This window comes from Rhea pennata, chromosome Z, assembly GCF_028389875.1.
Source record: "Rhea pennata isolate bPtePen1 chromosome Z, bPtePen1.pri, whole genome shotgun sequence".
Classification (NCBI taxonomy): Eukaryota; Metazoa; Chordata; class Aves; order Rheiformes; family Rheidae; genus Rhea; species Rhea pennata.
In genome coordinates, this window is record NC_084702.1 from 53,894,631 (window position 1) to 54,471,346 (window position 576,716).

At 38.0% G+C, this 576,716-nt stretch overlaps 17 protein-coding genes and 1 long non-coding RNA gene across 39 annotated transcripts in view; 8 read left to right on the top strand and 10 right to left on the bottom strand.

The window, feature by feature from the left end:
• The first annotated feature begins 11,521 nt into the window (after positions 1 to 11,521).
• Positions 11,522 to 40,404, top strand: ACOT12 (acyl-CoA thioesterase 12). Its single transcript, XM_062600493.1, has 15 exons — positions 11,522 to 11,654; positions 14,402 to 14,471; positions 18,458 to 18,518; positions 19,564 to 19,665; positions 21,995 to 22,139; positions 23,886 to 24,036; positions 27,299 to 27,418; positions 28,774 to 28,924; positions 30,221 to 30,276; positions 30,683 to 30,743; positions 32,451 to 32,534; positions 36,700 to 36,833; positions 37,907 to 38,035; positions 39,330 to 39,456; positions 40,270 to 40,404. The coding sequence occupies exons 1-15, from the start codon at positions 11,522 to 11,524 to the stop codon at positions 40,402 to 40,404; spliced, it is 1,659 nt and encodes a 552-aa protein (XP_062456477.1).
• Positions 40,405 to 45,767: 5,363 nt separating this feature from the next.
• On the bottom strand, positions 45,768 to 52,451 carry ZCCHC9 (zinc finger CCHC-type containing 9). The gene is made up of 6 exons (XM_062599608.1): positions 52,369 to 52,451; positions 51,658 to 52,055; positions 50,381 to 50,531; positions 50,045 to 50,137; positions 49,067 to 49,135; positions 45,768 to 45,993 (listed from the first exon to the last, which is right to left on the bottom strand). Exons 2-6 carry the CDS (start codon positions 52,027 to 52,029, stop codon positions 45,881 to 45,883), a joined length of 798 nt encoding a protein of 265 aa, XP_062455592.1. The 5' UTR covers positions 52,030 to 52,055; positions 52,369 to 52,451; the 3' UTR covers positions 45,768 to 45,880.
• A 10,700-nt stretch (positions 52,452 to 63,151) lies between these two features.
• Positions 63,152 to 90,487, bottom strand: CKMT2 (creatine kinase, mitochondrial 2). The gene is made up of 11 exons (XM_062599960.1): positions 90,387 to 90,487; positions 84,063 to 84,136; positions 80,115 to 80,287; positions 78,690 to 78,888; positions 77,365 to 77,460; positions 75,645 to 75,866; positions 73,076 to 73,161; positions 70,469 to 70,592; positions 67,906 to 68,040; positions 67,413 to 67,538; positions 63,152 to 63,387 (listed from the first exon to the last, which is right to left on the bottom strand). Exons 3-11 carry the CDS (start codon positions 80,264 to 80,266, stop codon positions 63,268 to 63,270), a joined length of 1,260 nt encoding a protein of 419 aa, XP_062455944.1. The 5' UTR covers positions 80,267 to 80,287; positions 84,063 to 84,136; positions 90,387 to 90,487; the 3' UTR covers positions 63,152 to 63,267.
• A 5,709-nt stretch (positions 90,488 to 96,196) lies between these two features.
• RASGRF2 (Ras protein specific guanine nucleotide releasing factor 2) lies at positions 96,197 to 217,064 on the bottom strand. 5 transcript variants are annotated; one of them, XM_062599690.1, is made up of 27 exons: positions 216,755 to 217,064; positions 177,310 to 177,416; positions 171,656 to 171,803; positions 170,921 to 171,010; positions 168,752 to 169,005; positions 167,581 to 167,660; positions 166,951 to 167,144; positions 165,290 to 165,399; positions 163,148 to 163,266; positions 158,024 to 158,184; positions 156,988 to 157,054; positions 155,980 to 156,026; positions 154,213 to 154,295; positions 151,971 to 152,219; positions 151,106 to 151,494; positions 147,679 to 147,807; positions 146,321 to 146,410; positions 125,626 to 125,732; positions 113,538 to 113,650; positions 108,600 to 108,660; positions 107,848 to 107,951; positions 107,144 to 107,228; positions 106,315 to 106,512; positions 104,359 to 104,438; positions 102,312 to 102,429; positions 101,505 to 101,573; positions 96,197 to 100,798 (listed from the first exon to the last, which is right to left on the bottom strand). In XM_062599690.1, the coding sequence occupies exons 1-27, from the start codon at positions 217,037 to 217,039 to the stop codon at positions 100,706 to 100,708; spliced, it is 3,630 nt and encodes a 1,209-aa protein (XP_062455674.1). In that variant the 5' UTR covers positions 217,040 to 217,064; the 3' UTR covers positions 96,197 to 100,705. The 5 variants fall into 5 exon arrangements, with proteins under 5 accessions (XP_062455674.1, XP_062455673.1, XP_062455672.1 ...); XM_062599689.1 differs by having other exon boundaries at positions 147,679 to 147,804; positions 155,980 to 156,116; XM_062599688.1 differs by having other exon boundaries at positions 155,980 to 156,116.
• Positions 217,065 to 245,804: 28,740 nt separating this feature from the next.
• Positions 245,805 to 354,498, bottom strand: MSH3 (mutS homolog 3). The gene is made up of 24 exons (XM_062600119.1): positions 354,391 to 354,498; positions 352,539 to 352,662; positions 351,297 to 351,520; positions 347,889 to 348,101; positions 346,310 to 346,426; positions 345,431 to 345,548; positions 343,704 to 343,852; positions 342,540 to 342,706; positions 315,520 to 315,632; positions 314,300 to 314,414; positions 310,771 to 310,855; positions 310,070 to 310,179; positions 298,894 to 299,026; positions 290,063 to 290,250; positions 287,458 to 287,626; positions 283,944 to 284,008; positions 282,518 to 282,634; positions 279,597 to 279,704; positions 276,054 to 276,168; positions 272,471 to 272,628; positions 252,786 to 252,972; positions 252,421 to 252,550; positions 250,122 to 250,296; positions 245,805 to 246,981 (listed from the first exon to the last, which is right to left on the bottom strand). The coding sequence occupies exons 1-24, from the start codon at positions 354,496 to 354,498 to the stop codon at positions 246,873 to 246,875; spliced, it is 3,297 nt and encodes a 1,098-aa protein (XP_062456103.1). The 3' UTR covers positions 245,805 to 246,872.
• A 209-nt stretch (positions 354,499 to 354,707) lies between these two features.
• Positions 354,708 to 373,142, top strand: DHFR (dihydrofolate reductase). Its single transcript, XM_062600369.1, has 7 exons — positions 354,708 to 354,857; positions 355,166 to 355,215; positions 357,699 to 357,804; positions 358,417 to 358,543; positions 369,997 to 370,112; positions 371,279 to 371,394; positions 371,732 to 373,142. The coding sequence occupies exons 1-6, from the start codon at positions 354,772 to 354,774 to the stop codon at positions 371,364 to 371,366; spliced, it is 573 nt and encodes a 190-aa protein (XP_062456353.1). The 5' UTR covers positions 354,708 to 354,771; the 3' UTR covers positions 371,367 to 371,394; positions 371,732 to 373,142.
• A 10,266-nt stretch (positions 373,143 to 383,408) lies between these two features.
• On the top strand, positions 383,409 to 391,624 carry ANKRD34B (ankyrin repeat domain 34B). The gene is made up of 3 exons (XM_062599821.1): positions 383,409 to 383,498; positions 388,381 to 388,484; positions 389,194 to 391,624. The coding sequence occupies exon 3, from the start codon at positions 389,224 to 389,226 to the stop codon at positions 390,778 to 390,780; it is 1,557 nt and encodes a 518-aa protein (XP_062455805.1). The 5' UTR covers positions 383,409 to 383,498; positions 388,381 to 388,484; positions 389,194 to 389,223; the 3' UTR covers positions 390,781 to 391,624.
• A 5,617-nt stretch (positions 391,625 to 397,241) lies between these two features.
• FAM151B (family with sequence similarity 151 member B) lies at positions 397,242 to 410,482 on the bottom strand. Its single transcript, XM_062600494.1, has 6 exons — positions 409,840 to 410,482; positions 407,884 to 408,049; positions 403,381 to 403,598; positions 401,439 to 401,574; positions 399,215 to 399,297; positions 397,242 to 398,902 (listed from the first exon to the last, which is right to left on the bottom strand). The coding sequence occupies exons 1-6, from the start codon at positions 410,480 to 410,482 to the stop codon at positions 398,811 to 398,813; spliced, it is 1,338 nt and encodes a 445-aa protein (XP_062456478.1). The 3' UTR covers positions 397,242 to 398,810.
• A 284-nt stretch (positions 410,483 to 410,766) lies between these two features.
• On the bottom strand, positions 410,767 to 444,142 carry ZFYVE16 (zinc finger FYVE-type containing 16). Of its 4 annotated transcripts, XM_062599460.1 has the most exons (19): positions 444,091 to 444,128; positions 443,455 to 443,685; positions 436,116 to 436,224; positions 433,730 to 435,918; positions 428,865 to 428,961; positions 427,554 to 427,724; positions 426,449 to 426,600; positions 423,262 to 423,646; positions 422,619 to 422,741; positions 422,375 to 422,530; positions 421,477 to 421,701; positions 420,057 to 420,139; positions 417,798 to 417,902; positions 416,766 to 416,916; positions 416,118 to 416,198; positions 415,446 to 415,608; positions 414,455 to 414,560; positions 413,860 to 414,024; positions 410,767 to 412,635 (listed from the first exon to the last, which is right to left on the bottom strand). In XM_062599460.1, the coding sequence occupies exons 3-19, from the start codon at positions 436,183 to 436,185 to the stop codon at positions 412,474 to 412,476; spliced, it is 4,584 nt and encodes a 1,527-aa protein (XP_062455444.1). In that variant the 5' UTR covers positions 436,186 to 436,224; positions 443,455 to 443,685; positions 444,091 to 444,128; the 3' UTR covers positions 410,767 to 412,473. The 4 variants fall into 4 exon arrangements, 3 of the variants coding, with proteins under 3 accessions (XP_062455444.1, XP_062455446.1, XP_062455447.1); XM_062599462.1 differs by lacking the exon at positions 443,455 to 443,685 and having other exon boundaries at positions 444,091 to 444,142; XR_009961150.1 differs by lacking the exon at positions 414,455 to 414,560 and having other exon boundaries at positions 412,546 to 412,635.
• A 2,855-nt stretch (positions 444,143 to 446,997) lies between these two features.
• On the bottom strand, positions 446,998 to 460,007 carry CCDC125 (coiled-coil domain containing 125). Its single transcript, XM_062599995.1, has 11 exons — positions 459,728 to 460,007; positions 458,018 to 458,076; positions 456,838 to 456,924; positions 455,907 to 455,984; positions 454,986 to 455,071; positions 452,661 to 452,743; positions 451,610 to 451,725; positions 450,363 to 450,470; positions 449,134 to 449,305; positions 447,626 to 447,759; positions 446,998 to 447,494 (listed from the first exon to the last, which is right to left on the bottom strand). The coding sequence occupies exons 1-11, from the start codon at positions 460,005 to 460,007 to the stop codon at positions 447,150 to 447,152; spliced, it is 1,548 nt and encodes a 515-aa protein (XP_062455979.1). The 3' UTR covers positions 446,998 to 447,149.
• A 679-nt stretch (positions 460,008 to 460,686) lies between these two features.
• Positions 460,687 to 463,776, bottom strand: AK6 (adenylate kinase 6). Its single transcript, XM_062599748.1, has 5 exons — positions 463,691 to 463,776; positions 463,068 to 463,160; positions 462,662 to 462,720; positions 462,431 to 462,576; positions 460,687 to 462,275 (listed from the first exon to the last, which is right to left on the bottom strand). Exons 1-5 carry the CDS (start codon positions 463,716 to 463,718, stop codon positions 462,086 to 462,088), a joined length of 516 nt encoding a protein of 171 aa, XP_062455732.1. The 5' UTR covers positions 463,719 to 463,776; the 3' UTR covers positions 460,687 to 462,085.
• A 367-nt stretch (positions 463,777 to 464,143) lies between these two features.
• RAD17 (RAD17 checkpoint clamp loader component) lies at positions 464,144 to 481,693 on the top strand. 2 transcript variants are annotated; one of them, XM_062600217.1, is made up of 16 exons: positions 464,144 to 464,229; positions 465,528 to 465,803; positions 466,865 to 466,948; positions 467,654 to 467,810; positions 468,289 to 468,425; positions 469,566 to 469,618; positions 469,711 to 469,836; positions 469,920 to 469,989; positions 470,903 to 471,014; positions 473,414 to 473,605; positions 474,991 to 475,076; positions 475,639 to 475,785; positions 476,272 to 476,418; positions 477,154 to 477,274; positions 477,890 to 477,947; positions 480,364 to 481,693. In XM_062600217.1, the coding sequence occupies exons 1-16, from the start codon at positions 464,188 to 464,190 to the stop codon at positions 480,629 to 480,631; spliced, it is 2,076 nt and encodes a 691-aa protein (XP_062456201.1). In that variant the 5' UTR covers positions 464,144 to 464,187; the 3' UTR covers positions 480,632 to 481,693. The 2 variants fall into 2 exon arrangements, with proteins under 2 accessions (XP_062456201.1, XP_062456202.1); XM_062600218.1 differs by lacking the exons at positions 464,144 to 464,229; positions 465,528 to 465,803; positions 466,865 to 466,948 and having other exon boundaries at positions 467,764 to 467,810; positions 468,276 to 468,425.
• A 595-nt stretch (positions 481,694 to 482,288) lies between these two features.
• MARVELD2 (MARVEL domain containing 2) lies at positions 482,289 to 489,532 on the top strand. Its single transcript, XM_062600495.1, has 6 exons — positions 482,289 to 483,293; positions 484,894 to 484,926; positions 486,084 to 486,220; positions 486,796 to 486,967; positions 487,346 to 487,396; positions 488,300 to 489,532. The coding sequence occupies exons 1-6, from the start codon at positions 482,289 to 482,291 to the stop codon at positions 488,414 to 488,416; spliced, it is 1,515 nt and encodes a 504-aa protein (XP_062456479.1). The 3' UTR covers positions 488,417 to 489,532.
• A 2,928-nt stretch (positions 489,533 to 492,460) lies between these two features.
• Positions 492,461 to 511,618, top strand: GTF2H2 (general transcription factor IIH subunit 2). Of its 7 annotated transcripts, none has more exons than XM_062599151.1 (17): positions 492,461 to 492,547; positions 495,126 to 495,194; positions 498,811 to 498,894; positions 499,001 to 499,078; positions 499,789 to 499,825; positions 500,500 to 500,586; positions 501,416 to 501,466; positions 501,940 to 501,994; positions 502,824 to 502,929; positions 503,801 to 503,891; positions 504,052 to 504,139; positions 504,658 to 504,765; positions 505,605 to 505,668; positions 506,632 to 506,735; positions 510,059 to 510,161; positions 510,456 to 510,495; positions 510,908 to 511,618. In XM_062599151.1, the coding sequence occupies exons 3-17, from the start codon at positions 498,839 to 498,841 to the stop codon at positions 511,025 to 511,027; spliced, it is 1,188 nt and encodes a 395-aa protein (XP_062455135.1). In that variant the 5' UTR covers positions 492,461 to 492,547; positions 495,126 to 495,194; positions 498,811 to 498,838; the 3' UTR covers positions 511,028 to 511,618. The 7 variants fall into 7 exon arrangements, with proteins under 7 accessions (XP_062455135.1, XP_062455139.1, XP_062455136.1 ...); XM_062599152.1 differs by lacking the exon at positions 492,461 to 492,547 and adding an exon at positions 492,574 to 492,626; XM_062599154.1 differs by lacking the exon at positions 492,461 to 492,547 and adding an exon at positions 492,574 to 492,626 and having other exon boundaries at positions 498,814 to 498,894.
• Positions 511,619 to 517,805: 6,187 nt separating this feature from the next.
• LOC134153823 (uncharacterized) lies at positions 517,806 to 521,804 on the top strand. Its single transcript, XR_009961234.1, has 3 exons — positions 517,806 to 517,834; positions 518,896 to 518,945; positions 520,741 to 521,804. It is a non-coding gene; the product is annotated as an uncharacterized LOC134153823 (long non-coding RNA).
• Positions 521,805 to 524,236: 2,432 nt separating this feature from the next.
• LOC134153872 (survival motor neuron protein-like) lies at positions 524,237 to 530,004 on the bottom strand. Of its 3 annotated transcripts, none has more exons than XM_062600384.1 (9): positions 529,948 to 530,004; positions 529,770 to 529,841; positions 529,374 to 529,499; positions 528,915 to 529,088; positions 528,320 to 528,460; positions 527,173 to 527,244; positions 526,526 to 526,636; positions 525,525 to 525,610; positions 524,237 to 524,851 (listed from the first exon to the last, which is right to left on the bottom strand). In XM_062600384.1, the coding sequence occupies exons 1-8, from the start codon at positions 529,984 to 529,986 to the stop codon at positions 525,554 to 525,556; spliced, it is 792 nt and encodes a 263-aa protein (XP_062456368.1). In that variant the 5' UTR covers positions 529,987 to 530,004; the 3' UTR covers positions 524,237 to 524,851; positions 525,525 to 525,553. The 3 variants fall into 3 exon arrangements, with proteins under 3 accessions (XP_062456368.1, XP_062456367.1, XP_062456369.1); XM_062600383.1 differs by having other exon boundaries at positions 528,888 to 529,088; XM_062600385.1 differs by lacking the exon at positions 528,915 to 529,088.
• Positions 530,005 to 530,977: 973 nt separating this feature from the next.
• Positions 530,978 to 534,900, bottom strand: SERF1B (small EDRK-rich factor 1B). Its single transcript, XM_062600255.1, has 3 exons — positions 534,793 to 534,900; positions 532,697 to 532,805; positions 530,978 to 531,820 (listed from the first exon to the last, which is right to left on the bottom strand). The coding sequence occupies exons 1-3, from the start codon at positions 534,797 to 534,799 to the stop codon at positions 531,748 to 531,750; spliced, it is 189 nt and encodes a 62-aa protein (XP_062456239.1). The 5' UTR covers positions 534,800 to 534,900; the 3' UTR covers positions 530,978 to 531,747.
• Positions 534,901 to 536,914: 2,014 nt separating this feature from the next.
• Positions 536,915 to 576,716, top strand: part of BDP1 (B double prime 1, subunit of RNA polymerase III transcription initiation factor IIIB) — a 51,256-nt gene continuing 11,454 nt past the window's right edge. For 3 of the 6 annotated variants that reach the window (XM_062599774.1, XM_062599777.1, XM_062599779.1), the window contains exons 1-35: positions 536,915 to 537,102; positions 540,387 to 540,939; positions 541,584 to 541,693; positions 544,933 to 544,992; positions 545,340 to 545,483; positions 546,047 to 546,180; positions 548,103 to 548,197; positions 548,796 to 548,850; positions 549,993 to 550,136; positions 551,760 to 552,044; positions 552,376 to 552,547; positions 553,625 to 553,787; positions 554,981 to 555,057; positions 556,480 to 556,624; positions 556,776 to 556,852; positions 557,574 to 557,730; positions 558,172 to 558,254; positions 559,409 to 559,640; positions 560,129 to 560,319; positions 561,002 to 561,206; positions 561,722 to 561,909; positions 562,487 to 562,700; positions 564,079 to 564,191; positions 564,843 to 565,053; positions 565,584 to 565,768; positions 566,460 to 566,673; positions 567,886 to 568,091; positions 569,055 to 569,451; positions 571,128 to 571,244; positions 571,521 to 571,557; positions 572,563 to 572,646; positions 573,321 to 573,552; positions 574,268 to 574,425; positions 574,832 to 574,985; positions 575,442 to 575,628. In XM_062599774.1, the coding sequence (XP_062455758.1) occupies positions 536,915 to 537,102; positions 540,387 to 540,939; positions 541,584 to 541,693; positions 544,933 to 544,992; positions 545,340 to 545,483; positions 546,047 to 546,180; positions 548,103 to 548,197; positions 548,796 to 548,850; positions 549,993 to 550,136; positions 551,760 to 552,044; positions 552,376 to 552,547; positions 553,625 to 553,787; positions 554,981 to 555,057; positions 556,480 to 556,624; positions 556,776 to 556,852; positions 557,574 to 557,730; positions 558,172 to 558,254; positions 559,409 to 559,640; positions 560,129 to 560,319; positions 561,002 to 561,206; positions 561,722 to 561,909; positions 562,487 to 562,700; positions 564,079 to 564,191; positions 564,843 to 565,053; positions 565,584 to 565,768; positions 566,460 to 566,673; positions 567,886 to 568,091; positions 569,055 to 569,451; positions 571,128 to 571,244; positions 571,521 to 571,557; positions 572,563 to 572,646; positions 573,321 to 573,552; positions 574,268 to 574,425; positions 574,832 to 574,985; positions 575,442 to 575,628 (5,967 nt within the window). Of the gene's footprint in view, positions 537,103 to 540,386; positions 540,940 to 541,583; positions 541,694 to 544,932; positions 544,993 to 545,339; positions 545,484 to 546,046; positions 546,181 to 548,102; positions 548,198 to 548,795; positions 548,851 to 549,992; positions 550,137 to 551,759; positions 552,045 to 552,375; positions 552,548 to 553,624; positions 553,788 to 554,980; positions 555,058 to 556,479; positions 556,625 to 556,775; positions 556,853 to 557,573; positions 557,731 to 558,171; positions 558,255 to 559,408; positions 559,641 to 560,128; positions 560,320 to 561,001; positions 561,207 to 561,721; positions 561,910 to 562,486; positions 562,701 to 564,078; positions 564,192 to 564,842; positions 565,054 to 565,583; positions 565,769 to 566,459; positions 566,674 to 567,885; positions 568,092 to 569,054; positions 569,452 to 571,127; positions 571,245 to 571,520; positions 571,558 to 572,562; positions 572,647 to 573,320; positions 573,553 to 574,267; positions 574,426 to 574,831; positions 574,986 to 575,441; positions 575,629 to 576,716 lie in introns of those variants that run through there. The other 3 variants (XM_062599775.1, XM_062599776.1, XM_062599778.1) reach the window with 3 other exon arrangements.

Consider the following 576,716-nt stretch of genomic DNA (forward strand, 5'->3'; position numbering starts at 1 on the left):
GATGAATCATTGTGCCCCTCAGCTGCGTAAGTCTGCGCGTGGGTCTCACGGAGGCGTAACTGAGCGGTCCAGCAGGCTTGTTCACAGAGTCGGGTACCGAAGTACTGGATAATACATCTGCAAAGCGCACCCAACTCTGCATTTGGTAACGAGATACTCTTACGCCACGTCACTATTCCCCTAAGAAGTTTTACAGTCTGCTTTCTTGCAGTTAGGTCTGCGGACTCCCCTAAGATTTTACAGTGCCAGAGCACAAGGCTTAGTTTTACTGACAAAAATTCTGGCAGTATAGCATTAGTTTTCACAAGGAATCAGCTGAAAATAGGGGGTTTTTGAAAGACTGCACAGTTTCTCAATCCCCTGGCATACTGGAAAAAAGTTTGGTCTGTTACAGAGATATTTACAGTTCCTCAGAATAGGAGAGAATTTTAACAGTAACCATGACCAAAACCCATGTTTGTCCCTATTGACTGAAATCATCAATAATCATTTTGGATATGAACAATTTTTACTACAGAATGCTGCTCCAGTCAGTGAGGAGCCAAATTATCAAGTGGACAAACTGGGTATTTGTAGGCTTTATTTCTGTTGTTTGATCTTGGTGTGTTTGTCTCTCTCATTTGGATTTTTCCATTAATTGTACTGTGCCAGATGTTTGCACAAAAATAAGAACAGTTTTCCCAGTAAACATGTGAAAAGTTGTTCCCATCCATAAATAGATTCTTACTATAGAGAGTTTATTTCATTAGAGACATTGTGCATAATAACAAACAAGGAGTGGCTGTGCAAGATCCTGAGAGTCCTCAATGTTAGAGATTAGGAAAGTTAGCATCTCAGAGGCTTACGCATTAGATAAGCTGATTTGTAAATCACATAAAATCACTTGAAACAAAAGCTGGTATTTGCCATGCAGAATGGAAAAAAATAAAATCCAAATAAAGTGTACTTAGTTGAAGTAGACGTTTACTAAAGATATAATTTACTGTAAGAACTTGAAATGTAATCAACGATAGGTTTGTTAGCAGCAGACAGCAGCAAAACTGATGGCTACGATTCAGTAGCTGTTCTGTTTTTTTTAATGTAGAGGTGCAGCCCGCAGTCTTACACCCCAGCAGAGAGACTGCATGAGGGTTAGGTTTCTTGGTCTACAGAAAAGGTTACAGATAAGAGGCTGTAATATCCACAGGCTGCACCTTCTGTTACAGATTGAGTAAAGGGCAAGTGCCCGTCCAGCTGACGTCAAAGTCCGTCTCCCAAAAGGACACACAGCACGTGGAATAGTTTAGCGAAAATGGAAAGTAGTGGGTTTTTTTTTTTAAATACCATCTACAAACATGACCTTAAAAGTGTTTGTAAACTGTTCCCAGCTCTATTCTCATTTTCTAAATAACTCCTAGTTTTTGTTTGATTTGCATTTACATTGATGGTTAAGGAAGAGTAATGTAAATTCCTAAGCAAGCCTGAAATACAGACTTGAACAGTGGCATGACCAAAGTGGAAGCTGGAGCACTCTATTATTTGAGAATGAAGTAACATTTTTCTTTCAGGACAGAAATAAAAAAGAATCCATAGAAGAAACTTTCCTAGCCTTGTGGTGGCAATTAGAGAAATGTAAAACAAAATGCTGCATATGTCTAAAGCCCAGTTTGGAGGACTTTTTTGTGGCAAGTATCCCTGTGCAAAAATATTGTGGTGCATCTATTTTGTGCATGTTTGCCCAAAACCACAAAAAAAAAAAAAAAAAAAAAAAAAAGAAAGAAAAAAAAGAAAAGAAAAAAAAAAGGCCTGCTATCTGGCAAACACTCATTTCTGATGGGGAGAGGAGGAAGATTTGATAGTTGGTGGGTTACTGTTTTTATCTGAATTACTTAAAGCATTGGTAAACTGTTGTCAACTTTGTTCATATTGCACAAGATAGTCTATGTAGAGATGTATTTTTTTTTCTTTACTGCTGGCATTATAATTTCAGTGAACCATGCATATTCTGTAAATTCCTGTAGGTTTTGTGTAAGAAACCTTGTCACCATTGCTTAATACTGTAAATTCTTGTTTTGAAGCAAGGGGTGGCTTTTGATTGTACAGCCATGTGTATTATATACTACAATAATACTTGTTCTGTCATCAAAACTTGCTGTTCACATATAGTTAAAGCCTTGCTAAGCACGCTTAGTGGTTTCAGAATTTATTTCAAACAGCAAATATATAAGCCATTTACAGGAATAGTAAATCAACTGTAAGATAAGAGAATTCAGCCCAGTTTATATCTTTTTGGAGAGCTTGGGGTGGGATTTTAGCAGACAGTAGGCAGCTGCAGTTTAGCACGTTTCATGACCCAGTACAGGTTGTGCGGTGTGTAGTTGCAGCCTACAAGGTGCCCATGCAAAGCCTGACTCTGTGCAGGGAACTACACAAGAGGGAAGGTCTTTCCTCTAAGTGTCCCCAGCCCAAGGCAGGCTACAGGACCTCAACAGCCTGTTTCAGAGAGATTTTCCAGCCTACAGGCTTCCTCGCACTAAGTAAGCATAGCTGTACTAGCTTTTTTGCGGTGTCTCTTTTTTTACGCTCTGTGTTGGTGCCAGAACAGAGACCCAGCTCTGGGGTATGGAGGTGGTAAGGAAGCACTTTCTCTATATTGTGCCCTTGTCCCCAGCTCCCACAAGCTTTTTGTGAGGCAATGTCTTTAGGAGAATTTCATTCTTTGTCTGTTTACTGAGAAAGAGAAAAAAAAACACCTCTAAACTTCACAATTTATATTGCTATTTTATGATATACAACAAAGACCTGAAAATATGTGTGTGTTCTTTGCTTGTTTCTGACATCAGAAACTCAAATCCTGTCTAGACTGAAAGGCTTTATGACTGGAAAAGAGTAAAAAAGCTGGCAACACAACCTGAGAAAGTTAAAAGGGATTCTTACATAGATCATTTTAAATTGTGTTTTATTCGTTGTTGTTGATAGCTTAAATGACTAGGTTAACCTTTTGAATAAAGGCAGCCTTTGTTAGTGACCTCACGCCTTCACCCTTTCACATAAAACTTTGGGTACTTGCAATAAATATTTCTCACACCTCCAAGCCAGATTGTAGATAAATTCCTTGTATTGCTAAAGTTAAAAAAAAAAAAAAAAAAAAAAAAAAGTTTCTACAGATTACTTCAGCCCTTTATGGAGAGCAACAGAGCATAATCCCAATTAAAAGAGAAGTATTTGCAGGTCACGTTTGAACAATCACGTGGGTATATTTTAGACAAAGAATGACTTTCAACATCGCAAGTGGAACTAGTGTTCAGACTCCTGTCTTTAATTAAAGAAGACCTCAGTAATACTCCAAATTGGCAGGAATTAAATTTGTCAATATAAATATTAATGTAGAAAATCTAGAGAAATCTTGATACTGCCTCTGACCTTAAGCATTAATATTGATAATACTGGGAGTCTTGTAAACTTTGTGTATTTCAGAACAGCTGTACCTCTGCTCAGACAGTCCTTGATCTTTATTATTGACAGCTACTGCAAAGAGCCAATCCATGTCATACCGAAAGAGTTCAAAAGCATAGCAATAGAGAATTCCCCCAGTCTCATAAATATGCAGCCATGTGTGTCTTGTGTTAGGATGAATAATCATTCCAACTGCAAACTTCTCCAGACCTTGTTTGTAACTTTTAAAAACACCCTCTAAATCATTTCAGAAGGGCAGCAGTCTGCGTTGATGAGAGAGTCAACAAGCTGCCTGACAACTATCGCTTTCCAAATGAATTAGAGTCTTGCTCTGGGGCGTATTCATTCTCTTAGCTGCAACCCTTGAAAGGAGTTGTACCATGAATACAACTTTACTTGAAACTCTTTCACTGCATCAGAAAACAGACCTTCCACTGAAGGCTTCCCTTTCCTGAAGATGCTTTTTGAAATAATATAGCTGCTTCCCACAGCAGCTGAAGTATGGAGTGGTTTGGTGGTACTAGTTTTTCTTGTACCAAAATACAGCTGTGATGTTGCATTTGTACATTGAGAAAGCCTCCCCCTCAGAAAGTGCCTCTAAAGGCCCGCGTAGCACAACTCTCGGGAGTCTCTGTGTTCAAAGAAGCCTCCTTGCTAGGGACCAAACATATGAAATCCACATAAAGGTCCTAAAATCAAGTTTCATTGTTTCCTTTTGAAAAAGTTCTCGGCAAGACTGGAGAGTTGCAAAGACGTGGATCATATGGGTCATTTACTACAAAGCGTGTCTGGGTTGGAGCCTGACATTAATGTTATTACAGACTATGTTTTGTAATGATATTATCACACAACTAGACCGCATTCGCTTGTATTCCATCCACCCTGTTGTCTGATTCATCCGACCCTAACTTCAGCAGCCTTAAAATTAGCAGCCTATGTTTCTTCAGCAAGTCACTGGGGGACAGAAAAAGAGATGCCTCTAGAAGATCATATTATGGCATCAATTGCTCCCTCCTGCATGGTTTTAAGGGCCTAAAATTAAGTGGAATGAATTCAAGGGTTTATGTTTAGCCTCGCATCTCTGTATACAAAAGTCTGTTTATTAGAGCCTCATATGAGTGTGGGCAAGAATAATTCAACCTTTAAGAAATTGTGAATTTCTGAATCCCTCAATCTAAAACATGAGATTTCTGCCCTCACAGTTTGTATTCTCTTCTTTGCTTCCTTTTTTATAAACAGGTGTAACTTGAATTGACTTGTTTTGACATTTCTGGGAGGTTTACCCCTGCCTAGAAATTCTAGCCTTTATTTGTGAAATGGACTCCCTCACTCCTTGACAGCACAAAGACATCCATTCATTTAAAGCAGTATATGAAGAAACCACGAGCAATAGCATATGCTGCTCTTAAATTCAGCTATGAGGTCATAACTAAGGTATTAATGTACGTAGTTTCTAGGGATGGCTAAACATTCCTTTCCTAAGAGCTGTAAAGAATAAACCTAGCAGCTCGTAATTTAGGATTGTGAGAAATGGCAGTTTATGGGGGTTTTTTGTGAGCTTCCTGTGTATTATTTCACATCCTGGTTTGGAGATGAGGAAGTACCCAGTTTTAGACAGACCAGCTCCTTGCAGACAGTGTTACTGTCTGGATGAGCAAACCCCAGTTACAGTGGGTTCTACCTCAGACTTGCACCATACACACACCTTGTTCAACTTGCGATCCTTCTTCATTAGCTGTTGGTACCAAATCGTAACAGTGATTGCACCAGTTCTCGTTGTAAGCTGAGAAACACCTGAGGTTAAAAAAATATGAATGTTGTAATTTGCACCTTTTCACCTTCGTAGTGTCCGCATTCTCTCAGCTGGGCCTGAGACAGGCTGCCTCCATAGCTGTTGTGTTACTTCATCACACAAGAGTAGGTGTAATTTTCTTTTGCAAATCTAACAGTAGCAGTATTGCTATGTTTGCTTTATGTTTTTGTGTTGCGATTCATTTGGTGATGAAAATGATATGCATTTTGTGTAGCTATGAATAGAAAAATTGAGAAATGCTTTCTATGACATGCTAGTACAATCTCTGCTCTGCTCAATACTTTAAGTGCTAAACCTCACCAAAACACTATGTTCAAGAATTATCTTTGCAACATCCTTGTGTGAAAATGGGTCTGAATTTCCTGTGACTCTTCCTGGGTCTCAGTGGATTCTGGGCCAAAGGTAAAGCTGGTGCAATAGGCAAGTTTGCTCTGGCTTTCTGACTGCTTTTCAGACGCATAAAACATTCTGTCTGTTGGTTGGTATTCTTCCAGTTTTCTTGGTAATCACCATATTCTTGAGTATCTTAATGGGCTTTGTCAGCCAAAAGAGGAGAGGCGGACATGCTTACCCCCACCAGGAACTGCGGAAATGTAGCAATTAATTTTCTTCTCCAGCAATCATTTATTTTTAGTGCTTAACTTTCAAATAATGTATTTTCAGTTATTATTTTATCACTCAATATCTGGAGGTAGTTTGAGCAAAAATATATGGATATATATATAATTTACAAGAAATATAGGCTTGTATTGTGCCTTTGTAATTCTCTTCAGCTTCAGTATCTATAAGCTATGAGCAGAAAAACTTCTTCCCTCTTTGGGGATATTCTTTGCTACCTAGTAACTGATGGCTTCATTAATAGAGGATATTAATACAGGAGTCTTCTGGGGCTAACAAGTATATTTTCCCAGGTGAAAATGCCATAGTATTCTCCACCAGGCATAAGAGCACAATGACATATCACTGCAGTGCATGCCATCTTTTAGCTTTTCTCTCTACATACAATTGCATGTTGAAAATTTAGAAATGCTGCTGTATAAATTGCTACATTGTTTACCCAATATAGGTGTTCATCTGCATCCCTTGTTTGCTCAAAACTCCCATTAACTTGAAGGTTACTGGTGGCTTGAAAGGGAGTTTTAGAAGCACAAAGGGTACAGGGAGCAACTCTTCAGTAGTTTACAGGCTGCTGTAAATTAATGTCTTTTCAGCAAAGAAATGTAGCATTTTAGCAGTGACTTCCTAGTGAAAACACTGAGCGTGCTTATCAGATAAGATTCTAAGATAAAAGTGTCAGGCTTTGTAATTGTATCTCATCTAATTTTGACACTTAACCAGTAATATTTAATGAGGTATGAATCTCTGTTGTATCTACACATTTGACTATGATACAGCAACCAATGCAAAACTGAAAGGTGAACAGCCATGTTTTAATACCACAGCTACACAAGAAACCACAGTTTTCAAGAGATGATTGTTTTTAAATTTGGTTTCACTATTTCGAAAGCATTTTCACCACTGGAGTATTTTTCTATACAGTTACCTGAGGCTTGGCTTCCTTTCACCAACCAAAACAGTCTGTAGCCTTCTACACTGTGAAAGGCAAGCTCTGTGGAGCAACATGGGCTTTGCACTTGCCCAGCAAATTAGCAGAAATTTCATCCAAGCCATAAAAGCCTTTTATGTTATTCTGTGTTTATGTAATCAAAGCAATTAGGGATAGGAGCTTCAGGAATAAAGAGGTCTCTCTATCCCTCATTTTACTCTCTCTAATACATAGGGATTTAAGAGTTCTTTTTTCAAGGTTCAGCTGTATCTCTTTAAACAGCGCAGTCTAAGAAGCATGTGAGATGCAGTTTATGCAGATAATGTCGGAGTGTGAAAGGTTTACTTTTAATAGCAAGTAGTAACATATGTCCCTATGGACATGGACACTTGCAAACAAGTCTGATACCAACAATAAAAAAGCAAGATGGTACCAGTACATCAGACTCTGCGCTACAGTGGGTTTTTTAGCTTTTGTCATTTCTGTTTTATTTTGCGGGAGAGGAGTTGGGGAATCTCAGATCATATGGGGAATTTTAGAAGTCTATCACTCAACAATCATTTTATAAAGTATAACTTCAAAATGCACTATGATTTATTACAAAAATATATTTTCTTCTGTTTGCCGACATGGTTGTTCCATTTTGTGATAAGTTAAACTAAGCAGTTAATTTGTTGCACTGCCTAGCTGCATGATTTCATCCAGTGTACATATGTACCTGTGCAGCATTACTTTGGGTTTTGTATTTGAATTTGCAGTATTGATTATTTTTGTATTTTACTTTGCCTCTGTTATTGGAATTGTAGTAAACATAATTTATACATATGATTTTACAACTGTTTTGCAACTGAAAAGTCTTCTTTAAAATGTAAAGTTTTATTGATGGATAATCATTAAAATGGTATAAGAATTATATTAACAATTGTTTTGTGTTTTGATGCTCTCTGTACATAAATATATGTCTATTTATCTGTTTAATGGTGCTTGTGTCTTGCAATTTTGGATACATTTTAGAATAAAGTTTCATTTTGCAAGAAATAGTTGTATTTTCAAAAGCTGTTTCAAAAACCACACACCTTATTTCCAGGCATAACGAGGGTTATGACAGGAATTTTAACCTCTAAAATATTTACAGCTTAAGGCAGTAATACATTTGTTTCAAGAATATAGACATATATAATATACAAAGATGCATACCTACGTGTTGTGGTCAATTTACTTCCACTGACATCGACATTTAAGACATTACCCAAAAGAACCATTTTAGAGGCATGTGCTACTCAGTGGAGCTACAGCTCCACTAGAAAAGAAAGATCTGTAAACGCCTTTTATACACGTTACAATGTCACAATTAAAACAGGTAATTTTCCAAGGCACACTAGAAAGTCTCCAATCTAACATCTGTTCAAATACCAAAGGAATTTTGGTGGAAGCCTAAAACACAATTCTAGATAACAGGTTTCTCCTAAATGGTGGGGAAAATGTGGTTCTAAATGAGAACTCTTTTGCTATCCCTTGTTCCTTACAGTTCTTGGAATAAATTATAATTTGGCTGAAATTGTGGTCTGGAGCAGTTATGTTGTTGTTAGTTGAGCCAGTTGCTAGCTGTCTACCTACTGTACATCTGAGTAGTACTTCTTGCTAGCTCTAATGGCTTTACTTTACAGAATATTTACCCACATCTAATACTGAATTCATCTTTTATTAATGAAGTGCCTTACCTCTTCTGGTACAATTTCTCTAAAGGCATTGTGCTGTGTCTTGTACTTCACAGCACTCATGAGATAGGCTATTGTGCTGCACAAAGCTTTTAAAATCATGTTGCTTTAATTACAAATGCATGTTATCAGGAGATGAAAATCTATTACCCATCCTGTTTTTTTTCTTTGTAAATGTATTTAAAACAATGCTGCACCTGTTTTTGTTGTTGTTTTCACCATTTCAGTTCAGCACAAGAAGCGTCAAGCCATTAAGTGAGAATCATTTATTGACACAAACTTTTTAAAATTGCATTAGGAAAGAACAGTTCTGAAGGGAAGCCAAGTTCTTAATCAGTTAAGCGAACTTTTGAAGTTGAGCTCACCCTAATTCACTACCAGTTCTCATTTCAAGAGAAGAATTTTATTGAAGACTGTAACTCAGTGACGTAAGGGTTTGGATGTAGGGTGTCCTCCATCTGCCTTTGACCGTTTGTGCGTCTCCCCGCAACAGAGATCAACAAGAAATCTGCTGGCTCACCAAGATGCTTCCCAGAGCCTGCCTTAGCCACATAGTGTTGGTCCAGCCACCTCCTCCTGTGTGGAGACATCCAGAGGTTCTGGTATAGGCTGCTGTGCCACATAAGTACTTTTCAACTGGGAAATGGTGAATTTGTGGACTAGATCTCCTGTGTTAACTTGGGCCAGTAACTTAAATTTCTCTAACTTCTCAGTTACAAAGGGAGAACAACATAGCTGACTAACATTACAGATATTTTCTGAGGATAAATAGATTGAAGACTGTAAAATACTCAGTTACTCCAATGGAGACTAATAACCTAAAGGAGTATATGGGAATGCAGAGAAGTAAGTTAATCAAGAAGTTAATCAGCAGACAGGGTTGAAAAGGAGGAGCTGGAATGCAGGACAAAAGAAACAGAGACTAGTTATAGAAAAGGACATTTTAGACTGTGAGGTCACTCATTCTCCTGTGTATGTCTGTAAGTACCCAGAGCAAGGGCACCCATGTGCATGGCTGGTTTGGATCCTGGTTTGGAACAGGTCATACCTGTTCTGGACAGGCAGCTCACATTTAGGAAGACATGCTTCCTATGACACCTTTTCCTTAGGAAGCTGGAGATACCTACAGCTCTGAGGTGCAATCTTCTAATAACAACTGTCCCCTAATCCAGCAGAAATGAGAGAAGTCACCTTTTCTGTTTCTCTAAAATTCTTCTACACAGCCTAAGAAACGTCTTCTGACCGTTCACTCCAACCACGGAGTGAATACTCTAGGTATTTCTGAAAGCTTTAGATGTGAACAGAGTTAGATTTTACATTTACCTGGGATGCTAACAGCTTTGTTGCTCCTACTCTCACAGCAGACAATGGGCCAAGATATGCGCCAAATACCTGATCAGTGGGACTAGGTTGAAAGGAGGTCAAAGTTACCTGTGAGAGAAAAACACATAAGCATAATCTTAGATAAAGTCTAGGTAATAAGAGTGACAAGATAAACTTGAAAACAAATTTACAGATTTACAGATTACTGGCATAGGCAGGCAAAAGACAAGATACGTTGTTTTTTAAGTAAATGTTTAGTTCAGTTTAAAGACTATCCCTTCTGAAATCCAGGATTCGTGGTGCAGAAAGCTGATACCTGACTTTTTGTCATCTGGACTGATAAGACGAGGAAGGAAAAAGGTGGTAAGACTGAGCTATGCCACTGCCCCTTCTGAAAGTCTGTTTCTTTCCTTCACAGCAGCCAGTCAAAGAGGGAGAGTTCTGCACAAACTTTGTCCAGAAGCAACAGAAGTAAATTTAGAGAACAGCAACGCGTGCTGATTTACAGAGCCAGTATCCTCTGGAACGTCTCTGGTGTGATGGTGCAGCCGTGCTGTTGCTTGCTAAAAGAGGATGTGACAAAGAAACAGAGATCTTGCTATAGTGTAATGATAGTAACAGACCATTTGGGAAGAAAATCCGTACTGCACTGAGAAACTCTATCTTGGCAAGGCACGTTGGTCAAAATTCAGATTTTCCCTGCTGTTATGGGTTAACAGTGTTTAAATGAACATTCATGGTACAAGTTCATTTCTGTATGTTTTCCATAAACATGGGAAGCCAAAATAGTGGAGAAGGAGCCTCACACAGATCATAAAAAGGAAAGGCTATAATGAAAGGCTACAGCAAACTAATGGTGAAGCTTACAGCTCTGTGGAAAACCACGCTGATTTACCCCATCCAAGAAATAAATTAGCTTGGAGTCAGAGGAGACCTTCACACTCCTTCCTCCAGGGCCGTTTCCAGGCCGCCGGTGCCGCTAGGCCGAAACGCGTGTCTGCGCTGGCGGCAGCGCCAGCCTCGCCGCCGGCCGGCCCGACCAGGAGCCCCGGGCTGCCCGCGCACCCGGCCGACTCCGGACAGCAGCTCTAAGATGGCAACCACGGCGCCGCTGAACCCAACTCTGAACTCCCTGACCGATCCGAAAGCGCTTGCTGTGCTTTTCCTCGGCGGCATTTATGCTTTCCCAGCGCGTAGCGGCAGCAGCGCCCCGCGGCGCGGGCTCTTCTCGCCGGCCCCCGGCAGAGCCCTGTGGGAAGCCCCCGGTCACTCCGGGCCGCCGCGGCGGGCGTCGAGCCGGGCAGACCGCAGCAGCTCCTCGGGCGGCGGCTCGTCCCCGCCAGATCCGCGAGCGCCTGCAGAGAGGCAGCGGATCTAGCGCCCATCTGCCAGGCTGTCAGGGCTCCGACGACTCGAATAAGGAAGAGCTCCAGGAAGATCCGAGCTGGATTATTTCAGTGGCGACGGTGACACCAGCAAACGCTCCCCGCGGCGGGGCCGGGGCGGCTCCGCGGCCGCCGCCGCCGCCGAGCGCGGGGAGCCGCCCCCGGCCGGCCGCCCCGCAGCCCGGCCGCCTCCCCGGCGCACCCGCCGTTACACATTAGCCCGAGGCGTCGGGGAGGCCGCGCCGGGCAGCGCTGCCTGCCGGCTCCCGGGGGAGCCGCCGCCGCCGCCGCCCGAGCGGGCATGGAGCGGCGCGGGGCGGCGGCGGGCGGCGTGCAGACGTGCCAGACCGTCCTGCCGGGCCACGCCAACCAGCGCGGCGAGCTCAGCGCCGGGCAGCTCCTCAAGTGGATCGACGCCACCGCCTGCCTCGCAGGTACCGCGGCGGCGGCCGCCCGCGGCTGCGCGGCGCCACGGCGGCGGGGCGCGCTGGCCCCCCGCGGCGCGGCCTCGGCGCCATTTGCCTCTCGAGGGGCTGCCGCGAGGCGCCGCCGGCCTGGGCGAGGCGCGTCCTGCCGCCCCTCCGCAAGATGGCAGCGCCCGGGGGCGGAGGGCGGCGCGCTTCGGGCTCGTCAGGCTGCGGCGCGCCCGCGGGAGGCCGGAGGGCGGCTCGGCCGGCCGTGAGCAGCTTCAGGCGGGAAAGGAGAAGGTGACTTTTTCCAGGGAAAAGGAAAGAGGCTGGCACGCGGGAGAGCCAGGAGCACGGTGATGGTCACAGCGGTGAGGGCTGAAAGGGAGAGACTAGCAGAGGGGAAAAGGAAGGAAAACCTGAGGTACAGTAGCATAAAGGAGAGGAGAGGAAAAACTCAAATTGAGGACTGGCAAAACATTGGGGGGGGGGGGAACAACCAGAATACAGTGTACTTTGTATTTGGTATCATTCCACTATGAGAACTTCAGAAAGTCCTGAGCTAACTTTTAGAAGTTAAAGCTACATCTAAAACACTAAGAAAATTCAAGATTCTGCCATCGCTGTTGTCAATGAACTTGTCTTCCAAGTACAGCTGCATATATTAGCAGCCCATAAAAAGCCTCGTGGAGATTAGCAGATATATTTGGGGAACTCATGTCTGGATGGCAGCTCCATATGATGCAGTGACCGTAGTAGTCTCACTGTGTAGGTGTTTGCAGCACTCGGTGGTTTGCAGCTTTATTTAATGTACTCTTCCTATATAGAAAGCATTTGGATCCTGGAGAAGTGGTCCCACACAGTAACCTATGCATACGTGACTCCAGCGCATAGCAACTTTCAAGTAAAATTGCACATTTTCAGAGATTCATTTCAGCACAAAGGAATTATTTCTTTTAATAAATTGTGATTTCAGCCATATATTTACCCCTTAGCAGTACTTTTTACAGACAGATTCTGCTCTAATCATGGCAGCCCATTAACTTGATTCCCTGCTCTGAAGTGGCAGAGCCCAGCTGTTACAGTTTGCAGTAGCTCCCTTGACTTCAATTAAGCTATGATCTTCATCAGCTGTGAATCTGCCACCAAAGCTCACTTTCAATCCACCTTTTGTAATCACTTTTGCTAAATTACTGTTAGGATAGCACCATTAATTCATGCCATGGGGTTAATCCTGTCAGACACTAAGGATATTTTAACACCTTCGCTAGCTTTGCTTTCTGTGTCACAGCAAACTCCAAATGCTAGGCAGGGATTTGTTTGGCTTTAGCACCTTTCCCCCGCACTAGCACCAGCTGGTGCAGTTGCAGGGGCCTGGGCTTTGCACCTCCCTCGGTTCATATCCTGCTGCTTCAGACTTGATCCCTCTGCTGGCTGCTTGCCCCGCTTTTGAGGCTATTTATGATCTGTCACCTTCCTACTCATCATCTTTTACCTGTCAGCACTGTGATTCTAGTCTTCTAGCGGTTAGTGACCCTTTGCCTTCATCACAGTTTGTTGTGTTTCCAAGACATGCCTGGCTTGGTGTTGCCCCTCGTATTTTAAAAGGGAGCTCCTTAGATTTCGTTACAACTCATGCATTTCTCCCAATTCCTCTCAATGCTCACAAAAAATACCATTGAGCTGCTTTGGTGTGTGAACTCTTGCCTCTTGGGCAGATTGGATTTTGTCCGTATTTCCTTGTACTTCTCTTTTTTTTTAACCTGTGCCACTTGGGAAATTTTTTTGGAGTAGGAAGTTCCCAGTGTTTATACCGGTCCTGCTGTGGTGGAAATTTAGCCCATGACTTGGAACTCTAGGTGCTATGATCATGTAAATAATAAATTGCGATAACTTGATGTAAAAAGATAACTGTTGGAATATTAACTATTAACAGTAAATGAGATGTTTACCTTTTAAAAGTTAACTTTCCTAATTAAAACAAATAAGATTTGATATGTTTTATGGTCAAATGCATCCTAGAGAGATGACATAGTACAAACTTCAGTACAAATATTTTACAGTTTTTACAATCAGTGAATTTTTAATGTTTAAAATCTTGTATATATTTACATTTAACCCTTGCCTTTTTATTACTACACTAAGCACTGAGAACATGTACTTTCCTGCTTTCTGCTACTGTGACAACATTAGCAAGCCAATAGATCTTACTCCTTGGAAAATAATTCCTGTGTCTGAGAATCTTTAAGTGAAGTAATGCTTTCACAATGGTTTAATGTAATCACTATTCACAGTATACTGGTATGGGGGGATTGCAGAGATTTCTGTGCCTCTTTTTTTTTTTTTTATCTTGTGTTATAGTTGCTATCTCTCTCTTAACAGATTGTTTGTTTTTAGAGAAAGATTTTAAACAATCAGAGCTTTTAAAACTCAGTATAATCATTATGATCACTGAATCATGTCAATATATTACCTTTATTTGCTATTTATGTTCAGTTTTAGGGAAAGACCTTAAATATTTACAGCTTTTAAAACTCACTAGAATCATTATGATCATCTGATAGCATTAAGCTACTACTCTTATTTCATGGTAAATGTTGACTTTAATCTTATTTAGCTCTTTTTAAAGAGTTCACTGTAGACTTGCATTGGGGTGATCAAAAGAAGAATTGGGAACTGCTGTGTTTCATCTCTGTGTGTCATGCACAAGAATACAGGGGAATAGCTTGCTGCAAGCACAGCATAATAATTCTGTGCCTGTGTCTCTTTTGAAGCTGAGAAACATGCTGGTGTGTCTTGTGTGACGGCATCTGTGGATGACATACAGTTTGAAGAGACTGCCAGGTACAAAACCAGCTAGTAATAATCAATTGTTTTCTTTTTAGAGATTCTTATTTGGCAGAGAGAAACAGAGGCATTATAAAATCTAAGATAATGGGTCAGTGACCTCAGATTCTTGGGACTAAGTCTCATAATTGGTCTTTTGTATCTGTGATAGCTTGACCTACTAGCAAACAGATCAATTTTGCATGTCCAAAATAAACTGTAGTTGCTTTGACCCAGCAAACTGGATGCCAAGTGAGAAACTGATGGCCTAATGATCTTTGGCCCTAGTTAAAGTGAATGCTATGGTTCGTTACTTATCTCTGTTAAATAAGGAGTACAAACCTGTGACAATTGCTGTATGAATTCTTTATTGCTGCAAGTGTTCTCTCAGTTTATTTCTAACCATATTGTTCTTTCAGCTCTTAAAGTTTGTATAACAATATGGAAATGTTTTGCATTTCTGAACATTGACTATTTAGTGAATCTACACGATAATACAGGACTTTAGGAACTTAAACTTTTGTTTAACTGTTTTTCATGATTTCCTGAGGGATATCAAACACTGGGAGGAAATGGCATGTTTTAGTCTAAATTTTATCTTAACAGAAACTGGAAAGCATTACCTTGTAGTTAGTGCTGAGTTTAAGTGTTTATTTAAAAGCCATGGTTTGCTGGCATTTAAATAAAGCTATGCATAATAAGTTTGTTATGTTACAGAACCTGGTTTGCTGCCCCAGCAGGACACAGGCAAAAGAGGAAATGATATCTGACACATTTCCCCCTCTCCCTCCATCTTGCAAACTGGGAATTAGTGAGGGTTTAGATGACTGCATAGGTGGGATGGACCTGGTTTCACAGAAAAGTGCACAAAGTCAGCATTGTCAACCAAGCAACATTGGCTGAGGTGCAGAAGTGATGTCAATTTAAAACTGTTTGCAATACATGAGTGTAAAATAAGTGAACTCACGCTTCTGAACAGCAGGATTGTTAGACTAGCGGCTACTGAAATGAGAGCAGGGAGCAGTAAGAGAAGTAAGTGAGCATGGTTATGTTGAATCTAGAAATCACAAGAAGTTTTTGGTTTCAAAAAACTCAGAATGAGTTTTTATCTTGACTATAGTTGTTCTGTATTTTTAATGTTGTCCCTAGGAAAAAAAAAACTTCTCTGTGAAAACTGTAATCACAGGGTCCTACAAATAAAACCAGAGTAATGCTTGTCTTTCAGGCATAAGATTTTAGACCTCAGTAACTTCAGAGCAATTTACTTTCTTGTTTGAGGGCAGAACTGAGCATCTAAAATGTAATGAAATACCTTTTCTTCTAAATCTGTTTCTAAATGTGTCTCTAGTTCTACTTTCATTTCTGGTGCCAGTGTTTCATTATTAACAAAAAGTTAGAGTACAGTCTGTAAGTATGAATAGTTTACAGTAATTATTTTTCAGCCTTAACATCCTGTCTGTAGTTTCCTAAACTTTGCCAAATCTTGTTGATTATACAAACATCTTTTAAAAATAACAGAGCACTCTTACATCTTATTCTAGTACATAAGAAAGACGTTTTGTAAATTACTTGCTGTAAGTTTTCATTCACCTACCTCAGGTTACCGTAAGTTTTATTATTAACTCTTTGGATTAGCTATTCAGTACTTTTCAGTTGAAAAAGATATTTTTTTCACATATCTTTCCAGTTGACATGGAAAACTGAAATTCCCACAATACTGCTTTATATTGCAAAACTCAATTTTATGCCATGATAATAAATAAATCCCTCTTCCTTGTCTTAATGTGCAGCAGTTCAGTGGTAGTAAGAACATAATCTGATTTTAAGATATATTCATATGAATTTGTCAGTGCTCCATATGTAAATCGTATTCACTTTATTCTGGTATATTTCAAAAGCCCTCTGCCAGTTACAAATGGAAGTGCTATGTTCTGTGACTCCTGCCCTTAATATCTGTTTAAACGCCTGGACTGATTCTGACGCCTGGACAGCGTCTCACAAAGAGGAAGAGCGGTCAGCAGGGAAGTGTCCTGGACAAAGGCCGAATAGGTGATCTTAGTGTGGAAGAATAGTGACCTGCTGGTCAGCCTGAGGTAGAGCCCTCTGCAGGTCCCAGTTGTGCATCTGGCACACAATGTCAGATGCCAGAATAGTCTGGCATCAAGATATTTGACAGAGTGGTCATGATGTCCTCTGCAAACATCTGTAGGGGCTCTGAACTCTCTCTCTTTTAAGGAAAACTCCATGCTGTGCTATCACAGTGTCTTGTTCAATCATGGAATTTATCTGCTGAATATGATTTTGTCTTTCTTCACCTTGTATTTTGGTGGTAACTAACTCTCTTGGGAGTTGAGTGTCAGATACAGAATCTTCAGAGATGTTTCAGGGTACTTGCTGAGTTCTATTCCTAAGTTTAAGGGCTTTTATTTTTTTAAAGGACTGTAGCTTTAATTTATTTTCCAAGCTTGAACATAAATGTTCCATTGTTGTTCTGAGCACCCTCTCCTTTCTGCAGATGGGCTGGTGGTTCCCTTAGCTGTGCAACTTAGAATTATTAGGTTAATGTTTCATGGTTTTTCTTTGCGATCAGTGGTGGAGAAACTCCTCATGGATATGTTCCTCAAAAGGTGATGAGGGCTATGTATCTTCAAATGGTCATTAATCTTTCCTCTAACCATTTTTTTTTTACCGCTGTCTACTTGAAGGCTTCTGATTGCTTTTCTTGAGTGAGAACAAGAAAGGAAAAGTTTCCATGTGTTTGATTGTTCCTGTCTGGTACTGTAAAGAAGCATGTCTCCTATTCTCCAGTGTAGTATTTGATAGTAACTATTTGAGATTCTAGCCATCAGAGGAGCAATTTGAGAAAAGTGATACCTTAAACATAAAAATCCTATCCATTAAGTTAGGAAGAAATGATAAAGAGAACAGTTTTGGAAACTGGAGTCATACAGAGCCAAATCCTCAGCTACTGTAAATTTGTGCATTTTATAGATATTCAGGTAACCTGAATTATATTTTATTGTCATGCAGCTTGCTGCATTCTGCCTGCTTTGGAACTGATCCTTAGCAGCTCTAAGTCAGTAGCTGAAGGCAGTGGCTTGATGCCAGTTCTTTCGGCTGTGGTTCTGCCTTACCATGCGCAGCATGTCCTTTTACTGTTCTGGTCAACAAGACAATCTCAGAGTTGAAGGGAACGGCCTTCTTCCCACCTTTTTAGCATTGCTTTGTGTTAGGTTACTTGCAAGGTCTAGAGTTTTGAAAACACAGATAACCCTTGTTATCAACACATAATGCACGTTTGGGAAATTCCAGGAGGAAAGAGACAAAGAACTTTTCTCAGTGATTTAGTTTTATTTAGGTAAATATATGTAATTCTACATAGATACTCTGTGCAGGTAAATGGGAAACCGGTAGCTGTTGTTCAGAACAGTGCTACTATTAGGACAGAATGGGCATGTTTCAAGCCTGTTCTTGGCCAACTTGGAAAATAAACTTATTCTCAGCTTTCAAAGAGGTCAAAGAGCAAATTTTATTCTGGCAATATTTCCTAATTTACATACATCTCTACACTAGAGAAGGCACACAAAATGTATCTTGTGCAGTCTTGCAACTGGAGGTGCTCAGTGTTTTGGTGTAACTCATGGCAAGATGTATCTTTGAGCAAGACTAGAGTCTAGACCAAAATTTCTGGGGGACCTGGGGCTTGGAGCATATCTGATGTCATACAGCTCGCAGCAGGGTGAAGGAATGCTACTATTAAGCTTACACGGTTTTTCAAATGGCTGTAATCTTTACTGAGCATCAGTGAAGCCTGCCCTGCGAAGAACTGTGCTAACCCTTTTTCAGTGCATTTCCAGTTGAATAGGGCAGACACAAACTGATCATGGCTAATGAGATTCTTTCCTGGAGAGAAGACTTTTATTACAAATACCTTGAGAGCCAGGTCCAAACCCTTATTAAGTTGTATGATTACATCCATAAGAAGATGCTACTCTTCTTAACAGGATTGGACAAATTATTACCATCAAAGCAAAAGTGAACAGAGCATTCAGTACCAGCATGGAGGTAAGAGACCATTACTCTTATTCCTAACAATGTTTAAAGAATAGAGGAGGAAGGTGAGAGGGGAACAATGCAATGATGGTCTAGCGCTTATTAATTTCAGAAGGAGCTTTGTGCAGGTATCTAAACAATAATGCCCCCTAATGAAAACCTGGTTTATATTTGCATATTATCTGTTACATAATCTGTGTCAGAATTGTAACTGGACCCTGAAGTCTTAACATCTTTAGCAGGTAGAATATACAGGATGAGGTAGTTGGCACTGGTCACTCCAAAGCTGTTGACCAGTGTTTAAGCAGTGTTTGGATCAGAGCCCAGAGTCCACTGAAGAGGCAGCATTCTAAGCATTTATGATACAAAGGGATTTAACTCAGATACGTACATGTTCTCACTGCTTACGTTGTAGCAGATGTGGCAGTGCATTATCCGATCACTTACTTAAAATCATAATTGAACCATAAGGGGTCTTTCTCCACTTTGTTTCCATCTCCAGTTTCCGTAAGTATTAATGGGAGTGATGTGAGCATGTCTCCAGGAGACTGTATTCCAAAAGATTCTAAAAATTCAAAAAAACAGAAGCTTTGGTGTGTGTCAGGACTGTTTTACAGGAAGCAGTATAGTTATGTTCAAGTGTTTCTTTGTGGTTTATAAGCATATCAGGAATTTTTGCTCATACAGGCCTTAAAGATTCAGATGGAGAATCCAAATGGCACATAAATAAATGGAAATAGATATCCATAAAACCAAATCTAAGTGTTTGTCCTGCTTTATATTTTACCTTAGAAGTAAAACTAAACATGCGCATGTACCTGTTGTACTAAAGAACTTTTCAGGGCTCAGAGGATCTTACGATGTTTTGAAGTGTTCAGAGGTATATTGGCAACAGCAAAGCAGTCTTGATTTTTTTTTCCTTTTATTTTTTTCTCTTTTTTATGTGTTAGGCCATGATTAATTTGATAGATACTACATCACTTCTCAACTCAATCAACAATGATGTAATATTTTTTTTTCTGTTTGTCCCCTTCTCTCACTACCTACTTCCATATAGGTTGGCATCAAGGTTACGGTACAGGATACTTTGGCTAATGTAGAAAAACTTGTGAGTGTGGCATATGCAACATATGTAGCCAAACCAGTTGGTGCTGGAAAGGTATTATTTATGTTTTGGTTTATGCTTAAAGTTACTGGGACTACATTTCTGTGAAATAACCCAATTTTTCTCATTGTGAAATACAAGAAAAGTTTGCTATCCCTTTCTTCTCTGATCAGTAATAGAAAAACAACATGAAGTCCAGACTATAAATAGTTCTTTGGTTTTTGTTTTTTTTAATTCTGATCTCTGCTCTAAAGTTTTTTGGCTTTTTCATTGTTTGCACTTTCACTTGCGCATTTGCTAGTAATAGAATTGCTGTCTTTATAGGGACTGTAATGTTGACAACGGCGGGGCAATATCACTGAAAGAGATCCGTGTGAGTCTGCAGGAGCTCTCCTTTTCAGAAACTGATCTACCCAGATGTTGAAAGCTGCTGGATTTTTGTTGTTGTTGTTTATTTGTTTTAATCCTTCACTCTCTCTTCTGAGGCAGCTGTTCCAAGGCACAACTATTCAGATAGGAGACGTTATTTTTAAGCTAACTTCCAATCTAAATTAATTCATTGCCATTTATGTTAATTAGTTTTCATGCTGCTGTTGTTTCTTCTCTTTAGTGTTTGCCTCCCTGGAGGTGTTTGTAGAAAGCAGTTTGGCCTTCACATTGCTATACCAAATAGGCCCAGTTCTTTTAAAGTTTTCTTATGAGAAAGGCCATATATTTCTCAGATCCTCTGAATAAACTCCCTTTGTATCTGGTACTCTACTTTCTTGAACATAAGTGACTTAGAATCACAGAATCACAAAATCGTGTGTCACGTCTCACTTTCCTGTCTCATTCCATTTATTCTGAAAGCACGTCTGCCCTTCTAACTTCCATTGCAGGTTGGCAGACCAGAACCATCCAATGAGCAATTAATATATTCAACCATTTCTACTTTCTCTTCTGCAATGATATATTACAGTTTGCAGAAGAAACAGATTGAAACATTTTTTTCCAAAACTAAAGCACTGTCTGTCTGTGAGAAGGTAGTGGGTAAATTGGTTAACCTGAGAGCACTAAAATACTATAAAATAATGCTTATTTATTACTGGTGTGATATTGTATCTGTGACATTGCCTGTTAACCTTCTGTTCAGATTTCCAGGGAGGTTATATCAGTATTACATTGGTGACAGTTACTAAGACAGTTAATTAAGGTTAGGGCGGTCATGCCCAAAGGGTTTTTGAGACCAGTTCAAAATCCATGAGAAATTAAAATCTTTGAGAAATTAGCACTTTTTTCAAACCCACTTTTCTGAATGAGTATTGCCGAAGTTGTGCACAAAGCAACAGTATACTCACCATCTAATTCTTCTAGCTGAGCTGGCTGGAAAAAGCTAGGAAGCTCTTGAGCAGGGACAGAGACGGAGCAAAGAAACTAAAAGAGGTTTTGAGTGAAGACTCACAGGCTGAGAAATGCTAGCAGCACTGCTGCAGGACACAAAAGGTTGGTTTTGCGTGAGTTGCAGTTCTTGTGCTATACTGTAAACTTCCTAAGAGAAGACCTCACAGATAAATCACACAAGTGGCTGTTCACTGGCACCTCTGCAGTAAATATAATACTTTTCAGAATCCAGTGTGGAATTAGATTCAGTTTGGCGCTGAACTGGCATGCATAGGAATTTGCACTTAAGCAGAAGACCTTGTCTTGGCAAAAGAAGAATGTGCATCTGGGCACAACTAGCATTTAGGGCATAAATCTAATGTCAGAAGCTGCATGAACTGCTGTGTGTTTGTGTACCCCTCAACGCTCACCTCAGAAAACCAACATTCCTTTTAAAATACGTTCTCAGATAGTCAGGGATAGATTCAATAGGCTGTGTGTATATGGAGTGAACTGTAAGAGCAAGAGGGAGTTGACTATTTGTGTAGTGAGCGAGAATAGGCTCTGGGGTACATTTGTCCATACACTGCACCACTGCTCAGTGTGGCTGGATTTCTTTTGCTGATGTGAAAATGTTATGCTCCCACTTTTCAAATTAGGGTTTATTCCCCCCTTTTTTATGTTTCTTCAATTAGAGCTGTTTTAAAAAGTATGTGCTTTCATGCATTTATGCTTCAAAATAAAAGCACTTTGTCATTGCGTTTTAACAAATAGTCATGTTATGAAAGTGGAAAGGGGAAAAAAGATAATGCAAAATCTCTTGAACTTTAACTCTGCGATTATAAGTATTAACAGAACTCATCCTCTTGGATAGTTGATAGCAAAGAATTGTAGAAAATGCTAATGCAAATATTCTTTTATTCAAACTGTACCTGAAGAGCTATTTTCAGTTCAGAGTGCACCTTGTCATGACTATCCAATTAAGATAGTTTCTTCCTTTTTTTTTTTTTTCTTATTTGCATAGATTGAATTAAAACCTGTAAAACTTCTGTCTAGTCAAGACTATTTGGAACATAGCCTGGCTACTGAGAGAAGAAGAATCCGACTGGACTATGAACGAGTCTTTCAGAACCTAATGCAGGAGAGTAATAAGGAAGATGATTACTATGGTCAGTATAGAACAACAAACAATTTATGGGTAGCTAGAAGGGAAGAAAAAAACAACCTGAAGAGTGTAGCTTGTTGAGGTAGTAGTCTCAGGTTGGAAGGGGAGTGCCAGGTTTTGAGGATGTGCAAGACAATTATTCTAATACAGTAGTATTTTTTCCTATTTTGGAAAATTCAGATTTAAAACACAGGATTGAAGGTAAAATATGCATTAAATGTGCAATGCAGGTCTTCATATAGGTTGTAAGTATAGCATTTAATGAGCTACTTTCATGCCTTGAGATTATTCTCAACAAGCAGGCAAAACTCAATTACGTGGTGATCAAAATAGGCAGAAAAATCTTAAAACCTCCTCAGGACCAAATGAGAAAAGCTGAGGAGAAACATGTTTGTCTTGATCTCTGATGGTATTCTCTGTCCTTAAAAACAATTGTACTCAAAGTTGTTGTGGTCCTCTGCAGCAAAAGTTCTTTACAAATGTTTTAAGAAATCCAGTATTTGCAATATCTGAGACATAATTCTGTATAAATAACAGACATTATATGTTTTTACTGGGGAAAGATAAAAACCTGTTGTAAATACAAATTCTGGTCTTAACAATTTAATAAGATTGTGTAGAACAGAAGAGACTGCTGCAAGAAAGCAAGTATTATGACTTGATACCATCAAAGTCAAATCAGACACTGATGAATTTGGTTTCCATTGCCTTGCCCATAAGTTTCCTGGAAGGATCCTGCGTCACTAACACTATGGAGGACGTAGGACAAGCAAAATAGGGGAAATACTGTATATGCTTCCAGGTAGCAAATAGGCATAAATAACATCCAAAAGAGAAGTTTGTCATTCAAGTCCATGTTATGCAACAGCTTAAATAGGTCTAAAGTGCACATGAGTCAGATGTGTCCACACACACATACACGCATATATACATAACCATAAGGTTAGTGAGGGGAAAAATCAAAAGTACATTTCAGGTCAAGTAGCATGTAGCACAGGTGAACACTTTTTAAGTGACTGATACCGCCTGGTGCTTGAACCTACTGTAGCAAAATGTAACTGAAAAAAAGAAAGATTACAGTGAGAATATATGACTAAGCATTTGAAAGTGGAATCAGAAAAGTTCAGATAATGGAAGATGGTTACAAATTCAAATCAGTATTTATCTCTTTAGTGTGTGTGCATGTTCTATATTGTCTCTGATAATCACAGTATTTCTGAGTAGCAGGTTATAAAACAATCATCAAAACACTCTTACCTTAATTAGACACATTAGCACAGATGCAGGTCGTACATGGGGGTCAAAGTCTACGAAAGGCATTTGAATAGAAGATAAAGTACTCTAACAACGTTCATTACAAGTCATGCATAGCAGTCATGAATAATCACAAATACGTGCTGAGATGTATGGCCTGCCTATGTTCTCAGCTACCTGAGTTTCACAGTTACTGCTTCTGACACAGCTTGTTTAAGGAACGGGGATGGCTAAGAAGGATCGATCACTCTTCTGTAACATACCCAGGTGTGCTCCATCCTCACCTCCTCTTGGAAGAACAGAGCAAATGTTCAGCCTCTTGCTGCCCTTGGAAAGGACAGAGGCATTGCATGTCTGTCTTATTTTAAGTATCTTTTTCATCATGCCTGATGCAAATGGCACTCTTCAGTAATAGGAAATTGCTGTTTTGTTCTTGGCTATGTAACGTATTAGTTGATCTGAAATAAACCATTAATACATTGCTGCCACATTTCAGATACTCTTAAAGAAGAAGATGCAGTTTCAACTGACCTTACTCATGTGCAGAGTATTGAGCTTGTCTTGCCTCCTCATGCAAACCATCATGAAAATGCTTTTGGTGGCCAGATCATGGCTTGGATGGAGACAGTGGCTAGTATTTCAGCAAGGTACTTCTCTGTGTCATAGTCTTTGTATATGGTTCTGAGTGGATATATACCTCAATTTTAACGTTAAGCACTTCACCAGGATTTATTTTAATTTAAAAATAAATCCCCAAATCTTTGCAACTTCTCTTTCTCCTATTTGGTCTTTCCCCTATTTGGTACATATCCTATGGCACCCCTGCCAGCATGCGGGTGAAATACTGTTTTCTGCCTGTGGCTCTGTGGCAAAAGAGGCTATGTTTTTTGCCTGAAACTCTCTGCAGAGATTCATCATCAAAAATAGGAATAGAAACCAGGCCTCGTCATGGTTGATGCAGTGTTTTAAAAGCAGAAGTAATCTTCAAGCCAAGATAAAACTGATATAAACCCTGTATCAATTGATACAGGGTCTAAAAATGGATATGAATGAATTCTAAATAATATTCTGTAGATAGTTATGCTAGAGGTAAGAATAAGTCATGGAAAAAGGATCTGAAGAAACAGATTCTGTTTTGCTGGTGCTGACAAAGAATTGAAGTATAACCTTGGGCAAATCACATAACCTCTCGGTCTCTTAGAGTCCCACATTCTGTGGATTGTAATGTTTTTAGCAATTTAAAGGACTTTGACATCTTCAGGTGAAAAGTGCAAAATATTTTTGCAGCGCTTTCTAGCATTGCTGGTCATTATGACTGAGGCATATAATCATTTAATTTCTTTCCCTGAAATCGAACGGTTGCTTTTCTCACTCCTTGCTCTTGGGCTCTATACAAAGCTTCTTTGTAAGCAGGACTTGAATTTCAGTTTGAATTCTCCTTGCATACCAAATGACCTAATTCACTGCAGGGATTTTAGACATGTTTTCGTTTTTTAACTTTAATAATTAAATGACTCTCCCATTCATTATTCATGTAGTTTTGATTTGTAGCTAGTAGTTGTACTGGTAACAACAGATTTTCTGTAGTGGTTGGATAAACAACTCTTTTTATTAACAATAGAATGCACTGACCTTATCCCAGTGCATAATTTCACTGGCTTCAAAGGAATTATTTCTGATTTGGGCCATAATCTGGCCCATAATAATTAGCTGTTTTCATTTGATAGATTTGACCTAGACAGAGTCACTATTAGGTTTAAAAACAGAAAGGAAACATCAACAAACCAGGTAGTGAAAATATTTGCTTTGGAACAATGAATGTCAGACATGATTTGTTACATTGAAAATATCAAGAATAACAGTTGATGGCAGGGGGTCTGGATGAAAACAGATTCTGTATTTTAGGCTTGAGAAATAGCTAATTCCACTACAAACCTTTTTGAAGCCACTCACAATTAGATCTGACCTTTGAAGGTGCCAGTTAAGAGTTGCTATGGCCACAAATTCTAGTGGAAGAGGGGTAATTCTTGAAAAATACATTTCTAAGAGTATTTTAAAGGTTCTAAGAGTATTTTCCCACACACCTCACCCCTCCACACACAGTTTTTTTTAGCTGGACAGTAATTGAACATCTTACAGATAGGCATTCAAATGGCTTTACTGCTATTTGAACTAGATCTACCCTTTCTTGATGTTTTACACTTTCAGTAAAAGTATTCAGAGCTTAGTTTTCTTGGGAAAAAATGTGCTTAATATTTAGGCTAAACTTCCCTTTAGTTCCTCTCTTATTTTCAGTCATATTGTGTTTGCATCTTTATCGTGAATGTTGTAAATGAGGTCAACATTTAGCATTTTAAATAAGAAGAGCAAATTACTCTTAATGAAATTACAAAGTCGTTTGAATGTATTAGTCTATTAAAAAGATGTACCAGTCAATTAATTAGCAACAGATAATTGTGCACATTTAACGATACCGGTACATTAGTTTACGGAATGCAATTGAGTTCAAAGCTAAGAACAACACAAAATTGTATTTTCAAGTTTTAAAAGTGCACGACGAAAATCTATTCAGATGTGCGTATGTGATTCTTAGACTTTTGCTCACATGAATGAGAGTAAAATGTGGCTTTTCAAAGACTAAAAATAAATGGCATTATCTTATATTGTCTTCTATTTATGTGATGCATAGAGATCCCAGTTAAGAGTGTGACTTTGATTACACTTAAGTTGTGCCTGCTTCAAAGAGCTTGCAAACTAGATTCCAGTTCTGCAAACTTTAAAGCTGTATCTACATTGCAGATATTTTCTGTCAGGGCTATAAAGGTCGGAGAAGCGGTGGGTTAGTGGAATTCCCTAGCGTAGATGCCGTGACATTGCAGCCTTATTCTTTTAGCAGTGTAGTTGTGTTTGATCGGGTATGTGTCTGTTTTCTTCTACTGTACTTGTCCAAAGAGCAGCTTTGCTAGTACAGCCTTGGCAAGGGCACTCTCCTGGCAGAAGAAGTCGTTTGTACTAGTCCAGCAAAGTCTTACGAAGTGGTTACAGCCTGTATCGCAGGCAGTTCCAAAAGTTCCACTAGGATGACTCTGCTGAACCTGATCACATGTAATTGAATGCCTTGCAGGATCAGCTGTGAAATAAAGAGGCGGGTGAGTGGATGCAATATGCAATTGGAAGGACAAAGGAAACAAAAGTATTAAGACTTGTTTATATTTAGTACACTGCTTTGTCCTGATCTTCTAAAATTTAATCAACAACTCTGAGTTTCTAGATTGATAAGCGATTGGTTCAACATCTTGCTGTTCCTTTGTATGTTCAGAGATTAATTTGCAAGCTCAGCACCAGTAAATATGTATTATTCCGAAAACCAGAAATGATTTGACAAACAAGCAAAAAAATATATATTAAGAAGAATTGACAGATTGAAATTTCTGTTGCTTGAATGCTGTTTCTGGTGCTGAACTTTTCTGTTCAGGTTTCTTTAATTGCATAAAGACTTTATGATCCAGCATGTTTATGTATTGAGCAATATCCTACTCCCCATGCAGTCATATGGAAATTAAAGAAACTCTTGGTGAAGTAGTTACTCTGTAGGTAAGGGATTTATGATCTGGCTCCAAAAGAAGGTAATACCAAGCAGTGAGAATTAATTAGTCAGTATTTGTAAAGTGTGTTGAAGATGAAACAGCATGATATAAATTGTATTATTATATTTGAGGCCCAAATTACATGCTGTTGGAGCTGAACATGTTAACTGTATTTCAGTGAGTTATGGAAGAAATTAGTTATATACTATTCTTGATTGTGCAAAACTTGCTGTAATCACTACCTACTGCCAACCTAACAAAGGCGTTACCTTTACAAGACTATGTTTTGCTCTGTGTCTCTTCTGTTTTTTTTTTTTTTCAGCCGCCTTTGTCATTCATATCCCATCTTGAAATCGGTTGATATGTTTAAATTCCGGGGACCATCTGTTGTAGGTGACCGCCTTGTCTTCAATGCAATTGTGAACAATACATTTCAGAATAGGTAAAGCTATTCATATGTTTGTGTTTCTTGACTTCTCTAACACCAGCTTAACTGCATGTTTCAGGTTTCAGCCATCAGTGGGATTTACCTTATTGAATGAAAGATTTTTGCAATTTTTAAAAACTTTATTGAGTGAAAGTTTTCTCAAAATTGTTTTGACTTTCACTCTGAAAAATTAAAGATTTTTCATAGCCAAATCCCAGTTCTACAAATTCTGACTGTAAACATCACTCTGAACTTCAGGGATTTTCCAGGGATGTTTTGGTCTTAGGGCTTTGATCGATCAGAAAGCTCCAACTTGCTGCCAGGCTCTTCCTGTTTTGGCATTTGTTGCCAGTTTTGGGTTCCAGTTATTGCTGGTGGCTAACAAAATTTGTATTTGGGTTTTGGTTTTTTTTTTTTCCTTTTTCTTCCCAGGAGTGTTTTGGGTGCACACAGGGCTTTGCCAGTTGCAGTTTGGAATAAATGGCTACAGCCTAAATGAACCTTTACCTTTGTCACGGAGGCAGGGTGGAGTGTAGGATCATTGTAAGAGTGAAACATGCATTTGGGCACGCCAAACACCTGCTCTTGGGATTCAGTTCTGTGACTTTTGACCAGTCTTCCACAAATCCTGCTTTTGCTAATGGTTGCTCTCTTTTTTCTCTTTCCCGTGCACGCACTAAGACTCCTGTGGTGTTTGCCCCACAGCGAATGACTCCCTTCTGAACTTTGGCAAAGGGATTGTGACTTGGCAGCTCTCTGCAAGGCTGGTTTCCTCATCCACAGAAAAGGTCCTTTGGGCCAAAGGACCTTTTGGTCGCACCAGGGGTGTGATACAATTTACGCTGAGCCCTCTCCCATTAGCTGGGCCCTTATTCAGAGCAGCAGGACCTAGTCACATAGGACAGATCATGAGATGTAAAAAGACAAGCTGCAGAGGGCAGAAGCTAAAGTAATCCCTCCCCCAACTTTTGTGGGACAAATGCTGTCCTGGCATAGCTGTTCTGTGGCTGCTTGGTAGGTATATTTGATCCCAACAGAACGCTAGCAGAGCACCTTCGTGCTGTGCATCTGCTGAACGTCAAATCAATACCATCCTGCTCACTTTTGCTGTCTCTTCTTGGTCTCCTCATTGGTGTTTCCATTTTGCTACTCTGCTGATTTTTCTTCTCTTTTTACTAGTGCTATATATATCTAGTGGCGCTTTCTATTTTGTCCTGTCCAGACTGAGTAATTTATTTTCTATGCTACAGAACGTACTTGGGTCAGACTTCCTGCATCCATGAAGTCTGCAGCAGTCCTGCTTAGTATGTCTCAGGCTACTTCTGCATCACTTAGAGTAGTTCAATAATTAATTTACACTCTTATTTCAGTGTGGAGGTTGGTGTCCGTGTTGAGGCTTATAACTGTGAAGAATGGATCAAGGACCAAGCACGGCATATTAACAGCGCTTTTCTCATTTTTAATGCTGTAAATGACAAAGGAGAGCTGCTCGCCTTCCCCAAAGTTAAACCTGCTACAAAGGTCAGCTCTCATTCTGAGGAGCAGGGTGAATGTGTACATGGGATTATGTGTCCAGGCCAGCACACTGCATGTCACTTCAGGAAAAGCAAGGACTAAACAAGGCAGTGCACTGAAATTCATCTTCTTGGGGAACAGAAAACCCCCTTTAGAGGGCTGAGAAAGCACCTAAATGAAATGTTTGCTTTTGAGTGTGAAATTTGCCAGACTTCAGCCAACTGAATCTGAGAAGTCTAGTGGAGGATGGTCTGTAGTTGATGGAGGGGGAGGATGAATCTGCCTTTTGGAAGCACCTGTCTGTACAGGCCTTGTGTAATTTCCACTGACTGTAGAAGATGCCAAGACAACAAGAAACTGACGGAAGCTCTTAAGCATTAAATAGATAAAGTCACTTTTATAAGCTCTTAATGAAGAAAAGAAATAGAATTAGTAAAGAAGTTCATGGGAATCAGCTCCCATGACCTGGGTGGGCTGTGCAGTTCCTTTGACATGGTGGTTTAGCAAATGCTTCCCTGAAAGTGGTTCATTAACCGCTCAGAGCAGTGCAAATATTGTTTTTGAATTGTTTGCTGTTTTATCACCTGTCCTTAACTTACTGGTCCAGTTATGTGATTTTTTTTTTTGAGAGAGAGAGCCTGCATAGACAGGAATTAAACATTTGACAGCAATGGATTTAGGTTTTGTAGGAATAGCAATTGGGCAAATAAGTCAAGATGGGCAAATAAATCAAAACAGTGTACCAAGTGAGGTAATGAGGTTCATCGGTGCCCACTAGAAATTGTTGCAGGAGGAAACATTGAAGGGCAGATTACATCCATTTGCATCATGCTTGCTTCTGATTTTCAAGTGCTGTATTGCTCTGTGCCCCAGCTCAACGTGCACTAAAATAGTCCAGACTTCTCTCATACTTTGAACGCTAGAAAATGGTGAATTGGATTAATAGTTTATCTGGTTGGTGGCACATTTGAGAGGAATAAAATGTTCTGTGCAGTACTGCACTGCCCCAGCTCTCTCTGGACTAGGACTAAAGTTCTAGGAGTATACTGCTGTGAGGATACTTTTTTTTATTGGATTGTTTTTGCCAACTTAAGGGGTCGCTGTAAAGTGAAAAGTAAATCACTGACTCAGGTTAAACTGGGGAAAGTCCAGTATACAGTGTGTAGTTTATTTTTAATACATCTCTGGGATTTGTCTACCTGTAAGAAATTTTTAGTTGTTACTAAGTTGCACAAAATTGTCAAAATAGAATGTGCCCTAGTTTAATCAGGTTTATTACTGTCTGGTTTACTTCTTGCAAAGGATGGCATGAGGCGGTATCATGGAGCTATTGCACGAAGGAGAATTCGACTAGCCAGGTATGGCTAGGTTACAAGGAGAACTTGATTTTGAAAACTTTAATTTCTAATGTATTCTCTGGAAAAGAAATCATTTGCTAAGTGGTCAAAATCTGCTCAAACATAACTGTTACACTGCTTAACTTTCCAAATCTTTTTGTCTGAGTTGCATTGAAATTGTTAGGGGCTGTTCCTCTCATAAAGGTAAATAGTTAGCTCTTCAGTGTACTTTGATTCCCTATCACTATTGGAAAGAGAAAGGATGTTTTGCATGTATTGCATACCTATCTTGCAACTGAAGATGGATTAAATATTTCTAAAGTATTTAGAAGACACTAAAGCCTATAGAAGTGATTGTTATTAGCACATATTGAAGGAAGTGCAAGAACCAATTCATACTACTATTTTCTTTTGAACTTTGTTTTAGAAAATACATCCTTTCTGGTAAGGAGGACAAACCTTCTGATCTCTGGGAGAGAAGCAACCAGGTAATCTTTAGGTCATGTCCTGTTGTCTGCCTGCATAAAATGGTGTATTTGTACATTTTTTGGATGTGTACAACAGTTGCATGGACCTTCGCGGTTTCCATACTGGACCAGCTGTACTCAAGTATTGTGATAATTATGGAAGAATGGATAAATGTGTAATTAAATATTTTTTTTTTCTTCTGAGAAAAAAACAGCAGAGTAGATGCTTCAGTATCAGTTTTAAGTTTCATACAGAGCATAGAAAATGACTCTAAGATAGAATCTGCGAACTGTTTTAACAAGTTGTCCAGTAACTTTAGCAGAGCTAAAGACAGGTTTCCTTGAGATTTATGTCCTGATGTCCTGTCTCTTCCTTTCCCTGCAGTATTAATTCCAGTGCCCGTCCCTCTTCTGTGTCCTTTATTGCCTTGTCACTGGGCAAGGCAAAGTGCATGGACCAGCTAGTTCGGAGCTGTGTGTGTGCTTATTCACCAATTGGGCGTTGCTAACTAGAATGTTTTAACAGGTGAATTTTTCTGTAGAGAAGCTGATTTTTGTCTGTCTCCCTTTCCCAGACAGTAATTTCCACTAAACTTGTAGGAATTTTATTATCTCTGATATTTCAATCTCCATTTCAAAATTGAATTTGAAATGTTAGAAGTGTGTGGGCTGTAGGTGTGGCCATACCAACAGACATGGCCAGTGAAATAGCATAAACTTTGTTTCAGTGGAAAACGAAGGTGAAAAGATACGTTCATTCCAAGATGCACTGCATCGAGTAGTATGCGTTTCTAGTTTGGATATGCTGGGCCATTAAATGTGCCCATGTCATAAAGTAAATAGCAATGAACCTGAGCTTAGGTGGATTTATGCACACCCTAAATGTTGTTTCAGTGCAGAATTTTTGTGGCTAAAGTTTCATTCTAGCTAATCTCTCAGTGGCTCCTGGAAATTTTACTGGATCTTTCTCTGTTACTTCTATAAGTAAGTAAATAATAGTTGGAGTTTTATAATGCAGGAAGTGATTTGCTATTAACAGTGGCATCACCATTAGAGTTTTAATCCTGTGAACACAGAATTTTTTTTCTACCAGAAAATAAATATAAATATGAACACAGTGTTAAAAATGGATTACTCAAATATATTTAATATTAAATGGAAATAAGTAATTTAAGACTTCTTAAGCTATACATTCTTTTTGTACAACATTTAAATTAGAACTCCATTTGCTGTAGTCAAGCATAAACAATAGGCAGATCTGTACTCCCTGTGCTCTGAGCCCTCTATGTAAAGCAACTGCTAGGGTAGACCACAGCTTGATAGCAAAGGAGAGGTTAATCTTCTAGTTGATTTTAATTACTTATGAGGAAAATGGACAAAACTATTAGTTTTGTGGCCTCAGAGGTTACCTGTATTATCTCTCTGGTGGTCACAGTTTTTCTGCTCTGCTTTATAATCAGAGAAGCCCAAATTAGAATTTCATTGTTGTTGTTTAATTAGGATTGTTTTGCCATCAGCCATGTGAGCACGTAATCTAGCTATTGGAAGTATTTAATTCAGAAACTAGTGGACTGTGTTTTCTGGAAGGAAAACCCTTATGGGGAAAATACACATTTATTTGTGATTCAGGGGTAATGATAGAAAAAGAGCATCTCATTTTTAGAATATTTAGTAAAATGTAAAAGTACTTTTACCTCTTTGTTTTCAGCGATATTTCTTATATTTCAGGTATATTTAAGTTACAGCAATATAGCTACGCTGACACACTTGGCAGCAAAACCTGGATGGGAAATAACCAGTACGCTGGGTGATGTAAGTACAGAATTGTGGAAGAGCTGTGTGGCCACTTTAGTTATGTTTCATTATAAGAGGCAGGTGGAGAAAAGCAACATTTTACATCTGTAGATAAGTTCATTGGCCTGGTAATGTTTGGTTTATTGTGGCTAGGACTGAAAAGCAAAACTCCTAGAAATTCCCTGAAAGGTTGTAAAGCACTGTGCAGACTAGAAGTCATGGAGGTGTTCAGAGACAGTCCCGAGTGGCTGGTAGAATGTAGGATCCCAGGAGGCCTCCGAGCAGCTCAGTTGGGCTTATTGAGCAACCCCCAGGACAGCATAAAACACAAACGAACAAGCAAAACCCTGCCTCGTTTCTTTGAAAGCTTTGGCAAATTTGAAGCGTTTCTGATGTTTCACCAAACTGATTCCTTTGAAAAACCAAGCTTAGAGACATCTCTGGCTAGGCAGTGAGATCTGTTGGGCATCTCATCGCTGTGGTAAACAAAATGTGTGCGGCAGTCTGCAATGTACTGCCTTTATGAGCTTTACAGCTGATATATAGGAAATGTTTCTAAGAAGTAGGCATTATCTTGTGATACACAGATGCTGTTATGAAAAACAATAGCAAAAAAATTTAATAATTGAGAAAAATCAATTTTAACCCAGTTACAGTGTATGTTTTTCCAAACTTTAAAGAGAAATCTATTAAGCTTTGGATTCTGAAATTTACTTAGTCACTGGTAGATTACTTCAAGATCACACAGATTCAGAGATTTTAGGGGGACTGGAAGAGAATTAAGATCTTTTAGACTAATCTCCTGCATATCGCACTCTATAAAACATTGCCTACCGATCCTTGCTTCTAGTCAATAAATTACTTAAGTTAGAGCACGTATGCAGAAAAGACCCGAATTCATAAGGAATTATGATGGCAAATCTGTTGGTTCCATGAGTAGGTTGCTGCAGTGGTTAGTCACTTTCACTGAACGCTTGCGTCTTCTCTCTTCAGTGTTGGTCTTCCGCTCAAACCCTGTTCTTGTTGACACTGTTTTCTGCTAGATGCAAGGATAATCTAGATGGACAAAGGAGCTGAGTAGTCTGTTCATTCACAAGCCAGTGGGCCCTTTCGTAGCTCTTTCCTGTGCCTTGTCCTCCAGATTGTCTTGCTTCATGTCACCTTGTTCCAAATAAATCACAGAGAGCCCTCATGGTGGGATAAGGAAGCTTAAACAGTCAGGAACAGTCAGCAGCGTCGAGTGTTGTCTTCGAGCTTCTGCCAAGGGTTTATCATTGTCCATGCCAAACTTCCTTTCTACTTCCACTGGAACTGCCTCAGTCCAAATTTTTCTGTCTTAAGCGTTTGAAACCTGTAATGGAACAAGCATCAGATATTGTGAAGAAATTACTTCATTCAAAAAAATTATGCATATTCTGGAAGGCTTTCTAAACAGCATCATGTGCTTTCCCTTTCAGCAAGCCACCAGCTATCTTCTTGCATTAGTAGAGTTTGGTACTTTCCCCCATTTTTGAGTATCTTAAAACAGTGTTCATATAAGACCTGGCTCTAAGCCATTCACTTCTCATCTGCTAGAAGATCTTGATCAGGTGTTCCCAGCTGCATTAGTTCATCTAATTGAAATAGGTATCTTAAATCCAGGAAATTTCAGCTCAGGCAGGCCATAGGATGCAGATCACACTGCACTCAGCAACTGGAAGTAGCCATCCATTCCTATTCAGCTGGACCTTTCTGCACAGTCCGACATTGTCAGTTGTTAGCTATTTCTTAAAGCGGCAGGAATTCAGGGTAGTACGCTGTTCTCCTTCCTGGAAGGATGTGCCCAGTGATGTCAGAAGCAAGCAGAGGGTACACCTGTCCCTTTCCATATGAGACTGTATGATTACCACCAAGTTAGCCCCCTAGATGGATGAAATTTGCTCTTTGGCAAAGAAAATGAGAGTGAAACTGGCTTTGGAGCTTCTGTTTATAGAAAGAAAGGAGCAGTTCCAGTCTCCTTAGGCTTTACCTGTCCAGCATCTCCAGCCAGATTTATACCTGTCCTTGGATCAGTGATTGCTAGTATAGATGCAGCCCCAAGGAATGCTCTCTGCCATTTCCACTTAATGGAACTTACTGCTTTGGCAAATGTTGCTCTGTCTCACTTTTCACTGGTTTGTGTTCATTTTTGTCACCCCTACTAAAGCGTAGTAAACATGAGCACAAAGAAACATGCTTAGCAAACTGTTACCTACTACATTTCGTCACGTTCCCTTGCTAGTTCAGGCCACCACACTTCATAGCTGTCCTCTGTTCTCTGCACTGCTGCTGTCTCACTGCAGACTGGATCGTGTGCAAGGATTTAGAGTATTCAATGGCAAAGGCACAGAACATTTCACTTAGAAATGAAAATTAGTTAAATCTTTTTAGATCTCACATCTTAAGATGTGAGAAGCAAATTAGCACATCGGATTAGAATTTGAGTCTAATTGTCCATCTTTTTCTGCCCATCTTTTTTCATTATACAAGTTTATGAAACACACCAAGCCCTGTTCTTGCCAGAGTTGTGTGAACTTTGTTATATACAGGTTATTTCTTTTGAATTCTCTGTTGCGGGGTTCAGACCTAAGGCTAGAAAAGTACCTCAGATAATCTAGGTAATATATTGCAAGTATGGGACAGTTCAGCAGTGCAGATTTATTGAAGTCTCTGACAATAGAGGCAGAAATATGTTTTGAAACAATTTTTCAGTTCAATTTTTGCATGATACAGAGCACCCAGAGTTAATGATAAAGAGTAGGGGCATTTTGGAAGGAGAAATGTTCACCTGTTTTAGGGAGAGGGAGTGTAGGCCAATGCGTGACTGATTTACATGGACAAAGGGAGTTAAATAACTTAAATTCTATTATGTGCCTTTTCCAACATCTTTGTGTCTTTTAAACACAACCTACCGGCCTGCATAGCTTTAGGGGGTGGTTCAGTGAGGTAATCCACGTGTCATCGAAAATCATCCCTGTTAAACCTTGGCTAGCACTTTTTTTAAAAAAATGGTCCTCTTTGGATATCTGTCGTTAAGCTCTGGAAGCCTGCGGTGCCTGGCATTGCTGGCTATGTTCCAAAATCCTGCTGGGAGGGATGGCAGTCGGTTGGTTTGGTTTTGTTCTGCTCTGGTTTGTACTGCCTCACATGTGCTGCAGGGACGCTCGTCTCATCTGCGTGGCTTCACTCCAGCTCCTTCCCACTCACCACTGTCACATTCCAGTTAGATTCTGCTCAGAAATTCTGAGTTTCTAGAAAGTTTCAAATAGCCATCTCTTCAGATAAGCCCACTTCATAAAAATTTCCTACTTTCCTTTCTAGAAATTGTACTTTTACCTTGCCTTGCATTCCTGTATTTATGTAACTTCAACTGCTTGAGGGTTAGGTTATAAAAACGTAGAATTCTGGACAAGTACCTACCCAGGTTTAAAGTGTAATCTCTTGGCACCAATCCCTGCTGCAGTGTTCACAGAAAGCAATGCAAGAGGTGGTCAGATTTTCCCCTTACCTTTTAGACTCAGTGGACTATGAGGCCTTTGTAAGACTTCCTATAGCAGGGTGGAGAAGAGGTAATTACTTAATTCCTAAATGGATCTGCTGTTTATGAAAGTGATGCCTTCCATGTGATCCTGGCTTTCCAGGCAGAAGAAAAATACACTGAAATAACTCTCAGATCATAGAATCAGTAAGGTTGGAAGGGACCTCTGGAGATCATCTAGTCCAACCCCCCAACTCAGCAGGGTCACCTAGAACCTGTTAGACAGGGTTGCATCCAGGCGGGCCTTGAAGATCTCCAGAGGAGACACCACAACCTCTCTCATCTGCAGTATGAAGGTATTTGTAGAGCATACACACGTGGAATGAGAAGGTCCTACTGGCCTTACAGACTCATTTATCTCTACTCATGAGCTGAGTGGAGCTCAGCTAACCTTACCACATGCAGTTAAAACTGTGTGATCTCGCAATGCTATCAGTGTATTTGATTTTACATTGTGCTATATTGTAAATCTAATCATGAATACTCATCTGCCTTTCATTTGTCAGGTGTAGTTTCACATGCTCTCTTGAGAAAATCTGCCTAAGCCATAAATGTGTAACACTTATAAATGTTAAAATATTTATAGTCATCACTCTTTGTTTCTAATATGCTTTTTATTTATTTCAGATCAAAATATGGACTCTTGAGGAGGGTGATGTCTTGTCATTCAAAGTAGAAATGCAAGTGAAGATACCATCAGATGTAGCTTTCTCCCTTTTGTCTGACTTCACACACCGCCAACAGTGGGACAAACATTACTTGTAAGAAGACCTTACCTTTCTTTAACACTGTTTGAATCCACTGACAACTAACCTTTCTGATACAAATGTTTTTTGAGATGTTGACACTTTTCTACCTAATTAAGAAAAAATTGCTGTAAGAAGTTGACATTAAAGATTCATTAGTCAACGTGTGGATGGGTTTTCCCTTAACAGTAAAATCTAATTTCTCCTAAACCTACCTAAAAAAAACCAAGGTTGCCCTGGACTGTCAAAAGAGAGAGCTACAACATTTTTAATACCCAGTGTTAAAATGAAAACGATTTCTTGCCTAAACATACAGTTTATATAGAACTGAGCGCCAGCACCCCAAATTGAGAAATCAAGAAATGGGGGAACTGCAATATTCACTTTTTAAGAAAATTAACATCTTACAAAGTGTACCTGAGGTGGAATGGATTTTAGAATTGCTGTTAAAGATGGCTTTTAATTTGCTTTATATGGTGTAGATTAACGACTAGTGAGAGTTGATATAAATTTGACTGAGGTGATAGCAATTTGCCTAGGAAAATCAATTATGGCTAGTGTAAATGGAAATTCTGAGTTATGCTTTTTGTAGTGAGAACTAAGAGACAGCAGTCACTGCCTCCAACAGAGTGAAAGAGCAAGTCCTACCCAATTGGCCCTTCCTGGACAGAGCGGAATACAACTTTGAATCAGATTTAGTGAAGGTGCTTAAGATGAGGAAAACAATGTTTCAGCCATTCGAACAAACATTTCCCGTCTTCCCTGGGGTGTCAGATAGACAAATTTGGTCATTTGGCAAGTGAAGCAGGCTAATGCCATTCCAAACAGGAATGGGCAGTAGGCAGAGGACAGGCTGTTAGTAGTTGGATTCAACACCTTGCAGCCATTTTAAGAAAAAATTTGAGGATGGAGAAGTGGTGCAAGGTGAAGCATTGCAGAAAAGCTCAGTCTTTCATTCTGTTCCACTTTCTTGCTCACTGCTTCAACATAAAGCAATGGGCTTAGTGTTAGCTTGGAATTCCCTACTGAATTTTGTAGAACTATTGCACGTCTCAGGTACTGCTTGAGCATGTCGAATATATTTGCAGAACTTGTGAGGTCCTACAGGCTGTGAATGAAGATGAGAAAATTTATTACATTACGTCTCCATCCATGACTGGCCATAAACCCAAAGACTTTGTGGTTCTTGTATCTCAAAGGCAACGCTGTAAGCCCAGGTAAGCATGCGGTTTCAAGCTTAATTGTGAGCACTTTGGAGCCATAGTTCTGATTGCTGTTGACCTTTGTCTTGGGCCAGTTTTTGGTGGCAAAGATGTTATTTTATTTCTTAAGAAGTTGGATTAGGAAGTGGTTTTGTTACATGATATTGATGCCTGAATCTGCAGAACCAGATTTACTTTGTGATGTGAATGTGATGAAGTGAATTAAGAGCATTACGTATTTGTAGTCTAGTACTGCTTCTCTAATAGTGATTCTTCAGGAATTGTCTATCATCAGGATAAGAATAGGCCAGTGTCTTTGACTCAGCAATTTGGAAAATAATACATATCCTAGACAAGGGAAGCCTGTTGGTGTGCACATGATTGAGCTTCATTTCTTTTTAATCCTATTTAATGTAATTTTTGATGTTTTCTTATTTAAGGGAATCCTTGGCCATTCTTCAAACCTCAGGTTGATATATTTATTGTGTCAGTAAATTTCATCACTGAATTTGTTTTAAAAGCTCCTTGATCAATTTAACATATATTGATTTTACTTTTTCTTTAGGTATCAGTTTGGTTTTGCATAATAAAATATGGATAAATAGGATCACTTGGTCTACCTTGTGCATACTTCCCCCTGCCCCCCCCTTACTTTCTCTTACTCTGTATTTTCAGACTTCAGCCTATTAACAGAACATTGGTCTTAGGTAGCATTCTGCACTATGTTTGCTTTTTTCCCACCTCTGAGAACTGGATTGTACCTACCTTTGCTGAGGCCAGCCACTGAGGCTCCTTAGTAAGTGTTGCTCCTAGGCCCCGAGCCTGTAGGCCTGGTTCATGGGGAGTAGATAAATAAAGGAGGTGGTGCAGCTAAACAAGCACAGAAGACAAAATCTACTGTCTGTCTCTCTTTGCCTCCCCACATACTTTATCTTCACTGACACCTTCCTCTGGCCCTTTCTAACCCTGTGCACCACTTCATGTCTTTTTAGGGTACTCTTACTGCATCCTGCCACTTGACTCCAGGTGATTTGACAGCCAGGGCCATGCCTGCTGCATTATGGAGATGCTGTATGTGGGTGGTGGTTCTTTCCACAGAAGTCTCCCTGATTGCAGTCAGTGATAAAAGCCTTATGACAACAGTTGTGTCTTCAAACAAACAGGAGTTTGTTTGCCTTCATATGAAAATGACATCTTTAGTATAGCTGTTCATGTATTTCAAATAAATTACATATTGTTTCTAGTCCCTTATATGTACTTTTTTAATGTCTTGCTGAAGAGATGTTTGATTCTTGTGCTTGCCCTGCAGTGAACCCTACATAGTAGCTGTGAAGTCGGTTACCCTGACATCTATGCCACCTTCTTCAGATTATTGCAGAAGCGAAGTCCTTTGCGCCGGATTCCAGATCTATAGTGACAGCAGCAGCTCCTGTACGGTGAGTAGCTCAGCAGGCCTCAGCAGTGTCTCCCTTCCTGCGGTATTACATGTGCATACTCGCTCATTTGAGCTGACACTCTGGTGCAGAAAACAGTAATGCAGCAGCAGAAATGAGTCAGTTTCCTCAGACTTCAGTGCAGTTATTAAGATATTCCTTATCCCACAAGGTAGAATTAATCGTGCCCAACTTTAGCCATCTGCAAATTAGGGATGATGACTGAACTAGATACTGGAGAGAGACGGGCAGCACCTCCACAGGGTAGTTCATTCAGTTCTCTATAATGCTTTAATGCTTCTAAAAGCATTATATATGGGTGTTAAACTGTTCTCTGGTGGTATCTATCTGTCTTCGCCAACTACAGAGAAAACCCAAGGCATTAATCCAGACTAAATGCTTAACTTCTATGTGTCAGAAATTATGCAAGCAGAATCCCATCCCTGGACAAATCAGTGTACCTCCCTTCTGTGTTCTTATCCAATTTTCATTTAAGAAAATATACTTCTGAAAATATTTGGCAACTTCCAATGGCTGTGATCCTTTCTACAGGTAGTATCTTTGTTTGCAAAGCTCATGTAGACAGAATGTTTCTTGCTGGACCTGGCAGTAGTGAGGACACTAAGATCACTAAAATACCGTTTAAAAAAAAAAAAAAAAAAAAAAAAAGTCATGCCCTTTCTGATAATTCTTTTCTCCAGTTTCATAGTGCTTTTATTCTCATCCAAAAATACTTTTGACACTGACCTAGGTGCTGCAAAAAGTGGCTATTGCCATCTGTATGCTTTTTAGTTTCCTTTATTTTTGTGTAAACAGGTGTGTTACTTCAATCAAGTGACATCGGGTGTTCTGCCTCACTTAGCTGCAAATCTCACTGGCTCATCAAAATCCATTGAAGACACTGCTTTGGCATGTATCAAGTTCTTGGAGCTGGAAAGCAGCAAGTACTGAAGTCTGAGCCCTCTCCAGAAATTTGTTTTTTGAGATTATCAAGTGGTGCTGGTTTAAGCTCCTGCATGTGTGTTGATCCTTATTCTACAGGCTAGTTACTTTGGGTCATGCAGCTGATTTACAGTGTGAGCCTCAGAATATCTAGCACCAGCACTCCCCATTGACTGAGGATTTAACTTTAGTGTCTAAAATCAAATTTTTAATTTTAAAAAGATAACAGATTCTGCTTTTAATTGCGTTAATTTATTTTGTACAAAAAGAGGCAGACTTTGGCCCAATAGGTCTGTATATCATGAGGCTATGTCACCATTATAATGTTGTGTTGAACATAATAAAATCTAGTCAGTGGTTAGACAGAGACGTAGTTACTGATTTAAGTTAACAAAGAACTGATGCCAGGCCAGAGTGCTGGTAACTTGCTGCCCAGGACCTTGCACAGGCATTATGTAAGTGTATTAGACTACAGTAAGTGAAAGTTCTCAGTCTCATCTCAGAGCTGTTCTTTCCAGGTGTAAGTAAGTAACTAGACAAGGTGGCAGCAGCTTTGCCACTGTCTGCTGTGTTACAAATCTGATACTTTACAAACAGGGAAAAAAATGTGGAATAGTAATAGCACTTTATTCCTCACTGTTAATGTTTGCTTATTTAATCATCTCTGATTTCCAATAAATCATTTTTGCTGAGGTTACAAATCCATCATAATTTCTACTACAAATCTCTCTGGAAGGGCTTCAGACTTGGTCCCAGACTGTTTTGTAATGATGTTGGGGGAGCTGACTTCCTATAAATGAGTAAATGATGGCTAGTTCTGTGCAAGAGTGCTGTGCTAGCACTGAGTGAATATAGAATAGTAATAACCTTGGGTATGTCCATGCACAGATGAGAAGGTTTCAGAGTGATTTCAGCAGTTTTATTGTGATGCATTGATAATGTTTTCTGTTTTGTTTGTTTTTGCTAAAAGGTGCCCTATTTAAAAAAACAGGTAAGACTGTCAGCAGTTAGATCATAACATGAATTGCAAGGGGTTGGGGGAATTGAAAGAATCAGAGCTTTGGAACGGTGGCAGTCATCTTACTCTAGGCTAAGTCGTACAGCCAGAGCTCCAGGGGTCTGAATCAGTTCCCACTAAAGCAAACAGATCTTTAATTTAACCTGGAACTGAATCAGAGCTTTGCTAATGATTTACAGGTTCCAGTATACCTCAATTTTGCACATGACTTGTCTGCTAAGTGCAGTAGAAGAGACACCAGCTGTGTCCTGGAAACCATCTAGGTTTATCAGCAGTGAGTCACCTGGCCTCTCAGCAAGAGTAATGTAGCTTTGGTACAGCACTGCACTGAACCAGAGCATTAGCGAAATCAGGACCTGTCCTGTCTGGCTCCTGGTGAAGACTGGCCATTGCATACAACACAGGGCTACATTTGCACTTGCTAAGCAAGACCCTGATCTTTGGTTCTGAAGGAGAGCTGTTGGGTCTAGATCCTAGTTGTAGAGCGTGTCTTTCATCACATGTAAAATGCAATACGTAAGTCTAGACAAGGCGGACTGCAGCCCTGCCAAAGCAGAAACACTGCTGTGCCCCTACTACTAGCTCAGCTGGTAGGATAGAAACAGTGCTGGCCTGAAACAGCAGCAGGTCCAGGCTGCTGCAGCAGGCCAGGATCTCAGCTTTCACTCCCACTCAGCACGCTTTAACCCTTCTTGCATGCAGATGGTGGCAGACAGGCACACCCAAGGGACAGATACGTCTCTATGGCCCCAAGTTTTAGTGAACAGAGACACCTAATGTTCAGCTCTGAATGCATCGCAAAGCTTCAAGGAAGCGCCCAAACTCCGTCTGTGCCAAGCATTCCCTGCCGTCAGCTGAGGGACCTCCTGTGCAGCACATCAGTTCATAACCTGCCTTTAAGAGTTACTTATACACTGAAGGACCACAAGGACTATCTAGGGTAACAGCTTTTCTTTTAAGCATTTTTTTTATAAAGGTGGCCTGATTTCTGTCCCTGGATCCTATGTATTTCTAATCTTTCAGCATAACAGTGTGCTTTCCTTAGGTGTTAGGCAGAGAGGACACTAACCCTGTTTAATCTGGGCCGCTTGATTGTCGTCATTAGGTCAACCACTGACCATGTTGTTATATACAGCGGTAAGGGCAGGTGCTTGGGAGAACTGCAAGGCTGATGGGATAGTGTTCTTTCTTTGTGCTGAACATCCCATGAACTCCCACCACCAACTGAATCTGGCTGCTCTCAGATGGTATTTTCCGTTTCCGAAAGGGACAAGCTCGAGGCTGGGAGCTGTGCGTCAGCAGAACACCAAGACCACTGGGAAACCATAGTTGCCTACATCTGGCCTGCAGGTTCAGCTGTCTGACCTTGACATGTAGACATCAGACCTCTTTGTGAGTGCAGCTACAGATTTATGGGTAAGTACCTTTTCTACATAGCCTGGAGATTCTACAACAATTGCAAGCCAGCTTCTAAAAAAGAGCAGATTCGGCAGGCTTCTGGTAGCACAAGGCTTAAGTTCTAGTTATTTGACATACTTTTGAATTTGCTTGCAGGGACAAGCATATCTTTACATGCCGCACCTTTTACAATAACTTTTCAAACAGCCTCCTTTTTTAACTATGCATACCTTTGTGCAGTCACTTAAAGAGAATATTTATTAGCGGGTGCATTTAACAAATCGCTCTTAACACTGACGTGGAGACTGTTAACTTGTAAAGCTCTTCACTAATGTTATACAGAGTGCAGCGCAAACCTTTTCAGTATGTCCTGTCCCTTAGCAATTACTGAAGCAGCAAAAAAGAGTAAAAGGAGGCCTAGACTTACCCAGCCCATGCGGTGTGATTACCTGAAAACAGCTGCTTCTCTGATACTGAACATCTCATGGAGCCCCATCATGTGGTTTTGCAAGGCTGAAGCAGCGTATTATCACTTCGCAGACAACAGCAGAGCAGTAGTTAGCTGCAGGAGCTTGACAAGTGTTGTGGCGTGCAAGCAGGATCAAAGCCACAGGTACCAAACCAATGGTTGTCATACCCCCGACCGCCAGAACAGCACTAGAAGGAAGACTACAACCCCTGTGCTGAAGGGTGGGCCTGCTTTTGACGCTGTCCCTTCAGACAAGTGGCAGTCACAGCAATCAGCTATGGGAGGGTAAACAGTGAATTTTCTTTTCCTCACCCAAGATACACGAATTACAGCATGTAGCTTGCTTACCAGTCTGTGAAAGGGACATTTCTGCCTCAGCCTGAAACAGTGCAGCCGTGTATTCCTCAGAACCACAGGCCTGCGCCAGGTTGCAGGCTGCTTGCTGAAACCATAGTTTGCATATCACACTCTCCCTGTAGCTGCTGAGTGTTTGATATCACTACAAAATTCGAAGTGCATGGTTTCTGGTTAAAAGCTTTAGGTAAAAGAAGACATTATCACATTAGGGAGAGTTTAGACACAGGAAGTAATCTGAAAAAACAGTGGTTCTCTTACCTTTCATCTCCTCTTGAAAATGCCCCCCCCCCTTTTTTTTTAAATATAGATGATACTTACAGAATTTAAGCTAGGTCCAGGTCTGTTGCACGGGATACATTCATATTATAAAGTGTTAGTACTTTGAACTTTTAAAAGAGTTGAATTAATGCTCTGTAATTAATCCTTGACTTTATCCAGATCCACTCCCCTCCCCCCACTTACTTAAATATGTGCTCCGATTATTATAAACTGAACATGCATAGCCTACTGTAGCCAACTTTGGTGCCTTTGTATCCAGAACAGAACCAGGAAACCTAAAGTAAGAGTAAACTATTGTATTTATCAGCATTTTATATTAAAAAACGTAGAAATACAAAAAGTATCTAGACAACTGAACTCCTGTTTTTGTTCTTTGCATTCCAAACCTGTAACTTAAGTGCCTGTTCCTAAGTCTCTCAAAACCCAGCCCTGAATTCAGTTTCCTATCTGGTATTACTTCCATGTTCTCAGCAAGGCCACCTAATGGACACTTACCTTGCATGATACAATAACAAGCAACAGTACTATCGTTTCAGTGAAATGCTAAGTTTCTAGAAGGCACACACATTTAAGATTTTTGGGGCACAGAAGTACCATATCTGGCTCATGGCAATCACAGCAGTAATACAGCACTAAAAAGCTTAATTTCTCAGGTATGTGGCATATTTCTGCACAGCACAGAGAAGCACAGCACAGCACAAATAACCTTAACAGCACCTACCAGTACTGGGCCAAGACACCAGTCAGACTGAACCGCAGCAACTTAGGTGCACTTCTCTGGTAATAATGTCCTCCTTTGTTTAAGAAAAATCTGTTCTGAGATGATTAGGCACAAATCAAAGACTCTCACTGTCAGCTGCATTACCTGAATTACTACCGTATTCAGAGAGCTGTTGCAGGAACTTCAAGTTGGCTTCATTAATGTTTGGTAATATTTACCAGTTTTTCAAATATAGTCTGCAATCTCCATTTAAAAATAAATAAATCTGCTATTAAATAGATGTGTATGGGTAGTACAACACAAAGTTTATTCCCAAACCCCCAAGGGATAGTAATACTGAAGAACAAGATATTTGAGCACTCTTTAAAAAAAAAAAAAAAAAAAGAGGGGAAACAACCAAGCACCTCCCTTGTTCTTCAGCTATTTTCAGCTGTATTTCACCATGCATATCAGAGGAAGGGCATATTGTGCTACTCTTAGTGAGCAAATACTCAGCTGACTCAAGATACATAAACTGTGCAATCTACCATGAAGGTAGGAAGTGCACCTCCAAACTCTCTAGATATTGGTTGTATGACAACCTACCTATACAGGCTATTGGGCTTACCTGTTAACTTTGATATCAAACTGCTCAAGTTTGCATATCAAGAGCAAGAAATCCTTCTTTCTGAAAGTAGAAGGGAAAAAAAAAACAACACTAGAACCCAACAATAGTGTTTTGGAAATACCCAAAATCCCTTTCACAGAAACGTAGAAAGACTCTTAATAAAGTCAGCATGATTGCCTCCATCTCTGACATGCAAGCAGTACTTTGAGGCAACACTACTCACCACTTAAATCCATTGGTCACAAACCCATGATAAAACTGCACATACCCTGCTTGGTTACTGCAAGCAGATTCCTGTTTTGAGAAGAATCTGATTTCCCTCTTCAGAGGGCTGGCAGTGAGAGGGAGCACAATTCAGAATGAAAGCTGTACTTATGTATAATTATAAAAAATATATATATATATACACACATTTTATATATATATATATATCTGCTTGCTGCATATCTGTTGGTCCCAGCTCTTCAGTAAGCTAAGCGAGTACAGCAGGCAAAGTGGAAAGAAATCAGGACACAGAAGAAAATTTTGCAGCAGCAGTCTGGTGGATTTACTAGATCCAGCAATCTGTCCTGTGCATTCACTACTCCAAAATGAAGCAGTGCAGAGTTACTGCAGTTTGGTATGCATGAGAGGCCTTCAAAAATTAACAATTTTAGGTACTTTCACTTTTTTTTGCAGCTTTGGTGTTTCTGTAATTTCTTCATAATCTGCACTCATTCCACTGGCCCAGCGCCCAACAGTAATGTGATCTGTAGAATGAGAGACACAAAGTTACAGAAAAGCTAAGCACTACCATCATATAAAATTTCCTAGTTTAAGAGAGATCTGACCCATTAGGGCCTGACTCTAGTTCACCAGAGATACACCATTTTAGTTCTAGCTCTGAAGCTAACTCTTCTTGCACAACTTTTTTTTTTTTAAGTGTGTTTTGCAAACTCATTTTCTTCCCCTGCGTTTCAGGGTTCAAAAATCATTACTTTGCATTTTTTTCCCTATTTGACTCTCCAAAGAGACGTGCAAGGAGTATGTAAAAGATAGATAAACATAATTTCTAATAACTCTTATGAAGAAGAAGATTTCAGAGTAGCTCAAGCATCTCTGAATATAAAGAAAAGAAAGACGAATAACATAATTCATCCGAATTATATGGATGAAGAAGTCAAGCTTTAAGAGGCACAACAGAACAAAATTTATACATCTCCACTTACTTACTTACTTATACTCCTGCATATCAAACACCACCATCCTTTTGCTGATTAAATACACATGCACCCCAGTAATTCAGAAAAGCCTTTAATTGCTAACCTCTGGCTCATAGGCCTGTCGTGTCTTTTACAGTGCCAGCCATAGGACTAACGAAGCACAACGACTGCACCCGCCCTGTGAAGAAGCAAGCTACTTACTTAAGGGCTGCTTCTCTGCCTCCTTGCATGCCAAATCTGGTCTTCAATTAGCTAAACAGAACTATATCAATTGAAGACTCCCTTTCAGTGATGTAAGCTGGTCCAACTTTGAGCAATGCTGGTTCCTACACGTTTCCTTTCTCATACCAATCTGTAAAGCTTTCAACTTGCAAAAGAAATATTACTCACACAAAGGTAGTTTGCCATAAACATGGCTCGCAGAAATCCAGCAAGGTCACCCACAGGTTTCGAACATGGAAGTACATGCCCACTCTAATGGGCATCACTAAAAATCCCTTAAGTCTTCAAGCAGAAAACTTTACAGACCCACTTGCTAAGACCACACACAGCAGAACTCAAGAATAAAGGCAATCAATCATCATGATGGAATATACAAAAACAAAAGGCTTAAATTCTTAACCTAATGTCTAAAGACACCACACTATCCCTACTAACAAGTTTATCAAGTTGCCCATGACGAAATGCCATATACAAATAGAAAACAAAGTGTTCCCAAGAAACTGAGTAACAGATAATTCTAGGCAAGTTGTTATTCAAGAAGTACAAAAGCCCCTCCCCCCCCCCAAAAAAAAAAACAACCACCACCACAACCCCACAACAGCAGCACACACATAGGTCAAAACAGCTATTCGGAAATTCAGCTTCCCTCCTCCATTCTTTCCTCTGCCCTCCTTCTGCAAAAGGCAATATAAACTGTGTTTTCAATAGTACTGCCTGGCTTCTGTGTTTACTCTGGAATGAGCGCCACTTCACCCAACCCTCCTTGTAATCCGTCTACAGAGTTGTACTACTGCTAGAGTCACTCCAGATTGGGCCACAGTCTGATTTAGTCCTGGGTAATCCGAACCATTTCGAATCTTACTGTTCCAATTTGATTCCTAAGCTATTTGCTGATTCTCTCATAGGGCTTTCAAGTCTCAGCAGCCATTTAAGTGGTCATTGTCCAACAATCTACCACAGCCAAGGAGCTCTGGGGAAATTTTAAAGAGCAGCTGTTGCCTTTTCATATCAGAAGCTCTTGTCAGACCAGTTAAGACTCAGTCTCATTTGTTCTAAACAAGGAAATCAGCATACATCTAAGAATCTCGCAAGTGCTCTGTAACACAACAATTGAGAGAGCCTAGATAAAAGATGAGATACAGTGGCTAAAGCATATGCATCTGTCACCTACCTATTTCTTATATAAATTCCACAAAGATTTATAGCATATTATTGATCCAATAGTTTTATAAGCCATACAAAGAAGGGGGAAAAAAAAGCAAAACCAGAAACAACCATTTCATCACTTCAGTACCAGCATCATTCTTCAAATTCTTACTCTGTGGCTTTGCCATTCTTAGCAGAGTTTTTTGTTTATATATATATATATATATATATATATATATATAAAGCTATATAGAGTATATGTGGATGCAAGTACAGATTTCTCCTCACTCTTCAAAAGCAATAGCACAGGGGAAAAAATGCCCTTAGTCCATAATGGTGACCTGCAAATCACATGACCCTTTTACATATCAAAGCCTTACAAAGTGTTACCACAAGCAAGCGCTGCTGAATTCAGTGCAAACTGTAGAAGTGGGAGGGTGGGAAAAAATAAAAGTACATATTTCATCCCAAATAATCAGTGAGCAATGGAAGCAGCTTTTTCAAACAAATCACCTTCTATAATAGGAGTTATTTGAAGCTAGGGCTCACATACATACATAAAACTATGTTTTATTCAAAGAACTGAGCTTAATCAGCCAGAAAAATTTATAAAAAGTATTTTTTCCACCCACACATGTAACAAATGAACATGTAAGCGAGCAGCTTATCATTAGTTGGTGGATCTTTCCTATGAGCCTGACATAGTATTAAACGATTATTTTGGTTACTGAAAAAAAAAATTACCTTTCTCTACTGACAAATACATTAAATACATTACTCGTTCCATCACCCTCTGTCCCAGGTGCATTAGGGTACGACAAATCTCTAGTTTCTTCTTCCTCCACCTCTGTCTTGGATAACACTTGCCTACCACAAGAACCTTTTCCTCAAGCACCACTACCATATTGCAACTGGAATTTTCAGTTCCATCACTTTCCAAACAAATGATCATCAAAAGAAGCAACCAGCTTCATAAGTTGAGTAGTAAAAATACTGGATTATGAATACATGCTAGCTCACATTATCTTCAGAAACACCCAGGCTAGTTTTGCTTAACATGAAGCTCAAGTTTTGCATAGCAACTTAATTCCCCTCCACCACATTACTATACAGTCACTTTCCTAAAGGAAAGTCATCTTTGCTACTTTTAAACGCACTTCTCAGACCTCTTTTTTCCTGATCAAATTCAGGCAAAGTAGTAAATGTAAGTTACTCAGCTGTGCATTCAAATTCCATCATCCTTGCTTCTCACCTGAGTTCTGATTTTCTGGACAGTCTTTCCTGAAGTGCTCCACAGAGCCACAAAGTCTGCAGCAGCCACCTTTTAAAAGAAAAAGTTTACATTCATTTAGGGGGAGATACTTGTTCTACTCCTGTTTGTATGTTGTAAAAGTTATCCTTTACTTTTTTTGCAGCGAAAAATTCTGTACACACTCCATATACCAAGATTAGTACAAATCAAGATGAAGAACTGTCCCCTTTGGATAGTTCTATATTCATAGGTACAGTAACAGGACATTGGGGAGCAAATGACCAGCCAGCTTTAGGAGCCCGCAAAAACAGCTTCCTCTGTATCAATGTCTGTGTCTCAGACAGAGCCATCACTAACCATAGTGCTCTGTAAAGCACCAAATATTACAAATTTCAGTTACCATGTATTAAACACTTCACATTTTTGATGCTTTTTGACAAAAGAAGCTGAATTCTGCTGAAATACAATCATTCAAAGTAACTTTTGAAATTAATAGGAGCTCATGATAGGTAGGTAATCCAAATAAAGGTACTGATATATGAGTTCTGATGATGATCCAAACATTTAAAGAAGTGCAATGTCTCTAAATTGATTATTCTTCTAATTTAATGGTGTTATAAAATCACCTTTTTCAGTTTGTGAGACCCCAAGTTTGTACTGCCCCTCCCCACTGTAACAGGTAAAATCTAGTTTGCCACACTTCGTGCCCCTCTTGAAATTGAAAGGACGAGTTAAGTTTGCATACTTTGACTCTGAACTGCTTGTTTAAGCTTTTAAACTACAAATTTCTAGGTAATGAAGATTAACATTGGATTCCCCAGAATTGCTATCTACTTTTATCTACAGTAAAAGATACTGGAAAACTCTTTTTAGTAGGATACCCCCATTCACTTGCAGTACTGTACACAGACCTGTCCTTTTGTCTTTGTTTGATAAGTATAAAATAAGCGTTTCTGTTGAAATAATTGCTACACTCACCTTCAGCGTATAATCCTTTGGGATTATCTGGACACGACCTTGAAAGATGCCCCATCTCACCACAGATAAAACATTTTGCGTATGGAAATGCCCCTGTAAAATCACATACAGTTTATGCTGCATATTAAAAACTTCATGAAGTCACATTTTTTTCCCCTGAGAATACACTGTAATTATACTAACTTGCTATTCACCGTAATATTCATTGTTAGAATCAGGTATTCCTTGAATCGTGTCAACTTACATCCCTAGAACAGTTAACTTACTTAAAAACAAAGCCTGTATTTCAGTAGTCAGAAAATCCAAAGCACCTGAGCACAAATTTCTGAATCTTACCAACAGCTGGATCTATTTTTGCCTTGCATTTGGTGATTTCATGTTCTGTGGATCCACATCGGTAACAGATTCCTGTACCCATATCTTGACTTTCAAGTACAGCTGGGCAATCAGCAATCCCATGGCCAGGTTCTCTACAGTGAAAACACACCTTTGAAAATAAAAATAAATACATACATTTTTACAGTCAGTTCACAAAATAGAACATGGCACATATATGGCATTACTAAAGAATTAACTTACTGCTAATATCTAATCAGCACTTAACATCAAGCAGGTTTTCACTAGACCAAGATACACATCTCTAGTGTTGAGAACTGATGTAATTTTAATGTAAAAAGCAACTTTAAGTAGTAAGATTTCATGAATAGCCCTCAAAGACAACTCTTAGTATGTTAAGACCTTCGGGCTTTTTAGAAGGCGGAAATATCCCAGGGATTTTCTCTCATGGAGGAAGTATATTAAGCATATCACAAACCAGTTGTCAGTGATCTAAGTCACTAAACCACACTATTACAGGTACTTTATTCTTTTATCCATAGTACAGATAGAAATTTCATATTGGGCATCCACTCATCAATAACTAAATTCCCTAGATAAATGAAGATACTCAACTCCAATTACAGCACAATTCCCAAAGTTCTTTAAGTACTACTGCAATAAGCGCTAAAAGCAAACACCAGCAATGTTGCACCAGTCATACAACTTATTTATAGGCAAAAACTTCCATGGCTCAGATAAATTAGTAGACTCTCTTCACTGTTGCTCGTATGCAGCAAAAAATATACAGGTAACTGTATATTTGCACCTTGTCAGAGTTAGCTAGAACAGTCCTCCCAATTCTCAAGCAGAGGATACTGCAGAAAGAGGCACCAGAACAGCAAGAAAGTACAAAGCTACACAGAAATATTGTGCAGATTAATTGCATAAGGAGACACCCTGAGTTAGATTCACCCAGGGAACAAGCAGAGTTTGGGCATCCCTTCAAATGTAGCAAGAAGAGAGCAGCCAGAAGAGTCATTCTCTAGGTTAAAGCCTAAGTTGAAATTCACTATCTGTTTCAAAACTGAGATACTTAAATTCACTTTATTAATTCAAAACATCTTGCAGCATGTGGTCTGCTTCTAGCAGACAAGAGGCTTCACCTCCTTACATAACCCTTCCCTGACACTATCAATAGGCAATAAGGGACATGCATTTTTCACAGTAAGCTGTTTTTTCCTGTTTTTTAAGAAGCTATGGATAGAAAACTACACATAGCCCAAAAGAAAACTCACCATAGCATTTTTCTTTGCTTCTTGCCTCTTCAGTCTTCTTCCCTCCCGACGCTTGTCCTTCTTCAAGGCTAATGCTACTTCCTCCCTCACCTCAGTGCTGTCTGCTTCTATCACCTCTCCCTTATGCACTGCCTGTGAAGCCTGTTTTAAGTATTCCATAAATCCATTAACATCTTCGTTCAGATAGTCTTCTTTCTTTTTATTCTTCTTTTTCCTTTTCTCTTGCTCTTTCTTTAAAGAGAGAGGATTTGAGTTATTTTTCTCTTTACCCTTTGCTATATCCCTGGACGATCCATTTACCATTTCTTCCCAAGGTGTAGCATCCAGTGCTTTTTCACTGTGAGTAGCATTCTTACGAGCCCATCTAGTCATGACTGTCCCAGGAGCAGCTTAGAAAACTGGGGGAAAAAAATAAAAAAGAAGCTTAACATAGGTACCTAGAGATACTCCAAGGAAGAAGAAAAACGCAACACAGTCCGTTTCCACACGGGGCCCATTTTCTAGGGGGCAGAAGCGACAGTAAAGTCGTTTACAAGAGCAGCACAGGCAGAAACGACGGCGGGACGAGGCAAAGGCCCGGCCCGGCCCGGCCCGGCGCAACCGTCGGCGGGGCCTCGCGCCCGCCCCCGCCCGGGCCGACACCGGGGCAGTGAGGGCGCCCCCCCCCCCCGCAGCAGCCCCCCCGCAGCAGCCCCGCAGCCCCCCGCTCACCCGCAACGCAGACCGAGTCCGCCGCGGCAGTAGAGACTTTCTAACAGAGCGGCCGCGCCCTGCGACTCGCCTTGCCGCGCACCGGAAGTGGAACTGAGTCTCCAGAGCCGGCGGGGGCAGCTGGCGCGTGGCCTTGGCGCTGACGTCACGTCCCCTCCGGTGCCCTCGCGCGCTGTGCAGCGTGCGCGCCCCGGCGCCATGTTGCGGCACGGCGGGTCGCGGCCGGCGGCGGGTGCGAGTCCTCCTGTCAGGAGCGAAGCGAAGACGTGGCGGTCGAGAGCACTGCTCCGTCCGCGTACGTGCCGGGGAGCCCGCAGGTGCTTCCCAGCAGGAAGGTCGAGGAGGTGGGCTGAACCGTTGTTGCTCTCGGCCTCGCCCAGTTGCCGCAGGGCCTTTGTGGGTCCCAGGACTCTCGTCCTCCGTAATTGCGCCCCCCCCCCAAAAAAAAAAGCCGTTTCCGTGTTGCTTTCGTTTGCTAATTAAAAGTTTGCATACGTTTCTGTGTATTGTCTCCTTGAAACAAAGGTGCCACTAGAGGGAGTATGTATCTGTGTTTTGTAAAGATAACGTGAAAAGACTTATTAGCGAAGACAACCCTCTCCTCAGATGTCCATTACAGAGAAGTCGTGTTTAACTTCTTCATTGCAACAGTAAAAAGCTCAAAGGCCAACATCTTTTGCTTGGCTTGGGATGCCCAGGCAGCCTGGTGGGAGCAGGAGCTCCCTGTGAGGCCCAGCAGTCACTACCTGTGCAGATAAGTTTTTGCTTGCACACTCCTACAAAGCTACATCCTACCATCAGCTTCACAAAATGGAAGTGGATGAATGGGCACCAGCAGGTAGTGCCAGCGTGAGCTGGTGAGTTCCCATACAGCCGTGCTTAGGGGTAACTGCTCCACCGCTCAGAGCAGCACAGCACAAATGCCTGTGTCACTGAGCTGTGCTTCAGTCACAGCGCACGGTGCGACAGAGTGGCGAAGGTTTCCAAAGACCATGGCCCCAAAATCAGGACTGACGCATGCTTGGTAGCTTGATGTCCTCGGAACTGTGCCTGAGTCTGTACATAGGTCTTTGGAAACTCCTCCAGTAAATCCAGGCTGGATGCAGGTGTACTCTCTTAGTACTTGCACACTTCACATTTATTTATCATATACCAGGTTCTTTTTGCAGATGAGCAAAGCTAGTGCTTTGCTCTAGCTCATTGCACTAGCAACTGAGCTACTGCAATTATGTCAAATGTACACACCCTTTAGTAAAGCTATTCTCGCTTAGATTGTGTTCATCTTTCATCAAGACTGGGGCTGGGGCAGCATCAGAGTGTTCCCTACCTCCATCACGCAGCGGTGAAGTCGATTTAAACCTTGCAGCTGAAAAATTCACCGTGGGCATTGCAAGGAGCGCAGCTTTTTGAGACATAATTTATGACGTATTTCTCTCTTCAAATGACCCCTTCTCACAGGATTCACAAAGTAAATCTTCAGGACTATATTATTAGAAGACCCTGCATAGGAATGAAATACATGTTTATACAGTAAGAATTTCTTCTCAATTGCTCTCAATTTAATCTGTTCCTGTAGTTTTAGCATTTCACTAGATCTCCATTACTTTTTCTAGGCAGATAGAGATGATGTTGTAAAAGCAGCTGGCCACCATTCCTTCTTAATTAGTTATCTTTAATATTTGTGTCTCTCTAGAGAAATTGCCTTGCTGTATTTTGCTCATTTTCTGGGGCTTTGCACCCGCTAGAGGGAGGTGTGCACAAAGAGTACATTGATTTTGCTATTAAACTCCATCACTGCTGCTAAGAACCAACACAGATTTAGAAATAATTGGAATACTCTTATTGCAGGTAAAAATAAGCAGTGGACACCATTTAAGAGTCACTTTTAGTAAGATGAGAAATAAAACCAGAAAGATGCAAGTTTTAATATTAAACTAAAAAACAAAATTGCTGATGAAGTTATAGCTCAACCACAACACTTGGATCTAATTGTTCCTGCAACATGCTGCCAGTGAGCCAGTAGATTAAAAATCATAGCCAAAGCTGACTGATACAGGCAGAAAGGGCTACAAGAAACAGGCAACACTGGCCCAAGGATAAAGAAGATAAACCAAGTTGGGATCTGATGGGCACTCACACACATCCCCTAGCAATTTTAGATAGTATGTATGCTATGTACGGATGAGACAGTGTTTTATACAGGCACTGGCAAGTTGTAACATTTTAAAATGATTGTTAGGCTTAATTCTTTTTAAAGAGCTGGGGTGAAGTGCCAGCTAATCGTGTTTACGATGCTAGGAGATACCAAATTTCTCATCCACAGCACAGTATTGGGAACAGCATAGTCTAGAGCCTCACCATATTTGTTTTTTCATGCTCACCAACCCATCACAGGAATAAATGCTCTGGAGATTTGAGGCAACATAGATGAGAAATCAGGCCAGCAGATCCCCTGGCTTCTTTGGTATCAGGATGAAATCTCCTGGAGTACTGCAGTTTGAATCACTTGATGTTAGCAACCTGAGAGAGAAAGTGAAGCCCTGATGAGTCCTCCTCCCTCCTTTATTTTTCAGTTCACCAATTATAATAGCACAGTTCAAGGCCTGACTCGGTGTGCTCGTCAGTCCATGGCAAGGATGACGGACACCACCACGTGCAATTACCCGTGGCCATCACCCGAGCAAGCGTGTTGATGCCAATGGCCAAGCGATGCTGCCACAGGATGGCTGGCACCTACGGCTCCCAGTCTCTGAGCTCCCTTGCCGCAGCCTGTCAGATCACATCCACCATCCATAGTTCACTATGCGCATGGCAATGCAGCTGGGAAAACCACATCTTGGCTCTCACGTAGGAACTGCTGGGAAACTCCTGGCCGAATGAACACACTTCAAATGGCTATGGCAATACTGTGAATAACTGAGGCTTGGCTGTGGTTTTACAGCTTGTACCCAGCTTGCCTCAGGAGGCTGCTGCAGCGGGTGTTGTGCCGATGCCGACTGCTGCCGTTGCAGCTGGAGCACGGCCTTGGGAGATGCCTTCCAGCACCAGCTGAGACAGGAGCATCTGCCGTCCTGGGGCCAGCGCTGCTGCTGCTGCTTGGGGGGCGGCTGCAGCAGCCGGCACAGAAAGCAGGAGGTATTAAATGCCAAATGGCCCGTGGCTTAGGTTCAGGGAGCCCAGGCCAGCGGAGCGAAAAATGAAGAAGGGCAGCACAAAGAAATTGCAAAAGAATGCCAAAAGAGAACCAGCTGGGAAACCCTGGGATTCGCAGCTGGGCTGCAAGTCCTTTGCAAAAGACGACACCTGTCTGGGAGCACACAGACAAGGACCGTAGTAAATTGGAAAGGGAACACAGAGACGTTCTCTGTGGGCTGGTATGCGACACTGGCAAGACTGTGAAGCTGAATGTGTCATAGCGCCAAGTTCTTTAGAAAGTCTGACAAGTGAATTTGCTTTTCTTGCTGATAATATTTATAATCTGTTAACCCCCAAAAGAGAAGGTTTGTCTGTTGAAGAAGTGCCAGAAGTGTCAGTTGTACTTTTGAATGAGTGATGATATCTTCATTCACTCTTTCTTGCCTACAAGCTTTTTGGATAGTTAATATTCCCTGCCAGAGTGTCAGGATGACATTTTTCTAATTGTTGCTATTTTGATTTAAGCCTGGGTAGAGAAAGGAACACGTGAGGCCTGTGACTGCATGAACACTTTTGCATCTGCAGTATTCTGTGGACTCCTATACAGGGATTTATTTTGCTAGTATTTTTTTTAACCATAAATTGAGCAGATTACTGATCCTTTTCTTTTTGGCTTTCTTGTCTGTCTGTAGGAAATGGTTACGTATTCTGTATTTAAAGTCAACTATTTATGGATTTCAATTGTTACATGCAAGGACACAGAGTCTTCAGTAAGCCTGCTCGGCAGACCATAGCCCTATATTAATTCCGTCAGGTGATGTTCCCCATGACTCTAATTCTTCAAGACATTTAAACAAGTGTTTAAATGTGTTGCTGTGTCAACTCATATATTTAAAGGTTTATTTTCAGGCAAGTGCTTAAATGCCTGGATGAACAGAGGCCTTTAATGGGTAGCCTGCAGTTGGCTATTTTGTTTAGTTACTTCATGTGAACATACACTGCTCTAATATTTCTGTATCTGAATGAAAAATTGGAAGCCGTCGTTCAGGTGAAGGAGGATTATTAGACACGCACTATCGTGATAGAAAAAGAATTTTTCTTGTTAATTTTGATAGCTCCCTGTTAAGGAAATGTTGTTTTCTTGTAGGATAACAATTTTTGATTTTTCAGAAACACACAGGGAAAAACTATATAGCTTTAAACTTAAATAGCACAGTACTACACTTTAGCTAGTCACTTAGTATTATATAATGAGGTTTAATTTCTATAGTTGTGGAAGTACTGTAGACACACGAGTGCATTATCCTCTGTAATCCACTGGTGCCTGTTTGGATGCAATGTGCTCTTTCTGCTACAGTACTGACTATATTTAAAATAAAGCTGTATTTCATGGAATAAAAGAAAACAAGTTTAAAACATCAAGCAGAAATAAATATATAGGTATAGATTCCTTAAGCATGCTAACCAGTAAGAGGGAGCTCTATATGCTGCTTCTGATCATTGCAGTATGACTCATATCTCTTGTTTTTGTTCATGGAGAAGATACAGCTCACCTCATTCTGCAGAGGAGAGTCGAAGTGCCAGTATCTCTGCAGTCATTTGCCAAGTGTCAGGCCAACGATCTTTGTACGATCGCAGATGGAACTGGCTCTTGCTTAGGCGTCTCCTCTGTTTGACTTCAGCTGGAGTTAGTTAGGCACCCCGACGCATTTGCCACTAAAGGCTTGTGCAATTAGCAATTTATCTTCACTTTCTTGAATGGTTTGGCTTGAGAAGGTGTTCTGGCTTTGAGGAGGGAAGTCCACCTCACTAGATAGACCAAATATAGTCACAGCTTGAATATGTTTAATATATATAGTTCATTTATACATATTTGTATGTGTGTATATACATACCCATATGTATGCACATATACACACACATAGGTGTATGTTTTATAATATAGGAGCTATATGGTGATAGATTTAGCTAGCTATCTAGTCTCAGCAGTATATAGGTATTTTTAGGCTTAAAAATACATACATTAATTATTTTCAAATGTGGTTGTTACTCATGTCCATAGGTGCTCAAATTTTCCTGATAACTCTATACATCTCACTGACACCAAACTGATCTGTCAATATAACTAAGAAGAAAACCTGGTTCAGAAAGTGTAGTTACAAAAAGCCCTGCTTGACTGCAATGAAAGCTAGACAGATGTCTAGACTAAGACAGAAATCCTATGGACAACATTATCATTTCAAATGAGAATGTACAAGTACAAAAAATAAACTAAAATCATCTGATATCATAAGTCATAGACTGTTTTTTTCTTTGTCTAGGAAACTCTTGGAATGGTGTGAGTTCACAGAAAAATGGATAGGTGAACAAAATGCATTTATTACCCTTCTCTACTGATAATCTTATTATTGTAATATAGCAGGTATTTTTCCATTAAGAACCCAATCTTCTTTAATAATTTATTCTGAGAGAATTAAAAATGCAGTGCCAATCAACAGCAATGTGCTGTGCCACAGACGATTGTTATGTTTGTGCCCTTTTGAAAGACTCAACTTAATAGGATTTTGTGCTATATCTAAGGCACTTCAGTGTGTGTCATGCTTTCAGGCATCTTTGCAGAAGAAAGGAATGGCTGTTTAAAGTCTTTAATCTTTTAATTAGGCCTTAAGCTGAAAGTAAACTGTAAAAGGAATTACTGTAGAAAAAGATGAATATTAATTATTTGGCAGGTCTAAAATTACATTCCAACAAATCATGTTAGTAAAATAATTCTGCAATATTTATATATTAGCTGTTAACTCATTCCCTAAGTTATCTACTGCCTTTTTGGATAATATTTCCACAGAAAAATGACATCAGGTCTATTCAGATGTATATTAGTCTTGTAATAGTGACAGTTTCATGAGTTTTTTAAGTCTGTCTAGTCAGTTCTATTAGGTCAGCACATGATTTTAGGTGTAAGGTGTCGTGAATGAAATCAATTACAGCTGTCATAGCTACAGACTTGGCTGCTTAGCTTTTAAAACAGACTTCAGAAAATAAGTCAGTTCTGTGCACCTGGTCCCCCCACCAAAGTCTTAATTACAGGGAACCTTCCTAGAGAAGTATGAATTTTGTTTGCTCTTTCCATGAGTTATGTAAACACCAGTGTGTGGAATAAAGCCAAAATTCAAGGATACCCCAGTGGGTCAGTCTTCAACCACACTGAGCAGTTCATCAGCCTCTACATTCGAGCTGTTGCTATAGCTCACATTGTGTTATATTTCCCAGGAAAATAAAAAAGGGGGGATACAGTACATCGCCTGTTGTTGATAGGTCCACGCTTGCTGCTTCTCGCCCTGGGCTCTGCCTTTTACCAGGGGCTTCCTGGCTCCGTCTCCTTGGTGCAGCCCCTCAGCCAGATTCTGGCTCAACTTCCCTCAGGCACCTCGTGGTTTCCTAGTTCATTGCCAATGCTCCTTAGCCAGGCCTTGGGCTTGCTCCAAGGGCTGGCTTTTCCAGGGCCAGTCTCAGTGTGCATTAACTTCAACATATGGCTCCAAACCTGGCTCAGGCCTGGCACAAGTAATTGGGCTTAAGTATCCATGCATCCCATTAGGTGTAATCACACTCCATACTGGCTGGGAACCGTATATCTTCTGTTTTCCTTGACTCTATTCTTCTGTGTTTGCAGCCTGTGTTTCTCATTCACTATTCTGCCTCTTCTTTTACCCTGTAAGTGCCTTGAAAAAGTAAGTCTGTGATTACCTGGCTATTTCTGTGGTGCACAGGACAAAGGAATTGCTGCTTCCTGAGGGCCTTTGGTGCCTCTTTGCAAATCAACAGTGTGTGCCTATCGCACTAGCCATTTAAACAATGTATTTATTGCTAGGACAATATTGGTATGGCAGTTTCAACAGACAAGAATGCATTCACTGTTATAACCAGACAATTCTCAAAAAGTCATTGCCACTTCCAGGTAGAGCTGAGAGAATCGTGCCAACTCTTTGCTTGCCCTCCAATGGCCAATTCCTCTCCAGTTTTCACTCTGTATGAACTGCCTGATGGCCCGCAACGGGCTCTCGTGGAGCATGACCTGAGGGTTTACTTTTGCTGATGCCTAGTCACTGATGTATTAGTGACAGAGATTATAAAAGTACTTGAAGCATGGCATATAGCTCTTCTTGGAGTACATATGAATAGTGATTCCAATAAATTCCAAGGATTTAGAGGGAATAAGTATTCAAATCTATCAGGACAGAGTTTTATAGGCAGAAAAAGATCTCAGCAATGCAAATGTGATGGCATGGAAAATTGAATATAAGATGCAAAGTAACACCATTTGTCTAGGGCTAGTGCAGCAACCCAACTTTTTATCTTTTAATATTTTCCTGTTGAATCACAATCTGTACAATTCTCTTTCTTGTTTCATAACTCTACATTTGCTTTATTTCCTTCTGCAGCCATTCATCAGAGTATGTCCTCTGGAAACAGTGCAGCAGCAGCATTGCTCCCTTTAAGCTGTCGAAAAGGCTACAGGCCACAAACGTGACCCTACCTCAAATGCCAGGATGTACTCAACTTGAAGATAAACAGTGTCCAGGTGGACAGCAAACTGGTATGAGAAAGTAATGATGCATAAGGTTCAATAAGACATCTGGCCTAGTGTTAGTAGGCATGTGACTGGCCAGGTTTCATTTAAAGTAATAAATAGTGACCTAGAAAGAATGAAAACAAATTACTCATGTTCATTAGCTGAGTTGTTCTCGTTGACAATATAAATGTCACCAAGAGTGAGAAAGACCACAAAAGTGAAATATGTAAGTGGCAAATAATAAACCTTTACAAAATAATCCATACGAGAGAGAGTATTTTAATTGTGATGGACACACTTGGAAGCCAGTAGTACAGAGAAAGATGCAGTCTAATAATAGCTGATAATGAATTGGATAAGGGTATCCATATTTGTGTAGGCTTACAATTCCATGTCCGGTGAAAGCACAGGAAAGCCAGAGGATTTCTCTAGCTTATTTCCTTATCTGTAGGCATTTTTAATAAATTCAGTCACAGGATCATAGAATCATGTAGGTTGGAGGTCTAGCAGTCAGGAGATCTGGAGGCAGCCTCGTCTAACTCCCTCACTGAAAGCAGGGATAACAGACTAGATTGCTCAGGGCCTTGTTCCGTCAAGTTCTGAGTATCTCCAAGGATAGAGATTTCACAGCCTCTCTGAGCAATCTGTTCCAATGTTTGACCACTCTCACAGTGCAAATTGTTTCCCTAATATCTAATCAGAAATTCCTGGGTTCTCATTTAGTCCATTGCCTCTCATCCTGTCACCGCGCACCTCCAAGAAGAGTCTAGAGTTTGTCTTCTCTAAATCTGCCAGTTAAGCAGTCATAGGCAGCAATAAGATGCCTTCTCCTCCCAGACTGAACAAGCCTAGTTCCTTCAGCCTTACCTTGTACGTCATGTGCTCCAGCCTCCTGACCATCTTGGTGGCTCTGCACTGGACTTGCTCCAGTTCATCACGGTCTTTTCTGTTCTGAAGAGCCCAAAACTGGACACAGTACTCCCGATGTCGTCTCACAAGCGCCATTTAGAGGGGAATAATCACTTCTGTCAATATACTCGCTACTCTCATGTGCAATACAGCCTAGCATAGGCATACTCCTGACTCATGTTCAATTTGCTGTCCACCAGGGCTCTTAAGTCCTTGCAAAGATGCCTTCTGTCTAGTCGTCCACAAGCTTGTGCTGTTGCATGGAGTTATTCCATCCCAGGTGCAGCACATTGCATTTACCTTTGTTGAACTTAATGAGAGTTCTGTCAGCTGTCAAATTCCCTCTGATTATCAGCCTTGTTCTCCAGTGTATCAGCTGTTCTCTCCCATTTAGTACCATAAGTGGACTTGCTAAGGGTGTAACGCACCCCATAATCCAGATCATTAATGAAAATGTTAAAACAGTATCATCAGTTCCAACACTGACCCCTGAGAAATGCTACTAGTAGCAGGCTGCCAGCTGGACATTGTAACACTGCCTACCAGCAGTTTGCAAGTCAGCAGCAGGAAAGCAAGTAAAGGCTAAAATCTGGGTGCGTAGGGGTTCACAGTAGAATTTTGTGCTGATCTGAAGGTTTTGGAGGGCTGGTAGTGAAACATTTCCAATTTTACTTGTTTGTTTTCTATGTGATATCAGCAAGAGTCTCTCCTTCAAAGTGCCACCATGACTGCTAGAGAACTGTGAATAACTTGGTATGCTTTAGTTTTGGATAATGGTGGGAAAACTCAGGGACAGGAGAGAGTAGGAATGGAATGGACAAAGTAGGTCTCACTGCCATATATGGCACTTAGGTACATCCACACAGTTCAATCCAGCCATGTTAGAGATCTCTGGATAAGTGTGTGCAGAGCAACTAGCTGAGGTACTGAAAGCAGTATGAGCACGTTAGCTCAGGGCTGCATACGGTCTGCTCAGCCTACCACCTAGTCCTGGTGTATGGCCATACTGGTAAAGTTACAATGTGCAAGGTGCTATAATGAGCTCCAAGGGGTGTTTTGGGAGATTATTGGACTGCATGCCCTAGACATGTTCATACCTACAGTAGCAGTGGGCACTTTGGTGGTGTCCTTTGGCTGCCATTGTAGATCTGAAATGTATTCTACTGATACGACTCCCAACTCAACAGCAGCACAGCATATTCAAGAGGGCATGTTCTGACATTTTTTTTTTTCTTGGAAGAACTGGTGTTTTGAATGTGGTTACTGCGAAACACTGAAAATGTTTCAGTATGCAGAAGAAAAGCAATGGGAGCATTATCATCTACTATTTTTTCTTTCTACCAAGCTGCTCACCACATAGAATAGTGGTGGGCACAGAGACAGTTTTATCCACGGTGTCAATACATCCTAAGCACTTTGATGACTAACAGTTAGCTGGAGCTTGTGCCCTATTATCTGAGACTTGAAAGCTGCAGAAAAAGACTTGAATAGGCCACGCTGGACAGGTTTATGCTGGATACAGAAGAGCAGCAAACTGGTTTGCTTGCTGTTTTTTTTTGGCAGCCAGCTTGCTGCAGCCACAGGCTGGAAGTGGTGGCTGAGGAATGACCTGGTGAATTCTTCAGGGCTAAAAAAGTCTGAGGGTTTAGGACCACATAGTAGAGAAGATCATATGCAGACCAGAGGAAAGACAGCTTCTGTAGAGAGGCACCAATGAGTTCCAGATGACTGGTTAAGTGAGAGACTGAAGCCATGTGCAACTGCCTATTCTAATTAACTATTGAACTTACCATAGTGTTGAATGCCAAAAGCATAACGAGCATTTTGCAGCACCTGCCCATCAGGCTGACAGACTTCAGCTGCCTGGACAGTCACTGGAAAGAAATGGTTCTGTGAATGACAATCAGGTGCTCACAGAAAACCATATAAATATGGCCTTAAGTGCAAATACCAGCTAAAATTAAAATATTTGTGGGTTTTGCATTATCCAAGTAATACTTACCTTATCACCAGCCAAGAAATGTTCAAAGTCTAGGCAAAGCTTGCTTAGATGCAAGCAGAAAAGGGAAGCAATCCCCACAAAAAAGGTGCTTGTAAATGGTATATCCTACTAAAGCTGCACTAAGACTATTTTCTTGCCAGTGTAACCAGGCATCTAAAGAGACATTAAGTATCAGATAGTGTTTTATTACATAAGATATTTATACAGACATATACAGAGGTGCCTTTCTATTAGAATGGCAACTATATTTACCGTCAGTTACCAATCATCGGTAGCAAGGTCACTTCCTGACAAACTGAGGCAACGGTGGTGGTACTTTGATATCTTGACCTCTTTCCAGTTTCTTCTCACAATCAACTAGATAATTGACCCCATCAATGACAATCTGAACTAGCTCTACCTGCAACAATAACAAAAATAAAAAAGATTTAGATAATGCTCTCAATAGAGGAAGGAAAAATTGACTTGTGCTGCAAAGACAGCAGGTAAAACCAGACGCAAGGCAGGTCACATCCTAGAGATCACACACCCTGTGGCACAAGCAGTATGGTCATGCACTGGTCCAGTGGAAGCCCCAGTAATTCCTTTCTCCCTATTCCTTCTTTTTGTCCTATGCCAGAGTTGTTGGCCTTCTGAGAACATACAGTTTCAAATAGACCTCTAAAGCTATTTCCACCAAATTCTGCTTCTATACATATTCCTATGTTTTTTAAAAAAAAAGAGTTTAATTAAAATGTTCAGGCAAAAGTTTAGAGGCCTATTTCAAACATGACCATTCTGAGGGCATAAGAGCCTCTCGAGACATTTGCTTGGCACAGGCAGGGGCTCCTGTCTGTTGTGTCTTCAACATTCGTGTATTAGGATGAAGAAACCGAAAAGCAGTGCCATGCATGTTCAGAGTCACCAGGCAGCTCCCTCTGAAGCGGCAAATGTCAGTGTAAGTAAAGAGGCTCTGTTATTTTGCCAGTGGCATCTTATGATATTCCTAATGCAAATTGTGAAGAGCTTTTTTCTCATTTGCTGGACTCTCAGCAAAAGGCCAGCTCAGCTGCTGCATGATGCTCACCTGCAGCTGCCAAAAGAGGAAGTCTCACTTGCTGTGTATTCTCTGTTCCCAAGCCTGCACCTCTCCTGCACTCACAGGAGCATTACTGTGAATCAGCTGAAAACTAACTGGGGTGGGGGCACAAGGAGGGGAAGACAGAAGCTTAATTCTCTGATCAAGTGGTATTATGAGCCTAGAGTGCTGCTGGAGGCACAGGACAGGGCTACGCTTTTGGCTGCAGCCAGTTAGACTGACTGGCTGAAAGGACTCACTTAACCTGAAGAAGTCTTAAACTCCTTTAGGGCTCACTCAACCTGCAGGACCATAACTTCCCCTGCAGATGACCATCCCCTACCATGATAATTTGTCAGCTGCCTTTATGCAGGGAAACGTTCCACTGTTTCTGACAGGAGAGTTAGTTTTGTGTCATCAAGCCCAGGATCCTCATTTCTGAAGTAGAAGGATTCATCCTAAACTCATGCTGGCTTTCTGCAAATCCTTTGTTTTCTACTGAGGTCTCTTGATTTACACTGGCACTAGTTGGATTGAATTCAGACCCAGAGCAGCACCAAAATTTGCAGCACCAAAATTCTGTATTGCAGAATGCAGTGGTGTCTTTGTAATCTCTTTCAAAATTACTGAAGAATACAAGGTGTCTTGTCCCCAGCAGAGTTCTTCCGCAGGCAGGGACATGCTGGGAATTCCAGTCCCCCTCTCCTCCCTGAGTATTGTTAGCTTCACAGTAGCCAGCAAGCTACTGTGCCAATCAGTACAGTACTGTACTGTACTGATTTTACTTAATCTTCATGAAATGGTTCATTAGCAACCTTTAATGACTCATTTGTTAAAACTGAACACAGAAACTAAATCCCATTGTCTCTTTATTGTGACAGTGACTGATTTTCAAGGGATTTGTTTTTACCATAAAGCAATTCAGTGGCTCAGCAGTTTATTGTGCTGTCTTTTCTAGACCAGAGGTCTGAATTTGCAGCCTCCAGGAGAAAAGAAATTTCATATTAAGTTTGCATTGACCAATAACTGAAACGAAGCAAAAATACTAACAATTTTATCTTGCACCTTTGGGAGCGTAATTCATTTCTACAAACATATTTACCACATAATGGAATTTATTTTATTATGTACTATAATATGTCCTAGAATAAAACATGTCTATACTCTTGTCTTATTTTGATTTTAAAATCTTCAAGGTAGGGACTATATCTTATTGGCTTAACTCTTCAAATCCTCACTATATGAGAGACTGCTGACAGTGGAAATCTTCATATAAGCAAAAATCTATAGGTTCAAGCCATCTGTCAGTAGAACTTGTATTAATCAATCATGCTGTGTAATCCTTTTAAATTATTAGTGTTATCTTAGTATAAAGCATACATGGTGATGTTTCAGTTATTAATAAATGTCTTTGTTGCATACTGTTTTTGCAAATAATACAGCTTAATAGCTTTTGACTCCTATATGTTTAAGGCTAGAGCCAAAGGAACTTAGCTACCTACTTGCCAGAATAGGCATCAAACTCGAAAATTTAAATTCTTCAAACCTCTGTCCACATGCTCCTTGGATATGAAAACATTTAAGGGCATGTCCAAATAAGAACACACAAAAGAGCTGAATTTGCTCTGTTCCAGAGGCAGAAAGTGCAGGGTGGCTGGATGTGAACCAGTTTGAATCTAGTTGCAATTTAAGTGCATTGTCCTATGGTTATGACTGTGTTACAAAAACCCGCCATCAGCCAGGCTGAGCTCAGGTGCTGTGCAGCTGCACCCACACCTAAATGCTAAAACCTCCCAGTGCTCTGCTGTTCTGTGTAAGTGCACCTTGACACTACACTCTACTTTGCAATGGAGTTTTAACTTGCAATGAGGTCCTCAAGGTAATTAAAGTTTTGCTGCTAAGCAAGCAGACAGCCCTTTAAATCCTGACACATACAAACAGATTGGCATCTGAGACTAAAACCTGTTTTGCATTGTTAAAGAAGTCCAGTGGAGTAAAAATCCTCAGGAGACATCTATCCCACTGATGGACCATAGCTGAGAAAGTAGAGTACTCACATAGCAAGTAAAAGGCAAGTTTGACAGAAGATTTGAATCTACATTTCCTGCTAGTAGAGTGCTAAAAGCACTGGGCTTACATAGGCATGCAAGGTTAATTTTTATCTCACTTGTTCTTGATAGGGCCAAGGGTGAACTTTCCTCCCTGATCTCTGAGGAAAGGGAAGCTGTATAGCTATGCCACAGGACTTACAGCATGACCTGGAGGAAGGGTTTGGCTCAAGCAGAGCTAATGGAAGGGGGCTGTAACTCTTTCACACTGCTATTTCCTCCGCATCCTCCTGTAGATTTGCTCTTAGAAGCTTCTCAACTTTATCTATGATTCTACGATTCTGCAATGAGGTCTGGGACATGGATCTGTCAGGTGCGCAGCCTCACCATCAAGCTTAGGGGCATTTCCACTATTTCTGGCCTAGTGTTTTTGCATTCAGGCTGAAATAGCTTCCGAAGAGGTGTCTGAGTCTAACCCATCTCATCTTAGCCTACAGCTCAACAGGGAGGGCTCAGAGATGACGGTTCAAATCTCTGCTCCACTGCAAGCAGAGGGGCTGATTTAAATCCAGCTCTTCTGCATCCTCTGCTCAGTGCGGCACTGGCCATGGGAACGTGGCACCACCTCCTCCTTATCCCTTATTTTGATGTGAAAGGATTGGCCTCGTCCTGCTGTCTACCTGCGGATAAAGTGTATAATGGTGAATCCTAAAAGGAAAACAATACTTTAATCCAGTCTTGATTTCAGTGCCTGACTCCCTGGGTGGTGTAAGATGGTCAGTCCCTATCTTTTTCTTCAGCATTTCACACTGGGTGCAGACAGCACAGAGGCTAGCTCCATTCCCAGCACACAACCTTCAGTGAACCCCATTCTTAGATACCTAACCCATGCACAGCACCACAGAGAGCCTGGACAGCTAGCTCATAGCTGTGTACTGCAGCAGGCACTTGGAGTTTGTGCCATGATGCTCAGAAACATCAGCCTGAGGAAATTCTGTTGCCACAGCCAAATGTTCCCAGTACCTTTGCACTCTTAACAGAGTGCCTCAGTACATGGTATAAACAAGTTGCATTTATGGAATTTGCTCATGTCTTTTTTTCCCCTTGATTGTCGTACAAGGAATATTTGGCAAACACTTCATGCACGTTAGTAATTTTCCACTGTGTAAACATTTTCACTGGATCAGATTCACCAGAAGTAAACACTGCCATAACTCCACTGAAGTCAGTGGTGTGACTAAAATCAAAGTGAACACAAATGGAAGGAAACTGACTTGTGTAAGTACAGATCTGTGTTTAAAAGCAAAGAAAAAAGGTTACCTCTGATCGACCCATGCGGTCTAGGTTGGAGATATCATACACATCTGCTACAGCTGCTGTGTCCACGCCACCAGTGCCGCGCTTCTGAAGCCTCAGGTTCTCCAGGATTTTTGGAAACCTGGGATCCTAACAGAAGAAATACTTTTGTGCTTATTGCTTTTTGCCCTACTTATTGTGCTGAATCCTCGTAATGCTACTATCCATGACTTACTTAATAGCATTCCCCAGAAGACAGGCAGAGATAGATTGTTCCCCCTGTCTTTGGATTACAGACTGACCTGGTGGCTGTCTGCTGAGCAGATTAATTTCCATAACAAATACAATAATTTGCAGAACAAAAGTATGCTCCATTAGTCGTGCATTAGCCCTAGGTCCTTGTTGTTACACATCAGGCCAACGTGCTCTCACTGTAAGCTGTCATTTTTCATTTGTTCCCTTATAAATCAGATGAAGGGCTGACTTATGTCAGTGGCCTTTTAAATGACTTATGTACCTTGCTAAGCTTTGGCAGCTTAACATGGACTCCAGCGCGTAAACCTGTTCCCAGGTTGGAAGGACAAGTCAGAACATATCCAAGACGTTCGTTCCACATGAACTCCCAGCCTCGTTCTTTAATTAATCTTTCAACCTGTAAAGGTAAAAAAAAGAGAAGGGAAAAAGACAGGGATGCATACAAATGTCTCATCCTCTGACATTTGTTTATAGCTGAAATTCTTTTCACCTTGTATTTATGTTGAAAATGAACTTCACTAACACCAATGGAGGTGCATAAATATAAGCCTGAGCAGAGTCTGGCTTGGCTCTGATGCAAATCTTTGCGCTCATCAGGCATCAAGGTCCCCAGTGAATATTACAAGGATCTCTTGTCTGCTCACTACCACTAGCTTGCAGGCTCTTTGTCACTTTATCACCCGTCTTCCTGTCATGATGGTTTTGTATAGCTCTAGCCCAGGGAGCCATATTTTTACATAAGAATTACTTATTTAGAATATAAATTAGTTTCTAGCCTTAGTATTTTGGGAGTGATGTTGCAAAGCACAAGCCCAAAAGTCTCAAACACTGCAGAGCAAACAGAAGGCTCTGAAGTGCAGTTCCTGTAATTTTCAAGACGATCACATTGTTCCAGGGGACAGGAAACCTGATTTCTAAATGCCTAAATTTAATAGCCCTGCTTCCATTGTAAGATGACTGCACAGCACCTATATAATGATTTTCATTGTAGATCTCCAGCCCAATTAGAAAAGGAGACTGAAATCATTATCTTCAGAAATATCATGAAGGTCCATTGACCTCTGAATAGGCTGCTATTCTGTCCGCTCAGCTATACATCCCAGACTTACTTCTGTGATCCCACTACAGCTTCAGTTCAGTTCAGTTCAGTTCAGTCTCACTGCCAGAAGAGACTCAGATACTTATACCAGCTCAGTTTCATAGGACCTCTGCAATATAGGAAATACTTCCATTTTGCAGAAAGACACAAAATAAAGGACTATTTTAACATCATTTGCATAGTCTGTAAGGACATTAGAATTGATGGTGAGAAACTAGATCTGACTTCCTGCCTCAAGGCATCTGCTTTGGACAGTTCCCAGAGCTGTCTGACTACTTCTTACAGCAAGGTCCATAGGTCCACTTCTGTTGAACATGAGCTAACCACAATAGCAGAGGCAAACCTGGGAACAAAATCCACAAGCCCTGTCACTTTTAGGCTGCAATCCTGTACACTCTTCAGTGTTATAGGCATACCCAAAATCACAGAAGATCCCAGTGAACCACCCACGTGCCAAAGAAGCATCCGTTAGGTGCTTTTGTATTTCCATGTTCCCAAACCCACTACCTACTCAAACTTTCTTAGGGATGCTCTGAAGCTACCTTCTCCTGATTCTCAGGGACCACATCCACAATCAGTGGTTGTAGTTCCCTGCTCTGTTTACTTTGCCTTGTACTTTCTGCAGGCCAGGGGCTGTGCTGGTGACTGCTAAGTGATATGGAAGGGGGTGCACTGCATTGGCTGTACAACATTCAGAGATGCCCTGAAACAGAGCAATCATCTCTAGAAAGCCAGAGAAGGCTCTTTGCCTGAGCTGACCCAATACGCATTTCCATACTGAGTAACAAAAGTAGTGTGATGGATACAAACGCTGTACCTCTACACTGCAGGTAAATTGAGCATGTCAAGAACCCCAGTGGTGAGGAATAAATGTTTTAAACAGCCTGGTTATTCTTATAGTCTTGGGGACAATTTGAAGCCAGTTTCAACTTTACATAACTTGTAGGATACCATCTATCACGGCAACTCATCTAGGGATGATGTAGGCGAGAAGAGTGGAGAAGAAAGTTCTGACATGTCACCTAACCTGCTGTGCATTTTTTGCTAGTATTGCATGTGGAACAGAGTAGAATCTTCTTTCTCTGTTAAAGCACTTTTTTCTGTGGCACAGCAGTACACAGGGATGCCCTGGGCCCACAGCCAAACTGCAATCATAGCTGGATTGTCTAGACAAAACTGTTTTAACCCAAACATCATTCTGTGAGTTTCTTTTTTCTCTTTATGAATAGCAGTACCAGAATAAAATCCAGGAGCCCTTACCTATCAATCACAAAATTTTAATCACAAAACCCAGTATCCTCCCAAAGTAGTCAGAGAGGCCAGAAGTCCTACCTCCTGAGTCCTGTGCACAACCTTAACAACATCCACTCTACTCCCAGAATCAGGGATTAGAACCAGCAGGCTGGGCTTCCAAAATAAAATGCTTTATTTATGAATTTTCACAGCCTGCAGACACAAGGTGGCAAGGAAGGGATATTTCTTTAGCCAGCCAGTGCTGAAGATGGTAATACAAAAGCTACAAAGACATTTTATCTATTTTCCCTACAATTCAGCTAAGAATTTGCCCTTGTTTCCTTCTTTAATTGCCATTAATGTGGGTTCCTGTTTGGACTGGTGTTTATTTTGTTTCTCCTGGAGATGTCAGTGCAGTGTTAACCACAGTAAGCAGCGCTGACAAGAGCCCAACAATAAACAAACAGGAGTAATAACCTCATTGATTTACTACCTCTTTTAAACCACGGCAAAATCTTTCAAACACTCGTTTCATGTTGCCACCCTTTTCCATGGATATCACCCTGGTATGGTCCTCTTCATTAATCCAGATAAGAAATGTCTTGTCATTGTTATGCCTGGTTGAGAGAAAAATGAGTAGCTTTAAAGTACAAGATAAGCCCAGAAAAATAATTCTCAGTATCATTAGTTTTATCACAGTCTTTCAGGACTGTGAAGACATTAAGCACTGCAAAATAATACTGCTGTCCAGCATTAGAGACATGAGCTACTTTCACAGTTCGATCCCCCATGCCAATGGAATTATGCAAGTTTTTTAGGTCATGGTGACAAGAGTAGTTTTCTCTGATCATATCATGCTGCCCTGATGCTGAGCTAGGAGGAACACGTTGTCTCCTAACATGGACACAGCTGGGAGGTACAGCTGCTAAGAGAACAGGCAACTTTGGCTTCTTCAGTCACTGGGGATGTTTGCCATTTTTCTTAGAAAATCGTGCAGCTAGGAAAAAACCTAACGTTTACATACTGCTGGGGCCCCAGCATTCTACCTAACTGTATTCTCTTCTAAATCAAGTCCCCATGCCCTTTATATCACTTGGGAACTCTGCATTGCCACATCCAGTTAAATTACGTGATTCAGAAAAACAGCTACACGTTGCTTTCAGACAGTGTATTAAAGATGTTGATTTGTCAATTAAGATAAAAATGCTGGAAAGAGAAGCTATCCCCTCTTGCTTCAAACAGATCAGTCATGAATGGGTTTATGAAGTGCTAGGTCAGACTTGAGGTCACATTTCCTCCCTTTTCTCCATTTTTTCTTTCCTTTACAGCAGTCTTTCTACAGAATGTAGTAGGTGATTGATAGGATTAGGATAGGATATTTGTTCATACAAATGGTAGTGGAATAGTATCAGACTTGAAGCACATTAAACCCAAGAGTTAAAGTTCTTCTGTCTTTCACCTTGTCTTTTTCTGTGGCTCCCTTTTCACACTTGGAGTTTGGGGTGCAAAACTGAGCAGGTGCAAACATCCGGTAGCCTGACATCAGAATTACAGAAAGGTCCGGCTACCTCATTTTCAGTCACTTACAAATATTCAGGGTAGGATTTTCCAAGGAGACTGATGTTGGCCTGACTCAGCATCTCCATTAATTAAATAAGTCTACTCAAGGCAGAGTGACACGGCACTGAGTACATTTAAACAATGCCATCTCTTTCTATGAAGTGGGTGGGAATTGTCCTGCAGACTTTGACAAGGGCAGGATTTCCATCCCTGGTGCCTGGGCAGAACATATTTCACAAAATGTACTCCAAGACAACAATTTCTTGTAAAAGAAGGGCAGGTTTTCTAAATCTGGCTTACTGAAACACTTTCCAATCACACTAACTCATTTTTTCCATTCTGCCTGATATTTCACAAGTAAAACAAGCAAAAGCCAGATCTGTTTTATTCAGGAGTTACCTTGATAGTATTTACATTGCTGGCACTTTCTCTGTTTGACTGGAGAGATAATGAATGGGATGCCTCAGATTTATCATTTTTCCAGAACAAATCTCTTCCTCAGATTAAAATGGGCACCAAGGAGCTAGCCTGAAGCTCAAAAAATCCTCACAAATTTCCTTTTGATCAGGTTCCACAGCGGCTGTTCACTGCCAGAAAGCAGGTTTAACTCATCACAGTAATGATGCTGCTGAACATGACCCAGTAGCTACACACTGCCTGAAGATTTTTTTCCACATAAAGACCTATTCTCTCTGAAAGTCTTGAACCTGCCTAGGGCAAAGAGGTAGGCTGGATGATTTCTCAGAATCCTTATTTATCTAGTTTTCAAGAATTATAACATCTGGTAATGGCTACAAATAGGCCAGGATGGATGTAGGAGCCGCTCACTGCACAGCTGCCCCCACTACGTGACACGGGGAGAGCACACTGTACTGGCAGTGCCCCTGGGCACTTTTATTCTTTTATCTCCCCAGAAAATATTCTATTCGGGCACAAAATATACCAGGGTTACAAAAGTAGAAACAGACCTAAAACATAAAGGAAAGGCAATTCAACTGCTTTTGTATCCCCTCTTGTCCAGTTTATTCAGAAAGAAAGGATGACTTTCAATTCAGGTAATTAAAATAATATCCTGTCTCTAGAAAGTGAAGAGGGGGAAAGGAATTTACAATGTAGTATCCTGCAACTGTATTGCCAATGATTCCTAGCTAATAGCATTGCAACTATCCAGTTTTAGACCGTGCTTATAACCTCTGCTCTGCTGATTTCATGGTGATTCACTGGCTCTTTCCCAAATCAGACTTTTATCTAGAAATAGAAAAAAACAGCGATAAAAAGCCAAAGAAGGAGTCGTGCTTATGATGCTACACTGTGTTGCTGATATTAACGATGGCTTCTATGAATATAAAGGTCTTACCCACTGTATTATTTGTTGTTGGATTTTCTTTTTTTTTTTAATTAATCAGGAACATTTGAAAAAAAACAAACAGAACATGCTGTGAGTATCAGGACATAGCGACTGCAGGGTTAGGATGAGCAAGGAAACTTGTAATACAATCTTTTAAACGCGACATAAGCTTCTACATGTCACACAACATACCAGATTCCTCTGGCATCTGGCCAGTCACGTGCCATCCCAGCACATGTTAGCAAAGGGGACACTGGCTTATCAAAGAGAAAATGATCCTAGAGACCAAAAGGGGGCCGGGGTGGGGTGGGGGGACAAAACAAAATTCATGTTTATTCAGGGAAGCAATAAAACACATACATTTAATGGGAAAGTAATCAATATACAAGTGAAATATATAGTACAGCTTGTAAACGTGGTTCCTTCTTGACTGAAAACTAAAAGCACTTTACCCAGGTGGTTTTCTTAGAAGGCAAATTCTTGCAGATTCTCACTGACACTGGTAATATGACTACATTTTGCAAAAAGTTGTTTTAAAAAGTAGGAAAGAAATGGAGGAAGGGACCTAGGGACCACATATATGCAACAAAGGGGACTCTGGAGACACATAGCTTTGTAACTAGAGATATGTATCTGCAAACAGAGAGATTTCAGGGTAAGAGAAGGCAACGAGTTTTTAAAGATAGCAAAATATGCAATGCTAGTTCTGAAAGGAGATTTCTCCAGCACAGAGAGTTAGCAACTTATTTTGAGTATGAAATTATGGTAGGAATTAAAGCAGTGCTTGACCTTTGGAATCACAGACTTGTTCTATTCCTCCTCAGAGATTTTATTTTTGATTTAATAAACAGCATTTGGTGTGCCAGAAACTTGCCACATTCCAAATCATTTAACTCTTTTTTAACTGAGCTGGTTTTTACCCAAGTAAAAAAGTACTTTATTTTCATGTGTGTGTTTCAAAATTATTAGTTCTTAAATCCTCAAACACTGCCATATCAAATGTTGTGGGTTTTTTTTTCTTTCTAGGGTTTGAGAATAGGGAGGCAAGCTATCCAGTATAAATATGACATGGTAGGTAAGTTGATAAGCTTTACCTTTCTTTCCACATGGAGAATTTTATGCCTTCATCTTCAAATGACCTGTAATGGGCTTGATGCAGCCAGAACACCCACCATATAGAACAAAATGATATAGAGTTCTCTCTGCTCATCACAGGGACACAAGGTGTACTTCTTCAGTTTGCTCCACTCTACACTTTTGTTTGAGAGAAAAATTCCTCCTTTCACAAGAAATCAGCTGAGCACTATTAACTTTCCTTGTAAGTCTATGACCCAAATCCACAAAGTACTGAAAGCCTCCCATGTTGAATGCCTCCTTGGTTGAATGCCATTCAAGTCTCACTGATTTGATCTCACATTGATCAAATGGTGCTTATTAAAATTTGGCAGAAAGCCTGACACTTTAGAGACTCAAGATCCTAAAATACCGAAGGAAGGAAGTAATGGTATGAGTTAAAGATGGAAGCTGAGGTTACAACATTCAATGCCCTGACATTTATAAATTTGCATTACTGTGAAAGCAAACAAATGAGACAAGGCAAAAAGCCTGTTTCACTTCCCAAAGAATTTAACCTGTAAATCATGAAGGAATTATGTTCTCTGCAGTCCTGTTTTGATCTGTGTTTCTTGAACAGCTCTCTACTGCTGAAAAAGGCAAGGAAACAAATCCTAGGATAGGTAATCAATGTTTTGTCAATAAACATATTACTAAGGACATTCAATGAAAAAATTACTGACCTTACATAAATTCTTAACTGCTGGTTAATCCAGGCTGTGACACCTACTTGTAGAGTTATAAATAGTTATGTTACTTCATCAGCTCCCTTTTGGTTGATGTATTAGATTAATGTGCCGTGAATATAGCTAACAGGGTACAGGATTCCTCTGGATAATTAAAATGTAATTCAAGGTTTGTTTCTCTTAAACAATCTTCTAGATTTTCATAATTTTTAAAGTCTCAGCGTGAATCCCTGTTATTGATTTTCAAGATAGTCAACTGTTGTCCATTTTTGTGTGGAAAGCACCTGGAAATTTTGATTATCTCAAACATCTCTCTGCAGGAACTGAAAAAAGAGATGCTCTGACAAAATCTATGGTGAAAATCCTTGTGTTACCATCTGTGTAACAATGAAAACCATTATTACAGGCCTGATCCTTCAAGTCATTAAACATAGTTACAGGACTGGTAAAGGGTGACCTGGCTGCAGTTTGCTACAATCACTTTGGAGAATTAGAATTAGTGTAGTTTTGCCATAAGGAAATTACAGCCAAAAAATCCCACCTGAACAGTCTAGAAGACAGATAACATGTATTTATTTCAATGCAATATTATTAGTTAAAATGGTTATTCATACGGAAAATGAGAATCTCTACTCAAGCAAATAATTAAAAGAGTACTGAACTTACTTTATTATCTGGCCAAAGAAGTGGCAACACTTATATGTATTTGATTTGACACAGACCTTCTTACCTGAATACAGCTCCGTTTTTTGGACCTGCAAAGTATGTGTTTAGCCAAAATATTAACCCTAGACAATTTGCCACTGTAATAAAAATATTGACAGGTCATTAACTACTGGGTTAATGCTGCAATTATCTTCCTTAGCTACCCAGAAAAGCATGTATACCAAAGAAAGACAAAGATAACAAACAAATGAGAGTAACTGAAGATGTACTGTCCAGAGTACTGGAGCTATACTTACATCGATAAGCTGCTGCTGCTCCTTCTCAGTCATATTGGTCAAGCTATAGTACTTTCCAGAAAGGTCTCCTTTCAGACCAGCTAAAGCAGTGACCACAACATTTTCCACTTCTCTTCTCTCTGCCCTGGTGCAAGCAGGAGGAAGGCTGAGGCCCCGGATACTACGACCAGTACGTACTCGTGATGAGAGTACATAGTTTTCATCAAATTGACCTTGGGTGATCTGAAGGAAGAATGTTTTTTATTTTAGACACAGTGCCCCATTTTGTACCCCATGTTTAAAAATCTTAAAAATTTTCTGCCCCTGGATCATGACATCTCCTAGATATCACAAATACTCAGAATATCTGGAACATTTCAGTGTTTTAGATACTAAGAGTTTTTTTTAGGAACTCCAAGGTTCAGACTTAGTGTGGTAAAGTAACTAGCTGATCTTTCTTAGCTCCAACATGGAACACGAAAGAATCTGAGCAGCTTTTGGAAACTTGGATATGGGCAGAGGCACAGGCAGAAGGCCAAGTTTGGAAGATCTTTTGAAAGAGGAAAAACCACAATGATGTTAAACTGCCCTGTAGTTGAACTATGAAGGCAATCCTAAGAGGTGGATAAAATTTGATCATGTGCATATGGGTGCGTACTGGAGTCAGCTGTTATGTGGTGAATTCTTTCACTCTAATCTTAAACACATTTCTGTCTTTAATCTCACAAACAGACCTTTGGTGACAACTTAGACTGTGGCCCAAATGCTTAGTGCCAGCTGGGATTGATCCTCTTGTTAAGAACAAAGTAGGGAAGTAACTAACTTGCTGGTAGGACCATGAGTGCACCAATGGGTTCTGCAATCTCTGTCACTCTCTGCTACCAGGTTTTAGCTGCCTGTATTCAAGGCTGGCTCTGATATGGCACAGCTGTGTGACCTTGGATCCAACAGCTGTGAAAAGAGCTGTATGAAAAAGACTTGTGAGAAGTCCCCTTTGGAGTTTCCAAACCTTCATCTGGAAGATGCATTTAAGCTAAGGCCCTCACCCTCAGTCCTTGCTGAGCTATTTGGTAGGTATACCTGTGCCTGGACTTGTACCTTGTTGATCCTGACCCTGTCTTGCTGACCTCAGACCTCTTGCCACTATGGACTTCTCTGGCGATGACTGGACTGTTGGCTGAACCTGGTTACTGTAATTAGACTGGTTCTGCTCTTCTTGTTTGGAGTGTTGTGCCCTGGTGGGTGAGGCCACTACCCTGTCTGTCTAGCTGTCACACCTAGTTCCTGGCTTGCTTCTCTTGTGGAGCAGCACAGTCAGGCTCCTCCCTGACTCTTTTGCATGATGTCAGGGTGGAACTGACTGTTTTCACTAAAGCAGTCAGGTGAAGGAAGTCCAGTCAAGAGGGAAAATTAGAACAGGGGAAAAAAAAGCCATGTAGATGCTAAGCTAGTTTGTCCTTCACTGGATGCTGAAAACCTTAGCAACATAGCAAACCTAAACTGTAATCTAACAACCTTGCAAAAAGAAAGAAGAGAATCAGACCTTATTTTGTTTAGACATATTCCCTATAGCAGCTGCCATTTCAGTCATTGTGGCATCCTGCCACTACCACAAATTTAGCCCTAAAATTATTTCCTTTGGAGTTGTATCAGGAAAAATAAAGTACAATTACATACAATATCATCATTGTAAAAAGCAGCACTGAATCTTTATTTTCTTATTATTTTATTTAAATCCTACCTTGGATGCATCCAGGTCTGTATGATGCTTCATGGTGCGTGGATCATAGCCATTATGTCTTACTTTAATGACAGGGTCAAAAATGTCAGCAAATACCTATGGAGTCAAGAGAATCTAGAAAGAGTCTGCAATATTATAGAAACACTTTCATGTGCCAACTTCAGCCACAGGAGAAATCCCTCAGCATAGACTCCTGGATGACAGCCATAAAGGGGGCTTTGCAAGTGCTGATGGAGAAAATATGAAGGGAAAGGGCATATGTGGGTTGTAGCTTTGAAATTTGGTCTTTGAAAAATTATCTCTGAAAATATGGTTTATTTTCAATAGGCATCTCCTCTGTATGGCAGAGGGCTACTGACAATAGATTCCCATGATCTGAGTTTCTGTTGCAGCTTTGAAGCAGAGTATGGAATTCCATTCTCTGTTTCCTATTGATAAATTGTGAGATTCTAACAAAACAACACTTACGATAATGTTCAGGGACTTGGACAATTGTTCTCTAGAAGCTGGCTAGGGATCATGAATTCATTTGAGGTATGTCACCAAGACCAGCCTTACGTGGTAGTGAATTTCAGTCATTTTGACTTAGGTAATACTCTGTAGTAGTTCCTCTTCACAACAAAAAATCAAGTGCAATTGCACCTTAATTTAGTTACAAGTTTACTCTTGTTATCGCAGGTACTGGTTGCGGTAGCAACCAGATTAGATTTCAGGATGTATTAACAACCAGGATACACACAGATTTTTGGGATACACATTCAAGAGTCAGCAGGCAGCTTGTCTCCTGTTTTCAGGTGATGTGAGAGTACCAGTGTCTTCCCTGCCATTGGATACTGGTGATTATTAGAGCTATGCAGCATTGGTATGTCAGTACCGACCACAATCACACCATCATTCTATTCTGTAGCAATAACCATGGCAGAGCTTTTCAAGGCAGTCACCATGTCTAAATTAGTAAACCAAATCAGGTTTGCATAGGGCTGAATAGTTTTGCTACCAACTAGTAGGAAGGCAGGCAGCTGCTGGAGGCAAACCAAGTATTGCTCCCAAGCAGCCATATTTTATTAACTTTGACTGCAGTAGAGAGGGCACTTTTAGCAATGCCTCATGTTCACTGAAGTTTCTAATGCAGAAGAACATTCAAATCCTCATAAAGAGGAGAGGAAACACTATTTTCATGCACTTGACCTGCCCATTATATAATCTCTGGGATATGATTTATATTAGGCGTATATCTTACCGAGAATCTGCATTCATCTAACAAGCTCTTATGAATTACACCATAGAAAGTGAACCAAACATGAGAACATTGGAAAACAGTTTACCTCATAGGATTCTTCATCACCTGCAACCATGCCCACGGTTTTAATGAAAGGATGGCCAGGATTATCAACCCCAGTTTGGATACACTGGTCCAGGGTGTAGCCATTGGGAGTCATCTTGTCCCTTAGCCTAGCATAAATTGCTGGTGTGAGGCACTCAGCCATGCAGTTGTTATGTTTGCGAAGATCAGGATAGTCTGCACTGAAGAGAAAAAAAAAACAAAAAAAACCCCAAGCTCTTAACATCAAATCTTTAAACAGCAATCCTTGCTAGCTTATGAAACTATCAAAAAGTGATCAGGATGTGGAGTACATAGATTGGTTTTAAAATGTAATTAGTTCTTGATTTATATATTGCATTGAAATTTAGGAAGAGAGAAACGGTAAGTCACTCAAGGTACTCCATACTGCACTAATAGGCAACTATACTAACAGACAATAGCAGATTTCTGTTACTTGGGCGACCAGAAAAATGAATCCCAATGAGCTTTCAAAGTGAATCAAGCCCTACTAAATCTCTGCTGAGACACTCTTATTCATAATTAAAAGAGCTCTGACTTCGTTCTGTACACTGTTTGATGGTTATTAATTGGGAATCTAACTCTTTAACAATATTTGGGGTTGTTTTAATGGTATTATTATTTACAAAAATCCAGAGTATAATAAATCAAGGGAAATGAAGATGCTATGCTTTAGTAAGGCATTTTTGTAAGTGAGTCAGATCACATTTACCTTTTTTGGTAGTACTTTGCTTTATGCACAACCCTATTATTTCTATAAGAATTTATTTTAACTAATATACTATTCACTACTTAAAAAAAAAGTCTGTCAGAGTCTGGTTCACATTTTTTCTCACAAATACAGTCAGCAAAGTCAACCTACACATAAGAAGGTCTGTAGTTAGTTTCTAATCATCAACCAACCAGTTTGCAATAGAATCGGGTTTATTTCAAGTATAGTAGTTATATAAGAAATTTCATTACTACTTGCATAATGATGACAATTTCACAGTTCCTATCTGTAGAATCTATACAGTCTGCCAGTCTGATAGGTGCTGCAAAGCATTCAAGAGCTGATGTGATAAAATAAGGGCTAATTTGATGTTTTGCGTAAAATCTGAAACATTTCTTAGGCCTGTCATTGTTTGGCTACGTTTCTGTGAGAGTGTTGATACTATCCCACATCCCTACACTCTGGTCTTGAAGGCCATTGTTGCTGCTATTTATGCTGTTTTTTAATAAATGATACTGTTCTTCAGTTTATTAGGCAACAGCCTATATACAGACATATAGCTGGCATGTTTGCCTGAAGGAGCAGGTACTCTGCAGCTTTAATGACAATCTACCACCCCCTAAAGAGTTAAACATCATACCTAGCTCAGTTAACCAGACCTTAAGCTCAGCTGACTACTTAACCCTAAGTACTTACCTTGGAGGGAAGAGTTTTCGTTTTTCTTGTACAGTAGCTTTAACATTTTGCTGATTGAGGAGGTACCCAGTGGTTAGGGCCCCTGTGCCTGCTGCTGCAAAGAGCGCAGCAGCTCCACGGCCAGCCAGGAGACGACAGAAGGTGCTAGCCATTCCTCTGGGAGGATGCAAGGTCTACAAGAGAAGACAACCTGATATCAACCCGTAAGCCCTCATGCAATGCGAATGACAAATCAACTCACTTTTAACAGCTGTCCAATAAAAGAAACAATTCATTCTTATTATGGTTTACATAGAAACAGTGAGTTGGGGAAAAAAAGGTTAGTATCTACTGTATTTCTACACAAGTACCTTTGGTAGTCTTGGAAATCCATTGATTCTTAGTGCTGTATTGAGCACACAATTCTTAACCCAACATTCATAATATTTTAATTCTTTTGATGATTTAGGGCCATAATTGAATCCTTTAGCTTGCTTCATAGCAACAATACATTACACAGAGGCATCTTTTTAGCAACCAAAATAGTACAATCCCAGAGTAAAAAAAATGCAGACAAAAATATTCAAAGGGATAAGGGTTATTTTGGGTAATAGGAAAGGAGGCTAAAATCTTGTGGTGGTTTTGAGTCTGACTAAAGCATTTTATGGTATAATCAATTACACAACAGTGACTACAGGTTACACGGTTTTGTGGCAAGGGATGGGATAAGGCATCCTGCAGAGTCTGAAGTTTTAGGTCAATATTTTTATTGAAAATTGCTTCTAGATGACTTGGCTGTAAGTGGTTGTCCAGTCAGAAAAGTCAAATGCATCTGAATGTAGCATTCGGTGGGTCATTCTTTTCAGTGCTATCAACCTTTTCCATGCTAGCCTGACATGTTAAGTAGTTTGTCATTTTTTTTCTATATGAATAAAAATGGTTTAGAATTCATCAGCAAGGAAAAGAGAAAGTTTGGAGAGAAAAGAGGGGGAATATGGTAGACACCTAAAAATCCTGAATGGCATGGGAAAAGTGGATAGAGATAACTCTTCACTGTCTTTTCCAATATAAGAATACAGCCCATCAAACGGAGCTAGTGGGAGCAAAACTAAAAACAAACAAATGTGGGTGGCTATGTAGGATATGGAAGTATAAAGTCCAGTTACTTTGCACCTGTCAAGCAACTATACAGACAGACAGCTTTCAGAACAGCAAATACTGCTGGAAAAAGCAAAGTAAAATGACTTCTTCAAGCTCCAAGATGTCACTTAGCAGAGGTACATTATAACTATCAGTTTATGACTCTCAGCCGTGAGATACCAAACTAGGACTATGTATTTCTCTTAAGAAAAGACCTTTTCCTCTTCGAGAAAAAGAGATAATCTCATTTGCATTTATACCATGTGTGCTTTGCAAAGAACCTTAAAATAAGAATGAACGTAACAGATAGCAAATTTAGAGGCCTTCCTGCAATTCAAGAACGGTCTTAGTGTGAGGAGCAGGCTTGTGAGGAAGAGGAGAAGCTCGTTTAAAGGTTGAAGTGTGCAGAGGTTTGTTGCGTGACAGTGTTCCTGGAAAATTCCTGTGGTATGGATTTTCAGAGCGCTAGAGAAGAAAAGACCTAGGTGCTTGGAGAAAGGAAGTCATTCTAGGCAACGCTGCTTGGGAAGGAAAAACCGGGCTCTTTCCAGGTTTGCGGTGTAGAAGCACGGAGGCTGAATTTTGTTATTCCACCTAGCTATTTGGCAGAGGGATTTTTAAAATCCTTAACTGTCTCTTTCATGCCTTCAACACACAATACGTCTAACTTTCCTTCCAGTGAAAGGTGATGACTGACTGAAAGAAGATTCAACATTCTTTCATTGAAAGAATTTCCCAAAAACAGAAATAGGGAAGAGATGACAAAGGGAGGGCATTTTTTTTTCTCCATTAGGAATAGATTTTGACTTCCTCAGCTATGCCAAGCCTTTGAGAATTAATTGCACAGCACTAGAATGTAATGAGATATGTGTGATACAGAAATGGGGCATGAGGCAGATCATTCCCTCTTGGCCCAGCAATATAGCTTTATCTTATCCCAGGGAATGGTTCCTCTCCATCAATGAATCAGTTTAGGTAAGTCAGAGTTACAGGATTTGTAACTAGAATGGGATTTTTCCCTGCCAAAATACAATGGGAGAATGTTTGACTTGAAATCAAAATCAAATACTGATTTTGTGATAGAGACTTTTATACTCCTTTTCTCCTTATTTAACAGATGGTCCTTTTGCCTTTTCACACTACAGTATCTCCACCCTACACTCTGGAAATATTTGCTTATGACTAATCTGCGGAGCACTTATTGTTATACCTAAATTATCTGAAACAAAGGATGTATTTTCATAACAGCTCTATATATTTATAGTTTTGTTTTGCAGATGCCATTTTGACTGCAGGGAATTGACTGACAACCAAAATCATGTCCTGAAAACTAGCAGCCTTATCAAAATCCCCTTGCAGATGATGACATTATGACTTCAGCTACCCCAGGCACTCACTGGAGTTTCCACCAGCTTCTTGGTAGCTTCTGAATCCTGTGTTACTTTAAGGGACAAATCTGGTCCATATATCTGATTAAACTAGAGGAATTGTGTGCAATGTATCCTTACGAAGCCATACGATGCACCATAGTGTAATTATAATGCTTCAAAAAGAACCAGAGCATTGTACATTTTGACTACAAAATATACTATGGCCTAACAGGTAATGCACAGCCTTAGACAGGGCATTATATTTAGCTACATTTAGTTATTTCGCATGATATCTGCTTGCAAATATGCATTGTATTGATGGCTGTTTTCACATAACATCCATTCCTTATATTAATGCGATATGACACAAAAGTCCTGTGCTTTGTACCAGCAACTTGATTGACTGACTGCATATTTTTCTACCTTGGAGCCTTTTCCAATGATCAAGTATGCACCAGAGACAGAGGCAACATTCTGACGAGAAAGTCACTATCCTTATCAGTATGATGTTGTGATCTGAGACTGCAAGTTAAACACAGAGTGTTCTTGGCTATATACTTGGAATTAACCTATTCTTGAGGAGCTGAGCACTACACAGGAGCTCTGTGAGTGTGAAGTATGCTAGAAGTTGCTATCTAATGAAGGAGAAACCATGCTCACTGAATTTGTTAAAAGCTAAAGGTACTTCAGCTGCTGATTCGGTTCTTCTGCTTTTGTATTCTTCACTTTACCCTTGCAACATTTATTGGATGAGAATGAGATCCTGAGAGCAACAGAGCAGAACTAAACCTTTCACAGAATTTGGAGTGCAAAGAATACCCAATGTTGCTGCAGATAGCTGGCATCCTTGACTTTCTGGCTGAACTATACTGTGTTTCTGAGGTGTGGGGTAGTCACAGAAATCACACTCTGTGAACAAAAACGAACCACCTGGAAAAAGTAAGGGAAAAGGGATTAGTTTAAAAAACACCTTCTTTGTAACTCAAGTGGTGAAGGCTTTGTGCCATAGCTGACCTAGGAAATACAGAGAAGTTGTACCACTTGGTTGAACCTTACTCCTTCTGCAGAAAGCATGTAAAGACCTCCTCCTCAATCTTTGCTTTGGTTATGTTCGATTAGATGTCCAATGCAAAGCTTTAACCTCTGAGACAGATCCTCTCAACAGTGACAGTTTTCTTGTCATCTTCTCTCTTATTCAGGCAGCAGCAGCAGTTTTCTCATCTGTTGTTTTAGGATCTGATACATTAAATGGGTCTGTAACTTTGGGAATAGCATTTGGACACCTGTTCAAAAGCAGATTTTACGCCATGAAAATGTTTTTATTTTTTAATTAAAAAAGTTCCATAACCCAAGTGTATGTTATCCTCCATTGGGCTTCCACGCCCTGTCCTGCAGTACACTCTTGCCTTGTTGAATCACAAAAAGGACTTCCCCTACCTGAAGCCAGGCACTACTTTACCTGACAGATGCTTGTCTACGAGCTCTTGACAGTCTCCAACACGGGAGATTCCACAGTCTGTGAAGGTTAACTACCTAAAAATAAAATAAAAATTAGAGAGTAAGAGAGACTTTTTTAAAAAAAAAAACCCAACACTTACTTACCCTATAATCTCTTTCCCAAACTTCAAAATTCTGAGAGCATAGTTTCTGTCTTTACTAATATGTGCATCAGCTTTGTAAACTGAGTCACTCCTGCAGAAAGGTGAATCTGCTAAGTGATCTGACAAGCATTAGTCACAGCATCATGCAGTTGATGCCTGCCAGAATTGGAAGATGATAGTGGGCTTGAACTTTTGCTCCTTGGGTAGGAACTTCTGATTGCAGTTTGGCACAGCAGTCTTAAGGACCATCATTCATTGCTGTCAAATGCAAAGGATCTGGGGGAACATGACAGAAATGTTTATGCGAAGAAGAAAGTCAAATTTGGATTGCTGTGGAAAGAGGTTTCTTATATTTCTGTCAAAATGGTGTAACTCCTATTTTAATAAACACCTCTCGCCACAAGGGTGGGCTATAGTTCCGAATATAGATATACATAATATACTGCAGCACAAACTGAATCCATGTTACGCATCACACAGTCTGCAGGCAATCAAAACAGTGTAAACAGACTTGCCTGAAAACTTGAAGTTTTTAGCTCAGCAACTAAAACAAAGAACTTTTAAATAATTAGGGTTGGTAATGAACAGAACACTTTTTCTAACAGGAAATAAGACTGCTATATTTCCCTTTTCAAATTATTTTATCCTCTAAAAAACAGATTTTTAAACAAAGCATTGCTTCAAAACAAAAATTCTGAAAGATTCATTCTAAAAGGGTCTGAATGAAATGGTCTTAACCTAAAAAAAATCTAATTAAAACTATTTGTCAAATCTGACCTCAAATCATAGAGATTCATTTTTTTTTCCCCATAGAAAATGTCAAACTGCACTAACAGTAAATTCGCACCATCACCACCACTGTGGATTCAGAGAATGGTAATTACCCAGGCAAGCGCATAGTTAAAATGCACAAGGTTTTGTAAGAACACTGTATCAGAAACACCAGGCTGTGACTCAGATTTCTCTTCAGACTATCACTAGACATCCCCTGTAAGGATTTCACTTTTACCTTTGAACATTTACCACTGTACAGCCTTAAAAACAAATACACTTTTTCTTTCTATAGGAGTTTACTAAGGGTCTTGCCAAGTGCTTATGATGATAGAAAATTCATTTTCTCATAAATGCCTATAATGCTATCAAGACAGCTAGATTCTCAAGATCAGAAGAACTTTTACGATTATCAGTTTTAACCCTCTGAAAAAGAATCCAGAGTTTTCCCAAACCGATCAGGTGTGTTGGAAGGAAAACATCTCCATTAAAAAAATCATGCAGAGTTTGATCTGGAGCAGCCAATGGAGTTCCAGAGATTAATCAACCCCTGAGTTAAAAAAATAAATAAAAATCACACTTTATTTCTTGTCTGCATTTGTGTGTCTTCAACTTTGAATCACTGGTGTTCGTTAAAACTTTATCAGTTTATTGCAGAAATTTCTACTAGTTATCTGTTCTGTATCTGGTTATTTAATTGCTAGCTCTTTTTTGTATCCCTATCACTTTTTAACCACATTTTCAAATTTATTAATCATTCTTTGGTTCTTCCCTGAGCATTTTCCATTTTATTTTCATCCCCAGCATCCTCCTGATTCCAAAATGATCATTCGACTCCAGTAATGGTTGTGCCAGGTCCTTGAAATAGAAGCAGTAGAACATCTGTACACCTACTAAATAATTTATGGAATCAAATATCGTATTAACCCTTTGGGGCCACAGTAGTTCCCTAGAAGTTCATGCTCTGTTAATTGTCTGCAGTGTTTTGGCCCCTCCGCAGAGGCACCGCTCCCCGGAGTTCTCCAAACGGCAAACACAGAGCGATGACTGCAGTCAAGTCGCATTCAGGAGAGCAGAGCTTTCTGGTCAGAGACATACGGGAACTGTTTCTAACACAGAAATGGAGACACTGTCGAATAAGATTATGTGATATGGCTGTCCGTAATAGCAGCATCCTGATTAGTCACTATCAGTCCCATCAGTTTTTTACTGCTACTTCCACTTTCCCTTTAAACTATAATGCTTCCTAATAGCCAGAAAAGCTTTTTCCTCAGTTGTGGGATTTTGGACATACTAATAAAATATTCTTAAATGATTCTCAAGTATCATTTCCATTTTCCTACTTAAAAAGTGTTTCTCTGCTGATTGGTTTATAATGGCATCAATCTTTGTAGAAATGAGCTCTTTCAATGCAGTACAGGTTATGTACACATTTGGACTTTATTTTGGTTGCATGTAAAAGAGAATCAGTTGCATGTAAACCGGCACTGATTTTCAGTTCTGTGAACACCTCTTCTTTAATTGCCCAAATGAGATCTAATTTCCATGGTATTGGACACAACGTTTTTTTGAGGTATGAAGCTTTGTACTTTGTAAGAGTGAGACAGTTGTTTCTTTACTAATTTGATGATATCAGAGCTACTAAGTAGCTAATTAGTAGCTACAGCTACTAAGCCATTTTACACATGATTTTATTTGAAATATTTGGGGAAGTGATCTATCGTGAACTGTTTCAGTGTAAGGCTGTGAAGAACCAAGACCAGCACATGCATTCTGAATGCAGAACAGCAGAAGTGAACTCATCAGGAAACACAGCAATCCAAAGTGCGTAAACGAGAATTGGTATTTTGCAGCAGGCAGATCAAGATCGGACCACTAGCTCAAGTCCACAGATCAAGACAGCACAGATGTTATTGCAGGTTGATGAAAAGAACAGTAGATATGAACTGCCAGCTAGAGAAAAGCACGAGCTTCTCAACTCCCATAGCAAGTTATGGAAATACAAAAATGCGCCTAATGAGTACTGCTGTGCTGCAGCCAGAAGAGTGCACCTCCATTTATTGCACATGGTGTCACTGGTTGGTTTGGCTCACAAACTCTCCCCAGTGCAAGGGGCTTGCAAAGGTTGCTGGCCATCATGTGATGTCCTATTGAAGTCATTAATCTCCTGCTTTTCCTTACCACTGCCAGGGCTGACTGGCCTGTACTCGCAACAGTTGTGCTCTGATGTCAGCCAGCACCGACAGTATGTCCGGCTGTCTTCCTCTTCCCCTTGCAGACAACATGGCCTTGGATACAAACTTCAGCAGTGTCCACAATGGGCCATCCATTAGCTGCTGAAGGTGCAGATAAACATAATATCAGCTGGTATCCACAGGCTGTTTTCCTGTGGGGGGAGGAGGAGAAGGGGGAGGTTTTTCTTTTGTTAACTAACTGTGCTGCAAGACTTCTGGATTTGAATCTAACTCAGAGCTTTAAATGCTTGGACAACTAGTATTACACATTTTGCCCTTTTTATGTCATTCTGCTCATAATTGGGATAACTGGCGTAGTCTCATGATAACATGTCTTTTGTATCCCTACAGGATTACCCATGCTTTTGACCCGAGGGCAGAGCCTGGAGAAAAGCTCAACAGTTCTGAGACAGGAATTTGTAACTGGCAAAGAGTCCTCTAAGATTTTATTCGCAAGGTCATTTGCACTTGGTCTGTCACTTGGAGAGAACAAAAATACTGTTCTACACAAGAAAAGAAATGCAGACAATTGGCTCAGAGACAGTATGAGAATATCTTCTATGCAACAGGTTCACTCTTGCAGTGAAAAGTTTTGATTAATTCCTCAAAATCATTTTGTGGACCAAGTTAATAGGGAGTGGCCACTTCATGTGAGAAGTGGTTAATTGCAAGGGGAATAAATGCAATATCCTCTTAAAATAACAGTCATTAAACCACACAACATACAGTACTAAATGTTTGCAAAAACAAGTTTTCTTCATAGACGAACACAATTATTCCTGTTCTCTCACCACATGAGCACCATAAAGGGCAAAGCAAATTCAGTGCCAAATTGGAATAGGCTTTTCCAGGGCAATATTCCATAAGCTGTGGATGACTTATGGCTCCCAGTGAATCAGTAACAGCTACCTGGAAGGTCACAGTCTTAGAGGTCATAGCCTATCTTTTTTCCCATCCTCAAGATTTCCTCAGCTAACTGTAACCAACCTTTGAAACATTAACATTCTGACAGGAGCATCTCATGTTCTTAGAACCGTATTTTGATACCATAAAAAAAATCACTTACCATGCACAAAACAAAAAAAGACCAAAGCCAGATTATTAAATTCAGCAGAAGTCACTACAGCAGTTATGGTGCTGGTTCAGTAGCCCAAAGGATTCCAAATACCAATTAATGTGAAGTTGTTGTTAGTAGTCACAGTTTGAATCCCAGTATGGAAAAAAAATGGAGAAAGTTTATTTCTGAGTCTTAAACCAGTTTTCACTCTTTCTTGCTATACCTCTAATTTGAAACCTCTGTTAAAGGTCAATGTGCTCATCAAAAGAAATATGGCTTTTATACATCAGGTTCCTCATCAGCACTAAGAAGATTCCTCTTTTAATTAACAACTTAAGAAAATTCCATTGTATGATGATGCAGCAAGACTCCCCTTGCTGCTCTGACCTGAGGGTGCACAGAGGTCTTCAGGATATTGGGTTCACAACTACAGCCTTGTTCAAACTTGGTAGTGTCACACTGCACACAGTGATCCTGTCATCTGCACACAGGTGCAACCATTCCAACCACTTTTGGAAACTTCAGAGGAGACTGAATTATCATAAATGCACAAACCATTTCTTTACCCTTTAAAAAAATGCAGTCTTTTACTACTACCTTTAATATAAACAAACCAACTCTTTTGCAATTAACCCTTTACTTCCTTAAACTTCTTTTTACAGAGGAAGTTGTCAGCGCCACCTGCTTAGGTGGGTATTAATGTAGCTGAACATAAATATTGATTATCATTTATTTTACACTAGGCAACACATGTGCTTTTGGCTGAGGAGAGAAAAATGGTACAAGGGTTACAGACTGAACAGTGACATTTCTAGAAATAGAACTAGATTAAATATTTGAACCATGTCACGGCTGGTATTAAGTACCACACCATGTGATCCTGAGCGACATTTTAGAGGAATGGCAGAGTCACAGCTAAAGTTCACACAGATACATAAACACAAATAGCATATCTGCACATTGCAAATTGTTAAGCTGTCCCACTAATTAATGGTAATGTTGTAGCGCACAGTACTTTCCATGTGTTAGAGAAATGGATTACAAAGGATGCTGGCCTGTTACATTTGAGAAATAATTCCTCTAAGTTATCCTTAATTAATCCAAATATTTCTGCTGAAGCCACTAGCATGCCCTTCTACAGCAATCATGGGCACCTTAGAAACATGCTGTACATTTCTAACTACCAGATATACCATTTTCAGAGGCCCAGAAAACAGTTTACATTTTGCTATATTACTCTACAAGGTCAGAGCATAAGATACAAAATAAAATATTACATCTCACAAAGCAATATTTGTGTTTTCCTGCCTTTTTCATAGCTCAGCCTCAGCAAGATGTGAAACTTTCCAATCTTTCCAACTGTCTGGATTTAAGATAAAAATCTCCAGAATGCAGAAATAATGTTCATGTTGACATCATTCTAACTATGCCTTAATTGCAGCATGGAATATTTCAAAGAAAAAATAACTAAGATTCAGTTTCTTACTCCTCATAATTCCAGAGGTCAGTGCACGGTACAAAAAAAACCTAAGCCTATTTTTTAAAAAAAAAACCCGAATCCCCAAACACCTTACTATGAAAGGAGAAGATATGGAAAAGACTGTGATTCCTAACAGGTCAACAAACTACCCTTCGTAACAACATGCTTTTTGATTTCTACCAGCTGAAGATCTGGCCCATTACATCTAACCTTGTGAGATTTAGACCCTCAAATTCTCCTACCAAAGCCAGTCAAAGGTGCTTGGAGTGCTTGCCCTTCTGAACCAATCAGAGACTATTTTATAATATGAAAAACTCATTTCCACAGTGCAGAGAGCTACAACCTAACTCACAAGTAACTTCCCAAATTAGAGATAGTTTCTCTTAACTGTTTTAACATATCTGCAAAGGAACTTAGTTTTCCTTTATTTAAACTATTACTTAAGGGTCAACATTTGAAGCAGCTGCACAGTGAGCTGACACATTTTCCTGCACTTTGTCCACTAAGTAGTTATGCAACTCAATAAATTATAACCAAATTACACTACATCCTGTGGTGCTTTGAATTCATTTTTAATAAGCTTCCTATTTGAAATGCCACCATTCAAGGTAAGATAAGCAACAGAGTTAGTTAAACTGACCTTGAAGCAGAAGGTAGACACGTCTTGCAGCGAGCCTAGAGTGTAAAGGGAATAACAAGTTGGTGTGCTGACAGGAGTCCAGGTAATATGAGAGGGGGGAAGGAGGTGGGGGAAAGAAAGTAATTGCTGCAGTGGCCAATCCTATGTCACTCAGTTACATCAATGACATTTGCTCACACAAGGGTGCCCTTGAGGACACAAGCAGGATGTGGTAGAAGAGGGTCATTTAACAGTTGGGTGAGAGCAACATCATCTTTCAAATACCTCTCAAGGGGAAAGAGATTACATCAGCCAATGACTGGCCAGATGCTTAACTGCAATGAGATGCCTCTGCACTGCTTCACCCCAAGGCCTCTTTGGGTAAAAGCCAAAAGAGAAAGGGCATGAGCAGGCCTCTCAGAGACGCCTGAGAGCAGGAGAAATCCACCTGTACTAACTCCACATGGAAGCTGGTCAGAGCAGGAAACTGGACTTAGCTGTCTGAAGAATGAGATGAGATGACAGCAGGCCTACCTTTTTTCTTCTTTTTAATTCGCTACATAAATTATTTTTGACTACACGTAAGGTAGGGTCCAGAAATATGGCATGTAAAAAGTGCTGATAGAAATCAACTGCTAGGGTGGTTTCTGTGGCCTCACATTAGAGTATTAGCTACATACCAATAAAATATTAGAAGAAATAACGTGCTGGGTGGGAGTGCAAAAAGAACACATACATACTTTTATTCACCCAGCTCTGCTCCCACTGAAACTAAAGATTTATAAAGGCTGACAGAACACAAAGGCAAATAATGAGCCGCTTTTAAAAACTGAAGACTTTAAAACTATTTCCACTGTACATTTAGTATTTCCTGAATTATTCCTGGCAATTTCCTAATCCCAATCTCACTTTTGAGATTTACAAAACATACACATATTTCCCCCAAAGTGTCAGGATTTCTTTTTTAGAGTAATGAGGGAGCCACGCATACCCACTATAATTAAAAACAAAGCAGCCACCTCAGAGCAATCCATCTGGACTACCTAGTATTTGCAGCACTCCCTCTTTACTGCACCTGTTCTTTTATCAACCCGATGTTACATTTTTGGGTTTGATCCAAAAAAGCCAACTGAGGATCTCTGTAAGGGAAAATGAGTATAAAAAGATGAGCAGAACAGCAATACAAAGCAAATCTGCCCTGTCAGGAATCAGCAAAGAAAACAGAAGCCAGATTTTCTTTGCATCCTCAACAAGGGCTACTTTTTGATTGTGTTGTATCTTTTGCTTTGGCTATAAGGATCCTACTCTGCATTAGATGTAGAGCTTTGGATACGAACATTACTTCTGCGCTGGCTGTCACCTTTTTGCTCATAGTGCTGCCCTCACAGCCAGCCTGCAGTTCTGCAATTCATGACTGAGGCTCATAGCCCTTTTAAAGTTTTGACAACACACATCATTTTTCATGAAGTCCCTGAAGGCAAAAAGACCTTCATCTCAGTTAATTTGATGAAACCATGATCTTAAATGCCTTGCTGACTTATAATTAAGTGGATGTTTAAGTTACTTGCCAGATCAGAGCCTAGAACAGAAGATGCACATAAAACTCAGTCTGCTAACTAACATCACAAGCACCTTGCAAATGGTGTTAGCATGTTCCCTTCTGATTGCTGAAGAACATATCATTAATACTTGAAAAATAACTTAATCTAACAACTGTTCTTTGATCTTTTTTCTAAGGAACTCAGCTACAGAACAGTTGGAATGCTACAAACCGTCCATAAATAATGCCCTGTTTTCATCTCTATCTAACCTAACTATTTATGTCAAATCTCCCAGTTAAAATGCTTTTTTGCTTTTAGTGCTTGTGCCGGGGAGGTAGTGGTAGCTGAGTGTTAATTCAATTGCTATTCATATTAATGCCATCTGTCCCTGCACAGGGAGTTCAGCTACAATTCAGCAATAATTTTTGCTTCATTAGAATTTGTTGTGGATGCTGTTGAACAAGGAAGTTATCTATACAGACTGCAACTAAGATCATTTTGTTCCAGGAAAAGGACTTTCTAATTGACATGTTTATTTCAAAGAAAAAATCTATATAGTCAAAGTTCCATATATGGGAAATAATTTATTAGTAATCAAAGAAATCATGAAAGAAATGATACTGCTAGTTACGGTTGTTACTTATTACATGTATCAAATGAGAGGACCTCATCTTAGCTGAAGAGCTTGCAAGCAAGCATGCTTAATTATTAGCTCTCCTGCTGTTGGAGTCAGAACTCCAGTACTGCACAGCTGCAAAGAGCTAAAATACAGCCTATCTTTAGAAGTAAACAGCTAGCTTGATGTAGATTCCATGGAAATCAGTGGTGTTCAAGTTCAGTGCGTCTTTAATTCTTGAGATTCCTGATGGCAGATAGAGAATAATGCAGTGAAGTATTCTATCCTGGGCTGTTTTGGAAGAAATGCCATTGGCTATTAAATGGAAAACAACGTCAGGAAAACCTTATATTGAGGTTTCCCTGTGACTGTGGATGTTCAACATCCAGTGTAGGCAGTTAATGAGATATCAAAGCAGGAAAATACTGTTTTGAGGTGGCACTCTACCACTTGTATTCCATTGAAGCTGATGGAGCTGATGAAGCAGGCCTCGCTGCTATGTTCTCTGTTGACCGGGTGCAGGAGTGGGCCCAGAACAGTCCTCCAACAGTTGTGGGCATCAGATGCCATGTTATGAGAGATAACCCACAGTAATTTCCCTGTTCTCGATGTTGCTATATGACAGAAATGATTACTCTAAAGAAAGGTACTTTTTGTTAGTAATATATGTCAACTAAATAAAGAGCTGAACTGGATCCAGCCAACCTGTTAAAAATAACCCTAGTTATTTTAAGTTATTGAAGTTGCTCTTTACAGGACATCCATTACATACTAAAGGAAAGGTTTTCTATAATTAGCAGTGAATTTTCAGGCCAAAGGAAGGAAAAGGGCCTTTCCTAAATATCGAGTTGACCTAGACTCCCCCTGGAAAGACAGGAATATCCAAAATTCAAATGAGGCCTTCAAAAAATTGTCTAAAAAGTGATGACTATTTTTGCCAGCGGTGTTATAGACTACTCCAATGTATATGATTTTAATTAGTCAGACTGAAGTTAGGAATTGCCTAGTGTAGAATCATGTGCTTGAAAGGGGTAACAAGTTTATTTCAGACATTTTCAGCCCTCTGGGAAGTTGCTCTTGCATGATATTTTGGTGAAATTTTTGTATCATTAAAAAGATGAAAAAAGAGCATTTGCAGAGCATATGTTGAGAACATGACTAAAAATGAATGTTACTGCTTTATGAGAGAAAACTTTGAAATTATCTCCTCCCCAACCCTTCATATCCACTTTCTGTTCCTTCTGCTGCCCCAATACGGCCAGACATTTCTGATGACGGAGGCTCAGATTGTAACAGGCCACTGATTTGTCCTCAAAACACACCCTAATTGGGAATCTGAATCTCTAATATTAGACTTTTCATAGGCAGGATTCTTATTTTCCTCATAAAACAGCACTGGAACAATGCTGCAACTGATTTAAAATCTAGGATCTAGAACGGAAAAATAAACCAGTTTCCAATCTGGATAAATTAAGAGATTCCAGTGGACAGTAGCAGGGAGATCTCAAAGCTTCAGAAATAAGCAGAGATGTTAATTTGTTTCTGACACATCTTGCTAGGCACATACATATTATATACATCAGCAGATCATACTTCAAGGCAGCTTACAAAGCAGAGTTGCTGCCTCTAGGAAAACAAATTTAAAACATATTCTACTACACTTATCAACCTCCATATGCAGGGTGGGTTCTGCCAAAGAACTGTAATGAACACTAACAACTGTTTCAGTAACCGTACAAACTGGAAATTTCAAGCAAAAATCTGCCTTTCTCAAATTTACTTCTCCTAGGTTACATACTAAGACCAAAACATTCAAAAAACAACTTTCAAGGCATAACTCAGTCTTAACAATTCTCATTCATTACCTTTGCACAATCAGTCAGAGCTGATTTCATTTTTCTCTTTACAAAAAGTGGAGAATTTCAAACAGCATGTACCTGCTAGTTTCCCTCTCTTTCTTCACAGGCAAGATTAAAAAGGGCTGTGTGCCATAAGCTTTCCTAGAAGGAAATTTGATTGTTTCAGTGAGTCTGCTATTTTACAGAGTGTTTTGTGGTTTTTTTCTTGCAACATAGTAAAATACAGAATGCAAAAATCCTGCTGAATACTTGTTAAACAACAGTCCATGATAATGGTATTTGGGGAAAGAGGTGAAACTGGCCAACTCCTTGACATAAGGTTAATAAAATGGTAGAAGTGTGGGAAAACAACTTGAAAAGAAAAACATCCTGTAACAGCCAGTACTTTTATATGAAACAGTTTGGCAGGTAGTTTGATTTCTTCTTCTTACACAGAGAGAACAAAAAAACAAAAAACAAAAAGCAAACAAAAAAGACCTTAAAAGTTATTTTCTCAGTCAATTTCAGTTGACATACTGAAAAGTGAAAAAAACTGCAGAAAATATGACTGCAAGGTCACAAAACACCTAATGGGTTCTGATTTTAAGACATGTCACTTGTTTTATCCCACGCCCCACAGACCCGGTGTGCCCTTACTGTTTAGTTACTTAAAATATGCTAATTCTTGAGGGGGGAGGAAGAAAACCTTCATACTCTCCTAAAAAATAATCTCTTCAACAGAGGAAAGTTGTAAACTTAATGATTAAAGCATATAAGAGAAGACCTGGTTTTGTAGTCTTAAACTCTGCCACCAACTACTTTGCATCAACATGCAAGGTGTTTTATCTCTGTGTGCTTGTTTTTCTATCAGAAGAGGAGGGACATACCATACTTGCCAACATAAAATGTTTTCTGTGCTTACTTGGGCAGTTTCATATTAAAAGCATGAACTAGTTTCATTGGAAGGACACTCATTCCACCGCCTTTACAAGCAGAGAACCCTAAAGTTACTGAACTACCTTTGAAGTTGATAATCCAAAGAAAGCATCTGTAAAAGGAATAGGAAAGAATGATGTATTAATGAATCTGTAATTACTGGCTCTTAATTCTTATCAGAAATGATATAGGAAGGCAAGGGAGGAAATTATACTCTGTTTCTCTAAATCTAGAGCAGAACACCAACCAGGAGAACGCTAGGGATGTTTAGACAAAAAACTAACAACAAAGCAACAAAATAAAGATGTTAGGTAAATGCTATTTCCTTCTATTAGCGTAAATCTTTGTCTCTTGTTTAAAGAAATATTCTGTTGAAATAGGAAGTCATTAAACACCTTCTGAAATGGTGTTTGGACTCCACCTATTTGTAACCTCTACAGGAGCATAAAGGGAACAAAGGTGTGGAATGGGAGATGCTTTCCTTTGCATAATTTTTGGTCCAACAAGAAGAATGAGCTGTGCACCTAGTTCTGTTTAATTTATGTCACATGCCTTATTTAGGTATTTATGTTGTACACTCTGCAATGGATCTCAGCATTTCTTGTTGTGTACCAAGAAGGCTTTGTTATTTGTTCTAAATTTAAAACAGCATTAATTACAGTGTTGCCCACAGCAGTTTCAAAGCAGCATAAATGAATAAAGGATAAAATGCAGGAAGTCAAACAATTCTCCAACAGTAAAAGCAGAAAGAACTTTTTCTGCTTTTGCCTTTTCAGTTATTGGCTTTTCCCTTCCCCTTCCATGTTTCTCTAAAAGACTCAGTAATTCAGAAAGAATGGGTTACAGATCCACCATTTACTCACTATAATGCAATAAGAAATAACCAGAAGCAAGTAAGAATTATTGAAATTCAGAAAAAAAGAGAATGTTTAATTAGCATACAGGCATAACACCCTGCCTGATATGCCTTACAAACAATACAAAGCAATAACCTTAGGTCAAAAGGTAAGTTACAACACATGCAAAAACATCTGGATGTGCACTAAGCAATGAATTAGATATAGGTACATCTGTCAAATAAACACACATCTGTTCACCTAAAGAATAAAATTTTAGAGACTATTACAAAAGTAAAGGTACAACAAAACAATCATATCTGAGCAGCATGTTGGACATGAAACATCATACAGAGACATTTGACTTTTGGAGGCAAAAACTGTGACAGGCAACTAGTCCAGAGCCAAATCCCCAATCTTTACTTACAGAAAGCTTTCAGTAAAGCCCAAGGTATTATCAAAATGAAGACTGAAGAATTTGACCCTTAATTGATAACAATTTCGACTTGGTTAAAATGTCTCTATCAGTGAGAATTTTAAATCACACATCTATGTTTAATGTGGTTGATAACAGTGAAAGAAGGAGAGATTGAATACCCATACAAATAAAAAAAATGTTTTAAAAACTCTTAAAATAAATAATAATCATTAAGGAAAACTTCAGATAATTAACATCTCCTGAAATCAAAACCAATGTGATTAAAGTTAATAAATACTTTAAATAAAGAGTTAAGTTCCTTTTTATCCTAAAAACCAACAATCAATATTAAGAACCAGGAAAACAGAAAGAGAACAGAGATGTTTTTCTTACTTTTCAATAATGGTGATCAGTCGCAGTAGAATCTCTCACTATTAACCTACACGTTTGTGTGTTACAGGACTGGCTGAAAGAAAGGGACAAAATACACACTTACTGCAACTGTAAATTCAAGAGATCTATTTTCCTTCCCCTTTATGACTAATCATGGGCAAAGTCCACTAACTGATGTGCAGTGCCACATACAACACAGGTGAATTTAATCAGGGGTGAGGGACAGGGCGTGAGACCTGGGGTGAAGGCAGCTCTAACCCCGTATTAACGTGTCCAGTGACATGTGCTCTGTGTCACATGAAAGAGGAGTGCTGCTGCCCAGGCTCCCCACTAACTACTAAAGCTTCACCTTTATTACTGCAAAACTCTCCTCTGACTTCACTGGCAGTGTGCCCACTGCTGAACAGAGGACATGGGTGAACTACGCCATCTCTTTTGCAGCTAGCCAGTGAAAGTCCCTGAGGCATTTCTGCCCAGAGGGCGGAAAGGGAGCAGCCTCCCAAACAGAAGAACTGCTACTGCATCTGACCAGTGCACTAGGGCTGTGGAGCTAAGAAAAGTAGGTAGATAAGCTCTTCAGCCCTTCTCTGTCTTATTACCACAGTCCTTATTGGAAAATATCCCTCTTGAATAACCAGTGGAAAACAGTGGGTATTTTACAATTAGGATTTGTCTCTCTATATATTATTAGCAATGGGGTTGTGGCAGAGAGGTGCAGAGAAGCTGGAGGCAAGGAGCTCCACAACCCCTGTGCACTATGCACCCTTGGTTAGGCTGATATACCAGGCAAAGCCTCAGCTAAAGCAGACTGGTGTTGCCTCCTAGCTAGTGCTATCACTTAAATGATTGCAGCAGCATGGTAGCAGAAGCATGCAGGCCACATGTACTTGAATTATACAACCTGATTGTTGGGGGAGACACACCATCCCACACTCACTCTGTGGGATTTCTGCAGAAAGAACAAGTTTTTCCAGCTTTGATTAGGGGTGGGAGCACTGACTAGGATTACACATAACAAGATATATGCTCACATTTTTGAGCAGTCATCTCCTGCATTTTAAGGAACACACTGAATCCATAACCCAAACAGATTAGCATGAAAATCATGAGTAAACCAAAACAGCTTTATGTGGCCATAGCAGTTTTTTTTTTTGTTCTGAACACAGATCAAGTATCTGGTTACTCTGGCAATTCTAACATAAATTCTGCCACTGACCCATACGTAACATTTGGCATATAAATAGGATATGTTTTTCCAGAAGGGCCAAGTCACCACATTGTCTACTGATTTTAAGTTATGGATACACAGCACATTTGAAAAAAAAAAAATCTTCAATCCTTTGTCTTCCCATCTCTCCATTTGTAATACTGTAGTAGTAATCCAACATTACCCTTCTGTATTGCAAGGGTTAACTAATGCACTGAATGTTTTGAAACTCTGAAGAACCAATATGTGTACCTAAAGTACAAAACAACAAAATTAACTATGAAGTAGGAAAGATGAATTGTATCCTGTAACCCTAAGAACAGCAAGGAAGGTTGGTAAAACGGGATACAGGAAGATAAAGCAGCAGTTAACAGCACATAGCAGAGATGCCAGTAACATTGACAGTTATACATTTTTTGTGAACAGAGAAACAATAAAACCAAGTTAAGAACTCACTTTTTGGAACACTTTTTTTCCCATTTCTTCATGACCTTAATACATTTTATGCAATTGACACCTGGTAACTGTTTTTGTACAGAAAATACGCAATAAGTTGGTTTTGTGGTCCAAAGAAACCATGCTTTTCTTTTAATCATGCGCTGGGATGCAATCAGCTTCCTGTTAGTCATTAATAAAAACAAGCAAGTTTTTAACAGTAAAAAGCTTTCATAAATAGTATTTTCCATGTCCACTTCTGCAGCATTAATTAGTCAGAACTATTTAAAATATTTCTGGAATTTCCTTTTTTGTTGCTGTCTGCTTTTCTAATTGAAGACTTTTCCAGTATTTGTGAAGTTTACCTATGCATGTATTTACAAAGAGATCGCCCTTGTGATGAGGAACCTTAACGAAATTTACAGTTGCTAAGGTGCATTTATAAATGCTAACATTTGCACTCAGACAGAAGAAATGGAATTTATTGTGCAGCTCTTGGCTGGGCTAACAATGTAATTAAAGTGCAAATAAAGACAAAAACCACACCAGGCAGATTCATTTTTCATTGTTAGCATTAAGAAGCATCATGACTGTGGTAAGAAATGTCAGATCAAATAGGCCCAGGTCACAAATTTTAAACATCCATCTCCCTGAGAGGATGTAAGGGAGGTAAACAGTGATATAGCCCTATTTCTTCAACCGGCTGATTATCATTGGAAAAGTAAGGACACTTTTCCAGCCAAGTTATTCAACAGTGCTAATACGTGCATTTTTTTATTACAATGTACTGTATAGCATGCATTTGAGCTCATTTTCCATGCAGCTACAACAGGCCACCCTTGAACAGGAAATTCTAAAAGTACCAACTAGCTGCAGAAATTAAATCTATCTACCTGGTTTCTCACAAAAGCGTAGGCTTTATGACACTTAAAACAGCACATTTTCTTAAACAGATGCTCATCTGAAAATGCTAATTACTAGTTCAAATAAAAATTCAAAGTCTTTGTTTACGTGCATTCAAAGTTTGTCACTGATGTAAAAGAGCTGAGTCAGTGCTGAATGACCGAGCAAGAAATAGACATTTTTTAAACCATTAATTTCATGTAAAATGAAACAGTCATTCCAACTCCTAATGTTCATTGCTGATCATTACCCACTGCCAGACCAGCCATTCATTTCTCTCAACAGTGTGTCCAGACAGTGCTTTGTACCCTGACTTTTCAGGGAATCTGCAGGTGTAGAAAATTAAAGTGCCTTTTTCAGGGCTGTGTGCAATATGACTAACCATCCCTTTCATTGTATGTTCAGATTTCTCATGCCTGAGGTACAGCTCCTAACCTTGCATTTCCCAGCTGAAGCTTGCAAGGCTGGCAACTATTTACAACTATTCAATTATAGTTCATTTACTCTCCATGCTGTAAATATTCTCATTGCATATTAATGAAAAATATTTACAAAGATTAGTTCATTTATTTGTGAAATCTGTTATCTTAGAAAAGGCTAATAAGAAATTTAAAGGAGGTAACATTTTATAAAGGGAAGTATTAACTGTATAACAAATGTTTTGAATAATTGGATCTGAAGTTACTAGATATTACCCTAATGCCTCTCCAGGCTAGCAGATGACTCTCAAGATCCTATTTTTTTCATTGAATATAATATGATACGAGGACACCACTACTGCTACTGCCTTAGTGAATGCATAGTTAGCAATCAACTCAGACCACATCAGTGCCATCTCATTTTGCCCATTCATCTTAATATAACTGAGTATGGTACTACCACTTACATTTTTCCCCTTAATTTGTCACATTAAGATGGCTGCAATGACTACCTGTTCACATTTTCCTGTTTGCCATTAGATGCATAATCCCTATTGCAAAACATTACCATTGCAAAGTAGCAATCACTTAACCCAGACATGAAGCATCTTTATCTTCCACCTTCAATAGCTGATTTTCCTTGCCTGAGAGGGTAATGCTGTGAGGCTCTGTGTCTCTCACTGGAAAAGAGAGCTTGCATTCTTCTCAATATTTCCCTTGCTATCTTTAGGACTTGGCATGCATAACTCTGTTCATTATTCTAAAACTTTCTGTAGGCTCCGAGGCAAAGCTGGTTCATCAGGCAGGGAGTCTGGGTTCAATCTTTAGGGAAAGTTCATACAAAGTATCTTCATCTATGATGAGTGCCTTGTCAAGTAAATAGTGAGTGACCTGCAACACAGAAAACATAGCTGAACAGACAGTATGCTATTTTCAAGTCCATTCCAGAAGCTGTTTGATATTCTCTCAAGTTGCGTTTTCTCAGAGAAACATAAAAGCTCAGATGAATGATATAAAGCTATCCCCGCAGTATCCTAGGAATCAAGTAAACTCTCTCAGGAAAGGGCGAAACCTTAGCCAAGTTACCTAAGCCCATGTTGCATTTCTGGACTCTGGGATGAAAAGAATTCTTTCTTTCAAGGCACAGACTGACTTCGGGCAAATCTCCACAGCTCCCATAAAAAGGTGAAAAAAATTGCAATATGCACACAGCACCAGCAGATGCTTGGGCCATCTCCTCTCCCCTAATGCCAGCATTCTGGCATCCCCTGTGGAATTATGCTCTAAACTGGGCAGGGAGTGCACATTTCTCTTGGAACTCATTTCCTTATACACTACAATCACATTGGTTCAAATCCCAAGAGAGTTTCTAGAGAAGAGGAAAATATTTACTTCCCTATACAGTGCTGAGAAGACAATTTTTACCATCAGGCTATTACAACAGAAAGGTCCCTGCCCACATTTCTGTCTGTCCCCTCCTTTGTGTGTGTGGGAGCAGAATACATTTATTTTCACTTTCAGCAATGGCTGTATCTTGCAACTAATTGCTACAGCAGCTTTCATTACATTAATACCTAACAGTATCTAAAAGCCTTACCTTCTGCTGATATTCTATGCGGTAGGAGGTCTGCTGGAACTGGCGTATTTCCCTGATAATATGTGAGATCTATCAAAAGAATGCATATATATATTAGTAAGCAAAACTGTGTTTTGACTTCAATTAGCCCACATAAGGCAAGAATTTTACACCAAATTATGCCATTTTTTCCTCAGAGCAGGGAAGGGACAGTCTCAGATTGTCTCCTAATTGCTTCAAAAAGTTTCACCTTCCTAAATTAGCCATCGGTTGCTAAGGTAGTCTCAAGCAGGCCACTGTGTCTCTCCTGATAACCACTTTTCTCTTCCTTGAAGTGACTGCTGCAGTGCGTAGTCGTAAGAAGGGCATTAATTTGAGACCAGATAAGCAGTCTCTATGCTTCTCTCTGAGGAGCTTTACAATATTATATTTGGAGAAAGTTATCTTTAAAATGCTTTTTTACATAGACTCCAGCAAATCTGAAACAGATTGTCAGCATTGCTTTCTGGTGAATCATTCTTTGAATTTTGATTATTCTCAATAACTTGTGTTGCTCCTTCACAAGCCTAGGGCAGCTTCTTTTTGTCTCTGTGACTTCTCAAAGACCAAACTGAATGCAAAATTCACATTGTAAAACTCCTCAGATTACCAGAAGGTGGTGATAGAAGACTGGGTTCAAGTAACTCTTTTCAAATAGTTGTGTATCTTGCATGATGTAAATGTATTTGCAAGTCTTAGAAGATAAATTCAAGCACTTGTAATTAAATCAATCATTAACCCATATAATTAAACACCTGTGGAGAAAGCATATAAGAAAATGAAAATTACCATTCTCATTTTGGAAAAATTGACAAGGCCTTCTTCAGTAAAATTTGGTGTTCCTTCTTCAATAAATGCTAGATCTGTCAAGTACATTCCAAGGTAGGGAACTGCAGGTGGGTTACAACTGTAGGACAAGAAATTAGCATATGTGACTATGACTAAGTTTACAAACGAATATCGCTATAACTCACACATACTCTTCATTATTTAAATTACTTTTACACAATGGACCATATTCATCATCCGTTAAAATAAACAGTTTGTCTGACTTCACTTGAGTTTTACCTGCTTTGCTAGTGACAAACAGAATGCTTTGTTTAAAATTTCTAATACTAAAGGCAGATGACATTTAATAAAAGCTAGAATGGCGCAAGAGGAAGGGTTGATACACTCTGGAATCAGAGAACACCTTCCAGCATATTTCAAACCTAGCTGTCAAGCCATCTCAGAAACAGATCCTACGCACAAGCTAAAAATGCATCTGGACTTGCTTCTGTGCGGCTGATGTTCTTCTGTAGTACTGTAAGCATTCTAGTATGAGCAAAGACACACACATTTATATGTACTTGTGTGTGTATACAGACATATATGCATATATATGTACACACACACGTGCATATATATATATATATACATACACACACATATATACACATATATATATGTGTGTGTGTATAATTTCCATTTAGTCAGAGTCTATTCAGACCTTCTCAATAGTGAAAGAAGAGAGGAAAGAGGAAGATGGAGAAGTAGCAAAGCTGATCTGGAAAATCAGAATTACAGACACTAGAGAACGGGAGTTTGCTCTTCTTGGGGAGACAGGAGGAGTGGGGTGATGATTGTTGCTTCCGCAATGGAGGCACTCTTTCTCCCAAAGCCGTATTTGCCACTTCACACTTGCTGATTCTTGTTTCAGCAACAATGGCCACAAACATAGTTTTCTGAAGCTCTGGCATAAGAAAAGTAAAGAACAGGGCCATGGCTGTACTGTTAACTTAGGCAGTCTGCTGACTATGTTTAGCAGTGCACACTACTTTAGGCATTCATTGTATTATGAGGGTACTTTTTGTACATCGGAAAGCAAAATATTAAAGGTATAAAAGTACATGCCCATATATTATGAATAAAAGTGATTCGTTCCCCAACAGCAATTTTTTGACTAAAAAGTTGACTAACTTGAACCATGTCTGTTTTTAAATATTCAGTACCTATTTTAATAGTTCAATTCTTTGCTTCTCTCAAGAAGATTTAAAGTAGTTCACTCAACTCTGGAATGTCTACTTCTAAATTCAAACATTCAAAGATCTAAAATATGGATTTTATATGCAAGCAGTTGGAGACAACACATATATAATCCATAAAACCTTTGCCACAGGTTATTTTGGACACCAAAGTTACTTAAGGTCAAACATAATTTGGCAAATCAATGAAAGAAAAAAAAAATTCAAGGACTATTATAGAAAGATAAAAACTCTTTTGATGAATTCCAAAATGTCAGACTAGAAGGGTTGCGAGGCTATAGGAGAGGAACTATCACCGTATATTTGTCTGGTTCTTATGTTCCTAAGTATCATCTATCAGCTGCTGTCAGAAAAAAAAAAGGGGGGGGGGAATGGATCTTTGATCTAACTCATGGACATTCTTAAGTTCTAAACTTCTTAGCTGGATCGGGAACTTTACAGAAACATTAGACTGAACTCTCTAAGATGTTTTTGAATATGAACCTTTAGTTAAAAACCTGGTCCTACACTTACTGAGAAAGTTTATCAGTGTAAGTAAAACCCCCAACCGGGAATATTTCACACAGAATAATAGCTTAATTTGTTTCAGTAATTCTCCAGAGACATTATATTTATCTATCAGAGGTAGTACTAAATCACAGGATATTCAGCAAAATAATAACCCCAAATAGAATAAAACTAGATTTTAAAAGGTTATTAGGTAAAAATATCATCCAAGATTATATTAAAGCTAACTCAAAGCCAACTCATCTTTCACATATACTAACCACAGTTGATAACAAAATACAACTACATTATGTAGGGAAGCATACTTTTTCAGTGTTTCTCTAAGATTTTTAAATCTTCCTTCAGATGATACAGTCTTCTGAAGCTTGTCCATGAGAGCTTTTGTCTAGAAAGAGAACATGTTACAAAAGTCATTGCTATTGCACATGAACGACTGGGATTAGTTTTTTAAAAAGACTATTTAATTCACTTAGCATCTTCATAGCATTTTCAAAAATAATAATATAGGCATTAAGAACTTAGCTTCACTGTAGTTTCTAATATATTTCTGAAAATGGAGATTAGGCAATATTGAAGATCTTCCTTTGAGTGATACATCATCACATCATCTACACTATTATTAGCTAGCAAGTTCAGGAAAAAAGGCAAGCTCATTAAACTAATGGTCAGAAATTCATTTTACTGTGTTTACAAAGACATTTGAGACCTTATCTCACATGTTGCTAAGTATCCTAAACTGAATTTACTGAAATTAATGAGAATAAAGGATGTCCACTGTCTCAAGCTTGCACTAAGCTGGCTGAAGCTCTTGAAAATGATTTTGCCTCTAAGTGTCCCATAAAAGCTGAATACCCATGGGAAAGGATATTACTATCTTATAAGAATTATTTTCAGTAGATCTCATAATGGCTTAGTTGCTTAATAAGTGAAAAAATAGCTTTTCATTACTTATTTATGTTATAGACTTCAGAAAGCATGAAGAATCATGAGAAATTTGTCATATTTGAAACTGCATTTCCATTCAGAAAAAAAGAAAGCTGTAGGCAGAAAAAGACACTTTCTTTTTCTTCTATGGTAACAGGTTGGTAAAATACTCAGATAATGTTTCCAGTACACACTGGAGAGGTTTGCAACAACACAAATCTGTTTTTTAAAATGTTTAAAGCTAGAGTTTACAAAATCAAACAAATCCTAAACATAAAACTCTTTTGTGGTAAACTCTTTTAAGAGTTTCTATAGAAAGATTTTTTTTTTTAATAAAAGAAAGTAGCATCAGCTATAAAGCACCTGAGAATAAGCTGACTAGAGAATGCAGTAACTCAGAATGTATCCTAAGTATATTTAATTTCTGGGGCTGCTTGAGTGCTTTGCAAACACTGCAGCTGCAGAAATATCCAAAAGAGGAAATGCATAAAACTGCAAAAAGCAATTGACTGGAGCAAACTCTGTATCCAAATACCACCTACATTACAAGCGATTGTTTCTGTCCTGCTGACCCTATTCCTCTGTTATTCTACCATACTAAAATATTCATATATTTCTGAATTATAGAAAACATAGACTTGTATCTTCCAAACTGTTCAAAACACAGAACATAAAAGACTGGATAGTCTTCAACCTAGCTAGTATTTTTCGTCTTTATTTTTCATCATTACTGGAAGTCCTCCTGGCTGTTACTGGAAATTGCCAACCATGCTGCTGATAGTCTCAGTCACAAGGCAAGGAGTAAGAGGAGATATGCACCGCACCTAAACTCAGGACCTAAATGAGAAAGAGGTCTGGATATCTAGGGTTTCTTACTGGTCAGCAAAGAACTCAGCACCTTGAAAGGAAGTGCTGACCTTTATACTGACTTGCTGCACAGGCAGGGACATAAGGCTTCTACTTTAAGCACCTGAGATGACTACTGTTGATGGAGCCAGTCACCACCTACATGTGTATATCTAAATATATCTAATTAAATAATAACAAAATTAAGTTTTCTCAGACATTTCAATACTTTAAGCTCAAGCCTTAGACTTAGGCACCTCCTACTTCCATTGAATTCGGTTTGTTGTTACTCATATTTAATTACTGATATGAAAAATAAATACAAAATACCTTGAAGTGAAATGTCAGCAGCAGTTGACACTTTTCAGTAAATACAGTATTTTCAAAATAGAACTATTTATGGGGAAAATATGTATCTCAACATCTTTTTCCCTAGACAACATACTGACCAATGAAATCTACATCCATATTTGTAATCACATTTTTCTTACCTGCTTGGATACTTTAGCCCATGTTTTCTTCAGTCTGTAGACTGCACTTCTGTTCAAGGCTGATGTGATTTCTAACACACCATTATAATTGTGCAAACATCGACAAATATCTGCTACTGCTACCCACTTCTCAATTGAGTTAGCCCGGGAACTGACATCAGCATAATTCATGATTTGGGAGGCAACAAGGTTACTCATCTGGCCAAATAAAGAGGAAGAATTTATGACATTTAAATATTAACACTTTCAAAACATCATTAATTAATGAACAAAGCAGAAAATAACACTAATGCACAGCAGAATTTATAGCTTTTAATAAAAACAGAAAAAGTATATTGAGAACAATGTTACAAGGCAGCATGAGAGAATTATGATATAAAAGAAGGGTATCAGATGCAATGAAGAATGTCTCCAAGCCAACAGTACTAACACAGATTTGAAAATCTCTCAGTAAATGTAAGGAAAATAGGTAAAGACCAAACATAGGGATGGAGACTCACAAGGGCATTCATGAAACAGAGTTGTTTTTATATATTTAATCTTTGAAGAACAAACTTAATTTCTTCTGTAATAAGTCATTTTAATATAGTTTGAAAAGTTCTAATCTATTAAATTGCCATTGAACTGCTGCTGATGAACAGCAATTCATAAAAGTGAGACTCTTTATATACTTTGATTTAAAAGGTTAATCATAAGAAGATTGTAACATTCAGACACTACTAGGTAAGAAATTATATCACATTGTTCTAAAAGATATTTACATTCAAGAGATCATAGAAAGGGTCAAGAGAGTTCCTAAAAGGCAATCTATATTTCTATGAGTACTTACATCATTAAAGTGTTGACTAGTTTTCATAATATAAGGTGTTCTCTCATTTTTATCCAGTTTCATCCAGCCCTGCCCAAGAAACTCTCTAGAAATTGAGGGGTGAGAAAACAAACAAAAGTGTCACTAACAACCTCAGTACAAAGAAACTCTGTCTGTAACTGTACCCTAAGTGGACTTCAAGTAAACTTTATTCTGTTATAGGCTAATAACAGAGCTTTACACTAATTCCAACATTTCACTGTAACATCACTAATGCTGTCCAAAGCAGTAAATGTTCTAAAGAATTTCAGTGAATCTCTTCCCCATTTCCCTGTCTTAATTTTCAGTGTTGTGACCTTATTTTAAATCGTTCTTGTCAGCTTACATGGTTATATTAATGACAAACTGCTGTATGAATGAAGTTGATTTGACACTCCCTCTCCAGAGACTCAGCACTTCCCTGCTATGTTCACCCATCACTAGCCCAGAGCCCTAGATCACGGATTTTTTCTTAGCAACAGACTAAATGAACTCAGTCTTTCAAAACACAGCCAGATTATGAAGGATCACAAGCAATGACAAAAATAGCCGAAGGACATTATTCTGTTATGTATGCAAACCATTTTGCCTGATTGTCAGTAACATAAATTAGTGTAGTGGCTAAAACTTCCAGTCAGTAACTCATCCAAAGTACTCACTTCAATCAACAGTAGAAGAACACTTACTCATAGGGTATGCTTCTGAAAACTATGTGATCTAAAAGAGTTATTTGCTCTGCAAGCTCCATGGCTGACAAAGTCTCAAAGCACTCTGGTTTTGGACATTCTGACTGCAAAAAATAAGAAGACTTAATGATTTCTTTTAATATCAAGGAGCATTTCAAAGTACAAGGTATTAAGAACTTCACGTGCACTTTCAACACAATTTTAATTAAGTTTTTTGTTATAAAAGAGTAAGAACTGAGCAAAAAATTGTAAACATCAAGCTGGAAACTGGCAGGAAAACATGCACATAGCTTATACTAAGTTTTCAGTATGGATGTAGATAAATCAAAGTTTTTGTATTCTGCATTACTTTATATATAACCACCCTTAAACTAGTTCATTGTCCACCCTTCTTTGGATTAATCTAATGCATAGTATGCTTTGAAGGACGGGCCTTGTCAGTGAAGGTCAATTTTTGGTTCTGATGACTGTTTTACTGTGCAGAGGAGACAGACATTATCACTTCATTATTATTCACGTCTTATCCATTTTTTTGCATCACGATTTAAAATCAAATCCTAAAATTTTGAGTTGTTCATCTTTGACATGAGCTCCAAATTCTTACTTTCTCTAAACTGAAATGTACATTCCTATTATAAAACAGCAGTATTTCTGCCCAGAGCTGCAAAGCTGCAGTTATGATACATTTTAGTACCTTAAACATACCACAAATCTATAGGAATATTTATGTATAAATTTCAAGATGAACTTACCATTTGAATGATATCTTCTATTTTTAAGTGAGTATCATCTTGATCATCCTGAGAAAGGGCCCTGAAAAATTAAGTGGCAAAACATCCTATATAAATAATAGTATCAATGGTTATGAGAAAATCTTATCATAATTTGGAAATCATGCTCATCTAAATTAAATCCTAAAACTAATTGAAGAACTAAGGGAAAAAAAGAACTTTCTTGTATCCAAAAACTAATTTCTGGTTTTAAATAAAGTATATAAAATGGTACAGTATCAGAGTCATGTAAGCTAAAATATTGGTCTTGGAGGCTTAAAATTGCTGCCCTAAGAACAGCGTATACCGCAAAATGGTTAATGACAATACAGTGTTGTTAATTTTTGTACTAATTTGGTAATTATAGTCGTAAGGTTTGTGAACCTATCTAACTTGGACTTCCGTGATGAGAAATGTGATGGACAAATATTGACTTTCTTTTTAAGAACCAGACTGGCACTAAAAAAGCAGAAAGAATACAATAATAAAAATATTTGCTCTCTTAATGCTGAATAATACTAGAAACCTAAAGGAAAAAAAAAAATACATCGAAAAGACTTTTTTCTGAGTCTTAAAATTTGCACTACATATCTTTGGGAAATGTTTGAAAAATGGATGCATAAACGAATGATTCTCTGGAAGTGTTCCTTTTTATTGGCACTACACTATCCTGTTCACTGACCCACATAAACAACTCTGAGTGAGGATACAGACTACTGACTGCTGGCAGATTTCCTTTGCAGCCAGCGTGTGCTTTGCTTTCAGTGATACAAGTGTTAGTCCATGTTTTCTTCTCTAGTAAACCTGTGATTATTAGGGTTACTTCAGAGTGCTGGGTCAAAAATGAACCTAGCAGAAGTAATCAGTATTCTACTGAATTCTATCAAGTCTGATGTGGTATCTTGGCACATAATTTAGCCTGCAAACAAAAGCTCTCTGTGTTGAGCATTTAGTGCAATGAGTCCTCAGTCCTAGAAGGGTCCTGTTCTAAAGGATTTCTGAGAATTCTGCTGTAGCAAAAAAAGGTTGGTGACGTCTCCAGTTGCAACAGAAGTATATTCTATGTAAAGCATAGGTAATCTGTAATTCTGTTCCTTTGATATTCTTAAGATTTCAACTGGAGTACTATGTCTGGTCTGAGCACCACCATATGCCAAATAAAAATTGGTGTGATTCCAAGCAAACAAGTAGGATAAAGGATTTGGCAAATATAGACTAGAAGAAAAGCTTGAATAGATTACTTATATAATTAAGAAAAGAGAAGATCTAGGGAGAGATATGTAAAAGACTGGGTATAAAGAGAACATCAGTGATGGGGCAAAGAGTCACTGCATCGATTTGGCATCAAGGGAGATTTAGTTTAAACATTAAGTTCAACTACCAAATTGCAAGAATGGGTATCCACTGAAATAGGTTTTCTGCAGAAGTTGTGAAATACTCATCAGTGGAATTTTCAAGGAAAAGTTTAGATGACCACTTTCAAAGAGGACTCAGTTCTACTGATACTGTCAGAAAGCAGAGCAAGTGAACTAAGTATTTTCTTTATTTATTTTTGCACTCCTTAGAAACAGACTTTCCATGTATCAGTTGGGGATAGGGTTAAAATAAAAGGATTATATTGCCTTGAGACACTAGCTACTAGTGTAAGAGATGGAATCTGTACTATGTGGGTGGGAGCTTCTTCACAGGAGCTGGAAATGCCTTGCCTCATAGGCATGCCATGCAAAGTCTTTGACGTTTTCTTCCTTAGGAGAACCCTCAGTATCTTCTCCCAAAAACAACAGTGTGCAGCCTCAGTAACTGTAAATAGACTGGCAATCTGTCTTTCCTTAGTAGCTTATTTTGTGCTGGATCTCATGACTGATTGCCTGTAGAAAGATAATGCTCATCATATGGTAAGAGCATGTGCTTTCCTGGCAATAAAAAAAAAAAAAAAAAAAAAAAAAAGAGAGAGAGAGAGAGAGAGGGTTTGCCCTTCACCAAGTACTTCCAGTAATCTTGTAAACTCATTTGAGTTCCTTATATAAGTATATAAAACTCTACTGGAGTTTTTATCTTAGACACAGAAAAGACTGTACTTGCTTAACACAAAATAAAATAGGGAAGACAAGATTCTTAAAAGGCTCTAGGTACTCGACATTTCCCCAACTTTTGTTTCCTGATACTCTCTAACACGGTATGTGTCATATATTACATAAGCAGTCTTTCCTCAATTCATTTAGAATCCCTCTTTCTAAAGAGGTATCTTGTGCTTGTCCTCTAACACAACATTCTCATGAAAAAGCTTCTCCTTTTATCCATATATATTCTAAGTTTAAATCTTCGGAGAGCAGTACACTTCTCTGAACTGGATAATATTACTTTCTGACAGCATTCACTTCAAATCTGCACTATTGCTGGCCTTAGGGTACTTTGTTTTAATAGAGGTCTAGGAAGATGTAGCCAGCTTCTCAGCTCTGCTTGAGCAGTTCCTACTAGACTCACTGAATGGCCTCCTGCAAGCTGGGTAAGAAGCTCAGGTCCGAGCAAAAAGAGGTATCAAAGAAAGGAAAGGGTAAGGAAAGATTCTACATGATTGTTAAACAGTTCACCCCACAGTGAGGAGTGAATGGAATGCCACCTCTGTGGTTATCCTTATACATGAAGGAAGTGACTATATTTGAAATAACTTTCTAATTCTTAGAGTTATCAGCTAAACTTAGAGCTGTTTCTCATTTAAACTATTCATCATGCTTGAACAATCCAAATAGAACTATTTTCTAGCAGAAAAAATTATAATCTGACTCAAACTAGCTGTCTCCTTATTCTTTCACTGTATATAAAATATTTTAAAAGCTAGTGATATATAGTCTGAAACATACTGTCTGCTGAGATTATATAGGGTAGAAAATTGGTCATCCATCCAATATCTCTGAATATTTCATTTACATCTATTCTGAGAAAGAAGGAGTAGAAAACACTTCTTGAATCATATATTTTTTTCCAGGATGGTCTATTAATGAGCCAAAGTTATCTACCGCAGTTCAGTCTGAACTATAAATCTTCCTGGTTCAGTGTTGGAAGCCTGTTTCTGCCTCAGCACCAGAAATTTAATCAAGATTTCAGAGTTTACTAAATAAGGCTGATCAAATCTCAAACAAAACACTCTTCAGTAGGCTCGTTTGGCTTTCAGGAATAATATTGAGTAAAAAGAAAAAGAAGCTTTTCTGCCTTGACATCCTGTCAGTCCATTGAACAAAAATCACATCATGCAATGTGATACCAGCTGTTCTGTTTGATGACTCAAGGAGCCATGAAGCAGTCCAGTATCTCACATAAACACCTTCTTCACCATTCAGTTTTTATACTGTGTCTTTCCCAGAGCCGATCATAATATTTCTGGAATACAAACCCACCTTTCCTCCTCCTCTAATATCTGCTAATGAAGATGATTGAAAAGGACTGATTTCCCAATAAATTTACATGCATGTATACATGTATACACAGAAAGGCTGTGGCAATTTCTAAAGAGAAACATTAGTATTCAACAACTATCAAGACAGTCCATGGCATATGCTTGTACAAAGGCTCAAACTTCAACACTGTCCTGAAAGCCCTAACTAACTTTCATGAGCATGTGAACATGGAGCGAGCAAGAAGAAATACTTAATATCTAACCTCATCCTGAGTTCTTCTCCTTTTCAGAATCTAAAGTAGCCTATGAAAAATGAAATGTAGGGAAACTAAAATCTATAGTAAGGGCTGACTGGTGAAAAAGAATTCTGATTCACTACATATTTAGATATGACAAGGTCTTTTTGATGTAAAGGCAGACATCAAGCACCTCTTTAGAACAACTTAAAAGCCAATTTATTTTTTTCTTTGTGCCAAATGAAAAACCCTGTGAAAATTCACAATATAGTCAAAAAAATCAATGTTCATTGAAAAAGTTTAATGGAAATATCTAATTAACTATATTAACTAGCATACACAATATGCTTAGATACTAAAGTATTAAGTGCTAGAAGGAAAGAGTCGAAAAGCAAAGCTACCATTTCATGGTGTAGCAGTATAAAGATGCTCATATACGGGAGGAACTCACATGCTTACACAGATTTCTCTCTCCTGGTATGATCAGGCAGTTGGTTACGTAATACCAGCCCTAAGTAACAGAATAAGGTCTTTTAACCCTAACTAATCAGTACTCCTAGTTATGCAGACTAGGCTTTACTCTAAAACTTTAAGGCTTTTCATTTTCATTTTTCATTTTCATTTTATCCCACTAATTAAACAATAATTCCTCCCTGTAAGATACCCAAAGAATTTTAGACATGGCTGTCAACACAAAGAAAACTACAAATATATTATTACTATGTCACGACATACTAGGCTTAGCAGGGTGGATTGCTCACTCCTGCGCCAGAAGGTCTCCAAGGTAGTCTAATGAGTGGTCATGTTGTTTATTGGGTAGCATTTTTCCCTATTGCACAAAGACTGAACCAGTGGCTGGTAAATGATCTGAAGTGAAACTTTGAAGAGGTATGTACTTATGAACAAAATTTAAAACATATTCTGACATTTGATGGTTGTCTAAAATCACCAAATTCCAAATGAATTTTAGCACACTGCAAATAAAACATTGCTGAGTTTTCCTCAATTTCTTCGCTGATCTTTGGTTAATCATTCTTCAGTTCCTGCTGTGCATTGTTGTGGGTTGCTGTTTCCTAACCCACAATCACTGCAAATTAAACTGCAGTATTTTGCTATTGGATGAAGAATACAACATCTAGCCTGCTTTACAGTTAACAAAGCACATAATAAACCTGCAAATTTAAATACACTAGATAAAAACAAACTCTGTGATTTCTATACTGTATATTACCATATTTATTTCACATGATACAGTTTAAAATTACAGTGAATAACTAGAAACCTATTTACCTCAGTATATTTGCAGTAGCTTTCCTTTCTTGTGGTAGAAGGTCTGGGTCTCTCAAAACTTCTTCTAGTAAATTTAACACATTCATTTTCAGCTCATTGTTCAGGTCAAAATCCTGCAAAGGAAAATAATTTTACTTCCTTTTGTTTTAAAACTATTAATGTAATTTAAAATACACATTTCTGTGATTTTTTTTCCCTTTTCTTTTTTTGTCCTATTAGGTATGAAAAGACAGAGATGTTGGAGGTCTCTTACAGTGAACAGAACACAAAACTGGAAGCCTGAAAGGCTAAAAGTTATCCCCTTTCTGACCATTGTTTATCACACCATGCAAATCACTTACCCTTTCTGTTCTGAAGAAAGAACAGCATCTCACAAATATCCATAGAACACGTTATCCTTTCTTTTCCTGTGAGTACCATAAAAACTCAAAAACAGTTGAGCTGCTGTGTTGAAACTATTGCCTAGCAAAGCTGGACACTGTTTTTTTTTTTTTTTTTTTTTTTTTTTTACTGTTTTATTGAGTTTCTCAATTCATCTGTCTGTATCACTGATACTTTTCATCTGAAACTCAGCTTTTTGGAAAGATCTGCCTTTCATTCCACATAGTGGAGCAGTCAACCTAGTAAGTTCAATAAATCATACTAGTACTCTACAGCACTGTGCTAAAGCATTTCAGTATTTTAATCATTCAAATGCAGGCTGGTATCTTACACAGGACTGCAATTTAAGAACAGGAACACACACAACCTCTGTTTATCTGATATTAGCGAATATCAAAGAATAAAATGACGTACAAACTTTAAGGTGGGAATTTACAGGTAAATCTTGAAGTAGACTTCAAAAATGTTTGTATTTACTACAAAGCCAGCATTTGGATAAGAAAACTAAAACCAGAATCTTTACTCATCCAGTGTATCTGTAGATCTTCCTTTACAATACATTGTTACTTGCAAGCAAGACTTTAACCATGTTTGTGTCAATCCATCACTTGTTTCCCTGGAAACAAAAGCACAAAGTTACTGAAACTGGGAAATGTTTGGCATCTTTGTGCAAGCTGTATATGCCATTTTTCCAAAGAACTAGTAACCACCTCTTCAGTTGCAACATGCTCCTAAATGGCCATGATTTTAGGAATTCACCCCCTTGCCCTGGAAGGGAAACAGATAAATGGCTCTGGGGAGAATCACCCTTACTACTAAGACGCACATCCTCGCACCATGCTTTTCACTTGAAGGGATGTGGGAGTACTGAAAGGCACCTGGAGTTACAAGGGGAGGTGATATTTAGTGCATGGATGGTTGAAATATCTAAAATATGGGGAGGACACATACTCTTTAGAGAATGTGGTGTCATAACTGAGGTTAGTACCTTTTGAGGAAGTTTACTGTCAGCACCACAAGACAAGCCAGACTTCATTTGTGCTTGGAAAGACCTTGCTGTCACTCGCCAGGAAAACCTTGGACACCTCCCTCTTGCTATAGGCATGTTGTTCTTATTCTTCAGAAGTTCTCTTTTTGGCCAGAACAAATTCACATTTTGAAACCAACTAATACTTATGAATTAGTATTTTGCAACATTTGTCCGTATTAGTAGGATATTAGAGAACTAGATGCATGCAATATCAGGCTTTGAACAGGAAACCAGGTACTTTAGAAATAGAACAAAAATTAATTTTGGATACTGCATTTGTTGGTTTTACAGAATAAGTTTTCTGTTCTAGATAGTCTTTGTTCAAAATGCTTCCTTTAAAACTATTTTAGACTGTTTGCAAAAGGAGTTTTTTTTTTTTTTTTTAATGGTATGAAAGCATGAGGAATATAATACATGAGAACTCTGTTCACTCTAATACCTTTTAAAGGAAAAATTTTTGGGATACAAAACTGTATTTAACTGAAGGAGAAATTCTGAAAGGTTCTGCATAGATTTATGCTTTCAGCAACCAGTGTAATTAAAATTGGCATTTTCTGTTCTGCAGCTGAATGGTAGACACTGTATAAGAGAAGCTGGGTATGGAAAGCATCTTTAGTAGTCACGCTAGAAAAATATCAACCCTAAACAGAAAAGGCATCCAAGAACTGACAAATCTAACATTCTCATTTAGCATGTTGGATAAAATTCTGACCTGCCACTGTAAATGGGCAGATCACAACTACAGTATCAGGATTTTATTTGCAAATATATTTTTAAAACCATAACCAGTTGATTATTTTCACTATAGGGTATTTTTTCTACAGAAAGTTTGCAGCTAAAATTATAATAAAAAGAGGCTAGATTTTTCATAGTTATTTCATTTATGAATCAGGATGGGAAAGCCTCACTTCTCAATATCAGTTCAGCAAAAATCAGGCACTCTCTCAGTTTTTGAATGCTTACAACCTAATTCTCAGGTAGGTATAATATATGTCAAGAGCAAAATATGTTTGCAGGTATCAGAGTAATTGCCATGAGACAGTAGTCCTGTAATTGCTGAGTTTTTTTATATATTTATTTCTATATCAATCTATCTAGCTATATATTTATTTAGGTAGCAAACTCTTATGAACACTTATTTCTTCGGGTTAAAACTAGCTTTTGCTTCAATTCCACTGGCTTTGGAGGAAACTTCACAGTGGAAAAACCTGCTTTTCTGATCTCAGACAAACAGAAATCCCAGACGCTTTATCAGTGCAGCCAGCTCAAACTATCATAGATGACACGACACAGAGTGATCAGGGATTATAACTAGAAGATGTACTGGTTTGTGTGATTCTTTCAGTAAAAGCTGCTGGCAATAATTCCAGCCCAGCCTAACCTCAGCTTGAAGTCACCTCACAGTACAGACTTCCCGTAGACCAGATCAGGCCCCTATATACAGGCAACTTCTGCAGCTATTCTGCTCAACATCTCCTTTTTCTGCAGGGAAATTTTCTTTTTTATAACAGTGTGCCAACTGTTCCTTACAATCTATAGGGAGGAAAAGAATGAAAAAAGGTAGAATTAAGAGGAAAATTGGAAAGCTATCTATTTTTGTGTTGAAGTTAATTATCTGGGGGATGTTGAGATGCCAGTGTGATGAGTAATATATAATATATATATACACATACATACATATATATATATATATACACACACACATACACACACAACCAAAAATCCAGACAGATCATTTCATGTACTTACACCTATGTAGAAAGGTGAATATCAAAATTACACAAACATACCAGTAGAAATCCCTAATTACTATTTCCAAATATAATTATATCCATCATAGCTATACATTAAAATATATATGTCTATATATTAAAATATATATTAAAAATAATCTTGGATAAATCCTGTGACATTTTATCTATTATGTCATCTGTTACTATATTTCACTATTCTTCAGCATTTCTGATCAGAAACTCTCCGTCTCACCAGTAACTTGGAAGCAGTAGCAATAACTGCTACCATTCTCAGCACAAGACGGAGTGCTGCACCTAGCAGGCCTGGCAGAATAAAACAGGCTCCCTACATTCTGCTGAGTAGAAGTAAAGCTGGTAAACTCAAGGAGACCTGCTATACTGATTTGCATTTAGCTACATGCATCAGAATTTAGACTCTCAACATTTGAAGAGACCTTTAATTGAAATATTTCTATCAAAGAAGGAGCACAGTCATTTAGAAAAGAACTGCTCACTGAAGTTCTAAATTTTCCAAAGGGCAGATTTCAATTTTTTCAGTGATTTAATCCTTCATGAGTGAAAACACATTTCTACCACATTTTAGAGCCCATATTAACCTGAAGTTTTATGTTTTAATTCAGATTTTCATTTGTCTCAAGCAGATAAATTAACTAGGATTTCCAAGCAGAATTTCAACTTTTAAAAAAATTAAGTCCAATATCAACATTAGTTTTGTGGGAAAAGATATTTCTTCCTTATTTATTTAATATTTACTTAATATTACTTAATTAATATTTACTGTACAGAACTACTTGTGAAATGTGCAGCTATAGAGAGAATGACAATTGATGAGTTGAACAAGGAGGAGGAGCAGGAGAAGATGTGCAGCAGCATAAGAAGTGCCTCATACATTGCTCAAAAGAAATCTCTTCAGGTGAGTCAACAGAGAGAGTGATGGATTTGGACTCACTGGCCAGAAGAAAATGGAATGCAAAAAAGGTAGCAGGAAGCAAGGAAAAGAACATTTAGCTGTGCTGGTGAGGTACAATTAGAAACATGTAGATTTACTATAGGTGTTTTTTACAGAAAGTATTATACAGAGCAAATAAAGATTATATCATGTCCAAGTTTCAACATGGGCTCACTGAAATCACAAACATTTTTCCTCACCTCCTTTCTTCAAACCTTCCTAAGTGAGAGGAAAAATCCTTCTTTTCAACAATGTGAGGAAACTTTGAATAACACAGACAAACAGAAGGGAGTTAAAACCTAAGAACCTGATTTATTTTTGAAAACATCTGGGTACATCAGTGATAAAGACTACAAAAAACACAGTGAGAGAGGGAGGGAAGGGGCAGAGAAAGAGAAAAAAATATATGGAGAACTTGCAAAGAAATTTTACAAGGAACCCTTTCACTGAATTGCATTATCCAACTTCAACAGAACACTACATGCTTCATGTAAAAATAAACTCACCTCAGTTCAGCTCTTAAAAATACAGCCAACTTTCTAACTATTTCTCAGGCATTCATTTATAAGGCAAAAAAGCCAATTGGCAGACTGGCTTCAGAGTCCTATGATTGCCGTGTGAAGAGAAGGAGGAGGAAGTACAATTTGTCAGGATAAATATAACACTACTCACTCATGACTGACTTTGCTGAATACATTTGGACTCATTATTTTCTCCTTTTTTATTCTAATTTTCTGTTTCTTAACATTATGCTCAGAGCAGACTCAAGAATGGAATGTTCTTCCAGAAGTTCTGGCAAGCACAAATGACTCAAAGGAATGGGCCATGCTCCGGAGCATCATATCCAAAGCTTTTAGGGTACTGTGCTCATCTTAGACTGAGGGACAGCTCTAATTAAGTGACCTAGAATTCCTTCCAAGTTGGAAGCTTTTTTCCAGGCAGAGAAGAAAGCAAGATGACAGCTTTGCAATTCAGTTGCTTTGGAAGATTCCTAACTTTGACACGCACAGCCCAATGTATTTCCACATACGCTCACAAATGCAGTTAGTATTATCATTATAAATAACAGGATTCAATGAACTGCAATCTCTTCCTAGTCGTGTGTCTTCATACTGTGAATAACTACATCATAAGGATCTTTCAGTCCATAAGCCACTAACAAGTGAAACTGAAGACAAATCTGTTGCAAGGAAAGAGGGAGAAGTTAAAGGATAAAATGAGAACCACGTGGAAAGAACAAGACAGTGAGAGTTCTGAAATGGAAGGTGAAGTAACCAGATACACACTAAGTAGGAAGGAATGCCAGGAAAAGATAGAAGTCAGCGGGACTTTCACATAACGACAGTCAGATGGGAAAGTTTTATAGCCTGGCACCTGGAAGAGAAAATGCTCAGAGGGAGAGGATGGAAGAGTTTTTAATTAGCAAAGGAGGAAAAAAAAAATCTAATCAAGGTTTTAAATATCAAATATGAAAGGGAGGGAAAACTGCAAGTAAAGCCAGAGTCAGTCTTTGGTTGTCTCTATGAGTACACACACAAAGTGGAGATGTGGTGTGCAGACCCATTTTCCTTTGCCCCCAGCTGCAAAAGCAGTCTGAAAATAGCAGATGGGCACAGACACTGAGAAAGATCATCATTGCTACTGGCTACCCTAGAGTAGCTATTAGAGTGGCTAACTGATCACTCTAGAATAAAGGGCTAAACATAAAATCCTGCTGAAAGACAAGAATATGAGATATCCAGGAGGGCAGAGAGATTATTGAATGATTGTTTTCAGGAAAGCTAGTATATTTTAAAATAGATGGCTTACAATTTTAATATATATATCTGTTCTCATGCCAAAGTGTAAATACATAGTCATTTCAATGAAATCAGTGGAATGACTCAAGACATAGAAGATCAAACTTTGTTACAGTTAACTGGAACTGCAATAATATTTCATTTACCAGTATAAAAGCACACTTCATCACATATGCTTGAGCTGAGGGAAGTTTTCATAAATTCAACTGCATCAAGACGTTCACACATTTGGAAAAGAGACAAAAGATCTTATAATTGGTCATCAGGAAAACTCAACCCTAAACTATTCAACCCTAAAAGCAAGCAAAAGATGATTGCTTTGTCTTCACTCAGTTTCATGTGCAAAGAAAGAATCATCATTTGGAAAGAATGCCAGTGCTGCTTCTAAAGCTTCAGGTTTAGCCTGTCATTCCTGATGTAGTAGAATTAATTTGAAAGTACAAGCCATATTAATAACATGACCGAACAATTCTAATCCCATACCATATGAACCTTTTATTATCCAGGCACTATATAACCTGGTAGTATCTAGAAAGCTTGAAAGAAGAATCTAACCACTGTCAGATTAAAGTTTTCAGTGGAGAGAAGAACTGTGACATCTCTGGCCCTAAGTTCTGGAACTTCATACATTTAAGAGCTTCACTAAAAGAACTCACTGAAGAAGGATCTGTCAGGCTCCACCAGAAGCGAGTGCAGTGCACCTCTAATTAGTCTGACTGCCTGTATGCTTGGCTAGCATTGTGAGGGTGACTCACGTTCCCCAAAGGGTCGCGGAATATCAAACCCTTCTGTTTCTGCAGTATTTGGACAGAGCATAGCCACAATTAAGTACATTACTATTGAATGTGTAACTTTATTCTGTAAATGATGTAAGTTTATGTAAACATGATTTATTTCCTCAGTGACTAACAGTATGTTACCATGTTCACTTATGGTTCCCATGTTCTACGCTAACATTCTGTGGAAACCTTTCTACTATAAACACATATATCAGTACAAATTGTGAACTATGTCAGAAATAACCCTACAAATCTCTATTCTCTTTCAAGACAGGTTTCAAATACTTTGAGATCATTTGAAAAATAGTTGAAATATAGCATCATACGCTAAGTGCGGCATAAGTCTGATCTGTTACAATTAACATGTCATAACTTTGCCAAGCATCATATTCATTACTTTATACTTTCAAACATGAGTCAAGTGGGGCTCATACGAATGAATTCTTATGTCACTGTTTGTTCCAATATACCCAAAACAAAAAGGGATTGACCGATTCATGTGCAAACATACACTAAAACTACTGATACCTAACTAAAATCATCTATGCTTAGACAATTCCCTGCATACAGATGTCTTCCTTCCCTAATCACTACGTGGTATCAATAACTACATCTGCAAAACCTACTGCTGAAAATCCAGCACATTTTAATCAGCACAAACCGGAAAACGGCTTGCAGTAGATTTTCTCACAGCTGAAGCAAGACAGGAATGAGGCACCAATTAATGACATACTCTCTCAAAATTCAAGCCTTGGTCTGCTCCCAGATCTTGTGGTAAATTCAGAACTCACTGACACCGTCTGGCAGCCAGTTAGTTAGCAGTAACAGAGTTAAGATTTACCTATTCATTTCAGATAAGATCTTAAAAGAACTTAATGGGAACAAGTACCCAATGGTCATTGAGAACTGGTAAATCTGGAGAAGCCTAATGTCTCTTTCTTTATCAGCAGAAGCAAAATCTTTCTCCTCTCAAGCTCTATTTCACCACAGAAGCAGAATAACTTAATCTTGTAACTTGAAGTGTTTAGATAAAAAACAAAATAGTCCTGTTAAACAAAGAAAATGAGACTACAAGACTTCATTAGGATAATGAAAATCGTACAAAGACTCTCTCCTCTGCCTTCTTTTCCCTTCCTATTTTTTCCTTCTCTGACAGGAGTCAGTGGGAGTTTTGTCCTCACAAGCCCTTTCCATTCTCATCAAGTCAGCAAAGCTCTTGTCTTCGCAATGACTGTCTGCCTCAGTGTTTGTGTTTACAATGGGATAATCCTACGCTCTTCCTCTCAACCACATTTTAAAAACAAAATGCAAACATGATCATTCTGCTGTTATTTTGGGGGGGGGGGGAGGGGAAACAGCCTTGCTGGCTTGTAGGTGGCTGAATGATAGAGAAGAGCAGGATAAAAGGAGGAGGTAAAGAATGAAAAGAACAAAATGTAAATAAAACCCTGGAAAATTTAAATGATTTATCTTCTGTGCACTAATAAATAATTACCAATATAAGCCTGATTCCTTTTGCTCAGTGTGGTAAAAACAAAAAGTATGTGTCATGTTATGTTCACAAACATTTTTTCCAAACTTGCATCTGAGCTTTGGGAGCTTCTGCAGACATTAGTTAGTTTCTTTTGTCTTCTTGAAAGGGCTGCAGATGTGGCATTATCGATATACACTTAGAAAGAATTTAAATGAGGCCCCAATAGTGTATGACCCAAGTTTTAAAAATAATGAAGGATTCTTTTCCTAAGCTTTATTTTTTATGATTTCAAGATAACAAAACTGCTTTATTAATGTACATCCTAACTGAATAGATTTAATTGTTAATTTTTATGATTCTGTTTTCTGCCCACAGACAAAATTACATATTAAATGCTGTCCATGTTCAGACAAAAAAGTAAAAATATCACAGCTTTTTAAAAAATACATAAAAAAATCATAACCATGGTCTTCACATAGTTGTAAGACACTGTAGAAAGCTAATTCATTTCACAGCCCAGCAGAGGAAAGACTGTCCAAGCCTCAGTCAAGAATTTTAAGGCATGGATAGAAAAAAGTAGCGAAACACAAGGCTTTGAACCATGTTTATTTGGATGTTTTTTCTATCTCTTGCTTCGCATACTAACTTTGACCCATGTTATTAGGTACTAGAGAGGGGCACACTGAAGCAAACAAAAGGGACCCAAAAAGGAGGGGTGGAGGCTGGAGAATAAAAATGTTGGATGATGTATGTTTTTGGCACTTTTCATTAGTCTCTCTAATTATAAATGTTTCTGTATATCGCCTACCCACTCTTCTGTGCTTGTATAGCACCTTGCATACTCTGGGCACTAGAATATTATAAATCACTCTGATAATTTAGGCAGACAAATTAACTTGTAGAGAAGTGATTGCTACTAATGGATCAGAGAGTATCAAAATAGAGTTACTGTTATGCTCTCAGAACTATTCACTTGCTACAACACTAAGCACTTCTACAGTAGTGTCCAGACTCCTAAAAAGAGAACTAAGCAAAGCTCCACATATTGCCCATACAATGCTTTTGCTTCTTTTAATCTAGTAATAAGGAAGCATTTTCAAAGAAAAAAAACACACAGTAGGTCACCTCTTACAGTGACATAGGCTAGCAATGGCCACAAAAATCTCAGGCACATCAACAGGAGGAAATCCTACCAGATAGTCAGAGAAGCTGCGTGCACAGAAGAGAGAAATTACGTATTTGGTGTTGGGAATGTTTGCAGAAAGAATAAGGCAAAGCTCAAAGCCAAACGGAGAGAGAAACTTGCAAAGATCAACTTACTCTTTTTAAACTTTTTTTAAGAGAATAAAATCCACCCTTGGCTTCTGATAAAGAACATCAGATGCACTGAGTGGTCAGAGAATGATGTAAATACCTCAAAATGCAATAAAATTTTAGGCAGGTTTGTTGATCTCACTGAATTTTACATTGTTTTGTCTTTTTGGAAATCTAATAAGCATTTCTTCACCAACCACTGGTGGCTATGGGTTCTGTGGTTTGCAGTTCATGTTGTTATCGTAAAATAAGGCTCTGAGCTATTACTCTCCCAGGACTATAGATTTTTACTGCCAACATTTTATACTGTTTGGCTAGATAGTAATTCTTCACTTGCTTTCTTATAGCAGTCCGGCTCCCATTTTGGCAGAAACTAGTCAGTCATTTCTGTTTTGCTTTGGTCTTTTGTCCTTCCTCTGTCCCTAGTCTCTAAAGTAAACAATGCAAAAAGCTGATTACGTGCTCTGTTGCTGTAGTGTTCATTACTTTCTTTGCCAAAGATCTTGCATGTAAAAATATCTGATACATTGGAATGCTAGATTAAGTAAAAGTAGAGAATTAAAATTTGCCATCCTTGCCATGGCAAAAAGTAAAAGGCAGTGAGTGACTTTGGAGTCTAAATAACAGCTTTGAAAATGCACAGAGTTGGATTTGAAATGATTCTATCTTCTTATCCCATTCATTTAGTCTTTTTCATATTTTTTAAAAAATAATTATTATAAAACTAGGTAAAAATAACTGCAAAGACATATGGAGCAGTGTTATATATTTTTGCATAGCGTGAGTGCACTTGAAATAGAAATACAGATAACAACACTGTACTTTTAAAGAAACAAAGCACATTTTGGCAAAATGCTACAAGAGAGTATGCGTACACTCCTTTCAGCTGGCTTGTTTACGCTACAGAATCATCACAACGCAATCAGGAAACAAACTTCTATTTAACTAGCTGTAGCAAGTTGCTTAATGTAGACAAAGGTTTGATGATTCCTACCATTTTCACAATTGCATCAATGAATAATCTTTCAATTAGTATAAAGGGACAACTCAATTCACTGCTGAATATTATTTGTAGCAGAGACATAGTAACTCTGCACAGTACACTACTATAATACAGAACAGTAATAATGGACTTCTACCATGTCACCACAGCTCAAGATTTTGATATGCAGTGATTTTCATTTAACAGGTAGGCAAAGAGAAGACAGTGTCTCTACCAAAATAGTTCAGTTCTCAAGGTTGTTTGGAATAATTCAGAATCATTCCCACGATACCAAAGAGATTTTATTAATCTCTCCTGGGCCGTTAACTTTATGAACATAACAAATTTTCCCTCTTACACATTCATATTGGCTTCATTGTCTAGCAAACTTAACCTCTATGAAAATTAAACCTATTTCATGGAGATAATGGAACTGAGTGGAGTGGATAACAGAACTGCAGCCAGCTGTGCAATAGAGCATTGCAGAACTCAGAACTTGGTCTTCTGAACCACGTTTTCCTGATTATTAGCTAGGATTGACAAAGCAGTCTGTAACTGCCATGAAGTATCATTTATCGAAGGTTTACAGAAATCTTTCATGTGCTTCTAGAGTTCTCTCCCTCTTTTTCCTTCTCTCTTTCTTTCTCTTTCCTTCTTCCTTTCGATCAATTTGCCTGGTAGTTTTCTATAAGCACACCAAAATCTAAAACCATTTATTTCACCTGGCATCTTAAAGGATGCTGCAATACATGAAATTTTACTAGTTACTCAATTTTTTTTCTCTCGGTCAGCACAGTTTCATGAGTACCTATCACACACACAGCCCTATAAGGGGTTGTAGAGGGAACCTCCATGGAGGAGTGGTGGTTCTTTCTGCAATATTTCACAATAAATACATGAGTATGCAAGCACAGGTATTTTAATACATTCAGTCAAAATAACAGAATCTAACTGTTTACAGTATCAATACTGACAGTCTGAAAGATAAATACAACCTGCTCATAAGTAGAGTCCCATTTTCAATAGATAAAGCAGATACAGCACTTTACAATATTAGGTGGCAGGAAGCCCTCGATCTTAATACAATTGTGCATGATTGGATTATGGAGCTATTTGCCTTCCACTGAAGCACCAGGTGTTGTGAAGCAATATATACTTTCAGGCAGGATATCAGACTAATGGAAAATGATCAGTATGTGTATAGATAGTACCGTATTCTGAACTTAACTTCTGAATTGAAATTGAGGTTTAATTTTTCCATTAACTATAGCTGCAATTTAGATGTTCTCTCGTGCATTTCTCATATGTATATTTCAACACGTAGTAAAGCAGTCAAACAAAATGTTACAAGAAACACTGGCTGCTTTCACAGAGTTTTGCAAGGCTACATCAAGGATTCTTTACTTATAAAACAGTGTGTTTTAAAGGGCAATTTTTCCTTATTATTATTACAGCACTGACTTTTCAAGCAGTGTGACCTCTGCTACGTTATGTAATACCACTGCTTCATAATATGCTCTGGATAGAACCAAAGTGGTATGAATTCTTTGACTGGACAGAGGTCAGCTCACATCCTTCTCCAGACCAGCTACACATAGACAGCATAAGAGTGGAACAGAAGAATACCTGAGAATGCTTGGAGACCCAGTGACGCAAGACGTTCAGGACACGATTAGTGGCTGCTCTGCGTATTATGAACTCTTTATCACACATGCGTTCAGAGTTGTTAAATCCTGTAAACAGAAAAAAAGAAACATATATCATTGGAACTAAAATTAACAGATGCACATGTATGTGTAATGAAAGGAAAAAAAGCCTACACAGATGACATTCAAGCATGATCATTTAGGCTACTGAAATTCTGCAAGAGAGTAGAATACAATCTTGTCCATTGTAACTAATACAGACACCTTGGGTCAGTACTCAGTTTTAGGAAGATGAAGGATATTTGTCTGACTTTCTATCATGAAGAGTAGAAGACAGGGCCAAACAAAAACTTACAGTGCCTATAATCAAGAATATTACAGAAGGAATGTGAATACGATTTAGAAGGGGAAGACAATAGTGGTAAAGAAATAGGGGAAGATAGTAGTTCAAAGACAGAGGGGGAAGGTCAACAGAAGAAATGTTCCTTTTTAAAAGCAGTATGGTACAGTACAACATGGTTCTTTCTCTACTGTAATTTTACATTTTGTTACATTTGATCTCACATTGTGCTGTTTTCATTATCACCTCCTGCAGAGTCCAGGGAACAACTGGAAATTATCTTGCATATGACCAGTACTTCACAATTTTTTGGCATAAAAGCTGCAATACAAAAGCCTTTGTATTGCTATAAATAGCAAAGATAGACTAAACCTCTATTTCTTCTGTTAAAAAACAATTTGAGGGATTTTTAGAAAAGCCAGTATTTGGTTTGTTCTGTTTCATTGAAGATAAATTATTGAGGATAAAATTATTAAAGATAATCCAAAAACATCCAGACTGTTGCTCTCTAGTTTTAAGAGATAAGTAGGAAAATAGAAGTTTAACTGCACTCATGCATCTTTTACCACAGGTTGAACTCCAAGCCCCAAACTCCTTTTCTGCACTTATGGCTCATGGAAGTTTTTGTTTTGTTTTGTTTTTTAACTGAGGCAAATTACACTGTAGTTGGCATACAAGATAAAATATTAATGGAAGTTTCATATTAAAACATCTTCAAAAGTTTCACTGCCTATAAACAGTAAAGTAACCGAAATCTCAGAGGCTTTACTCTAGAGAAGGTAACCTAGGTAACATTTTGTGTGTAAATTTCCTATGCCTTTCACAGCTAACCTCTTGCAGAAGCAATTAGGCATACATATTATGTACAGCTAGACACTTAATTGCAGCAATGAAAGCCACAATGAAAATCATATAATCAAGTAGTAGAGCCTTTATAAAAAAAAAAAAAAAAAAAAAAAAAAAAGGAAAAGAAGTTTTGTTAAGCTGGAAGAAAAGCAGAAAATAAAATAGTTTTCAGTAAAAGAGTAGAAAAAAGAAACAAGGAGAAAAAAAAGAAACGAGGAGGAAAGGAAAAAATTCCACTGACCATTTCAGCAAACTTCTGCTAGTCAACAAATTTCATTAATTTTTAAACATTAATTATTTATTGCAGACATTAAGCAAAATGTTCACTCACATTCACATTGTCAGTAGTTAATGTTGATGTCTCGAATCTACAAATACAGATCTCCGGTTGTGTAAGAAAAGAACTTAGTAAAACACAGATGTACAGGTGTAGATGTGAATTCAACTCTCAGGGGGTGACTCAAAGTATATATTCATGTACCGAACTTCAAATAAATAACTAAATTAGTGAAATATAATCTCTTTCAAAACAAAGCTGGAAATCTATTAACTCCGCTCTAACCTTTGTTTTTAAATACCAAACAAATCAGAAATCCAGGATGCGTTTTCTTCTTTATGCAACATTAATAATTTATTGCTCCTTATTAAAAACAAAACAAAATAAATCCTCAAGCAATATCATCCAAAAAATGTACCTGCAGATTGATTCCTGCAAAAAATCTTGTTTATGTCATTTTCCTGTGGATCCTTAGAAAATTTTAACTGTAAATGCTATCTCACAGTTCCTATTAACAGCACCAGTCACAGCTGAACACTGCCATCTTTGAACTGAGTCCATAAACTCATACAGTAAAAATCATTACCCAGCTTTTCCCATCTGTCCCTTGCTTAGGGTAGTTACTTAGCAGTCTCTCTGACTTTTCAAGACTTCAGAAATTTTGGCATAAAAATGTGAACTCAGCTTGGGGAACGGACAGATTACTGCTCTTCATTATTTACCTTTGTACTGATCACTATGGGGCGCTGAGTATACCTTTCCTTTATTTGCTCTCTCTTTCTCTTTCTTCTTCTTCTTCTTTTTTTTTTTTTTAAGATCGTATCCAAGGAAGTAATGCAAGTTTTAAAAATAAATGTGTAAAATTTTTCAAATAGTCTTGTTATATGTAGTTAATGGCTTATGGTAATATGTAGTTAATATGTAGTTAGTGGTATCCAGGAAAAGAACATTTTGTTATAAACATCTCAAAAACAGGTTCAAAGTGCACTAGGGTGTACTAGATCTCTTCTGGTCCCATTCCCCACCCTCCACTCTCCAAACAGTAAATTGTAAGAAATAAATTGTAGAGTGAAAATTCTGTTCTCACCCCAGTACTCAAAAGTCAGTACAGTTACTCCTCTTTGTAAACAGGCTTAGCCTCCTACTTGGATGCCCAGCTTTACCTCAAGATTTTCCCTCGGAACTTGCTTTGAGTAAAAGTAGGCTTTATCAAGGCTTCATACTCAGTAGCTTTGACAGCTACACGGCAGAGCCGAATCACGTCCAACAAGGCACGCTGGACAATACACGCAGTCCCAGGATCGCCCCCAAGTAATGCAGGCTGCAGCAGGACAAGGGTTCTGGCACTTATTCAGAAAAAGAAGCCTCTGTCCAGCAGTTCCGCTGGGGCAATACACCAAAAAGGCATGATCTACTATGCTGTTCCCAAGCAAGTGCTTCTGCAAGAGCATGAAGGAGATCTGACACAACTCACGTCAAAGGGATCAATCACGCTCTCACTTCAAACACACACAACAATGTTCAGGAAAATCCTTGGGGAATTGTACTGTAGCAGAGATGAAGTTGAAGAACTGCCCCTCATGAGGATGGAGATGGAAGTCATCAGTGACCAGTGTGGAGAAGTTTGCATAAGCAAGGCAGATCTCCCTTGGTCTGTCACCAGGAGACACTGCAAAGTGAGAACCTTTTTAATGGGTTTTAGCATATTTCTGGCTTGTGGCTGTTCAGTTCTGAACTGATCAGCAACTGAACAGTGAGAGTCAGGGGCTGCCAGATGTGATAGAAATTGTTACATCCATATGTCTCCCATCATTAAAATGCCCACCAGGAATTAGAGTAGCCTCAAAATTAGAACTTATTTGAAAACTGTTCACAAAATAAGCTTAAATGGGTTTATATATGTAAACTTTTCATTAAAATTCTAGACAACTGCCACTATTTTTTGATCCATCCACCTATATATCACAAGACTTCATCAGTGTAAAGATACTTAGCAGTGAATCTATTCAAAACTGAAATGACAGCTCTTTTCCAGTCAGTATAGAAACTGCTAAAAATATCTACCATTCAAAGTGCTAGAATGTATCACTGATGATATCAAGAGAATTCTGACATAATATTAATCTAGAGAAAAGTTAGTGAATATTGACTGTAAAAGCAAAAGAAACTTCACAAGTTCTTATAGTAACAAAACAGGTCTTTTCATTAACCAAAAGGTGAAAGCAAGAAAAAAGATACACAAGAACATTCAAATTGCATAAAAGAGTGCTATTAATTTCAGGAATCTCATAAAATTCAAAAATAGCAAGGATGTCATCCAAAAATAAGTAAGATCAGTGAGTTCTGTTACTTCCTGCTTTTTTCACTTTTGAAAATAGGAAAGGTTTCAACTTTGACAGCAAACAAAACAACAAAAGTTTGTTTTTTGTTTAACCACAAGAGTATTACTATAAATGGAAAAACTGAGTCTTGGGCTAGCATTGTTCTTGTTCCTTCTAACTTTCAAAGCCATTCGGACTTTGGGAAAGAAACTCCCAAAGGGAGAAAACCACAATCTAAGCAGGGGAATCAATGAACTTTGATGGTGCCATCACAGTGTGTTCTGCACTTCTCATAATATAAATTTCTTCTAAAATATCAGCTTCACTGCTGCTAGTTACTTCCTCGTCTCTCTTTCTGCCTACTTAATTCTCTCCTAACGTAACTCCAAAGGAAACCGTAAGCCAAGACGACAATTGCAACAGTTTCATATGCATTGTATACATGTTTATGTATATTTTAAGGAGAAACAGCTTTATCTGGTTCTGCACATTCTTACTACCACTTATGGATAACCCAAATCTCTGCTGCTGTCTAATACCGTAAACAGGTCAAACCCCAGCTATCCCCCAATCATGACTGCTTTTGCAACAGGTGACAGTGGTGCCTTTTGAGGAGGCACTCCAAGCTATCCTGTTTGCTGCAAAAAACAGGTGACATCCACATACCTGTCTGGACCACACATCACCTGCTCTGCCCATCCATATGCAGTTATTTGGGACCTGTACAAAGTGACCATGTAGAGTACACAGTAAGACATTTTGCACGAGAGCCCATAGTGGAAGACAGTGTTCATGGGGGAGGGTGGGAGAGAGAGGAGAGAGAGGAGGGGAAGTAATAAGTAATTCCAACTCCAAAGAGCTTGTAGTCTAAGCATGTTACTAACCCAAAGCAACTGCTGCGCATAGACAAACAGGAGACTACAGTGGGATTGAGGGACAATACTGATCAGGCTGACAGGCAGGGTCTTGCCTCAATAGCAGGTCTACAGAGTTCCTAGCATAAATGGGGTTCTGTGCCTCAATTAAGAAACAAAGAAAAGAACAAAGGTACGTGGCCACTCAACATAGGAAGGCGGTGCAAAATCTCACACTGCAAGACTTGTCTACTCCTAAATGAAGTCAGTAGCACAGACTCTTCACATTGCTAGTGAAAAACAAATGCATGAGAGCCTCCTTTAAACATTGCCTGGGTTTCATGATAGAAGAGTTTTATAGGTCAGCAGATGTACCAGTTAGAAGGAAGGATGTTGACCAACAGACTAAAACTGGGAACCAAAACAGACTTCACATCAGATGTTGAGCTACAACGATCAAGGCTTTAATTATGCCTTGAAGCCCTATCTAAGTTCTACAAAATACATGTACCTGCATTCTATGCATCTAGCATTCTACAAAACAGTTGCTAAAAGCATTTTAGCATTGCTGCATCCTTCCTGGGATTCTCCATGTACTTCTCCTACCTGCTCTTCCAGCCAGGAACAGTTCTTAATTCTGTGATTATACAAGCCCTAGCATAATACTGCTTCCATTCACGACTTGGACTCTCAGGCACTGCTAAAAGTTTAGCTAGGCTGAAGAAGGACCAAAAATAATTGCACTTTGTCAGCTGATGTTTTATCTAGCTCAGTATCCAGTAGCAAATGCTTAAGGAAAGAATATTAAAAAGGCAATTTTAGCGCAACCCTTCTCACAATGTCCTCTCCTTGACATTCAGCAGTTTACGGGCCAACTACACATACTCCTCCCAGATCAGTCAGAAAGTATGCATGCTTTCTTCTAAGCTCATATTCACTGAGGCTCCAGGAGAGGAGAGATGCATGGTCCCTACTAGCAGAACCCCAACACTTGCAATGTTCTAGTATCAGACACGTAGGTTCTGGATTGAATTGCCCAGCCCAGACTAGCCTACATCAAAACTTCATAGTGAAATAACCAATTCTAAAAGAGGAATCACACAGAGATTTGCTTTCTTTGAGTCCTCCTGAAGGAAGCAATCTTCCTACATTAAAAATATTGGCAATATTTCTAACCAGCAGTACTCTCTGTTAGCAGCTCTTTCAGTGTGAGTTACTTTCGAACAACATTTTTTCCCTGGTATTCATCTGTTGAGATGAAAATAAAATTTTTCTACAAATAGTCTCTTCATATAATGATGATGCAGAACTTTTACCCCAGGCTGTCAAACACAGTGTTAACCTGCTAGTACATTCAACCATTGCTAGTTCCAGTGAATTACTTCTTTCAATTTAATTTAATCACTCTGTTCATGTACTTGTCTTCAGACTATGTTATGCAAAATCCAGTTTCATCTTCAGATATTTTTCTTATGTGCACTACAATCAAAATTACCACTTTTTATGCTTCCATTATCATCAAAGAAAAGGAAAAAGAGGTGCTCAACAGACTTAACTCTCAATACCTGAAGACACAAACAGATTAAATTATGATAGTATCTTGTACATAGATAGCTCTTCTTATCCAAAAGTCTAAGGCACTTTTCAGTCATAGATGTAATTATCTCTAATTCATAAAGGGAAAAAGGCACCAGCAATCAAGGCCTGCAGGTACTGTGTATCAATGGTTCGACATTTGGAACTGTCGCACTTGGAAACAGATCTGAAGATGCTGTGGCATGCCAGTGTGACATGGGGAAGAGATCCTTCTTCAGAAGTTCCTGCTGCTGCTTTTTCTTGTTCTACTAATTAAACCTGACTCTATCAGTAACTCACATTATTTCTTGTTTAAAATTTTACTCCCAAGAGGAACATCTATAATAGGCTATATTCAGCATTACGTATGCTAAAAAAAATAAAAAATGTTTACTTGCTTTTCTATTTCACTTAGGATGTCAGAAACCTGAGTCAAGTTACAACAACTGTAAACCCTGCATATTGTTCTTCCACATTATTAGAGTAGCACATGATTTCTGACCACAGCAATTAATTTGTCAAAAATTTTGACAAAAAAATTATCTGTTTTCAGGGGTTTATCTACATGAAAACTCATTTCAGTTACAAGATTTAAGGAAAATTGTTTAAAGTTACAAAGGGTAACTTCAACATGTTTCTGGTGTTTTTCCTAACAAAAACATCTATTTTAGAAAGATATTTTATAGGTCAATTGCACTGAAACACTCTGGAATCATGTAGTGAAGCTGCATTAGTACCTAACATAGGCAAAAACTGTATTCTACCTGTGAGGAGATCACAGCAATGCCCCCCGCCAGGCCCACCACACACACACAGAGTCCACCCTGTGAGGCGGAAGGCAAACATTCGCAGCTCAAAAAAACAGAAGGCAAACACCACCCCCAACACACCTCCTCACCCACTAATGTCAAATATAGCCGTTCTCTCTCACGTGCTTCTTTCATTCTTCTGCTAAATGCGCTCATAGAGTTGTAAGCCAGCTCATGGTTTGGCTTGGCTCACATCCTTGAAAGATTAGGTTTGGCAAATATCAGTGTACTCTCTGACCTGGATAAAGCATACAAACCCCAGGCCCAGAGCAGAGCTATTTTCATCCACAGATGAAAAATGAAAAAAGCCTTTTCCATATATGCAACACAAAAAAGCCTAATTACAAAAAGTTTTCCTTCACACACCTAAAAATGTTTGTGTGATAGTTTAAAGATACACATCTTTAACAGTCAAGCATTCTCAAGAAAATAATTGAGTTCCACACATTTTCACAGAAAAGTCTCAGAGAGCAGTCTGATACTGATCAGAATCTTAACTGCTCGAGATTCTGCCCTCCTTTTCATTCCTTTAATTCTGGTATCAGATTTCCATACACTAGGCTGCTGAAGAACAGCAGAGCTGGAAGAGAAAAACCATTCACATAAAGTATAAAGATGATGAACTCCCACTCACCGCATATTGAACAGCGTATTTGATCAATAACACAGTCATTCCTTTTTCCTCAAATGCACACATTCAAAGTTATAATGGGATAGTTCATATGAGCAGTGTGAGGCTTGACAGCATAAATTATCAGGTCTAGCCATGAATTTTGGCTACCCCAGTTTAGAAGGGAGGTATATTTAATCATTCACTATGCTAGTGTTTGAGTTTGTTTCATATACAGTTGCCAACTCCTACAGCATCAGAAGTGACTACTAAAAAGCAGGCAAATCTCATGGATCTCATGACTTTCAGGCTTTTAATTTCACTTTCACTAGTCCTTGCAACATATGAAATCATTTTGTTCCAAGAAATAATGCTTCTGAAACATCTACATTGTAGCCACCCACATCAGAAATAATTCCAAGTATGCATTTGATTCTTTCGCCAGAAGCCTCCACTGCAAATACAATCTAACTATTAAATCAAGTCAAGAGATTATAGTCTTAGTAAGGTAAATCCTATGGGAATCACTCGCACAGCTGATGTACAATAGCATAACACAGACAGAGCTATAGTGATTGTGTTTAATTTCTGCAAAATACTTAAGGGAATGGACAAAAAACTATTTTTAAGTGACTCCTGTTTTAGAAAGGATTTTTCTAATCACAGAAATGTAAAGAATAGAACATTAAGATAAGAAAGTCAAAATTTTTGCCATGATTATGCTCTAAATTCAAATTAAATTCAGAAGTCTAAAAATATATGTCATTAATTGTCATTTGTGTCTACATATTGCAGTATATCATGCCAAATGTGCCATGCGATAGTAGAATTTTTTCTTATGGCTTATTTTATATAAAAGAACTATAGGAAAGAAACAAGTGACAAAGAAAAAAGCCTTTTTGGTGGTTGTAATATCTGAACAATTTTATTTGTGATTGTTTTAGTACATCTCAGATACTTTTTTTGATTGCACTAATATTTAAATTATCCTCTATGAACAATCACAAGTAGTTGATGTTTCTTTGAATTTGTACTGCTAGCCAAGTGTTTGCCTGTGTTCCTGCTACATCTCTTAGTCATCAGGGGACATCTAAGCAATTTCACCTGCTGAAGTGTTTCTGCATCTCAAGGCATTTTCAGCTCCAGGATTTTTAAAATTACACATTGCCTCTGTCTATCAGTAATCTTAGAGCATAGCAAATATTATAGCAATCTGCTTTGCATACCTTTACAGTCTTTTCAGGAACTATTCAAAGTAAGCTTTTAGTCCTTTAAAATGCTAAGTCTACCTTCCTACAAAACAAGGATTAAAATAAATTCTATGATAATACGTAGCTAGAAAAGAAGATTTTATGGAAGACTGCAAAAAAAGCTGTTAGATTTTTTTTTTCTATTAGCTGATCTGGGCTTTTTACATGAGCTAAAGGAAGTATTTTACAAAATCTTTCAGCCTTTTTTAGGACAATAGGAGTAAAGGTTAAATGGGAGGGAGGTAATAACTGTAGAGAGCCAAATGTATCATTTTTCAGACCATCTGTGAACGGATATTTAACTGTCATGCAAAACAAAAATTGGCAGGCTGCTATCAGTCAACAAAATTCTCTAAACAAAATGTCCATCTTATAAGCAGCTCCCAGATCGTTTATGACTGGGCAATAAAGCAACTCAACAGTAGCATAAATGATTACGTAATGTTAATTATATAAGCAACACATAGGCTGGAAAAATAAAACAAAAAAACCCTTATCTCCCTGCCTCACAAAGCTCACATACATCTTTGGGTGCCCTAGATGTGAGGAAGATACAAGGGAATCTTAAAAACTCCATACTCATAATGGGCCCAGATTATTTAGTTAAATTCTGTACCCACGATTTCAACATGCTAGGGGCTTGTTTCTAGCACGCAAAGGTCAAAGTTTCATTCAGGTTTCTTCTCCTCCTCAGCTTAGGAGAACAGAAGGAGTTATCAACACTTAAAAGCTTAGCACAGAAGCTCAAGTAAGTCACGGGAAAACATAAATTCAACATCTTCCCTTCAATTAATCACAGCAGGACCCAGTTTGGAGGAGTAGGAGCAGGCACTGTACTAATATCCTGTCCGAGATGAAGAAACTGTCAATGCCAGTTTGCTTGTACATACCGATGAAATAGGGAGTTTTCCCTGTAGCTGCTCTGAACTTTGTGTGATAGGTTGGGAAATACATGGTTCAAAGTGTCATAATTCATCAAACGTCCAGTACCAATACTTATTGCTGAGAGGGTCAGCTTCTCTGTTAAACCCAAAGTAGTTAATTTGGGAGGGGTAGGAGGCATAAGAAATGGGTTCCTAAATTTTCAGTAAAGTGAAAAAAATTCTCATGCTCCCCTAATTCTTATAAAGACAGCAGGGATCACTGGAGACAAAACTGAATTTCATCTTAAAGTGGTCATTTTAATGCAAAGCTACTGTTCTACCAAAGCTGCAAGGGGAGGTTCAACTTAGTTTGAACATGAATGTTTAGCCAGTTATCTAAAATTGCTAAGCAACAACTTCGTTAAATTCAAAGGGCTCCTAACTCAGGAACGTAAACAGAAGTCTATTCAAATTCACAATGGAGCAGGTGAATATTGAGAGGAAAGGAATAATATTCAAGGTTATTGAATTAGAAAGTAGATTCCAAACAAATTAGTTTTAATCTCTATTTTCATCTCATTGGTGATTTTCCAGTAAAATACCCTCTGGCAAGAGAAAACATACACAAATGTCTGATAAAAAGTGTAATGAATAAGCATTAAAAATGCAGCCTGTAATAGAAAGGACATTTGCATTTCAGTTGTGGCAGTATCATCAGCCCTTGGTGCCACCTCAGAAAATACACACTGCATGTTGCAGCTGCCTGGAAGGTCTGGTGGCAACGGCATCCAGGCATCTCCTAACAACTCTCCAGCCATCAGGAAGGAAAGCCGGTTGATCCTTGCCAGTGATTATTTGTCACACAACTTTTTCTGATGAAGAACGCTGTCAGTTGTAGAATTAGTATTTCCCAACCAGCTCCATCTGGAGTTTTTAACTGAAATGCTGAACTCCAAAGAAACTCAGAGTTCAGGTCTCACTGCTCATCAAAGCTTCACAAGTCTGTACAATCAGACTGGAAATCTCATAAAACATGTTCCCATGAGGACTAATCCTCATTTTTCTGGTTCCTAGCTATTAGTAAAACAAAACATAACAAACAAATAAAACTTGGTGGTCCTGAGTAAGACATCCAAGGAGGATAACAGTTCCTAAATGAACTCCTTTCTTTCCTGGAACAAAATATTTTAGTTCCCTAGCAGCAGGTAAGAAAAAAAAAAAAAAAAAAGGAGAAATGAGAAAGGAGAAAGCAGAAAGCAGAAAGGAGAAAAAAGAAAAAAGAATAAAGAAAAAAAAAAACTTTGCCAAGAGGTGAACTGTGTCTCAAACAACGCTTTGTCTGATTTGATGGTTTGCACATCTGTAATAGTAGGCTAGATTCATGCAAATGCAACCTGGAAGTTCCATTTGGGAACCTATGAGATAAACAAGTACAGATAAAATAAAGGTCTGCATACAACTTGTCAGAAACAGACTCTGTAATATGTGTGAACTAGTTTGCAGGAACGAAGTGGCACAACAACAGTCCCACTGGGTTAAGCTGCAGAGGTCAAAAAAAAAGGGAAGAGGGGGAGATAAAGGAAGAAAAAAAATAAATATTTGCATCTTGAGTATTTACTGGGATATAGTTGTCAACATTTTTTTCTTTCAGGACTGGACTCATAAGGAATAAGTTAGATATAATTTTTTTAAGTATAGGAATAAGCTATTTAAGTAAAGGAATAAGCTATTAGAATCCAGAACATAACATTTTGAGTGCCAAAATTACTATAATTGCTAGTATAGCAATGTTCATCCCAACATATTGCAAATCAACTGGAAAAAGGCACACATTTTCTTATTTTGCTTCAGATATGGAATTTATGCAGAGTCAAAAAGAAACAGCAAACTTTCAAAGGTTAGCTTGTATCCACTGATGTGATGAGAAGCATTTAGTGCACTCTCACACAAAGTCTATTATTCAGCTATCCACGTAATGCCGAACCTATCTCAAGGTCCCTATTAGATACCGTTCCTTTTCATGTAACATTCAGCACAGCAAGGAAATCTCTCTCTGCCTGCCCTCTCACAAAGGAAAAAAAAGGAAGTAACGATTTTCATGTCTCCCTTACTAACTTCCCTTACTGCTAATTTCCCCATAGTAATTTCCTTACTAAATTGCCTACTCCAGGATACTTCATAAAACATAATGGTGCAATAACATATTACTGTTCCTCTCTTCAGAATCAGGTAGATGCTCCCCTAGCACTTCCTGAGCTGCCTCCCCACACACACACCTGCAGCAACCCCTCAACCTTGACAACCCTACAGAAAAATTGAGTTTTCTGGCTATTTATAGCTGATATCCTTCAGCTATGGAACAGAAGCACATGGAACTATGTATTATCTTGCACATAGACTGATAAGAATAACAACTGAGGAAATACAACATATAATTCAAGTATAATTTATGTTTTACATGTTTTTCCCATCAATGGGATGCACTGGGAGAGCACACTTTCATTATATCTGAAAGTGACATTATTCAATCTAAGTGCTGATTGAACCTGGCAGAAGTATGTAAAGCTATAGTGCCTCGTCTTGCCATAATCATACAGAGATATGCACAGACACACAAACATGCACACAAACACAGAAAGGATCTCTTTTTTATAATTTGACACAAGCTGCATTATTCTATTACTGCAATTTGTGCTACGCCAGAACAGACAAACAAAAATATTGTGAGACTGGGTGCTGGCTGATAGTTTTGAATAACTGCAGAATAGCATCACTGGTCACAACCTGAAATAAGCTGAGCACTTCTCACTACAGACTTTTGTTAAACTTTCTCAGGATAATTACAGACATTTTGAAGAAGCAGTCAATCTTGATTAATCTGTGCTTGATCTATTGAATGAAAAGATCTACACATTACCTGTTATGCAACAGTATCTAAATCTTTATGAAGTATGAGTTGTTACTTTTAGTTAATTTTTTTTGTCTAAAATTGTGATAATAATCAAGCAGGGCTAAAGTAAGCCAAACGGAGAGTTCACAGAACTCGTCTGGCTCAACTTTAATACTTATGCAGCTTTCATGAGGTATGTCATTCTGGAAACCACAGCTTTAAGTTACAGAAGCGCATTTCTATTTGTTTTGTATGTTACTAGTAGGATATGTGACTGCAAACAATCTCCTACAGCACCTCTGAGGAGATTAGCACTTCCCTTACTCATTCCAGTGGAATACCTGGCTCAAAATTGATACTTTAAGACCTACATTTCCAAACAGCTTGTCCTCAGCTTCATTCAGTTTGCATTAGGGAACTTTGAATCAGAAGAGATCAAACAAAATACAGAAATGGCCTACAATGATTTATCCCAGGTAGTGATCACACATGCAAAAGTAGCTAAGTAAAAATAAGCGATGAGATATTTATATTGTAAAAGAATTATACGCATTGCTCTGTGTATCTTTCTCATCACTAATGCACAACTGATTAGCAGCGGAAAGTAGCATATAACTAACTTGTACACAACGTTTAAAGGTCACGATTAAAAATACAATTTGATCCCTTCATAGATAGCCACACTACTACAGGACCATAGATACAGAACTTGCAACTATACTGGGTGCATTGTTAACAGTGGAAACTATATCTCCTTGTGAATGCATGAAGTGTCAACAGCATGAACTTTTGAATGCCCAGGCACATGGAAGCACTCTCAAGGAACAAACTGCTTGCATTTAGCAATTTAGCAAATTAATGCAGCAGATTTTGTGTTCGTTCTGGTGAACATCTGCTGTAGCTGCAAAGGATTGTCTGATCACTTCTCCAGACAGGCTGTAAGAGCTATGGAAAAGTGGATGACACCAGGAATCTGATAAAGAGGCTGACCAGTTTTGCTAAATCAAAACCAAGGGCAATTCTGATTAAGATTGCTTCTCTAAACCATCAACATGCAGTTGTGAAAAGGTAAGAAGCTGTTTGTAGCTTCTCTCCATGGAAGGATTTGCAGGCTGACTGAGAGATCTGCTAAAAGGCACTTCGAAAGACATGGTACAAGCTACAAAATGGAGACACTTAAGAAGTTTCCTCTCCTGAAAAACATTCAGGTAAATGACTCAAGGTCAAAGGTAATTTAGCACCAGAGACATAAGCAGACAATTAATCAAAAGGGATAGTATATGAGTGATTCTTCCTTTGTCTGGACTTTTATTTTCAAGCTGTTATTTTAATTACACTTTTAAAAATCATTAGAAGAGAGAATAAAGCCCGTTATATCATACATCTTATCTGTTTGTGAGCATAGGACCCATTTTCCCACATGCACATCATATTTTGTCAGAAACATTCCCCAAACACTCTTTTTCCATTTCTCACTCTCCTCTCCCTTTCATATTCCCTTTAAAAAACAAATGCTTATACTAAAGAAGCCAGGCCTTCCTGCCAACCACAGGCTTCCTTCCCACTCCTACCCGCTCTCATGTCACCTTTTTCTTGTGAAAAATGGTACATTCTCTGCAGCGCAGATCAGCATGATGTAGGAGGGGAAAGGCAGCTTGTAGCATGCAGCACTTTAGAAATAACAAAGTACACAATTCTGAGATGACAGGGAGTTCTTGAAAATAAAGCGACCATATTCATGAAGGAACAACATACATATCGTTTTGTTTGGGAATAAATAAATTCTTGTCTTAACATTTATTTTCCATGCTAGGAGATTTTTGGTCTCTCTGGTTTAATTTGAGTAAAAAATAAGCTTCTCAAAATGTTCTTGGTAATTCTGCTAGAAGTATAAAACATCTAAAGAGTATATCAATTTATATCTCAAATTTAGGTTTCGTTAAAGAAATCTCCCTATAGCCCATGCTCAGTAAAAGTATTTCAAAAAAAAAAAAAAAATCATTTCAACATTAACTCTTTCTCCTTAAAGTTATGTTAGACTTGGCAGAGAAGACGTTTCTATATTTACTAAAGTTATATAAGTACTTTTAATTTTATTCATTATTTATAAACGTAACACTGCATTATTTTGCTACTTTGCCTTTGTCCGTACAACTATTCGGACACTTTTAAGTAAAATTTGAATTTCTTCTAGTCACAGAGAACATTTTCATAGTTTATGAGTATTAATAAGCGTAAGGACTTGCATGCAGAGGTAGCAGCTTCAATAAATGACTACCAAAATATGTTTTTTCTTTAAAAATCAGTGCATGACCTTGTTACAGATCCTGAGATGGTGATCTGATTCTGTGCACAGTAAAGAGAAATAACACCAAAAGGCAAAGAAGAAGAAAAATCAATAATGTGATTAAAAGAATTCTACAAAGATAAATCATGGAAATTCAAAAGTTCTACAAGTTATAAATGAAAGAAATACGTTTCCACAAAATATATTGGTTTTATATAGTTTGTATGGCTATGGCTTGTATGGGTGCTGTATAGATTATACATCTGCTGCTTAATCTCTGTAAAACCTGTAGGATTTTTACTGCAAAACTACAACTAATTTGTAAATTTTTTTTTAAAGAAGGAAGTTTCTCAGTGGCATTACCAGTCTCACTCCTTTTTGTTACACTGACTGTGTGAAAAAGATTCTCAGAAGGAGTGAAGGAAATCAGTCCTGAAGAAATATAGGGCTCATTGCTGCTCACTGGAGTACCACTTGAAGACTACTTAACTCTTACTGCAAAACGAAAAGAGAGTAGCCAGACATTCATTAGGATGAGACAGTTAACCCTTGAAGTAGGAATTCTGCCATATGAAAAAAAATACAGTGCGGACAGCAGATCAGAGCTGCTAGATAACATCTGTGCTGCTTATGGAATCTGTCACTGATTCTAGAAGAAATCAAGAACCAGTTGTCTAGAGCTATGATCAGGAGAAAAGAAACAGTTCAGATAACTGATGCCACTGAGTAGGCATATATTCATGATTGCTCAGGGCTTATCTGTCCCTCTGAGAAGCACATAGCAGAACAAAATTTATCAGGTGTAATGACAGATGAGTCATAAGAAAAGGGAGATGGTAACTTAGAATATAGTAAGAATACATTTATCTATATCATCTATATCAACAAATTGAGTTTATACTAGTTTATATTTAGCTGTGAAAACTCTGCACGTTTCTGGAGAAAGATGCCATAATTTCCAAGGGAGTTCTCCTCCCCTGTTGAAAAATGAGGTTTATTGCAATCAAAGAAAGCTGTAGGACTAGAGAACAAGGCTGACTTCGACCTGCCCATTTCTACGATAAAATATGTTGGTAATATTATCCTAATTCTATAAATTGGGAGAAGAACGAAGATGGATGTCAACCTATTAACAGTGACAGATAAAGCACTACAACTGCAGTAACCTATGAGCAACACAATCATCTTCTTTCCACCTCTCAAAAGAGAAAGGATATGTAAAGGAAACAGCCTGCTGTCCCTACTGTGCATTCATTCAGGCACCAAGCTGTGCAACTGGGGTGCTTTATTTAACTTCTACTTTCACTTTATATTTCTATTTATCTTGAAATGAACATCTCTCATGCTGAAATTAATAGCAACAAAACCAATAAACAAATTGTAAGGAACTGCTGAAGAACATAATAACTTGAACTATCCTGCTTCAGATTAAGGTTCTGTCCACTACAGGAGGTTTTGCATGCTGTAGATCAATGTGGTGGTGTCCAGCACTTCCTTCTCAGCAACTCATAAACTAGTGCAGCATACAGTATGGTAGGGAGACCCAAGTATGAGCAGTTCTCAGGGTCCTGTTGATCCTGTATAAGCACGTCACGCACCCAGACAGCAATGGCACTCAACAGCTGAGGGTGTTCTGACAACACCAGCGATGTCCCTGAAGCACAGCATTGCTTACAAAGGGGAGATGGAGCAGCCTGAGGACGCTGCCACCTGCACTGCAGACTCACATTCCACCCAAAGTAGGAAGTGTACCAATATTTAAAGAAGTCTGAAGTACTCAAATGACCTTTATCTTTGACTTCCCACCAAGGCACTTGCTTCAAGCCTGCAGACTGAAGCAACATGGGCTGCTTTCCCCAGGTGTCTATCTAAAGATAATCATACGCTCTGGGAGAGCTGTTCTGATTTTCACATATTCATCAGCATATAACCTCATCACTGTGTGGTGACAGCAATTATAAAATGTTACATCCAGTACTCTTCAGAGTAGATGAATTCTCTAGACAACTGGTTCTGGTGGAATGTGTGTCTATACGTTTTCATCGATGTGTGTACTGGTCTGCTTGCCTTGATAACACCCTGGAAAGTCATAACTGGAAGATGGAAAGTTGAAAAGAGTTAAGAGAACTTACTCTGGGAAAAACAAAACAAAACAAAAATGGAACAGCCAGAAGTAGACTTCAGAGAACAGAAGAAGCATAGATGATATTTGCCTCCTCATAATAATCTCAAATAATGTTCAACTGCATTCAGCTCCTGAACCTGTTCTGCTTTGACTCTCTAGTAACTGCCAATGGGTCTCAGTTCCATGTAGTTGTGCAGTCTTTGAACCTGTGTAAATCTCTTGCACCCATAATGTCCCTCAGCGGTCCCACTGGCCGATATATGTTGCACAAAGAACTGCAAACTTATGTTTGTTTTGAACATTGCTCACATGAGCTTCATCTGATGCCTCCTTTTACCTCTTGCATCAGAGGCCTATCAGCCTTGATAGGCCTATCAACATCCTTGATTTTGTAGATCTTTATTATCAACTCTGTAAGTCATCTCTTTTCTAAATTCCAAATGCAAGGAAACTGTTTGATACTTTCAATCATCCTAGATTGCCTTCTCTGAACTTTTTCTAGTTCTCATGCTCTGATCTCAGACAGGATACATCAAAACTGCATGTATAAAGGGGATGTTTCAGTATGCACACAAATTCTGGATATATACTGTGTTACCAAAACTGTCTTCTCTGTTCTGTTTCCAGTTCCTTTCCTAACCATTCTAAATGTTACCCTTCCTTTTTTGGCTGCTGCTGAGCACTGAGATGATTTTATGGAACTATCTTTTATAATCTTCAGATCTTGACCCCAAGCAGCAGTACTGTCCAGCACAGAGCCCACCTTCTCATGTGTAAAGCTCAGGCTATTTTTCCTCAGATGCATCACTTTGTATTTAACAATAATGAATTTCAACATTTTTTTTTTTTTAATTCATATAGGAATATCTTAAACGGTACAGGCTCCAGCACGGACTCCTGTTGAACTCCACTGATGACATTGTTCTGTTTCCTCTAACCTTTGTTTCCTCTTTTAACCTCTATTTCCTTTTCCTATGTAGGCTACCACAAGACATTCACTGAAGTTTATTACAAAATCAACTAGAAACACCCCCTGCACCACACACAAACATGCAGGTAGACTGATTCTGAGTGAGCAGGGTAGAACATTTTCTGGCTTATGAATAGTAAGAGTATCCAAGCTAGAACTACCTATAAAATACCTGGGAATATAACTTATAGGCATATCCTACTGCTTAAAAGTATTTCCAAAGCTAGCTTCTATGTTTGTACTTATACTTGAGCAAAAAATACTCTAAGATCTAAAAGTGAACTTGGACCATTTACCAGAGCAACAAACTCTTCTGCCATCAGAACAGTATGAACACAAGCCCTCAAGGTGAAAAATAATTCAACTTAGCTCACCTTAATGGAGGCTAGAAGTTTCCAGTGCCTTCCAGTGATATTTTTTTGTCTTGCATTCTTTGAAATAAACTGGAGTTTCAGCTTTTTTACCTTGCATAACAGAGATTTTTGGTGATTATGGGTCTTGCAGATTAGTTGACAGGGTGAGCGCTATCACCTCCATGATTATCCTATCTTTTCTATATTGCTCTACTACTTTACATTATCTGCAGGAACGAGGGGCCAAGGACCAACTTGAAAAAAAAAAAAAAAAAAAAAAAAAAAAAAACCCAAATTCATAAATCTCATTCACTACCAAGACCTGACTCACAGAAAGATCTTGTTCTATGTAGTGAATGAGACAGGAGACCATGGGGGGAAACAAAAAGATGCCCTTAAAAAACCTCCCATAATTATGATAATACATATGAAGGAAGAAATAAATTAATCAAATTGCCCAAATTTAAACTACATGACTCTGTAACTTTAATACCATCTCTGATCTGTACAAAAAAATTTGAACGTTAACCTTCCAAACGTTACACTACCATGATTAATTGCTATCAGCATGTTCAAACTGGAAAACAGGTGATTCAATTGTTTAAACTGAGTTTTGCAGCCTGGAATTCTCATACTGATTCCAGAGAGAAAGCTCTTTTTCAACTCATTCTCCTGAGATCTCCTACTATACTGTTTTCTTGACAGTTTTGCTGCAGAAATTTCTTGTTCTTTTTCACATCAGTCAGGAGAATGGCCATTTTTTGCAGAACTTGGTTGAACAGAAACACAGAAAGCAGTTGAAAAGAATATTTAAGATGTTACATCGTTCCTTTTCAGCATCCCTGTGCTTTGAGATTCCTTCATTTGATTACATACTTACAGCTCTTATTTTCTCTTAGTCTTATGTTAAGAATATTAAAAAGTTGTGCTTTTAACAAAACAAAAGCAACAAACTTGTATTTAACTGGTCCTTTAGTTGCTTCCTTGGCAGTGCCTGGTTCCAAAAATGCAGACAATGTTCATCATTCTGAAAGATTCACTAAGTACATGTTTGGTTCAGATTCATAAAATTCATGAAACTGAGCATAGTTTTCTTGTGGTCTTCTAAAAATCACAGGAATACACAAAAGTAATATAGCATTGATCCTTGCATGACACCCACTCACTCATCAAGCAAATAACTGCAACTTTAGACATAGTGCATATAAAACCTACAGAAATCAGTGGTAAAAATGTTACTGACTTAAATAGGATTCCACTACAGCTTTTGAGGTTTGGGTCTTCAAAGCAGCTTCTTGACATTTCAGCACTTCTCAAAGAGAGGCAGGTATTAATTTACAGTTGGATTACACTTTGGTGTAACAATAATAAATTGTAGTTTTGTGTATGTCAATGTAAAGTTAAAGTGACTATGCAGACTTTAAAGGAGTTGTTTTGCATTGGTGGCATGATCTAGAACAGGCTTAGTTCATGGAAAATTTGAGCACTATGTCAAAGGATAGATAGCAAGACAGTAAGAGAATTCAAACTCAAAGTATTTTAAATTGTACTAAATCCCTCCAGTCTCTACACTACAGAGCGACTTTCCAAGGAAAATACAGTACACACTCATAATAACTAAGTTCGGTATAGTTGTTCTTATATACATGTCCTTCAGATAAAGAATGGCTCAGTACTTTCAAAAAAAAAATCTTAGAACGTAAGTGAATATCACAAGAAAGATATGATGTAGATGTTTACCAGAATTTTTCAGCTCCATTTCAGTTTTATCAGAACTTACCAGAAATATTACTTTTCAGTAACAGGCTTGACTAGAAATATTTAGGAGAAAATAAATAATTCAACTGACAGATTATGAAATTAAAAAGAGGAATGATAAATACAATTCCGATTGAAGACAGGAAGAAAAACTATCATTGGTTTGATCATGATAGTCCAAAATCTTCCCAGATACTTTGGTAATCTTAAAGTCCACAAGAACAAAGGCACAAAACTCATACCAGTTATTTTAAGTATTTTTACTTTAATACAGGTTATCATAATTTCAAATAATTTTAAAAAATATCTTTAAATTAAATGAATTATATTTAAAATATTTTTATACTGACCTTGTAATCGGAAGCCAACACCCCAGTTATGTATGGAGGCTGTACTGCAATGCCCACAAAGGGGAAGATTCCAGAGTCAAAACACCATATCAGAGGCTACTTAGGATTCAGGTAAATAAACTCTTAGGAAATATTTGCCTGTTGAGACCTAGATATCTTATTGTTACCTCTCTTTTGTACAGTAAACTCTCTCTCACCTGGCGGACTCCCATGCCCTGCTGCAGCTGTAGCGATTGCAAAAGCAGAAGCAGGAGAAACAGAACAGTGGCTGTTGTCAGCAGTTTGTACTGTAAAGGGAACCGAGAGAGAAATGTTAACAATTTAGACATGGTTTTAATTTCTTTCAGGCTAAACAATGATACTTGAAAGCATTACTAACACTCCCATTTAGTTAACATTATAGTTTATATATTTAGTTTGTATTTTCTTTGCCAAAAAATTTCATATTAGGGGAAAGAAAAATATTACAATGATATTTGTGATTTGAAGTTTTTTTTTCCTAGGGTGGTATCATTAAGTCTATTGTGAAACAAAATTCTTAAGATACTGCCAAGGTGAGGAATAAGCATTAATCAAACAAATGAAAACAGTGACAAACTACTAAAAAAATAGTGCAGAATATTAACCTATGCAAACTTTAGTGATGACAGGATTTATAAATTTTCCCAGGTTACTGCTTAGGATGAGTACAGCGTTGCAATTTTTACCAAATTTTCCCTAAAGGGAGTTCTGTGAACACTGCTTCTAACTAGTTTCAGATGATCCGGCATTGCTCCCCTCAGCTTCCAAACCCAAATCTTGCTATCTCACTATAAACATGTCCAATAACAAAAGACTACTAGTGGTTTAAAATTGAAGTGTTTCAGTAACTTAAGGGTTGAGAAGATTCTGCTCTGTTTTTGTTGTTTTAATCCCAGGTCTGAAATAACCAGCTTGAAATTTGGCTTGCATGATATGGTAGCATTTTAAACATTCATGGACATCGCTCACAGCTCTGTTAGTGATTTCAAGGAGCTGTGTGAGAGCTATTCAAGGAGATACAGCTCTCACTTCTCCTCTTGAATTGAGCAAATTTTTTCAAATTCTGGAATGAATAATATGACACCATCTGTAAACGTTCAGTGCCACACAAAGAAACAGACACAGCCACTCCCCATTGACCATAATGAGTGTTGCGTATTTCACGATTACATATGGTGCCCAAAATATGTCCCATTGGTAGCTGAAAAAATTTGTCAAGGTCTTGAGAATTTTATGAGAATAGAACAGATTCAGCATTAGTCTTGAAGCAGGGTACACCCTGTTCCAGCTATTAAAGAACATTTCAGTACATCCAAACTCCTCAAATGCTTCCAAGTCTCATTATTAGTATCCTAATTAACTGGAGCAACATTATTCACGCTCTGATAGCTTTTTTATATCCAAAAAATAAGCAAAATACAAATAAAACACATTATTCAGAAAGCATTCTCTTTTAATATGCTGCAAAGATTACATCTACAATATTTAATCTCTTTAAAGTGACTGATAAAGGTAAGAAACATCAGTGTCTCACCTCCTGACTGACGGTAGCGAAGATGACGTGGTGTTGAAGGGGATCTACATGGTGAAAGCTCCAGGGTATCCACTGCTGAGGTGCTTTCAGGAATTGTTCTGTCTACTGACACAGATTCTAAAACTGCTGCTTTAAAAGAGGACAAATGTTAACAGTGGAGTTATTATTCATAATTTACGAGTATAAATATTATTTCAAATCATATTCAAATAATGAGATCATAGGTATGTGATAACCTATCCTTAACACAGATATGTGTTAAAGATGTAAAGCTTATCTTTCCAGTCTTTCCACCAAAAGGTTCTTTTTTAAAGCACAGAGTGTAGCCAGATTAGCTCATGTTAGATAAGAACATGAAGTAGCTCTGCAGAGAATATAGAGTAATGTAGGGCGATTCAGGGCTCTAAGTTTATCAAAAGCAATCTGCAAGTGATCAGCTTCAAATGAAGCTGTACTGTACTGCAGTAATAAGAAGAGTATACGTGTCAAAAAGGGCTTCATTCAAAGGTATTGTTTAAAGAATGGTCATTAATTAACAGCACTTTATCCCGGTGTTTCTATACCAAGCCTAGTACTCTTGCATACTATTTAGCATCTAGAATTGTTTACATCTAATCTGTTTCTTATGGTTTTCTTGTAAATGGTACTGCTTTTGGAAATTGCCATGTCTTCTGTGTTGACTCAGCAATAATCCTCTGGATACAGGTAAAGGACTGGGAAAGGTTTGTATCAGTGATGTAGAAGCTCATAAACAAAACACTTGATGAACACCAGCAAGTTAGTTTTAAAAATAGCTTGGTTAAGACTGCACCTTAAGTCAACAGAATACATATTGGAATGCATATGTAATACAGATACCTGAACTCACAGGTTTCATATGAGAACTTGGAGAAAAGAATCCTTGTTCAATGACTATGTATAGTTACAAAACCTTCCAATAAAACTGCCAAGCAACACCGGAGAGCCGATTACTCCATGGAGGAGCACTTCTATCAGAAGAATAATAAAGGAATGGTCGTAACTACAAATTATTAGAAAGACTACTTCCCAAATGAGGAAAAACAAACCTTTTCAGAAAGCTGATATTCTACATTGAACAATGTAACAGTGCTTGTAGTGTAAGACAGACAGATAGATATACACACGCACACATATATGTATATAAACAAATGTGTGTGTCTGTGCGTATATACATATATATACGCGCGCACACATAGACACACACATTAATATACAAATGCATGTTTTGAAAAGAAATTGTCTGCAAGAACCTGCAGAAGTATGAGCAAAAGAACATTGGAAGCAGAGGTAGTAGGAGGAAATTCCTTTCCAGAACATAAATGGCCTATATTCAAGTACTACAACAATCATAACATGACCTTGGAAACTGACTTTGTACAGTCGTATCGGATTTAACCTAAGCCATCTGTGTTTTTTCCCTTGCAAATCTAGCAAGAGCAGACCAGCAATACTAAACTAGGCTGTGGTTCCAGGCAGGACCGGTTTCCTTACACAGAAAACTTCAGAAACAAGAATTTATACTATGTATGATGGAAAAAGTATAAATTAGCATTTGATATTTCTCCTAATACCCACTTCCATTTTCCTTGAGAGACTTTTCCTTAATTTACTCCCCTTCCTCAGTCATGCTCTATACAGTCCTCTGACAAAATGAATTTCCCCTGGAGAATAGAACTAGCTAGCTGCAAATTCCTCCATGCTCTGTCAGTGCAAATCCTTCAGAAGGATGATTCCCAAAGGGTGTGGAGACACTGCACATGCAGCAATTAAACATTTATATGAGGTTCTTGCCATTTCCAAATGTTCCTCATGCTGCCTAGGTGACACTTCAAACTCTAATAGATTAGAAAGCAGAATCTGAACTCCTCTGCAACAATGCCCAGTACTATCACTCGGCCAGAATAACCTATTCTTTACCAGCTTAATTTACAAGTATAACAAAAAAATGTTACATCTAAGACTGCAATTATCTGTCTACAGCTCATTTGAATGCAAGATCTATATTTTGGGTCATGCTGTGCAATCACATTGATTTCAGTTGGGTTACACTGGTGTAAAAGAAAAATATGCCCAACTCTACATAGTAAATGCTACAGTTACATATTTTGAATGTATAGTCATGCAAATCATTTTAAAACATTCAGCATACAAAATTTCAACAGAAAATTATGGTGTAATACAACCTTCAACTAGTATTTTGTTAAAGAATAAAACCTGGGCAAGTACATATTGCTGTAATGCCAAGCTGGCTAACTTGTCAGTTTAAAAGATTTCTTGTTAAGTATTATACTACCTCTTGTAAAGACAATCTTTCTGCATAAGACAACACCAAATGTCCTACTAGGGAATTTATTTCAAATCATCAGTAGAGAGAAGACATGAAGCTTCAATCATACTTTTGCTATATTTGGTGATATTTTTCTTCTTTTTTGGTTCTACCAACCTTTGTTGTTACAGTGTTTGTAAGTAAAACTGAGCTACTCAGATCTACAGTTCAAATACCTCAGGTTGTAAGTCAGGTCATGCAGGACTATTTCTAAACAAGCATTTTTTAAACAAAGCAGTTTTTTTGCATTCCCTCATCTTCTGTTTAATGTAACAACAAAAAATTACAATTTACTTCTATTCCAATTCAGAAGTCAACTTGGGCTTGATCTCAACATCCCCAAAGAGCAATGACATTCAAGTACATGCTTATGTATCCTTTCAGATTACAGCTACTTTCTTGCTTTGGCATCTACATGTACAATACCTACATTATAGATGCCCACAGCAAGATTTATCTCATCTAACTTTGGCTCTCTAACAGCAGACATCTATTTTAAGGTGTTTTACACAGCCCATAGAAGAAAATAGATGTTTTCACAGGAGCAGTTAATCTAACTTTTGGAATGATACAGTCAGGTGACATGAATGCCACCAACTCACCAAAAACATCACACAAATGTTTTTCGGAGTTAGTGATAAAATCTTTCTGGAAAAATAGCCCCACTATATAAATGCATTAAAGCTTTACATTCTCATTTCTTTTTAACTGAATATTTTACTTCATGTAAAGGGCATCCCACTGATGATTTCAGTATCTTGGAGGACAGAATATTTCCATCTGCCTTTCGCCTTATCACTCTGCTGCAGTGGAAACAGACAATGCCATTGTGTCATACTGCTATTCCTACTAAAACACACATGTGGCAGCAGTAAAGTAGTGGAAACAGACAATGCAGTCTGTACTATAAAGAAAAGAGGACAGAGCATTGGATTTACTAATACAGCTTATTGTGATCAGGGAAAAAAAGAGAGACAATAAAAACAACTACTTAGCAGTAATCTGATAAAAGTCAGGCTTACGTTGGGGACTACTGTACTTGCCAAAAGTATCAGTCAATATTCTGCAGTTATATAATACCTCTTCGAATGCTTCTCCTCAGCTTGTTACATAGGTCAATGCGAGGGTTCTCTAAGCCGTCTTCTATGGAGCCAGGGCTTTGCTCAGGGGAGGAGGGCCCTTTGCTAAGGTCCAGTGGTACTTTGCTACTCGTTGGTGGAGGAGAGGTGGCCGGGCTATAGGTTGAGGTAGGACTGCTTGCAATGGAGGAAGCAGAAAGATCAAGGGCACCTATTCTTGAATTCAGTGGTGAAGTCAATGACAATTTTCGTGTTCTAACAGGTGAGGAAGTTCTGGAGAGGGACAATGGAGGAGGAGAAGAAAATTTGCGACAAAGATGCGGTGATTTCCCATCAGCTAGGTACTCTCCTCTATTGTTTTGACTGGTAGCAAAAAATAATTCCAAAGACCTTAGAGTAAGAAATAAAAAAGCAACATGATAACAACACCAAACAGATTTAAGTCAAAACATTTACAAACATCCTTTGTGCACACAAGATCTGTATGACACAATCACAGAATCAGTAAGGCTGAAAGAGACCTCTGGAGGTCATCTAGTCCAACCTCCCAAAGATTTCCTGGTGCTGGTTCCACTAGGGCTTGAACCCAGGACCTTCAGCACATAAAGCAGATGTGATAACCACTACACTACCCCTCTACTTCACTTAGCCCTCAAAGCCAGGGCAGAAAGCTGAGACAGACTTACTTAAAAATTTGCATCCTATTTTACAAAAAAAAAAAAAAAAAAAAAAAAAAAAAAAAAAAGAGGTTTCTTTTAAAATCATTTACACAGTAAAAGCATTACTGATTAAAAAAAAAGTAAACAAGCAAACAATGTCCAGATAATTCTGTTAGAAATTTATGACAGAAGAAAAAAAGAGCTTACCTAACTGGAATGGAAGTGAAAGGCCTTCTGTATATGTCTGAAAGTTTTTCTAGTACAACAGCTGCAGTAGTAAATATGCGGTAAGTATGCAGGAAAGTATTCAGGAAATCAATACTTAGAAATCGCAAGTCTGTTAACCTCTCCAAAAGGCGTTCCACACTTGCATAACGAATTTGGGGTACTTTGCAGGAATTTAATGTTTTGCTGAAGCAGATATCAATGTCATCTCTATGAAGACGAGCATCAGATCTACAAAAGTATTAAATCCAGAACATTTCATTCATGAGGAAGAATGATTATGGTCCAGCAGTTACATCACTTCAGTTGCTTCTGACATCACGGAAGCAGGAAACACATACTGCGCTTCTGTACTTCATCAAAACAAAAAAAACCTCTTAATCTGCAAACAAACCAACTTCCATCCAATTATAATTTATATTATAAATAGGGTCATTTTAATTTTATTGTTGGCAAATAATCTTTTTGCTGAAAAACGCAGTTTTAGTCAATATGTTGACTAACCAGATTTGATCCAAATATACAAAATAAATCAAAAATACAAATTTTCAAATCTAAAAAACAATTCAAAATCTAAAAAATACTATCAATGAAGCCTAAATTTCTTCAGTGAGAAAAAGAAGGCAGGAGTGTCCATTCCCTTTTGTCTCTTTCAGGATGATGTGGCCTGTACAGTTAGAGAAACTCTCTATAGAGTGGACTGTTCACCATTTCTTCTGTTGGGATTTTGCTTTATGTAAAATAAAATGGACTCCAGCAACAGACATCAAAATTAACCTCTTAGCTAAGCTTAAGGCTCACTGACAATGCATTCAGGCTCCAAGAATTACTTTAAAACCTTTTATGATGTGTTTTTTTCCTAAATTCAGTTTTGCTTAATTCTATCTAGTTAAAAGCTTAGTTCATAGAAAAATGGAATGGAAACTAAGCAAAGCATCTTTTAATACTGACGGAGCTTTTCAGGATGAAAGATCAGATTTTCTTAAGAGATACTATCTCTTCTACACTTCTACATTTCATAGAATCATAGAATGGTGAGGTTGGAAGGGACCTCTGGAGATCATCTAGTCCAACCCTCACGTAGCCCGTATGGGGACTGAACCCATGACCTTGGCATTAGCAGCACCACCACGTTCTAACCAACCGAGCTAAACCTGCCCCCCTGTTCTACACTTCATTAAATTGAAAACAGTTCTTTCTTAAGATTGGTCCTCAGAAAGGTGGTAACAAATTTGTTTGGCTTATCCAAATACATTCATACAAAGATATTTGACTTACTAAGATATTTAAAAAGTCAATACATGCTAAAATCAAATGGATAAGTAAAATCTCTGAAACAGTGAATTTGTGTATGTTCTTAACAACCTATACAGCTTTTCAAGGATTAGAATGTCTTGACTTACGAAAAATCATAAAAAAGACACCTGAGAAACCTTTATGTAGAGTACCTCCAAGAGGGAGAAATGGCCTAGCAACAGATAACAGTAAGAAGGGAAATAGTTATGCCTTGTTCTGTTCCTTAACATTTATTCTGGACAACAGTAGATAAAACTCAAGTAAATGCAGAACTGTAGAGGATCCCAGAGGTACTCCTGTGTTAGAAATTTGAAATCAATTACTGCAAACTGCTGCCTACAAACAAAAATGACATTTTGGGGAAAATAAATGATGAGAATAGAATCCAAGGGTGGAGGTAGTAGGTTTTCGAATAATGATGTTACCTTCATGTGATCAGCTAAAATTATGGAATCTCAGAAATCACAGAAATGGGGAAAAGAAATATTTTGGCCGATACAATAAAAGTACTTCAAAAAACAATTCTTTTTTGTGCTCTCTTAAATATTGCAGACATTTTAAAATCTAATAAAATTACGAGTGATTTCACACAGAGTAAATACAAACTTACATGAACTTCTAGGTCAACAGAGATAAAATTAGTCATCTGAAGCACAACTGAACGCAACATCACAAAAAATTGAAAATCAAAGCTCTGATCCAATACAATCCAGTTTTGTGGATTGAGAGTTTATAATTCAGAGTCATCCCTACCAATTCCAAAAAGAGATTAATAAAACTACCCATTGCGAAATAGAATTAATTCAACAGAACTTTAAAAATATGTATTAAAAGGTTGCAATTTCCAATCACATATTTTTCTTTTCTAAAACTTTTATTAAAGTCAAAATAAGCTACTTTATTTCCTGAGAAAAAACACTGCACTTACTTGATCATATGTGGCACAGTGACTTTAGAGTTTTCTTCAAACACTATGGTCATTAAACCATTGCACCTAATATTATCAATGCACTGTGAAAATGAAGATTGAAAACCATTAAAATAAAAACACAGAAACAGCATAAAGGGACTTACTCCCACACTTTTCCACACCACTGTAAGCCTAAAACATCGCTTTCAGAGAGTGTGAACTGATTGGTAAAAGAACTTTTATAAAATAAAAACAAATGGGGTTGGAGGAATAACAGTGGACGTGATTCTCCAGTTTTATATCTTTGATTTGCATATCCAGAAAGTCAATGGATCTTTACTAGCACACTCATGTTCCTTGTTTTCTCAGTCATATGCAGCTAGTGACATTTATCTCTCCTTCATCAGGCCACTTGCAAGCTTTCCCTAACACCATAGCAGTGGCTGCCTGGAGCCCCCCTCAGAATAAAAGGTCTGACATTTGAAGCCAGACCCAAACTCGAATCTTTAGTCTGCTTAGACTGCAGATGACTTTCTAATTAGATATCGTTCTTACTCAAGCCAAGAGTGGACTTATTCCTGAGTGTTCCATGTTCCAAGTCAGTTTTTAAAGGGTCTTTCTTCCCCAGCAAATCATTCTAATACACTAAGTGTCAATGGAACAACATAATTCACTGAAATTTCATATAGTTAAAAATGTTCCAAGCAAATCTGCCTGTAAGATCTGTAACTATTGAGTTGCAGAGAGACCAAGGCTCTCAACTCATATCATATTGAAAATTTTATCTCCATCTTTTCTTCTTTAAAACTCTTAGTCCAGAAGAAAACAACTCAGAATACCTATTTTTAAGCAATTTCTATTCATTATGATGATAATGCATCTGGAGATGTTGCCAGCAGCGTTAGCACACAGAAAAACCCATCAAATACCAGGCTGACATTTGTCTAATCAATTATTTCTCTTGAAATTAACAGACAACAGGACTCACATTCAGAACTAGGGCAGATCTATGTACTCATTTGTTGCATAGGTACACAAACAAATCATTAATCTAAATTCCGATCTGGTACTTGAAAGTTCAGATCTTTCACAGTGCATTCAACCTCTTTCCCCAAACAGATTCTGAAAAATGTTAGTCTACCACATTTTCAGATAAAAACACCTAAAAAAAATTTTTTTTACCTCTGTCATTAAATATTTTAAATTATTTTTACTTTCCTTCAGCTACAGTAGAGTTCCCTGCATACTACCAGAACACTTCTTTATTGTGTATGATAATGGCTCGCTAGCATTCTTTTAGGTGGAAAAAAGAGCTAATCACATTTCTTGACTGTGTGGGATATGATATTGATATGAGATGGAAATCATTTTTATTCTCATCCAAGAATTTCAGATATTTTTTGATCTATCTGAAAGTTACAAATGAGTAAGTACTACCCTTTTAAAACAAAATACAATCTGGAGGAGTTTTTCTTAGACATAAAAATGACTGCTATTAGTATTAACCGCTAGTTAATTATTAGCATCATGTTAGTCCACTGACTAGTCTATGTTTTATATCCCGCTTCTCTCATTGAAAAACACATTTCACTGACAACCGAAAAGGTCGATTTTTTTGTGAAAATAGGTAATTAATGGTTTTTGATACATATTACTGCAAATCTGTCCTAAAAAAAAAGAAAGAAAGAAAAAGAAAAACCAACAGACTTATCTTGGATTAGTTTTCAGAAATGCAGAATAAAATAAGATCTAGTAACAAATAAGATACAGAACAGAGTAGGTTACCTGGCTAATATCACTTGTCCATGCAGCTTTCTCCTGTCGTGAAGGGGCTAAAAGGACAACAGTAAATGCAGGAGCATCTGTAGGTTCAACAACAAGTTTGAAATCAAGGTGTCCAAACACCTGCCCAGAACCTTTTGCTTAATAATCAGAGACAAACAAGAAAAAGAAAGTGAAGATGTAAGATTTCAAACTATGGGTCAGAGAGAAAATAGTGATTTCATTTACAATGGAAACTACTTTAAACATCTCCCCGACAAAGAACAAATCCAACTAGGGATCCAAAAGAGGGATTCCACTTTTCACATACACCAAATGCAAAACAAAGTAATAGAACATATAACTGCAAGGGTCATGAGAAATAACTTTTAAAGATGTTAAATAAGACTCAAGTACTTTGAGAACTTCTATGTGCACTGTTGATACACTCACAGCATACTAGAAGCATCACTGAACTTAATGGAACTACTTTCACAGCTCAAGTGCAATACATGCCTAAAACTGGGATGGAAGCCAAAATGAATAAACAGTAAAATCAGCTTGGGAATGTACTTTGTTATTTCATTGGAATAAGGTTGCAGTCAAGAGTCCAAGATAAAAGTCTTAGGGACTCCAAGAAAAAAAAAAATCTTTCCACTAATTCCACCAACTTTCTCAACCCCAATGTAGTTAAGAAACTCAATTATCTGTTTCTTCTTTCAAGACATTTTTTTTTCTAAGATCTTCACAGTGAATTTCTACGTAAAAGTCAGCAAAAAATTTATTACAATGCTTCAGACAGGGCAGTTGAAAATCCTATGTGGGATGTCAACATCAAGAGCAAACATAACAAAACAAACCTCTGGCCAAATCAGGACACACATTTTTAAAACACCTACACCGCTGAATGAGTTTTTAACACTGTATTTCTCTGGTTTTATGAATACAAAACGATATAAAGACGATAATGAATGGCAATTTCAAGAATCTACTTAGAACTGTAATTACTGCAAACAGCTTAATGTAACTTACAATCATCATCACTTGCATCTGTCTCCTCAATCAGTGTGCACTCTATTAAAGATAGAACACCTCCTGTCTATGAAAATAAAGCACATTTTTCAAAAAATTTAGACTTTTTTCTCCATTTCTCACTACAGTTTTTAAATTTTGATATATTTTCATCTGAGACTTTACATTACTAAGAGCGTTCAGGAAGATACATCAATTTCACAATACACATTTTCCCTTAAGAAATAAAAACAGAGATACATTATATGATACATTGTAGCATTTTTCTTAACAAAACAACTCAAAAATATACTTACATGTGCAAAATTTCTTTCATTTTTAACACGCTATAATTTATTCACAAGTTTCAAAAAGGTAACTAGAATTTTAGTACCTTCTCCTAAATTTAAATCAAATTAATACAAGATTTTTGTAAAGGTTCAGTTACATTTAGTTTTAGTTTGCAAAATATTTAAGCTATTTAAAAGGTACAAAGTGAGCATACAAACTGTACTGAAAGAGACTCTCTAAGCAATGGATTCTGTCTCACCTAATATAATTAGAATTTTCTTAGAAGAACTTGCAATTTAAGAGAATATGCCGTTCAGCAAAATAGAACCGACTTTTTAAATGAGTTTTATTACAGATCTGTAAAATATCCCTTGGTAATTCCATTGAGTTGGACTGACTGACTGACTTATGCACTGAAAGCTCATATGTATTCAGTGCTAGCTCATGCAGATACAGATGCCAATGTCCTGTTCCTAACCCCCAGAATATTAGAATTCCAGAGTTCTACCAAAAAAAAAAAAAAAAATCTAGTTAGTAAGAAGTTTGGCGGAATTTTATTTTTTGCTACTCATGTAGCAATGAGAGAATATAGCAGTCAATTACTGTGCATCATCTCACTTCTGTTTATAGGAGGATACAAAAAATCTCAGGTTAAAAGCAAAATTCTATAATATTGAAATTTCACAAAAGTTACCAAAAGATTATTTATTGGGTTAAAATTTCCTATTTTCATTTTGTAAATAAAGTCATAATGTAAAATCTGTACCTTGAGCAGATGCAGTTTTCCTCCTGAACTCCTTGTACAAATTAAGAAGTGTTTTGTAAATAAGAAGCATTGCCTTTCTCCTTCTTTTTTCAAAGATAATGATCCCAGGCGAACCTTACTAAGTTTTCCCCTCTCAACTGAAGGAACTTGAATAAGGGAACCTGATAATAATAAAGGTGAAAAATATGCTGTAACTATGAAAAATATACAGTAGGCAGTTCTTAAAGTGTTAATGTATTGCCTATTATGGCTTTAATTCATGCCATTTTTCATTCTAGTAAGTGCGAATATATATCAGCATCTTTTTTAAGCATAAGTCCTTCATTTTGTTTGCACTAGTTTGTTTTTTCTTTACGTCAAGTTCAGGACAACAAATTTATACTCTTAATGGAACTAAAAAATCTGACTTTACAACAACAGATTAGACTCAGGCATGGACAATTCAGATAAACCACCCGTGCAAATGTCAAGGCTAGATCTTGGGCAAATTCATACACAGTTTAAGCACACTATGAGCACATTGGTCAGAAAATGAAACAAAGCAGTAAACTCCACTTGCACCACTTCAGACAACTACTAGACTTGAAAACAGTAGAAGATGTTCAAGCCAAAGAGACAGAGGATGAAAAGAACAGGTTCTGCAGGAAAAGAGTTTGTGTATGTTGGTCTGGGCATTAAGAGCGATGGTAAGGAAGCAGATTTCTTCCTCTTCTTAGCTTGAATGATTTTCAGTGCTCTACAGCTCACAAAAACGTGTTACCAGCAGAACATCTCTGAACTAAATTGAATCTGGTTATGTAAGCCTGAATTTGTCCTCCGCAGAATTCCAGACCAGGGGAAGCTTTGCTGTTTTATACCTCAAAACCAATCTCTGACCAACTTTTGCAGACTGATACTGCCATGAATAACACTTCTAATTTTGGATCCAGACTCACATTTAGTATTGAACTACGATTCTTCTATATATCAAAGGGAAAGATCTGACGACAGAACTTGCTGTTACCAGGAAGTACAGCCAGGACCTCCTAATCTCATTCCCATACATCTATCTTTTCTCTCTCCCTTACATTGACTTCTATCTGTCTCCAATATTAGCTAGTTAATAGAGCTAAACCAGCAGGAAACAAATGCTGCAGAAAAGTAGCTGGCTGAACTCCCTGATACGGCTCAGTGCATGGTCATACAAGCACCAGTGCCAGTGCAAAGTAATGGCAATGCAGAACAAGTGGGAGGCTACGGGAATCGGCCTGCTGCCTTTGGAGACAGCAAGATACTGGATTGTCAGTTACATCAAAGCTGAAGCCAGCAGCAGTATCTCGAAACAGTGCAAACCTGAAAGAATTTTGAATGTAGTTAATTATTAGCTTAGCAACTCTCATCCTATACTGTCAAAAAATTCTTAGTTCAAAGTTCACACACGCAATCTTAAACTAAGAAGTACAAAGAAATTTAAGATACAGAGAAAGCAACCGTTTATCTACATAATATTTTTTCTCCATACTTACCTCCCTTGAATAGCCACATAAAATTACATGCATAAAACTTACATTGGCAGGCATAGCAAAATATACACTGGTAAAAAAGAATTACAACAGTGTAGTGCTCTTTAGCAGCCTATTTACATTCAAACTTAATGTCTATGACATAATTTGCATCTGCAACAGAATAGCAGAGAATAGAATAGTTCTACTGCAGAAATTTGCAAAGGTATGGAACATTCTTTAGACCCATTTAAATTCTGACCAGAAAAAAAATAGTTATTGGTTGATGTACATTTCCCCTGGACAAAACAGTCTACTTGCCTCAATTGTAAAAGACCACAGAAAAACACCCCCACATGCTGAAACTGACTTCTCTACATGACACTGATAGCTCACAGTGCAAGGCCAAGCAGTATGTTAAAAAAAATCTTGAGCAACTTCCCATCCCAGAATTCTTAGCATCATCTTATCTTCTGAAATTCCTCTACACAAATAAGGTAATAGGACTCTAATTTTACTTCCAGTTTCTATGTGCATCTTTAAGCAAATATATGTATAAATATGGTATGCATACATATATATCTTTGGAACTTACCATTTTTGATTTTCATTAGGATGCTTTCAGGAATACCATACTGTGTTCTACCAAAATGCTACGCTTGTAGGAAGCTGAAATATTATTCTTTAATATGGCAAACCAAAAGAAACTATATGTTTTTAATTGCAGAAAAAGAAAAGAGATAGTGTGATATCTCTTTGATATTGAACAACTTACTATTTACAAAGAGAATCAGATCTATTCTATATGCTTCATGGCTGACACCTAGCAAGGAGGTTGTCCTGTCAAGTTTTTGTGATTAATGAAACTGAGCAATTGCCTGAAATAAATTCTACTACACACTTCCTCTTAAGGGAAAAAATGGGTATGACTGGCCAATTTACAGTTGTAATAAGCAAGTGAGGCTAATTTTAGAATGTTCTTTAATAGTATGGTTTGTAAAGTCAATGTAATCTCAGGAATTTTGATCCAGCTACAAACCTAAGTGCTTACAGTACTTCAGTACTGACAGAAGAATCAATCCATTAGCCTTTGTTCAAATGTAAGAAATACAAAGGGTTGTATTTTAAAAATATATTTTCAAGCCTACATGTAAATGCTTGATTTATAAATTTGGCTTTCTCCATTCTGCATGATTTTTAATTTTACTGTGATGGTGGCTGAACACTGGAAGAAGCTGCGCACAGAGACTGTGCAGTCTTTATTCTTGTAGATACTCAAAACACAACTAGACCCATCACTGAGCAACCTGCTCCAGTTGATCCTGATTTGGGGGCGGGGGGAGCGTGTCAGACTACATGATTTCCACAAGTCCCTTCCAACCTCAAATATTCCGTGATTTTGCAATTGTGACATAATTGCCAGTAGAGGTAAATTTAGAGCAATTGATTGTTGGACTTCAGGCAGAGTGTCTAGAAGTCCTTGAAAGATTCATGAAAGTTGTTGGAAGTTTTCCACATACTACTCTACACTGGATTGCAGATTGCATAGACCCACTATATTCTAACCTTTAGACTATTGAAGGCAATGTTCCTTAACTGTTTGTCCTGACTTACACTGCACTTGACAATGAAGTCTGTATCAAAATAAAAGGTAGAGAAAATGAAATCCCAGCAAATCTGAAGAGGATCTGAAGGGTTACATATGTAACCCTTGACAGAACAAAGCCTGAACAAAGGTAAGTGGACTTCTCTCATTTTATGTGTCATAAAGAAGTTTCCTGTACCAATCTACATTGATCAACATGAAGAATTAAAATTCATATAACTAAAATCAGAGCAGAGGAACATCACTCTTAAAGTAAGTGATCCTACAGACAGGTAGGAGGAGAAGGGGTTACAGAAAAGCAAAATGGGCTTGGTATTATTTTATCAGCTCAGTTCAGATTTCTTCAATTCAGATTTTCACATACAACGGATGTTCCAAGAGATAAACTGTGATAAAAGTTTCCACAATATAAAGCCTTCTCCAGTGTCCTTTGATAGTATGTGCTTCTCCAGAAGTAAATCTGAATTTCATTTATTTAAACTGTGCATTTGACTTGTATCTAACTGAAATACCTCAACAGCAAGTCTTATTAAGACTGCTTTCCAAGGGAAAACTAGTAGTTTTACTGATGAACCTCTAGGTATGCAGACAAATTATACTAGCCTGTTTCAAGAAGAAAATAAAACAGCAAATATATAAATCTCAAATGTTATATTGAAAAAAAAAATGTCTACAGTATAGTTAAATTGCATGGTACAAATCAGTTGAGGAGAACTACAGTCCACTCATTTTTTGGCCGTGAATGCAACACAATAACCTGCACAACAGCTTCATAGATTTCTTGAAGCCACTTTCATATCTTTTCACATACCTCAGCTACAACAAACAATTTAACAAAGAATCAAGTAATTTAAAAGTGACTTGCACAACAATCTTGAAAGTTATTATGGAATGCTTCATAGCTTTTCTGGCCACATAACTACAGAAACATCACAGAACAGATTTCAAAATTTATACAAAACCTAATAAATGATCCACTTTGCATGTGGCTGTATTCAAATAACATATGTTCTGCTGACGTTATCATATTTAGTCTACAAAAAGCCTCATGAATGGATGCACCTAAATTAAATTCCCAATCTTCTCTAAATACATCTAACACTTTCCAGCTACAAAGAAGCTTATACCCAAACGCCAAAACCCTACACTACGTATGTGTAGGCACTGCATACAAATACACTAGCTTGTTACAAAAGATTCAGAAGTAAATTCTGACATAAATGCAGGAAAAGTAAGTTTCTGTTACAAAGTTTTCACTTTTGCTGTTTTACCATTAACGTAAGTTCGTTTTACCACTAGATAAGTATTGTAATCTGATACTACATTTACTCAGTAAAAGGCAGCATTCATTTTAAATGGAAAGTCATTTTATCATAATTTTGTGGAATTTAACAACAAATTCCATCTCTGCTATACATAAACTTCAGTAGAAAAATGTTTCCAAAAACTTTTTGCAGGAGTACTTTTTCTATCTATCCTAACTTCTGCCGAAGCCAAAAAACACATCTCCCAAGAGAAATAGTGAATATGAACATGCCAACACCTTCAATTGTAGCATTTTGAGACTTCTCCAAAGCACAGAGAAAAATGGGAACAACTGACATCTGTTTTCTTTCTTTGCAATCACTATCACTTAACAAAGCTTCAACCTTCTCCTAAGCCCAAATGTTGGCATGAACTGGAATTCCAATGTTAACAGAGCAGGCAGTCCTGTTCTCGACAGAACTGTAGGTAATTTCTGTTCTGTTGAAGACGACAGTCCAGTTAATATATATATTACTGTCCCATGGGTGCTTTATTATTATTGTGCTGCTTTTTCTCATGACCCCTGAAAAAAACAGTACAGAAGTGGGGCTCAACTGTAGCCCAAAACTAATTGCCATCAGGGGTATTTTGTGACTTATGCTACGTGGATAAGGAGTCTTAAGATGTTAGCTGTGCCCAGTAGTATAATCTTCCTAATGATGCCAACATGAACCCTACTGTTTTTAATATAATTTTCCATTATTATTTAGATAGCTTTTAAGAATGTCTTACCTTGACGTATAAAAGTTTGGCTGGTATCTAGTAATATATCACAGCCTTCTACTATCATTCTTTCTATAGCTAGATTCTTCCGGATGTTTTCTGTGTCACTCACTTCATCATGCATCACCCTGTCAGACACAATACAAAACGGACTTTAAATTTCCTGAAATGTATCTTGCATTTGTTTGTGCCTCTGGTTCATTTCCACTCATACTCTGTAGATATAGGTAGGTAATGTCCTTTAGCGCCTGCTACAAAACAGATGTATTGCAGCAAATGATTGTTTTAGAGCAAGTTTCTGGTCAACAAAAAGCAATCAAAGTAGTTCTCGACAAAACCAAAAAGTTTTACAAGCCTTCCCCCCCACCTTTCAAACCATTCTTGCAATCTTAACTACTTAATTTCCACCAGTGGAACCAATTTTGTCAGACTTGGTTTTATACTGTTCCTGGACAAATCCAATAGATGCCACCAAACTGAAAGTTCTTTGCAGCTGCTAGAACAGTCCTTCTTGACCATTAACCAGATTAATTTACCACAAAACTGTAAGTGCTGCCTTGCTTTTTGTTCCATTACATTTTAGAGTCTCTGCCCTTGATTTAAGTTCCCACTCTGTTCTGCTTCAGTTTACATCTGAATCTATCATTCTCTTCCTCATCTCTTCCTATATAAAAGTCAACAGCCTCAACAGCTCATCTCTGACTTTCTTCCACTTCTTTTCATAGGCATGCTCCCCTTACACAGGGAAATACAGGACTTTTTTTAGGATGAACTCAACAGAGGGGTTTACGTGGTGTCGTGATCTATATTTTCCTGAACTGGGGCCTGACTGCAGTATCCTCTTCCCTTAGGACTGTATTATAGGAATGAAAATGAAACATGAAATTTTTATTCTCATGATCTGTACCTCCTGTGTTGTGAGTAGAGGAGAATCAGTCAATCTCAGCTTGTAATTCTGGATGTTCAGTGACAGACTGGTTGGATCAGCAATGAACTCTGACTGATGAGATGAAGCAGAGCCAAAGCTGCTTGATCTGCTTATGCACATAACCTAGCCAAAGGAAATTGTGTGTTTTGCCTGAATGGAAAGGAGACTTCTTCTCTACTTCAAATGGCCTCAGAACAGGAAAGAATTTCCCAGACACTGCAGGAATCAAAAAGAGACACATCTCTAAGAGATACCACCTGCCCAACTCTTTGAGAAGCTAGACCTTGAAGACATGGCACATCATGACCTGCATATGACTCAGAAAGCTGCCTATGGAAGAGATACAGCAGGACAAAAAAGGGAAAAATAATAAGCTCCAGATCAATGGGTAGTGCCCATACCTATCTCAGCTGAGCAACAAAAGAAAACTTAGCAGTCAAGAACATCCAATTAACAAAAGCTATAAAGCAATCAGTCACTCTCTTACAACAATTTATTTTACAAGTACTTCTTTGGTGAAGTATCAAAACTTCAGAAATTCAAAACAAATGCCATAATTTTACAGTTCATGCAGCATTTCTTTCTTCACAGCAGAAAGCTGTGTTTTGTGGAGAAAACAAAACAAATTTATTCCCAGGCTGACATAGGGAAACTGTGAGAAGGGTCTGGAAGTTAATGAAAGAGATTCATTTTGCAGATTTCTACAGGTAGGATCAACTTCGAAAATATATACAAATAATGTACTGTCTGGTGTTACTTTAGCTCATATGTATTTACCATTACTTAAAGTATATCTGAAAAATCAATTATTTCATAAATGCATGTGATCTACTTCACAGATTGACAAGTACTGTTCAAGACCCTGACTGCTTCCTGTTGTGATAGGGTATCAGAAGGAGACCTTTTTTCTTTTTTTAAACTGTGGGAAAAAATATTTCTCTATTTAAAGAAAATTACTTTGTTCATACCCAGGGGCAGGTGGTTTCTATAGCAACTCTTTTTCCCTGCCCAAAATACAGGAAGACATCTGTAAATTTATTTCAGGAGGAAAAAAAAGCACCAAAATGTTAGTTTTTTTCTCATTCTTTTATTTTCTTTGTTTCAGTTTGGTTTTGTTCTTCTTTTTAAAGAAAGAAGGGGGGGGGAATAAACCAAAACAATGGATCCTTTCATTTCAGATCTTGTGATACAAGATTATCATAGATAAGGGAGAAAAATCATACCTTGAAAGTTCTTCTAGTTTAGATTTAGCAAATTCAAGGCTTTTTCGCTCAACATGTTCATGCGGAGTGTGAGCCAGAAGTTCATGAAGTGTTATAATATATCTAGGGATCTTAAAACAAATAAGAGACAATATCAGCAAATTATTAAGTAATAATTGCAAGATCTCTCATTTTCTTTTATCCTGATCAAAAAAGATTCACAGAGTCTTTTTTAAATGGATAACAACAGTTAAATTGATAAATATATTCTAGATATTACTGTCAAAAATATTGGAGTTTTCTGTGATACAGATTGCATATTCATGTTTTCAGTTTGAGGAAACAGGTTCAATTGTCACATTTTACAAAAAAGATCAGGTCAGAGGCAGTCACAGTTATGCTGTTAACTTTCACTGTTTCATGCCGCTATCTAAGCGCCAGTAGAGAAATCTTCAAGACTTTCTTGGAGATCAACACATACTTTCCCTCAGTTTTAACAGGAGACTAGATTTCCTGTGACTTTGAAAATGCCAGATGATCTGTTTGTATATAGATAAAACTCACTTTGTACTTCTGAACACTTGATTACTGGACACTTGATTATTAATTGCCAAGTAGCAGCATAAGGACCCTGCTCCATTTATTACCACTCAAAGCAATCTCACAGCTACTGAACAGAATCACATGATACTGCAGTATTCCATAATATATAACAACTTATCTATACAGAGTGAAAACTATTTCGGAAATAGAGATGTGCCTTCTTATTATGCTGAAATCAAAAATCACCAACAAAGAAGAATTTTACCATATCTAAACAGGACTTTCCCTCTATCTTCTAAAGATTACGTGATCTTGTTTCAGCTCAACCAGAACATCCAAAAGCTTTACAAAACACAAGGTCAAATCTGAACAAATGTACTGCTACAGATGGTAATGGTTGCTCAGGTTAATATGGCTAACTAGCACGAACAGAAGTGTCCACAAGCTCTTTTTATTGGCTATACATTGTTTGGCATTAAGTGAACAAGCTGAGGAGGTTCATCACTATCCTGATGAGCAAATTACTATACCAAATGTAAAAGCCACAAAACCATCAGACCACTGTTCCACAGACCTGTTAAAACAGCTGAAAATAATTAATCCAATTAGACCAAGAGAAAACACCAAAAGGATAATAAAGTTCTAAACATGTCTTTCAATAAAATTTTTATTTCTAAATCCCTCAAACCAAGACACTGGAGAATAGGGCAGAGGAAGGTTCCAAAGTGTATTCCCAGCAAAATGTATGTGGCTGCTCTAACTTGCTACATCAGATACATTATTCCCCTGGATTGCTTCATATTCCTGGAGCAGATCAGAAGTAGAGAATTTGTTTTTCAGCTTCTCTCTCTCTTTTTTTTTTTTTTTTTTTTTCCTTTTGGCGTAACTCCTCATACCACATTCCCCTTGAACATATGCACAGTTCTGAATAGAGCTGAATCATTGTAGTTGGAGAATAGGACTCTACAGACAAAAAGTTTAAGGATAATAATGAAATAAATGAAAAACTAAGTTAATCCCCCTGAGAGTTCTTTTAATTAAGCAAGCAGCATCTCCAATCCATCATAATTTCAGTAACACAAAATAATTCAACTGAACATTAAAAATAAATAGTCACAAAAAAAAGTTACAGAGACTACCTGAAACATGGGGTAAGTAAGGAAAGTTTCCAGCATTCGCCCCTCACAGGCTGGGTTGGCTTCATATTGCTTCAAGAGTTTGTCAAAATCTCTGTTTTGCTTACAGTTTGCCAGCACTTGCAGACTATACTGATGATTCCGAACAAATTCTTGATATATGTTCAGCATTGGCAGCAGAATGTCAAATAAGTCAGCTAGAAAAAGTCAAGAAATGCTTTTTTTTGTTTTTTTGGTTTTTTTTTACAGCTACTCATCTCTTTAGATTTCTCGTTAAAAAAACTACTATGTTCTATAGAAGTAAATTATTATAATCTGTTCTCTTTCCATTATACTGAGATTTTAGAAACATTAAACTTGGTTCTTTTACCCGACAAAACACCATTATTCTGATTAGGCAGTAGTCAGAAGTAAAAGCTTAGGACAGAAGTAAACCCAAAGGCACTTTCATATATGGATTTAAAGAGAGCCATATTACTGCCAACATGGAATGCCCATGATACAACATGACATGGTGTTAGTTCTGGGAATTAATTTCATTCAAAAAGAACAATGCCTTTAAAAACTAAAAATCATTTTAATTGCAAAAATAAATACGAAAATAGTACCACTAGGGAAGTTACAGTAACTTACCTAATATTAAGGTAGGCCAATTAGCTATTCTTGCTTTTAAACCTTGGTGAAATATTTCATGAAGAAACATGATTGTTTCACTGAAAAGAAGTATTTAAACAAAAAGATAATTCAAATTTTATTTTCTAATTAATAATTCACTGAAAAACATTCCTTCTGGTTATTAGTATATTTTGCACTTCGTTAGAAAAAACAGAATATACTCATTATTATGGAAATCAATGCTTCTACTTGACTGTATTGTTTAAATTTTTAGCATAGCATCTTAGAAAATATATAGCACTTGGTATACAAAAATATTCTAACTATTCAATTCTTTTAAATAAAAGCATCTATTAAATAACATGTTCCACTGTTCACTAAATGTGTTCCAAAAATATCCTTGACAACACACTCAGTTGTTTAAGAGGATCAATAAGATTTGAACTAGCTTACAACTCTTCACAACATGAACCTTGATACTGTACTTTATCTCATAAAGTGAATAGAAACAGTATTTGAGACATCTAGTTGTAAGTGAAACCATCAAGTACAGCAATCTTAAATTAGTTATTATGAAAGGGAAACCTGATTGATAATTAAAGGAAGATTTTTTTTTTCCTAGAAGTTTCGGGCAGACATGGATGCAATTCCAATCCTACAGAGAATTCCAGAAGTCTGCTGACTCATTTTTATATACTCATTACAATAGGATTTGGGTGCATAATGCCAAAGAAAAAAAAAATCCTTATCTGTAAGATGAGAAAAGACAAGCAAGAGAGAGAGAAGAAGGTTCCTCAGGCAGATATAAGAAGAAAATTTGGCATATTCATCCACAGAGTCTTATCAAGATTAAGTGAGGCCATTAAGTCCAATTTTACTCTCTTAAGAAAAGAAGAAATAGAAAAGGTGACAGTAAATTTGAGAACTGCCTTATGATGCATGATTTGTCCTTTCCTTCCTATAGCAAAGGAAGAAATAAAATGTAAAGATACACAAATTGGCTTTGAACAGGATCACAGACTGCACCTTGCCTTTTACCCAAGGAAACATGGGTAAACTTACCTCAGTGACATCAGTTATGTCAGAACAAAAAAAAAAAAAAAAAAGCACGTCCCAAACTTTACTACTGTAAATTAAAGCAGAATGGGAAGAAGCAGGGGAAAAAAAGTAAAAAAAAAAAACCAGATACCTGTTAAGGAAAATGCTACTAACATCATCATGACGGATAGGTGGTTTCTTTGAACTTGCAGCCATTCTCAGGGGCCTCAGAAAACAGTTCACAAGAACATAAAGTTGATGCACATATTCAGATTCGGCCTCAACCATGTTAAAAACTATTTGGTTCCTTTTCCTCATACTTTCTGCATGCGGAGAACAAATATAATCTTGGACAATAGTCTTCCATTTTCTTCTACATAACCAGCCTCGCATAAAGCTCTGAACCTAAAATGGAGCAAGCAGAAATGAAGAATGAGGAAAAAAAATAAATAATTTATGACAAGCTTTTCATTGTGGAAATTATTTTTAAATGAAATGTATTTATTAAAAAAAAAGAAGCTTGTTGCTCAGCAAAAGATTATTGCTCCATAATTATTGCCTGCATTTTTTTTTTCAGATTTCTGTTTGTTAACAGAAGCTTCGCAGGCATTTGCTAATATTTGCTGCCAGAAAAGAGGATGGAAAGATACACATATCGAGGTCCCTCTCACTTCAAGCTCAAATGTTTTATCTTTGTATATATTCTCCCTGTCAGAACAACTGTTGCACACACAGTGCTGCTTTTTAACTCCTTTAACTTTCCATTAAACATTTCTCATCGTCTAAACCCTCTCCCCAATTTACTGTGCAAAGTTATCACGTATGACATCTCAAGGTTTTTTTTGATATTGGTATTAACATAATTCAAAAATAGCTGTTAAGCTCAGTTTGCTTTCTGTTCTTTATAGGTATTATTTAACATATTATTTAACATATTATTTAACAGTGTTAAAGCTACACTGCTTAACATCAAACACCTAGGCCAACAATATTATTTTTCAGAAAATACAGATTTTTACTCTTAAAAGGTGTCTCTATGCAATAGATAGATGTACTCAGGTTACATAGCCATTCAAGTTACTAGTGGATTAAAGATTACAGAAAGGGTCTACTTATGGTCACAGACAACTTGAGTATATCTTTGCCCTATTTCATGGTGTGTAAATCATTCATCGTGAAGGAGAATTGCAAAATCTCATTGGTAACCTATTATTTTAAATAAACAAATTTAAAAACGGGCCCAACTGGTCACAACTATCAAGATACAGAATGCAATAAATTATATAGAGAAGCAGAACTCTACTGATTTTTGAGAGATCACAGAATCAGTAAAGTTGGAAGGGACCTCTGGAGATCATCTAGTCCAACCTCCCAAAGATTTCCTGGTGCTGGTTTCACTGGGGCTTGAACCCAGGAACTTCAGCACGTAAAGAGATGTGATAACCACTACATTATCCGGAACTCTCCTTTTATTAAAAGGAGATGTTTCTATTACAATGTTCTGTTCATATGAAAAGGAAAATTCCCACAAGAGTATCAGCTCAGGAGTGACCCAAAGTCAGACAGTGCCACCCAGAAAAGGTGAGTGAAACTAAATTCATTTAACATAGAGGCTCTTATGTAATTGAAGAGCTCTAGTACTATGAGGATGGGACCACAGTTTTAAGCAAGAGTTCCATTTACGTCCGTTCATTAGGTTTTGTAGGGGCTAGCTATGGGCACAGTTCCAGAAGGTGGTTATCTCCAGTCCTAAGCAACATTACCAAAAGCTGCGTGTGTAAATACAGTACAGCTTACGTTACTTTTGCATTATTTCAAACATTGGTCATAGAATCCTAGAACAATCATCATCAGACAGACTAAGAGAAAACCTAGAATACTACTACTTTCTGCATTTTCAGTATTTGTATTCCAGTTGCAATGACAGCATATAAGTCATTCTCTTATATCTTCGTAAGTATTTTTATAAGAAAAGAGAATAAAGTCACTATGTGCTTGATTCCCATAGAAAATGGTCCATGGCTTAGTTTCAATGTTTCTAAGCAACTGAAGGCAATGTGCAAGCTTTGTTAAAAAACTGAATATATACATTGCAAGTAAAGATGAATATTTAAATACTAAATATACTAGAGGATAAATACGAAACATGCAAAGCTGATTCAATTTAAGCAGTTTAAACAGAAACAGGGCAAATGGAACCTTGATATTTGAGTGTACTTAATGAAATAAAAATTGAAGATAAAATTCAACAAACAAAAATATACTAGAACACTCTCTGTCCCAACTTTCTCCTTTCAGGCACAGGTTATAGCATGCTTACCTTTTTAATTTTTTTAATATCTGGATCCTCATCTTCCTGGTTGCCTTGATAAGGTCGCATTCTTTCTTTTGTTTTATTGAGAGCTATAATCTGAGAAAAACAATTCATTAAATGCTTTTTCAAGTACCTGAAGCAGTTACAAAACAAACAGAAAAATAATAATCTCCTCTTTGAAAGCTTTTCTTAAGAGTCTATTAAAGCTGCATGGAATGACAAGCACATATTTGGTCACAGAGGCATGAACATAGTTCTCTCCAAACCAACACAGATCTTAATACAGATGGAGGAAGAATAAGAGAGCTGATTCTCCTCTCAAAACCAAGTGTGCCTTTCAGATTCTAACAGGTCAAGACTGCAACAAAATATGTAACATTCAGTGAAATAGCCCACAATATAGTTATGACCAAAGACTCTGTGTCAAGGATCAAACAAATGCTTTAAACTGCATGTGAGAAGACAGGTAGGAAGTAATATAATCATCTGTATCCATACTGCAAAGCAATGGGTCATTTTAAATTCTCTGACTGTGATGTAATCCAATAAGCTGAGTAATTACCAATACTTTAAAAAAAAAAAAAAAACAAACAAAAAACACCTGGTCAAGTGTTCCTAGGAGTACTATTACAGCTTTTCTTATTAGGTTCTGTTATTTTCATGAATATTACAGCAATATAGACAATGATTGCAAGACAGAAAAACATTAGAATTCAACAGCCTGATGACTGTGCTACATACCTCAGATTTAAGTCTTTCAATTTCTGTGTCTTGATCTTCAAGTTGATGTCGAAGCTGATTGGCTGCAATCTTTTCAGTCTCCACAATCTGGACGAGATGAATGTACTTCTGCATTAACACCTCCCTTTCAATCAGAATATCTGAGTAACTGAAATGAAAAACATTTAAGCTCATAAAAATAGCAACTGTTGACTTGCATATCCTCCTATGAGATGCTGACAGAATAAACATTACACCAATGACAAGGAAAAGAAATTTTCAAAATTGTTTTCCTTAATATATGATGAATAGCTTTATCATAAATCATCCAAACCTATGAAGTGTCCAACATTCACTTTTTAGACACAAGAGTTGCCCCATCTCAAGAGTATTCATCTTTTATTTTATTTATTCTCAGGCTAAACCAAAACTTTATTCATTCCATTTATTTATTTAATTTTCATTAAGGGTTGCATTTTTTCCTCCTTTTTTTTTTTTTTTGAATCAACATCTGACTCTTAACCAGAACTATTTCTAACACACTCTAGCCATCAAATCTCCTCAGAGTAGAATCCCTATTCTAATCCTCAACACTATTACTTTGGTTTGCTATCACCTATTTTATTGTTTAGGCCAGATGAGATTACTCAAATAAATGTCATTTATTTGACATTTATTGTTATTCATACATATTTCCTTTACAAGGGATAGGATCTCTAGTCCAGTCAAATGTCACAACCAGAGCAGTGATCAGCATCATACTGGAAGTATGGTACTCATCTTCAGATAAAGGAGACTATTAATGTTTAGTTATCACATCTTTAAATTAGTTCTTCCTATGCAACATATTCATCAGACAGTTCTTTTGTGTGATTCAATCTCTTTCATATAGATAATTTAAATGTGCATAAAAAGCCTACGTACATGTAGAGTAACTGAGAATAAGCTAGTCACTTTTCTTCTCAAAACTGCTACTTGCTCAGGGAAAGGAAAATTACAGGACTTTGGAATAACTTTTCCCCAATTTGTCTCTGACTTGATCCCCATTTATTTAAAGCAGAGATTTGGTGATGCCAAGAGAGAGGAATCAGAGAGAGTCCTGGAATGCTGTAGCTTATTTCAAGAGTTCATCCATGAATGTAAGTTTCCCTTAGCTTTGACACCCAACTCTAAATCTTAAATGAAAAGGGCCTGCCACACTTCCTTTCTAAACTGGCAGAGCATTACCAGCCACACGCATTAAAAAATTGTGAAACTGGACCCCAAAAGTTTTGGCTATTATTATTGTTCATTTTCAAAGATTTATGTTCTTAGTCTGTATTGATTTTGACCTCTGCCTGGTGCAGTGCACATGGAGCAGTTACATTCCAGCTCTCTGAATTTTAGAGAGTAAAGATGTTCTTGCTGCAACACTTGGCTGTGATCAGATTGCAAGGACTTTGAATGTGCAAGATTTGAAGAAAGGTAAAAGAAAAGGAAATCCTAACAAAGATTTAAGCTTGCCAGAATCTGATTTTCTGCTAGAAAAGAATGGCATGGACCAAGTATTTCAGTACATGATCTCCTGCTCCGTATTCCTATACTTACGGACCAAAATCAGGCTTGGTGAGTTTACCATCTTTCTGCTTACAGCAATTGTAACACTTCCAACAGCCTTTTTCATCCTTCTGTCGGTATTTACGAATTCATAGAAGCACATAACAATTGGGGTTGGAAGGGACCTCTGGTTATCCCTCTGCCCAAGCAGGGTCAGCTAGAGTGGGCTGCCCAGGACCCTGTCCGGTTGGGTTTTGAGCATTTCCAAGGAAAGAGACTCCACAGCCTCTCTGGGAATCAGTTTTAGTGTTCAAGCACGTTCACAGTAAAGAGGTGTTTCCTTATGCTTAAATGGAATTTCCTGTGTTTCAATTTGTGCTTCTTGTCCTGTCACTGGGCAGCACTGAGAAGAGTCTGACCCTATCTTCTTTACACCCTCCCTTCACATATTTATAAACATTAATCAGATCTCCCCTCAGCCTTCTCTTCTCCAGCCTCAACAGTTCCAGTTATCTCGTCCTCTCCTCATAGGACAGATGCTCCAGTCCTTAAGGTATGAATGAATGTGGGAATGAATGGCTGACTTTCGAGAATGACAGCTGTTTCTTTGGGCAGCAATGCTGGGTTATGCAGATCTAAAGCATACATGAAACTATCATTGGAAGCACTTTAATTAAGACTTTACAGTAAGCTAAAGTAGAAGAGGCCAAGATGTTTGCTCAGTACTGCACCAACGTAAAAATATGAAGCAGATAAAGAATTGTCCAGTTGTGTGAAAAAAAAAAACAAATTGTAATACCACAGAATAATTTGTAAGAGAAGGTAGAAAGTTAGCCTCAGAATACTGGCAGTGAAACATGGTTCTTCAGAAAAGACCAAAGTCCAGAACAAAAATCCAAAACAGAACCTCCAGTCACTGACTGAGGAATTAGGATTTGCCAAGAATGAGTCCACCGATGCAGAAATGGCATAAGGACTAAATCTTACTCTGCCACTTACTAAGAACTCAAAACACTGAGAATTCAAATAAAGCGGTAAAGCATGAAAAGTAGGGACACACATGGTGCTGATAACGGAGTCTCGTAAAAACATACTGAATTACATATCCCATTGCAAACTCTGTGGGCCTAAGTCTCAAATGGAGGGGGGCCTATGGAGAGGAACATGAGCACTACAACGTTTAGCCTCAGCATACAAGGGCCTGTCAGCTCCTGAAAAGTGTGCACAGTATAGCCCAAATAATTAGCAGTAGCATCCTACCCACAGAAATCTTTCAAGAAGCAATGGACAAGGCCGCAACAGAAAATACTTTAACTATGAATTTGCAACCAAATAAAACATCTGTTTACAATAATGGAATATAGTACACAGTGGGATTCTAGGGGCTATCTTTCAACTAAACGACTTTCAAATTAAGTAAAATATGAAGCGATTTTGATGGTTGCAAACACATCTTTGTTAAAAAAAAAAAAAGTGAAAAACCATCCAAAATCTAGTTTCAGATATGTCAATCCAAGAAAAGCAAAAAACAACAGTCTCCCTCCCCCTTGCCAAACCCTCAAAGAGGAGCCACCCTCAACTAATTTGTCTCCATACCATAACTACTGATGAAGATGAGATCCTCCAGAAAGCAATTAAGTATTTCTAATTCACAAACTCCAACATATTCACACAGAACAAGATGTTCTCAGGCACATTTTCAATTTAAGAGTAGGGGGAATGTTCTCAATACCTCCTAGAACTTTTACCCAAAGACATCTGAGATGTGAAAGAAAGGTATCTTCAAAAGGTTAGACAAATAGTCATTTAGTAATACAAACCAAAAACATGAGAGAGGAGTCAGAGATGTATTATGCTAGCCTCAAATGAACAATGACACTGAAGAAGTTGCTAAAGTTTGTCACATATGCCAAAAATACAGACCAACTCAAGCAAAAAAGTCTAAATTGGTGGTACAGGAAAATTTAGTTCCTGAAGCAAAAATGTTGTAGTTTTGTTTAGCTAAATTGACAAGAAAAATTTTATGTAATAGTCTAAAACTATTGTTTTCACTTCTTTGACATAGCTTTGATAAACCCAACAGTGAAGTAACTAATCATCCATTTCCAAGCTGTTTTTGCTAGACACAATACAAAGCAAATAAAAGCAGTTTACACCGTTTATTCTGAAGCACCAGAATAAGGAGGCAACCGCAGTACATAGCAACTAGACCACAGAATGGCTGTCTGTCACTTGTCAATATTTTACTCAAGAAAATAATATTAAAACAAGAAAAGCAATGCCCAAGTCCGTGAAGACCAAGGAATTTAGAGACCTATGTAGAAAAGTATATTAAAAAGAAGTCCAACCTCAAGCGACTGAGGGGCTTTAGAATACCCCTCACAATGGCATCTGTAGTTCAACAGATTAAGAGAGGGGCTCACAAATAAAAAGGGAAAAGCCAAATAGCAAAAGGAATGAAAATAAGCAGAGTGATACTTTGCTGCGATAGCCCAAGAGAGGTGCTGATAACATCAGCTTAGAAGAATGTAGACCCAGTTTTCTTCTAAAAGCTGCAATGGTAATATTCTGAGCGAGGTCAAATTCATCCACCTCCAACCTTGAACCTTAAGATTATTTTATTCTTTGGAAGTTTAAGTTGTCAATATTTTTGTCTTTGTATTGTTTAATATTGGCTTAAAGCATTTTTTTGTTACATTCTGGCTTGGAAATTAATATATGGTGATTCATGTATTCATGCACTCATGCATGCATATAATTCAGCAATACTTACTGGTGACTACCCCTATGGACTGAACTTCCTACAGGGAAATTCTCCCTCAGTGCTGTGAAGCTCATCTTCCTTACATGCATTTTACACTAGGCAACAGATAAGAAACATATTATTCTGAGAACTGGGACCAGACTGTGGGATCTTGCTTCCCCTAAATGCCCCTTTCAACGAGGTAGAAAAGTTAGATTCTTTTTTTTTTCATTTGCTTTCTGACTTTCTTAATGACAGAAGTTAGTTCAGATTCAGTAAGAAGGTGAAGAGTTCCCTCTCATTCCTTCAACAATACTGGACTACATCCTGGTAAACATACACTCCTGGGGCATGTTCAGAGTACAAAGCCTCATGGCTTCCAGGTTTCTGAAAAAATGCATTAACCTGAGAGAACTACCATGCAGCATGTGGTTGGTCTAATACCAGAACACAGCAGGTGTTTCCCAAGAAAGAATGAGACCTACTCAGTTACGCACCTATACTCAAAAGAGGGTGAGGATCTAAAGACTGGATGCTTAGAGGACAGAAGGCTTAGAGTGTCAAGGCATAACGTCAGAGGGTCTAAACTAAAAACTACTAGATGGTATTGCTTGCTTTCAATTCTAAAGCAAAATCACTTCTGTTTACATGGCTCAGGTTCTAAGCAACTCAGAAACTGCCTGTTTCCTTGTGTGTTACCATGGTAGTGTAGATCAGCTGAGGTTAGAGAACACAAGAGGAAGCTGGAGGAACTGTATTTCAGCAAAGACACTTGCCTCTGCTACCCCTTTCCCAAAGCCTAGGTTATGTGATTTTCATTGACATTATATTGCAAGCCTTGCCTATCCACTGCTTCAATCTTTTCTCCAGGAAGAAGTATTGCATTGCTGAAATCCTATCATGTCCCTATTTACAAGACTTACCCTTTTAATATTGAACATTGTTCAGAATTTCAGTTTGGAGATGGAATTTTACTTGTGGCATTTTATCTAGTTACAGTTTGTCCTCCTCCTTATACTTATTTCTACATGAAGTTACTTGAAGAAACATTCACTCACTCATTTGTGTGGCAGGTAATTTATTTCTCTGAGTGTGCTAATACATGTAGCACACTCCTTTAAAAGAGAACTAATCCTAGCAGTTCTGTTTCCAATAAAAGCACACTTTTCTTGAAGAAATTTCAAGTAGGACACAATCATTTGTGAATGATAAAACAGAGTGTTACAGGCACGAACTGATAAAGGCAATTTTTCTATAGCATACCTATGGATCACAAACAGTACCTATCTAATGCACTGTAATATATTTCTTCTTAAAGAGTGGATTTAGATTTTCAAATTATCATAAATTTGTCAACAATAAAATGGTATTGAGCATAAACAAGCAGACGTCATACCTCGCTTGGTGAATAGCTTCTACCCATTCATCTCCATCACCTTCGTCCTCGCAGCGGAGCTCCAGTGGCTTCTGCCCTTCATGGCCAAAAAGAACGGTAAAGTAGTGCTGCAAATTAAAACAAGGGAAAAAATGTTTAGAAAACTCTTTTAAATAAAATAGATACACAACAAGCCAAAAAACTGATTTTTTAATGCAGCCCAAACCATTATCACCCTTGGAGAACGTGATTTAAAGCATCAGTTGTGAAATGCGGAAGTTGAAACTATATCCTTAACAGATTCTGGATCCTAGGGTAATAGCTTTCATGATACTTGTTGCAAGCTATCGTTCTTAAGCTCTCACATACAGAACAACATTATATAATTTCCTTAGTAGCTTTTACCATTGAATACAGCAGGGTGATTGTAGTGGGGTATTTGTAGTTCTCTCTCTTTCTGCATTTTTCACCTAATATTTTTCTCAGATGCCAGCATAGAGCTCCTCTGTGGAAGTTACAGTTGAAATCACTTTCAAATCAGGTACTGCCATTTTCACAAGGAAAATACAGAAGGTGAGTTCCATCTGACTGGATCTAGCTTATTCCTTCACCACTCTAACAGAACAAGTATCCTCTCTTCCTCATCACACTCCCAAATAATTCTTTTTTTTTAAGGAAAAAAAAAAGGACAGAAGCCTTCAACTTAATTTTCATTGTAACAAATCTCTGTCATCCCAACAAAATACTATTTACACAAGAAGTTTCATAGTCTTTGATGGCTTTTTTTTTTTTAACATGAAAGTATTTAGTCTACAGCGTGTTTTGTAGAACACAGAATTTTATGCAAGCTTTTGCTGTAATCAGAATTGTTAATGTAGTAGTAAGTACAAGAGGAGAAAAAAAGATATTACTGGGAAGGGGGAACCCCCAGTCAGCTACTTTAAATCCACTTTACAAGGCTGGTTACTTACAACTCTGTATTACATAGCCTGTGTATTAACTTACTGCCAGGTAGCGAACAATATTCTTTTAACTTAGATGCAAAAGAGGTGTGAAAACAGTCTTACTAAGCACTCTTACTAAACACCAAAAATTTCCATAGGTACCCGAAATGCACCAGTTAGTAAATCAACAGCTTCACAGGCAGAGGAACCTGTGAGGGAGCTATCTGTACACAGAACCATCTAGTTATTAGACCAGGTGTGATTAAGGAGGTCTAAGAGCAAAGGTCTCTGCAATAAATCATTCATTCTTCTTCACTTAGAATTTCTCAACTTCTCTTCCACCTCCACCCCACATAACAGGCAAAGGATTATAACTGCATGGCAGCAGTTATTTACTGGGATCTAAACGCAAATTCCACACTCACTCTAGTCAACTAGTAAGGTGTGTATTTTTCTCTCTCCTGCTCCCTGCTTTACCCTGCTTTGGGTCTGTAATCCAAAGCGATGTCAACACACATTCCGCTTTCTCTGTCAAACCCACAGCTTGGCTGGAAGAGCCTCTCTGAGCCAAATGCAATGCTGGAGATCAAGCAAATATAAAACATCCCAGAATTAAAAGCTATTTCCAAAGCAGGAGGAACACAAGCATAAACAGAAACAGAATGGATGAAATGTTACCTACAGAGATTTGGCTGTAGATACTCTCAATGTTTATAATGAATGTTGTCAATGTAAAAAGAGAGGATTTTAACCACTTATTGACCCTTTCTGAAACATCTGGCAGCTTGCTGCACACAAGTAACACGTAAGTCAGCCACAGGGTAAGTACAGAGCAGGCTCAATACACCTCAGATAGGGTTAACTACAATGGCACTAACACTGTGTGTGCACCTGTACTTGTACCTAGGTTTGTGTCTGGGGATCTTGCATTTACCAAACCCAGCTGCCTTTGTGCTCATTTCAGGTAACATAAAGACATATGATGGCATTCCATAAACAGGAAATTATTCATTTGTCAATAATATTAATTTAATAAAAATTGTTAAGAGTATATAAAACACTCCTCATGCAGAAGTTTACAAATACTGCAAGGGCAGCAACTGACAAAACGACAGAAACAAGGCAAAAGAAACATAAAAAATTCACATTTAATAGCCTACACAAGAAAGTCCAGCCTGAGATCCATTACATTTCAGAAACAAAACCATTCCAATGCACACAAAAGGATCAATAAATCATTCAAAGGACAACCCTGTAGAATTGTGGTCTTTCGGTGTGTATCACTTAAAGCTGAATAACATAAAAATTTTTAATGAGGTTCATAGGATACTCAATAACAGCACTGGATGGTAATTTTTTTAACAAGTCAGTTGAAAATAACCTGTAAGATGAACAAAATTGCAGTAAGAATATACATAGCTGTCCTTTGTTTACAGACTGGGACAGCCTATTTTAACAAGTGTATTTGAAGATAAACTGAACCTATCACAGCTGTTTTTTAAATGTAATAAGTTATTTGTGTTTCATAAAGTTAACTTAAATATAAAATCAGAATAATGACAAGCATATACAAGCACTGGATTTATGTTCATTCTGTAGAAATTCAAGGTAAAGGGAGAGGCAATCTTACAGTCCTCTCTACTTCTTTTCAAGTGAGATAACTCAAAACTTCATTCAGGCAAGACTTGCAGTGATTTTGCACCTCACAATTTAGACTTTTAGAGATACATAGTTACTAAATGGCTAGTTAGACCAAGAAAAATGCACAAATTCAAAGCTGGAGGGCTGCTAGAGTAGGACTGAACATAGTGGAAACAAATTACAAAAGCATTTTGTTTCAGAAGCTGTTTTAAAAACGCATCTCACTCCCCCACTCCCCACAAACATGCACACTGCACATTCCAAACCAGTATCAAATATCACATTGTTTGTCCAGAAACTTGTATTTAGAATCCTAACTACATTTTAAAATAAATATTGCTCATTTACAAAACTAATTTACTACAAGAGAATAACATAGCATCTGTGATGCGTTATTAGATTTTCAAATTGATGATTTATGTGAGTGGGCATATATGCATAATTTTATCTGCTACACAGCTCAGTTTCCACATCACTGCAACTCATATAGTAACAAATAAAACCATCTTTCTGTATACACACTGCTAGTGTTTCTGAAGTGATGACAGTAAATATTTATGGATTATACTATAGGAAAGATTTATCTCAAATCTCATCTTTCGATACATCTGTTGGGCTAGTAGGTAGGCATTTATATTTTGGATCAAGCCCATGGTTTGGTTGATTTTTTTCATTATTTCTTCTGAAAATATTCAGTCTCAAAAGATAAAATGAACATTCTGTACTTTGATAAAAATATAGTCATGTCATTTTAATGTGTCTTTTCAGTATTCCAGTATGCAGAAGTAAAAATAAGTCTTGATTTTAATATAAGCATCTTAGATAGAAAAGTTCTCCAAAATAAAGTCTGAAAAAAGGCAGGAAATTTGCATACAACTCACATCGTTACAAATGCACTATCTTGACTAAGAGTCAGGGAAAGATAAGTATGATCAAGATTCAAAGAATATCAATGTGTATCACTTCTTCCTCTTGTACCTAGCACTAATCAAAAGTTTTTTTCTATGATATAGAGAAAGTACTACAGAATAAGCTGACTGGCACCTCTGCTTATGAAAAACGATTGGAACAAGATTAAGAACTTGACTGAAAGAAGTATTTTACTAAAACATTTAAATGCCACTCATGATTACAACTCATGTTGTCCCCACTGACAACAGTTCAAACAATAACTTTGTCATTTAAAACTGCCAAGATAATTGCTGTATTCAACAGAAGGTGGTAAAAGCTCTAGTTGCCATGCTCTCCAAGTAAAAAATCAAGTATTATTCTGGAGGCGGGGGAACCACACACACCCTTTAACAGAAACAACACTTTTATGGCATACCGAGGTAGAGTTTCCATCAATAGGAACACCCTTAGGACTAGATCAGTTACCAAATTTCTCTACAACAGAATGTTGTTTTCTTTGTGACTGACGAGAGCATTTGCTATTTATGAAGTGAGAGTCACACCAACACAGACACAGCACTCTTCCAGTAAACAAGGACCTTCCCACAGCTCACTTTTTTCCTCTGCATCTGACATGGAGTTTACAAAGGACTTCTGTCCAATAGTTACTTATCATTATCTCGTCTGGTTACTCCTTTTCATCCCCTAGTAATTCTTTCCATGATCCAGTCCCAGAAAGTAATTTGTCTTTTCCATTTGCAAGAGTGGTGACCTTTGCAGAAGGAAGCAACAATTCAAAGTTACTGAAATACCGGAGGACCAAGGGGAAGGAACACTAATCTTCATGCAGTGGTGCAGTTACACCTCACTGACAGAAATGCTACTACCGTACATCGTAACGTTGTTTGACAATTCCTACTGCGTGCTCGTGCTCTCAGCTCCTTGTAGATGTGGTCAGCTTTCAATGTCTGGATGGCAAAATTCATGCCAAATAGATGATGCACATGCCAACACTGTTTATACTATCTTACCTTTTCAATAGCATGGTATATAAACATTTAAATTATGTTTCAAAGGACTTTGAGGTGACGACAAGATTTTGTATGAGGTATTTTCAGCCTGTAAATGATTACAGTGTGGTAGTAGTTACTTCTCTACACAGTGCTTTTCCCTAAATTTTTTCTATTAAGTGTAATAGAAAATTAATTTTCTTCATAATCTACTTTAAATCATAATTTTTAGAGTTTAAGTCTGGAGTGACCAAACTAGATGATATTTCTTGATCTGAAAATGACATAATGAATCAGACTTGGTCTGATTATTCAAGCTAGAACTTTGAGAAGAATTTAAAAAGAAAATTCCAACCATCAGTACTGAAGAGAACAGGAAATATAAATGCAAAATAGCTGTGAAAATTTTATACCTAAAATTAAGACCTTTAACAGAGGTTTGCCTTTAATGCAAGGCATAAAGAAGTTCAGTCATCCACTGTATCTTGCAGGGTTATACTCAGTATCTGATGTTTGTAAAGTTATCTTAAAAATCATTTGAGGGGAAAAAAAGTAGGAGAGACAATTCATTAAAGTTAAAGATGACAAGCTGAAAATATTTCTTTCTTGACTTCTAAAGACACTTCCACTTCAAAACCCTGGAAACCTGTATGCAGTCTCAAGGACCAGTAAATTACTAGGCAAAAGAGGATAATCACTGCAGCAATCCAAGATTCCTCAATATCCTTGAAGGAAAAGCCACGAACTGCAGTCTTAATTAAAGGATTATTCAAGGATATGTTAATTGATGAAGTTTCCAGTTGCATTCCACTGCCAGTATTTTATCCAGTTTCTCAAATAGAAAACATTATATGTCTTCTGTATTTCACAGATCCTGAGGAAAGGCAAATGCCTGGAAGAATACAGCACCTTTTGACAGATTTTTAAGGAAATTAAGCACCTAGGACTTAGAAGAAAAGTGTCCCTACATGGATAAAAAGTTATTGCAATGGAACAAAGTCATCAAAGGAATTCCTTGGATAATTGTGCTGGGCCTGAAAAGGGGGACTACAGAAGACAAAGTCTGTTAATTATTCCAAATAGTAAGGATAAGAGAAGTTCTTATGAAGAACGGCAGACTCAACAAGTCTGAGTTACAATAGAACAACAGATGACATTCAGTGTGCAGAAATGCAAAATGATATGCACGAGGAAAAACATTCCTAGCTTCATATGTAAAAGCATGGCCTCTGTGCTGGATATTACCTCTCAGGAATAAGATCCTGGGATTGTAACACCAACTCACTGCTCAGCAACTGTCAAAAAAAGCAAATCAACATGCTAGGAACAATTAGGAAGGACAGAGAGAACAGAGTAGAGAAGATCATTATGTTATAAAATACCTTGAATAGCATGACTTATTCCACCCCTCCCCAGAGAAAGGGTAACATCAAATGGGAAAGGTTCAGAAAAAGAGCTGAATTAGCAGAGGATAAAGAGCAGAGGATTATCACAGATATAGAAAGGGTCCCACATGTCCAGATCAGATAGCCACAAAAGGAAAAAAATTAATGAAGCTTAGACTCTTCAGTACAAGGAAAGATACAACTCTGGGGGCTATGACACGGTCTACAAAATCTTGAGAAATATGCAATGGATCAATAGGGATCCACTGTTCAATTCCTCTTCACAGAATCACAGAATGGTTGAGATTAGAAGGGACCTCCGGAGATCATCTAGTCCAACCTCCCCTGCTCGAGCTGCTTTCCAGCAGGTCAGCCCTCAACCAGTACTGGTCCATGGCATTATTTCTCCCTAGGGGCAGGACCCTGCACTGTTTCCAATGCACTCTTCCAATGAAGGAAAAAAAACATTCAAAATATCACAGGAATCAGATTCAAAGTAAACAAAAGAAGATAGCTCTCATACAGTAGGTGTTAAACCAGTGGAGTTCTTTGACAAAGCAAGGTGTAGATGCAGGAAGTTTTCATGGTTTTGTGGGGAAATTAGATGATTTCATTGAAAAGAAACTGAGAATTACTAAATACACAGAATTCACATGACTTTAAAAAGTTCTAAAGCAGAAAATAACTGATGGCTCAAAGATTTCTGAGGAGAAGTAAAAAAATATATATATTTTATGTACCTAAGTAGATGCCTCTCTGGCATATCTTCACCCTCACAATGTGAGACAGGACATTGGACTAATTGGACTTTTGATCCATTCAAGTAAAGCCTTTCTTATAGTCTTACAGGAGTGACTTAAAACTTCCCTTGATTGTTCCTGAGCCTTTTCCATCTCTAATTGCTCCACACTATCACAACAAAGAAACACTGGGTATTTTCATGAAGCTCTGGCTCTCACTAATTGCCTGGGCTTTTTTCTTACATTTTGGATTTGATTTTGATCCTCCAAAAAATAAAGAGGAAATATGCAAAACTGGTGGAGAACCATTGCAGTATTTTAGCTCTGTGTTTCTTTTTGATGGTACAGTTTTGCTCAAGTTTTTTTTAATATTATCTTTTAATGTTAAAGATTAAAACTAACATAACTTTTAATGTTAGTTCATCACAACTGGTAGATAGCTGGTACTGAACAGGACCAGAGAGAAAGCTTCTAGAGGTAAATGAGACTTGGGCTTTTATCTGCCAAATCACTGGCTCATTATTTTGGAATCTATCTCCCTTACTGAGTAGATTCAGACATGGGCTGAATCAGCTGAATCAGCACAGGTAAACTGTGCTGTCTGTTTTGGCTTTGGGTTAACTACTGGCCAAACATAAACTGCAACCCTATACAAGAGACAAGCTATTGCACAGTAAATAAGATAGATGCTTGCCTTCTCTCTGCAACAAATACTGCATTAATAAAGTTATAGCCTCCTGCAAAAAATCTATTCTGGCATCTCTCAGTGAATCATCTTACTGAGACATTCTGCAAATACTGTTTGGGCCAAGAGCAAGAGCTTTCTAAAGTTGATGTATTTAAATATGCAATCAGCAGTTCTGCACTTTGGGAGAATAGACACAAGTCTACCCTAATTTATAAATCCTTACTGTAGTGATAAAAAGAAAACTCTTGTATACACAATTTGCATATAAAACAAAAAACTCAAGGAAAACATAAAAGTCCTTACAGATCTTAATTCTCCTGCAACCGATCCTAATTCTCCTGGAACTCTATTGACTTCAACCAAAATTATGCCAAATTATAATGGCTATGGCATTTGTCTTCAGGGAGGAGAGAATAAGGCTAACATGGCCCCCTCTACTAAATTTTCAATGCAAATCATTTGTACTTTAGCAATAGTTTATCACCAGGAAAAAATTTCTACCACACAAAGTGCAATCTCAAAATGTAAAGATTACAAGAACTGATACAACACAGTAACTGCAGCTAAATTATTCACTAATTATAAAATAGAACATGGGTACCATTCTTTCAAAATGCATTTGACATCTTCCAGTAGGAATTTCCTGTCCGTAAATGCAAGCTGATTGCCTAGAGGGTTGTGCATAACCTGAGAGCAAGACCTTTTCCTTCTTGTCCCAACATCCCTTTCTCTATTGCTGTTGTCCCTGGGGCTTTGCGCTGATGAGAAAGCTGGCATATAATGGAGGTATGGACTCAAATTCAGAACAGTCAGGTTGGGCTTCTGCTTTTGTCAGAAACTCTGTATATGATATGGGCCTCCCAAAAGAAAAAGGCATTTCTTTTTTCCCCCCTCCATCTCATTCTTTCACTGTTCTTAGCAATACCCCAACCTTTCTCCATGTACTGACAGGCTTTCTTTCCTTCTCCTAACAACACCTGAGTCACCCATTATCTATTTTTTTGGCTGAAATCTGATAATAGTGCAGCTCTTTGGCATGAATTAAGCTATAAATTATCTCTTTTTTTTTTTGACCCACAAGAGAAAATCTTGTATTTTAATTAAAAGATAAGATTTTAAACGCCAGGAGGGACCATAATAATCTTCTAGTCTGACCACTTGTGTAATATAGGCCAAAAAAGGCCTCATTAGACAGCTCTTGCATGAAACATACAGGGTGAAGGTGAGCCAGAGACACTCTTTAGCCAAACATAGGATTAAAAAAAGTAATGAAAAATCTACCAGAGTCCAAGTTTATTTGTTCTAGATGTTAAAATTACTCTATCAAAAACATGCACCTTCATTCTAAATAATGAGTAAAACAGTAAATAACAAAATTACACAATGGGCCTCTGTTTTCAGGATTGTGCACAGAGTGTGCATGAACCTATCTATCTATATCTCGATATAAATATAGTATTAGCCCAAATCATGGACTTTCATAATTTCTATAGAATAAGTCATTTTGAAGAATTAATTTCTAGGAAGCAGGTTAGTCTTCTGGCTTTCTAATTATATTTTAGAGATAGAAAAACACAGGATTTGTCATTTTTAAAGCTCTTAACAGAAATTAGCTCATGTAACTCCTGTACAAAGAAAGAATTATGATGCCCATTATAGACATAAGGATATGCAGAAAGATGCCCAAATATAGATCTGCTACAAGTGAGTTCAACTCAGATTGCTATAAACAGAGTTTTTCTCCCTGAGGTGCGCCAACACATGACAAGCAGAGAAAGAATCAGAAGTCAGCTTGTCCTGCACCTTGTTACATCTCTGTTATATAATCATTTCTATCTATAAAGTTTTAGAAAAACAAATGCTCAAAACTTCAAGCAACAGCAGTGATGAGGAACAAGACGGGTACACTCTATCCTCTACAACTGGAGACTGTTACGGCTCAGATGGAAGATAAAAAACCACTACAAATAGCCACATACAATATTTTCAAAACTAGCTATCAAAGTTGAATGACTTTACGATATGGAAAAATGTCTTTTGGAGGCCACCATGCTAATTAATAGCTCTATTCTGTAATTAACTTGTCATAGGGGACGGAACATGGAAATAACCTAGTAAAAATCTGTGGAAAAAAAGGTGACAGTCTAGTTTTAAGTAAGAGAAGGCTATTCCAACACCAGAAGCATGCTCTGTTACCTGGACAGCCACCTTACATTTCTCATACTCTATTAAAAGGAGTGCTGGCTCATCCACCCACCTGATCTTAACACCAAGGAATGGCATTTTAAAGTTCTGTGAACTCCACAGACCTGAAAATTGTGCTTCTCTAATAGTAATCCACATAGAAACAAATTCTTCACTAAGCTTACATTTCCCTACCTCATCCCTGAAGAACATTAAGTAGAAAAATAGTACCTCCCCATTTGGAGGGAACTAAAATTAAGTCTATAAAAATACCTCAGCATTCAAGACCATCATGACAATGGTTTGGACTGTTACATCTCAAAATCCCCTGGGTATGTGGGGTACCCTCAGATAAACACAGAAAAAAAGAGTTTACTTAGTCTCAGGACACTGAGATCCACTGTTAGAACCCCATCATAACTGACCTACTAAGCAAAGTTTGGATCAAATTTACGTTACATCTCTGCACATATTCTTGTAATTGCTACCCTTGAAATTCTCCTAGTTCTCATTAACAACAAAACAAACAAACAAACAAAACATTAGCTCCACCTTGGCTGAGCAACAATTAAGATGACTCGGTCTACAAGATAATCTTTCACTAATCCTCAGTAGTACTACTGCAGCTGCAGACTATTCACTGGCAACACTGGTTTTTATAGAAGGATTCACTGAAATTTACTTAAGCTGATGAGGCTGTTTAGACATACTGTACCAGTAAACTAGAAATACCCTAACCAACTGACCCACCTTGCATTTATAAACAAGAACATCACATTGGTAAGAGTGTCACATCCTGTAACAGTTTATATGAAGGGGAGAACTGATTTGTATCATAGAACCGGTAAGCTTACAATTGCTTTTTAAAACTTGACTTGAGATTACACAAAGACATTCATGGTTTGTATAAAATAAAATTTTTATCAAGCTATAAAACCAATAGAATGAGAGGTAGAATCCACACTTCCTAGCACTACATATCAAAGACTCACACAGACATTCAGCTTTTAACAGTTTGCCTAACTGCAACTGTAATAAATATTTTCTGTTCAGGTTTTTACTAAGGTCTGTCAAATCATGAGAGCTGTCATACATTCAATAGTTTGTTCTTTAGGAACCAAGGTATGGGACTTCATGCAACGTGAAGTAATAAAAACTCTCATAAGTCATATTTGATTTCTCATCCTCATGAAAGTCACGCAGATAGCAAAAGACATGATGAAGTTTCCTTTTAAGTCACTCAACAATTAGTGGTATTCTCTGACAACAGCATAGAAACATTTCACATTTTTTAGAGAAGGCCTGGATTCTGGTTTCCCTAAAAACTGGTTATAAAGGTTGGTTTTAATCACACTTGTCATTCTTCCACTATTAATCGAACAATAGTTTGTACAGTCAGAGCAACAAGTTGTATGTTAGTGACCATAATCCATTTCTTACTATTTCAACTATACAGGAGAAAAAAACCCACCACATTTCTATTTACATACGGCCCCAAATTTTGCTGGAACATTGTTATATTCATTGGCAGAGCCTCCTAGCCACTCAAATGTCAGGAACACCTTAACTGAACATCTGAAAGGAAGAATGTGTTTTTTCTTTCCTCCACTCCAAAGTTGAGTGTTTCAAAGACACTTCAGCAAAAGAACTGCCTTACCAAGGGAAATGAGTATGCGAAGACTGTCCCAACTGAACCCTCGTTACTCTCCCTCTTTGGAGCTACAAGTTATCTACATTAAGGAAGTTCATACCCAGAGCTTAAGTTTATTAAAGTCAAGCTTCCTTAGGTTGCTTTCAGGGAGTTTACACAGAGGAGAACAGTCCTAAAACAATCTTTTGCAAGAGAAAGATCGTGGAGGTATCATGTTCTTTACTGCACAGAAGTACTGCAAGATACATACACTCTGACAGAACACCTCAAAGAGATGCAAACCAAATTACTTGTCTTACTGCTCTTTAGCTACAGTAATTGATTTTAATCATTTCATTGCTAATACCTCCTCTTCAGGAAGAGGAGTTTACTTATTCTAAATGGTATCTTTATCTGGATGTGTAATGATGATGTGTATTTTCCTCCATTTTTTTAGTTTGTGTAGAAATGAAATGGGCTTAAAGCAAATATTCCAAGAACAGCTACATAACTACTTTTTTCTTCCTTATTGATAATTTACTTCCATCAACTCTTTTTCTACAGGAACTATGTCAATTCAAGGTGTCAAGCAAGCGGGCGTGATCCTTTCTGTGTGTGCATGTTGATCATAGGATTTACAATAGAAAAGCTGAAGAATTCATGCTAGGCATGCGTTTCTTTCCATCTTGCACTATATTGGTTCACACAGTTTCTGATACGGATACATTTCCAGATGTTCTACAGCTTGTTGGATCACATCCACACTTCACCACTTGCAATTCTTAGATCATACTCTATTTTGTTACTCAGGAAATCAATATGCTGCATTCACCATTGTTTTATTCCCTCATAAACAATGCTGTTTGTTATGTTTCATCTCACATATTTAAGTTAATACCATATTCTCTCACAGACTTTCTGAAATAAAATCTAACTACGCTCTATCGCTCTCTCTTAAAAAGACTGGCCCTTTCTGATTTGCTTTCACAACAAGGTTTCCAAGAGTCCAGCAGAAGTCAGCAGCTACTTGTGCATATGCTTACCAAGCTGTCAAGGGCAGAGCAGAAATCAGCTTCAGTTATAAGTACTTCTCAGGCTCAGTGACCATGGCCATGTCACCTCAATCTAGCCACTTACTCTGACATCAGACTGTCCTGCAAATGTTCTGGGTTGCAGCTGAGGCTTATTCTGCTGCCTGCAGACACACAACTTAAATTCCAAACCATAAACAGGACTGCTGGGCAAATGCCATTTCCCTGAAGGGAGTGAGTGACAGTGAGAACCAATAGCAATTCTAAATTGATATCATCAGATTATAGGAGACAGAGTCACAAAATGATTGAGGGAGAGGGGGGAGAAAATCATAGACATTGCCTTCACTCTTCCAGAAACTAACTGCAGTTGTACACAGAATAATAGCTTTCCATTTGTTTTCCATCCAAAGAATACTTAGTGTTTCTTCTTCTTAAGTAACCTTGAATTTTGTTTCCTGTGCCTAGCTGCACCCCCAGGAAGGATAGACTCCTCAAGCCAACAAGAACAAAAAGCAAGGAGATCTTAAGTTCCTGAGGAAGATTTTCTTTGGACAGAAAAACCTTCTGTGTAATGGTATGGTGCCGCTATCACACAGTAGATACTACTGGCTTGGCAAATGCAAAACAGCTTCCTGATCTTTCCTTTGCAGCCATGAAGCGTTATAGATCTCTTGACAGTTTTCTGCTATGTTTTCTTGGCAACATTTCTAGTAATAAATTGCTGAAAGTTCTAAGATGGCATATAAAGTAAAGCAAACAAAGCAAACTTTGGTTTGAATAGAAACAAAATTATTTCAACTTTATTTTATGCTACAAATATTGAGCTTTATAATCTCTGCTATTCCACTGGATTTTTTCAAAGCTATATTCATGATTCATGTTTTTAATGCAACGTAATGCTAAGCCCTGAACAATCAAAGAAGTATTCACATGGCAAATGTTGAAATCCAATTTGCTACTTCTCTTTTTCATTGGATCGTAACTGTCTCTAATATATATTTGACCGCAATTCTCCCTATCCAAAAATATAATTTTTTTAATTTAACCAAAATGGATCCATTTTTTTAAACTGTGCACACAGGAAAAAAATCCACACTACATCTTTAAACCGTCAGCTCCAACTGAAACATTTGACAATCAGTTAATCAACAATAGCTGCATATAAATACAAACAGTTTGTTGGTTTTTTGTTTTTAACTCGCTGGAATCTAAATGGTTTCACCAGAGATTGTGGGTGGACTATAACTCAAGTAAAATTTCTCTACTCACAGCTCCCCCATGTTTGTACCCAAGTGGGTGTTACCCTTTTTAAAGGTACAGAAACATACTCAACAGTTTACAAGGAACTCAATGGATGAGCTGAACAACTATTCAGTTTTGCCACTGATAACATGATGAGAGGTATTCCCTTTACAAACAAAATTATAAAGAATATAATACTCTGCTCCAGCAGGCATACGCACATTATCAAAATACAGGAGATCTCAACGACAGCTTTCAGGTCACTTACAAACCTCACCCACTTTCCTACTGAAAACTTTTCAACACATTTTTTGTGGAGCAATAAACAAAACATTCCTTATGCCATCTTTTGTTGAAGTACATTTTCAGTAAGAGGAAAAAATGCTGTTTATACATTTTGTACTTTGATCTACACTACAGTTGGGGGGGGGTGGAGTGAGGGAGGGAATAGAACAAAAAACCTCTTTCAATTCCAGAAGGCCAGCGTCCACTGAAACCCTCTTGGATTCCCATCCTACCTGCTTTCCTTCTTACAGTTCCATTTCTGACATCCCCTCTTCAACTTCTGTAATGTAGAAAATAAAGAACTCTCTTTGTTCTACCAGTTTCACAAAAAAAATGGATGCTGCTTCTACAGAAAGATACAAAAGTAGTATTAATTATGGTGATTGCCACCTATCCATAGCATCAGAAAGATAACCTTTCACGTTGCACATAAAAGGCAGGGGGGAAACAAAACAACTCATTCCAGGGCCTCTAAACTATCATCTCCAAAGATAAAACAATGTAAAAGGAGCCCACTGATTTTGAAAACTAAAGCTAGCAGTTTCAAAGTTCACACTTTGAATACAACTGGGGAAACATTTATTTTTTCAGTAATATATACTGATATTCACAGGGCATTCTTCTGTATCCCAGATGCATTACAGTTCTTTATTCCCATATAAAAACAGAAAGACTTCACCTGCCTGTGACAGAAACATGAATGACTTGGCCAGCTAGAGTAGAGAAAGAATGAGAGAATACTGCTCATCAACATTCTAGCTTCAAAGCGACATTCCTATTACTTGTGTCATAGTTATACAGAAAGTTTTCCATCAAGAAATTTGTTAAGTTTTACAGAAAATGATCTTGAACAACACTACTCAAAGCAAAGGTACCACTACAGTTCTGCCAGCTATTCTCGTACAATACTTGAGAGAATGCAATGTTTAATTCCTTCTTAACTCTTCATCACTTAAATACAGATACAAGAGTCATGTTAGCAATCTTCATCACACTACAGAATCGGAGGGCTAGTTCATGCACACAGCTGACAGCATGCGAGAGCCCACAATTCTCAGTTGTGACTGGACTGGTGATTTCAGTGAACCTCTGCTTTTTGCTCGTCAGAGAAGTTAGAGATTGTGGATGGAGTGATGCAAATTTTGTATGTAGCTGGGAACACAGCGCTATAAACAAACAGCTCCACTGTAAACTGTGACATTTTAAAGGTTGTTTGAAAGCTTGCACCTCAAAGCCTATTCAAAGTGGAATCAATAACCACACAACCTGGTTTAAATGCTGTCAAGATGACCCACTGGATGACTTTTTTCTGCTTCAACTTCATTTCTTTTAACAAAGCACTGTTGACTCTTTGAAATTAGGTTAGGCTCAAAGGAAACTGTTGTCTCTGAAAAAAATGTTGAGCAAAAAAAAAAAAAAGAAATATAACAGTGCAATAAAATCATTTCTGTAGGAAAAAAATGTATATAGCTCTGTAGGTATAGCAGGCAGCTGTATTTCATGGTTATAGATTCTGCCATCCTGGCTTAAATTAGCCACCTATCTATTAATTTTTGACCATAGCTTAAATGCTTCAGAGAAAAGGAGAAAAATTTGTTTCCCAAAATAGACATTACTAAAAAACACTATTTAGGGACTGCCATTAGTGACTGCTGTTAGTGGCTATCATATGATTGAGATGTGAGTTTATATCTCTTTTATTCATTTTAACAGAAAGGTAAGTTCTATTACAAAACAGTACGTTCTGCTTACAAACAGACATATGATTCTTTTCTTAGAAGGTATGTACACTTTCTTCTCTCAGCTAACCATGTTTACCTATCAATCATTAAAAAGGCAGTGATTATCTGTTTATGTGAGTTACACTAGTGGCTTGGATTGTTGAACAAATCTAACTGATTAAAAACAGCACTACAGCTCTCTAAATTTTTAAAGGTTTTCTCTTTAGATATTTCAAGTTACTTTTGAGATATCTCTTTTGTAAATATTTATATAAGATCATTTTTAAACTTTCACAACATAGGTACCAATCTAAACAACTGCTCCAGCTAAAGCACCACTATTTAGATTCGAAACAGTAAAGAGCAAGTTATTTCTGTTCTCCTAAAGTACAAAACACAGCGATCCTAATGTCATTAAACTACAGTAGTTATAACAGAGTTCTAATAAAACAAACTAGAGGCAAGTTTGCAATGTAACAAAGTAACAGATGCCCCAGCAGAATTTGGGGCTTGCACAGAGGAAACACCATGTCCTACTAAGGTCAGTAATCCAAACACAGCTATTTACATAGGTAAGTATCTGTATAAAACACCAATCATACAGCACTTCTGGCATTATGGGAATAATTTAAGAATAGGGGGTGTTTAACTCCTAAATATCTCGGCCTGTTTAGCCTGGAGAAGAGAAGACTCGGAGGGGATCTTATCAATGTATACCAATATCCGAAGGGAGGATGCCAAGAGGAGGGGGACAGACTCTTCTCAGTGGTGCCCAGCGACAGGACAAGAGGCAACAGGCACAAACTGAAATACAGGAAGGTATCTGAATACGAGGAAAAATTTCTTTCCTGTGAGGGTGACAGAGCACTGAAAGAGCTTGCCCAGAGAGGTTGTGGAGTCCCCTTCTCTGGAGATACTCAGACGCAATCCTGTCTAACATGCTGTAGGTGACCTTGCATGAGCAGGGGAGGTTGGACTAGACGATCATCAGAGGTCCCTTCCAACCTCAACTATTCTGTGATTCTGTGATCTGTATTTAACTGTGCTTACTTAACCCGCCTGAGTTAGGATTGCATTACTGAAATCTTACTGTCACTAAAATAAATGGCAAACTCCAACTAAATGCAGAGGAGCTGCGGGGCTTTAAAAATGATTCTGATTTCTCTTATACTGAGATAAAACTGATGTAATTCCAATTAACATTGCCTAATATTTCTTCATATTCTTCCTACATTGACTCCTGGACAGATTTCTAGATAGCTGAACTTCTATCACGTGTTGAAGGACATAGCAAACAAAACAGTTGAAGGGGTTGAGCAAAAGAAAACAACGTACCACTCCCACTCTATGTTGCCCTCATCTCAGCAAATTTTTGGAATGACCAGTATGCAGATTTAAAGAGCAGGACACAGAGCTACTGGCTCATACCACACACTCAACTGCAAAGGCTCAAAAGAAACTGCGAAAACTGAACATCCATTATTTATTCAGTGTGGAGGACACCCATCATTCAAAGATTCTAAAGATTTTATTGATTGCATCTGGAAAAAACAGAGAATCCCATAATATAAAACAAGCTGTAACAAAACCATAAAGTTGTATAATTATGAAGCAATCTTTATGTAAGTTAAAGAAAAGAAACTTTATATCTTACACCTGCTATAATCACTGATTTTTTTTTTGTCTTGAATATTACAGAAGCTAAATACCATATGTGACGTATTAAGTTGTCTTATAATACAAATCTAGGATCAAAGAAATGAAAATATCATGTAGTATTAATTTCTAAGAATTTCTGTAAACACAAAACATTAGAACTTTTTAAAAAACAAGACATGGAAACATCCTAAGAGTGGGCCAAGTACCATCAAATTTAATAATTAAATGGCCAATCATCTAGTTTGATTCACTGAGCTCTTTAGCCCACCTCCAACAGTGGCTAATAGTGATTCATAAACCAGAATGTCAGAACAGTATGAACATCGGATATTTCACAGTCAACTGGACCCACCACTGCATTCACTATGATGTCAAATCCTGGAGCAATCGGCAATGCTGGTCTCAGCAAATTCCGCAACTTCATCCCCTCCTGTTGCTTAGGATTCGTATCACTCAGCACATCCCAGACCTACCAAGCTCTGCTAATCACAGGACATAGCCTCTGTAAATGGACTATTTATGAGTAACTGGTGAAGTATGAAGCACCTAGACCCTTGCTCGGCCATTCTTAGCCCATTAGAACCCACAAACGAGTCAGTACTTCTAAAGCACAGGACATGCGCTAACTGAACCTGGACTGGACCTGGTCTTATCACAACAGTTTAAAACACTTCTGCACACTTCATGCCATTACAAAAAAGAATGCTGTTCCAAACAAATGTGCAGAGATTAGAGAAAGCAACAACTTTTTACGGAGGATAACCACAGTTTCTGATGCTACTAGCGGGGTAAAACCTTCTCCTTCACTGACATAGTATTGACCCCAAACACACTGTGAAAATGAGGCTATTTCAAGTTAACTTGACATTAAATTCTTATAGTAGTAATTTAAACAAAACAAATGAAGAAAAAACAAACCTGGCCATTCCTGAGGAGGCTGTTGTCTGTTTTTAGCTAACACTGGACCAAACTTAGCAAGTTCCTTACTATTCACATAGAGCAAAGCTTTTTGCTATTCATATATTTAAATAAACATAAATGATGACCTGAGGCTTTGGGCTCATGCTATTAAAATCATATTACATTATCTGTCAGACTGATAATTATTACAGTTAAGATTCAGTATTCAAACTAATGAACTGTTTCTGACACAGGATCACCACCAATTCAATGTTTGCGTATATATGACTTATTCAGAATTGTAATGACATACAGAAGATTTTCAGCCAGTTATCTGAATCAGATAATTAAATAAAATTCAAGTATGTCACTTTTACAAACAAGTCTTTTCCCATATCTTGACTTAAACATACGAAATAATTTAAAAAAAAGTGGGTATTCACAGTTGAGGTAAAAACATTTCTTGTGTACACAACAAGATGCTTTTAACCTTTCTTTCATTTAAAAAATGAACAGAAAACTACAAGCAAGTGGCTTTCACAGTGAGATTCTGTTGTTCAAGAAATGTTTACAGTTGACTTTTCCAAAGTTTTGTTATGAACTCTAAAAATAACAGAAAGTATATTTGAAATAGTCACCTAGAATAAATCTAGAATAAGCATATATCTACAATGAATGAATACTCATGAAGATAGTCACACAAAATCTAGTATTGTCATGACTAGACTGCTACCTGAACCAAAATTACTGCATGAACAATTTGATATATTAATCTCCAATTACAGAAATAACTGAAATGGAGATGTATCATAAGCTTATGCCGACGTTATTGGCAGACAAATCTGTATTAAACAATATAATTACATTTTAATTATATTGCAATATATTTTCTTAACATCTAGATCATTTTTCCTTTCCAAGACAAAAAATAAAAATAAATCTTATGCCCAAAGCAATGTCTTCTTGCCAGACTAAAATGTTCAAGGTAGCACAGAAAAAGACTATCTCTAATGACCTACAGGAAAATTTTATAGTAGTCATCAATGGAGTGTTAAAACAGCAGGTGAAATTCAATATAAATAAATAGGAAATTAAGTATGTGGTAAAAGACGATCCTGACCTTACCTCCATAGTAATAAGCCCTGAGCTGACTATCCACCACTCAGATCTTGGGGCTGTAACAGAAAGGTCTCTGAAAACATCAGGTCCATGGCACAGTACTGATCAAAAAGACAAATGGAGTGCTAGCAACAAAATGCAAACAAAACAGAATGGCCTTTTATGCCACAAGGGGTACGAATAGTTAAACCACATTTTCAATGCTAGCTACAAGCTGGCCACTCCAACTCAGAAAAAACGGGGCAGAACTGTAACAGCTGCAAAGAAAGTCAATGAAACAAATTCAACAGTGTGGAATGGCTACTGTGTAAAACTATGACTATACAAATCTGATTCTTCCTTAAGTAATGCAGGGGGTAAGATGAGAGAATCTGTAAAATCAAGAGCTGACCTGTAACACATCAAAGGTAGCATCTGCTACCTTTTCCAAAAAAAAGCAGGTACATCCTAGGCTCATCTCAACACTCAAAGAGGAGCAGAGAACAATGGCAGGTGGAGGAACCTGAATAATACCGTACCCTGGTCACTCACAAGGCTACCGGGAGAGAGGGATCATCCCTACGGTCCAGGGATGAAACCCATCAAGATGAGTAATGGAAACATTCTCCAGAACACCTTGCAGTGCTCTGAGGAGCCCTACTGACTACAGCAGTAGGAAATGATTACGGGAGGCAGGGAAGGTCATTTGGGGATTGTACCAGACTTACTATGGGATAGGTCTACTAGGGGAGGTAGCAAAAGCATGCAAAGGGAGGCATCAAGGAAGTTTGGAGAAGAACAAGCATGGGATAATAAAGGGATAGGGGATAAAAGGGGCTGGTTGTGTGCTAACAAGCTCCTGGCCAGCATGCTTGTCTGGACATGCCCTACCCCTGTCTATGCACAGTCTGTCCTGTCTGCTCATTAAACTCATTTTTAACCATTCTGCTGGACAAGGGGAACCTCTAGCCTGCATGCACATGTTGAAGTGCTGGCAACTGGAGTACTGGTCCCTGCAGGTCACAGGTGCCCATGTGCCTGTGGTGCCAGCAAATTGAATGAGTCAGGGTACATGCATGATCACTACAGAGTATCAAGACAGATCAGCTGGAAAGTAGGGAAAGTGGCCCAGGAGCCAGGTATCAAAGCAGCCATAAGTCTGGGCCAGATAGGGGTGTCTCTGAGTGAGACAGATGATGGAGCTGGTTACTTGGAGGAAGTCCAAACCAGCTAGGGAGACCACAGAGCCTGGGAGCTGACTGGTTTGTATGTGCATATGTGTCTCTGAGTGAGGCAACTGGAGGTGAGAGAATCCAAGGACCAGTTACTGTATAGATTGAGTATCTAGGCCATTTACTTGAGAGATCCACATTGTATATACATATAATTTTCCACAAACAGACCTTTATCCTAATCAGTCAGAGACTGTTCATGCTGTTTGTGTTTGTATGAGTGCTGAGTGTTTCTGTGCTGATCTGTGTAGCCAGCCACATTTACAAATCTAATGTATACCTGTGTTTTGTATGTGTGCCGGCAGGGAATACTTGCTCAGCCTCAGTACTGGTTGGACAAGGGGGCATGGAGTTGCAGCAGCCTCAGCAATCTTGGGCTGCCAAATTTCAGCAACAGTGAAACTAACAGTGTCAAATTAAGCAGGTGTTGATTCAAAAAACAAAGCATATTTCCTTACAATAATGCACATTGTGTCCTCAAACTTCTTGCTACGGCCACTGGAGACTTTAGAAGCATACAGTGATTGAAAAAGGTACCTGGCAAGTTCATAGAAGAAAAATACAGATGGTTATTAACTGAAAAGGCCCAAACTTCAATTCAGGATATCAGAGTTGCAAGTTGCAAGAGTCTAGGAGGGCATGTGCAACGCTCTCCACAAATACTCTATTAAGATGCACTTAGCCAGGTATCAATTGTTGGACACGATGAAAGACCAGACAGTGGGCTATATGGACTTTTGATCTAATGTGGTCAATCTTACATTGACTGTTATAATCAATACTCAACTCTCACTGGTATTATAGGGGAAACTAGAATTCTGTAAAGTGAATTATGTAATGATTATGAATCAGAGTAAGTCAGATTAACATCACTACTGAATTACATAGGAAGCTTGAGGTTGGTACTTGAAAATTACAACATGTCTTCACAGGTTTAGTGCCCTCAAAACCTAAGCATTTTAAAGAATGTGCTCCATGCATCATATCCATAAATCTCTTAATCCACAGAGTTAAGTCCACGGGCTAAACTAAACACTGTGTTTTGCCTTAAGCCATGTAAACAACTGAGCTGCATAGCATTGTTGATATTTTTAACCTCACTCATCTTTCAGACTATTCAGTTAACAGGTAAACATGATCTGGCAACCACAAATTGCATCACAGGGCATCACTACAGAAACATTGCAATCCCTTTGTTACAATGAAACATGGTGGGTCCAGCTGAATTGAAAGGTCTCTACCCACATCCAACCCTCAGCATTTAAAGGTTTTTAAATAAATTGTAGATATGGATCTTAAAGACAAGGATATCCAAAGTTTCTCAAGAAAATATGAGTTTTCACAACAAACCCATAAACTAAGAGAAGGTAGCAGGGTTTTTTCATGTCAGTACAAAAATACATCACTGGAAAACTGAAAACTAGAAGAGGGACCTCTAAGATATTTTATTGTGAAACATTCACCTAAGTTAGAGTACTCTAATTGTCAGTTATCCAGAGTTCTGACACCATTAGAACATCTCAGGCAGCACACCAGACATCAATTTCCAGATCTGAGCGTAGGTGTGTGACTAGGAAACCAATTTTAATAGAGGCTTTCAAGGCTTTTTTTTAATACTGTAGATAGCATACACTTAAAGCAATGGCTTTAAAAATATATAAATGCTATGGCTGCCTGCCAACTGGTTCTGGCAAAATTAGTTGACTTGTTAGTTGTGTGGATAACTATATGGAGATAAACAAGCATTATATTTAAAAGACTTTCCTGTGTTTAGGATAGACAAATTATATATTATTAAAAAAAACACTGAACAATTTGAGTGTGTGATAGGCACCAAATGCAATAAGGAGGAATTATTACTACTGTACTTGGAAGTCTCTAAAGATAGGAGCTGTTTAGAAAAAAAATTCTTATGGCAAATTTCAGGATGGCAAGAGGCTATTTTAGCTGATGAGAGAAGGTAAGAAGTTCTGTATGTAGGAAACAAGTTACGGATTTTCCAAAACTTTTAGGTTTACTGCATGCTTTAGGAATATTAAATGTACAAAATTAAATTTTGAAAACATGTGAATACACCCTAAAGACTTCAGCTTGTTCCCACTGCAGAAACGAATTAAATTGAATATTGGCAAGTATTTCCAAAAACAAGGAATTATTCTATCACTTTACTAGTACATTAGAACAAATAATTCACAACAATTTTTTAAAACATATTTCAAAAGGTAAGTTTAAGGATATTCTCAGAGCAGTTTTCACTAAAAGCAAAAAAAGAAAAAACAATGCATCTGTCCATGTTTTTAAGTCCATATTGCATATTTTGTTTTACTGATCACAAGAACTTTCATTATTCACTTCACGTCCATTATGCTAACAGGTGCCAGCACTTCCATTTAACCCAATCTGGAATATCTACTGTATCTTACCGTGCCTCCCAGTATCTATGAATGGTAAACAAAGCATTCCTAGCTCTAAGACTCCTACATCCACTTACAAAGTAGTATTTTTATCTTCTAATTTGCTTGACTGAGTATCCAGCAGAGGCCACTAAAATTAAGGCTTCTTGTATACCCAAATGGCCGTTACAGGTTTAAGTACATCAACTCTGCTAAGTAAGTTTTCAATTATTATCTGACAATAATAGATTATTTGTAAGGAAATTTGGATATTTTTGATGATGTATATACAAACACACGACTCCCTCACTCCCCCACCTCACCCCACCCCGCATCACAACACAGAGCACCAAGGTGCAGACCAACACACATGAATTCATTTATCTCAAAACAGCTTACAGTACTGTATACTTTTTCAATTTTTTTGTCAGAGCAATCTAGGGGAGATGGCTTTAGCAACAGATAATGTCATCTACATAAAAAAAAAAAAAATCTGCAATTACTGTTTCCTGTCAGATAGTGCTTTACTATGCCCGTGACATATCAAGGATTTCTACTACAGCTAGAGAAAAGGATTGTGGAGGCAGAGACAGAAGGAGAAGAAAGAGCACAGGAACTGAGATTAGTTAGTAGCAGTCTTGATCTCTTGGTAGAAAGGCAAAGAAAGGTTTTTTTAATAGTCCAGTAACAGCTAGAACCATAAAAATTTGTGCCAGTTCTTGTTCAGCCTAAAAAATGTAAACAAATAAGCCCATCATGAGGGACAGAATGGGCTTCAAGTATCTTGCTAAACTAGTTATTTCCTTTTAAGTCCTCACCTACAAAAAAACAGAAAAGCACCCAAAGAAGTTGTGTTAGTTCATATTCTATTGAGTCACATTCTGATCCCAAAATTAAAAATGAGAGGAAGTGCTAACAGTTCTAAACTAAAATTTTCCATATTATGACCTTAGTAGCCATTCTCAAGCAGTTCAGGGAAAACTGCAGGTGTTTTAAGAAGCATACTCTAGTATCCCAAAAAATGACCAAAAATTAACACAGGTTGACATTTTTAAGCCATTATTCCATAATAAAAGCTGCAGGTTATATATACACAATACACACAGAACTGGACACTATCAGTGGTATAATTACAGCTCAGTGATAAGTAAGTAAGTTGTTACGGTGACATTTAGGGGTTTTCTTGAGGGAGTAAGAAGGGTTGACCTAACTGAGAGGGGCATACTTAATAAAATGAATTAATTACCTTCATTTGCACTTCACTGAGACTGCTCTGGAAGCTACCAAAACTCTCTTCCAAATATGTTTTCCATTCATTGCCTGTATTTCCCACAGCACCCCACCCCACTCATATCCTTCCTGAACTGGATTACTTAAAAATAACCTTGAATCAAGAAAAAAAATATCAGGAAATTTAAATGAAAATGGTCGTTGATCAACACCTAATAAAAGGTACATGGTCTTAAAGATGATCAGACCCCTCACTCCTGTATTTTAATAAAATTAAGCCGAGGAGAAGAACAAACCTTTAAAATGCTTAGCTTTGCTGAACTATGGTGTCCAGTTTTATACGTTATGCGGCTTCACAAATGGGTGAGTACTCCCTGAGTATATTCTGACCACTGAAAAAAATAAAAAATTAAAAACCAACAACACCACTGAATAAATAATATTGATAACTAAAGGACAAGAGGAAACTCAGGAATGAAAAAGGTAACAAGTAAAAATCTACTAGAGCCAACACTAGGCTTTCTGACAGCTTTTCTGAATCTATTGAAGATAAACACTCACTTTCCCTCTGTCTCTATAACAGATACACCCTGAATTAGATCCACAGTTTGGTTGCACTTCCCAGAGTAACAAAACTAAGTATTTTGTAAATATTATTACTGCTCAGCACTAAGACAAAATAAAAGCAGAAAAATGCTCAATTACAGATATAGTGCAGGTACCCCAAGAAAAGGAAAAAAGGCTTCAGCTTAAGTTTGCAAAAGTTACATCACGTTCTTCTCATTAGTTCTAAAGGCTTGAAGTTAACTTTATTGAAGTAGCACAATATTTTTTTCCTGCTACAATTTAAATGTTTGCCAAATTAGAATGACTACTTCAAATTTAAATCAGATGGGAAATGATTATAAAGAAAACAACCTTCCTCATTCCCCCCAGAAAACAGAAGAAGATTGAAGTAGAAAATATATGCCACATTTAAGCTGCACTAACGTGCAGGGAAAAGAAAGCACATCACAGAAACAGAAAAAAGCTAGAAAGAATTTTCATCTCTTTAACTTTTCATAAAGTTAACAATTCTGAATTTAAATCTGTGTTATGCTTCACAGTAATACATCAGCTAAGATGCTGAACCAATTGTAAATTTCTTCCAGAGGGGAAAAAAAGAAAAGCGAGACTAATCTCTGTACAGCAAGTTAGAGCATCTTGGCATAGATCTCTCTTTTCACCCTTGACTTTACTTCATGACAACAAGTAGAAAAAAAGAGTAAGAAAATTGAATGAAAAGTCATGCAGTTCTTCCCTTACTCCCCCTCCATCCCCTGGGCAAAATAAGTTAATAAATAAATTAAAATGCTATCACTTGGGCCAAGGGTTCTGTCTTAGGACTGAATGTACTGAGTGACCATTCAACAACATCTTTCTCTTGCACCTACATTAACAGACTGTGTCCTGAACTGTAATTTTACAAACACACCTTACTTTTAAAAACATGAAGCAGGTAGAGCAGATTCAGAGGGCACGCGTACATCACAATGTTAAGATACATTAGAAGAAAGGTGTAAATGGTTAGATATTGACAGTCTACCAAATCTTTATATTGTTTGTTCTTCACAAAAAAGAATTTTCTATTCTAGCATAACAATGAATTCTTTCCTCTGCCACACAAAACAGTAGAGTAGTCCCTTATCCAGTCTACGGAAGCATAAAGCCACAAAGGAAGCTCAGCATATATTAAACATACCAAGTGTGGGCACCTGTGGCCTGCTAGAATATTTTATTTACAGTCCAACCCACTCCTGACCATACTAACAACCACACAATTCCAGCTTCATCTTGCTATTATCTTGTCATCTGTCATACAACCAAAATGCAAACACACTCATTTCGTAATTATTTCAACTCTTCATCTGAATATACATGTGTGTATCAGGAACAAACATATGCAGAACACATTAACTGATACATGTCATGTGGCAGACTCACCCCTAGTCGTGTCACAGGGAAAGGGTACAGTCTACAATTTTCGATCCTACAGGAGGGGATATGTGGTTCATCTGAGCAAAAAAAATGGATACCACTGGACTGCATAAAGACATCATTAAAGGCTGTGGATGGATTCAAAGTCAATGAGACTTGTGTTCCTGAGTCGCTCAAGAATTTAAAAAATTCAAATTTTTTAAATTAAACTGCAATAAGTTACAGCAACATGCTACATTTTACTGCATGTAGCTGCCAAATCATCAGAAATTAAGACATTACGATAAGTGGACAAAATGCAAACATCTAAATGGATTAGGAAAGATTAAAAAAAAAAATCCAGATGAGATGCCTTGAATGATGGATGTTGTTGCTGTTCTTACTTAACAGATCTCATGAGCCACTGAGGAGGTCAAAAAGCACCACTAAAGAAAGAAATCAAAATTGCTTTAAAAATTATTTGGAATTGCTATGTGACCTTTGCGAAGCAAATCATTAGAGCTCCTTCTGGATATCTGGGTTTCCCTACAAGCAACCTAAAAGTAGATTCAACAGTTATTGTTGTAATATACTTGTCAAGGAGCAGATTCACTAGGGTTCCACCCAAGGTCTTGCACAGTCCTCAAGTCTTAGAAATCCAGCACCTTTCCCAGAAAATTAAAGGTTAGGAAATAGCTTGTTTGGAAATCTGACAACAGCAAGACCAAACACCTGAGACACAAAAGAAAGAATGATGCTGAATCTCAAAATGGATTGTGGCTGCAACAGTCTCTACTACAGGAAAACATCCTGTGAGGATAAGACAGGGGAGAAGCCAAGCAAAAGCAAAGACCAAGGGCTCCCAGTAAGATTACAAACACTACAACTGTTCTCTGCAACAAGAGGGAAGCTATTTAGGGCTTACCTAGCCAGCTGGCTCCTGTGTCAGCAGTACATTCTTCTAAGCAGTTGCATGAAAGCAGTGAATATAATACATGATTTTTTTTTTTAATATATATAACCTCTTGTACACCATTGTCAGAACAAAAGGATTTGGTTCTAATAATTTCTCCACTCCCCTTAAAAAAGGTAATAGAAAGTTAAGAGTCTCACAGTAGACCAGGAAATAAGTTATTCTTGCCCTAGGAAGCTACTGAACCAACTGGACACAATGTATACTGTGAAGGCAAGAGAAAGGACACCAGTGATGAAACAGGTCTTACACAGTTACTTGCTTTTGGTCATGTGTCCCTCTTGTTAGCACTCTGAAGCATCTTCTAGGATGATCTGAGTGAAAGAAGTAAAAAGACAAAAAAAGCTCATATAATATTCCCAGAACTATGCATTCAAGACCAATCAGAAGCATTGCATTACGATTTGTGAGGGAGAAGTCAGCCAGGGAAGACAAAGCAAGCAGTTTGAAATTTAAGCAAGACAAAGCAGCCATCAAGGAAAAAGATTCAAAAAGGACTATGCTGGAAAGATGAAGCAAATCTGTATACAACAATATAATATTAACTATTAAACAAAAAAGCAAAAAAAAAAAAAAAAAAAAAGAATTTCAATGATTAAAAAATTAGTCTTTACAGTGAACAGACATCCTGGTAGCTTAAGTGCCATTAAGAGAGCTTGCTGCAATTACAAAGAACTGCTTTCCTTAAGAATCATTATTTCAAGTTACCCTTTCACACACACACACACAGAAAAAAAAGTCTTTCCAAATCCAGTAGTTAAGTGCATCAAAATCAAACTGCTTGAAACAGGAGATATGAGAGTATTTTTCCCAGTAGTAAGAATCTGTAAAACAACCCCAACAGATCTGAGTGAAAGACTGAACTAAAGTCATTAAGTTCTACAGGAATATCACATCTGTAGGTCTTGTGATTAAGCCTTTCTCAGGTCTGATCCAGTGTTTTCCCTGTATGCAGAAACATGGACATGTTACCTTATGACTAACTTGTTAACAACTTTTACATCACCCATTAAACCACAGATGAACACCCTAAAATACTGCAAGGATAAACAAACATCTCTGTGCAGATGGCGTTACCCATACCCTAACAGATGGGAAGTACTATTAGGCCTGTTTTACTATTAAGGAAAGCAGTCAAGAAACTGATTTGCCAGGAGGCCATAAGAAACAAATGGCTTAGGAAAGGCATGCGCTCAGATCTCACATACCCAAACAGCCATCCTGCTATGAATCATCTAGGCTGTGAACACACATACATACACTTACATGTCTTCAAAAAAGTAAAAAGCAAAGATACAAAAAAAAAAAGTGACATTTGCAGAAAGTCAATGAACTTTAAGAAATCTTCTTGGCTCTCAAGTAAGTTATTTCCATGTTTTAGTCCACGATGAAAGGTAAATCTATTACATAGAGAACCATTTGGCATTCCTTTAAATTTCCAGCAGAATGTACATTTGAATGGTTGCCTTTACTTGGTTCACTTTGCTGGCATGCAGCCAAGATATCTGCTGCTACGCTACAAGAATGTAATACAGCATTAAGGGAAGAATCTCTCTCTCTCTAAAGCATTTTAATATTAGTGTAAGTGGTGCAGACATGACTTCTCTGTAGGTCTGTAGCAGATTTCATACTGCTGATTTTGGAGCCCTCTCAGGTCGCTGCACATATTGGACCACATAATACTGGACACCAGCTACCAAGGCTTTCCCTCAGGCCACCAAGTAATGCACTTATGAAACTTCCATCTTCAGTAGGCAGCACAAATGTGAAAACAATTAATCTATGACCTGCAAGCTCAAAACCATTACAATAACAAATCTGCACCAAAATGAATTGTTTCTATTTTTCCCATAACATGGATCATCTGATTCAAAAAGCATTATTTTTATACACATTTATATCTGAATTTCATATTTGACTTTTTTTTGGCTTTAAATTACAAAATCAAGTGCTCAGAGGTTAAGAGGAGCCACATTCAAGGCTGCCCTGTGCATTCTTAATTCAGTTCTGTAAGTGCAAGTATAGTGCCTTTTATTACCTTAATCTTTTTCCAAGAGATCCTAATTCAGTTATTCCATGCAAATGAGACATTATTTCGTGTTTTGCTTTATCATATTCTTGAATGCATGTCTCCATAACTTTTTTTATTGCACACTAATCAGAGTTCAGAACTTCTTCATATGCTTTTGTATGACACTTTTCATCACATCATCCAGATGCTTCCTTAGAATTAATGCATTTATTTTAACAACAGTCTGTAAGGTAAGAAGGAATTACACATCATAATCACATCATAATGCACAAGGGAGTGTGACAACCGGCTGTTTTTGCTGACTCCTGGGTGCTTGACCTTGCATCCCTAAAGCCTGTTCATATACTCTGTGCAAATGACTCCTTGTACTGCATAGGAAAGCCAAACAAGAGAGGCAGAACAGAACTACACTTCACACAAACATGCACTAATACAGAACAGCATCAGAAACTCATCTCCAGCACTTGGACCTGACAGCAGGTCCAACTGTAAGCTGAGCTGACAGCATGACAACAGTAGCGACTACTATCCTGCACTGGGATAACCACTAGAGGGAGAAGAGGCTTGTAACGCACAACTGGGCTTTACACTTTGGATCTGCTGTCAGAACACTGAGTTTCACGATTCACAAGTTCTAGTGCCAGTTTTGAACTAAATATAATTTAGTGATTACAGCCTCTTCTGGCCCAGTTTGTTTAGCCAGATATTAGTACCAAGTTAGGTGCAGTCTTCAGTTCTCAGTCTTCACTATTACTTAAAATTTTAGATGGAGTAAGGAAGTCACTCAGGAAAGAGACAGAGCTTTAACCATAATTATGGCCCTGCTTGCACTCAAAACACACAAAATATTGATTCCACTTGTGACAGTAACCATGTCTCATCAGCATGTTGCTTAGGCAAAAGAAAAGGGGAAGAAGAGTCCAGAAGCATGAATTAATCTGCATCTTTTATGTTCTTTCTCCCTTCACAGCTTGTGTTCCTTTCTTATGGCAAGAAAGCTACAACCTGAGGACCTCACAGTCATCAAAACAATAAATATACCTGGCAAATAACACCTATACAGTTGAGTACCATCCCAAGAATATTATTCCTGTCTCCTTTGCCTGATGTTCCTTGTCAAGCTCTAGAAACAGACTTCTGCCTTTAAATGCATCAGCAATATTATCACCTCCATACAATCCTTAGTACTGTTTTTCTCTTCATCTCTGCACACAGCTTTTCCTTCCTTTTTTCTCCTGAAAGAGTTTTGAAGCTGACCCATGACTTTTAAATTCTCCCTAACATATTTACTAGGAAGAAACATTTTAAATATTTCTCTAAAATTGTGCTGTGTGTACCAAATGGAAGAAAACCTGATTAGCATAAAAGAAAGCTGCAGTTCTCTTGTCAAGCTTGAAAATCCATGCATGCATAGGGTTAAAAATGAATTTTTGATTTCATTTTAGAGCAGATCATATTCTGTTCCAGAGAAGAATATAAAATCTTTGGCATTTCTGAAACAACTTTTTATAAAGGAAGGGAAAAAGAATGGAAAGCAGAGAAAAAGAACTAATAGATGCAATCATTCTAAATTTCTGACATGTGAAGAATCCAGCATATAACAAACATATCAAAGAGAAAACAGCAATAACGTACTAGGTTTGAGGACCTACATGGGAGTTTTAGAACTTTATCTACAACCACAAACACTCAAGGGTAATGGTTGGCTGGCTGAAAAAAATTGACAGACATTCCCAACAGCAGCAGCAGAACACTTACTGTCCTGAGGTACCACGGATAATGGTATCTACAAGTGTGTCAGCTGTCTGAATTCCCATTACAGTAAACCAAGATTTAGTCACTACAGTCATTAGGGCCCGTTCAGGTTAAACGATGCCTAACTCAGGACGGGATGAACAGCTCTCTAGACTTTACTAACCGTATTGACTAGAATTCCATTGACTGTAGAGCGATCTAGATCACACATGGGGCACTTCAAGGTACATAAGCAGCATCCTACTCTTCATTCTACTGCTGTATGTAGATATTTCCAGAGTTTATAATTTATGAGACATGATATTTTAAAAGAGCGATACAATACAGGGTTGAAGAGATTATAGAGGACACTATTATTGTAATGCAATGGAAATCCTGCAGTAATTTAAGAACCTGAACTATACTAGGTCAAAACTACAGAATGATTAAGAAACAGATAATGAAATTTCCAAGAAGAAAGGAGAAAACTGTAAGAGGGAGATAGAATATAACTCCAGATTCCTTTCAGTACTTACAGCATTTAAATTTTAAGACAAAAACATATTTTCAGAAGATACAGTGGAACTGATGAGAGCATTAAAATAGTAAAAATAAAATCACATAACACAGTATCACTCAACTAAGAATTGAGAGTTTATAAACACTTGCTGATGAAATCTTTAACTTGTTCCAACTGTATCACTCATGGAAAATATAATACAGATATTGAAATAGTTGGACCGAACTGAGGAAGCCTCTACTTTTTATATAATAATGTTAATCTGACTTTTCAGCTTTTCAAAGACTACAGTCTTTGAACTCCTGTAGGTCCATGGATCCTGCCCTAAGGATTTGTGAAAGGTAACTAAGAAAGGATGCCTGTCATCATAATCTTATATTTGTACTCCAAACAGAAAACCTTATGGTCTTGGCAAGTTAAAACATATTGCAAGCCAGATTCATAATAATATATTCATAAGAATCTAGTGCAGAGGTACAGTGCTAAAATAAGCCTCATCAGTCTTCTCTATCAGTAGCAGCTGGTAGACAGAAAAAGATGAAAGAGGTACTAGGTGAAATCTCATTTTCCTTCAATGATATGAACAGGCTGATGAGAGCGTCTTTCTGAATTGCTGTGGCTCATGATTGTGGCCAATTAGAAATCAGGCAAAAACCTGATTGCATTGTCATCCATCCAAACAAAAATTAACACCTCCCCTCCCTCAATCTATGAAAGAGCCACTGAATCTAGATCTGTCCACTTATGAAGTACAGAATGAGAAAGCTCAGAACATCCATATTGAAAAAGGGGCTTTGTTATGATTTGTTAGCAGCCATGGCATCAAATTTGCTTTGAAGATGTGGATCTAGAAAACCTACACTATGGCTGCCAGTAAAATCTATTGCCAAGAACAGCTGAAAGTGGTGGACTGGTATTTTCAAATTTCACTATCTTCATCAGGTGCATGAGGTCTACATTAATGATTTACTGCACTGGAGGTACAAATCTGCACTTTTTGGTACAAATCTGCTCCACATCTCTATGTGGTGTCTTGGAGAATAAGCCATAGACACTCCTGTAGTGCTCCAAGCACTTTCCCTCCAAGTGAAACCAAGGTTGAAGTCAAACAGTAGGACAGTATCTAGAGAGCCCCATTTGCAAGGTGGGCACAAGGTCCTCCAGCAATTAGCTTTCTCTATATACATGAAGAGTGAAGTCTACTGGCAACTGCAGCAGAATTCATTGCTATCAGAAACCCAATATTGACATATGGGCCTGGAATTATAATAAACTGCACCAAAACAAACCCTGTCATTTCTATCTTTGAACAAACCACTCAGCAACGCAGACACACTGCAAGTGACGAGAATGGTAATTATGCAGCCGAACTGAGCAATCAACAGGTTTTATTGTACACACAGGTTCCTATGATAAAAAATTCTCAGTAAACTTAACAAAAAAAGCTGCTATATCACAAATAATGACACTGCAATATATATGATACATGTATATGTATACATAAGGACTCCAACAATGTTATCAGATTACTACATAAACAGAAGATGCTCTGCCTGGATCTTCTGTTCTAGGTACATAGTGAGAATAAGGGTGGCATGTGACTGGAAAATGATGCTATGTCTCCTCTGATTCTACTTGGATGACAACAAAGAAGAAAAAACAAATAAGTTATAGAAGTTAAACACTATTAAAATGTAAATTAAGATGAATGGGGCATAATTATCCAGTAGCTTAAGGCCTGACTTACCGCTTTTTGTGCTTCATCTTACCCTTGAGGAATTAATGCCATTTGATCAAGCAATTTGAGTGCAACACTACTAGCACAAACTCAAAGAGACTAAATGAAAAAAAAGTACTAAGACAGGTAATAATAATTTGAATGAAGTTCAGATTATACTGCTACGAAACTTTATTTAAAATGTATATTGAATATTAAGATTTCCAGTGTAAGCTACACTGCTGCACATAGGTTCACAGGTTTTATATTTGTGATATTGAGTAGGTTAGGAAGATGCAACACACATTCCTATACACTAAAATATTTGTGTGCTATCTTTGTTTTTTATGCTTTGGGATGAAGTTCTACTTGATATGCTTCTGTCCTTTCACTGCTTGACATTTCACCTGTTAGTGAAATGGAATTCCTAGCAACTCCACAAATAAGCCTTTGCCAAATGGCATTCACTTTGGGAAAATTATTTTTCCAATAAATTCATTATAGAGGATGCATTTTGATTAAAGCATATTGTAATTATTCCATCATGTTACAATACTTCACAAAGAAATGTGAAAGATTTACCCTCTAGTTTCTTTCCAATTATACTTTGTCTCCACAAAATCTGTACTTGCTACAGTCACCCACCATCGTCTTCTAATTATTTTTTATACCAAGAGGCTCAGGTGATGTCTTTTGTTGGCTTTTGCCCTCAAGTGTAATACTCAAGAATATAAACAACCAATTAGTCTCAAGTTCCTAACATGTCACTTGACATGGATTAAGATAGATTAAGAATTGGATTTTAAATAGATTAGGAATTTAAATATTATTCAGTGGCATCAATATTCTCCAATTTATGCACATGTGAATTTAATTAATTTTTTTTAAAGAGGAAAACATTTCAAAAATGAATCATTTCTGCTATAACTCATTTCTCTGCTATGTATATTTTCCAGTACATACATATTTTGTGTAATTACAAACAGACCATTTTATAACACTGACACAAATATGCATTTTCAAGAGTCAGTAGTAAATGTTTAAGAAACATTTAAATTTTGGCAAAACAGCAGTAAGTTTGGCCATGATTTTTTTCTATTCATTTTTATATCCCCAAACATGCTCACTGCTAAGCAAAGAGGCAAACATTAAATTACAAAACATGTATCAAGAAGCAAAGTTTAGTCAATAGAGAGAACACATGAATTATATTTTTCTATTTATATCTGCCTGTTGCCTTAAGGCCAGAAAGCATACCAAAAGTTCCCTTAACAATTCTGTATGAAGGGCCAGAGGCATCCTCTTCAACGCAGCTCGCTTTAAATGGAAAGCAACATCAGCAATCAGTTTTTAGGTTATTCCTTACATGTGTCTCAAAACAGCCTAAATCAATTTATTTTGTGAACTTACATCCACAAACTAAATTGTCTCATGACAGTTACAAGAATCCTACTCACTGAAAGAATCTTTATGAGAAGGTCTTACAGAAACACTCATCCCAAAAGTGCTAATATTTCATTTTCCCACTGGCCACCATTTTGAATTAACACTTTCTTTTTTAAGGCTAGTCCATCAAAAAAGAGGGGGAAAAAAGGAGAAAAAAACATTTTTGACTACAAGAATATTTTTAAAGTAGCATCACTATTAATATTCTATGTTATCTACTATAGAAGAACCATGATCACTAGAATGACCCAGGCACTGACAAGGATAATTCACCTCTCTTTTTTTTGAAATGTAGCAGAAATTTCTAAAGCATGGGCATCTGTGTCTGACCTATGCACTAGAACATCCCAAGCAGTAACCCGCCAACATGCAGACAACAAGGTCTATGGACCATACTACACCTGAAGTTGGCAAGCTATCTTGCAGAAATCTCAGCTGTCTACTATGTCTATCAGACATAGGATACTGGCCCAGTAAAAGTGGCCTAGTTTTGGTTTGGCCCAGTAAAAGTGAAGAAATTAACTTCTAACTGGTTATGAAACCTTCAGACAAAATAACCCTTTAAGTGTTGCTATAAGGTCTTATACCTACATAACTGGCAGAGAGGTACAGTAAAATTTGTTGGTGGCATGTGTCTTTTTTATCACTTCAAGGACTGTATGTAAAATGAACACTGTAAAATCACTATATCCTTTATAAAATAGAGCTACAGGAAGCTGCAAAAATTCAAATAATTGGATTTTGTTAATCTGTGGGGACATAGGTTTAATACTGCATTTAATTTTGCTAAGTGGGAGGAAGATTATTGCTGGCAAGGTACAAAGAATAGTCTCTGCTCAAATCGTATAAAAATTTTAAAGTTTAAATACCCCCAGACAATTTTTCCCATGGTAGCTATAGTTGTACATTTTGGTGTATTCAGCATACAGTTATGAGAGAAACTACACATACAGGCCTCCCCTCCATACAGATAAAAATAAAAATAATTTGTATTTCACTACATACATGTTTCCAGTAGTTAATTACAGAAAGACACTTGCTAATTGACAATACTCAGTATCCTACAAAATTTTGCAGAAAGCACAATTTTTAGGCATTTCATTTTTTTTCTTTGAAAGAGACTAGCCACTCACGGATACAAACCCATTCTTTCCAAAAATTCTGAAACAAAATTTGAAACTCATTCTCCAAAACCCTGTCACAGTGGAGTACTTGCTGGGAGCTGCAGCTGGTTACAGTATATAGTTCATGTGGGGTTATTTTAACTAATTAAAAAAAATAACTAATATCAGAATTTAAACTTTCAAAGTGCAATATTTTCATGCCTAAACTCATTATTTTGAAAATAAGTGACTTCCACACTGCTTTTCTTTTACTAAACCATTTTTTTTCTGAAATGATCTTGAAATAAGATCACAGTGGTTAACAACAACTGTTTGCATTTATGAAAAACTCTTCTAAAATTTGAGGGAGATCAAAGTACTTTTCTTTAAACATTAATAGTTCTTCCTAAAAAATCATGAATATCTATAACACACGTAGTCTGATGCCATATTCCCAAAACATCAACTGATTTGTATGTTACAGAGTTCCTTAACATTAGGAAAGGTACTGCAATTTTAAAAGAATTTGGTTTGAAACAGAAGGAAAACATACTAACATTTCAAGGTAAAAGACAAAAAAAAAAAAAAAAAGTACATTATCATTGTAAATTTTTAAAGCTCTTAATATATCAATGAAATGAACATTTTACTGTCATTTGGTATCTTCTATAAAAGGGTAAAATAGTTCTTGTACTTTTGTAATGTTTCTTCATGACAGACAGTTGGAAGAGCATAACAGCACCAGCAGTGGTTAAAATGTGAAATCGTTAAGCTGCTGCATTTATTGGGAGTTATATGCTCAAACCTAAACACATTTGTTGACTGAAAGAATCTCGTGTATACTGAAGTACATCTCCAACAGTCTCCCCATTGAACTCCAAAAACCTTTGAACAGAATTCTTATCGGACATATAATTTGACAAGCAACACTAAACCAATTCAAATTAAAACGAAAAGGATCTGCAAACTAAGGAAAATAACACCTATTTTTTTCTGCATGCATCTTCCATAATCTTTATCTACACAATTTAAAGAAAACACATTCTTTTTCAAATAATCATTCAAAGGAAGCTGACGGAACTCTCTTCTGTGGATTAACTGTTGAAAGCCAAACAAAGTGCTGCGCACCTCATGCATAATTCTCATTTTTCTAGTTGGTTATGTCCTATTTATTTCAATGAAATACAGAGGGAAATAATTGAAAAAGAAAATTCTTCTTCAGCAGCAACAAAACAATTCATGAAGTCTCCAAACTGTTATCTTGAACTATAGCCTCCTTAAGTTGCTCCAGCAACTTCAGTTCTGATGCACTGTGCTGTCTTTATCATGCCATTCTAATGCTGCAGATTTTTCCTGTCATATACTGCAGCTATTGAAATGCTTTACCACTAAGCTACCAGGTAAAATAAGATCTAAGCCAAAGAAACAAAAACTTAATTACAGGATATGATGAATGAATCCTGAACACAGACCTGTCACCACATCTCTTCCTCCAATTTGTTTAATTGTATAGTAGGTATCTCCCTACTACCTAAACTTCCCAGGTAGTTAAAACTCAAAAGACCTTATTTTTATTTCTCTCTCTTTCGGAGAGGAGAGATCTAATTCAAAAAATTCTTTTAAAATTGACATACAACTTCCTATCTGCCTGTTTTTTTTTTCATTCCATTAATAGGTATTTGTGGTTAAATCAAGGTAAATTAAAGCTAGCACTCTTTTATACTCTCAGTAATTAACACGTATAATGCCGAGTTTCTCTTATCATCTTCCTCTGTTATTAGACTGAAAGGTTCACATTTTATTACTTCATGCCTGCAAGGATATGAACACCTTTCTGTTTAGAAAGGAAAATAAGTTCTACACTAATTACTTGTCAAATACTTTCATGTTTGTTGTTATTGATTAGTTTTACTCTCTGAGGGAGGTTCCTGTGCACCTTAGCATTATTATTAACAATGAAGATTATTATTCTTTAACAAGTGAAAGGTGATTTTATGTGGAGGAAAAAGATGTTTTTAAATGGTCTGCCTCAAACACCCAGCTGCCTTGAACATTCAAACTAGGATCTCAGGAAAAAAAATGTTTTTGAAGTGTTCTTCCTCTTAAGTAGCAGCTTGCTATTTTTTTAAAAAAAGTAAACATAGTTGATGTTTAAAGCAAAGTAAAATTCAGCTTGCTCTTCTGTAATTATTTTGTCTCTGCACCACCAAAGGTAATTACAAACTCAAACGTTCATCACTACAAAAGCATTATGTAAAATTCCCAAAGAACAGATATGGAAAAGCACTGTTGTCACACAGTGCTCTCAGTATCTTAACAACACTAGCAATAAACAAGTATACAGAGCCCATATAAAGGGGACAGGGAAATATTCATGTTTAATTTGACCTAGGGAATCTCCTCTACTTCTTGTATCAATGCTTACGAAAAAGCATACCTCAAAGCAACAAGCAAGAATGTGATTGATGACTGTAACATAGGTACAATCATCCCAGCATGCAGAAGTTCACTTGCTTAACTGTGCATTGTTTCAAGCTGTGTAGGTACCCAAGTATTTGTTCTGAACAAACACACACACGAAAAAAAAAAGGGGGGGGGGAGGAGAAAGATCTGAGCACTCTTCACGGAGAGCTAAGTTTTCAGACTAGCCCAACATAGAGAGGTGATGATTTTCATAAACTGAGCTAGGTATGTCCCCCTCTCATAATCAGCAGCCACTTGAAACCACTCAGAATTATCCAAACTTTTCCAAATCACTTTGACATGTTTACTTTCTTCTAGTTAGAGAGAACAAAGTAGCACATGCCAGCTGCAGATTCATACAAATTATGACAGAGCAGTAAAGATCATCATGAATTTATGTTAGGTTATAAGAGACGTGTGGTAAGATACTCGATTTGTACCTATGCCAAATAACTACAGTGTCCTTTTCCTCAGAGCTATACAATACACAGTATGCAACAACTTGCTTGACCCCAGATGCACGTCAAACGGAGCAGCTTTATCGGTGGGTGTTCTGCAGTTCACGCATTCAGAACTGCCATCCCTTACAAGGTGGAATTCCACCCAAACCCTCGATTTTTTTTTTTTTTTTGAATCAAGCTATACAAGATTTACATTTTATATCTTGATTATTCGTTTCATCACCATTTCTAACGCAAATACGGTCCACTTCAGCACATGTGACTAGCAAAGGACCCCCCCCCCCGCCTTCTGCTGCATCGCGCAGCTTGTGAGCGGAGGCAACCTCCTCCCTGCCCCCGAGCACCTGCACTCCCGGCTCCCTCCGGAGCCCCCAGAACCGCGCCTGGAGGCTGCCTGCGGCTGTCCACAGCAGCTCCGAGAGGCGGCAAGCCCGCCGCCGCCCCGGGACGGACCCCGCTGCTCATCAGGCACACTCGGACTCCCAGCGCGCTGCTCAGCACGCTTCCCCTCAAAACCGCTACTTGCCGAGTTTCATCTAGCAAGCGTGGTTGTATCACAGAAGTGACAGCATGAAAATGACTGAACTACAGGATTTCGTTAGGTCATGAAACATTACTGTCCAGACACCCCACTGAGTGTGCAACTACTAGGAGAAAAGTCGAGCAAGGCAAAGGTCTTTCTGCCAGTTCTGCGGGCTCGGAGAACAGCTGGCCTTGCCACTTTCTAAGCGGTTGCTGCTGTCCTGAGGAACTCGGGAGTGACACGAATTTCCCCGGCCGCGGCAGGGAGCAGTTACCTGCATCTCCCCACGAGGAAGCCAGTCTAGGGCCGAGAGAGGCGGCCGGGCGGCCGCGCCTCACGCCTCCTCTCACCCCCGGCGCGGCAGCGGCCGTTGCGCAGGGCGCCCCCCGCCCTCACCGCCTGCTCCTGCCTCTTCCAGCCGCGCTCCGTCTCAAAACGCGCCCCCGCTCGCCCCCTCCACCCCGCACCCCCGAGCGCCGCTCCCCGTCCCCGGTGGGGCCGAGTTGGGACGGCTCCGACCGGCGGCGGGAAGGGGGGGGGAGGGGCGTCCGCGCCGCGGGCGGGCGGGAAAACGGCGGGCGCGAGGCGCGGCCGTTGGGCGGCCGTTGGGCGGCCCGCGCCGCGGCGGTACCTGCTTGTCCAGGGCGGCGTCCTTGGCGCTGCCGGCGGCGGCGGCTTTGGGGGCCGGCACCCGCTCGCAGTTGCAGCCTTCCAGCATGTACATGCCGGCGGGCCGGGCGCTCTGCTCGCTCTCGAAGTAGAAAAGCATGTTCTGGTAGAGCGCGAACCACTTCTCGTGCCAGCGGTTGGTCTCGGCCGTCTTCTTGCTCAGGTAGCCGCGCTTGGTGCCCTCCTTGCGGGCCAGCAGCGCCAGGTACAGGGCGTGCCCCTCGTTGTACCGCACGCTCTTCTGCATGGTGCCCCGGGCCGCGGCGGCTCCCGCCGCCCTCCTCCGCCCGCGCCGCGCCCCTGCGGCGGGGCGCTCACAGCCCGCCCGCCCCGCCGGGCATCGGGCAGCGTCCGCGGGCGCTCAGCGCGCCAGCACCGGCTGCGCCGCGCCGCGGCCGCGCTCCGCGGGCGCCGCCACGCACCGACGGGCGGCACGCCGCCCCCCCGCCCGCCCTCCGCGGGGCTCGGCGCCGCGCCTCGCCCAGCGGGGCGAGCTGCCGCGGCGCGGCGCGGCCCCGCTGCCCGCGCTAAGCCCCGCGCCGCCCTGCCGGGGCCCGGGCCCGGGCCGGGACAGCCCGCGCCTCCCTCCGCGCGCCGCCGGCGGAGTGGTGCGCGGCCGGCGAGCTGCCCCCGAGCGACTCCGCCGGGAGGCAGCAGGGGAGGCGTCACGTGGGGATCAGCCGTAAGCCGCTTTGAGACCGATTTAAAGAGCAAAGTCGCCGCCGCAGCGCCCGGCCCCTCCCTCTGCGCGGCGGCGGGGCCGCCCCCCGCCCGCGGGGTTGTGCGCGGCCAGCCGCGGGGGCAGCGCAGCCGGTACCTGCCGTCGCACCCGGGGGCGGCGGGACGGGGCCAGGCGCTGCTCCCCGCTGCCGGCCGCGGTAGCAAGGGGCACGAGCGGCCGCTGGTTTGGTGTCTCTCTCTTGTATTCTCCCACATAGCTGCAGATTTTTTTCCCCTATTCTTTCAGGAAAAATCTTCGAAAGGTTTAGGACTAGATTAGAGCATCTGTAAAGTTGGGTAAGTTTGATTTCGAGCTGCATATCAAATTAAAGCAAAAGCGACAAGTGTAGCAGTCATGGCTTGCTTTTAACCACGTATTCATGTTTACTGACATCAAAAAGGAGGAGGTGAATGGTTTTAGGAAGTCGCACCTCTGAGAACTCCACGCCTCCGCCCTCCTAGGCGTAAGGGTTGTGAACACATACCTAGGCCGGCCTGCCGAAAGCGTGCTGTGCCTAGAGCACACTCGCTGCACACAGGAACAGTTCTGAACCCTAACTCACGCTGCCCTTGCTTTACACCACTTGCTGCACAATGCGGCATCACCGGCACGTGCAGGCTCCGGCCCCTACAGCTGCAGAAGGCTAACTGAATGGGGGCAGCTGAGAGAGGAGGGTAGTTCATCACACCCTAAAAAGCAATCTGTGTATGTCGGGCTTGGAGGCCTCAGTTTTATTTTTACATTGAGTTTAGCAGGACTAGCAGCAGGCATAATTTTGTTTCCACAATGAGGACAGTGGAGAGAGAGAGAGGGACGGACCTTAATCATAAAAAATCAGCTGTGACAAAGGGACTGGTAACAAGGATAGTTTCACATTAAACATAAAAATCTGATTTCTATAGCAATATGAGAATTTCTACCAACTAAAGGGTAAACTAGTTAGCAAATTATTTAATTTTTTTCACTTACTTGCCTCGTATTTCTCTGTACAATCAATTTTGGGCCAGCTAGAAATAAGAAGGTAGTAATTTTTCTCCACATATCTGCCACAATTTTAAAGGACACTGCTGATTTCAATCCTTAAAAATAACGGAGTTAAAAGTAGCTTCAAAAAATATACCTACTTGTTTGTCAAATTCATAGTTTAATAAAAACATTTCTTTTTAGTATTGTTCACAAAAAAAGCATTTAAAAGGTGTTCATTTAAAAATGTGTCTAATTTAAAAATGTATTTTATATATGTAACTTTCTACTCCTTGTGCTATACTGAAAGTCCCATAAATAAAACAAAATGATTCTTTTACCAATTGTCTGAAGAAAAATATGAAAATTATAATGTACAATGTGCTGTATAATGCCCAAAATGAACTAGAAAATATTACCTGTCTAATCTGTCTCAGTGATTATAATTTTAAGACAAGAACCAGTCTGGATCACTGTGGAATTTTAAGGCCTTAATTCTCCAAACATACAACTTATATATTAGAAGAAATAAACACTATGAGAAATCCTGCTGACAATGTGGTTTTGGTCTTGTGGTTTCAAATCATGCCATTTTAGAATTACACATAACTTCCAGGGAAGTCTAGGGTTTTTTTTGTACAAGGAATTGAGGTAAATCGGTTATTTCATGTATGAAATAACTCATATTTTTGTGTCTTGGTGACTGGACCCTTACTTGGCTATGCACCTTTAACTCAGCTCTGTGTATTCAATTCAGTATTAATCCTGTGTGTGAAAATTTATGGAAAATCATATTCCTCGATGTAAGTAAAAGGCAAGGCAGCAAGATTTAAGGGAAAGAAGCAGGTTGAAATTTAAAAAGGTTTTCAAATATTTTACTCTAAGTGCATAGTGCTTTCCAAAACAAACACATTATGTATGAGGACCAACTGTTATAATAGGACCCCATATTGGCCAATACTAACCAGAAGTGGCCACGAAAGCTTGGGGTGCAAATCAGTGAGTTGTCACTCTTCTGAATAACAAGTGACAGGAAAATCTATTTCAAAAGATATATTTTGACCTCAGTTCTGAAAAACACCTTGGGAAATGAAAAATTATAATTAATGGTAATAAAATTATTGATTAAAATAATAGAAAAGTGTTGTGCTATCACTTCTATGATTTTTTTTTTTTTTGCTATATTCTGTTTTACATTTGGAATGGTTTCTGTTCAGTTTTCATTAAATTGTGATAGTAAATCATTCTTTACCTTTACATGTCCAGGTAATATATCAAATATGAAGTAATTTTGTAAAGCTGCAAGCAATTAAGTTTTAGTTAGAATATGCATATATATCCCTTCTTACATATTGTCTGAAAAGTAGAACTGAACTGATATCTTCTTTATAATACTGCTTATACAGACAGTTTTGCTGACATTAATGATTTACTTTTTTTTAGGCATAGATCATGATTTGGCTCTTCAAAAGGTATTTATAATATTCAGCTAAGATTTAGAGTTATCCTATAATGCAGGAGATTTTGCAGGAATATTACATAATACATTGCAGGTATAGTAAATCTAATATATTTTCAAGTCCCTTGAAAATAATGTGATATGCCATTACATCATTTACTTCTAAATGATTGCAAACACTTTTGGACTTGTTGAACCTACTTTCGATGTCACTTGAGAAGATTTACTTTTCTTATTTAATCTAGGCACTTTTGGGAATTGTCTTGTATAACCAAATTTAAATCCCTTTGCATATCAGACCATATTCATTCATTCTTCATGGTTACTTATCTTTTAGCAACTGGAAGCAAATGTTTGGGACCTTGTAGGTCAGCCTTTCTGTGTAAGAAAAGTGACTACACATACATATCAATCCTGTTAAAAGAAGTGCTGAAACAAGTGTTCATAAGATTCTCTCTTTCAGGAATCTCAGTCCAATCCCCATGCTGAGTTTCCACAAAGATGTAGTGAGCATAGTTAAACAGTGACTCCACACAAAGCATGAATAACACCTCTGCTGCTGCTGCAGGTCTTTCCAAGGATAAACACTTGCTTTCATTTTAAGAAAAAAAAAATGGAAGTTCAGTATGTAACAGAAACATCTGGTTAAACATACATAAATGCTGTCAGGCTGTTTTGCAGCCCCACGCCCTATGACCCACGTGACTGGAACGCTCTGAGATGGATTTTTACTGCCATATTGAAGAGTAATAAAGAGACCACTTCTTTTCTGGGGGAGTTTCAGTAGAAGGTGCAAAACTGCAAGACATTTATCTATTGTGCAAGTAAGTATATTATCATAGTGATTTAATGCCTTAGCCCCTTTGTGCTAAATGCTGCATAAACATAAGAAGAAAAGAATCCATGCTAGGAACAAATTAAAGGATAAGCATAAGATTAGATAGTCAGACAAATAGGAAAGTACAAGGATTAGAAATTGTATTTACTAGTATGATAGGCAGTATTTGCAGAGATTTGGGGAGGATGATAGCAAAGAAGATTTAAACTTTTGAAAGGAACAAATAGGTGTGTCTGCAGAGGTTGTTGGGGAGTTCTTGCCTGTGGTCAGGGACAGTGTGGAAAAATACGAAGGACTTAGGTAAAAAATGAGAAAGATGCATAGTAGAAGCTGTCTCACAGGCTGGTGGAAATGAAAAGCAACAACAACAACAAAAAAAAAAGCTGGAATCAGAGAACTCAATTAAATTGAAGAAATAACACTATTTAGGCAGGAGGCAAACACAAGTGAGTAGTGTAAGAATTCAGCCTGGCTGGAGGACTGCTGGTAATCAGTGCATTGTAGAAAAAGAATCGAATCAGAGGGAGCCAATATAAACTAAGGCTAAGAGTGGCTGAGAAACTGGAGAAGACAGCATGAGGATCATAACAGTGAAGAACAGGGAAACAGGTTAGTCAGAAATGCTGATGGAAAGACAATCACAAAGAAGAGAAAAAGTTAGGAGTGACAGAGCAGGAAAGTCATGGCTGCTGGGTAACCCTGAAAAAACAGGTGATTGCTAAAGAGGTGGAATTCAGAGATCTTGGGATAAGAGTGAGGGTCTGAAATAGGAAGAAAGGAGACCAATAAACTGAAAGCAGATATTGAAAGTTAGATGATAATGTGGGAATGGAGTCAGATAGGGTTAGTTCAATACAGCACATGAAGTCAAAGAGTTAGAACAAGGGTAACACTGGAAGAGAAGGTAGTATTTATAATATGGAAATGTTGATAGTCCACAATGAAAATCAAACAGAACAAAAAGAGAGACCACTTTTCTCCTTAAGTCTGTTTTCAGCTAGTTCCTGTGACTGCTACAAAGACAGTAAAGATTCCCTAGCCGAGAACAAAACTGAAGAGCCAGTATTCAGCTTGTTGACAAAAGCTTTAAAGATACGCAAATATACATGAGATGGTTTTCATATTCAGTTAATTAAAAGCTCCAGAAGCATTTTATATAATATAGATAAAACAGACAAACCAAGATCTAGATTTATGATGCAAAGCATAGTGAAAATAAGGTATTTTTGAACTTTGTTCACATTGTTAAACTTTGCATATGGAGGCACTCCTGAGTGTGAATACAACTGTCAAAGTTGAGCCCTGATTTTTAAAGTTAGTAAAGATTACTCGCTTTGTCCCTGTTTTAAGAACTGTGTAATAAGAATTTCACAGACCCTGTGATTAGTTCAGAACTCTTAAAAAAAAAGAGTATTGTCCTACAGCTCACAAATAGCCAAAGCACGAAACTATCTCAACATTTCTGGGAGATAGTTTAAATTAGCTCTTTAAATGTTCCAAAGGCACTGGCATGTCATGCCACAGATTTCATAATGTTCTTCAAATGTGAGTCAAGAGAAAACAGTTTGAGGACTGAACTCTTTAAGTAAACGGTTCAGCAGACAGTAGGCTAAGAATGCTCTAAGCATCAGAAAGCCCTTAATAACAGGGACATCAACTTTAAAATTAAAATGACTTATTAGGATTTTTTTTTTCTTTATTTAATGTGAACTGACCATAAATGCAATTTTTCTTTTCTATCAAAATCTTCTCTTTTACATATTGACAAAAAATAGGAAAAAAGATACTGAAATAGGTATATTGAAAGCATTCTCATTTCTTGGGGAAAGTAAGCCCCAGACATCAAAAGAAAGATATAGACAGCACAGTGGGTGCCATCTGGAATAAGTAACCAGTCCTAGGAAGAATTTGTGATGTTTACAAGGCTGAATACTTATACAGAGAAGTCTATCCATCTGGCATAAAGCCTGCAAATAATCTGCCTCGGGGGTACATAATTCAACAGAAACAGGTTTGATAAACTAGAAGTAACATTCCCCATAGTCACCTTGAAAGAAACATTTAATGTATTATGCAACTGAATACCTTTCAGATGTAGAGCAGTAGAGTTTTCAACATTTACATTATAGGCAGGCAGACCTACAAACTATGAAATCAAATTTATGGGAAATGGAATCCACTATTTGCTTAACAGAAATCAAACACTTCAGGGTATCCATCCCATCTCAAGGTTATGTGAAATTTCTGAGACAGTGCTGTTTTGTGAGAACACTGCATTTATATTTGATATAGATGCAGTATATTGGAAACCATTTTAATGAATCCATTCAGATGCAGCTGGGACTGTTCAAATGCCTGGAGAAAATGTGTGTAACCACAGAAAAAAATCTTAAAAGGCTGCAGGCAGAGCAGCCCTGACAGCAGTGATCTGAGCCAATGTTATAACCCCGAACATGATCTACTCGCAGGCAAAAAGATACCAAACAATAGTCTTGCTTAACAAGAGCGAAGAAATAAAGCTTAACATTACTCACTGGTCTGGGGATTTCTGGTCAGGTGGGAAGTGGATAGCAGGTACATATTTGCACTTTCTGATCCACTGTTGCTACTGTTGCGAACTCGCACATTCCTCCCACTCCAGATTTTTGTTGTTCTTGTTTTCAATTGATATCTTTTGTAGATGTTTGGGAGGTACAGAAGATACTCTTCAGATGGAAAAGAGGAAAAGAACAAAGGAGATAAAATAGCTCAGAGAACTATAATAAAAATTTTAAGAAAACAGTACCTAGCTACAATTATGTTCAACATAACATTGACAATTTGTAGCTTTTTAATCAGTAGAATGTTCTGCAGAGTAGATGTATACACTGCATATTAATTCTTTTTTAAAAAACAAGATACAAAATTAACAGTTATTCCACATGTCACAAAACCATTGCTGTTGCATATTAAAGTGAACAGAGGCCTGAATCTACACAAAACTACCCTGCTCTTGTTAGTGAAGAAACTGTCATGATGCCACCTCAGGAATAGTTTCTTTTTGAATGTGTAATGAGAAAGTAAGTGAAAAATAGTTCTACTTTTTTTTTTTTTTTTTTTTTTAATATATAAAATGTCTTTTCATTCACTCACACCATTAGCTTTTTTTGTTGGTTTGTTTGACCTTTTGGGTCAGTTGATTATTCTGCTGAGTATCAATATGATTGATCAATTTCTACTGATTCCAAGGTGGGGGACTGAAAGATATATTTGCTCCAATTTGACATCCTTTTTTTCTTGTTATTGGTAATACTGCACAGATTTAAAATATTAAGAATTCTGTATCAGGTTATTTCTTGAGGTTTTTTTTTAAACAAAAGAAAGAAACATTTCTTCTGTTGGTTTACACTGTTTCCATTTTTTGCTGTGATATGTAATGGATTGGGGGAAATAATTCTTAATTTCTGACATGTGATCAGATACAGCTACATCATAATAATTTTAGTCATGTATTAGGGAGGGCTTATTAGTTAGTGCTTTAGACTGTACTTCAGGAAGAGAGCCAAATAGTTGGAATTAACACATCCTATGGATATATTGTAGGTTTCATAACCTTAGTTTACCTATACTACAGGCTAATGTAAGCCTAGATGAAAAACATTTTGCTGATTTTAAGATTTCAAAGAATATATTTAGTCCAAATTATGCTCAAGGGAATAAAGCTCCTATAAGGTTACAGACCAAAAATATAGGGAAGAAATAGGTTAGACAAAATACATCATTCCACCATTTAAACAGACTGGAAAATCAGATTTGTTTTGTTTCGTTTTGGAGAAGTCCGAGAGTCATGCATATTTGAAAATTCTTCTGAAAAGCCTGAGATCAACTATTTGTCACATGCCATCCTTTCTTCAAAATGCTTACTGCCAGTCAAACAGAACATTTTGTGACCCACACCATTAAAAGAATCACAACCAATTCTAGCATAAAGAATTCAAGACCCCTTGGTACCCTCCAAAATGGAAGGTACTGACCTTAGAGGTATTACCACATTTCCTTGTGCTTTAGTTCCAGCTAAGTGGGAATAAACACACTGAGCTTATTTATATAGCACTTTGAGATATACTGCTGTAAAATTACTGGAAAAGCTACATTGTTATTCTTAATATTCTCAAGTGAATTCTTCAAATTCAAGGTGCAGATTTTACCAGGCTGTGGAAGGAAAATATATCCCTGTACTACATCATGGCATCTAAACTGCTTTGACTTCTGAGAAAGATTAAGTTGTATCCCAAAGAAACAAGTTCTGAGTTTGTTGAAAGTTTTCTGTAATGTATATATGCATTAGAAGTGCTCTCTTAATATTGATTGTAATTTGCTTTCTTATTTACATATGCATTTCTATTTTAAATGTTACTATCATTGGATTTAAGGAGAATTCTACAATACTATAGTTGTTATCACTTCCTGATATACTTACTATATACGATTAAGCTTGTTTATCCTTTACAGATGAAAAAATTTCTTCTGGAGGTATGTCTTTATGTTTCTGTGTTACTCATCTATAATGCAAGTTGACAAGTAGTGTAATTGAAAGTAAGTAAAATGAGATGTCTGTATTACAGGTTGCTTTCCTGGCAGACACAGAAGGTACTGAAATGCATTGGTAAGAGTTTCAGTAAGTGTTTGCAGATTGGGTTGAGGTAGAATCAGAGGAAGAAGGTAGCCAGCTCATCTGCATACAATTTGGGGACTGTATAGAAAAGGAGAATAACTCAAAGGTTATTCTTCTCAGTCACTCTTTACATACTGATAGTTTTCCAATCTCTTTTTTCAGAAAAGCTTTCAAAACGCTCCTGAGGTGACTAAATGGCTCCTCATTAATTAATTAATGATGGGAATTAATAATGGGATACCAGTGGCCTCAGGTCACTGGTTCACATTCAGTAAAAGATAGTAATTAGGACAAATCCTACTCTAAGTCATGGAATTTCCACTAGAATAAATGACTACTGCTTAATCTATGAATTATCATCTGCTATCTGATCAGTACCCTAAGTGAGTGAACACTGTCCAATTTTTAATAAATGCATTAACATATACAGTTGTAGAAAGGGCCAAGAGAAACAGGACAAAATAGGTCAGCATGCTCCATATATCTACTGAGTCACATTTCCTCCCATTTACAGCTGTCTTCCTCTGGTGTAAAACTCAAAGGGAGAAACTCCCTGCTGGAGAATCCTCCAAATGTGAACAGGCTTAGACTGATGCATTTATCATCTCACTGCCCCTACTCCAGCCAGTCTAGTGGTATTAGTGGCAGTACTTAAATGATCTTGATAGATTTTTTTTTAAAAAAATAACATGCTAACTGTTTTCCTGCTGATTTTTGCTCCTTACTCTGTAGGTAGTAATGAAATTAATCCTACATAATTAATCCTACCTACATGCTTGCAGAAGCTTTAGGCACCCATCACAGTTGAACTAATTTTATCATATTGCCATTGCCTCTTGAGCTATAATTGTAAGAATATATTTCATTACTGTGATAAATGACTGACTCACATTTGGATATGTCATATATATATATATACAGACAGTTATATATGACTGTGGTTTTAATGTTCTATTTCACTGTGTCCTTCTTCATCAAAATACCCTTCTTTAACACTTAAAAGGTATTAATTGCCTAAAAATAGACCCATCAGATATGAGTGAAATTGGGTTATTATATAAACATTGATATGAATTATAGATGAAATTTATATAGTTTATACAAAAGTATTGCTTTGATTTCATTTCACTTTGCACCATTTGTATATTGCTTCCTTTCCTGAATTATTGCAGTAACTTGAACTTTGAGTAGTACAGTGTCAGCCTTACTGGGATGTACTGTCCAAATTACATACATCTATTACTACATATGCATCAGAATAGCTATAAAATTTAGAAGTTCTAATGTAATTGAGGAACAAAAGAAAGAAAAAGACAAGAGTTAGATAGGAAAGGAAGAAAAAGTAATAACGTATCAGCCTGCTGGTTTCATTTGGGCTTCTAGTATTGTTAGCTGCTGTAGTTATCTCAGCTATTTCCTTCTCAGATACGGAGAAAAACATTTCATAAAAGAAAATATTCATGAATGATAATAGAACCTGAAAGTGCCTGTTTACTCTGTTACTGCTAAAGTACCCTCTTCTGAACTAATCTTTTTCATTAATCAAAAGTACAACACAGATTTCCTATAGTGTTCATCTACCTAGAAAGACTGAGTAGGAAAATGAATGTATCTGCATTACAAGCATTTATTCCTCCAACATATTTTTCTTTATAATCAATTATATTGAAAGTTTTGGCTAGAAGTAGACTTAGTGGAAAAGGCAATTATATACTAAAAATAAAACTACTTCAAAAAACAAAGTCAGTGGAGATGCAGTGTCATAATGCAGCAAAGCATATCACAGATGAATAGAAGAGTTACAGCTCCTCCCTGCCTTCCCCCAAATGTCTCAATCAGTATATAATAGCTCTTAGGCATGTGGCCACAAAGCACATGTAGAAACTCAGTAATTATTTTCCTTTATCTTGAAGGTGTTTCTTTTTTAAAAAGAGACCTTAAAGACTCAACGGGTCTAGAAAACAAGATTCTTTTTTTCTTTCTTTCTTTCTTTTTTTTTTTTTATGCAGTGTATATATATTGCATAGGTGTTTTGATGTAGTGTATTTATAAGGTTCCACAGTATAGTTAGACCATAGGCATCTTTGCAGTGAAAGGCAGTGCCACTTGTTTAGCCTTCTGCCAGTGGAGGTAACCAGACTGGCAAACACACTCACTGCAAGTGGCAGCACCATTAGCTCTCTTCTTCAAAAACAGCACCTGCAGTGGTGTCTCTTTAGTATCTGTACGTAACAAGCTTGTACAAGCAACTGTGCCATGGCTTATGCTACTTGGCTGGCTCTCTATATGTAGCCCCAAACAGCCCTATTCGTCGACCTAATACAAAGCACGTTGGCTGGTACAGCGTCTGTCTGAGCTGTATTCACTGAGCCCATCTCATGTGGATTCAGTATTGTCATAGCACTTGCAAGCTGAGCGCACATTCATGGTGCAATACTGTCTGTGATGGAGAGACTTGAATTAAAGCTCTTCTTGTCCTCCCCTCTTTGCTATCTTTCAAAAAGCATAAAATTCATTAACAAAAATGTTGAAACCGAGCACTTTTCTCACCCTGAGCCCCTCTGCTTCAAATTCTTGAGAGCTGACTGAAACTTGTGCTGAAAAGACCCAGGTAACTGTTAGCTCAGAAGACAGTTTTATTATTTAGGAAACATGATAAGAGGCAGAAAGGAGATACATCATCAAATTCATGTTCTACAACCATGAACATTCTCTGATCTTTTTTTTTCTTTAAACAGTTACAAAACTGTTACTGTAACAAACAAAACCAACCAAACAAACAAACAAAAAAACAAAACAAAAAAAAAACTTATACTCTAGTATTTGAGAAACAGTTTTCCAGGAAACCAATCTTTCCTGACTATTGAAATCATGGAACTTGTTACTATATTCACAAACACACACACAGAGACACCAGTACATAATGCAAGAATATATGATCCATTCATTCATGCATATAAGAGCACACAAATACATGCTGTCTGGAGTACCATAAACTCAAAGAACTTGGAGGCTCTTAAAAAGCCAACTCTCCTCTGTTCCTGAGATGGAATCAGCAAAGCCAGTATCGTCCTCGGGTGATGTGTGTCTCTCCAGATACTGGGAATTCTCCCCAATGCTTCACACAGCCTATTCAAGTGATTAGCTAGCCTCCCCTTCACAAGTTTTCTCTTAATGTGCAGCTTGAGTTTTCTTTGCTACAGTTTTAAGCCTCTGTCTCACCCTATGCTCATGAGACATGGAGAACAGGCTAATCCTTTCTGCAACTATCTCAGTTTCCTCAGTCTTTCCTTGACTCTGTTTCCAGATCTCTCATCACTTATCATTGGTCTTTCCTCATCTTGCTCCAGTAAGTCCATGTGTCCCTTGATACAGTGCCCAGAACTGGGCAAAGCATTCCCTCCAACTCCTCACCTGCTCTGAAATGAACAGGAGGGTCTTGTCACCTGTCTTGCAGGATATGGTCCTGATTACAGAGCTTCATCTAACATCTGCCTTTTTCACAACAGCATATTCAGTTTTCATATTCAGTTTATGATTGATGACTAGCTCCACATCTTTCTCTGCAAACTGCTACCTATATCAGATTATTTGCTGCAACATCAGAAACTGTTGCTGCAACACCAGAAAGAAAACTTCCAAGCTGTCCAGTTTCAGGGACATGCAATTCATGCCCCTGTACCTTGTGCCAAACAAATGTTTGGCCATTCAAAGGGAGGGAAAAGCAGAGGACAGTAAGACCAGTTTTCTTGGCAGCACAGGTATTTTTCTGGCATAATGTGCTTGTGAAACTAGAGCCTAACATCAGCCCTGGTTTGCAGATCACTTAAAGTGCAATGTTTCAATCAACATAATTTGATCTAATACTGTAATGTCTTTGAAAAGAGTGGTTCTACCCTCATTTTAGCCTATCTCCTCTCCCCTACCCTATCTACACATTCTCACTGCTTGCTTTGTTTAGGTGTTAGCAATTCTGTGGTTGTAAGTTGATCCAGTTTGCTCATCTGCCTGAAAATTAAACCAACAATAAAACTGTTAGGAATTCTCACCTTATGGCCACTCACTTGCTAACACTGATGAAAAAACGGGTAGCCCAGGGCTGAGGCAGAAGGATGACACTACCATTTATCAGCAGTAACAAGTCTTAGATCACTAAGCCAACTGTGAAACAGCACCTTTTCAGAAGTAGCAGATTTCTGGAGAGGGCACAATTGCACTTCTTAATGAAACAAAATCCTTATCTGCCTAAATTGACAACAAAATCTTTCTGGCAAATTTTAATTTAAAAAACACTAGAAGACCCATCACACTTAATCTGCAGAATATGTAAGACCAAATGACTTGTTCTGCAATTCCAAAGCTGACCTTATGATATCTGTTCCTTCTTATCTTCATGATATTTGAATATGATTAGCTGCACAGTCTTAAACTTGAAACATGAACTTTTGTTCAGAAATCTCAGTGAATTCAGATCAAAAGACATATCTTAGACTTAACTCTTTCTCAGGAGACATAAGCTTCTTATTTCTCCTCGAGGTCTGAGAATAGGAAACTGTCAAATTATAGACATTTTTTTTTAATTTATTCAGTCATCTTTCATTAGTAAATTAAAACAGCATTTTGAACAGCAAGAGGAATCTATATATAAAAAATGGTTAATAACTATACTTATGGAATCATGTTTACTTATTTAACTGATTAAAATGGCATGCCTTCATGGAACTAAATGGTAAATATACCATATATCATAAGATATAATAAATTAAACTTCAAAGGTGCATTTTACTGACTTAAGGCCAAATAACACTACATACAATTCTGCAGAAGCTTCAGTAAATATTTACAGAAGAAAATATTCCATTTGTTAATTTTTAGTCAGTTAATTACCTGCTTAAAAACAGAAAAAGAATAAAGATACCTCAGACACCTTAAGAATCAGAAGATGACAACAAAATGACTTGTGCCTTCTTTTCCCCAACATGCTTTTGGCAGTGCTGAAGAAAGACAGAGGAGGTGTGAAAAGTTACTCCAAATAACCAATCCAAAGAACTTTAGTAATGAAATTAGATAGAAACAATGGATGAGTTTGGTTTTGCAAGCAGTCACAGGCAGGCTGCCCTGGCTGCTCCTTGGCACAGAACTCCTTCCAAAGGATATTTGTATGTTAACAAACACATGGCTTCTACGTGGGCCTTACTAGGACACACTAAGCATTAGCATGGACCACCTTGTAATCTTGTAGCATGAGTAGCCTTTAGAAGGGAGATGAAAATCCACTGCGTTATGCACGCAGTTTATCTCCCAGCAGCAATGCAGAGACCCTCATGTTAATGCAGCTGACATTGTCCCCAAGTTAGGGACAGGCAGGAACAGCTTGGTGGGACTCTCAGCTCCATGATCTAACAGAGTCTCTTCCCCTTCCTAATTCCCTGTGAAGAGTTCCCAAAACATACCAGCAGGTTTTGAATAATCGAACTAGAAAACTAAATGTCCTTAGTGCTCCTTCTGTGGCTTGCCTCCTTGGACATTTTGCATATCTGATTATCATTAGTAGTTGTTTCTTATCCAGTCTGTACAACTCTCTTTCCTTCACTTTGTTATTGTTACTGATGAGAATGGAAGTTCTAATTACTAATATGCTTTGTACATGAAATAAGAAAAGATTTGTGCTGCTCTGTTATTTTATATATACACATACACACACACACACACACACACACACACACACACACAGAGGTAAGCAGAGAGAAAAGATTTGCACAATCTAGTGTTACTGTCAGCCAGAGGGTCTCTCTCCGTAAGGAAATGAGAAGCAGCAGCAACCAGAGAGCACAATGTTGCTGGTTTATACTTTATGCACTGAGTCATACCCTGCAAATCAAAAGATGTTTTGCACTGTGCAGCTAACAAATTATTTCTTTGACCTTTTATCTGCTGGAAACCACACAAAAAAGACACAGGTCCTTCATGCTTCTGCAGCAGGTCTAACAGATGCTCTATCAGATCTTCTGTGGGCATAGTCCCCCTCTTAGATGCTCTGCTGGTACAAGACAGTGTAGAGAAGAGGATTTAGTGTAACCCACGCTGTAATTACTTCAATGCAGACATCTTGTCTGAAGTATGGCAAAGCACCACAGGTAGGATCACTAAAAACAATAAATGAGTTCTCCCAGGAATGCCTCAGGATGGAAGTGAGCAGGGAAACACTTGTGCGTTTGGGCTGCTGAGGGCAGTTTAACACTCTCTGAGACCCCATGGAAAAGAGCCAGAAAAAAATCTCCCATTGCTTTACAAAGCACAGCTTACACCTTGTCCGCAGGCCACAATCTGCAATTTCTATTTGGGAAAATCCAAGAGAGGAAGCAGTGTTTGTGCAACTTATCGGAACCTATTTCCCGACAATAACTATTGTTCGCTCTAGCAGCTTGACATACTATAAATTATTTTGTGAAAAATAAATTTAATTTGCAGTCTGTAACTGTAATGAGATACACTCTGGTTTTATTAGCAAGAATAGATAGATTTTTGTCATTGTTTCTGAAAGAAATCAACACGATTCTATTTGCAGAAAGCATTAGAAACTCATCTTGACTCCCTTGAGATGGGTTTGCACCAGTCAATTCCAGTTCTTAACAACTTTAGCTGAGTTGTAAGATGCTGCAATTTCTGTATGCTGAAAAAACCAATTAATATCGCCTTCTTTTCTGTGAAAACTTCTCCATGATTCAGTCATATCAATAAATCTTTCTGTACCCTACTTCACTTTGCTGGCTGAAATAGTAAGATTCTGCTTTGAAACCAGCAGAAACAGTGAGTGATTTTGTCATTTGTGACCTTTATAATGAATCTCTTTATTGTGTCTTTTGCTGAAATAACCCATCTGTAGATCTTTTGAACAAGTTAAACAAACTGATTTGTTAACTGAGGGCATGTGGTTTTGGTGTCTGACAATCTGAGAATGAGCGCTGTGGTGATGGAAAAACCCAGAAAAGTGAAAAACAAAAATGTCAGCATATATTCTCACAGCAGAGTTTACACTGTATTGTGAATGTTTATTTTTGTCTTTCAGTTGCTACAGAAATTTTGCTCCATGAGTGCTATGGACTATTTAAACTACATATACTCTCACCTACTTTTGCCCATATGTAGCTTCTAACTTATCCCTTCTCCATCTATTGTATAATTTCCGTGTCACTGATTTTATCTGTATTTTTATATCACAAGTATGATTCTGCAGGAAAAAAGCAGTATGATAACAGATTATTGATATGTGTTTTATAATGCAGCAACTCATTAGCCATTTAGTGTAGAAATGTCACCTTTTGTAATGAACTGTGTCTAGCTCTCAATAAAACACAGTGGCTAAAGAAGGCAATTAGTAACATTTTCAGTATTCCCTCCACTCTTTTTTTTTTTAATAATTTCAGTATTATGTCAAATTAACTAACAGATCCAGGCATCTCAAGTATTAGGATTATTCCAAGGAATATTCCAAGGAATAATCACTGGATTATAAGATAAACTCTTAAATATCGCACTCCAGAAGACTACCTTGATTTTAATTTCTCTTTTACACAAGCATCTACCCATACATAAAAAATAGCCAGCAATGGAGAATCCAGAACCTTTACTAATTCCTGGTACCTCTTATCCTCATTATTTAGGAAGATGCACCTTATAACATTCCAAAACGTTTAACTTCTAGTGACTTGTTTTACCTTTGTCTTTTATCCAAGACCAGATACATGTCAGAGAGTTCTGTTCAGCAGCAGGTATTCATAAGCACAACCACAATACAAGCAGTACAAGCCTTGAAGGAGATGGAGAGAGGCAGTTGTTCTCTGCAATTAAAAATAAATTCTAACCATTGCAAAAGAAAATAAAATCTCCCAAATAGATCAGCAAAGACAATGTCTTTCCCTCTAAATGCATGACATTAGGAGACTGAGGCACAATAAATAAAAGTTACAGGTTCCCTTTTTAAACACTGTTTTGATAAAATAGTTTAGTATTTCTGCTGGGAAGAATGGGACTGTTCTATCTAGCTCATCCTGGAAAAATCCTTCCCATCTTACTTGTTAGCAGTTGTTCTGAGCCTTGAAGAACTGTCCATAAAAAGAAAGCTGATCGTCCTCTCACAAATGCCGTTTCCTTGGAAATTTAGTCATATATAATTTCTCAAAACAGTTTGTTTAAAGACGGTATTTTTCACTGTAGGCCTAAGTTCACTCGAAGACTGCAGTTATTTTCTCTTAGTGGTAAAAGCTGTCTATGTTACACAGCACCTATCACAATTCCCGACCCAGGGCTGGGGAGAAGTCACTAGGTGTTATTATTAGCTATTGCCTTGAAAAGCTGCTTCTTTATGTCCTTACCTCTCTGCAAATCCAAAATAATAAAAAAAAAGGCACTTTTTTTCTTTTTCTTTCTTTTTTTCTTTTTTTTTTTTTTCTTTTTTTTTTTTTAAACATAAAAAGAATGGAGACAGGCCTGCCTTCATTCACATATATAACAGCATAAATAATAGCCAGGCTCGCAGGAATGTTATGCACAAAACAGATCATACCTCTAATTATGCAAATTAGAAATCTAATAAAGTATCCCTTTAATCTATAAACAAAGGGACAATTTTCCTCATGTAGGAATATGTAAAATAATGAGATAACAAGGTTAATATTAAACTTCTCCTTTGCAACAGTACAGAGCTGCTGTTCAAAAAACATAGTTGCCAGCAGGACCCTTTAAGCAGCACTCTGAGCCCTCTGAATGCCTTATTTCACCATCTCTGCCCAGATCTGTGTCCCAAAGTGACCAGACATTGCCTTGGCTTCTCCTCTGGCTTGAAGCAGCAGCTCCCCAGGTCTGACAGAAGCAAAGTACCCATTACACCAAGAGCCCTTGGATACAAAGGGCTGTTAGGATTTCATTGGGGCTAAATAGACTAGAGTGCAGCTTACCAGAAAAGAAAACATGCTCCGCTTAGACAGGCAGCCCACCAGATGATACCAGGGAAGATGCTTCAGCAGGAATAGTAACATCTACCAGTCTCTCCTCACCACCTCACTGGGACCAAACCAAGCCATTGACCCTGAGTTACAACTGATCACTTGGCTTCAAGTCTCAGCTGAACTGGATTTTCTTCCTATATTACTTTGTCTATGTTCATGCATTCCTACTGGCACAAAAATCACTCAACACAAAAACTGCTTGTTGCATCAGCTCTTGCCAAAAGCACTGCACCAAGGGAAGACTCCTGACCCAACAGCAGAACCACTCTGATACAAGAATCAGAGGCTGCCTTGCATCAGACACGAACAGCCACATATCCCTGACCACCTTCCCTCTTTTAAATATCTCACATGCCACAGGAACTGTATTTTATCTTGCTCCTATTTTGAGATTGCTTTGCACTACTGGAGAAGACCATTGGTCTTCCTGACTGTTAGACGGCCACAGCGCATTGCGTTGCTGTGCTTGCTGGTGAGAGGAAAAATGTTCTACTAGAACCTTTAGGAGAGACTAGACCAGAGATACATATTTGGGCTTTTTACTTTCCCACACACTGGCCTTCATGCAAGGGGGTCTTTTTGACTTAAATCTGTGCTTCAGTGTGCAAATCTTGTCCCAGTCCTCTATTGTTCAGTACAAAAAATACTGTGAGAAAAAATTAGACAGAAGTTGAATATGAAAGTATTCATCTGTATAACATGCTTTTACCTAATCTAAATCCCAGTTGAAAATAATTACTTGATTAACTTCTATGTACACTACTTTTATAAGTTTCTTTTTTCCACTTCACAAAAGATGTCACAAGAACAGACAGTTTAAACATTCATTGCTTTGCCACCCTGAATTAGGATTGCACTATCTTAATTTCTGAAGAGGGAGGAGATGAAGCCATGGACAAGCCAAAATGAATGAGCAGCTAAAAGCAATGCTGGAAAGAGAATCTAGATTCCTGATGGCAAATGCTAGTTCTGAGCTCTAAACAGTAGATAATGCTGTTGCTTACATGAATGTTTAAAATATTTATTCTGTCCACCTAGATTTACCCTGACAAGTTTGAACAAATACAAAATCGCTGCCAATGCTATCCAAACAATATCTGCTCTTAAAGTAGATGACTGACAGATTGTTACCTACTATTTACGTCTGAGGTGAAGGCTTCTGCCAACAGTTGGCTGCAGCAATATATAAATAATCCTTGGTTGAAAGTTGGATACACTGGTTTTACATTTTCTTTGGAGGTCATATTAAAGTGCCCTCTTTCATTTTGTACATAGCAACACACTGCTTACCGTTCAGAATAAAAAATAATCCTTGAACTATATTTTGTTTATAGTGCAATATGAATTCCTGGTGAATGGGAAAAAAGCAGTCTTGGTAACAATCAAAATAGACAGGGAACCTTTCAGTGGGAATTATTGTTAGTCTGGTTCAAGAAGCTGTAGGGATCTTGAGTCTCTAAAGCCATGGAGTGGATATTGTCCATGACTCGGCTTAAAGCAGGCAGCAATGCTCAAAAATATTATGGATGTATCAGCTGCACACTGAATCTACTTAGGAGCTTAAAGAGGCAGGGACGTGTTTAATATGATAGGAAAATTTGCTTACCTGGATGAATGTTGAACATAAAAGGACACTTAAGCCTAACAAACATGCCTGGAATGTACTTGAAAAACATGGATGACTAAATCCTTGACACCTCTGGCTGATATGAAATATTACAACATTAGAAAAAAAGAATTGCAAGTCTTCTGGACTGAGTATGAATTTTAGTACATAATAAACGATCAATGCAGCTTTTCAGACAGAGGTCTACTTTTTGAGAAACATGAACCATGGTAATGTAGGTATCAGAAAGAAGAGTCAGTCTTAAAAACAACATTGTGAGAGCTTCTTTGAGCACATACAGTAGTGATCCCAGTACTGCTACTGGAGTAACCTTCTGAAGAAGGTTAGAGTTGGTCAGTGATGAATAAAAGGAGATCTGCCACAACCATGCTGTGGCAAGACGCCTAAGCAAACAGTGACCAGCTGCTCATTAAAGCAAAGAGCTGACGAGACCAGGGAAACCATCAGGCAATGGAGTGTCAGGCAGGACATTACCTGTTGTCTCTCTGGGCTTAATTCACTCACCCAAGCATAGGCAACAGCAGAACTGCCTACTGCTATGTGAAAGGGCCCAGGTAAAACCCATACGGGTCATCCTATATGCTGTGTCATATCTGCCAGCTTTTTGACTGTCTCACAGCTATCTCAGGGCACTTCAAATGGCATTAGTTGTCTCTGTTCAGATAGCTGACTCATGTCCATCACATCTGCCAAAAATGGTGCATGACATTTCTGGGGAGGAAAAAAAAAAAAAAAAAAAAAAAAAAGTTGAACTGGACTCATATATGCTGTAGTGTTTGCTAGGAAACTCAGTAGAAATTTTTAAATGGTTGTATATAGATAGAATATAACTTGAAATGATGAGTATTTTCAACATAATTGCTTTTAAGAGAGGCGACAACATAAGGTTCAGAAGGTATATAAACAATACACTGAAATGATTATACAAACTTCCGTCATCTAAGAGCATCACTGTGCCTACAGGAAAAATTCCTACCATGTTGTTCCATGCCCGGGGAAGAAGAGCACCTGCCCGTATCCACCCCATAGGCCCCCCACTCCGTGCGCAGCCAGCTACTCCGGTGGGATGGCTGCCGCAGCTGGGCCACGCAAGAGGCAGCAACGCCTGCGCGCCCTGCAGCGCCTGCCGGCAGCAGCCTCACAGGAGGAGCACAGCTTGTGCTCGGCCTGCTCCTCCCTCTGCAGGTCCCTTGCTCTTTCAGACTCCTTCGGCTCTTCCCCTCCAGCCAGCTGCCAGCTTCCACAGACACTGGTGAGGAGCCTCGCTTTGAGATATGGGGCTAAAATGGGCCAAGGGTTCCAAAAATATCCAGGGCCTGGAAGGGAAAGGTGTAAGGGAGAACATGATTGAACCGAGGTCTTTCCCACAGGGTAAAGCAGGTTCACACATACTTTCCTAGTGGTGGAAGACCACCACAGAGGCCCCAATTTACAGCAGTTTGCCCGTGATGAATGAACGAGTGTCAGAACATCGGCCTAAGACGAAAACTACAATGTTGCATCGTCCCTTAAGGACAAAACGGTCTAAATCTATCCTTGGCTCTTTTGCAACACCATTTATTTCAGGAGAATCACTGCAGGTGGCAAAACTGTAAACTCCAAAGTAGCTTGAACTCTTACATAAATATCAGTTTCTTCGCAAGTGTAATACGGACCAAAGTCAAAACTAGTTACAATGCTGGCTTTGAGGTAATCACAAGGCATGTATAAAACATACAGTCCTCAGCTTCTAAAAGAAAAATAGTTAGACAACAAAAATGCACTTTTCCTTCCAATTCAGGTATATCAATAACTTTCTTTGAAATACCTTGTAAATCTCTAAGGCAAGTACTGACCAGTTGATAGATGGTTTAGTTTGTAACCTGTGACAAAACCAGTTTCACCTCAGCACAAGACCACCATATATCCTTGCAAAAAACGCACCTGCTATCTCTGTTTAGAACACGTAACTATGCTGAAACATCTGCTTCACGTTGCCAGCAAGGAAAGGTTAAAATATCATCCTGGGTCCTCTAACAAGCAAACCTGTTTTCACTTGGAAACTCAGTCTGCATATAATACATGAACTTTCTATTAGGATACATAATCTTAATTAAGGAAAAACTTACCTTCCACATGCTATGAGTTATGAATGAATGCACTGCAAATCTAGTAAGGGAGAGATGAGAGTTTAGCAACCTCACCTGATTAACATTATTTATCTCTACCACAGCCATCTTCTGCCCTCCAACACTACTGCTGTACCCAAGTCTATTGACTACACATAGAAAGCTTTGAAGTAATGTCCCATTTGCTAATACAACTCCAGTGCACTCCATCAACTTGGGAATTTCTTTGCTCCTTTTTCACCACAGCACTGAGCTTCCTGTTGTCCAGCCAATTCCCCCTGTAACGCCCAGCATTTACATTAGTATGTTAATACACAGCTTCACTGTAAGGTCTGTTATAGCAGCCTAGTAAGATGATAAACAAAATAGCAACTTCAAAACATCTACTTTCAGTACATGCTTGACAAGGCAGCTGTCTGCAAGGCAGAAAAGATGATGGTACACACACTGCACTGTCTTGTCCCTTTAACTCTGGAACACCAATGAGGAATCGAAGGGCAAAATCTGGAAAGCGTAACAGCGATCACAGATCTGTCAAGTCAACTAAGGGAAACTGATGCAATATTCCAGACTACTTGCCATCAAATTGTCATAGGGATTAGTGGATTTCAAACTGAGACACCAAATGAGGTTCAGACTCGGAAGTATAAGTGATTGATCTTGCAGCGAGGAGTTTTTTACTACTGAAAGCTGGAAGCAGCATTTCAAATACTCCTTTATTCCAATACCATGGTGATAAGCAACGTATTAAGGACTATGGTATAAAGGTGGAGAGGGTGAAAGTCCCTTGTCCCTTCCCTATGCCTTTCTGCTATCTACTTTTCAAAAATATGGAAGGGAAGGAAAACATTAGTAAACATGTAAGCTAAAAACAAAGCTACACCGATAAAGCTAGCTGAGATTATGACACACAGGGGAAATAAAAAACCAGTTGCTAATCTAGATCGTAAATCAACTCTCACTAAAGTCTTGGGAAACCTTTTTAATAGGCCCTGAAGATTAAGCTTTCAGATCTTGGGCTCTGCTAAGAAAACCCAGAGAGCAAAAAACTTAACACTGGTAAGCAGAAAACACCCGCACGGTTCTGCATTCGTCAAGCTGCGGTGAAGAGATGCTTGCAGCAGAACAGCTTGTTTACACTGTGCCTGGTCTCATCAGCCCTGGATCTGATTATGAGGCATGTGGACAGGTCTCTGCAGAAACAGGGAGAGAATAAGAGACTGTAGTATAACTGGCCCAAGCAACTGCAGAATGCAGAAATGTCCTGAAGCATTTTCACATTGAAATGTTGGAAATAAAAAATCCAGAGCACTTCCTATAGATTTCTCTGAAATGCCTTCAGCTAGGTTACTAGGGGGCGAATGACAAAGTTGCAAGGTACTGCTGTAGAGAGGAACATTTAGATTTAGGATCAAGAATGCTCTTTATTTTTTGGTGAAGAAATTGCCTCCACCTTTATCAGGAAGGAACAAAATTGCTGGCAATGACAGAGGACACTGTTACAGGGAATATCAGCTGAGAAACAATGCATGGATATGAGCACACAAAGTCTGTCAGAGCTACTAAAATGAGGAGTAAAACTATGTCCTAAGGAAATCAGGCAACTAAGACAGCAAGAATATTCTGATGCAAAGGTGACTTGGAGAGACCCAGAGAGGAATCAGGCACTCTTGTATGCAACCCTGAGGGATGAGTATCTGCATGCTGCTGTGGGCCCAGCTGTATGCATGCTGCAGACGTGCTGCACACATCACACAGGAAACAGGTGGAAATTTCTTCTGTCTTGCTAGGGACAGAGGGGGAAGGAAAGCTCCGGCTCGTCTAATCTGTTGAACACAACACACAATATCAGACTGCTCACTGGCTTGAGCTTAACGTTTAAGACTTAACTGCTTCTCCAGAAAAAGTGTCAAACGCTTACATTGCTTTAGTTTGCAAACTTGATTAAAGGATTAGCAAAGTTTTCTTTTCCTGTGTGGAAGCTATTAAGAATAGGAAATTGCACAGAATATTAGATCATTTAATGTACCTACCTATTCCTCCTGTATTTCCCCACTATATATATATATAAAATATATGTATGTATATATACACACATATAACGCTTGCTTAAACAGAATGCAGTATTTGACTTTATATAGAAATATTTGCATAATGAGCCACAATGAAGCGAGATTGACACACACAGTGCATAAAACCTATTCAGTGAGAATATAATCAGCACAGATACCAGCCAGCTGGGAAAGAGTGTGGTACCACTGGACACTGTACTGCATGCAGTGTGATGGCCTGTCAAAATAGCTGGAATAGTTTTGGATACAGAAAAAACAGCTCAGTGTACTTTGGTATTATGTACTTATTACAAGCTATGTATTTATTTTGAGATCACTTGTGAAAAAAAAGTCCAATTGCAATTCCCATCATTCCCTGGTGATGGACAAGCTGACTTAAATCAAGACAAAAACGCTGTTTTCAGACCTTCCCTGCAAGCATCCCTCCTCTCTCCTTTTTGATTTCTCTTACTTAAGCACTTGTTTTTCCAGTGATTACAGTGAGCTGTTTTAGGCACACAGGGGGGCTGACAAGCTGCCCAACTTAGCACATCTACGCACAGGATCTAAGGAATGCTCTTTAGCCTTTTTAATGCAAAACACACATTCACCCCATGCATCCCATCCACGGTTTTGCCCCCTGTGATGGATCAGCTCAGAGCTAACCCTTCCCTCAGCCCTCCTTGCCGGGCAGCAGGAACCACAGCTGCCTAAACAAGCCCCCTGCGCGACACATTCAGCAATTCTGCCGCTAGCGATGAGCACCATGGCACTGTACTTTTTTCCCCCCTCTGTACGTGAACTGTAAGTGTGTACTCATACACACGAGACATTCTGAAATGCTCTAAAGCTGATAGACAATTTCTAGTGCTCTATGCAGAGAGGAATATGCAAAGAGAAACACTTCAATATGTAGGCAGAAGGAAAAGATACTTGCCTGAAACTTTTGTGTTACATAAGAGCGAGACAATTATCTCTAGTAATCTCATATTCAGGACGCTGAGTTTTAAGTCACTCTAGATATCTGGATTATTATGAGTAAAAAAACAACACTGACTTCTACTTCATTCTTACAGATTATTCATTTAAAATTTGTCAAGCGCTTTGCTTTCTGACCTCTTCTTTTCCAGGAATTGGCATTTTTCTTGTAAAATATTGTAGTCATAAAAATTGCCTGACTGCTTAAAAAGGCGGGTTAAAAAATCCATTAAAAATCAGAAATATTTTTCATCATTATTGCAGTTATCAATATTTGAAATAAAAATCACCTTATTTTGTAAGAGATGAAAAAATACTTTTACTCTCCACCAAACTTTGTAACAGCAGTCAAAATGTTATTACAGATTTATTGCAAGTTCAAAAGAATATAAATACTTGAAAATGATGTTTCTAACAGGAATTATTTTGCAGGCATGTATTTAAAAGACTGAGATTTTAGAGATTTTAAAATCTGTTCTCTGCTGAGCCTGTTTGGGGTTGAGGATAGGGGCAAGAACTCTTTCTCCTTCCTGAGTGATGAGTAACACCAGGCACATATGTGACCCAGAAAGGGGAGGGAGGCAGGGCCACTCCACTTACCTCCGTGCATATTACACGGCGCAGTGTGCAAGTCAGGTGAGAAGCTGGATTCATGCGCTGACGGCCAGTACCAACTGATGAAAGGCTCTTACTGCAAAAAGCAGCAATATGCACCCTGCCTTAGACTCCATTCCTTCTTCATGACTTTGGGCTGCAACAACAGCAATCTCTTGAGCAAGCATCACCTCTGCCTCCCTAGGACTACTTGGGGCAAGCTGCTCTTGACTACACTGGTCTTAAAGACCAATACTGTACATACCAACCGCTTGGACATTCAGGACAACAGCCTAAGGACTCACGGCAGGACACAGCCTCACACCAACTTTCATCATCTTATATATTGTACCTGCTGGTTAACAATATTATAGCCAAGATATCAATCAAATCAGTGCCCACTTCCTCTTTAACAAATCCTGGCACCATGTAGGAGGAAACTGTCCTACTTCCTAATGTCATTACTCTCAGAGCAGCTATTTTTCCCTAGATTGCTATATCTGGATTTATCTAGTTAACCCTTTATTTTCCTTGAACAGTATCTTAGGCATTGCCTCCTTTTTTCTGCAGCTCACTTTGAAACCAACTTTATCTAAGACTAAGACAACATTTTATTCTTAACAACATGGGCCTGTAAGAACTCACCTCACAACTACTATCAGAAAATGCTTTTTAAAGATTTTTGAGACTAAGGGATTAACAATACATCCAACACTTTCTTATCTCTATGGCTAGGCAAGGAGAAGAATCTCTAATGTAGTCCAGGAAGTCATCAAGTGCCTGGTAGCTGACAAAGAAGAAAACTGAGGTTTAAATGCCATCATCCTGCCTCAGAGACCTATCTACTGCAAGCAAGGGGAGGATTTCTACACCAAATTTGCTTAGCCACATTACAACGGCATACATAATATCACTAAGGCAAGCAGAAACTTAAAACTGTAGCAACACAGTATCTGTAGCACAGGACTCTATCAGGCTGGGCAAATCCAAGGCTTCCCTGCTGAGAGCTACAAGGTAAGAACTGCCAACAGCACTGGATGGACACAGGCCAAAGAATCAGATAACTGATCTCCAAACTGCATTCACCATTACTTACCAGTTTGCTTTACAATCTGGAATTCATCCTTACTCAGCTGTAAAACCCTGATCCCTTCCTCTTGGGCTCTAGACCTACACTTTATTCTCATTCGTCATTCAGGTTGGCAGACTGCAAATTTGTCCCCAGAACTGAACTCAGATTTAACAAATACTGGATCCAGATTTGACTGCCAGACAGACTGCCAGACAGAGATTTTGTAGGGGGAAAGGGAAAGTTTTGAAAACAGCCTAGAAAGTTATGCTATAAGAGACTGTAAATTTCAGCTTGCTTTGGCCTTCGTGGTTATAAACAATTAAAGGTGATGGGAACTTCCCACTCCCTTCATAGGCTCCAAAATCTGAAACAGGGAAAGGAGATAGGCTGCTCAGACTTACTTTTCAGATTGTTGCCCAAGACTTGGGGAAGCGGTGCCAGGATTTCAGAGGAGAGCGCAGTGGTCACCCTGAGTAGTATCTGGGAGAGCCCCCAACAACCTGAAGCGTGAGTCAGATGTTGGACAGAGTCCTGCTTTTCTCCATACAGTGCAATCTGTCCAAGCCTGTACTTCTGCTGAAACATGTGCTTACATCAGAACTAAGCAGAAGTCAAAATAATTGAGTTACATTCTCACTAAATTTTACATACAGTAGAAATATTTGAACAATATAGTTTTCAATAATTTCAATAAATAAATATTGCTTTCATAGCAGTGAATAGACTTATTGCAATAATTGACTCAGCTGATGTTTCACAGTGATTAAATTCACTTATACATGTTGTAAACTCATGTAAGTAGGTAAATTCATCTCATTTCTATAAATACATCTGGGAAACTTTACGATACAAAAAAAAAAACTCTTGAGAGTTTCTTCAGTGAAAGATGTTGTATGCCAATAAGAAAGATAATTGCCACTGATAGCATATTTTGCTTTGCATATTCTATAACAACATTCTTATATAACCAAATATAAAAAGGCAGTGACAGCAGATCCCGTCCTCTCTCCTTCTCTTCCATCACAACGCTAACCTGTGGCACTGTTATTTTAAGGCACTGTATTTGAGACAAGATGCACAAAGGCATTAATACTTTTATGTTAAGAGTAGGAAAGTGAGAACAATGAAGCAGCTTAAGAAATTGATAATCTTTAGAAAATGGATAAAAGTTGTAAAGTGTAAAAGTTTTGCAAGGAGACTTTACCTTTACGTACAACCCAAAGCTGTATTCTTCCACATCAATATTAAATTTTAATGATGTCAGTAACATCTTGGCACAGAAAGCAGCCAATATTCTACTAAAGTAAAATGCATGTTTTTAAAAATATTAATGTTTAGATAAAGGGATTTGGACATTGGTTTCTTGAAGGCCAGCTCAAGACCGACAAGAATTTCCAGGATAGTCAAGATCCATCTAAATACAGGGTACTCTTCCTCAGCCTAATCTTCTTCACATGATAGAGAGCAGTACATAGATCAAACTTCCCAGTTCAGCGTACAGCCAGCCTTTGACTACTCTGGTTTAAAAATGGAGCACATCTCTGATAAAAATACTGCTACCAAAATTGTATTTCCACTTATCTTTTAGGATGAAGTTTAGTATGCTAGAATTCAAGATACAGAAAACACAGGCATTCGGCTACCCACAGGATACCACTCTTCATTCTTAGAAAGGCTCCTGCTGACAGCCAAAGAAGTCTCACTTCACCACAGCAAAAGAGAAGAAGAAAAGCCTCCTACAAAATGAATGCCTTCCTCCGTTTTCCAGGTGGTCTCTTTCTTTATATCCTTTTTATACTGTAAGCTACCAAGGGACAAGGAATGTCTTTCTAGTTGCTTGTCTAGACTGTGCCTAATCTAGTGCTCCGCAAATGTACACAAGCGAGCTCTTAGCTCGTCTCAGCCCCAGCCAGCAGCCTGTGCACAGCGTCTCGCTCAGCACGAGCTCTGCTTTTCCACCTCACCAGCACAAGGAGCTCGGTTTAAATCTGAATTGTGGCACATCACAGATGTATCCTGAAAGCAGCAGTAAAAACACCTATCTAACAACAGAGTGCATCACCCCAGAGCATTCCCAAATGGCCATGCAAGCCTTTACCTATCTGCTAGGAATGCTAATAATTAGCAGTGAATAGAACTGTGGCTTGCATATCTACGAGAAATTTTACTGGGATCACCTTATTTGGGTAACAAGATAACCTCCCTTCTTGAACCAAACAGGACTAAAATGAAAAGTCATTTCCAACATAATCACAGACATTAAGAGGAAGGCTTGCTTTGTACTTGGTGGCACGAGCAAGTCAGTAATACCTCATCCACTTGCTTTCGTAATTGCATTTCTCTCCCCACACCGCAGTGCATCCAGGTGTTTCTTCTCATCAAAGCAGAGTCTGAATGCTCTCTTGAGTGCAAAGAGAGTCCTTCTGGGAGCATATTTAACACATATAGGAATTTAGTGCTGGTTCATTTAGTCTCTTTGAAGATTATGGTTAGAGTTCTTTACATCAAATGCCCTGGGTCTGTGTGCATCAATAATGGAGAATTACATTCATAGTGTTTCACAACATATTGCATGGACAAACACATATCTATTTCACACTTTGAAAGACTATTTATCTAAACTGGAAGAGCTGGAGAAGAAAACTATACCATAGACTCAAAGGAAATACTCCTTTTGATGGCTGCTATTTTGAATGGCAGACAAACTTTGTTTATAGGATGCTCTGCAATCTGAAGGAGAATTTCAACAAAAATCTTTGGTGAAGTTTAGCAATCGTTTATGACAGGTAAAAGTAGTGTATCATTTTTGCACAAAAGTTCTTTGCATTGGAAAGGTTAAATCAATCACTTGCACCATATCATTTCATATTCATCTGATGTGCATTACTTAAAAAACAAACCCCCTCATATTTACTGAAATAAAACAAAGTTCATCTGTCTCAAAGATGACAAAACCCCATTTTATTCTTTTCCTTAGAGCAAAAAAACAAGATACTTTATTTCACTGAACTTCTTTCCATACAATAAAGTATTTTTAAATTATAACAAATAATCTTGCTACAGTTCAAGTATTTGAACACCACCGTTCTTTCTTAGCAAGATAGTCTGCTTACTTCTATGAAGGAACACTGATTCAGAAATTACATTCCCATTTGAAATCTGAACTTGATCACTGCATGTAAAAAATTAAAAAATCTCTCTCTCTCTCTCTTTTCCAGTTTTACTCTGCACTTGGCAGAGTTTTGGGGATTACCAATTGCATAGTTTAAATTGATGAGCCGCCTGCTTTACCTGATGTTACCTTATTCTAACATGACTTACTCTAAGTCTTTCTCCAGACTCTGCCAGAGAGGACCAAAATCAGGAGTAAAGCTGAAGCTGAAAAGGAAGCAAGCATTTATGAGACTGAAGAAAGAAAAGGAAGAGGAAAGCCAGTCTATGCATTTTTTCTGCCCTTGCTTTAAAAACTACTAGTTGCACCACCACTAATGTTATCAGTAGAGCAGACACTCTCCTATCCAGCCACACAACCCTCACTTTCTTAAATTCTCTCTGCACACAAAATATAGCGGGTGCTCTACCAAAACAGAAAATTTTAAAATGCATTAATACGAGAACAAAAAATAACGTTGCTTTATGGTATTCGGTATTTCTTTAGAAATCAAAGTGCAATAAAGCTAAAAGACAGTATTTTATTAATAAAAGTATTACCTAATAATTTAGCAACATAATTTTCATGTTTCTTAAACATGTTATAAGCTTAATCCAATAAACATTTTGTAATTAAGCAGAAGGATGGGAAAACATTTTGGAAAAGTAATGGGGAAGGAGAAAATTACATACAATCAGGAAGTGGATGCTAGGCTTCGTATCACAATGCTCTTATCTCTCAAAAGGTAGAAAAGTCAACTCAATGCATCTAGAATTTAACTCTGATAGAATCTGTTACTCCCAGACCTACATTTTACATTTCCACTATCTTCCATTTTCAAGCAGGATTTGGAGAATTAAAAACTGTCCTTTCTTTCATCTTCAGGTTCACACCCACTTATCCATTTCTGTAGTTCCTGAGAATCATTTATTTTCCATACTTCGGAAAAAGACTTCAGCTTTTTTCTGGGGGGGAAAAAAAAACAGGGACAATTTCGTAATTTAAACTCAAACCTTGAAAGCCATACCATCATTTGCAAAATTTTATACACAGTTAAAAATAGCAGTATGCATAGCTCAAAGCACTGAGAGCCATATACGGTAAACAATCAGTTAAGGTTTTCTTCTATTTGTATTACAGCTCTAGGATAGTCAATGTAATTTTACAAATAACCTATAGGATCAGAAGCATAAACAAAATGAAACAGAAGAGTCAACAGAAGTAAAACAAGAAGGCAAATAAACAGTATTCTAGTTTGTACAGATACAGATGTTCAGCATTCAGTTCTCCTATAAATTTGCACCGTTAGAATCCGTAAGAAAATTAAGGGAAATTGCATTTTCAAGATCAGTTAATATAGACATGCTTCTGTATGTTAAGATTTAAGAAAGACTGTTAAGAGTTGTAATAAACAACAATAAGACATTTAAAATGGGTTAGCACACATTCCTGATGAGAGAAGATGTCAAGACTGGATGGAATTACCCAGTGGATTTTGTTAAATAATATGAAAGTAATTACAAATAAATGACAAGGTAATTGGCCTGTGGGCATCATAGCACACTATACTGCTACGTACAGGTCTGAGTTTGGTTCCCAAGATCACATCTGTATTTCTAGACAGGAAGCCATTAAGTTCCTGTGGTGAGGAAGGAACTTTGGTCCATGGGACTTGACCTCGCCTGTGCAGGCCAGATGCTCACTGTTTAGGCTCAATGGTAAATTACATATTTTATTCTCTCCTTCTTAAGAAATATTTTTATCAGCCCAGAAGGCAAGTACTTTTCTTCTTTAATAAAACACGCAACTGTAAAATGCTGTGAAGCAATAAAACTATTGCAATATATTAGAATCAGCCTAACAATTTTGTCCTTAAAACACAGCAAAATACAAAATAAAACCATAGATTAAAAAAACACATCATTTTTTGATAGTTTTTATTTATTACCACAGATACACCACAATAAACCTCATACGCATTTTAAAATTGGTTATGCCTCTTTTGGGTAGGAGCTACATAAAAATACTTTGATGTTTACATCACACTTTGACAACAAAGGAAATAAAGAGGAATATATGAAAGAAAGTATTTTTATCATAAGCTTCACAGAACAACTGGAAGAATTAAAAATTTTGTAATAGAAAAATTTATGCACTGTGAAGTCATCAGACACATCTGATATTTTGTAATTTTTCACGGACGCAAGGTTGAGGTTCTTACATAGATGCACGAAGGTAGCTATAAAGCGCACAAAAGAGATTTATGGTGAAGGGCTGAGCCGGCGCAGTGACATAACGCACAGGACTGGCAGCTCCGTGCAGTTGGTGCTGCTGTCCCGGGGACCCCGGCAGCCCCCTGGCAGCTCCAGGGGGAGGCACGAGCAGCACCCGCTCTAAAAGAGGGAGGCCGGTGCAGCAGGCGATGCTGCAGCTTCGCAGCCACCCGAACTCCGCACTCCGCCAGCGTGCCAGCCGCTGCCAGAACGAAGAGTCTCCCGTCCCCTCTCACTCCAGCCCGTCCCTTTGCCGAGCAGCGCTGCCCTTCTCTCGGAGGGGGCGCAGCGAGCCCCTTGCAGCAGCCGCAGCCCGCAGGGACGACCTCCTCTCCCAGCCACAGCAGCCCGCAGCCCAGGCGGCAGCGAGCCGTCACCTACCCGGGATTCAAATCCTGGTGTCCTGTGTCCTGACTCATCACTGTTGTAGATTAAATATTTGTTCTTTTTTTCCCCACTTTACAAAATACAAGCATACTACACACCAAAAGCTCAAATACAGATGGTAGCTTACGTATTCAAAAGCTGCAAAACACTCAAGTCCCCCAAGTGAAATTACCTAGTCAGCCTGAGCTCTACCCCTCTGTGTGCACTGCAGAAAGTCTTCTAATTACATGATCACATACTATATTTTTTTGCATATAGGTTTTGCACGCAAAAAACTCTCTTTTTAGCAATGGATGCATTCTAGAGCTCTACTTGTACCATAGCCAAGCAATATCCTAACATGGCTTTGTCAGATCAAAGGAAGATAAACCAAATGGACACATTTTATTGTTTCACATGTCAATCTGATTGCACAAAAACATTGGCTTTGCCATTCATATCGTCATCTTTCTGGAGCATAACTTTTTCTTATTTTCAGAACCCCATGCCTCTTACAGCAACAGAGTTAAGACACTGAAAATATATTTCTCAGAAATAACGTTCCATAATTTACAAAAGTAAAACAAGTTATTATCAATAAACTGTCATATATCTTCAATATAGTGTTCTTATTTTGCTTTCTTAAAGAGATAAAAATTGGCTGTAAGCTCTAGACACTGTTGCACTCCAAACGAACTGTCTGCAGCTACAAATAATTAGTATTTAAAATCTTCTCTTACACAGTACTGCTGCTAGGATTATTTGTGCCCATCAGGCAAGAAAGGTCTCGATTTATTATATTCCTAAAGAACTACTTGAATTTTACGGATAGGGCTACCACTAAAAATAGCAGCAATAAAAAATTCAGTGGAAATGCATATAACCATTAAGCTTTCTACATCTAAATTGTGTAGGACGTACAAAAGTGATGCTATTTGATATATAAGAGAATTTTCATTACTAGTCTGATATTTAAGGTATATACGTCCCTAAATGAAAACCAGTTCTCAGAGAAGTATTAAAATCTCCAGACTTCCAGTATAATTCTGTATATGTGCAGCACAATCAAAATCTGCCATAAATATTTAAAGTTAAACCAGAAGCACAATTATCAGTGCTCCCTTCTATACTGTAGTCTACAAATACAGTTTCAAATTCCAAAGCAAATAATACACTTAATAAATTAAACCTATTTTTACTATCGCTGGTAAGAATAAAAATAAGTATTACATGGTAAAATCATACAAAATTATTTCAATAATTTAATCTAAACCTTTCCTTGAAATGGATAGTACAATTTATTAAATATTTTTTGAATATTTTGTTTCATTTTCTCCTCCCTAAAGTGTTGAAAGATATCTGAAGCAGCTCTTAGTGTTCTTTTTCTCTAAACATCCAATGTGAAATGCTCTTCCACTCACATCTGCAAGTTTCATTAGAAGAAAGAAAACTGCAATTGTTCTGACCTTTTCATGTTCACCAATTCCTCCAACTCCTTTGATTTGTGAGCTGCCTTCTTCAAGATTTCTTCAGGAACATCTGCTAGTTTGGCAACATTTAGCCCATAACTCCTTGCGCTGACTCCTTTAGTTATTTGATAAAGAAAAGTGATAAATTCAGGATCCTCTTCATCCTCAGATCCTAAAGAATAAAACCAAAATCAAAAAACTATTATATTAATGGAGTGTAATGGTCTGAACACTGAAATGACTGAGACGGTGGTCTCATTATCATTCATAGCTCACATGAGATTAATTCCATTGAAGTAACACAAAATTGGAAAAATGTTTCCTTGACTCCACCTCATACCTGCATATTATCGGACTGATAAAATGCTTTACTGTAGTTTTACCTGGTGTCTTATCATACAAGAGTGTGTGCCTGTGCGTGCATACATGCAGGCAGGCTATATACTCAGGTTCTTATCCCTGAGGCTGACGAGGCTGTTAACAACTTAGAGTCTTTTTAAATGTGAAATGGATTATTTGTGCTGTAACCAAAGTATTGCATCTCATGTCTGCCCAGCAATTACAGAATAAAGGAGACATCAGTAATCCTGCAATTAAGAAGCCTTTAAATACAGCAAAACAAAAAGCTTCTGGCTGTCAGGAAATAGAAAATGCTCAGGAAAAAACAGGTGAGGATGGTGAATCTTCAGTTATGGAACCCATCGTCTTTTTCTTTTCCATGACAATAAGATGGAGAGCTGTCATTATAAATGAAAGAGTTGTAACATAAGAGCTGTCATTATAAATGTAATGACTCCTTCTTCCTCTTTAGGCATCCTTGCTACATCCTCCGCTATCCAGGATTTTTGTTGACAGCAGACAAACTATGGCCTCATTCTCTGCCATTCATTCTTCTGTCTTGTCTTTCAAAAATGCAATTTTGGGGGGAAACAACAGAGATTTCCATAAATGCTGATGACTCAGGTTAACTCAGTCCAAATGATTTAAGTCAAAGTTTGGAAAAAACATACCATAAAATTCACATTATTAAAATGATTCAAATGTCAAGATAACAGACACAAGAGACAAAAACACAGGCGAAGTAAGAAATGTAAATATGTTGTTGCTCCCAGGCTGTGGTACAAGGCTGAAAGCACCATGTCCACTGTGCTTGCCTGAGCAAAAGAGCAAAGGCTGCGTATGGCCTGAAGGTTCAGGCCAACTAATGTTGAAAGTGCTGATAACAGCACACAAACACAGAAGAATAGGGTTTCATGGAGACAGTATCTGAGGAAGAATAAATATTGAATAACGTTCTCATCTCTATTGATCTCATCAGATACTGAAATGTCACAGTTCAACCACTGAACTCTATGTCAAAAGGACATGCTGATGTGCGGACAGGTGATGCTCTTAACTGGGAACATCAACGTGACTAGACAGTGGTCATCTAAACACAGTATTATAGGTGATGCTCTTAACTGGGAACATCAACGTGACTAGACAGTGGTCATCTAAACACAGTATTATATTCATGCGTTAGTGCTCCAAGTTAACACACACTTCAGGGATTCCTGCTTCTGAAGTTAAACAGAACACAACAGTCAACTCTCCCTCCACTAAACCTCCATCTGAATTTTATGAGCATGTTGCTTATCTGAATGTGTGAAGATAAGCACTCTATAAAATCAGGTTATAGCATGGAAAGGATGAACAGGGGTTCCTTTTCTGCCCCTTCTGATTCAAGAACCGGGTCTATCAAATGAAGGTACATGTTGTTTTAAAACAGTTTCAAAACAAACAAAAGGAGGTGATTCTTCACACAATGCAGAATTAAATTTTGGAGCTCCTTGAGACAATATAATAAAGATGCTAAAAGTATACATGTATCCACAGGGAAAACTAACAGCCTCATGGAAGAGAAATCCATTGAAGATTATTAAAAAGCAGAAATCTCACCTGAGTATTGAGGCTCCCTGAACAGCTAGTATTTGGATACAATGAAATCTTTTAGAGAAATAGTCACCATATGTTTGATATATTTTTATACTCCTCCCTAATCCTAAGTATTTGGCTACTGTGAAAAGGATATTGGGCTGAGTGAATCTTTGATCTGCAGCAGCTCAGTCATTCTTATATTAATTGAGAGAGACATGGATGTTCAGTTTTGAATCCCCCCCCCCAAATATGAAATATAAGCTGATACTCTAGTGAGCTTAGCTGTATCATTTTATATTCAGGTTTAAATTACCATTCCAATTTTACATCTTCTGCCTATACCTATAGTGCCAGAATCTCAAATGTATTTATACTGTACCTTTTTGTTCACCACTTTCCTCCTCATTCACCAAGAAAGCCATGTGGTAATTACCAACTTTTTCTGGATACACCTTTTCTAGCTCACAAACTGAGGGATAGTGAGTGACAAACAGTGTCAGTGATTCCACCTGCAACAATGAGATAGACACATATGAGAGTCTGCTTTTTATTTTATTTATTTTATTTTTTATTTTTTTCCCCAAACACACCAGCATAATACTGGTATCCTTTCTCCACAGTTCTTTACTCTTGTTCAGACATGTCACATCTCTGCAGAAAGGAAACCTATCCCATATCAGAGTCAACCTACCACAATACAGGCTAAGAACACCTTTACGAGCATCTGTTAGATTTAATACTTACGTCTCTAATAAAATGTTCAAGTGTAGCATAAGCAATAGCAATTCCATCATGAGTGCTAGTTCCTCTTCCCAGTTCATCCAAAATTACTAGTGATCTTGAGGTTGCTTTTCTTATTATCTCAGCAGTATCTGTCAGTTCCTCCATAAAGGTACTTCGGCCTTTGTAAATGTTGTCTGCTGCCCCCATTCTGCATTGGGATAGAAAGCAGATCAACTTATTAAGTTCAAACAAAGTCCGGAGGAAGCAACTTATGCACCATTAAATAAGGGCTTACAAGCATTCCCCAAGACAGCAAAGTATACTGACCCTGGGGGCACCTTGGGGAGGTTAGGCTTTAGGGACAGCAGAGAATATTTCTGTACCAGCAATAATCTAGTCCCAAGGTAAATTCCTCATCCCACATAACTACAGGAGTTAAGAAAAAGGAGCTAGACAAGGAGGTTTTCTTGGCATGCAATTCTATCTTGACAAACCGTACAAGGACCCTGGGAATTCAGATCAGCCAGCTATCTAGCACAGATAGCTGTGAAAATGAATGTTTCTTCTTAAATCAGAGTTTAGTCCTTTGTTTTCTTTAAATGCTTATGTCACCTGCTATTATCAGTTATTAGCATTTCCATGCAGAAATACAGCGTAAGCTCACGTGACTGGGCATTTGTACATCCAGATACACCTTAGCTCTTTCAGGAAGTAACAAAATAACAGTGATTTCTTCCAATTATAAAGGTATACAATCTCACTAGTATGTCTAAAGATAATTTTAAGAGAAAGAAATTTAACTCCCTTCATCCTCTTACACAACTGTACTCGAACTTACCAACCTCCATATGGTTAACGGTTCTCCTCTGCTCTACATATGTGCCCTCCCATGCATATGCACACACGTGCACAAATTCTTTTATGTTTCATACAAGTTTAAGACTGTTCTAGAGTCACTCAACCTTCAGCCCTCATATGCTATTTCAAATTGTGAAATTGCATTTTTCATCTCTGAAACCTGTTGGTATTTCACCTTTTTTCTTTTGCAGTGTTTTTTGTCTATCCAATAAAATACTCTTTCTACCTGGAAGAGAAAACATTTCCTTCTTCTACATACGTTTTTCAATTATGTTAATTACATTACAACATCACTTTTGAGATAAGTTATCATTAGTTGGCCACTGAGCATGGCTGTAAAAACGGTCTGTTCATTCTCATCAGCCAACAGAATAATTACCTACAAGTTGCACCAATTTAATGCAGACTCCAACTCCAAGGCTTAGTATACATTAAATTTTCAAATAGAGCAGCTGGCTACGACAGTATTTAAAGCCAATGAAAACCTTTAAAGAGAGTCCCAATATAGCTTTTTCTCTAAGTCTTTTGCTGCATCTCTAATGCAGTTGTGTCCATTGCCTACAGAAGCACCAGCAAGACCTAATCGTTTTATGTGGATCTTACAATCGTCAGGAGTAAGCGATCACCTACATCAAAAACTAGCCAGCTGGACACAGTAAAATTATGTTTTCTATATACTCTCCAGTTCCTGCCCTTAAAACTTGGTACACTGGCATGCATAACTTAGCAATATGCAAGCCTTCAAGCACAAATGAACTAATTTTGGCTGGAGATGGGCATCACGATTCAATGAGCAGGACGAGTGTTTACGTAAATTACTTTTTTGAACACCTATGTATCTGCATACTCACAGCAGGTATGCTCCAAAATGCTCTGAAAGAAAGGTGATTTTGCACACAAACTAATTAAACTTTACATTAGTTTTACTGAATTAAATATGTAATTCCAGATATCGAGACATTCTGAAATTAACGTTTTATTAAGCCACTCACCACCATAATCATTTTAAATGCCTTAAATATGCACTGAGTTGTTAGGAACTGCGAATATATTACTGAGTTTCTTAAAGCGGTTTTCCCCTGTCCTGTTTCATAGTTTGCTTCAGTCAACATCATGTACTACTGCAAAATTAAACAACATACCCTTTATTGCAACATTGTGCAAATCTACATATAAATTAGACCTGTCTTTGATACTTTTAACTACAAATAAATTTCCCAGAAAGACAGTACTTTTTATGTCTAAGCAACCTCTGGCTCCATACTGGGCAGCTTTAACCTTAATTTCCAAACCTAGCATTAGTAGTAGTATTATTTTCTTTTTAATTTGGTTTTTCATTATTGGGATAGCATCTATACAACCAACCAGTCTGTTCCATATGTATGATGATTACACTGAGAATTCTCAGTTCTATTTTTTTCTTGGATTGCATCATTTCCATAGAGCCCTCAAAATCATTTAGCCATTCTGAATCTAATTTGCAATCACAGAAACAGTTGCCAGAACTTCCTCACTAAATGGTCAAGATACAAGCAGAAACAAGTATTATCTTCCTCTTGTTGTTAACAACAGCTGTAAAACAAGCCTTTCTTTTCAGCATCTTAAATATTCAAATCCAGCTCAGGCTTATTTACAGATTAGAAAAAAACCCTTGTAAATTTTTAAATGCCATAAAAACTCTTAAATGTCATTCTTAAAAAGGGATAAAATTGCTCTTTCTGCCTCTGCATTTGAGAATCCTGTACGAATCACACTTCCTTAAAAATTAAGTGATAAGCAGTATTGTCCCAGAAATAAGGAGAGACAATTGTTTTATGTGGATGATTGCATTTAGAATGTTAATGGTTAATATGCATCAAGGTATTGTTCTCTCAGTGTATGCTATATAATTAATGATACAATAAGTATTTGAGTCAAAACACCTATGGCTTAAACAATTGTTTTTATTAGAGTTTAAGTCAGTAGTAGTAGTAGTAGTAGTAGTAGTAATAAAGACACTAAACTTCTAAAAGGTACAATTACTCTGAATTAATATTTTAATGTATTGTGCTTCCTAAGTATTTTTAGACATGAAAATATTAGGGTTTTTTTAAATAATATTTAATAGGGTACAGATTATTTATCATTGCTATCAGCTGCTCTATAGGTAATATCTGGGATGCCATTTTCATGAAATTGTGCAGAAAAAAACGTTATATACGTTATATAAACGTTATATTTTCATCCTGGTCTTAATGCTGCCAGCACTAAAGTCACCTACTTAACTTTTTACACATGGTCCTAATAAAGTTTCTAAGACTAATTATTTAGTAAGGTGCCTAAAATGAAATCTTTTTTTTTATTTTATATGTAAACAAAAACAGCTATTTGTTTGGATTTTAATACTGCATTCACCACCATGGCTAAAGACGATAGCATGAAATACGCCAAGAGGAACCACTGATCTCAGAACAGATGGATGCAGGCTTGTTATGCTCTACCCACACTCCCTTTTCTTCCCCCTCTTAATTAAAAAATAATGACTAAAAAGGACAGGGAAAAAAAGGTTGCAGCAGAAGAGGACAGGCACAATAGAAAACCACTAGAGCAGGAGCAGTGCCACTCAGCTCTCCCAGCTCCACTCCTTACAACACCTGCTGCTGAAAGGAGCAACGCAGTTAATATAAGAACTTCCATCTCTGCTATGGAATTTCTAACATCGACATTCAGGAAGATTATTGCATTCTGCCCACGAGGAGTGTGCAGACATCCAATGTGAAGAGCGCCTCTTTAGTGCTGGCAAGAGATCCATCGCTCCTCAGCAACTGCAATTTGGCTAGAAACCACTTGTTATAATATCTCTTTGACAGCCAACCTAATTTCATACAATTAAAAGCTCTTCAACTTATAATACCCAACATGTTTATTATGTAAAGAAAAATGAATTTAGGATTTTTTACCTCTTTTTAGTGCTAAATTTCAAAAGTAAAGATTCTTGTCTATAACCTCAGGAAAAAAAAATAACAAAGATGCAGTTTTTTCATAAATTAATCCTGCAGGATAAGCTGGATGATGTGCAACAGTAGTGAGCTTTATGTAAATCAGTTAGCACCACATGCCTAACTTACATGTGTTCTTCTTGAAGAAAAGGCACAGATTTCTTTATACTGCACTAGCAGCACTCAAATGGCTGATTTTTTAAGCTAGCTTTCCAGGGTCAATGCATCCACAGAGTACCAACCTTTTTCAATATAAGCGCTCACCATTCTGGGAACGTATCCCGTATTATGTCTTGTTACTGGACTCTGTAAATTCGGGGAAATTTCTAATGATACAAGATGTGACAGCATACAGAAACCACTGGAATCAAAAGTAGTGTAACTTTCTCCCTTGTATCCCAAGAATATTTAGAAAGTCAGCACCAGTTTAAACCTGCTCTCAGTACACATGAACTAGTATTGCTATATTCTATGGCCCTGAGTGTTTCCTCAAAGTCTGGGGGCTTTGACAGTCACCCACGTGTGGATGTCCACACAAGCCTTCTACTTGTGTGGAAGAAGGCAATGAAACTGAGGCCAATGAGCGGCACCTGGAACTCTTTCGCTCAGCAAGCTGCTATTACTGCTCCCAAAAAAGTCAAAGCATCTTGGGGAAGGGGACAGACCTGTGTGGTCTCCTGTGTGGACCTCAGGTATTTTATTATTCTTTATTAGCATGAACCCTCCCACTACCTGTGAAGATAACCAAGGAACTTCAATGCTCCCAGTAGTAACAAAAACTAACCACACAGCACTGAACAAATCCTAGAAAACCCAATTACAAGGGCATTTTCCAAAAACCTTATTTTCAGACAGCTGTGAACATCATGATGCTATGTATTCATTCCTACTTTATGCACCATCACATTAAGAAAAAGCATTGATGAAATTGAAGATTTTTCACCTTGATTTTAGAAATATGCACTTGATTTTAAAAGTTGAAACCTAGTGCCTCTTACAGAGGAATAAATCTAATTAGCATGGAGTCTCTACAGACCCCCTTTGCAGTGGCTGCAGCATCTTCAAGAGAAGACATTCACGCTTCCAGATATGGTTTGACTTCCCAGGCACTAGAACTGAAGTCAAACTTCTTCACAGAATATACTTATAATCAAATTGTTTATTCATCAAAAACAATTAAGACAAAAACCACTTTTTTTCTGTGAGCATATCCCAAACACAACACGTAGAATACTCCTCTCCCAACAACCAAGATTCCTTCTGTGATTCAAAGAGAACACCAAGAAAAAACTCAAAAACACGTTTCTAACTTAACTTTACAGTTTCACTCACTCTCTCTCTCTCATGCAAAACTCCTTCAAAACATGATTTCAAAGCTAACTGTATTTAAACAGGATTTATTTAAATTAGAATAACTAGTTTACAAAAAGAAAAGACTGGACGGAGTCTTGTCTTATAATTTATCTCTCTTCTGGTATGGGACTGTTCTGTACAATATACTCATATTTTTAAAGAAGATTTCATAATAACTGCTCTTACTCTTTTGCAGAAAGCAGCCTTTCCAGCTGAAGTTTTACATGTGGTGTCAGCAAAAAAAAAGAAATGGCTGGAAAAGTGTGGGCGTTAACTGAAGATCTTTATGAGAACAGAAAAGCTTCGTATTGATCCTGACATGAGTAGAAGAACACAAATGTAATTTCATTTTAACGCTTAGCTGCATCTTCTCCTGTTAATCTATGCTACCAAACTTTCTGTTAGGCACATAGTGGCAAATTTACTCAATCAAAGTCTTAAGAGAGGCATTAATGGTTTAATATTATTATATAAATAAGTGCCTGTTCTGAACCTTTCCATAATCCTCAACCAGGTACTATTAAAAAAAAAAAAAAAAAAAAAAAAAAGGCAAAACACAATCCTGCCCTCTTCACATTGAACAGGACAGACTTCTTCAGTTAAAAGCAGTTTGCAAATGGGTCTACCGAGAAAATGAAAACAGAAACACTAAGCTGAGGACTGGAGGCTGACTACTGCACATCCTCTCCTACCCTGGTCTCAAGTATCCAAAAACCTCTAACCAGATCAATCATTCAGCTTAGCCACAGAAGTGGTTTAAAAACCCCAAATATTTTAGAAACACACACTCAGGCAGCGAATGAAAATTTCACAGTGGTTAGCCTAAAAGTACCCTGAGTCGGATATTCTAATCCTGGCTATGAAAATATGCAATGAAAGTTTATTGAGTAATTCTTTAGAAGATAACATCTGCAAACTTACAACAGTTCACTGGCAAGAAACTGGTGCTTCACCACCACCCTCTCTGCCCTGTCAAATGCTGGTAAATCATGTACTTTATTTCTACCAAATAATTCTATTAAAGATTCAAACCAGAAACTGATTGTAATAAAAATAATTCACAAAAACTGCAATTACAGAATTCAAAAAAGTAACTCAGAGTAGGGGTCAGAATGCTATTGGGACAGCTGGCATTTCTGCACTGTGCACGAGCAATTTCCAAAAGCTGTGTACAAGCTCACATGGTTGGCAACAGTAGGAAGTAAGAGGACGCTTGTAATATAAACCTATTTACAGTCAACACGCACGCACTCACTCAATTATTTCTACACCTGTTTTAGTTTAGCTTGGTTGGTTAGAGCGCAGTGCTGCTAATCCCAAGGCTGCGGGTTCAATCCCCGTAGGCGCTACACTGAGGGCTGCACCAGATGATCTCCAGAGGTGCCTTCCAACCTCACCATTCTATGATCCTACGATTTGCAAACTATAAATGAAGAAATACCCATGGTACATTACTTCATCTAAAAGAACAGTGGTTGAAAAACCTGACAGGATGCATTACACATTTAGTGTAAACTACTTTTTTATTTTGTAAATTATTATAGACAACACGATATTCCCAGTTGCTGCGAACTTAATGAAACTAGTGAAGCCAAACACTGCCAGGGGACACAAACTTTGCATAATCCTGAGGAAAGAGTGATACAGGCACATCCAAAGTTACATTAATACTCACTCCCCTACACTTGCCTTTTATCAGTTCCTTTTCCACACCACCAGAAACTGAAATAGCCGGAACAAGCCACCGCTTAAATCCTTACGACCGTGTCGAGCTGGCCGCGGGGCTGAGCGAGAGGCACGCTGCGCGTCCCGAAGCCCCGGCACCCTGAGAGGAACCGCTCTGACAGGCGAGCTCGCGCGACCTGAACTGCATCGACTTTTTTTGCCGAAAGCCACGGGAAGCAACAAAACCATCAGGCGGTTCGCGGCAAACACTGACTATTTTAAAAGCTTCACCCGCCAGAAGCAGGCAGGGCCGAGCTGAGAGCTCCCCAGCGCGCCGCGAGGTGAGGGCACTCGCGAAGGGCCCTGCAGGTGGGCAGCGGGGCTCCCGTCAAAGCGGGGAGCTCGCCGCCACTTCTGGACTCTTCCAGAACTAAAACCTCTTGAGGGCTGGGAGTTTCAGAAGTATTTTTAAAACATCCCTCAAGTTACTCAACAGGCGCAACTGCAACAACGCAGACACAGCAGCAGAATTAGAGCAAGCGACTTCGAGAACGTTTCTAGGAACGTGGCTTTCTAGGCACACCTGCAAATTATCCAAAGCTGTGCTTCACGCTTCGGATTCTGGGATTTATATTCACATACATTCGTATAGTATGCTGAGGAGTATTTGATTAGAGCAAATTAACCCGCATTCCTCCAAGACCTACGGAGAGCAACGTGAAGACCTGCTACACCCGCAGTTGCTCCAATTCTATGTTAGGACACCCACAGGATTTTACAATTAATATGTCAAAAGATTGTTCTGCACAGGTCTATCAGCTTTGATGTTTACTTTAACATCAAACTAAACAGTTCTCTTTCCTGCCCTCCAAGAGAAAGTTGTGATTTGTCCCTGTACAGAGCTACCAACCTGAGTGAGGTTTCCACTGCCACCCCGCTCCCCGGACCAAGAGACCTGCCAGCACCAGCAGCGTGTGCTGACGGCCTGGGACGAGATGGAAAAGCAGCTTTACGAAGGCTCCATTAAGCAACTGAAGCTCCAAAGATATGCTCGTACCTGGGTTTCTCTGTAGCAAATGGCTGTTTAAATTTTATTGACTGCCAGGAGAAGGAACAGATTAAAAGCACAACCATTTTGCTGAAGGCTAAGTTAGAAGAGCAGATACTCAAACGTGGGCGTTTGCTAGCGAGCCATCAACGCTGGCCTGAAGAAGCTGACAAACGGAGACAAAAGACCCATCCCGAAACGTGCTCCGCTTCCCACGTCTCCCTGGCGGATTCCAGCGAGGCGACTCGAGGTAATTACGTTACGTTACTGTGCATATGTAGCTGAAGGATTGAGGCCAAGGGAGGATTAAAAAGCAGAAACTATAGCAACCGACTAAGGACAATAGCTGGAGCACTCAGTGTAAGTGAACTTTTCCCCTTTAAACCTGTGGACACTACAGAAAATCCAGTCCAAACTGTGGCTAGGTTAATTCACAGCATGGAACCATTTTAGAAAGGTAAATACCACCACTTGATTTAAGAGCTTCAACCTTACTGTAAAAAAAAAAAAAAAAAAAAAGTCAACTCTGCAAATAAGCATTAATTTTTAAATTTTAAAAAATATATTTAAGTATATTTTTAATATACAAGGTTTTCGATCCCTTCTCAGGAATAGTGCAATATGCAGCAGAAATTGTTATAAAACTTTCTGTACATGGAAGTAACTATGAGTTTTTGATATTCCATCTTAAATGAAATTTTCAAGTCTCATTTAAATCCCTGCAAACAAACCAGAAGTTTTAGTTTTGTTCGGTTTTATCAAATGCCTTATACAAAAGCCATAGACTCTTCAGTTAAATATATTATCATACATACATGAGCTTTAGCTCTGCTACTTACTGCATGTGCTTGCTACTATGAAATAACACAGATGTGAAGCTAAATTAGCTATAGACACATGCATAGCATGGTTTTATTTCTTTCTGCAGTGTTACAGAATACCGTCAGAAATCTCCTTACAGTTAAAATGCATTGGGATATGTTCAAGATGAACCTTTTCCAGAAAAACAGAACACAAACATTTCCAATTCAACACTGTAACTTTCACTCATTTTCCTCTTTCTCAAAAAGAGCCTTCCTACATCATGGAACATAGGTATGGACAATTTAATCTAAGCTTCTTCTGTTTTCTCCACAAAGCTGAGAATAATTCATCCCAGAAATGTAATTATACGACGACTACCATAAATGAAAGGCTTAAATCATTTTTGCTACTCCAGCAATAAACACAAATGCACCAAACGCAAATAAAGTAAGCAAGAACAAAACGATACAAATTCCTGCACCATAAAGTAGTAGTATTTCTGAAAAGTACTTTTAGGTCTTGACAGCTAGCAAGACTGACTGCTATTGTTGCTTTCTAAAGTAATAGAAGATTAAAATAATACTTGTTTACCATATCAGCATACAGAATTGCAATACGGACTTGCCAGTAATTTGAGATTGCGTTATTATGAGTAGTTCTCTACTTTTCTTCACAATATACAAATTGATGTGTAAGGTAAACATAATAAGCATCATCACATGTAAATAGAATATACAACGGTGTGAGCAAGTACTTTTGTTTAAGTTTTCTAGGCCTGATCTTTCAGAGTCTAATTGCATAGGCAAATCTAGAGAATCTAGTTTTCCACAAAAAAACAACCAACCAGACAAAAATCCAGAACTGTTTAAATGTTTATTTTCAGATGTTAAAAATTTAAAAGAAAAAGAAAAGAAAAAAAAAATCTAATAAGGCATCAGACAATGTTTTGGCCCAAATAGGTAATGCACAGAGAAGCTGCTATGCTAAAATAATAACCTCCTCTACAGCTTCTATTCAGCACTCTCCCAAGGCAATTTCTAAATTACACAAGATGTATTCAGACTACCCTGTCGATAGCTGCTGTCACCTCAGGAGTGGATTTTGGTAGCCCGGATTTTATCATAAAAATATTAAGCAGTTGACTAGCTGAATCTTCATGCCAGGTTTTGTGATTTAACAAACTGATATTTCTAGGATAGACAGGAAGACTTATCTTCATAATCCTAACACATAAGCCTCAAAGACATCGATAAAGCTTAATAAAGCAATAGTAGAACCAAGGAATTTTTAAGTGTGGTAACTGTTGTTCCCAGCTAAAAACACCGAAGTTCATAAGTGATGTATAAATGAGAGGCTATTTGCTATTCTGGCAAAATACAGCAGATGAGTATAAAGGCCAACAACTCATTGCTAAGTATGGGAACGCACAGAGTCTATGCCAGCCTAGTCCAGTGATCTGACTAATTTCTGAGGTTGAAAGACACAGGACCCCTGTAACAGGATTGATGCTGTACCTTCAGAGAAGGACCATTTGGTAAAGATAAAGCAGAAAAACAAAAAACATGTCATATGCATGACCTCATGTGTAATTCTAAGTATAGTACCTTTTAAATATTTATTCAAGGGAAAAAAAAATGTCCCTAGAGTGAGAAGCGGTATTATCATATTCCACTCATAGAATAAAGTATTACAAACAAGATGGGAGAGGTACATTTAAAACATAAAAGTTCCCCAAGTCTTTCCTGCATGCTAGTAACCATTTAAAAATGTCATCAGCATCCTCCCTTCTCAATAAGCATGGTTAAGTACACAGGATAGTTTTGGGTGGAGAATGTCTATTTCTTTATCATGTGTAGTGGTGCAGGAAGGGTTTAATAAAGAGTCTAATAAAATTTCTAACGCTTTTTCAAGCAGATGGATCCTGCAGTCTCCTTGTAAATAAAGTTTGCCTGTAAACTGATCAATGTATAAAGTAACAAAGGATGTAACAAAATGGATTCTAATTACACAAACTGCTCTATTTTCCAACCCTAGCATGCATATTGCTGTGCAAATACCAACATTTCAGCAGTGAAACTCCAAATAACAAAGCTTATTATTTATTTTTTTAATAAGCATCAATGATTTTTCCCGTGTCCTGGTTTGGCCCTTCTCCTTTCCACCGATCAACAGAAAAAACTGGAACGAAATACGGACAAGACCAGAGCTTCGTTCAGCTGTATTGTTTCTCCTGAACTCTTCTAATATAAATCTCCCTAAATATCTGCATTTACACCCTATTTCCTCATCTGATTCACTAGTGGAAAAGAAAAATGTTGTGATTTGGTAGCTAGAGCTCAACCTATCACTCAATCGTAAAACATTATTTGCCCAGTAACAAAAGGCTGGAATTTTTTTGCCATCAGCAGTTAGACCAATGCAACATTCATTTCAATTAATATTTACAACCACTATTCTGTTTTTATTCTTAAGTGATTTACTCTAGATTTCAATTTATTTTATCTGAGGTTAAAAAAAAAAAAAGACAAGAAAAACATCTGGAAAGCTTCTTCTGTTCAATTTCTATTCTAATACAAACACTCTTTTTCTGCTTCAAATATCATTCCATTCTGTGCTTACCAATTTTCTCAAAACTTATTGTAAAACTACTTCTAATAAGCCTTGCAACACTTTCAATTTTAAATACCTTTCAAATTTTAATGAGTGACATCGCAGTGAAGCAACATGAAACATCCAAAACTGCACAAATGTTTTCAACTGCTAACACAATATTCTCTTTCCACCGTGATTTTTAATCAGTACTAAAATTTGTACTGATACTATAAACATGCATATTTTACGCAGTTATTATTTTTGTCTAGAGAAAGAACAGAAAGGGAGGTTTGTCTACTAGTTTCTTTCAGGTCTACACATCAACAGCAATATGAGTTTGTCAAGTTGTCAAAATTAAGTATGTATTTAGGGAGTTAATGCCAAAAATATATCTACTGTAAGACTTGACCTTTTTCAAAGTCAATTCCATCATTTAGAGACTGGACAAACAGGTATCTTGAATAAAATACAGAGAAGCAAAAATTGTGGCATTTTTGATGTTGACCTTCAAAGGAATATTGTTTGAAAGGCTGTTTTCTGTTTTGTTAAGTTTACTTTGAAGAAATGCTCCATTCCTAAACTTCCTTCTAAGCTTTAACATCATTTTTTTCCCAGATTATCACATTCTCCCCATTAGATCACACCAAAATAAGGTAAGGATGAGAGATCTTAAGACGATTTCATTTGTCCCTGAAGGTCATTTGATTTTGTTAAATGTAAAAATTTGCTACACCTAAACACAGTTTTGCTTTTGTAATACACTTTTAAGTGGAACAAATGTGCCATTCTCTTACCCGGAAGGGCGATATGGCAGCAGCTGGCCCCAGTGTGTTTCTTCCCTCTGAAGAAGAATGGCCACGCTCTGCTATCCTCAGTAACAGGACTTGACAGAAAGATCACATTACCTACATCCTCTTGAGTCCTCTACATATCAAATCTGTGCTCATCAGCTGACAACAGCACCACTGGCAATACATGAGATCCTTCCAGTGCAAGAAGAAAACCAAGCAGTTTACACCAGGGGGAAAGGACTTCTCATGTGCACCCTGCAGTAACAGGTATCTGCAATCTTTGCAGGGGTTGCACAGATGGGTTATGTGAAAAGGCCAGGGGCCACATGCCTCCAGCATTATTCCATAAGCCCACAGACAGAGTAACAGTCAAACACTTCCCCTAATTCCTGGCCAATAAATCCTGTTTTAGGATTTCTCTCTCAAGACAGAGAAATAAGATGTGTGAAAGGATCCTTGATGGCTACAGTATCTCAAACAAAAAATACCACTTCAGTGTAAGTACACAACCTTTCCTCTTCAATTATTGGAAGTATGGATCCCGCTGCAGGTGCTGACATGTGTCTTTCTGCTCACAGGATGATGGAAATGAGGAGTGCTAGTCATATCAATTAAGTAGGGATTCAAATGCTGCTCTTTTAGACTTAACATCAGGCTCAAACTCACGTGAGTGTACAATGCTCTACAAACACACACAAAATAACCCACATCTCAGCTTTGCAGATTTCAGGATTAATGGAAGATGCTACAGCAGTAGCAGAGCAAGTCTCAACAGGCAGCAGGGGAGGTACAGCCACCACCTGGCAGAGCAAAATGTCACACCGACTTATCCAGTTACAGAGTCTCTGTGATGAAATGTCCTGGTGTTTAAGAGCAGCCTCCTACAGACAACGAGAGACTTAATCTCATCAGTGTCATCATGTTAAGCCAAGTATACATATAAATGATGCCATTTCTTCTTTGCCTAATGTAAGCTTACTGGCAGACTTGAGCAAGGGGTTGAAAATATAGCTAGGTAGGCACTGTGTCTGAAGAACTGCAAATACAGCAGGAGCTTTTTTTGTACCTATTTTATTTCTTACAAGAGAGAGGAGAAGGGTTATCTGGCCATCACTGCTGGGGTGCATGCAAGACAGTGCACTGGTCTGAACCAATGAGAAATTGGGACCCAACTGGAGTGATCTGGGAGAGACTGATATTATCTTGCTCACTGACAGTCCTATAGTAAAGTGGTAATGTGTATTCCTGGGATACCTTTTCAAAGTAGCCAAAGCCTGCTCAGAGAAGATGTTTTGCTAGAATCTAGAAAGACCTGGCACGTGAGCATGTGAGTAGAGTCCTCTGAACAGTGTCACTGTGAGGACATGGTTCATAGTGATACTGACAGGTCATTTAATACACTTTTCAATAGCAGGAGGTGATCTTCAGTTGGCGAATTCTTCCTGACAGTGATCACAGTTCCTTCCGCTTATAGAACTCATTGCTAAACTCCGAATCACCCCTCCTCAGCGAGCTATGTACTTGGAACTGTAACTCAGCTCCTGGAGCTGAAATAAAATGACCCAACTGAGGCCAGTGGCAAGGGAGATGAACCTCATTATTTTAACACTAAATGAGGCTGTCAGTGCTCAACCAATGCAGACAGCACTCTTTGCTCTCCTCTACTTCTCCCTCTTCTTACGGGCAGCTTCTTGTGCTCCAAGGGCAATGAGGTCTCTGCAGTGGGGTCTGAAGACCACCTTCACAAACAACTTCAAGAAGCACAGCCAGAACCTGATATTCTTTCAGCTTCCACATGCAGGAGAACAAGCAGACTACAAGCATGCCAGGGACATAGGCAGGCACCTCAGTGAGGCACGGCTTCTGCTGCATCAATCAGAACTATACCACAACTAGAGCTTAAAATTAGGTGGCCTGATTTAAATGGCTATGCAGCTTTGGCATGACAAACAGGTACATGAGGGTCAGCTGCCTGAAGATTTCTGCACTCTAGTTTTACTTGCATGAAGATCTACTATTTTTTTTCAAAATTATTATGAAAGGAAGAGTGCAAGAAAAAGATTGCGGAGAAATCCAAGTAAGTAGGTAACTCAAACCCCAGAACGTATTCAGCACACTTAGGGTTCTAATTTCTGGCCATGTTCAACACACTCAGGGTTCCAAATTGTTGCAGTGTCTATCTAAAAGTCTCTAAATATAGGCATATAAGCACTAGCTCAAAGAACAAAACCATCCCTCCTGAGTCAATGTGAGCAACCACCTTCTGTTTCACGATGTTTTATGATACCCAGTGGAATCTGAACTAAAACCATGTCTTCTAAGTATAGACTTAGCAATCAGAAGCGCCTTCCACGTTAAAAATGAATCTAAATCATGTATTGTAGGGATAAAATTTAGGACAAATTTCTATACATCTAAATACAGATCATGTGATGCTCAGCTCAGACTCATGCTTAACATACCACAACTACATATTAATCTGTACTGCCAGCCACCTCTCCTCTTCAGTTTTCTCAGTGCACCTTCTCAAATAGTTTCTTTGCATCATGGTGATTACAGACAAGCTGAGATTCAATGAACAGAAAGATACTCTTTTGAAAGATAGGAAAGATGGAATCTACACATACCTCTCTGATGCTTTCCCTTTCATTTCACCTTTGAGCATGGACCTACATAACCCGCAAGAGATGGTTTTGAAATGCAATTGGAGCACAGTGGAACATCATTAATTAAGGCAACTGAAGTTGCACCTTTAACACTACGTCCAGTTTGGCTGATAGTACAAACCCTCACTGGAACGCACATGTTATTATACTGTAACTGTCCACAAAGTGATCAGACACAAGTCTGATCACTGAAACAGCTTTTATTTCAACACCAGATGAAAAAGCTAGGTAGGTAAGTGCTCTGCAAATTTTTCTTTATTCCCTTACTAGATCCTAGACTTGTCTGTTCCCTTTACAGTATTCTTCCTATTGGTAGACTGAGATTTCAAGAAACAGACTCTAAGATTTGGAATCCAGAGCATTCAGTGATTTCAACTATTAAATCCGCCTGTTGATTTGAACATACTTTACCTTTAAATTGTTACAGTAGTTTCTCAGTTTTGAAAACTGACTTTTATTATGAGCTACTGGTGACTTACTAATGGACTGAAGGTTTCTCTTTTGTTTTGTAGCTGAAAGGAACAGTATCAAGAATAGATCTTCAGTGAGACCTCTTTAAAGGTTAACTTCCCTCAGCAGCTAAACTCAGAGACAAGGGAACAGTGCTATGAATCTTACAGTAAGGGATGTTGCTTACTCTGCACTGCCTCTTCTGAATGCACTCTTAGGTCAGCAGAATTTCCTTCATTAGTACCTCCAAATGTGCATGTGCACACTTGCTTTGTCTTTCCATGTGCATGCAGAGAAACATTATATTAATTTAAATGTCCAAATAACTGAATTAGAAGAAGAATTAACACAAATTGGAGATCGGTTTAAAGCGAAAATTGAACCCATTTACTGCAAGGAGAATCTTGGATGGGAATTTTTAAACGCACCAGAAAATTAAAAAAACAAATCACTGAAAGTCAGTATAGTTTGGGCACTGACCTTTCCAAAACTCTTATAAAATTCTTAACTAAATCAATTTCATTATAGTTAAAACCTTTAAGCAAAGGTTGCATGAAAGTCTTATCCTTTATTGGTATTTTCTTTTTCTTTCTTGTCAATCAGCCAAACATACTCCAAATGTTCCTCATTAAATAAACTATGCCCATCAATTTCAGGGATAGCTAAGGCGCTAAAAGTAGTAACTTACATGCACAAAGCCTGTTTATGCATTCATTGACTCATGAAAAAATTGAATATAGATATGTCCAATTTCAAGTGAGGAATTCATACACTTTATTAATACAATGCAGAAATCTCTTGTAGAAATAGTTTGAAATAACTATTTTTGAAATAAAAATTCCCCAAATACAGAATAGTTCAGTGTCTCTTTAGTCACCAATGTTGTGAAACTGTAGCCACTTAACAATAAAGCAAACCTTTTACACTCTATTTCACAACTCCCTATAGATGCTTCCAAGGGGAGAACCAAACCACAGCACTGACAACAGCAAGTGTTCTTCGTGCAGAGGCAGGGGTGGGATTTGGGGAGAGTTCATGGGAGCACTCAGAAGCCTCCACAAGTAGTGGGCAATGCAAGCAGGGGACTGGAGGAAATGTCTCTTGTCCTCTGAATTTTTCAAGTTTACAGACTCATAATAGGACATCATCTGAGCTTAGAGATTTTACCCAGTGAAAGAATTTCTTTCTTTCATCTTCTTCAGGATGAAATCATCAATGCTATTCTGAAACGCTTGGACTAGCCTTAGCACTATACTGTATCTACCCACCTAATAATGAAGATGAACCATTCCTATTTTCACCGTATCTGTAAGCAAGACATTTTCTTTAACGTATAATTCTCTTGCATCTTTAAAATGTTTAATATGAAGCAGTATTTAAAATCAATTTAGAGAAGCTATAATACACAAATACTAAATATATCCAATAGAATAACCATAGTAGCAGCCTTCCAATTTCCATGGAAACACCACTTAGACCAAAAGATAGAAATGTTAATCTGTTAAAACTATACAAATTCACACTTCAAAAATGTAGTAATGTAGCCTTAAAAAAAAGAAAACAACAACAACAACCACCACCCTGTTGTCCCTCCTCATGCACAAAACTCTTCAAAGAACCATCCCATAAGGCGTCCCTCAAAGCAAGGGCTCTAAAAGCACTATTTAAAAAACACACTTTGGTAGCGATGAAAATAACCTGGAAACTGACTTCTTTCCATGCAGCATTTTTAAAGGATTAAAAATACAAGTTAACAAAATCCCATATGCCAGCAAAACATCTGTGGCTTGGGATGGCAGTGCAGAAAGGAGGTCTGCATAGCTGCATCATGTAAGAAAACAGTAGATGAGAAGAGAAAGCTGGAGGGGGCAGGGAGCGAGGCTGAGCTGGGAGAAAAGAATGAACTGAAATCTTTGGTCTCTTCAGCTTATTCCCAACCAGAAGAGAGTTCCCGCTAAAAGCTGAGGCTGTTCAGCCAGACAGGGCCTTAAAGAAACAACACAGGACAAATCTGGTAACAGCCAAAGTTATTGTTTCTCTTTTCCAAGCAGGCATTAAAATCTATCACACAGATAACTTTTTAAGGCTCAGAAATACCCTGAATATAAAAGCAGATTAATCTGGCCTGACAAATGTGCGTTCTTTGACTTGTCTTCCAGCACCCAAAAAAACCCCAACCTATACACAGCTGCTTCCTTTACAATCTCTGGGCACTCTGAGTTTCAGAAAATGGTAAGTTACTTCTTTTTGAATTAGAGACAGTGAAGCTCACGATTTGGGTAAGGTGAAAAGCGACGAAGAATTAGGCAAAGACCAGACTAGGCACAAAGGACCACTCTGTGGCTACTGCAGACCAAATACGGAAGGACTGGGAACAGCATTGAGAACTCAGCTATTTGGGGAGCATAACTGATCGTTATTTGGAAACGCACAGCAAGGAAGTCCATCTACTCCACAGGCAAAATGATAACACAAATTATCATTTTTAAACATTTGTTATTGCAGAGAAAACTACAACTGGGTCAAGATCTAACATCTTATAAACCTGCAGCAAATGGCTAGTGTCTGCCCCAACAACATAATTGATTCCCTGAAATTACATTACATAGAAGATGGAGGTTTAAACATATGCATAGACAAGAAGTTCCACTGATTATGTTTCACCAATTGAAGTGACCATCCTAGATTTCTAAAAGTATGCAATATGTAAATTAAGCTTTTTTGCTTTATGTTACTCTTCTGTTAACCTTTTGGTTAGAGCATGATAATTTCTCACTAGGAATATTTCAGTAAAGTATTTTAAAATTTCTGCTTGATTAATTTTGGGCCAGTTGGTTCACTCTTAATTATCAGCGCAAAGATAAAAATTTATATAATTCTTTAGTATGGTCATCTGGTGTTCGTATTTCAATTTTTGACACATTTTGGATTAACTGAAGAGTGTCATATCCATCTGAACTTTTAAAGCTAATTTAGACAGGTTAGAATCTGATTGGGCACCAAATTAACATGTGTAAAACCTCATCACCAGTAAGTGACATATCCTGATCCCACTTGGCTTGAGACACATAAACTCAAGGTAGCATGGCTAAAGGTAAAACTATTATCAGAACAAGTTTGAAAATATGTACAATGTAAAAAAAGGCTATATGGAATGAGAGAGGGACAGATGAAACGAAGAAATACTGAATTCAAAGATTTCAGACTGCAGAGGACAAAGGACAGCTTGTTGACCTGCTAGTGGGCACATAACAAAACAGCACTTCCAGTGACTGAGACACATTTCTCAATCCTCCTGCAGAAACATCCTGTTGCAATGACAGTCAAACAGAAGCAGAGAAAATGGGTATTGGCATAAGAGAAATAGGCTTATACTCTTATGGCTAGAAATTAAGTCAATATGAACACAGAAAAGGTGGTCTATGTTCACTTAGGAAACAGAGGAAGACAAAAAAAAATCTCCAAATTGTTAGTAACCTTAGAATGCCGTTTCCTGTAAATAAATTACATCTACGTATCTCTACCTCCCCTCAACAAATATTCATTCAATAAACCAGTCAATTACTTTTCATACAGGATAGGGGAAAAAAGACAACTATTTTGAATTTTCAGTTTCAATTAATTTTGGAAAGATAATACAAATTGTTTTCCAATTTGTTCAATAAGCACTGAAGTGCATCAAAGCACAACTTTGTTTATTTTTATCAAGACACAATGAGGCATAAGAATACAACATCTTTATATGAAGAAGCAATCCCAGATGAGCAATATTTCAGATTTTCTGATAAAAAGTTAACTCTGAAATGCACTCTGCCACTACAAAACCAGAATTTCAAAAAATATAATTCCATAAGAGATAACATCTTTGTATGATCTTAAAAGAGTCACTTATTCAGCTCCGATCACGTTAGTAACACAGAACTTTTGATGATTTAAAAACAGAAAAAGATAAAGGGAAAAAAATAGCTGGATAATTCTCAGTAACTATTCAAGCTATAAAACTCACTATTTTTGACTTTGTTAACAATTTTTTACAATTTATTCAGCACTATCTTAAAAATAAAATTGACACTGAATGACCTAAATTGCAATTATACATTCTTTAGAAGTCATCGAGTAAAGTATGCTTAAGACTGATAGTACCAGAAAGAGAACAGGAAAACAATATACACAGGCCAACATTCTCAATCTCAAATATTGTGACTATGTATAACTGCTGTACAGCAGAAGAAGTTGCATGATTTTGAGAATGGAGGCATTCATTCCAGGGAAGTAGCATTTGGTTATAACGCAACAGAATATTTGGCCGAGATGTCCATTTGGGCAGACGAAGTTAGACATCTGGATCTTTATCAAGACAGATACAAACATCCTTTAAAGACTCAGATGTAAGTATCTGTATGTATATGCACACTCACACACCTATATATACGTATTTATACACACACACACCCCTGCCAAACCCTGCCACAATGTTCCAATCTAAGTTTTAAAAGATTACCTGGTAAAAATACCATCCACAACACCAATTGTTGCCTCCTCTGCAGGAACGTAGGAACCGATCTGTGCCATGACTGTGATCAATGCAACTTGCTTTATATAGGAGCTCTTACCTCCCATGTTGGGTCCAGTTATTATCATAACCCTTTCACCATCTCCCTGGAAATGCAAAACAGTGGTTACACATACTGTCCTGCATGTGGACCTTATATAATACATTTGATGTGTACAAATGACTTAGAAGGACAAAGGACATTCTCAGGATTATACATGCTGCTTCCAAGTGAACAGCTCACTTCATCCTTGGAGTTCACTGCATTCAATTCTCAAGATGCTCTGAAGCCTCAGATTCATAAATCTTCCCAAGACCTTTCCAGATTGGTGATCCAAAATTAGGAAAATTAATTACTCTTGAGCAAAATGAACAGAGAGAGGAGAAAGCTTCCCTTTCTCCATCAACGAGCCCAGAAAGCACTTTGAGAAATTTTTGTGCAGAGTCCTTTGGGAGAATGGAAAAATTCAGAATAGCCAATGCTGTTCATAATTTCGTTGTGATCTGGATTCCTCTCTGGTTAGAGTCTTCATTGATAAATGAGGAGAGGATCTGGCAAAGATCTGATCTAGATTTTACACCCGGTCCTTTCTTTCTTTCTTTCTTTCTCTCTCTCTCTCTCTCTCTCTCTCTTTTTTTTTTTTTTTTTTTTTTTTTTTGCCTTACGATAACACAAACACATCCAAACAGACTGGCTGTTACAAGAAATCAAGACATCAGAGACTGGATGCAGTCTGCTCACAATACCTATGTTGCAGTCAAGTCTCTAATTATCACTGTATCTAATCTCAGCAATCCTATGAAAAATGAAATCAAATGTAAGAGCTCATCTCAGCCCTAAGACTCCCCAGAGCACTGAAATAAAAATAAAAGTTTCTTCCTCTGGTGCTAGAAAAGTGCTAATAAATTGTTAAAACTCACCCATGAAGCAATAAAGTTTTCTCAGGGCCTGAATCAAGGCTAGGAAATTAAGTTACAAAAGGACAATCAAACTTTAGACTTTTGCTTTCTACTGTGTATATATACAACAAAATCCAACAAATTATAAACTGATCAAAAGGCAAGACCTTCCACTGCCACATGGGAGGAGCACGGAAAAAAGGACAAGTTGTGCATAACAAACATTAGCCACATTACTTAGGAAACTTGGAAGTGATCAGGCACTATGACAACAAGAACAATATAAGAATCTCTACGGAATAAACCTCATGATCTTTACAGATCTACTTTTCTATTGTGTTTCCATTCTGTTAATAGAGAGGTAAATAAAATTAACATAAGATTGTCAATTTTATATTATTACTCAGATCATATATGCAATCAGTAACTATTATATGCAAACAGCTGTTTAGCTTTTGCTAAAGAAACCCTTACCCAAAGAAATTCACAATATAGCCAAAACAGACAATGCCATTATCAGGAAGAAAGGCTAGATGTAATGAAATGCATATGAGTACAGGGAGAAGAAAACTTAAAATATTTCAGTCCTCAGGATATGGTTTAAATACTGCTACTAAAATTTTGTCAGGGCCACCATTTGGCTCAACACAACAGAATTATAGATAGTTAAAACTAGAGTGAGTTCATCTGCTAAAATTCACAGAACAGCCTTTGCTTGCATCCAGGCAGCCCAAGGATTTGTGAGGCTCAACCCACAAATTTCTTGCATGTGTTTGGTATTCCTCCAGGGTCCTTCCAAGAATGTTCTGTGGCTGGTAGCAGGTTTGCTAAACCAGCTTTCAGAAAACATATGCTGCAGCATCGGACTAGAAAACCCATCTGCCCTTACAATTACACAAAACCATAAGCTAACATCTTATTCAAATTTGTGGCTAAAATTACAAGTAATAAGAGAATTCATGAATATTTTTGGGGGTGGAGGGAAAGAACAAGTTGTTTATGTCATGGCACTCTAAGAAAGCTCTTCCTGAAGTCAGGTATTTTACAACATTTCAGCTGAAAACATGGCAGGAGAAGCATTTTCCTGCTGATTCAAAAACTTCAGTTTAAAACTAGAGGCATTTTAATAAACTGGATTCCCACCTACTTGTGGCAGAAAAGCAGGAACTCACACCAACAGTGGAAGCAAAGTTGATTTTACTAAGATTACTTGATTTTGTAATATTTAAGACATGGAAAGCTAATATTAGAATGTGGATAACAGGGGAAAGTGCAGGATGATTACTGAATGAAATGCTGTATTTTTTGTAAGTGCCATCTGTTGCTTGTTCTGACTTGATGAATAATTTTAAAAATGTTTTCTTTTCACTGACGTACTGCACAGCATCTATACCATCATTTGGCATTTAAAAATATTTTAAGATAAATATATACAAACTTGAATGGAATTTATCACAGCCATATTCCACATTAATGTCTGCTACCTCTAAGTTCACACAGTAGTACAAAAAGGCAGTTAGCATTCGGAAGTAAGTCGCAAGCACATTTTTACATTCACTAAGAACAGAAATCTAACATAAAAAAAAAAAAAAGGAGTATCCAGATGAATATTTAATGAAAAAAAATCTCAAAATGACAGTGGTTTAAAAGAGAGATTTCAGTTCTCCAGGAAAAAATGAAACAAACTAAAATACGCTCATCAGAAAGAGATATACAGAATAAAATAAGGTAATTTTTTCTACCTCAGGTAACTGCATATGAATAGTAATTTTAAGTAATTTAGATCATAAAATTTAGGCAACACTGAATAAAAAGCGTTAACAAGGGCTCCCTCCCCCCACCGCACACATTTTCTTTGACCTATTGACAGCAGTACCAAGCAAGTAGTAGTCGTCTTACTTCTCAACACCACGTTATTTAATTTGCTATGGCAGAACACAATAGGTAGGGGACTTACCGCCTACAAGCTACACAATAGGAAGCTTTATCATTTGTTAATGTAAATGGCTTCTTACACCTAATGTGCAGTCTACAAAATATGCACATGATACTACGCAATGAGCGGTCAGAACTACATTGTAAGATTAGTAAATGCTGTATGATTTTAATAATTCCAGAAATAATGGAAAACACATAATAGACAATTACCTAAATCTGAGATACCTTAGAAGTAATTTGGAAAACTGAGTCTAAACAGGTGAAACAGAAAGTGTTGCTATTTTGTATATTATATACCCATAGAGAATCAACTAAAAGAAAAGCTCCACAAACCTGAGATTAAAGTTACTGACAATATGTAGACCTCCATGATGACTTTTTTTTAAAAAAAGTGTAATTACTCATTTACCTCTCACAAAATAACCATTCAAACTTTCATTTTCCTAATTTTGAGATCACCTTTCTTTTCATTCGTTTATGACATTAAACCTGAATACATTCTGCAGAATGTGTCTGGCTACTTGATATCAGAAAAAGAACGAAATCCATGTGGTCATGTCTGAAAACATTTTTCTAAAATGCAAGCAAGCAGCTAGTTGTGTGATTAAATTATTTTAAATTTTTAGCTCAGAAGTAAATCCTAGAGCCCTTCCATTAAATGATTTTGAAGCTCAGATGATACCGCAGTACTTACTGAAAGGTTAGTGGTGTTTGGAACATACTGATCTTGTTCTCCCAGCAGTACATCAATCACAGGGTGCCTGCCATTTTTTATGATAATTTCTCTCTGATTATCTTGCACAAGTGGTCTGCAAAAAGGAAAAGATGTAAATTTCAATGGTTATTCTATCTGATGATTTAGAACTACTCCAATTAAAACCTATGAGGTACAGTCTAAGCTGCAGATTTTTGTGAAAAATTACAAATTAAAGAAATACATTCTTCCAATCAAGTTTCCTCAGTTTCATTCAGCTATAAAAAAATTAGAAGATTTAGAAGATTAGAAGATTTAGATTAGAAGATAAAGAATTTTTAGAGTATTTTCATAATTTTTTCCTTACCTAGAAAATGTTTTCAGTCATTTATGTATATTCTAAGCAATTAGAAAGATCTACAAAATAAGCAAGTAAGAGTAAAACCACTATTTTCCCACAGACCCTGCTCCAGCAGCTCTTCAAAGTTTCACTTTAATAATTTCAGAATTGATTTGTCTGATGAACTAGGCTAGCCTTCTACTTCATCAAGTCTTGGCTGGGGTGTGAGGAATAATAAAAATTGTATAACTACAGATATGACCAATAAAAAAAAATCAAAGACTACAGCATGACAGAGCTGCCGTCTCCTTATGAAGATTTTCAGCATTCCTACCTGACAACTCCCAAACATGTTTAAGAGTCATCACAGTAACTGTCAGAAGAAAGACATGTCAGCTGACACACTGACATGACAGTATTGTTTAAGAAATATATATACAAACTGTATCTATTCTACCTATTTTTCCTCATCCCCAAACCACACAAGTAATAAAAAAAAGCTGCTTCAAACTGTTCACCTTTCGTAGCTGCAAACCTACCTACATTCAAGGATATTACTAGTAGAACATGTATAATTCAATGCTACGTATCACCTAAAAGTTGTATATTCTCCACAGAGCAAAAATGAAAAACGGCATGTTCAAATAAAATATGACTAAGGTTTTTTTCTGTTCTCTGCAATGCATTTTTTTCTTTTTCAATGTAACTGAAATGCAACATTCACTGGGAGGTAAATGTGGTTTCATGTCTCAGCAACAGCACTCTCCAAAACTAGAAGCACAGGCACTCCACAATAAGAGCAGTAACTTAGGAAAAGCAGCAGTAGCTGAGGAAGTAGAATACTGGAATAAAGCCACATAATTTTTGTACTGAAAGTTAAGTAACACTTTAGGTAGGCCTTAGAGGGAAGATAAAATGTGGGGAATGTGTTGTTCTTTGAATAGAAGAATTATATGATTACAAAGGAAAATGGAAGAAAAAAAATAAACGGCATGTTAGGAAAAAGAATCGCTGAGGAAAGTGGTACAAGTTAAAAATACCATGTTTTTTAGCATGAAGAGATTTCCAGGTGAAACCAATTAGGACAGAGCCTTAGCACTTTGGGACAAAGCAAAGAAATTTCACCCCGTCTCTCGGTGGACACGTACTTGCTTGGAGTTGTAATGTGATGGACCAAAAAGAAAGTAGCATGCACCTAGCTGCACTGACCCCTGCACCCCTCCATAACCGAGAGAGATGCCAGCTAAATGACCCATTTGCTAGTTTAAACTTCTGCCCTCATCTTTGAAAATCATTTCCTCTTTTTAACTGCTCAAGTCTCCTTCCCCATAATTGTGAGAGAGGATGTCGTTTCAGGATGCCATGAGCCTGGCCGACTGCCTACTCTAGCTTCAGACAATAGGGCCGGCAGAGGCAGCAGCAGCTCAGACACAAGCATTCAAAAAGTCCTTCCTGCTCTGTGTTCCCACAGCATGTGCCACAAAGTTTTCAAAAAAAAAAAAAAAAAAAATTAGTGAGCTGCTGTGGAATGCAGTAACATGTCGTTTAGTTATATAATACCTTTTCAACTGCATTCCCTAAAGCTAACGTATCCGCGAGTCTGCAAAACGGCTGCACAGATCTCAGATGATGATGATGCTTAGGCTGCTTATATCATCATCTTTATGTAACTAACTTTGCTGCTTAAGAGCCTCGGCTTTGTACGTCGCCCACGTAAAGAATAAGTGTCCCAGCACAGGGGTCCCAAGATGGTCTGTGAACCCTGTTCCCCCTTCCCCAGCAACTGTGTGGAACACCCACATTCCTAACTTCACAGCTCAGTTAAATGCCTCTGGGCAGGGTGGTATGAAATGACCCTCATTTAATCCAAAAACGTTCAAGCTCAAAAATACTTAAATTAGCTAATATGGAAGTCCAATCTTTCTTTCAGTAGCCCCCCAAAATTAATTATTGACATCTTTCCTGAGGCTTAACACACTAAAGAACTGTAGTAATTCCTTCTGAAGTTTAACTGAGAAGTCTCCTCCCTGCCAATTTAAAAGCTCTAAGCCACTCCAATATTCAGTGAATTATTTAAAATCCCCATACTGAATTAATCATATTTCAGTTTGTTTTCTCATCTGAGTATATAGAAATAAGCTAGCAATTACTTTCAAAAAGATCTTGATAGAGGCACACAAGATCTCAAGGGTCCAGAAGTGATCAATATTAGCTATAATGCAGTATAAAAGCAAACCGTATGTTAGCTGATTTCCCTTCTACCATATATATTTAATGCATGATTTGCTAGATTTCCAAGGGTTCAAATTTTACCAATTTATATGGTTGTTCCCAAGCAATTGTCCAGTCACTTTTGGCACAGTCCCACAATGAAAACATTTTAAAAAGTTAAACATAGCACTTTTCAAAAGAGAGTGTATTGAACAGACAGAGGCAGATGGCTGTGGACTGGAAACCAACCCTTTCTACCGTAACCCCCTGGCAATAGTAACTGCTGGCTCGCAGGACTGCGCTCAGCAAGCTGAAGCAGTGGCTTAGTGGTTCACCTCGCTGCAGGATGGCCAAACTCAGGGACCAGCGCCAGGCTGACCTCTGGGCAAGCAGCACCTGCAGGCTCGTGTCTCTCCACCACACAGAGCAGGGCAGAGCCTCAGCGCTGCCAGCGTCCCGGCTGCGAGCCTGGCCTGCACTCCGGGGTCTCGGGCAGGGGAGGCCCACGGCTGATCAGTACTGGCACATTATCCTAGGTGGGACATCGTCACTGCTCTGCAGGGCTGCGTTAATATTCACTTATCTTCACTAGAAGTGCATTTTGGAAACGCGTGCTATATACTTTAAAAGTTAGATATTACAAAGACATTATAAATTCAGATCTCCTTGGAGAAAAAAAAAATGGATATTCCAATGTATGGGCATTTCTGCCCAAAGTCTAACAGATATTTATATACATATCAAGCATCATCTATCAGACTCAAGTCAAACAACAGATAGACCAGAATAAGCTGTCAACTTTAAACTGTATTGTTTACAGATTTTTATTAAGCCCAAAAGTGTTGCTTTGCAAAAACAGATTAAGTTGAGAGTAGTATAAACAATTTTAATAATACATTTTATTGTACTACACATACTCAAATGAAATTTATTTTTAAATACTCTCTTATAATTCCCAATAAAATCCTAAATACAAATTAAAAATTGATTACCTGCAGTAGTCTCCTTGTTTAGCCACCTGGGCCAACGAGAACAGACAGTCAATAGTTGCTAGGTGACCAATCGCTTTAGACACAGGGTGGTAATGCTCACTGAAATGACTACAGCAAAACAGGGAAAGATAAAAGGAGGAGAAAAACAATTAATTTCATATGGATACATATGCATGGTCAATATATACCCCATGCATGTTTCTCACAGGGTTCTTATTCTCTTCTTCAAATCTCCCAGCAATGTATTAAGTGATAACATGAGGACACAATCTTAATCAAGACAGACTTCATGTTCCTGTTGTAACAGGGATTTTTAAGCACAAAAAAGTAGGGAAAATTAAATTAATTAGCTTGTATTTAAAGGGTCTGCAGTTGATCCTTGCTGCCTAATGAGGTCTATAATATGCTACTGTTTATGACAGTGACAACTGAATCAATCTCAATTGCTAATTTACTTGTACCATAAATTAAAGTCTTAAAAAAAAAAAGTGCCCAAACACTGAAGTTGTCTACAATTTCAGTAAAATATGGTTATTATAATAGAAAACTCAAGAATTCATTTTCAGTTTATGGTACTGTTTCCCCCAGTACAATAATGAAGTTACCAAGAGAACAGTTTTCAGTAGACTTCAATCTCTTAGCCTTCATGAATTTCTTTTCTCCTCTCCTAGTCTCAAAGAAGTTACAACAGGGAAATATAAAACTACAAACTCTAAACTGGGAAACATAAGAGAAACAGAAGCCATACCAAAGTAGGGGAGAAAAAAAAAAAAGGAGGGTATGAAAAGTAGCAGATCGAAGTGAGGAAAGGTTAACATAGATCTATTCAAACTCCCATGACTAATTTACTGACAAGAGATATTTAATGAAACTATTTTCATACTATTGCACAGCCAACACAGTAACAGAAGAGTGAACGGGAATGCTTTTCTAGTTCCTACGAACTTAACAGAAGTGTTAAATTAAATTAAATCTCAACCTCTGTTACATCCATGTCACTGCATTCAACAAGAGCTGGGCACCAATGAAAGACATGGGAACATAGAGCTGTGCACCACGTGCGGGGCCCGCGGTCTTTACAGAAGTGATGGCAATGCATGAGCCACAAAGGATGGAGCTTAGCTTCTACGTCTCATGAGGATTTTGAAGGGTTGACAGTAAGACGACAAATTTTAACCTCTACAATGACAGGAAATCTAATACAGCAGTCAGCAACTAATCCTCATAGGTCAGTTTTAGAGTGCAAAGTCATTTTAAAACAGTAGTGTTTCAAAACATTGCTAATGTCTAGGACAGGACTGGCCAACCTGTGGCTCTAGATGGCTGCACACAGATCACAAATATTTCAAGAGTCAATATTCCAGGCCACCGCTACATCATGACTGCCAGCAGGATTATGCTGATGGTTAATCAAAGACTGTCACTGCACACGGAAGAGAATTAACTGAGGCTACTGAGCGCACACTTGCACATGACAGCTAAATTGCCTGCAGTTACAGAGGATCCTACTCACACTACTGTCCCCTCTTCTGGCCTCCACCACAGGTATCCAACCTCTCTGTCCTCAGCAACTGATGCTCCAGCAATAGAGCCTCTTCAGGGAGTTAAGTCAAACAAAATGCACTTGTGTTTTTGTGAGGTCAGCTTAATTCCCACTCTGCTCACTCTCTTGACTGCAGAGATACCAATGTCTGTCCATGAAAGAGGACAGGGGAGGGGAGCAGGTCTGCTGATTTTGACAGCAGTGAGTCTCTACATCAACATAGATGTAACAGCACTGAGGGACTCGCTTTAAAGCCACACGTATGTCTAGCCTGATCCTACCCTGCAACACAGAGGTGGAACCCTGAGGGAAAAACATTATCTGCTGCCATCTGTGAACCAGTGTGAGAGAGCAGCCAGCCCCCATGTTGGATGCCAGAGGAGCTGTACTGCACCTTCTAGAAGTCTGTCATATGACGATTTTGGAGTGTGGCACCAGGAATTTTGACCACTCCTTTCCAAGAGGTACCTGACAAACTCGCTCTGTCTGTCCAGCACTTCATTCAGTAAACAGAGTAGAACTGATGTTAAAAACAACACAGTCTTTTTTGAAGAAGGCTGGCAAGATCATTAACATATGAGATATACAATAACTAGAAGGCAAGGAGCAGACCTTGGCAGAAGAACATTTATCTGCAGAAATTTAATGTGATGGTAAATCATAGAGGGTTTCAGCAGTGCCATTTTGAAGATCTTTTAGCGAAAAAGTCAAATAATTTCTTGTGAAACTCTGACCTGATACAAAAAGGTCTCACATGCTGGCCATGATGGACAATAATACTTTGGTTACCTTCTAAAAGAGAAGATTAACAGGCTAATAGGGTTAGCATATGAAATATAAGGCTATAGAAAATCACATTCACCCAAGAGATTGCCTGAATACTTTATTTTTATTTAATTTTTTTTTAAAAGCAATGGTACACTTAACACAGAAACCATACTGTATTTCAACTTGTGTTAAAAGTGAATCTGATTAGCTTGTATAATGAATTCTCTTTTCTCTCATTTATCTTGTATTTGAATAATAAAACCACAGGATACAGTATCACGCATTTATAGTCAGCCGCATTTTCACGTTCTTAGTGCTATGATACTAGTTTTCAAATTCAGAGAGGCATTTTATTTATTTAATACTGTATTTTCATCGGAATTTCAAAGTCTTGTGGAGATATCCCTGCTGGCCTCAGTCTGTAAGAGTCTTTTCTTCAAATACTTTAATTTCAGGGATAGTATTCTAATTTATCATATCTTTCAATTAAGTTCTGCAACAAACCTAATTTTCCTATTCTTTCCTAGACAAATATCTTTCTTTTTCTGTTCAAGTAGCAATGAAATAAACAACCAAAGTGATGAAATCTGAATCTACTTTTTAAACTCACTCTAGAAAATTTAGCCATTCAGCGTTGCAGTCAAGGACTAGCTGCTCCCGGAGTTGATTCAGATGTCTGTAATTTTCTATAATAAAAGGAGTGTGGAAACGGCTGACAGCTTTTGTGCTGGAAGAGAAAAAAAAGCCAAATAGGAAATCAAGGTTACTAAGCAATCAGTTATGCCATCTACGTGGAAAATTAGACTAGTTTTCTTATTCTCTGAGCCTTGAAATGGATGTAAAAAAGGAATGTTCTTTTATTATGGTACCAAACTCAATTGATTCCAATATTCTGTATTGCGAATCAAGTGCTTGGTTACCGCACACGCCAATTCACAAAGCTTTTAAAGTGCTTTTTGCAATGTAGCATATATCACTGAAGTATATAGCTCACAAAACTCTGTTCAGTAACATGCTGCACAAATGGATGACATTTTTTGTGACTAGGTAACATACACAATAAACTCCGAGAAAAAAATTTCCCAAACATAACTTTAAAGAGGAAAACTTAGCAAGTTTATGTCAGACTATTGGTAAGTACAGATTTACCAATGTATGGATAATAGCTTCCATTTGGGGCACTTGTTATTTATTTATATATTTTTATTAAGGGCTCTTTTTGGCATTCCCAGACATTCTTTTACAAGATCTAGATTAGCAGTAATTTGTTCTTCATGGTCTTAGTTCCGGATCATCTATGTACTTTTAATATTAAGCCTTTGCAAAAGTCAACAGAATAACACTCCAGAGTTCATCTATTTCTGGGTTAGATAACACTAAGGAGCCTCCTTGGCTCTCAAGGACCTAAGTAATGGTCTAGCTGTTTGTGGTCATGCATAACAACATTAAGGTATTGTTTAAGTAATAAAGTAAAAGACTAAGAAAAAAGCTAATTACATAGTTCAGTCCATCTGTTTCATTTACTGTTAAAAGTCTATCTCAAAATTACGCTTAAATAGCACTAATCACAAAAGCAAGTAAAGCCTGTGCATATGAGAGTAAAAGGACATCTTACAGAAACTAAGTTTATTTAGATTCACAAACACACCTTTGCATAGCTACCTTTACATTTCTGAATAAATATAAGAACAACTATGATTTTATGAGATGGGTGGCTTGTACCTACAAATTATAGGTGCAAATTACTCAAGACCATAGTTTTGACACCAACACTCTTTATTTGAAAGACCAATCAAGTAAAACTGTACAAAGTATTTACTGTGTTAAACGTATGTTTCAAGAACCCCATTTTTTCCTGTTTACTTTTAAATAAAACTTATTATGACAATAAATTAAGATGACAATTTTGTTTGGTTGATTTTCAGTTTAAAAATAAGAAACACATAGAGAAAGCAGAATATATATGGAATTAGCTTTAATACTAAAAGATATTTTATTTTTGCTTACGTATTAGAATATGAAGACATTTCACATACCTGCTAACCATAACCCACGTAGATGGCACAGAAGATACAAGGGAATTCTTGACTTCTATCAAAAACTAAAATAAACAGAAATATAGTATTACACATCATAGTTAATTAGGGAGACTACAGAAACATATTCTTCAGCTATGAACAACTCCGCATGTATCAGAGGAAAACCACCTTCAACCAGCCTGAAAAGACTGTGCAGGCCACAAATTGACAAAGCTCTTTTTTCCACCAAAAGTGAGTTACGATGTACACTACATTTCTACTGAAAGAGTAGCTCCTTTCCTGAGCTGTCCTCTGCCCTGCTGTGCTGCTGCTGCCTCTTCTCTTTCTATTCCTCCAACCACTAACATGCTCTCTTCACCTCCCTTCCTACCAAGTCAAGCCAGACCAAAACTAGTAAATCTTGCTTACCTGATCATGACCTGGCCTGGTACAGAACTGGCACACAACTCATTCACGCAGACTCTGCGCTATACGTCACCTGTGGCGAGGCTGCTCCTTATCAGTGAGACGTGCCTTGCTGGCTAGGGATCAGGGATTCATCCTCAGCCACTGTTACCCATGACATTTCACTAACAAGAGCTCAAAACCTCGAATGCTAGCACTGTATCCAAAGTACATTTCTAATTCAGATCCACTGGGGACAGGGAAGGGAAGGGAACGGGGAAAACAGTAGCAAAGGTAAGAGGCTTAGAGCAGGGAAAATTATATAATGTGCTTACTGCAGTGCCTTACATGATTCATGTCGGTTATCTTTATAACATTAGCCTGAAGTGTTAAGACTTGAAAGAATTGAGGCATTCTCAAATAAAAGAATTCAGCCGCAAAATGAATTCCTAGCAGAGATTAGATTAACCCGGAACCAGATCACCTTTACAGCAAATCATCAGACTCTCATCTAACAAAATTTTTCTACTACAGTCAGTACGATTTAGATAAAACCTTCCCCACATCAACAGCTCTGCCAGTAGTCACCTTCAGGTACAAACAAGAGAAATCCAAACACGAGCACAAGACTTCACAAAGGACATAATACATTAGTTCACCTAAGAAGCCTTTAAAATGCTTGATACAGTGGAAACCCTGAAATTGCATAATACATATTGGATAAAAAGGCTGAAAATAGGTAGAAGCAGAGATCTGCAAAGATTTGAAAACTGAGAAGAGCTAACCACTGCTACCACTAGTGTCGGCGCTGCTGCTGTGTTGATATTACAGCTTTTTCTAAAGTCATTCCAAGACAATTATATACGCTACATCGATAAAGCAGAAGAAAGCAAACCACACCATGTTTATGTCTATCCTGGAGGCCTGACTGAGCTCAAACCAGCCTGAATTAACACATTCAGTTCGATTGTCTGCTTAGTCTGTACAGCGAGTGAGGAACAAGCAAGAGACTGTGATCTCCTTCAAAACAGTGAAAGCATTAGCTTTTTCATCCTTTAATTCTTAGCTTTATTAGATAAATAATTGCTGTAACCAACAAACTTCAACCAAAACACTGCTAATGCCGTACACAAACCAAACACTGCCAAGGACAGCAATTTCTCTCTAATCCCTGCTTGAAACACATAGCATTGCTATCTAACTGGACTATCTATGCTATCTAGCTGTCCACTAACTGGGCAGCTCTCTGTCCTGTTTAGTGGCTACAATGAATTACATTAGAAGTCTGGAAACAAAAGATAAGATAGATATGGGTGTAACCTCATATTTTGGAAAGAAGGTATGTGTCAACTGGAGCTTCATCAGAGCTCCAACAGGAACTTCATACCAAATGTAAGTTAACAACCTGCGGGCTGACTCTCGAAATCTAACCATGTATTCATAATTATGGGTGTGGGAGCACACATTAAATACCTAATAATTTAATCTTGGTTGTCTCCAAGAAGGCCTTTCCCTAAATACATGTTCTGAGTGGGGAGATGCATAGAAGTTGTTCCCCTGCAGCATCCCTCTCTTCCAGCAGCAACAGACCATAAACCTGCTTCTGCACAAGTCTGTTCTTCAGAAGTGTTTGAATACAAGAACTTCAGAATATACTATACAGATCCAGAGCTGAAAGAGAACTCAATTCAAAAGAGCTTTTTCCTATACCTGTGCTCTGCTCTTCCCAAACAATTCCCTTACCATCAGTTCCATGCCTTTTGTGCCTTTCCTTACCTCATTGCCCATCTTCTGCAATCTTTCCCCTGCTGCCCCTTTTGATGTCCCTGAAACATCCACACCAGATGTAATTATATAATAGTATCCATAATCTCTTCAGCTCCTTTTAAGCATATACCAAGACAGATCTCTGTCTACAATGGTTTCTGAGCTGTCTGCTGCTACAAAGTCCTCCTCTCTAAAAATCTCCACAGTGAATGGCAGTTTTTAAATATTCTCCAGTGGAGTTCGCATCTTTCCGCCTGCCCCCACTCTCCTCTTCTTTTGAGCAAGTCGTCTTCTTTCCTCCACAAAGGTGTCTTCCTCCCCCTCTCAAACCTTCTCTTCTAACACAAACCTTTTAACTCCTGACTGCTGACAAGTCTACTCAACCCACTGACTACGTTTCCTTGCTGCTCAACTTCACCATCAAAAGAACTATTCACCTGAAGTCTTTATCAAATGCTGCTACATCTAATTCCTCCATTACTGCACACTCCCTCACTTTGAGTACTGCCTTTCTGCCTCCTGCCATGTCTCTTTGGCCTGTCTCAGTCTTCTAGTTTGCCAGCAGGACAGTAGGCTGCTATTAGCTCTTTCCATCCCTGCCATCACTTTTACTCCAAACTCTCATTCTATTTTCTCCCTCCTTCTCAGTCTCCATTTCTGTTCTCTAGTATATGAGTTTTTCCCCAAGATTTCTTCCTCTCAGTTTCAAAGTTACAACACTGAACAATGTTACCTCATTTCTCCTTTCAGCTCCCCCAACAAACCTGGGTCATCCCTTTATAAAGATCCCTTTATCCCTGTCATCCCTTTTTTTGTGTTGAGCTTGTCAGCTCACTAGAGCACAGCCTGTTCAAACTTTCACACAAATGCTCTTGTTCACAACCACTGCTTTTAAGAATTAAAAGTAGTAAAAAACCACTTATCATTCTTTAATACTGTTCCTTTTCTCTCCCATCTTTCAAGTTACAGTCTTAAATACTACTCAGAAAAAATCATTCTACCATTCTTCAAATTAACTTAATGCTACATTTCCTCAAGATTTGCTGAAGATATTTCAGCACATAATAGCCACATAATTAACTTTGCAAATATACATGTATTTTTACAGATACAGAAAAGCAAAGCATTACTGAACCAAATTCAATTCCAGTAAGTGTTTTTATTCTTTAGATCACTAAAATAACAGAGTAAAACAAAAAAGTGGCACTATCAGAATAATGTTATTCAAAGTTGTACAAGAGAGTATTTTCAAATGACCTCATCAACTATCATGCTACATGAAAAGACTCCTACCAAGTCTAAATCTTAAAGTAATTTCCAGACACACAAGGATACAGTTGTACAAAAGACACTATATTACCTCTTGACCAGAAACTGTAACATACTCTGCAGAAGGATTCTTTATCTGTTTACGTATTTCCAGCTGATGTAGTTGGATTTTAGAAAGCACGTCCAAGATTTCCTCTTTCCTCTTTTTGATGACAGGGAAATCTGTAAGGTCTTTGAAGAGTTGAGTTTTATCTCCAGACCTATCCATAGAAAATATAAGATAAAATAATAATAAAAGCAAAGATGCATTCCCTATTTCTACTGTGCTTTATACATTATTCTCACTTAACACTAGCTTTACACCCACCTAAATACAGCTTTTCTAATATCTCATTGTGAGTACAGCACATGTATCAAAAGTTGCCATACACATTCAGTATATAACTAGGCTACACCAGACCAAAAGAAGTTTTTCAATACTAACAAATATCTCTGTTCTTTCCTTTTTACTCTACCACATTACATCCCTTATTCTGTCCCAAACACTGCCAAGTCTTCTTCTTGTCTCATCACAGTTTGAATCCTCCAGCTTTGTTTGTTCTCCCTTGGCCAAGGAGGACATGATAGACAGATCCTTTCTCTCTTGCTCTGTAGCCTAGAATGCAATTGCTGCCTCAAGCTGGAGCATCCCAAATGCAGACAAAATCTTGTTCACCATTAAATGTGAAGCTCTAGATAATCTCTGCACAACACATGAACAGAGATTTTGCGCAAGAACGATACTACAACTGGAACCAGCTACCAGACAGGTAACACAGAGCTAAACTTTGATTTCTGATTACGTGGACATAATCATTATATAAGTCACAGTAAAGTCACCATTTTAAAATACAGTAATAATTTTTAGAAACGATTTTTGCTAATTAGACCTGTTTCCATGGCAATGAGAGGAAAAAGATAGCTAGTAGCCAGAAACTGATGGTGAAGATTGTCACTCCCATGTGATAACTGCCTACCAAAATCTAAAAGTTGACAGTTTGAAAAAATAAAAACAAAACACCAACATGAAAACTCTGAAAACATGTTTTGAAAAGCACAGATATAGATATACACATACTTTTGTGTGTATGTGTGTACGCACACACATATATATACATGTACATGTCTATAGACATGTACATATGTCTAAAATTTGTCATCAGAATTACACTAAAGCAAGGTTTTCAGCACAAATAATATTGCCACACAAGTCTGAGACAAAGTCCAAAAGGTAGGTTATTCAAAGTCATCTAAAATAAATTCAATTAAAACCTCTGCATTCTGCAGATGAAAATATGTTCTATTTATACTATTATATTTTCTGTTTAAAGTATACTCTATTCATCATCAAACAATGACAGAAAAATAATTTTTAAAAACTGCCTACAGTAAATCTGGAATCATTAAGATAAAGTCTGCTTTGTCATAACCTGCCACAACTATAATTGGATGCCACATATCAGTAAAAATCTCATAATCTCACCTGTCGAAGGGGGAAAGCAAATATTTCTACTCTGTTCAACTTCAAAATTAATAGGCCTCATGGTTGTCTTTGATTCGGGAGCGAATAAAAAAAAAATAGACTTTATATCTGTAATTTTTTTCTATCTCAATAGGAGAAAGGTAAAACGATCTCATAAATAAAAGTTTATTTTTAATCTGTTAGAAAAAATACTTGATTCATCACTTTGCTCCCTCAATATAAACATACATTAAACCCTTATATTGCATCTTTCAAAGAACCTCCAAGTATATCATAGTAATTAAATCTTATGTTACATATACAGAAATGTTCAAGAAAGGTAAATGAAACTCACTCACAGCAGGATAGCTTAGGAGATCTCAATGTAAAGCTCATGACATTCATTTTGTGTTTAGAATGTCCCTGCAACATGTTTTATAAACAAAACCACATTGAAAGGAGATCAAAAACTTGCAAAGTCAAGTACTCAAAAGTTGGCTGTGCAGGCCAAATATGCTTCTCTTATGCGCAGCACCATGAAAGAATCTTTTATTTCTTCTGAAAGACTGACTTTTACTGGCCCCAAGATCCACCTCTTAAATTCTGTCCCTCACAGGCTTTTATATATCTCTCCCTTACTGAACTCATGTTCTTGCTTTATTGTTCTGCATCTTTTCCCTCTTGCCTTATTCTTCCTGTGCTTAGAAGTAGGATCTAGGGATAACAATGGAGGCAGCAGTTCTTCAGAAGAAACAGTATATAATAAATTACTTAAAGACATTATATCTTATAATATATTTTTATTCAAGTCTTGCATCCTCTTCCTTTTTGCACTTTTTTTTTTCTTCCCCTCTTTGGAATAAGAAAGGACAGAATTAAGGTGACAGGGCATACAGCCTCCATACTTTCAGCTTTCTCATCTAAGATTACAAGCACCCTCTTGCTCACAAGAAGATTGAGTAAGCAGCACAGGGCAAAATATTTGCCTCCACTGTTTAACTTTAAAAACATAATATAAACTTCAGAAAACAGCTTCTGCTTTAACTATAAGCAACTGTACACATATAAATATAAAACAAAAAATATAAAACTAAGACGTATCAAAACAAGATGTGTAATTTGTATAACACTGAGTACATTCAGAGTGTCAGAATGCTTGTGAGGCATGGAAAATTCACCTATTTTCTCTACTTACTTGGCTCCTTCTTCATTAAGTATCTTTAAATAATGTTTTACTGGAGAGAGAAGTTCTGGGATTTCCAACAGTGTGTTTTGTAAAAGAGGACTTTTCACATGAGAATGAATGACTGGAACAAGGGCTTGAATTTCCAACTCCAGACGAGACAGTGTGCTGACTATCAAGAAGAACTCTTGGGTTGAACACTGAGAAGGGAAACAATGTCTAAATCATTACAATGTATTTTATTTTCACTATATCCTACTTTTAAAAAAATATCAGGCAAAATATATTTAAAGCACACTGTATTGCAACTAGACAATCTTACCACATTCAAAAGGTTAATAAGACATGCTAATTGTTTTAGCCATTGTCCTTAGGAATCAGTCAAGCACAGATTTCTGTTATTCACGTTGTCAGATGAATATATACATAGCAGACAAAATAAAGACCAGAAATATGGGCTAATAATGCACAAACAGCAAGTAAGCAGGTTGAGCAATTTCGTGAGTACCACAACTTGTCCATGAGGGCCTGTGCGCCTGAGTGCTCTCATCTGATTCCTCAGGCTGCAGTTTTGGCAAGAGAGGATTTGGAAAGGCAAGGGTAGGGACACAGAGAGAGAGAGTTTTGGAACAACACAGAAAGAAAAGAGAGAAAAAAAATACAGCAAGAGGAATCCAGCAGTCACTGCTCAAAGTGCTTGCTGTTATTCTCAACTTTAGTCTCTGGCTGTTACACCCAGGTCTATGTGATGAGATGGACTCTACCTCCATGGGATGGGGCTCCATCTGCACATTTCTGGATAAAAAATTGAGGATAAAGAACTCACTAAATCAGTCTTCATCTATCATCTTCTCCTCACAAGAGAAGTACGAAAGAGATTCTCCTATCTCCTTTATGTAGTTGGCCAGGGCATCACCAAAAAGGAATCCCCCAGAGCACTCCTCAGAGCCAAGGGAAATAACTCACAACGCTTTCATAGATTGCTTCCTGACACCCACGGAGTTAGGAAAAACAAATAGGGATTCCTTTTAAGCAGCAACTTGCCAGAGAGAAACAACTTGCAAACTCTTCTCTCTCTCTCTCTTTTTTTTTTTTTTTTTTAACGCATTAATATCACTTCTGATGCAGCTCAGATATTTTGCTATCAAATTCTACTCCTCAGTGTCGGCAGAGGCTGTTACCTTTGGCTCATTTTCAAGAATTAGCCATCAGGGCCAGGATTTTGCTAAGTAGCTAACAACCCTAAAACAAAACAACTTACCTCCTGCTACATTCCTACCTCTCCCTTTCTGGTTTCCTATTCAACATTCAGTTACCTAAGTTCCTCATGCCTTAACTGGAAACTGAGTAATACTCATTCTCTCTCTGAAATTGCTTTTATAGAAGCAAGTTTGCATTTGTGCAACACTGATATTTGCATGCCAAATGAAAGCCTAGCCCTCAGACACTTAATGCCTTCAAACCCTGCTGAGTTCAGCTGGACTCCAGGATGTTCAGAAGGTTTGGAAAAAGTTCTCCGCAAATAATTACGCTGACGCTTTTTCGTAGGTTACTGATCCATAGGAATAGTTTGCATTCAGTCCTCTGAATTTCTCTATTGGTCGATTAACAACACTGAAAAAAAATTTATTTTCCTCACCTGCCCTGAGGATGCAAGGAAAGGAGCAGGATATAGTGAACACAAAGGTGCCTTTATTCCGTGTTCTCTGTCAGCCATATTTGTTGCCTCTTTCTCTTCCTACATTTTTCTCTCTCCTTCCTAGGCAACATACAGTCTGGAATTTGATTTCTGGTCAGTATATTGTGATAATAATTACATCACCAATCACAGCACATGCAGGCTTCAGTGAAGCAGCATTTTATAAAACACATGTGATTTTTTATTTCATCACTTAGTTCTCTCAATTTTTTCTCCAGAAGTAATTTTCTGTTTCTCTCTTCCCTCTCCATGCCCTTATGTAAAAAACAAAAGTAATTCTCCCATCTATTACGTTGTGGCTAACTTCTCTTCCCACACATGGAAGCAGGTATTAAGAAAAAACTGGGTTAGAAACAAACATCAACTCTCTCTCCCCCCAAATATGTTAATCCTGAGATAAATTTGCTCAGTAGTGCCTACTAGCCCTTCAGAACATGAAGACTGGCTAACCCAACCTTCTGAAAAAAATCATAAAACACAGAACTCAAGTACACTGCAGTTACAGTCTTAACTGTGTTCTCATTAAATACACATCAACGTTGTGACCAGTGATGGAGGAGCAGCCCCTGTGCAGTACAAACACAGAACAAAAAGGCATATAAACCTGCAGCCCTGGTAATCTGCTACAGATGCTGGAAGTTGTAAGCAACTGTCAACAATAAGGCCAGAAGGAAAAATTTAAAGGTTAATTGCAGTGTTTACTTATACTTGTTCTATCATGAAGGCTACGAAACAAAAATCAAAGAAAAATCATTCTCAACTATTTAAAATACATTCTATCACACAGGTCAGTAAATGCGTTGAAAGTGACCAAAAAGCCAAAGTCTTTTAGATACTCTCCAGCAAATCTGAAACACAGCTGCACGCAACAGAACAGAACTCATTATTACCTGCCAGGTAAGGTGGAGAGACTAGAGAGACTACTATGGAATTTAATCACAACATTAAGGAAGGTCAGAGAACTAAGATTACCTTCTGAAAGTTTTTGGAAACCTTAAGATTATCATTCCTTCAGATCTGTGGATGGAGAAGGACGTTGAAGACAGAGACCCGTTAGATGGTCTCCCTACAAACGCTCAGTTCTTCTGTACGAGTTTTCTTTTGTCTAGTCTTGGGCTTTTAATATTCCAAGAAACTACATGCTTACCACTTCCATTCAGAAACTAATCCACAGAGCACTAAATCTCATCACATAAAAGTTTTGTCTGATAGCCTAAATTTTCCTTCCATTAAATTAAACCCAATACCTCCAGTTTTACTCTTTTGTATTACACTAAGTAATTCCACTCCCTCTTTGTTGTTAACATCCTTCAGGTATCTCTAAACCTTCTGTTCTCCTTTTAATCATCAATTTAACTAAACTATAGTCTTTTAATCTTTCTTTATAAATCAATCCATTACTTAGCTTCGTGAAAACTTTTGTTCTCCCTGTGTGCTTGCTGCAATTTATCAACATCTTTCTGATAATCTGGAACTTACTTATACTATCCTATAAAAGCTCTGACACCAAAATAAAACAAAATAATGTGACCATAAATCTGGCAATAGCCTCTGAAGCCAAAACACACAGGAAAGGTCTGAAAGACTACACAAATGAAAATGATAAATCCAGGCTTTTACACCAAGTCAAAGTAAAATATGGTATGACTGAGTGCATCATCATGATCAATCTTGACAGAGATAAAATATAAAATTCTGCAAGACTTCACTTGACTACAAAATACACTCAAGGAGGCAAAGGCTGAAGCTTCGCCATGCAAACTGCACAGAAGGTTCTTGACAGATAGTATGAAGTAAATCATAGGAAAAGAAACTAGAGCAAATATGGACAGCAAGAAATAAATCAACTGAACAGGTGGGATTCCCCCCGCCCTCCAATTAGTCTTCAAGAAAAGCAGTCAAATAAGGAATTAGCTAGCACACTGTCTGTAATAGAGTGGGACAGGGGAAAAATTTTAAGAATGCACACGAACATCTTTTTGGCCTTCAATAGAAAGAGCAAGCTAGAGTCAAGGCAGTTTCACTTACGAAAGATGAGCAGAGAAAAATTTTAAAAAGCTATCACCATGTACAAAAGACTTGGAATAATTCTGAAAGTTATCTTGAGATTTCTCAAAGGATGCTTAATGAACATGCTGAAGTACCTCACAGCAACTCTAGCCTGGCTACACACCCCCAGAACGATCATCCAAGAATTAAACCTACGTGCTTATACTAGAAGCTACAGCCTACAGTATCTTTGAAAAATGGGAAATTTGTGCTTTACTGAAAACAAGTTTGCTGAACACATAGTTCCTAAGAAAGGTGATGAACACATTCCTTGTGCTTGTTCAGAGTATTTCTGTTTCTCCTGGCTTGATTTTAGTAACACTGCAGGACTTTGCATCTAAAATTTAATGGCTCCACTGTAGAACTCATTAACTAAGCAAATAGATAACTTGGAACAGATGCATGAAAACAACACTGAAAAGCTAGCCTACATTAAAGTGGGACTGGTTCTGTTCAAATCCCACGTAACTTTACAGAAGAGACATGTAACTTCACTATAAATTAGAAGCTTGAAAACACAGTAAAATGGTTCATATAAAGCAGGATTACTAGTCTTGCATTCACCAGAAATTCTCACAAGCTTATTAAATATCATTTTTAAAAGCTAAATTTAAAATGTCCCTAATGATACCTACAGCTTCACTGGCACTAGAAAAATAACCTCAGAGTTGACAGAGGTGATAAACCACAGTTCATGCAGCAGCTTCTCCAACGCTACTGAAAATGGTAGGGCTGCCACCGAAGAGAACGCATGAAAGATGCACAGCAGTGTGCCAACGCCAGCACCCCTCCTCCCGTAACGCTGGCAGCAGCCTGACCTAGTTTGCATTGGGGAAATGGTTTCCAACAGATCTAAAAGGGGCTACAGAAACCCACAGCGGACAGCCAGTGTCCCTTATAAGTTATAAGCATTTCAAAGAAAGAAAGAAAGAAAGAAAAATAAAAGCAAATAAAAGGGTTGAAATGCAGCTTGTACTTATCACCCTTTTCAAGCTGGAATTACTACCTTCGTGTTTTTAGTATGGTGAGGACACTATTTTTGGTTTAAGAAATCCAAGGTATTTCATTTTAAGGTTACTATGTCCCATTTTTATAAGACTGTTTATATTAATCAGCTTAACAGGGAACAATTTGTTCAAATCAGCATTTAACATTGCAAGTCTAAAAATATCTCAAAATATCTGTGATGTGATTTCTTTAAGAGAGTATAAATGCATCTTATTTCAAGTTACTGCTGTACATACTGGTATGGTGAAGTCGAAAATTAAAACATGTTAGCTGGGGAGAATTTATACGAAAGATTCTACATGAAGAGTAACTAATTTCATGGGAATATGTAACAGGTATTGATTTAATAAAATAATAAATAGAAATACAACATTTATTTTCTGGAAGCATCATGATCTTCTGAAATCATAACAGATTACTAAATAAAAATATCAAACATATCTTCCCCGGAAGGCTTTTTTTCAGCTTATATGAAAATTTTTAAACACTTAGCACCTAGTTAAACAGCACCTTTCTCCTCTGACAGGTTGCGGCAGGACAGTGAAGACCTCATTGGAAAGCTAAAAGGCAAAGCTCGCAAGGTGGCTGGAGAGGGCCAACCAGCAAACATCCCGTGCTCCTAACAGCTACCTGCTTTATTTTACACAGGGGAGAAAGCACAGGAACAGCCTGCTAAGTGTGCCGCAAAGTGTTAGAGACCATTGAGGAACTGATTCGCAGCCCAACAGCTTTTCTTTTCCAGCTGCAGCAAGTTGTAAGGAACTCCAAGCTAGGGACATCCTACGGCTGCAGCTGGAAGCAGAACATACTGAAATGACATTTCATTACACACCCTGGCAAAGTTTAATTACTGACATCACCCATTGCCTAAGAATTTAATGAAAGAGTTGTAGTTTAATGCTTTCTGTAATTAAAAGGCTTTTTATTACAATGATTCTTGTCCACTGCTTTAGTGACTGAGGTTTTTCAAAAAATAGTATTTATTGAGCAAAGGGTACAAATAAGATAAACATTCATGGATCAAGTCTGTATAAATATTTATCTTCTGAAACACCACAGCATGAAAACAGCAAGAAACATCAGATTGGCCCTGCAGGACTTGCTTCTAAGACCGCTGATGGCATGTTTATCCTGCACTAGTTTTCAGACCTATTCAAGCATAGGACCTCTGACTGCTTTCTTGCCATTCTGCATTCCAATGCAAAGGTAAGGAGACATTATTGTAACCGAGAGAAAAAAAGTAGGATCCTGCTATTCTTTTTCTTTGCTGTCCTGAGATGCAGGATTCAAAAAAAAAAAAATAAAATAAAAAAAAAGCACAGCAGAAACGTTAAGGCATTTTTGGTGGCTCTCTCCAGGGGCTGAACTGGTTGCAGAAAATAGAAACACTGAGCCAATGCGCTTCCACCAAAAAGGTCTGCTTCTGCATTCAGCTCCAGGCACTGCTTAGACTGAGCTCTTGGCAATTCCCTGTCTCTCAGTCCTGCCATTTGAATGCTATCAAGAGCTCTCCATACACCTCAGCTCCAGCCATCCTTTCCTTGCCCTGGAGACGTGCAAAGTCATTCTGCAGTTGACAGTGTTGCTGGGGGGGATTCGGGGCTGTCAGGTGCTAGAGCTACAGGAACGGAGAAGAACTAGTTCTTGTATTAATTCCAGTCTCCATAGCAACAGTGATGTTGCTCTTGTCTTAAAACCATTCTGGAAGTCCCTTTCCAGGCTGGGGCAAACTTGGAACTGGTAGTGCAACACCCTACTTCCCCCCTTTACTCCTCTTCCATGCAAGAATACAGCTATAATCCTAGATTGCTAGGATCTGCTCAGCTGTGCGTTTTGGTAGTGTAAGTTTGAGATAATGTGAGCTTGTGAAGGGCCAGATGAGCAACTGCAAGTCTGAACGATGCTACCAAAGAATCATCATCAATGGACTTATTCAAAAAGGTAACAGTCAGAGCAGGAAAACACCACACACCACAACAGTTCCCATAAAGATGCTTTGCCTTGCAAAACTAGTTCCAAAACACAACACTGGTTTTGCCTTTTTAGTTTACTGGTGCAAAGGTTGCTGCACAATAAAAGTCCTGCAAGCCGCTGATTTGAAAGAAAGATGTTTAAAATGACTGAGAGCCAAGTTAGCCATCGTTGTGCCCATCAGAGGTCTCCCTTTGTAAAACACACCACATCAAATACTAACATCACTGAAATCTAAAGAGCCTGAAAAATGAAATATTTTTCACATTCACATATTTTTCCTACAGCTGACACTGAACTAACAAGCTTGGATTAGGGTACATAAATCACTAGATTTAGAATTCCTTTAGTTAAACCATCACTGTGCTCAGCTGAGAGTTTTGGATCCCTTAGAAGGAATGAAAATGCAAAAAGATGTGAAAGAGGCAGTGTGAACTTCATTTTGAGCATGTGGGAGATGGTCACGCGGAGCTAACAGATTGGAAAGTCTCCTTGTGGGACTGGAAACGGCAGCATTCACTGGATATCCTAAAGAAAAATTCATGAAAACCAGCTGTTTAGCTTTCTTGAAATCTATATAACTGTGTTACACACTTTGCAGAAACCTTTTTGTCCCAGTACTCATTCACTGTCGGTCTAGACAGCAAAAGCTGTTTCCCAGAGTCTGCTTTTGATTCTTCATTTGAAACAGACCCACTCTTTCAGGGACCCTATCATCTCCTCGGAGTCCTGACGAAGCATGGGGATTATTCAGTGCTTTGGGCACTGTCCGCAGCATTCTACAGTGGGTAACAAATAAATTTTTACCAAGGGAAGCTAACTCAAAGGAAAATTGGATGCATTGAGCAAGAGCAACTCTTATCCCTCTGCTCCCTCATTTATCCTTCCTAAGGTTTCTGCTGGAGCATCTCTTTGATCCTGCAGCTTTTTTCCAACATCTGTTTCACTACACAAGTGCATACTCTCATGTTACAGTGGCTGTTGTCAAGATAGACTACACAGTCTCCTCATTCCAAAGATCACAAGAAAATCCAAGACCATTGAATGTTTCCACCTACAGAGGGGCTGTAAAGTTGAGAAAGGTAGACAGCCCGATAACAGGCAGAGACTCCTCGACAACTGGAGAGGTACAGTCTGGCATGAAAAAAGGCAATGGAGAACTGCCAGGTGACGTGAAATGCAGATATAGCCCTACAAACCTTACGTCATACCACTCAACCTGAAATGAGTTAAACCATTAAGAAGTGAATTATCTAATTTCTGGCCAGTTATTTTGAAAGTGCAACTGTGTCATATGGATGCAGCATATTTTAGCATCTGTTCATACATTTCATCATGGCTGGATCTCTGTAACAACTCACTGAAATTTTTAAGTTTCTCCATGTGCGTAACACTAACACATTAGGGCCCTAAAATGTATTCAAGAACTGAGTTTCAGGCTTTCAGACACATGAAGCTTTGTACTATACTAACCAAATAAATTATAACTTTGCTCTCCTTCTACCCACTTATTCCTTTATCTAAAACAAACTGTCAAAATCTCTAAATATAAGCGAAATAAAAGAACATGAAGTACAGCACAGGTGCTATTAGCACATTAATCTGCTCCAACTAAGAATTGCCAGTGTCTCATTACAAGTAATTCTTGTAATGTAAAATGTGCAAGCGAGATCCAAATTACCAAATTTATAAGCAAATTAACATTCATCCAAAAACAGCTAACTACAGCCAAGTGGCTTCACTTGTAAATGATTTTAGGTATGCACAGAGAGTGCAATGGATTGTTTTAAAGGGAAATAATTGATGGCACATGGCCCTATTGCCTCATCCCATTTCATGGAATCCAGTGACTGAAGCATGAGCACCTTAAAGATGTTTTTCCTGTTCGCATTAGCAGCAAAGTGCATTTCTTCAAACAATGTATCACTGATACAAATACCATAGGCAAAAATCATTTTTGATTTAAAGGAACTTCTATTCCTTTACTGTGTAAGCCTTAGTCTTGCTGATGGCAAGAACAAAATATTCTAAATAAAGATGCAAAAAACTACAAAACTTCATTTAGAAAGAATGACCACATTCAGAAAACAGTTATTTTTCATAATTATTGATATACCTTTTTGTGAAAAACACTGCAGAGTCCTCTCTCTATATCTGGCAGCTTACAAAGAAGATTTTGAATCTGACCAAACACACTGGATTCTGACAGGAGAATTTCAGACACAGCATCAAGCCGAGCATTTATGTCACTGCAAAAGAATAATCATAAGATCAGTAAATAAAACTTTTGTTCTCTGAAGGCAAGGTTTTTTTAAATTTTTACTAGGCCCACATTCTCATTAACATGTAAGCCAAAGAGTTAAGAAATTACGGTACTTAAGTATGATTTAAAGGATGAAAAATACCAAACATATTCTGGGAAAAATCAGCGCATAACTCACTGGCTGCCATTGCCCCGCATGGCTGAAGTGGAAAGAGTGAAAGAAGAACATCCTCATGCTTTTTGTGTTCCAATGCAAGCTATGCCAGGTAATTCTGTAAGCCATGCTTGCAGCAGGACAAGTCTATGACTGAATCCAGTAAGGTGAGAAATTAAGGATATAAGGCACCTGCATGCTCCACAGAGTGCTCAGAGTATCCTATTGTTTCTCCCCCTCTTTGCTCAGAACAGCCCAATATACACTATAGGGCCCGCATCTACACATTCTTCTAGTAGTGCATACAGTGAGCAATGCTGAAATCTGAATATCCTACCCTAAATTTGCAGAAAAGCAGTTGGAGATTAAAAAAAGTTTACATTTTAACAATACATAGCACATTTTCTTCCATCAAGGTATAAATATTTATTAGGATTTAGTCCCTCTAGTTTCTAATCCAGATCAGCAATTGATAATTACATGATTCAGAACCATGTTGGGTTTTTGGCTTGTTTAAGATTAACCTTTGTATATCAGGACTGAAGTCAGTCAATGGGGAAATGCTTATTTGAACAAATAATTCCACAGTCGGAATCTGAATTGTGATGTTCTGTCAAACTATAAAAGCTCAAGACATTCCACCCCTCATTTTAAAATCCTTGTATTTGTTCCAAAATAATAATAAAACTCAAACACATCATCATCCTCTGGAGGAGACTAGAAAGGTCAAAGATCCCCAGATTCACCATGCTGCTGCTCTGTGCGTCCCCGTCCACCCAGCCATCCTTGTACGTTAGGCAAAAAGCAGTCATTTGATACTGCCCCATCATACACCAGCAAAGCGTGTGCAAGGCAGATACAGCTTGGCCCATGTCTACTCTCACAGACTAGTGAGTTGGTTAGATTCCGGCCAGCAGAGGAAAATGAAAAATAAACACATAATTAGAAGGTAAGATAGCGGGGAAGAGTGCCCACCTTGTTTGTCAAGCGTAATGCCCCATAGCTATTACTGTCATGCCACTTGCCACTGTAACTGCTAACAAATACTATATGTGAGGAACTCAGCAAAATTAGGCAGCTCCAGTTTCAGACATTACAACAGACCAGCAATCAGAGGCCTACAGCTTTGAAGACAGCTAAATCTAAGAGTCCTTAAAACTGTATTATGCTATTCGTGAAAGGGAGAACATCAAGACTCGATGTGCACTCAGATACACATAAATCTAATAGCATTTAAGTGCCAGGAGTTTTCAGTGACATATTGCTCTATATTAAAACATGAAAACCATTCTCTCATCTATCAAAAATGACACATACGTTCATCCCTGGAGCAGCCCTGCGATACAATGCCAGGAATTGCACCTGCCACCACCTACATGGAGTGCAGAGAACATGGTCTCACTCCTCCATGACCACCACATGAACCAGGGGCAGACGCTCTACCATCTTCATCCTGGGGCTACTTGGGCAAATTAGTTACCTCTGAAGTGCAGAGCAGACTCTCAGATCATCCCACAGGCCCCAAAGTATTCCACTACCCTAAGAGACAGTTTTTTCCTGGCACAGAGGAATAGAGAAACAACAGATTTTGCAGGCTCTCCTTAGCAGCCCTGCTACACACCAAATGGCAAGAATGCCATCTTCTTCCAGATCAACATTCAATCCCCTTATGTCACTATCACACAATAAAACATTTTTCTTGTTCTTCTGGGCAGTCAGTCAATCTGCAAACAGCAGTGGTGGGAGGCAGCCACATCAGTGGAAGTGCTCAGACACACGTCCAGTGCATTTTCAGCGCAGGACATATCCCAGAGTTTTAAATCTGATCCTTAAGAGCCACAATCACGTATCTAGTGTAGGCTGGCAGGGTTACTAAAGGTTATGCAACCAAATAACCAACAAGCAAGCTGTTGGCATCCACACAACGTATTCAAGACAGCAGAGATTTAAGCTTTGTGCATCAATTAGTGAAGCTCTCTGAATCAGAGCTGCACAGCGGAAAGGAAATTGATAAGGGCTAATGTCAGTGATGAAGAAATCAAATACTCTGAAGTATGCAGCTTTGTAGCTAGCAAATTGTTACACTGAACTTCTAGAAGGTCAGTATGTATCATCAACCACAATTCCATTTTAATAGAGAATATTCAAAATGGCTATTAGGACCTTGGAATATTCTTCTGCACTAAAGATTATTGGACTGCGATATATTGCATTAAATTACAAGCACATATACCTTAAAAGAAGAAAAAACCTTTATTAATTTTTTATTACAAAAAGCAGCAGAATTATGTTTCAAAACATCAGCACTTCATTTAGCAGCACGATTATATCTATTTGACCAACAGAAAACAATGATATGTAAAATAAACGTAGATATTCAAAAACAGCTCCCTTCAAAGCTTAATCTGCACTTTAATCATCCTCACATATGGCTATGTTACTGTAGCTCCAGTAATCTAAAACTAAGCATCCACATAGTTTTTCTGCTTTAATCCTACAAATAAGAAAGGGCCAGGAGAACAGCATCCAGTATCAAATGACCCATTTTTTTTCACCTGTAAACAAGACATCCTGAGATTCCTATTTCAAAAGCCAGAAAACATAGTTCTGTGAAGAATTATGTGCAGCTATATATTATGTACAGCTATATATGTATGGGGAAGGAAGCACAGGGAAATGTTTAAAATTATCCAATAATGGATATTGAAGTATGTTTTTAAACCTAAATATTCATCCTTAACCTAATAAACACTTTGCCAAGCACCAATATGTTATACTGATCACACATTAAATTACCTCAAAAGAGACTTGTTCTGCAATGCACAGTTACTCAGCACATCTGACGTACAGTTTGGCAGTGTTAATCTTTGCATCATTTGGAAAAAAACTCTATCACTAGATAATTTGAATCTCACATTGTACAAAGAAACTCAGTTCATGATAAGAAATTATCTTCCATTTATAAACTAGTTACTATTTCACTCTTTAGTTAGGTTCAGTATTAGTCTATTCTTTCCCATCAGTATAAACTATATCAGCGATCTGAATTCTATCCAATTCCCTGACCTTCTCTGAAATAAAACACGAAAAGTCAGTCGATTAAAAGAAACTCTCTGACCTCTGTCATATTCTCCATCTAACAGCAGCATCATTAATATAAAATTACTTTGCAATGTGTTTAAACATTAACAGATTTAAACAAAATCTGACTCACTACAGAAATTAAGATTCTACTAATTTAAGAGAACTATTCGAAATTAAATCCTGAGATACCACCCTATTTTATTCTACTGCCAGATATGCAAACAATACAGATCAGCTTAGTAAAATATTTGAATCCTGAACTAAAAATTGTTTTGACATAACGGAAGGCAGCAGAGAGGAATGTGCTACACTGAATTAACACCTTACCGTCTTAAACTAAACAGCACACCAGCAAACAGCAGCCTTACCGGATCTGCTTAGATCTCTCTCTTACAATGACAGAAATGTAAGATTTTTAATGTCACAATTGCTCATTGTATTTAAAGCATAGTGAGTTTGATTATGAAACCACAGTACAAAAAACGACAAAATCTTCTGTTATATAAAGTTTTCTTTCTATACAATTTAAATATTTTCAACACAGTTATCACAAATCTCTTAACTTACGCTTATCACAAATCTCTTAACTTACGCTAATATACAGGTTCAAATACCCGAAAATACAGGTTAATTCATTGTAGCAAGGATATAGATAAAGTATAGTGAATGCAAAATACTGAAACTCATTTTAATAGATCTGTTCAGAGACAAAACCAATAAATGAAACTATCAGTTGCAATAATTTAATGCCTGAAAAATATAAAGAAGTTGCAAAACAGCAAATGTTTTCTGCGAACCCTGATCAAAAGTAGCCTAACTCTATCACTTCAAATATTCTCCCTAACCATATCACTTCAAATAAAGAAAACGCATTACTAAAATTCTGTAGATCTCCACCACAGACAACACAAATGAAGGTATCAGCTGTGCCCGAGAAAGCCCCTGAACAGCAAATTGCTAGAAGCACATTCAGGGAAGGAACTGCCCACCCGCCCCGTGTTCATGCCCTTCTCTGGGCATCTGATAAGGCTACTTTCAAGCACAGGACAACATCAAGGCTGCACTGACTTCTGTTGTTTTCTATTTTCTCTCATTCATACATTTTGTCTTTTGCTTGACCTTTCCTCAGAACATAGTTTACAGAACACATTTTCATATTAGTTTATGATGTTAGAGAGTACAGGATACTGTCCTCTCTGCTTTAAAACAAACTGTCTCACATAAAAAGCAATTACCGCTGTCAAAAATCAAAGCCATGGTGGAATCACCACCAAGCAACCAGTAAACTACGTTTGTAGGTGTTTGTTTGTTTGTCTGTTTTTTTTTCTAAACAGTGCATCTCTGGCTTTCTACTTACCTGGTTCTTTTTAGAATCTGGGAACTTTTATGGGGTAAATTTTGAATTGTTAAGTTACGCAGTGACCAGTGCAACTATATGGATTTGCGAAAATTAAAAAGAACAAACAAGTATGATTACCTGACAATCCCTATGGTGAAATTTAAATGAAACTTAACAAATTAACATCTCTGGATCTGTTCACTTGTTTTTCTACATACAGGAGAAAGAGTGTTAACTTACTCCCAAATTCATAATGTCTCTTTCCCCTTCACAGAGGTTCAATTTTCCTCTAAATAAACATGTGGCCATGAGAAGACAATATTCTTGAATGGATCTCAAAAAGCACTACACAAGTGCTATAAACTTTGTCTTCACATCTGTTAAAAGACTGTATCAAATATGCAAATGGCAATCAAACACTTTTGTTTACGTTCATACACGTTATATTTCAGCCATTTGTGCCAAAAGAGGGAACTGTTAGCTACTTTAGCCTACATGAATGAATGCCTGATTACTACATTTATAGAGATAGAGACAGCATACAATGGTACCAAAACACAGCCAGGGAAAAAAAAAAAAAAAAAAAAAAAAAAAAAGAAAAAAAAAAAAAAAACAATATACATGATGATGATGTCATTTTTTCCTCTACTACAACAATTTTAAGATTTCAAGCATATGTTATACCTGCATTTGTGCATTTTGTATTGCCATTGATGCTGTAAAATCTTTGTGTCTAAGAGGAACCGAATCCTACTGTATGATGGATGGATATTATTTCTAAATCACCTCTGCAAAAATAAAAAAAATAAAAAAAAAAAAATCTTTATCTAGCTCTGGATGCTGATGGTATCATATAGTAACCAATTTAGCTCTGAATTGAGATAAGTTCCTCTGAAGACCCTTAGGCAGCTTGTTTTACTGTCCAGATGTCTTTTAGTTATAGGAAGAAGGACAAAGTCAAACTTCAAAGACTTTCCTTTAGGACTCTACTTTGTGTACAGAAGTGTGGGTGTTTATAATAATGAGACTCAATATGTTCCAAATGAGAGGAATTAGATCACTATTCTTATATTAGGAAAGAAGTATGATTTCCAATGTTCCTTACAACAGGAACCTCTTCTTCCAATTTTATAGTACATCCAAATAAAAATGTCTTGCACTAATAACACCAATTTCACTCTTCCTCCTCTGTAGTGGTAGAGGAGGAACTGTCTACAGTAATGAATCTGCTAAAGCTGTGGTCATTCTATGCTCTTGCACGCAAAGTATATTTAGTCTAATAGAAAAAAAAATTGTTAGGAGCATTCTACCAGACACTGATTCAGCCTCAGTAAAAGCATCATGTATAGCTCTGGTTACGTTCAAAAATAAGAAAATTTGAACTGGAAAAAACAGGGCACTACAAAGACTACAAGAATCATCAAGAAAATGAAAAAAAAAAATTTTTTTTTGAAAGGTAATTAAAAATTTGGTTTGTCTGGCCTGGAGAAAAAAAGTTAAAAGGATATTTATCAACTCTCTAAATATATACTTTTTTCCCCTTCCTTGAGATGCAAACATCACCTTTAACAAAAGATCAAATTTGATCACAAACACAGGCAAGAAATCACACAGAGGTTTCCAACCATTAAAGTCCTATAATCACTTTCTCGCAACCAGTGGGTCTTGAAGATAAGAACCGTGTCCCAGTAAAGCAGGAATACATTGACAGGACAGGGCAAATGTGGGGCTAGAAATGGAAGCTCACCATAAAGAGGCTGCAAGTGTTTGATTTGTTGATATCTCTTTGGGACACCCCAAAATAGAGGCTGGATCAGCAGGTATTTGATACGTTCCAGAATACTATTTACAAGCTAATTCTACGCTTCAGCCTGAAGGAACCAGGAGAGCCGCACCTACCCCCCCAGGCTCTTCCCCCCTGCGGCAGAGACAGGGGCCAGGATGCCGGGACGCTCGGCAGCCCTGGAGAGCGCAGAGCTGCGTGCTCGCTACTCCTTGCCTGCAGGCTTGGGATCACGCACAGAAAGCGGGGACAGGGATCTTAGACCTCCTGCTGCAGTGGGTGCTGCTCCCTTTGATCTAACAAATTCCCCGTTATGGCAGAGGCCCAAAACATTGGTGAGATCTCTGTTCTCTTCTCTCTTCCTGTGACACTGCGTACTCTTAGTTTACTCGAGCAAAGTAAGGGTATTCCTGACTTGCTGTACACCAGAACTGACACACGTATCCCTAGAGCACGGATGTTAAATTGCGGGTGATCACACCGGTGGTTTTAGGACAGAAGGTCTCTTTCAACACACGCTGACAAGGACAAAGTCTATTAGCTCCCAAAGCTCTGAGCAAGCTTTCGGTGCCAAAGGTTGCATCACTTCCAAATGCTGCGTTCAGGACATTCTGCTCTTTATAATTCGCAAGCTTTATACCATATTACATGAGCTTATCAGTAGCCTTGTTACATGAACTTCTACGTATCACATATATAATATACTGAAAAACTAAGTCAACAAAATACTAAAGAAATACAGCTGTGAATCACTCACTCTCTTGAAGCTACTTCAAACCAAAAACACCCTCAAGAAATTGGATACTGCTCCAAAAAAGCAACCAGAGCACTTTACAAACTAATGTGCTCGCGTGTCACATCCACGTCAAATATTTTATCAGTTCTGTTTGCCTACCCACCCCACTCCACCCAACATTTTCAAGTTTTGCACTATAAATATTTCTATAACCTGTAAACTAAACACTTTTGCAGCACAGATAAACAATAGCAATTTCCAGGCTATTTTTCCGCTTAAATAACAAAGTCTCTACCTTCCCCTCAGCTACAGTTCTAGAAATGCCATTTCATGATGTCCGCCCACTGACATTCAAGAGAGATTCTACCTTTCCAGGAATAGATGAGGAAAAAAAAAAAAGACTCTTATGCAATGCTTTCTATACATGTGGGCTACAGAGTTTTCTGCATAGGAATGAAATTCTAAAGAAACTCTCTATAATGGCTAGAAAATGCTTTGTATTATGCATCCATCATTTATCTGAACTTATACTTTCAGCACCTAGACACAACTTTATTAGCTTTACAGCCTGGTTTATGATAGGCATAACAAACCTTCATGTAATTGTGCTACCCATCTGCATTTTTCAGTTTCAACCCTTCATTCAATTCCAACCCACTCAAACAAGCAGACTAAGGTGTTACCTTGATCTCAAGGAAACAAAATTTCTACTAATTGCGCAAGAATCAAAAGCCGGACAAGGCACACAGACCCAAATTAACGCAACAGCAGTTCAATCGTTACCTGTCCTGTTTGGACCTCTGCCTGGCCAAGCCGCAGAGCTGCAGTCTGGAGCCAGCCACGGCAGCTGACGTAGGGAACAGGAGGGGGAAGATGCAGGAATTGAGGATGGAAGGGAGTAACCATGGGCATAACGGAAAGACAGGAGAAGACACATTTTACAGAGGTAAGGCTTCAGCTAGTCCATGTGTAGAGAAGCAACTTTTTTATATTTTCCTATACTGCAGCTATAAAGCAACACGTCTGCTGTATACCACACCAGAACAAGTGAAAAGAGGCTAACCAGATGGTAGGCCTGCAACAGGCTTCTCTCTCTCCTCTTCTGTAGCTATCCAAGAAGCCCTGTCTTGTGTCAACTTCCACAATTCAGGGATTCATGTAAATTTTGCTTTAGAAAAAAGCAACTTCTAAGTGTTGCACACACACACACACACACACATGCTTCCTGTGACCAGTGCCTTAGGCTATCAAATATGACAATATACATCTTTTCTCCTCCTGATGAAAGCCCATGACCTTACAAGGAAACAGCATGTTTTATTCGATGAAAAGTGTTCCAACCAACTCAGCTTATTATCTCTTTTTCTTTCCATTCCCCTTACAGAGGTTAGGCAAAAGGGGAACTCAGTGGAATTCACATTTCAAAAGCAAGACAGATGAGGCAAGATAACTTTTCTGTAGTTCACAAAACAACAACAAATTTCCTGATTCCTCATAAAAACCTCTATGATGAATACATTCTTACCTCTGTCATCTTTGTGTAACAAGGTGAGTAAATGAGAACATTGCACTTCCCTTGGTTAAGCCAATTCTTTTTCGAGTTGCACAGGCTTAACGTTTAAAATTCCTTCTTGGAACCTCAAAATACGTAACATCACTGATGACCTAATGGTTTCTTCAAGTTTGCCCAGATAAGATATCTGTACATATTTTACCTCTTACTCGAACCTGGTATATTTTTCCTTCCCTGGAAATCTAGTCATCATCCCAAGTGATTTTCAACCACCAAGTATAAAGCAGTAATTACACCCTCTCACTTTTCGATATACCAAGGGAAACGCACCCACCCACCGACTGGAAAAGATGCATTACAGAAACGTTACTTGCGCTGCAAGTGTCAGCGCAGGAGGCACAGGTGAGTTACCACTGCAGAACGCTCCCTACGCGCACTACTGGAAACAACGCTGCCAAATCGCTGCTGTACATGAAATCACAGTCTGTAGTCAAAAACGGAGATATACACAGAAACAAGGTACTTTTTTTTTTTTTTTTTTTTAGCTCCAACTAAAGAGTATTATTATGTCTTTAACCATAGATTTTCCTTCCATACTGAGAAATAAGGCTCAGAAAGGAAAGTATCAATTCCCTAAAGGCAACAAAGAGCAGAGGGGAAAGGGGAGGAACCCAACCTGCAAACATCTAAAGCTGGTTTTGCATGGAGACCAAGAACTTTAATTAAATTTTCTAGTTAATAAAAAAAGCCTTAAGTCCTCAAAAAGCAGCCTTCTATCCTCTGACCAGATAAGGACTCCATCTGTTTTATTGTTGAACTATGTTTCACCTGGTGCAACACATACGTGACCATTTGGCAAAATGGTTAGAGGTCGTTTTTCCTCTTCCAGGCCCCATCCTCTGGGATGTTTCTGTACCTGACCAGAGCCTGTGCTCTGGCTCCCCCCACCGACAACTCCATAAAAATGTTCCCAAAAGGCTGTAGGGTGCCTCAACCACTGAAAAAGAACCAAAGTTTCAAAATTACTGGTAAAGTGGCCAAAAATCCCATCCAGCCACCTTCCCAAATAATACTTCCCAAAACATCTAGTACAATTTGGGAACAGTACGTCGGAAACATTTGTTTAAAGTAGGTTAAAAAAAAAAAGTGTTCAAGTTATCTTGTGTAATACCAGCTATTATCAGAAGAAGGAAAAAAGAAGGGGACAGGGATTGAAATCTCCAGATTAAACCCCTGCCAGAAACTGCACCTTGATACTTTCAAAGCAGCAGCATTCCCTCTTAAGGAAAAGGTGACTCCAATAATCTACAACAATAAAATAGGAGGAACAAAAGAGTTAGTTTTGTACTTTTCTTTATGCTAATGACAAAGATCCATATAAAAAGACTAATTAAAAAAATGAATAGCTATGGTTCAGAACCATAATGCTGTAACATATTAAAGTTAGTCAAGACAAAAAAAATGCTTCTGTAGAAATATTCACTGATTACCAACAACAGCAAGAAGCTAGACATTAGGATAGGTCACTGTTCATTTAAAACCTGCCTTTTAGAAAGTCAAAAAACAAATGCAAAACAGAAGAGAACAAGCTATTCTGGTTAACCAAATCAACAGGAATTTCTTTATGAAACAGCTGAAGCAAACAACCCAACCACTGAGTAAGTTCTTCATCAACAGTTCTCAGGGAATGCACATTTGAAGGAATAGATCCAAATTTTAAAATATAGGCAAACATCTACAGAAATACTGTAATACTGTTATTTATTACATATTCAAGTTCAAGACTCCAATAGAGACTGCAAAGAGAAATTAGAAAAGACAGACTGTTTCAAGTCAGAGACAAATCAAGATGAACATGAGAGTTATTACAGAATAAATCATTTCTAAAGCATTACATAACAAGCACAGCTCCAAATACAAAAGTGAGCAAACAATTAGCACATTTCAAAATTAACAAAAGAAAATAAATTTCATATGCAGCAGACTCCATACACGAATAACAAACATCCACAACTACATAAGAACAAATATAATAGATTAGGGATGTAAATCCTTCTGCAGAAAGACTTACATCAAACACTGACTGGCAAGGTTAGGAATAAAGCATTGGCCACCAGGAAGTCATTCTCAGCCACTGCCAGGAGGAGGATGCTGCATCAGACTGGTCTCCAAACAGATTCTGCACAGCAATTTCTAACCTGCTCCAACACTACATTTGCTGAACAACCTAGATGCACTGTGGCAAATAGAGAGGTCTAAATCTTTCAGACCTTTACACACAACAACCACATCTTCTACCATTTTATTTCCTCTGTAAACTCTGCTGTGATTCTCAGACTTTAGAGAAAAATAAATCCATTGGCCATATTCAACTTCATAATCTTAAAATATCGATTTAATATAAGGTAGAGATACTTCACCTGGACTTCATAAGAGGCTGGGTTACCCATTTCTTCAGTCTCCGACGTCCAAAGGAAGTTTTAGTATGATCCAACACCCAGAGTAGGCTTCCTTTTGTTTTCATATCAGTCTAAAATAATAAAAATAGCCTTGCTATCTTTAATTAAACAATTACGTATATAGGATCTTCACAATACCACTTAAACATTCTGTTCAGGCTTTAAGATACTGCAACTATGACATGTTCCTCTACTAATCTTTTTTTTTTCCACAAATAATGTCTTATGTAAGTATGCTTAGCAGTTGTAAGATACTTGAGTACATTTTCACTCTAGGCAGAAAACATTTTCAGACAATAACTGGAATAAATTCCACAAGTTTAATTAAAAGCTACGCATAAAACAGCAGCACAGAACAAAAACAAACCCTGCTGCAGTCAGATCACTTGACTGCAGTTGCTCAGGAACTTTCAAATTTTAGGAAAGCTCTTTGCTAGCCAAAGTGCAGTAAGGCTTTTGATTCATGTTAAAAGGCAATAGAGATTAACTGTCATTTATGTATCTGAAAAAGCACTCCTCCTCCAGTTTGATCCCATCTAAAATAATTTAAATTTTCTGAGTTAAGAGTTTCAAGCTAACTTAATTAACTTCCTTGGGAACAATATGTCAAACAGCTCTGGAAATATCAGTATGTATTAATACATCATTACATTTGTCCTTACCTGATTCTGCAAAATTTCAAGATTTTTCATCGTTGTTGCATTAATTGTCATGTATTCAGTTTCACTTGACAACCGTTTGAAATTACTGGGTGGGGGGAGAATTTCAGATGTTAGATTTTAAACATGGGAAGAGACATAACAGTGAAACACTAAGTCTTTCACTTATTGAGTCTCTCACATTAGAGAATTCATCAACCATATGAACCAAAAAGAAATCAAGTAAGAAATTAGAAGCTATTCAAATAAATAAAACAATTGAACACTAATAGCATCTTTCATTTTACTGTATGGGGAAAATGAGATTTGAAGAATCATTTGCCCAATTTTCTACAATGACTCTGACAAAGCTCAGTATAAAATCCAGCTCTCCTGACATCTTCTAATCCTGACCCATTAAATGGTTAAGGAAGCATCCCTTCTTCAGTCTATAAAGCAATTTAAGTAGCACACACTTTTGTTGGTGCTCCGTTATGGTCGCTGTACTTACAGTATTAGAATTAGGATTAAGAATTTATACTTTGAGAGTCAAGCAGATTTTAATACAACTCAAAACAGCATATCAAAATACATATATATTTTACAATTAATAATTTTTTAAACAATTTGTTAGTATAATTATTAAGGAAAATAAAAATGGTATATTTAAACTATTTTCTCTAATCTTTACTATGACATAACCATGACCAAAATGACTTGACTTTTTGACATTAGCTAACAGAACAGGAAAAGACCAGCCCAAATAAAATTGTGATTTCTACATACAACTAGAGCAAAACACAGAACAGAACCAAGCTTAAAAAAACCCAGTGGTATTAGATGTGAAAATTATCTCAGTCTCAGACATACACATGTGATAGTTGGGACAGGAAAGGCAAGTACAAGATACTCACTAAATGATTCTGACAAATCAAGTCATGATTGTCTAGGTTAATCATACTGCTGACTGCTCTTTGCACGAAATCGAGGACACATTTCTTCAGTTGTCTTAGACTGAAAAGAATGACTTGCTGGATAGGATTTAAAACTGTTTTCTTGACTTTTCAAAAAAAGAAAAAAAAAATAATGCACTGGACAGTAAGGTCTCTGTGGCAGAGTTCTCAAATTTTTGATAGGCATACAGCTGCACTATTACTATATTAAAAAAAAAGTACTAAAACTTACAGAAACATGACATGTTCAGAGACTAATATTACATGCTCATGTTACATGTTCCTCTTTGACCTGCCAGCAATTTTGTTCCTGAATAATCGGTCAAATTTTCTGCAGAAACTAAAGACAAAAGTAGGTTCAATCGAGTGCCCTCAAGAAGTTCTGGAGTAGTCTGAAAGAACGACTGATTCAGAATGGTACCCCACAGACAGCGTTATTCTGCTCCAGAGTGCCATCCCAACAATGAGCAAAGCTGTTCGGCAAAAAAAAAAAAAAAAAGAGGCAAAAGAAGTAGCACTTTCCAAAGTACACAATATTATGAGCAACAAAACAATATTCCCTTATTATCTTCAGTCACAGGTGCTGGTACTGGCAAAGATTAAATAGGAACAATCTCAGCTTGGTTTTGAATCCCTATAACCAACACTGAATCCTACCCACTCTCACAAAGCACCTCTTTATCCTCTGGGACTTACCTAACCCAGAGTTTCCTCAGCTGTTGCATTTTGATTTGCCACTACTCAATTCTGTCACCTCTTAAACTCAGCCAGGACAGAACTATGCTTTTTTTTTTTTTTTTTTTTTTTTTTAAAAAAAAAATCTTCCTGAAAGATGCTTTTGGATGTTTTTATCAACTCTCAATTTCTATCAAATCTCAATTATCCATGAGCAAGTTTCAGGATCGTGAATCTACTGGCTCCTGTCTTTGCACTCTTCACCTGGCTGAGATCCAGTGCTTCAGGGCACTGAACCCAGAACATACTCCGTTCACAGCAAGTTTGCTCTCTGATGGCATTTAAAAACAGCTACCTCTGGTCCACGGCAAGCTCTGTTTACTAGTCTTTCAAAAGCAAATATGCTAACGTTGTTTTCACAACATAAATTATTTATGCTTTATATTATCCAGGTGTTTGCTTTCTCCAAGTTACTCCACCTTGCTATTAACCCTAGTAATTGAGAGCTAAGAGTACATGAATAGCAGCCAAGATCAACTGCAGAACATGCCCAGCCAACAATTCCAGATGTCACAGCACAGAACTTGTTTTGCTTCCCACATCTTCATCTTCCTTCAGCTTGGGTCAGAACTTGATAAAAACATGCAGAACATTTTGTAGGGAATTTATGGACTGAAATAGCAGAGAAGAAGCCTCCAAACAAGTATTAAAAGCCAGTTTTGGTTTTGCAGCAAGGGTATCAACAAAAATCCTTGCAAGAAATTCTGATGTGCTGTATTACTCTTCTGATGTAGAAGCCCATCAAAATGAGGTTTGATCCTAAAAGAATCTCATTTAACATATGAATTATCTACAACTGAGAGTAAATATTTGTAGGTTACCTTGTAGTCAGGCTTACTTTGTTAAAGCCTATCTGCCCCCAAGAGAGAGGAATACTGAGACAGCCAAGAGAGTATTTTGCACAGGACTCATTACAAGTAAAACTGTCATTTAACAAATCCTAATGTCATTCTTAAGTCTACGCAAAGTAGAATAACCATCCTTTATAATTGTGCAGAATGGTTTAAAAAAATGTTTGAGTGGTTATATCTTTCCATTTTCTTTGAACGCATCTGCATAATCCCATTAGGATTTTTTAATATCAAACAGCACATGTCTAATAACCCTAACAGTTCAGATTACTTCAGGGAAGACAAGTTTTTTCCATGGCTATGTGTTTCTCAAGTAACCTTACAGAAGTAGCGAAGGCCTTTCCACAATCTTCTTTTATTGATCCCTAAGTATCACTGAACCAACCAGGTTCAGAATTTTTCTAAGGGCTAGGACGTTACACTGATCTGTTTTCTTTTTAATCGGTAACTTGATTCATTGACTCAAACAGACCTGCTCTGTACTGTCTCAACATTACAACACATTAGCATTTATACATGCTTCCAGAGCTACAGAAAATAATTAACACATCTCTGTGGCAAAATAAAACAACATCTGCAAAGTTACTGCACAGAAGTCTTTAGAAAGCAACTGCCCCAAATTTTGGTCACAAAATAAAACAGAAGCTGAGGTTAAGATAGGATGACTAGTATTTATTAATAAACTTTAAAAAAAATATATCCCTTCTTAGAATCTATCAGTTTTTGCACTTTGTTTTTAATAGCCCTTAGCAGTAGGGCAAGCTCATGTACACTACTGATAGTAATGACAAGAAGAACAAACACTCTAAAGATTTTCATTACACATCACTTAAAGAAAAGAGCATTTGATTCTTTTGGTTCTCATTATGTAAAGTAACATTTTCACAAAGACTATGTGTATCACTTTAGCAGGTCGACCCATTTCATTGAAAGGAAGTTGGCTGCTGGAATTTACAAGACATCACTGGTATGTCGTTGGTGTTTTGTATTTAAGATTTATATAAGGGAACTTACCTTGGATTGTAAAGCATCTTTTCCAGATTAAATTCTTTGAGGTATGCAATTACTGCTGCCAGAGAGCAAATAACAGGCTTATCCAAGCTTAGTATTACAGATAGTTTTTGAGGACCTAAAAGAAAAATATTTTTTCCTTTTTAAAGTCACAGTTTACTACTCGTACACTTTAGAAACAATCTATTTTTCAATTCAATCAAATAGAAATCTGATCTATATTATGCATACAGTGTTCTGCTGTCTATAAATCAACAAAAAGTTTTTTGTTTTGAGCTTCCAAAGTAACATTTATGAATCCAAAGAATGTAGAACATAATAATACAAACACATTCTGAAATAGAAAATACTGTACTCCACAGGCCTTTCCTCAAAAGAATAACTGATTTTAGGCATAAGTAATTTCTACACATACAAATTAAGAACTTTATAACACAGCTTTATACATTTGATAGTATTTCTCTTCACTACTCTAATACTGTCCCTGTTTCAGCTGCAACAATAGGAAAATTCACTCCATGATAACTCCACATAAAATGCTTATTGCAAAAAGTAAAAATTAGCCCCTCCAAACGAAATAAACTAGGACAAACACAGAAACACTTTTCAAAACTGTTGTTCTATTCCTTGAGTGTCAACTCATATAGGAACTTGAAACAGTTCAGATGGCTACATAATTTCCCTCACTTGCTATACAATGCGTGAATTTAAATTTGTCTAAATACACCCCTCCAAGGTGTAGCAAAATAAAGGATGCTAGCCTTGTATTCATTTCTTTGTAGATATTATTTTCAAGGATCAACTCCTCCAAACTCAAATTCATTCCAATGTGCAGAAAATTAAGCAAAGGTGGCAGGAGGCCTCCATGGATGAACAAGGAGCTCCTGACTAAAGTCAAACACAAAAAAAGAAGTGTACAAAAGGTGGAAGCAAGGACAGCTGACCCAGGAAGAATTCAAAAACACTACCCAAGCATGCAGGGAAAGAGTTAGGAAAGCCAAAGCTCATCTGGACTTGAACCTGGCAAGTAACATAAAGGGCAACAGGGGCTTCTACAGCAGGTTTTAGCAGCAGTGAAAGAAAGACTGAGCATGAGACACAAACTATTCTTTATTCAAAATCAAACAATATAACTAACTGTAAAGAAACATGTACAAAATAAACAGATTATCTATGTAAAAGCTAACCGGATGCATCTTTCAAAGTCATTCTGAATGACATACCTGTAATCTCAGGCACTTCTCTTGCATAAAAATCAGTAATCAGCTGAAAAGCATGGCTGTATTCAAAATGGAGGTTTTCCATTCTTTCTATTCTAATTCTGTCATCTCGTAACCTGAAAAAAAAAAAATCGACTGACCTTTAATACTTATGTTCCCTTCTGGAAGAACACTTCAATAGTACCAGAAGTGGACTTCCTTTCCTCTTTATGTTGTTGAGAAGAGAATGTGCAAAGAATGAAGAGATTAGTTACAGTGTTAAGTTGAAAATATTTTTAAGTCTTTGCCTTTTTTTTCTCCCCTTTTCTTCCTTTAAAAAAGCTTTTTTTTTTTTTTCATTACAGGGAAAAAAAATGAAAAACAGAAAACCAAACAGCAATAGCAAACAAGCCTGAAAAGGCTAGAAAACCTAGAAAAGGTTGTCTAGTATACCTGCAAGGTAGATGTAAATATATTTACACATTAACATCAATCCTGTTAAATATTTGCATTATCTGTTCTTAATTGCCTATGATGGTGATTAAGCTAGGTAATCTATTACCATATGTAAGTATCCTTTATCTTTAAAGGGTTTTTCTCCTGCTGTACAACTTGTTCCAACTGTAACCTATTGCATCTTTTCCTATCTACAGCTGAAATCAAGTATTTGTCTCCTTTCTCCTTATTTCTTAAGTATTCTAAGTGTCTTCCATTCTCTGTAAGGACTCAGTCTAAAGGACTCAGTTTCTTTTAACCTTTCTGCAAAGATCATATTCTAGGCCTCTCTGCATTCCCACTATTGTCCTCTCACTCCACTTCATTTATGAGTATCTGTGAAGTTTCCAGGCTTGGAAACAGAACCTCAGTTAGCATAGCACTCAGTGGTAAGTAGAGCGAACACAGTTTTTTTCAAAAAACATGACATTGATGACTTCTGTCTAGCTTGAAGCCTTTTAAATGCACATTTCTGTAAAACTGCTTCTTTGTATACTGCTTGCTATTTTGTATTTGCGAAGTTGATTGTTGCTGCATACATTCAGCATCTTGCACTCATTCCTACAGAAACTCATTGTGTTTTTGTTATACCACTTGTCCAGTTTGTCAAGGATGTTTTGAACGATAATCCTGTCCCCCCAAAACACTTGGGGTTCCCACTAACTTAGCAACATCAGCAAACGTAGTAAACACGCTCTGTTCCACCAGTAGGCTAAACGAGCTCTATTCAATGCATCCTCCCAGTCCAACAGCAAGTAACTGAGAACTGCACTGGAACAGGAGTCCAAACAGTTTTGCAATCTGTTAGAATTTCACCCAACCTATTTCATGTGGTTCTGGCTACCACAGCCTGCTTATGCAAGATGGTAGCAAAAATATTTACTCATTGCAAGATGCATATGACCAATAGCTTTCCTTACACGTTGAGGAATTGTCTAGAGCTTTTCTTAATGCTCTTGTTGCTGTTAGTACACTAATACAATGTTTTCTGAATACCCAGCACAGCAGAAAATAACAATGCAGTTATTTCCCTAGTCATTTAGGTAGTGAAAAGCCATTCACTATCTGAGTTTGGGAGGCAGCTAGTACATCCAAGATGCCAAAATCTGAGACAGAGAAGAAGGTAGTGGGGGGTTCACAAGATACAACCTTTCCACATTGGCTGCTTTTCAAAAATGCTTGAAACTGACATTAAAGCTGGATGTCACAACATCAATTCTGTTTGCACAGAAGTTAATACAGCATACAACACTCATGTTGGTTTAAAAAAAAGGTAAATAAATAAGGCAACCTTTGAGCATAAATACATATCTTTGGAATGAGTCCTGAAGAAGAGGCCAGCAGAAAACTACCAGTAAAAGATTTATACAAAACTAACTTAGCTTCAGAATATGAAAGTGGCAATCTCATACTACCCTGGGACATAAATTAACAGAATACTCCTAGAAAACTGGAATTGTGCCAATGGGCACAACTGAATCAATATCCTTCTAACAAGGGTTTTTAACTTCACAAAAACAACAAAAAAAGCCAAGCAGATAGGTTTTCTGCATTACACTACACATATTCCCTATTGAAAGGATCAGTGCATCTCTGAGAGCCAATCCTCTCAAAAGCAAGTTATTTTCCTATAGTACATGTCAGACCACCTCAGTCCCACAGGATTGTTCTCAACACAAGTTAGATAATTGCCTGCTTATTTTGAGTGTCTTAGCTTTAACTGACTGATTTAATTAAATGTTCGGTCTTCAGACCCACGGGGATTTGCCTCAGCCCCAGCCCTACTCAGAACACAGAAACATTTTTAAGGTAAATGGATTTCTGTGAAAGACTATTAGTTGGTGTTTCTCAACCTCTGACAGCAATCAGCTACTTTCTTCCCTGCTTCTTTCACTTGCTTTCACAGCCTTCACTAATGATCTGCTCCAACACGACCATCCATTTCACTGCGGGGGCTAAATTAGCACGCGTAGTCACTGCAGCACATTGCAAGAACACTGCTTCAGCCTTCAGCTTTCCAATGCTGTCTGGAGCCTGGCAGACTACAAGCCTTTCAGCCTGTCCTGCAAGGCAGCGGTTGCTTAGTTTTGACAGTGGGTAAGTAGTGCCTTAGAGATGTTTTTTTTAAAGCAACACTTTATTTTCAGTTTCTACTAATACAAGATGCAGTGTTTTCATAACATCGCCTTCAAAACAGCAAGCCTTGGCAAGGGCTGCAGAGTTAATCTCTTGGAACTGATGCGAAAATGAGAATTTTCAGGGGTAGTTCATCAGATGATCCATGTCCTACCTGCCTTCTTTTAGAACAACAGTTAATGGTTGCCTTTTTCTTTAATGAGCTTGTGGTTTTCTTTCATAATCCTTTCAACCAAATTTATCTAGCTCTCTAGCATAAATTCTGGCAAAGAATAGCAATAATTAGTCTATCTTAAGTGACTCCTTACAGTAGTACTTTTGTTCATAAATTGAGGAGAGACACTTCAAGAAATAATGTAGTATTTAAATGAGATAATTCATCGTTTTGTAAAGATCCTCATCATATCGTATTTTTTTTTATTTCAGATCTGGTCATTCTCAAACAAATATTTGATACCTTCTCTATCCAAAAGTATGCATCAAGCATTCTGGTAAAGATGAGAAACTGGAAGGTTATACGTACCTACAGACCCTACGGAAAATTTTGAATTTTTAATCAAAATGTATGAAAGCAAAATTTGTTGCAGAACATTTTCCATGCCTGCCCTTTATTTAGCCACATGACCATTAAAAGGCCATTCTTCAGATTATAGACGAAATGGTTATGTTGATGCTGTCTCTCTCCATCTACCAACACCTATTAAATCAGAAATCAATTTACAATCAACTTTTGTAAACATCATTCTTGTCAGAGCATCTGCAGTGAAGTGTAGATCCAATATTTTATTGATAATCTCTCAAATGCTTTTGAGAAGAAGCATTCCTTGTAATCCCATGACACTGATGGGGCTAGTCAAAGGTGTCCAAAACCAATGCATATTGGATGGAATCCTAACGTATACACATACATTTATACACACATATATATATATTTACCATATTCAGATAAGAGTGTGTGTGCACATGTGCGCACATGTGTGTCATATGTTCCAATCTAAATTGTTCTATGAGTTTGTTACTACAGATCAGACAGATAATCAGGTATTAATTTATCCATCATCATACTGGGAAAATGCAAAATCATCAAGATCATTGCTTTTTGCTCCTCCATTTATCCGACAAATCAAAGCAACCACCGAAAGATTCATTGCTCATCAGGTGTCGCAGGGAAAATATTTAAAATCATAGAATCAGTAAGGTTGGAAGGGACCTCTGGAGATCATCCAGTCCGACCTGCCTGCTCAGCAGGGTCACCTTGAGCATATATCACTACATTTTGGGAGGAAAAGATACTGTTAAAAAAAAATAATGTTACAAGCTGGAAGAATTATGATACACAGTATAAACAAACCTCAGTTAAAGAAATTCAGCCATTAAAAAAATAATAAAAATATTCATTTTAAGGAAGATACTGCTTATAAAGATAAGAGCTCACCACAGTGTGCTGAATGAAACAGGAATCACTTCATTGCTGCTCTATAACTCACAAGTATACATGCATAAGTGCTAATATTGTTGAAGACTTCCTCAATAACATAGACCCATCAAAACTGACATTTCAGTAAAGTTTAGGAGGTTCTCCTAAGAAAAGCTGACTGCTCCAGTATTTTACATTTCAACTAATACTCTTCCCTGCCCTACTCATTCTATTTTAGGACTACTCAAATGCATGGAAGCAGGTTCCACTACTTGGTCATACATCCGTACATCATAGCATAAATTCATAAATGATACAGACTCTAATAAGGGAGATCTCTGTTCCTAAAATTTAGGAAATATTTTTTTATTACTGATAGCAGACACAGACTTATAAAACACCAACAACTGTTTTCCATATTTTCCCATACTTCAAACTGCTGTTTTCTCTGCATCTGTCACAGACCACTCTGCTAGGATCACCAGTGTGCCACTGTCAGGGGAAAAATACCTATGCTGCTCATTAAGCAAGGTAACCTAGATGTGTTAATCCTTTCAGATAACAAAGTACATTAGTGCAGCCTTTTCTTATTAAGATGCCGCGTGGCTAAGCAGAAACATAACAGCCTTTTCCTTTGGTTTTCATCATTGTGATTCTTTTATTACATAATTTGCCCCTAGCTGCTCAGGGATCCGAGCTTTGAACTGATTTGTGAGGACTGGAGAACAATCATCCTTTCTTTTCTTGGTTCTCCTTGGCATGGAGTTCCACTAGCTTCTCTGGCAAAGCCTCAATGACATTTCCAGGCAGCTGTTCTTTTGGCATAGAGCAAATACATTTTTGGAAGCATGCTTTTTTTCCTCCAGTCGCAGTAAAGCATTGTCTTACATTTGCTCTCAACAATCTTCAGAGATACCAGAGACAATATTATTGCATCAAATTGCAGCAAAGTCACCTTCTCTAAGCATCCATCAATCTCAAAATAATATAAACCAATGCTGTCTGCACTAACCAAATAGTCATTACCACATGTATGCTACCCATATACCACATCCAACACTACCTCACCAAACCACCCTTCTCCAAACCCTAACTATGCCAGGAGCTGCTGAAAAGCCTGAGAGCAATTCTGATGCACTTTAATATATACAAAGATACGTAAGGAAAAACTTGGAAAAAACTCTGTGCTTGCCTTCTACTAACCAAGAATTATCTACATTCTTCAATGGGTTTGTCTTGATTCCTTTCAAGTCACCTTAGCAGAAATATAGAAGAGCAGGACCCCAGACATACTCACAAATCAAAAGCCTGGATCCAAAGGATAGAAAAAAAAACATTATTTGAGCTTTCAGAACTCAGAGCTGTTAAGGAAGAAGAGCAAAGAGTCTATCAGAGAAGCAAAGGCCAGAGGGGCACGTAGGCACAGTATGACACTATATGCCTCCTGCGAGAGCAGAATTAGGTACCACAGAACAAAGCAGATAGCGGCACTCCAGCAGCTACCACTTCCACAAATACACACAAAACTTCTTTTCCAGGATCTTTCCATCTGTCTATCTAAAGAATGGGACGAGATGTACTATATTCTTTTCATGGAAATCCAGCAGAAAAGATGAAGAACTTCTGGAGATTACTTCTAAGTATCTACAAGAAAACAATATGAACAGCAGCAAGTATGAGTTTATCAAGAGAAAGAAAATCCTATTAAATCAGTTTAAGTTCCTTCTATAGTAGAGGAACAGAGAGAGGAGAAGCAGATGATTTCCTACACGCCTGATTTCAGTAAGGTTATTTTATACCATTTCACATGGTGTTCTCATAACCAACCTACAGAAACATGATTTAAAGTACTACAGAGTTGGTACAAAAATTGCTGGAGAACAATACTCAGAATGGTATTAGTGATTTGCCGACAAAATGAAAGACTGCATAAAATGAAGTTCCATAAAGCTCAATCTTGCATCTGGTAGCATTCAGTATTTTCAACTGAAAGAATGAATAATTCGAGTCAAACTGCAAATGGTATGAAGCTGAAGAGATTACAAAGAATGTTGTAAGACCAGATGAGAACTCAAAACAATCTTGGTACACTGAAAAAAATATCTGAAAAAATATAAATTCTCTCCAACAGGTATGAGTGTGAATAAACAACAAACACACAAGTAGGATGGGGAACAAATAAGCCACAGCTCTAATTTCTAATGTAGCAGGAATTCATTTCAATTAAACATACAAAGCAAATACAATTTACTTCTAAAAAAATGACAATATAGAGCATTTTGTCATCCTATGCACAGTACTATTTAAGTGATCTTCAGTGTCTCATGCAGTGGTATAATTGCTGTACAGAGTCAGTAGAGTTTTTTCTCCATACTTCCAACAATATTTCCCCCTGTTTTGCATGCACTACGCAGTATATGACATTGGGAGGATATAAGAAACTGAAGAAAAAGAATCCCCCAAACAAAACAAAAAGAAGCTTCCCTCTTCCACCCAAGTACTTCTCATGCTACATTAACAGTAACTAAACACTTCCCCAGTGACACCCTACCATGGAAAATACCTCTTTCTGAAGCAATGTGTGTGCAAGGACAGAATCAAGACAAATTCAATCAATTACTCATGACAACCTGGGATGACCACTGTATGTCTTGTCTCTCTCTTCTGTACACCATCCAGTCCCCCCATAGTAGTGCATGTTTTGTGGCCTGCTTTGTGCCATCTGCCTTAGATTTTCTGACATTAATTATATAAATATAAGGATGTAATTTTCCAACCAAATTAGCACACATTTCTTCTTTAGAAAGATGATTTCATTTTGGTAACTTTCTGTCAGACGACAGTTCAACAAATTCCAGATAATGCATGCTATTCTACAAACCTTGAAATACTCCGAGTTCAAGCATATGGCAGCATGCTAAAGAGTTTATCAGCTAATAGTTACCAAAATTTCTCCATAAAGATCCCAGTATTTCTGGGCCCTAAAATAATCCACGGCATCTTACCATCCCCTTGGTCCTTACATAGGAGGATGTAGGAAGCTGCTTCACCCTGCCAGAGCAGCTCAGTTACCCTGCATCAAGAACCTTCAAGGAACCGAATGCTTAGATGCTGGCAAGTTAGCTTGAAATCAACCTTAAGTCAAGGTGGGGGGAACCAGAGAAAAGGCAAATCCAATTATTTCTAAACTCCAAATGGGTAATATAGTTAAAGACAAATAACGTAAAGGTGACAGAAACGAAAGAAATTCCATATTTATGCTACATGTCCTAAAAACAGATGTGGAAGATTCTTTTCCCTGTCTTCTTTTTCCGTACCTAGCTGACAGGCTGTGAAATGTGTCTCACCCCCTTTGCTAAGGAACGGCTCATTCCCCTTCTCTCTGTTGTGCACCTTCTTGCCAAGTACTGCACAAAACATTAATTATCTGTTCTCTTCCCACCAGATAGGGTCACTTTCTATTTTCTTCCTTCTCATGGGAAATCTTAAACTTCATAAAAAACTTACAGCCGGACAAGCACACTTCATTCCATCATGAATGGAATGAACTATTATTTTATTACAATATCATATAAATCACTTAGCACTGGCTCTTACTGATTACTGTGTCTGTTCTCAGCCACATTACAGCTGCAGTTCCACAGATACCCATGCCAATGTAGATACTATCATGGTACCACCTTTGATATCAATGCATCTGTATGGATCCCTGGTTGCACATTCCTATTCCTTCCTCTCTGATGGCTGTGGAGCTTTTTTGACTGCACCAAGCAGTTTCAGCACACTGCACTGGAAAAAAATGCATAGCAAAAGAAAAGAACAGCTTTCTTTTGGCTTAGCATAGCAAAATGGCTCAACAAAAGTGAGGAGAAGAGATGGTGAGGGTGACAGGACCACATTTATCAGCTCTGATTATTCTTTCTAACAGACACTGTGGCTAATATTACTGTACATTAAAAGGAAATACTGCAGCAAGGAACACAAAACAACTATTGCTTTTTACCAAAACCACTACTAGGAGCTGAATGTCTAAGTTTTCTGGTATATAACATATACTAGAAACATGCAGAAAACTCTTGTCCCTGGAAACTACAACAAAATCAGTGTTTAGGGAAAATAAATCTAATGTAGAGAAGCAACATCAGGGTCAAAATGAAAAGTCCCATCTACACAACAGTTTGGAAAAGAAACCAGAAATGTAGTCCAGGAATTTATATAATCATTTTAATCTGCTTTTCATATATTTCCCCTAGAGCCAGCTATAATCCATCCCAACAGATTTACTTTTACAAAGATGATGCTCTATTGAAATATATTGTTGAATCTGATCATATAAAGAAATACTTGAGATAATTCATAATCAAACAGTGTTTGATTATGTTTCTATTGTGTGTTTGACATTTTGTAACTATTTTATATTATTTTGTAATATAGTGATAACTGGCCATCAAAACTTTCAAGAAAACCACTGCTTTTTTCTTTTCTTTTTTTTAAGGGGGGGGGGGGGGAGTTGTAAGAGAAAGTCTACCTTGCCAGTCACAGGCTGGACGACAGAAACTGAGCTCCACAGTATATATTCTGTAATTGTAAATATTACACCTTTCCTTAAATGATTTAAAAGATATATACACATTCAAGTGCTTCATAAAACTTAGTAATAAATAAACTAACAAAAAGAGCCACTAGAACCAAAAGACACCAAAGAATTCTGTAGGGGCAGACGGAAGGAAACAGATGACAGACTGACCTTGATATACTTTTCAAAAATGAACACACTGTTTTTGGTCTAGAAGTTTACATGTTATCAGATCATACTCATTTTGATTGACAGAAACATGAAACTTTGTCCATGTTAACAGGAGAACCTTTTGAGCACAAAGCGCTTTTGTTTCAGTTCTTCTAAAGCAAGTGTCTTCTAACCTTTTTGGAATGGTCTCCCACCCACTAGATCTTGCAGTGAAATTATAATCATTGCTCTTCTCTCAAATCACTGCCTACTGTCATTAAAACTCACTATTACAACCACATTCTAGGCTCAAGCTGACAGAAAAATAGTCTAGTGTGTCTCTTACGCAAACATGTATCTTCACTAGCACCAAAAGTAATGGACCAAATTCAATTTGAACAAAATGTAGTACAGCATTTAATGTTTCCCATCACATTTTAATAATCTCCCTTTCAGAGCTGTGCATGAGCAAAAAATCTCCTAGGCATTTACTACCTTAATATATTTGAAACTTCATTGGCTATCAAAACATTCAAAATTATCTGGAACCTATACACACATATGCAAAACATTCAGTACTTTCTCCAGGAAAGGAAACTGTTTCCTAGGTGAGGCTGCTAAAATAAGTAAAAATTAAAAGCAGATGGCTAAAATACAACGTATTTCTGGAAAGAATCTCAGATTCTAGTTAGTGATTTCTTCACGGGATTGAAGAAAAAACCCATGTTGAAGCTGCATATTGAATATTTGAACTAACTTCCCACACTTCTACCACAACCCTACCCACCAAGGACTGTCAAAAACATAAATACTGTTTTTTAATCAGCATGAAAATTGCTGTGTAAATGTAATGGGAGCACTGAACATCCAAAACTGACCACACTGAGAAAGTATGTCACTTCTGCAAGCAGCAAGGCCATACATGCATTTTTCATCCAGGAGCATAAAAAAAGTCCTTTTAGGCTAATGGCTCCCAGGAAGGGATCTAGCTCTAACCAGGCGCTTACACATCTTTGTGTTGTCAGTAAAGACATGGCATCCTTGGTTTTCAACTTTGTTCAAGGAAAGCTCAGAACCCTTTATAATAAATAAATATTTACCTATATATTAACAATAACACAAAAGAGCAGTCATCTGACGACTATCTAGCTGTATTGTTAGGCTGGACTGCTAGAGAGAAAATGTGGAGCTCCTCAGGGAGGGTCTGATACAGGGAGAAGGCCAGGGAGCAGATGGTTGTACTTTCCACACAGATGACATGTGGGAATGGAAGAGCTGAAAGGCCTCCAGGAAGAATGTATCTATGCCTTGTCTACATTACAGAAAATAATATTCTGACCCCTATCTGGAAACTGATCAGCAGTCAAAATTAGCTACATCGTAACAAATTCTGCACTTGGATCCATGAATTTGTGTTCACAGCTGGAGAACCTCTGATACTCTGTGGAGACTGGAAATTTTACTCTTCCAATTGACAAGTGCATATCACAGTTTAAGAGCAAAAACTGCCTAAAATTTCTCCTATGCATGCCTCTACCAAATTCTGTCAGAAGAAACTCAACCGGTTCTCAAATTGGCAGATAACACCTAGTAAATATGCATCCAAAGAAAATCTCACACTTAATGAAGGTTGACTCCTCTTGATAGTTATATTATGTATGACCCTGCAGAATTACAGACAAACCTATAAAAATTAAACAGAGAAAAATGAAAGTCAAAATAAAACCCAAAACATCTCACTTTAAATTTGAAAGGAAGGTATATGCATTATTGTTTTCAAATTATTCTGAAAGATCATTATACCTGGCACTCAGGCAGAAAATTTGCAATCATTCCTGAATTCCTTGTCTAAGACGCCACATTATTCTAATAAGTTACAAGAAAAAGAAAAGAAGAAAACAAAAAAAACAAAATATCGGTCTTCAGCAGCACATTGTTTACATACAGCACATGACTCCATATTCAGAGTCACATTAAACATCCATGATCCCACTGGAAGAACAGTACATTGTTACTATATACCTAGACTACATTGTGCTAATTGTAATTCAGCTAGCAGAGGTAAAATAATATGAAGCACAAAGCTTCATAGCTACTGGTGTTTGTGCTAGCTAACAGAGCTGGTGCTCATGTGCCTATTTACATTACAATCACTCCTCAACCGCTTTTGTCTCTTAGACCTGCTTTCGCCATACAAATAGGACACTAAGGGACATTGGTGTGAATTCTGTGCAAAGAGAAAGCAAGGATACATATCAGGATATAGTAATTTTAGTATAATGGAGGCAAATCACCTTTGTGGCAGTGGAGGCATTAGCACAAGTATGGTGAGAAGGTCAAGAGAAGCGATTATTCTACTCTACTTGGTATTCATGAGACCATACCTGGAGTACCAAGTCCACTTTCAGCCTCCAGTACAAGAGATCAAACTGCAGAAATCCAGACAAGGACCTCTAAGAGGACTAGGGGCTAAGGCATACGGCAAATGAGGAAGAGCTAAAGGAATTAGGCTTATCTGGCATAGCGAAAGCTATGGAGATATCTAATAGAAGTCTTCTACTACCTAAAGAGCATTTAGAAAAGACAGGAGCAAACTTGTCAGAGATGCACAAAAAAAGGACAAAACAAAAGTCACAGGTTGTAATAAAGGCAAAATTTTGCAATATGTACAAAATTCTGCTTGGGCACTAGGAAAAATTTCCTCCCTACAAGTGCAGTTGGGCACAGAAACAGATGGTATAGAGAGACTGGAGAATTCTCAGCCTCACAGATTTTCCATACTGGGCAAAACTACATGCAACCTAATCTAACATGGAAGATAGCCCTGCTTTGAGCAGGAGGTTCAACAAAATGACCTCTGGAAATCCCATCCAATCTAAATATCTTTGTAATTCTATGAAAATTCAGTCCCTCTACCTTCGCTGTTGTGAAAGTAATCCAATCCAGCTGAAGCTTAACTGCACAATTAAGCAAATAAGAACACACAGATTGGCTGCATGGCCTTTCCTGCCTTCCTGCACTGTTCCACCAAGCAGTTTCTATTGTGCTGCAGAAAACATTTAGCATTTAATTTACTGTTTACAAGGATCTATTAACAAAATCAGAAATGGATCTGAAGCTAGAATGATTATTGTTCTAGAGCTGCTTTGTGAAAACATCATGGTCTCACACAATCGACTTCTATTTCTTCCCCAATGAAAGCCCCTTCTCACACATCTCAAACTCAAGATCTGTGCTCTGGATGCTCTTTGGAAAAACAGAGAGGAATTTTCCATGCAGGAAATTTCATTAATAAAGCATCTTGATTTAGAGAACTTCCTCATCTCCTAGATACTAGATAGCTGAAGATATGCTTTTTCTTTTTCTATGGGAAACTTCACATGGCATAGAAAATACAGCACTTATTGAAATTGATTATCTAACCATGTTTTCCTGCTGAAAATTTGCATTTGTTCCTGTGGCACAAAATCCCTTATCTTATGCTTTGACTTGTAGAATGCCTTACTTACTGTTCACATTTCATTTTCCTTTCTGTTTAAAGTATCATGTCACTGACAGCATCACTTGAACTGACTCCAGCTGAAAGGATATGATAGATTATGTAACAATGTAGTCTACTAGTGGGTTTTTTTTTTTTCCTCCTTTTCTTTCCTCCATTTGGAGGATCAGTGTTTGGGACACCTGACATGTTTGAGTCCTCTCTATACTAAAGCAATAAAAATACTAAACTGGAACAGCATGAGCTGGCTAGTAACCTTATTAAGTGCACTTGTAACCATAAGCAAAATATCAAACATTTCCATCCCCCAAACCAAGCCCACTCTATTTTGAAGAAGCAGCAATAATCAAACTCTATTTTATTCTGTTATAAGTTTTGCCTTTCTAGATTGCATGTAACTTGCAAGCCTTAATCTTCTTTTTTAAGGAAGATCCAGCCTCGTGTTTCTACAGTACTTTTTCATAATAATCATAGTCTAGTGTTGCTGGAAAACCTTACTTTCTTCCAAAAATGACTCCATCTGAACTTTCCAGCTATGACTAAAATTAAGAGACCCCAAAGGCAGAAAGGTATGCAGCAAGTCTGCAATCACTCCCTTCAGATTTAAGCACACAGTAAGTAGTTCTGCTCTATCCCTACTCCTTTTTCTTTTCTGTTGCTGGAGTTTTTTTTCCTTCATTGCTGTCAATTCATGACAGCAGAGAAGGCTTTCTCCTTCCCCTGGTTTCTGCTCAGTTCTACCTTTTTCCAGTGTGACCCACACCTGTCCTGCATTCTTGTGCAAACCTTCTTGGCTCCATCTTCCACAGCCACACAGTGAAAACAAGATGACATTCAAGAAAGGGGTAGGAGTGGGAGGAGATGATCATAATGAATACAAGTAAGGAGTGACCAAGAAGCAAGTCTCTGAGAAAGCAATTTGAATGCAAGTAAAAATAAGAGAAGAAAACTATCATTACAGGCCATAACTTGAGAATGAAGAATGCTCATCAAGAACTAAAGTGGTTTTGAGATTTAAATCATTTACTCTATAGACAATTGGGATTTTCCAACAATTCCACCACAAACTGAAACCTGGCCCTTGCATATTAACAAAATTGCGAGGCGTGCAAGAACTAAGTCTTCAGATCCCAAGAGTTTTGTGTTAATCTCCAAGACTAAACAAAACCATCTGCTTCCCGGAGAAAGACTGTCTCTCAGCTCGGTCACGTTCTGCCTAGCAATGGCCCAATGGGAAGTGCAATACCAACACAAAAAGAGCCTAGTTACACCATCACTATTGACAGGGCAGGTCCAAAAGTGCAACAGAGATTCTCCAAGATCCTCACAAGGACATCTGTAGAACCTCGTGATCTTTTTTTCCTTTCTTTTCTATTTTTACCTGAGGAAAATAAATTTCCAAGCTTGTTAATGAACATTTTAAGCCTAATGGATAAAACATATTCTATCCATGGGGGTTTTTTTTAGGTGTTTAAGTATGCCATTTTGATAAATGTATGTCATCTTTAACAGGTCTATTTACTGTTCTTAACTGAGAGTCTACCTCAGAACAAGGCACTGCTATGACAGCATTCCTTGCAACCACTCTTCAATATACTAACTTTTAAGCAAAGAAACTGTATATGTCTGAAAGGACACATTCAGCTTTAGTCATACAACACTCACCTCCAAGAACAAAGCATTCTGGCTTGCTAACTGCATGTCACATTTTCAAAATAGACCTCAGTCCCCACTGATAACTTAAGCATTTGGATACTTTGGATAACATATACCTCTCACCCAACCTGCCTTGAACTAAGAAACTACCATTTAAATCTCACTGCTTGAGGAGCATTTGGCACAGCCTCCTTCATATCTGCCTTAGAAAAAGAGCTTTACATGCTTATAATGTTTTTAAGAGGCTGCTGGACAGAAAAGAGGAAACAGCTGGCTAGTCATTTACTCTTTTAATTAATGTTTCCTTTGATAAGCTGATACAGATTTTAAAAATCCATTAAATGTATTGAAATTGACTTGTTAGTTTTTCAACAAATTATTTCTGTCTTTCCCTTAAGATATATAAAGATGCTTACATACACTGACATTTCTAATATATTAAATACAAAGGACTTTAATTATTAATGTCCTCTATAAACATCTTTTCACTGTCATATTCCTGTAAAAGTGGCACGTTTTAGCCATAATTGGTTACTTAACTTGACTTCATATTGTATGAAAAGTTAGTACAAGTGGAAAAAGGGAAGTTGTTATTTTAGTTATTAGGTTACTAGGTTTAATTTTTTTTTTAACAGCAATTTTTTTGCTGTACACTGTGTACCTTTCAGGCTACTGCTTTGCTAGGATATGTAATCAATGAGCCAATCACAAAAAGCTACTTTAAAAAAATATTGTACAAAAAAAACAGTCCCACCTTTCCCAACACCTCCACATCTCTTTCCTTTTGTACTGACATAGAAGTTTGGACAACACATAGGAAGTTGTGATAAGAATCCTAACGAGCCAAAAATTTGCCCAGACAAAAAAAAGAGACTACAGTGATTTTTCACTTGTTTCAGTGCAGCCATGGAAAGATTTGTACTAACCACATGCAAGTGGCAGTAAAATGAGGAAGCAACCGTTTAAGTCAGTAATAAAACTGAAAAGTGATGACACTCCATTCTGAGGTTTTCATCCACAGCACATTAGATATTTAATATATTACTTTTTAACTAATTATTTTTGCTAATATGCTAATTATATACAAGTTACGGAAATTGCCATGCAAATTTCAGTTTCCATTCGAAACATCAAAAAGCTACATGACAAATATACATTATTCTAAACCAGTAAACAATAAACAGTCACCTAGCAAATGAGGGGTCCCTTCTCAAAGCCCTCATTCTCCAGACTGGTGTAAGAAACCTAACAAAAAGAAACACCATCCTTGGCTTTTGCTGGGTATAGAAAGGACAACAAAATCCCATAGTCTCCATTTGGTTCCAGCTCTTCAACCTCCAAGATTGGCCTAAACAGGCAATGAATTTGGTGATGAATTTGGTCACAGGCTACCCATTCAAAACAAGCATTTTCTGTATCAACTGGCACCTTTTCTCTACCTGTATAAGCTTTGATGGAGACATTAAACTTAACCGCATTTTCTAATTAAAAATACTGAAGTCCATTCATCAGTTAATATATTTTCTTAGTTTTAGATTTTTCAAGCTGTCTGTAAGCCAAAGAATATTGGTTAGGGCTCCTATTTTAATTTTAGAGCTAAGACTTTCCTTCCTGAAGCAAAGACTTTTTTTTTTTTTTTTTTTTTTTTTTTTTTAATGAGCAAGGAGTTTATACAACCCTCTACAGCTCATCCATGTAATGCTAGCAAAACTGGTATTTGCACATGTGTATCTTTTTGCTTAGATTACATACAAACACAAATCCTTTCATTAAGTTTCTGAGACAAAGTATTCTCTTGTCAAGGCCATGACGAGCAACAAATAAACTGTACTTGCAGCATATACAGAATGCTTTGCAGTAAATCTGAGCTTCTGCACTTTGAGAGGGAAATCTGTATGCTATCTACCTTTTCAGAGAAGTAAAGGTATTTAAAACATCAATTAATACTTTAAGTCTGGGGTTTAGACAGCTATATGAATGATTACATGTTCCCCAGAGATGAAAGGTTTCACTTCTTTCAGCCTTTTCCTTTACCCACTTGCCTTCCTCTCAGATGCTATTTAAAGTAATTTCCTATTGTAAGTGCAGCACTATGCTGTGAACATCACCTTGCTCTTCATGGTGTTCTCCTGCTTCTCCTGCAAGCCCTTATAAGAGATTTCTAGTAAAAAGAGAATTGCATGCCCCAAAGCAGTAAGACATGCAGTGAGCTGGTCTATAATACGGAAAACTCATTGGAAGTATGGAGGAAGGTCATCCTTCCTTCTCAGAGCCCTGCACGTCACCAAGGTATGCAAAGGATGAAGAAATGGGGAGGAAGGATCTGACTTATGTTCTCCATAGAATGCTATCTGGGGAGCGGCTGCTTCTCTCTCTCTCCCTCTCTCTCTCTGTCTCTCTCCATCTTAGCATCGCTGTAGGCCATGACCTTGTACAGGGATAGGTAGAGAACAACCACCATGACAGGTACTCCACTGCAAGGAGTACCCGAACTCTTGCTGGCGATGGGAACAACAGCAATCTAGAGACAGCAAACAAAAGGGCAGAGACATTAAAAGATTGTGAAGATGTAAGGAAGGGAACAGCGTGGGTACAAAGGAACGGGAGGGAAGGAAAGAGGGGCAGACTGTGGCATCCTGCCTGAACAAAAAAGCAAGCAAGACAATCACAGCAAAGAGGAAGAGGGATTCATTGTAATTTTTTTTTTTTTTTTAAAGTACATCCACCCCCTCTGCAAAAAGATCCTCTCATGTAACAGGAAAGCAAATACATATACATATTTTTATATATGTACATATATATGCACGCAAACACACAAAACCTTTTTAAAATAAAACAATACTGTATTACTAAGCATTTTACTGGAAGAGTAAAATCTTATAACAATGATTTCAAATTCTTGCATTAAGAACTAATTATTACAGAAAATATCTATGTCCTTTTACATGCAAACTTCAGTATGAATTTCTAACAATCATTTTTATTATTCTAAATTCCCGGATGGAAAGTCCATGTTTGAAGTGCACTCTTCACAACTAGAATTTACAGAAAGCATCTTACCAATTCCACACATCAAGCAAAACATCTGCTAAAATAGAGACAAATGGTATAAACCAGTCAAGCACAAAATTAAATCATTAAAGATAACCCAAAAGATAAAGTTTGTTCCCTTCTTCAGTTCAGAAGATTGATGATTCATAAAAAAACATTTCAGCTTCACTTTTTTCAAAGTACATGTTCTATCTTTTATGAAAAATAAATACATTAAGGTTCTCTCTTCCTTAATTCAGAGGAGAAAAAAAACATTAAAAAGAAATCAATCTCCTCCTCACTCTAATATCACTGCTATCTGCATGCCAAAAGATGCAAAGAAGTTTCATTCTTTCTCCTTCCCACATTCTTCTCACATCACTACATTGTTTTGATTAAAACTGAATTTCTAACCCCTACCACGAACAGTGAGGGTGGAGGGAAAATAACAGCCAAGAATGAACATATCCAAGTTGTCCACGATGTCACTGTTTCCCAAGAAAAAAATTATATCCCAAGCAATCTTCGCAGAAGAATAAATTACAGAAGAGAAGGTGTTATTAAAAAAATGCTAGGACTTAAACTTTCAAAATTTGCAGGTCAGCTGCAATAGCTTGAGAGCCCTCCCCTCCATCTGAATGTGAGCACTACAGTTGTAGGTTCCTGCAATATTTTCACTGGTATCTGAAACAACAGAAAAAACACAACTGATGGTCAGGCCATAAGAACAAGTTGGAGCAGACAACATGCACCTTCACAGTATGTCTACTCCTGCACAGTACAACTGCAGACATGCACCCACTTGCAGAATGGGCACACTGGAAGTTACCATGGAACAGCAAACATGCATAGCAATGTTGGAGTTTGAGGGGTTTTAAGAAAAGCCCCTTACCTTCTGTTCTAGTTCTTTTGTTCTAGTTGCCTTAAACAAGTGGCTGGTTTACAGTAAAGACCTGAGCACTCCCAGTACCAGTCAGTGGAGTTGTTGGGACATTCAACAATTTTGCAGCTCAAGTCATTTCTATCTGGGCTTTAACACAGGTGAGTGAACTTCTAGTTTTAAGTGCGTGCCTAGGCGTGCACAGGGCCTCTGCCGTCAGCTCGCCTGCCTGCCCCTCACATCAGCACAGCATGCAGTCTCTATACTGACAACAGTTGTACAAGTCTCCAATTTACACAAGCGTGTCAGATATAACCACTTGTTCTATCATGAAAGCCGGCTGATAGATTTCTCAGTCTCAACCTTGTATCTCATATAGCACACTGGCGGAGAGCAGGAGGACAAACACGTCGCATAACCTTGAGCCAACATCAGTGACCTTCACAGCACGTTAGCAGTACTCACAGGAAGCAAGCAACCCTGAAACGTCACGGTGCTTGCTTAATGTACAAGCTCAGGGGTCTTCCGATACACATAACTTGTATACTAGCTTATCAGCAAAGCAAACTTCCATTAGTAAATATTCACTTCTTAGAATGGTCCTGCATTATCTGATAACTGGAAAACGAATTATTAATGTGATCTGTATCAGAATAACAATGTCATTTTGGACTCTAATCAGAGCAGTGACCTCCATCTCAACTTCAAATGTAAATGAAAATTGTACCTTCAAATTAGTAGTTAAAGTTAGCAATTTATTACTAGCAAGTAATGTAATTGTAAAAAAAAATAACTGCAGTGCATTATCCAGAGAAAATTAATTATTAGTAATTCTGTTTGCTGTAACCTCTTTTCCTAACAGCCTGAAACAAATCAATATGGTGGTGGTGGTGCCACCTCCTGGAAAGGAGGTGCAAAGCCCTTAGACTCCAATCCAGCCCCACCTGAGCTTCCTGCATCCTCCTCTGGTTGAGAAACTTCCACATCTGCAGTGAGAACTCAGCAGTATATAAATACCTACTGAGAGATATAAGAAAGCTGCAGCATGCCAACCAGAAAGAACAAAATGAAGTAGAATTACTCACAGGTCACCTTCTCCTGCTGCCGTTTCTGACCTATCCTATAACAATAAATGAGGGGGCAGACGCCAGAGGTGGCAGGCAGTAATATTAAGAGAGAGACACTTTTCTTCCTGTACAGTGGATTCTACAAAGAGGGAGGTAATATGAGAAGCAAAGCCATCAGATAATGATGCGAAAGATGAGGAAAATGACCACACAGCAGTTTTATACATTTACAAAGACATACTTTTGCAAATATTAGCAGCACCAACTGAGCTCTGCTTCAGGCCTCACTACTTACCGGAAGCAAACAATTCACTCCTGACCCACAGACTCTCTCGTTTCTCTGCCTTCTAACGTGAGCAAGGCTGCAGCTTTAGCATGGTATTCACCAAAAACTTTCGTGTAAGACAACATGAGGGGAAAGGTTGTCAATTTATGTGGGTTTTCACTAAACCAATATATATGGAGCTTTTAAAAAGCAAAGCAATTATGAGTATTAGTGATATGCATATTTGCCCATTAAAATCACGCGGCTTCTGAAAAACAATTTAATATCTAACAGTATACAGGGTAGGTTGAATTTGCAAATAGTCTGCCTTTAACTATGAAACATACCCTGCACACTGTAAGTTTGTTATTCTTCACCTCAAGTTTTTCCTCTTTCACAGATACAATTACACTGTTAGCCATAACAAAATTCATAAATACTTAAAAGAACATTTCATTGCTAGTGGCACTGGTAAAACCACCAAATACAGTGTTTGTCAACATACAGTCTTCAAACCTAGAAATGCATCAAAAAAGAAAAGAAAGGTATCATTGCAAAGACAAAATGCTGGGTTTGACTGGGCTAAAAAAAGGGCTCACAGCATGAAAGAATAATTTTGAAGATGTAATTATCTTGCTTCTTTCAAAGTGTTTTTAACTAAAAAGTTAAGATTTTTGACCATAAAAATTTACAGTTATCAATATCGGTCTAATCATTTAATAATTTCTGTCTTAGAAAGTTCTGCTAAAAAAAAGAACATGAATATTGCTACCCTTTCAAGAAGACCACAAATATAGATGCAGAACACATTTTCCATGCAGCTTGCAATCACGTAGAAAATAATGCACCTTCAAATTATGTACGAATTACTGGGGAAGCTTATCAGTATAGGCATCTTCCCTTCTGCCAGGAGGAATTTATAAAACCGCATCTGCTGGGCAGAGCCAGCAAAGCCTAGCTGCTACTACAATAAATAACGTTAACTTTTTTTTTAATCTAACGTATCACCTAGATTGGGAAGTGCACTCTGAGAGCAAGTTCCATCGCATTCAGACACAGTGTGCTGTGACATCCTCCCCATATTTCACTAGTGACAGTTCTGCACATATGACAAATCTCTTCTGACGCATTGCTTATGTGTAAAGGCTACTACGCTCACGACTGCCTACCTTACTGCCCTTAACAGTTCGGGATGCAGAACAGGCATATGGCACCCTTTGGATGAAATTACTGTTTAAGCCTCACATTCCCTCACGTGCAATGCCACAGAAGACAACAAAGAACTAAAATACTGAGAACAGCATCTGTTTCACAACTGCAACAAGATTACATTACAAAAAAAAAAAAATTGTCCAACCATTCTTTCAGGTCATTACACAATTTGGTAAATGCTGGCTTTTTTTCTATCTGTTCCAAACAAGAGCTGTAACATGACTGATATTCTTCAAAGAGCTCTCCATACAGCTGAGCTGTCCAGGACATGAATTGGCAGTGCAAAAAGCCTCTTTAGTCAGTAAACATCTGTTCAGTGATGCATTTGTTTTTCTGAATTTACAGAAAATAACTCACACTGTTTTTTCCTACTGCAAATTCAACTGCTTGTAGCTTTTACGCAAAATGTTCTCAAGCTGTTTGTCACAGCTTGCCTTTCACTTAAAAATTTATGGGAATACTACAAACTATACACACCATGGAACCACTTGTTTTCATGATTACCCTCCCTTTAGATACTTTTAAATCCTCTGTTCAGCCATTTCATTTGCAATGCTGTTTACTCTTGCAAGACACCTTTTGGTAACCTGTTTCTGTCTCAACACCTTCCCATCCTTGCTCACCTACAAATCTAACCAGCTGAGTCACATAAATATATGCAAACTTCTGCTTCCTGTTAAAAAAAAAAAATCTCAAAATTAAGTGTATGAAAGCATCCTCTGATTTGTACCACCATCAGCCATATACAGAGATCCACAAAATTAGACACATTTTATATGCACTTAGAAGGTTTTATAGAGCTCATTCCAGCTGAGTTCCTACTCCATCATTGACAGAACAAATCCATAACACTATCCTAAGAACAATTAGCAATAAATAGCACTATTGACCAATTCATGTAATACAGTTCACTTCTATACCCGTCACCGGTTAATTTACAGGGATAATTGTACTTCTCATTTCAGGGAAGCCTGAGCAGAGTTCTATTGTATTGTGGCAGCATACAACTTTGAAATACAAGGCCAGAGAAGTCTCTTTTTCCAGATTTCTAATAACCTACAATTGATGGACAAAATCCTGATGGGATGATAAGAAATAAACAGTCAAATAAGCAGTCAAAGATTACTACCTACCGAGTCAGAGCTAATGCTTTGGGTTCGTATGCAATCATGACAGAGCTGAATATGAAAAATAAAACTCATGTGTAACAGTGGAGATACCTGAGAAATCTCAAGTGATATAAAGGCAGAGGATACTGATAAATCAGAAGGCATACTCAGTACTTCACTGACTTAGTGTAAGTAGCAAGCTCCTGAAATTAAATTTATGGAGGTCCTTAGACACAAAAAGAAAGCAAGTTTGTGTTGCATGTAATGATGAGAGATCAGTCATTCAAGGTGTTCAGCCCTCAGGTGATTTTAGCACCAAAGTTCTCAATAGATTTGAGATATAAGGGAATTCCAGGACACAAACTCTAGGCCAAAGACAATATAACGTATTCAAGCAAAAAGAAATGTGAATACCATAATCAGAAGGAAAAATCTTAGACACATTACAGAGGAACAAATAGCAAATCTAGCTGCAGTCTAATAAAGCAGTGTATGATTGAAGGCTGAGTCAAAAATGCCTCAGAGATTACAGGCAGAAGTTACTAAGAAGACAACATTGCGGTCTGTAAACAGAGCAAAACGAAAAATCTGTGGGCATAGACAAGAAGTTAGTTATTGTATCTTCTTGATTTTAAATTATTGGTCAAACATCTAACAAAGCATGTTTAAAAACAAAAGCAATGCAAACTTGGGTGAAATGGTAATTTGGAGTTGAAAGTGAGAAGTTTATGAATGACATGCATGTTCCATTCTGTAGCATTGCTTCGCTACCATGTAAAAACATTATCAGAGTTTGCATAAAAAGAGCAAATATAAAGATCTAAGGAGCATCTCCAGGGCACTCATAACATATGTCGGATGGGAGTAACATAACTTTCAATTAAATAAGAAAAAGGGCACATGTAAACAACAAGAACAATCAAAAGGGAAAGGAGCCTCAAAAATTATTTCAGGAAAAGCAGTACAGTCCAATTTTTAATGTAGCCAGTATGTTAAGAAGGATGGGCATTGAGCCTTGACTAGGAAAAGGCTTGAAGTTCAAAACACAGTGTTCTCCTGTAAGAACAAATACATCTTGCATGGAAGAACGTTTTCATGGTCTCCTAGACAAAAAGAAACTGAAAGCATTACGGGATTTTCCTTGAGCCAGGCCAGCACTTGCTAACAGATGTTACTAACTATTCCGAAACAGAAGTGTACCTGCCAGAACAGTTTGTTCTGAACCAGTTTCCATAATCTACTTTTAACTTATGCTTTGCTTTAAAAGGAAAGCTCTCCACGATAGCTGACCTCCAGTTCAATGTCCTTGAATAGTACTTTTTAGTTATTAATTCTTATGGACAGTGTCTGTCATAACATTGGCAATAGGACCATTTCATTTACCACTGGAAACAGCAACACGCTGGAAGAAAATGAAATGAAAACCAAGACACATCAGTTCTGACATACACTTCTATACATTTGCTTCCATGAGTTTTTAAGAGATAATCACCATGGGGAAAAGTATCTAGAGAAACATCTTGTTATACAAATCTGCACCACAAGGCACAGACTACTTAAACTTACAAAGCTTACTTAAGTTGATAAATGAACATTGCAGTTTAAACCAAGATGGATGAATCTGGCTTCATTTAAATCAATGGTAAAACGCCTATCGATTCAGAGGGCTTTCCCCTAAGATGCAGTTTAACTAAACACAGTTTAACTAAACTGGCTTCATATGACCAAAAGTAAAAAAAAGAGAGAGAGAGAGAGAATAAAAAAATTAAAGCTCCAGCCGATGAACAAATCGTATGAACAGTTGAATTGTTAAGTAATCTTACTGCAGTAGCACTTATCTTCACTTACTGTTCATTACATTAATGTCCATGCTTAAATTTAGACAGGGAGCACTTAAGAAATGCATTCAGCTCTTCCACTTATTCTGCAAGCTGTATACTGTTTTCTTGGGCACAGCTCAAACTGCCACTCTTGCACAGCTCTTCCTCCAACAGATCTCTCTGTAGTCTTTCAACATGGCCCAGGTAACAAAATTAAAGACAACTCCTTCAGTCATTCATTAACTTACTATAAAAGATGCCTCTTTCTACCTATTGTGAGATACTGTTTTCAGCCACATGTAACTGTGCCAAACCATTTTCTGCACTGCTCTGCAGCATGATCAAACTTTTTATCATTGCTGTACTGCATGCAACTTCAAAAGTGAAGCAAAAGGCCGCTTTCCTTTGTGTATTTTTTTTTGCGCTTTCATTTGTGACTCAAAATTCTTAACAATTATTTTACATTAATCCACAGATATAATTTCTACCCTCATGAAGTTCGCCAAATTTGGCTGTGAAAATGTACGCAATACTAAATGAGAGGCACCAGTAAATACTGTGAATGACATTACTGAGTCTGAACATAGTTGTGGTGGCAAAAAAAAAAGAGAAAAATAGGTAATTCTATAAGAAGGAAATTAGTATATAAAAATAAAATATACATAAGACAGAAACAAGGGCACACTATTCTGATTTGGTCTTTGTATTTAAAAAAAAAGCGCACAGATACTTTCAACTATGTTAGTGTAATCAGACATTAAACCAGGCTACATCTTCTGTTATATAGCTATGATTAACTAATTATTAAACAATGCCATTATCAGCACGCTCTTTGTGAAGGTGACATAGCCCATGCCACCCTGATCACTCAGTATGGGAGTTGTAAAATGCAAAATCCAAAAGCAAATCAGCCCCCGAGTTACTTAGATAACCACTGGCAAAATTCTCCTAGGAAAAATCACATGCAGTCGGCAGCAAGACTCTTCACTGCTCCTGACCACTCCAAACTCTCCAGCGACTATTTTTCTCTCCCATCTATATCCTGTCTTTATAAACTCAGTGTTTTCCACTATAGTATGCCTACACAAAGGGATGATGAGCCTTCATGAAACACAAGATCCAAGTTCCCACGGTTTTAGCCAGAAAGATCTTCAAAGAATTATGTAACGAAACCTCTCTAAGTAAGCAATGCATCTCACTAAAAATTATTAGAAAACATGAAGAATGTGATAGGCAATGCGCAACAACCAAAAATGAGTACTTTAGTCCACTCAGTAAGTATGAGAATAAAACTATTACTAGCATCAAAGCAATTATATAAAAACTGGAGCCAAGTTAAAAATACAGGGAAGGAGCATATTGGAACCACTTAAATTAATATTAAATACAGCAAGGCCCTCTAGTGGTTAAACCTTTAACAAAAGAAAATCCATAAATTGTTTTTGAAATGTGGCTACTGAAATGTACTGACATTAAGGCATTTAATTTCTATCACTTCCAAGTGATTAAGGACATTTAGACTAGAGAGCTGCTTTGTTAATTTTTTCTGGGTAGTTACCAGACTGGGGGCAAGGGGAAATCTGTTCACAAAAAGGAAAAAAAAAAAAATCTAATACATAGATATTCTTTTGTTCTTAATAAAAATGAGAAGTTATTTATTAATGTATTAGCTGTGCACAAGCAAAAAAACCCACACATCTCTTAAATCTGTATCAGAACAGCTTTACTACACAATTAAAAAACTAAAATACTTGCTTCTGAAAAAATGCACTTACTTTGTGCATTTATTATATAGTTTCAATTTCCTCAAAAATTGACAAAGTTCCTATCAGCACACAACACTAACCCTCCTCTTCAGTCTGGAGTTTTTCTTCATGTATAAAATCAGTACTAAAATGAATGCTCATGCTGACGTATTTAAGAAATTGGCATGGCACAGCTGAAAGTAACAAGCAAACTAGGCATTAAAAAAACAGAAGTTCTTCATCTTGGTATATTTAAAGGTATTTTTGTGCATACTTCTATGGAACTGATTTCCAAAAGAGAAAGAAAGTTATTAAAGCAACAGGATTACTGAGGCAAAAATGTACATCTGTGGACAAGCAGGAAACATTTGTTAATTCCTAAGCTGGTATTTTATTTGCCCAAGTCTTAACAAACCCTTTTATTACAAGGAAACACAGTGACTTTGCTTGCTTAATACTCAGCGTAATTAAAGGTGACTTTTCAACACCTTGTGGCTCTGCAGCCTGAATGAGCTGAAGGAAATGAGGAACCCGATACGACAAAGAGCACACTTCACTACAAGCTTTGGTATCGCAACTCCAGCGCTCAGCTCAACAGCACTGAATACACTGCTTTGACAAGCTCCTTTTTCTGAAGATTCCTAAAACAGAATCAGAAGTTTTCACTCCCTTTCCTCAGTCTTGCATCTCATATACACTTGCCCTTGAAAGCTCGATAGCCAAGTGCAGCATAGCATCATCTGTGTAAGTTCCTATAGCGTGCCAGGAAATCAGCTGTCCCTGATGAGACGACTGCCTCCCCAGCACACCATGTCACATTTTTTTTCTTTTTCCCTTTTGCAGAGAGGGCAAAAAAGATTACACTGACAGCTGGGCAAGACAACACTTGTGGACCAGACTGATTAAGCAGCTCAGCAGTCTGGAGCGTTAGAGAAAACCCAAGACGATGGCACGGGCAGAGTTCAAATGAGGCAGTCAAAGGTACAGAGTTGGCAATCTGTCAGCTGGCTGCCACCCACGTGACAGAGAAGCATTTGTCTATCTTTACAGTGTGGGAAGTGCGGATATATATACACCCCTCAACAAAATTTTGCTTAGATAATACAGACACTTTTTGTTGGCTTCTTTAGTTTCAGTCTTGTTAACAGGCAGAAGGAAAAATGTTCTTCTTTTCAATTAGTTCATTCAAAATGGACAAGCCAAGCTCTTAATCAGTTCTCTACAGTCCAGAGTTGCACATAAAAAAAAAAAAAAAGACTATTTTCTTACAAAAATTTCATCTGCAAGTTTTTGCAAGTCCACCACAAATCTTCAGAAGATTGCTTTAGTCCCTTAATCTATCATCCTACAAATTACGTCCTATTCTGGTTTTATTCTACTGTAAAACTGACATTGAAAAAATGTAACTTTACCCTTGAAATACAAAAACAGAATTCAAAATATAAATGGAAGATCAGCCACAATATTTCAAATCTTATGCAAACTTAAGAGAGTCTATTTGGACAATTAGGTATAAAAAATATTTGCAACTAATATTTAATTCTATCCACATTAAAATAAAATAAAAAAAATTTCCATGAAGTTTAGAGATTTTAAGGTTATGACAAAAAATAACAGCAGCCACAAAACAACACTTTCAGATCCTAAAGATGCATGCATCAGCACTGAAATAAATCCCAACAGGTCACATGTTTGGAGGGGAAGGTAGGAGATGGAAAGGGTGTAAGATAATCTAAATAAGAACAAACTTTCTGTAGCCCTGAAAGAGAAGCTGTGAATTTCAGTCTAAATACAAATCAACAAGTGCTCAGAACTCAGTGGTTTGGGGAACCCTCCACCAGTAACAAACTACAGGTATTTCCAAAAGGGCATTTACAGAACTATGCATCAGTGCTTACTTCCACATTTAAATCTCAATACTAGCTATGCTGCAATTAAAAACAAAGGCAAAAAAAACAAACAACAACAAAACCCCCATAGAACATACCTCATGGAGGTTATACTGTTGATGAGCTTTTCAGATTGATCTGACAAGCTGGATGGAAGTATTAGTTCAACTGGCTGCAGGCGCAAAACCCGACTTTCTAATTCTAAGCGAGATGCACAGTCCCCAAAACTGTCAAAAATGACTTCTCCAGTAGTTGGTTGGACTGCCTGCCAAACAAAATAATATATACACATTGAGTACTTAACGTTTCAAGAGAGCTGCAGTGACTCAAACTGTGAATCTAGGAAGAAAATTGGTTGTGTGTAGTACAAAAACGATGGACCCCGTTGTCCACATACTTAGCAAAAGGGGCAGATAAAAGCATGGCTGTTTTTCATACAGTAGTAACTTTGAAAGACTACCACAATTTTGTCTTTGTAGATGACAACAATACCTCAAAGAATGTTAACATGCTCTTGTTACCATCAGTTGATTACTACCATTTCGCAAATTTTATTACTATTAAGGACTATGCAAATCTCCATATTTGGATGTCTCTGAAAGGCATATGAAGCTCTGTGTGGAAACTAATTGCCTTCCGAGCACATGCTTTCTCCCCTCTCCCCAACTGCAGTATGACATTCAAACACAAGCACAATCAAGAAGCTTGTAAATTAATGAATTCTCAACAGACAGTGCTCTAGTTATTATTGTACTTATTATATTTTACCAGTTTCACATTTCTCAGTTTTTAATTTCTCAGTTCACTATTAAATAGAATATAAATCTACAGTGTAAGCAGTAATGACTACATCAGGCTCTTCCTCTAAATATATTTTATAGAGAAAAAAGCGCTTGCATGTTTTAACATATCATCCTTACAAATGCTCGAACTTTAACACTGGTAAAGCACCCGAACTAACAGTTTAACAGTTTTCTTGTATCTGGTTAAAACATAGCTATGTTTTCAAGAGATTATGACAGAAAAACACACATACAAATACCCAACTATCAACTCCAAACCTTTTCTAAAGTTTTTAAATATTAAGCTATCACAGTACACTACTCACAGTTGATTTCTTACAAACTAGATCTTCTTACAAAAAAAAAAGAGAGAGAGAGAGGGAGAGAGAGAAAATGATTTAAGAACAGAAGGATAAAGCCAGTCACCTCTCAAAACACCTCAAACCCTAAAATGCCAGCTTTTCTGTGAAACTAACTTACCATAATGCCTATAACAATGTCACCTTTCTTCCTGTCTTTTAAGTTTTCTCCATTTTCACAGATACAGAGCAGGTAGTTATCAGGGACATCCGTTGTCGTTACCTCTTCGACATCTACAGAATCATCTAGCTTCAGCAAAGGGTTCACATGTAGCAAACGTTAAAAAAATAACAACTTATAGCACACAAAGATTTTGGTGGATTTTTCATAGGTCCTTCTAGACTTAAGCCCTTCTCAACCAGATTCTGCATTGGTCCTTCCAGACTAAAGGCCTATTTGATTGAGGCACTTCCTATCTCTGTATCAGTTTGATTCCTAGTACGATCCCAGTGAACTTCAGATGACTGTCAGCACCAGGACTGAACTCAGCAGCTGCCTCCATGTTACAGGCAGTCACAAGATGCACAGATTTCTACTATGTCTACCAGGCTCCGAGTTCAATGCAAGAATAGTTACACCAAAAGTTAAATTGCCTACTGACTCTGCAAATGGCTTACTCCACACGTTTCCCCTTAATAGCAACAAACCACATATACCTGACTAGAAAAAGCATGTAATATCTTGATTCAAGCAAAAGTCTACATCTTAGCAAGAGCAGCAGGTTAATCTCATTGAAAACTTGCTGCTTATCAGTCTAGTACTGGGTCATACTGCTGAAATTACTTTCATCCAATTGGGCAACCATTACAAGAGAATCTGTATGTACAGTAGAAATTCTCCAACAAAAACCCCAGGATTGTGTTACAGTGCCTTTTTCTACAAAGAGGAGCAACCTGTTTCTCTGATGTATGGGAAAAACTCTATTCCTAAGTGCAACCTCGAAGTCAGTTAACCTGACAAATAGAAGGAAAACACCTGACATTTAATATCCCTTTTCCCCTTCCCTGATAGGGCTTTGGAATCGGCAGCAAACCTGAACATTGTTTCAAAGCCCACAAAAAGTAGCTGAGAAATGGATTCCACACAAGAAAGGAGGACTTGATGAAAACCCCAGTATAAGACTGGGCAAAAGCTACTGACAGCTCACAATAAGCTCAAAGCAATTCAGTTTAACTCAAGGTTTTTTTAAGATTTTGGTGCCTAGCAAGTATTAGTCTGAGAAATTAAAGAAAAAAACAATAGGGGATAACAAGAGACAGGAAAACCACGACTGGAAGGAAAGAAATTAAGAAAATAACTCCACTAATCCAAAACTCCTTTCATCTGTTTCTTACATTTCCTTTGTTATAAGATTTGGGAGCGAAATTTCCTAGGCAGATTTTAACAGTCCATTGATTTTAGTACCTTCTTTTCATTTAAAGCAAACTGTTGACAATAAGCAGTCAATTCTTCCTTTAAGCCCTCTTGAATCATTAATACTGGCAGATTAACACTTTCAACCTAGTCAAATACCTAGCTGAACCCGAGGCCCACAGAACACAGCAGACTTGAGAAGTCCACTCCAGCTTCGGAAAATGACTTAGGCAAATAACTGTAGGAAACTCAAGCTCTACAGTTTTGCAACAAATCTAAAGCCCTGAGGAGGTTGAATTCTTTATAAAGTCTGGGTGATGTTTTACCACAATATAAAATTAAAGGAACTTCATTTCCTGCTGCCTGGTCAATCATTGCTATGTCAATTGCCAGCCACTAAATATTCATATTCCACCTAGGAGACAATTCTAGTATTATAGTATCTCATACACCAAAGATTAGAGTCTGAAGTCAAAATCAGCTGAAAAGGATATCTTCTCCAATAAGTGTAGATTTTGTATAGAGAGCAGTCAGTTTCCGGGTGAAGAGAGAGCTTTTATTTTCTCCAGCAGCTTTCAGTGCTGCAGTTTCCATTTGTTTTATTACTCCAACCTACAGGCAGACACACAGAAAAGAAGCAATGTCAGCTCCCAGATAAAAGATAACTTTCTTTTGATAAATGTGGTGATCTCTTAAGAAATGCAAACAGCAAGTGTACCATTAAAGCTGAACAAGGAGAGCAGAGACTAACATCAATCCTACTAACAGAGACCAATAAGCCACAGGTTTTCCTTCTTTGTTCATTTCAAACTACTCTCTCAACTGCCCCCTGCTTCTTGTCCTATTTTGAAACAATTTAGCTACAGTTCATCAATTGTCAAAGTATAGCTGCTGCAATCAATTTAAATGCAACTAGACCTTTTCTCATAAGCAGTGGAACTCGAAATCACAAAACAAGGTATCAACGAAAAGTCACAGACATACAGGGAGAGATCAACAACATGCAGGAAAAAAGGAGGGGGAAATTATCAGCTGGGATGCAAAATAGAAGTGTGTGAGGAAGGAAGAAAAAGAAGCAGGAGATGGATAAATTTCTCCTTATCAAATGCAAACGCTTGATACAAAGATCACTAAGAATGGAAAATATGAAGATATTTTTCTGTAAGAACAACAGAGGAAGATTGAATCTACTTAAATCCATGACACTTAGTGAATAGAAAAATTGAAACAAAGGCAAGTTAGCATTTTAATGGCAAAAACAGTCAATAATGAGTTTCACACTTGTCAGTTCAAATGAAACTCTGTTACAATAACTGCAAATCATTTCAGTGTTATCCTGTACTAAATAGCATTTAATAAAAGCCAGAGAGGACCTTATATCCTTTTGCTACAAGTCTCCGCACATGGACAAACAGTCTGTGGCTTGGTATACTGGCTGTCATAAAATTATGATCTGGATGACAATAAATATTTAGTTCTCTAGCTGCAATCTGCAAAATACAAAAAGAAGAGTCAGTTGATAATTCAGGCAATCTACACTAACAGCAGTTACAATAAAACATATACAAAAACAAACGCATCAAAATGCCATTCAGATGTTCTCCTACGTTACAATACTGATTCACAACTATGATTAGAAGTCCAGTAACAAAACTGAAACATTACAGGACAAAGCCCAAAACAAGACCTCCTCCCTCTAGTCCCAGCATCCTGTCACAAACAGGGGACTCCAGGACCATGGACTTCACACGTCAAATTATTTTACTGCACCTTGATTCTAACCGTGGTGATCCAAGACATCTACACAGAGCACACGTGCTTTCTGCAACAGAACTCAAAAAAGGACCAAATAATTTCCACAAAACCCCAAATGCAAACAGAAAGAAGTTATTTTCCTTGGGGCTATAAAGGTGATGTATCTGAGACAGTTAATCAATGAAATACTAAATTTTCAGCATCAAAGAGCTGTAGAAGCTGAATACTTCTTTGAAAAAGAACAACAACATTTCTTAAAATATAAATTATAAGTATGATTTGAATTTGCTTTTCTGCCCTAGACAAGAAGGTAGATGTTCATGAACTAGAGAAAGTAGTTCCTCAAATAGGAACTACAGTGAAATACCACATTCTACTTCAAGACTTTAAGTGTAGTAGCAAATGAGTAAATAAAATAAACACTACAAAGTCAACTGGAAAAATGAATTCCCAGTAACTAAATAGGAATAAGTTCCTCATCAGTTTTAATTGTGGAAATAGCTCAGATCACAGGTTGAATTGGTGGTAATGATTTTAGCTCAGAGGATGAAAGAGCTCTTTATGAAACATTTTGAACTAACTTCTAAGTGATATTTCCTGGAAAGTATTTTCCAGTTCTTAGAGATCTGGCATATTTAGATGCAAAGTCTGAACACACTTCATAACTGAATACATGTAGTTTCATCTGTTATTTTCCATATAGCTATTTTTCTCATACTGAAGATACTCTCTGCAGCCAGGGTATACCATTTCACCTACTTTTACACCACTTTGTTGCTCCGTTGTCTTCCAAGCTGAAACATTCCTAGTACAGATAGTTTTAAGCCTTGATACAGAACACATCTTGATACAGAATACATCTTTAAAAGTGTTTCAGCTTTAATTCTGATGAGCAATTACTGTAGCACCTGCAGAATTTCTTTAGTTCTCAATACTTAGGGTAGCGATCACTACCCTATAAAATAATAAACACAATTTTGATAAAAAGTTTATTTGTAATTGATAGTCTTTAAGCTTGCAAAGGTTTCACACCTTGATTATTAAGAAAAGGTAAAGAAATTATCTTACTAAGAAAACATAAAATTCATGCCCTAGAAACTTTCCTCCTGGAAGTGGTCACACCCCGGTATATTGCTATTTGCAAGCAATATACTAAACATAATGTAAGTATCCTTCCATAATCCTGGCTAAAATTACCTCTGCATCTTCTCCAAAGAAGCGATACTTGTATCCACATTCCACACACAAAACAGCATCTTTATACTGTTTCTTCATTTCTATGAACTGAAGTTCTAGTGGAGTGTAAATGCTCTTGGTTCTCTTATTAAGATTCATATCTGAAGGATTTTGAGTATTTTCATAATTCTTAAGAGATGCAGAAAACTGACTAAGATCACAGCGTGACTCCTCCTGTAAAGAAGGAGGAAAAAATATATAGTTAAGAACTATCAAATAAATCTATCCCTCCTGCAGACTGACTTACAGTCATCATACAGCTAAGTACTTGTCTTGCAGTAAGTGCCCCAGAAACTGCAGCAAAACTATTAAAGTAGGAAATACAGAATATAGTCTATTCGGAATTAAAAGTTACTAAGATTGAAGATTTTGCATCTTTAATTTAATTGCACTGCAACAGTCTTTAGAAATTTCAGCTGAAATCAAATCATGAGGTCTCAAAACACACAACGAGACACACAACATCCAGGCTGCAAAGATCCATTAAAAAAAAAAAGGTGAAAGGGTGAATTACCACCCTAAGTCACAGATGAGAAATTGAAGCGTAGAGAGATTAATGATGTTCCAAAAATCCACAGTGAATTAAGAACTAAACCAATACAAGTCTCAGTTCACTGTCTTAAGCACAAATCGTATTTCTTTTCCAGTCTGCCCTTCCTACATAAGCCAGCAAACATGCCAAATAATTTATTTGCTCTTAAACACAGGTCTATATTATAGTTCCTAAAATCCATAGCAGTTAAGGGTCTGAGCCTGTTCTCTCTGCTGTTCATCATTCTTGACGACATTAAGTAGCCTACGCCAGCTAACTAACTTCAGCTCTACAACCTTTGTTCTGCTCTGTATTGTGAATGTGGTGATGGCATGCCATTGATCCTCCATTCAGTTTTTTACAATCATAGTGAAGAACACTGTCAAGAGCTTCACATATCTCAAAACTCCTCATAATTTACATCACAATATCATGTACTCATAAAGTTGTTTAAAAAAGAAAAAAAATACACAGACAACACCCCCCAAATGTTTTGTAGCGTACAGTGTACAGCTGTACAAAACACAATTGTCTTGTGCTGTGAGTTTCTGTATCTGCAAATAAATCTGATAAACTTCATTTTCTAACCAATACATCTAGATTACATATACAGCGATGAGTGGGTATTTAAGAGCAACGGATAACTCCGAAAAAACACATGGACAGGACAAATCATGTACATTAGGTCATGGAAATGTATAAAGAATGCAGCGAGAAAATGACAGAAAAAAAAGAAAAGATTTAGTTGTACTATTAACTAGGAGGTGCAGAGATGCCAACAACCAAAGCACGATCTATTTGCTAAGCAGACCATGTAGCCCAACACAAACAGTGCTGTACCATGTCCAGAACTTGGATGGCCCCAGGAGCCTGGACGGCTCTGCTGCAATTCTCCAGCTGGGGATGCAGCTGTCTCGGATCCAAGCTTTAGCCAGGGCCAGCCCAGCCGCATGGCCTCGGCTCATTTTTACCAAGAAAACTTAGATAAGAGTGAGAAAGAACATGCACTAAGGCCATGAATGTAAGAAAAGTAAAAACACAAATGGAAGTTTAATTGTTGAGATCGTAATAAGCGAGTAGCTCTAGGAATTTGGAGGAAAAATACTAACATAAAAAGAACAGAAACTCTTAAGAAAAAAAGCAAAGGATTAGAAGACAGAAACACCTAAGATGGGCCATTCCAAGGAGCAGAACAAACTAATCCTTCCCCACCTGGCTGCCTGACCTGTACAAGACTCAACAGGTGTCTTATAGGAAAGAATGTATATATTAATACTTCGTCAAGTAGTGCTTGAGTCCTCGCTATCTATTGAGCGTATTAAGCAATAAATTATTGCTGTTTACTTGTACTTCGCATTCATCCTGCCTGCACAGACTCTTTGCACACGCTAAAAACAGTGAATTAGATTAACTACAGTACAATTAATATATGGCCTAGATTACCGCATAGATAATCAGTGGATCGTTGTTTTGTATTGTTTGGCTAAAGCATCTGAAGATATGAACGTAAGTTCTGCAGAAACACCCATCTTACACCCACAGCCTGGTGGCAGGAGCTCCACATGCCTTTGCTCACCAAACATACTTCCACTGCAGTTACTGTCAAACTATGCCAGGCACGTGCTATCTCCAATATTATCAAAGAGAAAGTCACTAAGATAGAAAGGAAGAATAATTTCTATGCATGCTTTATGTATGTGCATGTGTAAAATACATATACGTTAGAGTTTCAGCATCTAGAATTTGCTCTCACACTTCTGTGAGAAGTATCATTTATTGATTAAACTAACAAAGCCAGTGTCTGGTGTCAGTGTAACTGGATACACAAAGAGTCAGAAAACTAATAAAATCAAGACAAACAAGGGTTTGAAAAGAGGGTCAGGGAAGGTCCTGCTTTTCTTTATTCTCCATCTAACCACACTGCTATATATTTCCAATCCTTCATCACAACAAAATATTTTGCCAAACACTGTTCACTGCATTCCTCCCCTTTCCATTGTATGTTCACACAACCCAAACACTCAGATTTAAGATCATAACTTTCAGAGAAAGTCAAATTAATTATACAGCCTTCCATACATTTGTCTTCCTGTGAAAAGCCATATGTAAAGTCTTCCTGTGTTGAAGAACAGCTGATTCTCAATGTAAAAACCAAGACAGTATCCATGATAATGCCTTTTAGGACTTAAACACTTCAAAACGTGCAAGTTGACCCCAGAAAACAACAAACACATCAAATACTTACAAAAGCTCCCCTAACTGAGATGGAATTCAACTCCCCCATAATTAAAGGGAAAGTAAGGTACTATGAAAATCTTTATTGACTTATGTTGTAGGTATCATTACAAAAATTTCTCATAAAAGCCACCTCTGTTTTCTGCAGATGAAAAGGAGCAGATATATAGTTAGTAGCTAGAGATACTAGTTTCAACTGCATTTGGATTGATTTCAGTAATAAATTTCTAATAGTTTTTGTTTTCAAAAATATTATTTGAAATTTTCAGCCCCCATCCAAAGAAAGAAGGCCACACTAAAGATTTGGTATTAGGTAAATGGATTCATTCATAATCTCAAAACACACTGCCAATGTCACTGCTCTCTAATCACCACTTAATAAAGCACCATTTAATGGTATCACCGAAAAGCTATTCTGCTCACTGGTGCTAAGAGTCCAAGAAAACACTCATATATATGAATACTGGTCTATTGTGTAGTGCTGCACTATTTCATCACAGAACACAAGATATTAAAAACATAAAAGGAATCTTGTATCAAAGTTTGCTTTTTCAAACTGTAACATGTAAACTACACAGCACTGGACCAGAAGCTCTACGTACCTTCTGAGAAACCTTTGGGCTAGCGTCCCAAGACTGAGGAGGGCTTTTCACTTCTGTACTTCTCCCCATAATACTGGGGCATTTTTCCAAACTCATAGATTGCTTCTCCTGAAAACTATCCTCCTGGACTCTGCTACATAGCTGGTCTGAATCACTGGAGAATTCTCTCAGTCTGTCTAGAGTTTGCAAACATATACGGGGCTTTTCACACTTCTGAGGTTCTTCTTCGGTAAAAATATAGAACAAAAATGTATTAGCAAACTATTTTCTAAAGAAGAACTTCTATTAAAATGACTTCAATCAGCAGGGAACTTAGGCATTTTGCCCAATCTCTTTCTTCCCTGTCTTCCTTCTTTCCCACTGCACTTACTCTGCCAGTGTGACAGAATCACGTATGTAATCAGCTTGGTTATCTCCCCATAAAGTCAATGTTCTTTAATTGTATGCTGCTTCATACACAGGAAAGGAAATACAATTATTTTCTGGACTGATAATTGTAAAGCCACAAAATCAGTGAGGATATTGGTAGATGGGTGGTATTTTTTTCAGAACAGTTTTTAAGCAGACAGTATTTCTAGGTAATGGTTTCGCTTAATGTTTTTTTCAAACCATCACATCTACAAAACTGTCATTACATCATCAATATAATTCCACTTAGAAACTATGGAGAAGAATTATTTACAGTGAAGCATATGTGAAATCAACTTTATATTCACTAACTTATTTTTCTATTATCATCATTAATTTGTTAAATTCTTGGTTCAAGGCCAGATGGAGCACAGGCATATTCAATGTAATTAAGCAGCTGTAATATCACAATTAAGAGCACTGCATCTGAACTGTTTATTCTGAGGAAGTCCTTACGTATTCCAGGCATGGGCCAGACTGTACAGGGCTGTCAAGGGTCAGTCATGCTTCAGCCTGTATCTAAAAGTCAGGCTGCCAAATCAACAGCACACAAAAAAGGCACTTGTAGCGTTCCTGCCTGGGCACCTGGACTCCATGGCCTGAACAACCCGCTAAAGCTGAGTCAGTTGAAGGAGATTTGGAGATTAAATCCCAAGCAAGGCTTAAACACTAGCTTCAGAGCCACAGAAAGGTGCTTTAACGATACTCGGAATGGCTCTTCAAAGATGTATCTTATAATCAAGAAATGCCTCCTAAAACATCTGCTAATAAAGCTTTTACATTTGACAGTGAAATGAAAGCTTACATTCTTGAAAGCTTGTTTAGTCAACTCACTTTTATCCAGAGTCTTCATCAGGTTGCAGACTTCTTCCATGGTACTTTGTAGTGCCTTGGTCTTCTTTTCACAGGGCTCATTGTTTTCAGATGATGTTTTCCTTTTTGTGCCAAATTCAGAAGTCTGAAATATAAGTTATACAAAATAGTTCTTTCTTCTCTTTGCCATCCTCTATGAAAGTCAATAATGAACCTGATGGAATTCATAAAGAATAATGCAAAATGCAAATTTAATTTACAATACATAAAAATTCTTAACTATTTTAGGTATCTACTTTTCTACCTATAAAATAGTTCTAATGTTCAAGGCTACAAGAGGAAGAGAAATAAGTGCATCCTGTGAACAACTTTGCCATTGTGCTAGGAAAAAAAGCACCTGCAGCTGCCATGGCTTCAAAGGGTAGCTGTGAGCTACCTCTGGGCAAAAAAACAGAACCAGCACTTAACTAACTTGCCTCTCATCCAATACTACCATACTGTGTCTGAACCAGATCTTCTTCCATCCCTGCAAATCCTGTTTTCCACAATTCAGATCCCTGTTCTTGCCAGGAGCTGGCTACTCACCTCCAAGGAGCAGTACTTCCAAAGGCCTCCATCCAGATGATGGAAAAATACCTTCACTACACATCTTGGAAGTGTGAATTCCAGATTTAAACTATTTTCCTAAACTATCTGTGAATATATAGCATCCTCCCAGCTTTGCATAAAACATGGTATTTGCAACTCTTTGGAAAGCTTTAGACAGACTCTTAATTTTAACTCTGATCAGAAAATTTATCAGTTTATGTTGTTTCACCATTGATGCCCTCTGACTGACAGAACGCAAGAAGCACACCCAAATATAAAGTAACTTTGCAACTGCAACAACATATACACTATCATTTCACTTAGGAAAAAAAGTACACAGTGTTTTTAGCACATTTTATGTGGTAATCCTAAGTATACTAATGAGGGTATCCAAACCTGCAAGCACGAACTAGGATCACCAAGGCCTTGGCTGGAAACCACCAATGAGCCTGACGAAATGAGCCTGAAACCACCACATAACTTATCTACATGCAGAGTCCACTCGAGTGGCAAAGAGGTTTCTCTTTTACTGCTTTCCCATTTCTCTTACAATTATGTAAGCAAAAATCTCCGATCTGTTTACACCAAGCGCACAGAGTCAAGATTTGCAAGGTGAGAAAAGGAACCAGAGAGTGATCAGGGTGTGAATTTGGATCCATTTTTTTGGTATAAAGCCCAGGTCACTCACTCAAAACCTCTCACACTCTTCTTCCCACCGGTGCGAGTCTGATTCCAAAAGCTCTGCAGTAACAGGGAACAAACTCTTGTTTCCTCCAGAGCTAAGGAGCCAAGTGCACCAGGCCCTACTGCCGGGTCCACACGAACCGGGAAGCAGAGAGCAACAATCGCACCTCTCGGGACACGCGAGGTCGGAGGAAAAAGGGAAAAGACGGCGGGCTTGAGGCGGAAGGCACACGCCTCTCCGGGGCCAGAAAGGGCTGCGGGCATTAACCGCCCGGGGAAGCCACGGCCCAGGCGCCGGCCGACACGACACCAGCCGCTCGAGAGCGGGCGGGGGAGGCCGCAGGGCGCGGGCGGCCGCGGGCCCGCGCGGAGCCGCAGCCGGGAGCCGGGAGCCGGGAGCCAGGACCGGCGGCGGCGGCGCGAGGCCGCAGCGCCGCGCGAGGGCCGGGCCTCCGGGACGCGCACGGGCTCCGCTCCCCGCAGCGCCCCCCGCCGAAGCGCGGGCGCGCTCTGCCTCTTCCTTGGACGACCGGGCGCGGCGCGGGGACACGCGTGGGCAGCCCCGCGGCCGCGACGGCCCCGCCCGGCCCGCCCCGCGCACCGTCTGCCGGGCGGCGCCGCGCCCCCCGCCGCTGCCCGCCGCTCCGAAGAAGTGGCTCAGCACCAGCTGCCGCCCCCCGCCGCCGCGCTCCCGCCGCCCGCGCGGCATGGCGGCGCCCCGGCCCCCCCGCGCGCAGGCCGCAGGCAGCGGCGGCGCCGCCGGATGCGACGAAGGGCGGGCGGGCGGGCGGGGCGGGGCCTCGCGGCACGCGGGCGGGCGGGCGGGGCGGCCGCTCCCCTGCGGCGCGAAACAGGGCTCGGGAGCGGCGGGCTGGGCCCGCCCCGCGCGGGGAGGCGCCGTCCCGGCCCCCGGCGGCGGCAGCCAGCGCCGGTCCCGCCCGCGCCGCTGCGCGCCAAGTGCGAGGCGCGGGGCGCGGGTGCCATGGTGCGCTCGCTCAACTCCATCGTGGCGGTGTGCCAGAACATGGGCATCGGGAAGGACGGGAGCCTGCCCTGGCCCCCGCTGAGGTACCGCGGGCCCGGCGCCGAACTACAAGTCCCAGCGCGCATCGCGGCGCGTTGCCCACCGGCGGGCGGCGTGGGGGCCGCGCGTTGCGCGCGGGGACTCGTAGTCGGGGACGGGGGCGACAGGGCGGGAAAGCGGCGGCGGCGGCGGCGGCGGGTGGCGGCCCCGGGCGGGCGCGGCGGCCCCGGGCGCGGCGGGCCCTGGCACGGGGCCGGGCCGCAAACCGTCCCCTGCGGCCTCGGGGGCGCAAGGGCACGTTTCAGACATGGCACCGAGCCGTTGTAATTTTTTCTTCGTGTTTTGTTTCTAGAAATGAGTATAAGTATTTCCAGAGAATGACTAGCACGTCCCGTGTGGAAGGTAATGATGTATTTGTTGCCTTAGTATGCCACTGTTAAAATTAGTTCATGCTGTATCAGTCACAGAAAAGATCCATAACTTTCTTTTTCCAAAATGTCACAGTCCTGCTTCCCCAGACGGACTGCGCTTCTCCCCCTCCCAAGCCTCCTCAGCCTCAAAATGTTGCCTAGCTTTTCTTGTTTGCCTGTTAATAAAAGATGATATGGAATTATGTAATGTACTGCTGTTTCTTGTTTTAATATTTCATGCTTTAAACAAAAACATTTGTATTTTTATATAAATTGGACAAAGGACTTCTTTTTTATTGAAGGTCCAAAAAGTATTTTACCCCTTTATAAATACGTAATCTGCCGGTTAAATTAGAGAAAGAAACTGGATTTGAATCCAGTTGATTTCTTTGTTTTGGCAATTACTTTGTAAACAAACAGAATTTCAAAGTTTTGTCTCCCACAGAGAGCATTTCTACCTACACCTCCAACTGAAGAAGTTACAAAATTATCTTTTTGTGTGTGTGTTTGTTAACAGGTTAGGGTTTTTTTCTAGTCTGTACTAGCTTATCTGGCTGTTCTGTGTACTTCATGCTTGGCCGTTCATTGCTCCCTCTGGCTCTTGTGACAACAATTTGCTGTGTTTGTTTGGGTGCTGAACCATCCCTGTGTGCTGTATTGGCCAACAAAAAAAACTTAACCATACTGCTTATATGCAGCAATAATTTTCAGGCTTAATGAGACATTTGCAACAAAGTGATGTGATAGTTTCTATTGATTTGGTGAGATAAAACCTCTTACTGCAGTGTCAAAAAAGTCAGGGAAATCAGCATAAGCAAGCAGGGACAGGAATACAAGAGATGAGATGGGGCAGCTAATTTGTTTTGACTGGGTACTTTCCACTGCAAAACAGACAAGTCTTGCTACCTTGCCCTATTGCTCTTTTGCCCTACCTTTACTGTTTGTCTGACTCTTCATCAAGCTGTTTTAATTCTTTTTTTTTCCTAACACCCTGCTCAAACTAGCAAAACTCACCTGTTCATTAAGATTTCTGAGCAGCCTGATGTGTATTGTTTTGATCAAGGAACATATTCCTATGTTCTGCTCTGAAGGTCTATTCTCTATTCCCTAAAGCATGTTTAATCTCATTTTAACAGTAGTCTTAAGTGAAGGATGTTAGTTGTATTTTGGAGATTTAACTCAGCCCATGGCAATCTGGCATACAAAAAAAAAATGCAAATGTCTGTCTGCAAATTCCATCTTGTATGACACAAATAAAACATCCGTTTGTTGGTTATGGGTTAAATATAAATAATAATAAAGTTTGCTCCATCCTGCATGTAAATCTTTTGATAAGCTATGATGTTAGATGCCAAACAGTGAAGCTGCTTCACAACTAGAGCTTTTGATGGATCATGCTTCCATAAAACTTAACAGCAGGGCTACCACATTTGGCTCAAAAATGTCCCAGTGACAGATTTTTGAAATTGGGAAGAATACAGTGGAGAAACATCATTTGATCTTGCTTTTGTTCTGCTTGCGTAAGTGCAGTGGCCACTGCTGAAACAATAGTTATTTGTCTAAATAGCACTTTGTTCTATCTGGTATTTATTGGGTTTTAGGCAGTTCTTACACGCATTTTAAACATCAGTTCTCTGGTGTGATATAATAGATCCAGCATCTCTCAGACCAGACCAGAAAAGGCCAAAGCAGGAAGAGTAGCTGTGAACAAATCTCATTCTTCTTTCCAAAATCTCTCCTACTGCATTAGGAAACTTTCTGTGTTACCTTGTATGAGTCTTTTACTCTCTCCATGTTCATTTCTCTGGCTACTCTATCTGCTTATAAAGGGAAATGTTGATAAACTTCTTTTCAGCAGGATATATATGAGAAATAATCAGGTTATGAATGTTGAATTTATTCAGAAACAATATTTATGGGTGAATTCTAGAATATGTTTGAACATCTGTTGCACCTCTGCTTTTGGATTAAATTCAGCTGATTTTTGTTCTAAAAGTTGTCCTTAAAGCTGTGGCAATTATTCCTGATCATGTAAATAGAATGACAACACATACAAACACAAAATAGACTATTCCATGCTGCTTTGGGATTTCTGCAGAGAGTAAGAATGTTTATTCACACTGCAAGAACTACTCTGAGGATGTGAGTTGGTCTCACACACTGGGATGAATTTGTCCCCATAGACATAGCTGAGCCAATGTCAGTATAGTGCATGTAACATAACTTTCAATTGAAAGTTTACAGTTGTGCATAAGAATGGTCTGGTGTCAGCTGCCTACCATGGCTTTCAGGCACAGACATGTTCTTTTATACATGTGAATAACTTCAGAATCAGAGCCTAAACTTGTTCTTTTGCTAACGACTAAATTGAGCTTGGAAGGAGGAGGTAAGTCCAGTAGATGTCACTAAACTACCAAAACAAATTTAATATAGAGAAGAAATTCCCTTTAAATAAATGTTCTCTCTTTTACTCAGGTAAACAGAATGCACTGATAATGGGTAAAAGAACCTGGTTTTCCATTCCTGAGAAGAATCGTCCTTTAAAAAACAGAATTAATATAGTGCTCAGCAGAGAGCTCAAGTATGTATGTGAAGAATTATGAGCCTGTAAAACAAGTAACAAAACTAAACCAAAAAATATGGGTAGCATGACTTTATAAAGTAATTCTAGATGTATTATTTTTATATCTGTTTCGAAAATATCTCTCCTGTTGTTTCTGAGGTATATCATTACTTTATCCCTCTTTGCATAAAATAAATACTAGTCCTGGATCTACATAGAAAATGTCATATCAGTAGTCCTTATGACTCATATATTTATTTCTTTAGTTTCTAGAGGGCTTTTTTTGACAAGCTGTATTGGGAAAATATTAATGTTTTAGAATTGGGTAGAAGCCTATATTTGATTATGTATATATAGATATTTAAGTTCTTAAATTATGCTTTTTTCCATCTGATACAAAACTTCAGATCTGTAACTTATAATGGTTCTTAAGTCACACATATGATGGAATTCTAATTTATTAAGCATCCTGCAGTCATACAAGAATTCTAACATGATTTAGCAATATAGGCATTTCAAAATAGTAAACTAATGTGAAAGATTTAGTCACTTTTAAATTCAGCAAAATACATTATATGTCTTGATTATCATGATGAATGTCCTTTAAGTAATAAAACTTTGTTTTTCTAGGGAAACCCCAAAGGGAGCACATTACCTTTCCAAAAGTCTGGATGATGCTTTAGCTCTTCTGGATTCACCAGAATTAAAAAGTAAAGTAGACATGATTTGGATTGTTGGAGGCACTTCAGTTTATAAGGTACAATTAGAGTGAATACTTAAATTACTCATTTACTGCAGATGGGAGAAGGATGGCTCAAAGACCTTTTAGTCCTGCTTTAGGAAGTTCAAGGACAAGTTTTTCCCTCATTATGACCCAGCAAACTCCAGTGATACCAATAGGTCAAGTCTGGTGCTTTTGAGAGCTTTTCTGAAATATCTAAATTGTTAGCATATATTGTTACATTTAGTTTACTAAGGGAATAGACTGGCTCTGCAGAGGATGTGGGCATAAGGAAAAATGGTCCAACATTTTAGCCAAAGTTTGACACTTTATATAGGTATACAAGCAGGAAAGAGGATTTGGAGAAGCAGGCAGGTAATGGTGTCAGCAATGGGCAGAGATAATCATAAGACAAAATGTAGAACTGACTCTGCTTTTTCATATCCAGGAATCAGACAACCCCGCTGTTCCCACTCCCCAGTTTTCTCTGGTTATCCTACGTGTCTCTAGTGTCCATTCAGATGCCAATGTGTGTGCCACTCCTTAGGAGCGTCTTTGCACACTCAAAGCCCCCTTTTGCCTTTGGGATTCCCCACAAATGCAACACTCCTCCTTTTCTTAGCTAAGCTATTAGCTATGCAACCATGAAGAGTACTATAAAATCTCTCCTTTCCCAGCTCTGTTTCCTCAACCTTCTTTCTCCCCTCTCTTCTTCTTGTCTTCCTCTCATGTATATATACAAAGTTTAGTTATCTCATTTCCTCCATTCACTCCCCTAGAGTCATCCTTTCAGCCTTACAAACTCCAGGTACTGCCATTTAATACTTAATGAATTTTCTCTTAATTTGTATGTTCTCATATAATTTCCCTTTGTGGTCAAACAGTACCACATTAAATATGATGGCAATAGACTCTGGTTCCTATCACATTAATCAGGAGGAGGTGGAATATGGAAGACCATAAGCATTCTTTCTGCTAATAAAAATATCTTAATTTAAAAAATTATAAAGCATACCCTTTACCATTGGTAAAGGAAAAGGCTGTCCTGTTACTATCCTTTAGCCATTCCAGGTATGCCAAAAATATACTCCACTTCTTGTTTAGCACCTGAACTACAGGGCTATGATCAAAAGACCACCAGGCTCCTAGCAGTAAATTAGGCTAGTAATATCTTTTGTATATGGAGTGGTAAAAATGTGTTCTAATATTTCTTGCCTTTGCAGTTTATGCCTTGCAGAAAGGTATGTTTCGTGACTCTCTTCTCTGTAACCTAACGAATGTCTTTTACAGCAGAAAAACAAAGATAACAAGGTATTACTAAGGCTGTAAGAAAAATACGATGCAGATGCAAATAGCCTATAAAACAACATTCTTCTACCTTTTTTAATTTGTAGTCTTGCAATCACTTTTACATGTGGTAAAGTCTTCTCACTATGTATTTGATACCCAAATCCATTCACTCTGTAATCAGGTATTATCATAAAGAAATAACCTGTACTTCATTCTCAACCATTAAAGTTTATTTTTGGAGGCAGATCCTCTTCAGAATAGGCATAATTACCCAATAGGAGCAAGAGATTGGATTTCACTTCTGCCTACAATTCTGCAGGATGCACGATGTGAGCAAAAGTGATTACTTCTTACGCACATGCAGTTATCTAGTGCTGCAAAGACTGATAATTTTTGCTTGTTCTTACAAGAAATTCTATATCATATGCTTCTAATTTCACTATTTTCTCCTGTGTTGGCTGGTATCTCATAGAAAACAATGCCATTTTTAAGACCACTACTCACCAGTAATAAGAAAGATGCAGTCTTGATCAAGAGAATTTTTGCAACATATTTCTGTGCTGGTCAGCATAAGGAATCTGATATTAATTTGAACTGTTCTAAATCTTTTAAGCTTCTAATCAAGTTGTTTCAAAGGAGTTTGTAATTCACCAGGGAGAAATATGACAGCTTTGTACAGATTCTTGCATTTCAGCTAGCATTGTGATCTTAATTAAAAGGGTTTGATACAAGCTGTACACCTTTATCAAAGCTGCAGATAATATTTTTAGTGCCTGTATTAAAAATGCACAAAGGATTACTAGAATATTATCATTACACCATGTTTGTGTGGGAAGTAAAATATCAATTGGTAATTGAAGTGAATCATTTTATTCAGTAATAGTAGATATTTGTTTTTAAAGCCTTATTTTGATCTCACTACTTTATGTGGCTTAAAGGTTTAGGACAGACTGTTTTTTCAGTATAAGCCTGTTACAGAGAAAGTGGCTGTAACTGCTTCAGCAAGTAGGTGGAACATGAGTGGTTTGAAACAGGTACTACTTAGTACATGACATTTTCACTGTTAGTACTTTGAGGGTTTGAACTCAAACTTCAAATCATTTGAACCAGGAAGAGCTTTATGAGGACAAACTTTGAGGAAAGCAGGTCACTCTGGAAAGCATCATACTTACATCTGTCTCCTGCAGGTGATGGTCCTTGCCCCAACCAACCTAAAGCCTTTTCTATTCCTGATCCTGTACCTCACTTGCTTCTTTTGCTTCTCACTCACAAGTAACACTGTGGTGCCTGCTGAGTAAATCCTCTTCTGCATTTAAGGGTGGCCACACAAGAGTGCAATGGAGAAGGAACAACAAGCTCACACATAATGCTCACGGCACTTACTTTAGAGGGATTCCTTGACTGTTACAGACTGCTGCAGACTTCTCAAGGGCTGAGTAGAAAGATGGGTATAATACCATTTTTGGAGTCTTCACCACTGCAGGTGTTGATAAGAGGTCCTTGGCACAGGAGCTGAGCTCAGGCTGGTAGGATCTCATTGTTCTGGGGATTCTGGAGAATAAGAAATGAATGTAGTAGATGTGAAGATAGAAGGTGCACAACTGAGGCCATCTGCCAAAAGTTTGCACTACAGCTCTGCCACTGCCTGACATCGCTTCCAGAATTCATACCTTTATTCTGCTGAAAAGAGAGAAGCAAGCCTGCCAGTTGCTGAACACTTACAATGCAGCTGTCTATTGCTTATGGCCCTCTTTACCACACCTCCTAGGTTATCAAGCACAGTTTTCTCCAGAGTAGTGTGAAGTGCTGGCATAAGGTTATTTCTGCCTCAAGTACCTTGAAGAGCAGAGGAAGGTGAACTCTTAACAGGGTGGCCATCAAAGTCCACTGACGGGTTACCTTCATACATTGTTCAAGAGCATACTGTGGGAGACTGTCTCACTTGGGACTTTGTTGATCAGGAGAAGGCAGAGTAGCTAGACATGATAGGTATTTTCATAAGGGACAGGGAGGGCTGAGCAGAGAGTATTTGTTTTAGGAAGTGAGAGCAGAAAGATTGGAAAAGAGCTGCCACAGTCCATTGAATAGAGACTAGTTCAATAATCTCTTTCTGCTTCAAAATGTTCCCAAGGTAAGCTTTTGAGGCTGGTTGTTGTCTGAGGTTTTGCTAAAGGCATGTTTTTAAATTTCTTCATGTTCTTAAATTTGATTTGATATTGCTCACCTCATGAGGTTTGTAATCTCAAAATACAGCCACAATGTAGTAATCTTGCCTGCAAGGAAGTTTTTGGACTTCTCACAACACAGTTTTATAAGCAGCATCCTTGAATCCCAATGTGACACCATGCTGGATTGTCAGCACTCTACTTGATCTACTGAGTTGGAGGAGTAGATACTACTGCTGACTGTGTGGCTAAGGATGGAGAAATAGAGCAGCCCAGCGTGGGCCAGTGGATCACAGCAAATATGAAGGCATTAATGCAACATGAGAGGCACTCCATGATGTTGCATGAGCACTTGAGGTTTTAAGAGCCTTCTGCAGGCTCTTGTGTGCTTGTTATGTGCTTGAAAATTTGTAGTGGTGTAACTCACTTGTTCTGTCCCTTGAGTCCCTATCAGCAGATGGACCATATCAGACATGCTCCTGAAACAGATTTTTGGTTTGGTTTCATCCCTCAAAAAATTCAGTTCATGCATGCCAAGATTACTCCCCACTGCAACCAAAGTATGGAAAGTGGGGACAACTGGAAGATTCACTTCAAAACCACATTTCTGATCTGAGCTAAGACAGTAATGTAGGTGCACTTTGTATGGAAGTATTGTCTCTTACCTGAGAGGTTCAGATCTTGGTTTTGATTCTGAAAAAACAATGCTACCTAGAGATCCTAAGGGATTTTGGTGAATACAAATTAAATCAGCTTTTTTTTTTTTTTACTGGATTAAATTGTGTATTTCAAATTGATTAAAAACATCATCCAGATTTTACTAGGAATCAGAACCAAAAGTCTAGTCACATCCCCAGATATTGAACAGAAGCTTTATGACGGAACATTTTAAAAAGCAGGCAAAGGTTTACTTATGTGGATGGAACAGTCTTACAATAATGTTGTTTGTTGAGTGTTTAATACAAATCTTGCTTTGTTTTGTTTTGTTTTGTTTTTTTTTAAAAAAAGCAAACACACATCCCTAGCAGTGAACTTAACCAGTGGAAAAAAGCCTATAAATAAAACTTTTTTAAAAAAAAATTGAAGAATATATGATTCAGGTCCTCATAATCAAGGCCTCTTTAGTAGCACTGAAAGAGGCTATAGGTCAAACAAGTTTTCACCTTGATAAAGCAGTTTGTTTTAAAACATCTCAAACATTTAAAAATATCACTTCTATTTAATATGTTCCTACTCAGATTGTTGCTTTCTCAATGCCATGGAAGCAAACAATGACATTCAAGGTCATATTGCTGAAGTACAGAATTGCATTAATGTATTAAATTTGGAGAACAAACTTGTAATTTCATAACAGAACAAGAAGTTCTTTTTCTTTCGTAATAAGTGTTGTTATTTTTGCTGTTTAGTTATTCCCAGCCTAGATACTGACAGAAAATAGATGTTTTTTGATAAATAGCATTTGGGGAAATTATTCAAAGAGGCTTGATCTGGAAAATTAAATTTCCAGTGATCTCCAAAGGAAAATTTTATCTAATTTTCATGCTCAGGTGTCTTCCTATGTATTAATAATTGACAGCTTGAATACCTTATTTTGTGTTTGGTAATCTCCTACTGCATTTCATTCTTCAGAGTTACTGAATTATAAAGTTGCTATTCATATTTACTGCAGCAAGTCCCTTGCAGATGATTGATTGCCCTCTTAACTAGAATTTATTGACTAAGCATATAAGCCTCACTTGGTTATGAATAACCTGAGTGGGTTGTGAGTGCCGCATTTGCTAAGCTTTAAATATTTGCTATACCATAAGGGTGATTCCTTTAAGAAATGTTAAGAACTTGCGTCACTAGTTTTTTTGAGGTTTTGGGTTTTTTTTTTTTAAGCCTTCCAAAATTTTACCAGATAATACACTTTTACTTAGAATGTCTGAATTTTCTATAGGCTATAAAAGAAGTAGTAATTTATCTCCCTTCCCTGCATGTAAGACAAACTGTTTTTAAACTGTGTACTTACTGGAATAGAGACTGACATGTATATGTTGCCTTCTGTTTTTAAAGAGTTACAGTCAGAAATGTGACTAGGGACCAAGATCCAATTATGAGAGAGTTAGGCAGAAAGCTCATTTTTCCAAGCTCTCTCACTGTATTCTTGTGGGTTGGCAGCACTGCTGTTATCTTGGAACATAGCTGACAAAGAACATTGCAAAGAGCAAGTTCCTCTGAGCTGGGCAAAGCCATTGACATAGAGGGTGTCACACTGCAGGCCAAAAGCATCGCTCTGCTCTGTGAGGAGTCAATGCAAAAAATGTAGCACTGCACTGATTTCTCTGTTAGTTCTGTTTCAGGGTAAACTAATCAGCATGGCTTAAACCTACTGAATTTTTTTGAAAACCAGTATCAGATTTGAGTGTTAGGACTCAAATCTAATCACAAATAGAGGGCAGTGTCTTCAAAACCACAGTTTTGTGTGGAAACTAAATTCTATATACTTTGCTTATATATACTTCATACTTGCACATTAGGATAGTTCTGGCCTATGGAAAGAACGTCTCAGTGGGCAGCTGGCTGTGACAATGCAGGGAAATTTGAGGGAGAGAGTGATTGTTTTGGTGGCACAGCTGGTATGTTGTTTGACCTGTCCCACCAAACTCATGTTACTCTTAATCTATTATGCAAGTGTTGGTCCTAAGCACTTGTGTATCCAAGGAAGATTGCTGTCTTCACAGCATATAAGCAAATGGAATGCTTATATTTTATTATTGCTATGCCATTGAATCCTTTTTATGTAAGAGTTTTCCCACATCGCTTTGTGGAGTTGTCTGAACAGGAAGACGACAATGAGAAGAAAATTTGGCCTCTATTCCTATGGCCCTTTAGGAGCAGATGAATCCTTTCTGAGAAAGGATTAGAGTCATCTTAATGTAATTCTCTAACATCTCTTTATATAAAAGTGATAGGGTCACAGCACTGCTGTTAACAGCACTGAAACCCCCTGTTTCCCGCTCCCCCCAAGATTCATTTACTGTAAAAATATATCCATAACTAATGTAGTTTATGCCTCAAGTGGCCAATGCTTTTTGTGCTTACCTAGTTATAAATAAGATTAGATGAAGCAGAACTGCAATACTAGCAATAGACTAGTGACCTTAATTAATAATTCCTATTAAGAGTTGAAGAACTCTTTGATGTACAAGTCTGTTTAACTGAGATTCTTGAATATAGGTTTTAAATCAGTATCTTCATGTTTTCACACATTTGAGAAGGACACAACTAGCCTTTCCAGTATACTCTTCAAAATAAAGTCAGAGGATTTTTTTAAAATGGGAAAGGAAAGTATAATACTCCTAGTACTCTTATTAACAAACATACTGATTTGACATTCTTTTGGGAAAAATAATTACTAAAAAAGGTTAACGTATGAATCAGAATTACAGTCACAAATCATGAAGCTATGAAAGGCTGTTGCTATTTAAGTTCTTACCAAGGTAATGGTAAAGATTTAAAAGGCCCTCCTTTTAGAGTAACACTTGGAAAAGTCTAATGAGTAAAGTGTAACTGTTTCTGCATGGGCAGGGTTTTCAGTAAAGCTGATAGAAGATTTTGGTTATGAAAGGTACAGTTAATTTGCAATAGATGTGACAGGATGCTGCTGCACCTGCCTTTGTCTCTGGCAGAGAACTGGTGATGGGAACTATCACAGTACTCTCTCCATCCCTTTCTCCCAAAGTTTAGCCTTAGCAGCTTGGGAAGGAAGGATTTTTCAAAGGTGGTTATCATTTTCATGGTTATCATTGCGACTGACTAAAACTTTGTGAGACTTTTAAGTCTAAGATTTTATATATATATATATATATATATATATAAAATAATTACTTTAATACTCTTGTGGCTTCTAAATATAGCTTACATATGTGATTCAAATACATTTTAAGGCTTGAAAACAGATTGCAGATGAAAAGAATATTTCTCTTGAAACTTTTTCTTTTATAGTGTTCTCGTATCTTGTTTGGATTGGCAATGCTGATGTCTAGTGGCAGAAAGACATTTGAAAAATAAGTGCCTCACATGGTTGCTTTGTCTATTGTATTTATTTTATGTAATCAGTAGAAGATAGGAAGGTAGAAGCACTGAAAGTTCTTTCTAAAACCTGAGAATCTTTGAATGACTAGAGGTAATTTGTCCCTTCTGCAGCAATCAGTTGCTATGCCTGCTATATTACAGTGATTTGGTGATAAATCTATAAAAGATTAATTTTCTATTTAGTACTTCTGAAACTGCTTATAATGTGCAATCACTGTTTGCAGCAGAGCTTTAAGGTATTTTAACCTGTATTACACAAAGACAAACTACCCCAAGGTGATAGTCCTGTAAGTGCAGACATAATCTAATCTTATAAGACTGTCAGTCCAGTATGGTTGGAGATTGAGGAAGGTAATTGCTAGGTCGCCTCCTTTTTACTTCATGATTCAGAAAAAGGCCTACTGAGGGGAGCCTAGAAGACAGCAAAAAGAACAGTGTATGCTGAAGATACCTATGTATCTTCATATGTAATAAAGGACTCTGATTCATACAGAGGGTGTGTTACCTAGGATAACAGGAGCAGTACTGATGCCCCAGCTCTCTTGTCCTTCCTCTCTTGTGGAATGTCATGTGGGTTTGAGGAGGGTTGTTCTGTTTCTGAAGGAACAGCCTAATAGCCACAGTTTTGATGTACTGTGCTTTAAAGTGAACTAAAATCAGATTTGCTTTTCCTTAGTATATCAGGCTGTAGTATCTTACAGGGTTCAGTAGCTGCTATAAAAGCAAGTAAGCCTGTGGGCATAGGAAACAGAAATGCCCGTCCCAGGGAAACCAGTACATGTACAAATAGACTCCTAGGAGGATTAAGTGGCTAATGGAGGAAAAACAAAAAATAAAATAAATAATACTAAACTCATTTCCTACTTACTAGAAACAGTTTGTATGTTAAGTATCATACTAGCTTACCACAGTATTGCATCATCATTGGCACTATGTATTAGCTACTCCGTATTCTATTTAAATGTCCAAGGTCTACTTACATATTCTATCCCATGATATGTTCTTTATGTCATGTTAAAACTAAGTAGTATTTACCTTATTCTGTTCATTAGAATAAATATAGATCATGTATAATTCCTTCATTAAACTCAGATTAAGTATTTCAAAATGCTATCAGATTAGCACTGCACATCCCAGAACATATTTCCATCACCAAAAAAAGGTGGTGAAATTCATAGGCTGAATGGGACAAGGCAAGAGTGAACAGTAATGGAATGTCAGTGAGGAATACCTTAATCCTCATGTAAATTTCCAGAGTTTTCATGATACTGGCACCTCTCCTGCCAGTATCAGTCAGTCCACAGCAATAGTTTGCAGAGGAGGTGTCAGAGTCCAGTGCTCTCTGATCAGGTTATTTTAGATATCCTATACACATATAAAGTTTAACATTTAGTACAAAGTTTACCTATTTGAAGCTACTGTCAGGGATCAAGGGCCACTGCTCCCCAAGGGACAGGAAGCTAGGAGCAATAATTTGTCCGGTGAGGCAAGGCTGTTCCAGCTAGGGCTCATGGTTCACGGTTATGAGATGGGCCTGAGGTCAAGCCCGGAAGTCAGTCTGCATAGCAGAAACATGTCCATCAAGGGTAACCAGGGTCAGGTACAGCCTGGGCAGAGGTGAGGCTGGGTAGCTGGCTGCAGGCTGGGATCAGGGCAGCGCATGGCTGGGCATGAACAGGGCTGGAGCAGGGCTGGAGACTGACACTGCTGTGGCGTTGTGGGGCAGGGACTGACAGCCCTGGGCTGGGCTGAAATGGGGGCCTGGGCCTGGGCAGGGGAGGGGGACCACAAGGGAGGCTGTTAAGGCCCATTAGTGCCCTCAGCACCCTTACTGTTACGTAGGACTTTGATTTAGCAGACTTATGGAGCAATGTAGTTAAAACATAATACAGGTACAAATTATACTTAGCAGAGTACAGCAGTTGTAATACACAGTTAAATCACAATACAAATCTGGTACTCTTTTTGGATCTCTAAGATGCTAACCATCACAACACTGGGCATTCCCAGTTGATGGGAAGGAATACATGGGTCAATGCCAGCTTGAGCTCATTGCTCTCCTCCAAGCTCTTTTTGTTCATTGTTTAGTTTCTGTAGTCTATTAGGCTTATATAAACCTAACAACTTCCTGCAGCTTGTCTGACTGCACATGGACATATGCACCATGCATATGGTGCACCAAGGTAAGTTTCAGATGTACGATGGTTCAGCAGGTCTGTAGCAGCAACAAAGGAAATAATATAGTTCAGTTAGGAAAACTATTGCTGTCCAATACGTACTACTAAAAAAAAAAAAAAAAAAAAAAAAAACACACAGAACAATTATTCAACATTTAAACTTTCATTCCCCATTGGATTTATTGCCTCCAAAACTTCAACAAGCTTATTAATAGTCACCTTAGGTCTAACTGGTCACCTGAGGTTGTTCTCTGAGGTTTAAACCCTGGCTGTCATCTTTGGACTTGTAGTATCTGTTTTGGAGAAAGGCCTAGAGATAAAAGTTACATGGCTAAGAGTGCTTAACAAGTCTGAAACACATCATACAGGATTATGAATCCAGACTTAATTACATTTCCAGTTTCCATAATAGGGCACAACTGTGTCTGAGTTTTTTTCCAATAAAACAGTACGACATCTCTTGGAGAGGAAATTGGAAACAGTATTGACCTGTCTTGATAGTACGGAGTTCTTCTTGAAGCACTGAAAAAATTCCCAATAAGCAAGATAAGAGCTCGACTGACTCATCTACTACAAAACAAAAGTGTCTCTGTTTACAGAACACAGCAGGTTTTTATTAGCGAAGTAAGTTATTTTTGCATTATTCTACAGATGAATGTTTCTCCTCTCACCTCACCCTTATTAAAAAAAAAAAAAAAAAACTTTGTAATACAAACTAGATGAACACCTATTCAATGCTGATGGATGTCAGTGTGCTGTGACTTACCTTTTTCATTTTAAGACATTCACTAGTAATAGAGCTGCTTTTCTAGAAACCAATTTCCCAGCAGTCCTACATATTAATTTTACTGGATTAAATTTGCATTTACTAGGTTACTGTAGTTGTTAAAGTAATACCTAATAGCATACTGCATGGTGAATCACCTTTAACAAAGAACACTGTTCATTACTGAAATTAGAGAAAGAAAGGCTGTAAGCATTTCAGCAACTACATTGTATCCAGGCACCAGTATAGCTTTTAACAGGTTATTTTAATGTCAGGAAGGCCTGGAAGATGCAACTTTTCAATCTGATTTGGAGACCAAACTTCCTTTTTTAATTCCTGATTTTGTGTGAAATTGTTAGTGAGGAACTACCCTAACAAGTATCTTCATAACCTTTTTCATACAACAAATCTGGAAAATCTTTGTTATATGATATACAGTTAATGTTATCTTTGACATGTTCCAGAAATCACTCACGCACATTAAATTGGCAGATAACTCAATCATTGGAGTTGCAAACTCCTACAGACTAGAAATGTGGTATAACTGTGTGGTATTTCTGTCAGATGCCCCAAGATCTGAGAGCAGGTCTTGCTGCCACTTAACAACACGATGAACAAAATGAAATTCTCTTTTCAGGAAGTCTTCTTGGGCAAAATCCAGAAGAGGAGATTGAGAGTCCAATTTCCACTGCATTGCTTAAACTATGCAATATAAATAAAAGAATAACTAAGTTTTAGCTAACATAAATGCATATAGTGTGTAAACTGTAAGTAGAAAATATCCTAAGATCCTATCAGTTCTTTTTGAATGCTGCAGTAGTGATGTCTGGTGCAGACAGAACAAAAATTTGGAGAAGTGGTAAAGAAAACTAACCTTTTAAATGGATCTGATACTTAACATTGATGTTGTCTTACGATATTAAAAATGTCAGTAGCAAGAATAACACTTCATGCATAGTTGAGCTGTTTTACAGGAAACAACTTGATTTTTAATCCTTTCTTTTGTTTTTAAAGGCAGCAATGGAGAAGCCAATCAATCATCGACTGTTTGTGACAAGAATTTTGCAGGAATTTGAAAGCGACACATTTTTTCCAGAAATTGACTTAAATGACTACAAACTTCTCTCAGAGTAAGTATCAAGATGCATAGCAGTCTTGTGTTCAGATGGCAGAATTCATAATTTACTTTAGTAAAGGATAAAATAGTAAGGATACTATTAAGACCTCATTCTGTCTCAAGTTAGAGGTGCTCTTCACCATCTTTTTCCCCCAGAGTCATAGCACAAGGGAAGAAACTCTTCCTCTTCTTGCTGCTCCTATTTTCTCTCCCAGCTAGTTACAGATCAGCAGTGGAAGAAATGCAAAGTAAGGCAAGTCAGGCTCTCTGCCTGCAACCCCATGAAACTGAAAAGGATTAGTTAGCACTGAAGTTGGGGAGAATAGGTAGGGACAGGAAAGGAAGGATGCTGGAGAGACAAACAAGATGAGTAGGAAGGATGAGTCACCTCCTTCAAGGCTAACATATTCTGAACTGCTCTGTGCCTTATGTCATAAGCCTGCTTCAAGACACTGATCCAAAGCTGCCCTCTCTCCCTCTTGGTTATTTTTCAGGAATACTTTGCTTGGTTTTGGCCAATGAACTGAAATCAGAATTTGGTCTTAAAACATTCATTTATAAAAAGGCAGACATTTTTTCACCCACTAAAATAGAAACCTAAGAGAGGTCTGTCTTTGCAAATAAAATGTTAAATTTCTTCCTCCCTCAAAGTCAGTGTTATTTATGCAGAATTTTTATTCTGTTACAGGGGGTGGGAGAGATTTTTAAAATGTCTATTAATCAAATTGTTTTAGTAAAGCTGGAATAGAAGGACATACTTTGCAAGGTAGCAATCACCTGCTTTAAGAAGCTGTTATAGAACTTGTAAAAGCCCTTTACCGATAGCATTTCCTTTAAACCATATGAGTAAAGCAAAAATGTTCATGTCAACTTCTGCCTCTACAGACATTTTAGATAATATGGTAGAGGTTTTAATCAAACTCTTAGACTTTTTTTTTTTAAAAAAAAAACATCGGTTTATACTTTCTTGATTTCAAATGGTATGTGTACAGGTTGCTGACAGTAGTTAACATGATTCCTGAAAATAGAGATGTAATCAGTATTCCCATGGTAAGCATGGTATTTTCATCTCCTATTTCAAACAACTCTTTTCTGACTGATTGGATAAACTACTGGTGACTCACAATGATGTTTTTATCTACTCATTGGCTTCTGCTTTTTCCTTTACTCTCTTCCCAGATACCCTGGTGTCCCTGCTGATATCCAAGAAGAAAATGGCATTCAGTACAAGTTTGAAGTGTATGAAAAAACTGTCTTGGCACAATAAATGAGGCTTTCTGTACTTCTACGTAAGGGTAGGCATTTTAAATCATAACCTTACTGAATGTAACTATGTATGTATTACATTGTTGTCAGAAAATCCTTCTTTATAGTACAATACTTCAGCAGTGAATGATTCCAAAAAACACATTCATCACTTTGAATATACATGCTGCAGCAGAAATGAGTGCAGTCAGCAGCATGAAAGAGGTAGCTCTAGGGAATGCCCCAACTACGGTAGCCTGAGAGCTTTTATTGATCTTTACCACCCGAGGCAACATCTGAAACAATTACTTGAGCAATTAAAGCAAGTAGACTGCATTAAAAACTTTTCTAAGTAAATCAGGTGTTTTGAATATTTTTTTTTCCTAGTTTGGAATATCTACTAATGCAAGAAGTCCAACACTGAGAAGGCGTCAAAGATCCTGAGCTTGATTGGGATGGTATATACATTTGTAACAATCTTTACAATATGTGGAAGAAGGGGAATTAAAATTGAAAGCATAACAAAAGGATGAGAAAGCATAAAACTGCTCAAGCCATGTGGAAATGGAATCCAGAAGTCTCAGGCAGTAATCCAGGGATATACTGATCCTTCATGGAAGTCCTCTGTCATCATCTTAACCATTCTGGGAACACAGCCTGCCTCATTCCTTTTAACTGAAAATACTGTATTACAGCTTAATCTGATAAAGAGGTTTAACTTTTCCATTGATCTAACAGTTGTGTAAAGGCTTGCAGAGCATTGTTGCTCCTATACAACATTGCTAGTCAGTTTGTCTGTGGCTATTTAGTAGTGTAAGAACATAAACGTTACTTTCTTAACAGAATTTGTGTTCTTGTCCCTTCTGAGTTTTATCAGAATGCGTAGTGTTAACTTACTCTGCCAGTGTGATTTCAACTATTGTACATGTCATAGAAATATGGATTATAAACAGACAGTGGGTTTCTGTTTCTTCTTTGGTTACATGTAGCTAATACAACAATATTTTGCATTATTATTCCCTAACCGTAGCAAGCAATATATTGGTACACTAGGTTCTAAAGGCATACAATACCAAATGTTACCAAAGTTGTTGGGTGCCAGTACTATCACAATATCAGATTATGAATAGTGCTAATCTATTGCTACGTATTGACTACCCCCATCCCGCTCCATGGAGAGGCTGGCAGAGGAATCAACTTACCAAGTGATATGGAGAGAAGCTGGGATGTACTTTGCCCAGCTATGCTTCCTTGTGCTAAAGCTACTGCCTTGAGAAAGGAAAGTTAAAAAGCTTAACCCGCCAAAATCTGCTGACTCTTTCCTCATTGTATTTTTAAAGCATCATCACATAAAGCAATAGTGTGAGAGATTCAAATGATAATGCCCAACACTTAATGTTGCACTAAGGCCCAGTCCTAATGTCAGTGAAGACAGCACTGGCCCTCAGCATATTTTACACAGCATATAACTGGGTACAGCAGGCATGTAACAGCATCCAGTTTTTAATAGAAGAGTTGAAACTTGATTTTGCTTGCCTTTAAAAAACAAAAAGAAACTTCATTGATAAGGGAAAAACATTTAAAATATCAACTTTGAACTACCACTGAATTTTCCATGACAGTTTGACAAGAGTTAACTAAGACAAAGAATAATTTTTGCAGTTTCTGTCCTGGATTGTCTTGATTTTCTCTGTGTTCTTTTGCAGTCTTAAAAATCTAGGTACTTTCCTTTGTTGGTCTTCTTGTTCCATATATGCTAACTTTACATCAGTCAATAAAGAGTTAAGCATTAATATTATATGTTTGTGTGAGACAGCAAAAAGCCTATTGAGTTATAATTTGATAGATTTGCCAACACAAAATGAAAGAGAATGAGGAAAAAGACTGTGTTTTGGGGGGACTTGTTTTTTTGTTTGTTTGTTTTAAACACCAGTCACAGTCACTCTGATGATTAAGAGAAAATAATTTCCCAAAAGCATGAAACATTTTATATATATCAGTTTACATTCAAAAAAAAATAGGACAAAGTTAAAAATTTTGCACAGCAAGTCTGCAAGGTGTTGTGTTTAATGGCAATTGAGTATTTATTAGAAATGGAAGCAAGACTTATGTAATGTTACTGATGTCAACACAGATCTGGTCAGAAATATTCTGCCTAAGCATATTTTGCAGGAGCTAGAGTTCACTGAGACCAAAATACTTCATGGAACCACTCTGGTTTCAAAGAACTTTTTCCCTTGGGTACAGACAATTCTCTTAGAACCACATATAGTTACTGTCTATAGACTAACTTACTCCTCTCCAAATTCAGCTAACTAACTTCATTTGTCAGATTTTACAAGTCAATTTAAGATTCAAGGCAAAGGGAACTTTTGAAATTGCACTGCAGTTCCCTACTTAAAGCACCAATTTTTCAGAACATACTAATGATGCATCTTCTTTGGTGTGGCACTCAGCCAAAACCAAGGAATTGGTTTCTCTTTTTTGTTGGCTTTTTTGTTTAATAAAAACACTGCATTTGGACAAGTTTTTGCATTAGAGGTTTCAATATGCCATATAATTGCTAATTAAGAATTAAGAAAATGTATTTGATGGCAGTGAAGTTGGGTCCAAAGAAAGTATGTTCATCTTAAAGACAAACATACCAGTCACTACAGGGTACATGCTTACTGTTTCAAGAAGATGGATAGGCAGAAGAGGACAAGTCTTTGTATGTTCAGGAAGCATATACAAAGACTGCTGACAGATATATTATTTTCAGAGGATAGGAACTTTGCATGTTTTAGAAATCTGTACCTTTTTAAAAATACTTCAAAATATTCATTTAAAAATAAAGATGAGAAAAATGGATATCCTCTTTTCTGAAAAGCACAAAGCTACTAGCTGGAATTTTTATGGCCCATTTTTCAAAAACAGTGCTTCATTGATTGATGGGTTGGTTGAAAAAGCAAGAGATGATACAGTAACAGTGTTTACCAGCTTCACCTGCACTGGCTATTGCACCTGCTACCTCCCTATTCTAGGAAGGGGAATATAAAAAAATCTGTATTACTGCTTGATGAAAAAAAATATTTGTTCCAAATACAACTTTTTCCCACATTTTGTTTACTCTTGTATCTTGCTGGTGTAACAATGCTGTGAAAAATCACAGATTCTCATTATGTCTAGTACAGTTTCTCCCCAGTTCTATGCAGCTAAGTGCAATGAAGAGCATCATGAGTGACAATATAATCACCAATCACAAAGAAAAGTATAGTACAGATATAATTTAATCCCACTCATTCATGCTTTCCTAGGAACAAAGTGTTCTCAACAGATTAAAACTATTATTCTTTAAAATTAAATTTTTAACAAGATGATAGCTAAAATTGGAAGATCTCCACAAGAGGTAAAAAAAACAAACTTAATGTTTCTGTTGCTTGTCTGTTATCTCTCTTTTCTCTGACAATGGACAGCAATTCCCATCTGGTAGCAGAAAACTAACATTTTAAGTAGCTCATTAATAGTGTTATCGTCATTGTGTATTGAAGGACAGAATTGGGAACATTCCAATAGCCAGTCTCCGCCATGGAAAGTAATTCATGGAGAACAATTGTACACACTAAATAACACCAGTTTCCTAACTTAGCAAACAGAATATTACTAGAGTTACCAGAAAGGATGCAAGGATAAAAACAGGAAGTGGAAAATGATAGTGATTAGTTTATGCATATAATCTAAGGAAAATGTCAAGTGTGTAGGACATGAGCTCTTAATTCAGACCAGAAAACAATGTTGTCTTCATCAGACTACAGCTGATCTGTCAAAGGCTTAAACCTAAATCCAACATTATGGTGATCTGTTCAAAAGCTACACCAACAGAAAAGAGATATACGAGCAGGCAGCAGCTGATCTGGAGAAGGGAAATAAAGCTCTGTGAAGGATTATTTGTCAACTGGTACAGAAAATTAGATAACTAGAATAGAGGAGTCTTACCAAAACTTAGTAGGTATGAAACTAGAAAATACTTACCTCATTATATCACTATGCTTTAACTGTCTTTGCTTGCTCAGGAGGATTGTAGGAATGAAGCCTATCAAATCAGGGTACACTCACAAAAAGCTGCTGAAGAGGTAGGTCCTGGAACAAAAGAGTGGAAATGGGGAAACAGAGGTGAGAAAAGGAACTTGACACGTTTCCTAGGATTACATGGTTTCTTGTGATAGTCTGCCCTGTAGCTATAATTACAAAAGAAACGTTTTCAAACTGCCCCAGATGATAACACAAGATGCTATTATAAGGAATTTCAGGGTTTAGATATCTAAGTGACAGCTTTTGTCAGCCATGTAAATCCTCAGCTACAAGCCCTATCCTAGCGTTAAGTGCCTACATTACATCAGAAAGCAGGAGTCCCATCCCAGAGTATTCAGGAGCCCAACAATTGGCATTATGCCTAGGCAGATTTTCTCTTTCTCTTGGTGGACACCATACCCTTCTATGACAACATATGAGAAACTTACTGATTTTCCTTTGCCTTCAATTACAAAGACTTGCTTTCTGGTTACACTGCAGTGAATCACGCATTCTCTCTCTTCTGTTTTCTGTCTGCAGATCATTCTGTTCCCCATTGTGTACCATCACACAAAGGTTTGTAAGGAGAAGGCTTTTATTAAATTAACTGACAGAGTTCAGAGAGCAGACAAGCTTTCAGGCACATAGTCCTTTTCCAGTAGCATTCTCAAGTTTTTTTTTTTTTTCAGGTGACTTGAAGAAGGGCTTATATGCCAACATTTGTCTGTTTATCTCCAGTTAAATTGTGTGGTTTAATAAAGTAGATTATCTTGCTATGTCAATCTTGTTTTGCTTATATCTTTTAATGGTCTTAGCTACAATATTTGTATATCAAGTTTACTCCTCTAAATTCTATCCGTCATCTCTTCGACTGTCCTACAGGATTAGAAATTTACAGAAATTCGGAAGATTCTTCTGATCGAGTAGATATTTCAAAGAGAATATTCCTAAGTATGTGCTTATATCTGATTCATTAAATGGAAATAGGTATCTTTCATGAAATTGGGACATGAACTTGCCTGGTTGAGGATACTTTTACACATGAACTTGAATATTTTACCAAATTATGGCTACAATGAAAAAAATAAACAGAAAAAATAAATAGTAACTTGAGAGGACTGGAATTAGATGGTACACTATTACTAACAGAAATATAAAGCAATGCCTTCTCCTTCAGCAGTACAACTTAATGAACTCCTAATATCAAGTAGAATCTTTTTCAAATAACAAACAAACATATATAAGTCATTTTGACTATAAAGTAAGTCACCGATTTCATTAACAAGGACACTTACACATAAACAGTGTTTGCTCCTCAGAAGTAACATGCTCTTAATGTTCATCGTTCCTCTGAACTCTGTTTTCCACATAAAAGCCTGCTGGGAATACTCATACTCTTTTCAAAACGGTGTGCTAGATGAATTATTTCTAGTCCTCTGCTAAAGAGGATTGCTCCACCTCTCAGCTAGCTGGAGAGATTATGCAAACACAGCCTAATGTGCTTCCAGCAGAGCCAGATGGGTTCATTTAAATAGCTAGTTAAGAATGATTTCAGCTAAACAGAGTGACTCTGCCTGACACGAGAAGGAAAAACTGAAGTGATCCCTTACACTGACACAGCTGTGGATCCATTAACTGCTCATGATGGACAGTGATGAGCAAACGGGAGCAGTAATGTCGTCACTCTTTCTAGCAAGACCTGAATGAGAATGTCTGCCAATGGTCTAACTGAAAAAGACAACCAATACCCATATTACTCAACGATATTGCTGCACCACCCTGGGTTCCATACTTCTCTGAGAACCATCTAATGTTATGATGGAAAGTGTCATGCTTCTCCAAACAACTTTAAAACCTCTAGTAACTTGACATGAGCTTTACATAGACAGGCTCTGTGGAAGAACATAGCTCACAGACTCCAGAATGCATACATGGAGGATCTTCTAACCCATAAGCAGTATATCTCACTGGACTACTACATCTCACAAACATTCACGCAATGATTGAAAACAAAAAAAAATATTAAATATCCCTCTCATAAAGAATAAATTACTTAAAATAGAATGGACCAGTTTAACCACTAATTTCACTGAAATTTGTGCAGTTTAATGAGGAGTGGTTCAGTCCAGTAGCTTTCAAACTTTTCTATGGTGTATCAGTATGTTCCTAAAAAAGACAACAAAGCTCTTGGAATTTATTTCTTGTGCAATCAGTTCCATCTTCACAAGTGCAAGAAGACTAGTTTTAATCTCTATACCTGCTCTTTTTAGATTTTGTTTTGAAAGGTTAAAATTTAGATCTGGTTTCATCAAGAGTTCTATATGGAAAAGCTCATCAATTCAAACATATTCAAATTCAGAAAAAAAAAACAATGTGAATGGTCCTAATTTTGGTCAGTCCTAAACCATATAAAGGGGTATTCAGTAGTGAAGTTACTCTTTTCCTCACTAAAGACTTTTGTGTTTATTACTCTTTCAGTCAGCTAAAATTGACTTCTTAACAGTATTTAATCTGTGTTCGTCATCAAAATAGGGTTTTCTTTCAAATGGAATCATGTAGAACTGTGATCTTCCTCTATTAATTCTGTTCTTTTTATTGTCACAGAGCAGTTACACCACTGTTTCTTGCACAATTGAGTACGTATTTTTTCTAGTACATAATTTCAGATTCCTTCAGAAACTCTTGCAGTACACAAAGGGTACAGACAAATTTCTGCTATAATTTAAATAATCATTCCTTTAATTCAGCACCTTATTTTTCTTCATATGAAAGAAAACCATATCCTTCATCTTATGGTAGAATATCTGCTTGGGCTGCTCAGTAAAAATAACCTGTCATGGGAAAAAGGCTGCTGTATAAGAAAAACATACATTCAGAGTTCTATTACCAATAACATGAAGGATTCAGATTCTATTGACCACCTCTAGTATATAAATTTCACACACGCCTGTAAACAAAGAAAGTAACAGATGATGTCTTAATTTATTACATTTTTTTTAGCATCATTCAAAAAAAAAAGTGCTTTGATTAGAAATCACTATTTAGAAACAAGGTATTATATGGGAGGAAGCATGCTTTGGTATCCTTCCACTTTACTAATATGCCTAACATTATAATGTCAAGTCATTTAAAAATAACTTGTTTCACAATCTTTATTTTCAATTTTATTAAACGCACATATGAAAGAATCAATTCTATTTATTCACATTCTATGTTAGTAATATCTTATTCACACTAAAAGAAATAAAACATTGAGAAAAAGAGTTATGGGCCTACTGATTTCAACAGTTAAGAATCTAGCACTCATGTTTTGCAGTATTGCAAATGGATGTGTTGATGGAACAAGACATTTTAGTGCAATATATTCTCTAAAATTGTTTGAAAAACTCTTGTTCTCCCACCAGTAATAATTATTCCTGCAAGTATCACAAGAGTGATTCCCATGCATACCCTATTTTTTTAATTGAAGTAATTAGCCAAAACACACTAAACATTTCAGAGAGGATATTGTTCCGGAAAGAAGCCTCCATATCATAACCAGGTAATTAAAATGGGCCTGAAAGAAATCAGGGGAAAATCCAAAGGGTAAATATCTGATGAAGTGCCAAAAGAATCAGTCTCAGAGGTCTTACATGATGTGATCAATCCAAAAGTGTGTGTTAGCAAAAAAAGTATGTTATAAAGCATACATCAAAATCAAAATTATCTAAGTAAACAAAATACATAAATACATAATAATACATAATAAAACAAAATACATAAAAATGTTCTTCTAGATTTTATACTCCATGCAGAGCTGTGGCTTGTTGTGATATTCCTAATGGAGTCCTAATTTTTTCTATTTCTAAAACAAATCATAGCTTTTCTCTGTGTTCTTCCTACTACCTGTCTCCTCTGTTCTCTTTTAGACCTCTCCAGTGATGTCTCTAGTTCACTAGCATAATGAAAATTCATTTTTTTTAAAAAGCAGCTAGCCTTGTTACATTTAATAGAAGTATTCTAATAAATGCTATTGTTCACAATGTTATTGCATTCCCCTCAGCAAATAGTTCTACTATAGTAAATGTCTGCCTCTATATACAATATTTTAAATGTACTATTTTAACAACCAAAATTACTACATAATAATGTTAATATCAGTTAAATATTTTTAGTCATCATTACTCAGCCAAATTATTTATCTTCTGTATTTTTCCATTTATTCGCATATTAGGAAAAAAATATGCCTACCAGTGAATACATTATGACTCAATAACTTTATAGTTACAATGACTTGTTAGAATGTCATGTTATAAAGACTTGTTATAATGTACTGTGTTCAAAGAGTTACATGCTGATACATTAGGACAGTAATGATTATATAGAGCAAACAAAAATGTCTCCTCCTCATTTGAATCAGTTTTTGTTAGTGTAGGTTAAAACTGGTCAGTACTAGATGTTTTTAATCAGCATTCCAAATGAGCATGAAACCCAGAATGTTTACAATTTCCCATAGAAAGCAACATCCCCCCAAAAAAGTTTGTTTTGGACGAAATCAAAGTATTTAATTTTTTTTTCCATAAACAAAATTGAACAGATATCTTCCTCAATTCCAAGGATCCCCAGGGACCTAAGAAAGCCCCCCCCCCCCCCCCCCCCCCCCCCCCCGCTGCAGAGGGCAGCGTTCAGACATCCTGACAGTGCCATGAGAGGCAGGACTCATGACATGCAAAGCCTGGAGTTTAAATTCTGGAACCACCCCCTCAAAACAAGCTTCCAGGCTCAAGGTTTGCAGCCCAGTTCCAGCAGCTTGTTGAGCTGGCTAGCAGAAAACCAAGTATATTTTTAGTTTTATTGTCTACCTGCCCATATTTGGACAGAAATTTATTGAGAATGAGATCTTTCAGTGAAACATTTTTGTCAACTAAAACAAATATTAATATTATAAAACTTTTCCCTGGTATATATCCAGCTAGCCCTACTGTCAGTGAAATAGTAAGAAGAGGGGGCTGGATTGATACAGACCTCAGAAGGTACAAAGAAGTATAATAGACAGACATGTTACATGCATATATTGCACCTTTTGTTTTTTAGACTAAATTCTGCACTGTACTGATGTATTCCCTATTCTGTTTTCCATCCTCCTTCATTGTTAACATAAAAATTAACTTTTTGATATTGTTATTTTTTTTATCTAACTAGAAGTACCCAAAAGGGAGGAAATTGTGACATTTATGGGAAAAAAAAATCTATTTCTAAAAGTGCTCTTGTAAGAACTGGTGAGATATACACTCTTCTTTTAAAAAACATTCATGCCAGCTATCATAAGCACAACAATACAATACAGGCAAGGATGGAAGGCAGAATAACAAGGTGTATGAAAGCTGCAGAAACCACCAAAGTAAAGATGCTCTTGGAGCAGAATTGATGAGCCATACACAAGCATACACCGCCTCCATATCTTATATAATTCAAACCATAACAGGTCTGAGAAGATCACTAACCTTCCTGAAGAGTGGGTGTTCAATATATGTGACCTTCTGAGTCTGTTCAGTAAAGAAAGAGTATTAACAATGTGGGTGGGGTATAGAAAATAAAAGAAAACAAAGATAATTAGAACCACACTGCAGAAGAAAAGTCTTTGGACATTTTCACAACTTCGCTTTTGAAAGAAAAGGTCAAAGAGTAACTGCAAAACCTACCCTTGGGGTATTGTTTGCCTTAGTGACTTATTCATTACAATTCTTAGTCATGTTGCTGTCTAACTGATCCCATCACGCACTTTAAAAAGTAGAATTGCATAAATCTCCTTCATATTCCTCCTGGAAACTTACCTCTCTTGTGATGCCTTAAAAATCACTCCACAGCACAAGGCAGCTGGTGCACTGTGACTGTTACTTATTACACCAAACATGATTGATTGTTTTGCTGTTCCTTTGTCTTCACCTCCCCTGTTTGTCATATTCACCTGCTGTTTTTTATTATATGCCGAGACTATAAGTTCTTTGAAGCAGCAGCTGCTTTTCAAATAAAGGAGTGCAAAAAACTCGCACAATCATGGCATTACACCCTCCACGAGTAACAGTGCGTGTGAGGGGGGCAGTTGCTGCAAGTCCCACAGCCACTATAATGCCCACTGTCATCTCGGTAGGAAGTAAAAAATTACTAAGGCAAAACATAATCAAAACTTCTGCAAAACATTCTGTAAAAATGTTAGTGTGATTTTATAAGAATCAGCATTCCCAGACTATCTTCCTGGAATATCCAGGATATCAGCAGGATATCGTATCATTCTCAGATAAATTTAAGAGTACTCCATCAGCACCCTTACAGTAAGCAAACAGCTAAATAACACAATAAAGTCTTACTAAGGTACAATAAGGTCTCTTAAACTAGCATGAAAATCAGGAAGGTTCTCACACCACACTTGGAAATTTCAACTGCTTTTAGCGGTAACCAGAAAGCCCCCCTGTGGGGACATAAGTCCCATGAGTAGCAAGTTCAAAAAAATGGGATTCAAGGAGCTATGATAACCTCAGAGAAATACTACATGACAGCTGTGAGAAGAGACTGATGCATTCTAGTATTTGAAAGCATTTTTTCTTTTATAACTTCTTCCAAGTTTGTAAGACCCTACACCTTTGCTGTCTTGGAATAAAATTCTCTTAGTGTAGCTTGCCTGATGTTAGAACTGATTTCAAGCCACTCTGGAACATAACCTATTTCTCAGGAAACAAATCTGTATAAAGTCATGTTATATTACAGTGGTGTTACAGACAAACTTTCCATGTGCATGCAACCCAAAAAGATCCCAAGAACTGGGAGTAACATGCTACCAGGTTCATTTGGCAGTAGGCAATGTCAAGTATCAAGACAGAGAAAAATGTCTCTCCTGACAGACTTTAATGACATTACTTTTGGCAAGCAGCAGAGACAATTCATGGTATCAGGTAATCTTATATTAATGTGGGGGCCTTTATCCCCCAGCAGGGTCTATAAATACTCCCACAGAAGAACAACAACAAAAAAGTAATAAAAAACTTAAAACAGTTGGATAGGTTTAGACTGATTGAATAATGAAGAAGACATGTGAGGACTGGGAAAACTGATGAAATTACATACCTCTTCTTCTACAAAGAGACAGGACCCAGCCCCTTTTTTCCCTTGGCGGTTTTGCTGTCCAGCATAGCCCCAGGCTATTGCAGAGCAGAACTTCAGCACACCCGAAGGAAGGATCTGTGCAGGCTCTGGCGAATAAGATAAATTTCACAAGACTTACGCCATGGGTTTGTGTAATCACTTTTGCTGAGGTAAACAGGCTAAAGGGACAAAATTATAAACTGTTCAAAACGCAGACTCCCTGTAGGCACCAAAAGCAGCGGCCACGTGCTCAGCACTGCTGCCGAGGGGCTGAAAGCTGGGTCCGAGCCCGCTCTGAAAGCGAGCCGGCCCCTTGCTCGAGGTCATACAAAGCACTGCTGAAACTCATGCATCCCGATGACAGGAACCGGCGAGGAGGGTCTTAGGAAGACGCCCCCCGCCCCCCAGCCGCTTCTCTTATTTACAACATGGGAAGAAAACTCGCACAACCGAGCCGTCCTCCAGCGTTGTCCGTGCCGGGGCGGCGGCGGGCGCGGCGGGCACCGCCACCCCGCGCGGGGGCCTGTGGCAACGCCGGCGGGGGGGGGGGAAGGGGCCGCGCTGCTGACGCCGAGGCGCGAGGCCAACGGCCGCGGCGCGGCCGTTGGGCGGGGCGGGGCGTGGCGGGGCGGGGCAGCTCCGCGCGAGGGGAGCGCAGCGGAGCGCCGTGCCGTGCGGCCGCTGAGCTGCCCCGCCGGCCGCGGCGTTAGGGGGCGCCGCCGCCGCCAGCGGCGCGCTGCTCCGCCCCCGCGGGCCGGCGCGCCCGGGCGGAGCCGCCCTCCGCAGCCTCCTGTGGCTCGGCTCGGCTCGGCTCGGCTCCCCTCGCAGCGCGCCCCGTCAGTGCTGTGACGGCGCGGATGAGGCTCCGGCGGGTCCCGGCGGCCGTGGCGGGGCTGCCCCGCAGAAGCGCCGCTCCGCGGGTCTCCGCCGCCCGCGAGGTGGACCTGCAGCCGGACTGCTGGGCTGGGGGGTGTAACGCGAGCAGGTCAGTTTATAAAGCGGGCTGAACTTCCACCTCTTTCTTTGGGGGGGGGGGGTGTCAAGTGGAGAAGGCTGGAAGCGCCGATGAAGGTAGCAGGTCGTTCCCTGGTGCCTGTTGGCGCGGAGAGCGCGCTGCCTCCGTCCGGGTGCTCCGGCTGCCGGAGGAGCCGCAGGTGCGGCGCTCCTCGCCTGAGAGCGGGTAATGCCGGAGGAGGAGAAGGCGAGCGAGGAGCGGCGCGCTGCGAGGCTGCGTTGCGCTCAGTTTGTAGTGCAGGGCAGGAGGGACAGCACGTCTGTGGAAGGGTGGCCAAAACGCGGGGCAGCGGCGTCAGGCTGCGGCCGGGGCTAGGGAAGATGGGATTCAGTCTGCATGTGGGATGTTTTTCTTGGAAAGTGGTTTTGTTAGGCTCTTTTATGAGCAAATAGCGGTCACTTCCCTCCCAATGAATTTTTACTAGAAGAGCTTTTAACGTGCTTGTTGTTTTAGCCCTCATTTGTATTTTTCAGGTGTATTCTCTGTAGGCCTCTGCAGGGAAATTTCTTGTCTCTCTTTTTCCAAATCTCCTTCAGCAGAGCCGTTATGCTACAAGGCAGGATGCTGTGAGATGAGCACAAGCCACAACAGTCCCCTCAGTGCAGCCCCCCTGCCCCCTCCCAGTTTAAACTTTTCTCTCCCGGTACTGTCCACCATGCTTTGACCACGCTCTGATGGTAACTGTTATTACAGAAAATCCCTCCAGATGGGAAAGAATATCTGGGGAGATGATAAATATTGTGTCAGAAAAAGTTACTGAATACGCTGGCTGGACCTCTCCAAGCTTTCTACGAAAGTACAAACATAGGACGTTGTAAATAAGAAAACTGATTAGAAACATGCAGGAAATGTTGACCATCCTGCAGTTAACCTTGGAAACCAGGAAGGCTGAAGAGACAGAGGCATCACCATGAAACGTTGCATGTGACAGGCTAGGATTCTGAAACCAGACCTGACTCTGGCAACTCCTTGAAAAATAAAGAGTTATGGTGGTGATAAAATGGCAAGCTTTTAAACAAAAATCCTTTTTCTACCTGAAACATTTTAATGTGCATACAATATAGTGTAAGAAATTGGAGTTCTTGTTATACTGACCAAGGGAATTTACAGGGTTAAAGAAGTCTTGAAAAACACAAAAATACTTAAAGGTTTATGATCTTTAGCTGTGTAAGTACATGTTTTCAGAGAGATGAGGATTGGTGACTTAATTTTAGTGGAATGATTCTGGACTCCCTAAACACTACTGTGAAAGAGTTTGTTTGTATAATTTGTAGCATGCTAAGGCACTGAGGGCAAAAAATTTGTCTTTAACTGTGAACAGGCAAAGAACATTGATTCATAGCATTCCTTTACTTAATGAAATGGCGTTTTTGTATGTATTTGTTTGTGGTAACATCAGTGAGCTGTTTTCCCTCAATTTTGTGGTGATTTCTATTGTTACACAGTAATGAGACACTTCAAGAGTTTCTCCTGGTAATTAAGTACTGTTTACAAATTAGCAAGCAGTAACTGCAGGAAAAAAGTTGTAAAACTTTAGTTTGGTTTTAATGGCTTTACCCGCTATGATAGCAGTAGATTCTGTATCGGAATAGGACCCTGGGTTACCACTGTCTCATATTATATATCCTCAGGATAGGATCCAGCACAAATACACAAATAGTGCCTGTCTGTCTACTGCTTGGAAACAAATTGTCATTGGCTCCAAAAATCAGTTGTTTTTCATACAACAAGGTGCTTCATGCTACTTCATCACAGATCAGTTTCCAGAACAATTTCATTTTCTGAATATAAAATGCTAGAAAGAAATAACATTCCTGGAATACTGTTAGTACAAGAACACTAGAAACTTGTGGATAATCTGAAAGACCCATTCACAATTGGTTATCATTAACTAGGTCACACAGCAGCTCAAAGAATGAGGAACTATACTGGCACAAATATACTTCCACAGCTGAAAAGCATCTGTATCGCCCCTGACATTTTGCAAACATAAGTAGTTGTTCCTAACATTGCAGTTAATTAGATTTAGGAATATTTTATAATCCCAATCTGTTTAGCATCAATGCATGATGAATAATCAAATTAATCTTTTGGAGAATCTGCTTCAACTGTGGTCTTTTTTCAAAGTAACCAGTTATGAGCCTTTTTTTTTTTTTTTTTTTTTTTTTTTTTTTTTTTTTGTGCAGGGTATATCAAGCCCAGCTGGGAAATGTATATTGCGATTGAGCCAGTGTCCATGCGGATCTCAGGGAAGTCCCACTACCCTTTGTTCCTGCAGTGACAATTTTAGGGCAACATAACCCTTAGCACATCTTTGTTAAACAGATTCTCTAGATCAAACCATAGTTACCTTCATCCAGTATTCAGGAATGTATTCTACCTTATATTTGTCAATTATAGCTCGGTTACATTTTCTTTTCATAATACTGTATCTGAATCTGAAGTTCTTGGGCATTTTTATTCCACTGGATCAAGGTTTACATTTCCTGCTCCACTTTCCTTCCTACTCTTCCTCTTCACTTCCTTTACAGTGCAAACCATAGATGAACATAGAAATAGCATGGCTGGATCTTAGCAGCTCTCCTGCCTACACTCCTCCTTTCACACTTTCAGGGCTGAGCCAGCCTGGTTTATACATCCAACAAGCCCAACTTGTGGATAAGGTGATCAATTAGGCCTGTCAGAGAGGATTTCTGAAATTATTTTATTGGTACCTACCAGCCCCTGGGGGCGTTCAGGCATACTGAAACTGCTGACTTGCCTATACAGCAGCATTGCCAGCTTTATGCAGCCCAAGCTCATATTGCACCCTGGAAATGCATGCTGCCTGTCCTGTGGTCCCCTCCTCCCCACTCAGAAGGCAGAAATATTTGAAGATGAACCTTGCCTAGTTTGTAGCTGTGAGTGTATATGTATATAGGTAGATACTTACCTTCAACAGCTGGGGAAACAGAGTTGCTGATAAAGGATTTCCTTTCTAGTACTATGTTTACATCCTCCCTGTATATAGGCACTTGTGTCATTCCCATTTTAACAGTGTGTAAGCACCTCAGTCTCTCTTTTTTTTTTCCATAACAACCTTATAACAAGGCTCAGATCTTTATTCTAACTTTCACTGATCTCAGCTTAATTAAGCTATTAAAAATGTATTTAGAAAATGGGCCTTAAATCATGTTACAGGAAGCATATAGCAGAACTGGGTCTCCCAAAGCCAAACTCTACTCCAGACAGCCTAACACTAACTGTTGGCCTAAACTAGCCCCCTTCTGTGTCATGTGAATAGTCCTACTGAAGTCTATAGAGATAGCAAATTTGAGCACATAGAGGCATTAGATCAGACACTAGAAAAACAGGCTTGTTCCTACTTCTAGCATGTACCTGCTCTATGACTTTGAGCAACATTCTTCTATTTTCATGCCTGTTTAATGTTTTTAACTGAAAAGAGTTATTTCTATGGATAAAAAGGCTTGTATAAGTGCTACACATAATGTCACTAAAATAAAGCAAGCAGTTAAAATCGAGTTGTACATAAATATGGGAGACTTCTAGATATGTCAAAAATAAGGGAGAATTAGTCAAAATTCAAGCATATGTGCTATCTAAAATATATTTGTTTGTTTCTGAAAATGTAACTGTACTATTTGATTGGCTATTTTTATAAAAGACTTGATAATAATCTTGAGTGTTACTTGGTAAAAATATGCATTTCATAATAATGCTTTGTACTTCAGTGAAAGCTGAGATAGAAAATAGCAAATCATGTACTTACAGTAAAAAAAAGAATGAATCCTTAAAGTAATTTGAATGCAATTACTTTTCAAAAATGTTTCATCAAGACAGAATAAAGAAAATCAACTGAACAAAAGAAGGCAATAGCACCACAGTGGTGTTGCCCCTCTTACTGGTGATCGCAAGAGGTTTTTTTTGTTTGTTTTTTTCGTTTTTTTGTTTTTTTTCATGAGGACAGACAGAAAAGTTCTGGCTGTCTTTCATTCCCCTTAATTCCTCTGGTCATACATATGTTGCAAACAGTCTTTGTGAGGGCTGTGACGCCAGAAATAAATGCCATCAAAGGTGAAACAGTTCGTCTCATGGGTTTCTTTTTTCCTTACATTCCAAATATTGCAATATATTCTTAGCCAAATACATGCCACACCCTATCACCATGTTATCCAATGTTTTATTATTAATGTATATTGAATCAATGTTTTATTAATAAAAGTATGAAGCATTCTAACTAACTGTTCTCCTTGTATCTGATAAACTTCTGAATGTCATTGCTTAACAAAAGCAAAGCACTTGTAGCTGCAGAGCATTCTGCTATGGAATGAAATAAACTGATGGGAAAAAAACCGTGATAAAAATTTCACATGTGTATTTCAACTGACTTTTTTGTTTGTTAGACTTTTGGAACAAGCTACAGTGACATCATCCTTTGATTTTGGAATTCAAAATAAAACTTCAATATCAAAGAAAAAAGAACAAAATTATTGCTGTTCAGTTATGTACAGAACATTACTAATGTTTTCAATGGTGAATAAAAATAAGTCTGTTAATTTCCATTGCAGTTAAACTAACTAAACATTTTTTATTTCTCTAGGAACATAGAGCAAACATGTAATTTTCATATTCATGGCTAATCTTGTATTGGAATTACTGTTATACCATCTGTTAAATATTGTAGTTAAGCAAGCACATAAAAGAGAAATCAAAGTAATTTAATTTTATTGATTGCATGTATGCAGGGGTACATTCATGCAAGATCTTTCATTTTATACCACATTAAGCTCTTCAATGTTCATGTGAAACCTTATTTTTTCTTTGATCCTATCAACTGTTTCTTTTGTTTTAGACCTGGTATTATGTGCTCAGGTACTGGACTCTTCTCAATCCCCCGATCTCTACGGTGAATGGGACAGGCTGTGTATCACTGTTCATGCTGTTTTACACTGACTGGTATGTTTTCAAAGCAACATAAGAAAGGTAGTATACTTCCACAAATATTACTACTTTTATAAAGGACATTAATAGCTATTGTCCTGCTATTTTATCAGTTAACTTGTTATATAAAAATATTTTGCCACACTTGCTTTTTTTACTTATTATGCCCAGGAATTTGGGTTTTTTTTCCTCATTAATTCCTAGATCTTTTTCCTTCTCATTTTATGAAAAAGAATGAGTGAATGTGTCACCATATTTAACATTGGGGGGGGGAATACTGCAGTATTCATTCTGTTCAATGGATGAAAATCGTGAGTAGCACAACCACAGTGGCGCCACTTGGGTCCAGTCAGCATAAAGCCATTACCGTGTACTGAACGATATTTTCTTTGCAGCTTATTTGGCAGAGTGTGATGAAAGCCTAAGCAATCAGAAAAAACAAACAAACAAACAAACAAACCCAGCTATACTTTATGCATGGGTAAATGTTATATAAAATACTGTTTCAATTTTTTAAGGTATTTCTTGAGGATGGGCGTGTCTTTTGATATTTTATATATATATATATATATATATATATATATATATATATATATATAATCATCTGCATGCTTTTTTCACAAAGTACTGGGGAACGTGCAGGAGAAATTCATGCAGTTAAATCTTACTTTTTGTTTTGCTGGCCTATTTACTTTCTCTGAGAACTAGGTGTTCTTTTCAGCAGCTAGCAAGGTGTGAGTGAGAGACAAGTGCAATGAATGAAACCGCAGAGTTGCCAGCGGATGGGAATTCTCTCATACGAGCGGTCTACCAAAGCCGCCTTCGCCTCACCAGACTGCTACTGGAGGGCGGCGCCTACATTAACGAGAGCAATGACAGAGGTGAAACTCCATTAATGATTGCTTGTCGCACAAAGCACGTGGACTCCCAGAGTGTCAGCAAGGCAAAAATGGTTAAATATCTACTGGAAAACAAAGCAGATCCAAACATACAGGACAAATCTGGAAAGACAGCTTTGATGCATGCTTGCTTAGAAAACGCAGGCCCTGAAGTGATTTCTCTGCTACTGAAAAGTGGAGCTGACCCAAGCCTACAAGATCACTCTAACTGCTCTGCCCTAGTGTATGCAATAAACTCCAAAGACAAAGAGACCCTGAAAGTTCTTCTTAATGCCTGCAGAGCAAGAGGAAAAGAAGTAATCATCATCACCACAGACAAGTCTCCATCTGGAAAACAGACAACTAAACAGTACTTAAATGTGCCTCCTGCTGACTCTGAGGAATGCTGTTCCCCAAGTGCTTGCACTTCCCCGTCGGAAATAGAACTGAAAACATCTCCATCTCCACTTTCAAGTTCAAAGGAAAGTGAAAAAGCACTTTTCAGCTTTAAAGAGCTGGATCATCCAAGAAGCACAGACAATTCATCTGAACCAGTTTCACCTACTAGAAAATCTAGTTCAACACATACAGGATCCAAGCTGGTACAAGCACAGCGGCTACAGTCTGAGTCTTGGAAAAAGAGCTCTCCTTCACTCTTTCACCAGAACAAAGTTGCCTCTTTGCAAGAACAACTTCAGGATATAACTCCAGAAGAAGAGCTCTCTTTTAAAATCAATGGCCTTGCCCTATCAAAGAGATTTATCACCAGACACCAAAGTATTGATATAAAAGACACTGCTCATTTATTGAAAACTTTTGATCAAACTGGATCGAGGGAATTATCATATGATGAAATAAATTCTCAGACTCTTTATGCCGAAGGGAAACAGAATCCTAGTGGGATTTCTATGGGTGAGGATTCTGATTTGGGACAGATCAGTTTCATTTCAACCCTGAGAAGTATTATTCAGAAAAGAAATTTAGGAGCAAATCACTACAGCTCTGATTCTCAGTTAACTACTAGTCTGGGTCCTGCAACCACAGAAGATATTAAATCGGCGATAGGAAAGAAAAAGATTCTTTCTCCATCTCCTGCTTTGTTATCAAGTTCTAGGGAATTACTAGAGAACATGCCGCCTGTTCCTCTGAGCAGAAGAAATCAAGCTTTTCTAGAAAGACGAGGTTCAGGAACCTTTTTGTTGGATCATATTGCTCAAACTAGACCAGGTTTCCTTCCACCTTTAAATGTTAATCCTCACCGCCCAATTTCAGATGTTAGTTTCATAAACAAGGTTTCTGGGATGATTTCTTGTGGACAAAAAAACTTGGTACCAACAGCACCTGCTTTCCCTAAGGAGACCAGAAATCAGAAAATTCTAGTAAGGAGGCAGTCATTACAAACTGAGCAGATCAAGCAACTAGTAAATTTTTAACAGAAGATTAAAAGGTAACAAAATCTTTACAGTACATACTCACAATTCTGTCTGATCGTAATGATACACATCACAAAAGACGGATCAGTAATGTAAGGCTCTTAGCTAGCTCTCTACCTTGGAATGAGGTAAATAGCTTAGATACTACATGAAAAGCTATGGTCAGCTAATGATGATGCTTTCGGCAAACTGAGAAATATTTATTATATTGTTTTCATAATGTTTTCGAATTCAGCATTGAAATGTTACTCACGATGTCTCAATCCACAAAGGCTAAATCCTTAGGCATTTTAGTTCTCGTTTTTACATTGGAACCACCCTACCTCCATGTTTTCCCAAAATGTTTACTCTTTTCCCACCCAGAAATGTTGTACAGGTGGAATTTGGGAACTTCAGACATTTGGCTGGGATGCTGGACATCAGTAGCTCTGGCCAAATTGCGTGATATCCAGATATCCCAGATAAAATCAGGCTTATGCTTGTACACAAAAGGTGGGCAGCGGCAACTGAATATAGGCAGTGTCTTCTGGCTTTGGTGGCTTTATTGCATGTAAACGAATGAGCTGCAGTACACACAGTAAATAAAGTTCATGTTACAGGCTTATATGCATAAATATGTCCAGAAAATTCCAGATACAAAGTGAGAGCCTATTTTAGACTCCTTGCTGCCCCCTGCAAATCAATGTGATACATCAGACCCTGGATAACTCAAATTCACTGTATAGCACATAGCAACAGTCAGGCACAAATCAAGAAGCCAGCATGCTGAACAAGAAGTTCTGTCTAATCTCTTGATGTCAGCTATGTGCTTCAGTCAACTTCAGAGTCTCAGGCTGTTTCCTTCCTGGCATGCTCATTAAAAAAAAAAAAAAAAAAAAAAAAAAAAAAAAAAAAAAAAAAAGGAGAGGGAGGAAGGGAGCAGAAGCTATAGCTAAACTGAGGTTCATTACTTTCTGTGGCATGGCGTGTCCTGCAGTTACCTCAGACTGTCAAAGCCAGGAGATCTCTGAACCATTCAGGATCTCTTCCTTCCCATTCACATGCCTAAGTTTCTTTTCCAAATAAGATGCAGATGGTGGGGCACATCCAGATTTTGTCCTGGCTGCAGTCAGAAAAAGAGGACCCTGGACACACGGGCTTGGGAATAAGGAAGAGCTCTGCCCTTCTGCTCTCCTCTGTATCTAAAACCAACAGCTAGGTAATCACCTGAGAGATGGAAGACTTGTCGTTAAAACCCCATTTTGCCTAATATAAAGCAGAAGCCTGAATTTCTAAGCGACTGGAAATATATCTTCATCTCCAAGTTACTGCGTATGCTTAAGTATCTCTATCTAAAATGTAATTTTCCTTCCCACTTAGTATTCTGTGGTTCAAACATTTACCTTGTATTTGTGCATATTCCATAGATGCTTAATGACTAGTATCACATTTAGTATTTTATGAGACAGCTTCTAAAGATTGAGGCATTTTTAATGTGGTCTATTTTGCCTTAATTTACAGGCATTAATTGTGTTGAAATGGTGGCTGTATAATGTGAATGTCTGTATACTGAAACTAGGTATTCTTTTCTGAAAATACTCAGTGGCTACTGTCTGGCTTCTTGCAGCTTCAGTTAAAATTCTCTCAGTACAATATGTTTCCTAACAGATAACTGTGATGTTACTTAGTTTTGCCCTCTCTGTAAGATAATTTCAAATACTTATAAACATGCAGTTTCTGTACATACCTTTTGGCATAAAAATATAAAAATGTCCTATAGTTTACAATATATGCATTTCAAAGAAGAGAATGTTAGTTATCTGAAAAATAAAGGAGCATGATTTACATTCCTATACAACACAGTTCTGTATCAAATGCCGGACTGAAACTACAAGTTTAAATCTTGAAACTAATTTTGCTACTTAGTATGTAGGTCTGTAGTGAGATGAATGCTTGAAGGCAAATTATGTTACCATTGATTTTTTGTCCAGGCTCTCAAAGGTAGCTAGAATAAGCAAAGATGCAAATTGTTATCACTAATGTCAAAACTACTTTTCCCCCACAAAATATGGGCACTCAAAGTCTTAATTTCCTTTGGTTTCCTCCAGTCACAGCTCCACTAAGCCTGAAATATGACAGCTGAAAAGGCCCACCATGATCTGCAGTATGCTCTCTATCGTATTTGACTTGCTCAAATATATGCATCAAGACATATGTTGATAAACTGGATATGCTATAGGAATTGCTATGAGAATTGTAAACCAAATTTTATACTGATAGTATAGTCATCCACTTACCAAAGATTAATGTCAGATCTTTACACAGTCCTATTTTTAAAATGGAAGTAACATTTCTGTGAGTAAGCATGCTTGTCAAGATAAGGTACATCTTTTGGTAAAATAAACCACTTATGAGATTTTTGATTTTGAATCTACATGATGATTTTTGCAGATCATAAGAGTTTAAAAAGGTGAAAATATTTTATCTTTGGTGTTCATTTTCTCTGCAAAATGTTGTGGAAATGTACAATCAAATTATTCTGCTATACAAATAGCAGTAGCCTCACAAAAGCAGTGATCAACTAAAAGCAGGCACTCAACTAAAATATTTGATAATATGGTTTAAGAAGAATGATATATAGTCACTGCATAAAAATGCTGTAAAGAAGCTGTGTTTAAGGATACATACTGTGTTCACAGTAGTTTGCAAAATATCCTTCCTTGCATTTTTATTTTTTATGCTATAGGGTGAAAGACAGAGGCATTTCAAGGCAGTATGTTTTTCTTTTTACAGTTGTGAAAAAAAATGTAGCACTTGCAAAAGCATATTACCATAAATTGATGTAGCTACAAAAGAAAACTATTAAACTATAACAGTCATTGAATAAATGTATTTTTTTTATCTCATCAATCTTTGATGTGACTTTCATCTTTCCTCATCTGTTAAGCAGTACAGCTAATTATTTTTCCAACCAACCTCAGGTATTTATGTTCAAAGAGATTCTTACATTAGTAAACCGTTACTCCATCAGTTTACTATTCTGTTCATGTAGCAAGAGCAGGGCTTCCTACAGAAGTGTTAATTTTAGTCACAAATAACCATCCTGTAAGCATGAGGGGGACAAGCTTTTTTAGCCCTCAAGCTGAAGCTCAGAGTTAGCAGGAAGAGTGCCTTTTGTACAGCATTTCCCAAGCAAGCATTTCTTAAAGATTTACAGACTCTCTAAAACGTTTAGGGAGATCAGTTTTGATACTGATACATCATAAAAAAACTGAGCTTTTCTTTGCAGGGTGAAAGAGATAAAATGACAATTTTTATGACTAATTACTCAGATAAAATATGCAGCTAATAATCCTTTTGAAAAGATCGATATTCTGCAGAATTCCTGTTGTCCAGAGAAGAATATCCATTATCTGATGTAAGTGTCTCCATGGCAGCTGATGTTTATAGTTAGTTTAAACACAATCCCTTAGCACAGATCTCTTAGGAATGTCCTTTGTTTTAACATTTCATATATTTAAAAATGCAATTAAAACATGGGCATGCCTCTTCGTACAGAATCAGCAACTGAACTTGAGGACTTTGATTAGGGGCCTAGTCACTCTTGATACAAGCAGTTGAGTTACTTTGTGCACATCCTTTAAGTTAAACTCCTTGTAAATATCTCTTAAAATTCAACAGAGTTTGCAACAACCAAACTACAGACATTACAGAAGAATTACTTAACACTAATTCTGCATTCATATTAATTCTATTAATATTATTAATCCTCTACAGTAGCATCTACTATGTAGCAGGTGAAATGCATCACTGGATCATGAAAAAAATTTAGGCAGAGTTTACTTCAAAGTTCAATCTTACTACTCATCTGCTCACCTGGAGTACTAAACACAACACAATGTTCAATCAGTGAGTATGGTAACAAACAGAAATTGAGGATAAATTTAGACAGTTTATAATTCACCTGAACTGTGATTTGGAAAAATAAGGTGTTAACACTTCAAGATTTAAGAAATTACCACAGGATTCCGAACATCTACATGAAGTCAAAACCACTATTTTAAATTTAACCATAAAGATAGCATCTCCTGTAATGCAGATCTCTGTTTAGTATCACATTTTAGGTCTCTCATTAATTCAGAGATTGTGTCCCAGGTGGGAAAAAAAGTGAATTTATGTTCAGCTGGCATTAAGCACTGCTTAAAAAAATGCTAAGATCTTAGAATGAACAATGAAGACACTGAAAAAAAAAATGTGTACAGTCCAGGTTATTCCACATTTCTGAAATCCAGACACAGATGCATGCTAATGGAATGTACTTAACTCTTCTATTCCTTTCCCAAAGCTATTATCAATTTTGAACATATTTACACGCTGCCACAGACAGCATGAGTTATAACCTTCCCTCTGAAAAGTTGCTTCATTTTAAAAAATATACTTGATCTGTACATATATTTTAAAAAGATGTTCTAGCTATTGTGTTTTAAAAAAGACATTTTAGTTGTGCTTAGATTCCTATTGAGATTACAAATTTGCATACACAATATTTTATGTCAGAGCAATAAGAAGAATTACAATTAGGGAGTGAAAGCATCAGCTTTATTGACAGAAGAATCACTGAAAAATTTAAGGGAACAAAGCCAAAACATAAGAACGTTGACCCCAAAATTCAGATGTTCCAAATTCGTAAGATGAGAGTACAGTACTTTGAATTTTACTGGAAGCACAATAGAAATAATTATTTATTATGGGTTTTAATGAATAAGCTCTGCTATGGCAGAGATGCTGTTATCCCCAGCTGTCTATTGCACCCTTCTGCCAGAAGTTGCTGCTTGTTGGAGCGAAGTTGGCGTGAGGGAACACACGGACCCTCTACCCTAGTGCAATTCTGGCACCGGAAATGGAGTAACTACAGTGCGAAGTGAGTATGTTCTTCAAAGATAGTACTAAAAAGGTATTACAATAATGCAATAATTACAGTAGTCTACAGTAAAAAGACAACTCAGAAATAATAGCAGCTAGAAGAACATAGTATCATCTTACCCCACTTACAGACATATGCCAAAATTCATCTCTTAAAGCCCTGAAGGGGAAGTAGCAATCTGAAGACTGATGTAAGACCCTGACTTGGATTTGATGTAGCAACCCTTACTTTTGGTACAGGTCAGTCAAAGATTTGTATGTAAAACTCTTACTACATGTAACAAATTAATATATAGATACTATGCTCAAGGATTAGGGAATTATATTGCATAAGCAAGATATTCCTGTAACAAAAAATGAACAAACTAAAGTGAGGGAAAAAAGTCTAAGGACTTCAAAACAAAAGAAAAATTAACAATAAAAATAGCTTTTAAATTAAAATTTCAATACTTACTGAAAACATTTTGCATTATGGTAAAAAAAAAAATCTAATTACCATGGAACTTAGAAAAAGGTGTTTCTTTTAAAAGAAAGTGTCCAAGCACTTGTCTTTTTGTTCTATTATAACTTTAGTAACCCTTTTGAAAAGGAAAACTCTCCGAAAATTGAAGACATTTTAAATAAATTGATAGAATTCTTTAAAGAATATTGAAACTTAAGGAATTCTTTCCTTTAATATCAGATATGTTGCTGGATGCAATTCATATTACTCTAATAGGCTCTTCCCAGATTCTATTCTTTCTTTCAAAAACAGAACAGAAACCAACCCGAACATTTTGAATTCCACAATACAGTTATTTCTATAATTCTGCTTAAAGAAAAGACCAGGCCACCAAGTTATTAAATGTGTTATAAAACTACCTGCATAATTCATCATCTCTGTCTTTTCAATCACAAGTGACAGAAATTCCTGAAAGTATGTTTTGGAAGTGAAGGTTTATGTAAATCTGATTCTGTACAAGCGGAACTGAAAGGTTCAAATACAGCTTTCTGGGGCTGGTGCACAATCACTACTGATATGAAAAAGATAACATGCATCACGTGCTGGAATCAAATTCTTTAGTCTCCAAACACAGTGCAATAAAAACCACAAGTGAACGTTGTACAATGCTTGGGCTTGAACACAAAATAGGGTTCAACAGAAAGTTAAGTGCAGAAATACATCTGTAGTAACATTAGCAAAGGGCCTGATCACAGATAGTTAGATGCTAAATAAAACGTACAAGGTTTTAATTCAGTATGAAAAAAGACTACATTTTACATTTGGAGAAGACCAAAACAGAAAAATTCTTCAGCTAAATGCTGAAGATAAAGAGGGGGAAGAATTTTTTTTTTTTTTTTTTTTAAGTGTCTTTGGGAGCACCTTCTTTGATTTCACAGCTAACTTAAATTACACAAATCTCAAAAATTGCTTTCATCATTATACTTGCATTTTATTGCAGGTTATTATTCAGTATTTATGCAAGACTAATGATGTCAGCTTTCTTCTGCAACTTGTTTTATTACCTACTGAGTAAGTTCCATCAAATTCACAAAAAAATACAAAGACTGAACTACGCTTGCAGTAAATCAGAAATGGTTTATTAATCTATTAACTCACCTGGGAGTCCTTTTGGAGTTTGAACACAACTGTTAAAACACTCTATAAATTATGTATAGTTCCATTAAAGTCAACCAAATTTGTCCACACAACAAGGACAAGCAAGTCTAAAAATCTGGCTGAAAGTGCCACCAGACATGAAACAACACTGTTAAAGAAAATGACTCCACAAAGAAGACATAGAACTTACAACGCCTAAACAAAACGCTAAGTACAAGGACACAAGATAAAAGAGAGTGCAATGGCTAGGCCAACAGATTTACTTTCATAGATACCCATTTCCAATAGAATAAATAACCAGCTTTCATCTCACCTTTATTATTTCATTGCCAGCCCCCAGGTTAACACATTTGATTTTACAAGGAAAGCATTTATATCAAGACTTGCATGAAAACAGAGAAACACATTCAAATGTATTTTCCTATGTGCAAATCAGAACAAATCCTAAACAAAACAAACCACTTCACAGGAAACTTAACATAATTACTTACTTTTACATGGGTAAAAAAGAAGATACATGCAGAAATTCAGATACATAGGATAATCCATGTAGAATAACGAAACTCACCATAAAGACAAACACTTCATTACAAGAATGCTTCACGAAATTTATAGCTAACATTTTGCCTAACACAGTTAGGTGTCTTGTTACCTTATTAATTTTTCTGGTTACCCAGATCATGTCTTATTAATTCTATCCAAATATCCCTGTTTATGCATATCCACAGGTACTAGTCTAATGATAACTCCTCCATGATGTCTGTACCCTTGAAAATACTTTTGGTAATTACTGATAGTGTTTTCTATTTAATAATGTAATCAGTTTTAACAATTCCTAATCCTTCAGATGGGAATTGTGAAGTGGGGAAAGGGTTTCTAAACAGTAGAAAAGACTGCCAGTGTGGAAGCAAAAAGGCTTAAAAAACCTTTAGAGGAAATCTGTTAAATCAATACATGTAAGTACCTGCAACAGCAAGGAGCATAACCTGATCTAGGAGTCCATTCCAGTCCTAAACCCTTATATAAATTGTGTAACAAAAGGACAAGGAGATACTCTTGCTTTTATATCTATTAAAATTAAAAGGATGGCTAGGGAGTTGTTGTTTCTGAATAGTAAGCAATATCTTGAAAAGAAATCTAGACTAAACCTAGAACTACTTAAGTGTTTAGAAAGCATAATGCAAGAACTCAATGCTATTTAATGACATCTTTGCATTCAGTAAATGAATATTGCTACAGCAATGTCTCCTAAAGTTATTTCCTTTATGCGCCTCAAAAGCAAATTCTTTTATTCATATACTTTTATTCATATACTTTAGTGCCTAATAGCACTAAAAATGGAGTATATCAAGATGAGCTAAAAAGTAACTCCTTCAGAAATGCATTGTTCTGTACTCACTACAGTCTCGTTTCCCTGTTTGTCCTTCAGTACAAGGGTAGAAATAAAGTCTTTGGTAGAGATCTAGTGTCCCACAGACTTTGGCTTACACAAAAGCAATTGGCAGTAAATTACCTTGGTTCACAGGTATCATCTGGGGACATGCTCCTCTTCATGTACTTGCAACATCTTGCAACATGCAAGAACATTTAGGGAACATGGGTAATCGGTACTACATGCTACTGGAAGATGAAGGAGAGGTAACATGCATATGATGAGTAAATAACAATTTTGACCTATTAAAGAAGGTGTTATATTTCTACTTGAAAAGCCTTTAAATAAAATGTTATAAAAAAAACCCCTTCATTATCCATGGATATTTTTTATACAAGTATTTACGGAAGAAAATGCATTTCCTTGAACAAGAAACATTCACATTAAAGAGGTTAAGTATTATATGGTCAGAGTTTCCTGGCATCACATTTAGAATTCTATTCCTATGGCTTTTTTGAATTCAGAGTTTTGTGGTTCTAAAATATCATAATAGACCCTACTTTTATCGAAGTTTTCTCGTGTATGAAGCAAATCTTCTACAGAATACTCATCTTGCTTTCCTGTCCAAACAGTGAGGCTGTATCTATATAAAAAAGAAAAAAGAATTTAAACTGATACGCAATTATCTCATCTTAAGGTATATAAGACAGAAAGACAAGGCACTAGTAAGTCTCTAAAAATAGTTGGGATAGTGTCTTAATTTTGGTGATTTGGTAATTACGTACCAAATTTAATCTCCTTTGCATTTCAATGTTAAGCAACCAAAGTTTATGAACTACCAGAATCAGACTTTTATATGTCCCTGCTTCCTCAGTCCTCTACATTCCCTCCAGCAGCCTTCCTCCACTCTGTCTCCTTGCTACAAGAGCCCTAGCAGTATAGAAGAGTCTCTCCACTCTTGTTAATACAGTGACTTCACATTACTGGGAAAAGCAACTGCTGGATCAAAATGCTACTTCAAAAATTGACATGTTCAAACACTTTCTAGTTTGCCTACAGAATGCTCAGTACAGACAGACTAGGTTAAGAATAAGACTGCCAGCTTCTAAATAAACCTACTTGACACATGCAAACTAAAATTTGCAGAACCCTTCCGTGGCCACATTTGGGTGAGGTTTTTTCTTGTTATAGAGATAAGTCACACAATTTGGCTCTAGTCAAATTTTAAGTTTTCTTCCTAAAGCTAAACATGCTAGAACTTCCCAAGCAGAAACTGCAAAGTTTTTTAACATGGACAATCTCCACCCCTCCAACACCATTTGGAGCCTAGCCAGCTCCTTATGTGAACTTTTCTGCTAAACCTAGCAAGGAAAAAAATCCCAGGCAGACATCCAGCAAAGAAATTTCCAACTGGGCATTTAAAGTTTAGCAACATAATGAATAATTATAAGCAGAGCATTATAGCAGACCACATAAAACAACCTCAGTTACATGTGATATTATCACTGCAAAGCGTAGTGATGTCACCTGATTAACTGGATGCATCTTCCATACTGACCACCTGATCTATTCTCTTCTCATTAATTACACAAGTTTTATAGTAACTTTTCCAAAACGTTGAAGTACTTCAAACCTTTGTTTGAAGTTTAAGAACAATATTCACTCCAATGTCCCCATGACAAATACTTTATTTTCATACCCTTTGTTTGCTTAAAACTGGATTAATTTAAAGTTGAAGTAAACCAGAATTTACTTGTATGTCAGCAAAACTGGCTCACTAATTTCCATCTTCTAATCTTACAGCTGAAGAATTGGGATTTTTATTCTAAGGAAAAGACAAAATCTTAATATTTTATGAGAAAGTATTTGAGAAGGGCACAATTAACAAAATCTATTCTCAACATAAAAATGTTTTGAAATGAAATTTCCAAAGTTTAAAATGTTTCATCATAATTTCTCTATCAGTTCTACAGCGTACATGAGAAAAGCAGTATTTTACATATTTACTCTTTCTATTGTCTCTAATTACTTAAACATTTTTCTGACAAGTGATTGTCTTGAAGTTTCTGTCTTGGGCTTTGACCGAGCACCTTGAGAGTGCTTGAGGAACAACTTTAATAGAGTCTAGATAAGCAGAATATAAAGCAGATGATAAAGATGAGTAAATTATAACATGTGAAGGTTTTCTTCTCATTCTTTTATACATACAAATATAATTTTCCTAGGAAATTATTATGGGTTTGTGAAAGCCTTTTTAAAAGAGAAACTAAGGCATTTTGGAAACCACAGAATGTATTCAAGTACCTAAACAATATTCAACAGTTTCCTAGCAAACTCATTAACATCCAAATCAGAAATCACATCTTTGATGTTTTTAAGTCACATTATTACATTAACTATAAACACTAAGTATTTAAAATATAAGTATTTAAGTCAAATTAAGTCCAAAATGCAACAAAGTCCTTGGTCTATTTCACTATATTAGTCTTATGAAATGTTTGTAATGGAACTGGATTACAAACCTATACAAGAATCAATACCTATCAAGTAATTTTAAAATAACTTTTTTGAATTTAATATTTTACAGAAATGAATAGTCACTTCTATACACAAAGCAATTTAAAAGCGAAAGAAATTAAGGAATTCAAGAAATAAAAAAAGGAAAAAATATTTTCAACATACCTGGGATGAGTGTGTACACAGAAATGTGTCTATATTTCATATTAAAGAATGTGTGCCTTTATAATAAAATTGCTAAAAATAACCCCCTTCCCCTAAACTTACCTATCTGACTGCTGTAATAACCAGCATAGCTCAGGTATCGACTGCGATACGAATGCCGCTCTTACAGGGAAAGTTACAGGCTGAGAAAGAGTATTGCATATCTGAGCCATTTCTTTCACCATCATCCAGTCATAGCCTATAACAAAGACCATCGATTATAAAGAATTATTCACAAATACATTTTCTATCAGAGAAAGAACACAATGTTCTGTACAATAGTTATATTTAAAGATAAAACATAAGCAAATGTGAGTGTTGCGAATCAGGTAATACTAAAAGTGATATTGCCAAATGATTATAAACAAGAAATGTCAACATTCCACAGAAAAAAAGCAATACTAACAAGGAAAGAGAAATTTTATTTCGAAAATCTTTATTTCCAGTAACTAAATTAACTAACTAGCATTATTTTCAATACAGCTAGAGAGTGTGTTTTTTTAAAAACATTCAGGGAATTACATCGTTGCTTGCACTCTAAAAAAAAAAAAAAAAAAACTTGACTTCAATACAGACTAGCTTTAACTTGACTAAAAACAAAAACAAAAAAAAAAAAAGCCCTTAAAAACAGTGATGCTTTGGGTAAAAAGAAAAAGAAGAAAGGATTTCAGAATGAATGCAATAAAGAACAAAGTTATACAAAAATAAAGCAGATAAAATGTTTTCTATTTAAAAATGCTAAAAGCAAGCGATCTAAAACACTTTAAGTGTCAGCTTTTAAGATTTTTACAAACACTAGAACTAGTTGAAATTATATTTAACTGCTCTTATTTCTACTGGCTATGAAAATCTTAACTGCACTAATGGCAGTTAATTATTTTTTCTGGATTAATCATATACAACATAGTGAGTGAACAGACTAAAAAGCACCAAATTGTAAAAAAGATTTTGCTGGACAGACAGCAGCTTGGAGTTATAATCCATCAAACGAGCTGTTTCTCTTGCATTTTGCAGTATAGGCTTACATAGCAGTAACAGAAGCTGAAATTTAAAATCAAAATAAAATTACCAATTCTATTAAAACGATTACTTAGTAGAGTACTTCCAATGCATATTTCTAGCAACTTTTTACTGTAGTCAAAATATTATGGAGAAAGTATTTTATTGTTTAATAAAATTATTGTATACCACATAACAAAATCATGATTAACATAATACTAAGTCTTGCTAATGGCTACTTACCAGTTTGGAAAGGTGTCCAATTTTATTGCTGTAGTCACAGGTACTTTCAATGGGGACTATGCTAATGCACACAAATGCATGTGTGCTGGGCCCCCTCAGGGCTGGACTAGGTGATCTCCAGAGGTCCCTTCCAACCTTACCATTCTATGATTCTATGATAATATCTCTGAAAGAGATTCTAAAATAGTGATCATATGTTCAGGATCTAAATTCTAGTTAAGGATTAACAGTAAGAAACTGCAATTAGATTTTCAAAATTGACATTTTAGAAAATTACTAACAGATCAATAACTTGGAAATTTTTTGAGAAAAAATTTCAGTAGAAACAAAATATTAAAAATGTTGATGTACAATTTGATTTTAGTCACCTAATGCAAAAGCACTTTGATAGGTTTTAAATTACCAGTTACTATGCTATTTTTCTTCAGGAAATGTGCCAGAATTCCAATTAACTTGCTGTAATTCAGGGAGCAGCCTACCTGAAACAGGGCTCAAATGATTTGGCCCAGTAAATTCCTCAATATGTGAGAATGAGTTAAACAATAAAAATATCCAATCTTTATATAGTTCTGTTCCATTTCAATTAAACACTGAACTAACAGCTATATAACATACATTATCAAATATCCACCAAAAAGAAAATAATTCTTTTTATAATTACTATCAAACTGACAAAATGCATATAATTTATTTTGAATCAATTCTGAAAGGAATTTGAAAAGAATTGGCTATGCAGTATAAGTATTATATTTTCCATCTTTACCTTTATTGGGTTTTTCAGGGTGCCAGCCAGTTGACCATCCCAGTGATAAGGTTACATCTGGGAAGAATGAAGTGACAGCATCAAGGAATCCTTTTGCATCCACTACAGCACTGTTTCCATTAGGTCCTGGTAGAATATCTGCATTGATCCAAACAGGTCGTCTCAAATGCCGCTTCACACGTTCAAGAAGCTCCAAAGAAGGCCTCACAGCTTCTAGACTGTACCAACAACACACAACCGCTAAGATGCATTTCTCAGATTAATAACACAAGTAGTATAGCATGCGTACAGATGAATACACTAAATAAACCACCTCAGTAAGCCAGAGAGCATTTGGCCAAATGCCGGGCAAATTTCTACCATAAGCTGACCATAACTGCTGGGTAAAGCAAAGCATAAGACTCACATTTCCCTGCTGCCCAATACAGGCTGCTCCAGAGCAATGGACAGCACTGGGTTAACTTTCCTGGTAAGTTATTTCAGCGCAGCCTATTTGGGGCACAAACAAGGTTCTTTCCTTTTCTTGACCCTTTATGTCCAGAAGTCACATTCACCAGACTGACCCTCTGACTCCAGCACAAGCACCCCAATCACGGAAACGCTGGCTCTGTTTTCAGGAGCTGCGTCTCAGAAAACACGCAGTCCGGAACATTACCACTACAGGCCTTTGGAACAGCTTTGACTTCAGATATGCTTAAACTGGTTACTACCACCTACAAGATGCAAGAGACAAAAGTTAAATGAACTACTTGACTGATGGACACAATGTACTCAGAAGGGCCTGTGTATCTAAGAAGAAGGACTTCTCATACTTGGAAAATGTCACTGAGATACTGCAACATAAAGCTCTAACTTCTGAATACAATTCCACTTAGAGAATTGTATCTTGTGGCTCTTCTAATTTGTGACTTTTTTTTTTTTTAACTAGAAAACTTGAGATAGATTTTAATAAAGGAAGCCACAATAGGCTCTGACTAATATTAATAGTTTAGATTAAGCCACTGAGCTGAAGAAACCATGAAGTCACACACTCTATCATGAATTTAAATGTTTCTTCTACTTACATATTCCCCTGAAGTTGATATCCAAAGGTTAAAAATAATAGCTTGAGCTAACATTAATGGCTTAAGTATTTTTCAGGTTGTCTGTAGATGGAACAGCTCAAATTTTTGAAAACTGACAAAGTCAAAGCCAGTGAAATGTCTTTCCCCCCCCCCCTTTTTACTACCAAGTATCTGATAAGGTGAAAAGAAAAAAATCCCAAGCAGCTTCTCCTGAAACAAACAAGAAGTCCCTAGACTATAGCAATGTTCTTATTGCACAGCATTTGGAAAATGCGTTTGTATTGCTCGCTCCATATTAAAATGATTCTGGCAATTTTTGTAATGAGACTCTGAAGTCCATTTACAGAATACATTAATTCTTGCATGTAAAGCCAGACAAGAGGAAATATGATTAGATGGTCAGTCAAGCAGATAAGAGTGAAAATATACAAAATACTTCTTTTTAAGCACTTTTGGCATAATCTTGACTATTTCAGCAATGGCATTCAAAGAAATATTATCTAAAAGAACATCAAATCCTGTGTTACTCATTCAAATACATTTGCACTGTGTGCTTGTAATTTTTAAATGTTTTTATATGATTAGACACATATAATGCAATATTATTTTAAAAGCTTCTCTAAGTCATTGCACTTGGCTGGAAACTCCTTATGGGAAAATAAGAAGTTTTTTAATTATTTTAAACAATAATTACAATGAAATTAAAAAAAAAATCTACTTCTCCTTTCCCTTCCCCATCCAGGCAGACATCCACAGATTCTACAACAGTAAAGGGATTTAGCCTGTCCATATTTCTTGTATTTTCACATAGCTTTAATACGAAAATTGTAATTACATTATGCAGGACAAATGGCACAAATCATGTTTTACAACATATCAATTTTTGCATTTCCATAGCCCTGATGAAGCTCTTTTTAACATGGGGGTGGATTCTCCATCTGTTCCAAAACCAGACATTGTACATGCATATGCAGATAAAGCTAAAGTTAGGAGTTGCAGAGGTTTGTATTTGAAAATCACAGCTCACTTTGAACCCCATTTCAAAATTTTCAAAGCAATCTCATAGGATTTTCAGGTGTATTTTCCATTAACACTTATGTAACAGCACAGTTAAAATTCCAGCTGAACCTACAAAATTTAAATTAAAGATTTAGGCCAAAAAACAGAATCACTTTCAACATACATACACTTCAGCATACAAAAGGCAATAAACTTCTTTTCTGTATTAGAATCCATACCGAAAAATTTGTACTCCACAGGACAATGATGCAGCATGACATCAGACATTCAAAGGATTACACTTAATTCTTGAACAGACACACTCCAAAGCATTTGTTAATATTGGAGCAAATCACGAAATATAAATCCTTTCTTTAAAAACAAACATTCTGGAGAAAATAAAAATTCATGCTGGCATTGGCTCATGTTTCTAAATTAATATTAACTTCTGCAGTCCTGGAACAGGATTTTGCTTTTCATCAGAAGCCTTCCTGGAAGGCCCTGACATTTTCACTCCCCTCCCTTCGGGGAGGATGACACTGAGAAACCTCAGCGACTGTGGCAGAGACCTGCGTGCTGCTGGGCAGAGGAGACCCAGGGCGCTCAGTCCCCAAGCAGCCTAAAAGCGACTCTCCGGTTTCTCAGCTCTAATTTCTTCGTGCAAACAGAAAACTGACACAAGCTTTCCAGATAGGCACTACTATTTCAGTTTCCCCAAAAGAAAAACTTTGCTCAGTGCCAATTATATTTCCCATTAAAAAAAAAAAACTGTTTTGAAAACACAGAAAAGAGTTTTAACAGAAAATTTCTAAGCACATCTATTGAGTATTAATCTTCGTGTGGGTTCTAGGAAGAAGCTCACTTTCAACCAGATGGAAAGATGGGGGCAAGACCCCTCACTGAAAGATGTGAGAACAGACGGAAATCCTAATCCAGAAAGCAGTTTGTGGAAAAGGTTTCTACACATATCCTAACTAAAACTGAATTGATACTAATGGCAATTGTTGAGTTATCAAATAGAAATCTCTTCATATAACTCTTAAAGCCAGCTTTATGGAAAGCTGCTGTGTTGTAACAGTTATTTTACTCTGCAGATGTGTAACTCTCTGAAGAATTCATCTACCTGACATTCAGATTAGCTAAATCCTGGACCCAGAGGTAGAATCTGGTTTTAGTTCTTATAAAAGACTAAGCTGAGAAAAAGAAATAAATTAATCTGCACTAACATAAACTAATTATGACAAAACATCAAATCAGCTGTCATTTTTTTTTTAACCTTCTTGATAACTCAACATATAAGAGGAACCAGTAAGAAGGCATAAAATACTGTCAGTATTGTCAGGAAGAAGTGTAATAGTGTGCTTCTCTTCCCCCACAACCTGATGTACTCTTCCCTTCCCCAAACTACATCCAAACGGAGCTAAATTAATTGAAATTTTCACTGGGACATGACTGTCCAAACTAAGGGCCATTAAGTTTATCTTATTGCTTTCTGCAGCTTATCAAACAGGATGCTGCAAGTCAAACTGTAGCTTATCCATGTCCACCTACAGTTGAATCAGCCAGCTCCATACTTCCATGATAAAACAAAAGCGGAAGACTACACAAAATTTTCTGTCACAAATTGTCCACGTCCATTATGGACACTGCTTAATTCCATTTACAGGGGGAAAAAAATCCTAAAAAGTAGATCTATTTACTATTACATAAGCTTTCAAACTATTCCTGACTTAGAAAGCCATTTCTACTAAATTTAAACCTCCTTCTCCTTAAAAGACAAACATTGGCACATCTCACCGAAGGAAACGTTAAGAAACGTTCAACACATGCGAATATTTTTTTTTCCAATCTCAATTTCAGGAACTACTGAATTAGTTTAGTCAAATTGCTTAAACAACTCAGCCTGCGATACACTTGACCTGACAAAAAAAGGAGTTTAAATAGTTTCTGCTGGGCAAAGTCACAGGCAAATTGAACAAAAAAATGAATGAAAAGCATGAGATAATAGAAATACGTGTAATTAAAATTAACTCCTCCTATAATACTCAACAATTATAGTAATTGTTGAGTAATTATATATTATAGTAATTCAGTAACTAGTTCATTGAATATAAAATCATTATTTGTAGTTCAAAGCAACTTAAAGCTTTAGAACCAAGAGCTTCACTTCATCCCTTAAAAGTAAAGTATAATTCAAAAATACTCTTCTGGTGGAAAATAATACCCCCAATAGTTCATACTGCTTAAAACTAAACATTTATTCTCGTAATGTATTCAATAACATCGATTACATTTCACTGTATGTTTTCTTTAGTAAAGTATGTTATATTAAACTGTGTATTAAAAAAAACTGCTCTGTCACCAACAAATATTTAGCACAACCAGTAAAATAGTTAATTAGCAAGAATGCAAAGTATATACAAAATTTTTTTTGATATACCTCTTAAAATCCAGCTTGATGCCTTTGTCTGTCTTCACAATCTCTTTTAGCCATTCCTGCAACGTGTTGTCACTATCTGTTTCAGGTGGATGAGCCATGATCGGGTCACCATTTCCTCCCTTGTCATCACGAAGAAGAATATCTGCTTCTACCATGTGAACAGCACCTGTTTATTTAAAAAATAAATGTGCTAACACAAGCAAATCCAACAGTTCCAGTGCCTGCTTCAGAATCACAATTACAAGGAAAGTCTTTCTGCATTGGCCTGTGCACACTTACTCCACAAAGATCACACACAAAGAACGCACTGCTGTTTGTGAAGCAACAGAGAAAGTATTTCTTCAGATACTTCACTCACTAAACTCTTTAAAAATCTGCAAGCAAGCAAAAACTGATTTTTAAAGACACATTTGTCAAAGTAATCACAGTAGTTTTTGAGAGAGAGAGCAAAACGAAAATCCAAAATGCTAATCTACTGTTCTTATGCTAAATTTCAACTTTTTCTTCTTAATGTAAGACCCCAAAGCTTTTAGAGAAAAAGTCATCAGAAAATGCCAACACTGGCAAAGACTGTATCTTCCCCCTTTTCAATCTCAAAATTGGCCAATCCATCTGAGCCAAAACTTTAAAAGGGACGTCAGCCAGCCAGTTACAAAGTTCTGCCAAGAAAACATTAGCTGAAACACAAGAAAAATGGGGGAAACCTTAGGAATGCTGTAAGTTCTTGAAAACAGCTTCCCATCGTGAGAAGCATCTGACAACCTGGGCAGTGCTACAGGCTTTGCAGAGAATACAGAGGTGTACCGTTACTTAGACTAAAATTCAATAAAAGATAATAATTATATTATCAGTAGAAAACAAATTACGTGAGTTACAATCCTCTCAATAGTCACATACATCAAATTACTATTCACCGAAATAAACTGCTCACTAACAACTTGAAGCACTTTCATGATCATGAACCAGGAAGGAAGGGGGAAGTAGTAATAAAATCATCTTGGATAATCTAAGAAACATTCCAGTATCTCAAACCATCTTTAGAAAAACTAGATGATCTAGTCAGGTAAGACCAAAATCCTTAACTGTTAGAGAGCTACTATAGAAGCAACTATCTTCTAGGGAAAAACACTTCAGCTACTGCTGTACAGGGAACCCCATGAGCAAAACCAGCTCGTGGCTGCGGCTTCTTTGCGTGCACGTTCGCTTCACAGCACACTGCCCTTTCAGCAGCACCAACGCTGAACTTCATCCAGCGGATGGATGGATGGGTGGGTGGATGGATGGACGGAGCTTTAATCCGATCACTTCGTTTTTCCAACCTTCTGGAGTGGATCTGCGAACAGCAGCGCCGGCAGCACTGAAGGGCCGATGTAGCACGAGAACAGGCGGGTAAGAACAGGGACGACGGGATCACTGCTGCCGAGGAAGGGGCGTATCGGGGAACTGTGATCTGAGCTCAGTGCGGCCCGACAAGGAAACACCTGTATCTGTAGCAGATGGGGACGAAAGACTTGACAACGTTCTGCGTCCTTATGGAAACACGCAGGCTGAACGGCATTGCAGACAAGCTCAGTTCGAGCGCACTAAATCCGCGGCCCCTCACCAGGGCTCCTGGCAGGTGAGGAGGGTCGTGGCTAACCCGCCCTAGGAGTCAGCCTCCGCGCCCGGCCGCCCGGCGTCCTCTCCAGCCCCAGCGAGTCGGCCTAACGAAAGGCATCGCCGCGGTTCCCCGGCGTCGCGCCGCCAGCCCTCGACGGACGGAGGGGCGCAGCGTCGGCGCCCGGCGCGCGCGAGGAGAGCCGGGTCCCTGCCCCGGGCTGGCTTTCAGCCTGCGCTCGGGGAGGGCGCGACGCTGCCATCCACGCCGCCTCGGCGCGGGTTAACCGAGCGCGGGGAAGCGCCGCGTGCCCTACGGCGGGCGCAAACTGGGAGACTTTCCCACGTACTCACGCTTACTTTTTACGGCTTCTTCCATCTGGGATTTTTTGTTCGCTGCGTGATACCAGGAGATTTCTGCCCCATCTCTTGCTTTAATGCGGTGCAACCCCAGGAAATAATCCAGCACGTTTTCGCTGCCGGCTCCTGTGGCGGCAGGGCAAAGCGCTCCCTGAGCGGCGCGGCCCGGCCCGGCCCTGCGCAGCCAGCCGGGGCGCGGCGGCCTCGCCGGGCCAGGCCGTGCTGGGCCGGGCCGTGCTGGGCCGGGCCGGGCCGGGCCCGCCTCCCCCGGCCCCGAGGCGGCACCCCGGTACGAGCCGGCCCCGGCCCCCGCGCTCTTACCTCGCGCCCCCTCCGCCGCGGGCTCGCCCCGCCCGGCGGCCGCCATGGCGCGCCGCTCCCTCCCCGCCCCCCGGGCGCCCCTCGGGCCCGGCCGAGCAGCGCGGCCGCGGAGCCGCTTCGCAACGCGCGGGCGCGGCGGGAGCCCCGCGCCCGCGGAAAGCTCGCGGAAAGCTCGCGGGAGCGCGCCCGCCGGCCGGTCCCGGAGCCCTGCCGGGAGGCGCAGCCGGCACGGAGCGAGGGCGGCCCCGGGCGGCTGCTTCAGCCAGCTCCCTCCTCCACAGGCGCGATCTGCTGGGGACTCAAATGGGGCCAGCTCCCACATGCACGCCCCTCTAAGCAGGGCCACGTCTGTTTCCCTGAGGGATGTCCTGCACACCTTACCACAGCCGAGACGGTTTCAAACACCTACGAGTGGCTGCCTTCCAAATACAAACTCTGCTATTAACCACTGCATGGAAATGAACTGTCAGCAGGCATCACCCTCCCTTAACAGATCAACACACAGAATCTAAGAGAGCTGCAGAAACAAACCAAACCAGAGAAACGTTCACCAAAAAAGTGAAAAGTGAAAGTGTTTTTTTTTTTTTTTTAAGAAGACTTAAAATACCAAACATTTTAGTCAAATTTATTTGTTAGTGATCATTATTTAAAATGAGTTAAACCACGGTAAGTGTTAAAGAGTCAACTGTTCCTTTGGTTACCTCTAAGAAGAAACCCAGTTAAAGCTAGTTTGCCCAGACGGTATTGGTTATCTGTGGTAACACGAAGAGCCACCCCAACCTAGTTACATATGTGGTATAAACACACCCAACAGTGACGTCCTCCTACTCGCACTCGTTTAGTGTTGTTTGCTCGACTATCTGCTTATGAACTCTTTCCAAGCAACCTCATTTTGTTCATAGTCCATACGTACGGTGCGGTCTTCAGCTTTTCTCCAGGACTACAGTTTCTCCCTCAGAGTTGCACTAAGCTCAAAGGCATCCTCAGTTTCCTCCAGCCTGAGGTCCTGAAGCCTGAACACTTCTAACACTGGTGTTCCAAAGCACAGACAACAGCAGAGTTGATTAGATTAACTTAAAAATTTTGTTTTCAATACAAAAACAGTGTCCTCTATGAGAAACAAGAAGGCATCAAAGTTTTAATAGTCTCTCATTATAAAACTGTACCAGCATTTTTAACTCAATACAGTATGGAGCTTGGATTTTTTTTTTTGTTTGTTTTGGTTACAGAATAACACTTATCAAACCCTGATTATGGTTCACTGAACCTCTGTACAAATCACGTGCATTGCAAGTACATAAATAGATCTTAATGACCCAATATCAAAAATATAAGAACCGCAGGTATACTAAAGCAGTCTGTTCATGAAAATTCACACTTAATACATCTGTTCTCCCTGAAAGCTGCTGCTAAGAGGTGTCAAAAAGTGGCACAAGGGAGCAAAAAAGATATTACAGGATTCTTATCTGACTTATTGCTACATGTAGATTACTTCAAGGGTAACCAGGCTTCTTACTTATCCTTGGAAGGTCAAATTGCATCAGGACTTTTGAACACAGAGTAAAGGAAAAAATAACAATATTTATAAAAATAGCATCATTTAAGTTAGATAAATCCTTATAAATACAAGAATGAAATCAGTTATTCTATAAAAATTAAAAGCATATGTTCCTAAAGCACCAGCATAATATCCCAGTATTAAAGTCAGGATTTCTCCAACTACAAAGACTTCATTAACATAGTTGCAAAATTTTTTCCTCTTGTTTATCATATACAAGGTGTCAGATGCTGTGCATTTAAAATTTGCACTGACACAGGATTTTTGCAGTCAGCTACTGAATATCTATTTGAATCTCAAGTGGCAAGAAAACAGTTTTGCGCCAGCTAAGTATACTTCACAAGGTTTCTCATTCGCACATGCAAAGCATGTGCTTCAGATGTAGATTACATCTAATGATGAGAATTTTTATAGCACATATATTTAAGAGGCAACAGTGCAGATACTATGGCTTAAACTACACATAGTAAATGCCACAACTGTGTAAAGAGGTAACAAAATGCACTCTCCTCTGCAACTGTATTAAGTGTAAAGTTTCAGAACTTCAGGAAAAAACTAAAAACCACAATTCTTTTGTGGTAAAATAACCAGAGAGAGCCTGGGGTTGATTTGTTTTTAAACAAAACCCAGTTGGAAAGTCCATTAAAACAAAACTATTTTTAGTGACATGGGTATTTTTAGTGTTTTTAACATTACAACTTTGGTGTTCAAAATCTAGCAAATCAGTATATTGTATGTAATATACATCATCCTCATCAAAACAGATGTTCAATAAGGAAGAATATTAACTCCATTTCCAGTGGTAAACTTGTAGGATCTGACATCCCACCATGGATCACAGGAATCAGAGCACTATCCAATTCATTCAGGTAGTTCTGTGGAAGAAGCTGACCACCAGATCCTGCCAAGTACTCAACCTAGAAAAGGAAAAAAAATGGATTATCAACACTTTTTATACTAACAAGATGACACAGGAGTGCAGTATCTTGGAAAAAAAACCAGGAATTCACCTAGTACTGAACGACAGAAAATAGTATTCAAATTGTAGGCACTGGATGGCTTTCCAGGTGAATCACTGTAAAGTTTGCCATTGAGAAACATGCAACATTCCCCTTGGGCTTATAGGGCCACACACCCTCTGCACCCCAGATTGCTTCACACTGGTGTCAAAGAATGATGCAATTTCTTCCTATTATCAGTTACTTATGAGACTAGTTTCAAAACATATTGCTGAAAACTAGAAACCAAGTTGATTTACAAGGTTTTCTGAAATAAAGTAAGTATGAATACCACTTTTAGAACCAAGGAGGTTTAGATCTTGAGTTCAGATCTTGAGTTCTGTATCCTTTTCAGGTGCATCACCTGCTGGATAGCCTTACTTACTTTCTCTCCCATCCTCAGCTGTGCAGGCCTGTCCTCTTCTGCTATAGAGGCTTTAGTGCACATAACCCTTAGTGAACCAGCTTAGGGAGCTAAAATAGCATGTACTTCAAAAGAAGTACATAAGCAGAAAACTCTTTGATTTTCTACATTTACTTACCTTGGAAGTAAATGAGTGTCAAGAGTCAGAACTAGGGAATGACTGCTAACACATCATAAGCACGCTATTAGGGAATGGGGCAGAAAAAGAAGCAGGCCTATCCCCTTCAGGAGGAACTAGTAATCTGGACAGTTTCTACATTCTTACTCTGGATCTGAGGTATGGTTAAAAAAAAAAAAATCAGAAAGAGACTTAAGGTCTTTCAAGGAAAGATTTCTGTTGGAATGCGGTGTCTGCAATACAAGATCACAGAATGCGTAAAGGTTGGAAGGGACCTCTGGAGATCATCTAGTTCAACCTCCCTGCTCAAGCAGGGTCACCTAGAGCATGTTAGACAGGGTTGCATCCAGGTGGATTTTGAACATCTCCAGAGGAGGAGACTCCACAACCTCTCTGGGCAACCTGTGCCAGTGCTCCGTCACTCTCACAGTGAAGAGATTCTTCTTTGCATACCAGCAGAACTTCCTGTGGTTCAGTTTGTGCCTGTTGCCTCTAATCCTGTCACATGGGACTACTGAAAAGAGTTTAGCCCGATCCCCTTGATACCCTCCCTTCAGATACTTATAGATATTGAAAGATCCCCCCTCAGTTGAAAGATTACCATATCTGAGTCAATGGAAACTCTAAGGCCTATCTTATTCATCCCATTATTTTTCAAGATTTTAAGATGTGGGCAAAGAGCGGTACTGCAAGCAATAGCAATCTCTTTAGCAAACTGGTGAGGAAACGGACTGGAAAGTTCATGCTCCTTTTGAAAATAGTACACCTGAAATTATAGAAGAGATCAGACAGTTAGTAGCCTGGTTATATTAAAAAACAAAAGAAAAATAATTCTGTGTACACCTAATCTAGAACATAAAGAGCCAATGCTTGTTTGCTGGCAAAATATTCCAATATTTTATCTGTTCAATCTAAATATGTGTTGAACAACTATAGGAATAGTTGAGTGGCTATAGGATATCTGGATTATGTATTTATATAGTTATCAAAAATTACATGCATGATCAAGTCTCTTTTTAGAAAACAAATAATGAAAAGTATGTAAAATGATCAAAGAATTATAGAAAAGAGTTGACACACTGGTAAGGCTACATATTAAATAAGCTGATGATTTGTTTGGTAGCATCTCTAGCCACATTACCACTTAACTACTCTAAACAGCAGTAAAAAGCTCAACTACAATGTAGTTTACTAACTTCAGTACACTTCATAATTTTTCCTTCTGTTTCAAAGTTTCCATCTTGTAGCACTTTTGCACTCTGAGTTCCTTCCATTGATTTTCCATCTACTGGACTTAAAATTCTAAAGAAGAAGATAATAACATAATTAATAATTACCAACATCTTATTTCATACAAGTTATTCAGCCTAAAGCACAATGTTTAAATAACATTTAGGAATGACTAGACAGGTATATAACAAAAATCTAATACAGAATTTGCATCATGAAAATGCATAGGCTACAAAAATAAGTAATCCTAGATAGAAAACAGACACACCACTTATTGAATACAAAATTCATCTTACAGGCTGAAGAAACTAGAAATCTTCTTAGATAAAGTCCCTGTTTGTTTTAACTGATCAGAGAAGCCACAGGAAAAGAAACAGCAAATCAAGCCCTGGCCTGAGAAATGAATGTATTGGACTAAAACGTAAGAGGAAAGTTTTGAATTTGTGACGGGTAATTAAATCATAGTTAAGTTTGACTCTATATAAGCAAACGTTCAAATCATGGTATTTAAGAATGTTTTACATCCCATTTCACTTTGCTGACTGAATGCTTTATTGTAAGCAGCTAGTGGGAAGTGGCAGTACTGTACACTTTTAAGCCCTTCTAAAAAATGAGAAAGCTTACAAGGGATTAATTCCATCTTCACATAAACTGATTATGGCTTTGACAGGTAACTTTCAACAAAAAGCCCCCGAGGGGTTATAGCCTCTTCCAACCAACTTCTAGGACAGAGAACAGAACAAAAACTATACGACCACCATAAGCAAGATTATTCTGCTAGTGACATCTAGAGGACTGCAGGCAGTTTGCTGTCCCATTGCTTTATGGGTTTTAAAAATCAAACTCCTCCTTTCAATAAAAAATATTTTAGATTAATTCCTTGAAATAAAAGGTGGATAGGTAGAAGTTGGAAACAAAAGTATTCTAGAAGTTGCTTTGCTTTCGTAATACATTTACCCTTTGTTTGTTTTTTCTTCATTTTCTACCCAGCAAATATCTACATATTCTTTTAGGTCTCCTGCATCCATTTTGCCACAAGTTATCTTAAAGTCCTTCTTGTCTCTCAATGCCTGACGTAGGCTTTCCATTGTTTCTGGCGTTATTTGTACCATTAGTCCATCTAAAAGAAAATCAGTTAAAACCTTCACTTATCTATGGAAGCAACAACAAGGTGTTTTAGTAGAGTCTTGACTTAAATTCTAGTAAAATGGACCCTTTCCGTAATAAACGCACACAAGCCATAACTTGGACTCTGTCCCCCAACTATGGCATTAAAAACTTCATAAGAAAAGTTTTAGAAACACTTCTGTGGTCAACAGAGCTAGATCTTAGTTTTGGGCATTTATATATCAAAATGTGCATTTCATCAATTCAATGAAAACAATTTTAGATGTATTCAACTAAAGGAAATACTTGGATCAACTGAATTAAGTGAAGAGTTAAAACCCAATGTATATTAAAACAAACAGGTGTGTCAGTATACATTCTTAATATAGCCTAACTTGCAATAGGTTTTCTACAAAGTTAAAAATCATGAAAAGCTTAGCTTACAGTAGAATAAAGATCTTGCACGAGACTACTAATCATATATATAATTCTTTAAGAAACTGCATAGTGCTAAATCCTTACCTTCAACTATACTGGATTTAGCTAGAAATCCTGAAGTTGTTTTCAAGGCTCCATTAAACACCACAAAACTTGCACCTGTAACTAAAAAAAAGTAGAAATAAAGTAAGTACCACCACATATCACTCAAATTTGTAGTCACCAAATTAACAGCCAAGATACACTGCCATGCAGACAGTTGCACTGCATTCTAAACATCTCAAAGCACTGTACTGCTCTATGCTGTATATGTAGTGTTATCAATTTGCTAGATGCTGCATAGAGATACTCATTGTTATGTACTTTACACACTCAGTTACATAGACCATGTGTCTATTATCTATAAATATATTCCTTCATTCACACCAATATTAAAGTTTGGAAAGAGGCAGAAAAGTTGATGAAGTATGGAAATGCAAACTAAATTAAAAAAAAAAACTAATACCAAAAAACTACTAATTTCTATATAACAGCATTTATAAAAGATATCTAAGTGTTTATATAGAAGTTAACAAAATTTGATTTTGTGTTTAAATTATATAGCTTCTAAAATATCGTGCTTTGGTCCCAAGTTCTGGAATATAGTTTTTTCCTTGTAACCTAAATCACTGAATCTTTCATTTCTGCACAAGAGATGTGATTATTCTGCACAAGCCAAACTAGACAGCTTACCTTTCCTAGGATGTCCAGTTGCACTGTTTGCTTGCGTGTGATAGATTCCATCCTTACTTTGTACACACACTAAGTGAGAATCTGCTTCAGTATTAAAACTGGCTCCAATGCTGATTACATGCTCATTAGAAGAATTTATCACCTTCATTACCTGCCCATACAAGGTTTTTTTGTTATAAAACTGACACAAAACTGTATTTTGCAGAACTCTGTTAAAAAGACATTTTTTCAAAGAAGATCCTGTGCTAAAAAAAAAAAATCACATTGGTAGCTCTCAAAACGAATCTCAAGAATTACTCACTTTTCGTTCATTCTAAAGAGAGTTTGCACCATAGGATTTGCTATGACTAGCTGGGGAAAAAATGTCTATGCGTGATTCTATGTCTATTCAAAAATACTATTTCAACTGACAGGGATAAGCAAGCCTGAATACCCCTGCACATTAGAATGCTAGACTTGTGGGATTTTTTTTGTTCTTGTAAGGCTAAAGCATGCATTAAGCCTCATGAATTTTATTATGCAGCTGTTTCGTTAGCACTAAAGTAAAGCAAACTGTAATAAAAAACTACATTTTGGCAAAAATTATATTCTCTGAAGTTGTAAGCCGAACACCAATGTCAGGAGATATGTAAGAGGTCCTCCCTGAAAGTATACTCTAGAAGACTTCAGACAAACTGTTTCTTTCACCATTTAACAGTTATCCTAAAACCCAACGTCCCATTCAATATTTACCTTCAAACATATGCAGGAAGAAGAAAAAAAAGCGTGTTCAAATAATTTCACCCCAGAGGTACACACCTACACCAGCTTAAAGTTCAAACAGCAAAGTAATCCAGAGAGCTGCAATCAAGTGGACAAGTCACACAAAGAACAGGCTAGAAACTGATCACAGAAGTTTCTCACCTTCTAGTCTAGTGTTTCTTCTTTTTCTAAGCACTCATGTTAAAGATGTTACAAATATTGTGTAAAAAAATAAAAAACAAAGATTAAAGTAGCTTGGATGAGAAAGCTAATAAAGACAGTTATACTCACCTCATTATATCTCCTTAGAGGTATTTTAATACAGCTTCTACCCATTTCCACATGAACAAATAAGTTGTCTATGGTATGCAAAGTGTATTGATAGTTTCTAAGGTCCTGTAGCAGACAAAGTCTTTACATTAACAGGTGGCTGAACTCGATGCATCATTTTCTTACTTTTTAAAGAAATCTCATTTAATCTAAGCATGCAGCTTTTTAACATCAATCTCTAACCCTCTAAAGAGTAGGAAAAAATATTAGTATCTTAGTTTAGTACTGACAAAGTTGCTTTAAATATCATTTACGAGAGTACATACAGACTATTTAGACTACAGCTGCATTATTCACATAAGGATTTTACAATGTTTCAGAAAACAAACGAACATCAACACCCTTCTCTGACAGAAGAGCAAAGCATGGAAGCTACCATGCAGATGAGTTTGTTTACATGCTCATATTCTTTCTCCTGCAGCTACCACCTCTTCTGCATGCTTGAGCACTGTTTATTCTACCCTTCCCTGACAGAGGTTATCATCCACCATCACAGTCGCTTCTGCAAAATCTCCCTACTGTTTCATTCCAGAACTATATAGGTGTAAAATAGCTTAATTTGCCTTCAGTAGCTCTGTGTAGGATAGAAAGGTTAGAGAAGGCTCACAGCAGCAGCTGAGACAGGAAATCTGCATCTTCAACCAATACAGCTGTAGCAAGAAAGGTGTTTATGAGCAGATGTCAGCGTATTACAAGTTTTAGTTGAACTTGTACTGTCTCAGCAACACTGATAGGCATGATAGGTTCCCTTCGCTTTCATCATTTATCACTATCTCAGTCATTTGTGCTATACTCAATTTTACATCATCCTTAATTGAGAATTTGCACCACATGTAGATAAAAATACAACATCAAAAGGAACAGTCCCCCTCAGGAAGCATGTATTCCCACTGCCTCTTCTGTGCTGACAGCAAACACAGCTATGATGGAGAGTCTGAGCAATTTGGTAATCTATCTGAAAATGAACTCTACAGAAACACTCTTTGTCAGGAGAATATTACACTCCACAAAATCTGAAGGTACAATTTCACAGTAAGCTAAAAGAACAGGTATATCAGGTCTGACTAAAGCCCAATCCAGCTCAATATTCTCCTTCTAACAGTTATGAAAAAGACACTAATGATTTTATACTGCACTGTACGTGCCTGTTGTCCCCAGGCTACTCTTCCAGCCTTCAGCAATCTGTGGCTTAGGCACTTCATGAGTAAAAAGTGGTGGCTTAAGCCAATTAAATAAGTGCCTCCATCACAGCCTTCTCCCTCACATTGGTACTGATAATTTGGCAAATCAAGTAGTGCGCTGATTCACAGACCTTAAAGTTATGTTAAGGGAAAAAAAAAAAAAAAAAAAAAAAAAAAAAACCACAAAAACCACACCACTAGTTTTCAGATGACTCAACTTGGAGACCAATTCTCTGCAAAATGACACGGATATCAGTGTTGGCAAAAATGGAAGAGAGCCAAAACTGCAGTTCCATCTCAGTGCTAATGGAAACATGCATGTATACTTCTACAGGAGGATTTGGTGATGACTTAAACAATACATGCAATTCTCTCCATAAGCTTTCAGCAATTTTTATCACATTGTCATCAGCATTAAGGGTAAGTACTACATAAGTGCTAAAAAAAGAAGGTTACTGATCTGAAATACAGATTTCCTGGAAGTTTAAACCAAATCAACTGAGTGACTGAGGAAAAACTTCCTCAGAGTTTTGCATAAACTCCAGACTTGATTTAATCTGTCAAAAATCAAAGCTCTTCCCAAAATACACAGTACAGATGGGTTAAGTGTGGTAAGGCTTACTTTGTGTAGCGAAGTAACTATGGTTATAATTAGCCCAAAGTACCCGCCCATTTGTTTCGGCAGATGAAAAAAATAGACCTCCTGCACCACAGTAATACTCAGAAGAGCAATAAAAAAAATAAAAAGAACATCTAAGAATGATTATTATAACCAACTTTAATTGAAATACAAAATTTCTCACTCAAAGTTGCTTCCTGCTACAAGAAAGCATACTAAAAACAGCGTGAAAAGTTATAGCGTTCCTAATTCACACACATTCTTTGTTAAGAAAGCTCTAAGTCAAGTATGAAGAATAAAAATGTTAACTCTCTATTTTTGTCAAAAAACGATTCATCTTTAAAGAATATCAGAGTTGTGAAGATATTTTACATCATCTAAATTACACCAGGAAGGGAAGAAAACGAGACATTTACTCACAACAAGCAGATTCATAATTGTGTGTCCTATCTCTCCAAAGAGTGGCTCTCGGTCTCTGAAACTTACTACAGGCGTTGGATATGCTAGGGTGGGGAAGAAAAGAAAGAGGATGTTTTCCAACTAACTACTGTAGAATTTGCTAATACAAATACTTATTTCTGTATTTAGCTACAGTCTCCTTTTTTTAATTTCAGTGAAACCTGACCAGCCACAGGAAGTCACTGCTTGCTTCTCCCCCATGGCCTACCTTTTTGCCCACTGCATGATTTCTTCACTCACTTACATCCTGCTCCAGCTATCTTGAGGCAGAGGGAGGGAAAGGGTCACCAGCTGTGGGGGGGGGGTTGCCAGGCTTACCGATTGCTTGAAGAAGAATCCCACCAGGGTTAACAATTACTTTTATGTCAATGCTGTAACATGAAGCAGAGTACCACAGAGCACTGACAAGCAGAAATAAAGTGAAGAGGAGATTTACATGAAGCAGCATGCTTTAAAGTGAACAACTGATGACTGAGGTAAGAAACACATGCAGGTAGAAACTAGGGAAAGCAGGGAAATGTAGAACAGCAGAGACCACAACATGAAAAAGCCTTTTAAAAACTAAATAACAATCACGTAGCAAAGCCAGGATGGTGAGATCAATCAAAAAAGAAACAAGAATGGTGCAAAATCACAAGTAGCTTGGGAAGAGAAGAATGACAAAGAAGCTACCATCTTCCTCAACATGCTGACAGAAGCCCATCCAGGGGACCTCTACTACTGACTCAGCTATGTAAGAAATCCATAAACAACTGAGTGATGCATATTTATTGACTTACAACTTACACAATAATAGGTTTATTTATCAAAAACTCAGTCATCCTGGGAAAATCATGTATGATGCATTTCTGAAATCTATTCAAACTCAGCAACAGCTGGACCATCTTACATTCTATCCAATATGCTGGTCTCATATACATATATATTTATTTATATATATATATATACACACACATGCATATACACATATGTCTATCTCACTTTGAAAGAAGTAATCTTAATTCAGGAAAATGATTCACAGTTATAAATTAGGCTACTGCATTTCCCTGCAAAAATTTCTCCTGTAACAACAGAAGAAGTCAGACAATGACAGTTTATTACTCAGTTGTAGTTTCTGGCCCACCTGTCTTCAGCTAAGTTGACCCTCCCTCCCCCCCCCCAAAAAAAAAAGAAAAAAAGAAAAAAAAGTCTAGCAGCACAGAATGTTAATTCCCATGGGAAACTACCTGTGAAGGCACTTACATGGAACTTCATTCGTCCACAAGTGTAATATAAAATACTGCCAAGAGTCTTGATGCCTTTGAACATTTCACTTACATACAAAACACATTCTCACAGGTAATTTTACATTTATGCAGCTATTTTAAGTAATAAAACTTACCCCCATATTCAGCTCCCAATCTCAACATTAAACGAATCGGAAAAACTTTTGCCCAGGGTATTTCCAACTTATGGATGAGAATGCCACATAGAAAAGGGTCATCCGGTAAAAGCAGATCATCAAGTTTCTGAAAAGTTGGTGAAACAAATAGGAATCCTCCATGGTCTTTGTTACCAAGAAAGTTTTCAGTAAAAGTAACATTTTCCATGTTTCTTATTAACCTTCCTGTTGACAGACAGAAGACAGATAAAGTCTTTGCATATCAAGAATAATACATTAATATCAAAAAGAAAAATACTAAGTGCTCTATCATCAGTAGCTCTCCTATACATATATAAACCATAAGTTACATCTCAAGTCTTCCTGAAAATCTTGTGGATATCCAAATCCACAGTCTATCAGTGCTATATAGTCTTATTTATTAACTCAGTAACCTTGAATATGAAATGAGATTTTTTCCAAGTAAATACTAAACACTTCTCCGAGGTGTAAACATTCTGGTACCTGTCAATGTAGTTCACTGTTGTTTTACATCTAAGAAAAGTTTAGTGAATATTTGAGTTACACTGATCAGAAGTTTATACACTTTACTGTACTTCTACAGATGAAGCTCCAGATGTCCTAAATCGGAAACTCAGTGATTTATACCCAAAAATCTCCCCCACATCACAATTAACGGGCAAAGAAAAATCAATCAATAGGAGGTTTACAAGAGTATATGAATCAGAGTAACTTGCTCAATTCTATTTCTCCTGTTGTTTAGGTAGAACCTGAAGTTAATACTGCAAGCTTATTCAACAAAATTGTTAGATATCAACAAACAACAGAAATTAGTTTAACTCCCAGTTTTAGAGATAAGCAAGAAGATATAACAACATACCACTTAAATATCACATACCTTTCATTACATCCTTGTAGATATCAATAAATAATTTGAGTATTTCATTAGGAAAAGTCTCTTCATCTGGCAAACATTGCAATAGAATGATAATTTCTGCCTGACCCAAGCCACGTAGTCCATTTGTCGAGAAGTACCAGCACTTTTCTGAAGAATCTTTAATTAAAGGTAGATAGTATAGTGATATAGTTTTACAGTGAGAAGACAAACTGATTTAACAGAAAAGAAAACGTGCACTACTTACAAGATACTAACTTGACATTCACAAGAAGGTTTGCATTTAGGATAAAGGTTAATGGATTAGGACCTCCTTCTGCTAGAAGCAAGGTGACCTGTTGGTGAGATGGATGTTCTTCCACTAGAGGATCTAAATAAGTTAAGAGTTGATTTAGTTTAACGTGTCAAGTAACTATTAAAATTACAGATCATATGTGAAAGACTGCCCCACCCTTCATCACTTCATGCCTCCTGTCTTTAAAGAGTGGTATTCTCAAACAGCTACAAATCAATCAACAAACAGTTTACTCCAAGAGTAAAAGAGCATATAAAATAAAGCAGGATTTGTATTAAGTGTGTAAACTAGGGCTACCGTTCATTTGCTAATTAGTAATAAGCTACATATGCTGTCTCCTCATCCATATACTAATATTGTAACAGTTACAAACAGTATGTACAAGCATTACTATGAGACATTAAGTGATGAAGTATTTTCAGAACATACAAATAGATCTTTCTAATAATGCAGGTTCAGTTATCAAACATGATCCAATGTACAACACAGATAAATCAAAGTTAAAATTGCATTACAGTACACACTATACACACTATTTCATATTTAGAAGTCTTACATCAGGTGATACAATGCTAACAATTTACCCATATTTTACCTTTTCCTTTCTCTGCTGCTGCAAGCAAAAGTGGTGGCAGTTTATCACTATCAGGAACTAGACTGACTTCTTTACTAACACAGTTTTCAAGACCACACAGTGCTCTGTAACTTGAAGGACTAACGGGCAAATCGTTTTTAATCCTATCAGCTGAGCTGCAACTAGCCTTTTCAGCTTCTGTGAGCGTAGAGAATTCTTCAGTTTCTGGAGTTACAGCTTTATAACTATGCACCATCTCAGTTTGCTTAGGAATGGCCTGATGCCTATATTCTGAAGCAATAGAAGATTCACAACATAATTCCTCAATTCTTGCAGTAACATCCATTTCTTCCTTTGGTTTTGGATTTACATCACTTAATGTGTCATCCTCTTCCGGATTTGCAGCCTATGAGGAAAAAACAACAAAAACAGCATAGTCTACAGTCTAGTCCCACCAAAAAAAAAGTCTTCTATACCAGTATACTAGAAGCAGAAAGCTTTGAGAAATGAGAAAAAGTATTTTCTTTTTCTTTTTTTTTTTTTAAACAAATTTCCTTTAAATAGACAGAAAGCTCAAATCTCTTCCAGATCTTACATTTTTTCCCCATCTTTATATGGCATATTAGTCCCTATTTTAGGTTAAGATGCACCGTTCATTTATTTGTTCTATAACACAAAATTAATATCAGAGCTGCATGTTAGTCATCTTAGCATCTGAAAGTCAGATACAACTCAATCGACAAAAAACAGGTATCACTTGAGCAATGTTTAGAATTACTAACAGCTCCCCGACTCAGATCTACTGAACATTTTAAGTTGTTGTACTGTTTTGGATCAGTAGTTCAGTACTGTAAGTGTATTTCTATTTTTAACAAGGTATTAGTAGCCAAGTCTACCATTTTACAGCACGATTCATTTTCTGAGGATAAAGCTACAGTGTTCTCAGTGAAATGGACATGACAACAAACAGAGCATAATCATGCTATGATATGAATCATCATCAAAAAAATAAACCAAGTCATGAGATACCACATTTCAAATATGATAAGTCACCACAAGCCCCCATAGACTTGTGCCCTATCTCAACAGGAAAGACTTTGCATTGCAACAAGAAAAGGCCCAACAGCTCTATGCTTCCCCTATACAAGTTCTCTTGGTAAGCCCTGAGCCGCCAGCAAATCTCCTGTTAAAGGAATGTGTAAGCTAGGATGGAGAAAAAAGAAAAATAACTCCACAACCACTACCCTCCCCCCAAAGGGAAAAAAAAAAACTAAACTAAAAACATACATGCAAGAATAGGAAAACATGACTAAATGACTAGAATGGCCTTGAATAGACTTCTTCCCATGAATCTGATTGATGGTGTTTCATATTACTTTATCCTTTTGGCTTCCATAGCATTCTGTGGCAGCAAGTTCAGGATTGAGTTGCAAGGAAAAGTACCTCCTTCACTTTAGAGCTGCATTATGGTTTTGTTTGTTAGAGCTTCTAAAGCTGCATACAAGAATGATTGTCTATTTCCTATTTCATTATGTCCATGCTACTTCAAATTTTAGAGATCTCATCTTTTGCAACTGAAAAGGTCCTACCCTCTCCCAAAAATGGAATATATATTCTTGTCTTGATTACTAAGATGGGGAGAGCAAAAGCTGCTAGATTTGTTCAAAATCTGTGAAAAATACTTATGCATTTGGTTCCGCAGTGATTTTCTATTTCGTTTTCAATCTGTTCCACCCATTTAAACAACTGCATAAATATTTTCTTCAGGCTAATCACTAACCATAAATTATTATTTTTTCTGATAAGCAATAAATGTAACATCAATAAGACAGTTAAGGTTAGTTTCCACATATATTCCTATTCTGTGTTTAATGACATACAATCACATCTATCATTTTAGCTGCCAGTTCATTAATATTTGAAACATATTTGACTTCATTGCCTGAATTAATTTTACTTTTTCAATCATCAGTAAGTAGGCTGAACAGCACAGATGCCAGTATATACTACTTTAGGACTCATGCTTTCACACCCCTTCCTCAGGAAAGTTGGCTATGCAGTTTTATCTTTATGATTTCCAAGAGGATCTTATCTTTTATATTATGACTGTCTAATTTTTAGGAGTCTTTGATGAGCTTTTCTGGAAATATTGGTCCATCAACAATTACCTCTACCATTGCCAACTCATTTATACTAATAGATGTGAGAGGCATGATCTTCCTCAGTGAAAAATCTTAATGCTTTCTCCTCCCTTAACCATGAACTGATTCTCAGGCCTACTGACTTCATTAAAGCTTATGCAAGAGTAAGGAACAATTATAAGAGTTAAAAAACATCTGTAACTTACGGCAGTCCATGTTCAAATTTGCTCAAGTTTACTATCATCCATTTTTCAGAAGTACAATTTAAGTGTTACACACAACAAACATTTCAGACATCTTTGTGTGTGAGTAAATATGATGTAGTCTTGCCTGTTAGCTCTACCAGTTTGTTTTAAGAACTCTTGAATTGTGTTACATCTTGAGCTAGTGCTTCAGAAATGTATTTTATTTAAAAAGGCTCAAGTCTGACAAACTCTCCAAGCCCTTCCACAGCAAACTCAAACCGTTTCTTTGCACTTTAGTTTCCCTGACAAGTGCATGCAACTAGTTCGACACTACGAATATATATTATTTTAAAAATCCTCTTGCAGCTTGCTATTTCTTCTCATTAGAAGTGATAAGTGCTACACCTGATAATGGATAATGTAGTACTTAGGGGCTTTAAGTAACCTCTTGTAGGACCAGTCTAATTTAATCCGATAAGCAAACTATAGCAGGCCACTGAGGTGGGGCGGGGGAGGGGGGAAAGATTCTGCTATAAACGTGTTAATAACGATAGCTTTTGGAACTATGGCTGCAGATATCTTTACAAAAGTAGTTAATCAAAGGCTGTGCAGAAAAAAGATTGACTTGGAGTATTTTCGACTATATCATTTTTGCAGTTCACATATGCCCCAATGGGAACATAGCTCCTTTTGAGTATGGTCTTAACAACATTTCAATGCAAGAACCTCAGAGCCACCCAAAAAAACAATTTTGGTTCAGATTCCAAAAGCAATCAAGCAAAAGTCATGTTACTTTGTGTAAGAGGCCCCTTCAATAAAAAGCAAACAAAGTTATTTCAAGAAATTTGTAATTCATGCACCTACACACATCTTAATTCATACCATATGCATCTCTGGCAAGTCAGGGTTTATTGGACTTAGGTCCTGTGACGACCTCTTTGTTCCAGATGAAAGTTTTGTTGTATCTGCCACTTCACCATTTGGCAAAATACCATCTGCAAACCATACTCTCCTCTGTTCTTTGGGGCACAGCCCTAGGATAGGTTGAAAAAACAACACTGACTTCATATTATTGCACTGTCCTAACAACTGAAAGGGATGAAAAAAATTCAGCCACCTCCCCCAAGACAGTTTTAACTGAGTCACATTCATACAGCATGGTTACAAGGCTAGCACTCTTGCACATGAAATAACCAAGCACCAGAATAAAGCATTCTCTATATATTTCAGAAATATACCAAAAAAAAAATTCTGTTTACTAGAATCAAACAAAGGTCACAGAATTTGACTCCAGCTAGTCTCCAATTAGGCAAATACATGCAAAAAAATTTCATACTTGCAGAGAAAGTTGTCATGCTATAGTTAACAAATGTATCAGTTCCTAGATATGGAAGACTTCCTCAACCATCCCTCTGTAGTAAGATATGGACAAAAATATATCATGCCTAGAAGATGAAATATGCTCAGAAAAAAATAAAAATTATTTTACTGCACTGTTTTAAAGCTTCTTTTAATTGAAGAAAGTCAGATGTGTTACAAAAGTGGAACAAAGACACTGTTCAGCCACTAATCATTCATGAACAACTACTTTTGCCTAACAATTTTTGCCTGAACAACTACTTTTTGATATTACTGTAGCAAACTAGCGAATTGGGGCAAAGCAAGTCAGAGATCTCAAGCTAAATAAAATTGTTGGAAGTTGCATGTGCCCTGAAAAAAAAATTACAATATAAATAGAGAAGACAACGAACATCAAGAACATCCATACTTCAAAAATGAAGAATTAACATAGACTTGGTCAAGCTCATGCACTGGCGTCAGGGCTCAGAGCTACAACAAACCTTCAAGTTCCAGTTCGCAGAGCTTCAGTTCGAGTCCCCCAAAGAACAACAGCGTATGAAATGTGTACCCACAACTCGATAAACAACTCTTTCCAAAACAATCTCTAAAGAGTGTTAGAAAAAAAATCACATTATATTTTACATACCTTCAATACCTGGTTGTTTAAGTACAGAGATAGGTAATGCAGAAGATGGAGAGCTAGAACTACCAGATGTCTGGGCTTCCTGCGAAGGTGGAAGAGCAGAAGAATATTCAGAGGAGACGCTGGCATTAGCGACAGGACCAGTTGGACTCATCATTCTCTCAAATGCCTGTGCTAAAGGAAAAAAAATGCACTTAGTTTTTAAGACCTTGCATCTGAACACATTTCCTTAGCACTGTAAGGTTATGTTTTTTTGCGAGTACATGCTAGTTGTAAAAAATGAATGCTCAAGCTATTGTATAAAAAAGTGCGAATTTATTGATTTTTTACACTTTTCTGTCTATTTTCTTCCCAACATAGGAGAAAAACACCTTTGCATATAGCAATGACTATACTGGACTATATAATCCTTGTATGTAGGTGCAAATATTTCATATTTATCAAGTCAAATTCCATTCAGTTGGTACTTAATTAAAACAGTAAATTTTCTATTGGTAGATAGCCTTTGCTGATTCTTCAAGTTAGCTTGTGCTCAAATAATACATAGAAATGAAATATAGAGTAATTCCAATTTCTCCTCATTGCTAGGCACTTTGTTGCTTTACCTGGTACATCAGGAAGGGGAGGGGGAAAAAAAGGGGAGGAGGCAAAAAATCCCCAACTGGTGAGTGCAAGGAACTGTTATCAAACACATTAAAAAAAGCTGGTGTGTCTTTAATATATTTATTAATAACCTGGACTTCAACCTTCTCCTGCTGTTCCCTTAAAGCATCCTGGCTTAGCTTTCAGTTAAGAAAAAGCTGTCTTACAACCTAATTACTGTGCTTCTGTTAAAGTGACTTATAAAAATATTAAGACAAAAAAGCTATATAAAATGGGCAAATAACACACAAGAACTAGCAGAGGAGAACCTTTATACATGTAGAAGGCTATCCTTCAAACACAAGAGAAAAAAAATACTCTATTTCTGGGCTCCTGCAACAGATGACCAAATAGCACAGCTTTTTATGTAGCTTTATGGAGCACAGATCTACACATCTGTGCGTGTGTGTGTATGTGTGTATATATACATACATATAATACATGTATATATATAAAAAAATGAATCAACCAGCTTGCCAAAGCTGCAAATAAGGACTAAAAAATTCAACTAAAAAGAGACACAATTATCCTCATCCTCCCTCCAACCCAGAAACAATAAGGAAGTTTAAATAAATCAAGGCAATAAAACTTCCTCAGAAGTAAAACCTAGCCACACCGATTTTCTTCTTTAATGATTATTGTAATGACTTAAAAAAAATAAACACTTGTTACCTTTAATAATAGGGTCATAACAGCCAACACAGACTCTTGCTTCCTTCTCCATGTATTGTAGCTTGCACTTTCGGTTGCAACAGCCACCACAGAAAACCTGAACCACAATAAGACTGAATTAAATACTATAGGCAAAGCCCCAGTATTTCCTGAACCGAGCTTTTATTATCATTTAGTCACTTCTGTACTAAAAGAGATTGAATTATTCAAAGCATACATACACTTTCTTGGGAGTAGAAAAGCAGGAAAAGACAAAAGGAGTTTTAGCAGAGTTTTAGCACGTGCATCTGAAGATATGTTTGGGGAGAAAGGAGAAGGGAATATACCAGAATGAGAAGGTTTTTATTAAGCTCAAAAGCCCCATAAACTGGGCCAGACTTTAAAGTCAGCCAAGTCTGCTTGTGATCAGGAACTACACTGCAATTTACCTGTACCATAAGCTTTTTCAATAGGCTATATTCTATTTCATGTCAAACACTTATGAATTCAGTGTCCTAACACTGCTCCAAAGCATTAGCCAGGTTAACACCTTGGGCATAGCATACATGATCGTATGCTAAATGCTGTATAACTGTCTCACTTCTTACGGGATTCTAATGTTAACAAAAACTTCAAATAGGGAAGACAGTCAAGCCACGCTAACACCCATGACTCAGTGGAAAAATCATCAGCTGAAAATCTCTGGAGATCATCTGAACACCAAGCAGTGGGAACAAAGCTTTTTTTTTTTTTTTTTTTTTTTTTTTTTGGTTGGTTGGTTTTTTTTAAGCAAGCTGGAGTTTAATACTGCTCTCGTGACTGCAGAATTTTAGGAACAGCAAACAGCACCAACCGAAACTGCACAAAACCCGAGAAGTTTGCTTTGCATATTTCCCTTTCAATGTTGCTGTTAAAAGGTAGGCTACTGAAAATTTTTAATAATCGTTTTATGTTTGAGGCTTAACAGTGTTCTAAGCGACTACCAATCCTGTATAAAAAATCCCTATTGTCTTTTCTTAGAAGCTGCAATAGCAGTACATTTTCTAGAATGCCTTATTTTTTCCACAAAAAATAGAGAACCTTTTCTTCCTCAGAGTTACGGAATAGTTTGTCCAGAAAGGAGAATAAGAATGAGAGAACAGACTATATTAATAATTTATTACAAGGATGCAGTTGGTATAGGAACAGATACAAGCAGATTTAAGCACAGAAAATACAGAACTATGATCCACACCTTTTGGAGTTTTCAACTATTCAGCACTGTCTAAAATACACAAGGCTTTTCAGCTGGATCTAAGTATTGCTTAGATGCCTACAAAGCCATGTGTCTGCACATGGCCAGAATTGCTCACATCAGGCAGCAAAGCACTTAGCTCCTGCCAATACTCTTTCAGGTACAGATTTTAAGCATGGCAACACCTCAAATTTCCTGCTGTGAGCAGATCTAGTTATGCATGGATAGGACCCCATAAAGTAACTTAAAATCAAAGGGTTTTTTTAAGCATAGCTGGAAGCACATTTTATAAAACTGCAGAGTGACTAGAAAACTCTTCCAAGAAACACACCTGTTCAACTCTAGACCCCCTGCAGTCTAATATTAAAGCCTATACCTTCCATTTCTCATGGCTCACATCTATGAAACCATCTAAAAACCTTCAAAAATTGCAACCAATAGCAGTAACATACAGGAGACTAATTTTAGATCATTCTCTTAAAATGCTTAGTTGGGATGATGAGAAGAACTCCCAGTTCCCAAATTCATGTCTTTTTTTTTTCTTTTTTTTAAATCCTGTAACTTCTTTAAATTAAATCACACGATGATAGGAAAAAGGGCTAAACCCCAGAACTGGATACGATCTGCTTAATTGCCTTAATTTCATCACTGAGGAGGATTGCTGCCATCTTCTCTTGTAATTTAGATGATGGAAACCAACCTGCTAAGAGCCCGTGGTTTTTGCAGCACTCAGTAAGCACACTGTACGCTGCACCAGGGCTCTGCACAACAAGCTCATCAGTTTGTCATGGAAGTCTGAACTGCCTCTTCTACCTCACAGGCAATAATCCAACCTAATTGCTTTCCAGTGAATTTATTTTGCTGGCTCACCAACCAAGCAGGCTTCCCAATTAACCCTTGGTCAGAAATAGTAAGGTTAGTTGTCTTCTTGTTACTAGTTTCCTTCAGTGAAGTATTTAAAGAACATACTGAAGGCCATTTTAAAAGAACAGAATACGCTCTTCCACTCATACAGGATATATATACACTGTCTACTTTAAAGAGAGATGGAGAAAAAAGGGGGCAACATCTCTAGCTTGGACTACACCTGTGCAATCCTGTTTAATTAATTACATCTCTAGTAAAACTGTTCTCTACAAGTGTCCTCAGAAACACTGGATGCTTTACTCACTTTACTTTCTTTCAAAGGGAATTTACAAATATTCAGAAAATCCTACCATTTTTATCCACATGCAGACTCTAGAGGCAATATTAGCCTTTGTGAAACATGTCTTTTGAAGCCTTGGTCTCACAGAAACCTTCCACCCCTTACCAGCATTAAGCAAGTGAAGGTAACACTAAGTCTTTTGTTTCTCATAATCATCCACAGGAAAACAAAGGTGATTAAAGGAAAATATTGGTGGGGTTAGGGGAGTGAGGAGAGGAGAAGAGGACACAGGGGAGAGAGTGACAGAGAAAGAAACTATTACAAGTGGACTCTTAAGTAAACAGGAAAAAAAATCACAATGAAATAGTCATACTTGATCAGTACAAAATTAGTCCAAAAAAAGAAACCATTCCAGGTGCTTCTGCATTACTGCCACAGGTAGATTTCTCAACTGAAAACACATATATTCAGTAAAGATGTAAAGAATGTAACTGGCAAAGGTTAATTGCTAATCAGCTACAATCCACCCTAGGGCTTCAACTGACGAGCAGAACAATCCTTCGCAATTGGTATCCTCCTCTTAGACTTGGTGCCAGTGGGACAGCGAACAGCTTAATCCTAATGCACAGGAGACGAGAGATAGAGATAGGCTAAGGGACAGAGAGCGTAACGGAAGAAAAGAGATGGAGACATAGCTGCCGAGCAAAGAAACTGATCCTAGTTGAGCAAGCAAATGGGAGGGTACCACACCAAAAGGCAAGCACCTCGATAAAAAGGAGAGAGATGAGAAGCTGCTTAGCTCCAGAAGTGTTGCAGATGGGGTACAAAGCAGGGACCACTACCTTACCACATGCAGCACAGAAGCCAGAATTCCCAAGTGTTGCCATTTTCATTGATAATGCACAGCTATAGAGCCACATGAGAACTGCACAATTCTGAGGACAGTCCATGGAGGACAACCGTGAATTTCTGTCAGTTTCTCCATGAGACCAAGTGGTTGAAGATGCAACCCACAACTGGTCCATGAAGCATTTTTGTTTGTTTTTTTTAAGCATAGGGCAAAAAGTGAAGCTATTGCACATTCAGAAAAGCTACGATATTGAGCTGTTCAGCACACCATTATCTAAATGTTACAATTAAGATAAACTGTGCTGCCTTCATTTATTCTCCCAATTCACATGCCTTGTGATGCTCCTTTTAATTATGCTAAGATTTTCCCACCTTCCACCCAGAAGCACAACCTCTCTGCTAACACACAGGATGAGCAATGCTAACAGTTGTCTACTGTAAACAGCAGCATGTAATGAAGAATGCTTTTATATTTCCACCTTCAGAAAAGGGGCAAGGAACTGCACGGTGAATGTAAAAGAGTCATCCCTATGGCTCAAGCAAATGAACGCTACTCTGAAGAACTGCATTTTAAAATATTACAGAATTTCAATGTGGTATTTTGCCAAATGATTAAATGCAACTACTCCTAGGTTTTCACAATAAGTTCTCCATTTTCTTAAGGCCCAACTTCAGACCTAAGTTTTAGTTCACATTTACTGCAGTTGAAGTAAGTGTGGACTATGCTTTGAACATACAGTGCTGTAAGATGCATTCTGGGGAAAAAAATAGATCTTAAGCCTCTCAAGTTCTCTATCTCAAAACCGTAGATGCAAAAAGCTATTAAGTACTGACATTAATCTGTGCTATAGCTCCTTATCTATAAAGCTACAATACAACCATCCCCTCAAAAGAACACTGAGAAACAAGTTCATCAATATTTGTATTTATGCATTAGTATGATTCTAAGCCACAGCAACTCATAGGGAAAATTTAGGATTAAAAATAAGCTTTGGTGCTACTTACTGACTACAAAACACCACACAGTGAAAAAGTTCAGATTACTTGCTTAACTAATGTGTACATTTCACCCTGCAAAATAAGCATACCATCTTTTCCACACATAACTCCTCTGGAAAAATTATACTTATTTCTGAGCACACAGGAAAAGAGATTTAGATAAGTCCTTTGCACTGGACTGTTCTTCCAGGAGCTGTAAGAACAAGATCTTTTTCCATCTGTGGACAGTGTTTTACAGCTAATATAACCACTGACCTTAACTCTGATCATCACCATCAGATGTTTTTTTTTTTAATCTTGGTGTACGAGCACAAAACAGATTCACTATAATGACTATTTTGTAGAGCACATCATCCCACATCTTCCTTATTATATGCAAAAAAGACACAGCACTCTAGCCAGCAACAGAAGACAAAAATAAGAACATTTCCCCTCCATCCCTTTAATTATTTTCACAAAAGAAACTCATACTTAATGAGAACACTTCCAAAAAATCTTGAAGTCTCTATGAAATAAAGTCTAATTATTTTGTTTAATAAAACATCTTTTAAAGCCCAGAACAATTCCAATAACATTCATTCGCCTTTATATTTTGGTTGTCCCTAAAGCAGAGGGAATTTGCTTTCAGTAACATAGGACCCTTCCCCAGAAACTTACTTTTCCACATGCACGACAATGGTGTCGTCTTTTTGTAAACGTGAACTTCACTTGACAGTTCATGCAGTTGGGTGCCTCTGAATCAGGGACCCATGATGGCTGTTTCTGTCCCAAAATTATAGGTATTTTAAGCGATTCCGCTCTTTCAGATGTTTGACTTTCTCCAGCTTCGCAGCTGCCTTCCCCAGAGTAAGCAGATTCAGAATTTTTATCCAAACTAACACTGGTGCCTGAGAGGGGAGCTGCTGGTGGTACGCAACTGGCTTCCCGATTCTCTCTCTCAGGTACATGTGTTCTATTTAGCTCTTTTTGATCAACAGCATTTTGGGAAAGGCCAAACTGTTTCGGTCTTGCACCTTCAGTATGAATAACAGAGATTAGTGCTTCGCTACCATTTTCAGTTGTATGCTGAATATGAAATGTACTCTCCTCCACCGGAGATTCCAATTTGACATCAGTAACGGATGGTTTAAGGTTAACAGTAATGCTAGACATCCCTTCCTGTGTTGTTTGTGTATGTTCTTCACCGGCCTCTGTGAAATCCAGGTTCTTCACCTTTGTTAAATCTGCTTCATTTGCATCAGGTTCCAATAAATTACTATCATTGTCTAAAGATTTCAGCACATTGGACTGGAGACCTTGTCCATATAAGAAATCGTCAAGCTCAGCATCACTTATTAGAGTATCACTTTTAATAATATTATCCTCAACAGTATATTCAGCTACAACCGGACTAATACTTTCATCGTAGTAAGACTCTATACCAACACCATATGGCTCATCTTGATATTCTAAAACAGGAAAAGTCGAAGCAATAGCTTTGATTTGCTGAGAATCCCCATAATCAATTATAATCTCAGTATCATGCTTCTCTCCACCTATACTTTTTTCCACAAAGCTTTGGTTGATTTTAGGTAAATATCCTTCATGTTCGTGCAATTCAGTCTTTGTGTGGGACTCCTTATCAGATGGATCAGTTTTAGACTTTCCAGCGTGAACAGTTAAAATATCACTAATAACCTCTGCCACTTCATTCTGAGGTAGAGGATTAATTTTTTCTTCTGTTACAACTAATGAACCACATATAGATACAGGAAGTGGAAGACATGACAGTGAGGTCTGGACATCTTCAACTGAAATACATGAAGTTGAAACACTGTTTAATATTTCATCACTATTAAGTTCTTCACTACCTACATTCTCTTCTGTATTTGTGTCTTCTACTGCTATTCTATCCTCTGCTTGAAGTGAGCAGCTTGATAAAACACAACTTCCAGGTAACACTGCACTGTTTTTATGCAACTGAGGACTTCTTGGCAGGTCTGAAGGCATGGTTTCAACATTATTCTCATCTTTTAAGTTTATATTTTCCATAACATTTCTTCCATACATTTCTTTGCTCACTGCAAAGCATGCACTGTCATCTTGTGACTCACATGGCAATTTTTCATAAGCTGTATCATCTTTGGGACTGTGCACACTTGAATTCTGAGCTGTTATGGAGACACATGCAGTATTAAGGGGAGCAGTTTCTTCAAGCTGATCAAATACCTCATTACCCTTTAAAGATTCTGTCCTGTGTTTATCATCATATGGATCCAAGATCTTTCCTTTAGCACAACCATCTGATTTTAAAGCTAAGTGAGTCAGCTCTTCTGTTTTAATAAGTCCTGAATTTTTTAAGATTGAGTCCCCATCACTTTGCTGTGTACACGAAACATCACTGCAACCTACTGCTGATCCCCAAACAGGAGCTGATATGGAAGGCATGCCGAAGCCAATCAAACAGTCTTCACTATACTGAAAGTCATCCGTTTGCAACTTCTGATTATCTTCACAAGCACTCACTGAATGGATTAAGTTACCTGTGTCATTAACAAGATCACACACAGGTACATTACATCTTCCCAGGCTGGTAGCTTGAATTTCATTTGAGGAACCACCATCCACAGTGGACAAAAGATCAAGTCCAGTAACATTCTTCTCATTTTGTAGCAAATAATTCAAAACTGCTTCACTTGTTCCAACACAGCTGGATAGAGAAATTTGTTCTGATGCAGTACAACCATTAGCATCTTCTTGTAGCTTTGGTGTTGGAGATACAGGTTGTAAACTATCCAAAACTGAAGAGAGCGAATGGTGTTTTGAGTCATACGGATTTTGAGGAGTTCTGTAGCAATCATATTCATCTATTTTAAGCAAAAAGAGATCAAAATTTATAGAACTTATTCATTTTCACAGCATACTCCCACCTCACAAAATCCCCTCTATTCATTCATAGAAGTGTTTACTTAACAGATCTTACTTTCAAATACCCTGCAAGTCATTTGATCATTATTAGTATCAGTATTAGTATGCTGTACAACAATGCAGCACAAGAACTAACCTGTATTCTTTTCAAATTCATCAAGTAGTTTGTCCAAGTCACAGACTGCTGCTTTAAAGTAACTGTCCATTCTAGTTACAGTTCTAGGGAAGCTTTAGCCCTCTTAAACCTACAAAGAAGAATACAGCGTTTCACTCACAGGACTTGGTTATTTACAGAATCACCATGAAAATGTTCTCATGATTAAAGACATTTTCTATAAATCATTTCTTTGTTATTAATAAAATTATTTCTCTTCTCTCTATACACATAGAAGTACACAAATGGCTGCACTCTGGCAGCCCCTGTACAACACACTCTCAGAAATTCACCTCAAATCAGCCAGGGAATTGAGGCTACCTTACTGAAACCAAACGCATCTGAAAGTGCATGCTACAGCAATTTAATTTCAAGAAGTTTAAACTCAGAAAGGATACTAGAATCACCTAGTGTTTGGTACAGTACAATTCACAGGCAAACATGAACTAGGCTACCATTACCCCTTCAACACAGGTGAACCATTTAAACAAATGATGCTTAATTAACCCCAGAATTTTCATGTTCTAATATGCAGTAGGAAGGAAGGAGGGAAAAAAAAAATAGTCATCTGTAGTGTGCCAGTAAGAAAAAGATATCCTCCTTTAGGAATTCAGATTTGACAATCAGTTCAATACTGAATGTATGAACAAGACATTTGAAAAAGATACTCTACGTTTCTCAAGTTACCAACCAGCCAATTTCATTTTACTTTCAGCTAGAACCAGATAATTCCATAAGGCTAAACAAAGAGTAAAACCTAAAATATATCAGGACATTAAAATAGGTGACCAACATAAGCATGGAAGCATGAGACATGCATCTTAATACAGAACTGCAGTGTGTAAGACAGGTTGAGGTCAGTATGCCTCCCCCATGATGATCAGCAAGCTGTCTTTAAATCCTGCTGTTCGTTTTTCTCCAAGACTAGGAAAAAAGAATCAGTATGGTAATTCAGTTCATCTTTTCTGTCCTACCCAACACACAAAACACATCAACTTTCTTGAAGACTTGAAGTAAGCCATTAAAAAAATAAATAAATCTAATCTTAGAGACTTACCAACTCATTACAAAACTATTTATTATTCTTATTCCCTATTTCAAAATATCCTGGTTCATTTGTTTAATAAATATTTCCAGCCACTGAATGCTGGTTGTTATAGCTTTTTGGACTCTGAAGAACCTTCTATTTTTGCATTTTTTTTCAACTCTAAATGTCCATAACACGCAGTTATCTAAAATGGATAATCAAGATATACTTTCCTTAAGTAAACTGAAGGGACTCTGATCCTGTTTAGTCTCATGACTGGAAAATGGACCTGTACAGATCTCTCTGGTTTTCCTTCTACTCTGAAGAGTGCCCCTTAGTCTCTTTCATTTGATGACTCCACATCCTACCCTAATCAAAGCACTTGGACTAGCCAGCATTGACTCTTCTCTGTGCTTAGTGCCCCAAAAGATACTTAAATCCTCTTGTATCACTCATGCCACCCTACAACTACAAATTTATGTTCTTTGCCTCATTCCACTAAAGTGTCCTTCCTTCCACTAAAAGATTCCGACCAGCAGCTTTCAATTTTTACATTAATATGTATATTACATGAATATTTTAAAACTAATATGTAGTTCAAACAGAGATTTGCAAAGCCTAAGAAAAGTGAAACTAGTCATCATAACTTAATGGAGTACTCTCTGCTCACATATAAGCAAAAGCTAAAAAAATCTAAACATTTCTCTATCCTCAGCCAGTCACTCCAACAGTCTTCAGCATACTGCATGATAGGACAAATCTCACATGACACATATAACAAGTATGACAAACAGGAGCAAGCAGACATTTAATGCCATTTCTCTTGCACTCATTTGAGCATAGTTCTCACCTATAGCAATTATTTTATTATGTGATCCCCTAGAAGCAATTAAGGGCCTTATAAAGGCAACAGCTTTTGGTGATTCATTAGCAGAAATTAAAGTACAGATCTTACCATATTAAAGGACATATTTATTGACAAGCAACAAAGGTAACTTTTGTTTAAAAAACAAAGTACCATATATATTAGAAATACTAAGAGATTATAAGAAAATTGGATATTGAGAAATACATAATTCTGATAATAGTCTCTTTAGAGGTTGTCACATATACTGACCATTCAGGTACAACTTGATGTTGCAATTAATAGACTCTTAACAGCTGCTACTAAAAGGGGTGGTACCAAGCCCCTCACCACTCTGCAGCGCACACTCCCAAGTCATCACTTGTGCTGACACTCACCCTCATCTAATTCCAAAAGAACTCAGATCAAAGAGCTAAACAAACCAAAAGCCATTTACTTTGCAGGGAGAGAAAAGATAGTTCTTTGCTTATTTATCTCCCTTCAACAATCTTCCAGAGGCAGAGACACCCAGCACAAGGTCCTGGCAAAGATCAGTCAATCCAGATGTTTCTCTTTCTTAATTAACTATATAAAACACTGCCATCAAAATTACAAACCTACAATTCAGTTCCCAATTTACTGTAATCAGTATTTTGAATATTTTTACATCAGCAATACTGTGTGTAATTGTCAGTGAATCAAAAAACCATCTATCACCAACAAACAAGATTTAAAGCCTCCCTCTGAACTGAGTACTGCTTAGGCATCTCAATGACTCCAAAAGTAGTTCCTCACAAAATATATATTTCAGCTTAAAAAAAAAAAAAAAAACATACGGGGAGAGACAAGTAACTATTTTAGGTACTTTTATCTTATCATGCCTAATTACTAAGTCTTCTAAAATATATTTTTCATTCTTAGTTGGTATAGGATAAATTTTGAATTAAGTATGCATTCTCTGTTCAATAATAATGATAAACACATAGATTAGAAGGATGCATTTGCAGTGCACAAAGAACATTGTTGACCCATCAACCTCCCTAGAAAAGAAAAAAAAATGCAGCAAATACAGAAGTGAAACTGCATGTGAACATTAGTTTATGTCACAATATAGAGATGAAATTATTTCTATAGAAAGCTTAGAAAACTATCACGATACTTCAGTTTACTGGGCCAATAATAGTGTTATAATATCAAAAACTGCAGCCAAATTAAGGAAATTGCATATAGGAGTTGTATTTACTTAATTCGGCATAGTTTTGAAATAAAATTACTCCATTCAAGATATAGTATTTTGAACAACTGACATATGGAACTAATATGTTAGCTATTCAAAATGAAGTCACAACTCTTTTTTGGAATGTTTCACAGATTTTCAGATTTTTCTTCTGTTTTTTAGAAGAAGTCTTCAAACTTCCATCTCCCTCCCTTGAATCCACATATGAATATTACCACACAGATTTAAGAAATCAGGTGGGTTTTTTTTCAGTCAAGTTTATCCTTCTGTAACACCACAAAGTTTTATCTTTTTGGTCTCTAAAGAACTGACTACAGCTAAGCCCAATATTTACATTAAACAACAAGCAGATTAGAAACTATTAAGAAAATTCCAATTATGTTTTTATTAAATGGCTGCTTACTTCCTTGAACAAAAGCAGCTTTTAGGATCCATGTGTTTTAGTGAATTGTATTCATTCTGAACGTTTCTTTTTAATTATAATACTTTTAACACTTTTAACAATCTGAAACTAGCAGCAACATTACTACATTTTTAAAAAACTGAGTAGAAATTATAGCCTTTTAAAGGACAATATTCATAACTGCTTATCTGAAGATTTATGTCCTTAACACTACAATGAGACATGCAAATTAAAGCTTTCTTCGTTGAAAAATAATACACTGCAGAGTCTGTAAGAGCTTCAAGTTTTAAAGTGTATGTTTAAACTGCTGTCTGCCAAGGACCACATGCTTTCATCTTGTAAGTTAAATATTTATACGCTAGAAGACTGGACTAGAAATATAGCTCTCCTTCTCAAAAAAGAAAATAATCAAAGTCTAACATGACTACAGTACAGTGATACAAGCTACTCTAATGGTTTAGAACTCAGTTTAAAGAGGAAGATCTGAGAAAATTTTATTTCTGGAACTCACATCTAGATTGGGGAATGTAATTATGATTAAATTAGGTAACTTAGTTTAAGACCACCCGATTTAGAAGCAGTCATCTTTACAACATATTTTGAGAAACTAGTCCTGTAAGCTACCATTCTGTATTGAGTTAATTAGGTCTGTTATTTCCTTGAAATGTTTTACTGCATACTCTATGAGTAAACTACAAAGCCTTTATCTCAAGAGAAGACTTCGCGTACTCACTTATTACTTATTTCTTCAGTCAGAAATACATCAAAGAAGGTTTTCAAATACTAACAAATAGAAACAGGTCACTTTAAGAATATTTCACACCATTACAAACCATAAACTCTAATCACACCATCTGTCCTTCTGTATGTCTTGCTTCCTTAACTGTCAGCTAAGGCCACCTAAAGAACAGAATCTACTGATCACTACGGTTTCCAAGTATATGGGTTGGCAAAAAGCCTTTTCTCCAGTTAACAGTCAAGTCTTCATTTTGTAGATGGAGTATCCTTCAGTTTCAAGACAGTAAAAATATACCTTTTTGTTAATATATTATAAAAAGGCACACCAATACTACTTCACACTTCTTCAGGTAAACCTTCAGTCTATTTTGAACATACTGGCCATAAGTTTCACATCTTTTGAAGTTTTTCCTTATGCCATTATTTCAGGACTAGCATTCTTTACTGTATGGCTCAAGTTTATTTAGTGGAAAATCATGAACACTTAATTGCTAGTATAGGCAGCAATTATCACAGTTAACATAGGGAGTCAGTATCTAGAGTAGCCAACATGAACAGCATTAAAATAAAGTCACGCTGCAGCAATCTCTGGAAGGAATCTTCTCATCACTTAATATTCAGTACACATTTCAGCAGCTGGTCAAATACCCTCCTTTAACTTTCCAGGCCTGACAAGTACCAAGCTTGAGTGGAACAAAATTGAATAGCAAAGGATTGTGCATATTACTTGCCAAATCAGACAAGGCCTGGTCTCCAACGGGCAAACATGTGACACTGCATTTCACACTGCACAAAGACAATAACTCAAGAAACAGAAGAAAACGCTCAACTAAGTAAAAACTGTTATCTAAGAGAAATGTATATGATGATTTGGATGACTGCACACAAAGTGCAACCATGTCAGCACTTTAAAATACATATATATATATATATATAAACCACTTCCTTTATAAGGTGTAGTAACATATCTGAACGTACTCTGAACAGTATCTCTGGGTTCAGAAAATACTTTCCATTACAGATTTCTCAGTGCATCCTTTTTATTTAAAGGGGATGATAATAGAAGTTTGCTAGGCTGAAATACAGCCACAAACTACAGCATGGATTACCAATTTATCAAATACAGTGTGTCTATATGTAGGCAGTTAGTAGTTTTCACTGTATCAGCTTGTAAAATAAAACAGATAAATTCATTACTACTTGCTAACCAGTTTAAGTCTGTTGACTAACAGACTAAAAATCTTTGAAAAAAATGAAATCTCAGTAATGCTGATTTACACAGACTTTTAACAGATCTCAATCAAGTCAAAACTAACCACTACAGAATCCAGGTCTTCATTTAGATAGAGCTGAATGCCAAAACATGCTAAACCCACTAAGATCAGGTTTAAAAAACAAAAGAATACACAATTCAAAACATACAAGTCTTCACTCCAAAAGGTTATTTCAAAATTAATACAGCTATTGCAGTTACCAGGGAGGTCTTTTTGCTTGTTGTAAAGTCAACTTTACTTCAACTCAATCATCTGTTTAGTCATTATACTTGGTTTCAGCAGAAAGCTACACCAGAACTTTTATTTGGTATCCTCACAACAGTCATTCTTCCAGTTTGGCACCCAGAAACTACCATACCTAGAACAAAAACTCTGGTAGAAACTCAGCAATTAAGAATTACGTTAAGTTCACAGTGCTGTAGAAATGAAGTGTTGCATTCAGCACAGCACAGAACTTCTTCCTCCCCTTCAATTCTTTTATTACCAGCTTTTCCCCCCTATCTCTATGCCGTACATCCACACATACTTGAGGCCCCCATAACAGCAGACAAATTCTCTAAGGGCTCAGCTGCTCATGGAGTTCATCAGCAAACAACTTAAGAGGGAAGCTCTTTACAACTGAGAAAGTGCTTTGAAGGGCTGATGGGGGAGGGGGTAAACAAAACAAAAAAGTAGATGTTGTCAAGTAGAAGCTAAAATGATTCTTGCTGAGCAGTACAACATACTATCCCATCCAAAACTGCAGCAGTTGCTCCCACTGCAAATTTACTAGCTGAATCAGGGGATTAAGACAGAAGTTACAAAGATAATTTCAGACACATAAGAAAAAGCCTACGTGGCACATTAAAAAAAAAAAAAAACTGCCTTGCTAAAGAACACTACGTTGTCAGCTCAACAGTTTCATAAAACTATCAACAGCATTATAAGGTTATGACCAACACTACATCTGCTAATCCCAACAGCTTTAACCTCTTAAATTTTATTTTTTAAATTCATTTCCAGTAATTTGTTATTGATCTTCTGAACAGAAAATAGAACCAGGCAAGTCATACAGAGAGAAGAGGCCTGTCAACAATTACTGATTTTCAGCACTGCTCCAACAGCACACCAGCTGTATCATCAGTAACAAAGCCCACAATCAAAGAATCCACTTGCTTAACTGAACAAACGCATCTCTACACACTGCCTACAGCTCCATCGTTATTGGCTGTATCAGCTGTTATTATTCAGCCTTCACAAATGAGTCACAAGAATATGATGATTACATCAGGTTGGAAAGATCACTCCTCAGACAATGGAAGCCAGTGTTTTTTTGATAGTCCCATCTTCTCTAATTGGCATTATTAATAATGAAGTATTCCTAGTAGAAAACTTAAGTAACACAGCTAGAAGCTAACAGCATCCAGTACTGGCAGTGAACCTGATTGTTTTCTTCGCAGTATTCAATCCTCCATAATACACTAGTAATCAGACCTGTGATATTACTGTTTCTTTTAACAGACTGAAAAAAACATTTCCCAACTTATCAAGGAGCATACATCACAGCATACGAGACATAGCATTAAGTCTATTGCACTCTGTACCTTATATTAAGGTGAACCGAATCTAAGTAGACAAAAATACCTTTTTTACATCTTCTTAGTATCTTTTAGGCCATACATGCAATTCATCCACTTTAACACACAAAGCACAGCACGAAGAATCCCATAATATACAGTAAAATTACTATGTTGTTAGCCTGTTATGTTCTGCAAGTAAAGTATTATTTGTCTAAAACCCGACTTTTTTTCCCCATTACCATAAGATACTCCATCCTCCGTTTCTAAAGACTGCATTCATTGAAGCATTTCAGACCGTAAAATCCTCAGTGCAACAAGGTTCACTCTTCATTTGTGCATTAAACACCGTGTCTGCCTAGTAAGAGCCTTGCCGCTGCTCCCCGGTACCCAAGCCCCTCTTCAGGCCGGGAATAAACTTCAACGCTCAACGCAAGCTTGGGACGCTTTCCCCCCTCAGCCGAGACCCGCGCCTGTCGATGAGGTGAAGGAAGAGGCAGTCAGCGCCCGCGAAACAGCAAGCGCGCAGGTAACGCACGGCGACCACCGGGAGGGGAGGGGAGGGGGGCGCACGAGCAGCCCGCAGCCACGACGGGCCGCCGCGGACAAACGCCGCTCCTGCGGCGCTCCCGAGCCCCCGCCGGGCTGCCCCGCGCCCGCCGCCGCCCGGGAGCGGCTCCCCGACGCCCACCGCCCCGGGCGGCCCCGGCCGCCGCCTCCCCGCCCCGGCACCCGGCCGCGCTCGGCGGGCGGCGCCGGGCCCGAGGGCGGCGGGGCCGGGCTGCCCGCTCGGGGCCCCTCCGCCCCGCGGAGCCTGCCGGCGAGGCCGCCTCCGCCCCGGGAGCGGGGCCCGGGCCGCGGCGGCAGCGGCAGCGCACCTCCGGGGCGGCCCCGCCGGCACCTCCGCCGCTTGTTTGCGCTCCCCGGCCCAGGCTCCCGCGCGCATGCGCGGCTCCCGGCCCCGTCCCGCCCAGCCCGCTGGGGCGGCAGCCACAGCCCCGGCGCCGCGCCGCGCCGCGCCCCCGGCGCCGCCCCTGCGCAGGCGCACTCCGCCGCGGCGGGAGGGCCCTGCCGGGCCGCAGCCGCTGGGCATGCGCGGTAGCGCCGTCCCGGGCGGGAGCCCCGAGGAATCCGCGGGCGCGACGGCGTCGTGACGAGGCTGTGGGGCAGCTTGGGTTTTAACTTTTTTTTTTAAAAAAAAAAAAAAAAAAAAACTTAACGATTTTTAAACTTAATCATCTTTTCCTTCATAGCCATTAAATGGATAGGCTTGTGTGGGTTTTTTTTTTTTTTTTTTTTTTAAGTATCACCAAGAAATTGAAGATTTGAGATTTAGGATATGACAATCCTATATATTAGAAATCCATCATTCAATTAGCTCAAGTTATGTATGTTTTAATAGCCCATATTACTGCCCCTGCCTGCACAGAATTGTACGTCAGGAAGGTGTAGGAACACAAAAAAGTTACTATAATTTGAGCTAATAATGTTTTCGCTGTTCTCTGCCCGTTCCACTCAGATCAAAATTAATGCCACTCTCTCTCCCTTCAGTGCAACTGCACTTAAAATAAGAAAAAATATGTTTTGATGTGAACATCAGCTTTACAGCAACTGTATCTTCTGAAAAAGAAAATGGGTATGCAACAACCCTGTCTACTCCTCCCACCTCTTTACTGCGGTATAGAGTGATGAGAAAACAGAGAATAGTTCAAGGCCTCAAGATGATGTATGTTCAGAATAAAATCCAGAGATGAACCTTCTGTGTACGTTTCAACCCCCATTTCAATCACACTGAATGTGAACTTTCTTTGAAAGGCTCGCATACATTTTGTCAATAAATTGACTGAAAACAAATCGAAATATGAAGAACTCCCTGTACTCTGGTTTTGTGCACAGACAACTTGGCCCATGTGGATCTTAATCATGAACTGGGAAATGTGTCCTGTTGTATTTGAAAATAAAAACAAGACCATCTTTTCAGATATAAGCATAAACCAACATAATTTTGTATCTGTAGCCAACCTGTAACCAACACTATCACCTGCTGCACACACAAGGGAGGCAGTAAGGAGACCAGAGCTCGGATCAATCACAGTGTCGGAGACCTATTTCCGGATAGCGAATGAAGGGCAAGAGAGTTTTTATCATTCAAGGCCCTGTAGAGCTGTGGTATCATCATTCACTAATGCTATGCGTTTTAGGGAAGACTGGAGAACATACTCCTTAAATAATTACTAAGGGATAGTTTTATAAGTCTGATGGAATCTAAGTGTAAGACATAATAAAATGGAATACATTATGACCTGGTTTTCAGAGCAAAACGCATTTTCCTTTGAAATCAAGAGTATCATCTTTGCAAATGAGGCCAATACAATACAGACTGTTTCACTCACTCATGGATGTAGTTTCTCTTGCAGCTCGTAAGGGCATCGAGATGAATCAGCATGAGTCTGGGCAGGTATCCTAAGCTCTTCCCTTCAGCTCTGGCAGGGCATCTTAATGTCCATCCGCACCAGTGAGACTGAACGCCAAGATGAATTCAAGCTCTACTTTTTGTTCTGTTAGAGAGGCAGAACTAAATGGGTGAACATACCTAAACCTTACAAAGACTAGATTATTCCCCAAGGATCAAGTGACGTGTTGAGCTTTAATTTGGTCAGCTTTTTAGATAGACAATTCTACCAACTATTCTACAAAGAAATTAGGAGCCATCTACTGAAAAAAAATTTGGACTTCATGTAAGATCTTCACACTAGATCTTAAACAGGAATTATTAATTATTCTAGATAGTCTTACCTATTAAAAGAGCTAAAAATCTTTTTACCAGATTCATGTTTTTTACAAGCATCCTTGAGCACCCAAAATAGATCAGAGTAAAGATGGTCAAGTACTCATCAGTGAAAACATAACTAGCTTGGGAACAACTCTTGTTTTTCCAGCTTCTCCACTGATTAATGAATGAATAACTTCTCACCAATTAGTGTATGAGTGATTTCATGAGTAGCTGCAAGTCACATTTTTCTGGTATTCAACAAGTTCTCTCTTGAAGTAGAATACATCGTATTACAACCAAAAGCCTGAAATTAAGCAAAAACATTCTAACCTTCAAATAACATCATCCGATTAACAGTAAAGCAATTGAGGGATTTTTTTTTGAGCAAGACAAAACAAGCTGAAGATAAAAATGAAGTCTCATTCTAGATTGCCTTCAGAATTGTATGCAAAAAAACTTACCCTAAGGAAAGATTTTTCTTTAATGACTCTGTAAATAATCAAAAGGTATATGAAAAATTATATTAGACAGTCTTTGAAATCACAATCAAATTCAGTCTATTGCAGTCTACAAGTTGCAGTCTACTACTTGCTACATACACAGTCTTTTGAAATGTGTCCAGTGTTGGTGTCATTTTAGAGAACTACAAAATCAACATAATACAGTACTTTCCATACTTTATATATACCTTCTTTTCAGAATACCCTAAAGATGGAAAAAAAATACAGGTAACTTTTAAACTTCTCAGTGAACTTTATTTTGGGTATCAGTTGTATGAGGAAAAAGAAAGCAAAAGAATAACCTTTCCTTATAGCAAAAAAAATCACTAACCTACATTGTCATTTTCCTAATTCTGACAAAAATTTCTTGTTATGACTGTCCACAGCAGAAGGCACTCAGGGCAAGAAAAAAAATCAAAACAGAAAAGGCTTTACAATTTGAGAATTGTTTTTAGCATCAGTGTTGAAATATCTCCAAAAGAAACACTGATAAAATAGATTTTCCTGTTTTTTTCTTAGTAGATGCTAATCAAAATTAGGTGCTGATTAGCATTTAATTCCAAGTTTTATAAAAAGAGAGCTCAATTTCTGCAGGCTTCTTTGTTTTTAGACATTTCCAAATAATCTTTTTTTTTAAAAAAAAAAAATTTATCCCAGCTGATGTCTATATTGAGATCACAACAGTTTCATCTGTTTTTCCATGTGAATCATTTTCTTCGTAGTGCTTAGTCTCTGATGGCCAAGAATGTGATTTTGTAAGCATTTTTACTGAATTGTCAAATGTTTCTGTATGGGAAATAGGACAAATATTGTTTTGAGAACCAAGGTTTTGGCGGCATGTGTATACAAGATCAGTTGACCCTTGAGACTGCAGGGCTTTATATTGACGATTCCTCAGAGTGGTGTTCTCTGTATTTTGTTCTGAAGCATCCTCTTTCATCTCCATTGCACGAGCTAGCATGTAACTAACCTTTCTCTGATGAGCCAAAGCCTCTTCTTTGTCATTTAGCTGTATTTATTTTAAAAATAAAAGAAAAAAAATGACACTAGTTTATAAGCTAAGAACAAAGCATTCTGTGTAGATCAGTTATATTTCTTCTCTTAAGAACTCATGTTTAACAGTTAAAAAAAAATACTAACCAAATCAATTAACATCTTAAGGATTTCGTGAGTATTGTCTAGCTCTTCAACTTTCCTGCAGTCCACTCCTGAAGACAGCAGGCCTGATAATTTTTGTCCCAAACTTTTCTTGTTTCCTTGCAACTTGACACATCCTAAGAAAAAGGGTTATTTTTTGTCTGAATCACAAATGACATGAACTCTGTATTATGTAAGAACACAATTACCTTGGGATAAAATAAACACAAATAAAATAGGATTCTGATCTACCTCCTCTAAAAGCACGATGCAAGTCATAGCTTCTTCTAGTGTACCTAACATCATTATTTGCACACAGCACCACCCTTACCATAACTTCCTGACTATATAGTCTTTTTCACAAATATGGGCTAATCGAAAGTTCTTTTTGCTATATAAAAAATACACTTTGGCTCTAGTGAAGCAATAATTCTTTGTAATCTGTTTTTAAACACTTGATAGACTGAGAAAAAAATTGATACAAGTTTTTAAGAAGTTTCTAAGATTTCTAAAAAGATTAATACATTCAATTTATGAAATATATGTACTGGAATATAAAACCTGGAAACAATGACACCAGTATAAGGGAAAACAGATATGTATTCTGTTTTAGTATTATCTCCCGAGGGCACTCTACAGAACCCAGAACACCAGACTCCTAAGCCTACCACCTACAGGCCAATGGCTAACTCCAATGTATATGGAGGTGGGTTCCATTTCTAATTCTGCTATGGTTTTGACTGTGACATAAACACTGAAGTACTTCTCTTAATGTTTCTCTTAAGAAAGGAAAGGATAATTACAACTCTTACTCTTTTACAGAGTGCTCTGTAACTCACAAATGACCATGTTAAGTATAATTTTAATAAATATATACTATATGTAGATATATATATATATATAAAATCAAAACCTAAAAATGTTCGCAAAAACAGAAAATTTTGCATGCAGCATTTCAGTGAAAGCTTAGTATAGATTTCTTCACATTTATACTCCTTCCATAAATCTTATATTGAACTAATTTTTATATAAAAATATTTAAACTGTTCACAGCATCTTAAGATGACCAAGTTAAACATGCCAGACAATATCTTTTGTTGTTTTCATAATAATCATCTTAAATATCCAGGATGGTATTATCATTCTAGATAAATCATTTTAAAATAGATAAGGTGTAACTCAGATAATATAGTTCAAGCATGTGTAATAAAAAAAGGCTACATTAAAAGCCTAGCCTGATAACTCCAGTGTCATACATCAGTATTTACATAATGAATACTGTAACATTCCACTTATACATGGATATCCTGTATCACATATGTAAAGCTTCTGGCAGAACTCCATAGTATGCTACTTAATGTATTTTGGGTTTTGACATAATGTTGTTCCCCTCTTCTTGACTCTTCAGAAGCCCCAGCAATTAAGCCACAGCCATAAGTTTGATGCAGCAAGCAAGTTAGCCAGCTAACTTCTCTATTCAACTGTAACAGTTACACAGCATGCCCAGTTACCATCCTCCTTCAGATGTCTCCAGCTTATAAATTTTGTTTCCTTTTTAATTTTATTCATTTCCGCAAGCCTCAGGGCCTGGTCCTTCCTCTGCATTAGCTGCTGCTCAAATGCAATTCTGAAGGCATCTGCCATCATAAAAGCTTCATCTTTACTCTTCTTGAGAAGTTCCATCTGGTTATAATTCAGAGAAAAATTGAAGCACATTAAGCAATTTGAAAGCAACAGCAGATTTAAAAATGTATATTAAGAGACAGGCTGAAGCCACTAACACAAGTCAAAACTTTCATGTTATCAGATCACCACAGTGAGGCTGACGGCAGGCCTGTGCAGTTAAAGGGGACTGAAGAGAAGTCAGACAAATCTTAAATATATATCATCAGAGAAGTGGTGGAAACCAAACTAAATGTTTTCTTGCTACATTAAGAAACACATTTTGAAATGGAAATTGAAGTCCTTACCCTTCCCTTTCTTTGCATGGACAAAACACCCATCTACAGACTGCAATAAATGGCTGCAAGTAGCACTATTTATCTCCCCCTGTGCAGTAAAGCTTGAAGAGAGCTGGAATATCCCATACCAACTGACCCTATGCACAGGAGCAAAAGAAAGAGATAATAACCTTGGTACAACAGGGACATAACAGTAGTTTCAAAATTAGCGTTTCAAGTGGAACTTCCATGTTAGGACCATGAGCAAGGAAATTCGTAATATCTAAAACTGTAAGTTTAACTAAATTCAAAAATTTAAGTGCTTAAAAATCATTTTATTGACCTGAAGGTGATATAAATAGTTTTTAACAAGACCAGCTCCATGATCTAGCTGGCAGCACAGCCTTGTAAATGCTGATGCCAGCACAAGGGAAGACATGGAATGCACTGCGAAGAAAGAAGGGAAGCCATCCCTTTCAGCGGTAGCCCACATTCAGATTGCAAAATTGTATTTTTTGAGTGCATCTATTTCTTATAGTTAAAAAAAATATAGGCAGAAGGAAATAGAAAGAGACTACAAAAGAAAAATGAGAAAAAACTTTTTATAAGTAGAACTGATTTATACTACAGTTCCACATCAGCAAAAGTTAGGGTACTACAAAGATTACATATTTCTGAAAAGCAGTCTTGTTTTAAAATACATCAATTCACCTAAGTTGCAGGTAGGGCGTTTTTGCCTTTATTTGATTTTGAGCACACACAATCTTCTGCTTGTTCACATTTAAGTCAGGCAGCTTTACCTCTTGCTTGAGCTGAAGAAGTTGTTTTCGAGTTACAGCTGACATTTTAGCACAGGAACAAGGTTGCCCTCCAGAAGCACTGCAGGTGCAGGCTCCAAGAACTGCCAGCTTTAAATCCAAAAACAAATCACCAATTAAGTAACTATCTGCACACACAAAACAACCCAAGAGATGCCAGAAAGCTACCAACAAAACATCCTGAAACCACAAACCATAAAACAAACAAACAAACAAAAAAACATGATTTCTTTTGATTCAAAATGACAAGCATGAAATGTAATTTTTAGCACTAATCTCACATTTATCCTAAATGTAGTACTTTTGGGGAATTATGCATATTATCTGTTCAAATCTAAACTCACTGTCATTAAAGGCTGCAAAGGAGATGGGCTTAAAAAAATCCAGTTCCTTTTCATGTGGGTAATTTGCATTACCCACATGGCAATGCTCAAGAAAATTGAGATGAAATAAGCAGTGTGCTAACACACACACACACACAAAGCCATGACTACATTCCAGTGAATCTGCACGTAAATATATCCCTGTAAATACTGATCCCCACCAGCTATCACTTTGAAGTGGATAGCAAAAAATAAGGAAAGTCTTACAGCATGATCTTGCCAGCTTGAACATGTCCAGAAACATTAATAAATGTTTCATATTATACAGTCTACTTTTTAATCTTATAAGCAAAGAAAATTTGGAATACAGACTTCCAAAGTGCAGTCTGGGACATGAGACTTTGCAATGTATAAGATGGAATCTTGGTCATCCCCTTATGTTCTTAGACAGGTCAGTGAGGTTACTAGGGCATTTTCCACTGATCAGAAACTTGCCAAAATAGAGTACTTCCAGTTTACTGGAAAAGATGACCTAAAGGCAAAAATTGTCAGCCTGTTTATGCTGCTCCCTGCAGATCTCATTAGTATATATTTTTTTCCACTCATTAAAGAAACACAGTAAACAGGGAACTGGGAATTAAAAGATTAGGAAGACATAAATATGCAGGCTGGCCTGTGAAAGATAGCCTGATGCTTCTTCTGTCTACTCTTTCTTTGCAAAATAGAAGTCACAGAGCACCAAAAACTAGAAAACTGATTCACAGGCATCCAAAGGCATGTTTTCATTTGCAAGAATCAAGTCCAAAGAAACAGTTAAATAATCAGTAAGCAAAATTTAGCAACAGATATTTTGAATATAAACATATCTTTGAGCCAGTTGTCATGAAAAACAGACTCCATACTTACTTCAAGACCTGTAACATCTGTAAGGTCACTTTTATTCCAGGACATATTTTCCTGAATCATCTTCTGTTGTTTCACATCAAGCATTGCAAGAAACTCCAAGCACTGCTGATTCAAAACTATGAAATAAAACAGTGAAAATAATTAAAAGTTTGCCATTCTGATTTCTTAATAACTGAGTTTAACTACATCCAAATGAAGCAATTTCATGGCTTAAGCGTCAGTTTGGGAATATGATGAGATGACATAGATCTAGAAACTCAAATCCCAACCACCTTTCCTTCTGTGTTTTCTTAGAGGAGATGACCCATTCACAGAGACAGTACCTCATATATTACTTTTCCTCGGTATTCCTTCTCTCCTTTTTTTAAAAAAGCTTACAATTAAGTCACTTGCTCTTTTCTTAGAAAAACACAATTATTAGGAAAATAATTATGTATTTCAGCTTTTCTTTTTAAAAAAAAACAAACAAACAAACAAAACAAAAAAAAAAAAAAAAAAAACCACACTATGTGGAACCTGAAAATAAGGGAAAGGAGCTTGAGCCATTTGACCCAACCAAATCTCTGCACCATCTGCACTTTGAAAATGCCACTTTAAAGCTGACAAGCTAAATATCTCAAAGTTTATGCTACTGGAATCTAAGTGGATATGTTAAAGCCACCTCATGGTAATTTTCATTGCAGCAGGAGCATTCTGTGGCTGTCCTGACCAAGAGTTCCCTCCTTCCAGAACATAAGGAACACAGAAGAGTTGTTTCCCTTCACACCCAGTGTGTCACCAACCCAGTGAGATAAGATATATGTATTTCCTTCAGATTTGATCTATTTTTTAAGCTATGAATACACAACTTCTGCTATCGTTCTGTGAATTTTTTAGTTCAAGTGAACTAAATGTGACAAGAAAAACAGGCACTACCTGTCTATTTGAAGAGGATTCCTGTGTAGCCACTAATACCAGCTGCCATTATCCTGACAGAAAGCTGAGTCACAGTTAAGATCTCAATTATTCCAGAGAAACAGTATTTTAAGAGGAACAGCTATTGGTGGCTTACTTGCATTTTCAGATTGAAGAGTTTTAACTTCTTCTGTTCTCAGTTTCAATGTTTCCCTAAGAGCTGCATTTTCACAATATAGCCTGCAGAAGTTAGAGAAAGGCTGCATCATCTTTAAAACAATTATTAAAAAGAGCACTCAAATGAAAGAAGTCATTAGCGTGTTAAAATACTGCATCTAATGTTTCTGCAAATTAAAATTAGGATTAAAATCAAGGATTAAAGAAAAAAATTGAAATTGAAAAAATAAAGAGGGTTCATTTTCACATATATTTCCTCACTTACAGCATTGTTTATGTAAAAATTTATATAATGTTTCCATACCAGTACCAATGCTAACTATGTATAGATATTGTTATACATAGACCTGCCAGTCAGGGGTCACTAAACAACCTGAAACTGCTCCTAACTAGCTTCCTGGGGAAAAAAAAAAAAAAAAAAAAAAAAAAAAAAGATAAGAATGAACTTCTCTGCAAACAGCATTTTTTGATGGGAGATTATGGTAATAGTATTTAAAATATAATCAATTTGCCATCAGCAAGACAAACAGCTGGAAACAATGAAATATTCTGAATAATGAAAAATACAGATCATGCAGGAACTGAGGACCTGCAGGAGCAGCTCTGCATAGGCCTGGTCTGGCTGGCACTGAGCCAAGGCTAATGAACAAGGCTAGACCATCTGCAGAGTCACTCCTAAATTATCCACTCTGCACATGGCTCCGCGGGAAGAAAATCTGAGAATCGCTGCATTCATATTGTGGTTTCTCTGCAATTGAGATAACACGTGTTGTTCAGATCGGCTGACCATTTTAATTAAAACACACTCTTGCACAAACAGTTTAATTGTGTCAAAGTATGTTCAAAGGTTTTGCAAGAGAACGTTAAAAAAACCCCACTCATATGTAAAAATAACACATGCCAAAAGCTTCAGAGCTTAACTAAGAGATGAGGTTAAGTATCACACTGCCATTAGAAACTGTTGATAAAATCTGTAATTGTGAACTCCTGAAACACTTGCTAGCAATTTTTTACTTCCTTCAAAATATTAGATTGTTATTGAACATATGACAATATGGCTCTGGTCTTAATTTTAAAAAGTAAATTTCCTGTATCTTTAAGTACCATTCTAGAGAACAGCTACACTTTTAAGCTTTACAACATGAGAACATACAATATACATTTACAATACATTCTTTCTTGGCACTTTGCCACTTTTCTATTCAAGAAGGAAACATCAATCTGAAGTCCTCAATCTTGAAGCAATTAAATTTTTTATTTGTACATCTCTTCAGCTGTCAGTAAATATAGCAAACTGTAACTTCAGGGTTTTGTTTAACTATTAACCTGAAACATTTTCATTTAAACAAATAAAGGAAAATACACATTCTGCCTCATCTTGTTGTCTTGGACATCAAAAAGCAAAGCTGCCTAAGCTCATAACTTACTGCTGCTTACAGTTTTCTAAAGCCACGTTTCAATCTCTAGTTTTCAACTATTAATACTAGTTTTCTTACTCCAAATAAACTGGCAACACTTGCTACTTTTGTTGGTTAGAAGAGCCAAAGGATTTTTCATTCTTTGACAATTGTAGCTAAGTTAAGAGGCAAAAAAGAAACAAAATATCTTCACAAAACTCTTCTTACTCATGAACAATTTTAAATTATTGGCTTATTCTTTGATTCTGTTTGAAAATTTAAATTAAAAAAAATCTCTACTAAAGTAACTCTGACAGATCAGCGAGACCACTTACACCTTTAAATAACTGGAGCCTGCTGGTCAGTTTTCAATGTCTGTTACTGCATTGTTTATTTAGTGCCTCTAGCTTCTTCCGCTTGCTTAACAAGGCAACACCTGCTGTTAGTACAGAAAACTCTTATTTAAACAAAGAGCCAGTTGACCAACCTATCTCAAAAACATTCCATTTTACTCATGCTCATACCTACAAAAAAAGGAAAGCTCACACACTTTCCACATGCATGCACATACCATTATTTTCTATGCCTCATTTCCATTTAAAGCAAATAAAGACAATCTGGTTCTAACGGGCTAACATAATAAAGTAATATGACTGAATTGAAAACCCAGCCTAATAAAGACAACTTATATACACATTAAAGAATTGAGTTATTAATTTCAGTAGTTTTAATTGAAACATATAAATGTAACTAGCATGAAAAATACATAAGCCTTCCCAAATCCAGAAAGTTAGAAAAATATGAAGAAACAGAAAATCTGACAAAATGAAACAGGGAACATAAGAAAGGTAATATGTAGCATTCAATGCAATTAAAAACCCCAAAGATATACAGCATGAGTAGAATACCTGTCATATTTTTCTCTCCAGGTCTCTTCTATGTTTTTAAATCTATCCTGGTCAAACTCAATTTCCCATTGCAAAGTATTTATTTCCTGTAGAGACAAAATAAACCAGTGGCAGTTCATTAACAGCCTGACAATAAAAGTAAGAGATGTGAACTGCTAGTCCTGAGTTTGGCACTGACAAGAGATTTGGGCAGCCAATAGGCGCTACAATCTTTGTATCTCTATCTATATCTTTTTTTTTTTAATAAATGTGGTACCAAACACCAGAAAGGTTCCCATCACTACTCCATGAATTCCAGACCATGCTGAATGAGCTAACAGTTGCAGTGGCTTATGACAAAAACAAACTTATGCTATCACATTTTCATATGTCTAAAATGCCTCCCTTACTGTTCTATGGAGAGGCCACATAAAAAAGAAATAAAACATAAATCTGAGATTAACAAAGCAGGGTCAGTATCTTCTTCCTCCTCCTCTCCTTCTTCCCTATTAAAATTCGGTAGTTCTTTCTTAGGCTTGTTTGGAAGTTCTTCATTAATAAATCATACTGTGAAAATTAAGCATCAGTATAAATAAAGCACTGTAAAGCTTATAACAAAGAGCAACCAAAAATAGAGAGAGAACTCTGGGATCTTTCAGGTATTATCTGCACACAGTAGAGGATGAAAACATTCAGATCAGAACAGTGATAAATCAACATTTTCCCTTTCTACCAAAGAGGAATAAGAATACTTTCAAAAAACCCAACACTAATGTTAGATCTGTATCAGTTCAAGGAAAAAAAAAAAAAAAAAAAAAAAAAAAAAAACAGTACAACCGCTCCTTATTCCATAACAAGCCAGGTTAGGAGCAATGGCCTATTATGATTTTGCATAGAAAAAGGAAATCTTTGCACAGGAGTGAAGAAAACTTTTATCCTTACCTTTTCTAAAGCTCTCTTTTCTTCCTCAGTTTTTTGAAGCATTGCTTTTGTATGACTAGTGGCTTTGTTAAATACTGCCTGTAGAAAAAGCACAAATCCATCAAATACTGTAATTAAGTAAAGTTGTATTTTCAAATTTACATCACTGTAAATCAAAGTTCTTGGCTAAACAAGAGTGTGAAGAACTACAAGCACTAGCAGTTCACTTCAAAGTTCCAGCAGGTTCTAATTTCAAGACACTAAGACACTAAAGTGCGTAAAGAACTTCTGTTTCAATCTTGGTAGTTTTTTCAATTCAAAAAAATTTAGCATAGTTTGAAAAGAGATTACAACTTCTTTAGGGCTTTTCCACATCACAAAATCAACTCTCAAACGACTTAGTTACAACATACTTACAGCTTGATCTGGACATAACTTAATATGAATATCCAAGGATAGAAACCAGCAGAACTATAAATGCATTATGCAAGTTAAGTTAAAAAAAACAGCAATTGATTTCAACATTGTTGATCGTGATAGTAAACAAAAATACTATAAATCACTCATGAGTGATTTATAGTATGTAATGACAGATTTAATGCATACTCCAAGATGATAGATGGAATAGAAATGTTTTCAGTTCATTGCTTTGCAACAGAATTGCTAGCACTAGAAAAACCATGAAGGACTGCAAAGAAGGCAATTAAATAGCTAGATCCTCATGGATAAATTTGTGACATTTTGCTACAACACTGAAGTCTCCTTGAATAACTGTAATAGATCTACACAGAAAAGGTACTAAATCGTAACAGCCAAGTCTATATACACCTACAGATTTAATGCTTTAAACTACAGCCGTGGGAAGTATCTAAGTTTCTAGGGAATGGCAGGAAGATGATCGTTTTCTTTTCTTGCCTACTAAATGACCAAATAATTTCAGAACAACTCCTACCATGTTCTGTAAAATTCTTAGGGCTTCATCTTTTCCTTCAAGCTGTCTTTGAGAAGCTTCAAGCTCAACTTTTAAAATTTCAACTTCCTGAGGCAAAATAAAATAGAAACACTGAGTAAAAACAAAGACAATTCTGTTAAAACACAATTGTAACAGCAATGTTAATTTGCCCTCTTCAAGTAACAACCTTCCTGCTTACCTCTTGCTTAAGTCTTTTGTAACAGCTTGTGACACAGAAACGTTAGCATTGCATGCTAGAGCAAAATCCTTAGTGAAGAACACTTGTAGTTACTATTTTCTGTGTTTTCTTCAAGCAGGTTTGCAAAGTAAACTATTAGATATTGCAGTTCTGACTTGCTAAAGAAACACACACACACACACACACACAGAATTCCACACAGCATCTTGGGCAGCATTTCCACAAGAACCTAACTACAATTACATAAAAGCAATACTAGTCTCTGAATAGTCAATTATGAACTTTCATTTTCTCCTCTCTTGCTTACTTATATGCTTATCTGAGAAAAGGAGGAAAAGAATGGCAATCATTTCACAGACCACCCTCTGATACCTTACAGATCACACAAGAGGAATCAGTTCTCTACACAACAAAGAATTCAAGTACCTTAGTATCAAAAAAGGCTGTTTTTCTTAGTAATTCTAACCTGTGAAATAGAAACACAAACACTATATGCTACCTTTCCACTTTATATTGTATGAGCATCCTCTCACTTTGTAGAATCTTTTGAGTTATGTAATGTTTAAATTGCAGGAGTACACAGAAAATTCACAGGATATGTGATTTTATTCTCTCCCAAATGTGCTCTTAAATGCCTGATATGGAGGCCCAGCTCCTTACGTAAGAGGAACTACTAAAGAATTACTTAAGCTAAAGGGCATTGATGACAGTTAAACTCCTGAAGAGTACTAATTAGACCAAAGGATTGAGCCCAAGCACTCTTACCCATTCATCCCCCTAGAATATTTTTATTTTCTCGTGAAATTATTTTATTATGAAATTAATCTGAAGGCCACTGTTTTGTTTCTTGTTTTTTCATATTGATTTATTTGATCAGCTTACAAAGACAATGCTGAGCTTAAAAGGGCTAGGTTGGGTATTTGTTTTTTAAAATACAAAAATGCAGATTTCAAAAACAGCAGACTTGGTGCTGTTACTAACCTCTAGAGCTTCTTGAAGTTGTTGCTGGAGTTCTTCATTTGAAACTTCAGAATCAGACACTGTAAGATGCATAAGAGGTACTAAAATATGAAATACTAAAATATTTACAAAAGAAAATATGAAAGTTTGCTTTAGCGTGAAAACTAGGAACATGTAGAGGTGAATTTTCAGCTTTGTGTTTTTTTTTCTTCTGGGGCTAATAAGCAGATTTAAGAAATATATAAACAGTAAACTCAAACACACACTCTCATATTTAAGAGTAGCCAAGCTGGAAAAAGAATCAGTTAGAAAGAGATCTAAAATCAGTAGAATTTTAGGTTTTTCTTTTAAAAATAAAGAAAAAACAGAATTGTCATCTTCTCTCATGAAAAATTAATTTCTTTAAATCCTTTTTTTTAATTGCAGCTTTTCAACAATCAAAATCAACACAACAGTAGTTAGCACTGTAGAGAAGTATGCATGATTTTCAAGAGAACCAGGTGAAGGACACTGGTGGAATATTCCATAAAATATAATGCTCCTTTAAATAAACAGTTACCATTGGTACAATTTTCCCTCAAACTGAGCACCACAGAGATATATTAACATGCAGTTTCCTACTAAATAAAAGTTGGATTCATGTGGGCTTAAGTCTTGCTTTTATGGAGATTGTAATGCTAGATCTAAGATAGCATCATAGAGAGCACTGACAGAAGCACACCGAAATCAGTTACAATTACACTGTCTTTGTAACGTCTTCTCACCAATGCTGCTGAAACCAAAAAGAATAATTACATGGGTTAGCTTACTGCACTGCGGGGAGAGGATGGTGGGGGCTTGTAACAGAGAGAAATAAACAAATCATACAGAAATACTTTGGTCAAAATATTAGAAGTGGCTAAAAAAAATAAAGGAAAGGCAGAAGTTAAATTGTAATGAACACCACTGCCTGTTATTTTATTTTACTCATAGCATTGCTAACCTCACAAAAAATTGAGCACCACTGTTGAAAGAATAGAGACACGCAGATTATAAGAGTGACTTCTTATCCTCAAAACTATGCTAATCCAAATTTCAACTAAATAACAAACAAGATTTTACTTGGCCATGAACTCAGTTCACATACTTGCTCAGGGAAACAGACCAAGCAAGCCAAACAGAACAGTTCCACTCCACTTTACAGACAGATATACACACACATACATACTCTTCATATATATGTACATATGCATACTCATATACACATACATATACGCACACACACACAAATAGATATAGAGAAAAACCCAACCCTGTCTGCCCCCTCTGCCCTGTCAAAGGATACTTTGCTAAACCTCACTTTTGAAAGCAGAGCCCATTTCACACTAAAAAGGGCCACAGACTGATTAATTGAAAAGAAAAAGTTAACATAATGTCCCCTGCGGCTTTTAACATTTTTGGAAGAAAAGCTAGGAGCAGAGACCACTTTACTGCCTCAACTGCACCGAGTATTGCCTATTGCAACACTAACCACATAGCGACTCAAAACGGGGCCTAAAGGCTACAAAAGTTAACCTCTGACACTGCATTAGATCGACCGCAACGCGTATTAATATTTCAGAGATTTTAATTGTTCTTACAAACAGTTTGAATTAAACTTGATACTAACTTGTGAAGTAGCTGAACCTCTCGATTTTGCAAATAGATTTAGAAAAGGATGAGTGGTGAATAATAACTGTAAATTAGTCTTACCACAACTATTTTGTTGGCTCGAACTAGCGAGTACAACTCCAAGCTTTTTGGACAATCCATCATAAGAACCGTTTTGTTTTGAACCGGGAGAAACTGCGGTATCATTTTCTTCTCCTCTCTTTGTTGACAAGGGAGAGCTGCAAACCTTTGCAGACCCTTTCCTAGGTCTAAATGGATAGGAGTTTTGTAAATCTTCCACTTCATAGACGCCTCCAGGTCTTCTCCCAAGTCCATTCCCCAAGTCTCCACACGCCATGTCATCCTCTTCAGCGTCCTGCATCTCTGCCTCCCTTTTATTTATCTACTTATTTTCAATTGAGGGCACTTAACTGCAAGCAATGTCTCTTCCAAAGCAACAGATATTTGAATCTAGGAAAAAAAAAATCAAGTAAAGCATCCAAACATTAAAGTGAAAAATCCAATGCATTTAACACGCGACTCCCTCCAGTCCACGCCCAGGCTCACAGGAAACATCGCTGCCGCGTGGCAAGGTGTTAAACATTTAAACATTTAAAGTTTCGAGCAGCAGACGAACCTGCTAGACTCGCTCTGCTGACCCGAAGGCAGCAGCGAAGGAGGCGGCGGCGGAGCTACACCGGACGCGCCCGGGGCCGCGATGCCGACGCGGGGACCCCCGCGAGCGCCGCAGCGCCCAGCGCCCGCCCGCCCGGCAGGCCGCCGCCGCCGGCCCCCCCGCCCGCCGCGCCGCAGGCGGCCGCTCCCCCTGCCCCGGCCCGGCCCGGCCCGGCCCGGCCCCCGCCGACCCACCTGGGCACCGCCCGCCGCGCCGCGCCGCCGCCGGCCCCTCCTACGGGCCGGGGCGGGTAATCGGCGCTACGGAAACCCAGGCGAATCGCTGCGCAAGGGGCAGCTCCGGCTTCCCTGGGCGGGTCAGAAAGGCCAAGCGTGTAAGTAGGGGAAGATACTCTGCCTGAAAAAGACTGCCTGCAGAAACCACACACTTTTTTTTTATTTATTTAAAAGACATGGTCAAAGACATTTAAAACATTCTCAAGAGTTGGTACTGTGCAGGCACTTCCAATCCAGCCGAGAACATGCTACCGAACTTTATTCTTCACCAGGTTTCCCATTCAAGCAATAACCTTGAAAATAACTACTAAATATATATATATATAAATACGTGAACAGATGTATTTCCACAATGTTTGGTCCCAGTTCTGCAACGAGACTTCAGATTTTCAACAGTTCCACTTGCCGTCCATTTACAAACGTCACTGCATCAGAAATTTGACAAGAATTTATATTTTCCTAGAAACTTGAATAATCCTCTGCAACTCTTGCAAGTTCTACACCAAATTTGAAATAAAAAAATAGAATCTTACATATGCAACCATAATACTCTTCAGAATACAAATTTTAGGTAAATAGTTTTACTCTTCAACTTCAGGTATATAAAAGTCTATTGGCAAGCACCTTCCACAGGACCTTTCACAAAGCTTTATGATCCTTCTATTCAGCGAAGTAGAATCACAGAAACATGCCCTTCTAGGACTCACATGTCACAAGGCATTAGAACAGATGGCTAAAATCTTTTAAGTGTAGCTATGTTTTAGGTCACTGAAGACTTGTTACTATACAAAATGATATATTACTGCTTCCTTAAGAAGCTTACATTGATAAATACTTTCCATGGTTGAGATGGGTGACAGCGAACACAGAGAAAAAGGAGAAGGAAAACTTCTTACTTACTCTTCTACATCAATGCAGATATAGCTGATGTTTCCTTATACCATGAATAATTCCTTATGTTCTATGATGAAACATTCAAAAACAGCTTTCTCACTAGGTCAAATCTCTTATCTCAAATATAAAGCATCCTCCTTAAACTACATAATAAACCCCTCACTCTACATTAGCTTCCACATGTTTAAGGATATAGCAGAATATAGTAATTTATAGCCTCATTATTCAGAAGCAGACTGTCTCCTTTTCAGTAAGCTAATCTAACCTTCAGCAATCAAAGGCTCCTCAGTTGTCATCAGTCATTATGATTTTGCAGTTTTCTTCGTGGGGAAATAAGAAAGTTTAATTTCAACCATAAGCGCCAAAGATTCCTCAGCTTTTGAGCTCAGTTCCTGTTATGAAAGACAACCATGTCATTTCATCCTTTCATTCACCGCTTAATTTCTATTCTTGAGTCAGTTCTCCTGTGTGCCTACCCCTACTGTTTCAGAGGCTTTTCCAAAGCCTTAGAGCTTTGGTTATTATGAAACCTCTTCTAGTTCCCCCAAACAAACTACAATGAAATTTATTTTAATTTACCATAAAAGAAATAGGAATGTCACTTATTAAGCCCCTCTAGGAAGAGATCCAACAGAGTTACTTTTCCAGCAGATGTCAATTGTTGTCTTTTATCCATTGCTCGATCCATTGCATAATCTGATCCAAATTTCGCTCTAGGTCTTCTGGAGTATTACTAGGTAACTGGTGTACAATTTCCTCTCTATAAGATGACATGGCTTCCTCATAAAGAGTCTGAAAAATTTCACACTGAATATTGTCCTGTAGCTTTTTCCCTTTGTAGCCCCTACAGAAGAAGAACAACACGCAAAGCCAATCACGACCTTGTATATAAAGGGAACCACAAAATATTGTATACAAAATCAGTAATTTACACCCCAGAAACATCTCTTACAAAGTTATGCAATAGTATTTTACTCCTTATTTACTCCACTGACATACCTGCTTTCAAGTCTGTCATACAAAACTGAATTTTCTGTACGAAGTACAAATACTATATGAAACCACCTTTCTGGGAAAAAATCACAGCCGTGATAATCAATAATAACTCCACCTTCATTCATTTTGTCTTCTAGTTCATCAATTACCTACAAAAAAAAACACAACAGGCAAATTTACTTGTAACTACAGAAAGTCAGATACAAAAACGCTAAATTCTGAAGTTGGACTTACTCTGTCTTCATCCAAAATTGGACATTCATATTCCTCATCAAAACCTTCATACAGTTCTCCTGCAGCAGAATTAATTTGCATAAGTTTGTGAAATAGCAGCAATCAATATGAAAGTATTTAAATTGCTATGTCTATTTTGAGATGATGTAAACAGAAGATATTGTACAGAGCAAAGAATTATTTGTTTAAATGTTCATATAAAAGTAAGTTTGATATTCATTATTTAATGCAAAATAAACTACTGGTTCATAAAAGCTTCTTCAACCCATCCCACAAAAAAGATTTATATTAATATATTCTCTATGTTTTAATTTACTATATAACATGGGCTACAAGAGTAGTTATATAAAGCAAAATTATTTTAAGCGCTTTGATGGACTGTTTTTTTCTGGTTAGTATGGCCTACCTTCTTTTGCCAAATCACCCACGTTAACATAGATCAGCCCTGCTCTCAATGCAAGTTCTTTGCCCAGTGTGGTTTTCCCAACACCTGGAGTACCTAAAGGCAAAAATTCAGATAAAACAGTAAGAGAACACAATGGCAATTTCCTTCAAATAACTTTCTAACAACAACAAAAAAAGTTGCATTAGCAAGTTTACATTAAAAAAAAAGATGGTAAAAAGCAGCAAATCAGGGAAAAACAAATATTAGCAATATCTGCAAGTAAAAAAGATGAAGAAAGCACCTATGTTAGGCAGTAGTGTTATTCTAAACAGTGCAATGGAAAGTAAGATCTGCCCCACTAAAAACCCTAACTTTTCTCCAGACAAGGAGAAGCTCCCCCCACCCCCACATGCTTTCACGTGCAGCAGCCCACCACCGCGCCCGCAGGAGCCTCACGCCCCAAACCGGGCCCCAGCTGGGGCAAGAGCCCGGGCCTGGCGGCGGGCACACGGCGCAGCCACCTCGATCTCCCCCCCCCACCCCCCAGCTGCCACCGGCAGCCCCGCTCCTTCCCGGCCTTCGCAGCATGGCAGGGGCCGGGCGGGCCGGCCTCCCCCGCCGCGCCGCGCCGCGCCGCGCCGCACCGGTGAGCAGGATGTTGGGCCGCCTCATGCTACCGGCGGCGGCGGTGGCGGGGCCGCCGCTGGTCACCTAGGAGACACGTGCGTGGGGGCCTCCGCCGGCCCCGGCGCACGCCGATGACGTCACCGCGGCTGCTCGCCTGCCGTGGCGCCGCGCAGGCACGCCGGGGACGCCTAAGAGACGCGGGCGGGGAAGGACCCCTCGGGAGGTCGGCGGCGCGGCCTGCTCGTGCCCGAATCTCCTGGGCGGCGGCGGCTCTCGCGCGGCGGGAATCGGCCGCTGCCGCCGGCTCGGCCCGCCCGGGCCCTCGCGGGGAGCGGAGCGGAGCGGCCGCCTCAGGCTGGGCGAGGCTGCGGCAGCGCCGGGCCGGGCCGCCGCGCGCCGCCCCCTCGGCAGCGGGGCTCGGCCCGCGGCCCCTGCGCCGCCCGCCGCCCCCGGCTGCGGGTCGCGGGCCGGCGGTGCGGGGCCGGGTGGCGGATGGCCCCCGCCGGGGCGGAGGATGCCCGGGAGCTCCGCGGGAAGGCAGGCGGCGCCGGCGGAGGTGGGCCGCGCGGCGCGGGGTTCCCCGCGGCGGGGAATCGGGGCTCTTCGTCCCTCTGTAGACGGGAGAGGCCGCGACCCCGGGGGTGGGGGAGGGGAGGCTCCTCAGTCGCCCTTTTTCGGTAAGAAAACTTAGTTTATTTGCTGATGCAATATGTGCGAAAGAAAAAAGCCACCCTCAGGCAGTGGTGTCAGGTTTGCTGCTAAATATGCAAATTAAACTAAAAATAGTTTGTTTCTGAACAGTGCTAAAAGCTATCTGTGCAAACACAAATCCCTGCCACTTGCTGATGCTTGTCACTGCCAAATTATATCTGCTAATGATGTTTTGTGTTAACTTACAAGATGCATAACCCCTAGTATAGTCATAGACCTTTTCAGAGATGACATCAATGTGTATTCTGTAGTTGCACAGTTTCTCCTGTTTTCATGAAGACTGTTTCAGACTGCAAACTGTTACAGATTCGAAAAGCTTCTTATGCATTTGTTAGAAGCAAACGGTGTGTGGACTGCTCCACTGACTATAGGTAGCCTGAAAAGTGGCTCTGGATGTAAGTTTGTACAGCTGTCACAGCAGACTTTCTCAAATCTAAAAATAAATACTGACCTTATTAGTGGTTTCGTTGCTGCTTACTGTCAGGCAGGCTTTCACATGTTGCAGCTTCTGATGCTAGGTTAGTCCGTGGTTCCTCACTTAGCAAAGAAATACTAATATTTGATTTTACGGTGCTGCCTAAAGCATCTTTGCCCTGTTGCCTAATTCTAGCTTTTCAAATACAAATGTCTACGTTTTAAATGCAAAAAGCATACTAAAAAGAAAACAGAAGCAACATAAACTTGACTGTAGTATAAAAACAATATAAATGAGCTCATGCTGTTTTTCATTCTTAAGAATGAAAATTTAAAACTGAGTTAAGTTTGAGTATCTTTTGGTAGAGATTTCAGTATGTTTTGGTTTGCCAAATTTGCTGCAAAATATCCAGTCACAAGACTGGAGATCTAACTCTTTTTAATGCTTGAGAAGCTTGTAATTTGCAGATTCAGAAAGAGTAATAAGTGCCAGCATTTGCTGTTAACTGTGAACTTGGCAATTTAAACAGCCTTTTAATGCTAATAATATTTTGTCATTGCTGTACATTCTGTCATTGTAAGGTTAATTATTAATGTTAATGAAATTTATCTGCCAGATATTCTTAATAAACTCATGATACAAAATCAGATTGTCCATAAACAATTGTAACCAGTTAAAAGGGGGATGAGAGTGCTACATTAACAACAAGATGTTTGGGTTTTTGCCAGGTAACAGGTTGGCTGACACATTCATTTGATGACTTCTTTGGAAACACAAATACTTCTTCTAGCACAGTTTCTGTGAAAACACTAGAAGGCAGCACTGGAAGAAACCAGCACCAGAAGAAGAAAGACCTTTCTTTGGCAGCAAGTAGCAAGAACAGGGTTCTGCCCAGAAAAAGGGCAAAGTCATCTTCAGTAGAGTTGTCGTGTAGCCAATCCAGACAAAATCAAAGCCAATCTCAAGATGAGCCATGGGTAGATAAATACAAACCTGAAACTCAGGTATGAGAAGTATTCTAACATTCCAGTGTAACATAAGCATGCATTCTTCCCTTCATATTCCATCTTACTCTGTTTCTCAATATATTCTGTTCTGTTGGGCCAGTGTAGTATTAGTTTGATTTATCTGCTGTCTGGAGTGAAGATTCTAATGTGTTAGCTATTTATAGAAGATGCACTTTTACCTGTCTTCCTGAAAAAATAAAGCTGCTGAGATCTTGCTTCCTGTGCATACACTCTTAAACTTTTGAACCCCATGTCAAATTTCAGGCAAACCTGGCAGCTGCAAGTACATGAAAACCGTCAGCTAAATAAAGGAGAGAATTTCAAGTTAGTGCACTCATTAAGAGAAAGATGACAGAAATTGCATGTTATTTCATACTGGACTCTCTGCAATTAGTCCAGTATCCTGCATGTGCTACGTGTGCTGCCTCTTACTTGCTTAGGTCCAATCTTAGGCACTGCAATGCGGGTTGAGGTTACTGTGGTACTTTAGGGCTTAAAGGAGAAAGAACTCAAATCTATAGTAAACTTGATTTCATTGTTCCTGCTTGTGGAGCAGCTTTTGCACCTTGTATTTCAGTCATATCAACACATGTGCCAAGGGTCTTGTAGAGTTGAGTGTTTAGTGATTTGAGTAAGTTAGTGTAGTAACTTGTATTTTATATTTAGTTTTTTAAATAATTCATCTCCGGAGAAAAACTGAGTTACAAGCCTAGAATGCAGGTAAGTTGCATAAAATTTATAGATGCTCCAAAAATCTATGTAGTAATAAAGTTTGTATGGCCTAAAAAGTACAAGTTCCAGCAATAGCTATGGGGCATACATATAAAATCAAATGGATTTGTATTTTTGTTACTTCAACATTGATAAATTTTTCATTATTTCTCTCCTGCAGGCTATGGAAAATTAGTTGTTTGAGAAAACAGGCTGTAGTAATTATGCTTAACTGTTGCACTTACTCCTGAAATAGTACAAATACATGTCTGTTAATATTTTAGTCAGCATATGCTCTATTCTTTAATCTTAACACTTGCACTTCATATATTTTCATCTGATTTTAGAATGACCTTGCTGTGCATAAGAAGAAAATCGAAGAAGTTGAAGCCTGGCTAAAAATGCACATATTTCAGAGGCAACCAAAGCAGGTAATCTTGCTAGAGCTAGCATATAGAGTTATAAAACAATATATAATAGGCTGATTTCATTTTATTTTTATTTTGGAAAAAACCTTTAACTTGTAGGTAGCGATTATATATATTGCAGCATAAGAAATCTCTTTAAGAATGTAGATTAGAGCTTTTACATGTCTTTAGAGCTTGTACTACTAAGAGAAGCAGAGCAGGATTCTGTTTGCTCAGCAATATTGTCTGAATTGCTTGTCTAGCATCCAGTCAATTCATACCTGTTCAACGTGTGCTTGTAACAACTGAATTTTGCTTCTCACAGATTAAGTAGCTTAGTGAATTTCCAGATGTACTGACTTGATGTAATAGGATGTTTTTAACTTCTTGAATGATAAGAGGCATTCTTCTACAAATGGGCCATCTAACAGTCTTGATCTGTGTTTTTTAGACCTGAGTCTCGAATTTAGAACGTATTATATTGGTAGTCTGAATAATGGGCAATTAAACACATGCATTAAAAAAAAAATGTAAGCAAGGCTTTCAGCACTCTGATCTGTCTCTCTCTCTGAGAGTATTCAGCAGGTGACTTACTAATGTAAATGATTTAAGTCTTTTCTATTGCAAAAGAAAATCACTATTGCAGAGAATATAGAAGAAATTAAATGCTTGTCTTCATTCAACTTGTAGTCTTTATTTATCATTCTTGGGATTTTTTTTCTGTTACAGAGTGGCTCTATTTTGCTGTTAACTGGTCCAGCTGGTTGTGGAAAAACTGCAACTATACGGATATTAGTTAAAGATCTTGGCATTCAGGTGCAAGAATGGACCAATCCAATAGCTTTAGATTTTACAAAAGAAGACTTAAAAAGTATATTTGGCCATGGTAAATATTTTGATTTTTTTTTTCCAGCTACTTTTGTGGGGTTTATTTTCTGTATTTGGTATTCCTTTGTGTCTCTGTTAGGTATGAAGTCAGAACCACATAAGGATTTCTGAGTAGTGTTTGATATGGATCTTTTGTTTTTGCTGTTGCCTAAAAACGGATTTAGGTTTTTAAAAGTGGTTACTCCAAAACAATACACAGTTCATGAGAGGCTGGAGAGCTTGTGCAGTAACCTGGGAATCATTTGAATCTGTCAAATAAAAAGAAGTAGATCAGTGTGTCTTTGATTTGGTCCTCAGTTGTATTCTACCCTTTAAAATTTTTGTTGTATTTGTAACATATTTGCCAAAGGACTTGGCTGCTGGTGTTTAATGGCTATTTTCAGAAAATTGCAAGGGTGACTCTTAGTTCTTGTGGGTATTTATATACTACTTGACATAATACATGGTGCCTATTTTTAATTAGTTTTCTTTTTCAGACTCAGATTTTCATACGTTTCCAAGTCAGGCCCAAGCAGCTCTCTTTCAAGACTTTCTTTTAAGAGCAAATAAATATAACAAACTCCAGATGCTTGGAGAGTCCTCAGAAAATGATAAAAAGCTTATTCTTATTGAAGTAAGTGAAAACTTCTGAGATCTTGTTTTGAAAACAGTAAATTTTATTTTAATATTGACAGACTAACTAGCTCCATCTAGTGGATTGCAAATTTGCTAAAAACTTGTTAACTGCAAATGAATTTGTATTTCTTGAGTCCACACAGCTGGCTAAAACCACATTCTATGCATAGTTAAATTATATAAAGAAATTATCAGGCAGAAATTGGACAGTGATACATGTACAGAAATAAGTAAGAGTATCAAAAAGTAGATGGAAAATACTGAAATACCATACTCATGCTTCTTCATGACTAGCTTTCTAGAACTATATATGTATGTTTTAAGGAGACAGGAAAAGGAAATAAAGTATCCTCTTCATGTTATCTGAGGATGCAAGAAGTTATAAAAGATACCTGAGAGTGAATAATCAGTCATAATCAAAGCATTTGAAATTCTTTTTTTTTTTTTTTTTTTTTGATATTCATGGTGTGTGTTTTTGTTTTGTTTTGAGAGCACAGATGTGAACTCTGAGGGTTCTTAAGTCGTAACAGGAGGTCCAAGAGAAGACTTTTGTTCTTATTTACTCAGGAATTTGTTTGACCAGCTTTTCCTACCTGCTCTTCTGTTATACTAATTTTATATATTAAGCTAATGAAGCTGTCTATAAACTTTAAAGAAACAGAATAGATGAGATAGAAATTCTAGTTAAATAATACTATAAAACATAAAACTTAAGAATCATGGTTTTGTATGACTTTTGTTCATAAAGTCACTTTCCTGTGTAGATACTCTCATATTTCAAGTAGTGTATTCTAATCTCTTTTTCAATGAGGAAACTACCTTGAATGTTTTTCCTCAATTCTTCTCCCTATATGAATAAAACTCTGGCTAAAGTAAATGTTAGCACACAGCTGGTACCTTAGGGAATGAGGGTAGATAGAAAAATCTTCTTTAGGTATTTTTTTCCCCCATAATAAAGAAATGCAACAATTTTCTTTTTATTTTTTTTCTGGTTACCTTCAGTGTTAGCCCCATTCAAATTTGGTTGAAAGCAAGGTACCTAGGAAGAAAAAGAATGTGTAGCAACATAGTATATCATGATAATCAATCTGTTGGAGAGAATATATTTGAATGACAGCAGTTCGTTTATTTTGAATAGGACATACCTAACCAATTCTATCGAGACCCTAGCAGTCTGCATGAAATTCTCAGGTTAGTTTTAAATAAGTTTTTAGTGTCTATCCTTAGCAACTGTCAGCAAACTGGAGTTTGATTCTTGTTATACTTGTTATTTTTCAATTTAGGAGATTTGTATGTACAAGTAGATGTCCTCTTATATTTATAATCTCGGATAACTTCAGTGGCGATAGCAATCAGAGGTTACTATTCCCAAAGGAAATCTTAGAAGAGCTGTGTATATCTAATATTAGGTAAGGTCTTTTATCTCATTAAAACATGGTTGGAATAAATGAGAAATCAGAAATTAATATTTCTTTATTATGAATTTCAACAGTTTTAAGCCTGTTGCACCAACAAATATGATGAGAGTTCTTAGTCGAATAGCTACAATAGAAGCTACTATGGTAAGTTGTCAAAACTGGTAACTTCTGTACAGTGCTAGGATCAAGAGAATTCAGACTTTTATATCTAAAATATTGATAGCATGTTTTGGATGTTTGATAACAAAGCCTCAAAACCAGAAACCTAAGTTTAGTTAACCTAAATCTGGTACTGTTCTAAAACTATCTGATTAGCACCAAATATAACATTAAGAGCTTGCAATGAATGCCATGCATTATTCTCTGTAATATTGCTATATAAAATATGGCTATATGCTCAAACAGATTAAATGTTTTAGAGCTAGCAATATTAAATGATATGAGCACGTAACTGGTGCTAAGGTAGTCCGTTCATGGCATACATCAGAAGTGGGTCCCCACAGATGACCCCAAAATGACCTGGGTATTTCTAAAGCTTGTCACCTAAGAACACTCCTAAAAGGTTACTGATTATGGACCAAGACCCTAACAGTTATGAAGTACAAGAAATGTCTGGATTGGAAGGTGGAGTTTGACTAACATCACAAGAATGAAGATACAGGTGTCCCTTTAGTGTCATCTGATCCTTGCTACAGAGGTATCAGACCAGTCTCCTAGAGCCTGGAAACCCAAACTCCAGGATACCCTTCAGGAGGTCACAGATGCTTTACCCCTTAAATTTCACAGACTAGTTTGAAAGCTGGCAGTGGGTGGTATCAACATGGAAGAGATTTCCTGTGGACAAGTACCAGAGTATCTATCGTTGTCCAGCAGGACAACAGTAGGGAGAGTAGTTCAGTTTTAGATGAGCTTCAGCAAGTTTGACAGTGTTATGTGTTAACTTCATGTTAGCATCATTAGCTAAGTGCACTAGGGTATAGAATGATTTTCAAATTACTCAGATACATACTTTTTTCTTACTACTTTGGGTGTTGTAAACTATTACTTTTCCTTGTAGAATAGAGAAAAGAATTATGCTCCTGATAGAACCTCTCTGGAGTCAATTTGCAGAGGTTGTTCAGGTGATATAAGAAGTGCAATAAACAGTCTTCAGTTTTCTTCTATGAAAGGTAAGTACCTATGTTTTTAGTGAAAGTAAATGACATCTTGACAGCTTCTGCTGCAAAGGTATTCTGTTCACTGTTCAACCTCAGTTAACTGAGCTGTGCAAAAACATTTCTGATATACTGCTTTGGAGCAGGAATAAGAGGCAATTTTGGAGGGGGAGGGGGTTGATTTGAAGCTGAATATGGAAGTTTTTATACCCGTTCATATATAATCTCAAAACTGGCTAATACTAATATAATATTTTTGCTATCTGTGTATTGATATAATTTAATACAATGCCCTTTTTTCTTCTCGATAGCTTAGTTATCAGTGTCTTTACTGATCAAAGCTTTTACAATGTGACCTTAATTTGAAAGGGATGTTTTTATTGCTATGTTCTTCAGTATTTCTCTGTGTCCTAATCTTTACACTCACAGTATTTCTGAAATAGCACATTGACTTTGTGTATGGCATTGCTGAAATGATTGATTTTGGTCTGCAGTGCCTACAGCTGTTAGGAGCAGGTAAGTTGAAATATTGGGAGGTGACATGACCTGCTATAAAGTTATTGAGGGATTATAGAATAACTTTTAAGTCTGGTCTTTTAATAGCCTTGGAAGTACTTAAGTGGGCAGAGCTCAAATGACGCTTAGTTTGGGATTATTATTTTGAATATTCCAACATAGAAAGAAAACAGCAGATGACTTATGTTTTCTATAAGCATTGGAAGTCGAAACTTCTTGGGAAACTAATGTATGCAACTCATAGCCTCTTCGCTGTAAAAGCAAAACTCTGACATGTAGCTCATTCTAAGAACCTTTAGAGGGTGTCAGGATAACGTTCAGCCTAGCAATATGGAAGTAAATTTAGTTGACTTCTGTGGTATGTCTTAATACTGGTAATGGTGTTACTGCTTTTATTCAGTTACTCTCCCATACACCCTGCAAACAGATGATGTGCCATATAGCTCATGGAATCCAGGATTAAATGTTGTTTTAACTCCTTGTTGTAAGAGGGAGTTTTGTAGTTTAGGTTTTAGAATATACTGGAGTGAACTTGGTTGTGTTTGTTTATATTTCATGGGTGAGAGTCATGTTTCTAGATTTAACTTGTAAACATGGAAACAGAATTCTTCTATTTTGTCTTGCAGTGTAGTTAATTTGCATTGTTTTGTGTGTATCAAAAAATAAAAAACGTTCTCAGTGAAACTGTTTTGATGTTAGTGCTGTCAAATGAGTTAACAGTAGGTTGGGAATAACTGAGAAAAGACTGCTGTAGCTTACTAGTAATGGTAAATAGTTTGTGTACTGTAGAAAGCATAAATACTCTTAAAATTATTGGTGTGTATAATTTTAAATAAATTACTTTGTAGTATGAGAATGTGAGAGTTGCAAAGAAAACTTGAGAAGAAACAAAGGTATAAAGTATGATATCTGTACAAGACATCTCAATCATGTACTCATATTGTGCATTTTCATTTTTATCATTTTTCACTTTTTTGGAGATTAATGAGGAGGGCTGTCTTCATGTTGAATAGAAATTGTTCAGTACTTGTGATACAGTTAGACAACAGATTGGTATCCAGTGATATTTTAGGTTCTGGAGAGACCTCATCTCCATGCTGATTTCCTGAGTGCAGTCAGAATGCAATTAGTTTTCACATATATGCATTTATTCCACTTTGTGTGTGTGTGTGTGTGTGTAAGCACAATTGATACATTCATGTTACTACTAATAATGGAAAAAAAATGAATTCATGTGGTAAGCACAGGAGAAGAGACTGATAAATACTTAAAGGGTAAGTTCTCTTAGTTGAGTAAAGAACATTTACATGCTACTAAACTGAATTCTGGGTTTACATATTCAAGTATTAAATTGGAGAAAAAAAGGGGGAGATTTATTCGTTGGAGTTCTACATCACTGCAGAAATAGTAGGCTGTTGGAAGTCACCTAAGGAAAGCTTTTCTTCCTTTTCTTAGATATCAGTGAGGATATTACACAGATCGTGCAAATACAAGAGTTTGATAATTGAAGAAAATGTAAATGAAATATAATTTACATGTATTTGCACTCGTATTTTGTTATTTTTGAAGGAAGAAATTTAAAAGAAGGGCAAGTTGCGTGCGTATCAGAGCTGGAATGTATAAGGAGAATGGCAACTTCTCTTTCAGAGCAGATGCTTATTTTCCAAAGAAGTATTTGGCACATTAGTTTTTGCTTGGGTGGTAAAAGTGTAATAAGGCATGCTAATTTAGGTTACTGAATTGCCTTCCTAAGGCAAATAAGAGTTTTCTCTTAGAAAAGGTCTTATAAACATGGGACACTGTTTATTGTTGTGGTTATTTAGAACATTAATAATAACAAAATAGTAGAGACCTTTTCATGTGCTTTACTCTGATTATATTGTTGCTTTTACTGGTAGACTGCTCGTTGGAGGACAACTTTCAGTCAAGGAAAAAAGGGAGCTCTGCACTGAAACGTGAAGCAGTAGTATCAAAAGCAAGACAGAAAAATAAATCGGATACTTTAGAAAATGAGGAGATACAAACAATCGGTGGCAAAGATGCCTCTGTCTTTCTTTTCCATGCTCTGGGGAAAATAATTTACTGCAAAAGTAAGAAGATCTTGATTTATTCTTCTTTCTCAGTGTGAAAAGAATGTCTACTGCTGGTAGCCAAATTTGCTAAAGTAATGCTTAGAGCGACCTCTAATTACATGTTTGGTCATTAATGACAGTGTGAAAACAGTAATAAATGCCTTTGGTAACTGACGCTGTAGCTATCTGTATCCATTAGGTAAATAATGTACTTTTCGTTAAAGATCTGCTGTATGTGTTTAATAAAATGACATGGTTCTGGCTGCATTAGGTTCACATGCTGTCACGCATGTTAACCTATATATGTAGCCACCAGAATCTGAAATCACATTGTTGCTTTGTACAAAAGCAAAATTTGCTTTTCATGCAGAATCATACCCAGAACACAGTTCTGCAGTCACGTGCCTTGCTTATCTTTCTGTTCTTAAAGGTGGCAGAACAGCCCGCAGCCTCTGAGCTACAGCTACTGCTGCTGTTATTTTTGTGTATGTTTGGTTCCTTCTGCCATCTTTTCCTCCCTCCCTTTTTTCTCAACTAGCCGTTTCTCTTTATGGGACGTACTTGCTGTCTCCTTTCTGTTGAAAGGATCCTCCACTTTTCTTTACTACTCTGCTTCCCTTTTCACCCTCCAAAATACTTCTTACCTTACTACTCTTGAAAATGATACTTTCTATACATTAAAGTTCTGTAAATTGGCTTCCTGTCGGCCTCTTGTACTTGGTCACAGTACTGCTTTTTATCATTTACCCCCCCCCCATACTTCATAAGAAGTAATGATTATTATGCTGGTATCATCTACGCTGACCTAGAGCAGGATATGTTATGCCATTGGCTGTCCACATTTAAGTAATAATTCATAGTATCTGTTCCAAAATCAATTGAGAAGTAGTGAGATGAGAGAATACGAAAATGAGATGAGTTTTGCCTCATAATGAGTTTTATGAGTTAAAGAGAATTTAAATATATACTTAAGCATGTATATTACAAATAATTTATTTTAAATATTTAAATATATTTGTATTAAATAATATATGTTTAAATTATAAGAGTTGAAATAGTTCTGTAAGCACAATGTAGCTAGTTATGTGTTCTTTACTATTAATGTTGACTATATAATTATATACTTACACCTGCATCGATAATTTTCTGAGAACTGAAAACAATATAACCTAGTTGTTAATAGATTCAGTGGTAGCTAACAGTTATTCTCAATATATCTGAAAATTACTGTTCAGGCAGTTCTGCATCTCTGTTCTTGCTCCCATCTCATCTACACCCTGAGTTTGAATATAACACCAGCAATTTGTGTCATTTCCTTTTCTCTGACTTTTTGATAGTGTGCAGTAATGTATGTAACATTAATTCTAAGGTTAAGAGATTAAAGATTATAAAACTGCTTGTAGGAGAACCACTATCAGAATCAGAATTTCCTCAGCTGCCTTCCCACTTAACAGAATACCATCGAGACACCTTGCTCATTCAGCCTGAGGTACATCTTCAGTAATTGCTTGATTCTAGTTTATTTTTTTTTAAGTGATTAATACAAACTCTTAAGCATAGCAGTTTTTGTCATTAGTCTTTAATATGTGTATCCTAAATCTGTCTGAATTACAGAGTAATTAAACTGGATGCGGCCCTAGCAGGCTATATTAAAAGCTAGATAAAGTGTCCGGGCTCTTGATCAGTCAAGTTTTGGTTAGTCCTAAGAACAGAGATTTCCTGCATCTGTCTGGACAACTTGTGGTGAAAGGAGGACTTTTCCCTTGCTGCCACCTGGGATTGCTGCCTCTCGTCCTTTTGCTCTGTGCTGTGAGAGGAGTCTAAGTTCACCCTTCTGTAACCGTCTGTTGGGGAGTGGAAGGTGGCAGTAGATTCTGCCCTCTTAGCCGCCTCTTCTCTAGAAACAAACCAGCCTCCCCTCTGTCCATGAGCATCTTCTTTGCACCAGCTGCCTAGCTATTTAAATGTATCGTAACTTTTATTTGGTATTTTTCCTTCACAGTGTTTAAAACCTGAGATGATACTTTTTTTTTATTATTATTATTAAATAGGAGATCGTAGAAAAATCACATATGTCTGGAAGCATGTTTAATTTATACCTTCACCAGAACTATGTAGAATTTTTTGCTAATATAGATGATGTTGTGAGAGCCAGTGAATATCTGAGCACTGCTGATGTTCTTTGTAGCAACTGGAATGTAAGTGTCCTTTTTTTTAATACGTATGTACATTTTTCATGCTATGAAATTGAACTTACAGATTTTTCTGTAAGTTTTTGTGAATAGTTGAAGTCTTTATTAAAGTAGTAAGAATTATGCTATTTGGTTTCCAACATTTAATATAGTATACCTGACAGTGACTTGTTAATGAATGTTGAACTACATCAAATTGTGTATAGTTTTTCTAACTTATATCAGCATTTTATTATAATAGAGCATAGCATTTATAAAATATCTTGTATTTTTAAGTAGAAAAGTTTACACTAAAAATGTATTGAGAACACCTTGCCTTCTCCCTGAAGTACTTGAGCTAGCTTCTTAATTCAGTTGCTTTGAGGAAAAGTTTCACAGTAATTTAAGTATGTTCTGAGCATGTCTGTGTCACTGCAATTAGTGTGTTTTTGTTCAGATAAGGCACACAATACAGAGATGATGCATTCATATAATGCCCAATTTCTCTCCCAGTCACGAACTGTGATGGAAAAATACAGTGCATCTGTGGCTACCCGAGGTGTGATACACTCAAATACAACCAGAGCCTTTGCCCACTGTCAAGGAGGAATGGGTTTTCGTCCTTTACACAAACCCCAATGGTTCTTTATCAATAAAAAGGTAAGTATTTCATGTTTTGAGGGAAGTGTTATACATTACACTTACATTTCTTAGTGAATTCAGTAGCACATAGGAGATCTGCGTGTGGTGCTAAACTTGTCAGATATCCTATTTTAATATAAGCTACTTAAAAAAATTTTTTTTGATTGAAGAGGAAAAATAAATCAGGGGCCTTTTAAAAGGTCTACTTCCTGTGCTCAAATTAGCTTATTTTTAGGAGAGTGCTAAGTCTAAGTTTATAGAGAGGCACTCGGTGTTGAAACACTTTACAGTGTTTCTAAAAGTAAGTTCAATTTTGTACAGCATAAAATAGTTTAAATTGTTGCGTAAGGTTAATAAATTACTGCTCTTGTTTTATGTGTTTATCGGAAGTAGGTCATTCCTAAGACTTCCAGCAGTTTTTGAAATTTGAATTAATATCTGTCTTGCTGTGTCCAGCAACAAAATGTTGGCCTGCATGAATAGGAAATTCTGTAATCAGATGACAAAAATTTTCAGGAAACGTTAATGTCCAATGAAAGACAAAAATTAAAGAAATTACCATTTTTATGATCTGTATATGTTTACCCCAAGTGTTTATCTCGTGACTGATTCTTCAGTAGCTTGTATGTAGTAATCCAGCAGTCAAAACCAAAATCATAACAGTGCTTTCAATGGTGCAGAGTATGTATATTAACATTAATTATAGGTTATCATTTTACCTTTTTTATTTGTTTGTTTTACCTCCCACAACAGTATCAAGAAAATTGCCTTGCGGCAAAGTCTCTCTTTTCAAGCTTCTGTTTACCTCCAGAGTGTCTTCAGACAGAGCTATTGCCTTATCTTGCTATGCTAACAAATCCAATGAGAAACCAAGGTAATATCAGTGCAACTCTTGCTCTTAGATTCTTTTTATCATTAAAGCATAGAGAAAAATGTTTGTAAATAAAAATGTCAATGCTGTCTATTCTCTTGCCTCACTAAGAAAATGCATATGCCACACACATAGCCAGTAGCTAAATATGTTTTCAGTAACACAACTAAAATTCGAGCTGTTCTGTTAGGTTTGAAAAAACTTCAAGAACATCTTTAAAACTTATGCAACTGAAAGAGTTAAATATGAATAAACTGTACAGGGTCTTGGGCAGCCTGCTGTAGCTGACGCTGCTTGAGCAGGGGAATTGGAGCAGGTGATGTTACCTGATTCGGTAACATCAGGATGAATTCATTTTGTAGGATACATAAACTAACAACTCCACATCATATATACGTAGTTTAGCAATGATAGGGATTTTTTGGTCTGTGTAATCATGTATAAATATGGTGATGTGATAAATACACTTTGAATATATATGAACTGTTTTGGTATCTAAGATAATACAAATGTACACAGGACCACTTAAACTTACGAATTATTTATCTTCCAATGTCTTCAACTCTATGTGCCTTATGATCTACCCTATATGATACTGGTGATTCTTTGTGTTCTCAGCTCAGATTGCTTTTATTCAGGATGTTGGGAGGCTACCACTGAAAAGGCATTTTGGCAGGTAAACTTGATTTTTTAACTTTTTTTTAAAAAACACTTTCTCTGCTAATATATTAAAGAAAAAAACAAAAAAACCCACTTTCATACCGTAACATCTTTAATGTACGTCTTTAATGTGAGGTTTTCCCTCGCTTGTAGCCTGATCATTTTTATATTTTGGGCGTTGCAACCTTCTCCAATTCAAATCTATTTAGAATGACAATGTTAACAGGAACATTTTAACTATACTCTTGCTTTTAACCTCTTGTTTAGCTTTCCATTCCCTTTTATCGAATGCTAGTTTTCTCTCCTAAACATATGATTGTTCAGTGCACAATCTGAATAAAAGCTTTACTTTTACAATCAAAATATTTAAGTGAGAATTAAAGTGAATTTAAACAAGGATTGTAGTGTGCTTTGCCCATTGTTTTTCATGACTTATAACATTAATCTGGCACTTTGATAGAATATTTTCTATTTAGCTGTAAAATAAGAGGAGTAAAAATGATGGTATAATAGGGAATTATTCTCATTTCCTTTGAAGCAGTTGTACAGCGATGGAACTATAGAAATGTTTTAAGGAATGCTTACTCTGAAATCACATAGCAGCGCTGATCTTTTTTCGTGAAATTTTTGCCTGTCAGACTACTTGGAGTAACTCTTCTTATTTAGAGTGCAGTTTTTGTATACCATTTGTAGCATCTGAACTACAGAACTACCAAAGTTTCTTTGTCCTAAATGTAAGGCTAGAATGCTGAAACAATTTTGTTAATCTTTTTCAACTGCAGGACTATACTGCTCTACTTGCAGAATGTACAGCACTTTGGGGTGACATGGCATTCACACGCTATGACTGTGATTTTGTCGAGCCTTCTGAACTTGTATTTCTAGAGCCTCAGTTATATTTCTGAAACCTTGGTATCTCTAAACTTAGAAAGTATTTTAACTGTGATGGTCTTTTGCGATGAAGGAATGCGATAATTGAAAGAAACCTAACCTTTCCTTAAAGAAAGAGTTTGTCAGGGGACAAACATCTCTGATTTATTGCTGCACTATTGCTGTATGAGTTTAATTATGAAATTATGACCTGTAAGATAAGGGCTATATTACCCAAGACCGATCCTGTTCCCCAGCAGCTATATTAAAGGCCATCTTGGCTGCTAGTCAAATAAAGAGGAAGGTGTCCCAAACTGGTATATTTCTTTGCAACCCTGCTAGTCTAAGCCAAAATGTTTGTAACTCTACAAATTAATTGTCAGCTTCCTTATGCCATTGCTTTTGTCTGCTGCATACCTTTAAATATTGATAAAGTTCTTCTGCCTGCATTAGTATATCAGAGTTGGATCATTTAGGGTTTTATCTGCTGGGTAACTCTCCTGGAAAGACTGTAATCCCTTTTCATTTGTTCACTATTTTGGAAAAGAAGTATTTTGGCATTTCAGTAAGCTTTACTTCCTTCAGGAAATCCTAATTAAAAATAATTTATTTTCTATTATTATTTACTGAGCACTCCTTAAAACAACTATAGCTTCACAGATGTACCACTGTTGCAAAGGAAATATTTCATTTATTTTCAGTTGCAGTTATCAATGGGGTAGAAATACTAATGTAGTAAGAAAACTCGTTAGGGAGAGTGTGTGGTATTTGATCAATTGGAATTGGTGTTAGGATGACTTTTGTCGATAACTTTGTCTGGAAATTTTTGTTAGTACCACGTAAAGTAGGAGAAAATTGTTAGAGCATTTATAGCATCATGATAAAGAGATGCTAAAAAGACTGAGGAGTTCAAATAGGAAAATAAATACAAAATAGAAAATTTTCCACTCCTTAAACTTTACATTCCTTGCCTGCTCTTAGTTCATCTGTCTCAATTTAAATTGCTTCCTGTCCTAAAGGGCTTAAGTTTTTGTTTGGAAAAAGTCTAATATACCACGTACTGACTGCTGTGTACTGCTGTCACTAAGTTCATTCTCAAGCGTTCCAGCACTTGATGAAAACTAAGCGAAAACGCTCATAAGGAAGAAACTTCAACAACCGATGCTGGGGAGTGCAGAACCCAAACATAATTGAATACTTTGCTGTTGAAAATCTGTCTTCATGTTATGTAGTGCAGTCCTCTTCCCCAAGACGAACGTGTATTTTGTACATTCTCCTGAGTTATGTAGTGTTGAGTTCTGGGCACAAGTCTCTCTATTTGGAAGATATTGATAGGGCGGTGAGACATAATCTAAAGGTAGCGACGTAAGAAAAGAATGTGTATAGCTTGGGCTAACTGATAAATGGAGGTTACCGCTGCCAGAATATTTGAAAGTTGTTAAGAAGCAGCAAAGGGGAGAGGCATATATGATAAAAGGGCAGTCTTTCCTACTGCAGCTTCTGTGTGAGAAAGCATGAAACATTTGCTGTGGTAACTTACCGTTACAGTGATAATTTTGCAGATTAAAGCTTGAAACACTCACTGATAAAGATCCTGGAATACCAGACTTATTTGTTAATTATGAAGAGGACCTTGCAGATGCGAATGCTACGCAGACCGCTGTACAGATGGAGAAAAACAAAACAAATGAGAATGAGTCAGATGGATTTCCTCTTTCTTCTAGCCAATGCAGTGGAAATGAACTACCTTGCAGTCAGCCTCAGCCTATTGCAGCTCAAGCAATCATGGAAGAAGATGAATTAAAAATAGAGGAATATGATAGTGACTGAGTACAAAAAATATCGACCAGTGACTTGCTCAAATAGATTAATATGTTACAGAGGCCTTTGCTAAAGTGGGCATGGTCTGCACAAGAGTATGTGCAGACTACTCTTGTAAGTAGTCTTGTAAGTCCAACTACTTACATGGGCTGGAAGGCCAAGTTTAAACGTGCTGTGTCAGCATCAAGAAAAGTCTCCCCTGCTTTGCCTTAACTTTACAAGATCAGACCTGAACTGAGTAGTAAATCACAAACTATTCTCTGCCTGTCCTGAGCCATGAAAGTAATCTATATTGATAAACAGAGAATAATAAATGACAAAGTGAAATAGTTTGAAAGAGACTGTAGATAAGCAGTGTGATTCCTCTTAAGTTATTTTTTACACATTTTAATTTTTCTTCATATATGTACAGTATGTTTCCTGAGAACACATTTGTTATGTTGTCAGCATTTGAAGGTTTTATTAAAATTTATACCTTCAAGAAGTTGCTGCTTGGAAGTTTGAACTTATTGAAAGAAGAGACTGAAGTGTGTATATGTAAAAATGTTTGATATCCAGTATTGATGATGTAAATAAACTCCTTGTATATTAGTCATTACTATTTTCTACTCTACCACAGATATTTTTACATGTGTTTACAAATTGAAGCATATATTGTACAATAGATTTATTTCAGATTTCCTTTTGGAAAATATTTTTCCAATTTAACAAGCAAAATAACATTCAAGTAGGAGTCCTTTTTGTCCTTTGTATGCTTTTGAAAGTTAATGGAGTAGTTGTGTGGCTTTTCTCCTTAAATTGCAGTTGTGCTGGAGGAAATAAGTCACGTGGTTGGTAACGGACACGCACTCTGTTCTTGTCTGAACATACTTTTAAATACTTTAGAGTTTTACTTTAACTGGGATTCCTCAATGCAGAGCAATCCAAAAAGTCACCAAGAGTAGTGTTAACGCAGGTACAAGAAGCAAAAGCTTTCATTTAATGTGATTTATGTTTGCATTTCTGTACTGTTACTGTGTGAAGTTCAGTAGATAAAAAAAAAATACATATTTATCAACCATAAGCTTGGAATTAATGCTGCTGCTAAGTGGTCTGAACTCTGTGAAAGCTGAGGTGTCGTCTTCAAAGCTACCGCTATCGGTTTTTTCTTGGGGGGGGGGGGGGGGGAATTGCTGTAGCAGCAGCCCAGATGTGAAGTGCCCGCGGTGCTGGGGTGCGGGAGCGCAGGCGTCCCGCGGCGCTACCTGCGCAGCTTAAGCGAGCGCGTCCTTCGCGCCCGCCCTCCGCCTGGTTAACGCGGGGAGGGCTCAGCGCGGCGCCGAGCGGCTGCGGCCGCCCCCGCGCCGGGCCGGGCCGGGCCCGCCGCAGGTGAGGCCACCTGGGCGGGGCGGCGCATGGGCCGTGGCGAGGCGGGGGTGGCCGGGGCTGGGGCGGCCAGGAGCGGCGCGGAGCGGAGTGGAGCGGGCAGGTGCCGCGGGCTCGGCCGCGTCGCGCCGGGGCCGGCTCAGCGGGAGCCGCCGGGCGGGAGCTGCGTCCGGCCGAGGGCGGCGGGAGCGCCGGAGCGGAGGCGCCGCGGACCGCCCGCTCGGTGCCGGCCGCCCCGCGGCGCTTCCTTCCCGCGGGTGCAGGCGAGCCGGGCCCGGGCCCGGGCCGGGAGGCGTCGCCGATGCCGCGGTGGCCCGGTGAGGAGCCGGCGGGCTCGGAGGAGGCGGAGGCGCCGCCGGCCGATGGCGCCTTCCCGCCGCCGCCGCTGCCGCGGCAGCCGCCCTGCGGCCCGGGCGAGCTGAAGCCCGTGCGGCGCTTCGTCCCGGACTCGTGGAAAAGCTTCTTCAGGGGGAAGCGCCGCGGCGGCGGCGGCTCCGGCTGGGGCAGCGCCGCCTCCGACATCAAGTTCGTCTCGGAGGGCGCGGAGTGCTCGCCGCCGCCCTCGCCGCCGCCGGCCGCCGGCTCCTGGCCGCCTGGCGGCGGCTGGCGGCGCGCCGAGGGCGAGGCGGCGCTGCCCGGCGAGGCCATGCTGCCCGGCGGGGCGGCGCTGCCCGGCGAGGCGGCGGCGGGCGGCGGGGCGGCGGCGGGCGGCGGGGCGCGCTACGCCTACATGAAGTCCTGGGCCGGGCTGCTGAGGGCGCTGTGCGCGGCGGAGCTGCTGCTGGGCGCCGCCGTCTTCGCCTGCGTCTCGGCCTACGTGCACAAGGACAACGAGTGGTACAACGTGTTCGGGTACTCGCAGCCCTACGGCCTCGCGGCTGGCGGCGCCTACGGCGGCTACTACTACGGCGGGCCCAAAACGCCGTTCGTGCTGGTGGCGGCGGCGGCGGCGTGGATAGCCACCATCGTGCTGCTGGTGCTCGGCATGTCCGGGTACTACCGCACGGTCCTGCTGGACTCGAGCTGGTGGCCCCTGACCGAGTTCGGGGTTAACGTGGCCCTGTTCTTCCTGTACATGGCGGCGGCCATCGTGTACGTGAACGACGCCAACCGCGGCGGGCTCTGCTACTACCAGCTGTTTCAGACGCCGATCAACGCGACCTTCTGCCGCGTAGAAGGAGGTCAGATAGCGGCGATAATCTTCCTGTTCGTCACCGTGGTGCTCTACTTAATCAGCGCGGTGGTCTCCCTGAAGTTATGGAGGCACGAAGGAGCCAGGAGGCACCGCGAGCGCACGGCGCGGGAGGTAAGGCGTCGGGTACGCCGTCCGTCAGTCCGTCGGTAACACGGCACTTGCGGCGTGGCGGGGAGCGGCTGGAGGCTCCCGCTCGCGCCGTGGAGCGAGGCCCGACCAGCGCGTCTCCCGCAGCAGTTCAGAGCCTCTGGGCGACCGCGTTTGCTGCTCTTACTGATGAATTCGAGACTGCTGAACAAAAGTCACTTTCTGAGATACCTGGTGCAAATTTACGTTGCTTTCCTTTTTCTTTTATTTATTTATTTTTTCCTTTTAATTGACTTTGGTAAGGAACTGGTTCTGTTCTCTTTGTAATGCTCAGTTTTCTTCCTGCATCAGCTGATGACCTGCTTCCTGGCATATGTTTTCCAAACACAGGACGAAGTGAACAATGTGCCTGTTCAGCCGTTCAGCAGGGGAGGGCTTAAAGCCACCAAGCCTTTGAAGTCTGTGCTTGCAGCAGGTTAAGCGCTAGGGTGAATGACAGTAAAAAGAATAGTTACTTTCGCATTTCAAAGATAACTTCAAGCTACTTCCTTACGTCTTCTTAGCTTTCCTTGTGATAGTATAGATAATAGTAAAAACAAAATGGAAACCTGAGACACCAACATCTAGCCAGTCAGTTTCTTTCTTTTTAAATCCTTAAAAAAAAATCTAGGAATTGCAGCTATCGTATAATAAATTTGGAGGGGGAAAAAAAGGCGGATGAACCTAGGTCAATTTTCGTTAGAGTATTTGTGCTGACCTCTAGTGCCTCTCTCCCTTTTCTGAAAGCAAAAGAGGGAGGGAATCTTGATTCTTTATAGCGAATTCTTTTAGTGATTGAACAAGGTACGTGAAGGGATTGCTATAAAACATCAAGAACAAATAATTCTATGCGTTCTTTCCTTGTTAAGCTTTTTGATTTTTCTTAAATAAGAGGTAAATGAGATAAATTGATCAGATTGGTCAAGAACTTAACTGTATGCAGTTTAAGTACCGTATCTTGCATAAAACTAAGATTCCCCTTTTGAAAAATAAGTTGCAGTTCTATGATTAAAACTTTTCTTAATTTTTGCACAAGTTAAAAAAAAATAATTGCTGGAATTACGCAGAAAGTGCTCACTCCTCCAGGCTGTTTTCAGTGTTATTTTATCCCAGTCACTTAAGACTGTTTCTAAAGAGAATGCTTTTACAATACAGGTTAGGCTCTGGAGAGTGTTGTGCAAGATAGCTGCTGGTTGAGTTACTGGTTAGAGCACTGAAATGTTTTCTAAGCCATGACCTAGGCCTCAGAGTGTCAGTGAGTTAATATATGCTGGAATGTGCAGTAATAAAAGTGACTGGGTGCAGTATTTAATCTGATTTGTTCCTTACAGCTATTGGGGGAGATCCTGTTACTGTTTTAGGTTGGAGTTTTTTTGTGTTTTTTGAGACTTCTTTTTCTGCCATTTTTAAACAGTTTTTTAAATCTACTGATCTGAAAAGTTATTTCTTATTCTAAATTTGTTCATACTTAAATATGCATGCATAGTTATCTGTACAATATGATTTTGATAGAGTTTAGATTTTAAGAATCTGTGTTTTTGTGTACTATTTATGCTGAAATTAAAGCTTTTTTTTTTTTTGATAGATGAAAACACAGTCGTCTTTACCAGAAAAGAAGGTAAGAAACAATTTATATTTGTTTCATGACTGGTATTTCCAAATGTTTATTCTTTTTCTTGTGACTCTGTTTTGATTGACTGGTTCTAGTTTTTATCCTGCTAGGAAGAGATCAGGTTTATTTCTTTAATGCAGTCCAGACAATGTCCTTCTACCCAGGAGACCGAGAAGGAGCTCATAAAGAAGTTTCTGCTAGTTAGGCTAGGTTTTAAGTTTATAGTGTCAGCAAATCTGATGACTGCCTCTGTGTGTACTCTTACTCTTTCATTGAACAAGTCCCGCAGCATTCACCACAGTAGGTTGCAGACATCACTGTAACAGCAGAGCATCTCCTGTGTTGCAGGTTTTAGGGCTTTATTTATTTTAAGCTCCTGACTGCTTGTTTAAATTGGAGAAGAGGCAGTGAAGCACAGTGATAGGTATTCATTGAGCTGACGTTTGCTCCTGTATCTGAGGCTGCTCCAAAGTCCACCCTGTGAGCTTTGAAATATCAACAAATGCCAGAATCTGTCATATTGGAGGAGGATTTTAGCGCTTCCATTGCGCAAAGATGCAAGTGCATACAATATGAAGATTGTATAGGATCTTAATACAGCAGATGTTGATGATTCTCCGAGAATCAATGACATTTCTTTCAGTCTTAAATACCTTTGATTAAATACTGTGAACTTCTCACTGCTGTTTTCTCAGTAGCTCACTTCAATACTGAATCAAGATCCTTCTTTCTATACGCTGAGGCAGGACTCCCATGTGTTGTTGCTTCTGGGTCCACGGAGTTGTACAACAGGGAACGAGGGAAAACAGACATGAGAGAACTGAATGATTTCTGTCCATTGGCAAAGAGTCGCAGATTATACAGAAACCCAAGGAAACTTTCTTAAATTACTTTTTCGGGGCATATGGGACAAATCTTTCCAAGAAGTATTTATTTCTCACTGGAACAGCTATTAGGACAAATGTAAGATGACTATTTGTGAGAAATATTACTCTAACACCTTCTTAATTTTCTAATTTTAATAATATATACAGTTTTCATGTACTTCTGTTCAGTCCTTGTATCTCTGTCTTCAAATTAGTCAGATGTTTTGTAGTTTATGTATATTGGTTTTGAAGTAAATCTGACTTTTATTAAAGTTTTTTTTTTCTTTTAAAACCTAGTATGAAAGCATTGACAGTGCAGGAGAAGAGATCACTTACAGGCAGCTTAAATCAGTGGAAGAGAAACCTGAACAACTTAATGGTCATATACCTGCAGGCCACATTCCTAAACCTATAGTGATGCCAGACTACTTAGCGTAAGTGACTTAGTTTTGATGAACAAACTTAGCGGAGAATATTTGAATCAGTTTTTTCACTCAGTGTTTCTCATACATACATTTCATGATTTCTCTGCCATTCTTTGCATGTGGTGGATCTCAGAATCTTACTGAAGTGAGTGTTAAACTAGAGAGGATGGGGGCTGGTGTCAGCGGCACAGAAACAGTAATACAAATGAAGAATCTTAAATTAAAAAGAAAAAGCTCGAATGTTAAAATACAGTATTGTATTGTACATGTAGCATATACAATAATTACTGAAGGAACAGAAGACCATACAGACAATTCTTGTCCTTTTTAGTTCCTGAACCTGTAACATAATTAATCTTAAAGCAGCAAGGCTAGACCATTCTGTGATGAAGCATGAGATCATAAAAATAATTTTTGTAATACTTGGCAAAGATTTCAGTGCTTTACATATATGCAAATTTCAGTAGGTTATGAGATTAACAAACAGTACAGAAATAAAGTACCAAAGTCAAAGGTTTGTGTGTTTGTTGAAGCCCTGTCTGTAATATTAGTCCTTAAAAGCACTTTTTTTTTTTTTTTTAAAGGAAATACCCAGCAATTCAAACAAATGAAATGCGAGACCGATACAAAGCAGTATTCAATGATCAGTTTGCTGAATATAAAGAGCTATCAGGGGAAATTCATGCTGTATTAAAGAAGTTTGATGAGCTAGATGCTTTGATGAGAAAACTGCCTTATAATCCCGGAAGTATATATGTAAGTACCTGTGAAATGCACAAAAAAAAAAAAAAAAAAAAAAGAAGAAGAAGGTATGTTTTTAGGCAGTTTTTGACTGTCTTCATTACAGCGATGTCTTGTAATGCTGGCAGTGACTTGGTAGGAGAGAGAGTTTCCCCAAGTCTGGGGGAAATTGTATATATGTTTTTCTATTTTTTATGTTAGTTACTTTCAAATTTTGTACAAGCTACAGTTAATGTATTTTTGCTAGTTCTCAAGTACAAAACTAGTAGGTAAAATATATTAGAATGCATTTGATTAAAGGAGCAATTCACTTTTAACAAGTATTTGGTAAAATTTTACATGAAGAAATGGAGTGTACTAGTATGGTTAAAAATGTATGGTCTCCCTTACTAGGAACAGGAAAGGATATCAAGAGTTTTGCAGGAATACAAGAAGAAAAAAAATGTGAGTATTTCCAGCTTTACTTTGCTAGTGAATCTATTGAATAGCAAAGAGAGTGTAAATAGACAGGATTCCTGACACTAGGTGCAACATGCCAGCTCAGGGTATGCTTAGCTATTACAGAGTTTTGTATATTTGTCTTTTAAACTCTGGTAAAGTTAGGACACTATGCACTCTACTTATGTCAGCAACCTCATTTGAGAATAATGATCATGTTAGAGTTGGGGGGGGGAAATATTTTAATCTTCTGAGAGCCTATCTCATCTCTAGCATTCAGAAGATCAGTTACTGTTGACTATTTTTGGGATCCAGTTCATTTGTACTCACTGACAAAACCAACACAGCTTTTTTAAAAAATACAGGAAATGTACAGTATTGCACTTGAAAAGAAGTTTTGTGTTTTCTTTTTGGCACGAAGCTTGTATGGACTGTCAGAAACTGATTCTCTCTGTAGTCCAAGAGATTTTGCTTTGTTGTTTATAAATACAGGTAGTAAATGTGTGCCTTTGTTCCACTAAAAACATAACATATTACAAATATCTGGTTGATTTTTTTTAATTAATTAATTTCAAATTTTGCATCAACGGTAGTTAGATTTCATTGCTTTGAGGGGAAAGGGATTTATTTGACATGCCAGAATGCACCTATTTGTATTTATACATTTATATTAAAGTTGTTCTGTTTACTAATTAACTAAGACATGTTAAAGCAGAACCTCTCTCTTCAGCCTGAAAAAAGCGTAAACAGCAAAAGAATGGATGTAAGAAATTGTGGCCAAGGAAAAAGTGTGTGTTTTGAGGATATTTATGTGCTGTCCTTAATCAGTGGCATCATTGGTAACGAGCTATTGCTGGAGGAAACTGAAAGCATAAACATTAATGTAAGGGGGGTTTGTGTTTTTGGCAGGATCCTACGTTTCTAGAGAAAAAGGAGCGTTGTGAATACCTGAAGAATAAGCTTTCTCACATAAAACAACGAATTCAGGACTATGATAAAGTTATGAATTGGAATGTACAAGTTTAGCATTGCCTTGACTAAGGGGATCCTATTTTATATTTTTTTAAACAGAAATGTGTTTTTTTAAGTATTTATTTACTCTCAGAATTTCCTGTGGGAAAAGCAGTTACTTTCTTAATCACTTTGTCACTTACTGTGCATTTCTGATAGGTTTTGCATACAGATCCAATATAATGAAGTTACCAGATGAATTTAGAAAATTTGTGTTAGTATTCTGCTTTTATTAGTGCACAGCCAGTTCTTACATATGCATACTTTTCTATTTGCAAGTATTGTATTGTCTACCAGAGAAAGCAGTTCTAAACACCACACACATGCTGTAACAATTTTAGACTTTATATATAGGCCGTATGATATCAGAAAAGAGCTGAGCTGATATTACTGACTGGGGTTTGTTGAGTACCTAACTATTTTGAATAGTTTTGACAAGTCAGAACTGAGTTTAATAAGACTATTTGCATCTTCATATGCTCTGCTGTATGTCAGAAATCATTGGGAATTTTACTTAAAAGAGCTACAAAATAAGTTCCCATGTAAGCAAGTGTAGCACCATGGGTTTTTGTCTTTGTTTTTGTTTTTAATGTTCCTCTGTAGAGGTGATGTAATTAATTTATATTTGACCATAAAGGAACATAGATGGAGGATTAGGCCATGTCAGTATTCCACGAGTATTGCCAAAGACTGGTGTGCTCTGCGTAGTTTTTTTGGATAATCTTGATGGGAATCTGTGGGCCTAAAAGAAAAAGGTTTTCTTCTTCATGAGCAAGGAACAAGACTTTTTGTTTAGGATTATTTTAAGGTTACCTAATTGCAGCTGATTGTGAACTCAGAGATGAAGTGGAAGAAAATTAATTCCCAATCAGAGTACCAATAAAGGATCTTCTATAAGGCCAGGTAAAATGTGTTGTTGATAGATATGCTTTCTAGACGTTCTGTAAAAATTTGTGTAATATATCATGGGATAAATAAGTTTGCATGTGCGAATGCTCTCATAAATATGAAAAATTACGTAAAAAGAATTTCCTTATCCTTTATTTTATTATTTTATTTTTTTTTTTACTGATTGGAATGGTTGGAAGCATCGATAGCCATTTCTTTGTACAGTTTTCTATAACTGCTGTTTCACTGGATGTTTTGTTCTGAAATACATTCTAATTTCAAAAAAATCTTAAGCATAAGCATGTTATTCTGTTGTTTTTGAAGACATTTTAATGAGAAGTGTTGATTAAGATTACTTCAAGACTTGTTAATGATTATATGTTTTCTTTAGAGGTAAATTTTCAATGTTGGCCTTAATTTAAAGGGAGGAAGTTGGGAAAGCTGTTTCCAGTTTAGAACAACGATAGCATCTTTGGTGGTGCAGATGTAGTACTTTGCCTCACCCTGGGAGTTATTTACCATCTGATTTTTGAGCCCTTATTATTCACACTGCAATCCTAATGGCTTCAGACTTGCTCTCGTATTTATCAGAAGTTGACATTCCAATTTAATCAGCCGTTTAATTCCAGGAGTTCTGCTGGATGAAGTATGTAACAGAACAAACTACGGGAATGCTGAGAGAATTAGAAAACTTGGCACCTTTTCATTTGAAACAGACTTTAGTCTCATCTGCCTGGAAGGGGTCTCAATATCTTTTTCAGTCTGAATTGGGCAGAACTCGGTGCCATCCCTTGTCCTTACTCTCTTCTCAGACCTCTCTCTGGCTCAGGTTTCCGTTCCTTTCAATGTAAAGGAAATCTCTCTACCTTGTAAGGGAGCTGGGGACAGGTGTTTTATAGCTGTTGTGCTGCAGAAATGATACAAAAAACCCTTTTGTTTATAAGACATGTCCTTGTCCAGACTCCTGCAGTTTAAATGCACGCTCACTGTACGCTTAGATTTCCTGTTTCTCTCAGTGGCAGTTCTGGGTGTTGTGTCAGGTACCAGGAGAAGATAATTAAAGTTTAAGGCTCAAGTAAAGTGCTGAAAGTCCCACTCCCCCCACCCCACCCTGGCTTGCTTGCTTGATGGTTTTCTCTGGCTGATTTCAAGTCCATATGCTGGTGTGGGAAAGACTTATTAGTACTACGAAAACCCAGCTCCAGTCTCCCTTTGACAGTGGTCTGAGCTTCTCTCTCTGAAAAATCAGTTCCTGGCAGAGTGTCTGCAGAACCATCCATCTTCTCTTTTCTGCCCGAGTTTCCATCAAAGGGCTGTGGAGAAGGGAACGCTGTGCCTCTCGTTGGAATGGGTAAGGACCTGACGGGACACACTGCCTGTGGCTCCCTCAGCCTCTCCCACAGAGGTGCCACACGGGCGACTGGACTGATCTGCTGGGGTCGCAGAGAGAAGATGGGTAGGAGCACCGTTCTGTGACTGATAGGGGTTCGGGCAGGATTGGTGCCAGGCATTGTGGCAGCATGTGCTGAGCATCGAACAGCAGGCACGGGCACTCACCCTGCAGCTTAGGAAGTCCAGCGCAGCAATGCCTTGCAGCTGTTAAGGTAAATTAGTGGCTTTAGCCTGGGTCACATTAGAGACCTCAACATTGCTAAGCAGGTGGGAGAAGAGGCTGGGGGCTTGGTGTGTACAACTGCCAAGTTGGTTTTATTCTAACCTGTGAAGAAAGAACTACTCTAAACATACAAAAATAAAAATACTAGACTAAGAAACACTTTAATCTCTTGGAGGAAGAGATCAGTGAAATACAAATGAGTAGCTGTGAGTTGAAACCCGTCGAAGGCAAGACAAATGGAGAGTCAGTTTAGTTGGATTTAGTTACAGTTAGAACTGTCAAGGAAAGTGGTCTCCTGATGTCCTAAAAAAATGAAGGTATATTTGAACAAAACTGAAATTAGTTTTCTACTTAATACAAGTGTATCGAGGGCTGGCACATGTGTGGGGTCTCTAGACTCCACTCTGTGAGTCTGCATTGTTGCATGTAAATGTAAATGTCTGCTGCGTGGCCTTAGTAGTGTGACTGAGTTTTTGCAGAAGAAAATAATGCTCATTTAAAGTTTGCAAATAATAATTGCCCTACATCAGAGGAGTTAGCATGTTATTCCAATTACAGCTTGTCCTCAGCCACTGAGTGTATGTACAGCAGTCGTCTTTCCTCTAATCTTCCTCTTAGGAGATACCCACCTGACATGACAGATCCGTACAGGCTAATGTCCAAGAGGGACTTGCAGGTTCCAAGAATACAAAAGTTTTCAAACCAGACTTGAGTGACAAAAAGGACTTGTTTGTCTTGATAAACAGCTGGATGACTGTGATCAAGATACCATCATACTCCTTGCTACCTTGTATGTTTATGCAGGGCAAGCAAAGTGTGTAATGAACTTAAGCTAAAACGTGCCTCGTATACTAGGGTGGCCTAGCTTTGACTTATGCCAGCACATCAACTAAAAATCCTGGTGTTAATGAAAAATGTAATGGATTTACATTTGTAGAAATAGCTGCCCAGCTTTTAGTTTGTTAATCTCCAGATTTTGTTGAGATTTGAAGCTTTTAGACAATCATCTATAAGATTGTATATCCTATATTCCTCTACAGTATTGCAATTGGCCTTGACAGTAAGAATCATACTAGTTCTGAAAAAACATGTTTCTCTCTTCTGTTACCATTATCAACTTGAACCTATTTCTCTACTTCCAATTCTTGGACTTTTCCCTTCTTAAGAAAAGATGGCATGAAAGTAGATCAAGCTGCAACTGTATTTCAGCTCCTAGAAGCAAATCTTAATTTAAAACTACTGAAGATGGGGAGGGGGGGAAAGTACTTTTTATTGCTTTCCTCTGGAACATCTGTTTTTTCCCAGTGTGTGTTTAAATTAATTTCTTCTGTTTCATGTATATTTAGAGATTGTTGCTGATAAACACAACATTTGCATTTAATTGTTAAGTTTCTCACTCCTGTTTAAGGAAATGTACTTTTGTTTAAATGTTTTCTTCCTCACTTCTTGTCTGTCTTGGATGTACAGTGACACCCCCTAGAAACGGATGCTTGGTGACTTTCCTGTAATTCAAGAGGTTGAACCCAATCTTGACGCATTTCCGCTGTAGCCAGTAAAGTTCTGATTGCTCTGCAGAGAAACTAAACTATCTTAACTCTATCGAGTGAATTCTCAGTATGATTCCTGTGAAATGGAAACTCTTGGTGAGATAAATCTTCCTACTTACCGCAATCCTGATTTAGTAGTGTGTTAGCTACAGCAGACTGGGTCAGGCTACTGAATGTAAGCAAAAACGTGTGCCATACTGGTATTATTTAGTTTTATCACCAATGACCACATAGGATGCACTTGGTACTAATGAACTAACCCAGCAAAACCGAAAGGGCTTGCTTGTATTTGCAGAAATATCTGTTCAGCTTTTAGTATATTAAATTTGCAAAGGAATTAAATGCTGTATGAGTTGTGATAGTTTTTTAATGAGGCACTAGGCCTACTTAAGAACTATTTTGTAAATCTTATAAAAGGAAGCACTGTAGGCAAATATGCCTGCATATGCCAGAATATGTTGTACCTAACACCTGAGAAAGTCGCATCCTTCCATCTTGACTTTAATAATTTAAACTTTCCGTAGTTTTTAGCCATTTCTTTCACAATAACCATGATTCTAAAGAAAGACTCTCATATAGTGACCAGTATGTAAGAACATTATTGAAGGAAACTTGCCTCTTCTGTGTTTATTTGTTCCTTGTTACTATTACTTTGAGTTTTCAAAAATATTTCCTTTAGAATTACACATTTATTTTTTAAATTTATTTATTTTTTACTGACATGTTTTTTAATGAAATATATTTGAGGCCAAACTTGTAAACATCCCTTAACTGGTACAATGTTCACTATCTTGAGTGGTAACGTTGCTATATATTTTATCCTCTGAATTTTCATGACTATCCAATGTCCTGCATTAGCTGAGGCACTACTTAAATTAAATTAAGTGACTTTGATTATCCTTCCATATTCTCTGGAGTTCACTTGCCATTTAGAATTGATTACACTGTATCTAGTATGATCTGTGGGCTTATGCACTTTAAATTCTCGGTCCTGTGTACTTTGTGCTTTCTGCAAGAGTGAAGTAATGTAGTTGAAATTTTTACTCTTGTCAAAATGCACTGTAATATTTTTACATAATTCCTCTTCCTCCAAACCTCTTTATGTAGCTCTGTTCTTCTTGCAAAAAAAGAGACTGAGTATACTTAGAAATCTTTTATGTTAAAATCAAAGCTACCTCATTCTTCACTGTCCAGAAACATTCTTTAAAATTATTTTCTCTCTTTCTTCTTTGAGAAGATGTGAAGTTATGGACAGGGCTGAATATATTTCTTTATTGAGTGCTATCCCTAAGATGGATCACTGCTGCTCAGAATTGTTTTAGGTGGGAGCGAAACATAAGTCATGCAACATCAAAATACTTGGAACTAATTTCTTACTTCTTCTTGTATTTTGATGTCAATCTAGAAAGATATCAAACTGCTTCTGCATTTGAAAGAATATGCTTTTGTATAATTGCTTTTTTTGGGGGGGGGGGAAGAGGTTGCCTTGTAGGAAAGTAAACATTTGCAAGCTTTAAAAACTGCATATAATCTTCATTCTAACAAAATAAATAGAAGCGAAATGTAAATACATACAGTCCTAGAAGCCCTACCAGTATCCTATTTAAAGATATTTATAGACCTGGCATTATCAAAACATACAAAATGTCTACAATGTATTCTTTGGTGCTGAAAGACTGCTTATTTCCCAATAATCCTGTAACATACACTTGCTAGTAGTCACTGTTTCTCTATAAAATACAGTAGCTACAGTAATTCTCCTTGTCTACTGCTGCATGTAGTATTCTGTTCTGGAGCTGTATAAGCATTATATAAAAGCATGTGTGAATATGAGCATATACAATTTTTCTCTTTTACAACAGATTTCAGTAGTTTTTAATGCTCCACAGTTCTGATCCTGTTTTTCTCTTAGAGACTTTGTTCTGGTAACAAATGTGTTCTCCCGTTCCCTTTCTGCTCTTGAATTTGTGCCTTTTCCCTGCTGCTTCACCTATGTAAATGCCAGTCTATCCTGCTGCAGTACTCTTCTTCTCAAGCACTGTGACACTAATCTGTACAACTAAAAATGCTTTTCTTGTATTTAAGCAAATCATCCTCTAGGTTTAGTAATGTGAAGTAGTTGGTGTTGTAAACTCATGAATGTAGAGAATGTGCTTCATTCTGCAGTGAATGGTGATTGCTTGCAAATTTCTGGGCATAGTCATGTGAAGATACTAGAATACAATTGCTGTTATAACAGATGATGGTTAAATATAGTTTGCTAGAGTAGTTGTGAAAGATGATTAGTGAACATTGCAAATATAATACTGCATTTTCAGTTTGAAAAGTGCAAATTCTACCAACACATCTGGATAACTCAAACACGTTATAAGTGCTTCAGTCCCTCTTGGACTATCTACTAGCCAACAACTCAGTGTTTCTACTAGGTGTTTAAACTGCAACTAATTTTTCTCCCTGATGCTTTTTTAGTATCCAGTTAGAATTTTGTGTGTGTGCCAGCAACTACAGAGCAGGACCGTAAGGACTGTTGCGTAGTTTTGAAAAGTAAATGACAAGGAAAAGCTGGGAATACAATAGCTTCAGGAATCTTTTGCCTTAAAAATATTCCTAGCTCGTGCCATCTTCTAGTCTAGTAGTCAGATATTTCTGGTATAGACCATAAATTTTTTTTCAGAGTTGCATTTGGGGCATCTGTGGTTAGAACGCAGACTGCAGTATCTTGATCATCCGCGGCTCCACTAAGGTAACCAATACTTCAAAATACCTCTGTAATCAGTAATGTTAAGAACTGCTGGGTTTGAACTATAAAGTACTACTTAGGGCTTTCAGTCTTTTAAATAACTATTATCCTGGCAGCCTGTAAATTATATGCTTGCAAAGAGACAAATGGTAATTTTACAGACATCTGAAAAATGGTGCATGATATTTAGTGAAAAACTTTCATTTGGTCAGAGTTACTACCACATCCCACTCAATGTGAGATGAAACACTCCAACCTGCTTTTTAAATGCAATTGCCAGTTAACTATTTGTAGGTTTGTATTGATAGTTCATAAAAATAAATTCTAAAATAAAATTGTGCCAGTAAAACAGCTGCCAGACTGAAAGGGGAAATTTCGAAGGGATTATTCTGCATGGTTGTAGAACACATGTTCTATGGGATTACCTATGTGTTTGAAGGAAGAGCTACATTATTCCATGGCTCAACCTGCTCCTGTCAGGACATTTGCTTAGTCACAGAAAATATATCCTGAACCTTGTAGTAATAATGATGATGACTTCTTGTCGCAAATGGTGGAGGAGCCTACAAGGAAGGGTGTCCTGCTGGACCTTGTCCTTACCAACAGAGAGGGACTGGTTAGAGATGTAAAGGTTGGAGGCAGCATTGGCTGCAGTGACCATGAGATGGTGGAGTTCAGGATCCTGCAGGAAAGAACTAAGGCAACAAGCAGGGTTGCAACCCTGGACTTCAGGAGAGCAGACTTTGGGCTCTTCAGAGACCTAATTGGTGGAGTCTCATGGGTTAAGGCCCTAGAAGGAAGGGGGTCCAGGAGAGCTGGCTAGTATTCAAACATCACTTCCTCCAAGCTCTAGAGCAGTGCATCCCTATGAGTAAGAAGTGCAGCAAGAGGGGCAGGAGACCTGCATGGGTGAGCAAGGAGCTCCTGGCCAAATTCAGACGGAAGAAGAAAATACACAGACTGTGGAAGAGGGGACACGCTACTTTGGAGAATTACAGGAACGCAGTCAGCGTATGTAGAGATGCGGCGAGGAAGGCTAAGGCCCAGCTGGAATTGAGTCTGGTAAGGGATGTCAAGGACAACAGGAAGGGCTTCTTCAATTACGTCAGCAGCAAAAGGAGGACTTGGGGAAAATGTGGGCCCGCTACTGAATGGGGCAGGGGCACTGGTGACAAGGGATACAGAGAAGGCAGAGTTACTGAATGTCTTCTTTGCTTCAGTCTTCACTGCTAAGGGCAGCCCTCAGGAATCCTGCAGCCTGGATGTGAGGGAGAAAGTCTGGAGAAGGGAAAACTTTTCTTTGGTTGAGGAGGACAGAATTAGAGACCAACTGGGCAGGCTAGACATCCACAAATCCATGGGCTCGGATGCGATTCACCCACGGGTACTGAGGGAGCTGGCAGATGTTGTTGCCAAGCCACTCTCCATCATCTTTGAAAGGTCCTGGAGAACTGGAGAGGTGCCTGAGGACTGGAAGAAAGCCAGTGTCACTCCAGCCTTCAAAAAGGGCAAGAAGGAGGACCCAGGCAACTATAGGCCAGTCAGCCTCACCTCCATCCCTGGAAAGGGGATGAAGCAGCTCCTTCTGGATGTCATCTCCAGACACATGGAGGAAAAGAAGGTGATCAGGAGTAGCCAGCATGGATTCACCAAGGGGAAATCCTGCTTAACTAATCTGATAGCCTTCTCTGATGGAATGACTGGCTGGGTAGATGAGGGGAGAGCAGTGGATGTTGTCTACCATGACTTCAGCAAGGCTTTTGACACTCTCTCCCATAACATCCTCCTAGAGAAGCTCAGGAAGTGTGGGTTAGACGGGTGGACAGTGAGGTGGATTGAGAACTGGCTGAATGGCAGAGCTCAGAGGGTTGTCACCAGTGGCATGGAGTCCAGCTGGAGGCCTGTGGCTAGTGGCGTCCCCCAGGGCTCAATCCTGGTTCCCATCCTGTTCAACTATTTCATCAGTGACCTGGACGAGGGGACAGAGTGCCTCCTCAGCAAGTTTGCTGATGATACCAAGCTGGGAGGAGTGGCTGATACACCAGAGGGCTGTGCTGCCCTTCAGAGAGACCTGGCCAGGCTGGAGAGCTGGGCGGAGAGGAACCTCCTGAGGTTCAACAAAGGCAAGTGCAGGGTCCTGCACTTAGGAAGAAATAACCATGCACCAGTACAAGCTGGGGGCTGACCTTCTGTAAAGCAGCTCTGCAGAGAAGGACCTGGGAGTGCTGGTGGATGACAAGCTGACCATGAGCCACAAATGTGCCCTTGTGGCCAGGAAGGCCAATGGTGTCCTGGGGGTGCATTGGGAAGAGTGTTGCCAGCAGGTCGAGGGAGGTGATCCTGCCCCTGTACTCAGCCCTGGTGAGGCCTCATCTCAAGTACTGTGCCCAGTTCTGGGCTCCCTAATACAAGAGAGACATGGAGCTACTGGAGAGAGTCCAGCGTAGGGCTACAAAGATGATCAGAGGGCTGGAGCACCTGCCCCATGAGGAACGGCTGCGAGAGCTGGGCCTCTTCAGCCTGGGGAAGAGGAGAGGGATCTTATCAATGTGTATAAGTAGCTGAAGGGAGGGTGTCAAGGGGATGGGGACAAACTCTTTTCAGTTGCCTCTTGTCCTGTCACACGGGGCAATGGGCAGAAACTGAAGCACAGGAAGTTCCACCTGAAAGTGAGGGGGAATTTCTTCCCTGTGAGAGTGACGGAGCCCTGGAGCAGGTTGCCCAGAGAGGTTGTGGAGTCTCCTTCTCTGGAGATCTTCAAGGCCCACCTGGATGCAACCCTGTCTACCATGCTCTAGGTGACCCTGCTGAGCAGGGAGGTTGGACTAGATGATCTCCAGAGGTCCCTTCCAACCTTACTGATTCTATGAATAAATTTCAAGCTGTGTGTTTTAGACTAGATTTAAAGCATTGTTTTTGTTATTGGGATAAAATACAATTACTTCATGAAAATAACTGATCATAGCAGTTGTGCATTGACATGCACTGTTACAGTACATGTATGTAATACTCTGTCCTTTTCCTCGTCCCTTGGGTGCTTCAGTTAATGCAGAAAATATATAGTCATATAAATACAAATAGTGCTTTAATCTTTTTTCAAAATCTTATTTCCTTTATAGTACAGCGCCAGGCATGTTTAGTTTATAGACAATGTATACTCTGGTGAACTTGATATGTTTTGTAAGGGGCGTCCTTGGGAGAGAGATAAGACAGTAGTAGCTGAGGGTTCAGGCTCGGCGTTGGCTGCGACCTGCGGCCGCCTCCGCCGCCGGAGGAGGCCGCCGGGGCGCCCCGCTCGGCCGGGCCTCGCCACGCCCTGCCGCGGCGCCCTGCGGGGTCCCGCCCGCAGCGCGGAACGGTCGCTCCGCAGTCCGGGCGCCAAAGCCGGGAGGGATTCGCCGCGGCACTGAGGAAGGGGCGGGCGCAGGCGTTTCCGGCTGGAGCGGTGGGACCGTTGGGACCGTTGGGCGGCCGGTACGGCGGCTCGCGCGGCTCCATAGCTCGAAGCGGCGGTCGTGCCTCGCGGCCCGGCGCGCGGCGGGGGAGCGGTCCGGGAGGGGCTCGGGCGGCGGCGGGCGGGGAAGGTTTCGTTACGGGCTGTCACGGTTGTGCTCCACAGCAGCGTGGGTAAGAGCAAAGCTGCAGGCATGGATGACGAACCTGAAAAAACCAAGCGCTGGGAAGGAGGCTACGAAAGAACATGGTAGGCTTTCCTCTGTACGCCTTAATCTAGTCTTCCTAAAAAAAAAAAATTCTTATTAATAAAAAAAATCGTCCTTATATTCATTAACAATTTTTTTTTTACGTAGGGAAATTCTTAAAGAAGATGAATCTGGATCGCTAAAAGCAACCATCGAGGACATTCTTTTCAAGGCTAAGCGAAAAAGGTATTATATATTGCCACAAGCATATTTATGAAATATTGTTCATAACAATTGTAAGGTGTTTGTCTTGAAACTGGATCCTTTAGGTAGATTAAGCATCTCAACATGCCTGAAATATATTGTTAGTCTTGACTCTTTCAAAACTCTAGATGCAGAACTCTATCTGCTGTTTGTTGCTATCATCAGAGGAGGGAAAAAGGAAATTTATTTTAATCTTGAATCTCTTCTAAGAGTGAGTGATCTATGCTAACCAGCGAGTTTAAGTCTTGGTCTGACATGCTGTATGGAGCAGTGTAATTCCAATCGTTGGACTATTCAGAGGGAATCCTTTAACCATTTATTTCAAATTCTACTTTATTTACTGGTATGATGGCAGCAATTTCTTGTTTTGTTTTATATTATCAGAAGAATTGCCAGACAGAATTACTATTTTTTCATATATTTCAGCAAAATGTTCAAATTTACTTGAGCTTCTAAAGTTTCATTAAACCTGGTCATGAGAACTCTGTTTTGTTTTCCAAGAGTTATTAAATTTGTTTATAGTTGAAGGTTGAGTTTATAATCTTCCTTCTTGTTTCTTTCTAATGGAAGTAACTTATGATGGTTATCATAGTTAATGATCATTTCATATGTGCTGGGACTGTGGGATTGGAGTCTGTTTTGGGATCAGTCCTTCATTCATTTACATCTTAAAACCTTCTGTGTTTCGTCAGACTCTATGAGCACCATGGACAAGTTCGACTTGGAATGGTATGTTAATAGCTTTCACTTGGCTGTCCTGTGCCCAAAACTACTTGAATTTGAATAGTATGCCTAATCTGAAATACACTTTTGCTGACTTTATATACCTGAGATTGAAGCTTTCTTTTTACCACCCTGCAGTTTAATTTTAGACATCTATTTTTTAATTTAGTGGTAGTGTAGGATGTGAAGCATTAGTAGTTTCAGAGGTTGAGGTTTGTTTTGTTTCCTGTATCAGGACATGCTTTGCAGATGCAGTAAGATCATAAATATTTTTGCTGTTATGTTTGTCTAAGTGAATTGTAAATTGTAACATTGCTTTATAACACGTTGAGTTCCTCAGATGAAGAGGTGAAGTAAGTGCAAACTTGCAAGCTATGATTGTTTTGTAACTTATGTTGAGAGCATAAGAACATTGAATATTACTCACAAAAGTCTTCTGTTTCATTTTGAAGGAAATATGGAAAAATACCTAGCTTTTCAGCTGTTTTTGATTGTGTGGCTTTAAAAACTGTGATTTAGTTTAGTGTTCTAAATTTTTCCTGTTTGACATATAAAATAGCTGCTGGTTTAAGTAAATGAAATAACCATTTGTTTAAGCAGCTGTTTTGTAGGTGATAAAATTTGATCTTTGCCCTAAATTGGGAACTTGTCAAATTAGAATTACTGTGTTGATACTGCAGATGCGTCACCTTTATGTGGTCATCGACGGATCAAGAACTATGGAGGACCAAGATTTAAAACCCAACAGACTTACTTGCACTTTAAAGGTATTTCTGTAGGCAAAAGTTTTCTCTTACTAATCTACTCTCCTCTGTAAATTATTTCCATATTGTATTTAGAAGAACATAAATCTCTTGTGACTAATTACTTACATACTCTCATCTCATCCCTGTGTTTTTCCCTTGTTTATGCTGCTAGCCTGTAATTTTCCTGCAATAGTTTGGCTCTATTTTTTGAGTAGTAAAGCCTGTGTAAGATCAGCTTGTCTTGCAGAAGTGCTACTGTGTAGTGAAAATGGTTCCAAAGGACGTGATAAAGAAGTATGTGGAAATTGAGCTGAAGTGTTGCCCATAGTAAGGGAAGGGAAGAGAACATTCTTTCTTTACACATATAGCAATCTTTATTTTTTCTTATTCTTGTTTCATAAATTGTGATTTGAGCGGATGCTAGACAGGAGTTCTTATTTCTAAATGTGGAGAAGTGAAATTGAATTCTTCAAATCCTGTAGGACCTTCACTTATAACTTAAGTATTGAAATCCTGTGTTTTTAATGTTTTGTGCAGTTTAATGCTTTTTGTTACATCTTAAACTTCTATTTGAATTAACGCTTATCTAGAGCTTTTGTATATAGAGTCAGTAAAATGAGATTTCTGAAACGTGCGTAGATAATACAGGAAGCAAAAGAGTGGAAAGGTTAAGGCTTTCTGGGGCAGGGGGAGGAGAGTGGAAGGGACAGCTTGTGCTTGAGCTCTCTTGCATACTTGCTCTCCCTCCCCCCATTTTTTAATGGCACTGAATACTTTGCAAGTTTGAAGCACTTAATGCATGTGGAATTAAACTGTTTATATTTTTAACAGTATTGTCTTTTCTTTACAGTTATTGGAGTATTTTGTTGAGGAGTACTTTGACCAAAATCCTATTAGTCAGGTATGTACAGTTACTGTTACTACAACTGATTAAAGAGCTAAAAGCTATTCTGAAAGCTTAGTTTCGTTTTTAACATTATCTAGTAATCTATTTTCAATTGATACATTCCTTTCCCTCCCTTCCCTGTCAGTCTCTTGAAGTTCTTGGAGTTTTTTGCATTAACTAATGAAAACAGGAACATATCTATTCCCATTTTTTTAATGTGAATTGTAACATAGAAGACTTGATTAGACTTTATTTCAGCATTTAAAATCTAGAAATAATTATTTTTGCAGTTTGTGATAATGAAGATATAGGAATGTACATTAATTGATGAATATATTGTGCTACTGTTGTTACACTTAAAATAAAGCCTGTTTACTTAGCTAATTGGTGGTATGTCTTGTCTAATGCTACTTTTTGGATCAAAAATACAAATCAAGTTGATTTTAATTTCTTAAGAAAAATCTTGTCTATTTTTTTTTCTCCTCCAGGTTGGCTTAATTGTAACAAAGAGTAAAAGAGCTGAAAAAATGACAGAACTTTCAGGTAGGCGGGTAGTATTTTCTTTAAAACTGGAGTTCTGTTGTCATCTCTTGCACTATAAAGCCTTGATATTACAAATTCTGCCTGAATGACTCTATTGATAGTGAAGTACCATTAGTATAATATTCTCAATTTAAATGGGAAGTTGCTGTAAGTTATTTGAAATTGGAGTCTTTTTCAATTTGTTTGAATTTAGAACTGTCATCATGAGTCTATGCCTGATCAGGTCTTATCCAGAATTTAAATGTGTTTTGTCTCACTTAGAGTTAATATCTTATCCTATTTGCTGACTTTTATATTTGATGACATTTGTGTGTTCAGTGAGATTAGACAAGATGGTAAAAGCAAAATTTCTTGGTTTCATATATTCTGCCACTAACAAGTTATGTGGCTTCAGAGAAGTTGTTTAAAATCTTGTCTCTTTACCTAGCTGTATAACTGGAACAAATTTATTGAGCTTGAGGATCAATCAGTCCTTGAACAGTACTTTGAGGATAATGGAGGAAAATAAACAGTATTTCTACAGAAATGCTTTGAGATAGTTCACACTGTGATTTCTCTCTTTCGAGTTAAGTGCTTAATAATCTACAGCAGTGATTTTTCTTTCTGATCTTTTGAGTTTGTAACAATTGTGACTGCCTGTAGAATAAATGTATTTCTGATAGTTATGCATTGTTTTTGTACACTCTAAGGATTCAATTTGTAAGAAGTGGGGATGTACAAATAACAGATTGAAAACCGTTGCTCTACAAGTTAAATTTGTAAAATACATATTTTAAATATTTATATTTTTTAACTTATTATTTCAGGTGAATGTTTTATTTCCTTACAGGTAACTCAAAGAAGCACATAACTGCTCTGAAGAAAGCAGTAGATATGAATTGCCATGGAGAGCCATCTCTATATAATTCCCTAAATTTGGCTATGCAGACTTTAAAGTTAGTATATAAACAGCTTTTGTTTTCTCTGTTTGATGTTCTTAATCAGTATAATGCTGATTGTAAACTTTTTGGGTGGCCGGAAAGGTTGTTTTTGTAAGTAGTGTCTTGCATTGTGCTGGCCAGAGCCTTTAAAGAAGGCTTTACGTCCTTTTATGTTACGAAGACAGTAAAAAGCTAATTTTTGCACTGCTAGCATATTTAATATTCTAAGACAAGACACTTCTATTTAGAGATGTACCTCTTAAAAGGAGCAGCAGAGAAGTAAATTTGGAGTAGGATAGACTTCTTAAAACAGTTTTTTATAAATTTTTGCCATGTGAAGCATTGAGAGAATAAAAAAATTTGTAGGAGAATTCGCTTAATAAAAGCTTATAGCTAGTAACACTGACAGAAAAAAATAGTAGGTAGTGCCACAGAAAATTATTTGAATGTATAGTTGGAGGAGCATTTTTAATGAACTGTAGAAGGAAGGACAGTAGTTGAAAGTAATGGATTTGCACCTATCAACTGATCAGAGGTGGGTTTTTTTTCGTTTTGTTCTTCTAAGAAGTTGAGAAGACTTGCTGCTAGTTTGAAGGTGAATTTTTTTACATGTGAGAGTGTGGATAAGTTATGGGGTAATTTAAACATTACAGTAAGCAATTAGATGACAAATATAATTAAATATTGTGTGTTAGATATTGGAAAGTTTTGACTTCATGGGCAATAAAATCCTGGTGCTCAGAGAAGGGTCTTACCACAGTCTTTTGTAATATGTAGGTATTTTCGTTTCATGTCTTTTTCTGACTTTAGTACATCATAGTCCATGAAAACTTCATGTATATGTAGCTTAGTGTACATAGGTGGATTAACTGTATGCTTTCTTTAGGCACATGCCAGGACATACAAGCAGAGAGGTTTTGATAGTCTTCAGCAGTCTGACGACGTGTGATCCAGCCAACATCTATGATCTAATTAAGGTACAAGAGTGAAGTTTGACTACTACTGCAAACTTCCAAACTATTAGACTAAAACCAGACAAGATGTCATAACCAGTAAATTTTCGTTTAAAACTTTGCACCTTTTTACCATTTTAGTTCTGCTGATGAATTTGAGTATGCTTTCTTTTTCCATGTGAAGTGCTTAAAAGCGGTTAAGATCAGAGTATCTGTCATCGGTCTAAGTGCTGAAGTTCGAGTTTGTACTGTACTTGCCAGAGAAACAGGTGGTATGTATCTGAAGTTTCGTAGTTACACTACTACTACAAGTTTAAATTTGAAACTAAGTAACTAGTTTTTCATATTCCCTTTAATGCATTTTGTTGTTTAAAGATGATTGTTCTGTTGTGCTGCAGAAAATTAAGGGCTTCTCCAAGTTACAAAATGGATAACGTTTAGTGAAATAATCATCAGCTTCTAGCTGCTTCATTGGAAAGAAGAACTATATCTAAAGCCTGTACAGATAAAGCTATATGTTGTGGAACTTTAACATATTAATATTAGTTACTGTAATAGTAACTCTTATGATATAATTACTAGTAATATTGAAGAAAAAGCTATGAATGTTTTTATGTAATTATTTAAACATTCTGTTTTATTATTTTTATTTTTAGTGACAGAGTTGGCTGCCTTTTTTTTTTTTAATAACTTAAGTTGTTGCTCTGTTATTTGGAAAAATATGTTTGTGTTATTTTCCAGGTTATAAATTAATATTCTGAGAGTAAAGTCATTTCTTTGTCTGTGACAGGAACATACCATGTTATTTTAGATGAAAGTCATTATAAGGAACTGCTGATGCATCATGTTAGTCCTCCACCTGCCAGTTCAAGTTCTGAATGCTCCCTTATTCGAATGGGTAGGATGTGGTTTTTGTTGAATTTCAGGTGCAAGATGTAAGAATCTTCTTTCTTTGTATCTTCTGTTTTGGAGTAATGCAGATGGTTGGAAGCACTTCAAAGACATTGCACAATTGGTTCTTTTTATTTTAACACTTTAATTTTAACAAATAAGTTTTAATTTGTTTAATACTGTTCCTGCAAAATTTTTGTTTGATAAATAAAGTTAAGAATCAAAACAAATAAGATTCAATACTCAACTGCAGTTGGAAGCAATAAGATGAAATGATATTTCTTGTACAGTAGTTGGTATAAATGTAATATTTAAAAGCTGAAGGGTGAAAAAATGTATTTTGTTTCTCCCTCTGCATTTATCTCTGTGGAAGGCAACTGTCCTAAGCTTCACTTGCTGTAACAGCCTTCTGTTTTGCTGTGTAGGGGGTGTTTGTCTGGAGCACTGTCATGTTTTTTTCTTTCGACAAATGAACAAAAGTACCTTTTCTTCTCCTGATGTAGTTCTTATTAAATTTAAGCCTGAAATGAAACCAGGTAGAAACAGTAATGCCACTGACCAGAGATTTTTTGTTCTTTCTTTCATCCATCCATTTCGTAGATAAGAAAGAACGTATATATTTTTATATGTAGACTTTATATCTAGAGAGAGACTTTTAGGAGAGATTTCATACCTGGTAAGAGTTATATGTACATACACACAAGAGTATATTGCTTCTTGTAATAGCAAAAGAAAATTGATATAAGTTAACAGTTGGAATAATCTTTGAACTTTTCTGTTCAAATAAGGAACTGAAAGATTACTAGTATGTTTAAAATTGTTAATATGGAATGTTTTTCTCTGAAGGTTTTCCTCAGCATACGATTGCTTCTCTATCTGATCAAGATGCAAAGCCATCCTTCAGCATGGCGTAAGTAAAACTGATTAGAATTTAATGAGCTAATTAAAATTCAGTATTAGAATTCAATGATATCTAGTTTTATTAGAAAATCTGCTTTTTAGTGGAAATATGGCAAAATACTACGAAAAAGGACTGGCAACTAATGTTTTGTGACTTCTCGTTAGAAATCTTACTTTAACTTGCACTTTCTGAATGTGATCATAGTTATTTGTGTTCTTCTCGTTTAAATACATTTTTTAAATTGTATATTTTAAAATTTTTGAAGGTAATGAATGGCTTTTAGATATATTTGCGCAGTGGCCAGAATAAAAGGCTTCTACAAGGTGTTGAAATTATTACCACCAATTTTACTAGCATTTTTGCATTCAAGTATTTTCTTACCATTATAATCATGATAAAGAATAGTAGTATCTGGAATTAATTTTATTAGTTTATTGCTTTACTAATGTGTAGTGATAATAAATGAAAGTTTAAAACCAGGCCTCAGTCTGATGAACATCAACAGTGCTGTTCTCCATGAAATGAACCATAATATTCAAGGTTGACAGAGCAGCATGAGTTTTCAGGAGGAAACAGTGTCTGCTGTTAGAGGAAATAAGTATTATTATGCATCATAAAGTCATACAGAATATTAGAGGGGAGTAGTACTATCAGTACTGATACATTTCATAACTTTATTTTTTCTAAGCATAATTTGATTCTCCTTTCTTTTTTGTGGGGAGAACTTCTTGTGAAAAAGTGTGGTCACTGATGTCTCATTCTATCAGTTTTTTCTAATACTTACACATACAGAATCGATATAGAAATTTTTTTAAACAGTATTTGTTCTGAGGTCTATGTAGTGTTACCAGTTATGTAGTATTGCCAATACTGCCATTATTAATGGTGATATTTGTACAGCTTGACAGCATAGCATCATTCAGAAAATGGTACTGATTTCTTCCTCCAACCTCCTGTCTCTCTCTCCTCCAGGCAATTGGAAAACAACAGTGAGCCAGGTCTTACTCTGGGTGGATATTTCTGTCCACAGTGCAGAGCCAAATACTGCGAACTTCCTGTGGAATGCAAAATCTGTGGTTAGTAGCAAGAAAAACTGAGCAGATGAATTATGTGTTGGGGATAAGATAGTTGAAGGGCAGGAAAACTCAACTGTAATTAGTAATCAAAGGCCAGTTCTACTTTAAGTAGCTTTCATTCCTGTGTTGTGAAATGTCAGCTTTGTGTAAGGACTCTCAGGACTCTACCTGTAAAGCTATATCAAGTTGTTAGTTGTAAATAAAGGGTGGGGTATTTTGTTGTGTTGGTTTTGTTGCAGGTGGGTTTTGTTTCTTTTTGTTTTGTCCTGAATTCTTTGTGTATTCAAAACTTACTGATAGGGAGAAGTTTGGGTGGATTTCACAAATATATTTGCAGTAGTTGTATCAAACATTTTTGTTACAGTAAGAGGATCAAGATCAGGATGGAGAAATGCAAGAAGTATTTGCAAATGAGCATACGTTATATACAAACGTAGCAGAACATAATAAGCTGTAGGCAATTTGCTGTCTTACATCAGGGACTAATACACATGGTTGGCGATTTACCTGAATTGAACAAGTAACCAACAAGCTGCTATTCCATTTTGTGGGAGAGATGAGATGTGCAAAGAATGCTGAGGGAGGTACACATGCAGAAAGACTTATTTGCAGGGTTTGTAAGTGATGGCTTACAATGGGAAAACTCTCCTCAGCTGCCAGTTCAGGAGAAGGAGTGGGGTTTCCAAGACAAGTGTGCCTTCTCCATTGCAGCAGATAGTAGTTGCTTGATGCTATTTCCATATTGACTGTATCACTTCATCAGCATCCCCTCTATTTCCTTTGGCTGCTCATGCTCATTACTCTAGTAGTGCTGATTGGAGCATGCATTGATTGGGTGCAGATATTGCACTTACTAGTTGGCTTTTAAATTTTGTGTATGTATATTACTGGGTGTCTTATTGCCTATCTAAATGACTATTATCCACTAATATGGTTTACTAAGCTCTATTTGTCCCCTAGTACAAGGTGTCATAAACTGAAAGCTATGAAGCAACATGGGGAAGACAGGGTGATTCTCAATGTCAGTTGTAATAATTTCTTGAGGAATCCTGACATAAAAGGCATAGACGTGTTTCAGACATCTCAGTGTGAGGCCATGAGGATAGAGAGTGTTTTGGAGTTCAAGGGTAGAAGTATGGGCCCCATCAATACAAGTTGGTAGACAAAAGATTCAAAAGGTAAAGCCCAAGGACAGATTGACTGCACAGTGATGCATGAAAGGATGCAGAGTTGCAAATAGAAGGCCTTCAGCCTTGCAAAGATTAAGGGACTTATGGTATCCCCCCAATGGAGATGCGAGGATTAACTTTATAGATGGCTGGTAGGCCACTCTCCATCATCTTTGAAAGGTCGTGGAGAACAGGAGAGGTGCCTGAGAACTGGAACAAAGCCGGTGTCACTCCAGCCTTCAAAAAGGGCAAGAAGGAGGACCCAGGAAACTACTGGCCAGTCAGCCTCACCTCCATCCCTGGAAAGGGGATGAAGCAGCTCCTTCTGGATGTCATCTCCAGACACATGGAGGAAAAGAAGGTGATCAGGAGTAGCCAGCATGGATTCACCAAGGGGAAATCCTGCTTAACTAATCTGATAGCCTTCTCTGATGGAATGACTGGCTGGGTAGATGAGGGGAGAGCAGTGGATGTTGTCTACCATGACTTCAGCAAGGCTTTTGACACTCTCTCCCATAACATCCTCCTAGAGAAGCTCAGGAAGTGTGGGTTAGACGGGTGGACAGTGAGGTGGATTGAGAACTGGCTGAATGGCAGAGCTCAGAGGGTTGTCACCAGTGGCGTGGAGTCCAGCTGGAGGCCTGTGGCTAGTGGCGTCCCCCAGGGCTCAATCCTGGTTCCCATCCTGTTCAACTTCTTCATCAGTGACCTGGACGAGGGGACAGAGTGCCTCCTCAGCAAGTTTGCTGATGATACCAAGCTGGGAGGAGTGGCTGATACACCAGAGGGCTGTGCTGCCCTTCAGAGAGACCTGGCCAGGCTGGAGAGCTGGGCGGAGAGGAACCTCATGAGGTTCAACAAAGGCACATGCGGGGTTCTGCACCTAGGGAGGAATAACTGCATGCACCAGTACAAGCTGGAGGTTGACCTTCTGTAAAGCAGCTCTGCAGAGAAGGACCTGGGAGTGCTGGTGGATGACGAGCTGACCATGAGCCACAAACGTGCCCTGTGGCCAAGAAGACCAGTGGTATCCTGGGGTGCATTGGGAAGAGTGTTGCCAGCAGGTCGAGGGAGGTGATCCTCCTCCCTTTCTACTCATCCCTAGTGAGACCACATCTGGAGTACTGTGTCCAGTTCTGGGCTCCCTAATACAAGAGAGACATGGAGCTACTGTGATACTACTTATCACTAATATGTAATAGGTCTTACTAGGGTATGTGCATTGATAAATCATTATAGTTTTGGGTCAGTTTGTCCTAATTCACATCAAATTTTTCATACCAGCGGCAGTTTAATTTCAGCAACCTAGTAGCTGCTGAAAGTACTGTACTGGGTAGTATGCAACCTGCACTGGTGCATGGGGTTATTCCTCCCTGGGTGCAGGACCCGGCACTTGCCTTCGTTGAACTTCATGAGGTTCCCCTCTGCTCAACCCTCCAGCCTGTCCGGGTCTCTCTGAATAGCAACGCAGTCATCTGGTGTATCAGCCACTCCTCCCGGTTTGGTATCTAAGTGCTTAAAAATTCTATATATCAGCAAGAGATTCCCTGCAGCTGCAAGCAAAACAAGAGGTTGAAACTTTTTGCTGCACATGAGTGAGTGATGAGGAGGTTTGTGTCAGTCCATGCTACCTCATAAGCCTGTGTTAGCCTAAATAGGCTATAGTATGTCTTGGCAGTATTGCAGCAGGCTGTAGTAGTATTTGCTAGTGGGGAACCATTTTAGCTGGTGATGAAACACAGCAGAATGACCATTGCTGAAAAGGAGCGGTGTGGTTGGATTTAATTGAAAGCCTCTTACATGGTTGCTTTTTTTTTTTTTTTTTTTTTAATGGGATAAGAATGAGAAACTTGCAAATGCTCAAGCTGTGCTTTAAAAATATGCTTCTAAAGGCTGAATTAAGTCTTTTAATTGCAAATTCAGAATAATATGCTCGCTGCTTTTTGTTTTTAATTTATATTTGGATTTAATTCTGGAAATGATTACAGATTTGGATTATGGAAGCTGAAATGCAATTTTTTTTATTAATAAAAGTTCTGAACTGCTGATGTATTAAGCATCACTTTTCCATTTTGCTTTTCAATTTTGTTTAATATAGTAAAGCTTTGGGGGAAGTTTTGCCTTGTAATAATTTTGATGTCTCTTTATTTGCAGGTCTGACATTAGTGTCTGCACCTCATCTGGCTCGGTCTTACCATCACTTGTTTCCTTTGGATGCCTTTCAGGAAGTTCCCCTGGAAGAATATCAAGGGGAACGGTATGTAAATCATATATGTGATAATCAATGTAATTGTGGACCATATAGTTTTTTTCCCCGAAGAAAGTAAAAATAGTTGACGGTAGCTTTTGTGTTACTGGTGATACTGTTGAATGTTGTGGGTGTTTTGGTCACCTCTGGTAGTAAATGTTTTTAGTTTTCATTAGCAGTTATCCTGTGTTGTTTCAGCTATTCAACTGAAAAAATAAATTATTGTTATACATGACATGACTGTTAATGCTGTTTAAAAACTTGTCACTTTTTTCAGTAAAAATGCACAATTTTGCATTGTAGGTATTGTCAAGGCTGCCATGGAGAAATGAAAGATCAAAATGTAAGTATGTTAAACTGCACTGAAACTTGCATTGAGAGGTGTCAGAGATAATCTTTTAGAGGAGTCTATTTTTCAAAGACCAGAAAAATCTCTGTGGCAATTTCTCCAGTGGCTAGATAGAGTTTTCAGTCATTGAGTTTTACCTTTAAAACTACAGGTACTTTACACATGTGGGAAGGAATTGCCTGTGGAGTTGCATAAATAAACATCCACTGTTAGCTATTTGGATATAACTACAGTCACTCAAGCTCAGCACTTTGGGCACGTTAGCTATTAGAACCCCTTCGTTCAGCTAATGAGAAAAATATTCAGTATATTTACCTTGTTTTGATGACATGACTACTGTCCTACTGTAGTGCTGTAATGATAACTTTCTTCTAATTTGTTTTGTTTTTCAATTTTTTCTACACAGGTTTACGTATGTAAAGTATGTCAGAATGCATTTTGTGTAGAATGCGACTTGTTTGTTCATGATTCTCTGCACTGCTGTCCTGGCTGTATTCATGAGCACCCTACTCCTGCATCTGTATGATGCTGTCTCTTTTTAGAGGTTGCCTTATCTGTTTCATTCTTGCATCAATCTGTTGTGTTTATTCAGCCATAACTTTCACTGAGGCACGTCAAAACAAGAAGAAAGGCCTAGATGAATACAAAAGGATGAACGTTGTATTGGGGGGAAATTTAATTTTTACCTAATGTATTTGTTAATATATTCATGGCTCATTTTTATCTGATTTGTTTTCTTCTTGTTTGAAAGACTCCAATTTTTTCCGAGTGCTATTGTGGGTAACATGTAAATTTGTAAATGTAAAAGTGATAAAACTGGTTTGTATGTTAAGATGGTGACTTATGTTTGTTCATCTTTTGTTTAAAAAAAAAATAAAAAGCCCTAAAAATATATTTTATACGTCAGTTGTTATGCAGTCTTGTTTTAAGTGGATGGTGATATATTCTGTTAAATTCTGTGGAGTAGAATATTTTTGTAAATGTTAAGATAGATATTTTTGAGCAATTAGTTGGGAGACAAGACATTTCAAAAAGAACTTAAAATGCAAGCCAGCAAAAAATAACCCCTTGACTTAAGCAGTTTCTCACTTTCTATACTTACTGCATACAAATACACGTGTACTTTTTGCCATTTTCGCAAGCAGTTTTTGTTTCAAACTCTTTAAATATACAAGTTCTCTCTGTTAACATAGTTTCTTGTGTGTTTAGTCTAAGATTTATGCCTACCAGCTGGCCAGAAAACAGGAATTCTGCTATTTGGAGTGGTGGAGATGAGAGTTTCCGCATCTGTGTGTGTTTCTGTGCAGAATTAAACAAAAAACATTATAAACCCTTGTGGAATCATATGATTGCAGTGCCTGTTAGCCTGGTGGTTGGGCTACTTAGCTGAGATGCAGGTGATGCAGATATTTAAGGCTTTACTCAAGAAGTAGCAGAAAAAATGACAAAAAGGGTTTTGCTGTGGTTTCATAAGCCATTCCAAGCAAAGGAATGCCAGAACCATTTGGCTCTTGGTTATTCTGATGTGAGTGACGGTCCTGTGGCATGGTATTTTCTAAGAGTATTTTTCATCTTCATAATCAGCATTTCCTATGGGGAAGGAGGGAGGAAGGTTTTAACAAACAGTTTTAACCTGTTCTGGCTTTTTCTCTTACCAGAGAGAACATAGTAAAGTAATGTAATTTGAAGTAGAAGTTGTGTTGTGTGTGGCTATATACTCCATTATCTGCTTGTGGTCTGTATAATAATTTTGCATGTTCTTTTTCTCTCTTCTCATTGAACAGAAAGAGCAGTTAAAACTAGGCTCTGAATAATGGCTATGAAGGCAATATTTCTCCAATATGTAATGAAATTTAGCTGTGGCCTTTGAACTTAAAGCACCATGAAGAAAATGTGTCTTCCTTCTGTACTCTACGGGATTCACTGGGTCTCAGTCTCCTATGCTTGTGGGAAGATAACACCCGCTTAATTCTTGTTCTTGTGTTTTTCTTCTTTATTGGATCTTCACAAGGTTAGTCAATCAGTGAGATTACCAACAGGCCAATGAGAAATTCTTGTATTTCCTGAAGGTGTTGCATAATACGAGTCAGACGAGAACTGCTGAGAGAGGACGCAAAAAGACAAAACCATCCTGTGGGGCTGGGGAAAAAAAAATACTATAAAGGTTTGAGGTTGAAGGCACGTTGGGACAGAGAGAGCAGTGCTTTTTGTAGTGAACAGGATTTCTGAAAGGTAAGGGCCCTTGCTTTATTGTCAATCTTGAAGGAATAAAAATTATGATCTGAATTAACAGTCATAAGTGATTGCCAAGACTGTAAATATTGCAATTTTATTAAAATATGAGTAAATAAAATCTCTGGTTTTATTTTTACATAATAGCCATAATTCTTAGAATTGGAGTGGGATCTCATTCTGTCTTGTGCACCATTAGGAACAATTTTAATTGTAGATTGTACAGACACCGCACTGAAGGAATGAGGTGTGTGCGTCTTACTTAAAAACGCAAAAAAAATGAACTAGCATCGATTTTCTGTACTTAAAAGTATATATGGTGGCTATAGTGCTATTCTTTTCAAAATAGAACTTGAAGATTTACACTTTGAATTTAGGGAGAGTTCTGAAGCACTTCCTTTTTACCTAGGGATTTCAAAGCACTTAGCAAAATTTGTGTTAAGTTATTTATGAGAGAGGGTTCAGGTAGTGTGATTTCTAGGAAAAAAAAAGCAGTCTGGAGATCCTGTATTTAGAATCATTTGGTATATGTTGTAAATGCGATAAGCACACTGAATTTGAGAAGACCAACCACAGCTCTTTGGAGGTCAGGGGAGAACAGAATTTGGCTATTATGAATGTCAGAGAACTAAGCATCTTTGCTGCCATCCAAACCATCATCTGACAAAATATTACTTTCTTATGGTTTTCTTATCACTGAGTACTAGTGGCAAGAACAAAAAGCTTTTACTTCAACAAGAATAATTTATTTGAGAAGCCAAGCAGAAATGGTAACGCTTTAATAAAGCCACTTTATTGGAGAGAAGTATTAGCAGTAGAATTTTGGCAATAAATGTCATTGGCAAATTCATTTCATTTTGCGATGATGAAATTCCAGTCCTTTTTGATGAAGGATGATGTAATTTCTGCTAGTCACTACTTAAAATAAGAATATAGTAAAAAAATAATACAAGGAAATAATTTCTCACTTCCATTTCTCATTTCTGCTTCCTGTCTTTCATTTGGGAATGTATATTGAGGTACCTCAGGTTCTGTCTAATTTAAGGAGAAATTTGGGATTTGTTAGTAGTATCTAGTCATGGCTTTGGGGTGGAAGGCCTGAAATAGATAATAATGAGACATATTGGTTTACCTAAGCCATTCTATGTTTTCAGGCTATTGTATGAAGCTCTAGAATTGGGCCACAGACACATGTGACCTTGGGCAAATCTCCTCACCTGCTTATGCACCTTCTTCCTCTCCCCTGTCCTCTCTTCAGTTGTAAAGGCTTCAAGATGGGATTTTTGTTACTGTATGCAACAGCAAGGGCAATGGACAGCTAGAATTAGCTGTGGTTTGTATTTGACCAGTAATATTTAATAATATACCTGTTCATATAGATTCAACAGCTTATTTTATATTCTTTTATCTCTTCAGAGCAAGGTGGAAGCAACAGTTTATAACTTGGAGAAATGATAATTTAATAGAAATGATGAGTGAATGATATCTAGAAGATGCAGGTAATATAATATGGTAGTCGTCTTTGGTTTTTTTTTTTTGTTTTTTTTTTTTCAGAAAAATGTCTGCTAAAGAGAACCCTACAGTGGAGATGGATGATGATAAAATATTTGAGCTGAATCGTTCTCTATTGCATGCTGATTTTTCTCATCTAAACTTGGATTTTCACAAGACAGCAAAAAAAATGGAGGCAGAATTCCAACAAATCCGTGATCAGCTGCAAGGCAGTTATAACCCTACTATGAGAAGTGAACACAATAGATTAAAATCTTTTTTGTCCTGTAAATCTTACTCATGGTCTCAGACAGAAATGGTAGCTGCTGGCTTTTATCATGAATGTTGAATCCAATGTGCAGTGTTTCTGCGTTGGATTGGTTTTGTTTGCCATGAAAGTTAGATGTTTCCCATGTGAACAACACAGATTTCATCCCACATGTGAATTTGTTCTTGGCCAAGAGGTGGGTAACATTTTAAAGTGTGACATACATCTTCAGTATTTGGAGAAGAACTCTGCATATATACAGATACAATGAGGAAGCAAGACTTCAGTCCTTTGGTGGGTGGCAGTTCTATGCCGGAGGAACACAGCCTGCTTTGCTTGCCAGAGCTGGATTTTTCTTTTCAGGTAATTGGAAAGTATGCTTGGAAGAATTTCTGTTTTCATTTATGAAACAGTGCAGGTCTGTTTACAATATTTAAATGGATGCAACATTTGTAGCTTCTGGATTTTTTTTTTTTATTAGTGTGTAAATTCTGATTTTTTGTTCCCCCCTCCCCCAAATGGCAGCACTGGCAAGGGCAAAACCTTTATTAAACACTCACTTGCTTACAAATTGTCCATGGCAGATCGCTTGATTTCGTTGCCCTTGGTTCATTTCAGCAATTTCAGTTCGTATTGACTGATGATATTTAGAGGCATCACCCCTCCCCTAGTACAGCTAAGGCCTTAAGCTGCTCAGATGATTTTCCTGAGACTCCAGGACTACTGATCCTGCAGTGACTTCGTACTTCTGTTTCAACATTGATTAAAACAAGAAGCATTTTTTTTTTTCAAACAAAAAAATCATAAAAGTGTAAGAATGGCTGTATTAGTTGAGACTGAAGTAATCTGACTAATTTCCAACAGTGACAGTAAGCCAACACCTAGGAAAGAGTAAGAAAGGGAAACATATATGATTCTTCCTCCTTACATTTGCGGAACCTCAGAGTAGTTTCTACATGGGGGAATTCCTCTCCCCGCCTCACCCCATTCCTCCCTGGTTTAGATGGTGAGACCCGCCCTGAATTACTCTGCAGTGAGCATCAAAGCAAATATGTAAATTTGCCCTTTTTTTCATTATCTTTCTGATGTGAAAACCCTGGGTATGTACTTTTTAATAACTGAAGCATTGCTCTCAGCATTTTAATTGGAATTAATGTTTAGAATTAATAGTTGTTTTGTTATTTTTTAGGTGTGAATTCCTTCAAAGTAAGAAATCTAGTGAGGAAATAAAAAAGTATATTCAAAGTTACTGTGGATTCATTGTAGTGGTGGTAATCTGCAATCTTTTTTTTTTTTTTTTTTTAATGGCAGATCTATCTGGGACTTGAAGACAGGCAAATTAGACTTTGCTTCTGACTTTCAATACCTGTGTGTGAGAGAGAGAGAGAGAGAGAGACAAATAACTGAAACCTGAAGGTTTTGAAAGAAAAACAAAGATTCTTATCTGTGGTGTAAACTGATAATATACATTTATAGTTCTCTGTAAGATACATTTTTGTTGTGATATTTTTGCTTTGCTGTGAGCCTGACAGATAGATTTGTAAACTAGTTCTGCCTTTTTTTTTTTTTTTTTTCTTTTGAAGAGTCTGATAGTAGACCGAAGCTTTCCCCCTTATGAAATGTCTCTCGTTACAGAGGTGACCCCATCTTGAACATCTTTGAGGATAAAGGAAGTTGACTGGACTCTTCTTCCCTGAGCTGGGACCTTGACTTGCTGCACCTGTGGCTGTGTTCCTTCAGCTGTCTCACCCATCCAGGGCTCCTGCCCTTTCTTCATGCTTCTATCAGAAGTAAAAGGGAAGAAAAGAGGAAGAACTTCTTTCTGTAGTTTTACATGCTTCTGATGTAGTCAGCAGCAATCTGGCTAGTGTCAGTGCAAAGCAGTGAAACCTCAGGGTTATTGTGTGTTTAGCCACTGTCTGAAAAAATTACTGGAGTCTAGAGACCTCCGTCTGTTTCTGCATAAGCTTTTTTTTTTTTTTTTTTTTTTTTTTTGCATTTGTTTTGGAGCTAGAAGGAAAGAGGCTCCATCATCATAATTCTGGGAAAAAAATAAAAGGTATGTTACGTTCCTCACCTGTCCAATGGAGTCTCTCGATTCTGTGAGATTTTTTTCCCTTGATTTAATTGTTGTTATTTCTGATTTTAAACGCTACTGATTCCATTAGTAGATGGAGGCTATCAGTGTAAACTGGTGAAATAATCATTGTTGTGGTTGTTACACTGCTGGCATGTTAAAGAGGAAAAAATGATACACATGATCATTTTTGACAAGTGTCATGTATTCATTGCAGGAGGAAGTGATAGGGTGAAGTGTTTCAACTGTGCAGGTTGCTTAGAGAAATGGAAAGATGATGATGATCCTGTGGCAGAACATGCAAAATAGTTCCCCAAGTGAGTGACATAATGTCTTAAGAAAATTTCCTGCTGTGCAATTAAATTTGACATAAATTTGTTTGTTTGTTTTTTATTACTGTAATAAACAAATACTGTTGTGTATTACTGTAATATCTAAATAGCTACTGCATGGTTTATGTATAGGATATTGTGGCCTAGTGAAAATTCTTTTTGTTCACGGAAGTTTTTTTTTAAACACTGAAGTATGGTGAAAATTCATGAAATAGTTCCGATTTATGCCCACTGTAAGCAAATGAAATAGTGCATTGTGCTAAACACTGCATCTTTTTAAAATTTTATTTTAGTTCCAAGTGCTCAGAAATACTCAGAAAGTTCCTGGAAGAGCAACCAGAGAGCCAGTTAACATTACAGTCTGCACAGGTTTGTACAAGTGGTTTGTCTCCACTATTTGCTATTAGTCGAACAGTTGCGTGCTTTCAGTTTGTGAATGGTAGTTCTGGTTACAGTGAATCTCCCAGGTCAGCAGTCTCTGCAGTAGGCTTGACACAGCAATGAAAAGTGAGGGTCTCCTCCTCTCTTTGAAGCTGACGTAAGCCACAATGATTCTATCGTGTTGTTCACTGAGGTGATTTCATTTCAGTGATTTCTTTCTCTTTGGAGAAAAAAAAGATTTAATAAAACTTAGCTCCATCCCTGTTACCTTTGCAGACTATTCTTATTGCGTAGAAAGGGATGTATGGTGCTCAGGTTTGTGTTAACACAAGGTTTTGCGTTAAACAGGGTTGCAATACACTTTGAGCGTGAGTGAGTGAGAAAGTGAGAATCGGCAGCAAAAGCATCTTTCTGCAGTTCTTTGTCCAGGGCAAACGTTTTGAATGCACTCCGTTTCAGGGGCTCCTGAATGCCTGTGTGGTGTGAGACCTGTACCAGTGTGGCAGCAGCTCGCATCTGTCTGGGAAAAGTTGCTTAAACCCTGTGGCTCAGGTATGTGGCAGAGTGTGAACATGTATCTCCAGACAGTGGCTGCCTGGGTGTGGGCATCGACTTGAGCTGTGTAGCAAGTGTCCAGAGCAGCTACTGGCGCAGTCTGTTCTTCAGTGATTAACAGCAGTCATCCATTAGCGGCAAATCGTTAGGTGCGCAACAGCTCCGAGGCCCGGAGGCAGCCCTGTTGGTAGCCTGGCAATAGTAGTGCAGCCGGGGATGGAGGGAGAGGCTGAACGCTGCAGGAACCACGGAGCTCTTAAGGAGCCGTAGAAGAGATGCTGGTGAAAGGCATAAGAGTAGGAGGTAGAGGTAGGTCCCAATCTGTGGGGCTTCAGGAAACTAGTGGAGAGGGTTTACATAGGAGGCACTATTATAGGACTTTACAGCTTCTCTTTTGGAGTGATTTATTCAGGTATCTTTACTCAGGTATAAGGAAGCTCTGTGAGCAGGCTGTACACAAAAGTACAAAGCAATTTTGTATCGGCTAACACGTGTGAAAGATGGGATGTAATGAGCTATAAGGGTGTAATGAGTTATTAGGCTGAGCATCAGCACATTCACCACCCTGATCAGGCAAACAGAGTGTGTTTGCGGGGCAGGCAGATGACAGAATCCCACCAGTTGCTCCTTCTGTCCGTAACGTTACCTTTCTTGGCTTTCTTGGCTTAGCTTTCTCCCAGCAATCTGAGTCAAGGTTATGCAGCTGTGTCACTATCGGAGCTAGACCTTGGGTCTTTGCTCGACAGGCAGCTAAGCCCTGGGGTGGGAGAAGCTGACAGTCAGGGTCACAGGGAGGGAGTGTTGCAGAGGATACAGGAGGTCCGAAAGAAGGCCTGGGCTTTGTGTCTTACAGCTGAAGGCGTTGTGACTGAGATCCGACTTCTGGGAGGAGTAAAATAATTTTGCTAGTGTCTATGTGGAGCAGAGGAGTGTTGGAAAATACAGAGCTGTTACTGCCCGTGTTACAAATTGCCTTTGTAGCTGCTGGTGCTTGCTGGTACCTGAGTAAACGGAATAATTATTTAAGGGGTTATAACTGGATTTATTTTTTATTTTAGCAAACTTCCTGTAAAGCAAATCTAGAAGAGAAAACAACTGGTAGCAGCTGGTAAGTTTGATGCAGCCTCACTCATTGAAAGAATTACTGTATTGAATATTTACATTTTAGTTTGAGAGGCTTGTTTAAGATCTTCTGGATTTGGACCTTAATCGGACAAGATTTTAATTGAAATAAGGACCAAGTTAGGATATATGGTTTGCCGTGGGACAACAAACAGTAGGGAATCTGTCAGCTACCGCTAGCTTTAGTAACTAGAGTATAAACTAGCCCCTTTGTAAGTGAAAGTCACCTCTGTGCAGACAGGGCGTGTGTACGCAAACTAAATTACTTTATTATAATATGGTGTATCTTTTCATTTATGTTTGGGAAAACTGCAAATATGTATCAATTGCTTATTACATATTATATACACATGCTTTTGAATACAAAAGAGACTAAGCTGGAATAACTTTTTGTTGTGTTTTGCTACTTTTTTTTCCAAATAGTGTGGTCTTTTCTAGGCAATGGTTTTACTGATCTAAATGTGTAGATTTCTGAGGGAAGAAATCATACACAATGAGCTTGCACCAAGTTGCTGCATAACAGCACTGATATCCAAGCATAGAGCTGATAACTCAAAAGTAAATTTGTTATAGTGGTACTGCCCAGAGGCTTTCCTTAGCAACCTTCTGTAAAGGCAATATGGTTAGTTACTACCTCCTGGAAATGCCCAGATTATCTGGATATATGTATTCAATACAGACAATTTGTTATTTTTGAAGGCAATAAAAATACAAGTTCAGTATTGGAAAGCATAATAGTTTTAAACCTCGTGATACTGAAATAGTGGAGGGAACGATGCAAATGATAGTTTCCAGCATATTAATGAAGATATTTGTTCATGCTATGAACTCACCAATGTGTATGTCGCTTTTTGTGCTCAGTGACTCCTGGCTGCTTGTGGTTAGAAGTCCTAGCTGCCAGTTTATGGTACCCTGTCTTTTCTGAAATTCTTCAGAAAAGGAGCTCTCTGGTGCCGTCTCTTAGTGAATGCACAGAGAGGCAGTGAGCATTTCTGGGGTACACTGAGCTGTTGAATATAAAAAAAATTAAAATGGTAATGCTTTATTTAAGTAACAAATTACCCTGGGATAGTTTGACGGTGCATGCACTGCATACCCATTTGTGATACAGATGTAAGAGTACATTTTCTTTATTTCAGCCATTCAGAAACACCAAAATATTGTCCACACAACATTATTTGGAATGGATTGTCTAGTTTGTCTGTACCCATGGTAACTGTATCCACAATATAGTTGGCCCTGTTCAGAAATGATGGTCTGAGACAGAACTTAGAATCCCTGGCAGAACCATCGCTTTAGAGAGCATGGTGCAGAGAGTCTCAGTGGCTCTACGGGAAGCTAGAGGGGGTTCAGAAAGGATGTTTAGATCAAGTTTAATTTGACCTTCTGTAGTATAGTTCAGAGGTGGAGCTTCTTGATTTATTGATTCTTTATTCACTGTACAATGAACCTTCAGCGTTACAACCCTTTGTTTTGTAGCTGAATTTACTGAAAGTTTCCAAGACCTCTCTGTTTTTCACCTGAGCTACTGTAGCTACTTTGATTCTGAATCCCTTCTGGCTGCAATTTCTTCATGCAAGAAATTAACAGAAATCAAATTAACTGGGACATTTTTGAGAGACCGACACTTACTTTCTTTAAGTTCTTTAACCATTTGCTTTCTTTTAGGTAGGACAACTATTTAATATAAAAAAATAATTTGTTAAATCTTAGGAGTTTAAAGAAACTACTAATTGTACGTTGCAATTATAATGATACAGACTTTTTTTCTTTTCTCCTAGTGGCTGCTCTGCCCAGTTTCGTGTGTCTCAAAATGTTGGATCTTAACAGTCAATTTCTGGAAGACAAAGAAGCTTCTGAAATCGTTGGGTTTTATGTATCTTCCTTTTCTGCTGATTTCATTTGTTACATTGACAGAATTATTTTGTTTCAAATCCTTTTGGAAATAGGATTAAGTGACTTCAATAGCTTAAATACAATTTTGAGATACTGAGTAGCTGAAACTAAAATGTGAAATCAGGTATTGCAAAACACAGTTTGTGAAGGACTTGAATGAAGGACATGCATCCATGTCCTTCTGAGATGGATGAGTGGAGCGAGATGGATGGCTGTCCTAAACTGTGGAATCAAGTATTCAGCACCTCTGAAAACTAAGATGTTTGATCTGAAAAAAAATAATCTCCCTTCAAAACCATGTTTACGGGGAACAGAAATAGGCTGAGGACTTGCATTTTGGGAAGAGGGGATTATCGTGATTCTTTCTTTTTCCCTAACTATCCTTTGAGTTAGCAGCATGGAAGATCTCTTTCATCTTTAGGAGACTCACAAGACTTCTCACAGCCTTTCTGGAGAAATAATCCTGCCTTTTCTGCTGATGACTTTTTCAAGCTATCAGATTAAAGAATGAATGCACCCTTGCCACAATAGTGTGTGTGTGTGGGGGGGAACTGCTGAAAGAATGCACATAGTTACATAGTGTTCATAACTTAAACTTCTTCCTTGGCCATGCTACCATCGCTAACTGACATTGCCAGAGATTTTGGAATATGGATTTTTGTTAATCTTAACGGGAAAGAACTTCTTCCTCTCTCTGCATCTTGTAATTTAGGTTTTCTTTTCAACCTGGAGGTGCCCATCCTTCCCTCAGGGAAAGGGATAACATCTGCAGCCAAACTGATTATTCAGCAGTGTATACATCTGCTGCATCTCAGATGGTTCTCATTTACTGTATCTCTGGATGACGACAGCCTGTTGGAAGTAGGTGAGTTGAAGGAGAGAACATCAAGTATATGAAACAACACTTCCAAGCAGGGAAGATGCTACTTCAGGATAAATAAATATTCAGTTTGTGCATATTGAAACAATTTATTTGTTTCAATTGACAAAAATATTTGTCCTTTTAATGGATATGATTTCTTCCTGTTTGGTTTATGTAAAGCCCAAAATATTTCTTGCTCACCCAGATATATTCATACTATTTATATATTAGACTTCATCAGTTTGAAACCTCTTTTCAAATGCCTTAGTTCCTTGTCTTTCATGAAATGTGTAAGATGTTAAAAGAAAAGTAATTCAGTGTAAAAATGTCTGACTTAGAATCAAGCTTTTTGACTTAGTTGTTAGCTATATTATCTTTGCTCTCACCAGTTATATGCAGTTTGTTAAAACTGTGTTACTAAAATATTTCTTGAAGTTAAATTTAGTAAAATCTTCCAAATACCATTTTATACATAGACTAGGGAAAATGCCTTCTTGCATAACCAAATGCTAAGCCTGTCATACCATCTACTTTTATTCTTGACATACATATTTTAGTATACTACAGTGACTTGATGACAGTCCAATTGCATAAACAGACTGACCATAAGGCAAAAATTAAAAGCATATATGGTGAGATTTGGGCATGTAAGAAATTAAACTTAGCATTTTGCATCTATATGAAGCTGAGCGGGTGTCTGACATACCACTGGCAGTTTCAGAAACTCAGGAGAAGGTCTAAGTCATGCCAGTTACTCAAAAAATTTCAAGTAGATGTTGCAGAAATGAAAACTTCTTAAGCATAGGATGTATTATTTGCATCTTTTACAGGGGACCAAGAGAATGATTTTTTTTTTCTGGCATTTAGTAATTCCTTTTGTTTTGGTGGGTCCTTAAGCAGTTGCATAAGCTGGCACTCCATCTGGTTTGCTCTGTCAGAGTGGTACTACTGAAATACTCTTAAACATACAGATGCCTTATTCTATTAGTTGAGGCATAAATATATCTGCTAAAATCTCCTCTATTTTATCAGTTCTCCTCAATCTGAGTTGTAAAATGCTTAATTAACATTAATACATGACTATTGGCTAGCTAAGCAGAAACGGAGCAGAGTTCTGCTTTTTCAGCCTACTAGCAACAATTTTGTTCTTTTTTCACGTATGATATTGTCTCAGCTTCATTTTATCTGTGTTCATTTTTCAGATGGGTTTGGCGTGTCTTTAAATATGTACTGACATCTGTGTCAGTAAACACTGAATAACACACCAAATTTAAAAGATCTGAGTATCAGTTGTATGTTCATGCATCAGATCAAAGCTAGTGCACCAATAGTGACATCTTTTGTCCAGTGTGTTTCTGGACTGCCTGGCCTTGTGACAATAAGAATGCTGGGGGTGGCTGCTTGATGCAAAGGACCTTAAAATGTTTGATACAATGAAAGAGCAGCACCCCCAGTCCAGCAGTTTAAAATTATTCTGGCAGTGGCTCTTGCCATTTTCACCAAGTATTCAAGACTGGAAAATTTGGAAATCATTTTTCCCCCCTGTGTTATGAGTTACACACCTGCATTGAAAATAAACAGATACTATAAAATTCTAACCAAGATGAAATATGCCAGTCTTTTCTACAGCAGTGTTAAGGAAATGTAAAAGGATCACAGAAGAAAAGACAGGATTAATGTTGGGAAACTTGACTTGCTTTACAAATATAGATTGTACCTAAGTGATATCTTCTATGGAAAATGAAGCTTCCTTAACTTGTACAATTTTGATTAAAGCCTATTTAAAGTATTTTTCCTATTTTGTTTTGCTTGCAACAAATGATTATGTGATTCTTAATCATGAAATAAAAATTATAAGCCCATTTATAGATGGCATTAAAAATAATATTAGATACCATATATTTCACTAGTTCTCAAAACTGGTGAAGGTGACTTTCTGTAACTCAGTGCCAAATATCTAGTTTATAGAGGGACATGGCAGTTTATGCCCCTTTAGTAATTGCTAGAACTGCTAAATAACTGTTGCTGAACTGTTGACTTAAAACCTTTGCATCACTGCAAGCAGAGTAGTCTTACTTTACTTTGGCTAGGCAATGAAAGAAAAGCCTTCAATGTGGCTTAGTTAAGACTCCAGTCAGCCTTTGTCTTTTTACTCAGTTGTAGGAAAACTATTCTGAGATTCACAACCACAGGGAAAGGAACCGAATACAGCAGAATTCAGGCCTGTATTTGGCTGATTTACCTGAAATGCAAACTGCTGGCACTAACTAAATCACTGTCTAGTTTTGTAGCTGCAGCCTTCATTCTACAAGAGTTAAGACTGAAAGGGCTGACGTATAAATTCATACTTTCTATGACCTTTCCAATGCATGATTTTTCTATGTTGGTTTTAGTATGGTACCACAGGAGAAATTAAGAAGGCCATATAGCAAAAACTTGCTGGAATATTTCAGCAACTTGTATAGCAGATAGACTTATGGAAACTAAAAAACAATCAAAGAAACAAAACCACACCTAAATTCAAAGTTTGAAAGTAAACTTTATTCACAGGCATGTGAAACAACAACAACAAAAACCCTTTTTGAGTTCAGCTATCATTCAAGATTCTGAGCCTAACCATAAAAGTAGGTATCTCTCTTACTATAGTGGTATACTATTTTCTAGGTCATTGCCATCAGTGGCTACAATACGATACATTGCTGCCCTCACTGTGTCCTGGCAGAAAATACCGTACTTGTCTGTTCTACTGAAAAGCTCTGGGATTGTAATTCAGATGAAAAAATTCAGATCAAAAGTCTAAGGAATACAAGAAAAATAGTTACAAGAGGTGTTAAACAGAGGGATGAAAAAAAACCTATCAAGTAGTTTTTTTTTTTTTTAATTCACATTAGGCTTAAAACTGTTTCAAGAAGTAAAGAGCATTTTATTGCTGCAGTGCTTACTAAATACATGTTTGACTGGATGTCTTTAAAATAGCTTGTTTCAATGTACACGTAATTACTAGTCTCCAGTAATTTGTCTACTAGTTATCACTACTAACAAAACGTTGATGTTGTCTTGATAAAATTCTGATCTTCACCATCAACCAGTTCACAAGTGATATACCCCTCTCCGTGGGAGAGATTTGTACCCGGCTTTAAAAGAGAAACAAAATTTAAGTCAGTACATGTGGATTTCTTTTCTTTAAAGATGAATAACTCATATGCACAGCAATGAGATGCTTGTCAAACTCAGAAAAAGTACATGATAGAATATACTTTTGTTCTGTAAGGAACACTATTAGAGCGTTCTAAACAAATAATTTCAGATAAAAGCACAGGCACAAGAGTAACGAGCAAGGAATAATTCAACAGTATATAAAAATAAAATGTGATCTTATCCTGAGAACAAAACTTAACTAGACATCCTTCTTCATAAAAAAAAATACTTTTTTTCTGAAGATGTTTACATAGCTGTGAAAACTGCATTTAACAGCTTATTCTTAAAATTGCTCATAAGCAGTTGAAGTAGCTATCTTAATTTAAGTCAGCTGCTAAGTCTGATGTAGAGAGATGCAGTAATTAACTTTCTCATCAGAATTAGAAAATTCTTTCTTTCTCTCCTACCAGGAAAATACTATTCCATTGCTGCTACGCAAGAAGGGATCAATACTGGCAGAAACTGAGGCATGAGAGCAGTGGGAATTCTTGGAGCCCAAAGCATTTCCATGCATGTCAAGCTCTCCAAGAGCTCGTGACACAAACTGATTTCAAAAAAATTTCTCAGCTAACAGTGTATCTTTGTTTAGCAAAAAATTACATTACTTACAGTCCTTCAAGACAGTGATGGATATTCAGTTATTTAGGATGGGGTTCTCTCTGTAGGGCAGCTTCCATTCGACTCTGCTTTAAACCCTGCAGGACACAATTTAACAAAATCCAGCTTTTACTAACATAAAAGTAAACACTTAAGTCACAGAATTAAAACATTTTAGGATTATTATTATTATTATTTTAGTTATTTACAAAGCAAGAATAGCTTTTAATTCCTTAGGGACATCAGAACTGGAAGATTAAAAAGGACAGATGCCAAACTGTATGCCTTCATCATAATCAGTGTCTCTCCACAATTATTTATTTCAGATCAGTATTTAGTGTTTTAATTAAAAGTAAATTAAAGAAATTCAGTTACATAATCTGTGGCAAGAAATTCCAAAGTTAGTGTTTTGAAAGTATCTTATACAGCCACTGCCCCATTCCCCAAACTCCCCATGCTAACAGCTGAATTCCTTCTGTAATTTTCTTCCTTAAAAAGAATACAAAGAAAACAGAAATCAATCCTCTGTCATAGATTTTTCACAGCTATACTGACAGCTCATGCTGGACCTGCACAATTGCCCGAAACAATTACTAAAGAATGAAGTCTTTTCAAAAAGCCCAAATCTAATTCTAAGCATTATATACTACCACCAATACTCAAAGAAAATCCATAAAAAACTGTTGAATAATATAATATTCAGATTTACCCCATCTGTCCAGAAAAACAGAACTTGTTTTTGGGTGGTCACAGTGGCTCTACCAGGGCCTACCAGGCCACCTTGCTGTGGAACAAAGACCTAAACCAACACACTGACTGTACATACCTGTGTGACTTAAGCAGACAAGTATCTTCTGCTACTCAAAGATGAGAATATTTGCCCTTAAATCTAGCTATCATGTTAGAATAAGAGGGCCAGAAAACAAGTTTCCTCATTTACTTTTTGCTGAAAACAGCAGTAGCACCACCAGAGGAAGATTACAAAGACATTTCAAAACAGAAGTAGCACATACCAGGTAATACCCGGTGTGATAACCACTCATGTACCAGGCTATCAGCATACTCCCCAACGCTTCATCGTCCTCAGGAGAGTCTGGCCCCATAGGTGGTGGAGGAGGAATCAGCTAAGAAATCACAAAAAAAAATTGTGAGTTGTGTGTATTGGATTAGATAGCAAACAATTCTAAATGATCAACACAAAACTGAAAAACAAGAATATATCCTGAAAACATTCTTTAAAAGGCAGTCAAATAAGAGTCGATGTTTTCTGAAAGCATTTCATTGCCAAAGCCTGAGAGAAATAGGGTTCCTATAGCTTGACTCTTCACATCAAGTTTTATTTAGGAAAAATATTTGCCTGTATCAGTGAAACGCTGTTAATCAACTGAAAGGCACACAACCCAATTGAGAATTTATTTCTCTTCATGGAAATAATTTTTCTCTTAATATTCTGACCAAGAGCTTTCCTGTCACAAAAAATGAATACACACCATGCCTTACACATCAGATTCTTGTGATCTTATGACGATTGCATGGACAATACCCAGAAAATAATACACTCTAATAAACATGTTCTACGAACACAGTCACCAGCACATTCTGTTAGAAAACGAGAACACCAAGCCATCTGGCATTTTCTCCTCACTCTACTATCACTTACCGGTGGTCCTGTTGGGAAGGGTGGGGGCCAGCATGATAAAAATGGCGGAGGTGCATTGAATTTTGGTCCAGGCTACATTGAAATAATCAAATAGTGCAAGTTAAAAAGAAATTTAAGGCATTAGGTTTTTAAGAGAATTATTTGAAACAATTCACAAACCCTACCTGCAAGCAACACATCACAATAAGAACACACAGTAGCTCTTTATTTCAGAACAGCATCCCATGACTAGAGAAGTGTAACTTACATTACTTATGTCATTGGAGGTCAAGGAACTGAAACGGTACTATTTAATTTAAGTGCTTTTGTTTTCTAAATAGAAGTCTGTGGTTGTACTCTCACGTGAAGAAACTTATATTCTCCACTGGCAGATAATTCTTCCACTCCTTTGTGGTTGGGGACACATGCTGACTAAATTTACTTGTATGTTTAAACACGGAACGTGCCATTTCCATTATGCTCATGTGCATATTTCCTTAATATGAGCACAGACACAAAACTGTTACATGTAAGAGAAACAAAAGAAAGCCTTACATTGAAATCTGGCACAAATGGCAGTATTTAGAACACAAAATGCAATGCTTAGCTGCACTATTGTTTAGACCTCTATGCAAAATGAATACTGAAGAGCAGAACCCCAGCCCTGGTGAGTCAACAGAGAAGCTACAGCTGACAGCTACATTCTGTGCCATCGGGACATCACTTTCACTGCCTACAATTTCATGTATAGTAGTGAGATGTTTGAACTGGCTTGTAAATGTGCAGTTTTAAAGCATCCACAGTACGATCACTAACAGGACCATCATGGTCCAAGGCACAAAGCTCCTCCTTTAAGTTACATTTTAAGGTTAAGATAAAAAAAAAAAAAAAAAAAAAAAAAAAAAAAAAAACATGCACAAGGCAATTGCAAAGCAAGTATTAGCTAGAAAAAATGCTTTCTCACTAGACAGCTACTCTGCAAAAGGTCTACACCATGGCCAGATACTAGGAAATTCTGTACTTGTAGGTTCTAATAAACATAATAAGTATATAAGTTAACTGGATTTTGTAAGGAAGTCTCAGTGCTAAATGTCATCCTATTGTCTCAAGATTGAGACAGTAGATTTAACAGTGGTATAAGAATTATTTCTCATAAGGCTGAGCTTACCTTTCCCAGGCCTGGAGCTGCATGGGGTATGGGAAAACGTAAGTTTCGAGGAGAGAATCTAGCTTTTGTGCAGTTTTTGTTCCGAGGTGACTGGGATGATTTTTCACTTTCATCCGTTGAATACTGAGTCTCATTTTCATTCTAGAAGACCAAGGCATATTTTTATTATATGCATTAAACAGGAGTCTATAGCAAGTAGTTTCAGTGTAAAATCGTACTTGGAAAGCCCTGTCCACATCCTCTCTTCTCTCTCTCTCTACCCTCTCAGTTCTACTGTCAGTCTCTAGGCCACTCAGAGGTATCGGATAATCTTACTGTCTTCCTTGCTCATCATTTTAGTCATGTTATCTTTCACTTACAGATTTCGTCACTACCCCCTCCCTTTCATCCATGTTGACTTTAAGCAGATACTTTCATTCTCTCTGTTAGTTTGTGTCCTTTCACAACAGAAATGTGTTTTGATTCTCACACACCCTCTCTCACCACTGCAGGGTAGCAGAAATATTGAAAAAGCTGATTCTCCTGCATTCTCTTTCCTTCTCAGTGGAACAAAAAAGTGTCCTCTCACCTCCCCAGAATTCCCCATCTCATTTACTGTTTCATCGCTGGCTGGAGGAAGTAGATCAGACAGGTTCTGCTCTTCCTTATTTCCATATCCAGTGTAAATAACAACGCATGTCCCTCTCTTCTGATTAATTGAGGCAATAGTCGCTAGGTACACATTGCCATCCTCAGACCAAACAGCATTACAGCTGTCACCAACTTTCCACTGGAACAGAAGCGAGAGAGGCAGGTGAGAACCTGTATCAACGATCACCGAAAAAGATGCCTTGTTGAAAACAACTTTTGTCCCCAACCTCGAGAAATCTGCCTCTCACCCAGAAAGATTTTTCCATGATATTTAGTTGAAGTGCTCAATATAACAGCTTCCGATGATAAACAAGATCTAAAGCATTATCACACCCACGTTTTCAGGATGAAGAAAAAGCTACTGTTTAGTACAGCCAGGAACAAACACGCAGTACGAGACATTTGAGTTTACAGCCGGGGTGACCTGTTTTGATGGCAGCGTGTTGCTTTTCTTTCTGCTCCGGTTTTTCTTGTTGTTTTTCCTCTTCGTCCCCGAGCACTGCTCCTGCTTCTCCGCGGGCTCTGAACACTCCCCGTTCTTTAAAGCGTTCTTCAGGAGAGAGAAAAGCGGCGTCAGCGAGCCGCCTCCCGCCCCGCGGCGACGGCCCGGCGCTACCGCGCAGCTCAGGCGGCAGCCGGCGGGCCCCAACGCGCTTCCCCACGCCGCAAGGCGCCCCGAGGCCTCCGCCACGCCGCACGCGCGTGTCCCCCCCCCCCCCGCAGGTAATTCGCTCAACTTTGGTTTTTTTTCTTTTTTTCCCCCACGCGAGGTCGGCACAGAAGCTCGCGCGTGGCCACGGGCACCGCGCCGCCGCCTCACCTTGAAGGAGGCCACCGCCTTGTCGTACGCCTTGATCAGCGCCGTGTCGTCCCACATGTCTGAGTCGTCGCTCTGCGGAGGCCACAGCCCGCTTTACCGCCGCGCCCACGCGCGCCGCCGCCCCCCATCCCCCCCACGCCGAGCCCACGCGCGCCGCCCTCCCTCGCCCCTGCCCCACCTGCCCGGCGCCGCGCCGGAACAGCACCGCGTCCGCCATAGCCAGGCCCGGCGCGGCGCGGCCGCCACTGCGCACGCGCGGCGCACGCCGCTTCCTGCGGCGGCCGCGCGCCCCCGGCGCGGGGGGGGCCGCGCGCGCGGCCCCAGCCCCCTCTTGCAGGCAGGAGCCCGGCACCGAGGCTGCCTCTGCCCCCCGCGGCAAACCCAGACACCCACCTCGCTTGCCGGCGGCATCTGACTTCCGGCAGCTGCGTCGTACACTCGCCCGCACCAGACGATGCCGCCAAGACGCCCAGGAACCCTGAACTTCACCGCTTTGGCCCCTCTCAGGACCGGCCGGTGAGCGCCTGAGAGGGAGCAGTGGCTGCCCCTGCCCGACAGCCTGGGCTGAGAGCAGGCTGCCTTGCCCCCAGCCCCGCAACAGCAGCACGGCTCCTAGTCACCACAGTCCAGGCTACCAGGACCCAGAGCCACAGGGTCTGCCTTGGATATGCCTTAGGGTTAGCAAACGAAGCACTGCATGAAGTCACAGGAGCTGGTCTTAATACTGTATTTTTAACCACAGTGCAGTCCATAAATACTCTGGATCTGAGACACTAAAGCAGCAGCACATCAGTAAGTGCTTAATTTCAATTTTAACAGTGGTTAAACCAGAATGTACTGCACTTTCTTAAAGAACTAGATGAACTTGTGTAAGTGCTATTGCAGATGCTGTGGACTTACATCCTTGAAAGCTACTTCAGAAAAGCCCAACAACATGAGAGCACAATCCAAGACTGAGCCAATTAAGAGCAACCAACAAGAACTGCTTAAGTCTCTTACCAACTGCAGGTACTGCACTGGCAGAACTAGTTGCATGTTCCCTGAAACTGCATCAGGTCTGTAAACAGTAAGTGCACTTAGGTCCAGGAGAGTTCATTCAAGCAGTAGCCGAGATTCAAACCTCCTTCCCCCTTCAAGATACTTAAAGCAGCTTACCTCAGTACACAATATGCTCAAGCAGTCAACCTGTCCACAGTGCAAGTGAAAAATGCAGTACCTGCTTAAGTTTTATTCTTCAGGTGAGTTTGAGGAAGCAGCAAGTTTCAGCCATTTTAGTGACAGCAGTGTTGCTATCTGTTTACACCTTCAATGTATTAATTTCAAAACCTGTAGCTTAAAGTAATAGTTTCACAGTCTGCTAAAGTACACAAATGAAGACTAACTAGATAAGCATCTTCTGTAGTACAGACTTAATACTGCCAGATTGTATTTGTCCATAATTAAGTGTTCTTGATAATTCTTAAATGAACTAATGTATCAAGCATAACCATTTCAATTAGACAGTATTTCATGCAACATTTTATTGTAAAAATAATTTAAGATGAGCTTTACAGTTCAGACCTTTAAGTTTAAGCACATTTTACAAGTATGTTCCATTGTGAATTAATTTGTTCTTTAAGAAATCAAGAACAGAAGATCTGGTCTAACTGTAGATTCAGAAATTCATTATTATTGGAACCATTAAATGAAACCAACAATTGCAACAGAAGCTGGAGTTAAGCTATTGCTTGGTACCATTACTTTTATGCATGCAGAGGAGTACAGTCAGTTTTGAAATAACAAGTTTTGAAATAACATATCAGATAACTAAGCCTACACTAACCTGAAAATACTCTAAAGAAATGCAAATTGAACAAGTCTGCAAGTATGAGATAAACATTTAACCATTTAATGGTTGGCCATTTCTATAACTGTCTGATCTTCTAGGCCCTTTAGTTTCATTGATGCACTCTCATTAGGTCTCCTCCGTAGAGAGGGTTCATTTTGCTCCTGCCTGCAGAGACTTCCTTTCATTAGCTGCTTTTTGTTTTTGCTGCATGATTTCAGAGTCTCTGTGAAGAAACAAAGTTACATTTCAGATATTGGCTCAAGATTTTTCCAGACAGAGCCTCTCCTGGCCCTTGAGTAACACCAGTTTCAAGAAAAAAAAATAGTATATTGTGTTAGTACAAAACAATTGACTTCTCATAGTATCTCTAATATTCTGGTCTATGACACTGAGGAAGCCTATGTTGTAGGCAAGTTGCTTCATTAGTAAACATCTAAGTTTCATAAGGGACAATGTATCAATACTTCGAAGATATCTGATCTAATCTTTTCCTGTAGGACCAGGAAAAAAGTTGCTTACAAGAGATATTCTCCCCACCTTCTAGGTCTTGCCAAAATTGAAGCTGTTTTATATCAGATACAAACCTGTACCTAGTATATTCTAGCACATAAATAGACTATGAACCAAAAGCAAAGCACTTATCCCATTTTGGCTGAGACACTGGATTTCTCTGAACCATTTTTCTTCCCATTTTTAGTCATTAAGGAGTTCAGCTGATTTGAGTAGTTATGCAGCAAGCCTTTACCAGTTTGATTTGGAAGTCATTTGATTCAGGCTCAAACTCTTATATGTTATAATTGGCAATTTGTTACTACTACAGATGGAGATCTAACTTTCACCCAAACTGTAGATTTTTAGTACCAATGCCATCCATGTATCAACTTAGTTTTATATTCAAATTCCAAAGGCCTTACATTCAGCTTGTGTTTAGAGTATACCAGCCAAGGTTTGGATTAAGTCTTGACTGATTCCCACAGAACTTCCTGAAAAAAAACACTAAGACTGATCATTGTATCAGGTGTGACTCATTTGTAAGCACAGCTTCTCTTTAAGAAACTTAGATTTCTTCCTTTTCCCTTCCTACATTACTGTATCTTACCTCTGTTTTCTCTGAGAAGCAGACAAGCTATCTTCTTTCCTTTTCCCTTTGTGGATCTCTTGGGTCTTCTTCAGATTCTTTTGGCGGGCAAGTTCACGCTGATTCCCACCTACACAACATATTGTACAGTTTATGTTCTTATTTCCACTTTATACAAAACAGTATGAAGTGTCATGCCATGGTTTGAGATACTACTGGACATACATACTGAGGCTGTCTCCCAGTTTAACGTGGCTACTGAAACAGCCATTTGGAAAATACAGGTATTATAATACCAACATAAAAAAGGTAAGTTTAACACTTAAGCATGGCCTTAGCAAGTGCTTAGAATGACTTTTAACAGCAAGAAGGCTTTTTACACACACACACCCCTCAGCACCCTCCACCCTCCTTTGTAGGGCAGAAGACCATTCTCCAGAGAACAGGCAAGCTTGTCCCAGGACTATTATCCCTCTGGGCTGATTATACACCCAGCTTTGCTGTCTGATCAGACCGCTACTTCTGCGCAGCACTAGACTAAGCACACAGAGCAAAAATACCCTCTGAGAGGAAGCTTGAACCTCCAAATAAATGCTGCCAAGGATTATTTGGCCCCAGTACTTTACCTAGAATGCTGAATGAGCTTCCCTGGCTCCAAGCAAGACTATTCAAGTCTCCCATGGAATGCAGTCCAATCCTGACAAGAACTCTATTCAGCTTTGCATAATGAGAATGAAGGTCACATATAGGCCATTATACTCCTCCTGCTGCAATTATGCTTTAAAATCCCCTACCTTGTCTGGCTCTAAGACATACAGCTTCAGTTCTACCTGTCTCTGCTCTTCAAATTCCAAGACTGAACAGTTTTTAAAAAGATCAAAAAAAAATCCAAATAGCACAGGAACTGGAACAAGCAGTAATCTTTATTGGAAGAAGATCAAAAGAACAGTAACAAGGATTTACATTAGAGGACAGGATCATACTTTCTGAGCAGCAAAGGAACAAATCCCACACCAGAGTTTAACAGTGAAAGAGAAACCATCTGCCACCATGTATCTGAAAATACAAAATCTAGTTCAGGTCTGATGATACCAAAGCTTTTAACGCTGGAAATATATACACTGAAGACAAGACCATGCAGGATGTCAACATATCACAACTTTCTCCACCCCTAGTATTTCTGATACTGTTTTGAACCAGGCTGTCCTAAAATGAAGCATATAATCATTCTACTGTAATCAGATGGGAAACACTGTACCCTCTAACCTTAAGAGATAGGTATTTTATCATGCAAAACAGGAGAAATAACAAAACCATAAACCTACCACTTCCTCCATAAACTCAAGTGTCTAATCTGAGCACAAACGGCTTCATATCTAGTTCTTCTGCACTTTCAGCAGTACAGCAAATTTGAAGCTACACATTTTAAGTAAGTCTGATATCAGAAACACTTCCTCAAATAACAGGCAGCTTCTGTATTGCCAAATATAGTCAGGGGAAGACAAAACAGCAACCCTGCTACTGTTAGGTAACCCCAAGATATTCTGGATTTGGTTGAGGTCTCCACCATTTTGAGAGAGATATACTAACATTAATTTTAACTAAGCTGATGATTTTGCCTATTGTACTTAGCCAAAGCCTCAACAATTACAAATTAAGCAGTGAGGTATGAAGTATTTAACCACCCTTTAAATACCCTCTATTTGCAGTCAACACTGGAGGCAGGCACTACTGCTTTTCTAGCCGACCACCATCTATCTTCCCGTCTCCCCACACGCAGCTACACCAGGGGCACTGAGGACATCTTTGATTTACGCCTAAGGCAGCAGCAGGATCTCAGGAGCCTCATCCCTAGCGGCCCACGCACTCCCCGCGGGATTTCACTACGGAGACGCAGGGCCCCCATGAGCGAGACCCGAGAGCGACAGTCTGGCCGCCGCCCGCGCCTCCCCGCCCCCGACTGCCGGCGTCGCGCCCAGGCTGCGCCTCTCTGCTGGCCTCAGCGCCCGGCCCGGCGCCGTTACAGTGGAGCGGCGAAAGCGCTACCCCACCCCACTATGGGCCCCCTAGGCAGCCCCATAGCCCCAGCGCGGGCCTGCCGGCGGCTGGGCACTCACGGGTCATGGCGACACTCTCCGCCTTGCCGGGCCAGGCCGCACCTCCCTCCAACCGGCCGCGCCAGCTACCAGAACCTTCTACCGCTCCGCCCACCGCGCGCGCGCCTTATAACGCCCTGCCGCCCTATGACGTCACGGCGGGCGAGGGGTCGCCACCAAGCCACGCCCAGTCGGCGGGAGGCGTGCGGCCGCCGCGCGCTGAGGGGCGGAGCCTGGCGCGGGGCGGAGCCTGGCGCGGGGCGGGGCGGCGGTTGCTGAGGGGCGCGGCGGCGGCCATCTCAGCTCGCTGCGCCGGCCCTCCGAGGCGGAAAGCGAAAATGCTGTTTGTGAACAACTGGGATTCCTTTCCTTTCCTAGAGGCGGCTAGAAAAGCAAAAGAAGAGAAATACGATTCTTTAGGGTGAACAATGCTGCAGCTGTGACGATCTGAGAAAGCAAGGCAGGCCCATACGCACATCCCGTTGCCCTGGGATAGCTAGAAGGGATGGATCAACTTTCTGACTACTACTGTTCCAGGAGTGAAGAAAGGCTTTGCACACTGAAATTATTTCAGTTGGTCAAATAAGACATACCCCTCTGTGATCTTCTGTATGTTTAGGTCATGTTTTCCAGTTCTTCACTGAAACTCCTCATGTAAATGAAAGCAGATGTTGCATCTCACAGTTGTGGGATTCCCAGGAATAAATTTTAAGAAAAACAATCTCAAAATAGTGATTGATGAAAACTCCATGATACACAGACTTGTCATGCTGAGCGTTAGCTATTCTTGCAAAACATGTAAGTGGGATATTGCAATACCACTAGTATGGGCCTCTTGAGTTAGCAGCTCTTCTTGCCAGGAATTCAAGATTTCAAAAGAGAATGTATGTATATGAAATAAGGAAAACAATTTTCAAAATGGCTATGCATAATGTGAGATTTCACAGCTTTTGAGCAAGCAATAAGCAGAAAAAATCATTATAGATCACCATCACTTAAAATTACCAAGCAAGTTAAAAAGATGTATTTTGCTGCTCTCTTTGAGCACAGCTTGCTTTTTCCTTCTAGCTTTGCACACTTTCTTCTCCTTTTGTTCTGTCATCGCTCTTCTCTTCGATCCATCTGCAAACACTTCCTCCTGGCTGTCTCTTATCTCCTTCATTTCTCATACTGTCTTCCTTCTGCAGTACCTGATGCAATTCCAAAGGTCACTTTGCTGTATCTGCATTACTGATGAGTGTTACCCTACAACATGAATTTAGAGAGGATTTGAAAATAAAAGCGTAAATTTCTAATCCTAGAGAGCTTTCTTTGCACTGTCCAAGCCCTCCCAATGGAAAACTTTCCCAGCTTGAGGAACTTCCCTTGTTATTTTAAATTTGATTATCATGGGGAAAACTAATGACTGGGAGTCTGTTTATAGAGATTTGAATTAAGGAAAAAGATTGCTTTTGAGTTAATGAGGTATTGAAAGCATTGTTTTGGTGTTGCATTTATACACTTTATTTTCTGCCTAGATCAAGGGTCAGCCTGTACAGGCCTCACTTTTAAGCCAGAACTCCAGGTCCCTCAATCTAACATCAACGTAATTAACTCTATTTATATGGCAATACCAAGCTAACGGGGGCATTCTCATGACTAAGATTAACTGGCATGCCTTTGGAGGACTGGGCTCAAAGATGCACGTGCCATATGGACATAACTGCAGGCCCAAGACGTACTATTCCAGCAAAAGAGTAAGCCCAGCACTTGCACGCTGCAGACGCGGCGACAGGGACGCTGCACCCTCGGGCCGAGCCTCCGCGGCAACACCCAGTGTTTGCCACCTCCATAACGTCTCCCACCCCGAAGCTCTTCGCACGGCGAAACCGCCGCGCTGGCGCCAGCGCCGCCATGTCGCGGCACACGGCGCCTTCCTGCGCGGGAGACAGACGTCATCGCCGGCCCCGGAGCCGCGCGCCCCTGCCGTCGCGCGTGGATGACGTGCGGCGCGCCGGCGGCGGGGCGGGGCGGCGGGTGACATGCCGTGAGCGGCGGCGGCGCGCTGTGCCGAGCTCCGCGCGCTGCCTGGCCGCGCTCGCGGGCCGGCGCCTGCCCGTGCCAGTGCTCGCGCCCTCCGCCGGTGCCCGGCGCGAGCGGCGCCATGTTCCGCCGGGCCCGCCTCAGCGTGCGGCCCAACGTGCGGCCCGGCGGCAGGGGCGGCGGCGCGGCGGGCCCGGAGCCGCAGGGGAGTCCGGGCCTGGACGCGGGCTCGGCGGTGGCGGCCGCCAGCGCCGAGCCGGCGGCGGGAGCGGCGGCCGAGCCCCCGCCGAGCGGGCGGCGGGCCGAGAGGTGAGTCCCGCGGGGGCCGCGCGGTCCGGCGTCGGGAGCGCTCGGCCCGGGCAGGCCGCGGCGCCGGGGTGCGGGGAGGGCGGCGGCCGGGCTGGGGGCGCCGGGAGCGCGGCGGTGCGCGGCCTCCTGCGCTGCCTGCTGTCGGGCCCCGCCTCGCTTTCCAGCTGTGTCTTGCCGAGGCCCCTGCGGAAGACGCGCTGCTGCCTCGCGTACGGGGCGAGGGCGGCAGCGCGCCTTGTCATCGGAGGCGACGGCTTCTAGGTACCTGGCACATTCGCAGCCTAAGCAAAATCCGCACTTTTTTATTGCGGTTGCATTGCAGATGTGTGAAATAAAACGCAACTTCAGACTGCAGAGGAGGGGCCTCGGGTGGCCAGATCTTATGTTGTACTGACACAGCTGCAGTCGGGAGCTCCAGTTTGCAGTGCATAGCAAAAATTCCTAGCCATACATTACTGCATGGCTTTTATTTTATGTTCTTAGAGTAGTTCCTTTTTTGCATTCATTTCCATACACTTTTCCCTGTATTAATATGTGAAAGCTTTCTTGCTTTCTTTTTGCCACTTTTTTTTTTTTTTAAGTGATCTTCACAGTAGTGGATATACTTGGTAAGATTGGTCCTAGGTTCCTCAGGACCTTTCCCTAGCCAGATAATTGCATTTCAGAACAACCTTCTCTCTTTTTAGCTAGTTGAATTTACAATTTACATCTTGTATGAATACTTTTTTTTTTTTTTTCCCAGTTGAAACTTGTCCTTCAGGACATAATGTGAGATCTTACAATATAAACTTTTCCTTTGTCTAGACATCAGATATCACAGATATCAGACTAGTCTGATGTGATGTCTTTTATCCAATATTATACTCCCTTTTATCCAATTTCTATTGTATCTTTTATGCTTAAATGTGTTTTGCAATGTGTTGTGACAGTGTTTTTCCTTCAAACTTTATTTTAAGGTTTTATGTGTTATACATGTTTATATGTACTGGATCTTTTGTTATCCTTTTTTCTTAAATGTAGGTAATGCAGTTGATACTTTCAGTTATGTGGTGCTGCTGATTCAGTAGACTTATAAAATATTTTTGTATTTGTAATTTAATGGATTTTTTTAGTGTAACTTAAGTATATGTTTAAAAATTAGATTCCCATGTTGTTTTAAAATGGAGCGTATTCTAAGGAATCTGTTCACGTGGCTTGAAAAATAATCTTCTGCCGTGTCAGTAACAGGCTCATGGGTAATAATGAAGGCAGAGAATATCCAGGCAAACAAAACAAATCTAAAGATTTGTAGAACAGTTGTATAAATCTTAAAATGTTTATGGTCCATGTTGTTCACATTGAAAGCAATGTGCAAACTTGTTTGGTTTACCAGCCCAGTGAAATGTGTGGGGTAAGGAAAAGGGCTAAGTGTGGGTTTGGAAAAAAAATGTCTTTTTTAAGAAGAGAAATGTGGTTGGCTGCAGTGCTGTGGCAGGGTCCTCATTTCAGATTTTAGCTGGAAGGAGCAGGTAGTATTCAGATAGTAACTGCTGGGAGACGTGGGGGAACTTTTAGTCCTGGGAATATGTAGCAAGGGAGTGGCTGTCTTCTCACCTTCATATGCTCTCCCTAAATTTCACTGAAAACCTGTTTTTTAGAGTTTTCTGTTGACTAGGAGATTTTGAAGGCCTGTAGCAATCAAATAGGAGAGAGCAGGCCCAGGGATTTGCTTACAGTGTAGGCTGTATATTAGCTTACTGGAGGGCTTTCTCCCAGTGATGAATTTTAAAGGCTGTCTACCAGCGTGGCTCTGAATATTCTGGGTGAGTGGATTTGAGGGAAGTCACACAATTTGATTTCATGAATGCAGTGTTTGGTGGCGCACAGCACAATGTGTTTTCTTTCGTGGTCTGCAAGAAAACTGAAGGCAAACATGAATGTATCTTTCTCCATCCAACCAAAGACATTCTCTCAAAGTCTGTCAGAACTGTATCTGTAATGTCAATTGCTTTCCTTTTTTGTGTTTCTCTAAGCTGTGAATAGATTTTGTTGATTATCAGGAAGGAAGTTCTCTGAGTATAAGTGTGCTTGCTAAATTATGTTTGACCGTTCAAAAGTCTAATGTACTTTGATAAAGATTTGTAAACCAGAGGTGGCATGGAGAAGGTGAATAAAGAATTATTTTCACCGTCTCCTGCAAAGCAAAAAGCAAAGGATATTGAATCGAAATTGCAAGTATCTTACTCAAAGCAAACAGAAAGGCAACATCTATATAAACTCAATGTATAGGACAAATCTTTCCAAAAAGTTTCCTGGGGGTGTTAAATACAAAGACATCATCTCTAGGCTATGCCTGAGCCACAGATAACCAATTGCTGGAAAGGATTTGAAAAAAATTTGCTATGTCATTATACTTTTCTTGTATTCTTTCAGAGGCATTTGCTTCTGACTATTTTTGGAAATAGATTATTGGTAAATAAACCATGGACGTGGTCATTCTTATGTAGAGAAACAAAAAAGGCATAATTCAAATGTAAAATTAAGAAACCCTTTATGACTTGGTTTTAACGCAGCTGCAATTTTTACTGAGCGGTAGTCAAGGCACTAGAGTTGCTTGTAGACTTGGAAAGGGGATAGTGGTTGGCATTTTGCTTCTACTTCAAAACTTACATATTTTTTCCAATTCTTATGCAGAGTAAGAAAGCTTTCTAGGGAAGTTAAAAGTTGTTGCTTTTAAAAGGCTGCTTACTTTTGATGTAATCAGTGTGGGGAATGGAACAGTAGCGTCCAGTTTCACTGAGTTTTTTGGTCAGTCACAGCTCAAATATTATCTACTTGCAAATACGTAAGAGGAATATTCAGGTTGATAGTCTTGAAAATAATAAAACTACTTGTTGCATATAGTTTTGTTGAATGTTTTTCATATGTAACCAACATTATGCCGCGTAGTTTACAAAGCATTATTAGCTTTATTGTACTGTGGTGTTTGATGTTCTCTGATTAAAAAAAGAGAGACTTCCAAAAAGAATGGAGTGAGGGTGAAAAAGGAACATGTGAGTTTAGCATTATTAGTCAATCAGCTTGTAACATTATTAATTAATTTTATAAAATAATATACCAATTTTTATGATAAGTTTAGGAGGAAGTGCCTGCTGCAAGCTGATTCTAATACGGCTTCTTGTATATATTTGCATTTCTCTGTAGCACTACATTTATATTATTTGGTGCATAAATATACATACCGATCCTAAAAGTTGTAAAACTGTCATTGTAAAGTATTGTTATTATTATTTTTAATTTTCCAGAGATGAAAAGGCTGATAGCTCAAATGATGCTGGAGAAGCTAGTAAGCCTGCAGAGATGCCTACTCAGAGAAGAAAACGGATCTCCACTCTGCCCAATCTTGCAAAACCCAGAGCTGGACCTTCATCTGCACAACGTTCATCATCAAAACCACAGAGGCGAGCATCTCAAGCTTCTGATGGCAGTACTTCACTTCAGAAGGTTTCCTCTACATCAGAAAAGACTAATGTTGAAAGTTCTCCAAAGTCTCCCATGCTGCCCGAAAAGAAAACACCTGTGCCGCAAGTGCCACAATTCTCCCCATTTAAAAAATCAGCCAACAAAGAGCAAAATGTGGGTGTAGCTGCTCAGAAAAATGATGATACCCTGCAGAAGAATGTACCTTCCCCACTCAAGGAGAGACCAACGCAAGAAAGATTAGTGGCACAAGAGGAAAAGCTACCTACAAAACTTATTCCTGTGAAAGAGAAACGAATATGTTCTGACCGTGAACGGATCCTCAAAGCTCGGAAGTTAAGAGAAATGCTTAAAGAAGAGCTGAAGAAAGAGCGGATGGTAGGCCTCTGTGGTGGGCAGTGCTGATATGTGAAGGGCAGAGGAAGAGAAGTGTGATTTGCCTAATCTTATATATTGCTTCTCCTTTGCAGTAGAGTTTTCTGACAGTGATCAGCTACTTACTGCTAATAGTCTGTGGTATCTTAGAATTCTTTGTAGAGGCTTAGATGATTCATAAGCAATAGTAGCACTGTGCTCCCCCATAATACAGATTATATTACAAAAAATCGTAATTTTGTTTTTACACCCACAAGCCTTTTTGACTTGAGACCTGCTAATATAGAATGGTCAGCATTCCAATTTAAATAACTTCACAGTTGGTAAATACAACAGGGAATTGTGCTGCAAGAAGCCTGGGATTTGGAATTCCTCATATCTTTTTGACTTACTCATTGACTAAGTTCTCTGATGTTCCCACTTCTGCCTGTAGAGTGTTGAATTTCTGTGGCAGCTTAAGTTACTGAGGGGTTGCTGGTGTCCTCTCTGACAAATGGGCACTTCTAAGATAAAATTACTTCAGTGGTTGAGAAGAAAAAAAGCCCTACCCTACCCTAAATTGGGTGCTTCGTGAACAAAGCAAAACTATTTATTTGTGAAGTGCAAAGTATTTTCAAGGTGAAAGCAATTGTTCTGTTTTTACATAGAAACAGTTGAAACACAGGCCTCCAGTAACTGAAGGACGTTCTCCACCAGATCGTTCTAAAATGACTATGAGAGACTTGATATACTATCTGCCAGAAAACAATCCTATGAAGTAAGTATGACTTTTTCCCCTCTCATTAGGTCAAATGATTTTTTTCATCTTCCACCATTTTAATACCTGTGAAAAGGACAATTCTTCCTTAGCATTGCTGCAGCACTGTTGCAGTAGCAACATAAACTTACAAACATTTTCACACATACTCAGCTTTTGTACAGAAGTGAGAAGGGATCTTAGTGAACCTGATGAAATATAAAAACATGAAGCTATCCTTACCAAGGATTTATCTCTGGACAGATAGTGTCAAATGCAGAATAATATTCACACTCTGTGTGTTTTATTTTATTTTATTTTTATGTGTAGCTCCAGTTATTTCTTTAGTTATGGATGATAGGGATGTTGTAGGTGGCCACCAAATCTAGTGGGCTCTAGAACCCAAGTTTTTCTTCTCTCTAGGCTGCTGAAGTGCAGCTGGGTGCACTCTTAAGACCCAGGAGGTCTCTCCATCCCAGTCGGATGGATGCGGCTGCTGCTGTTCCTGTTAGCAGGTTTGGCCAGTAGCAAGGCTGAGCGTGTATCCCAGGTAGGCATGTCCACAATGGACACTAGCACTGCTGGCCACACGGATTACCACAGACAGAGCAGTTCCTTAATCTGCAACCACCAACAACAATCACATCAACATAAGTACAGCTACCAAGTCCTGTTCTTCCTCCCTGACAGGATGAAAGTTCACTAGTGAAAACACTGGCTAGTAGAGTCTGAAGTTTGCTAGCGAATTGCACATACATGTGGAATTAAGTTTGCTGGAAAAATGTAAGCATAGCTAGGTCTTTCCAGTTGCTAGCACTCTAGATTTGCGCACACCCTGGCCTCTTGTTTCTAGTGTCTAGACTTCAAGCTCTGTGACCTGCAGCCCCTTCTCTAGTTGCTGGCTCTCAGACCATTCAACACCGTATGCACACATCCTACATTTGCCAGTTTTTGGCACTTAGACCTGTGGTCTCTTCAGTTGTTGGCACCTAGATCTGTAGGCCTAGTGACCTGCAGCATCTTTTCCAGTTGCTGGCATTTAGGCTTTGCTGCACTCGCACAGAGTAACAAATATGCAAAAACATAGAAAAACTAATTGAGAAATGGGTTTCTTAAGAAGATAGGATAGACTGCAGTGATCAGGCAGGAGGGCTCTGTCAGACAAGCATACTAACTGGCAGCCTGCTTCTGTGTGACTGGCTCAGTTATCCCCCTTTCTCTTCATTTTCCCATGAGTGTTCCTCTCTATCCATTCTGCTTCTTCCCTTTTCCATAAATATTAGGTTTTACATAATCCCACATGCCTCTTCTGATATGCAGTAAATTTCTCATGGTTCTACAAGCCCCTCAAATATCCCTTAATACTTATGATAACCATATTTTCCCCCTTTTATCAATTACAAAGTTTTACTTTGGCTATACCTGAGTAGTCCCTCTAATTATACTCTGTCAATCTGTGGTTGAAGAGTTCTGGTGTGTTATTGTCCCTGTTATCAACTACTTCTTAATGTTTGTATGTCTGTTTTATTTATCACTTTCCTTGTTATTTGTTATTTCTTTTACACTGAATATTCCTTAGCCAGATAACTTAGTGAACCATATGCTGTCACATTCCATGTACTCTTACAATGGATATATCCGTATGCCTCTAAACCTGGCCATTGTAAACTAAGCTAGCTTTATTCAGTTGTAGTTCTCATGACATGCTCCTTGAAGGTGCTGACTCTGGGATCAATTTGGGATAGTATGGATAGTGCCAGAGATGGTGCAAAATCTTAGGGATGAGAACTTGACAAGCGGCTATGGAAAACTTTGTCTAGCTATTCTCAGAAGTATAGTGCTTACGGGAAGGACCAATTCTGACAATGAAGTGTCAGTGATTTTCATGCTCACAGAACTTACTAACGCAAAATGGAGATGCTGGTGCGCGGTAGCATTGTTGTACTATCAACTAGCAGCTTATGACGTAAGGTAGAAGGTACTTGTTTCTCAGTGAACTAATTGCCACTGTTCATCCTTGCTTTCTTGTAATAAGGTAGTTTGAACTTTCAGTTGAAAGCATTGTGGACATTAGTCAGTGGTGAATCAACTGGTGATCATCATCATCATCATAGTCTCACAGAATGCTTGCGTTTAGAAGGGACCTCTGGAGATCACCTAGTCCAACCCCCCTCCTCAAGCACCGTCACCTAAAGCGCATTGCACAGGATTGTGTCCAGGCGGATTTTGAATATTTCTAGAGAAGGAAACTCCACAACGGTCTCTGGGCAACCTGTTCTAGTGCTCTGTCACCCTCACAGGAAAGAAGTTTTTCTCATATTCAGATGGAACTTCCTGTGCTTCAGTTTGTGCCCATTGCCTCTTGTCCTGTCACTGGGCACCACTGAAAAGTCTGGCCCCATCCTCTTGACACCCTCCCTTAAGTTATATGTAGACATTGATAAGAGCCCCTCTCAGTCTTCTCTTCTCCAGACTAAACAGACCCAGCTGTTGCAACCTTTCCTCACAAGGGAGATCCTCCAGTCCCCTAATCATCTTTGTAGCCCTACACTGTACTCTCTCCAGTACTTCCCTGTCTCTCTTGTACTGGGGAGCCCAGAACTGGACACAGTACTCCAGATGTGGCCTCACCAGGCATGAGTGGAGAGGGAGGAGGATCGCCTCCCTTGACCTGCTGGCAACACTCTTCCTAATGCACCCCAGGATACCACTGGCCTTCTTGGCCACAAGGACGCATTGGTGGCTCATGGTTAACTTGTTGTCCACCAGGACTCCCAGGTCCTTCTCCTCAGAGCTCAACAGGTCAACCTCCAACCTGTACAGGTGCATGCAGTTACTGCTCCCTAGTGCCAGGTGCTCCCTGGCACTTGCCCTTGCTGAACTTCATGAGGTTCCTCTCTGCTTAACTCTCCAGCCTGTCCAGGTCTCTCTGAAGGGCAGCACAGCCCTCAGGTGTTATCAGCCACTCTTCCCAGTTTGGTATAATCTCATGGATTGCTACTTGAAATCTCTTACTTTGTTCTTTTAAAATGCATTGAACAATTCAGGCTTATACAAAAATCCAGCAAAATTCATTAAGCAGTCATGTTTGTTCAATTAGACCAAGTCCAAATATGGTACAAAGAACTGAAAATATGAAAGCTGTGTGTTTCTTTGTTCATTACTCACTAAAAGCAGGTTTGGGAGGCTGTATTTTATTAGAGTGAAGCAGAAATGTCTTCTGCATGAACTTTCATCTTTAGTATTTTATAAAATTCCAGGTCTTCACTGGCAGAAGAAAAGAAGACAGAAAAAAATTCTGCACTGGGTCAAATGAAAGAGTAAGTCTTGATAATTGAGGTATTTAGATTCAAAACAATTTTTATTTTTGTTGGAAAAAACATGCTTTATGTGCTGTAATATTAACAATGTAAGTCTTTGTTTACTGTAACCCTTATTTAAAACAAAATGCAATTTGGGAGAGGAAAGTAGTTAAAGAGGATTTTGTTTCAATATTATGTTTCTTGGTTGTTTCTCCGTTGAACAACGGAATGAATGAAAAGCAGAGTGCGGAGTCTTTGTTGATTGCATTGCTAGTGGTTCTTTAAATTGTTGAACATCTGATGCACTGAGCAGTAATTCAAAACATCAACGAAAGCTGCTATTTTTGTTAATCTCTTAATTGTAGACAGGAAGACAAAAGTACTCCTGCTCATGAAGAGGAAGATGATGATGAGGAAGCAGAGAATGAGGAGGAGAGTCAAGATGGTCCACTTCTAGTTCCTCGCGTGAAAGTAGCAGAAGACGGCTCAATTATTCTGGATGAAGAAAGGTACCTGATTCTGCATCCAACTCATGGACTAGATTACTGCTTGGTTTGTGAAAAAAGAACAATTATCTTGGACAGAGACAAACATCAATATATTGATGTGCTGAGAGCCGAGCTATCCTAATTTAGAAAACAGTGCAAATATATGACAAAACATGAGCAGCAGTTATCTACATCATAGTAGTGGCATATTTACTCTGAGAAATGTATTTTTGGAGAAAGAGGGAGAGAATAAGATGCAATGTTTTATTAGAGTGAATGAATGATGAATATTTGTCAAACTTTTAAATATCTTCTGTTTAGTTTGCTCCTTTGTTTATCATAGTTGGACCAGCCTGCTCTTTGCTATTCTGTTGTCAGCATGATTTGCTCCAGCTTTGTATCTTGAACCTTGCTGCTCTGTTCAGCTGTCAATGTTTTCAGTAACTTAGAATGGTATGACCTTCCTGAAATACTGGAGTATCAAATCATTGACTCCAAAAATCTGAACAGTTCATTGATAAACATCAACAATATGGCTTGCTACTAATATTTTCAGATAAGTCTCTCTCTGTTTGATGTTCCAGTTTAACTGTAGAAGTACTAAGGACAAAAGGTCCGTGTGTTGTAGAAGAAAATGATCCCATCTTTGAGCGTGGCTCTACAACTACATATTCCAGCTTCAGGAAAAGCTTTTACACAAAACCATGGTCCAATAAAGGTGAGTATATAATAAAGGTTAGTTTTCTGCAAATGCTCTGTACTTACAACTTTTATTCCCAGTGAAGTTTATGGATCTATTGGTGTGACAGAGTCTCAGTCCGCAAACTCTGATAAGAAGCGGAGCTCTGATGTTTGCTGTGAAAGTAGGCATGCTTAAAAAAAATCCTGCATGCTATGATATGTAGGATACCCATGACTTTACTCTATCTTGGACTGTTAGGTGCTGTGGAAGTGCTAACATGTCTTTTTATCAAAAAGATAGTATTGGGATTCTAGTATCAGGATATTTGAGCTGTCTATGTTACAATTAGGAATTTTTAACAGCTTTGCTACTTGGTTCTTCCAGCATGGGCACGAATATATTATATAAGGGTTGATAGTTGTCAATATGCAAAGAACAGTTTTTTATGCAAAATTTTTTATTTTTTTTTTAATTTTTATTTTTTTATTTTGAGCCTGCTGTGAATTAATTATTGTCTTTAGGCTTACAGCTTTTTACAACTGGAAATACTTTTTACAACTGTAAAAGAAAAGCTTAGTTTCAGAATTCATTGTGCTGCTTTTGGACTACATTGTTTTTTGTTCACAAAGAATGTGTGCAAAATGCCTGGTTTCTTTTTATGTTTGTGTTCATAAATTCACATTTTGGAGCTGATTGGCTTTAATTTACTAGCTTTACTAAACATGTGGCAGATTAGATGATTCTTTCTGTTAATGGTTCATTTAATATTATTAAAGGTATTTAGGTAAAATAAGACATAAAGAAATTTTCTACCCAAAGTGAAGGCTTTTCCTGTTCTTGAGCTTTATTTTTTTTCATTTTGTTGAGCTGTAAGCAAAATCAAATTTTAACAGTTATAAATGGCGGAAAATAAATGTGCAAAAAAGCAAATATCTTTTAAAGAAATATTTTAGGAAGTATACAAATATGATCTGTATAACTGTGAAAGCTGCAGGGTGTGTTTTTAGTGATGACATGTCAAATTAACCTCAAGTGTTACTTGCTCTTTCAGTAAGTATCATCAAGAGTGGCTGTTTGAAGTCAAGGCACTAATCCTTTGTGGAGGGAAAAAGTCACTGTTCAGACTGTGTATATACTGTACAACTAAATATTGTACAGAGCAATTTATAGGAAGATAAGGCTGATGTGAAGGTGTATGATTATATGGTTGGGGAAGCTACTTATTTCTAGAATGTAAATGGTCCCTATTATGCTATAGTTTCACCTTTGTAAGAAAATATTAATGTTATTTCAGCATTTATTTTCCTGACTCAGTGGAGAGTGAGCAAGGCTCTGTGTGTGTGTGTGTGCGCGCGCACATATATATGAATGTACATATATACACACAGGTGTATATATGTGTACATATATATGTGTGTGTGTGTATATATGTATGTGTATATAAAAAGATGCTTTATTCAAACTTGCTTCTGCTGAAATGAGTAGTATTAGTAGACCTGATTCTTCTGTAGACAGTGGGAAATATTGGTTACATATCTAAATAATTTCTTAGCAGACATGTTCTCTTTCAGTGAATTGATGTATGAAAATTGGAGAATATATATTTATAATGATTAGTTTGATATACTTTTGTGTTATATTTCTCGTTAATGTTGGGATGATATATCACGTGATAATTAAAAAAAAAAAAAAAAAAAAACAAAAACCCAAACCTTAAGTTTTAACGATGTAACTTTAAATTTCATTGGGATACTTCAATTCACTCAATTTGCAGCCCCATTAGATAACCTAATGGTCAATTGTCATCATAATTTCTCTGAATTTGTAGAACCAAAAGTGGTCTCTTCTATAAGTTATTTATCTAGTTGTATTAATAGTTTGGAAAATGTTTTGTTTTGGATAGTAAGAAGGGTAATAACTTTAAGTACTCTTAAGTGTTATCTGTCCTTTTTCCCCAGAGACAGACATGTTCTTTTTAGCTATCAGTATGGTAGGAACAGACTTCTCTTTGATTGGGCAGCTGTTTCCTCATAGAGCCAGAGCAGAAATTAAGGTAAAAATTAAAGCATTTGGTCAAGTAATTAAACATCTGTTCTCACTTCTGTTTCTTGTTTGCTATTCTTGTGCTTCATATTAATATTGATGATTTTGATGCTAATTGGCTCTGGTGTAATGTTTTAATAACCATTTCCAGGAAAAGCTATCCGAAATAGGAATATGCTGGGTTACACTCTGATCACCATATTTGATAAGCAGATATAGCTAGTCTTGATTATATTTTATTTGAGAAATGCTGATACTGGATGATGTTTGAGGTTCTTCTGTGTTACTTCTCTCTTGATACACAGCTAGTAACAACTTCTATATTTCAAGCTCTGCCTGGACTGGAAGTAATGAGAATGGAAGGAGGAAGACATTGAAAATAACCAAAAATAAGCTAGTGATAGGTATTGATGACAGAAAACAAATTTTAGCTTTCTGTGTAAAAATTAGTGACAAAATTATGTGTTCTGCGAGATTTAACAAATTTAGTTCTTAGAAAATCTTATTACTAGAAAAACATTTAAAAACTTTTATCTTGATCTGTGCTGTACAAACAGTTATGTTGCATTTCTTCCTTATTTAAAGATAAACATAACTTTTATTTTTAGAATAAGTTCAAACGTGAGGAAAAAGCAAATGGATGGAGGATAGACAAAGCTTTCAGTAAGTAAAGAAAACGCAATCTATCCTGCAATGACTCAGTTAAATGCAGTCATCTTTCTTCATTGTTATTTTTGTGCTTTGCCTTACTTTAATTATATGAAAAGTTTTTGCTCTTAAAAGAATTTACAAGTTAAGCACTCTCAGGGTGTTTATAACAAGTGTGATACACAGTAAGATCTTTAGGTTTAATTTTTGGCTTCATATTGATCAAGTATATAAGATTAACATAAACTATTAGTTGAAGATTATTCTGGCTCACTGAAATTTAGAGCACAGTTACTAAGTGCAAACTGCTTTGAGAATCTTTAAATACTTTATATGTTTTTTGATGGGCCATGTAAGTCTTAGATTAGCACATTTATTCATTATTTGATACTAATGTACAATTTAAGTATTTGTCACTTCTCAGATTTTCTAAGCTGCTAAATATTGTACCCTTTCTACAATCTTAAAATTTTTTTTTTAAAAAAAAAAACAAGGTACCGCGGTCCTTATATGTCACTTCTATCTAGTTTCTGCTCAAGTGATGTTCAAAAAGAATTCTCTGTTTAAATATGTAATTCATAGAATCAGTAAGGTTGGAAGGGACCTCTGGAGATCATCTAGTCCAACCTCCCTGCTCAGCAGGGTCACCTACAGCATGTTAGACAGGGTTGCATCCAGGCGGGCCTTGAAGATCTCTAGAGAAGGAGACTCCACAACCTCTCTGGGCAACCTGTGCCAGGGCTCCGTCACTCTCACAGGGAAGAAATTCCCCCTCACGGTCAGGCGGAACTTCCTGTGCTTCAGTTTCTGCCCATTGCCTCTTGTCCTGTCACATGGGGGCAACTGAAAAGAGTTTGTCCCCGTCCCCTTGACACCCTCCCTTCAGGTACTTGTACACATTGATAAGATCCCCCCTCAGTCTCCTCTTTCCCTGGCTAAAGAGGCCCAGCTCTCGCAGGCATTCCTCCTAGGGCAGGTGCTCCAGCCCTCGGATCATGCTTGTAGCCCTAAGCTGGACTCTCTCCAGTAGCTCCATGTTTCTCTTGTACTGGGGAGCCAACATCATCACTTGTATCAATGATTATTTTACAAAAGCAGGAATTCGGAAAGATTATCAGCTACAAAATCTTTTCCATTTCTTTGTTTTAATTGGACAGAAGAAAAGCGACCCTTTGATTTTGAGTTCTTTGCTCAGCTGCTTGAGAAGGTCTTGGCAGATGAGGAAAAGAGGAAGCAAAAGACTGTTAAAAGCCAGAAACCAAAAGAGAAGAGACCTTTGAGGACTCGGAAGAAACCAAAAGGTATTTTAAAAGAACGCTTGAGATACCATTATAGAGCAGTGATGTTAATGTTGCTTCAGTAATGTATCACTAACAAAGTGAAAATCACATAGGAGATCTTCTCCTTCCGCCTTCTGAATAGGGCAAGAGAATTCTGGGTTCATAGCATAATTTGTTTTCGGATGTAGTTTGCTTATGTGCAGGAAGGCAATAATTGTTAGTGACCAGTTTCCTGAGGGGCATTTTCTTTAGGTCACACTGAGATTACTGCTCTTCCAACATCTGAAGCACTGGACTACTAAAGGGATATTTTAATTTAATATTCAATAAATATCTTCATGAGTCGCTGGTGAACTCACTTTTTAGAATCCTTGGGCCAAAACTTTATTTTTGATGCCCTGTTTTCTTTCATGACTTTTCATTTAAAATTTTAACTTTTCTTTTTTTAAGATGCTGTTTCTCCTTTAGCTGCCTTTGGAACCCTAAAATCTGAAGGCTATAATTCTTTTCAGGAAATCTTGTAAAAACTGTTTCAGTTTTCTTGTCTGTTTAAAATAAAGTATAAAGAGTGTGTTTAATAACAGCTGTATAGTTTCTATACAGCTGTTGTATAGTTTCTGTATTACTTTAATACCTGTGAAAGGACTCTTCAGAGATGTGTTAAAAACACTTGGATTGACATCATTTAATTGAATTCCCAGCTAATTTTGTAGATTTCTTTTCCCTGAATATTTGTTCTTAATATCATTAACAAGGAGATAGGTTCTTGTGGAAGAAACAGCTGAACAACCCTTAAAAGGGATCCTAGCTAGGAAGCAACATTTCAATTTAATTCTTAAAATAGAGTTGACTGTTGCTTTTCTCTAGCCTTAAATCAGATCTGATTTAGTAGAAACATCCCACATAATAGGTTTTATAGCTACATGTAGAAATTGTGTTCATAATCTTTAATTATAGGTTAATTGTACTTTGTATGTAAAATAGTGTGTGCATGTATAAGAATAAGAAAGCATGTATAAGAATAATAAAAACAGTGGGGAAAATGTACTTGGTGATTGTCTGATGTTCTACATAAATACACGATAATGACCAAAATGTTCTGGAAAAAGGAGGGAGAAGAATTTTGGAAGCTGGTTAAAGCAGGAAAAGAACTTAACAAATTTGTAGCTAGAAAATAATCAAGCTTTCTTATGCAAATAGAAATGACTGACTAAAATCTGTTGATCAAAATTACTTTTTCATGATATACTTTCTGCAGCCATAATTACCTTTTTCTGTAGAGACAGGAAAATTGTTTTCGGGGATGGCAATGCCTGTTCTTCATGGACCTAAAAGTGATCGTGTAACCTTTTAAAAAGTATTTGAACAGCAACATTTGCTCTATGCATCCTATATTGACTTTACACTGATGGACGTGTAATCTTATGCACAGAATGTGTTCTGTATTTAGTGTTGCAGTTAATCTATGCTGAAGCTTTTCTTTTTAACCAGTAACTGACCTCTCATGGACCTGCTTGTATGCCTAACAACATGTTGACACTGATATATGAATTTACAAGATGTTGCTATTGGAAATATCTTCAAAATTTGTGGCTCGTGATACTTTTATCAGCTTATTAATCAGGAACCATACTGTCTCAACAGCAAAAGCTGCCAGTGCAGAAGCTGCTAGTGATCAAGATAATTCTCAGAAAGACAGAAATTCTGATGTAGAAACAGAAGCAGATGCTGTGACGGCTGAGAAGGAGAATGAAGATTCTTCGGGCATTTCTGAACGGATGGAAGAGCAGGTTGCATTAGAGCCAGCATTAGCAAAAAAGAAAAGAAAAAGGAGGAGAAAAGATGATCTTGAACAGGAAGTGGAGAATCTTCCAGAAGAGACAGCAGCCCCTTCAAAAATTACTGTTGAAGGGAAATCCTCTAAGAATAGTAAGAGACAAAACTGCTCACTTGTAAATGTTCAATATGAGGTCTTTACGTAAAGACACTTTGGTCTTAAAAATGAGAACTGGGATTTTAATTTGTTACTGATCTGCTTTTCAAGATTATAGAACTGTGCTTTTCAAGAAGTCAGCTTTCATACTAAATCTAAATACTATGTTTTGTTTTAGCTGAGAGCAATTCTCTTAAACCTTAACTGTGTAATTTCTGCTGCGATTTTTTTTGTTCTTAATTAAATATTGCTTCACTGTAGCTGGTAGGTGGGAACTGGAATTCTGTGCTGTTACCTGAATGTCCAAATTGATTTCATTCTTATTAGCAGGAAAAAGTTTAGTATGTGATACAAACAGTGATGATCATACTACCTCAGGAGAAGAACTGGACAGTGTTACTGAAGGAAAGCAAGATCAGACTCCTGTTCTAGAAGAGGAGAGATCAGAGACCTGTTTACCAGTAGATGGCATAACTGAAAGTGATCTCAACTTGCACAGGTAATTTTTGCAATAGTAAGCTTAGGCAAAATAAGAAATGGTTTATTTTTTTAAAATTGTTTGAATATATTGATTCTAACCATCATGTTAATGAACATAGATGGGCAGGATTTTCAGTTTCTCAGAACTGAAGATGTGCCCTGCTATGTTTTAGTCATTTACTTTCAATTTGCAACCTCAGTGTATTCTCTGCCCTGATGCTCTCTTTGTTAATCAGTTTACATCAACACTAAAATTCCCATCCAAAATTACTTACTTTTTTTCCTTGGGGGTGGGGGAGTGGTTGATGGTGGTGCTTGAAGACTGGCTTATTCTAAACACTGTCTTAAAACTCTTAACAGTACTACTACTATTTCTCTCAAAGGAGTGCTTGGTAATGTTGCTAGGTAGTGTTGCTATATGCTTGGAATTTTTAATAGGGGTTTTTCTTGTGAGAAAGGAAAATTACTCAGATTTTACTTGTGCTGAACTTGTGTCTTGGATTGAGAGGCAAAATTTTACTCTCACATTTGAGCTTTCTTTTACTAGAAAGAATGTGAATATTTGTATTTTATCTTTTTTTATATATGAAAGTGGTAAATCTAAAAATTTACCGAGGAGCTGTCTGTGCTGCTTCCGAATTTTGCATGTTAAGTGCTCTATATAGCTATATTGTAATTGTTTGCTGTTTTCTAACAGTTTTTGTGAAACATTTACGGGCTTTAATCCCTCACAGGAAGTGTATGGAAGAACAGTAATTCTCATCTTTGAACTTAATGTAGATTGTTATGGAAGATCAGGGAAATTCTTTTGTGTACAGTATTTTAAACTATAAAGCCTTCATTTAAGGCTGTACCTATTCTAGAATATTCAGATTGTATTTTTAACTTTTCTTGTAATGACATTGCAAAAGTACAAAAGTGATTTTAAAGCTCATGTCATGGGGATATCACTAAAAGTTACAGATGTTTTAGAGAACCTGATGTAGAATTTGCATACTGCTGTAAATCTAAATTTTACTATGCAACTCAATCTGTAATGATATCAGCTTTCTATTAAAATATGTTTTATGTTTTCATGTGCTTTTATTGATTTCAGCTTTCAGAATGGCAGTGATAGTGTGCTAGAAACAGAATCTGCTAAACTGAGAATGCTAGATACTGGAGATGAAGTACCACAGGAAAGCCAGCTTTCAAAGATCCCAGTTTCAAAGGAAATTAAAAACAAGGAAAGACAGTCTGAAGAAACTGCAGAAGCAAAGGTATTTTCATTTTTTAAGTAATTCTGTTTTCTTAAGATCTTTCTCTTTACCAATAGCAATGTTTGTGTAAATTAGAGCTGGTTTTTGATATATTTTTGTAATGTTTTTACCACTTGGTGCACAAAAGGCAACAAACCTGAGACCATCAACAAAATTTAAATGCTATCAATTTGGTTAGCTTTTTTTTTTTTTCTTTTTTTTTTTTTTGCTTTTGTTATACTAAAATTATTCAGAAAGTGTAATGCTCATGTTTAGCTTATCTCGTAGATAGTTTAAACATTTAAACAGTTTAATTTTTCAAGATTGAAGCACTATAACATCAACAGTGAAATTTGATGTGCCACCTTGGAGCAAATTTTTGCTGGCCTACACATATTAGTGAGATGTTGACAGCCGATTTAGGCAGAGAGAGTATAGAGCTGTTTGTGTTGCTTCGAAATGTAGACCTCTATACCCTCCTGTCTCTGGCTGGTATGAGATGTTTCAGGAAAATATGGGAAACTGGACCAAGGTTGAACAATCTTCCCTCAGGTATGCTCTAATCTCTGCTAGCAGTTTAGGAACTTCCTGAGATTGCATCTAACTTATTTCATACCCCTTGATGGACCTCTCTTCTATCAATTTGTCTAGCTAACCTTTTGGATGTGTATGTACTTCTGTCATCAACTGCAAACCACAGCTGAGAGCTTCTTATTTAATGCACTGCATGAAAAAGTATATTCTTTAGATTATTTTAAGCCTGCTGCCTGATGCTTTAATATGATGCGCACTACTTCCATTGCTATATTCCTGTTCACCACCACCAAGCTATTCTTGTTTTTACTGCTGTGCTGTGCTGTTTTATCCAGTAGTATCTTTTTTGAGCTGAAAAGTCCTGATCTTAAATTTCTCCTTACGTGGAAAATGTCTGTTTCTCTGATTGTTCTTCTACCCTTTTATCACTAACTCGTTTTTGGAGCTTTTTCTTTTTTCATTTGCAGAGTTATAGTCAGTCATCTCTGAGAAAAATGTTTAAATACTGGACCTTGAAATTAGTTAAAGCTGATACTGTCTAAAGAATAAGTTATCAGCTTCACCAGATTAAAAGACAGAGGAGCCTTGTTCATATTTCTACTTGTCATTATCTTACAGCAAAGAGTTTTTCAATGTTGCAGAGCTGAAGTAATAAACACTTATTTTGTTTTCTTACTCAGGACAAAGATAGATGCGACTCATGTAAACCAGATGAAAAGGAGAGTGCATCAGATGGTGATTTTCAGTCTGAAATAATGTGAGTAGAATTATTTTACCTTGCATTAGTACTTGAGCTAAATTTGCACTTACTTAATTTGGATATAAACTCTATTTAATCATACTAGGATTAGTTGGTAGAGCTTGATGACTTTTCTTCCTTATTCAAGGACTTTTGGTAGAAATTTTGACTGCTGAGGAGTGATGCTTTGACCAAAGCTTAGAATATTACCTGGGAATGAGGAGGAAGACTTAACTAAGCTTAGAAAAGCTAGTTCTTCCGTGGCAGGTTACAGCAAGAGAGAGTTCTCTAAAGAAGGTTTACTATTTTGTATGGGAATCTCAGTTTTGCAAGTTGGCTTAAAGGACCTTATTAGTTTCTTTGAAACTGGCATGTGTTCATCAAGAGCTCATTATCTGCACACCCCACATATATAATGTGTTCATACCTTTATAACTGGACACCATTGCTCTTTGGAACTTACTACAAGTGTCTAAGTTGAGAGACACATCTCTGGAAGGTACTCCATCACTGTTCTCCTTTATGAAGTTAATCTTTGTGATTATTTCTTACAGGGATGTCTGTAACTGAGCAGTGGTGTTCAACCTTCTTATGTACCTAATGTTTCCAGTTTGTATAATCAGAGACTTAAAAATCCATAGTACGATTCTTTAAAGCTGACTTAGAGATAGTGTTCTAGTTTACATTTAGTTAGCAGCACTTCTAAATATGAAAGTTTCATCCATCCGTCCTTCCTTTATTGAAGGACAGGTCACTGTCACAGTTAAGATTGTTGGTACTCTCACGGTAAAGTTTTACTTGCCCTATCCTAGGAAATATGTAAGGTAAAGTAGTAGTTCCCAATCTGAAGATTATCAGTAATAATACTGATGACCTCGCTGACTCTGGTAAACGGTGTGTGGAACCTAGACAAGTCTATTGCAGTCGTTAAGTATACAGAAATTGATACATACTTCTCATTCTTCAAGAACATTTGGGTGTTGACAAAGTGTGAGACAAAGAGTTTGAAAACAGCAAATGATGTAAACTGGATAGCCATGAAAGAGGAGGGACAGGAAAGGGAGACAGAAAATTTGGTGTATAAAGTAAATCCGTTGTACTTCTGAAGCAGCTTCCTATTGTTTCAATTTTTAGTTTATGTTGAAATCAGTAAGCTTGTTCTCACTAGCTTCAATTCTGAATCCCCAGGAAAAGAGGTATTCCTGCTGTAGCAGCAAGAGACGCTTCCTTCTGGTATTTTACAGGTGAATTCCACTGAAAGGCAGCAAAGGTCTTGAGGTTTACTTAAGATTCTGTCCTTTAGGCAATCAAGTAAACTGACAAAAACTGTATCTTTATTGCTCATTCAGTTCTTGCTGCTCTTTAAGTACATCTTGGACCCTATGAAGAATTAACCTTATCTCTGGCAATAATACAAAATCTCTCTTTTTGTATCTCAAGGGAAACTGAAAAACCAGCATACAAAGGGCGCTTCCAAAGACCTAAACCCAATTTAACAAAATCATCTGGAAGGAGAGAAGCAGCAACCCAAGAAAAACTGGAGGCTGAGACTTCCTCTCCAAAACTTGTGAATGAAGCTGAAAAGGTCAGAAGGAGAAATGTTACTTGATCTGCTGTGTTGTTGGTATTGTATCCATTTTGATCAGTGCTGATCCTATGGCCAGCTACACTCTGAGAACTGCCTTTGAGGCATCTGTTCATTTGTCCAAGAATAATATTTCTTGTCTTAATTTCAGTGCACTGTGGAAGACAGTGGAAGTAACAGAAATGAAATCACAGAAGTAAAGAACATAGATTTGGAGACTACATCTGAGTGAGTATTAAGATTGCTTTTTCAGTCTACTGGTGTTAACTTACATCTTTGACTTTAATTGTTAATTTATTTTATTTAGTGCTATTATAAAAAGGTCCTTATGCAGCACTAGCAGGGCAGATTTGTATTCATCTTGAATTTGGCTTTGACATTTTCTTCGATTGTATCAAATGGTACTACTGTAGAGGCACTTTCTTGGGAAAGTGGAAAAAGTGTTGCTTTGGAGAGTCAAATTTCCTTGGAATTTGGGGCAAAATGCGATAACTGAAAGTTAATATAGAGGTAAGACTTTAGTGGCGAGACAGAGTTGCGCAGGACTAAACCAGATTTTACTAGGAATGTAGATCTATGACTTTCTCTCACCCTTATTTCCCAACTAATGGCTCAGCTTTTGATGCTTGCACAAGCAGCTATTGCATGCAGTCTACTTAGGTTCCTCATCTGTGATATTTTAAAACCTTTTCAGAGGAGGTGGCAAAAGCATTAACTTCATGTCCTCTTAATAGGAAGATAAATGGAGTTTCCACGACATAAGATGAAAGCAGATTTCATACTCATATGAAGAAACTTACATAAGTGGGTGCAAATCTTTCCGAAGATAACTCAATATAAGATTCATCTCCAGTAAAGAAAGCTATGCAGGTCATTGAGCACTATGTAGGTTTGATATTAGGGAGTAGATACCATCATTGTGAATCCTTTGCTAATCTCTCTTGTGCAGAGAAGCTGAGAAAACTGTAATTGCGAAGACAGTGGTTAGAGGATGTCGACAGCGTTTTAAGCCAAACATTACAAGAGCATCTGGAAGGAAAGAGCCTGAAAAAGATGCAGGAAAAGAGAAAATGTCCCATTCAGAGCCTAAGGGAGAAATTAAAAAGGTATTTAATTGAATAAGGTAACAGAAAATAATATGTTTAACCTCAAAAAAAAAAAAAAAAAAAAAAAAAAAAAAAAAAACCCACCTGTTGAATGTAAATGCAACACAGTCTTTTTTTTGCTGAATGTGACCAGAAATCAGCCACTTAATCTGCAGTGACAATATGATATTGCTTAGAGGATTCAGCTAAGCTGGGAGTTTTTCACACATACAATAGACACGCCAATAATATTTCATATCCTTCAGCAAATATAAGCATGTGTGTTTGATCTAAATTTTACTGCACCTTTCTGGCTGATGTAAAATTTAAACTATGAATCTTCTGTATCTGTCATAGCATCGCATTTCATATCCTATTTTGGACAGTTATCTGGCTTGTTAGGTAATCCTGTACTTGATAAATGTAAAAGAATTAACGTCTTAATGTTCTATTTTTATTCAGAATACTGACCAAAGTAATGAGTGTGATACTACCAGTGCAGAATTTGCAGGAAAACATGATAAAGTCTTGGAGACAATGTCTCAGTAAGTATGTAAAAAATGAGAAGCCGTGCACTGCTCTCTAGATCTTTGTATCCCTCTCACTTTTGGTAATATTATATAGAATGATAATTATAGAATTTTCTTGAGTAATTTCTGCAGTGAGAGGGAAGTTGAGGGAAGAAAAATAACTTTTTTATGCATGGAATACATAGATTAATCATTTTTGTTTTTAAAGAAGAGTACTTAAATGAGACTTCAAGCAGGATAAATGCAAAAAATTGAACACTGGTCCCTTTAAAACGAAAACAAGCCTTTTCCACTAGCTTATATACTGAAATATGTCCATTTCAGTGGGGGAAAATTTTACATATTTAAATAATAGGAGTAAGTGTTTGTTCTTAAAGTGTGATTAAGTGCCAGATGCCTAGGACTGGCGAGGGGAGGGAGTGTGGGCAGCTTAATGCATATGTTAATTAATAAATGTTTCCTGCTTTTCTATTCAGTGGAGAAATGGTAACTGCAATGTAAATGCTCTGAGGAATGTATTTTACAGAGAAGGTTGTAAAACACCTTTTTCTTATTTTTAAAGGTGGATAGTTGAAGAGGATGGAGGGAGGTGAATAGGGATTTGATCTGGTAGAAAAATACTTCAACTGTTACTGCTTTCATGAACCATGCTATATAACTTATTGCTCAGGGTGAAAAGACAGAAGCTGATTGCTGGTTTTAATAAAGTGTTGCTGACATTTTCATGTTAGTAAGATTATGGATGAAGTTAATTGTATAGTCTCTGAACGTTTGCAACTTAATCCTTTGGACCCTTCATTAATTTAAGTTCATGTGCCTCTAGAGCAGATAGGAAGATGAAGAGCTATTATGGTTCAGAGGTCTGTCTAGAAGCAGACAGAAACATGAAAAGAGCCTGTTATGGGGCGAGAAAAGGTCTGTCTAGTGTGGTATCTTGTCTCCTGTGGGGAAAGAAGAACAGAACAAACAAATGCTAATTTCCCAAGTACTCTTTCAGCCTCCAACAGATACAATTTTGACTTCTAAGTTAGCAGTGAATAGCTCAATTCTAAGTAAAGTGTAGGTTAATAAATGGAGAGGAAGAAAAGAGGTGGAGGGACTATTGCCTCTCTGAGACCCCTGCAACTTTCAGACATCTTAGGTACTTATGAACATATTTGTTTTTCCAGATCTAACAAAACAACTGGTTTACAACAGGACAGCAAACAGACAGTGTTGAAACCAGCACTGCTGAAGAGAGGCCGAATGCCAAGACCAAAACCTCATATAGGAAGAACTACTGCAAGATATGAAGTCCAAACAGAGAAAAAAGATCCTGAAGAGGAGAAAACTGAATGTGAAGAATTGGAAAAGGGTGCGACTTACCCTAGGAATGAAAAAAATGGTTCATGCCTCAAAGATGTGAGTTTCCTACTCCTAAGCAGTTGGGTATGTGCAGTTAAGCACACTTCTTTCCTCTGGTGCCCAAGCAGATGCCTTGGTGACAAAGATTTATGTGCATACCAAATGTTCTTTCAGAATTATCTGAAATGTCATAGAATTTCCTATGGCTTGTATTTAGATTCTGTTGTCCATGGAGAGAGATTGCATCCCACTTCTCAGTTGTGCTAGGGGCAGTATCAGATATGAAAAGAGAAATGCAGAACAGGAAGGATGGTCTTGGAAAAGAAACTATTTCAAATAGTATATAGAAAAATAACAAAACTGAATTTTTATTTTAAAAGTATCTAGTGATGTTGGTTGCAGAGGAAGTAAAATCTTTTTGAGCATTTTTGTAGAAGAGGTACTAAAAGATCCCCCTCCTTTTTTTCCCCTCTCTGCTCTTCTAAAGGAGAGGTTGAGCGTATCTTTCTTTTTTTTTCTTAGAATGAAATTTATATTCCCTTTAGGACATGATGGACTATGAAGACACTCGGGCATGCATTGAGATGTTAGAAGATGATGTGTCTGCAGATTCTGAGAAGATGGACTCAATACATGCAAGCCAGCATTCCCCCAAAAAGTTCTCAGAAGCTGAAGGATGTGAATGTGAAAAGGAATCTTCAGATGTCTTGAATGATGTTTCAGATTTCAATATAGAGTAAGTTTGTTTTTTATATGGCGGGATGATTAAAAAAAAAATTGGTATCTCTAGGTATTTTATATTCAACTCCAGCAACTAAAACTTACAGATACAAACTCGTTATAGATCTACCACTTATTTTTAATCGAGACAATACTAAAATAAAGAAAACTTGAAAAAGTACTACATTTATCTGCTGCATATATTATTGACTTATAATATTGAGTGCGTTTTTTAAATAAATATCTTTTTTTTCCTGATGCTCAGTTCCTGTATTTATCTTTCCCATGTTAGTCCTAAAAATGCACCCCTATGTGCTTGTGTAAACCCCTGAGTATAGGGTTTTGGTTTCCTGTTAAGCTGTCCTTTTAAAGATCTGTATTGTAAATCTGCTGTGTAGTTGTAGATGTGATTAGACAAAGAAGGAAATTTGTAAAATATTCGTTGTAAGTGGCAGCTGCAGTTGTTCTGAAATTGAAAAAAGATCAAATAAGGTGATTTCAAACAGATCACCAATTGAAAACCTGTGCCTCTTATAAATGGTCATTGTCAGTTACTTTGGCTATTGCTCTAAGAAAGCTAAGAATTTATATACTTGACTCCTATATTGGAAAGAATCACATACAAGTGCATCATATATGGCCTAGAGAGCCACTGTTGTCCCTGCCTTTGATTGTGCTTTTATTTTTTTGTTTTGTAGGAAACCTGGTCCTCAGAAGCAAGAGGAGAAAACCATTGTTTCATCAACTCGGCTATCGAGGAGTCGATTCCAGAGACCAAAGCCAAATTTAGGAAAAGCAACTGGTAGAAAGGATGTGCTGGATGTAAATAAAAGTGTATCACAGACTGATAGCAATAAGGAAGAATGTTTGATGGAGTGTGACATCAGGCTTCCTGATGTAGATGTAAGGCTTTTTTTTCCCCTTTAGTTCTAGCTGAGCCTTTGGCTTTGTGGAACTGAAGGGAATGATGATGATCTTTTTGAAAACACAAGTTAATTTTAATTGAAACAACAAATTTTTTTTCAAGAACTGAAATTTTCCAAACAGAAACTCTCCTGCCTTCCGCTTAACTGTATATGAAGGATAATAGCTTACATCCATTGTATGTTTTGTTATGTATCCAAATGTCTTTCTGACCAATGGTGGGCTTGTAGAGATGACAGTGAAGAAAGAAAAGCTCTAATAAGAGATGACAAAGAAGAAATCCGTTTATCAAGCAATTTAGTTTAAAAGAAACAAGCATGTGTTTTTCTTGGAAGGCCTGGGAAGTTACTAGCAAGCAGCTAATTGGCATCCTTCTGCAGAAAATACAGTAGTGTGATTAATACTGAACTTCATGAACATTATAATATAATATCTCCTTTTCGATTTGAATTAGCATATGACCTTTTCTGGTTCATGTGTTTTTGCTTTTTTAGAAAACAGAAAAATATGAAGTCCTGCCATCATCAGAATTCTCAGGAAAGGAAAACTCTCTTGGCTCTCAGGAAGCTTCTGGAAGGCCAAATTATCAGTCCCCAGAGGTACTTTCAAGATCAGAAGATGGTGAACTCAAATCTCATCCACCTGTAGATAACCAAAAAGAAATGTCGGCTACTGATGCAAGGTAAAGCCACTTCTATTTCTTGACTGTAACAATGAAGACGTGTTAAAAGGCAATCATTGTGCCAATGGATTTCTAACTGGCAAACAAAGTCTAATAAAAATAGTTAACTAGATGTCAATTCTCACAGTTTCAGCATCAGTTATGTTAAAATTGCAGTTATTTCTGTGCTATGCATCAAATTAATGAGCATTCATTTTTTTTACAGCTGGTATTTTGTCAGAATTGGTTTCATTATCTGGAACACTAGTTGCATTTAGTTTAAGCAGAAGAATGTTAGTTTGTCTTTCAGAGAAACCATGTGAAATTTACTTTGGTTTTATAGTAGGAGGCGGACAGTAAGATAATACCTCCAGTGAATTAGTTAATTCTCTTGTTGAAGTAGTTAGACTGGTGCTTTACATTTCTTGATGAAACAAAGATTTCTGTGTATGGGTTAAACTCAGAAGAACTTTATGTTTACCAGTTTCTTTTAAAAATTCAGATGTGTTTTATAGGTAAATACAACTGGCCTGTGGTTTTCAGTGGCAAGCTTTTGTATTAAATTTCAGATATATATATTTTTTTCTGTCTGACTTAGGCTTGATAGCAAAAATACTGCTCAAGAAGAAAGCAAGCCAACTTCTCTTCAACCTGTCCCGTTAGCAAGGGGCCGATTCCAGCAGCACAAGCCAAATTTAAGGACTGTGGGAAGGAAGGAACTACAAACAGAAAAGAATGAGAGGGATAAAAAACCTCAAGCAGAGCATCTGGTATTGCAAAAAGATGAATTGGCCAATGCTGTGTCTGTTGTCGTAAGTCTAATAAGAATAAATCTTTTGCTTTCAAATAAATGTTTTCAAGTTGCATGTTTTGTTTCATGAAGTTACATTAGAACACTTAAGAAGCATTCCCTGAAGCTGAAATGCTATATTGTATGGAAAACCCTCCAAAACCCTGGTATGTTGAAATAATGCAGGTATGAAATGAAGTCTGCAACCTGTATTACTCATATCTTCTGGAAAAGGAGAATGTGATTTTGACTGGATTGCATGATAGAAAAGGATTATGCACATTTAGGGAATTCGGGAAGAAAAGTGTATTTTATATATAGCAGTATAAAAATGAGCTTTTTGCTTATTTTACCTTTCCTGTCTGGATGAATCAAGTCTGTGTTGAGGAATCCAGCATAAAGTATCAAGAGAAGGCAGAGGAACAGCTGTTTTAATGTAAGAACTTAGCTTTGACTGGCTTCACCATTATGGTGTCTGACATTGACTGATTAAAGTCGAGGATATTTACCTACATTATATGTCCCACAGATGCTTTACTAGGCATGGTAATAGGTATAAAAGTCCTTAAGAGTCATTGTAGTAGCGTTAAACTCTCTGTAATCATTTTGTGGGTTGTGGATGAATGATGCCATGGGTGCAGGCATGAATTCGTTCTGTGTGGAGTTGACTGAGATCTGTAATGTAGCTTAAACTTTCTGTGCCTGACTCATCTGTGGAGTAGGTACAGCTGCTTCTGTTTGAACCTGCGTAGAGCTGTCTTGGAGTACGAGCGTGCTGTGCTCCCAGAGAGGAGCAGGAGAGGCAAGCTGCAGATGCACTCGTGCCCCAGGGGTGCTGCTCATGGCCGACTGAGTTAGTTGCTTGTGGTTCAGCTTTGTCTCTCCTAGACCTGTGGCCCATGGACTGTGCATAGCCAATGTGGCAAATACAGAAGTAAAGCTTAAGTAACCTGTGTCCGAGGTTATTTTGTGACAGCTAGAGTGTCTGTGCTGTGCTCTAAAATGTCCAAATTTCAAAGGTTTTCCAAAGCTTTTTTCAAAGGCCTCAATGCATTGTTTCACTAGTGCTCCATGTAATATAGAGTTGATTGAATGATAAATAGACAAATGTTATCCATAAGGCTTCAGTGCCTGTGGTCGTGATGAAGAGGCTAATTCTAGGCAGCCCAGAACTGAAAAAACTTACTTTGCTGCATACCTTTTATTTGAGTTATGTATGCAGGCAGGTGACTCAGTAAAACAGCATGATTCTCTTCTGCGTTCATGTTAGGAAATTAACACTGAAATCTGTAGTTAATGCTTGCTTTTTTAATGAAACACATTTCTGTTTTTAAAAAAATTCTTGATTCTCCTTTTTTATGGTGCAAGGCATAATTCTTATATTTTGTTGCAAATGAAAGGGTGAAAATGAAGTTATATTGCATCAAGCTGATGTGTTGACTGAGGGACAGGCACAGCAAGAGGAGCCTCAGGTGCCCCATATGTCTGAAAATACATTGCATAAACAAAGCAGGTGAGATTAGAATCTAGCGAAATCATGTTTAAAAATTTTTCATCTGGTGTATAAATTAGACATGTCTGCAAATGTCAATTCTTTTTTCCTTGTTTCCTGTCTTTCTCTAATGCTTAGGTTTCAGTGCCTGCAGGCAACCTCTTGCCATTGTTTATCTGGTACAGTCGTGCTCTGTTTAAGCTCATAGCTCTTTTTGACCAAGTTTTTCTTTTGTTTGGTTTGTATTTCCACTATAGTGATCATGCATGTAATGCTCATAAATTTTGCAAAGTGCCAGAGTTCTGTCTTTTACTGGTCCCAGTGTGCTCTTCTATTTTACTATTGCTTGTGTTAAAATAAGATTTTAAACATACATCAAGTCACAGGTTCTTTGGTGTTTGTATGATTAACAATAGAAATTTCTTTTTGCTGTCAAATGTTTTGACAATGAGATTTCCTTGTTCTTTGTCAAATCTTAACCGTAAATGCCAAAAATGGAAATATATATGTTCCAAAAGCTGTTTTCTTGATTTTTAAACAAAACACATGGTACATCAGAGTTTCTAATCATCTTGTATAAGTGTTGATTCAAAATTTAATGCATGTGGAAATGTTTTCTTTGTCACCCTCAACTGAAGTTAAGTGACTTTTGTTTTGTTTTAAATATACTAGTGAAAAATCCATTTCCCCAGAAGGCAAGCTGGGGAACACAGCACAGCTCTTAAGGAGTCGATTTCAGAGGGCTAGACCAAACCTCGGAAGAGCATATAGCAAAAAAGAATCTCCAGTGGCGCAAAAACTTGCTGCTCTAGTCGAAGAAGAAGGAGAAAAAGGAGAGTGTCTCTCTATGGTAGAAAAGTCTGAGGAACCTCTTTCCTCAAAAGTGAGAATTCTGTCTAGATCTTTCTGACTATACTTACTAATATTTATCTCTATACCAGCTGCTGTTATGAAATGTTTAAATAAGCTGCTGTTTTCAACCCCTGAATTAATTTTTGACCAATGAGAATTATATTCTTGCTGCCTGCTTGCACCCTTATATGTGAGGTCTTTTAAAATTCTGTCTTAATTATGTGCTGCTCCATGTCTACATTTTTTAAAATTTTGTTAAATATAGACTCATCCTGTTTTTTCACTTAAACTTTAAAATTTCAGTCATGTACATGATAACTAATAGTTATGTGCATGGCATATTTTGTTGATGGGTTTCTTCTGAACCCCTTGGTGGTGGTCACAAAGGAATACGTGAATGTCTTCTCTAAAGAAAAAAGGAACAGTGATAGGTGCTGTAAACTACTAGAAAATTTTTGAGCAAAATTTTGTTTCAAATTAACATCTAGATTGTAACTTGCAGTGCTTCATTTTACATCTGACGTATTTTGTGCTAATATTATCTTTCTCCCTAAATTTAAGGATGACATGGAAGTATTGCTGTCTGTGGGGAATTCAGATAAGAATGACAGTCCAGAGACAAATATAAGAAGTATGAAGTCAGAAATACTCTGTTCCCCTGAAAAATCAGCAGTTTCTCAAAAGACAGAGCAAAAAGAGTGTCTATCTACAGAGGTTGCAGAAAGCATTCAGGATACTACAGACAGGTAAAGTTCCATATTGACAAACTTTAAAAAACAAAAGACCCAAAACAAACAAACAAACAAAAAATTTATGTATTTATATAGTTGTTTACATACAGCACTTTTTGGAGTGTAGGCTGAGCTATGTCAGTTGTATATTTACCTGCCATGAGATCACTAGGTGGCGTTCTTACATAATTTTAAGTGTATTTTTAATGGAATCGCAGAATTTCTCAAGACCCTTTTCCGCATTAGAGGAAAATTAGAGGAGGGTATTTTGCAGGTGGGAGTAGGACAATGGGAGCAAGCAGTCAGAGTTTAGCTGTTTGAATTTTTTACCAACACACTCCTAAGGTACAGCAAACTATGGATGTGGACCCTTCAAAGGACAAGTTTACTTTTTGTTAGTCTACCTACAGCAGTTCTCAATGAGCTTGTTGTCTTAAATGTATTCTCAGTCTTCTCACTTTTCCTTCCCATCAGGAGAAATTTATGCAATGATTTGGTGGAGGGAATGATTTTTATGCATGTGTAATATGAGGCAAATTGCGCTATTCACTTGTAACAGTTCTGGGCTATGTTATAGGCTACCTTTTGGTAGGTCACGTAGGTCAGTTTCTGGGTGGATGTACTAAATATTTATTTGTCAGCCAGGCTTGTACATTCTATTTGATAGTTCCAGAGCACTGAAGTTTAAATTCTTAATATTTTGTAGGTCCAGTGATAACTTAAGTGCTGGTGAAAAAAGTAAATCAAGTGATACAAAACCGTTGCATCAAGTGAGGGACCCGCTCTGGAAGCCAAAGTCAAACCTAATGAGAGTTACTAGAAAGAAGGATCATTCTGAAGAAGGTGGAGGCAGAAATGAAGATGATGCTGAGATTAGAAATACAGAAGAATGTTTGTCAGAAAAAACAGAGGCATCAATGGTAAGTTTTGAATGTTTAGTTTGGGCCAATTTATACTTTAGTTCTTGTGCTCAACTTCTTAGAACCTTTGGTGCAGAAACCCAGTGTATGGATGTGAATGGTTAAGGTGATTCTTTTCTTTTTCTACTTCACCTTTGGAAATAATGTTGAATAAATGTACTCAGAATCCAAAACCTGGGATTATTTAATATGTACTTTCTTTCTAAGTTTTACAGTTTTTGTGGCCAGAAGTCTTCATTAGCATAAATACATGCTAACCCTGTTATCAACAAATTTAGTGTCTGCTGTGCATTGAACAATGAAAATTAAGGCAGCTATCTGATACCAAATACTACATAAAATCTGTAGAAGTATACTTACAGTTATTGATATATGCTTGAATAGCCTGTTCAGACTTCCTTCTTAAATTCCCTGAGCAGACCTGAGCTGGCCCAGACTACTTCTTTCTGTCTATAATTATAGTATCTGAATCAAGCTGTTCCTTATTTTCTAAATGGATCACTAGAAATTCTCAGCTAATGCATTATTTTTGCGAAGTGCCCGTAGTTGATAGAACTGCACTGATATGTTTTAAAAAAATTACACATTTTGAATAGAATTGTGTAGTGTGCTCAAATGAAAGTTCTTCCTCCACCCAAGCAACTCTTTTGTGATAATAGCTCTGTAAGAACTTTAGCAAAGCAAACACTGTAAGTGAGCAAAATTTTAACACTACAGCTCCTGCAGGAGAAGATGACTTGTGACATGATCGTGCTTAATAGAATGCTGCCTGTGTTCTGAGAAACCTTCCTATTTGTGTTTGAATAATGTTCAAACCCTGCTGTCTAAATTGAGGTAGCTATTTGTTTCTAACTTGTTTCCAGGGCAGAAAAAAATAACTCTTCCCTTCTCTCAAATTGTTCTCTAAATTAGTATGTAGCTTTAGAAAACAAAAGAGTTCCTCTTTCCAGCTGCTGAAGGGCTACTACTCATGGTAAGTTCAACAAAGACCTGGTCTGATAATTAGCAGCACAGAGAATGCAGGTGGCATGAAATGGTCTTTTATACTCTACAGTCTGAAATTAAAGAAAAAGTCTTAAGCTAGCAGCAGAGGTGATAATTGGGCATGTGTTCAAGAACCTCAAACTTTGTTCTTTAAATCTGTTTGTCACTGAAACCAGATGTAAAATATATTTGGCACTTAACATGGTAATGATTGTTTTATCTGTTCAGCAAAACTCTAGTAAGTTAGTGGAAGCTGCATCCTTCTCAGAGGCTACAAGAGAATATCATCTTACAGACTCTGAAGAAATATCCTGTAAAAGAATCAGGCGAGAAAGTAAATTCCAGTCTCCAGAGATTTCATCAGAGAGTGAGAGTCAAGAAGAAGATTCTCAACATTCTGCTTCTCAGGAGAAAATGTCAGATGATCTCACAAGGTAAAAAACCTAATTTTGACTTTTAAGCTCAGCTGCTTTGGTTTTGTTTTGGTTTTAAAGTTTGTTTATCAGCCATGGTTCTAAAATTTTGTACTACAGGATGTCAGTCCTTTGGCTCCCATATTCCAGGAGCACATAGCTAACCCTGCGCCTTCTACTCTGTCTGTCTGTACTCTCAATAAGCAAACATTAGCCAGCACTCTCACCAACTCATCCCAAGGTTCCTGCTTCTACTTTCTATTCTCATTCTGTATCATTCATCTTAGCTGTTGCTTGCTAGTACTGTGCCACTGTAGGAGTTCTGATTTTAAAGGCAGGTACCCATGCTGGGGACAAAGGCATTGTGGTAATGTCCTAAATTAAAATGCTATACTGGATGCGTCTGCTGCTATATATTCTTCGCTCTCATTTTCCAAGGATGCTGGGTTTTTTTGTGGGGAAATGAGGAATTACTTGATAACCGACTGAGTCTTGAAGAAATTGCTCTTTGAGAAACATGAGCAGACAAGTAGTTACTGACTAACAATCCTAATTTCTACTCATAAGTCAGATGAGCTAAATCATAGTTTGGGGTTTCTAGTATAGTTTTAGTAAAAGAGAACTGGAAATATTCTTCTGATATAAAAAGCATGCAACTTCCAAGTCCCTCAAAATGAGAATTAATCTACTTTTTCCAATCAAAGATTTCTGCATTCTGTAAATTGCTCTGTGAGACTTTTCAATACTCGAACTGTTTAATACGGATGTGCAATTAGTACTTTGTACGTACATGAAGTAATTAAGATTTCTAATGAAATAATGTCTGGACATATTTTTCACAAAAAGTAACTTTTGTTAGAAGGTAACTAGATCACCTTGCTGGTCATAGCGATCCTTTCTGTTTTATATTGATTTGTGGTGTTCCTTTTTTTGGAATATCTTACGTTTCATTGTTTTTAAACACGCTTTTGTTCTGTACTTCAGAAGGCAGTCCAGAAGATCATCAGAACGGATAGCCTCAAAACGGGTTTTGGAGCTAAGAACTGCTTCTTCTGCCTCTGAATGTGAGCCTGATCACAATGAAAAGGGGACTCAAAGACAAAAAATTAAATTGAATATTACTAAAGGCAAAAGTCTGAAATCTGCTCATAGAAGGAGATCTGGGAAAGAGCACAGAAGTTCAAAGACAACCTTGGTGACTCTCCGGGCTTCGCAAGAGGAGGAAGAAGAGGAGGAGGAGGAGGCAGCTGATGACTTTGAGCCAGATGATGCGGCTCAATGTTTTGCACCAGAAGAAGTAAACAAAGCTCCAGTGTTTGTTCCTGTAGGTCTTCGATCTCCAAAACCCGTTCCTGTTCAGATAGAGGAAACCATGGAGGAGGTATGATGTTGCTGTCTTTTGCATGTGTACTTTTGTTTTGTTTGTTTTAAACACATGCTTTTCTTGTAACTGCATCTCTGTTCCCCCCCCCCCCCCGCAGTTTAGTTTAATTCATTAAGAATGGCATTGGCAGTAGTAAGGATGCTTAGTTGAAACATATACTTGATTTTGAACAAAATGTGTCATTAATCTAAGGTCTAGTTCATGTTATGAACTGTAAAACTCTGCGGGGTGCTCACTGGTTTACTAACTGGGATTGGATGTAGACACAGGCTCCTGTGTTTACTGTATGTAACAAATGGAGCACTTGAACTTCACATTTTGTAGAATCGTAGAATGGTAAGGTTGGAAGTGACCTGTGGAGATCATCTAGTCCACCCCTCAGTGTGGCCCATACAGGGATTGAACCTGCGACCTTGGCATTAGCAGCACCGTGCTCTAACCAACTGAGCTAAAGTATTTGAATGTTGGGAAATGAGAGATATTTTGGTGGATGTGTGTGTTCTTCCTCCACCCGCACCCCCCCCACCCCCCCTACTTCCCAGTCAAGAATCACTTCCCAATCAGGAAACTTTTAACTGCCTTACTTCCCAATCAACAATCTTTTAACTGCCTTACAGCCTTACGTAGCAGTATTTATTGTGTACAAGTGAGAAAAAGAACAGTTAGCTCTAGGTAAAAGAGCAGGAGAATTGAAAACTCAGTCAAAGCACTAAGGGAAGCTCTAGAACAGTAACAGACAGAAAAGTTGTTGCAGGGAGAGCTCTGCTGATTCCCTTCATCCTGAAGATCTGGAATATGTTAAGTGTGGGGATGATGTTCAAATTACCCTGAACGCTCCTGTGTGTTAAACCAAGTAAGGGACATGATTAGATACCTGAGAACTCATGAAAATGCAAGCCTTCGAAAACTGACCAAATTGAGCAGTATTTTTCATAAGAATATCATCACTGGCAGCAGTGTAACCTTTCTGTGAAATTTCAAGTCCTTGAGTTTCTGAAATGCGAAGTGACTGAAGTTCTTAATGGAAAGATGGTGTTAAAGAGGAAAAGAACACAGGCAAAACTTTGTATAAAAATTTCTCTTCATCATACATGCATTCTCTCTCTCTCTCTTTCGATATATACGTGTACACACACAGAGAAAGTATATATAGATTTCTTTACATATACACATAAATATGTGAATATATAAACATACATATCTGCACACAGTGAATTTTTTATATATGTACAGCTAAAATTTTGCTACATACATACATGATGTCGGTTGTGTGTGTATGAATTTTCTGTAAACTTACTTTGGAAGTTTGAACTGCTTTTTCCCTGAAGACTTAGAGAGCAGAAAAAATGAGAAAACAAGCAAAGCTTTTTTGAGGTAAATAGCCAGCATGAAAGATATCAGCCAAAAAGCTTAGTCTGGTAGAATAAAAAGCAACTAGAAATAAAGTGTTACAGTTGTCTGCTTCCAATTACGGTGTTACCCGTTATACCTCTAGTTCATATAACTCCTTCCTTCTCAAATCACATGGTATAGGACTTAATTTTGGGGATTTGATTAGATATTCAAGATCTGGTAAGTATGTATGTGCTCTAAAACTTACTCATCCGATTTTCTTTTGGGGCTGATGAACTGAAATACTTTTAAAATTGTTTTTAATTAAATTATTTTTACAGCTGGAAATATCTGTAAATGTCCCAGATGTGCAGGTGGTTACTGATGTTGAAAGTCTATCTCAAGTGTCTGTCCAGCCAGTGACGCAGAGGGAAGAAAATGTGAACACTTCGCCAGCTGTAAGAATGTCTCTCTCTCTCTCTCTTTTTTTTTTTTTTTCCTTCATAGCAGGTACAAAACCACATGGCCATAGCTTAACAGACTCTTAACTGTCCCCCACAGATATAAGGGACACAGATACAGGAAAACTGTATAAATAAAATTCTCAACCTGTAAAATACCATTTTAAAGTCAGAGTAGCCTTTGGGCAGAGAATTTACTGGTAAGCATTGTATTAAAATTGCAGATCCATTTTAGATAGAACTTTAATTTTTTGTTTGTTTGTTTGGTTTAAGGAAGCAAACATTCCTGAAAATCCGGAGGAGGACAAAGGTAGATATGAAATAAGATTATCTTGTTCATTGACTTATCGATATGTAAGTAATCTTGATAGAAGTTTGGAAGTTCATATATCTTAACACAACCATGCTCATGAAATTTGAGATGTGTTTATGTTTTGGAGGAGGCTTAAACCATTTTTTCCTTACTATTCTCTGTCAGCTTGGTAAACCAAGCACTGCAAAGCTATTTCTCAGGGTCAAAACATACCTTTTTTTGTGTCCCTTGTATCAGGTTTCACATGATTAGCTGTGGAGGGGAAGAGGAAACTTTGCAAGTGCTTACAGTATTCACTTGATGTGTGACTGAATGGTTCAAAGAATGAGTAGATTCATACCTTGGCATTGCTGTCTCTATGGTGTCTGACTGTAGTATCTTAAACTAGTAATATAGCATGTGCAAGGGAAGACAGTGATCATAGTGTTGCAGAAGCAAATAGTCTTTTTATATGAGATAGGTTACAAACTGTGAGTGATCATTACTTTTTAGAATAGCTTTCATTTTGAAATTTAAGTATGTTCTCAGTTTTGCTTAGAAGCATTTGAAATTGAGTTACTGTCTCATTTGAAGGAAGGGAAACCTCATTTTTTTTTCTTGTTCATCTATTTCATTACATTGGGTTTGGCAGATGGAAATGTTTTGTTTCATATGACCAGTTAGTGAGTGATAGGTGAAGGGAGATATTCTGGGTAGAGATTAAGAGTCAGGAGTCTAAACTGCTGATCAACTCTACAGATATGGATGTCTTTGATTTAAAAGGTTTTTCTCTTTCTTTTCCGTTAATGGGAATAATGATACTGCTTAATGTTTCTACAGTAATTTGGATTTAGTGAATGAGAATTGCTGTCTATCTACAAGTATCTTGATCCATGAAAGGCAACAATTTAAAAATATGTACTTCATTATACTGATGATGTTAAATGCTTTTTGAATGTGGATAAGTGAATTTAGTAGTAAATATACTTGTGATTTTTAACCTATGTGTGAATAACTTTGTAGGAATTAATGATGGAAGCACTGAAGCTGCCATGACTTTACTTGCAATGGGTGATCCAACGTTCCAGTTAAAAATAAACACTGAAGGTATGATCTGATTTATGGGACAAAGCCTTCCTTGTGCTTCATGGGTTTGCCTAAGAAGGAATGGAATAGTGGCTACAAAGCTGCTTCCACGTGCTACTGCACAGCAGGAGGTCAAGAGTCTCTTCTACATTTAGTCCTGCTGAGTTGTAATATATAGGATAGGCAATGCTGCCTGGCTGGGATAAGTGAGGCAACGTTTTGGATACTGCTAGCTGCAGCACTTTACTACAAAGATGTTTCTGGAAGCTCTTTTAGGAAAGGACATGTTTGAATTAGTCTGTGTTGGTCACATATATCAGGGAAAAGAGAAGAACCAAGCTTAAATGTCCATAATTGTCGGTGGTATTTAGTAGTCTTTAGCTTGAAAAATAGTTTCTTTCCATCCCCCTAATTAGCTCTAATTTGAATTTACTAGTTTTTAGTTTAGCTTTTGTCTGACTGTTTTAATTAGAATTTAGAATTGGCTTTCCTGGTGAATGTTAATTTCTGCCTCCTTACTAACAAAAATTGTGAATTTAAGACTGCATTTACCTGAGATTTAAATTTGCATATTTGGAGAAAGCGGATTTTAGCAAATGAAGCTTGAAGTTGATCATCTGTAAACAGCTCTATGCAGTTACAAAACCTGAGTCTTTTTAATTATGCTTTTCTATTCTGTTCGTTGTTCTAACCAGAACGGACACAGATGTTACCTGCTCAAGATGGTTTACACATGGCTGATAACTTTGTGACCCATGCTTGTTCAGAACAAAGTGTAATTTCTTGTCAGTATTTACTATCTTCACCTACTTCTAATACGGAATTGTTCCCTTCTGAGGATGGAAGCAACATTAATCTAGAGCCCCAAAGCACTGGCGCAAGAACAGATGGTGAAGAATATTTTGAGAAAAATGCTACAGAGACCAGGTTAAATTACTACCTTAACTACTTTGGAGAGGGATATCCTCTGACGTTGCTTGCCTTTAACAGGTTCTTTCTGGCATGTTTCTTGAATTTAAGCATCTTGCTTTAGTGAAGTTTTCTCAGCTTGTATAATTTGCCATGTAATCTGGAAAAGCCCTCTTTGAATTTTCCATATCACTTTTTTGAGATGTTGACATGTAATTTGGGGGAAATTGGTCAGAGGGGAGTATTAGAACTTAGTTCACATGGATTACTGTTACTTCACCAAGCTCATTTTCTGAAAGTACTGAAAAACTAATCAGGCCAAGACAAATTGCTTAAATGTCACTGCTGCCATGGGCTCTGATTAGAGCAAACAGATGTCTATGATTCTATGTCAAGGAACTGGTTGAGCTGCTGTCACTATCTCCCATGCTTTTTTAGTTTTATTTAAAAAAACAAGTAAATTTTGAAAGATCTTGATGGAAGACCTTTTCAGAAAAATCGAGTCCACTGCTTTAACAAACTATCAGATTATACCCCTCTGAAAAATTATAATGAAAGTATTTTGCTTTGAGTTTTATGGTTCTTTTATTATATATATACCAGAATTTACCACCTCTGTTCCATATCTCTCATTGTTCTCTGTGCAGTGATCTTTGCTGAAAATAGTAATTTCATCACACAACTAACTGTCAGAATAGAATTATATCGATGATATTTGCCTTTTTACCTGCAGTGATAGCTCCGTACCTATGGTGAACAGTACAAGACTGACAAGAGGTAGACTCCTCAAGTCTGAGCCAGGCTTTGGAGTACTGAGGTCAAATAAGAACACTATGCAGAAGCCTGTTAATACAAATGTACTTGTGGAAGAAGTAGAGGAAGTTCAAAGTGGTAAGCCTGTCTCTTATCCTAAGGTTTTAAAAATGGTTTCTGGTGATAAATTCACATTTATTTCTGAAGTAAAACTAAATTAAAATCAATCTCCACTTTCTGTTGGTGTTCACAGATGATACATCACCATTGTAACAGCAGGTTATCCATTTATGTTATAGCTTTATACATAAATATACTTTTCAGTATAGAGATCTGCATAGAGACTTTTCTGTGCAGGTCTTGAATTACCTGGAAAACCCTTAAGTTACTGGGATGACCATGACGGAAATAGTTCAATACAGTATAGTTTTTTCCTTTCATTAACATCTTTCTCTTCCATCTATATCTCCATTTTACACCCTCCCCAAATTATAAGTAAAATGTGTGTATGTGTTTTTTTATATGTTTGCTTTTAAATCTTTAGAGGCTACAGTTCTGAGGAGTTCTGCAGAAATGCAGAAGATGGAACTAGAACAGGAACTAGAACAGGTCAGACCAACTTCGGGTGATTCTTTAGATTTTCATGATTTTGCAACTGGAAGTACAGAACTTGTCAAGCAAATAGATAAAACAGAGAGGTAGGAAGAAATCATCAATTTACATTGAATGTATCCCTAAAGTTTCTTAAAACATGCAGTTGAAGTGCATGATTAGTACGTACCTGTGATGGAATGTGATGGATGCTGTATGCCTACAGCAATGGTGTGTGTTAATGCATACAAGTTTACAGTATAGACTGTTTTGTTTTTAAGATTTTTAAACTTTTGCATGTTGTCACACAGCTTTTGGAAGTAAAACATTAACTTATGTTTGCTGTTTCGGTTCTTAATAATCACTTTGCTACTGAATTGTCTCTTGCAAAACTGCATCTGAGAGGAAATGTTAAGGATGTAGTCACAGAAAAACAGAGCACCTCTTAAGCTTACATAGTCACACAGAATTAGTTTAATAATAAATAAATGCTTATAGAGGATTTATTCCGTGTCACAGGACAATATACTTAGTTTCAAATTAACTATCTATATATCTCTCAGAACAGAGAAAGAGATGAGAAACACTTGTGGAACTTCAGGGGAATTAAAAGCTCTAATTGCATCACCAAATCCTGAGGCTTCTGAACTAGAACAAGAGCTTTATCCAAATCAAAATTGTGTGGATAGACTTCCTGAGCAAAATTCTAGTTCTGCTGAGCACAATCTACATACAATCAACTTTACTCAGGTAAAGAACTTAATTTTACTACAGTCCAGCGGTGCCCAGTTCCTAAAACTCTGTACAGGAAGAGGTTCTCGGTGCAAATGTGCTCACTCACCCATTTTAGAGACCTACTTCAGCTGGTGAATGAAAGCTCTTTTTTTTTTTTTTGTCTGGCATAATTAATCATTGAAGTAAACCCCTTCTGCTCAAGCCTCAATTTATAGGATTTCAGGGTTGTAAGTGATATATGCTAACAAAATTTTGTTAGATTTTTTTTTAAAGATTTTTGATGGAAGAAGTTATTTATTTGTTTAGTCTGACCTTGTACAGTTTTACTTCTTTGGTTAAGATGTCACCACTATCTTTGCGTTTTCATAGACAACTTCTTTTTGCTTTGTTTAAAACAAACTTTGCTTTCTTTAAAACAAACCTTGGCAAAACTTGGCTAACTTGGATATTTTATTATATGCTAACCCTCTATAGGGCTTTTTATTATTTTGTTATTTTATTTTAAGCATCTGGGATTTAGCTGTTGAATATACTCTAGTCTGAAAGTAGCATTTTTGGATATTCAAGAGTCTTAAGCCCTTAACTCTTTTACCTGTGGCTATTTATTCTTCCTCATTTTTATTATGCTCTTTCCCACTTATTTCAAAACTCAACTAAGAGTTTTAACATATCTTGTTTGTCCATGATAATACATGTATTTCCATTTCCATCCATTGCTTTGCAGTTGTTTGTGTATCCCTGCTCTAGTATAAATGAGAGAAGTATCTTGTTCCTTCATGAGAGAGAGGTTCATTTTCTCTTAGGCTTTCTAGTGTTGCCTGAGGTCAGTGTCTGTGCAGCTGTACAGTTATCATGGAGCAGCTAATGGGTGGCAGCTTGTTTTCCCCAGTGCAGTCAGTTGATGCGTCAAGGCTAATCTCAACTTAGAACAAGGTACAAGAATGAATTGGCTGGAGACGGGACTGGCAGTCAGTGTGACAGGAGACAACTTTCAATGTAATGCCTTTTTTAAGCAATTTTATGTGTCATGAAAGGGAAGGAATAGATCAGTTGCAGAGCTTGGAGTTTTTCTTGTGGCACTCTGGTTTTTGTAACAGTTGGGG

What these genes read in the sequence shown, in the direction of transcription:
- ACOT12 (XM_062600493.1), top strand. Translation starts at nt 11,522, where the DNA reads ATGGAGCGGCGCGGGGCGGCGGCGGGCGGCGTGCAGACGTGCCAGACC. An exon ending in TAAGGAAGATGATTACTATG is followed by an intron (nt 22,140 to 23,885) that starts GTCAGTATAGAA and finishes GCCACATTTCAG; the next exon opens with ATACTCTTAAAGAAGAAGAT. An exon ending in AACAATACATTTCAGAATAG is followed by an intron (nt 27,419 to 28,773) that starts GTAAAGCTATTC and finishes CTCTTATTTCAG; the next exon opens with TGTGGAGGTTGGTGTCCGTG.
- ZCCHC9 (XM_062599608.1), bottom strand. Translation starts at nt 52,029, where the DNA reads ATGACTAGATGGGCTCGTAAGAATGCTACTCACAGTGAAAAAGCACTG. An exon ending in AAAAATAGATCCAGCTGTTG is followed by an intron (nt 50,138 to 50,380) that starts GTAAGATTCAGA and finishes GTGATTTTACAG; the next exon opens with GGGCATTTCCATACGCAAAA. An exon ending in CAAAGGATTATACGCTGAAG is followed by an intron (nt 49,136 to 50,044) that starts GTGAGTGTAGCA and finishes TTCTTTTAAAAG; the next exon opens with GTGGCTGCTGCAGACTTTGT.
- CKMT2 (XM_062599960.1), bottom strand. Translation starts at nt 80,266, where the DNA reads ATGGCTAGCACCTTCTGTCGTCTCCTGGCTGGCCGTGGAGCTGCTGCG. An exon ending in GTGATGAAGAATCCTATGAG is followed by an intron (nt 77,461 to 78,689) that starts GTAAACTGTTTT and finishes TTGACTCCATAG; the next exon opens with GTATTTGCTGACATTTTTGA. An exon ending in ACCGCATGGGTCGATCAGAG is followed by an intron (nt 63,388 to 67,412) that starts GTAACCTTTTTT and finishes TTATTGTTGCAG; the next exon opens with GTAGAGCTAGTTCAGATTGT.
- RASGRF2 (XM_062599688.1), bottom strand. Translation starts at nt 217,039, where the DNA reads ATGCAGAAGAGCGTGCGGTACAACGAGGGGCACGCCCTGTACCTGGCG. An exon ending in TTCAGAAGCATACCCTATGA is followed by an intron (nt 107,229 to 107,847) that starts GTAAGTGTTCTT and finishes CTCAATTTCTAG; the next exon opens with AGAGTTTCTTGGGCAGGGCT. An exon ending in GCATAGAATATCAGCAGAAG is followed by an intron (nt 100,799 to 101,504) that starts GTAAGGCTTTTA and finishes TCTGTGTTGCAG; the next exon opens with GTCACTCACTATTTACTTGA.
- MSH3 (XM_062600119.1), bottom strand. Translation starts at nt 354,498, where the DNA reads ATGCCGCGCGGGCGGCGGGAGCGCGGCGGCGGGGGGCGGCAGCTGGTG. An exon ending in TTGTAGCAAAAGGATATAAG is followed by an intron (nt 345,549 to 346,309) that starts GTCCTCTCTGGC and finishes GTCTGCCTGTAG; the next exon opens with GTTGGAGTAATAAAACAAAT. An exon ending in TTACAGTTTCTGGTCAAGAG is followed by an intron (nt 284,009 to 287,457) that starts GTAATATAGTGT and finishes TGTTTATTTTAG; the next exon opens with TTTTTGATAGAAGTCAAGAA.
- DHFR (XM_062600369.1), top strand. Translation starts at nt 354,772, where the DNA reads ATGGTGCGCTCGCTCAACTCCATCGTGGCGGTGTGCCAGAACATGGGC. An exon ending in CTGCCCTGGCCCCCGCTGAG is followed by an intron (nt 354,858 to 355,165) that starts GTACCGCGGGCC and finishes TTTTGTTTCTAG; the next exon opens with AAATGAGTATAAGTATTTCC. An exon ending in GACTACAAACTTCTCTCAGA is followed by an intron (nt 370,113 to 371,278) that starts GTAAGTATCAAG and finishes CTCTCTTCCCAG; the next exon opens with ATACCCTGGTGTCCCTGCTG.
- ANKRD34B (XM_062599821.1), top strand. Translation starts at nt 389,224, where the DNA reads ATGAATGAAACCGCAGAGTTGCCAGCGGATGGGAATTCTCTCATACGA.
- FAM151B (XM_062600494.1), bottom strand. Translation starts at nt 410,482, where the DNA reads ATGTGGGAGCTGGCCCCATTTGAGTCCCCAGCAGATCGCGCCTGTGGA. An exon ending in ATCAAGCTGGATTTTAAGAG is followed by an intron (nt 403,599 to 407,883) that starts GTATATCAAAAA and finishes TTGTTGGTACAG; the next exon opens with TCTAGAAGCTGTGAGGCCTT. An exon ending in TTATTACAGCAGTCAGATAG is followed by an intron (nt 399,298 to 401,438) that starts GTAAGTTTAGGG and finishes TTTTTTATATAG; the next exon opens with ATACAGCCTCACTGTTTGGA.
- ZFYVE16 (XM_062599462.1), bottom strand. Translation starts at nt 436,185, where the DNA reads ATGGACAGTTACTTTAAAGCAGCAGTCTGTGACTTGGACAAACTACTT. An exon ending in CTCTAAGGAGATATAATGAG is followed by an intron (nt 416,917 to 417,797) that starts GTGAGTATAACT and finishes TTGTATGGGCAG; the next exon opens with GTAATGAAGGTGATAAATTC. An exon ending in AACTGGACATCCTAGGAAAG is followed by an intron (nt 416,199 to 416,765) that starts GTAAGCTGTCTA and finishes ACTTTTTTTTAG; the next exon opens with TTACAGGTGCAAGTTTTGTG.
- CCDC125 (XM_062599995.1), bottom strand. Translation starts at nt 460,007, where the DNA reads ATGCAGGACGCTGAAGAGGATGACATGGCGTGTGGAGACTTGGGGAAT. An exon ending in AACTTCAAGAAGCTCTAGAG is followed by an intron (nt 456,925 to 458,017) that starts GTTAGTAACAGC and finishes ATTTTGCCTCAG; the next exon opens with GAAGTTGAAATTTTAAAAGT. An exon ending in TCTTCAATCTGAAAATGCAA is followed by an intron (nt 451,726 to 452,660) that starts GTAAGCCACCAA and finishes TTTATTTCATAG; the next exon opens with TTTTGAATCAGCAGTGCTTG.
- AK6 (XM_062599748.1), bottom strand. Translation starts at nt 463,718, where the DNA reads ATGAGGCGGCCCAACATCCTGCTCACCG. An exon ending in GCCCAACATCCTGCTCACCG is followed by an intron (nt 463,161 to 463,690) that starts GTGCGGCGCGGC and finishes TTTTGCCTTTAG; the next exon opens with GTACTCCAGGTGTTGGGAAA. An exon ending in GGGTGATTTGGCAAAAGAAG is followed by an intron (nt 462,721 to 463,067) that starts GTAGGCCATACT and finishes ATTCTGCTGCAG; the next exon opens with GAGAACTGTATGAAGGTTTT.
- RAD17 (XM_062600217.1), top strand. Translation starts at nt 464,188, where the DNA reads ATGCCCGGGAGCTCCGCGGGAAGGCAGGCGGCGCCGGCGGAG. An exon ending in GAAAATAATTTACTGCAAAA is followed by an intron (nt 473,606 to 474,990) that starts GTAAGAAGATCT and finishes AACTGCTTGTAG; the next exon opens with GAGAACCACTATCAGAATCA. An exon ending in CTGAAAAGGCATTTTGGCAG is followed by an intron (nt 477,948 to 480,363) that starts GTAAACTTGATT and finishes ATAATTTTGCAG; the next exon opens with ATTAAAGCTTGAAACACTCA.
- MARVELD2 (XM_062600495.1), top strand. Translation starts at nt 482,289, where the DNA reads ATGCCGCGGTGGCCCGGTGAGGAGCCGGCGGGCTCGGAGGAGGCGGAG. An exon ending in GCGAGCGCACGGCGCGGGAG is followed by an intron (nt 483,294 to 484,893) that starts GTAAGGCGTCGG and finishes TTTTTTTGATAG; the next exon opens with ATGAAAACACAGTCGTCTTT. An exon ending in CGTCTTTACCAGAAAAGAAG is followed by an intron (nt 484,927 to 486,083) that starts GTAAGAAACAAT and finishes TTTAAAACCTAG; the next exon opens with TATGAAAGCATTGACAGTGC.
- GTF2H2 (XM_062599151.1), top strand. Translation starts at nt 498,839, where the DNA reads ATGGATGACGAACCTGAAAAAACCAAGCGCTGGGAAGGAGGCTACGAA. An exon ending in AAAAATGACAGAACTTTCAG is followed by an intron (nt 501,995 to 502,823) that starts GTAGGCGGGTAG and finishes ATTTCCTTACAG; the next exon opens with GTAACTCAAAGAAGCACATA. An exon ending in ACTTGCCAGAGAAACAGGTG is followed by an intron (nt 504,140 to 504,657) that starts GTATGTATCTGA and finishes TGTCTGTGACAG; the next exon opens with GAACATACCATGTTATTTTA.
- LOC134153872 (XM_062600383.1), bottom strand. Translation starts at nt 529,986, where the DNA reads ATGGCGGACGCGGTGCTGTTCCGGCGCGGCGCCGGGCAG. An exon ending in ACACGCTGCCATCAAAACAG is followed by an intron (nt 529,089 to 529,373) that starts GTCACCCCGGCT and finishes CTTCTGTTCCAG; the next exon opens with TGGAAAGTTGGTGACAGCTG. An exon ending in CAGCTCCAGGCCTGGGAAAG is followed by an intron (nt 527,245 to 528,319) that starts GTAAGCTCAGCC and finishes ATTTCAATGTAG; the next exon opens with CCTGGACCAAAATTCAATGC.
- SERF1B (XM_062600255.1), bottom strand. An exon ending in GCTTCTCAGAGAAAACAGAG is followed by an intron (nt 531,821 to 532,696) that starts GTAAGATACAGT and finishes GTTTCTTCACAG; the next exon opens with AGACTCTGAAATCATGCAGC.